The sequence below is a fragment of the Ictidomys tridecemlineatus genome, chromosome 2 (genome assembly GCF_052094955.1).
Source record: "Ictidomys tridecemlineatus isolate mIctTri1 chromosome 2, mIctTri1.hap1, whole genome shotgun sequence".
In the NCBI taxonomy this organism is placed as follows: Eukaryota; Metazoa; Chordata; class Mammalia; order Rodentia; family Sciuridae; genus Ictidomys; species Ictidomys tridecemlineatus.
Genome location: NC_135478.1, coordinates 35,586,634 through 36,147,829, shown reverse-complemented (window position 1 = coordinate 36,147,829; position 561,196 = coordinate 35,586,634). Strand labels below are relative to the sequence as shown.

The window sequence follows — 561,196 nt, the reverse complement described above, 5'->3', positions numbered from 1 at the left end:
TCCCAGCAACTCAGAAGGCTGAGGTAGGAGGATTGCAAACTCAAGGCCAGCCTTTCAGCCTTTTTTTTTTAAATAGCAGTTTTAGGGATCAAAACAGGGTTTTACACATGCTAGGCAAGTGCTCCAACACTGATCTACATCTTCAGTCCTGTCACACTATATTTCAAGAGCTTAATGATTATATTGGCTACCATATTGGTCAGCACAGAAAACTTCTGGACTACTACAGAAAGTTCTATTGCTGATTTAAAACCTTGAATTTTTTTCTCCTTTATTTTGCAGGAGATAGAGATGAGGCATATGAAATCTGGTTTTACCATGTGTAGATTTCATATCAAATTTATATTTCTTGCTATAAATTTTTCCCCTTTTTTCTGGTTGATAATTGGATTTCTAGAAGTCTTTGACAATAGTACAAACTATACAAACTGTACAAATTACAAGAGGAGGAACCACTATAACACCTTTCCAAGAACAAAGGTTTTAGTTTTCTTTAAAAAAAAAAAAAAAAAACTTTAGTTTTCCATTGGCTCCAATTTGGCCTGCATCGTTTGCCAAATTGTTGGATCCTTGAAATCAATTTTATAAATATTCCTTATTCAGAGAAGAAACAATTCTTCAGATTTGTCCTGAAAGAGCCAAGCTGGCTTGCCATCCCAGTAGTAAGGTGACATGCAGTCACAAGCTCTACTCTGACCACCAGCTACCCGGTAGAGAATGATCCTAAGTGGGTATACCCAGCAACCCTCACGCCCTAGGCCCTTCTCCAAGTTCAGCTTCAGGAAGTTTATTAAACGTGATTCTTGTTCATAGGCTTTAGCTATTTTTGTTTGTTTGGCAGTCCTGGGTATTGAACCCAGGGGTGCTCTATCACAGCTACATCCCAAGTCCTTTTTAAAATTTTTTGAGAGAGGGTCTCACTAAATTGTGGAGGCTGGCCTTGAACTTGTAAAGCTGCTGTCTTGGCCTCCTGAGTCAATGGGATTACAGGTGTGCACCACTATGCCCAGCATAGATTTTAATCATATTTATGCTGCAGGGAACATACACTTTCCAACATATTCTTTTTCTTTTTTTTTTTTTTTTTTGGTGCCAGGGATTAACTCAGGGGTGCTCAACCACTGAGCCACATCCCCAGCCCTATTTTTTATTTTATTTATATATAGGGTCTCACTGAGTTGCTTAGTGCCTCACTTGTTGAGATTGACTTTGAACTCTTGATTCTCCTGCTTCAGCCTCCCAAGCCACTGGGAATATAGGCATGCACTACCACACCCAGCTAACCAACCTATACTTACATAGGAAATACAGACTGAAAATAGTGGCTATTTTCAGTGGAAACACTGATCAAGTTTCTTTTAAAAATTCTGCTACAAAGTTACAACAGTTAGCCTATGCCTCATAAAGCATTCAAAAACATACTTTTGAATGAAGTAGCTGCCACACACACTTTGCAACTCACTTTCAAATCCTGGTAAATGGGAACTTAAACCTCCAAAATTGATTAAATCATTTAATTACATGCCATGAGTGCCTGAACTCATTTGCTTGCAAATCTCATTGTCATTTAGAGAGAGATTCATTATTTATTTGGCAGTCCTCCTTAGTTTAGAAGGAATAATGGAGGGGTAATGTAATTATCAGTCATCTAATCACTAAGTTTTTTTGTTTTTTGTTTTTTGTTTTTGTTTTTGTTTTTGTTTTTTTTTTGCTTTTTGGGTACTGGGAATTGAACTTGGGGTACTTTACCACTGGGCCCTTTTACCTCTCCAGGACTTTTTATTTTGAGAAAAGTTCTCCCTAAGCTGTTCAGTCTGGCCTCAAACTTGCAATCCTCATGCCTCAGCCTCCCTGGTAGCTGGAGCGCCTCTGGCTTTGTCACTAAACTTCTTATTAGAGTGTAAACATACTATTCAGGTTCTAGAGATTGGTGACTAACTAAACTAGGAAATTTCACTTATCCAAAAGGAAAATGCAAAAAAAAAAAAAAAAAAAGATTTACATTAAGAACTCTGTTCATTGGCCCTGAGCTGGATTCTGTGAGTGGGATCTGTTACAATCTAATGCAATCGACACATCCAGTATTAATACTGTGATTAGAATGAAAAAATTTTCAATGCTCCCTCCCCTTTTCAATATAGCAGTTCTTTAATTTATTAATGGTTAGTTTTTGTATCATGCAAAAAATATACTTACTACTAAGTATATTTTCTCCTTTAAGTCCTCATTCAAACTTTTTTTTTTCTTCCCTGTGTGTGTGTGTGTGTGTGTGTGTGTGTGTGTTTTCCTAGGGACTGAACAAGTAGGGCCTTGCCCAGGCTAGGAAAGCCCTCTACCACTGACCTGCACCCCCAGCCCTTCTTCCCCCTTCTTAAAGTCAGTTTGTAAGAAGAGAATTGGAGCCTTACTCCCACCCTGCCCCCTTAAAGCAAATCAATAACTAGGAAAAAGACCAAGAAGTGCCAATCCCAAAGACAGAAACCACCAATTAAGATGTTGACTGCCACTTAAAAATGTTCCTAATAGCTGGGTGCCGTGGTGCATGCCTGTAATCCCAGTGACTCTGGCGGCTGAGGCAGGAGAATTGCAAGTTCAAAGCCAGCTTCAGCAATTTAGTGAAGCTCTTAAACAACTTAGTGAGACACTGTCTCAAAATAAAAGATAAAAAGGGCTGGGGATGTGACCCATTGGTGAAGTGTCCCTGTTGTTCAATTCCTGGTTATATGTTCCTAATATAACCCCTCCTCAAGATATCATTGACTGTTTTTTTTTTTTTTTTTTTAAAGAGAGAGTGAGAGAGGAGAGAGAGAGAGAGAGAGAATTTTTAATATTTATTTTTTAGTTCTTGGCAGACACAACATCTTTGTTGGTATGTGGTGCTGAGGATCGAACCCGGGCCTCACGCATGCCAGGTGAGCGCGCTACCGCTTGAGCCACACCCCCAGCCCCATTGACTGTTTTTATATGATTTATAAAATTTTTCTGAAGTTTTTAAAAAAAAAAATTTTTTTTTTTTTTTTGTACCAGGGATTAAACTCAGGGGCACATGACCACTGAGCCACATCCCCAGCCCTATTTTGTATTTTATTTAGAGACATGGTCTCACTGAGTTGTTTAGCACCTTGATTTTGCTGAGGCCTGCTGAGCCACTGAGATTATAGGTGTGCACCACTAGCTTTTCAATATTTTGAGCAACAACATTACAATTATTTCAGACTGGTACTCTTCCTACCGTTACACTTAATGAATGTGTTAGTCATTTATGAATGGGTTAGTCATTGCTTTTTTTTTTTTTTTAAATAAAAATTTTATCTCAAGTTCCGTGGAGGTGGACAGTTGCCAAGTGTCAGCTGAACTAGTCAGGACTTTCCTGACTTCCTAGTCCTTTAATGGTTGCTACCACCACCACATAATCTTCCTTGAAGACTCTGTATTGAAGCTGGGACCTGGAAAAATCCTTTGAAAAGGATTAGTAGAATCCTGCTAGGATCTAGAGGACAACAGGAAAGATAAAACTAGTCATTCTTCTATACAGATAACAAGATAAAGGCTCCAGGGGAATCTCTAAGGCATTAGGCAAATTTCTTACTCTCTCATAGGCAAGGATTCTGGAGTCAGATCTCCTGAGTTCAAATCCCTGCACTGCCATTTCCTAGCAGGAATTGTCTTGGACTAGTGGCTTCCAGTTTTTAAATCTAGATTCTCTCATTTGTCAAATGAATACAGTGAACCAGGGTTTTGTCAGTATTTTTTCAGACCTACCTGGGGAGGGAAAATACTCTTGAGAGTCTGGATGTCTAGCTCAGACTTCTTTGAGAGAAATATTTCTATAGTGGAACAAATGGGATCTGTTTGATGGTATGAATGAAATTTCACTTGTCAATTCCCTTTACTCTAATGCTGGGCTTCTCCAAGTGACCGCTTAATTATTTGATCTCCCAACTGAACCAGGAATAGCTCTTTTTCTGCAGACCATCGGTCTGGACTCCCAGTTTATATACTGCTGACATAAAATAATCGTATCTAACTACCATTAACTCCCATTACCCTCAGCCCCTACCCTAGTCCCTAATTAACTGATAGCATTAAGTTTCTAAATATGTAAATTGTATTTAATTCTGATATATGTTATATTTGACTTATACAGAACAAGAAAACCTGTTTCATCTTAAACATCATTCCAAAAAGATGTTCATACCAATATTTTTTCCCTAGAAAAGTGAGAATTGGAACTAATGCCATATATGGAAGCAAACTCGAAGTCAAGCATTTACAAGGTAGGGGTTTGTCACTCTCAGGGGACACTAACAAGGGAAGGCGGAGGCTGGACAAGAAAGAAGCCAAGTCCAAGTGTGATTTCAGTCCAAGTCCTGCACAGAGCTGTTTCTGCCTGATCCCACAGGGAAACTGGAGCCGAAGAGACACTTCCAAGTTTGTACTAAATTATGGCAAGAAAACTGGTTTTTCATGTCATTGTGTCCTTTGGTCATGGGTGACGCCTGCCCTGGGATAATGCACCTGCTCCCAGGCACCTGCTCCAGGAGCAGACAAAGACTTCAGTTGCTGAAGGGAGTCACCAGCACAGGCCATCAGGGACAAAAACACAGAAATTGCACACAAGGCAAGACAGGAGCAGTAAAAGGTCCGTGTAATGGCATCGAATTGTCCTTCCTTAATTGGGGCTTTCTTCTGAAAGCATTTTCATTGTCACTACTTTCTTTGGTCACCATTTGAAGCACAACAAAACCAGTGAACGACTGTACTCGTCCCCTGTGATTGGGACCTGATCTTAAAACTTGGCTAGCTTTAGGGTAAATATTTAAATTGAATGTTTCATTGTGACATCATAAGACAATGTAACGTTTCAAAATAGATTTGAGACTACTGTGGGGACATAATTTTTTACATGTGATTTTCTCTTCTATACAATGATTTTAAAATGATTAAATAGTATCAATTCTAGGCCATGGATGTTACAAATAGTCTTCTCACCTATCTTAAAATAAATGAATGTGTTTTTTTGTCTGTTTGGGGCACTGGGAATGGAACCCAGGAGTGCTCTCCCACTGAGCCCGTTTTGTCACCAGCCCTTTTTCTTTTTAATTTTGAGATAGAGTCTCTCTAAGTTGTCCAGGCTGCCCTTCATCTTTCAATCCTCTTGCCTAAGCCTCCCAAGTGGCTGGGATTCCACACATGGCAGTTACTTGAATTTCTCATAGAATTATTTAAGGGGATATTTAATACAAAAATTAAAATTAAAGCTACGTCTTAGATTACCTGTAAAATAATTTTTATTCAAATGTGCTAACAATGTGTGCGACTTTCAAACATCTTAAACATAATGCTAATATATAAGGTTTTTTTTTTAAATTACTGAACATTTGGAAAATACAGAGAATCAAAAATTATCTGAATTCCATTATTTGGAGAGAGCCATATTTTCATTTTGGTTTATTTTCTTCCATTCTCTTTCTTTTACTTATTTTTTTCTTTTTTTCCTTTTCTTTTCTTTTTCTTTCTTTTTTTCTTTTTTCTTTCTTTCTTTTTTTTTTTTTTTTTGTGATACTGGAGATTAAACCCAGGGCCCTTAATCACTGAGCCACATCCCCAGCCCTTTTTATTTTTTATTTTGAGACAGGGTCTCTCTAAGTTGCTTAGGGCCTCACTAAGTTGCTGAGGTTGACTTTGAACTTGTGATTCTCCTGCTTCAGCTACTGGGATTACAGATGTGTGCCACCATCTCAGCTTCTTCCATTTTCTTTCTTTCTCGCTCTTCTTTTCTTTTTTTCCTTTGTACTGGGGATTGAACCCAGGGTCTCTCTACCAATAAACTACTTCCCCAGCCCTTTTTATTTTATGTTAAGACAGGGACTCATTAAATTGCTGAGACTGGCCTCAAACTTGATCCTTCAGCCTCAGTCTCCTGAGTTGTGCATGCCACCACTTCTGGCCAACACACACACACACACACACACACACACACACACACACACACACACATAAATATTTTTAAGTATAAAAGGTAGAGATGAGCCAGTGTGGTGGCACATGCCTGTAATCCCAGTGGCTCAGGAGATTGAGGCAGGAGGATCGTAAGTTCAAAGCTAGCCTCAATAAAAGTGAGGCACTAAGCAACTCAGTGAGACCCTGTCTCTAAATAAAATACAAAATAGGGCTGGGGATGTAGCTCAGTGGTCAAGTGCCCCTGAGTTCAATCCTTCAATCCCCAATATCATTCCCACCCCACCCCCCCAAAAAAGAAAGAAAAAGGTATACGATCCTTTCAGTTTTTCATAATGGTGGAATGAGTAATTTGTGAAACAGGTAATCTGACAAATTCCCTCTGAAGACAGCTAGATAGGAGATCAAATGATACGTGTGTATGTCATGTATGTCAAGTTGGCTTGAAGGCATGGGGGAGCTAATGAGCAGTGAAGGTTTGCAGAAGCCACTCAGGGGGAACTTGGGGAATCTTGACAAGGCGTGCCTTCAGGGGCTGCTTCACGCTGGCCGGTATTTGCTGATTTTGAAAGGCTGAGAAGGCTGAGCAACCCTGACAGCCCCAAGGGTTCAATGAGTAAAACATAGAGTACGGGTTACCAAGCAGTCCACAGGGACAGACCCTCTGCCCTTTGAGTCAGATCCCCTGCCATCTATTAGTAAAGCAGCAAGAGGAAGGTTTCTGAAACTGGCAGACCAGGTACTCCTGCTCAAAACCCCGCAGTGACTTTCAACTTCATAGTAAAAGATAAAGTAAGGGAGGAAAAAAGAAGACAACTTACAAAATTCCTGTCCTATCAGGTTTTTTTTTTTTTTTTTAGGGAGGTGAAAGATCCCAACATCCCTTTTTCATATGATGTCCTTATTGCAAAATGAAATTTATAGATAATAACTAATCTGCAAATAAAATTGTGGAAAAGTTAATGCAATGTTCAAACCAATATAAGGAAGAAGAAAAGTAATCTGTAATAAAACAATATGTATTTCTGGATACAATGAGATCAAAGATCGGGCCTGCCTGTAATCCCAGCAGCTGAAAGGTTGAGGCAGAAGCAAAGCCAGCTTCAGCAATTTAGCAAGGCCCTAGCAATTTAGAAAGAATATATATATATATATATATATATATATATATTCTAAATTATATGTATATCTATATGTCTCTAAATTATATGTATATCTCCTGTCTCTAATATATATAAAATATAATATAGGCTGGGGATGTGTCTCTGAGTTCAATTCCCAGTACTCTCCTGGAAAAAAGATGAGATCAGAGCATATAATGTGTTATAAGATGGTGTTTACACCTGTAGGCAGAACGGCTGTGAACCCAGTCTAATAGAGCTGCGTGTGCCACCAGTAACTCGATGCCATAAGCAGGGTTCCCATCAGTGATCTGGTATCTGATATGGTTAAAAACTCTTAGGAAAGTTTCAAACAAAACAATTTTCCTTTAATCGCAAGGTAATTGCACTTCTATATAATACAGGCTGTATTAAAACTGTGCAACAAGCACATTGTGTTTCTATGTGTAATGAAGCTATGTTCGAGCCTCAGATAATAGATGTCTTTCAGATAATAAATGTCTTTCTGGCAAGACATTTAAGTCTTGCTGAACCCAGGACAATTCCCCATCGAGTAAGACTACCCCATGTAGTACTTCTGGTGTCCCTGGGCCCTACCCACAAAATGCTATAACTCTCCCTCTTGTCATTTTGGCAATCAAAGACACTTTCATCAGCGGGTGCTTGGTGGTGCACACATATAATCCCAGTGGCTTGGGAGATTGAGGCAGGAGGCAGGAGGATCTCAAGTTCAAGGCCAGCCTCAGCAACAGTGAGGTGCTAAGCAACTCAGTGAGACCCTGTCTCTAAATAAAATACAAAATAGGGCTGGGGATGTGGCTCAGTGGTTGAGTGTCCCTGAGTTCAATTCCCAGTACCCACCATCCCCCTGCCAAAAAAAAACACACACACACACACACACTCTCCCATCAATCTGCCAAGTGCCCCTGACATGGAGGAATCACACGCTGCCTTTGAGAATCACTCCTTTGGGGACGTAGGGAGTTGTTCCCTCCTGGATCTCATCTCCTGCTGCATTTCTCCTGGCTTTTGCCTGTGCACCCTCATGGTTCCTCAGATCTGATCAAGCCTGCTTTAGGATCTCTGCCATGGCTGTTCCACCTGAATGCTCTTCTCCCACATGTGGCTACAGTTCACTCCCCATCTCCTTCAGGTCCTTGCTCAAACATTGCCACCTCGGTGAGAACTTCCCAGGCCCTTTATTTGAAATTTCACATTCCTCATTGGCATTTCCTCCTCCCCCTTCCCTGCTTAATTTTTCTCCTTGGCATCACATCTGACATTCTCTGTTTTACTTATTTTTTCTAACCACCTCCACCTCTAGAGGCTTAAGATGTAATATGATAAGGTTTCCTGTCTTGACTGCTAAGCTCCATAAATCTCAGCAGAAGAAAGGAAAGGGGAAAGAGGGTTTCAGGAAGTAGCAAAGGGTCTTCAGACCCAAATTCATCTTCCATCCTTACACCATCCGATGGGTTGCACATTGATTGTCAGTTCTTTGCCCCAAAGAGTGTCCCCCTTTCCTTTCTGGTTACTGGGCAGGGTCAGGGTGTTCAATCAGGTGATGATGCTTATGGTACCAGGATCTGCCCATGGCTTTTGATGTCTTCATGAATGGAGAGGTTAATTTTGAAAAGCAGAGTAGGCAAGAACCTCTGTAAACGATATTACCCCAAAGTCAATTGACTACAGAGGAGCAGAGCTTAGAACTCTGGACTCTCTTTCTAATAAGATGCATTTATGACCCTAGAAAATTGCAACTGAGGGCTGGGGATGTGGCTCAAGCGGTAGCACGCTCGCCTGGCATGCGTGCGGCCCAGGTTCGATCCTCAGCACCACATACCAACAAAGATGTTGTGTCCGCCAAGAACTAAAAAATAAATATTAAAAAAATTCTCTCTCTCACTCTCTCTTTAAAAATAAATAAAATAAAAGGTCCAAACACATTTATTAAAAAAAAAAAAAAAAAAAGAAAATTGCAACTGAATGGCAGGGTCAGAAGCAATTGTAGACATGGTGGAATCTGCCAGGAATGTTTTGAGTGAGTCACAGGAGGTAGCTTTTATTTTATTTTTAATTTTTATTTTTTACAGTACTAGGAATTGAACCCAGGAGTGCTCTACCACTAAGCTACATCCCCAGCCCTTTTTATTTTTTTCTTTTGAGACAGGGTCTTTCTAAGTTGCTGAGACTGGCCTCAAACCTGTGATCCTCATGGGATTACAGTCATGTGCTACTGTGCCCGACAGAGGGCAGTCTTTATTTTTTTCAGAAGGCCGACTTTAAACCATAGTTATTGGAACAGTGCCTAGAAAATAGGGCTCAATAAAAGGAGATTCAACCAAGATAATACACTATGAAATTCCAGTCATTTGCATAAGTTGCATAAATGAGGCATAGAGGTTCCTGTCTTAACCGAAAATTTCATGACTTGGAGTGTAGTTCCTTAAAAAAAAAAAATCCACATAAGGACTGCATATTATTACCTGCCACAAAACAACTTCTGTAGTTTTAGAAAGAAAGCTAGTGGAGAAGATCTCTTCTTCCAAAATTTATGCTAGAATTCAGTAATGTGAATGTTAGTATCCTCACACTCTAAATATCTGTGAAAGGAAGAATAATAGCCCCAATTACGTCCATATGTTAATACCTGAAACCTGTGAGACTACTAGGTTACAGAACAAATGGAAAACACAAGTTAGAGATGGCGTTAAGGGGATGGGGCTGTAGCTCAGTGGCAGAGCACTTGCCTAGCACGTGTGAGGCACTGAGTTTGATTCTTAGCACCACAAAAAAATAAACAAATAAAGGCATTCTGTCCATCTACAACTACAAAAAAAAAAAAAAAAGAAAGAAAGAAAGAAAAAAGAAAAAAAAAAAAGAAAGAAAGAAAAAATTAAGGGATGGCATTAAGGTTGCTATCAGCTGTCTTGTAGATGGGGAGATTTCTCATGGGCCCAACATAATTGCAATGTCCTTTAAATATAGAAAAGAAAACAGAAGACCATGAGAGCCAGAGAGATGGCAAGGTGAGATGGCCTCAGCCTGACATTGCTAGCTTTGAAGCAGGGAGGGGACCGGGAGCATGCGCAGCCCAGCCATAAATGTGGGCAAAGGTGAGAAAACAGGCTCTCCCCATGGTCTCCAGGAAGAAACACATCTGCTGACACCTGGATTCCTGTCCAGGGAGACCTGGGTGGGACTTCTGACCTACAGAACTGTGAGGTCATAAATCGTATTGCAATCAATCACTAAGTGTGCTAAGACAACAATAGGAGACAAATTCAACATCGTTATGCTGTTTGCATTAGTCACCATCTGACACAGAGAAGTTATTCTCCGTTTCACCCCACACCCCCAGAACTTCTCCCTGTGGCCAGTTTTTTCTGAATCATTCTATGCTGGTAGTTCTCAATGCAGGGGGAGGGAGGGTTTGGGCTCTTAGGGGACATTTTTGGCCATGTCTGAAGAATTTTGTTTGTCATAACTGGGAGGTGTGAGTTTGCTATTGACATCTGGTGGGTAGAGGCTGGGAACGCTGATAAGCCTTCTACAAGGTACATGTCAGCTCCCAAAAGCAAAGAATTGTCTAGCCCCAAATGGCAATAGCATCAGTGATGGAGAGACTCCATTTACTCAAATACCAACTTAGGTATAACACCTGGGTTAGGGGTTGAGGGCCTGTATGCAAGGAATTCCTGTACCAGCTCCCTCTGCCCCACTCCGGCCTTTTTTCTTTTTTTTTTAAATCCTGCTTTCTTCCTACTCTGAATTCTCAAAGGAGGTGTTATGGTTTAGATGTGGTGTCACCCAAAAGCTCACGGGGTGAGACAATGCAAGAAGGTTTGGAGGAGAAATGATTGGGTCATAGCCTTAACATAATCAGTGAATCAATTCCTGATGGGATTAACTGAGTGCAATTGGAGGCAGGTGGATGTGTCTGGAAGAAGTGGTTAATTGGGGGCGTGGCTTTGGGGTATATATTTGTATCTGGAGAGTGGAGTCTCTCTCTCCCTCTCCCCCTCCCCCTCTCTCCCTCTCCCCCTCCCCCTCCCCTCCCCCTCCCTCCCCTCCCCTCCCCTCCCCCTTCCTCCCTCTCCCTCTCCCCCTCCCCTCCCACTCTCCCCCTCTCTCCTCCCCCTTCTCTCTGTCCCTCTCCCTCCCCTCCCCTCCCTCTCCTCCCCCTCCCTCCTTCTCCCCCTCCCTCCTTCTCCCCCTCCCCTCCCTCTCTCCCCCTCTCTCCTCCCTCTCCCCCTCCTCTCCCTCCCCCTCCCCCTCCCCCTCCCCCTCCCCCTCCCTCTTCCCCTTCCTGAACCTCCTGTGAGCTGGTTCCCTCTACCACACTTTCAGCCACGATGTTCTGCCTCACCTCTAGCCCTGAGGAATAGAGCCTGCTGTGTCTTGGACTAAGACCTCTGAAACTGTGAGCCCTCAAATACACTTTTGCTCCCTTTAAAATTGTCTTGATTAGATCTTCTAGTCACAACAGCAAAAAAAGATGACTAAAACAGGAGGGAATATATCCCCTGAGGAGGCAAATATTGATTCTTGGGGAGTGTCTTAGTTCAGCTCCTGTAAAAAAATTACCGTAGACTGGGTACCTTAAAGAAGATTTATTTTCACAGTCTGGGACGTCCAAGACTAAGTGTCTGGAGAGCCCAATCCCTGTTTTTGCAGATAACATCTTCTAGCTATTTCCTCACAAGGCAGAGAGCGGATTCTTAAGTCTCCTTTAAGAGCACTCATCCAAGTCATGACCTCATTACTCCCCAGAGCCCCACCCCTGATATGGGGGCATGAGGATTTTAATATATGCATTTTAGGGAGAGACACAAAAATTTACTCCGCAGCCAGGTGGAGGTAAAAAACAGCTATTACAGTGGTTTGTGGCCCTCTAAAGTTCATCTTCACCTGAGGAACTCTTTTTTTTTTTTTTTTTTCCCAGTACTACTGGGGATTGAACTCGGGGGCCCTTAACCACTAGCCACATCCACACCCCTTTTTTATTTTGAGACAGGGCCTAGCTAAGTTGCTGAGACTGGTTTTGAACTTTTGATCCTCCTGCCTCAGCCTCTTGAGTCACTGAGATTACAGGTGTGCACCACTGCACCTGGATCCTCACCCTGATGAAATTTTATTCCTCAGTATTAATTTCTCCCATTAAATTTCTTTACATTATATTTATTTTTTCCTTAGGTGAATGACAATGACAATTTTTTAAAAGGTTAAGAAGTACTGCTTTCTCCAAAGAGTGAAATTAATCCCTTCCAAAGATGATTATTTTCTTCTGAACTTTTTCTTTTTTTTAATATTTATTTTTTAGTTGGACACAATACCTTTATTTTATTTATTTATTTTTATGTGGTGCTGAGGATTGAACCCAGGGCCTTGCACTTGCTAGGCGAGCGTTATACTGCTGAGCCACATCCCCAGCCCCTTTCTGACCTTTTTCTTTAAGGGGAATTTACCTAGAATCTGTAAGAGTGTTTGTGTTGTTTAGTTGAGTGACAAAGAGCATTAATGTGTAAATTCATTTTAAATTTGCATGCTTATGAATTTTTTAAAATGTACATAAAGACAGATGTACAAAATTACTGTTCGACTGCTAACATCTAGTTGAAGACATTTGGTTCTGTCTTTAACTCTTCCTTCACGTTTCTTATTTTTTAAAAAAATTTTAATTGCTTTTATTTTTTAAATACATTACAGCAGAATGCATCACAATTCTTACTACACATATATAGAACACAATTTTTCATATCTCTGTTTGTATATAAAGTATGTTCACACCAATTCATGTCTTCATATATGTATTTTGGATTCCTCCATCATTGCTAACCCCCTGTCCCCTCCCTTCCCCTCCCTTCCCCTCCCACTTCTCTGCCCTATCTGGAGTTCCTCAATTCTTCCCATGCTCCCTCTCCCTACCCCACTATGAATCAGCCTCCTTATATCAGAGAAAACATTTGCCACTTGTTTTATTGGGATTGGCTAACTTCACTTAGCATTATCTTCTCCAACTGCATCCATTTACCAGCAAATGCCATGATTTTATTCTCTTTTATTGCTGAGTAATATTCCATTGTGTATATATATCACAGTTTTTTTTAAATCCATTCATCTACTGAAGGGCATTTAGGTTGGTTCCACAGTTTAGCTATTGTGAATTGTGCTGCTATAAACATTGATGTGGCTTTGTCCCTGTAGTATGCTGTTTTTAAGTCTTTGGGGTATAGCTGAGTCAAATGGTGGTTCCATTCCCAGATTTCCTTTTTTAAAAATTAATTAATTAAATAATTTTATTTTATTTTTATTTATTCTAATTTGTTATATATGACAGCAGAATGCATTTCAATTCGTATTACATATACAGAGCACAAGTTTTTGTATCTCTAGTTGTACACAAAATTGGTTTTAAAGCAGAGCACCTGATAGGTCCAGCCCACACAGGAACTGAGCTGAACAACTAGAAAATGGCTCTGGTGGTTTTATTTAAGGGGGGTACATCAAAGGCAGGGATAATGTTTCAGGGGTGGAGTCTTGCTTCATGGTGTCTTAGTCAACAGGTTGATTGGCATCTTGGCAGGCTACACCCATCTCTGAGAGGTTGTATGGCTAGGTGGCTGCAGCAGGTCACCCTATCTCTGGCGCTCTGTGGGACCTGACAGAGCTGAATAGGACTGATGTATCTGGGTGATCTTGCCAGCAGGATTGCCACTGGAAGTTTCCAAATACCGGATTTTCCTATTCAAAGGACTTCCATGCTGAATTGGTCCACATATAGTCTACAGATGGCTCTCGTCAGAAGGGATCTGATAGTAGGCTGTAGTCGTGAACATATAATCACTAATGCTAGAAATTCTATCAGAACATTTTTAGTTTTACTCAAATAATGCTTCCTTTTTCTGCTAAACAATACATATAAAGGGTTTATGTAGCCAGGCTCCATTGCACATGCCTATAATCCCAGCAACTCGGGAGACTGAGGCAGGAGGAGCACAAGTTCAAAGTCAACCTCAGCCATTTATGGAGGCCATAAGCAACTCAGCAAGAACCTGTCTCTCTAAATCAAATACCAAAAAAAAAAAAAAAAAAAAAAAGAAAAAGAAATAAAAGAAAGAAAGAAATGGAGATGTGGCTTAGTGGTTAAATGCCCTGGGTTCAATCCCAGTACCTTGGTACATATCAATAACCTAATCAATATTTCTTTAAGAATGAAATTTTGGGGCCTTTGAGAATTTGCTGAGATTATAGCTCAGTGGCAGAGAATTTGCTCAACATCGTGAGGCTCTGGATTCAAGCTCTGGCACTGTTAAAAATAAATAAAAACAATAAATAAAATTAACATTATTTGTTTATGCTGCTGAGGCTCAAACCCAGGGATTTGAACACTCAAAGCACATATTGTTACCACTGAGCCTCAAGCCTAACTCCCAAATGGACTAAACTATAAATTGCATATGATAAATGTTATCAATGCTTAAGAGATTTTTCTCAATGTAGCTCATTAAAGAATGACATGGTTATAAACTGAACTTTATATTAGTCTACAAGAAATGGGGAAGGTATGTGTTTATGATTTGTTCCTTCCTTCCTTCATCACACATATGCAGAACATTTCTTTCTCTTCTCACAAAGAAAACTTGAACAACTCACCTTTCCTTACCCTCAAACAAATCCTTCCAATAAACCAAAGCCAAACATCCAGAAAAATTGTTTCCTTATGTTTTGTCAGAGGTATGTAGAAAGAAGCATGCATTTTAGGCAGCTGTGGGACATGCTGTCATAATGACATGTTCCTTGTGATACTGGGTCTTTGAATGATTAAAATGATTCTTCGGCTATTTGAATGATGTCACTCTGTTGCTGTTCCTCTGGCTATTTTGCTTTTATACTGCAAATGTGTTAAAAATTTAAGTCCCAGCTTGAACTTTTATTTATGCTGAGCTCAGCCCTGTGGATTGCCTCATTATACAGTGCCTGCAGGAGTGGCACTTCTGGGCATGCAGCCAGCACTCCTGGGTCAGCAGGAACTATTTCAGCTCAATTTAGAAAGCAAAAGAAAGGGATCTGGTTGACCTACAAGTGCCAACTCTGCAAGAATGATTGTTCACCACAATGGTGATTATTCACAGCTTGCCCATCTTCCTGAGAAAATAAAACCTTCTTCAGGGACCTTCCCCTTCCTCTAAAGGAAAGAATCCATTCTTGGTTTCTTGTAAAAATTAAAAAAAAAATACTTTTTACAGAATATCAGAAGACTTCTTATCCGGTCCATTTTTAAAAATTTGTAGAAGATTGTTTGAGGGATCCATGCAATAACTTATTTTTTTTTTTTTACATCCTAAAAGAATGACAAGGTAAAACTGTAGAGATGGATTCACCAGGACCCCCTCTAATTTCATTCACTCCCTCTTTCCTTTTGTTCCTTGAAAATGATCTTCAGGATTGCTCAGTTCTTCAGGCTGTCCCCAACATGTTACATAATGACCATGACCTCTGTGGAATTGGCATTCCAAGAGGTTGGAATTTAGCCCTTCTACTGATTACCAGATCTTTTCCATAGGTGAGTCCATAATCTAGCTATGAGTCTTGCTTCTCCTTTCCTCATTTTACTCGAGTGACTTTGGTGTCTATTTGTTCTCTATTGCTGCCATAACAAGTTACTAAAAAGTAAGTGGCATCATGCAACTCGAATTTATGATTTTACAGTCCTGGAAGACAGAAGTCCTGAAGGAGGTCTCACTGGGCTCAAGTGGTGTGGGCAGGGCTTCATCCCTAAGAGAGGCCACAGAGGAGAATTTCTGTCTTGTCTTCTCCAGCTTCTAGAGGAGCCCACATTCCTTGGCTCATGCCCCCTTCCATTTGAAAGCCAGCGATGGCTGGTTTAGCCTTTCTCAGGATGCTTCATGCTGATACTGACCTGCTTCCCTCTTCTACAACTAGAGAAGGTTTGTGACGACATGGGGCCCTCTTTGCTAATAAAGGATAATCTCTTTAAGGTTAGTGTTAGATCCTCAGGCCAAAGTAAGTCCATTTTAAGAATCAGTACCTGCCCACCCAGGCATGACCTTCCTGTTAGGTCCACCCCCAAAGACTCCCTGAGAACTGAAACTGTAGGAAAGACCCCCCCAATAACAATCACAGGGCCAGATGGGTTATTTTTTAAACTATTTCATTTTATGTGACTATATAGTTAAGAAGTACCCCCACCCCAGTAGGCTGCTGCACCTTGCAGAAGGGCAGTCTGCAGATATTCTCTGTCAATAAACCTTTGCTTGAACTTAGAGATGTGTCTCTCCTGGATATTTGCATCAGCTACCCTGAAAATGAAGCAGCAGTGGAAGTGTCATCGGGAGAGTGAAAGGAGACAGCGTTGGGGATGAGAAAGGGCCAGCCACGTGGAACATTCTAAGCCCCAGTAAAGACCTAGGATTTTATGCTGGGTGAAATGAAGAGCTGTTGGAGGGTCTCAAGCCTAGAAGTGACATAATTTTATTTAAATTTCAAAAAGACCCCTACAACAGATTGTTGGGGGGCATGAGTACTAGCAGAGACCATTGAAGAGGCTATGGTTATTGTTGGAGAAAAATAATTTTATACAAGCAAAATCTTAGATGTCTTCCTTGGGAGAAAATTAACCAACTCAGCCACTAACAAGCCCAGTGGGAAGACTACCCACAGGATGGTCCTTCCCCTCATTATAAGACCTTGAATCCCTAAAGGCAAGAGATTGACAGCCCTTCAATCCTAAGGCTTAATACAGTGCCTGACATGGAGCAGGTACCAGAAAGGCTGAATGATGTACGTAACCTGGCCATGGCTAGATATTTGGTCTTTTTTTTTTTGGCTCAATAGTCTAATAGCACGCTCATGCACTTTGTACTAATCCATATGGATCTAAGGAATATTTATCACATTTTCATTTTTTACATTAAAAAAGAAGAACAGAAACCATCAGTCTTTATTTTCTTTTTCTTTTTTTTGTTGGTTTTAAATATATATATATATTTAATATATATATAATATATATTTATAATATGAATATATATTTAATATATAATGTATAATATATATTTATAATATGAATATATATTTAATATATAATGTATAATATATATATATTTATAATATGAATATATATTTAAATATATATAATATAATTGTAGTTGGACATAATACCTTCATTTATTTTTATGTAGTACTGAGGATCGAACCCAGAGCCTAACAAGTACTAGGTGAGCACTCTACTGCTGAGCCACAATCCCAGCTGCTGATCTTGGTTTTAACTCTTATGACAAAAGATAATCAAGCCACTCTTCCTCCATACAATGTTAGTATTGTTGATGTGTTTTCTCCTGTCTAGGATAGAAGAGCCCTCTATTACTTTACAACAAAATCTTCTTTGGATGTTGGTGCTCTTAGACCAGGAACTGTCTTCTCGGTCCTGGCTCATACTGAGTTAAAAGCTGATTTAAATTTATCCTTCTTAGATGAAATCTTAGTTATTCTCCTAATTCTGGGTCATATGTAAATCTTCTAAACAATAGGGTTTTTTTTCCAGCCAGGGACCATGGCGCACCTATAATCCCAACAACTCAGGAGATAGAGGCTGGAAAGTCAAAAGTTTGAGGCCAGACTCAGCAACTTAGTGACACCAGATTTGGGAAAAAAAAAAAAAAAAGAAAAAAGAAACAAAAAAAAAGGCCAGGGGTTGTAGCTCAGTGGCAGAAAGCCCTGGGTTCAATCCCAGTACAACCACAACAGCAAAAAACAAACAAAACAAAACAAAACAAAACAAAAACCCCACAGAGTTAAGCACAGAAGTACAGTTCACTTTGTTGTGCAGTGTTAAACCTTAGAAAGAGGAAAGGACTGTATCAATTTAAGGTAACAATTCTTGTTGTAAAACAAGGCACTACAGTAACATTACTTTCAAGTGTCAGCAATAAAGTTAACAAACCAGCAATGATTTTTCATTTAATTCTCTTCCAACTCTACAGAGGTAATTATGGTTTTAACAGGGGATATACCTCCTCTTCTAAGAATCTCTGTACCTGCTGGGGGGCACGGCCAATGGAAGAAGAAGGATCCAATAAATGCTGCAACTGGGAGTGAATGGGACTGAAGTAGGCATCAGACTGGATTCGTTCTATGAGGTCATTGTCATCCCCTTCCTGCTTCACAACATGAGCTGCTTGCTGGGAAAGCACTCTAATTTTCTCATGGCAATCCTGGCGGCTTCCCCCAGTTTTGACCAGGGCCATGATGATGTTCTCTGTAGCCATGAAAGGCAGTTCCTGCCTAATGCACTGTTCAATGACTTTGGAGTACACCACCAGTCCTTCAGAAATGTTGTGTAGTGTGTTCAATATAGTATCTGCCACAGATTCGTGGGTTGGCACTATCATCCAGTGTGCGTTCAAACCACTGCACAGAAGCTGTCTGCAGTGGATTCATGAGAAGGGTCATCAGGTGACGGGCAAGGCTGCAGCAGCCTTCTGAGCTCATGGGGTTCCTCTTGTATGGGATTGCACTCGAGACAATCTGCTGTTTATCAAAGGGCTCCTCCGTCTCCTTGAGATTGCACATGTCAGTGAAAATCTTGTGCCCTGATGCTCCCAAGCTAGCCAGCATGGGCAATGCCTCGATGTCTGCTTTTCGTGAGTACATCTGCCCTGGGATGATAAAAGCCCTCTTGAACCCTGCCTTTTCTAACACTATCTTGTCCAGCTGTTCCCTTTTGGTGATCTCCCTCAAAGAGCTGCAAAAAGCTAGCCTGAGTGCCAGTGGTGCTTTTCATTCCACGGAAGCACAAGTTCTGGAGATCCATGCAAAGATCTTGAATCCAAAGACAGTAACATTTTTCAACTGTGATCAGTTGGGCATGCTGGAAATGTGTAAAACCTAAGGTAGGCAGATGGGTGTGTTCCTTAGTAAAGTCGGCAAGCCGAGAGATCACTCTGGCAAGCTTCAGCAAAAGCAGGTCAAAAGCATTTCTAAGAATAATCAAGTCTGTGTTGTCTCCAACATAGCAAGAGGTGGCACTCAGGTGAATAATGCCTGCAGCTTTTGGACAGCAGTGGCCAAATGTATGTACATAAGCCATAACATCATGTTGCAATTGCTTCTCTTCTTCAGCTGTCATCTTGAAGTCCATGTTGTCCAAGTTTGATTTCATCTCCTGGATTTGTTCATTTATAGGCAAATCCAATGTCTGTTCAGCCTCTGCCAGCCACAGCCAGAGCTGCCACCACGTCTGGAATTTGTTCCTGTTGCTAAACACAAAGCACATCTTGGGGCTGGCTTAGCGGGAAGCAAGCAATGAGTGGTAGCTGTAAGGCGCACCATGGTCGCCTCCCGCTGCCATCCCCAACAAGCAACACCATGAGCCAGTCTTTATTATCTAAATTTTTTTTTTTTTGGTACTGGGGATTGAACTTGGCGGGGCACTTGACCACTGAGCCACATCCCCAGCTCTGTTGTATACTTTATTTAGAGACAGGGTCTCACTGAGTTGCTTAATGCCTTGCTTTTGCTGAGGCTGGCTTTGAACTTGCGATCCTCCTGCCTCAGCCTCCCAAGCTGCTGGGATTATTGACATGCGCCACCATGCCCGGCAGTCTTTATTTTTTAAATAAAGTACACAAGGACTATTATGGTGAAAATAAAACAGATAATGGCAAAACCTAAACATTGTCAGTTTTGTTGCTGACTTGAGAATAATAGAATTAAATATTGGCAGAAGGAAAATCTGCAAAACTCTTTAAGGCAGATGGACTCAGAAATAAGTCTATGAGAGAAAGTTGCTCATGTTGGCAGCTCTGATTAGCTAAAAAACAGAAACAGAAACAAAACAAAATCCTGTTTGAAAAATGAGTTCTTTCTTTAGAATTGAGGGGAAAGTTTGATTTCTTATAGGAATGATTCCAGGAAAATAAAGTAAAAATGAAAACTACTTGAAATAGTTTGACCTCAACATATGCAAAATTGACCATTTATGGATTTGCTCAACAACTACTTATTTAAGTCAAATTGGACTACTGAATTTCTCTTGATACTTTCTTGCTGGAAATATATCAATGTTGAGATAATTTTGACTAAAATGTTTGTGTTCATAAACTTTTCAGAGTCAGTTACTTCTGGGCTTGAAATTACTTTCATTAAAAAGATCCACTGGGTGTAAACTTGCTAGAATTGAAATGGTAGGATCAGAAGTCTCTACAGCTGCATGTCTGTAATCCCAGTGAATCAGGAGACTGAGGCAGGAGGATCACAAGTTCAAAGCCAGCCTCAATAATTTAGTGAGGCCCTAAGCAACTTGGTGACAGCCTGCCTCAAAATAAAAATATGAAAAGGGATGGGGATTTGGTCAGAAGTTAAGCACCCTTGGGTTCAATCTCTGGTATACCCCCCAAATTGATAATAATAGCAGTAATAAAAATTTAAAGCCAGGCACTGTGGTGTACACTTGTAATCCCAGCAACTAGGGAGGCTGAGGCAGGAGGCTCATGAGTTCAAAGCCACCCTCAGCAAAAGTGAGGCACTAAGCAACTCAGCGAGACCCTATCTCTAAATAAAATACAAAATAGGACTGGGGATGTGGTCAGTGGTTGAGTGCCCCTGAGTTCAATCTTTAGTACAAAAAAAAAGCAATTAAAAATAAGTGCTGCAGATGTAGCATAGTGCTAGAGTATGCCTGGGTTCAATTCCTAATAATGAAAACAAAGTTTCTAACATAAAAATTATTTTAATTTGTATTTGAAAGTATTTTTATTGTAAAAATAACAAAAAAGTTAAATGAAGAAAATAATCATCTATAATATCACCATTGAAATAAAACCTCTGTTAAACCCTTTGGTGTAACATTTTACTTTTCTTTTTAGTGTATGGAATTTTAGACATAGTTGTGATAATACTTCATATGTAATTTTCATATTGATTTTTAAAAATTTTAACTTTAGGTTTTTAGCATTCTCACTTTATTCCCTTATTTTTGCAAATATTCTTTTTAAATTCTGAGGAGAATTTACTCCTGTTTCCTTTTGGCTGGGCATATAGGGATTTGCCAGTTTTATAGTCTATAGAAATAATGCTATATATCATTTCACATAAAGATTTTCCTATATTTAGAATTATTTTGTTAAGACAGGTTCTCAGAAATGGGATTACAGAATCAAATACCTTTTTTTCCTTAAATATGGAAAAAACAGATTGAGCCTTATCAATAGAATCCTGACCAGAAATGAGACAAGTGAAAAAGCAACTCGAATAATTAATCACAGCCTCTCTGTAATTCATTTACCTATTCCCTCTTTGATTGGAAGTTTGCGGTATTTGAGGAAGATCAAAGAGTTTTGGGTTTTAAAGTAATTTTTATTTTCATCAAGGTAATATATTTTGCATGATTAACTACAAAGCTCATAAAAAATTGGACCCCTGCCCTGTCCTTCCCCATTCTCAAATTCCCAGTTTTAATTCTTTCAATACTTCCTTGAGTATTTGTCTTCATATTTCTAAATAATATCCCTAAAATGCCATTTCTATTTCTTGTATGCACAAATTTTAGGCTTTCTAATGTGGAAGATGAAAAATTTTAAATGATTAATTTTTATAGTTGACAAATAAAAATTCTTTATGTTGGATAACCTGGTACTTTGAAATATACCTACATTTAGAATGAATAGAAATTCATTCACACCCGTAATCCCAGTGGCTTGGGAGGCTGGAGCAAGAGGATAGCAAGTTCAAAGCCAGCCTCTGCAAGTTAGTGAGGCCCTAAGCAAGTTAGTGAGACCCTGTCTCTAAATAAAATACAAAGAGCTGGGTTGGAGGGAGGCTGTTGCTGTGACTCAGTGATGGAGCATTCACCTGGCATGTGTGAGACACTGGGTTTGATCCTGAGTACCACATAAAAAAATAAAATAAAGGTATTGTGTCCACCTACAACTAAAAATATATATTAAAAAAAGGGGGGTGCTGGGAATATGGCTCAGTGGATAAGTGCCTCTATTCCCATAAAAATTAAATCCAGAATGGCTAAATAAAGCATACACATTATTTCACATACTTTTGTGTGTGTGTGTGCGGTCAGAACACATAAAAGTAATTCTTTTTTTAAAAAAAAGCTATTCTTTTATCAATTTCCAAATATATAATACATATAACACAGTTATTAATGTAGTCACTATATTTGTACAATAGATCTTTTTTTGATGAGCCACATCCCCAGCCCTTTTTTCATTTTTTATTTTGAGACAGGGTCTTACAAAATGGCTTTGGGACTTGTGAAGTTGCTGAGGCTGACCTTGACCTTGCAAACCAGCTCAAAATGGATCTTTTGAACTTATTCTTCCTGTCTGAAATTTTACATCCTTTGACCAAAAGAAAATAAGAATTTTTTTTTCATAGTGCTGGAAATAGAATCCAGGGCATTATGCATACAAGGCAAGTGCTCTGCCCCTGGACCACATACCCAGCCCTAAATGAGAATTTTAATGTTACATTCCTCCTCTCATAGATGTGGGCATATTGGCACACAGTCACATGTATGTGAATGCACACATACTTCTGTTTTTCCACTTAATCTATCTCACATCAATTTTTCTTTGGTGGGACATATTCTCCAGTAACTTCCTAGAAGGGGTGTCTAGAGGTGAGTTTCTTTATTTTTTTAATGCACTTTTATTTTTTAATACATTTTTTTTTAGTTGCCGATGGACCTTTATTTTATTTATTTTATATTTCTATGTGGTGTTGAGAATCAAACCCAGTGCCTTGCACATGCTAGGCAAGTGCTCTTCCACTGAGCCACAATCCTAGTCCTAGGAGGTGAGATTCTGGAAAGTTTACCTGCCTCAAAATATCTTTAGTCCACTCTTATACTTGACTGATGGTTTGGCTGAAATTTAATATTTGAAATAAAGTAATCTTTTTCTTTTTTTTGGACAGCATGCTTGTGATGCTAAGGATCAAACCCAGTGCCTCACACGTGCTAGGCAAGCGCTTTGCCTCTGAGCTACAGCCCAGCCCCAAAATCTTATTCTTAGAATTTTGAAGGCATTCTTCAAGTATTCAGAGTTGCTTTGGGGAAGCTGAATGATATTCTGTTTTAGTCTGTTTTGTCTTGCTATGACAGACTACACAGACCAGGTAGTTTAAAGTAAAGACATTTATTTGGCTCACAGTTCTAGAAGCTGGCAAGTCCAAGGGCATAGTGTTGGCAACTGCTTAACATCTGGTGAGGGTCTTCTTGCTAGGTCATTCTGTGGTAGAATGTGGAAAGCCAAATGGGCATGCACATATGTGAGAAGAGCCAGAAAGCCTCCAAGCCTTTTAAAATTGGAATTAATTCATGAGGGTAGAGCCCCATAACCTAAACACCTCCCATGAAGCTCCACCTCCCAACAATGTTGCACCGAGGATTCAGTTTCTAAAAAAACCTTTGGAGGTTACACTGAAACCATAGCATATATCCCACTCCTTGGCATATACCCAAAGGACTGAAAATCAGCATACAATAGTGACGCGGCCACATCAATGTTTATAGCAGCTCTTAATAGCTAAATTATAGAACCAAACTAGGTGCCCTTCAACAGATGAATGGATAAAGAAAATGTGATACACACACACACACACACACACACACACACACACACACTGGAATATTAGCCATAAAAAAGAATGAAATTATGGCATTTAAATTAATGGATCTGGAGATTATCAAATTAAATTAAATAAGCCAATTCCAAAAAACCAAAGGCCAGATGTTCTCTCTGATATGTGAATGCTAACTCACGTTGGCGGGGAGGTGGGAAGTGGAGGTTCACTGGATTGGACAGGGGATAGTGGGGGAAGGGAATAGAAAAGACAGTAGGATGCATCAGACATAACGTTCCTATGTTCATATATGAATATATAACTAGTGTAACTCCACATCATGTACAACTACAAAAATGGGAAGTTATACTCCATGTATGTATTTTATGTCAAAATATATTCTACTATCATGTGTAACTAAAAAGAACAAATACAAAATTGAAAAAATAAATCAAACCATAGCATATGTGATCTGATCTTTCTTTATGGATGTTTTTATGATCTTCTCTTTGTCCCTTAATGTTTTGAAATTTTGCCATACTAACCTTTGAAGATAAGAAAAAAAAAGTTCATTGCAGCTTTATTTATAATAGCCAAGGGTTGGAAATGACCCAAACCTTCATCTAAAGATACATTTTAAAAAATTAATTGTGTAAGAATCTATGAGTATTTAAATCTGAAAATCCATTTTTTTCTAATATTTTTTTTAGTTGTCAATGGATCATTATTTTATTTATATATATGTGGTACTGAGAATCAAACCCAGTGCCTCATGCATGCTAGGCGTGTGCTTTACCACTGAGCCACGACCCCAGGCCCTGAAAACTCATTTCATTTAATTTCAAGAAAATTATCTTGAATCATATTTTTGATCATCTTTTTCCTGGAACAATACACACACACACACACACACACACACACACACACACACACATATATATATATATATATAAATAAAATACTGAATGTACTTTTAGTTATATGTGGTGCTGAGAATCTAACCCAGTGCCTCACACATGCTAGGTAAGAGGTAAGAGATGACACAGCTCTACCACTGAGCCACAACTCTAGCCCCTGGAGCTCCTTTTATACTTCCTGGATTAATCTTTTTTTTTTTTAATAATGCTGGGGATGGAACCCAGGGCCTTGTGCATGCAAGGCAAGCACTTCACCAACTGAGCTATATCCCCAGCCCTCCTGGATTAATCTTTAGGTCTGTTAAAAAAATTTCTTGTAATGTTCATCTGTCTTTTTGTTCTGCTTGATAGTGATCTCTTTATCTTGGCTTTATCTTCCAACTTTTCTAATATATTTATTTTAGATTTTTGTTTTTAATTTTCAAGAACTCTTACTTGTTCTGGGTTCCTTTTTTGTAGCATCCTGGTTTCAAGGATGGCTGTCATCATCTCTTACCTCTTCAAGGGATAAAGATTCTCTCTTGCTCCTTGTATGCTTCTGAGTTTCTTTCTGTCATGGTGGAATCTTCTTTCAACAGGATACGGATCCGTTATTATCTGTTTATGTTTGAGAGAAGCCTTGAGAAGTGGCCCGGCCACTGTATGTGTGCGTGTGCATGCATGTGTGTGTGTTGGGGGGCTCTAAGGAGCCCTGTTGACTGGCAAGAGTCACCGGAGGGTGGGACCTGCCACACCACTGCATATTCTCAAAGGCTATCATCTGTAAGTCTCATCTCTGAGGCTACCCATGTGCTCCAGTGGGAAATCCTCCCCTCTTCTGCTTGAAGGAAAGTAGACTGAGGGTTTCATTATTGCATAGGTAGACCCTCTTACCTATTTTCCTGTCTTCCACAGTGCCTGTTGTCCCAGGAGCTGCGGTTTCAAAGATGGAATTTCTTCAGGAGATAAACTTCAGTGAGGGGAGCACAGGCAGAATCTCTTTTTATCCAGAGGAGATTCTTATGCAAAACTTTCAGTCATCCTTACTGTTCTCAGCCTCATGAATCACCCTGGACTCAAAGAAAGCCTACTTTTTCCCAGGAGTTGACTTTGTTTTTGTTTTCAGAGTGGAAAATAGAAGTTTATTAAAGGACAGCAGAAAAGACTTCTCCCGGAGGAAGAAGGGAACCCAAGAGGTGGAATCCATTCAGGAGTTGGCTTTGATAAGTGATGTTTCTTTCTCCCATCTGTCTCCTAAGGGCCCAGTGACTTCAGGGGAGCCTGGATGCTTCCAGACATTCCAGTGTCTTTGGTCTGTTGATTGCCCTTTGTATTAGTCATCTATCACTTACTTATCTATTACCCAAGATGTAATGACTTAAAACAACAGCATTTATTATCACGTAGTTTTGTGGATCAGAAGCTCCACGTGGCTCAGTTCAGCTGGGTCTCTGCTTCAGGATTTCTCACGGGCTGCAATCAAGAGGTTGTTGGCTGTGGCTAAAGTTATCTCAAGGCTCAACTGGGGAAAGATCTGCTTCCAAGTCCTCTCTTGGCAGGATCCAGCTCCTGGTTGGCTGTTGGCTGGAGGCCACCTTCAATCCTTTACCACTTGAGTTTCTCCATAGGGAAGGTCACAACACTGCATCTTGCTTCGACGGGTAAGTAGATGAAAAGAACCAGAAAGAGAAGGTATGAGCAAGTTTAGAGTTTCATTCTTTTACAACATAATCTTGGAAGTGATACCCATCACCTTTGCCTATTTTATTGTTAGAAGCACCTCACTCGGTCCAGGTCACATTCAAACACAGGGATCACTCTCAGAGGTGAATCCTGGGAGTCACGGATCATTGGAGCTCATCTGAGAGGGCCAAGTGCTACACCCCTGCAGGGAGCACTCCCACTGGAGAGCTTCTGCCTCTCTGCTACGATAGAGCTGTGCTTCTCCACTCCATTGTGCACACCCAACCTGGACCCATGACCTGGAATCATGTGCAGATTTGGATTCATGAAGTTCAGAATGGGGCCTGACAATCTGTATCTTTGCTGTTACCCGGGTGATGCTGCACCCAGAATTTTTCCAATTTTCTTTTATAAAACTGCATCATGAAGGAGAAGAAGAAGCTTTTATATGAATTTAGAGGCTAAGAGGTAGTCCTGGGTATTGACTGAGTTGTATTTTCTTTTTTTTTTTTTTTAAACTGAGGATTTAATCAAAGGGTGCTCTACCACTGAGCTACAAGCCCCAATATATTTTTTTTAATTTTCTATTTTGAGACAGGGTCTCACTAAATTGCTGAGACTGGCCTCAAACTTGAAATCCTCCCTCCTTGGAGTACAGGCATGTGCCACCTGGCTGGCCTGACTGAGATTTAAATGGTTATCCTATTCTTACAACTATTAAAATGTTTTATTTTTTTGTGCACAGCCAAAAAGAAGGTTGTAAGCATTGGAAACAAATTCATCTTCTAGAATGTAGCTATAAAAATCTATAGATAATTAGTAAAGGCTTACTGGTAATAAGCATAGCAGAAGAGTTTATTATGAGCAGAGCAGGTTTCTCCTAGAGTCTATAGGTAGCAATGCATCCAGGCCTGGAGGAGGAAATAGAATCAGAACCCCAGGCAATGTGCTTTCTATTTTTTTGCATTTAGAATTCTTTTGTGTGTGTGTGGTCCTGGGGATTGAACACAGGAGTGCTTTACCATTGAGTCTCATCTGCAGTACTTTTTATTTTAATTTTTATACAAGTTCTTTCTAAATTGCTGAGGGCCTCACTAATTTGCTGAGGCTGGACTCGAGCTTCCGATATTCGTGTCTCAGCCTCCTGAGTTGCTGGAATTACAGGCATGTGTTACCATGCCGGGCTTGTACTTAGAATTTTATTCTGTTATGTTACAGGGCAGAAATCCTGGTCACTTGGAGACATGATGTGGAAAGTCTGGAGGAAAGCAATCATTAATCTTTTCTTGAATTGCGCTGGGCCTGTATTCCTGGAATATCTATTATCTGGTTCTTGGGACTGACCAAATTGCAGGTTCAATTTCCAAGCTGGCAATCTCTAACTTGGGTGCATCAGAATTACCCTGGAGGACTTGTGAAATACAAATTGCTGGGCCTATCCCAGGAGTTGTCTGATTCATTAGATCTTCGTGGAGCTGCAAGGTGGAACTTCTACCAAGTTCCCAGATGCTGCCGATTCAGCAACCACACTTGAGACCATTGGTCTAGGTTAACTTCCCAGCAGAGGAAGGACAAAGGACACTGGGAAGAATTAACCAGCTGATGACAGTTGCTGATAAGCTGAAGTAGAGGAATGAGGAATTGATTGCTGAAAAGGAACTCACCTGTGTCTTAAGCTCCTTCTGAATGTTGGTGATAATTTGTGATAAAAACTTAATGGCAATTATCATGAATACAAGCAATAATAAATGTTGATGAGGATGTGGAGAAAAAGGTACACTCATACATTGCTGGTGAGACTGCAAATTGGTGCAACAATCTGGAAAGCAGTATGGAGATACTTCAGAAAACTTGGAATGGAACTACCATTTGATCGAACTATCCCACTCCTCCGTACATACCCAAAGGACTTAAAATCAGCATATAGTAACATAGCCACGTTAATGTTTATAGCAGCTCAATTCACAATAGCTAAACTATGGAACCAACCTAGATGCCCTTCAATAGATGAATGGATAAAGTAAATGTGATAATATACACCATGGAATATTACTCAGCTTTAAAGAAGAATGAAATTATGGCATTTGCAAGCAAATGGATGGAACTAGACAATATCATGCTGAGTGAAATAAGCCAATCCCATGAAACCAAAAGCCAAATGTTTTCTCTGATAAGCTGATCCACAGTGGGGATGGGAGTAGGGAAGATTGAAGGAACTTTGGATTGTGCAGAGGGGAGTGAGGGGAGGGGTGGGGTGGTGGGGATGGAAAAGACAGTAGAATGAGACAGACATTATTACCCTATATACATGTACTGGTGTGACTCTGCACCATGTATAGCCAGAGGAGGGAGAAGTTGTGCTCCATTTGTGTGCAATGTGTCAAAATGCATTCTGCTGACACGTATAACTAATTAGAACAAATTAAAAAGAAAAACAAGACTTAAGACAACAGGGCATGGTGGCACACTCCTGTACTCCCTGAGAGTAGAGAGGCTAAGGCAGAAGAATCGCAAAGTTTGAGGCCAGCTTAGCCATTTAACAAGCCCCCTCAGCAACTTAGAGAGACCCTGTCTCAAAATAAAAATGGAAAAAAGGACTGGGAATAGAGCCTGGTGTTAAACCTCATCCCAAGTTAAATTTCCAGTACCAAAAAAAAAAGAAAAAAAAAAAAAGTAAGAGAATAATCAGGGGGGTGAGGTGGTGGTGGCTCGATGGTAGAGAGCTTTCCTAGCATGTGTGAGGCACTGGGTTCCATTCTCAGCACCACATATAAATAAATAAAATAAAGGTCCATTGACAACTAAAAAAATTTTAAAAAAAGAGTCAGTTCATTACACTATATCAGGATAAGTTATACTCATAGGATGGATTCTCAATTAGATAGGTTTTCAAAATAATAAATAGGAACATGGGAAAATTAGGAGTTGAGAAAGTCAGCAATGTGTACAGTTCCTTTAGCTCAGGAGTATGCCCTGTTGTTCGAGCTAGTTTTGTGTTTGGTGTTAATTTTTGTTTTTGCTTTTGTTTTGTTCATCACTCTGGGGAGCGGGTGCAGGGTAAGGAATTTCAGAATTTTTTTTTAACTGTGATAGAGAATATTGAAGATGATCTGGCATTCCTTGTAATATGTTTATTTAATGAACTCTCTTCTTTATTAATATTTCAAATTTCTGTTTAGGATGTTATTAAATCAACAGAGCATTTAAACAATTCGGCCAGTTTCTGAATGGCAGTAGGTATTTTTCTACTGTATTTAATGAGGCATCTCACCCAAATGGTTTCTGTTGTCTTGGATTTTTATGCAATATTGTACAGACTGCACTCATTACATGTGGACAGAACACTTTTTCCTACTAGATTCTTATCCGAATGAATAGTCCCATTCCTAATCATAAGATATTGAGATTGGATAATAAATGACTCCGAATTGACAAAAGACTGAGTCTGTATCTGAAATGTCACTGCTGGCCTTTAGTTCCACAGAAAGAAGGAGTACCTCAAAATTAGAATGGAGGGGCTGGGGATGTGGCTCAGTACTAGAGTGCTTGTCTAGCATGCATGAGACTGTGGGTTTGATCCCTAGCACTGAAAAAATAAGTAGATAAAAAATGTAATGGAACCTTCTTGTGGAGTGGGGAGTGGAGGCCTTTCTAGGTATCCACTTCTTCTCTGACTCTTGTTCCTTTCTCTGTAGCATCCTTCCTCCTTATATTCTTAGGGAATATTGCCAGATGGAGGGAGTGAAAGTGCTTATCTTTAGAAGTACAGCCTCTTTTTTTTTTTAAACTCTTTTTTCTTAATATTTATTTTTTTAGGTGTAGATGGACACAACACAATGCCTTTATTTTTATGCAGTGCTGAGGATCAAACCCGTGTCCCGCCTGTGCTAGGCGAGCATGCTACCACTGAGCCACAATCCCAGCCCCAGAGAAGTACAACCTCTTAAAGCTTTAACACTGCAGGGTGGTCCTCACGTCAAGGTGGACTGCATATTTGTATAAATCTTCAAAATTGTCTTCTGTTGGAACAGTGACAGCTTCAAGAATATATTCTGTCTCACATGGTAGTCAAAATATAACCTTGGCATTCCATTTATGGAAGAGGACTATAATCCTTATGCTTTAAATCCGGGTGTGCTTGTGAATTCCGTTTAACCAATAATGTGACAAATAGATACTGCGTCACTTTGGAGGCTTGATTAGAAAAGGTGATGTAACTTCTGCCTAGTCCCCTGGCTACTTGTGCTGGAGCCCTGAGCTGCTCTGAAAGCATTCTGACTGCTCTGAAGGATTTGAGAGGAAGCCCAAAGTAGCCCCCAATTTAGAGTCCTTGTGGAGAAGCCCTGCAAGTTGCCAAAAAGAAGAGAGAAATGCCCTGCGGGTACCTAGCTGCTTCCGCCCTTGCTCCTCCAGCTCCACCTACTGATTGCTGGGAGACCCTGAGTCAGAAATGTCCAGCCAGGAACTCTCAAGGTTCCTGACCCACAAAAATCACTGGGTAGTAAAGCAATTACTAGTATTTCCTCCTCTTTCCCCCAATGCCCCTAATGCTGGGGATCAAATCCAAAGCCTCCTGTGCATGCCAGGCAGGTGCTTCACTACTGAGCTACATCCCCAGCCCTGATGGTTGTTACTTTAAACCACTAAGTTTATGGAGTGATTTGTGATACTGCTGTAGTTACTGGAACATTTCCTAAAATAAGTGAGAATGAGTGAAAGCAATTGTATCAGTGAAGTTTCCTTAGTTACAAATAGGAGAAACTGACTCTGACTAACGAAGCAGATTTATATGGTAAACTGACAGATTTAGAAGTAAGAGGGAGAGGTGGCGCATGCCTGTAATTCCAGCAGCTGGGGAGGCTGAGGCAGGAGGATTGAGAGTTCAAAGCCAGCCTTAGCAACTCAGCGAGGACCTCAGGGAGACCCTGTCTCAAAATTTAAAAAAGGCCAGGGATGTGGCTTAGAGGTAAAGCACACGTGGGGTCAATCTCCAGTACAAAAAAAAAAAAAAAAAAGGAAGAGGAATTGAAGAGAGGAAGAGAAAATAAGTCTGTAAATCTGAAACAGCTGTCACCAGCTACATGTGTCTACTGATGCTTGAAACAGGGCTACCACAACTGAGGGACAAAAGTTTACTTTTTATTTGTGAATAACTTAAAATTAAATTTAAAACGGATAACTTATACTTTTCCATTAAACACTCTGTTCTGATAGGACTCTACTTCACGCTAACCATTGCATTTCAGAAGATATCATTTTTGCATGGCGGTGTGTGTGTATGTGTGTGTGTGTGGGGGTGTAAAGTTTGTAGTATTGTCCATAAATATTTCATGGATCTTGTTGGTGTTAATGGATTGATTCAGACTGAATGGATTTTTTTTCCTATGAGCAGATGTAATATTGGAATGTGTTTATTTGAATATTTTATGAAGACATAAAACAAGAAGGCATGATTTACATAGTAATTCGTTCGTAACTCATAACTGGTAATTAAATTGAAACATTTATTATGACAGTTTTTCTAATTAAAAAATAAGAATAGATAAAATTTTGAATTTAAAATAAAGGCATATGATTGATGAAGAATTTGGGTGCTATATAGAAGCTGCTATAATGATCAGAACAGTAAAGAAAAAGGGAACCTGAAGAAGATAAGCCACAAATGTCACCAGGAATAGCAACTACAATTTCAGATGGCAGAGGAAATGGCCAAAGTTGTTTGTCAACTTGTGATGTTGTTAGTGCTCTGAGATTTATGGTTGTGAATTCTTCTTTTTAGGGGTAGGGGTAACGGGGGATTGAATTTAGGGGCACTTGACCACTGAGCCACATCCCCAGACCTATTTTATATTTTATTTAGAGATAGAGTCTCACTGAGTAGCTTAGCTACGTTGCTGAAGCTGGCTTTGAACTCTTGATCCTCTTGCCTTAGCCTCCTAAACTGCTGAGATACAGGCATGTGCCACTATACCCGGGGGGTTGTAAATTCTTGTGTATTAAACATTTCTGGGGCTGGGGATGTGGCTCAAGCGGTAACGCGCTCGCCTGGCATGCATGCGGCCCGGGTTCGATCCTCAGCACCACATACCAACAAAGATGTTGTGTCTGCCGAGAACTAAAAAATAAATATATATTTAAAAAAAAGCATTTCTGTTTTTGTTTTCAGTAATTATTGATTCATGTTGCTCTTACACACACACACACACACACACACACACACAAAACACTTTATGCTTTTCAATAATTCTAACAGTGTAGAGGAGTTCTGAGGTCAAAATGTTTGAGAACTGCTGATCTAGGGCACAGAAAAGGTAAAGTTTAAGTGGAATGTTGTGGCATTATGAACTAGCGGGATTCACTGGAACATTGAAAAAAATAAGGACTTTTAAAATGAGAAACTCGCCTCATGTTTAAGGAAATCCCGTCTCCCTTTTTTACTTTCTTTCCCCCCCCTAATATCCTTCCTTCATCAAGGTCCTCTTATTGTACTGACTCATTGTACTTGAGTTTGGAGCTAGAAGACTCTAATTTAGGGTTTTCCCTCCTTTATCCACATTCAGATTGTCCTGTCTTGAGTTGCATTTTACAGGACCTTGTTAGTTGAATGTAAAGGCCAATGGAGACAGTGTTCAGGGAAATAATTTGCAGATTATTGTTTGAAGACATAGTCACTTCATTCTAGTTATTTTGGTCTGAGGAATGAGGAAGATGGATGGAGTAGGAGCCTTCCATGCATAGTTTGAAAATCTTAACAGAGCAAGCCTGAGACAATGCAGAATTAATAAATGACACTCCTTGGAATGACAACAGCAAAAGGCAATTTCCACTGCAGCACTCTGGGGCCAATCCAGTCTGGTTGTCACTCAGCCTTCTCCTCTGGTACTGAAGAGCCCACCAGTTTCCAGGGGCCAGTGGTGTGACTGGCCACTGACCTGGGTCATAGCTCTATATCCTCTGATGATTATTTGAAAAGCCTCACAAGAAGGCAGTTTTTAAAGAGCCTGAGACTCGTAGACACATTTTATTTTACAGACATTATTATAGAAGTTCTTTTCAAGTTTATCTGGTGATAACTACACACACAATATATATATTCCAATCAGTTTTTTATTCTGTCAATTTGAAATATAAACAGATAATCAATAGTGAGTAGACATATGAGGAAAATTTATTTTTTAGAAATAGAAACAAATAAAAAAGTAAGTATATAGGACATAATAAAAATGTAGTGATAATTCTTTAAATATACAAATATCATTAATATCCTTAAGAAAATAACTAAATATGTTGCATCTGTGGAACAAAGAAGTATCAGACCATAAACTGGTTCATAGACATTAAAAATAGGGTAGCAGAAACAAAATACTGACAGAAAATAAATTTTTAAAATACCAGAGAATAAAGCAAACAAATGAAAAAAAGATAAAATGAATAAAAATTTAAAACTGGGCCAAATAATATTCCAGAAAGAGAGAATCAAGGAAATTAACATAGATATGATTTATGAAAAATATTCAAACAGAAGGCCAGTAGCTTCCAGACTGAAGTTTCTCAAAGGGTGCCCAGCAAAGGGGATGAGGATAAAACTTAATATATTTTTAAAAGGCTATTTTTAGAGCAGTTCTTAGTTCAGAGCAAAACTGAATGGAAAGTAGAGTTCCAGTGTATCTCTTGTCCCCATAAATGCACAACTTCCCCTACTACCAGCATCTTGCCCCAAAGTGGTACATTTGTTACCATCACTGAATCTACATAGACACATCACCCAAAGCCCTTAATTAACATTCAGGCTTCACTCTTGGCGTTGTGTACTTTATGGGTTTTGATTAATACATAAACACAAGTATTTACCATTATAATATTTTACAGAATAGTTTCTGTGCCCCTATAATCCTCTATGCTCTGTATATTCATCCCTTCCTCCCTTCAATATCACTTGGCAACTGCTGATTTTTTTTTTCTTTCTTTCTTTTTTTTTTTTTTGGGTGCTGATGATTGAACCCTGGGGCTCTTACCACTGAGCTACATTCACCAGTCCTTTTTTATTTTGAGACAGGCTTCTGCCAAGTTGCTGAGGCTGGCCCTGAACTTGGGATCCTCCTGCCTCATCCTCCTCTGTTGCTGGGAATTAAAGGCGATTGCCCAGCTCACTGATTTTTTTTTTCCTGTATCACCATACTTTTGCCTTTTCCAGAAAGTCATGTAGTTGGGATCTCATAGTTTATATCAATTTCAGAGTGGTGGTGTCATCTTTCATGACTTCATTTCTGCCTTCTACACAGTTCGTATTAACCTCATTTTTACTTGTGGAGAAGTAGATGATGACTGATACATAAAAGGAAAAAGCAAGCTACAAAGTGTAACCTGGGAAACTCATCCACATCACATTGGGGTGATAAAACCCTGAGGGAAGGAAGAAATGAGGAATATTGTGGCCAGGAAACTGTGTTTAGAGAGGGCTTGGAGAGCACCTTTGAAATAGGAGCAAGGCCCAGATCCTGGGCAGTGCTATGCAGGTTAAGAAAAGGCTTTTCTTTCAAGTGTACAGGAAGCCATCAGAGAGTTTGAAGCAGAGTAATCAGAATTCATTTACATTTTAAAAATCACACACAGACTGCTGGGAAGAAGAGACTGTAGGTGGACCCAGAAGCAGTCTGGGGGTTAAATAACTATTGCAGTAGTGGAAGCAAAAGATGATGGTGGTTTGCTCTAGAGTAAGAGCAAAGACACTGGTGAGAAGCACAGGGACTGGAGACACTTTGAAGGTTAAAGATTTGTTAATGGATTGAATGGCAGGGAGACAGAATAGAGTAACTTAACTTGCTGCATTCAAGAGCAGGCAGATATATATACCAAAATATTAAAGACTGATATGGTGAAAGAACTTCTGCGTTGGGGGCTGGGAGGAAGTGGGGGAAGAAGAGTGTTGTACATATAAATGTCTTTCATATGACGTGTTCCTCAACATTATACACTGAACAATTTCAAAGAGCAAATTGAAAGAATTTTACAACGAATACCCACAAAACCCACCTTCTAAATTTTACACTTTACTATCCATCTGTATATGCCTCTATCAGCCTTACTTTTGGAGTACATTTAAATTGCAGACTTCAATGCATTTCCTTCTAAATTCACATCAGCAAGAATCTAATCTGTTTTCATTTTTCTTTTGATCTAAAATTTACATACAAGGTGAAATGCACAAATCTTAAGTGCATACTGGCTGAGTTCTGACAATGCATACACCTGTCCACGCCTTAAACAGAAATGCAAGGGGGCATAATTGAACCGGCTGTTGGATGTGGGAATCTGGCGCTGGGAGGAGAGGTTTCTGTTTGAAATGTAAGTTTTGGAATCATCAAAACACAGGTTTATTTATGAGACTGGATGAAAATATTCAGGTGTATAGAGGGAAGAGAAGGTCTCTGTCCACAGAGCCCAGCATTTAAGAGGCCGGCTGGAAGAACGGGAACCAGAGAATTGGAGGTCAGGGGTTGGACCAGCCTAAAGAAGCTGGCCCAGCCCGGGGTCCTGCAAAGCACTTCTGCTTGACGTGTAGGGCGGTCCTCGTAACCTTCGGGGTGGTCGGAGGAGTCCAGAGATGGCAAGGGTGGGGTATAGTTCTGGGGAGCAGAGTGCAGGGAGCTCCCGGCGCAAGGCCGGAAGGTCAGCCAGGAGGAGCGACAGGGAAGAGGGGGCGCAAGAGGAATGGTGAGGAGGGAAATTGGAAAAGGGAGGTGGAAGGAATGGAAAAGAAAAGGGAGGAGGCAGGGCAGGGGAGCGGGGGAAGAGGAGGGGGGGACGCGAGACGGGCGGAGGCGCGGGCAGGGGCGGAGTCGCCGCTGCGGCCGGCCGAGGGGCGGGCGGAGGGAGGGGGTGTGTGCGCGGGTCACATGGTCGCGGCTGCCCTCCCTATCAGCCGCCCTCACCGCCGCGGTGCGCTGGCTGCAGGAAGCCGCCGCGCCGCCGCTTTTGTTGTCAGGGACCCCGGGAGGAGCGCCGCTCGCCGGCCGCCGCCACCCTCTCGCTGCAGCCCGCTCTTCAGCGGCGGGGCCTGGGTCCCGGGCGCCCCGCCGGCCCTGCCCATGAGGGGGCCCCGCGACCACCGCCGCCTCCAGCCTGGGGCGGCGCGGCGCTGAGCGGCGGCGGCGCTGCCCCCTCTGCGGGAAGCGGGAGGCCTGGGTCCCCTCCCCGAGGGCACCATGGAGGTGAATGCGGGTAAGAGCTGGACTGCGGCGAGGGTACGGCGGAGGGTCCAGTGGGCATTTTGGGGGGCGAAGGCGGGGAGTGTCCGCAGGGCCGGCGGGGTGGGCTGCCGCGCGCCGCGTGTCTGCCCCGGGCTCGGTTCCTGTCGCCCCACGGGCTGCCCCGCGCTGGCCCTCCCGACACCCCGCAACGCCGCAGCGCGGCCCGGTGGTGCCCGACCCGGCCCCCCCCTCACATGGCCCGGCCGCGCGAGCCACGTGCGCGCTGTGTTTACGTTCGGCGGCGCGCGGGCGCCGGTTGGCTGGGCGGGCGCGTGACGCGGCATTACATAATGGGCGCTGAGGCGGCGGTGGCGGGCGGGGACACGTGAGGCCGCTCGGCTCTGTGACCCACATTCCCCGGGGCCGCAGGGACACGTGGGGGCGGGTGCGCGCGCGCGCGCGCCGGCTGGGAGCGCCGCAGCCTCCCGGGAGGCCCCGCCCCTTTGGAACCCTCCGGGCTGTGACGTAGCCGCGATTCCCTCCTCCCCCGCGGGGTTGCACACTGCGGAGGAGGCTGCGCGTGCGCGTCCGCGGAACTCCGCGGCGGGGCGCCCCGGAGGAGGACTCCCGCGCCGCAGTGCGCGAGCCGACGCCCGCACGGCCGCTAGGTGACCCCGACCCCGAATCCGGACTGGACTGGCGCTTGGGGATGTTGCTGCAGCTAACCTTGCGGAGCCCGAGGAAGGACTGCAGGGCGAGGCGAAGCGAGTGCCTCTAAGAAAGCGTGCGCTTCCCCTTGGAGATCCTTGGTGGAGCATTGAACCGCTGAGATCCTGAACAACGACACAGAGACCCGCAAGCACTTGCCGTGGGGATGCCGCCCTGATGTTGATTAAAAAAAAAAAAAGTTTAGGACGACCTGCCTTTTTAAGCCCACTGTCTTAAAAACTGCTTAAAAGTCCTCTTGCATTGGAATTTTACTGCAAAGTGCCATACTAGGAACTATGGTCAAAATGACTCAGGTCATCATAGGTGACTGAGACCTTATGGAAAACCAGTCCTTGTTCTATTTTTTTTTGTTTTACTAGGAAAGGAACCCAAGGGTTCACGCATGTTAGGCAAGCACTTCACCACTGAGCTACATCCCCAGCCATTATTTATTTATGTTTGGTGGTGCTGGGGATTGAACCCAGGACCTTGTGCATGTGAGGCAAGCACTCTACCAACTGAGCTATATCCCCAGCCCCTCATTCTTTATTTAAATTTAAAAAATTTACAGGTTGCTCACCTTAATTGAACCCAGTTAAGTTGCCACAGAATAATACAGCACTCCTTGTCCTCCTTTAGTCTGCCCCAGACAAATGATGGCCCTTATACCTGAAGCAAATGAAATTACAGCAACAGCCAGTTTGTTTAAAAATTTCTTGAGTTTTATGCACCTCTAAAAATCATACTTTGATAATAAGCATATTGTAAATATTTTACTAACAATAACAATAAAGTCGTTGTCTGATTGTGTGTTGATTAACTATAGTCCTGCTTAGTCTTTGAGGGTATTTAAAAACATTCAGTAATTATGGAATTAAATTTTTAAATGATAGATATTTAAAAGTTATCAGGTTCACTCTCTTCTAACCCAGCCTTTAGTATTAATTCTTCAGATTTTGCAACCTTTAGGGAGTGTGGGCTTATGTGGTGGAAGTTTTCTCTGGTTTGAACTTTCCTGAAACATGTCTGATTTTCATGTTGACTTTTAGAGATAAACAATAAAAATCTGGCGGATAGACTTGACAGCTCCTTCCCCCCATTCTTTTCAATTCTTCCACATGTAGTTCTCATCCCTTGGTCCTTGCTTCCGTGCCTTTTTTTTTTTTTTTTTTTTTTAAATTTTCCCTGACCATTCATCCTTCTTGCCCTTTGGGATGTAGCATCCAGAAGTGAATAGGTTCCTGTGGAAGTGGTTGGACGATTACCAAGTTCCAAGTTACCTTCTTTGTTTTGGAACCTGCTGTAGAATTATCTGGCAGGCTTAGTTTTTTTTGGCATATTGCTTTGCTGACTCACAGTAATCTTGCCACCATTATCTAGAACCTTTTTCACTTAACTGTTTTGAAGAATAGTGCAGATAATTGCTTGACCTGAAGTATAGGAATTTTCACTTACCTTCTAAAATTTTCTGTTATTTATTTGGTTCCAGGTTCAAGGCTGACAAGCTTTTAACCAGTATATTAACAATTTGTGCCATCTATCAAAGGGAGTTTTGATAAGAATTCCCTTTAACTTCCTTCAGATTGTAAATATTGACCAGGGTGGGGCTAATTTCAGTGCTGTGAGGCATACCTCTGGCTCTTCTCTCTAGGATTGGTATATACATTGATACAGTCAATCAGTGATTGTTTCATCTTACTGTCTGTAATTCATGACCCACTGCATCTCTGCTCTCCCCTAGTTAAGTGAGAAGTTGTATAGAGATATTGACTATATACTTTTGTCACAGTAGGATTGTGATTGAGTATACTGAAATGTGTAAAGTAAAAGATGACTCACTACACATCCTTCATAACCATGGCTATAATTCATATTTTTAAAATGGAAGATATTCCCACAGTTTATTATGTTTACAAATATGTATTCTATGTTTTTCCAGTCTTGGGGAAAAAATCAGAGGGACAAAGCTCAAAGAAATCTTCACAAAGAGAGAAATAGCAAAATAATGGCAACAATCGGAAGTGAAGTAGGAAGTTGCTTGGCTAGTTAGTGGGATTAAGGGATTCAGAAAATTATAAGCTACAGAGAAAACACCTAGATTCAAATGACATTAAAAAGTGAAGGAAGGAAAGGAAAAGGGGGTCTAGATTTGTTTGAGCTGTTCTCATTGAGCTCTTCCAATGGCAAAATAATAGCACTATCTGTTGATCTCAGACTGTGTGTCAGATCCACTATATACATATTCCCTCACATTCCATGAAGGAAGGTACTGTTGTCAACATATTAAAGGTGAGGGCCTAAGAAAATTGAAGCTAAATATCAGCATAGAGGTAGAGTAAGAATTTGAACCCAAAAGTTCACTCGGATTGCTCAGAATACTATGATGCCATCAAAGATGTTAGCTTACATAACATTTGAAAATGTATGCACAAGTTGGTGGTTCTGTGTTCTTGGGCTTGGAGGAAATACTGTAAGGATCCATTTGAATTGCAGTGTTGTGATGTTGTAGCTGGTTAAAAAGACGGCCATGTGCACAGCCTCGTTATATCCACATAGGTCTCTTTTTTTTTTTTTTTTTAACCTTGTTGCTAGTTAAGCTGGCTTTTTTTCCCCCTCCCAGACGCAAGATTCCACCTTGGCCTGCCTTTTCCAGCAATTTGCATGGAGATGAAAGTGCTGCTGATTTTACATTTTTTTTGTCACCCCATTTAAGAATGAGTCCTAGTGATACATCATTTAATTTCTAAGTTCTTTAAGACCCCACTTTGACTTTGTCACCTTTGCTGTGTTTGCCCCTCCTGATCTCTGTCCTCTTTATGCTCTGTGTGATCCTCAGCATTTCAGTCATTTGTATGAAATGTTGCTCACATTTCCATGTGCATTTACCTGGTGGTTCTCTGAGACTTTTTAGGGAAGGGACTGTGCTGTATTCTGGAGTCCAGACACCCAGGACCCAGAAGTTTGGTGCTTCTATTAGATCTACCCTATGGTGCTGTGAGGGGGGAATTATTTATAGCCCGCTTTTAGGATGAGAAAATTGAAATTTCTCAGTGGTAAAACTGTTTTATTCTAAGTCATAAGGCAAAAAAAGTATAGTCGTGACTTGACATCCAGCATACTTGCCAGGAGGGTGGGCAGGCCTGGAAAGGGGGAAGAAAACACCAGTGTGTGCAGGAGCAGTGCTTTCCAGCAGTGCAAATTGGATATTGACTTCTGGCTTGTCTGCAGTTGACCACTGGGTAAACCCTAGCCTGGGAACCTGGCCCAACGCCAGGGTCCCTTTCAGCTAAAAATAGAGGACTCTGCCTCAGCTAATTTTAGCTCAAGGCCTCTAAGAAGTACATTCAGCCTGCTTCCGGAGGGGTTGGGACTTGCTGGTTTGGGGATTTTACCTTTCTTGCTTTATCATCAAAAACTGTGTAAAAAAGCACTTTAATAATAATCCCTTTTATGAGCACCATTTCATTGTGTAATAACTCTGGCAGATGGTTCCATTTTATGGACAGTGACTCAGGTTTAGAGAGACTGAAAGTAGCTTGCTTGCTCAGGTGTTCTCAGTAAGATGTGGTAGTCTGTACTCGATCACATAGCCTCCGCTGTCAGCTCTGGCCCTGCCACAGAGTAGCTATATTGCTTAACCATTCTGAGCTGCACTGCTCATCTAAAACATGGGTTAAAGGAAGTTGGTTCACAGGACTCTTAGGAGGATAATATGTGACATGAGATTGTGTCGTTTTATGCTTGGTGTCCTATAGGTACATGATGACTGTAGTTTTACTTCCCTTTCTTCATGGGTTGAGGAACTACTTGATGTAGTCCTTACCTTCTAGGAAATTAAATAAAACCTGCAGGTTGGTAGACTGTTATGTAGTAGAAAGAATGGATGTTAAGACAACTGACTCAGCGTTGAATATTTTGTTGGGAGAATGCAGCTGCTTCTAGGTGAGTCATCTTAGATTGTGTCCCTGGTACAAATGCTTGAACTCCTCCAAGGTGGGAATGGCATCTTAATTGATAGTGGTAGCACAGTAACTTTTCTCAGGATTGATTTTGGAGCTTTTGTGAAGGAAGTTGGTTTTTGGGTAATTAATTACAACACTTTTTCTTAAAATTTTAATTTAATTTTTTACATAAATGGAATTATTTCTCTGGTTGTACATGATGTTGTAATTACAACACTTTCCATTGTTCATTTGTTGCTTTTTGACCAACTCTTAAGCCATCTGGATAGCTCTGCTTTCTAAAAGTTCATTTGGAAGCAGAGGTAGTTAGAAGACTTTGAACAAAAATGACTGATTCACAATGCTGGCCCTAGGAAAGTCTTATTTCAGGGAAAAAAGTCACTTTCTCATCTTTCTTTCTACTAAGGCTCTACTTTAGGAAAGACAAACAGCTGTGAGACATTCCTTAGGGAGTTTATTGAGGACTAAAAATATTGTTTTTTCTTTGTTTCCTGTACTAAGTGTAAAAAAGGTAACAGCTAACACCTAGAATTCCTAACGTGAACTTCAAATCTCTAGAAGTTTTATAAAGTCAGATGGCCCAGTAATGTGGCATTAGATAGACTTCCAGGTTAAAATGGTTTCTCTGAATTCACAGGGTATTGAAGATCTGGGGGCACTTGTGTCAAGCAGATGTCAGTCTTTACAACTGTGAGCCAATTTATGTTTGAATTTCCTGTAGCCATATTAAACTCCAGTTTACAAAAAGCTTATTAAAAATGTATACTTCTTTTCCTCTCTTTTCGTGATACTGGGGATTTATGGGGATTGATCCCAAGGGCATTCTACTGGCAGAGCTACATCCCCAGCCCTTTTTATTTTTAGACAGGGTCTCATTAAGTTGCTGAGGCTGGCCTCAAATTTGGACTCCTGCCTCAGCCTCTCAAGTCACTGGGATTAAAGGGCTGTGCCACTCTGCCAGGCAAAAATGCATGTTTCTGAGGGTAACTTCTCACCTTGGAAACATGGATTTTGAAAAAGCACTGGATAGCTTTGGTGGTAGATATTTTACATAATTTCTCTTGGGGTGAAAATAAGGCTGGGAAGATTTTTCTTTGTGTTTAGACTCTTAGGAGCTTTTAGATTTTAAAATCAGTGGTAGGTGAAAACTGTCCTTCGTCATTTCACTACAGCTGATGTAATTGACTTGTGACGGTGTTCCACAAACTTCATTGCATATCAAAATCATTAAGAGAACATATTAACATTTCAGATATACTAGAGCTGAGAAGAGGGGAACCTGAGAATTTACATTTTTGGCAGATTTCCAGGTGATAGCTGGTGCCCCAGGTCCCCACTTTGAGAATGATTGGTTAGTAGTAGGGACCATATTAATTGTGAAGCTCTAGCTTCCCTTTGGGCAGGTGAAATCGGCAAGACAGCACGTGGAGAGTGGCTCTAACTGTAAGAAAAGCAGATTGACACCTTCTACCTCCACTCTTTTTTTTGGGGGGGGGAGGATTATTACCTAGAGAGTGGGAATGGAAAATTTCTTTTTTTTTTATTGGTTGTTCAAAACATTTCAAAGCTCATGACATATCATCTTTCATACATTTGATTCAAGTGGGTTATGAGCTCCCATTTTTACCCCAAATACAGATTGCAGAATCACATCGGTTACACATTCACAATTTTACATAATGCCATATTAGTGACTGTTGTATTCTGCTACCTTTCCTATCCCCTACTATCCCCCCTCCCCTCCCCTCCCATCTTCCCTCTCTACCTCATCTGCTGTTGTTCAATTCTCTCCCTTATTTACCCCCCTTTTCCCTCACAACCTCTTCTATGTAATTTTGTGTTACATTGAGGGTCTCCTACCATTTCCAAATGCTTTCCCTTCTCTCTCCCTTTCTCTCCCCCCACTCGTCTCTGTTTAATGTTAATCTTTTCCTCATGCTCTTCCTCTCTGTTCTGTTCTTAGTTGCTCTCTATATCAAAGAAGACATTTGGTATTTGTTTTTTAGGGATTGGCTAGCTTCTCTTAGCATAATCTGCTCTAATGCCATCCATTTCCCTGCAAATTCTGATTTTGTCATTTTTTAGTGCTTCGCAATACTCCATTGTGTATAGATGCCACATTTTTTTAATCCATTCATCTATTGAAGGGCATCTAGGTTGGTTCCACAGTCTAGCTATTGTGAATTGTGCCACTATGATCATTGATGTGGCAGTATCCCTATAGTACCCTCTTTTAAGATCCTCATGGTATAGTCCGAGAAGGGGAATAACTGGATCAAATGGTGGTTCCATTCCTAGCTTTCCAAGGAATCTCCATACTGCTTTCCAAATTGGCCTCACCAATTTGCACTCCCACCAGCAGTGTACAAGTGTACCCTTTTCCCCACATCCTCGCCAACACTTGTTGTTTGACTTCATAATGGCTGCCACTCTTACTGGAGTGAGATGTCTACCTCCACTCTTGCTGGGCATGTACTGAGTGTGTATCATAATGAATGGGATTGTCCACATATTTATGTTTTTGCCTTTAAAAGTGAAATAAAGGTGAAATTCAAATGAAGTTGAATTTACACATATTAAATCTGTGTGTGATAAGAAGCATTGTTTCTTGGCAGAGTAGGGGTCCTTCTTCTCTTCTGAACTGTACTCAGACCACTTGAGAGTGGTGGCTGTGTTTTTTTCCTCAGGGATTTCCCAGACTGGATGTGTATATTGATGGCTAAATACATATATCATACCTAATTTCAGCATCATGGACTAAAAGTCGTTTTAAATTCCTCTGCTTGTTCTTTTCTTGTCTAAATTAAAATGTCTGTCTATTCTTTGGAATTGTTTTGGCCTCAACTTTTGTTTTAGTTGTCAATGGATCTTTATTTTTATTTGTGTGTGTGTGTGTGTGTGTGTATGTGTGTGTGTGTGTGTGTGTGTGTGTATATAGCTGAGAATTGAACCTACTGCCTCACACATGCTAGGCAAGCACTCTAGTACTGTGCTACATCCCCAGCCCTTGGCCTCTATTTTTGCTGTGTGTGTGTGTGTGTGTGTGTGTGTGTGTGTGTGTGTGTGTGTGAGAGAGAGAGAGAGAGAGAGAGGGAGAATGACTGGTAAATCATGGCGTCTCATCTGGGGGAAAAAAAAGAATGGGGAGTCATTTCTCTTTAGCAGAGGATATTTTTTTATTTCAGGATGAATTCTCAAATTGCATTTGTTACTTTGGAAAGGTGCAGAGTTCTCCTTTCTGCTCTATATAGACATTAAGACTGTTGTCAGGAAGCGGGTATTTTGTGTTACACTTGTGGCTTTCTGGTAATGTTTGTCACTGCTTAGGATTTGTCTGTATTAATGGATGTGGGCTCTATAAAGGTGGAAAAATAGGTCTTAAAAACAATTTATGACAGACTTATCTGTGAAGCATGTACAGAGAATTTACACTGTGTACCTGGTGCTCATGGTCTACTTGAGAAATAGATGGAAACAGGAAAACAGTAGTTTATATAAGATTTTAGGACAGTGATCAAAGAGATAATTAAACTTTCTATATGCTGCATACCAAAAAAGCCAATAAATATTTGTTGATGATGGAGGGAAGAAGAAAAGAAAATATGGTAGATCTTGGCAGGGAGGATGAGAATGACTTATTTTGCCTGGGATTTGGAAAAATACTGTATTTGGCCTTGAGGTTACTCCTGCAACCTTTTATCTTTTTGAGAAGTTGAAAATTATACCCTGGGAATAATTTTATGGGCTCTGTCTTAACCTGGGAGGTTCAGGCCAGTTTTCAGAGGATTGTGGGGTTTACATTGGTGAACTGGTAAACTGCATTTTGAGAGTAGGTTTGTGAAGAGTGCATTAGCTGCAGCCTTACTATTCTCATAGCCCGAGTTCTTCTTTCAAGCCTCTTTAACATGTACTATGAATAGTAAGTCAGAAGAACAAGTTGTGAGTCTGGATTCCTTAGGAGCTGCTCAGAGCCTGCAAGTCCAGTGGCAGAATAATGGGGTGGAGGAGGGAGAGGACTAGAGATTAGTGGATAGTCATAGAGGTCTTCAGAGAGCATCAAAACAAAAGGGAGCAACAAACATTTGGAAATTCCCTGTTGAGATATATCACTTTATCTGAAGATCCAAAGGTTACATCTGTTCCCTCCCCATCAACTGTGTTTCAGCCAAGTGCTCTGGAGGCAGATGATGAATTCATTGTTTTATGACACTGTTTGATGAGGGGATAATGGAGGAGGCAAGGAGAGGACCAGAACCAGATCTCTTTACAGCCAGAACAATTTGTTTACTGTAAGTTATGAAGTCACTCAGGGATGATTTTCAGCCCTTTTAGGAAAAGAGTGGAAAATGAAAGGCTTTAGGTTTGGGTCTGTGTGTACTCAGAGAAATCAAGCCCGCAAGGACCTTCTCACATTTTAAATCAGTGGGAGTTACCTGTGCTTTGACCTTCGTGGAACAAAAGGGTAGTAGGAAATAAAGGAATGGGTTCCTTTTTACTTTGTAATGTAAGCAAACATTTAATACTAGTAACTTGTTTCTAAAGTGAGTGACCTAAATTAGTATGTTCAGATTTGCAAAAATAAAAAAATGCATATTGTGTTTAACTGTCTGATTTCCTTGTTTTCTAGGAGGTGTGATCGCCTATATCAGTTCTTCCAGCTCGGCCTCTAGCCCTGCCTCTTGTCACAGTGAGGGTTCTGAGAATAGCTTCCAGTCCTCCTCCTCTTCTGTTCCATCTTCTCCAAATAGCTCTAATTCTGATACCAATGGTAATTCCAAGAATGGGGATCTCTCCAATATTGAAGGCATCCTGAAGAATGACCGAATAGATTGTTCCATGAAAACAAGCAAATCGAGTGCTCCTGGGATGACAAAGAGTCATAGTGGTGTGACAAGTAAGTGATTTAAATATTTTGAAGGTTGTTGCCATTAATTGCAGGTGGGGCTTATTTGATCAACTTTCATTTGGGGGGGTCAATATATTTCTGAGTATAATTTTCATTCCCTTCTGGATAATCATAGATCAGTAGAGAAGAAATCAGCAGAGATTTTAAAAGTAATAGTCTAGGGGCTGTCAGTGTAGTTATATTCTCTGCCTGAACATGTTTCTTAAAGGGTATCCCATTTTATCACATATCTTCCTATTTGACTCCTAGTGTTGAATCTTGTTTTTCGAACAAAAGACTAAAAAGAATTGTGGGACAGGGTTTAGTTTCTTGAAGTTGGAGTTGGGAATGCTTAGGATTAGACTACAAAGCAGGATTGGGATAACCAGTGAGAAGTGGATCTGGGTTCCTGAGTGAGTGTGGAAGTAGCAAGCACCGGCAGAGGGAAGGGTCAGAAGGAGTGCACTTGGCTGCTCCCGTAGTTGAGTGGAATGAGTGCAGCTGCCTGTGGAGACATCCTTGCACATCTTTTATTGATTGATTTCTCTGCTTAAAAATCTTAATTTTTATCCAGAGAATTAGTTTTTTTTTTAGTTCTGATTGCATATCTGCTGCAAAGCAACTACAAATTTACAAAATTTGAGAGTATGTTTAAAATTTATCAAGAAGGGGGGGGAAGTTCTCTAAGTTTTTGGCAGTTCTATAAGCTGTATTTAAAAGAAAACCATGGCTGCATGTAGGGCACACACCTATAATTCCAGCAATGTGAGAGGCTGAGGTAGAAGAATCACAAGTTCCAGGCCAGCAAGGACGCATGCAACTTAGCAAGGACCTATGCAGCTTAGCAAGGCCCAGCCTCGAAATAAAAAACAAAACGGACTGGGGATGTAACTTAGTGGTAAAGCGCACCTGGGTTCAATCCCTAGTATAAAAAATAAAAAAAGAAAGAATACTATGATTTACTCTTTTATTAATTTGGTGAGGAGATTTTTCTTTTACATTATGAAAGCAGATATGTATTTTTCATGTTGAGTGAAATAAAATATTCAATTGGAAAGAAAATATTTTTTTAAGTTTTTCTTCCAGCTCTTCACTTCGTGTCTGTTTGTGCTCTAGAATTTAGTGGCATGGTTCTACTGTGTAAAGTCTGTGGGGATGTGGCATCAGGATTCCACTATGGAGTTCATGCTTGTGAAGGCTGTAAGGTAAAACATGCTTTTGTTTCCTTAAACTACTGATTCTGGGGTAAAATAAATTGGGGTTAGATTTGCAGATTCCCTCATTTGAATATCTGGGAGGGAAAAAGAAGTCAGCTGTTTCTCTCAAGTATTATGCATTTATGTAGTGTCTAAATGTAACTTGTTTAGAAAAATATTCTTAATGCAGTGAAAGCATTTCTTTTTTCTTTAAAGTATTGATCAAAATACATTTGCCATCTCAGTTAGGCTTACGGTGTGAGCCAGGTGCACCAAACTGTGTCAGGCACAGTTCTGGCAGTTTGGGAAGCAGTATGGAGCAAAACAGGCAAGGCACTGTTATTACCTTGTTGAACTTCATTTAAACAGAACTTTGAAGTAGGTCTTGGTTCTGTTTGTGTTGTTATAACAGAGTAGCACAGCCTGGGTAATTTATAAAATTTGTTTGGCTGAGAGTTTTGGATGTTTGGAAGTCTCAGATCAAGGGATTTAGTCTGGTGAGGGCCTTTTTCTTACATAATGATGTAGTGGAAAGCGCTGTAGAGGGAGAGAGGGAGGAAGAGCAAGCAGAAATGTGAGCATGAGCATGAGAAGGGGCTGGACTCACTTTTATTACAAACCCACACCCAGGATAACAACAAAGCCCATCCCTGAAGGCAGAGCCCTCATGACCTAATCACCAATTAAAGGTCCCACCTCTTGACACTGCTGTGAGGGGGATTAAGTTTCTAGCAAATGAACTTTTGGGGTGTCGCATGCAAACTGTAGCAGGTCTTGGATACATTGATATTCTGATATGTCAGGTACTGGGAGCTGGAAATAATGATTCCTAGTTACTTGTAAAAATATAGTATCTTAAACAAGTGAGTACAATCTTGAGCACTTGGGAATGTAGTTAATTTGCAAGTTGAGTATTTCTTAGCTATCACTAGTAGGGCGTTGGTCAGATAATTCCAAAAAGAGATAAGTCTGTCTTGAGTTTATCCCAGGAATCAGTCAGTCAACCAATAGTTTTTCTCCCTGAGTCTCTTTAATATATGGCACAGTCCTTTCTCCTGTTATCAAAAATTAGCATGATGAAGACACATGTTCTTGTTGTTCTTTTGACTTAAGGCCAGAAGCAGAAATCCAGTTTGGCAGGATGTGGTGGGTGAACAAGATAATGAATGTACATGATGAAAGAGGAAATCTTTTCTAGGGTGGCTCAAAGTAAATTGGAGTTTGAGTTTGATTTAGTTTTAATGACTAAGTCTCTTTTCAAGGTTACTTACTATTTTCTATTGGCACATCTCTTTTCTACTGTTTCAAAAATCATATAATATGTATACACTTACAAAAATGTGAAGTAGCTATGAGGCAGGTATTATTTTCTCTTTATAGCAAGAAAATAAAAGCCCAAAGTGAATGAAATTCACTGTGTGTTCTTGATAAATGCATATGCCTATTTAGTACCCTTTTAAAAAGTGTTTAACTTAGCTCTTACATGTTCAAGTGTGTAATATAACCGTCACAAAATATACAAACATGATATCCCACAAGTACTGGTTAAAGATGAAATGTGTAGTCATTTATAATATGCAGGGAAAATGCAGTTTAAAATGAATTGGTAGCTGGGTGCAGTGGCGCAGGTCTGTAATCCCAGCTCCTGGAAGGTGTGAGGCAGGAGGATTGCAAGTTTGAGGAAGTCTGGACAACATGGTAAGACCATGTTCCCTGTCTCAAAATAAAAAATAGTAAGGTCTGGGGATGTAGCTCAGTGGTAGGGCACCTCTGGATTCAACCCCTTGTACAGGGGAAAGAATAAAAAGAGTGTGGTAATTGTGTTCTTGAGTTTTCTGTTTTCTGGGGAACCACTAAGCCAGAGTTCTTTGAGGACCTGTCAGGGCATGTACTTAAATTCTGTGTGTAGTGAAGGTAGCAATTTGTAGTCCTCTAGCTGGGAATTGTCTTTCCTTGGGTGGTAACTGGCCAATGGGTGCATGATGAAGACCTGTTGCTGACACTAGCCAGGTACATCTGGCTGATTCAGGAAAGACCAATCTCTACCAACGTAATTCAGGGTTCTGGTGAGGGAATTATAGCTGTCAAACATATTTCTCTACCAATCTTATAAGAATCAGTCATTTCTATTTCAAAAGTTTTAGAATTTGTATGTGAGTAGAAGTATGAGATGGCAGATGTGGCCATAGGTGGGGACTTGGTAACAGGGTACCAAGTGGTGAAGGGGGACTTTGGGTCTGTGCAGAGAATCCTTATGGGGAAGAAAAACTTGGTTAGGTCAGTGTATAGACAGCACCTGTTTATCCATAACACTAAGAATCCAGATGATTCTGTGTGTCAATATTATATTTCCCTTTGTCCTAAGCTGAAATTATTTCCCAGGTAGCTAGTCTCATAATAGATAGGTGAGGAAGCAGTGCTTTTGTGGAGTTCATCTGGATGTTTTTAAAGGATGGGTAAATCTTCCTTTGTTCGTAGGGTTTCTTTCGGAGAAGTATTCAGCAAAACATCCAATACAAGAAGTGCCTGAAGAATGAAAACTGCTCTATAATGAGAATGAATAGGAACAGATGTCAGCAGTGTCGCTTCAAAAAGTGTCTGTCTGTGGGAATGTCAAGAGACGGTATGTTTCTAGTTTAAAGAATGTTGTTGAAGTGTATGAACCTGGGCTTTTATTCCTCAGAAGGAACCAGGGCTGTCAGCCAGTTACTCATAGCACTCTTGTGTTCAGGGTGAAGCAGATTTTAGGAGGCACATTTCGATTCCTTGTAGGACACTAAATTCATTAAATTCAGTTTTAGCATCATCATCTCAAAACAGATTTTGACTTAATTTCTTTTTTTGATGGTGTTACTTCTTATAAAAACCCATTTTTACCCACTAAACAATTTGAAGACTTTTTCTAAGACAAAGATTTGGTTTCTCTTCACATAGGAATTTTGGACTCTTCTTCATTTCTTAGGATTACTGAGGAACCCATTTCTTATGTGAATTGTCTATAATTTTTTTAGCCTGAGATGAAAATATGCTTTGGTATACAGATTCTGAACACATGCAGAAGAGATGCAAAATTGAAAGAAATTTTGGGACCTGAAATGGAGGTAGTTGCTCAATTCTGGCATAATCCATTTTCATTGAAAAGAAAAGTGTTTATCTATGGAATTCTTAGTGGTATCTATGTTTGATATGATTGAAGATTTGACTCTTCTCTTATAGTTAGGGAAAATCATTTCTGGATAATGTCTTTCTGTAACATGATAGAGGAATGTGAGGTTTTCAGAGGCCTTAGTCTAGTGTGGATAGTTAGGAACTGCTGAGCAGTCCTATTTATCTAGAGAGGAGTATTTTGGCAATCCCTCTGATTACTCTAACTCTAATATCCTCAGATACAGAAATTGAATATTGCAATGAGGAATTTGTAGAATAAGAGATTTGAATAATTAATTTTTTTCAGTTGCCTGGAATTTTGTAGTATTTGTAAGACTAGCACTATAAAAATAGTGAATGGAGCCAGGTGTGGTGGTGCACACCTAACACCAGAGGCTGAGGCAGGAGGATCACAAGTTCAAGGCTAGCTTCAGCAGCTTAGTGAGACCATGACTCAAAATAAAAGATACAAAAGGGCTGGGTATGTAAAGCACCCCTGGAGTCACAGTCCCTAGTGGAGGGGGGGAAAGAGAGAGAAATTGTGAATAGATATGATTGCCTCAAAAGAAGAAAACCAATAGTCATTTGTGAGGGAAGGAGTAAAATATGAAACATGATAAAATTGTTTGTCTTTGATAATGTTATTGTCAGAGGCTACAATTAGACTAGCAAGGCTTTCTTGCTAGGTAGGTATAGAATTTTTATTATCTTTAATTAAATATTAGATTAGAAAATAGCTTTCCTTTGCCTTGGAGTTAGAATTATTAGGGACCACATACCTCCTAAGGCTAACTTCTAAAACAATGGCAGGTGACTGATCTAATTTTTGTTTATTCCATTGATTTTAATTAAAACCCAGCAAATGTATTTTCCAATAACTACATTTCTGTTGATTGTATGTGTGTGTGTTTTAAAGTGATTTTCTTTCTTAGGAAGCCAAAAATGATAATGTGCTTTTAGGGCACAGATAATTTAACATTTAGGTTCTTGAGAGTAAGCTTACAAGTGTGAATTGATGAGTTAAGCATTTTGGGAGTGTTTGTGCCTGCTGGGTCTGGTCAGTGTTCCTGGTCACGGGTCCTGAATCCCTCAGGCCTGCCTGAAAACAGCGTCCTCAGCCTTGTTAATAGGTGCAAGTTAGTAATGCTGGTCTGTTTCAAATTGTGGTTTTTATTAGTTAATTTTATATTTCTTTCTTACGTTTTATTTGTAAAATACCTAGGAAATAAATCTCCTTTGTTTTGATTTAGAAGAAGAATAGAAAAATTTCCTTCTGTTTCCTATTTCCTTTGGAACATCAATACCAAGTTTAGAAAAATTTGGTCCAGAGACGTATAGATGTTCTTTATTTGTATGACTAAAGGCCTTAACTATCAGAGATAATTTTTTTGTACTAAGAGATCTTACTTAGAATTTAGATGTTAAATATCTTTTTCTTTAATAGCTGTTCGGTTTGGTCGTATTCCTAAGCGTGAAAAACAGAGGATGCTAATTGAAATGCAAAGTGCGATGAAGACCATGATGAACAGCCAGTTCAGTGGTCACTTGCAGAATGACACATTAGTAGAACATCATGAACAGACAGCTTTACCAGCCCAGGAACAGCTGCGACCGAAGCCCCAGCTGGAGCAAGAAAACATCAAAAGCTCTCCTCCTCCCTCTTCTGACTTTGCAAAGGAAGAAGTGATTGGCATGGTGACCAGAGCCCACAAGGATACCTTTATGTATAATCAAGAGCAGCGAGAAAACTCAGCTGAGAGCATGCAGCCCCAGAGAGGAGAGCGGATTCCCAAGAACATGGAGCAGTATAATTTAAATCACGACCATTGTGGCAATGGGCTTAATAGCCATTTTCCTTGTAGTGATAGCCAGCAGCATCTCAATGGACAGTACAAAGGGAGGAACATAATGCATTACCCAAATGGGCATGCCATTTGTATTGCAAATGGACATTGTATGAACTTCTCCAATGCTTATACTCAAAGAGTATGTGATAGAGTTCCAATAGATGGATTTTCTCGGAATGAGAACAAGAATAGTTACCTGTGCAACACTGGAGGGAGGATGCATCTGGTATAGTGCAATCAATTTTTTGCTCACCTTGTATCAAGGAAAGCTTTGAAGGTTTTCTTTTATGTGGGGATGTACCAACTTGGGAGGTGGGTCAGAAAGCCTAAGAAATTGATAGAGTTGATTTTGTATAGTATTTAGGTCAAAGAATTTAATAAATAGCCTCTGTGGAATGCTAATTTCACACAAGGCTAGGTATAAGCATATGATTTAATTGATACTGTGATTGGGATTAAGATTTCATGTACCATTCATACAGAATTGGGCCTTTAATTCTTAGAAATCCCTTTGAAAGTTTAAGTAGCGTGATTAATTAGTACCGTATTAGCTTTGGGATTTTTATCCAAAGGACTGATCTTTTAGCTTTCCATAGTCAGAAATTCTTTGATTTTGGTGGAGAGAGGTTTTGTTGTTAATTTTTTTGAGATGGAATCCTGCTTTGTTGCCCAGGCTGGTCTTGAGCTTCTTGGCTCCTTAGCCTTCTTAGCTGGGATGACAGGCATGTGCCATCCTAACCATTATTATGCAGAAAGGTCTTTGAATATAGAATATAGATGATTTACTATTTGAGAACTTAGGAATATTTCAATTTAATAGGCTAACGTAAGGATTTTCTCAGCTTTCATTCTGTGAGATAAGTTAATGCTATTCATATCATTTAAATTTTTTCATCAAATAACATTCTACATGAAAATACAGTGTTACTATTCTGCCAAAATTTCATCAAAAACAACAGTACTACACCATTTCCAGTTTAAACCATGAGGTCCTTTGATAGTGCTTGATATTATTCTACCACCAGGTAATTAAAGTCGTCTTTTTTCATTTTCAAAATAGTTGACTCTACTCCAGTTTTTTTGTCCTTTATAAATATTCAGTTCCAGAATCTGTGTGAAAGATAGACTTATATTTTGTTAAGCCTTGTGGCTTCCTTGAAGAAGGAAACATTCCTAAGCATTCAGGGGTTCTGATTTCATGGTTGTCCTCCATGGTTTTAGAATTGTCCCGTTCTAGGATCTCAAATTGATTAATGAAAATTGAAAGTCTGGTTACTGATAGAATATACAGTACATGTTTCATTATAGGTCCCTCCTGACTTCCTGGCTTCCTATTTTTCCCTCCCTTAGTCTGCATTTAGAAAGTACACCTTGTGTCTGTAGTCATTCTTAATTGAACAGTGGAGGTCAGTGATCGCATCATTGTTTATGAAACAAAAAGGGCAGTGACCTTGTCTAAAAAATGGAACACCTTACTGTCTTCCTCCTGGAAATCACAACATTGTAATTTTGCCTTTTTAGAAATAAGTGAGTTTAAAATAACTTGAGTTGTAAGCCTGTTACTGCCAGCTATGTATAGATAAGTCACCAAACCTTTTAGAGATCATTGCCTCATCTAAGAAATAATTATGGACTGGGGTATATCTTTGTTAGAACTCTTGCTTGGCATGCGTGAGGCCCTGAGTTTCATTCTCAGCACTGGGCTGGGCGGAGGGTGGAGGAGTTAGTTATAACTGGTCATAACTAACAGAGTTGAGAATCAAATATACGTCAGTTTGTTTTTTAAAAAACCTAAAGTACTATATAGCAGCATAAGGTGGCAGCAGTGTTAAAAAACTCTTAAACCTGTGCAGTAGATTTTTGTGATAGATTATAGGTAGAATTTTTGCTTAGCCAACTCTTTTTATAGTAAATTAATTATTACTTAAATTGGGTTGCTGTAAGACTTTCTTTTTCTTATGTGAAGGTTGTAATACCTCTATTTTTTAAATGTTTGCACACCTTTCATTGACTAGAATTTATTTTTACTGTAAATTGACAATGTGCATTTGTATCTGTTTATTGCCATGAGGCTTCCTATATTAAGGTGTGAGCCGCAAATGGAGAATTTCTCTGTAGATTTTACTTGTGTTTGGGGGCTGTTTTCATTGTAGGGTTTTTGACATCTGAGACACTACTCTTGAAATTTCTTCATCACCTCTTACAGTTAAAGAGTTTTTCTGTTTTGTGTATACCAGGTTTGTCCAATGAGTAAGTCTCCATATGTGGATCCACATAAATCAGGGCATGAAATCTGGGAAGAATTTTCCATGAGCTTCACTCCAGCAGTGAAAGAAGTGGTGGAATTTGCAAAGCGTATTCCAGGATTCAGAGATCTCTCTCAGCATGACCAGGTCAACCTTTTAAAAGCTGGGACTTTTGAGGTAGGTTTTAGTTATCCTAAATATTTATATAGGACATGTAGTATTTCATTTTCTTTGGTGTTTTCATTCTTTTCTATAAGTATTTATAGTTCATGATCTGAAGCTACCAAGAAAAGAATAACCATCTCAGGGTTTTGGTAAGAAACTAGGTGAATCTAGAGTTACTTGTGACTTAGAGACTCTGTATCCCTAGCATATAAACTCCCAAGTTCTCTTATTAGTTTTAGGGGTGGACTGGTGGTTTCTATAGTGTTACACATCTACTAATAGCCTAGTTTGGTGTTTCCTATGTTCAATCAGAATCAGAAGGGAGAACAGAATATGGTTTTTGTTTTTTAGGAACTTGTAGAATATTTTCAGGATTTATCATGTCTGTGTGCCATTTCAGATCCTTTGGGCCTCACCTTGCTTTAAGATCCTTGGCTAATTTTTCTACTCCTGTTTCTTCTGTGTTCAGCCTGGGCTTGAGGCAGCCATTGCTTCCCACCTGGGTTGGACCTGGTGAGCTGGTACCTTTTATTCTGTCTGCTCCAGGGCTTCCCTGTTGCTTGCTGACGTGTGAGAAGCCTTGGGACCTGCAAAACTCTGAGATTAAGCAAAAACTCTGAGATTTGGGGGGTGGTAGAAAGTTGATGTCTGCTGGGCCAGATCTTTGAGCCTTTGATCAGCAGGATAAAGGAGCCTGGGATGGTCCCACAAGATGGAGCTGTCAGTTGTACTTGCTGTTCAGTGGTGGCCTGCTCAGTAATACATACTTTAATATTTGCTTGCTCTCTTTCTCTGTCTCCTTTCCCTCATTTCTGTTTTCATATGTGCTTGTCTACAGTCCACAGAAGCTTTTGCCCCAGGCTGTCTTTTCTGGAGCACCTGGACTAGAACAGAAAAGACATTTTCATAAATAAAATACTTACAGAGTAATTAAAAAGTAGCACTTACAGGATAGGCTTTTTTTTTTTTTTTTTTTTTTTTTTTAAGGAGAACTTTAAACTTAAGGTTTAAAGCCAGAAGGGAAATCAGTGATCAAGTTCAGTTCACTTGTTTTGAAGAGGTAACTACAGCCCAGAGAGGCCAAGAGACTTTTCTTGGATTACCAGTAAATTCATAACACATCCAGGATTAGAACACAAATCCCAGATTCCAGGACTGTATTCTTTCCACCTTGTGATTTGTCTTGGAATTGCTGTATTCTAAGGTAACAACATTTTCATGGAGGTTCACTTCCTTTTGAACTGTCTTGAGTAAAACAAGTCCTTGCTTGGGAGGATTGCAAAAGGAAGATGTTTGTTCAGTGTTCGTTTGATTATGAGAGAAATGTATGACATAGATGTCACCAGTTAGTGTAACGGAGGGAATGCTGTAGGTGAGTAATGGGATTGTTCACTGATTTGGTTTGAATGACAATCATAACTTGGCATTTAGAACACTTTTATTGTGATAGTTATCTTGTGTGTGGTCTCTCTGGGTTATGGTTTCTTGGAGTAGCCTAATTAGAGTGCATCTGCTGTGTTTGCCTTGTCTGCATTTGGTGTTTTGATGTTTCCAGATGTTGCTGCATTGAAATATTATTATTTTTACTTTGGGTACAGAGACCGAGTGATGTATTTGATAGTCTAGAGTTTATTTAATGCTTTTGGTCAGGCCCTATTTTAAAATGTCTTGGTGTTATTGACTGCTTTAATTTTATATTTGTGTTTCAGAAATCTTTAACTATTAGAGTTTCAGAGTATCATAGGATTCAAGTATTTTGCCTTTGGTTGCTGAATTTCTCTTGATGTTCTCCTTGGAATATTTATTGCTTTGGTAGAGAAATTATGTTAAAGTGTTTTCTAGCTAAAAATAAACTTTTTTCCCCTTTACAGCTTCCTTTTTATTATATATATGTGTGTGTGTAGAATGTTTCTTAACTGACTTGAATACTGTTATTTCTTAGTATTACTATTGAACTTCTCCAAATACATTCAAGTCTTTTCCTTTTTTCAGGTTTTAATGGTACGGTTTGCATCATTATTTGATGCAAAAGAGCGTACTGTCACCTTCTTAAGTGGAAAGAAGTATAGTGTGGATGATCTACACTCAATGGGAGCAGGGGATCTGCTAAACTCTATGTTTGAATTTAGTGAGAAGCTAAATGCCCTGCAGCTTAGTGATGAAGAGATGAGTTTGTTTACCGCAGTTGTCCTAGTATCTGCAGGTAAGCAATCTGATTCTAAATTGTGACACAACTAGAACATAAGTGACCAAGAATGGAGAAGGTGGCAGTTAACTAGGTCATAGCAAGCTATATAGAGGAAATAAGTCCTTTAAGGAAAAGTGGTATATTACATGAATCTGTTATTTCTGTGTAATTAATTTTTTAATAATGACAGTACAAATCAAATAATGTTTAAATTTGCATTTACCACTAGTAGTTTTTAGTGTTCATAAATTTTGCAAGTGTAAAACTTTATTTCACAGATTTTATTTTTTGGAACATTATGTATTGCCAAGTAGGTAGGTAGTTCAAACATGAATCTTGAGTTTTAATTATAATGTGGGTTACTTGAAAATGTTAAAGGCATCAAGAACAAATAAACATGATTATATTAAGTTGTGGTTTCAGCCCAGCTTTGCTGAATTTTCTGTGTGAATTGGTAAGTAATTTTATCCTTTGGATCTTGGTTTCCTCATCCTTTTAACGGAAAGGGATTTCACTATGTGAACTTATCGTGGTGTCAGGCACTGTTTGAGTGATCAAGGTTTCTGAGTCCTTACATTTAATGCCTATTTATGTGAGTCATTTATGATGTTTCTGAATTTCCCTGCCATCTTGAATTTATATTGCAGTTGTATCAAACTAAAATTTTTTTCAGTTTAATAAAGACAATAGCTAGTAAGACACAGATAGTATACAATAGCAAATTGGAAGTTGAGACTTTGATTTTCCTGGGAAGCATCTATATAAGTGCCAGCATTTTTAGGTATCACCTTCATTTTAAAACATTTTTTGGACATTTTACAATATTTTGATCTCTTAAATTTCCCATTTGTTTCCTATTCTGTAAAGCATCCTAGGTGTTAGACACTGTGAGGGTTATAAATTATGGCCTCTGATTTGATGGCTAAGTTATAATAAATCTGTGTATCTCAAAGGGCTTTATATTCAATAGATAAATAAAGACTTATGCCATTTGGAAGTACAATTTGGTTGCTTTTTTTGATAAGCTCTACCTGGATAACTAGAAGTGCATTTATAATATGGAATAGTGTGAAAGTCAATAGGGGATGCCTGTTTCCCATTAACCTTGTAGTTCCTCTTGCATTGTACCATTTTTGCAGAATCTCTTGATTAGTAATTAGAATTGATTTGAGTTGACATCAGATTAATTTTTGTGAAACCAGAGATGTAATCAATACTAGTTAAATTCTTCATCTGATGAATACACTCTGTGGTAGGTTCTCAGGGAAAACAAAAAACAATAAGACACAAGCTTACTCCCAAAGTGTTTGTGTTCTGTTAGGAGAGACACAACTAACACACAAGCCTTTTGGGTACTAAACTGCATAGTTTTTTTTTTTTTTTTTTTTTGGCTGAGAGGGCCAGGAGTTAAAAGAAAGGAAGATGAAATGATCAGAGAAGGCTTTGAGGGGAAGATGGAAGTGGAGCTAGAATTTGAAGGTATTATTAAAATTTTCTTTGTGGAAAGATGGAAAGGCTTGGAAATGCATGAGATGGGTCAGAGGAAGGGGCAGGTGGCCAGAGCCTGGGGTGTCTGTCAATTAGAGGAACAGAGGGCTTGAGAGTTAGGGGAGCACGAGCTGGTGGGCTACTAGCTATGAGAATGAAGCCGGAAGTTTTAACAGATCTACAGGCAATGCAGAGTCTGTCACCTCTTCAATAGGGGAGTGATTGGGCATGAACATAGCAGTGCTTAACATTATTTCTGCCTTTTTATCATGGGTAGATTAGATAGGAAAGTCACTGCTGGCGAGTTAGGTTGAGAGGATGCAGAAGCGATAGAAATGAGGCAGCAGAATCAGTGCCTCTGGAACAGGGCAGGGACGAGGTGCTAGAAGGGACCAGGTCCTGGAGGTAGTTCAGAGAGAGACAGGAAAGCGAAGGGAGCTCTGTGCTGGAGCCATGCTACTTCACTTATGTTTTCCACTAGGCACGTGTTTTTATTTTGTTTTAATCTTTCAAAAAGGACTTTCCCCTCTGATTCTAAGATTGATATGGATTATTTGAAAAATTAGAAAATATTACGATGAAAATAGCATTACCAAAAAAGATCTCTATTAATTTTGGTGTCTTTATCAAACATTTACCTAGCCCTTCATCTCTCTATTTACCTATTTATTGAAATAAAATATTTGAAATGTTAAGCAGAAAGACTGATTTTAAAAGAACGCAACACATTCTCATTTTTTTTAATATTTATTTTTTATTTTTTGGTAGGCGCAACATCTTTGTTTGTATGTGGTGATGTGGATCAAACCCGGGCCGCACGCATGCCAGGCGAGCGCGCTACCACTTGAGCCACATCCCCAGCCCACATTCTCATTTTTGTTATGTCTATATTTGAAGATATACAAGCATACACAAATGCATTTTTCACATCAGATTTAAATTTTTACTACTGAAAAATCACCTATTTGTAAAGTGGGAAAATGAGATTAAAAAAAGTCTCTGCTTTTTTTCTCTAATCTCAACTTTATTCATCTAAGTACATTAATATGTTCCTTCACTTCTACATTGTCTTTCTTGGGTAGTCTTGGTAGAGTTTTTCCATTACAGAGTATCTTCCTTCCGCTATATCTTAAGTGTCTTCTATACCATGGTTTCTGTGTAATTAGGAATCAAAATATTTATGTCCTGTTCTGGAACTGATTGCTTTACACACTTCATTTATCAACTTCAAAGTTGGAATGTTAAAAGTCATATTTGTAGAATAAATGGTATGTAAATAGTGCTCATAGTATTCACACAGTGGGCAATGAAATGATAGTCAAGCTATAATGCACATATGATTATGTCATAATGAACCCCACTATTAGGTATAGTTATAGTGCACTAATAAAAACATTTTTAAAAAATGACATAAATCTGTGCCCCAAACTGCTCTAGCCTGGATGGGGAGTGTTCCATGTCAAGAAACAAATAGATTGTTTATATTCTCTTCATTATAGTTTTGCTTCTTTTTTGAATAGCTTTTTGTTTTCCTTAGAATCTCTAGTTGTCTCTGTTTTTTTTTTTTAAACTTCATTTATGTAAAAAAAATTTTGATGATGTTAGAAGAAATGCTAGCTAATTTCTAGGTCTCCTTGTATAATTCTATTTTCTAAGGACCTCTCATGTGAGCCTAGGACATGTTATCCTTAGTCATACAGGCAAGGGATTTGAGATAGAAGGGTTAAATGATTTACCCAAGGTCACATTTCTAATAATTGGCTAAGCAGGTGTTTGAGCTTCCAGTGCCTGGCTTCAAAGCCTTCCCACTGTACTGCTTATGAAGAAATAGCTCTAGCTGCTAAGGGAGAGGGGAATCTCAACATGACCTTGTCTGTGAGATTGGAAGAATCCTGATGCCATTGAAGGGGAGTTACACCTGGAAGGTAAGTTTTTTTCAGGTTGTGTGAAGTGACAGCGATACTTTTTGGTTGAAGGTTAGGGACCAGCATGTCAGTATTTGGCCCAGACTCTTCTAGATAGAGATTTCAGTTGTCTTTATAGATGCATCCTGGAGGAGGTTGGTGAGGTGTACAGGCTTTTGGGAGTGGCAGGAAGAACCAGCTGAAGAAGCGGGGACAGATGTGAACATGTCACCTAATTCAGTGCACTGTTTAGAAGATGGGTTTCCACTTCAGTCTGTGCATTCAGTGTTACAGTCTATAGCAGATTGTTGTTTATGGTCCAGCCAGATTTATCATTGGGTCCTTTGGCCTCAAAATCATAAAGAACTTGGTTTTAGAAGTTGAGGCTTTTGAGCCAAGTGTGGTGGCACACACCTGTAATTGCAATGGCTTGGTCAGGAGGATCAGGAGTTCAAAGCCAGCTTCAGCAACTTGTTGACTCAGAGAGACCCTGACTCAAAATAAAACACAAAAAAGGACTGGGGATATAACTCAGTGGTTAAATGCCCTTGGGTTTAATTCCTGGTACCAAAAGAAAAGAAAGAAATCAAGGCTTCTGTAAAATGTAATTTGATTTGCATTTTAGTATAGGCATCCATTTCCCTGAGTTCTGAGCTGTGGAAACAAGCATAGGTCATCTAAACCCAAATATTAACCAAAGGACCAATTTATTCATGATCTAGTTCCCACTCAAACAGTTTTACCTCCTTAGCATTGGTTTCTCTCTTTGTCCGTGTTGGTTATTTTGAGGGGAACGCTGTCATTCTTTTCTGGTATGGTAATTACCTATGATAAGATCCAAAATATTATATTCTGCTAAAATGTAACCTCCTTAAAAGGAAAGGATTTTGGTTTGTTTTGTTCATTGCTGATTTCCAAGCACCTAGAAGAGTAGCCAGCACATACATTCAGAGTTTGGCTAATGATTTGATAAGTTACAAAGATGTTTATAAAACAAAACAAAACAAAACAACAATTGAATATCAAGGCAAAACAGATTCTTGGAAGCATTATGGAAAACTTTATTTTTGCAAAGATAACTTTTTATCATTGGCTACAAGATGCCAAGAGAAAGAGGTTTTTTTGTCTTAATAGTTTTATCTGAAAAATTCTGACTCCTCATATCAGTAATCGGTATTCAATTTGTTTCTTTTTGCATAAGAGTTGACATAGTTATGATTTCAAATTTTGTTATGTATAAGGTAAACTCAGTAGGCATGGTGATGCATCTTGTAATCCCAGTTACTGCTGAGGCAGGATTGAAGTTCAAGGCCAGCTTGGGTAACTTGGTGAAACCCTGTCTCATAATAAAAAAGGACTGGTATTGTAGCTCAGTAGAAACCCTGCCTAGCATGTGCAAAGCCCTGGATTCCATGTCTAGTATGTCTTCCTCTCCCATCTTTTACAGAAAAAGATAAGCCTTTTTCATCATGTTTCCTGTGCATTTTCTGTATCACACTCCCTCCCCACTTTATTATTAAATTTTAGTACTTATTCTAAATGCTTACATTGCAGTGGACTTTTTAAACTACCAGTGTTAATGCAAGACATCCTCAGTATCCTTGTGAAAAATGATAGGGTATGAATGACCAAAGTAGTTTGCCTCCTTGTAGAAGAGAAATCTTTTTCATGTTAATTACAGCTGCCTTTTACTGGGGACCATTGCATATTTCTTGTGCACTACTGCCTCCTTTTGTAAAGAGAGGAAATAACTTGCTGATGAAAAAAGCCTATGGGTTGACTACATATGGTTTGACTAATTTTGAGATACTTTATTGCTGGTTTATTCTAAATCACTAATTAACATTTTGCATGGCAAGCTTAGTAAACATAGTCTTGCTAAATGAAAGTGAATGTAGTGTAATATAGCTAGTATAATAAAGTTGCATGGTGTATTATCTATTACTGCATAATAAATTATCCCAAAACTTAGTGCCTCATGAATGCAAATGGCGAATGCCTGTAATCCCAGCAGCTTGGGAGGCTGAGGCAGGAGGATCATAAGTTCAAAGCCAGCCTTAGTGAGACCCTCCCTAAGCAACTTAGCAAGACCATGTCTCTAAATAAAATATAAAAAAGGGCTGGGGATGAGACTGGTTAAGTGCCCTTGAGTTCAATTCTCAGTAAAAAAACAAACAAACAAATAAATGTTTTTTATCTTACTTTTTTTGAGGATTGGGAATATAGGTGTGGCTTAGAGACAATTCCCCGGCTCAGGGTTTCTTAGGAGGTTGTAGTCAAGCAGAGGCCCCTGACCTCATTTGAAAGCTAGGGGAGGAAAGGCTCTGCTTTCAGGGTTATGTGGTTATTGACAGGATTCAGCACCTGGAAAGCTATTGTGCGGGACCTCTTGTTTCCTTGTGGCCTGTTGGTTGGAGACCCATCTAAGTTCCTTACCCCGGAGGCCTCTTCATAGGGCAGCTCACAAGTGTGGTAGCTGACTTTTCTTAGTGAGATGGATACCTAAGATGGAAGTCACAGTTTTTATAACCTAAACTTCTCTGCCAGAGTTTTATTCATTAGATATGATTCAGCTAGTCTAGCCCATGAAAGAGGATCGGATTACACAGGGTATGAATACCAGGGGAATTATTAGAGGTTATTTTAGAGGGTCCCTGCATTTCACGTGTGGAATTTGGCTTATATGTATTAAAAATATATTTCTGTATCACATTATTCATTTTATCTTGGCACTTGGAAAGCCATTGACATCACAGATGGCATCTGATTTAATAGATCAAAACTTCTTGTTTTATGTGAACCAAAATTCCAAAGCACTAAAGAATTTTGATTTATCAAATATATTGTGTGATACGTGTGCATTTTAATACAGTTAGAAAACTTGCGATTAGACTGAAAAAATTTTGTCGGATTATCTTTTGCCTTTGTTTTAAAGTATAAAGACCTTGTTTGAATTTGTTAGTAAGATTGATGAACAAGAATTGTATTTTTATTTATTGTCAATAATATATCCTCTTCCTTTCTGTTTCTGTATTCCTTACTTCCTGTTAGATCGATCTGGAATAGAAAACGTCAACTCTGTGGAGGCTTTGCAGGAAACCCTCATTCGTGCACTAAGGACCTTAATAATGAAAAACCATCCAAATGAGGCCTCTATTTTTACAAAACTACTTCTAAAGTTGCCAGATCTTCGATCTTTAAACAACATGCACTCTGAGGAGCTCTTGGCCTTTAAAGTTCATCCTTAAGGCCTTTGTTTATTTCAACATGAACTGATGCTAACTGTACATTTTGTGCTAAAATGCTTATTTATATGTGTATACCATATGTGGAGATAGAAAAGACCTTTAAGACAATACAAGATTGTAGGCTATCTCTGTAATCATACAGTAGCTGTTTGGATCAGGAACTCTTCAGCTATGATTAGACATTGACTGCATCTCCCCAGTAGACCAATCAGCTGTGTTGCACTTAAACTGGAGAAGTTACACTGAATTATAATCACACTGAATGTTAGACTTTTTCATCTGCCAAAACCAAAAACCATTTTAATCTCCCTGTGATATACATATAACGCACAATCACAAGTACAGGAGGATGTAGAAATTGTTCCTTTGTGGTAGAAGTTGTGTTTAATGTTGGAAATATTGGTATCACCACAGGACTGTTAGATCTGGTTATCAAAGACTTTGGGAGCTGGGAGAGCTTAAAGTTTGTATTTTACTCTGCCACTGTTAAAGTGTATGATCTTGGGCAGGTACTTGGTTGTGGAAAATGAGAATTGATAGTGTCTTCAGTGCCCAACCTCACAGAGATACTAAAAAATGTCTTTAAAACATATTTACCTCTTGGGAGATAGGCACTATGTAAATAAGGTAAAATGTTTGTTATTACAGTTATTCATAATGATATTCTTTTCTGAGCATTTCTGGGAAACCATTTCACACTTCACACCAGTCTATTTAGGGTTCCTGCATATGTGTGGGTATCCTACTGATACATACATTCAGAGTTTATGGATACATCAAATACATAGTATGTGTACATAGTATGTATGTGAATAGTTATACATAAATATATTTCTTCACAATATTTTAAACTGTGAAGAACTTTATCATACAATAAACTTAAGAGGTGTCAAAAGACCCAAATTAGGTGCATTTTACTTGTTGATGATAACATAACCATTGCTTTAAAATGTTTAGATGGTAGAATATTGAATTTATGCTCTATTTTTGTTTAAGCGACACTTAATGTAAAAGTGCAACAGGCAGTCAAGTCCAAATTTTAAAAAAGTGCGTATTTTAGAGTTCATCTTTGGTAAAATCTTTGGTTCGAGGTACTAGTTCTTTAAAAGTTCATTCAGATTCTTACCTTGTGCTATAAGGTTGCATTGCTGCCCCTCGTACACATGCTGCAGCTTGATGATATGATAAAGAATTTTGGTTCTTTCTGGAGAACTAATTAAGGAAACTGTTTACTATGTGGCACGTGTGCTTGTGTGTGTTTGCACACGTGTGTGTGTGTGTCCTGAGTTCACGTGTTGTTTTTTTTTCCCCTCATAAATAACACTACAGGGATTTTTGTCAATTAGATTTAATCTATAATTTGGAATCATTTATTGTGTGACCTACAGGCTTAGAAATGGCATAGTCAGAGACTGATCCACATGTCTAATGGCTTTATTAAATACTTAAGATCAGTCTCTGTTTATGGCAGTGGGAGAAATAGCCAAAGTTCGAGAATTTTATGTATGTTTTTCTGTTTCCCTGAAAAATAGAAATTAATTGGACTTTTTGGGTAGAGATTACCTTCTTTATAATGTTTGGATTATATAAAATTGTAAAATGTTAAGAGCTCGCTTTACTGCACTAAGCCTGTTACTTTCCTGACATGCGAACAGAATGCCTTATTTTGTAATATTGTTTAACTTGTTGCTACTGGGATTTGAATTTCTGTGGCACTTGTTAAATAATTTTTAAAAAGATAAAACCTCTCATTATAACAGAGGAAAAGTAATGGTGATGTCTGTAACACAATACAAACCACAATTGTGATTTACCTTAAGTAGGTATGACTGTTATGGAATATACAGTTATAGTTTTTGTGAATTCTTACATGATAGCATTATCTTTTTATATTTTTTTCCCTAAGATAAACAGTTGCATAGTTTTCTTCTATGAGGGATAGAAACAGCTTTTTGAAATAATATTGAAAACCTCAAAGATCACGTTCTTAAGTTTTGCCTTTTGCATAAGCCTCTTTATTACATGTATCTTTAAGACCATTAAGTCTTTAGGAATGTGTAACCAGAACTATGTTAGTATTGCTTGTAAAACTTTAGTTAGGTTTAATATATACATGTATGCATCCACATGTAGGCATATAGATTCTCATTTTGTCTTGTAAAATTTTATTTGAATAAATTCCTCCTGTAGGTAATGGGAAACAAAATTAATAGTTCATATACCACTCATAGCCTTTCTCATATTTGAAAATAGCCCAGTATATAAAACTTCTAATTCTAAAGTTAAACCAGCAGCCTATTACAAGCACATTCTTTGATTGAGTCATGTTACAGACTTGTTAAGTGCAAAGAAGACAACCAGTGTAGGGAACTTCTGAGTCTGTGGGACACTGTTGATTAATAATGTACTGTACGATTTAAGTGATGCTTTAACTCTGATTTTACATTTTAAAGTTAAAATGTGGGCATTATGTCAGCAAACTTAAGGGCATTATGTCAGCAAGCTAAAACATTTTTTTCCCCCTGTGCTTTTAATGTATGTCTATGTGATCTGAGAGAGGACTCCAGGATTCAGAGAGAAATAGCTGAGGGTAAGGAGAAACATCTTGGGATGAAGCTTGTCCTTATGGTGATAGTTTAATTACAGATTAAAAAATTAGAAGGAAATTTCAGTGGATTAAGTGTATTGCTTTCATATCTACATTTCAAGAAATTACCATTGTAACTTGATAAGAGGTGATTTATTTTATGCAAACATCATCGCAAAGCAAGGTGTAGAAGCTCAGCTAGATTTATTACTGTGCACGAGAGTAAATACCTATCTCAATTATTCTTTTTCTTTTCCAATATAAAGTTTGCTGAATGTACAAGAAGAGTTTATCACTTAGGATATAGAAATTTTTTTTAGGGGTTGGGGGGAGGGACTCTGTCAGAAAATTGTTACCTGTAAACAAAGACTGTATTGATTTGATCCAAAAAAATAAAACTTGAAACTATTCTTGAACTAACATAAAAAAATGAAATAAAGCGGCTATTGTTTTAAAAAGATAGAAAATATATTGTCGACAGGATATGAGTTGTTTATTTTCTACATACTGTAATTGATGAGGACATGGATAATATCTTCATGTTTCTGAGAAGTAATATGTACATGGGGGGAGGGGATAATAAATATTATTTCTAACTGAGTGGTGTTTTGTGTCTACCTCCCTTGACATTTTATAAAACCATTTATAATTTAATTTACTGAGCTAATCTTTCCCCTGAGCATAGCAGAAAACCTGACTCAGCATGGGGAAATGGATATATGCTGGGCTTTTTTAAGAAAGATTTCAGAGTTTAGAGTCCAGCAAGGAAGGACTGCTGCCGTTCTCTGTAATGTCAACTGAATCATGGACCACTGTATCTGAGGAGGTCTTTCTCTTTGGGTGGGGAAGAAGAGGAGGAGGTGCTTGATTGGCCTTGGCCATGAAGTGAAGTGCCTCCAGGAGACAGCCTTCCCTGCCCTTCCTCACAGCTGCCCATGCCAGCTGCCCATATCAGGGCGGTTGCTTAAATGGGTAATGCCCACTGTTTTCTGTGGATATTAATTGATGTTAGGTGGGAGAAATAGGGTCCTTGATCAAATACATTTGGAAATGCTGGGTTAAATGAGGTGGCTCAGATGTCTTCATGTCAGTCCTGTTCTCTAATAAGCATTATGAATTAAGGAAGGCTTTACTGAGATGCCATTTGCCACAGACTCTCCACAAAGTAACTCCCGCCCCCCCGCCCCTTTTTTCCTTTGCAAATTGTGCTTTTGGGAAAAACAAAACCCTTGTTAATCTCATACCTACTTTGAGGTGTTGATCAGGATATTGATCAAATTCAGCGATTACTCAAAATTTGCACTTTATTTTGTCCCCCCACTTGGCATAGCCTAACAAGGTATCACTGAACTCCAAATAAATGGTCAGTTGATAGAAAAAAGGGTTGAATTTCTGCTGAATTTAAAAACTCTTGCCTGTGAGTCATTGAGGAAAGACAACCGATTCATGGATCTGGTTTTAGTTTTCACACTTGCATCGAGCCCATGTTAAAATTTGTTATGTTTGCTTTCCCAAGTTTTCGGTTTCAGTTTAGAAACAGCTGTGGCTTGTGTTCTAGTAGCAGGGCACAGTTGCTCCCACTCAGAGTTGGTTGCTGGTGAGGGGATTGACCAACACCAAGGATCAGATGCACATAGGACAACACTGAGTGGGCATGGGAGCCTGAGGGCACTCTTTGGAGGAAGCTCAGCCCCCTCCAGAGGGTTAACTGGGGCACATTCCCTGGAATGTGAATTTGCTTTCAGAATTTTAATGTACAGATTACACAGGTAAATATGGTATTTCTGATATTCCCCCCCCCTATTTTTCCTAATGGAGTCTGCAGAGTCAACTCTGATCTTTTAAAGTTTCTGAAGTAAGATGTGTGCATTTTTCCCCCCTGTTGTCTCATTTTCTTCTGAACACCTATCCTTAACCTCAGCACCTGCCCCACCCCTTGTTACGATGTTGCTTTGTTTCTAACTTCATCTATTTTTTTTTTTTCCCCTATGAAAGCCATTTCGTTTCCTGTTTGGGGTTTGCAGTTAAATGTCAGTAGGGTAGTTTCCAAAGTGGAAAGCACCTACGTTCATTCTGTTTTGATCAACTTCTTGCTCCTTGTGATAGCTGCTCTTTTTCTTAGCTGTTGTATCTGACGAGAATTTGGAGCAGTAATGGTTTAGTCATTTACTAATAATGCACACATTTATTGAACATCTGGGTATCTTTTATTTTTAAATCCAAATGCAAAATGAAATTCCATGAAAAGCCACGGAGTTAATCCTGATTGTGTTGGGGGAGTTGTGTGCACGTGGAGCATGAGGGCTTCCAATTACAGGATCTTCAAGAAAAAGTACCAGGACAACCTGGTGTTCTAACTGTAATGTACTCCAGCTGGCTTGAATGACTCACATGATCTGTTACCTTTCCAGGAATTTAGGGAACCAGTGATAAACACAATCATTGAAAAATTATAGCCAGGTGTGGTGGTTTATGTCTGTAATCCCAGCAGTTTGGGAGGCTGAAGCAGGAGGATCATGAGTTCAAAGCCAGCCTCAGCAATTTAGCAAGGTCCCAAGCAACTTGGTGAGCCACTGTTTCAAAATAAAAAAAAAAGGACTGGGGATGTGGCTTAGTAGTGAAACGCTCCTGGGTTCAATCCTCGGTACCCCTCGCCCCCCAATTTTTATATATATATAACTTTCAGTAAATCCATCCTTAAAAATTCTTACTTTCTAGTTACTGAGTTTTACTGTTAAGTTTTTGAGGTTATGTGCCTTAATTCTTACTGATATGGTGGAAATACTTCAAATTACTGTGTTCCTGCACATCTTTTTCCTGCTAGTGATGGTACATTTGTAGCTCAGAACTGGCCAGAGTGGAGTTATTTATACCATGGAAATCGACAGATACTATGAAAATCAAGGTGAGATGAATCGTATAATGTCTAGACTTAAAAGTGATGATGAAAACGTTAATGCAGACTAAATTTAAAAACATGTCATGTGTGTAACTGTAAGGAATAGCACATAAAATTGAAGAATATTCCAGCAATTGAGAACTATTATCTGATTTACCAAATTAGCTTCTCACATCATTGATAAGTTCTAATGTAGTTTTTCTTGTTTTCATTTTGTTATTGCTAATTAATACACATTAAATATCAATCAGCTTTTATGTCAGAACTATACTTGACAGTTGTAACTTCGGCAGAAACCAAGTACTACATTCTGTGAGAACTGATTGGTTATATAGAATTTACAATAAAGATTATTGTATGTTTTATAAATGGTGTGCTTTATATCCTTTCAGTAACTAAATAAATACGCACATACTTTTTTCCCACCCAGGGGGCTGGTTGTTAAACTGTTACCAGGGCTCCACTATTTTCACACATTAATTCTTATGCTAACTTCGAGAGGCAATAAAATAAAGTGATTGTAAGAGGGAATTAAAATGTATTCAAAGACCCTTTACTAACAGGGAAGGCCCACACAGCCATTGTTTTTCCTCCACAGATTAGCATAGCCAGTTCTAAGACTTCACATAAATGGAGTCATTGCAGTGTTCTCTTCTGAATGAAGTTTTCTTCACTCTGCATAATGTTTCTGAGATTCATCTGTGTCATTCATGTACTGATAGCTTATTCCTTTTTATTGCAAAATGGTATTCTTTTGTATGGATATACCATGGTTTATCCAGCTTCTTACTGATCAGACATCTGGGCTGTTTCCAGTTTGTGGTTATCACCGGTGAAGCTGGTATGAGCACTCCTTTGAGGTTGTACTGTGTTGTGATTTGATCTGTGCTAAATTCTCAGTGCAGGAAATGATCTGTAACAGAAAACATGGGGAAAAGATAATTGAATCACGAAGAGAATGAATCCTTTCTGTTTTGGGTCTTATAGGAAGAGCAGTGTATCTGTTAGAAAATGCTGAAGACATTTCTAAAGGGGAGTTCAACAATAAGGATATTATTTATTTTGTGTACAAGATCTCTAGAGGCAGGGCAGTTCCACACTGGCTCATAGGCTCCATAAATGCCATCAAAAGGACAGGACCAGGGCTGGGGATACAGCTCAGTTGGTAGAGGGTTTGCCTCAAATGTCCAAGGCCCTGGGTTCAATCCCCAGCACCACAAAACTAACAAAAGCACCAGACCATACCTCATACCCATTAACATGGCAACTAGTAACAACAAAACCCAGAAAGTGAGTGTTGGTGAGGATGTGAAGATACTGAAACGCTTGTTGGGAGGAGTGTAAAACTATAGCCACTGCGGAACACTATGTGCCAGTTCCTAAATAATCAAAAATAGGCTAGGCATGGTAGCACACGCTTATAATTCCTGCCACTTGGGAGGTTGAGGCAGGAGGATTGCAAGTTCAAGGTCGGCCTCAGCAATTTAGTTAGCCCCTTTCTAAAAAAGGTGAGTGGGACTGGGGATGTGGCTCAGTTATTAAGTGCCTTTGGGCTCAATCCCCAGTGTGTGTGTGTGTGTGTGGGGGGGGGGGGAACCTGAAACAAACAAAAAACTACCATAGAACTAGGATCTAGAAATCCTACTTCTGGATGTATACCCCAAGAAATTGAAAGCAGGGTCTCCAAGAGATATCCATACTCTGGTTGACAGCAGCATTACTCACAGCCCAAATGTGGAAGCAACCCGGGTCCATCGACGTACGAATGGATACACAGTGTATAAACAATGAAAAAAGAACACCACGGCAAAGGTGGCTGACCTGGCATCAGAACGCTCCAGAAGCAGGTTCACTCGATGGCTCACACCTGTGCTCCAACCACCTTCAGGGCGCAGAGGGAAGATCCCCCAGCCCAGGACTTTCAGGTGACAGTACTGAGACACGTCCCAAGAAGTCGAATGTCACATCCGAATGGACCAAGCCAGTGGTCAAGATAAGAAATAGAAGTAAGAACTAGACGCACCTCATGTGGCCCGCGGACGGGGCCCCCCCTGGAGCTGGCGTTTGGCTTCCCGGGAAACGGGCCACGCGGGCCTCGCCCTGGTCCCGGGTATATATACCGCTAGTTGCAGGGGCTGCAAGCGCTCCGCCTCGCTCCTCCTTCCTGCCTTGCACGACTCACCGCGTCCTCCCAGCCCAGGTTCTGTAAGTAAAAATCTCCAAATTGGTTTCTCATTGTGGTGATGAATTTGTGCCTGTCTCGTGGAGAACCAGGGGCCACCGCGGTCTGGGGTTTCCTTGGGACATTATAGGGAACCCAAAGCTCAGGCTGCAAACCCAACAGGGCCAGATGCGAGCCACAAGGGCTTCTGTCGGTACACTAGTGTCCCTCCGCCAAGAAAGTTTAGCTTTTTTTGGTTTCATTACCTACTGTTAACCATGATCTAAAAATATTAGATGGAAAATTCCAGAAATGATTCAAAGTTTTAAATGGTGTGGTGTTCTGAAGGTATGGTGAGAACTTGTGCCATCCCATTTCTTTCCTGCCCGGAATGTGAATCATCCTGTTGGCCGGTGTATCCATGCTATAATTCTGTGTACGCAAAGGAAAAATCATGATATGTATAGGGTTTGGTACTGCGTTTCTGGAATCCCCTGGGCGTCTTGGAAAGTGTTCCTTGTAGATAAGCGGGGGCACTACTGTAGTTACATTCACAGAGACAAACTATAGAAAGGTGGTTACCAGGGGATGGGGAGAGATGGGATTGCCGTGTTGTTTCTAAATTTATATTGCAAGATGAAAGAAGTCTGAAGACTGATGGTACATGATTGTTCTTAATGCTACCGGAAATGTATACTTAATAAAACTTACCATCTTAACCATGTAAGTATATTTTGCCATAACTAATTAAAAGAAAACAATTGGGAGTTTTGATCTTTCTCTGTCATCTTGTATGTTTGTAATGCTCTCTCTCATGGTTCTGAAATGGCTGCCAGGGTTTAGGCATTGAAACAGAAGTACAATGTCTAGAAAGGAAGAGGAGAAACCTTCCTCTTGTTTACTAAAGGGTCAGGGATACAGGGGATCTTACCCAGAAGGGCCCTGCAGACTTCTCCTCTGACCTCCCACTGGCCAGATAGGGCTTCTTGCTACAAGGGAACCTGCAGAAGCAAGCAGCTAACATTTTTCAGCCTCTGTAGAGAGTAACGGGGCTCTTCTAGGGAAAAAAAAAGTGTAGTCTACTTGGAATACTGCTAGGAAGAAAGAGTACTCTTCTGTGAGCTCAGTATCCATGGCCTAGTTGATGGAAGAACGGTGCTATTTATAGGGAACCAGGCCTACCTCTGATAAATGCCAGCCAGGGCAAGAATATAGAGGAAGACCTCAGTCCACCTCCCGCCCCTGCCCCATTGCACAGCAGTCTTTCTGTTATGGTGATCGTGAAAGCCAATTTTGAAGCTAATTGATTTCACTCTGGTCTCTCAGAATTGCCTTGGTGGGAGTAGTGATTACTTGGATGCCAATGAATGCTATAGATGAGGACTCTTTCTATCCCAGAACTAAGCCTCATGCCCTGTTCCTCTTAATTACCTCTCGGGTTTAGGATTAAACACACAGGCAGTGTTTACTAAAGGGGCAGGGATAGAGGGGATCTTACCCAGAAGAGCCCTGCAGAGTTCCCCTCTTACCTCCCACTGGCCAGATTTGGCTTCTTTCTGCAAGGGAACCTGCAGAAGCAAGTAGCTAACATTTTTCAGTTTCTGTAGAGAGTAACGGGCTCTTCTAGGAAAAAATGGGTTGGGGCAAACTAAAGAGGCTTGTGCAAGGACAGGGCCATTTAGGCAGGGTATCAGAATACCTGGGGCTTCATCTAGAAAAGGGCATGGTTTCTGGGCTAGGTTGCCCCCTTGGAGGGGAGGGAACAGTTAGAGGAGGAGAGTAGGCCTTCTAAAGTGTGGTCTTGGGTAGGGGCCCAGTTGCCCCTGGTAAGGTCAAGGGGGGAATACTTCTGTCCCCTCTGAGGGGATGGATGTGAACTTCTTTACCCTTCATCTGCTGGCCTAACTTTTCAGTGAAGGAGAGTTAATGGTCTAATTAATCAGAACTTGGTGCAGCTATTCATGGGCTAGGTTGCAGTAACAGGCAGGGTTACTGTGCCTTGAAATTTAGCGTCTCTCTTTCTGCAAAATACAGCTTTCATTGATTGTGTTCTCCAGTAGGCAAGTGCCCCTGGGCAGTATCCCTTGGATGACTGCACCTGGCTGTGAACCTCCAGCTGGAATCCTTTCCATTTTTAGATTCGGGCAGGAGGGAGCACCAGGGCTGCCATCTAGAGTTAGCTAAGATTAGATGTAGCCTCTCCTTCATTTGATGCAAATGTTCTCGGGTAGACCTTCAACACGTGCATCAGCATCACCTGGGAACTGGTCAGAATTCCCAATTCTAGGACCTCATTCCAGACCTCCTAGATCAGAGTTCAGGACTGGGGCTTGAACTTGTTTTTAACAAGTCCTCCAGGTGATTTCCATATAGTTAAAAGATTGAGAAATACTGTACTGGAGGAAAATAGCTTGGTTTGTTAGATTGCTAGGGCTTTTGTAACAGAGGACCCTACCCTGGTTCGATAAAAGCAGAAATTAGTTTTCTCAGTCCTGGAAGTGGGTGGGGTGGAGAGTTCGAGATCAAGGTGTGGGCAGGGTCATTTCTTTCTAGGGTTGTGAAGGAGGATCTGTTTCTAGTGTCTTCTTGAACAGTCAGTTTGAATTAGGCTCCATCTAATGACCCAGGGGTGCTTAACTATTGAGCCACATCTTCAGTCCTTTTTTGTATTTTATTTAGAGACAGGTTCTTGCTGAATTGCTTAGGGCTTCACAGAGTTGCTGAGGTTGGCTTTGAACTCACGATCCTTCTGCCTCGGCCTCCTGAGCAGCTGGGATTACAGGCATGCACCGCACCGCACCTGGCACCCTCAGTTCTTTTTAAAATGTTATTTTATTGAGATAGGGTCTTGCTAAAGTGTTAAGGCTGTCCTGGAACTTGTGATTCTCCTGCCTCAACCTCCTGAGTTGCTGGGATTACATGCATGCACCACCACACCCAGCCTAATAACCTCATTTTAATAGAGATTTATTAAGTTTACCTTCTGGAGTATGATGGGTTAGGACTTTGACACATGAATTTTGGGGATACAGTTCAGCTCCTAATACTTGGGGAAACCTGATCATATGGTTTTATGTTTACATGTCTATGTTCAGTTCTCCATTTATGAGCAGATAGAGGTCACAAATGGGTCTTAGTTATTTTTATAGCTCTAGTGTCCTCCAAAGAATGCCTTCTATTTTCAACAAGTGTTAAGTTGATCATTGACTATTAATGAGGGGGGCTTGTTGAGGTTTATTGATGATGATCTTGCTTTTTTGGTGTGTACAAAGCACACCTGTCTAGACTTGGTATGACTTCAGGCGCTTTCAAGGAGATCTGACATGGGATCTTGATGGATCCAGTCTTACTACAGCAGGCTATGATAGATTTCTGGATTACCTAATCTTTCTTGCTACTTGTGTGCAGTGTGTATGTGTACAGAGGGAAAATTCTTCTGGGGACAAAAAGCAGCTTAACTTCCTCAAAAACATGTTTTTTTTTTTTTTTCTGTCTGAGAGCTTTTTGAAAAGTAGTTAAAAAAAAAAAAATAGCCCTGCTTCATTCCAACATAGCAAAGGAATCTAGGTGTTGGATTTTTTAAGTATGGCAAAAGCCAGGCCCCAAAAAGCAGATAATTGTCATTGAGAAGTATCGCACTTTATCTGCTAGGGAGTTTCTATTGTTGCTTTTCAACTTAATAGACAGTAGTATTACAAGTTGCTATGGAAACCTACCCATTGCCAATGCCTCCTGGGCCTTAAAGACACAGAAGCCACGTTTTGTTTTCTTCCATAGAGCTGACATTGTTGTAAAACAGAGCGGAGCAAAGTGAATGTGGAATTAGAGCTGACATCCTGCTCCCTCTTCTGTCCCTTTCCCTCGCCTCTGTGGTTTCCAAGTTTACCAGGCCCTTGAATAGCCCAGTGTTCAAAATTGTATACTTTGGTCTCTGGAATTCTTTCAAGCAAACAACCACATTACTGTCTCCCTGCAGTTTTGTCACTTTAGGGATGGTTGGCATCTATGTAGTTAATAAACTCCAGCTCCCACCCAAGGTTTGACACATGGCAGCCTTCTATTGTTTTTGTGACCACGTTTCCTCCATTCAGGTGGGACATCTAAAGGAGGTGCCAAAATAACGAGACTGATTCTTGAGAGATTTCCAACTTGGGCGAAGCCACAAAAGTCTGGCAGATCTAGGGATCTATTCTGGGTTATGCCAAGGAATTGAATTTAGTACGCTAAGCTTGAGGAAACACTGGAAATTCTGGCAACTGCTCTAAATGGATTTTTCTCACTCCTCTGAGCTTTGCCCACAGCCACTGAATGCATTATATATTACAAAGCTAATTATAAAAAATCCAGACAGCCAAGGGACATCTGATTCATCTGATAAGCTGATTTCTGAGCAGACCTACAGCCTGGGTTGCAAGTCTAGGAGGCATGGTTAAGAAGTTAGATAAAACCTTAGTTGTTAAAAAAAAAAAAAAAAATGCAATTGGCAGAAGTTTGCTGGCTAGGACAGTTTAGATTTTACTGGGATATATTTATTTTGTCTTAGTTTAGACCATCATTTAGTACTGATTTTTATGGTTGTGTTAAGGGAGGAGTAACCTCGTGTTTTGGTGTAAAAATTGCCTTATTTCATAAGGAAAGTGGGATCAACTATGAAAACATGGATTATATACCCTGGCATTGGGGTGATTCTTGTCTTCACCCCATCACTTCTTTGAGAACTTGGGGCAATCTCAGAAATTTGTAGGTAACCAAATTTATACAATGGATAAAAAGAACAGGAATTTGGGCCAAGGAGACGCCTTAGAGATCATCTGTTACAACACTACTCAGACTTTTCTCTCACCAGGACACAATGTCATGGAATTTCTAGTTGGCGGTGGGGGGGCTCTCTAAACAGACTTCAAACAAGAAGTCGAAACGATGCCAGGTTCCCCTTCATGCTGGGAATCCCTTGTAAGTGCCTCAAAATTGTCCCACTAAGGGACAGGAGAGTTGGCTTTGGCTCAGGATTGTCCCTGAGAGTTGAGCTAGTTCCCACATACCAGAGAAAGACCTCAGGCTGAGTAGCTGACCTGGTGTCCCATCTGTTTTAACCTGAGGCTGGTGTCACCTCAATATCGGCAACAGGGGAATTACTGCAAGGGACTTCTCTGAGCCATCCTGAGTTGGGGCCAGTTGGGATTAAAAAAAAAAAAAGTGCCAAATTATAGAATGATCAGCCTAAAGAATTTATTAGGGGAGAGCTTATATATAGTGTGTTCTAGGTATGGACAGCAAGACAAGGGATGTTCTGCCTAGGTATGCCCATAATGATGGGGTTATGATATGGAGTTTGTAGGAGAGTTTAAGGGATTTGGCTCAGGGCAGTAGGGGATAGTTTCTGCATGGTTAGCAATGTGTTTGATCTTTTAGTGTTTCCACCAATATTTTAAACAAGTTTGTCTATGTTTAGGAATATTCAAGGCCATAGCTTGGGCTCGAACCTGCAGGGAAAAACATGTTGACCTAGTCATGGAATGATCAAGGGACTCTGAATCTCTGTCAGGACAAAGGAAAAAGTGGGGATAACTGGGGGGGGGGGAGAACCCTACACTTGGGCACCCAAGGTCTAAGCTGTCAGCAACCATAGGAACGGACTCGGATGTGGGCCAGGGTAGCAATACTGTCTGAGGGTATATCCATGGTTATTAAGACTATTTTAAAAATTTACCTGCAAACTCTTGAAATACGTTCCCTTAAAAGGTAGGGATCTTTTGGTTTTGTTTCTTGAATCTAGGCAGGTTTGTGACTGCTTTGAATATAAGAAAAGTGATCTATGTAACTTCCATGGTTAGATCATAAAAAGCCACACAGCTTCTACTTTGGTTACTGTACATTTGCATCTAGAGCTTTGATCTGCTGTGTCAGAAGTCCAAATGCCCTGAGACTGCGCCACTGGAGAAGTGGTGTGTAGGCTCTCTGGCCCAGTTGAGCTCCCAACCAGTGGCTAGCATTCACTGCCACCGGGCGAGGGCACCATCTTGGATGTCTAACACCCTTGAACCTTCATTTCTGCATCCCTAACACAACATCTGACTGCAATGCATGGAGTGACTGTCACCAAGTGAAATGTCTAAATCTGTCTGAAACCCTGACTCCCAGAATCTGTGAGTTAAAATGTAATGGTTGTTGTTCTGAAGTACTTAGCTAGGCAACAATACTAACTGGAACACTTACACAATTTCCAGGACCCTAGTGGTAATCTTACCTTTCTTCCCTAATCAATAAAATAGCAGTAAGAGTAGCATTTTTAATAAGGATAACCTCAAATCTGTTTTAACTCATATTTAAATTGAATTTCTCAGGACAAAGGAAAAAGTGGGGATAACTGTGTCCATACCTAGAACACCCTAAATTTTGAAATGACATCATACACACACATCTGACATGTGATACTTTCTACAATTGGTGGCCAAATTAATCCATCCACACTCATTCTTTTAAATTTATTTTTATCCAGTGCAGAAAACTTTTTCAAATAAAAAAAATCAAACTTAAACATTTTTCCAAAACCAGTTCTCTAAGGCACTTAAATCTTCAAAACTGTTCCTTGTTAGTGTCACTAGCTCATCTGCCAGAGCACAGAGGCTCAACAAACTGCCCCATGTATGATGAGTGTGTGGAGGAGATGCCCACATCGGAGTCTGAGGTGAGGATAGCTTGTCATTTTCCAGAGGAGGCGATGGGAGCCCCAGGGCTTGCTTTTGTAGGATTTTTCAGCTGCAATAATTGAAGGGTTTTTTAAAATTTTTTTTAAATATATATTTTTTAGTTTTAGGTGGACACAATATCTTTATTTTTCTGTGGTGCTGAGGTTCAAACTCATACCTCATGTGTGCTAGGTGAGTGCTCTACCACTTGAGCCACAACCCAGCTCCAAAGATAATATTTTGAGAAGGGCTTTGAGAAGGGGCTGCCCTGCCTCTCATTCCTCACTATGGAATTCTCCAGTGTTAGGCTGTTCTACTTGGGCTGAGACAGTTGAAAGACTGGACTGAGCGGCGCTTCATAAGGACTCCAGTTCATTCTGTTTAACCAGAGCCCTTAAAATCCAGGGCCAAAGGGAGAGGGGAAGGCCTTGCCTCACTGGGCTTTCCAGTGAGGAATATTGAATTTGGACTAAAAAAAATTTAAGAAGCTGATATTCTAGGTGAGGGGTCAAGAGTCTGGTTTGCAACTTTGGGAACTGTTTGAGGAACTAGGAGAAGCAAGTTCTGTAAATTTTAGCCTCAAAATCATGTGGGTCATGAAGACTCGGGTAAGAGTCAGTGTTGCACGGTAACGAATGAGTGGAAATACACCGAATACGTGGATTCCACTTTCTTTGTTCAAACATTTTGGTTTACAAATCAAGAAAAGCCTTCAGAAAATATTATGCATTTTTCTTAAAAACCTAAAATATATTAAAGAGAATTTCAAAATCCCAAAGCCTTCCAGACACCAGATGAACCCAAACGTCTGCCATATTTTTTTCTGCTTCTAGTTCAACCCCCTAAGGCTAATTTATTACTTGAGTCTTACAGAAGTGGATAATAAATCCTTTCTTGTTTCAATGAGAATAAAAATTTTGAGATGATAAATGGTTGTTTTAATGGTTTTCCTTGACTCGAAGTGAATCATAGAGACTATATGGCTGGTTACAGAAAGCCACTGTGAAAATGATCCTTAAGCCAGGAATCGTGGTGTACACCCGTAGTCCCAGTGACTTTGGGAAGCTGAGGTAAGAGGATCACAAATTTGAGGCCAGCCTCAACAACTTGGGGATCCAGAAGCAACTTAGTGAGGTCCTGTCTCAAAAAGGGCCAGGGAATGTAGCTCAGTGATAAAGCACCCCTGAATTCATTTCCCAGTACCAAAAAACAAATCCTTAAAAAGTTTATCTGAGAAGAAATCAATTTAGAAGCTGCATAGACAAATCTTTACCACAGTTTCTAAAGGAATTGGATTCTAACACTCTTCAGGAGGACTCACCAAATATAATGTCACATCTTCCATCATTAGAACCCTCTAATGCCATAAACAACCCTGGGGACATTTGATCCTTTAAAACCTTTTTTTTTTTTTTTTTGTACTGTGGATTGAATCCAGGGTTGCTTTACCACTGAGCTACATCCCCAGCCATTTTTACTTCTTATTTTGGGACAGGTCCTCACCAAATTGCTAAATCGGGCCTGGAACTTGCAATCCTCCTGCCTTAGCCTCCCAAGTTGCTGGGATTACAGGTGTGCACCACTAGGTGTGGCGCTTGATACTCATTTGGTTTTAGTCTCGGGTAAGAAGTGCTAGGAAAATGCCTGACAAAGTCCTCAGGACATTCTCTAACTTGGCATACTAAATTAAGAGTGTGAATGAAGTGGCACCCCCTTTCTCTACAGAAAAGTCTAACTGGGCTTTTCCAGAAATCTTCACCAGGCTGATTTTTAGGACAATTGGCAAGAGAGTCTCTATAAAAGAGTTCAATGTAGATAAACTTCCGATTTTCATGTTGCCCTGTTTTACTTGGCCACTGGCCGGAAGAAATCGGCACTCCAGGTGCTGGCCACTCCCTTACTAGTTTCTCACAAATGTATCCAATATAGTAGTATGTAAAAATGAGTAAACAAGGCCTCTGGCCTTGAGCTGGGGCTTCACACAGATGTCTACATTCCTAAAATAACAGAGGTTACCAAATGGGCTCCATGGTAACAGCTGGCGGTGGGGGGGGGGAAAGAAAGGGGAGAAGAAACTCCCCCCTTCTCAGGTATTGTCCTTGAGGTTAACTTGCCCAGAACAGTGAAAGAAAAAGCTGCTTTTATGTGAACTTCTGCGTACTGGGAACTTCTGAGCCCCTCCCCTTACAAGCTGGGTATAAAACTCTGAAACTATCTGAACTCTGGGTTCAGGGGATTGATTGATTGCAGCAAAAGCTGTGCTGCCCTCTGAACCTGCTGCAGCCAAATAAAACTGTTTCCTGCTATCTTCGGTGCCTTGCTTTGTCTGTCCCTACAACATAGATTGTGTGTAGAATGTACATGTATATTTTGAAAAGTTAACTTTTTCTTCTATCCAATATATTTCTAATAATCTGAAATTATATCCAAAGAATTGATTGGATTCAAGTTGGTTAATTTGTAGCTCAGATACACTATAGGTGAAGTGGCAGGTTCATATAACATAGCTATTTAGCTTGTGGTTCAGCTGGCAAGATCTGGCTAGGCTGGGATGGGTTAGTATTGGATAGTCTTGCTTATGTACCTCCAGCTAGCTGGTGGTTTGGCTAGGTCTACTGATGGATGCAGCTTATGTGGCTGGGCCTTGCTCTCTGAAAGTCACTCATTCTTGCACATGATAGTTGGTGCCCATTCAGATGGCAGTGTGGGCTTCAAGCAGAAGGCAGAAGGCCTCTTAAGACATGCATATCACTTCTGTCAAAGACCATCTCAAGGCCACTGAGATCTTAGAAGTGACAAAAAAGATGGAATTAATGTCACATTGCCAGGGTGTAGGTATAAGGAAGAAAAGAATTTGTGACCATTTCTTTGCCACACCTGGACTTATAATTTTTGAGGGGTAGGGTGGGACTGGGGATTGAACTAAGGGTGCTTAACCACTGAGCCACATTCCTAGCCCTTTATTTTTTATTTTGAGACAGGGCCTCACTAAGTTGCTGAGGCTGGCTTTGAACTTGCGATCCTCCTGCCTCAACCTCCCGAGTCACTGGGATTATAGGTATGCACCGCCACACCCTGCTGGACTTACAATTTTTGTACATGTGTGCACATGATTTCTCATGTCATCTATGAGTTGCTATGCTAACAAAAGAATGTCCCAGGTGGCTGTTGAAAATGGGGTTTTCTGAGAAACCAGGTGCTAAGAATGTGTCAGAGTCGCAGAGTTTTGAGTTTTGGGATGGGAAGTTAACCATTGGTGAGGAGCTTTTCCCCAAACCGGTTGTGGCAAAAAATTAAGGTGGCCTTTACCTTTCTAATCTATCATTTTGCCACTGTCTCAGCTATAGAATAAGATCGAGTTAGCCACCTGAAAATGTAACTACCAGGAAATAAAATTTGTAAAATATAGAAGACGGTGGCTCATGGCAGGATGGAGGAGTGTCGAGTCAGGGTGGGTTCCCTAACACTTTTAGAGGCTGGGGCTGCCACCTGCTATGTTAAGTCAGACACGGAAGCTTTCTACCATACTGATTTATAGTCACTGGGGGATGATCACTATTTTGAAAGTTTAGGGAGATATGATGATACATTGCAAATATTTGAAGTACTCATGTAATTAAATTTTCTATTGTCTTAGAAGAAGATTGGAAAACTATAGGCAAAAGCTATAAAAATGATGGCCAGCTGCCTTCAATGAAGAAAAAACCTTTTTTTTTTTTTTTTTTTTTAATCATCTGGGCTTTTTGAAACAGGCTCATGGGTTGCATATCTTCCATTCAAATAAAAGTGTTATCCCACGTTTTGGGACATGTGTAAGCTTGCGTCATATATGAGGGAAGGTGTGTGGCTTTTTTTTTTTTTTTTTTTTTTTAGTACGAGAGATTGAACTCGGGGGCACTTAACCACTGAGCCACATCCCTAGCCCCCACTTTTTTATAGAGATGGGGCCTCGCTGAATTGTTCAGGGCTTCACTACATTGCCAAGGCTGGCTTTGGACCTCCAATCCTCCTGCCTCAGCCTCCTGAGCCACTGGGATTATAGACGTGCGACAACATGCCCCGCCCTATGCGTGGCTGACTGTATTGGTGGGAGAGAAGGTGAATGTGGGTGGTGACAGTGACGGGGTGTGAGGTTGCTTATCAGATACCTTAAAAGGAATATTTAATAATCTTAGTCATAGCTTCAGGTTTGTCAGAGGGAGCTGGTTGAGTGGAAAGGGTGTGGGTTTCTGAATCAGATTTGGATTCGAGATCTTGAGTAAAGAACTTCACCTCCCTGAATTTGCTTCTACATCTGTAAAATGGGCAGGCTTAAAGGAGCCAAGAAGATGTTGGATACCAGGAACAGTTCTTTTTCTAAAGTTTTTCATTGGTTCTTTTTAGTTATATATGACAGTAGAGTTTATTTTGATATGTAAGCATGAGATATGTTTTTCTAATTAGAACCCCATTCTTGTGGCTGTACATGATGGTATGATTCACTATGGTGTATTCATATATATAGTAGAACGAATCTAAAATAATTTCCCCATCTTTCCTTTCCCTATCTCCCTTCCCTTCATTCTCCTTTGTCTAATGTACTGAAAATCTATTCTTCCTCTCTCTCACTTTATTGTGTGTTAGCTTCCACATATCAGTGAAAACATTTGACCTTTGGCTTTTTGGGACCAGTTTATTTCATTTAACATGATAATCTCTGGAGCCATCTATTTACTGGCAAATATCATGAAGTCGTTCTTTATGACGGTAATAATGCTTGTGTGCATGTACTATCCATCTGTTGAAGGGTACTTGGGTTGGTTCGATAGTTCAGCTATTGCGGATTGAGCTGCTATAAACATTGATGTGGTGCGTCCCTGTAGTATGCTGATCTTATGTCTTTTGGGTATAGACCAAGGAGTAGGATAACTGGATCAAATGGTGGTTCTGTTCCCAGTTTTCTGAGGAATCTCCCTTCTGTTTTCCATAGTGGATGCACCAACTCGTAGTCCCATCAGCAATGTATGAGTGTACCTATTCCCCCCACATTCTTACCAACATTTATTGTTACTTGTATTCTTGATAATTATCATTCTGACTGGAGTGAGATGAAATCTTTGTAGTTTTAGTTTGCATTTATCTAATTGCTAGAGATGTTGAACATTTTTTCATCTATTGACCATTTGTATTTCTTCTAAGAACTATCTGTTCCATTCCTTTGCCCATTTATTCATTGGGTTGTTTGTTTTGTGGGGGAGTGTTTTTTGAATTATTTTTATATTCTGGAAATTAATGCCCTATCTGATGTGCAAGTCGGAAACATTTTCTCCCAATCTGGAGGCTCTATCTTCATGCTTCTGATTGTTTCCTTTTGTTGTAAGAAGCTTTTTAGTTTGATGTCATCCCATTTATTGATTCTTGATTTTTACTTCTTATGCTTTAGGAGTCTTATTGAGGAAGTCAGTTCCTGAGCTGATATGTTGGAGTGTTGGGTCTACATTTTCTTCTAGTACGTACAGTTTTCTGGTCTAATTCTTAGTTTTTTTACCACATGGAGTTGAGTTTTGTGCAGGGTGAGAGATAGGGGTTAAATTTCATTCTACTACATATGGATTTCCAGTTTACCGAGCCTCTTCAATAAATGGTGCTATCTTTTCTTCCATACATGCCAAGGATAGTTCTTAGCACCTGATAGGTATGAAAAATGGTGACTATTATGTATTTAGAATCATCATCAGTATTTTTCAAACACATTCTGAACATCTATTACATAGACTTAGCCAGTGCTGGGGTCCAATGGTGAAAGTTTTTCTTTTTTTTGGGGGGGTGCTGGGGACAGTTTTTATATTTGTTCCTCCCACCTTTTCAGGGGCTGTTACTGAGGGACCAAAAAGAAGTAAATGATTAAAATGCAGTTTGATAAATGCTCTCACAGAATATTAGTTGATTTCTACCTATAAATATTGAGTACCTATTCTCTGCAGGGTATGGTAGATGGTGGTAAGAAAATAGTTTTAGTATGCCATGAAGCATAGTTCTTGAGGATAATGTACAATGACTTCTGCACGAGTTTTTGGAGAAGAACAATATCAAGAATACTACAGCCAGGTGTGGTGGCACACACCTGTAATTCCAGAGCCTTGGGAGGCTGAGGCAGGAGGTTTGTGAGTTCAAAGCCAGCCTCAGCAGCTTTGTGAGGCTCTGTGTAACTTGGTGAGATCCTGTCTCTAAATAAAATATAACAAGATCAGGGGATGAGGTGTAGTGGTTAAGCACCCCTGTGTTCAATCTTTGGTCTCCCCCCAGAAAAAAAAAAACTACAGCAGACCTTTCTAAGGAATCTATTGATAAAATATGGCCCCAAATTCAATTATTAACCTTGGCCAATCCAAAGGCAGCGTAAGCTGTCAATCCTCGTTTCCTCAGCAGGCGGCGCTCCAGCATCAGGGATGGCTTGGAAAGTGACAGTTCCGTGAAACAAGGACTTTTTTTGGTTCATGTTTGTTTTTTCAGGCTAAAAAGGAAAGCTGTTAGGAAAAATAAACAGTTTATCAGGCATTGCGACAAAGACACTTGAGGGGAAAGACAAGCTGTCGCTTCAAGGACAGTAAGAAAAATCCCTGCCTCTGTAGAAGCATGAGATGCCTGTGAACCCTTGTTTGAAAGCATCCTGAAGTAAGGAAAGCAAAGCCTCGGAAATAAAAGGGAAGATTAACAAAACAGACAATTGGAATCATCTGCCGGGCAGGACGGAGGAGGAGAGCCTGGGAGAGGGATGTGGAGGAGTATCAGCAATTCAGAGAAATGAAGACGACTGCAGTCTAATTGGGACTCATTCTAAGTATTCAGCTTCCCCAGTGACTCCTGTGTAATTGGCTTCAGCTGCTCAGACCACAGCCAGCTCTGGTTCTGTAACTTTCAGTAGTTTGACGTCTTTAGCACATAAACGCTTGCGCCTAATGACAAGTGCCCGATTTCAGACTCAGGATTGCTTCAGTGTGACCCAGCGCTGCCAATGAGCGGAACGGGACAGCTGAGTTAGGAATTAGGCTTTAGTTACAGGGATTGGGACAGGAGCAGCTCAATGAAAACTTTTAGACTGTGTGGACAGTTGGATTTTTCGAGTGTTAGTAATGCTGTTGGGGTTAGGGCGGTATGTCTGATTCAGGCTTCATTTCCTCCACTTGGCCACTAAGATGGCTTTTTTTTAAAAAAACAGTTCTATATTTATCTTTTTGTATCAAATCAACAGGTCAGGTTTTTTTGGGAGGGGTAGGTTTCTTTATATTCTTTTTTGGGGGGGTGGTTACTGGGGCTTGAACTTGGGGGCACTCCACCACTGAGCCACATCCCCAGCCCTATTTTGTATTTTATTTAGAGACAGGTTCTCACTGAGTTGCTTAGCGCCTTGCTTTTGTTGAGGCTGGCTTTGAACTTGCGATGCTCCTGTCTCAGCCTTTAGTGGTACATGTTAATGGGATTTGCTGTTGCATATTTGTACATGTATGCAGTATGACCATCTGATTTGCCCAGTATCCAGCGATTCCTCTGTCCCACCCCTTGGTCCCTCTCCTCTACTGATCTCCCTTTGATTTTCATCAGATCTCTCCAGTGCTTACTTTTTTTTCCCTTTTTCTCCCCTCTAGCTTCCACGTATGAGAGAAAACATATGACCCTTGACTTTGATTCATTTCCCTTAATGGTCTCTAGTTCCATCCATTTTCTTGTGACATAATTTTCTTTCTTTCTTTTTTTTTTTTTTGGTAAAAATTGCTCCTTTTTAGTTATACATGATGGTAAAACTCATTTGTTCTAGTTCAGTCCCCAGTCTTCCCCTAACCCTTCTTTTCCTCCCATCCCCTATTTCCTTCCTTCTATTCCACTGATATTTCTATTTTCTTATAGTTCTTTTTTCTAATTAGTATCTTGTGGATGTACATGATGGTGACATTCACTGTGGTATGTTCCTATATGTACATAGGGATGGGTCAGATTCATTCCACTTCTTTCCTTTATCCCATTCCTCCTTTCCCCTCCTTCATTCCCCTTTGTCAACTCTACCGATCTTTAATTTTTATCCTGCCCCTCCTTATTTTGGATTAGCTCCTTCATATCAGAAAAAAAAAACAACATTCGACCTTTGACTTTTTGGCTTATTTCTGGCTGGCTTATTTCGTTCAGCATGATAGTCTCCAGTTCCATCTATTTACTGGCAAATGCTATGAAGTCATGGTTCTTTATGGCTGAGTAAAACTCATTGTGTATATGTACCACGTTTTCTTGATCCATTCATCTGTTGATGGACACCTACGTTGGTTCCACAGTTTGGCTATTGTGCATTGTGCTGCTTAAAAAAAATGGGTAAGCATGTATAACTCTGGTATGCTGACTTTAATTCTCTAGGATCAATACAGAGGAGTGGTATAGCTGGATCCTACAGTGGTTCCATGCCTAGTCTTTTTTTTTTTTTTTTTTTTTTTAAGAGAGGGAGGGGGGAGAGAGAATTTTTTAATATTTATTTTTTTAGTTTTCAGCAGACACAACATCTTTGTATGTGGTGCTGAGGATTGAACCCGGGCCGCACGCATGCTAGGTGAGCGCGCTACTGCTTGAGCCACATCCCCAGCCCTCCATGCCTAGTCTTTTAAGGAACCTCCATACTGATTTCCACAGGGGTTGGAGTAAGGTTTTTGATGTGACACCATTTCACTTGGTTTACTTTTTCTTGGAGAGAGGTAGAATCAAAATATATCAAAGTAATCTGAAACTAACCCATAAAGCACAGAAGGATGAGCAATGGTCAGCTTGGTTATGAGGACTTGGACACAGTCTATACAATACTTTGTATAATCATTTTTCTATTGTATTGTATTAACTCAAACAGTCTGAAACCTTAGTGTGTATCAAATTGCACAAAGACACCATAAGATATAGCTTGCTGGGCCCCACTTTTGAGTTTCTAAATCGATAGGGGTGCGGTCATAATGTGCATTTCTGACAAATTCTGGGTGATGCTGATGCATCTGGCCCAGGGACCTCACTTTGAGAGCCACTGATTTGGATATCTACTGAAATTTTTTCTGTTTAATTTGGTTATGGCTTTGGTATGTAACCTCCTGTGGTCGTATATGCTCAGACTCGGGTACTTAATGAAGAGAAGGAGGACGACAGTGTGCAGATACTTATTGAACCCCAAGTATGTGCCTTTTTCTATTCTGGTATCATGTATTTAACCTTAATTTTCCCCATGACCCTACAAAGTATGCCGTACTCTCCCCACTCCACCTGTGTAGAAGCTGAGTCTTGAAGAGCTTTCCGAAGATCTATCTAGTAAAAGACTGAGGTGGAATTTGGACCCAAGTATGCTTGACTGTCAAGGCTGCCCTGCACTTGAGGACTTCAAAATGTTTGATTTACTACTGGCTATCGCAGATCGCAGTTCACACTGGACATTCTTGGCCAACCACAGCCAATTCCTTAATTTCAGAATCTGCTTCTGTCTCTGAGAGAGAAGTACCCGCCTCTCAGGGCTGGTTTATTGATGAAGTGAAACCGTGTAAGTGGGAGTGCCTACTGTAGTGTCTGGCACATAGAAAAAAGTGACAGCACTGTGATCAGGACAGAGAGGCTCCAATTCTGGCTGGCTTTGGGGACTTTGCAGCCCCTTGGTGGGGAGGAGGGGAGCCATGTTGTGTTAGAAGATCTGGGTGACTGCCCTGGATTCTCCCAGGAGATCCTACTGATGCCTTTGCCTTACGTCATCCATGGTCTTTGATGGAGGCAGGTGTCTGTCCTGTACCACCTGTTCTTAGCAGGGCCACCAGGGAGGACCGCACACCCTCTAGCTGAGCTCTCCAGAAGCCCTGTGCGTTCCAGCTACTTGGAAGTTTTGTGTGTGTAGGTCAAAGGTCTTGAGCCTTTTCCTCTGAAATAATTTTGGACTCTCATTAAAAAAAAAAAAAAAACAGGGAAATCCAGGGAGGGTGGTGCAGCTAGTCATCCCAGTGACTTGGCTGAGGTGAGTGGATGGCAAGTTTGAGACCAGCCTCAGCAACTTACTGACACCCCGATCTCTAAATAAAAAAATAAGGATGAGGATGTAGCTGAGGATGTAGCTCAGTGGTCAAGTGCCCTGGGGGCTGAACCCTCAGTGCCAAAACAAAACAAAACAAATGAACAACCCTCTCCTCCAAAACTCCCATGTGCCCTTCTAAAAATTTTATGACATGTATATGTAATATGTTGTTTTTCTGAACTTCAGTGTGTATTTGAGACCTAGGACTGACTTTTACATGAGCATAGTGATTTCCAAACTCAGGAAATCTAACATTGACTTCACATATATACATACATACACATAATACATACTATTTTATTTATATGTGTAAGTATATATTGTATGTGTATATATTACATACAACCTATATTTTTTGGTACCTGGGATTGATCCAGGAATGCTTACTCACTGAGTCACATCCTCAGTCCTTTTCATTGAGACAGAATTTTGCTAAATTGCTGAGGCTGACCTTGAACTTGTGATCCTCCTGCCTCAGCCTCCTGAGTTGCTGAAATTACAGGCATATGCCACCATACCTGGCTATATTTTCTTTCTTTCTGTATGTGTATATATAATATTATATATTTATTATATATAGGTTTATATATATTATATATTTATTATATATATTTATATATTATATATTATATATTATATATAATATATTATATATTATATATTTATATATATTATATATTATATATTTATATATTATATATAATATATTATATATTTATATATATTATATATTTATTATATATATTTATTATATATATTATATAATATATATTTATATATATTATATATTTATTTTATATACATTTATATTTATATATATATAATGTATGTATATACATATCTCGTGTCTGTGCCTTACATGGTTTGGGACAGGTGCAGCTGCCCACCCCTGGGGCTGAGGGCTACTCTATGCCTGTATTCTGGCAGGAACAACAGAGCTCCTGCTTCTTGGTTTGAAATTATGTCACCTTTCCACCCACCTTCACTTGATAATTCTATCTTTATTATTTCTAAGTCTGTTTATCTTTCTTTTTTTTTTTCTTTTTGGCCCCAGGGATTGAACCCAGGAGTGCTTAACCCCTGAGCCACATCCCTAGCCCTTTTTGTGTTTTTTATTTTGAGACAGGGTCTCACTGAGTTGCTTAGGGCCTTGCTAAATTGCTCAGGCTGGCTTTGAACTCCCGCTCCTCCTGCCTTTGCCTCCCAAGCCACTGGGATTAAAGGCATGTGCCACTGTGCCGGGCTCCAAATCTGTTGCTGTTGACTGACATTTCTCTTGGGTGTGGGGTCATATTGTTCCCCCCCTTTTTTTTTGCATAACTTCAAAATTAGATATTGAAGTTATAAATGATATATTTTTTTGAATTCGAATCTTGTCTAAATATCATCAAAGTTTGTTTTGGTAGGTAGTAAACTTACCTGCAGATCAACCTGATTCTTTCTAGGCTTGGTGTTTGGCTTTGTTAGATCTGGTGCAGAGCAGCCTTTTATTACAAAGGCGTGACACATCTGGAACCTCTCTGAATGTCTTTGTATTCTGTGAGACCTCTCTGCTGTGGCTGGGAGACCTCAAAACATTTTCCAGCCCTGAATGGGCTCTGGGAATTATATAGCTTCAAGCTCTCTGGCAGGTAGAGCTTTAACCTCAGTGTGTATAGATTATATTCGGTCAAGGATTCTAGGAGAGCTTTGGTAGATTTCTGGAATCCTTTTCTGCATAGCTCACTCCTTTCTGGTACTCTGGCCCAGAAAATTCCAGCTGTCTCAGTCTCCTTGTACATAACATCCACAGCCCGGTTGTGCTAGGGCTGTGATATAGGTTGCTGAGAGACCAAAGACACCCGGCGATGGGGTGTGAGAGATGAGGCTTATTAAGAGATGCTCAAGGGAAGATCCAGCAGTGATGGGTTGGACAGGTACCTTGCCAGAAAGTCCAGTGGGGACAGGCTGGACAGGGGCACCTGTGTTTCACACAGTGCTCTGGTGCTTTGTCAGACAATACTATCTCCATTCCCCCAATGACACTTAGCCCAGTGGCAGCTGGCCAGAAGAGCACTTCCTCTCCGCTGTGCTTTGGTAATGCACCAGTTACTGCAGGAAAAGGTTTTGTGAGTAAGGCTACAAGAAGGGGGAACATCACTAGCTTAGCTTGCTTCATCCCATTGTATGACCAGCATCCCAACAAGCTTGGCATGCATGCAAGAAAGGAGCTCCCGACAGATGACACTAACTTGCCCAAATTCCCAGCATGCATGAGAAAGCCAGGGTCCTATGAGATGCTACAGAACTGGACACTCTGGTCTGGACTCTCGATATTCCCTTCACTTGGCCAAGTTTTTGGAAACAGGGAAGGCCACTTCAGGAACATGGTGATTTACTGTCGTCTTAAGCCAGAGTTCTCCAGCAAAACAGACCAATAGGATATATATAGACACATAAGAGGACACTCATTATGGAGACTGGCCCATGTAGTTACTCAAAGATAGACTGTCTGCTAGCTGGAGAGCCAGGGAAGCTGGCAGGGTAATTTAGTCAGAGTCCAAAGGATGGGAAATTAGGGGAAGGTGGTGGTGTAACTCCCAGTCCAAGCTTTGGAAGGTAGGACACAGAGTCTGCAGGCCCAAGAACTAGGAGTTAGAACTGGGTGCAATGGAGCACGCCTGTAATCCCAGCAGCTTGGGAGGCTGAGGCAGGAGGATCACGAGTTCAAAGCCAGCCTCAGCAAAAGTGAGGTGTTAAGCAAATTGGCAAGATCCTGTGTCTAAATAAGACACACACACACACACACACACACACACACACACACAGAATGGATGGATGTGCAAATGAGAGATTGATTATTGATATTTGTGTGTGTGTGTGTGTGTGTGTGTGTGTGTGTGCGCGCGCGCGTGTATGCAGGTGATACTTGCCCTCCTTCTACCTTTTTTTTTTTTTTTTTTTTTTGGTCCTATCTGGGTACTCAACAGATTGGATACCCTCACAGGCACAGCCAGAAATAACATCTTACCAACTTTTGGGTAAGACACGCCCTCGTGTAGTTATTTCTTGTCTGACATCTAAGGCCCAGTTCAGCCATTTCCCTTCTGGGAAACCTTTTTGATTCCCACCAGTTTGTTTTAAAGGCTCCCTTAAAACAAACTGGTGGGAATTTATTTATGTTCTCCCCCACCCCAACCACTCTTCACACCATGAGCACGTGTGAAGGCATGGATTGTAATATTTCAGTGTTGTTAGTCCCTTGCATGGCCCTTAAAACATAGTAATTGCTCAATAGATGCTTGTTGACCAAATGAATAAAGTACATTAAAATTATAAACAGGGTCTAGTTTATTTTTTAACCTATCTTTTTAAAAATTTTTAATTTTTAAAAAATCTATTTTAATTAGGGATATGATGGCAGAATGCATTTTGATTCATTGTGCACTTTACCTACTATCTTAAGGTCTATCAAAAATGCTTGGGGGGGGCGGGGCTGGGGTCGTGGCTCAGCGGTACAGTGCTCACCTAGCACATGCAAGACTCTGGGTTCGATCCTCAGCACCACATAAAAATAAAGGTATTGTGTCCAACTACAACTAAAAAAAAAAAAATAAAATAAAATTAAAAGGTTCTCATTCTTCCTTTACTTGTCAGAGTTCTCTATTCTGGTTCTCCAAACTCGAGAACAAGTCACTGTCCCCTCCCCTGCACTAGCTTGGACAAGGAAATACAGGGAAAGTTGGCCCCCGTTCATTTGTATCCTATGAATGAAATGACTATCCATCAAAATATGTGATTGCCCTGTTGTAGAGAAACCTGTTCCTGGGATAGGGTTGCCAATTTTAGCCAACAAAGAAACATGAAGAATAAGATACCGATTAAATTTGAACTTAAGATACACTATTTGGGACATGCTCATACTAAAAATCAAATAGGTTTTTTTTTTTAAACACCTGGGAAGCACTTACTCAGCCGGAGACTCTGATTCTCAGCTCCCTTGCCTGTGGACTGTCTTACCAACTTTTGGGGAGAAGCAATATGTACTGTGACAGTGGTGCCTTCTGTACTTTTTTTTTTTTTTCCTCTTCTGCCTGAATGCAGAGGACAGTGAGACCCCAGGGGAGGAGCCAGCTTCCAGGAGGAGAGACTCAAGTTATGTCACCCAGGTGGGCGAGAGCTGCTCACACCTGCTTTGCTGTTTGTGAAACATCAGTTTCGGTTGTGTTCAGACAATAAAACTATGGGGCTTATTTGTGATAACATTTAATTGTATCCTATTTCATGTTCCATTTAAAAAACTGAAATGGAATCCCCCCCTCCCCCGCCCATGAGCTTCTGTGGCCTACTTAACAGCTCTAGTCCCATATCTCACAAATACCTCCAAGTGTGCATGTCCAAACCTGAGTTAATGATCTTACCAGCTCCCGATCGGTCATGCGCTCTTGAGGGGAACAGAGTGACCATCATCCATTCTTGAATGGACACGTTCAGATTGCCCATGTTTATGGGGTACCCTGTGGCATTTCTGTCCATAGATACATTGCATAAACTCTCAAAGGAGGGTAAGCATTGCTGTCTCCTCAAACACTTACCATTTCTTTGGAAAAAAAAAAATCAAATCTTCCAGCTTTTTTGAAGTCTACAGTACACCAGTGTTCCTCCCCACTGTGGAGCGCCACACTACAGCCCGCCACCCACACCTCCCTGGCTCTCGCTTTAGCATCTGGTCTGTTGTAGCCTTCATTTTACTTTCTAGATCTATATCTTTAATTGATGCACCTCTCTATTTTCATCACCACCACTCTTTTTCTTTTTCCTTTTTTGTATGGACCATGGCTCCTGCCCACATCTGTGATCCCTTGATCCAGGACAGCCTCTCGGAGAATCCTTTTTCTCCCTTGCAGCCAGAATTTATTTATTTATTATTTTTGTACCTGGAATGGAACCCAGGGGCACTTGACCACTGAGCCACATCCCCAGCCCTTTTTTATATTTTATTTAGAGACAGGGAATCTCTCAGTTGCTTAGGGCCTTGCTAAGTTGGTGAGGCTGGCTTTGAACTCGTGATCCTCCTGCCTCAGCCTCCTGAGCTGCTGGGATTACAGGGGTGCACCACCAGCCCAGCCAGAGTGGATCTTTTCAAAGCCAAAGTCTCTTGTTTCTTCCCTGGCACAAACTCTGGATGAGTTCCCCTTGTGGTCAGGATGGGGACTGGGGCCTTTCCTGTGGCCTTGAAGGCCAGGCATGGTCTGGCCTCAGCCTGCTTTTCCAGGCTCATTTCCTTCCTGCTTCCTCTTTTCTAAGTCCCAGCCCACTGGCCTTCCTCCACTTCCTGGGGGGCTGCACACACCCTCCCTCCCTCAGCTTCCTCTTAGCCAGTGTGTCGCCCCTCGCTCTTAGCCGAGTAGAGCCTCCTGTTATTTCTTTTCAGAACTCGGCCCGGCCACTTGGAGAAGCCTTTTCTCTTGGCCAGTTCTCGGTCTTTGAAATTCTCATAGCTGCAAGGAGCAGGTTTTTAGTAGCCCTTGCCACAGTGTGACCCTCATTTTCATTTATCTGTGTGGGGCTTTGACTTAATTTCCATTTTTCCACCTGTTAGCGCCCTAAAGGACAGAAAAATGTCTTTCTTCTTATGCTTATTGCTAGATCTTGAATACACATCTGCATGAGGTAGAGATCTAACCTAAGTGTTTTCTGAGCATCTAATTGTCCCCAAAACATGAATAACTTTTCTATTTGTATTGGTCTTAAACACTATTTGTATGTCTGATCTAATGAGTGTCTTAAAAATTTCTTTCTTTTTTTTTTTTGTACTGGGGATTGACCTGGGGGGCACTCTACCACTGAGCCACACCCCCAGCCCTATTCTGGATTTTATTTAGAGACAGGGTCTCACAGAGTAGATTAGCACCTCACTTTTGCCGAGGCTGGCTTTGAACTCGCGATCCTCCTGTCTCTGCCTCCCAAGCTGCTGGGATTACAAGTGTGCACTATTTTCTTTCCTATTGCACTACTGTTGCACTTTAAAAATCTTTTTGCTATTTTGTGGACTTTTTTTTTTAAAAGAATATTTCTCGACTATTGAGCATTTTCCCATCCAGAGGAAATTTATAATTAATTTGTCAAGTTTCATTATAAAATCATACTAGGATTTGGGTTGTTCTAATTGAGAATTTATGGATGCTAAAAAAAAAATCCTTTTATTGTTTAGTTATCCATGACAATAGAGAGTATTTTGACATATGTACGTGGAGTATAACTTGCCGTTTTTGTGGTTGAACGTCGTGGAGTCACACTGGTCGTGTATTAATATATGAACAAAGGAAAATTATGTCCAGTTTACTGTGTTTCCCATTCCCATCCTCCTTCCCTTCTCCCCACTCCCCTGTACTTCCCCCCTGTCCAATCTAGTGAGCCTCCCCTCCTCCCTCCCTTGCACCTATTGAGTCAGCATCCTCACATAACGGAAAACATTCTGCCTTTGTTTTTTTTTTTGGGAATTGGATTATTTCACTTAGCATGATAGTTTCCAGTTCCATTGATTTATGGGCAAATGCCATAATTTTATTCTTTTTGGCTGAGTAATATGACATTTGTGTGTGTATTTGTGTGTGTATATAAATATACATATAAACACACACATACACATATATAATCACATTTTCTTTATCCATTATCTGTCAAAGGGCATCTAATTTAGCTATTGTGAATTGAGCTGCTATAAACATTGATGTGGCTTCGTCTCTGTAATAGGCTGATTTTTAAGTCCTTGGGGTCTAGACCCAAAAGTGGGATAGCTGGGTCAAATGGTGGTTCCTTTCCAAGTTTTCTAAGGAATCTCCGTACTGCTTTTCAGAGGGGTTGTATCAATTTGCAGTTCCACCAGCAATATATGAGTGTGTCTTTCTCCCTACATCCTCGCCAACATTTATTGTTGTTTGTATTTTTGATAATTGCCAGAGAACTATGGATTAATTTGAGAGAAGAATGAGTTCATCACAATAATGAGCCTTAACCAGGGCCATGGACAGTTGCTTCCTTTATCGGGTCGCCTTTTTTTGTTCTGGAGTACATTTTTATTTAGTAATATCAGTCTTTTACATCTTTAGTATATTCTTGATATTGTTTTTGTTATGAATGGAATTCTTAAAATTTACTTTTAATTTCTTATTAAGAAAGTACTGGGTTGAGGATGTGGCTCAAGCGGTAGCGCGCTCACCTGGCATGCGTGCGGCCCGGGTTCGATCCTCAGCACCACATACCAACAAAGATGTTGTGTCCGCCGAGAACTAAGAAATAAAAATTAAAAATTCTCTCTCTCTCCTCTCTCACTCTTTTAAAAAAAAAAAAAAAGTCAATATGGTCAAAAGAGTATGAAAATCAGACCCATTTAAAAAAAAAAAAAAAAAAAAGTACTGCCTATTTGTAGGTTGTTTTGTTCTTTTGCCTATCAGTTGGCTCTTTTGCCTGGCTAAATTGCAGAATTCTATTCATTTTCATGTGTTTTTTAGTTTTGTTGGATTTCCTAGGTTGCTTCCTAGGGTGCTGCTTTTCTAGATTCTGTAGGTTTTTCTTTTCTTTTTCTTTTTTTTTTTTTTGCATTGCTTCATTATTTGCATCATTTACTTTTTATTTTTTCATATCTAATTGTCTACTATTTCCCTACGATGTTAACAACAGTGGAGGTCAACTGTGACACGGCAGATACTTCCCGATATGAAATTTATGGTTTGTCCAATGGAGAGTCAATGTCCCCTCCTCTTCATCCTTTTCCGGTTTTCAATTTCTCTGTATTCTTTTGTCCCCATGACTCTCATGATCAGTTCAGCTTTATGATGTCCCATCTTAGTTTAATTTATTAGCTTTCTGTGGCCATAACAAAAGATCTGAAGTAATCAATTTTAAAAAGAGGAAAAGTTTACCTTGGCTCTTGGTTTCCATCTCAATCCATGGTTGGTTGACTCCCATTGCTTTTGGGCTTGTGTTAAGGCAGGGTATTGGGGTGGGGAGATGTGGTGGAGCCAGCTGCTTACTTCCTGGCCTCCAGGAAGTGAAATAATAGAGAATAAGAGACCAGGGTCCCACAGTTCCCTTCAAGAGCATGCCCCCAGTGATCTAAGACCTCTCCCCAGCCCCTAGTCTCTTACGGGTTCCATTGCCTCCTCATAATGCCACCAGCTGGGGACCAAGCCTTTACCACATGGTCCTTGGGGACATTCCTGGTCCAAATGATAGCATTTACTATTTCCTTCTTTGTTGTTTAATGTTTATCTCACTATTATTTGAACCAAATTTGAAATTTGCCTTTCAAAGGAGAAATAGTAATAAATGTATTAGCTTTCTATTGCCATGACAAAATACGTGAGATGATCAACTTAGAAAGACGAAAGGTTTATCCTCTTTTGGTTACAGCTGGAGAGGAGCAAGGAGTTAAACCTTGCTCCTGTCCAGCTATACCTTAGCATACCTCTGCCTGCCTCCCTGCCCCCACTACTCTCTCTGGTCTCTGGTAGCTGTCATTCTACTCTCTACTTCTATGAAATCTTAAAAATAGTTTTCTTCTCTTTCCTTACAGCCATTTCCTTCTCTCGTCTCCCTCGGCTGTCTTCTTGAGCCTCCTGCTGTCTCCAGCACAGAAGGATCGCTACGTTAGCAGGTAGGATCTTGATTCTAAGGTGGCTCTCAGATGAGGATTGTATACTCCAGAGGTTTTGGCTGTGGGGACACATGCTGTGGCTCCCTCAGGAATTTCCTCTTGACTGTGCTGGAAAGTTCTGCTTTTGCACATCAGTGAAGGGGTTTTGTAGCTAACCGCATTTCTTGGCCCAGTCCAGGTTCACGTGAGACCATATTTGTTGTTGTTAAAGTCCTGCTGATGGACAGAGTTCATTTTATTTCATCTGTAAACTCATGAAGGCCCTCCATGCAGGAGACCCCTCCCAGCTGGCTGTGTGTGTGTCGGGGGAGGTCATATACCACCGCAGCCAGGGTAGAGTGGACTCACCCATCCAGGTGGGAGAACCCTCCCACCTGGGTGTCAAGGAAAGCCAGTACACCATGGCACTGGGGATTAAACTTGAGGGCACTCACCCACCGAGCCTCATCCCCAGCTCTATTTTGTATTTTATTTTAGAGACGGGGACTCACTGAGTTGCTTAGTTCTTCCCTTTTGCTGAGGCTGGCTTTGAACTCGAGATCCTCCTGCCTCAGCCTCCCGAGCCCCTGGGATTACAGGTGTGCACCACTGCACCCGACATGAAAAATGTTTAAATAAAAATACATGTGGGATTTTGGCAGTGCCTGGATTGCACGCCCCCCCCCCCCCCCGACACACAACCTTTTGCCTGCCAATCCTCCCCCATCCTACAGTCTTTTCTCTCAAGAGTTACTTGGGTACTCTTTTCCAATGCCCTCCCCGCCCCCCAGCTGCACTTTCCTTCTGGCTGCTGGACATCTAGCATCTGACTCCATGGTAGCATGCTTTGCCACAGACTGAGATGATTTGTTCATAGCATTGTTTCCCCCACCCTGCCCAGAGAACTCCAAGACGGGTCTCTCCACCTTTGTTCCTAGGTTTTGGCACAGACAATGACCTGATATAAACATTGAGTAGAACTTGCAAATGAATAGACAACTGCAGAAATCAGCTTTGAAGCTGTTTGGATATTGGCAAAGACTTGCTGTCTGGCCAGGGTGAATTCATCATGGTTTGCCTGGGACCTTCCCTATTTTAGCACTGAGTATTCTGTGTTGTGGGAAATTCCCCACCTCCCCAGCCAGGCAGGCAGGCAAACTGGGACATGAAGTGTCCCCTGGCTCTTAGCTTGTGTTTTCTGAAATCTTAGCCTTGAGATTTGATGCAGGTGGATTATTTTGGAGGTACTGGCAATGCCAGGTTGCACAGGTGAGGGGCATGGGGAGAAGGGGAGGGCTACATTCACGAGTCAGTGCTGGAACAAGTGGGGCTTGGTCCTGCCTGGAACATTCTGGGTAAAATGCCTCTCAGAACAGTCGACAGGAGGATTGACTGGGAGAAGTAATTGGGCATCAGCTCCTGGTCCCCATTATTGAGAGGCTTTCCTGGGGCTGGAAACCGCCCCCCATGTTCGTGCTTGGTGAGGCCCCTGGGGTCTGGAGCTGTGGAGGGGTCCCAGCATGCACTTGAGGTGAGTGCTCAGTGAGAGGCGAGTTGAAGTCCCTGGAGACCTAAAGTGAGTTGGGGTACTGGAGATGTCTACACGCGTAACCTTAGGATTGGTCTTGAGTCTGGATTTTATTTCTATCAACTTGTGCACGTGTGCGTGTGCGTGGGCTGTGTGTGTGTGTGTGTGTGTGTGTGTGTGTGTGTGTGTGAATTACCTGGAATTTCCTCTAAAAATTAATTTCATTATTAAAGTTAAAAAAAAAAATCAAGTAGTGCACGAAGGCTTAAAAAAATTGTTCCCTACTCCATGTGCCCCTCAGTCCCATTCCATTCATGTTGCTGTTGCTTCTGGGACTTAAAACTTACATTTCTAAATACTGTCCTGATTCTTTTTTTTTTTTTTTTTTCTGTACTGGGGACTGAAAGCTTTGCATCAACATGGGCTCAGTTTTTCTTGGTATCTGCTGCTGGTTTATCTCCCCTTTCAGCAGATGATGAGCCAGATTGGCTCCCCTTTCCCCCTGAAGCTCCCCATCCTTTTTCTCTCTGGCCCTTAACCACTGAGCCACATCCCCAGCCTCCCCCGCCCCTCTTTTTTTTAAAAATTATTTTAGTTAGAGACAGGGTCTTGCTGAGTTGCAGAGGCTGGCTTAGAACTTGTGCTCCTCCTGCCTCAGCCTCCTTACAGGTGTGCACTGTCTTGATTCTTTTTCTCCTAATGCATCCATTTTGGTTTTTATTTATTGATTTTTTTTTTTTTTTTTTTTTTTTTTTTTTTTTTACCTTATGGGACATGAGCATTTAGCTTTTTTCCATGACTTCTACTCCACCCTGTCATCCAACTCCTGTGCTTTCCCTGGGTTTCCCAATACAGTCAGCATTTCTGGTTGTAGAATATTTGAATATTAGTTCACTGTTTGTGACTATGCCCCTGTGAGTATTGTTGAGTGCTAAAGTGAGGACCGCACTAAGACTACGTAGGGGAGGAGGGGCCTCCTCTACCCCACCCTGATGAGTTCTCCCATGGGCTCTTGGACTGGATCTGGGAACCGAATGAATGCAGGCGGATGAATGACAACAAACGCATACGAATTTTATTCATTTTTGGATGAGCATGGGCTTCCTGTCAACAGGGAAACCAAAAAAACCAATTTGCCTTTAGTTCGTGCATATGACAATCTCTTGTGACACTGTGTGTATGACTTAAAAGAAATTGACACATAATAATTGTACCTGTTGATGGGGAATAGTGTGCTCATTTGAAACAAGTGTATGATTTGTCATGACCAAATTGGAGTAATTATCGTTTTCATCTCCTTAAACGTTTGTCATCCCCCTTGGTTGCTCAATTTCTCCTAAAGGAGCATTTTTCTGCCTCCAGCCAGGGGACTCTCCAGCTTGGCTCTGGGAGTTTGGAAAGGAGGTTGGAAGGGCTCTCACCTAGGAGACCTCTGGTCACTCAGCCTATTGCTCTTAATCCCCTGCTTTACCCACAACCTCCCACTTTTCCTGGTCTTTAAGAGCCAGGAACCTCTCTGGTATATTTCCCCAGAGGTTAGAATATTCTTTCCCTGCAGAGGTTAGGGAGGGGTAGACCCTGAGTTCTAACTGTCCTTCATTTACCCTTCTAATCAAGACCTTTGCTTTACAGTAGGTGAAGTGTGCCATCCCATCCCCCGCTCTCCCTTCAAGGAATGTCTTGTTGCCTCCCTTTCTGTTGGCAGAAAGCCTTCAGCTGTCATCCCTTTCATGGATGGCCTCAGGTCAAGGTCATACCCTTCCCTGGTAGTCCACATCCAATCACCAATGGAGGCAGGGATATAGTGGCCTGGCCATGCCCAGTCTACCTGGGGCAACTCTGATGGGCTGCCTTGGCTCCAGAGCTCACCTGCCAGGAAGGCCTGATGTCTAACTCTGCTTTGACCCTTCCTCTCCCTTTCTTTCACAAATGCTGATCCCAGGGGTACTCTCGAATGTACATGCTGTCCACCAAACTCCAACTCGGGACTCCATTGGTGACAACAGCCCAGTTCTACTCGTCTCTGTCCCTTCCTTTGCACCCAGGACAGTCCCACAGTGCAGACACTCACTCTTAGCAGCTGGGAAAAAATGTCCTTTGTGGTCAGGAGACCTGGAAAGCGCATCTCTGTATCCATGCAGTGGGACTTGTCTCCATGAGCCTGAATGCTTTGGGCTGGGGCAACTGGAAGGATGATCATTCCCGGAGATGGAGGAAAAAAGTAGACAGTTACAGGAGAAATGGAAGAGGCTTTGGAATTGACTGAATTTGAATGATTCCCAAAGAGCCACTTAGAAACTGATTTTGGGTGAGCTACTTTGTCTTTCTGGATTTCATTATCAATTATAAGATGTAAAATGTAATGCCTGTCTCTTAGAACTCTCATTGAGAGTTGGTCAATAATTTGTGAAATGGTCCTAATCAGAGCCTGGTGCATAGTGGTTCTTTTTGCATCTGGATTTTCTTTTTTCTTTTTCTTTGCCCTCCCCTGTGATTCCAGATTTTTCCTGAGTGAAGTATAAGGAATAAGAGAATGGTGTCACATCTGGCTCAAAATAAGTGTCATTATTTAAAAAATGTTAATGGGCCAATCCATGGGCAGTGTATCAGAGCTCTATCTTTGTTTCTAAAATTTTTTTTTAAAACTTAGTTTTAAAACTTTCTAAAAACTATACAATACTATACTATACTCCACTCAGCAGTGGAAAAACACATACTTTCACTATAATCTATTCAAGCCAGTAGAGTTGAAGTTCCTCTTGACTATTTCTCCAGAATCACCGTGACCAGTGTTGTGTGTTGCCTTTAAGGCTCTTCTAAGATCATTTATAGAATTATGGGTATAGAGAAATACAGTTTTTGCTTTTACAAATATGGTATCCCACATGGTTTTGAAGGGACTTCCAGTGTTTTCTCCATCATTCCTTGTGCTGAGACAATTTTCCTCATGCCTACCTTCTTTTGGACAGGCATCAGTGCTTCTCTGGAGTATTTACTTGGTAAGGCAATTGTTGGATCAAAGATATTCATGTTGGGGCTGGGGTTGTGACTCAGTGGTAGAGTGTTTACCTAGCATGTGTGAGGCACAGGGTTTGATTCTCAGCACTGCATATAAATAAATGAACAAAATAAAGGTCCATCAATGTCTAAAAAATATTTTTTAAAAAAGAAATTCACATCTCAAATTTCAATGTATTTTTTTGCATTATATATTCTTATATATCATAACATATTGCAGTGTATCTACAGTATATGTATATTTGCAATATTTATGCAATAAATATATACTGCAATAAATACGCAAAATGGCTTCCCAAGAAGTTTGCAGCCTCACTAAGTGCTGAGTCTTGCTGCATCCTGACTAATATTTGATATTATAAAACTATTCAAATTCTCCTAATCAGGAGGAGTCTGAATTTCTCATTGTTATTTAATTTACATTTTATGGATGACTACTGAACTCGAATGTATTCTGTTTATTGTTCATTTGTTTTTTACTTTTATAAATTGCTCAATTGTCATTTTCTATTGGGTTGTTTGTTTTTTATCTGTAGTTGTGCTTAGTATAGTCTGGATATTAATCTTTTGTCAGAAACATTATTTTTATGGCTTGAAAAATTTAAATTCAGATATTGCCAAGTTTATTAGTATTTTTACTTTCCAGATTTTATAGCTAAAAATCTTCTTACTTTACAAAAATATTTATTTTTTAATTGTAGTGGACACAATATCTTTATTTTATTTATTTTTATGTGGTGCTGAGGATCAAACCTAGGACCTCACATGTGCTAGGTGAGTGCTCTACCACTGAGCCACAACCCCAGCCCCTTTTAAATTATGGCTTTTGACTTAAACTTTGGGACTTATGCTTACAAACATTCTAGATTTTCTCCAAAATTTTTCATGTTTTTAACTTTGAATATTTAATTCATCTGAAATTTATTGTTGTGAGTGATAAGAAATTTAACTGTTTCCCAATTTACTTGAAAGATATTCAAATTATCAAAACTGTCAGTTAATAATTATTTAATCATCAAAATTATTTATTGCATGCTTTGTCTTTTCTCTAATGAAAAACAATTTAAAAAATCAAATTCATGCTAAATTCCTACATTGTATACATTATACTTATGATTTTTCTTTTTGTATCATTTTGTCTCTGCTCTAATGCTACATAGTTTTTCTTTTAGTAGTAGAAACAATCTATACTTGGACATTTTCTTATCCAGATAAATTTTAGAATCACTGTATCCAATTCCATGAAAATCTTTTGGGGATTTTTATTTGAGGTTTCTTTGAATTTGTAAATTAATTTATGGGAATATATGACAGACTTTTTTTTTTTTGTAGTAAATCTACTAAATTCTTATAGGTTTCTTTAGGTAGATGATTACATATTTTTTTTCTATATAGCAGGGTTTTTGTTGTAAATGGGATACATCTTTTTTTCTCTCATTTGGTTACTATTGGTTTTTAGTAGGACTGTGGATTTTATATGTTGATTCTTATTTCCTGTTACTTTGCCTTAATGCTTTGTCAGTTGATTACCTTGATTTTTCATGCTATGTGATTTGGTTCCTTGTAACACTTTTTTACTTGTTGGCTGCCACTTGTTGCTACAGTTTTAAAAGCAAAATTGGGGTGACAAGCACCCTGTCATTACACTAAATTTATATTGACTTTGAATTTTGAATTTTGAAGTTTTCTTTGGTTCTAGCTTGAAGTCCCCCCCCCCCACGTTAAGAAATGAGTATTAACTCTTTATTTATTTTTTTTAAGATGGACGGAATGCCTTTGTTTTATTTTTATGTGGTGCTAAGGATCAAACCTGGTGCCTCACACATGATAGGCAAGTGCTCTGCCACTGAGCTACAGCCCCAGGCCCTACAAATGAGTATTGGCATTTTTTTTTCTTGGTTATTGCACTGGGTGGGGGGCAACCGCTGAGCCACATCACCAACCCTATTTTGTATTTTATTTACAGTCAGGGTCTCAATGAGTTGCTTAGCGCTTTGCTAAGTTCCTGAGGCTGGCTTTGAACTCGGTGATCCTTGGGCCTCAGCCTCCTGAGCTGCTGGGATACAGGCATGTGCCCCTACATCCAGCTGAGTATTGACGTTTATCACCGAGTTTTCCATTATATATTGAACGTTTCTATAACTTTTCTTCTTGGATTTGTTAAAGTAATTCTGTATGTGATAATCTTTTTTTTTTTTTTTTTTTTTTTTTTTTTTTTTTTTTTTTTTTTTTTTTGGTAACTGGGGATCAAACCCAGAATTGTGCAAATATGAGGCAAACACTTTGTTGCTGAGCTACATCCCAGCCCTAAAGAGAGTTTTTTTTTTTTTTTTTAATTGGATATAGGGGATTGAACTCGTGGTCATTGACCACTGAGCAACATCCTCAGCCCTATTTTGTATTTTATTTAGGGACAGCGTCTCACTGAGTTACTTAGAGCCTCACTAAATTGCTGAGGTTGGAATAACAGGTTTTCATATGTGATCTAACATTGGATTCCTGGAATGAGTCATATTTTCCCCATTATTTAAATATTATGCTTTGTAAATAATCTTCATATATGCTCCCATAGGAGATGGGCTTATGATTTTTTTTTCCCCGTGTAGTCTTTTTCTGGTTTCAGTATCAGTCTTATGCCAACCTCGTGATATTAATGAAAAAGCTCCTCACTTTCTCTCTGATCTGGACTTGTTTATGTAACATGGAAATTGTAACCTTGAAGGTTTGGCAGAAGCTACATGTAAAATCATGGGAACCTGATGGCTGTTTTAGGGAGGGCACCTTTGATTATTTCTAGTTTTTTTTTTGTTTGTTTGTTTAGGTTTAAAAGAGCGTTTTCACATTTTTATCTGGATAGATTCTTCAGTGAGGAAGAAAGTTATTTTGTTTTCTGATTTTTTTTTTTTTTAAGTTGTATTACAGGATGTTCTGCATGTTTTTTCTTGAGTTTTTGAGGTCTTTGTGGCATGATGTGTAGTTCTTTCAATGTTGCATGTATGTTTGAGGACAAATTGGCTGAAAAATTATCTGTATTTACCTTTAGTGCAAGTATGATGGTTGCATGATTTAAATGTGCAATATTGCTAGTTATGCTTTTTTTCTGTTTGTGGATTTGAGGGAGACATATAAATGACTTTTGTTGAATGGATGATGTTTTCTTCATTTCCATTCCTCCTTATGTCTTGCAAGTTGCATGCTGACCTTCTATTCTTATGGTAGTTACTTTTACATTGAAAACAATCATCAATTTTTGGGGATTCAGCCTAGATAGTCCAGAATTACGTTTAGAACCTGGCTCCTGACCCTATGTACTCTGAATGAGTGCAGCAAGATTGGTTGAATCCCACAAGCCTTCCATGGCTCCTATTCCAGTACACCCTGAGCCAGTCAGTCACAGTGGGTTGGAAGGTGTGAGCTGGTTCTTGCCCTCATAAGACTCAATTTAAGGGGGAGACTAGATAAAAATCATAACACCACGTGAAAGGTGATAATAGAGGCACTTAAAGCGTGAAGGGACAGTATGGAGGGTGGAGTGTGTTATAGTCTGTCACTTGGTGATCCCCAGTGACTCATGCCTTTCAGTCTTGCATAGTTCCTTCTCCTTGAGCCTGGGCTGAACCTGTCACTCATTTCTTAAAATAGAATGCAGCAGAAATGACATCATGACTTTTTTTTTCCTCTCTGCTTTTTTTTGTGCTGTTTTCTGAGAGCCCTTCTTGCCTTATTAATTGCTCCCCAGCTGTGTGCGTTGTTCTGCTATTCCCCCACCCCCAGGATCTCTAACTTGTTCTTTTCTCACTTCTCCTTTCATAGTTTCTCTGTTGGTGCCATTGACTTTGTTCCTTGGGTGTCGGTTCTGTCTGTCGAGCTTGGTACCTCTGTTTCCTGATGTGTGTTTTCCTGCAGCTGTTAGGACATTATGGCACCTGTGCTTACCTGGATAGTGTGGATTTCCAGTTCATCCAACTGTGAATGCTGTTTGTTTAGGCCACACTGCCTCTTGAGGACAGAGATGTGACGCTGATGGGATGCTAGTGCCCCCTTCCCTGATGGTGACATCCCACACTGCTTCTGGGTTTCCCCGCTGTCGCAGGTACTGTGTGTCCCTTGCATCCAAGTATCTGCTGCTCTGTTTCTTCTTTCTAGTGATTTCTAAGAGCTTTATGTATATTTCTTCTTTGCTATTGCATCTATCGTATGCCTTCCTGGTTTGTGATCTGAATTTGGTTATGGTAACTTTTGCTTGTTAGATAGTTAATGTTTTGACTTTTAGTGAAGTCTGTGAATATTTTGTGTAATATTTAAAAATAACTTCATTCTGGGGTTGTAAAATATTTTCATATATATAATATTTAATTTTAATTTTAATTTTTGGTACCAGGAATTGAATTCAGATGTATTTAACCATTGAGCCACAACCCTAGCCCTTTCTATTTTTTTGTGATAGGGCCTCACTAAGTTGCTGAAACTGGCTTTGAACTTGCAATCTTTCTGCCTCAGCCTCATGAGTTGATGGATTACAGGTGTGTACCACCATACCTGGCTTATTTCCTATATTTCATTTAAAAACTTTTAAAAAATTTATTTTTCAAATGATACACAAAAACATAAAAAGTATACTTGTTAATGGGACACCATGTAATGTTTTGATGCATGTATTGGCTGTATTTTTCTATATTCTAGTCCTTTATGTTGAAATCTTTTATTCACTGAAATTCATTTAGGATACCAGGGATTGAACTTGGGGGGCACTTGACCACTGAGCCACATCCCCAGCCCTATTTTGTATTTTATTTAGGGACAGGGTCTCACTGAGTTGCTTAGCACCTCGATTTTGCTGAGGCCGGCTTTGAGATCGCCATCTTCTGGCCTTATCCTCCTGAGGCGCCTGGATTACAGGCATGCACCACTGCGCCCAGCTGAAACTTACTTTTATGTACATGTAACATGAGTTTCTATGTTCTTTTCTGTAGGTATGATAAACTTCTCCAGTGTTAGGATTTTTTTTCTATATGAGCACTTGAGGTTCTAGAATGCTACCTTTGTCAAACAGAATGACAGGACTGTGCTGGCCTTGAAAACTGAATGGGGAGACATTTTATGGAAACGGATAAAAGGAAATATGCTTGGAACCAAGTGATGCGCTATAAATCTCTTATGCCTCTCCTCTGCTTAAAATCCTCCAGTGATATTCCCATGCCCTCTGGATGACCCAGGGTTTCCTAGCTGGGTTTTAAGGTCCTTTCTTTTCTGGTCCCTTTTTCTTTGCTGCCTCATGTATCTGTGCCCTGCCTTGTCTCATGTTTCCCACTGTTTTTTTTTTTTTTTTTTTTTTTTTTTTCATTCGGCCAAACCTCCAGCACCTAGAACCATACAGAGCACATAGTAAATATTATTGCAGAAACAATTGTAATTTCTGGAAAAAACACCCCCCCCCCACACACCACACTCTTTCATCTCGGCTCTTTGGTACCTTCTCCTTTCACGCTCTTTGCTCAGATGTACCCATGTGTCCTTTAGGATTTAACTTAGATGTCGCTTAACTCTGGGCCATCTTCTCGAGCCTGGGTTAGATACCACGAGCATCTCTCTGTGGTACTTATCATGTTGTCATAGGCTACTTACTTGTGTAGCAGGAAGCTGAGAGGGACTGCCTGTCTGGAACTACACAGTGGGTCCACCGTGGCTTAAGGTACTGCCACGTCTCATTAAGTCTCCTTATATGAGAAGAGCTGACAACAGTTGGGCCTGATAACCACCACAGTGCTTACAGAGCAATGACTAGTTTGGAAATGCTGCCATTAAGCACTGTTTTAAGTTTAATGTTAGTCTTTTCCTCCTGCTCTTCCTCCCTGTTCTGTTCTTACTTGCTCTCATTATATCAAAGAAGACATTTGGCATTTGTTTTTAGGGATTGGTTAGCTTCACTTAGCATAATCTGCTCTAATGCCATCCATTTCCCTGCAAATTCCATGATTTTTGTCATTTTTTAGTGCTGCGTAATACTCCATTGTGTATAAATGCCACTTTTTTTTTTATCCATTCATCTATTGAAGGGCATCTGGGTTGGTTCCATAGTCTAGCTATTGTGAATTGTGCTGCTATGAACATCGATGTGGCAGTATCCCTGTAGTACGCTCTTTTAAGGTCTTCAGGGAATAGTCCGAGAAGGGCAATAGCTGGGTCAAATGGTGGTTCCATTCCCAGCTTTCCCAGGAATCTCCATACTGCTTTCCAGATTGGCCGCACCAATTTGCAGTCCCACCAGCAATGTACCAGAGTACCCTTTTCCCCACATCCTCGCCAGCACTCGTTGTTGTTTGACTTCATAATGGCTGACAATCTTACTGTTTAAAAAAAAAAAAAAAGGATTGGGCTGTGGCTCAGTGGTTGGTTGGCTTTATTTGTGATTCATGAACCAGGCATATCCCATCTACATAACTGAGAAGGGTAGAAGTGGTTCATGTTTAGAATCTCGGATTGTCTGTGCTGTGGCTTTTCTCCTACTTTCACATGGTTGCTGTCCTCCCTCCCTCCATCAAGTGAAGATGCAACCCCTTAGAATAAAACTCTAGGATCTTCCTGAGATGCTGTAGGAAAGGGCACTGTAACATAGAACCATCATGGAGAGGTGTTGGGAAAAAAAAAAAAAAACCATTGAATCTTTGCCCACTACATGGTCCACACTATTCAATAAACTGGTTATAGTTGTTCTCACATTTGCTTTTAATCTTACTTTGAATTATAAACTCCTGGAGGGCAAGACCTTATAGTCTAAGCATCTAGTATACAGTAGGTATTCAATAAGCATTTGTTGAAGGAATAAACAGATGGAACATATGAATGAACACAACAACATTAAAGGAATTCATTAGACATAAAGAATTGTTTTAGATAATCTAAATCGTGTGTGTGTGTGTGTGTGTGTGTGTGTGTGTGTACACATACATACTGTTGAGAAATTGATATGGGCTCATCTAGGAGAGAGAAGCCATGCAGCAGTGTGACCAGGGAAAATTTACTACAAAGAATAATTAGGGGACTAGGGATGTGGCTCAAGCCGTAGCGCGCTCACCTGGCATGTGTGGGGCGCTGGGTTCGATCCTCGGCACCACATACAAAATAAAATAATGATGTTGTGTCCACTGAAAAACTTAAAAAACAAACAAAAAAACCCCCCCAAAAACTTAAAAAATTCTCTTAAAAAAAAATTAGGGACTGTGGGTATAGCTCAGTGGTCAAGTGCATGTTTAGGATTTCTGAGGCCCTGGGTTCAATCACCAGCGACAACAACAAACAACAAATTACTAACTATTGCAGGGGATTATGTAATGAAGAACTGGCGAATAAGGAGATCTCTAAGTAAGATAGAAATGGCAGTATAAGGAATGGCCATGGCCCCTATGGCTGAAATCATCCCTCTCATTTCCAGAGCCGAGCTTCCCAGCATTGCTGGAGAGCATGTGGCCATGGCTCTGTCAATGGTAAGAGGCTGCCTTGGGGCCTCACTGGTGGCATTTGCTGGAAATCTGTCCCCGTGAAGGTGTCTCACTGCAGACACCTACAAAACCACCTAGGCCGGCTGCTGATGCTGCAGCTTGTTATGCTATAGGAACTGCGTGCTGGGGGCCAGTTTGTGCTGCAGGAGGTGGTGCTGGGAGTGCTGCTCCTATTGCAGAATTAAGCAGAAGCCAGATGCTGGAGCCTTCCAGATGAGCATGCCAGAACCGGGACATTGTTCACTTGAGTTTGAAAAGTCTCATTGGCTTTATTTGTGATTCATGGACTGGGCAGCATCCCATCTGCAAACTACCAAGGCTCTGCTGAACTGAACAGCGTGAGAGGGCTTTATAGGCAGAAAAGGCTGAAGAAAGTAGAGGCAAGGAAGAAGCAGTTGGGTTCTTTCTGAGTTCCTTTCCTGATAAGGATGTCTCCTCTGTTTCAATCTTATCATGCAGTTTCAGGTTGACTGGGTCCCGTTTGATGGACTGCTGTGAATCTGTTTTGTTTTAAAGAAAAATAGGCCTGTTTTTAAGTTCTATGTAATTATGTGGCCACTTGAAACAAGCCCACTCCATTTCAGTTTGATCTAGTCTTTGGGGCCTAGCATAGATGTTTTGTCCTAAACATTGACTTTCCATACATTGGATTTAACAAAATCCTTTTCTCCTGAAATCTTTCCAGCACCATCTACCGATAAAATTTAACATCCCACAGGGGAAGCAAAAATATTCAGTAAGCTAATCATTACATGATGGAACCCCCTGAAAGAAAAATATTCAAAGGGCCCAGATTTATTTTCACAAAGCAGGCAGTGAAGAGTGAATTGGAATCTAAGAGGCAATAATAAATTGATCAAAAACTTAAAAAAAAAAAAAACCCAAAAAACTACAACATGCATACATTTGTATACATAATATATCTGTATATATATTCTACAGATAATATTTTAAGTTTCAGGCTACCAGCCATCTTGTCTTGAGAGATACTTACCATCTTCCTGTGAAAAGAAAACTAAGATAGTTCACTGAGCTCTTCTGAAGCATTTCCATATATACTGTCTCACCTGATCCTCAAAACAGCCCTGTGGCGGGGTGTGGTGGTGCATGCCTGTAATCCCAGCAGCTCGGGAAATTGAGGAAGGAGGATCGTGCCTATTCAAAGTCAGACTCGGCAACAGCGAGGCACTAAGCAATTCAGATCCTGTCTCTAAGTAAGATACAAAATAGGGCTGGGATATGACTCGGAGGTTGAGTGCCCCTGAGTTCAATCCCTGGTACTCAAACAAAACAAAACAAAACAAAAAAAACAAACCACCACCACCAACAAAAAAAAACGGCCCTGTGCATCTGGGTATAGTGCTGCATACCTGTAATCCTAGCAACTTGGGAGGCTGAGGCAGGAGGATTGCAATTTTGAGGCCAGATTCAGCAATTTAGCAAGGCTCTCAGCAACTTAATGAAACTCTCAAAATAAAAAGGATGGGGGGTATGACTCGGCAATTAAGCACCCCTTGGTTCAATCCCCAGTACCAAAACAAAACCAAAACACAAACAAAACCCAGGAATGTGCATTTGGGCAACATGTATACAAAACCCCCATCCCTATGCAAAAGGTAGGAAGACAGTGATTCATTTTCCATTCTTTAGCTCGTCCATCCAGTAAATACTGATTGAGCTCCATGGATGTGTCCTTCCCTATGCTCTATGTGGGGATTATAGAAGAAAAGGCCCCTTCAGGAATATGAAGGTCTAAGGGGAAACTAGGCAGGTAAATATGACACATTAAGTGGTGAGCTATATTTTAGAAACTTATAGAACAAAGAGGTGTTTTGTTTTTTGTTTTTGTTTTTCCATCTTCAACTATAAAGGAACATTTGTATTTTGGGGCTGATATCTCAGATAGTTCATGGGTGCTCTTACACCTACTTCCAGTAAACTTTCATTGGCATTCAGGGAGTCTGACTTAAGCAAAGTTGAGTTTTGAGGAAATTTGACTTTAAGTGTAATGTCTTTGGATTAGCTTAAAAAAAAAAGTGGGAGACCTGGTCTCATGAACCTCAGTATACCCTGTGAACTGGACATTGTGATCCCCATTTCATAGTTAGAAAACCTGAGGCTCCGGAGAGGATGCATTTGCTTATGACAGACAGGTAGTTAAGATTAAGTGGCAAGGCCTGGATTTGCCGGGCTTTGAAGACATTCTATGATGCCACAGTGTGTCTAGCATTGCAAAGCTTTTTGGTTTTTTTTTTATTCCCTTTTAAAAGGGGAAAACTTTAAGCTTAATTTACACAAATAAGTGACTTAGGTTTTCTGTTGGTTTTATTTATTTTAGAGCCGTGGATCGAACCCAGGAGTGTTTCATTGCCGAGTCATATCCCCATGCCTTTTCAATTTTTTGAGACGGGGTCTCCCTTAGTTACTTAATGCCTACTGAGTTGCTGAGGTTGGCCTTGAACTTGCAATCCTTCTGCCTCAGTCTCTTTTGAGCCCCTGGGATTCCAGGCATGCACCATCATGTTACTTTATTGGTTTTACTACGCTTTCCTTTTAAACCATTTACCAAGGTCTGATTGACATACAAGATACTTGCATGTACTTAAATGTATACAACATCCAGTGTGTACCATGTTTAAAAATTGCCTGTGCTGGGGCTGAGGTCATAGCTCAGTGGTAGAGCACTTGCCTCATGCATGTGTGAGGCCCTGGGTTTGATTCTCAGCACCACATAACAATGAAAATACATGAAATAAAGGCATTGTGTCCATCCTCAACTAAAAATGTTTTTTAAAAAAATTGGCTGTACTTGTCTTCTCATCCATCCACACCAAAGAGGTGAGGAGGAGTTTCTATTCAGCTTTGCATCGAGGTGACCAAAAGATCTGACGAGAGCAATTTAGAGGAGGAAAAGTTTATTTTGGTTCATGATTTTTAAAAACATTTTAAAATTATAGTTGGACACAATACCTTTTGTTTTATTTATTTTTATATGGTGCTGAGGGTCAAACCCAGGGCTTTGCAGCTCTACCGCTGAGCCATAACCCCAGCCCCTTGGCTCAGGCTTTGAGGTTTAGTCCATGGTTGCCTGACTTCTGAGGGGAGGCAGAACAGCATGGCAGAGGAAGGTAGCTCAGGACCTGATAACCAGGAAGGAGAGAGAGACCAGGACCATTGCTCTCCAGGGACCAAATATAAACCTCGAAGTCATGCTCCCAGTAACCCACATCCTCCAGCCATACCCTGCCTGTCTACAGTTATCACTCAGCTAATCTATTCAAGCGGATTAATGAACGGATATGGTTGCCACTCTCATAATCTCATCATCTCACCCCTGGAAGTTCTTGCATTATATCACGTATGAGCTTTTGGGGGACCTGTCACATCCCAACTATAGTAAGAATTATCCCATTTTCCAGATTTGACTCAGTCCAACAACTGTGGTGCTTCTTTGTTGGGCTGGAAAATCTAATGGGATGGCTGCTGAATACTCTTTGGCCTTGATATCTAGAGTTCTCCCTACAGCACAATCTACAAAGGTCTGAACTTATCTTGAAATAGGATGTATGCAGAAATGTGTGAATCATGGCGATATCTCCAGTGAATGTAAACAGGAATGGGACATTAGTTAGTCTTTGCTGGGTTATGAGAACAAGGGAAAAATGGGAGAAGAGAATAAACATGGGCTCATCCACTGAAACAAAGTGATCTTGCGGAACCAGGTTTTAGCCTTGGTGTCGAGGGATACGGCGTGCATTCCTTTTTGAAGACATTTTGGTAAGGAGAGAAAGGGACCTCCCTCGTGCCTGCTCTTGGCTGAAGATGAGGTATGCAGAATGGAATTTCGTCTCATCAGCCCTGCTTTCTAAGCTTTCGCACCATCAGCAATGTTGGCTCCTTCTGGGGCCTCATTTGAATCTTCACGGATTTCTGAAATCCTGAAACTTTGCCCAGACGGAGACAAGCAGCTCCACCCTCTCACATGTTAGTTTATTTCTTATTTTGGGTTGACTATTTCCAAACACACACTGCTTTCTATACCGCCTCTCCTCGTACAAGAGCTTATCATCCTCCTCTAGAGGGTTTTACATGGAAATGTCAAGAGTTTAGGAAAAAAAAAAAATATTTTGAGTGGTGAGATGAGAATGGGTGATAGCCAAAGTCCTTTGGAGAGTTTGTTAAAATGTAGCTGTTCTGAAACAGCGTGGAAAAGCGGCTAAAGGGTGGGGGACTGTTGTCAAGCAGACCAGAGTTTGAATTTCCTGTCTTGTTAATTGCTTTTTATGAATCTTGACTAAGTTACGGATCCTCCTTGAGACTTGGTCTTATTGTCCAAAAAAATTGGATGTACCTGGGAATGTCGTGGGAATCATTTTGACACGAGGCAGGAGTTATTTTACACGTCAAGTGGCTTTGAGCATCTCTTTTTGAGCATCTCTTTGAATCTTTCCATGGATTCCTCATGGAAAGCATCCTTGGCTAGCTTCTGTTTGCCCTCTAAATCTACTGTCCCTCCTTCCTGCTCTGCTCTGGGAGGCTGATCTTTAGTGACTTCATGTATTCAGGCTTCTGTGGGGCTCAGCCAATGGGAAGCATCAGAGAGGCTTGCAGGGTGGAGAGGAGGGAGATCCATCCCCCCCCCCCCAGCCTGCTCTCTAGATTCTGATAACTACTCTCCCCTCCCCTTTTTCATAAGGGCAATTTTTTTCCCCCTCTGGCAAAAAAGTAGCTAAACCAGGCAACTTCACATTTCTTAGTTTTTCCTTAAGCCTACCTGTGTCTATAAATGGCAGCTTTAATGAACTCATCTAAGGACCCTATTTGGGGTGCTTTTAATTTTCCCTCATAAAAGGCTGTCTCCTTGTGGTCCATTCAGGACCCCCAGAAATACTGTCTCATTTCAGACACCTGTCCTGATTTCTACTGTTGCCGAGTGAACCCACCTGGGTTCTTGCTACTATCGGGTACAACAGTTTGATTGCCTGGGCCTCACTTCTCGTTTGCTCCTAACCATCTGGGATGAATTGTCATCCAGTCCTCTGGTGCCTGCTGATCTAGGGGGCCTGGTGTGATCCCAGCCCTTCCTGGGGGCAGCCCTATCCAGCAGGCTGTGAGCCTGGGAGGAGGAATACAACTGTTGTTCAGGGCAAGGCCAACAGTAAACATCCCACCCTCCCTAGTCATCGACCTTGCAGGTCAGTGCATCTCCATGACATTTAGTGATCCTGTCTAGTTACTCAGTGCACAGAGTTCTGTCTCTACACCCGCACCCCCCCCCCGCCCCCATCTTCCTCCTGCTGCTTCACTCCCCCTCTCTCTCTCTTATACAGCTGTTTCTCTGATGCATGCCTGCAGGGCCAGGGTGACTGCATGACAAATGACATTTCCAATGCTGGATACATGCTTTGCATGGAACCATCCCACTATCTACCAGGAATTCTTTTCATGTTTCCACGGAGTCCATGGATAGAACTGTGATCCAAAATGGCTGGTTTCCTTTGTACGCATTCATTTTATTATATGCATTTAAAGCATAGTTCTGAGAAGGCATCTGAAGATTTCACATACAGCCGAAGGGCTCAGGGAATAAAAAAGATGAAAAATCTCAAACCTGCCAGGCTGCATCTTGCCCTGATGAGCAACACATCTCTCTGGGGTTTGTGATATGGGCATATTAATAGCCATCTCTGTAGGGGGATTTGCTGAGGTGATAAATGAAAGCACTTGATTTCCCCATGCTTAACATAACCAGTGCTGTGATCTTCCCCTAGTGTCATATCCAAACCATAAATACTTCAGGCCTGCCATTTGATATCAAATTGGTTATCTCCTTAAATATCAGAAATGGGAAAAACAATCCTTCCCCTTTGTAATTTTTCCAACCTTTTTGGGTACCATGCTTCTATATTCCTATTGGCTAGTGAGATAGTTAGGTTATCTCTCCTCTTCCTTTCCAGATCCCTATGTATAATACAACTCTAGCCTCCATCTCTCAAGTGTATATCTGCTAGAAACCAAATAGACACCTGCCTTTGGTAAAGGGTGTCCAGTTAATCTTCCTGTCACCCATTGATAACCTGTTTTGTGCCATGTACAGTGCTTAGGAGAGGATCCCCTTGAAGTGGGTTTCATTGTTGCACTATTTCATCCATTTGAATTAAGTTGCCATAGACTACACTAAATTTCTGGTTTGTTACTTGAAGCCAGAATGATATTCTAAAAGGTTGATGAAATACCATCATAAGAAAATCAGACTAGGAGACAGGTTGATTACTTAATAAAAGAAGAAGATGAGAGAGAAGGGGAGAAATGTACTTCAACCTGACTTGGACAAGACATCAAAAAAGCACATTTTGAACTTGGAGGCAGTTCATTTTTGTCTGGTTAGAATTTTTATGTTGTTTTTATAGTGATCCTTTTTGTTTTATTTCTTAGAAGTTAAAGGGTGGATTGAATGATGTATTGTAAATCAAAGAAAAAGGAAACTGAGTGTTGTTTGGACAGTTGATAGTTCAGCTGACTTTTGTTGTTTTAAACTTTGTTTGAAGCACATTTTTTACAATTGAATAAGCTACCTGCAGGGGTTGATGGAAAATATTTGCAAAAGTATTTTATTCTCAGTGAAGCCTATTTATTGGTAGAGGGATAGCATTAATGTTCTTTAGTGCAAGTCTTTGGTTTGGACCCAGGACCTCAACACTAGCCCCAGGAATCCATCAAGTTCGAATCTCCCATAATGTTTATGGTGTATCGGATTTAATTTATTTTTTTGGTACCAGGATTTGAATCTAGGGATGCTTAGTTACTGAGTTGCATCTCAAGCCCTTTTAATTTTTTGTTTTGAAACAGGGCCTCACTAAGTTGCTTAGGGCCTCAATAAGTTGCTGACATTGGCTTTGAACTTGTGATCCTCCTGTTTTGTCCTCCCAAGCTGCTGGGATTACAGGTGTGTTCCACTATGCCTGGCCAGGTGTCATAAATTTCTAACAACTGGGCAACATCCAGAGATAAGGAAATACCTGTTGGGTCTTTGGAAATCTCCCCAGGAATCCTGTGCAGCACTGTACTTTACCAGAGTATTTCCATCCTGTGATAACATTTTTTGGTGCCTTACTTTGAGCTCCAAAGTACAGTGGCACAGGTGACTTTGGAATTAATGAACTTGGTGGTGGTGGTGGTGGGGGGGTCAAGTGCCTTTTCTGCTTCTTATTAGCTCTGTGATCCTAACAGGTATATGTAACCACCTTGTGCCTTGCTGTGCTCATGTGCTCCATGAGAATCATAATGCATACCTCGAAGGCTTGCTTTATAGATTAGAATCGGTGAAAGTTGAGCTCTTCATAGGGTACCCAGCACAGAGTCAAAGCTAAGTACGTGGTGGATGTTGTCATGATTATCTTCCATTCTCTACGGTTTTTGGATGTTTAAATGTATTTCGAAGAGGAAGAAACACTGTAAGGACCAGAATCTAGGTACACAGTTGGCATAGAATGAATAATTATTGAATTACATTGGAGGAGTCCCTTCCAGTCTTGGGTGATCTTCAGAATCCCACTTCATATCAGCTCTTTGGTCTATGAGCTGCGTATTATGGGCCAGAGGAGTCGCTTTTGGGAGTGGGGCGCTGTGTGCATGCCCGTGTGTGTGTGGATGGAGGTCTGTCTGCAGGCGCCTGGGTGAGAAGAGGTACCGTAGCATTGGATGGATGGGGTTGTGTTTCAGGAGTGTGGCTCAGCCTGGATGGTCCTCTCATTCTGGGACTCTGAATGTCATTTTCAGAGCTGCTAAAGAAGATGTGTGTCCTGGAGGCCCTTCTGCCTCTGGTTAGGAAATGGGCTTTAGGAAGGAAGTAGATTCTTGCACTGTCTCTTAAGAAATGATGATTTGAAGTGAAAAAGAATGAAATGCTCAGTGTTGGTGAGAATTTGGAGAAATGGTACTTTTATGTCCTGCATATAGAAATATACATCATGACAGTTTTTTCCAGAGCTTGGTTATGTACATTTCTTTTGGCCCACTGATTCTTCCTTTAGGAATTTATTTTTAAGTGTTTAACAAGTATAGAAACACACACACACCACATACATGTGCATACCACACACATGATTACAATAATGGAAGAGTGATAACAGCTTAAATCTCTTACAAGTGAAGATCAATCAACAAAGTATGATTTTTTTTTAAATGTAAATGAATACTGTGAAACCACTTAGGGGTTATTGGACATCTGTATTTATTGGGTAAAGAGGTTAATGATTTGGTCTTAGCCATTACAAATATTCAGTCTTATACCCAGAAAAGTGGAAATATGCAATTCTTTTGTTTAAAAAAACTCAGTTGTATTTCAAATTTGAGCCCCCATCTCGATTAACTAGGTCACTGATCACCACCCCCGCCCCCCAACCAAATATGGGCATATTCTCTCTCTCATTACAGATTTGAAGGTGGTAAATTCCCAACCAGTTCCCAGTCCCTTTCTCCCCAGAATAGCACCTGCATTTTGGATGCTTATGTATAGTTGTGGCCTTAGCAGAAGACATTTGGTCAGTGGCATCTATGGGCTGCAAAACTGAAAACCAAGTTAGTTATCTCTTCCCAAAATGTGATGGAGGCACTGGCAGAGGACAGTGTAACAGACATTCCCGCTCTAAGGGGAGGGAGCAGAAGGTAGAAAGGAGTCTCCAGTCGTAAGCCATTTTGAAATCCAGCAGAGCAAATTCCACTAAGTTTCTAAACTTGGGAATCCTCATGGTGGAACCTTTGTGCCCAGTCCTGGTATGCATTCCCACTGATGTCTCAAGCTGAAACAGGAGGCTGGTCCTTGGGCCTCGCCACAAGGTGCTGCCCTGGGGTCTTGGTCCCCAGGTCCGCCCCACTCTGGCCTGGGCAATCACCTGGAAGGGTCGTGAAAGCAATTTCTGATTCAGGAGGACTGAAGCATACATTGCTAGGGGAGTTCCCAGATGCTGCTGGTCTAGGGACCACACTTTGAATCCTTTCTTTTTTCCCCTTAGTCTAGCTACTGTATTGTCGGTTTTATCCTTTTAAAAAGTCAACTTCATTTCATTGATTTTTTTTTTTTTTCCCTTTCCCCTATATAGTTTTAATAAAAATATATTTCATTTATTCCTGCTGTGACCTTTATTATTTCCTCCCTTCTTATTTATTTGGGTACTGGAGATTGAACTCAGGAGTGCTTTACCACTGAGCTACTTTTTTTTTTTTTTACTTTTTGGGGATACCAGGGATTGAACTTTGAGGGCACTCGCCAATGAGCCACATCCTAAAGTCCTATTTTGTATTTTATTTAGAGACAGGGTCTCACTGAGTTGCTTAGCCCCTCGCCATTGCTGAGACTGGCTTTGAATTCGTGATTCTCCTGCCTCAGCCTCCTGAGTTGTCTTCCCTTCTAATTTGGGCTTAGTTTTCCTTTCTTTTCTTACTTTTTTAAAAAATTGATGCATTACAATTATACACGACAGGTTCATTATGCCATATTTGGTACAGGTACCTGGCATCATTTGAGTCTTGGTCCCCTTTCCCTTCTCTTACCCTCTCCTCCTTCCTCCCCTAGCTCACTTGCTCTTTTCTACTGATTTCCTATTATTTTTTAGTTTCCTAAGGTATAATGTTGGATTGAGATCTTTCTTTGTTTTTGATATAAGCATCTATTGCTGTAAATGTTCTTCTTAGAACCACTTTGTCTGCATCCCATAAATTTTGGTTTATTGTGTCTCCATTATCATTTGTCTCAAGGTATTTTAAAAATTTCTTTCAGTTGCTTCTTTTGCCTATTGGTTGTTCAGGAGCACATTGTTTCATTTCCATGCATTTGTGAGTTCTCCAAAGTTCCTCCTGTTCTTTCTTTTTTACTTTGGTTATTTATTTCTAGTTTCATACCATTGTGGTCAGAAAAGATATACGATATGATTTCGATCTTCTTAAATTTGTTAGGATTTGTTTTGTCGCCTGAGAAGGATCTGTGTACACTAGAGAAGAATATGTATTCTGCTATTCTTGGATGGAATGTTCTTGTATATGTCTGTTAGGTGCATTTAATCCAAGGTGTAGTTTAAGTCCTTGTTGACTTTTGTCTAGATGATCCATCCATTGAAAAGCCAAGTATTTTTGAGTCTCTGGTTTCTGTGTTGCTTCTTCCTTAAAGCAGAGTCAAAAAAAAAAAAAAAAAAAAAAAAAAAAAACTCCTAGTCTAGTTTCAAAGTGGCCAAGGAGGACAGGAAGAGAGTGATAGGAATAAAAGGATACCTCAATTGTTATCTAATCCTTATTTCAGCAAATATCCTGATAGTCAAGGAATCAGTGTATAAATATATAAAACTATTTATGCATGTATGTTATATACACATTGTCACAGGAAAAAGTCTATGGGGCTATATACTAAAATATTAACAGGTTATCGCCATTTGAGACTGTTGTCCAATTTTTTTTTTTTTTTTTTTGGTGCTGGGGGTTCAAACCCAGGGCTGCACACATGCTAGGCAAAATCTCTACCAATAGTGAGCTATATCCTCAGCCCTATCTGTATTTCTTTAAGAATAAGAATATTCTCTTATATATAACTATGGCAGTTATCAAAAGCAGAAAATTATCATGAATAAAAGACTTTTAACTAGACTATAGTATTCAAATTCCCCTAATTGTCCTGAGAATGTCTCGTTGTAGTAAAAGGAAAAAATAAAACCAGGATCATAAATTCGTTTGTCATTTCTCTTTCGTCTCCTTTGACCTTGAACAGCCCCTTTGTCTTTTTCCTTTACAATTTTATTGCTTTGCTTCCCGTCCTTTAATGGCCTCATCTTCTCTCTCCAGTAAATGGGGCATATCTTTCCGTGCTTGGAATTTGTGTTGATTTTTCTCTCAGTGGAATGTTATAACATTCCAATGTATCAATGTATGCATCAACATGATAAATATTAAATAAGATTTAGCATCTTTAAGCCAATTAAACAAGACAAGTGGTATTTTATTTATATAAGATTGAAATAAAACTGAAGAACATACTTTTTTTTTTGTGGTGGTGGTTGTTTGGTACTAGGGGTTTTACACAGGAGCGCTTTACCATTGAGCCACATCCCCAGCTCTTTTTTACCTTTCATTTTTGAGACAGGGTCTCCCGAAATTGCTGAAGGCCTTGCTAAGTTGCTGAGGCTGGCCTTGAACTTGGAATCCTCCTGTCTCGGCCTCCTGAGCTGCTGAGAAGAACATAATGTTTAAGAACATAATAGGTGATAAATGTATGAGGAAAAGTACAGATATGGTTAACCTGAAATTCTGGATGGTAAACACTAATTTGGGAAGTTGGGAGTGAGAGGGGAGCAGAAAAGAGGATTGAATTAAGGTGGGACACAGGAGAATTGCCCAAACTGCTCTGAAACTGTTGGGCCCAAGGGGTCCTCTTGTCTCGGGACAGTCTCAGCTGTGCAGGAGGCTATGTAGCTGAGACTGCAGGTGCATGCCATTGTGTCTAGCTCTTGTGCACCTAAAATTCTAGTTAAAAACAAGGGTTGATTTTTATTACTAACTTTTGAAGTAGCCAGACTGTAGGGAGTTGAGGAGTGAATGAATATAGACAGTGATCCTGAACCATCTTTTCAAGAGATAATCAGCCTCTGAGAGTTCTAGGTCAAAGGAAAACTGTTTTATAATGCAGGGGGCAATGTGTTCAGGATGGAAAGAAGCCATTGGGAATACAGCCAAAGATGCTAAAAGGTCAAGAGGGTACTTAAGCCATGGTCTCTGGTGTGCTGCTGGAGAATCCAGATTGGAAAGTGGCAGACACAGGCACAGGGTGTGAGGACACTGTCCGTGGTGCTGTGGAGAGCCCCGAGGAAAAGCAATGCCAATCCAAAGCACAGAAATTCTTACTTCCAAAATAGTTCACTTTATCATTTTCCTTAAACAATCAGCAGTGTTTGTCTTACTTAAAAAAAAAAAATTCTGTATTCTAGGTCATGAATTGATTTCTCAATACTCAACTATATATTTGATGCCTTTGCCTTTATCATTTAAGTCTTTAATTGAATCAGAATTGATTTTTTTTTATAGAGTGAAGTGATGATTCAATTTTACTTTTTTTCCCATTTGAATTTATTTCAGGCAGCATTAATTAAAATATTCCATCCTTTCTTTACTAACTTGCGTGGGTTTATTACTAGTCTTTTCTGTTGCACTGGTCTGTGGTCCAAGCTGTTTCATAAAGGATAAAGGTCATACATATTTTATATTACATTGACTTGAGTTTAATGCCAAACACACACACACACACACACACACACACACACACACACACACACACACACACACACACAGTTTGTCACTAATTTGTATAAGGGTGAACTGTAAATGTAGAGGAAAGTTTAATTTGATTAGATGCTTTTAATATATCCATTGATGGCCATATGGCTTTTCTTTTGTATTTTAATATGGTAAATGACATTTTCTTTTCTTATATTAAGACAATTGTGCATCCTGGAATATAGCCAGCTTAATCATTGTGAATTGTCTTTCTTGCATGTTTTGATTTGAATTAAGACTTAGGATAAGGAACTCTCCAGAATGCTTGGGTGAGAGGCTGAGCAGCAGCAGCTGCCCGGGCTACACATAGTTCCACGCTCCTTCCCACTCTCCCACACCAGCCCCAGACCGCTCACTGGCTGTAGAAAATGGTGAAAGAAAACACTTACTATGATGTTTTGGGGGGGGTCAAACCTAATACCTCCCAGGAAGAGTTAAAAAAGGCTTACAGGAATCTGACCCTGAAGTACCACCTTGATAAGAAACCAAATGAAGGAGAAAAGTTTATTAAACAGACTTCTCAAGCTCATGAAGTTCTTTCTGATGCCAAGAAAAGGGAATCATATGACAGAGGAGAACAGTAATTAAGAAGGTGGAGCAGCTGGTAGTTTGGCTCCCCCATGGACATCTTTGATATCATTTTTTGGAGGAGGAGGAAGGATGCAGAGAGAAAGGAGAGGTAAAAATACTATGCATCAGCTCTCAGTAACTTCAGAAGATTTATATAATGGTGCAACAAGAAAACTGGCTCTACCAAACAGTGATTTATGACAAATGTGAAGGCCGAGGTGGAAGGAAAGCATCAGTAGAGTGCTCTTCCAATTGCTGAAGTACTGGAATGCACATAAGAATTCATCAGAGGGGACCTGGAATGGCTCAGCAAATTCAGTCTGTGTGCATGGAGTACCAGAGCCATGGGGGATGGATCAGTCCTACAGATAGATGTAGAAGCTGCAATGCAAGGAAGATAGTTTGAGAGAAGATTCTAGAAGTTCATATTGGCAAAGGCATAAAAGATGGAAAGAAGATAACATTCCATGGTGAAGGAAACCAGGAGCCAGGACTGGAACCGGGAGATATTATTATTGTGTTAGAGCAGAAGGATCATGCTGTTTTTCCTTGATGAGAACACCTTTTCATGTGTATGAATATACAGCTGGTGGAAGCATTATGTGGTTTCCAGAAGCCAATATTCACTCTTGACAATCGAACCATAGTCATCACCTCTCATCCAAGTCAGATTGTCGAGCATGGAGGTATAAAGAGTGTGCTTCATGGAGGTAAGCCAGTTTATTGTAGACCAAGTGAAAAGGGTCACCTAATCATCGAGTTTACCTTAAACGTTCCTGAAAATGACTTTCTCTCTCATCACAAACTCTTTGCTGGAAAAACTCCTGGGAGGAAGGAAGTAGAGAGATTGATGAAATGGATCAGATAGAACTGGTGGACTTTGATCCAAATCGGGAAAAATGGCGCCATTATAATGGAGAAGCAGATGAGGATGATGAACATTATCCCAGAGGTGGTGTTTGTCATCAAATCTCTTAATGGGGCCAGTGAATAACACTCACTGCAGGCATTTTATATGCAGTGATGAATGAGTGAAGGACTATAATCATCAGATGCCCACTACTTTCTATTGTTTTTGTTTTAATATTCAATTATAGAAGTGTTCTAAAAGTTAAATGAATAAATGCAAATATTAAAGCTCTGACTGTGTCCTTGTATGTATGGTGACTTCAGTGTGCAAGAAGTTAATACCCCGCCCCCCCCCCAAAAAAAAAAAAAAACTACTTTAAAAAGTTCCCCTAGCATCTGTTAGGCCATACCCTGTAATAGACTTCAGCTGTATATGTGGACAAACAGATTGAAATACGAGGTATATGTGTTGATTTCAGTGTATGACCCTTCATTGTTAAGCTATAAAATTAAAACTCTTTAACTGGCAATCAGAAAAAAGAAAATTTGTAGAGGAGTGTTGGTCTGTCTAGTTACTTGTATTAAGCAGGACTCTGCATTTCTATTGTCTCAACTTAGTTGAAGGTGCTATGTATAATTTTGCTTCTGGTGTCAGTGAAAGAAATACCCTTGGAAGGGGTTTATCATTATATGCTACTCCTTAAGGGCTTGCACTTGTAGAATTGCATTCCCTTCTGTTGTGCCATCTTAATATATACACAACCCCATGCACACACCCCCACACCCACCCATATAAATAAAACTCTGTTGACCAGTCTTGTTTACATTTTCCCTTCTTTTTGGACCATGATAATAGTGAATTCCAGGGCTGGATAACATAGAAATTAAAAGGAAGAGACCTATACATGGAAAAGTAGTTTGCATATATAACATAGGAAGGTGTTCCTTAGGTCTGTTACAGGCTTAAACCATTTGATTTATACTCCAAAGTAACTGTAATTTTATGTTGGTGGTCTAGCAAATATGATGAATAGCTTTAACTGTATGTTTAAAAGTCACCATATGTTCACATGATTAAGTCTGGATATATTGCTTAAATCGGAATTTAAGCAATTCTTGAAATATATGAATATCTCCTTAATATTACTGATTACAAAGCAAAAGTAAAAAAAAAAAAAGAGTTACTGTAGGATTTCGGCATCTATTATAATAACAGTCTCTCCCCCCCCCCCACTTTTTGTCCCCTTAGGTTTCTGTATCATGGTTTTGCCAATCTCCAAAAAATTAGTGGTGGGGAATTTCTTCTCTGCCTCCTTTCTGGAAGTGTCTGTGTAAGATTCTGTGATCTGTTCCTTGAAATAGAAAATTTGTTGAAGTGTTCCTGGACCTTGATCTTTTTAGGAAGCTTTGTTTTGTTTTAAATAGGTTTATAGGGATTCTTCAGGATTTCAGTTCTTGCTGGTTTGGTTATAGCTACTTTTATTTTAGAAATGTACATTTCATCACAGTTTTCAAATCTGTTGGCATGACATTGCTAATATCCTAGAGTTTGTCCACTCTCTGCAGCATCTGTAGCTATGTGTTCTGTTCCTTTCTTGACATTATTTATCTGGGTCTTCTTTTTTTTCTTGGCTAGGCTTGACAGACATTTGTCTAATTTTGCATTTTTTTTTCAAAGAACCACGTTTTTTTTTTTTTTTTTTTTTTTAGCTTTGTTACTTGCCTTTATTTTATGTTCATTTTTTTTTCTCATAAATGGCTCCTGTCTTTATTCCTTATTTTTCCAAGTCGGTTTTGTGTTCCTTCGTATGTTCAACTCTTATTCTCTTTCATTCATTTAGCAAGTAGTTATTTGTCAAGCTCTGTCAGGCTCTGGTTCCAGATGTCAATCATAGAGTAGTAAAACAAAACCAAACCCAAAATCCCTGCTCTCCTGGAGCTTACATTTTGGTGAGCTTTGCGTTACATGCTGATAGGTGCTGTGGAGAAAAATAAAGCCAAAGTAAAGAGAGTAGGAAGTGTTGGGGGTGGAGAAGGTTTCAGGGCCCCATGAGGAGGTGACACTTAAGGACATGGAGAAGGGGAGGGAGAAATGGTAGGGATATTTCTAAGGAAGCATTTACCACAGAGAGGAACAGCAAAGATAACCATTGAGACCTGACTGGAATAAATGTGGGGAGGGGAGTTCACGGGGCCGTCATAAGACTGGTATTTTGTCCAAGTGAGATAAGAACCCACTGGAGAATTTGGGGTGGGCTAGGGAGGGCCAACATGGGGCTAATGTTTTCACTTGGATGTAAAACATCATAATTTTAAGGCTTGGTTTTGAAAACACATGTTACAATACATAAATTCTCCTATAAATTTTTCTCTATTGTATACCCCAAGTTTCAGTTTGTTCCTCAAAGAAATTTAGAATAATCAAAATCCTTTCTACTAGCTTTTTTTTTTTCCTTTTTGGATATTTTCAGTTGTTAAAAACCATAGTTAGTGTTATGGTTTGCATGTGAGGTGTCCCCCAAAAGCTCATGTAGGAGACGATGCAAAAACATTCAGAGGTGAAATGATTGGGTTGTGAGAGCCTTAACTTCATCAGTGAATTAACCTTCTGATGGGGATTAACTAAGTGGTAAATGAAGGTAGGTAGGGTGTGGCTGGAGGAGGTGGGCAGTGGGGTATATGCCTTTGGGGTATATATTTTGTATCTGGTAAATGGAGTCTCTTTCTACTTCCTGATCATTATATGAGCTGCTTCCCCCACCACACTTCTTCCACCATGATGTTTGGCCTCATCTTGAGCTCCGAGGAATGGAGCTGGTGGTTTATGGACAGAGACCTCTGAAACCATGGGCCCCCAAATAAATTTTTCCTCTAAAATTGTTCTGGTCAGGTCTTTAGTCACAACAGTGAAAAAGTTGACTAACACAGTTATCCTACTATGCACAGGAACTTCTCTCCCTCTCCAGCTGTATCCTGTACCCATTAACCATCCTCCCCCTTACCCCCTCCCCCAGACCCTAGCCCCCCATCATTGTCCTTTCAACTTTTGTGAGATCAGCTTCTTTGGCTACCATATAGAAGTAAGAACATGTGGTATTTGTCTTTCTGTGCCTGGCTTATTTCACTTAACGGTGCCCTCCAGTTCTATTCACATTACTGCAAATGACATTTCATTATTTTTATGGCTAATACTCCATTGTGTATATATGAAGGTTGTGTATACACACAAAAGTTGACTTCATATCTTGGCTATTTCACAGAGCGCTGCAGTAAACACCCTGTAAGTGCAGATGTCTCTTCAACATTACGGACGTCGCTTCCTTTGGATGTACACCCAGTAGTGGGATTGCTGTGCATTTTGAAATTGGGTGATTTGAAATTGACCCTAATTATTCCTTATTCGTGAAAAGAATTTCTTTGGGCATGAAAATCTAAGATGGCATTTATTTTCTTTCTACACATTCCTGATATCACTTTTTTTATTTTTTGGCTTCCGTTTTCTCTTTTGTGAATACAGCTATAATTGCCACGACTTTGTAGGTGATCTTCTTTTTCTCTAATTGTGATCTTCTCGTTTTCTTTGATGTTCTAAAGCTTCACTGATCTGTTTCAGTGAGAATTTCTAAATACAAAACCTCCAAAACCCCAACCACAACAACACAACAACGTTGACAACAAAAAAAAAGAAAATCCCCAAAACCTTGATGTGAGAATTGCTATTTTTTGACAATTCTGAAAAACTCTCAATCGTGATTTCCTAGAATAACACTTCCTCTCCATTATTTCTTTCTGGAGCTCTTAAGTGGATGTAAATTGAACTCTATATACTATTTTCTTTTGTCTTCAAACCACTATTGTATAATTCTACCTGTTTATTTCTATGGGATACAGTATTCTGGCTCATATTTTGAAAATTGTCTTATTTTCTTAAACACGTGTTGTCGTTTTCCATTTTGTGTCGTATAGTTCTAGTATGGGAAGTCTTGTGGGTTGGTTGTATAGTCTGTTGTTTCTCTTGGCTCTTGCTCATGGTACATTGTTTCTTTGTTTTGCACTTTATACCGCAAGCTGTTCATTTTCCTTGGGACTTTGGAGAATTTGAGGCCTTGGTTGATGATGATACTATGGGGAGGCTTTGTGTTTGCTTCTGTCATTTGTCTTGGGTATATTGCTAACAGAGGACTAAATATAAGTTAAATTCTCTTTGTGTGTGTTTGTTTTTTATTTGGACCACAAACCTATGTGAGAGCTGGTCTGTGGTAGTGAGTTTAAAAAATAACATAAAATTCTTGGGGCTGGGGTGGTGGCTCAGTGGCAGTGCGCTTGCCTGGCATAAGTGAGACACTGGGTTTGATTCTTAACACTGCATATAAATAAATAAAATGAAGGTCCATTGACAACTAAAAATAAATAAAGAGAATTCTCTTTAGGTAGTGTCAGAGATGAAATAGGCAAATTTATTTCATTATCTTTTTTTCTCATCCATCCTTGCATAGAAGTGTATAATTAGACTTTTAAATTTGACTATCCCTGCATTTCTTCTCTCTCCTCCTCCTATAGCCTCCAGTGACAACACTTTGTCTATTTAGGTCACAGCCTCAATTCAAATGTTCATTGCCCTTTTCTGATACCACTAGAACAGCTACTTCATTTGTTTCTTGCTCTCCAAGCCTTTCTCCCTTTCTCCCCAGTTTTACTTCTCCATCAGAATTATCTTCCTGAAAATTAAATCGGGTAATGTGATGATCATACAGAGAGGAGATGTTTAATATGCAAGGAACTTCACCATATGTCTGTAGGTTGCAGCTGGAACCTTACATCATCCACAGCAAAGTCGCCAGCCACTTCCTTTGCCCTGTGTATTTGGTACCTAAACTACACTAGATTGTTCACCATTTTCTCAATATGTCATGCATGTTGGTGGCCTCTTGCTTTTGCCCATGCTGTGATCCCATATAGGACACCCTGAACCTCATGGCTTGGGACTAGGCTGCGGCAGGTAAGGCTCCCAGGGTATGGAATTTAAGGAGGCAGTCTTAATCAGGTCTATGCAAGTGTGTTATTGCTTCCGTGTAAAAGAGCTGCTTAGTGCAATGGTCCTGGTCAAGCTCATGTGTTACTTGTATAGGTTCCTAACAAGGGAATGTAAGTTCTAAATACCACATCCCACGAAGAAGGGAATGCTACTTATTCACCACAGTATCTTTTCTTTTTCCACATTTTTAAGTTGGTGCATTCTAGCTGTACGTAATGGTGGGATTGTTATATAATCGTACATGTACAGAACATATCAATATAATGTGGCCAATATCACTCCCCAGAATTCCCCACTCCTTACCTTCTATCTACCCCCTGGTCCCTTTCTCTATTCTACTGATCTCCCTTGGATTTTTTAAAAAATCTTTTTTAGTTGTCAATGGACCTTTATTTTATTTACATATGGTACTGAGAATTGAACCCAGTGCCTCACATATGCTAGGCAAGTGCTCTACCACTGAGCCACCACCCCAGCCTTTCCCTTGGATTTTCATGAGATACCCCCTCCCTTTCTTTTCCTTTTTCTCTCTGGTCTTCACATATGAGAGAGAACATACATCCCTTGACCTTCTGAGTTTGGCTTATTTTGCTTAATGTAATGTTCTCAAGTTTCATCCATTTTCCTACAAATGATATAATTTTATTTAGGGCTGAATAAAGACTCCACTGTGTATATATACCATATTTTATTTATCCATTCATCCCTTGACAGATACCTAGGCTGGTTCCATAGCTTGACTATTGTGAATTGTGCTGCTGTAAACATTCACCACTGTATTTTGAGTGTCTAGAAAGTACCCAGCACAAACTAGGTGCTCAATAAATATGTGGTGAGTGAATGGCCACCTTCTGAGTTACTTGGAGTCGGAGAATAGGTTCTCTGCCATCATAGAATTCTCTCATTCGATTCTTAAAATGTTTATTGGGTGAATAAATGGAAGGGGAATCTGTACTATGTACCACCCAGTTCTTGGGCAGTGGCATAGGTTGTCAAGAAACCAAGAAAGGCACCTGGAGATGGGATATAAAGTAGAATTTTTTTGATATATCCTTACAGGGAAGGTCTCATGGTGACAGACTGGACAGATGCTTTACCAGAAAGTCCAGTGGCAACTGGTTGGACAGGTGGACCTCTCCTGCATGCAGTGTCTCCAGTACCTTGTCAGAAAGTAGAACATCCTATCCCTCTATACACATCCAGAGACTGCGGCGGGAGGGGGCGGTGCGTTTGGTTAGGTTGCAGAAGCAGCATCCGCTTAGCTTGCTTTGTCCCATTGTATGACCAGTATCCCGAGGAGCAGCTGTCCTGGCATGTGTGCAAGAAAGAAGCTTCCTACAGATAACACTAACTTGCACTGGTTTCCAGCATACACGAGAGAAAGCCAAATGTGTTCTCTTATCTGGGCCTTCCCGGCCTGGGCCTGTTCTCTCTGTTCCCCTGACTTGGCCAGGTTCCTGGGAACTAAAGGAGCATTCCAGGGGCATGTGTGTCTTTCCATTCTTCTTTTCTTTGTGTGGATGATTCAGGCCTGGATAGGACCAAATAATTTCTAGGTGAACCTTCCTCCTAGCATTCACATTGCCTGCTTGTGCATAGCTTCTTCCTCCCAATGTTTCTGGCAGGACATAGGTGTAGCTGGGGTGAGACCTCCAAAGCTGTCTGGCTCTCAAATCATCAGGAAACTGCTAACATAACAGATTCCTCTGTTTTTTTTTTCTCCTCTTTGTGGTGCTGGGTACTGAACCCAGGGTCTTGTGCATGCTAGGCAAGTGTTCTACCACTGAGCTTTACCCCCAGGCCCCCCCTATAGAGTCTTTGAGTCCCTCTGAAGGAGATTGATCCTGGATTTTATTTTACTCAGGAAAAAAAATAGGAATTTTCACTTTTATAAAATCCCCGGGTGACTCTGGTAATCGGTTAAGTTTGAGGACTTAGATACCATGGTACCCATGATCTAATTTTATTTCTGTAGATACAAGATTTGAAAAAAACAAAAAAACAGTGATTGCCCTAAAGATTTCAGGATCTTGACTGTTCTTAAAATGCTTCCAAATCTGCAAATATTTCAACATGCCACAATGTGTCCTGAGAGGATGGAGTTAGGAGAAGAATTGAATGAATGTCATATTTGTGTGGAGTTCCAATCTCATCTTTGTTTCTTGTCTTCTGGAAGATGCAAATGTTATCTCGGAGGGGGCTGTCCTGGAGGAACAGAATAGAGAGTATTGACTAGTAAAGAAAGCACAGAGGAGGAAAGAAGTCAAACTTTAAAAGAATTCCAGTCACTATAGAAAATCGCTTCCTCCTTGGTGAGTGAATTCCATAAATAACTGAGATAGCTGATGGAAGAAATAGCTGAAGGAAACACGCACAGTTGGTGTGAGCCTCAAGCTGTCCCTGAATCCTTCAGTGACGTTTTCGATCTGAGAAGTACATTGTAGACGTGTGGAAATAATGGATGTCATGGAGACATTGTAGTCAAAGACATTAAAAATAATCCACTTCCTTAGAAATAAACAGCTAACCTCAGCCATGAGGAATTCTCGGGGAGAGACAGAAATAGCTTCTGTCGGCCCCGTGGCTCTTTAATTTCTATTTCTACCATTTATTTCATCATTCATCATTGCTGCGCAGTTCACTTTGTCTATTTATTTAAACTGCGATTCCAGACGACAGGCAGGCTTCCCAGTGTGCTCCGTCTTGCATCGCCCTTTCCGCCCTGAGAAACAGAAATTATATAACTTGTTTTCAATTGTGCAGGCTGCGGAGGATTCACATGTTCGGTTTGGTGAGCTTCCAGGAAATAATTTTAAACTGTTTATCTGAAGTCGATCCAGACTTTTCTTGATCTAGAAGTTAGACAGGAAACCTAGCAGAGGACTCAACAGAGCTGGGCTGTGGGAAGGGGGAGCTCTAAATGCAGGTCTGCTTTGCCCAGGGGTCCTGAGCTGTGTGATACTCCTGCATACTCACACCTTGGAGGCAAAGATGCTCTAGAAAGTGCGATAATGTGAGCATCTGCTGCCATTGACAGTTGTTCATGGTGCTGGATACTGTTGTTGTGCAGCAAGCCACCTTGGCCTGTTGTGGTGTCATGGTCGTTGCTTGTGATTTTTAAAGGTCAGGCACCTGACAAGGGCTCTTGCTGGGTTGCAATTGGGTGGTCAGCACCCGAGTCCTTTCCTAGGCTGGATGTCTGAGCTGGCCTGCTCCTGCGACTGGCAGTTTATGTTCCCTGGCTGTGGGACTCCACTGGGATTGTAACCTGGAACTCCTGTGTGTGGCTTCTCCAGCACGAGGCTCTTCAGTTAGACTTGTGACATGGGTGCTGACTTCTCCCAGAGCAAGCTTCCTAAGAGCACAGGGCAGACCCCAAATGGCTGTTTCTACCTAACCTTAGAGATCCCTCAGCATATGCTATTGGCTGAAGCAGTCACAAGCCCACCTAAATTCAGTGGAAGAGGACACGGGCATCACCTCTTAATAGGAGCAGTGTGAAGGAATGGTGGCCATTAAAATAAAAAAACAAATCACATTTATATACCATTAGATATTGAATAAAATGTTCATCTCAATCTTCATAAAAACCCTAAACAGGGAGCTGGGGACATGGCTCAGGAGTAGTACATTTGCCTGGCATGTGTGAGGTCTGGGATTCATTTCCCCAGTACCACAAATCAGCAACATCATGTTTTACAGGTGAGGAGATCTAGGACCAGGGAGATCAAGTAATTTTTCCTAGTTCACAGAGCTAATAGGTGGTCATGATGGTATATAAATCTACCAAGTTGCCTCCAATCATCGACTGTCTCTGTGAAACGACACAGAGGTTTAAAGGCTCAAACATCTTGTCTCCAAGTATCTACAAAGGCTCAGACATCTTAAAGCTCAGTCATGACAGCTGTTCTAGGCACGTGGAGAATTCCACCCAGTATAGCGTGTTAGCACATGAGGTGCCAGTTGGGATATCCTGCCAGGTTTTCCTAAACAAGGAGCATTTATTTGAGGATGTGGCCCTTTGCCATTCGGATGGGAAGTGGTTTTGGTGAAGTTTCACTGCTGCCCTGGAGATGGAATCTGGGCTGGTACTGATAATAGTCCAAGGTAAAATTAGAATCCTGTGAATACTGGAAGGTTGGGGTGTCACAGTGACTCTGGCAAAGCTGAATAAATGAGAAATGGATGGGTGGATGATTTTAGGAGGAGAGTCCTACAGCAAAGGTGTGAACCGGGCATTGACCAGGCCAGTAAAGCTTTGCCAAGTGCCCATGTGCACAGGGAGAACCACACAGTGTTCTGAGGCCTCTGTGGCTGAGAGATGCTGTCCCACAGGAACTGAGGCAGGCGGGTAGACAAGGGCCAGAGCGGAAACCAGGGAGGCCCCCCACAGAGATCTTGCTGGGGAAGTAGAGATGGGACCCCACAGACCTTGGAAGAGCCATTGCCTTGTTCTTCCATTCCTTATTCTCCTCTGCAAATACTTATGGAAGATTCTAGAAGGGGCCCTAGACCCCCCAGAGATAGAGTGGCAGACTAGATATTCTGCTCTCTGCAGAGCTTGCAGTCTAGAAAGGGAGGGGAATTGTTATTAATTACACAAATAATTATCTAATTACCACTGTGACAAGTTGCCAAAGGTGCAAATGTGCCACTTGAGGTCTCATCTTGTTTTTTAATATTTATTTTTTAGTTGGAAACAATACCTTTATTTTTATTCATTTTTATGTAGTGCTGAGGATAGAACTCAAAGCCTCCCATGTGCTAGGCGAGCACTCTATCACTAAGCCACAATCCCAGCCCTTGAGGTTTCATCTTTAAGATGCAAACTAATTACTCTCTACTTTCTTTCCCTTCTCTTTTCCCACAGGGAGGTAAATGGTAACAATTCAGGCAGACACCTTGGACACAGAAGGAAGTTACTCATGGAGGGAAGGCTTGCCAGTGTTTCCCTGCTGTTATAACCGAGTAGCCTTTACCCTAAGCTAGCACAGCAGTATCCATATGAAGAAGCATAACGTGCTATTAGGACGGGTCACCAGGGAGGTTACTTGGTTAGTTAGAAAAGCAATTTCTGTCCTCTGTGACTGAAACTAATAGAAACAGTTGGCAAAATAAGCAAAGCCTAGTTTGATATTTTTTTTTCTTTTTTTTCCTATTTGGTTTTGAAATGTCTCTGGCTATAGTCCTTTTATTGCAGACCAAAACAACAACAACAACAACAACAACAACAAAACCCCATCTGCATTAGAGTTGCCAGACAAAATATAGGCTACCCAGTTAAATTTGAGTTTCAGGTAAACATCTTTTTCTTTTTCTTTTTTTTTTTTTAAATCTAAATATTCCATGTGATGTACTTATACTGATTTTTTTCATTGTTTATCTGAATTCTTGTATTTCTATTTGCTAAAGGCTAAATATGGAACTCCAGCCTGGATGCAAGTCCATGTAGAACTCCTGGGGTTAAAGTCTTTTTTAAAAAAATTTTTTTTTAAAGAGATATTTTTTTTTTTTTACTATTATTTAGTTTTTGGTGGACACACCATCTTTATTTTTATGTGGTGCTGAGGATCAAACGCAGCGCCCCGCGCATGCCAGGCGAGCGCGCTACCACTTGAGCCATATCACCAGCCCTCTTTTTTTTCTTAAGTTTTAATTCATCTTTATAATTCATAATGCATGGTACATAGTAGAAGCTCAAGAAAGAAACAAGTCTCCAAGAAAAACAATAAACTAGTCATCTGAAATTTGAAACCAGTGAAATCTCAAAATTGTACGTTTTTTGGGGGGCCAGTTTTAATTCACTATGATCAAAGGGCTTTAATTCTTTGGCATGTTGTCTTAGGTTATGTGCCAATTCTTAAAAGCACTAGTGAAATTTTTACCCTTTTTTTTTTTTAATCTTCTAATATCTGGGAAACAGGATTCCCCAAACATCAGTTTTACAGATGATGGAAGCTTTATCTTTTTAGTATTTGTGATTTAAAATGGTATACTTTTTTTTAAAAATGAAAATGTTTAAAAAAAAAAAAGTGCCCCTTAATTTTCTGCTTCTTAAGCTGAATGAATTAGGCATCAGGCAAACAGGTTGACTTGAGAGTGAAGTTACTGATCTTCTTTCTTCTTGCACAACCTTCTGCTGTTTATCTCTTGTGATGCTGGTGTTCCTCTTGGTGGCTCCTCTTTACACCTCCAGGATGTGGAACTTGGAATTTTCCACTTAGCCACGGCCTATTTTCCACCTCTTTCATGTCTTCAGTTCTGCAGGCTTTTCTATGTATCCTCAGTGGAGCATCTTGACCTTTAACGCTTTCTTGGTAAAGGCCTTTAGGGTAGGGATCACCTTTCTTTTTACTTGTCTCCCACTGGACTCTTCCAGGTGCTATTCCCAAGTCCACTGGAATTGAAGGAGACTGAAAAGGAGAAGTAAGGAAGAGGTACTTAATAGGAATTGGCTTGAAGTGCCACCGTGCCTTCTGGGTCAGGCAGATGTTTAAATTGAGCTCAATCTTGTGTGTCCTTCATCTGCTCTTTGCAGATCCCAAGCTGAGCCCCTCTGTTACCAACTGATCAGTCAACTCTGATCTCATCTTGACTTCTGCCTCTTAGGTACATTCCTCCATCTGATTGCAAGGGCCCCTTGTCCTGGAAGGCCACCTTCTAAGGTGATCTCCCTGTTGTAATGACTCCAGGCTCACTTTCCTACTGTAACTTCCACCTCTGATCCCCAGGATTCATGTCCTTTTGATCTGAGAAAAAGCACATTACTCCCCAGCTCCATAGCTGGCTCTTCACCAGAGCTACAGGATGCTGTGGTTTTCACAGACTCTGAAACCTTTGCCTCTGTCCCTAACCTGCCAGGAGCACATGTCAAACTGTGTGGTGTCCACCAAGCCCCTCTCACCGGCTTAGGCTGATGGACAAGCACCTCCTGGGCCTTCCCAGGGATGTGTGTCTGTTCCACTCATGTCAGAGCCTTTTTGTTCCCCCCACCAAATAAATTCTCCTTGCATTTCAACTTCCTTGAGTCTATAATGTCTTGATCTGAGTGAGGATTCCCAAAAGTTATAATTGATTCTTTGGTATTTGCCTTCAAACTTTGTATTTGATATTAACTAAACGATCGCGTAATTGTATTAGGGCTGGTCAATGTCCTGTATCCCCTTTGGCATCTCATATTGCTCATAGCTTGGGGCCTGGGTCAGAATTTCTATTTGAACATCCGCTCTCACATGCTTTCGCTTGTCTTGCTAGTTTGCAATCTGAGTCATCTTGGAGTCATCCTTCTTTCTGAACTCCCACATCCAATTAGTAATACGTTCTAGTGACTTGACTCCGCAGACCCTCCTTTCCTGCTCGGTGCCAACACTGCACTCCACACTTTCATTGTCTCTTCCACACAGGCTTAGAGGAGAGATGCAGCATGACCAGTGGGTGAGCATTTGTTGCGTCTGAATTTCAGCTCCACCAACTATTAGCCGAGTAACTTTGGCTGAAGCTTCTGAACTCCTCTAAGCCTTGGTGTTCTAATCTGGAAGAGGCAGTTAGTAACAGCTGCTTCATGGGGATGTGTGAGAATTGCATGAGGCAATTTAGAGTGACTTGATTATAATAAAGGCTCACTCCTGTTGGGGAATCTTCTTAGAATGCCTATCAGAGTCTTCTTAGAATTGTTGCTTCCATATTTAATCCTGGTCCTTCAGTCCGAACTTAGATGCTGCTATCTGTGTTGGAATGCTGGCAGAATTGTCTCAAAATTCTATGCCCTGACCTAAGCCTCAAGTAGTCCTCTCCCACACTGACTCTGGGCCTGCCTATAGAACTTGCTCTGACCAATGAGATAACAGCAAATATGTCACAAGGAGAGACTTGAAAAGTATTTTCTCATTAAGACGTTTATTCTTCTGTTGATGGGACCCCTTCTGCTGCCCTGGGAGAAATCTTGACTACATCATTAGAGACATGTAGTTTGGCGGACACTCAGTACCAACTGATCATCAGCACTAATCACTACATATTGACTAAGCTGACTAGACTAATCGGCATCTGTAACTGACTGAAGATGCGTGAGTGAGAGTATTGGGAAGAAGAGCACAAGAATTACCTGAATGTAGCCCCCATTGCCAACTCATTGAATTTAAAGTTAATAAACTATTGTATTTTAAGTTGCTGTATTTGGGGGCTGTTTGTTACACAGCAATAGGTAACTGATATACTACTGTGTTATCTTAAAGAATAGCTCCTGTTATATTTATGTTCAGGTGACTATTCTCATTTTAATTGGGTAGTCTTGGTTTGTATCTGTTGCCCAGGCATATTAATCTACAGTACCCTCTTGGACTCTTAGAACTGTTACTTTGGATGACAAATTCATTAGTCATCCTACTTCTGCTTGAAATAATTTCTGGTGTGTGTGTGTGTGTGTGTGTGTGTGTGTGTGTGTGTGTTTAATGGTTCTTTTTAGTTGTACATGATAGAATATATCTTACATCAAAATGAATTCTACTAACTTATACAATTATTTCTAGTTAGGGTCTCATTCTTATGGATGTACACGATGGTTGCATTCACTATGGGTTATTCATATAAGAACATAAGTTAATTATTTCAGATTAATTCTACTATGAAATGCATATTTTAAATTAACTTTTTGGTACAGTGTTGAAGAACCTTCATGAACTGGTTTCAATTCTACATTTCAAATGGTCTCCCCTGCCACCACCCCATTCTAAGCTTCAGACAAATTTGGTAGAGTTGAACTTCTTTTTTTGGGGGGTGAGTGGGTACTGGGGGTTGAACTCGGGGGCACTCAGCCACTGTGCCACATCCCAAGCCTTAGTTTTAATTTTTTAACTCAGAGAGGTTCTCACTGAATTGCTAAGTCCTTGCTTTTGCTGAGGCTGGCTTTGAACTCACAATCCTCCTGCCTCAGCCTCCCAAACTGCTGGGATTACAGGCATGTGCCACCGTGCCTGGCTCTGGGTATAGTTGACCTTCCAAGACATAACTTTCACTGTACTTCCATGCATCTAGTTTCTTCCTTATATTGCTTCCCATGTCTGTTGCTTTCTCATCTTTAATGCTTTCTGCATCTTTGAAGCTCTTGACCGAGTACTACTTCTGTAATAATACCTGTTCATTTTCCATAACTGGATATTGGGCAGCTGACCCACCACCCTCCTACTTCCCTCTCCCAAGCTAGCTACAGTGGGGGTGGCAATGAACCTCATCCTATAATACCCTAGGCAGTTTATCCTCTCCTTAGGTGGCTTTAATCACCCAGGGTAACACAACAGTAGCCATAGACAATAATTGTCAGATCCTTGAGGGCAAGGATTGTATCTTATCCTTTTATCATTTCCTATAGGGCCTATCTTGGTGCCAAGAATTCAGGAGGTGACCTGTAAATGTTATCTTTGGTGAAAGTCTGAGGTCGACACCAATGGCCATGCCTCTCTACACACAGTCTGAGCCTGGGTTCTTTGAAAACAGACACTGAAGTAGATAGTTTTATGCAGAAGGTTTGCTTTTGGGAGAATCATCTGAAAGGAGAGGGGAGGACATTAGGATTGTGCAGAAGGAGCGGCTGGGCTAGACATGATTGTATCCTGGCTCCTTTGGGAGCTCTGGAACAGGCCTGGCCTTTCAGAACTGTGTGCCACGGAGGCAAAGGGGCTTCAGAAGCTCACTTTGATGGTTCAATTTTAGGACTTCTTTTAAAGTTCTTGAGTATTCTTCCTAAATAGCAGCAGCAGTGGCTACTACCTACTGAGGTCAGCATGTCCAGCGTTAAGATCTCTTCCCCCTTTGCTGCTTCCAACTGACTATGGGTTGAAAAATACAATTTCCCATCTTCTTAATTTTTTTTTAATTGGAGGTCAGCAAACTTTTACATAAAGCCTGGATAGTAAATTTTTCAGAGCTTGCGGGCCTTAATTTTTGTCACAGCTCTTCAACTCTGCCATTACACGGTATGTAAAAAGATGAGCGGACTGGGTTTCAATTCAACTTTATTTACAAAATGAGTGGCAGGCTAGATTTGTCCCTAGGTCCTAGTGTGCAGATTCCTGGTTTAAATAAGACTAAATCAATATAAAGTGAGAATTTAAAGGTATTTCCCACTAATAAAGGGCTAGAATTCTGGTGTGTGGACTTTGGCATTAATTTTTTTTTTATTCCTCAGAGCAATTTTGGGGTCTTCATTCTGTGGTTCTGTTCTGAATATTCCTGATTGAGTCACTTTGCCTCTAAAGAAGGAATATAATTCTGTAATTCTATGTGTTTTATATTTTGTGCTTCTGCTTGCTTTTATTTGGTAAGAATGTCCTAAGTAGAATTAATTGATCCATCAATCAATAAATGGAAGGTAGATAAGTAGAATAGAAGGGGACCCAGGGGAGCAGGGGGCAGCACTGGGGACTGAAGTGGCATGAATTAAATTCCATGCATGGATGGTTATCTCAAAATGAACCCAGATATTTTGTACAACTATCATGCACTACTAAAAGCAAAAAGAAAATTTTTCCTAATAACTTTTAATTCAGGCAAAGAGTAGTTCTAGAGTGTATGTGCAACCAGAATATGAGGGGGAAAATGTTCACAACCCCTGATATTCAAGGTTGCTCTAAACTTAATCGTAGAGCACTGGGATTAAGAGTCATTTCCCCATCCCTATTAGTGTTTAATGAAAACTCAACTTTATTTATAAAGAGAAAATTTGTAGTTTGAAAAAAAAATTGATTACATAATTCCATGTTTCAAAATCAATGACTCACAGTTGTACCTGCTGAGATGGGAACACCTGGCCATTTGCCGATGGGCCTCTGGGACAGTCATGGAAGGGCATGAAGTTTAAGTAGCATGTGGTCACAGGTAGACAGAATCCTCATGGAGAAGTGTGTTCACTCATCCAAAATATATATATATATATATATATATATATCTCCATACCAGTTTTTTAAAAAAATATTAGTTGTGGATGGAGACAATACTTTTGAAAAATTTTTTTATGTGGTGCTGATGATGGAACCCAGTGCCTCACATGTGCTAGGCAAGCACTCTACCACTGAGATACAGCCCCAGTATCCCTTACCATGTTTTTTGAATCCAATAGCTTATGCTGTGTATGACCACCCTGAAAGGCTACATAAAGAGAATTTTAATATTTCAGAGTCACTTTCCAAGGTAACTGTATTTTATACATTTGGAACATTCTGAGACTTCATTCTCGGCATAGCTTTGAGAAATAATTCTCGGGCATTTTTGAGTTGTACATCTTATTCCTTATTTGATTGTACAATGTCCAACCATTTCTCTTCCTCCATTATAATGCAAAATTTTACATGAAAGTATTAGGAAAATTCCAGTGTGTCATCAGGCCTAGACTTTGTCCTTTACTTTCCAGTATGTTGAAGGAAGGCATTGATGTTGGTATTTGTTTTTTGAGGGGTACCAGGGATTGAACTTGGGTGCTTGACCACTGAGCCACATATCCAGCTCTTTTTTGTATTTTATTTAGAGATAGGGTCTCACTGAGTTGCTTAGAGCCTCGCTTTTGCTGAGGCTGGCTTTGAACTTGCGATCCTCCTGCCTCAGCCTCCCGAGCTGCTGGGTTTACAGGTGTGTGCCACCTCACCCAGCTGAGTTAAGTTATATTTCTTAAAATAAGCTGTCCAGAGCAGTAATTCTTAAACTTTTAGGTCACAGGAACCTTTTCACAGCACTGTGAAAAGTCATTGATAATTCCAAAAGAGTTTTTGTGTATGAGGGTTATGTCATCAATATGTATTCTATTTGAAATTAAAATTGAAAATTAAAAAAAATTTCAAAAACAACTACAAACCTATTACCAAATTTGAGTAATATATATTTATAGTTGTTTTATTATAGAACTATGTTGTTTTTAACTAAACTTTTCCAAACAAAAATTTGAAGAGAATGGCATTGGTCTATACTTGTGTAAATCTCGTCAACATTTTTCGAAGATAGTTGGATTCTTAATAGCTATTTGTTCATTCAATCTCTATGATCTCACAGGTTACCTGGCCTGGAAAGCTTCACTGTATATTGATAAGAGAGTGAAGTTAAAAATTGGAGGGCTGGTGTTGTGGCTCAGTGGTAGAGCACTTGCCTCCCATGTGTGAGGCACTGGGTCCGATCCTCAGTACCACATAAAAATAAAGATATTGTGTTCATCCACAACTAAAAAAATATATATTTTTTTAAAAATTGGAGTTTTAATATTATAAAAACAGTTGTGACTTCATGGAACCCCTCAGGGTTCTAACCTTGAAGAGCCACTGGCCTAAGAGATACTACCCACTGTTGCTCATCATTTATTACAAGGATGCTTTGAGGCCCTCACAAAGAAGTCACTTATCCTTATTTTACCCATGGTCTTAACATCCTTGATTGTTCCCGAGTCCCTAGTGTAGGAGAGGCTAGAGGTTGTTATCTAGCAGAATAGAGGCTAGAGATGAGGTTTAACATGCCAAGAGTTGAGAAGTGTTAGATGACACCAAGGCAGGACACAGAAATTGGTGACAAAACCCAAAAGGCATAATAAACTCTGTATGAGACAAAAAAAAAAAATACCATACATATTTTAGAAGGACCATGGAGAGATGAGAGTTCTTTCTGTTAACCCTGCAGACCCTTTGCAGTTTCTTGATATTATGCTTTCTGCAGTTGGGGCTCCCTGTCCTATCTGTAGCAGGTGCTAGATGCAAACCCAAATTCCCATAAGGTCTGGGTGGTTGGGGATCTTGGCAGTCCCCAGAGAAGGTGGTATTAACTCAGATGATTTGCTCCTATTATAAGACAGGGCCACACTTCCTCTGTAACATGGAAAATAATAAAGGTTCGGAGCCACCTCCTGGTGCACATAATCAAGAGCTGGGCTGTTGAATGAACAATGAGTGTGTTTCCTGCCCCTTTCTGTGTGGTACACAGACACCTCCCATATTTGCTAATGTCCTCTGCTCCAAAGCTTTCATCTGTAAAGGATTAAACTTGGAGAGGTTGGGAGTAAGAAACCAAAGCAGTGTTCCATGAACTTTTAACTTTCGTGGAATTCTTCATTCTTCAAGGATTTTGGATAAGTGAAGCATAACCATGTATTTAGAGTAGAAAATTTCAAAAGTGGATTAGAGACGTATTACAAGAATTTCAAGAGTTCTCTCCCCAGTTCCCTCCAAATAAATGGCAAGTTGGGAAATTGCAAGTTAGGTGAAAAAATGAGAAGCCGTGAGCAGTAGTATGTGCCTGTAATCCCTGTGGCTTGGAAGGCTGAGGCAGGAGGATTGCGGGTTTGAGCCCAGCCTTGGCAGCTTAGTGAAGCCCTGAGCAACCTGAGACCCTGTCTCAAAATTAATTAAGGGGGGAAATGGGGGGGGGAAGGACTGGGATTATAAAAGTACTGGGGATTCAACTTGGTGGCACCACTGAGCCACATCCCCAACCCTAGTTTATATTTTATTTAGAGACAGGGTCTCACTGAGTTGTTAGTGCCTTGCAGTTGCTGAGGATGGCTTTGAACTCATAATCCTCTTGCCTTAGTCTCCTGAGTGGCTGGGATTACAGGAGTGTACTGCCACTCCTGGCTTCAAAGCAGAAGTTCTTCTGGTCTTCTGGATAGCTTTATAGGGTTTTGTGTCTGAACATGAGGTGGTTGTGCTTACTACTGCTGCTCTGCACCGGCATTAAAAACCTGCCCCAACCATGTTCACCTCGGTCCCTAGTGTCAGAACAGTCCAGTGGATCTCCAGTAGCTCTGTGCCTCTAGACTTGTGTGCGTGCTACAATTTTTGATAAATAGCTCTGATCTCAGTGCTGCAGCATCCTAAAAATAGTGTCTAACCTTTCAATTTAGTAGAGAAAGTTTGATTTTTTTTCTTTGAAAAAACTCCCCTGTGTTTATCTCTTATTGGAAGTCAAGAGAAATGGAAAGATTTTTGAAAAACTGAACAATCTTCAACTGAAATCTTTGTGACAGAATTTCCTCGGCTGCTGCTGCTTGGTGATACTTTCCCTCGTAATGTCTATCATCCGAAGTTAAAATGAAGTCGTTTCTTTTGCTTTTGTGTCTCTCTAAACAATAAAATGCGATATTGTGGTGTTTCATTTAAAGAGGGCAGAATAAAATATTTCAGCTTCATCTCTTAAAACCTTGCATCAAAGCAATAAGGAGAATAAGAAATGGACAAACTCCATTTTGTTGGAGCTAGAAGAAGTGAATTGATCTTTATTTTTCTAAACTGCAAGGAAAAAAAAATCATTACAGGAGGTCTAGACATGCTAATAAATTTGATTGAGTTTCAAAGGCAAGAGTGTTTCCAAATAACTACTTGAGATAATTTCTCAGAACCATGAGGTTTATGTTTATATATGAATTACAAAAAAAACCTTACTGAGGCACATCATAAAATTTTGAATACAGAGAGACGATCCTGAAGTTTTCAGGGGTTAAAAAGTGGCCACACGATAAAGAATTGGGGCTAAGATTTCAGACATTTCAATCCACACACTGGAAACTAGAAGACAATGGAAGATGGCCTTAAAAATTCCAAGGGAAATAATTTTTTAACTAGAATTATTATTTTTTTATTGGTGCATATTGACTACACAGCGTAGTGGGGTTCATTGTGGCATATTTTGTTTATGTAATGTAATTTGATCAATTTTACTTCCTATTACCTCCCATATGCTACCCCTTTCTCTTTTCACCTTCTCCTGCCTCCCTTCCTCTAGAGCCAATAATCTTCTAGATTTATGACATCCTCTTCTTTTTCCCTTCTACTATGAGAGAAAATGTGATGTTTTTCTTTCCAAGTCTGAGTTATTTTGCTTGATGTGGTGATCTCCACTTCTATCAATTTTCATGCAAATGGCATGATTTCAGTCTTTTTTTAATGACTGACTAGTAATCCATTGTGGATATACACTACATTTTTTTTTTTCCTTTTTGGTACTAGGGATTGAACCCCAGGAGTGCTTAACCATGCAGCCACATCCCCAGCCCTTTTAAAATTTAGAGATGGGATCTCTCCAAGTTGCTCAGGGTCTTGCAAAGGTGCTGAGGCTGGCTTTGAACTCATGATCCTCTTGCCTCAACCTCCTGAGTTGCCGGGATTACAGGTGTGTGCCACCACACCCAGCCTACATTTTATCTAGTCATCTGTTGATGGGCAGCTAGACTCTAACGAGAATTCTATACACAGAAAAACTACTCGGTCAAATATGAGAGACTAAAGTCATCTTCAGACAAGCATTGCATTTCTAATGTGTGCTTACTTAAGAAGGTACACCCGAGCCAGGAGTAAAGTGAGACGAGGGACCAGGAAATGTCAGCTTAAACAAAGCAGATTAATAAAATAATTTCAAATTGTATAAACAATGAGGTCTCAGGACAATTGTTGAACAGTAGGCTTAAGATAGGTTAACTCTGGAACTAGAGTTAACTATGTATGCTTGACCATGTAGAAAATAGTATTGCTTAGGGGTCTTACACATTTACTGGGAGGCTGAATTAATCATGTATTGTTTGTTACTGTATTGTAGGGAGAAAGAAAAAAATGGGAGGGTCTATAAGAGATTTACAGGTCAGGATACTGTGAGAGACCTACTGGTTACCAATGATAATTTAAAAAGGAAGTCGGTAGACCATGACTGAAATGAATGAATCCACAGATACCAACATGAGCATGTCACTGGAAAATAATGGAGTTAAACTCTTTTTGCTCTTTCTTCTGATATTTTCTTTGAGGTGCAGGATTAAAGGATGAATGAGGAGGGACAGGTGTCTTCAGCTTTATTTTAAAGCCGGCACTTGATAACTTGTTCCTGAATCATCTGTAGTTCTGATTTTATCATCTGTTTTCCTACCTATTGGCTCTGTTTCTTGGCATACAAGGACATTTTTGATTAAATGCCAGGAATTGTATGGGGGGGTAGGGGGAACCCCATAACTTTTGGCAAAATAAACATCAGGTAGGAAGCTTTCTTTGGTCTCTGTTAGGTAGTTAAAGTGGGACTCATTGTTCTAACTTGGATGCTGAGTTAAAGTTGGCTTACAGTTTTGTAAGGACTGGTCTTCAACCTTACTCTTAGGATGTAATCTTTGGGAGCTCCTAATTCAATCTGGGGATGTTTACCAGAGTCGCCTTGCTTTGATGGCTGTGAACTTTATCCTCTCCAGTTTTGTGAGAATGATGGTTAGCTTTTCCCTGTCTCCTACTCCCTTACAGGTTTCTCTTGGGAGAATTTCATTCATCAGTGACTTGCCCCCTGAATGCTGGGCTTAGGTTCTGCTCCTGGGAGAGCCTGGTCTAAGAAAACATCTATCCATAAAGCAAAATGAGCTGGGTAGACAAGAGATGAGAGTCTAACAGGGAAAAATATATCCAGCTCTTTAATTATCATCAGGCCAAAAGCCACCCACACAAATGTTTCTTCTTGAGAAACTAACCTTTATTTTATTTTTGATTTATTTGTCCTTTTATTTCTGGCTAAGCAGAAGTTGGGAAAGGAATAAAGGAAGAAATGTAGACTTAGATACACTGTCAGATACTTGGGTTTCTCTTTGGCTTCATCTAACTTTGGGTATAAGAAAGCCACAGCTAGGGCCTTCTTGTCCTGGTGTTTTTGTAAAGAGAATGACTCCAAAAACATTTGAGCATCTTATTCACAATTTCTCAACCTGCTGTGCACATCTGGATTTACTTTTCCATCAGAGCGATTTTTCTTTTCTGAGTTGGGCCCATGCTCATCTGCAAAGGTACTTCCCACAGGGTGTGGGATTGACTGAGTATGATCTTGAAGCAACACTGGGGCTCCTATAAGTTCTGAATTATCCTTAGAGACAAAATAACTGCCGCGACAGTTTTCCCTCTCCTATTTTTGCCTCAAGGGAAAAAAAAAAAGCCAAAATGGTTTCCCTAAAAGTCTCCAAATCTACAGTCCATGAGCGATTTAGAAAAATAGGCATTGGTTTATTTTGCAAAAATCCTTAATTCAGATAGCATATTAGCTCTTCTCAGGCTGCCATCACAATATCAGATTGAATCACTAAACAACAAACTTTATTTTCTCACAGTTCTCGGGTTTCAGTCTGAGATCTGGGTGCCAGCATTGTCGGGTTCTGGTGAGGGCTCTTTTACTGGCCACCAAATAGATGCGTTTTTGCCGTGTCCTTACATGATGGAAGGAGAGGATAGGGTAATGGGGGTGGGGACTGTCGGCTTTTGGGCTGCCAGTTCATGTACCTTGTTTATGCTTTCAGGGCCTACTTGGACCTGATCACATACCAACCACTTCCATTTGCTAATGGAGTTGCTGCTGTGCACACCCAACCTATGGCTCAGTGGGTCGGATCACCAAGTTCCTAATTGGCAGCTCAGGTGACTTTAGTGCTCCATATGGAGGTATTCAGTCTCAACTAAGGTCCAGTAGCAGACCAAGAATTGTTTCTTGGGAGAAGTTATTCAGATAATGAAAATCCCAAGGGCCTGTGCTATATAATTCTCTTAAAGGGGTCTGACACAGGTGCCAAAGAGTATCTCTATCTGCCATTGCCACTTCAAGTACCATTAGATCTGCTGGGTCCCATGGCCCAGGTGGCAGACCAACTTGTGAACCTGTAGCAAAGCTTTCTCTTGTTCCAGGTCTCACTCAAAACTAGCAACTTTTTAGGTCACTCAATAAATAGGCTAGAGAACTAACTACACCCAAATAAAAAGTAGGTTGCCTATAAAAATTCAGAGACCCACTAGTTGTTGTACTCCAATGTGGTGATAGGAGGAGCCAGATGTAGTAGTAACTTTGGAGGGATCTCTCGGGCCCCATGCCACTGGGCCTCTAAAGATTTCACTGAGATTGAAGATCCCAGAATTTTTTTTTTCTTTTTCCCAGATTTATTTCCTACTCCCTAATATGCAAGTATCTTACTGATGAGACCAGAGTAGTAACTACTTCTGGGTCACTAGATCTAATTATCAAAATATCATCCATGTTGTGGACCAGCACCTTATTATTTTAAAAATAATTTAACCTTTATTTGTTTTTGTGTGGTGTAAGGCTTGAACCCAGTGCCTCACCTGTGCTAGGCAAGTGCTCTACCATTGAGGTACAACCCCAGACCCAGTGCCTTCTCTTATGGAAGGGAGAGGTGATCAAGATCCCTGCCTAAACTAAGTTCTGATATAACTATAAACTATGACATAGAGCTGGAGAGTTGATATACCCCTGAGGTGGGACAGTGAAGGTGTATTACTGGCCTTGCCAAATGAAAGCAAACTGCTTCTTGTGGCCCTTATTGACAGGGATGAAGAAGAAAAGCATTTTCCATATCTATAGTGTCACACCAGGCATGGGGGGTGGGGTGGGGCACATTAACTTGCTTAAGCAATAAAACCATATTTGGTACAGCAGCTACAATTAGAGTCAATACCCACTTAAGTACAATCCACTGTCATTCTCCAAGATCTGTCTATTTTATGCCTAGACCAAGTAGGAGAGTTGAATAGGGATATGGTAAGAATCAGTACTCCTACATATATCAGATCTTTGATGGTGGGTCTAATTTCTGTAATCCGTCCAGAAATAAGACATTTTGATTTACTATTTTCCTAGGTAGAGGCAGTTCTAGTGGTTCCTCTGGGCCTTTTCCATTATAATAGCCCTCATTCCACAGATCAGAGAACTAATATGAGGATTCTGCCAGATGCTGAGTATATCTGTTCTACTGATTCATCCCAGAACTGCAGAAATAACCACAAGATTGGTTAACCAGGGGACCTACAGGTTACAGGGGACAGTAAGAGACCTGATATAAAGCTCCATTGATTACCTGATTGCCATTATCTCTTACTCTGACTGGTAGCTCACAGTAATGTTTCAAGTTGCATGGAGTTAGAATCAGTTTAGAGGCAATGTCCAATAGTCCTTAACAGGTTAACTCCTTTTACTCAATGCATAGTTATCTTGGTAAGAGGAGGCCATGCATCCCTTTGGGGAAAAGATTGAGAATATAAATTCAGTCAGTTAATTGTCAATCAACTGCTATTATAATTCAGGTAGGCTTCTTTTTCACTTGACTTGGAACCTCTCTGCTCATACGGATCAAGTAAGCGAGTTATCTGTTTCACTTCTAGGTCAATACCCTAGGTCTTTAGGAGACGGGCTATTCTGATTGCTGCTTTGACTCTGATCTCATGGCAACCATGCCTACCTTCCCTTTGGCCACCTGGCCACGGCCACCACACGATCTAATTACTTCTATTGTATTTAGGTTTCCCAATTCAGTGACTGCAATTCCCACCGTAAGGCCTGATTACAAGGAGAAGCAGCATAAAGCTCTTCCAGAATGCCAGGGATCCCCTCACGAGTTTCTTACATCATGATGGGTGAATAGCTCTTAGATGACAAGTACATTCTTATATTTCAGGCTTCTTAAACTTTTGATCCCTTCCTATGCATTAAACCAAGGCAGGTCCAGCATTTCCAACTTGCTCACTCGGAGCCACCTTTAGGTCCAGGTTTAAGCCAATCAACCCAATGGTTAGAGCCTTTTCTTACTCCCTAAGCTGCAGCATTAAGTGCAGACTTTTGCTTGGTGAGCCCGTGTCAATTAATTGGCCCGATACAATATTAGGTACCTTCCACCAGTATCTTACACTCTGAGTATTCATTGCCACATATACTCTCTGGATTTCTATCCAGAGAGGTAATTCAAGTTGCTGTTTATATATAGTATGCACCATCATAGGTTATACTTTGTACCTCACCTTTTGGGGACTTGAATGTAGTTGTAGCTTTAGAAGCACAGAGGGATTATGCAGGTGTGTGATGAGAAGGCCAGTAGACTTTCCTGAGGCAATACAGGGTTAATTTCCTCAGGTGAGGATGGAGAAGCAGGTACCACTAGGGGCGGAGAGAATACTCCCACTTCAGGTGGGAAGGTCTATTCCACTGGCAAAGAAGACACATCAGAATTCAGTGACTTATGCTTCATTAGGGCCTACCATATGCATCCTCATTCCAGGGTTCAGGGTCCCATTCTTTCTCTGTCAGTACCCTCCCTTTTAAATGTCTGGGCTCAGAGTATCTACTATTCATGTGTGTGGTAATTCAGTCAGAGGATGAGATTCTGCATCTGATTTTCAGTGATCCCAGTCCTCCACTTACAGGAGTTGGGGTCCCTTTCAGGGCACACGTAGAAGATTTCAGGCCATTTATGTGGCACTTGCTTAGAAATTCAAATACCCAAGGTAATTTTTTTTTTTTATTCTCAACTTCTTCCAGCATAAGGAACAACTAACCAATCATATTTTATTTATTGGTTTGCTAAAAATGTTGGGAAGTTTCATACGCCTAGTCATCGAGCTCACCACTTTTTAGAAGTGGTTGATTGGAAGTCTTCAATTGTGATATTGTGCATATTTCTTATCATGCCATAGACTATGAATGTTCCCTCTTACTAACAACAATGTCATTAAACCCAGTCCGGCTTGATAGCCACCTCTAGAAATGCTGAAACCAATTCAGAACATTCATTCTTTATTCTTTTCCTCTAGATCTACTCTTGGTACCAGAATCTATGTTAACCAGGCATCTTAAACAATAGGATCTATTTCTCTGCATATATTTATTATAAGGAATTGACTTGGGTGGTTCCAGAGGTTGTAAAATCCCAACATCTGCAGTTGTTCAGCTGGAAGATCAGAGCTTGTGTATAGTTCTCGACATTAAAAGGAACAAACGAACAAAAACCCCCCAGCAGAACTGAGGGTAAGTGCCAGTCTGAAAGCTAAAGCTCAGATTCAAGAAGGGTCAGGATGTTAGAGTCTGAAGCAGAAAGACTCATGTCTCAGCTCTAAGCAGTCAGACAGCAAGAGTTCCAACAGTTCCCTCTTAACCTTTTTTATTGTAATGACATCTCCAATTTAGTAGACCAGGCCTACCCACATTAGGGAGAGCAATCCACTTCATTTGTGGATTCCAGTATTAATCTCATAGAGGTACATTCTCAAAGATGCACTGAAAACAATTCTTGTCTAATTCTTGGGCACCATGTGGTCTGGTTAAGTTGGCACATTGGTCATCAGATGGGTTTTTATAGAATCAAAGTTTATAGGGACTGTTCATTCATAGTCTTGAGATGAGCTGTTTTTATAACAATTTTTGCATGTGGGGAAACTAAGTCCAGAGAGGTACTTAAGCAACTGCCTTATGGAAAAGCCAAGCAGGGAGCTCCAGTTTCACTGAAATTTCATTCAGTTTTCCACTACTTGATAATCTAAATGTGGAGGTGGTGTTGAGGATATAGTGGCTTAGATTCTAGGCTTTAGAATTAGCATGTAGAGATTGATTTATCCACTACTTATTAATCATGGTGCCTTGGGAAAATTACTAAGACTTTCTAAACCTAGTTTAAGCTTTAATTTGGGATTTATCTTTAATTCATCTGGAAGATATAAAGAGCAGGCAGTAGAATTTCAAAGATGTTGAAGATAGGGAGAGTCACTCTACCTGATGGTAAGTCTACTTATGAAATTATTGAATTACAATGGTGTGCTATTGGTCTAAGGATAAACAACTAGACTAAAAAGCACACTAGAGGGCTGGGGATGTGGCTCAAGCAGTAGCGCGCTCGCTTGGCATGCGTGCGGCCCGGGTTCGATCCTCAGCACCACATACCAACAAAGATGTTGTGTCCGCCAAGAACTAAAAAAAAAAATAAATAAATATTTAAAAATAAAAAAGCACACTAGAGAGCCCAGAAACGGACCTACAATATGTGAGAATGTTCAGTAAGTCAAAATTGGCATTACAAATCAGTGAGGAACCTTCATGTAGACTAGTCAACATAGGAGGCTCAGATAATTGACTATTCATGTTATCCCAGATTAGATCACTGCTTCATGCCATTTATAAGGATAAATTCCAGATGTACTAAACCTGAATGTAGAAAGCAAATCATTTTGAAGAAAATATAGAAAAATATAATAATGGAATAAGGAAAATTTCTTATACAAGTAGGGAAAAAAGCCCCCACACAGAAGGAGTACCATAAAACATTTGCTCAACAAATAATACAGTAAACAAAGATGAGCTCAGAAAGAAGATATTTACAGTCCACATAATCAACAGAGGAATATAATCTAGAATATATAAAGAACACAAATTAGAGAAAGGCAAACAACTCAATAAAAACTAGACATAGACTATGAACAGGCCACCTAGAGGTGAGGAACCTGAACAGCCAAATCACGTATGGAAAAATGTTACAACACATTTGCCATTAGGTTTATGAAGATTGAAACATTAATAAGAAGCCATTTGACATCCACCAAATTGATCAAAAGTAAATTATAGAACACCAAGTGTAGGCAAGGATTCAGAGAAATAGTCACTCTTGACACTTTTTTGATAAGTATATAAACAGGTGGAATTTCATTTGGCAAGAGAAATTGATGATACCTAACAAAGTTGAAGATGATCATTCTCTATTTTCTACTTCCAGGTACACTCTACATTAGGGGTCAGCAAACTGTGGCCCTCAGGCCAGATCTGGGAAACCAAAGGGAAAAGTGTTTGTGTGTTTGCAGACACTTCTTTAGATTAAAAGAAACTTGGAGATATAACAATCAAATGCAATGTTTCGACCTTGTTTATACTTTGATTCAAATAAGCCAACTGTGAAAGGAATTCTTTTTCTTTGTGCTGGGGATTGAACCCAGGGCTTTGAGCATGGTAAGCATGTGCTCTACCATGGAGCTATACCCCAGGCCCTGAAAGGAATTTTTAAGACAACTAGGGGAAACTGGATTATAGTCTGGGTTGATAACAAAGATTTTTTGATAATTTCTTTAGGTGTGATTGTATTTATGTAAGAAATGTTAATATTTTAAAGAAATACAGATTGTGTGTAGCATGTAGCTATGAAATAACATCATGTATGTGACTTACTTTATATCTGCCAAAAAAGGTAAAAGGACTGGATAAGCAAATATGGCAAAATTTTGATAATTATTGAATCTGGGTGATGGATTTATGAGAGTTCATTGCATTACTTTCCTTATTTTTAATAAGATTTGAAAATATTCCCAAACCGGTGGAGGATCTTTCCACAATGTGATCGTTGACCATGTTCCCACTCCTTGTACTATTACTATTCTGGTCTAATCCACTATACTCTGTTGAAGTGGTCTTCTGACATGATTCCCTGCTTTACCCTTACCTTTACAGTCAGAGGGATTCTTATAAAGCATAAGTTGGACCTGACACTCTGGGAAACTCTCCAGTGGCTCTCATCTTGGTAATAGCCAAAGTTCTTACAAAGCCCTGTCTGCTTTTTAAAAAAATTCTCATATGTTATATATGACAGCAGAATGCTCTTTGATTCATTATACACAAATAGAGCATAATTTTTCACTTCTCTGGTTGTACCCAAAGTAGGGTCACCCTATTCGTGTAATCACACGTGTACCTAGAGTAATGGTGTCTGTCTCATTCCACCATCTTTTCTATCCCCATGCCCCCTCTCTTCTCCTCCCTCCCCTTTGGGCAATCCAAAGTTCCTCCACTCATACACATAGAATACAAACAGGCTGTCTGTGTGGCTTCCTTGCCCCTCCCCCACCTCCCAAATCTTTCCTCAAATTTCACTTTCTCGTTCAGTCCAAGCCAGATAGATCATCAGGTCTCAATTTGCATTCTGTCCTCAGCTCTTGCCTCAGTGTCCTCTGCAGCCCTTTCCTTCATCTGAGGTACTAAATATTTTACCCACTAATTCTTTCATTGACCGTCTTTTACCCTCAAGAACAAGAGCAGAGATTTTTGTTATGTTTTGTTTCTGGCTTTAATCTCAGTGTTTAAGAAGAGCACTTGGAACCTATGAGGTAGGTGTTCAATAATTTAACAAATCTTGTGGATGGAATCTCATTTATTTCTCATCATTAGGAGTATGGCATAGGACAGGAGAAAGGGGGTCCGGAGTGACTTGAGTTTCAGATTTGCACTTGGCTACCTAGCAGTGTGACCTTGGACAAGTTAATGTAATCTCTTTCCATCTCAACTTGCTCATCCCTGACTGTGGGGAGAATACTCATCCCTGTAATTAACTTTTGCAGGCAAGGAAACTGAGGATCAAGGGAGATAAAGGGACTTGTTCAAGGTTACTAACATAGTAAGGGGCAGACCAAATATTTTACTTCAGACCTCTTTAAATCTTGGGCTTTATGTGGTGAAGATGGGACTGTGAAAGCCAGGTTTTATGGCTCTGAAAGTCGAGCATTTCTTCTCCAGCTAGCCTGCTGCTGCTGATGTTTAACTTTAGCTAAAAACAATTCAAAAGTCTTAGATGGGATTAAAGTGACATGGCCTTTTTCTCAGTGCCCAGAGCTAGCTCTCAAGTGTGAACATTTTGGGAAAAAAAAAAAAAAAAAAAAAAAAGACGAGGTCAAAGAGGAAATGGTGACAAATCCTCTTTTTGAGTAAATCTTTTTTAGACTATATTTAAGCATAACTTAATGGCAAGGACAGAAGGAAATTCAAGGTTAGAGCTGCTTCTCTAAAAAGAATAGTCTCTTCCATAAAATGTTGCCATGGTCCTCATTTTACAAGAACCAGAGTTCAATTTTAAGTGGGTAAGTCAGTCCCTTTTGAAGTTTGGAAAAATATCAATGTCTTAGTTGTTTTTTTTATAGCTGAAGACAATTGCTTGTAGAAATCTAGTGTCTATCTAGCTTTTTAAATTAAAATAATAAAAAGTTTAGCTCCTGTGCTTATTGCAATGATTAAGCTTTTATATAGGTACTCTATGTGTTAATGTATCAGCACAGGGCCTGGAGCATATTATGTGTTTAATAAAATAAGTATTATTTATTAATTGTAAGTAATTTTGCATGGTTGAATAGTAATTTTCATTGTCATCCTAATGGTAGTCATATCTACCACAAGGGCTGAGTATTCTTCCTGTTTAACCCTCACCCATAATATAACTAAGAGTCAGGCTATTGTAAACTGTCAGAAATTTGAAACGGAGGCTGCCATACCCATGGAGGTCTCATGCTTTTTCCCATTAAAATGGAACTCTTGACTAGAGTACGTGTATGGTTTTCTTACTTGGAGAAAGAAAGCAAATCAAACTCATCCTTCCACTAAGAACATCCTTTTTGCGTCCTGGCAGGTGAGCAGCATGGTAGTATCAAGAGAAAAACCATAGATAGAAATAGACAGGAGTGTGCAGAAATGTAATTAGTTTATCTGTAACCAACTCAAATTGTTTAGGCAGAAGGAGGAATATATTAGAAGCACACATTGTCTTGAAGAGAGGGGTAGGGAAGAAGGTGTGGCTTTGAAACCAGAACCAGAACTTAAATGCTGTCAGGACGTTTGTTTCTGCATTTCTCAGATTGGCTTCTATCACATAGCTGGAGACAGTCATGGGCAGCCTTGCACCATGTCACAGATCACTACTTGGAGTCCAATGAGAGATGCTTTCTTTCCTGTGGCCTACTTTAAAAAATCTTAGGGAAAAGCCTTTTGGCCTGGTGAAAGTCCTGTTCACCACTGTACCATCATTGTATGCACCAATCAATGATTTCATTGAATGATTGGCGCATTCAATGGAATGAATTTTATTCCTGCCATCCTAAGAATCTATTCTGAATTAATACTTTCATAAGTACAGCATTTTCATCATAGCAAAAAGTTATAATGAGGCTGGGCACGGTGACGCACACCTGTAATCCCAGCTGCTTGGGAGGCTGAGGCAGGAGGACTGAAAGTTCAAAGCCAGCCTCAGCAAAAAGTGAGGCGCTAAGCAACTCGATGAGACTCTGTTTCTAAAATAAATATAAAATAGGAGGGGATAGGAAAGGTAGCAGAATACAACAGTTACTAATAGGGCATTATCTAAAATTGTGGATGTGTAACCGACGTGATTCTGCAATCTGCATTTGGGGTAAAATTGGGAGTTCATAACCCACTTCAATCTAATGTATGAAATATGTCAAGAGCTTTGTAATGTTGTGAACAACCAATAAAAAAATAAATAAAAATTAAAAAAAATACATAAAATAGGGCTGGGGATGTGGCTCAGTGGTCGAGTGCCCCGGAGTTCAATCCCCGGTTCCCCTCCACCCCAACACACACAAAAAGTTATAATTACCTTTAGGGTTTCATCAATAGGAGAAAGGCTAAAAAAAATTATGGTATGTCCATTTGATGGAACACTGTGCATGTGTACTGATACAAAAAGATTTCAAGTGTGTTTTTAAGTGAAAAAGCAGGTTGTAAACAATAAATCAAGCATGTTCTCATTTATGTTAAATAAAAGGGCCCTACCTGTGTGAAAAAATACATTAGAAAGAAGTAGAAAAATCTACTTTGAGCTGCAAATGGTGGCCAATGTTGGAGAAAGAAGTAAGAAAGAGAAAGAAATTTGGAGGTTCTGCATATTTTACTGTCAAGGATGTCTCCTTATATTTCTTACATAATAAAAACGTAAAATATAAAATACCCCAAACAAACCCATTGAGCTGGGATGAAATTTCCCTAGGTCTCTGTTTAATTTAAAACCTTGTATATGCATTATGAGGGTCCTTGGATGGAAGATCCTATAAAACATCCATGCATCCATTCCTTCTAAATATCTACCACATATACAGATCATTACAACCCATCTGGTACAAAGAAAGTTTAGGTAGGGATCTCTGTTCTCGATGAGCATGCAATTCAAAAGACAAAATACAAGTTAAATATGAGTGAACTCCATGGAGGTCTTAGTACTTCAACTTGACCAACCTTAGTTTTCTAGTGGGTTAAAATATAGGTGTTGGACTAGAAGGTCTCTAAGGAACTTTGGTTTGGATATCTTGGAATTCTGATTTTTGTTATAGGCTGTTCAAGATTTTAGGAAAGTCATGAGGAGTGTATGGGGGGTGGGAATCTCATAAAAATTAAGGGAAAGCTGTAGAGGAAGGGGAGCCGAGAGGGGAGGTACTGGGGATGAAATGGATTAAATTACATTGCTACACTGTGTGCATGTATGAATATGTAGCAACAAACCCACTAAGGTGTATAATTATAATGTACCAACAAAAAATTAAAAAATAAAGTTATGCAACACCCCCCCCCAAAAAAAACCCACTTCACAGTGGCTAAGATGTCAAACACTCAATCTTAGAAACTCAAGGCCCATGCAGAGAAAGCTTTCGCCTCAAAGGCTTCCATTTGGGCTAAAAGCCTTTGAACAAGGGCTTCCGGCCCCATAGATGAATTGAAGGCAATAAGGGTGCTGTGTGGAGAGTTGAAAGAAAGCTCAGGCATGAAGTGACATGCTCTCAGCAAGATGGTCCTTACTGCTGAAGAGCCACTCTGAGCAAATCCTGCCTTTCACTTTTAAACCCCTCTGGAGGAAGCTTTAGAAAATGAACAGCACGAACAGAGGTGAAGATCGAATCCTGCTTATGGTAGCCCTGGTGTACCCCTTGTGCCATGATGTTTTAATCTGCAAAGAATATGTTAAAAAAAATGAAGATAATGCACCCTATCTCCATTATAAGATACCCCAAACTAGAAGAAATAGCTTTGGTAGAGCGACAGAACAGCAAAGGAAGGAAGGTTTAAAATAAGGCAGGCCGAGTGTGTGGCTTTGGGCATGTCACTTAACCTTTCTAAGCCTCAGTTTCCCTATATGTAAAATGGAGGTAATAATGGTATGTACTTTATAGGGTTCTCATGAGTATAAACACGGTGATTCATTTCAAGAGCTTAGCACAAGGCTTGGAGCATTGTAAATAAACAGTATAGAGATATTATCATTATTATTTTTAAGAGAACTTATCTTTTTATTGACTTCATACATTTACATTTTCACTTTATATGGTACAATCATTAGACCAGAATTTCACATGAAAATATCATATGATTACTACTTAAAAAAAATTTTTAAAAATTCTTTTTAGTTATATGTGCCGGTCGAATATATTATGGCTTATTGTTTTTTAATGACTACTTTGGTGTACAGTAAAACTTTGTTTTAGCAAGTGTGGAGAATAATTTTTCTTTGATTTAGGGACTCTGTAAATACAGTTGGAAAATTGCTTCAGGAAGGACTGAGTCCTGACTAGTCCCTCCTGCCCCTTAGTCTCAAAATCCCCCAGGACTAAGCTCTGCTTCCTTTAGGACCCTTCCCGCAAAAGTAGATTCTCTGATGCTTTTTTCTTTCCACAATTCTTACTGCAACTGTAGCCAGGTGGTCCTATTATTTGTCCAACATATCTACTGTAGAGTGTTCATAAAGTTAAAAATAGGGTGTTCATCCAAACAAGTATCGCCCAACTGCCAAAAATTCATCTAACGCAGGAAACTAGCAGTGTGAGTAGGCTGATTCAAAGAACATTTGTGAGTGGGGAGGGTACATTGAAACAAGTTGGCTACCTTGTAGACACAAAGAGGTTAGTCTTCTATAGACAACAAAAGTATAACCTTTGCTGGATGTGGTGGCACACACATGTAATCCCAGCAGCTCCGGAGGCTGAGATAGGAGGATCTGGAGTTCAAAGCCAGCCTCACCAATGATGAGATGCTAAGCAACTCAGTGAGACCCCGTCTCTAAATAAAATACAAAATAGGGCTGGGGAATGTGGTTCAGTGGTTGAATGCCCCTTTTTATATATTTTAAAAAAATTATAAGCTTTGAGGTTGTACTTTGTGATAGACAAAAATCCCTGGCATCTCCTTGAAAAGAAAGTCAACAAATTTACGTGAAACTCCACAGCAGCTTTGCCCTGATTGATGGAAAATAATCTATCAAATAAAGGTGAATTCTGCTGGTCAATGAAATAATCCCTTTGTCGGGGGCAGGAGCTGTGACATAAAGTTGTGGTATGATTTTATAAAGATACATAATCATCTTTGGGCCTTATTTTCAAAATGTGGATTATTTTTTAAGTAACCATGAGTTTTTTTTTTTTTCCAGTAACCTAGCTCCATGATGCTGGGGTCCTGGTGGTCCCAGGCCTTACACAGTGCCTGCCATTGTCCTCTAAGCAAGCCCTCTGGGTTTGGGGCAAGGTCTATGACGTCTGCCGCCATGTTGGCCGTGTCCTCTGGGTGTACCTTGACCCCTTACTGGACCTAGTCCCTACTAAAGAGTTTTTTCCTCTGAGGTCTCACCTTGTATCCTAGATTTTATTTCCAACTTTTTGATTTAAGTTCCGAAGTGAGCTGAGCTGTCATTTAATTTTTTTTATTGGTACTTTTTAGGCTTTATGATCAAAGCCATGTTGACTCCATAATAACAAACTGAATCACATGTTTTTTTTTTTTAAATTCTGAAATAGTTTGGTAACAACTAAAGGAGTCAAAATAATAAATTATGATCATGATCATAAATCATAACTTGCACCTGTACTATGACAGTGCTCCCACCACAGGATCAGGGGTCCCCTGAGTCGAGTACCTTCAAGGGCCACACAGTGTCAATATGAGAAATGGGCTGACAGTAAGGCAGCCTGTGTTCAGCTACTTACCCTGATTCCCAGTACCTCCGAGTCTGACTTTTGAAATAACATTGCCTTTTATTTTTTAAAATTTAATCTTTTTATCTAATTTTTTTTTTTGGGGGGACAAATATCCCATTTTAAAGCAACATGCCACATCGGTCTCAATCTGCTAGTTTCTGCACCTTAGATATTCCCATCCATTTTGTCTGTGTATTTAAAGATTTTAATCCTGGTTGTGTTTTAGCCGATGGTTGGATTTTTGTTTCACACAGCCCACATTTTGTGTGGGAGTTGGTTGTTTATATTTATTGTCACAATCAACTCGTTTGTAATATCGACCAACTGTTACTAAGTTTGGCTTAACTGTTAATTTTACTTCTGTGTTTTAGTATATTTTCTGTGAAATAACTTACTGATCATTTAACATCTTAAAATTGTACAGATAATACAAAAATGTTATGTGAAAGATTCTGTATAAAAGTGACCTAGGTGCTTGCAGGTCTTTTCTTCCTCTGGTCTTGCTCCCCTCCCAAGAGAGCCATCTGTCAGCACTCTGGAGAGTATTTCTGCTCCTCCTCTTTTTACTTTTCCTCAGTGTGCGTTACAGTTGTACACAATGGTGGGATTTGTTGTTACGTATTTGTACATGCACACACTACAGCCATACAATGTGGTCAATATCACTCCACATTATTTCTCTTTTTTTTCCTCCCCCTGGTCCCTTTCCCCTACTCTATTAGTCTCCCTTCAATTTTCATGACACTCCCTCCGCCCCCAACCTTTCTGTTCCTTTTTCCTCTGGTTTTCACATATGAGAGAACATACCACCCTTGACCTTCAATCTGCTCCTCTTTTCTATAGATTTAAAATATTTCTCGTGCCATCCATTTCCCTGCAAATTTTATGATTTTGTCATTTTTTAGTGCTGCATAATACTCCATGGTGTATAAATGCCACATTTTTTTTTATCCATTCATCTATTGAAGGGTATCTGGGTTGGTTCCACAGTCTAGCAATTGTGAATTGTGCTGCTATGAACATCGATGTGGCAGTATCCCTGTAGTGCGCTCTTTTAAGGTCTTCAGGGAATAGTCCGAGAAGGGCAATAGCTGGGTCAAATGGTGGTTCCATTCCCAGCTTTCCCAGGAATCTCCATACTGCTTTCCAAATTGGGTGCACCCGTTTGCAGTCCCACCAGCAATATACAAGAGTGCCCTTTTCCCCACATCCTCGCCAGCACTCGTTGTTGTTTGACTTCATAGTGGCTGCCAATCTTACTGGGGTGAGATGGTATCTTAGGGTGGTTTTGATTTGCATTTCCTTGACTGCTAGAGATGGTGAGCATTTTTTCATGTACTTGTTGATTGATTGTATGTCCTCCTCTGAGAAGTGTCTGTTCAGGTCCTTGGCCCATTTGTTGATTGGGTTATTTGTTTTCTTATTGTCTAATTTTTTGAGTTCTTTGTATACTCTGGATATTAGGGCTCTATCTGAAGTGTGAGGAGAAATTATGCTTAGTGAAGCTAGCCAATCCCTAAAAAACAAATAATGTCTTCTTTGATATAATGAGAGCAACTAAGAACAGAGCAGGGAGGAAGAGCAGGAAGAAAAGATTAACGTTAAACAGAGACATGAGATGGGAGGGAAAGGGAGAGAAAAGGGAAATTGCATGGAAATGGAGGGAGACCCTCATTGTTATACAAAATTACATATAAGAGGTTGTGAGGGGAGTGGGAAAATAAACAAGGAGAGAAATGAATTACAGTAGATGGGGTAGAGAGAGAAGATGGGAGGGGAGGGGAGGGGGGATAGTAGAGGATAGGAAAGGTAGCAGAATACAACAGTCACTAATATGGCAGTATGTAAAAATGTGGATGTGTAACCGATGTGATTCTGCAATCTGTATTTGGGGTAAAATTGGGAGTTCATAACCCACTTGATTCTAATGTATGAAATATGATATGTCAAGAGCTTTGTAATGTTGTGAACAACCAATAAAAATAATTTCTCTATATAACTGTACCTACATGTATAGATACATAAAAGTTCTATGTACTATTCTTTGATATCCTTTTAAAAATATTTAAAATTCTTATTTTTTGTGTTTAGCAATGCTATTAAGATGTAGAATATTTCATAATATAAAAATTCCCAAATCCATTTTGCATGATGGGAATTTGCATCATTCATAATTTTCTAGTATTACAAATGATGATATAATAGAAAACCTTATATAGGTCTATTTATGCAGGAAGAACAGTTACTTAGTGCTTGGTCAGATGATGTGTACACTTAAGCACAGTAATAGATATCACTAGACTACTCTTTCACTTTTTATAATTTTTTTTAGTTGTAGATGAACACCATATCTTTATCTTATTTTTATGTGGTGCTTAGCAGCGAACCCAATGCCTCCCATGTGCTAGGCAAATGCTCAACCATTGAGCTATAACCCCACCTTCCACCAGACTACTCTTGAAGAGGACCTTGTCCATTGGCGTAACCATCAACTATAGTGCACCTTTCCCACATACTCCTTACATATTTATATTTTTGATCTTCATGACTTTGCCATCCTGATGGTTAAAAATTGCATATTATCATCGTCTGAGTGTATATCCCCATAAATATTAGTAGTTTGATCATTTCACATGACTAATGGTTATTTGGGGTCTTACCTGATACCATTTTTTCTTTAAAATTTTTGTCTTTTAAAAATTTAAATAATTTTCAAGTGTAATTCACAATGGGAAGGAGCATGGAGCAAAAGTGTATAACTCTTTTTAAGTTTTTACAACTGAACACACCCCTGTACCCATTATCCACATGAAGAAACCAATGACTACCAGTATATGGTTGGTGCCCCCTCATCATCTATAAGCATTGCTTTTTTGGTACTTTACATTTAAAAAAAAAGTTATACTATATGTTCCATATAGTATCTGGCTTCTTTCTCAAAACTGTTTGAGAGAGTTCTGTGTATCATTGTATGTAGTTGTTGATCGTTTTTTTCCTCATTGCTGTCTGGTATTCTGCATGAACACACCACTATTTCCTATCTTTACTATTGTTGATGGGTATTTGTGTTGTGTCCAAGTTTTTGGCCATTATGACCATTGCTGCTACAAACATCCAAGTATAGATATTTGGGTGAACTTAATTTTCATTTTTCATGAATAAATACTTAGGATTGAGATAACTAGGTCAAACTGGTTTCCAAACTCTCTTTGCATCCCATTCTCACTTGTGTGAGCGTTCTAATTGCTCTACATCTGTTCAACATTTGGTACCACTGGTATTTTTCTTATGCATTCTAAAGATTGTGTAGTGGTATCTTACTATGATTTTCCTTTGCGTTTTTCTAAGGCCTCATGATGTAGAAATGTCTTTTCTCCCTGCCTTCTGTGTGCCCAGCCACGTTATACCCTCTGACAAACATCTCCCCATCCTACCTCACTCAGTGAGAGTAACCACCTTCCTCCTCTCTGCTTCCATGAGTTCAACTCTTCAGATGAAATCTAGGTTTCTTAGATTCATATGATCTAAAGGTATGGAGGCATAGGGAATCATGGATATCCTAAGAAATGATCTGGGCTAATGGAATAAATACATTTTAGTGCAACTATCTGGGAAATGCAAAGATGCCTTAATATTGTTTACATTTTCCAGATATCTACATTATTCTATGGCTCTAACATGTGTTAATTCATGTAACTGCTTAAATAGCTTCCCTTGCTAAATTGAATTAATGAAATTGATCCTCAAAGGCTCCTTTTTTGGAACACGTCTACAGGTTATATTTGTAGCTGATTTCTAAGTGTGGTGAGATTTAAGAAGTACTGCCTTGATCTTTACTCAGTGTGGTCTTGCATTAGTGACACAGGTGCCACCGTCACCTGGGAGCTTGTTAGAAATGCAAAGTCTCTTGGGCTGGGGATGTGGCTCAAGGGGTAGCGCGCTCACCTGGCATGCGTGCGGCCCGGGTTCGATCCTCAGCACCACATGCCAACAAAGATGTTGTGTCCGCCGAGAACTAAAAAAAAAAAAAAAAAAAAAAAAAAAAAATTCTCTCTCCTCTCACTCTCGCTTTAAAAAAAAAAAAAAAAAAGAAATGCAAAGTCTTGGGCATCTCCCGGGACTTGGTGAACCTGCATTTTAACAAGAGACATAAAGGCACATAAAAGTTTGAGAAGCCCTGCTCTGGAAGGCTATCATATCCTGTAGTCACAGAATGATTTATTTATCTCCAATACTAGAGTCCAAATTCCCTAAGGGTGGGCTTCCCGATTAATTCATCCTTCGGTCCAGAGCGCCTCACACGATATTATTTTTTTCCCCCATAGAGAGATGCTCAATAAATATTTTTGAGTGAATGGATTTTCCTGGGAATGTTGTTTACAAGTACATGCATGTTTTCCCTCTTCCCATTACCAGTGTGATTAACTCCTAGGTAACAGAGACCACACATTGTTATATCAATTTACCCCCCAAACCCCACACCATTTAAAACAACAACAACAACAACAAAACTGATGGGTTGGAGTCACTGCCTTTACCTGAAGCACCAGGAATGTCTGTAATCTGGACATCTCGGACACCATTCTTTTCTACCCAAGGTTTGTAAATGAAAAGTCTTTTCATTAAACTACCAAAGATCTGTTCTGTGGGTCAAGGCTTTGGTTTCATCTGCTCTCGCATAAAGGAAGTTAACCCTCTTCTCAAAATTTCCATCCCCATGGTTACTGGCACTGAGTGGCTTCCCTTAGAATCTCAAGAGCATTCCTCTGACCTTTTTTTTTTTTCTTCCTCCCTCTGGTAATGTGTAGAGATTAAACAAAAATTAAAGACACAGTGGCCCTGGGCACTATTTGTTCTTCTCACCATGGTGGAGACATTTCGCCTTTAGAAAAACACCCACTCTTCTTGAACAGCTTTGAAAATTAGCAACCACGGGGAGGCTTCTAGAAGTTGTCTGTATGCACAGTGCCCTTCCACCTCAGTCCTAATTAGCCCTAATTACTCTACGTCCTAATCTTCTCCCCTCCTCCCAACATGTGAATGTTACCTTCTCTCTGGCAAAAGGGTCTTTGCAGACGGGATTAAGGTTAAGGACTTTGAGATGCGGAGATTATCCTGGATTATCCCAGGGGCCCCGATGTAATCACATGAGTCCTTAAAAGCAAGGGAACCATTTCTTGCTACACAGAGGTAGAGAGATGGCAGTGTGAAAAGAACTGGACCCGCCAAGGATGGGGAAAGAGGGCCAGGAGCCAAGAAATGCACATGACTTCCCAGAGAAAGAAAAAGAATCGAGAAAGATTTGTCCTAGAACTTCCAAAAAGGCATCTGCCCCGTTAACATTGATTTTTAGTCTGATAAAACCTATGTTGGACTTTTCACTTATGGAATTGTAGGGCAACATGCTTGTATTGCTTTGCCACCAAATTTTGGTAATAGGAAACTAACGCAGAGAGCAAGAGACCTTTCTTTTTGTAGGTATATTTGGAGGTAAAGACCAGGTTATGACCCTCCAGTAATGAGTCTATCTTGTTCCATTCTTTGGCATCCTATCACTTTTCTCCTTTATCATCCTGTAATTCTTCTCATTTTGGCCATAAACTGTTTATAATATTTCCTTCCTTTCCCTTCCCTAAGGTGAAGTGAATTTCAGAGGATCCAGTGTAGGGATGGAGAGGTGGTAAAATATGGCAAGCAGTGTTGGGATTTGAAGACAGTTGATGTGGTCTCCTTGCCCCTCCCAATAACTGCCTCCACCCCAGGTCTGGAATCCTATTAGTTGAGACTCTAATTGAAGAGTTTTCCACCATTGCAACCATTGAGACCTCCAGAGAGCTGCAAGCCCTTTTGGGAGAATTTGATGCTTTTTACCACTGCTGGTAGGACAGATATAAGAGAGAGCCTATGGGAAGTATGGAGGGAGGTACAACCTTATTGTCATCATGATTTTGTTGAGAACAATTTTCTTATAATAATTAAGGAAATTTAAATAAGATGATAAAGCAAAAATGTCATTTGTGTTTATTATTGTCTGCTCTTTGCTGGGTGCTTTATTTAGGATACCTAATTTAATCTTTTGATAGCTCTATAAAAATGTCAGGGATTTTATTTTACCCTATTTACAAGCTAATATGTTAACCTATTAATATATAACATGCCTTTTCTAGTGAGTATTAGTTTCTTAGTTCTGATACTAGCAGAAGATGTGAGACTTCCAGATCAGAGACAAAGGATTTTAATACTCACTCTCTTAGCAAAGAGCAGAAGCATCAGCATTAGTGTCAGTTCTCTTGGCTACCAAGGTCCAAAGGGGAGCTCACACAGGTCTAGACAGATGCTGTGCCCACTGTTGGTTCATGTCATAGATAAGAAGCCCTGAACTTGGAGGATCTACCACTTTAAGAGCAAGAGCAAGTAAATACGTTCTTTGTTCTAGATGGGGAGACATTACTTCATTCTTCAAGGTTGCTCACTGCAAGCACAACCCTGAGAAGTGGTCTGGGTGAAGAGTAGTCAGGACCTTGCTTCTTGGCATGGCCTTCATACCGCATGAGTTCAGAAGACCCACGGAAAGAATTTTCCTCCCACACAAAATGGGTATTATTCCTATCTCAAGAATAAGAACATTGAGACAAAGAAAGTTAAAACAACTTGTCCAAGGACACAAGAGATAATAAACCCAAGATCCAAATAACTTTTCTACATTCTGAAGTTCACAGTATTTTCACCAATATGCTGCTGTCTTCTGAGAGGCTGTGGAGAAATAATGGTATCATTTTGAGCCCTTATTATGAATCGATAAGATTAAAAAAAAAAATGCAATCTTGAAAAAAATTACCAGAAGGGCTGGGGGTGTAGCTCAGCAGTGGAGTGCATGTTTAGCATGTGTGAGGCCCTGTGTTCAACTGCTGGCACCACACACAGATAAAATTACTAAAGATATTGAGATTTCTGATATACTTGCAAAGGTATTCATTAATTTAGAAATATTACTAAGAACCTAATGTATCTTGCTCTGTGGTGGAAATGGGTAGAAAACAGAGGAGAAAAAATTAAGAATATGCTGGTAGGTGCAATGTCTCATGGCCACTAAAAACAACAGTACTCAAATTTCCACTCAAAACATGGGTTCATAGAACTTTGACACTCAGAAAAGTTGCTCTTCCTGAACTCCTAGTCCCTTTTTTTTTTCACTTATTTATTTATTTGTTTTTGGTACCAGGGATTGAACCCAGAGGTGCTTGATCACTGAGCCATATCCTCAGACTTTATTTTGAGACAGATGGGGTCTTGCTAAGTTGCTCAGAGCCTCTCTGTTTCTGAGGCTGGCTTTGAACTTGTGATCCTACTGCGTCAGCTTCCTAAACTGTGGGATTACAGGTGTGTGTTACAACACCAGGCTCCTAAACACCTAGTCGCTTTCCATTGAAAGTCATTTCCATCTCTTTTATGTGGCTTCTCTGTCTCTTTGGTTTCATTGAAGTATAACCTAGGCAGTTTCACTCAGAATTTATCATTGCATTTAAGTAGAAGAAACGGTTTAATTCAGAAAACTTTTTTTTTTAAGGTCCAAATGTTAAGACACTTGGAATAAATTTAATGTGATTCATTGGAAGAATTCTGTCAGTTTGAACTCGTACAAAAGGACAAAACTCATTGAATTCAAATGTCTCCAGGAAGACCATGATAAGTGAGAGCTAAACTGTGGAACTTCTGATAAAAACTGTGAATGAAAAAATTTGTGGGCCCTTTTAATGTAACTTATCTAAATTAATACTTGGAAAAAAAAATTGTAGTGATAGACCTTAGAGCAGAGAAATTGTCAGCTTCCAGAAGGCTTAGGGCAAAAACCGTCATAACCTCTTACATGTGTCCCAACCTGTCTCTTCTGTTCCTTGCCATGTGATTTTTGTGTCCCTCATGGAGGAAGTATTAGAGATCTTGGTCTGGAGTCAAGTCTACATTAAAAGTTGAAGAAGTGATTTAATATGGTTAAGTGTCACTCATATAGAAATATCTGGAAGGATGTTTATCTGCTCAAATGTGAACCAGGGCTATCCTTGGGCTGTGGGACCCCAGGCATCCTTACCTGAGGTGGAGAAGGCATTGCCTCCTTGGCCCTGGATTCCAGATCTGAAATTCACTTCACCTTTGAGTTCTTTCCTCTTGCAAACAGCACACACATTTCTTTCTTTGTCCTGTTGTGAGTAGATGTTTGGTGAGAGAGGAAGGGGGAAGGTGGACATGCAAAAGCAATTGGGGGCACCATCCTGGTCAAGATGAGAGCCTTGGGAGCAGGGGTATTGGTTTCTTTGGCCAGCTGGGCCTTTTTCTTCATTCACTTGACAGGTATTTACTGAGTGGTGTCATGTACCAGGTACTTCATGGGCACTTGGGATATAACAGTAAACAGCAAATTTCCTTTTTTTCCCATGAGGTTTAGTAGACAATAAATAAGTAAATGGAACTGAAGTGTAACTTAGGGGTGTAGTTCAGTGATAAAAGTGCGTGCCTTCCACGCACAAAGATAAGTTTCCATCTGTAGCATGAAAAAAAATACATATCTGTATCATTGTCTCTATAAATATCTATAGACAGATGTGTATGTGTAATATGTATATGTTTAGATAAATAATTTGCCAGGCCCTGAGGATTTTCAGGGAACAGCAGATGGGTTAGGAAGTTCAAGCAGAGTGAATGATCTGGGGGTGCAGCTGAGGAGGATGGGGGAGCTGGGCCTCAGGGCATGCACAGTGGTACAGGCCTCTTGATGGTCTATACATTTTACCTGAAATAAGAAAGGAAGCTACTGGGGAATTTTGAGGAAAGAAGTGACTCAGTAGGACATAATTTAGCAGAATTATTGTTATCTTGTATAGAATCTACTTAAAGCACTTAGTGCTTGCAAAGAGGTTCCCACACTTAATGACTTTTTAAAAATATTTTTAGTTGTAGATGGTTATGATTTTGATTATTTTTATGGGGGTGCTGAGGATTGAACCCCACGCCTCACACGTGCCAGGCAAGCTCTCTACCACTGAGCCACAACCCCAACCCCACACTTCATGACTTTTGATCATGAAGTGTTAAATATAGTACTAACATATTATTTGGTATATTTCAGATTTCCATTCAGTGTTGCACTAGAATAGGAAGTGATATTTTCTGGAAGAGAAACTAACCAGAGATTTAGGAAGCCACTTGCCCATCTCTCCGTGATAGATAAAAATCTACCATGTATAGATGTGTGAGGATGTAAGACTTTATTTTTCTGTGAATGTGCTCCTACTATGAGCTCCATTGTGCTGGAAGCTCCCTCTTGTATCTGGGTTTCCTATCAGGAGGGTTATGAAAGAAGTGGTTCTCTAAATGTGGTCCCCAGAGCAGCAACGTGAGCATCATTGAGAACTTCTTAGAAATACAGATTCTGAGTCCTCACCCCAGACCTGCTGAACCAGGAAGTCTGGGCTGGGACCCAAGAATCTGTGATAGCAAGCTCATTAGGTCATTCTGGTGCACGTTAGATTTGGGGAATAACGTGCTTGTGGTGTTAATTCATGGGTGGGGTCCCCTGGCCTGTGTGGGCATCAGTTCCTGTCCACAGAGGCTCCATCTAGACCTCTATCTTCTGCTGTTGGTTCACTGAGAGCCAGTTTTGCCTTCATTTCTAATTACAAGCTCTTTCCCGCCAGCCTCCCTGTCTCTCGGCCAACTTCTGTGCGCCATTTTTAGATGTGATACACAGTGCTTCTACTGCTCCTATGTCAAACTGAGCTGTGGGAAATTTTGGGATGTTAGCTAATCTCGGGCTACTTCGGGGCTTTCTCAGTATCATCAAATTGTCCCGCGGTTTCCTTGTTACTTTGAGGCACGGTAAACTTGTTTACCATTTCTCTTGATTTGTTGTCTTCCTTATCTGAGCCCATCATCCTCTCTGCTCTCAGATGATCCTCAACTCAACTGAAATTTCTCCTGCCACATTGGGATCCTGGATGAAGCAGGTTGAGGATATTGTTTCACAGCCCCCCCAACCCCCCCTGCAATGCCCTTCTCTCAACAGGGTAGTATTTTCTCATCTCGGGCAGGCTAGCTATCATCAAGACATGTAAAGATACCTATGGGAACGATTTCAAGTGGTATCTTGTTTCCTTTCCCTGACAAAGTAACCGTGCTGTTTTAAATTATTAATTGAAAAACTTTATCATGACTCTAATACATCTTCTTTTTAAGAATTTTTTTTTCTGTCTGCGTGACAAATGCCTCTCATGTGGTTCTTAGATGCCCACAATTTGGGAAGCCCTGAACTGTATCCTCAATTGTGATAAATAAAGGTGCTCATCCGTTTCTCTCATCAGTGACTGAAAACACCCCTCAAGGGCTCAGTGAGCCATATGCTGTGGGTTTTGATGTAAACGGCAGTGTTTATATCTCAAGTCTGCTGTTTTTTGGCTTCATTAGCTTGTAACAATTCAAGAATATTACCTGACACAAAAAGCATAGTAAACATGCATGCAAATAAATGAGTGAAGAGGGTTCTACATTTTTAACTAGCATAATTGTACTTACCTGTAAATGATATTTAAATACATGGATATAAATACGTAATGACACATCAGGGAAATCGGCATTATCTGTCATCTTAAATAGCCATCATTTCGTTGTACTGAGAACATTGGAAATCCTCTCTACTAGAAATATGCCATTAGTTGGTGCCAACCATACCTAATACCACAGTTCTATAGAACATTAGGGTTATTCCCCCTAACCAAATACACTCCTGGACCCTTTATTATTTTTAGATACACCTGCCAGTAGAATGCATTTTGACATACATACATGGAGTAAAACTTACTCTAATTAGGGTCCCATTCTTGTGGTTGTACATGATGTGGAGTTTCACTGGTGGTGTATTCACATGTGAACATAGGAAAGTTATGCCCAATTCATTCTACTGTCTTTCCTATTCCCATCCCCATCCCCTACCCTTTCCTTCATTTCTCTTTGTCTAATCCAATCAACTTCTATTCTTCTCTTCCTAAGCTTCTGATGACCGTTATTCTAACCACTACTTCCATAGGATCAACATTTGTGGTTTCCACATATAAGTGGGAACATGCTGTATTTCTTTTTGTGCGTGGTTTATTCCAGTTAAAATAATGTCCTCTAGGCTTATATATGTTACTGTGAATGACAGGACTTCTTTGTTTTTTTATATGGCTGAATCCATGTGTATGCAATGGACTATTGTGTTTACGTAGCACATTTTCTTTATGCATCCATCCATTGATGGACACTTAAGTCAATTCTACATCTTGACTCTTGTGAATAGTGCTGCAATAAACATAGAACCGTAGGAATCTCTTCGATATGATTTTATTTTCTTTGGCTATATGCCCAGTAGTGAGATAGTTGGATAATGTGGTAGTTCTATTTCTAGTTTTCTGAGGAAACTCTGTACTGTTTTCCATATCGGCAGTACTAATCTGCATTCCCACCAACACTATATAAGAGTTCCTTTTTCTCCACATTCTTGCTGGAGTAGGTTATTTTTGTTTTTTTAATGATAACCTTTTGAACTGTGGTGAGGTAAATATATCATTGTGGTTTTATTTTGCATTTCTCTGATGATTTGTAGTATTTAGTAGTGTATATATATTTTTGTTTGTTTTTTGTGGTATTGGGAGTTGAACCTGGAGCCTTGTGCATGTGATTGCAAGTGCTGTACCACTAAGCCACATCCCCAGCCCCTTCCCTGATGATTTATGATGTTGAGCATTGTTTCCTTCAACTTACTTGATATTTTATATATTTTCTTATGAAAAATATCTATCCAGGTTATTTGTCCATTTTTAACATTAGGTTTTTTTTTTTTTCTGTTAAATTGTTTGAGCACCTTATATTCTGGACCTTAATCACTTGTCAGATAAATACCTTGCAAATATTTTCTCCCCTCCTGTGGATTGACCATTCACTTTATTTTCTTTTTTCTGTGCAGAAACTTTTTAATTTGATGTAACTCTACCTGTCAAGTTTTGCTTTTGTTGCCTATACTTTTGGGGGTCATACATCCCAAATCTTTATCCATATTATGAACTATTTTCCCTGTGTTTCTTAGTAGTTTCATGTCTTACATTTGATCTATTTTGAGTTTATTTTTGTATAGGGTAGGAGATTGCCTAGTTTCATTCTTCTGTATATATTATTAGTTTCTCCAGGATCATTTATTGAAGAGAATGTCATTTTTTAAAATATATGTTCTTGGTTCCTTTGTTGAAAATCAATTGATTGTAGATACACAGGTTTATTTATGGATTTTCTATTCCATTGGTCTGTTTATTTTTATGCCTGTGCCAAGCTATTTTGGTTACTATAGTTTGTAGTCTATTTTGAAATTGGGTATTATGATGCCTCTAGCTTTGTTCTTTTTGCTTGTGACTTCTCTGGTTATTCAGAATCTTTTGTGGGTCTTTTGTGGTTCTATGTGAATTTCAGGTGTCTTTTTTCTGTGAAGAATGTCGTTTGAATTTTGATAGGGATTTCATTGACTCTATGGATTGCTGTGAGTAATGAAGAAAATTTAAAAATATTCTTTCAATCCATGAACATGGGATGTCTCTTCATTTTTGTGTGTATTGCCTTCAATTTCTTTCAGCAGTGTTTTATAGTTTTTATTGTAGAGATCTTTCACTTTCTTAGCTAAATTTATTCATAGATATTTTATTTTTTTTGTAGCTATTTTAATGGAATTGCTTTCTTGATTTCTTTTATAGCTCATTCATTCTTGGTATATAGAAACGCAACTAATTTTTGTAGGTTGACCTTGTATCCCGAATTTGTTTAATTAGTTGTAGCAGGGTTTTTTTTTTTTTTTTTTTGGTGGAGTTGTTACTTTTTTTTTTTTTTTTTGGGTATAAGACCATGCTGAGAACAGGGATAGTTTGAATTCCTCCCTTCCAATTTAGAGGCCCTTTATTTTTTTCTCCTACCTCCATTGCTGTGGTTAGGACTTCCAGTACTATGTCAAATAAGACAGTGGGAATCCTTGTCTTGTTCCGGATCTCAGAGGAAACGTTTTCAATGTTTCCCTGTTTAATATGATGTTCCTGGTGTTTTTTTCATATATATTTTGAAAAAAATTTTATTCATTTTAGTTGTTGATGGACCTTTATTTTTTATTTATACGTGGTGCTGAGAATTGAACCCAGTGCCTCATACGTGTGAGGCAGGCACTCTACTGCTGAGCTACAGCCCCAGCCCTTATGGTTTTCATTGTGTTGAGATATGTTCCTTCTGTACCTAATTTGTTGAAGAGTATTTATCATGAATATATGTTGAATTATATCAAGTGTTTTTTTTTCTGTATTTATTGAGATGACCATATGGCTTTTGTCCTTCAGTCTCTTGATAAGTGCTGTCATTTATTGATTCATATATGTTGAACCATCTTTGCATTCCTGGGATCAATCCCACTTGGACATGGTATATAATATGTTTGACATGTCATTGGGTTAAGCTTGCTAGTATTTTGTTGAGAATTTTTTGCGTGTGTGTTCAATAAGGATATTGGTCTGTAATTTTTTTGTTGTGTCTTTGTCTGGTTTTGGTATCAGAATAATACTGGCTTGTAAAAACAAGGTCAAACAAATTCTCTCCCTTTGTTTTTTTGTTTTTGGTTTTGAAAATAATTGGTGTGTTAACTTGTCTTTAAAAGTTTGAAATTCAGCAGTAAAGGCATCTGGTCCTGGATTATTCTTTGTTGTGAGATTTTTAAAACTACTGATTCAAATCTCATTATTTGTTATTGATTTATTCAGGTTTTTATTTCTTAATGGTTCAATTTGGTCCACAAATGTGTCAATTTCTTCTAGGTTTTCCAACTTTTTAGCACATAGTCTCCATAATAATTGCTAAGGATCCTTTATACTTCTATGGCATTAGTGGTAGTATTTCCTTTTTCATCTCTGATTTTATTTATTGGGATAGTCCCTTTCTTTTGCCTTGCTTAATCTGACTAAACATTTATTAATTCTTGTTTATCTTTAAAAAAAACTGTTCAGAGTCATGAGATGGGAGGGAAAGGGAGAGAAGGGAAATTGCATGGAAATGAAGGGAGACCCTCATTGCTATACAAAATTACATATAAGAGGTTGTGAGGGGAGTGGGAAAATAAACAAGGAGAGTAATGAATTACAGTAGATGGGGTAGAGAGAGAAGAAGGGAGGGGAGGGGAGGGGAGGGGGGATAGTAGGGGATAGGAAAGGTAGCAGAATACAACAATTACTAATTGGGCATTATGTAAAATTGTGGATGTATAACCGACGTGATTCTGCAATCTGCATTTGGGGTAAAATTGGGAGTTCATAACCCACTTCAATCTAATGTATGAAATATGATATGTCAAGAGCTTTGTAATGTTGTGAACAACCAATAAAAAAAATAAAAAATTAAAAAAAAATTAAAAAAATAAAAAATAAAAAAACTGTTCAATCTTTTGTAATTTTTTTTACTGTTTCATTCACTTCTGCTTTAGAATTTTTTTTTTGTAGTGGAGATGGGCAGCATGCCTTTGTTTTTTATTTATTTATTTTATTTTATTAATGTGGTGCTAAGTATTAACCCAGTGCCTTACATGTGCTAGGCAAGTGCTCTGTCACTGAGCTATTATAGCCCCAGCCCCTTATTTCTGCTTTGATCTTTGTTATTTCTTTCCTTCTGCTAACTTCAGATTTGATCTTGTTTTTCTAAATTCTTGAGGTGTATCATTAAGTTGTGTATTTGAAATCTTTCTGTTTTTAATACATAGGCACTAGTTACTCTACACTTTTCTCTTTATACTGTTAGCGATTTCCTTAAGTTTTGATATGTTTTTCCTTCGTTTCAAGAAAGTTTTAAATTTCTCTTTTGATTTCTTGGACCCATTGTTCATTCACAAATGTGATGTTTCCTCTCCATGTATTTGTGTGATTTTTCTAAAATTTCTCTTGTTGACTTCTGGTTTTACTCTATTGATAAGAAAGGATACAGGATATAATTTGATTCTCTCTTGAATTTGTCAAGACTTGTTTTGAGGCCTAACATATAGATCTGTAAATCTCATGCTCACGAATGCATGTCTCTGTCAAGATTAGGGAAGTTTTCTGATATTATTTCTTGAGTAGGTTTTCCATGCCATTAACTTTCTCTCCACCTTCAGGTATTCCAAAAAAGAAGATATTTGTCTATTTAAGGGTGACCCAAAGGTCTTGAATTCTCTCCTCATCTATCTTTCTTTCTTTCTTTTTCTTCTTGGCTGGAATATTTCAAAAGACTCTTTAATTTTAAATCTTCTTCCACTTGATCTAGTCTGTTGAAGGCTTCAACTATCTTTTATTTGACTTATTGTGCTCTTTCATATTCAATTTTAAAAAATCTGCATCTTTTTGCTGAATTTCCTAATTTGCATTGTTTTCCTAATTTTATTTAAGTGTTTCTGTATTTTCTTGAATCTCATTGAGTTTTTTTTCTTTTGTAGCACTGGAGATTGTACTCGGGGATACTCTCCCATTAAGCTACATCCAGTCCTTTTTATTTTTATTTATGAGACAGAGTTTTGTAAAGTTGTCTCGCCTGGACTTGAGTTTGTGATCCTCCCACCTTAGCCTCCTGGGGAGATGGGATTATAGGTGAGCACCACCAAACCTGGCTGTTCTGTTTTATCTTTTGTCCCTTGTTCTTTCATTGATCTTTGTGGTTTGGTGGTTTTCTGTAGTGATAACATGACATTACTTTGCCTTTCTCATTTGTACATCACTCTATCACTGAGTCATATTATTGTGGGTTTTAGTGATAGTAAATCATCATCCTTTCACTTCTAGATGTAGGATTCCCTTGATTTCTTGTAAGACAGGTCTAGTGGTGATGAATATATCAAATAATTCTCTCCCGGACTTCAAATATGCTCTTATTATAATGGGAATTCCCTTACACATGACTTGATGTTTTTTTTTTCTTGTTGCTTTTAGAATTCTGTCTTTTGCCTGCTTGATTTTAATGTGCTATGGAGGTATGGATTTCCATCTCTCTCTAAATACTTGGATTTTTTTTCATCTATTATTTCATTATCTATGATGCTCTTTCTACCTTTCTTCATGTCGTCTCCTCTAATGCAAATATTTCCTTGCTAAATAGTGTCCCACATTTTCTGTAGCTTTCTTTTTTTTTTTTTTTTTTTACTTTTTCTTTCTTCCCCTTCTGACTGGATGAATTCAAAGACTAGTCCTCAAGTTTAGAATTATTTCTTCTGTTTTATCTCTTCTATTGTTTTTGCTTTTTTTTGTATCTATTTCATTCCTGGAATTCTTTAGCTGTAAGATTTCTGTCTGGATCACACTGAGTTTTAAAAATCACGAGTTTGAATTCCTTTTCAGGCATTTCACAAATTTTCTTTCCTTTTGGGGTCTGTTTCTGCATCCCCTGGGGGATGTCATGTTTCCTTACTTTTCATTTTTCTTGTGTCCTTGCATTGATATTTGGGCATCTAGTACAATAGTCAACTTTTCCACTTTTATGGAGCTTTCCTTTGTTCATAGGAGAGAGATTCATGTGGATGGGTGCTAGGTTGTCATTTGAGTATGATGTGTTAGCGTGATTCTGGGAGTACTTGGTATTGTGATCTCAGTACCATTTCTTCTAAAATCCTCATGGCCTGGATTGCAGGTGTTTAACTCTGATGGCACGGCAGAGTTTTTCTGGGGGATGGGGCTACTGACTGATTGGCTGTTGGATTAGGTGTAGGTGCATATGGGCACCGGGAGTCACCTTACCCACTAGAAGGGCCACTGCTTGGATGGCTGCTGAACAGGTTAAGGAATATGTAGTTGCTGTGGGCTGGCTGGCTGTGTCCACTTCCCTTCTGTGAAAGGTCACCTATTGCTTAGACACTGGGGTGAGCGACCTGCATTTGGAATTTGGGCTCTTGGCCATTTTTCTAGGGCTATCCACTGAGCCAATCAGGTTTGTGGTGGTGTAGCCACCCTTAGGAGCATGGTGGAATGTTGGCAGAGTCTTGAGAATGGAGATGTACTATGAATGTAGCCTGGTGCCCAGGGTGTGATGCATTATAGCAGTGGGTCTGGTTGAAAGATGGTGCCAAGCTCTAGTAGCTTAGGTAATGAGAGGTGGTGTGCAGTGTGGACTCCTAATCTGTGGCAATACAGCTGTGTGGACTCTGGGTAGCTCTTCCATCTGTGATCATGGGTCTGTGAGGGCTCTACCAACGCCTATGCCGTTATCTGCAATGACAATGAGGACTACTGGTGATCTTACAGTTGACCTTTTCCTTATAAGAAATCTATCTTGGCTTTAAGCTGATCCTTAAAGCCAAGATAGAAGGGAAATATTATGGGACACATGCTCTTCTCTGGAGCTCTGCTGGGTTTTTGCATTCAAAGGGATCTCACCTCTTCCTTGATATACTGTCCAGAATATTTCCTCATTCACTCTAGTTGGGATATAGTTGTTTGTTCTTTGTTGAGCGCTCTCTCTCTCTCTCTCTCTCTCTCTCTCTCTCTCTCTCTCTCTCCCTCCCTCCCTCCCTCCCTCTCTCTCCCTCCCTCCCTCCCTCCCTCCCTCCCTCTCTTATTGTGGGGAATAAGAGCAATAGACAGCATTGTTCAGCCATCTTGTTGATGTCACTCTGAATGATTGAAAAATTTCTATTTGGTTTTGAGTTGATCGGTGTGACTAAAAACTGTCTTATGGTAAGTTTAAAATGATCTTTTAAAAGAAACTGGAAATGAAGAAACATTTAATAAAGATATTGACTTCTCAGAATTAAACCTAGGTATCCTTGAGTCTGAAGAGTTAAGAGTATATTTTCTTTGAGTCTCTGGGGTCATTCATCTTATTTTTTTTATGCCATACACACCAGGCTTTGAGGAATTATGGTACTTCCTGCTCCCCACCATCCCTCCCCTATATCCTGTCTATATAAGATGTATTTGTGCATCTTTTTTTCCAGAAAGACTATATGTCTTGTTTTTGGAGAGAAGGAAACTATACTTGGATGTGACACGAAGGGGTTCCTGAAGATGAGACTGATTGCAGTTGAAATGTTTTTGTGACAAGCTGAATGTCATCAATTCTTGTAAATATATGACTTGTAATCACTATTTTGAAGAAAAAAGTTGCACCAGCACATTTTTTTTGGTCCTGTTGGTAATCTGCAGTAATTTAGAGTGGTCAGATTCTAATTATGTCTACTTTTGATAGGCATTCAAAATAAGCCATCTTCTTGGCTCTACAGCGTCGCGAGGCACCCACACAGAAGTAGCTGAGATCTTACTGCAGAACTTCAAAATGCAAACCCTCTGCTCTGGCTATTTTAAGACATCAGTCTATCCACAGTGCATTCTTTCTGCAGTGAACGACCAGGGCATTGAATAGAGTATTCAGAAATGGAGGAGAGAGATTAATTCATTGCAGAACACTCTTAATAAAGTTCTGTTCTCCAAACTGAATTGTTGAAGTCTCTCAAACTGCCTGTTGGCTGTGGTTTTTAGCTATATCATTACTCAGCCAAGCTGATTAAGACTAATTTTGGTCAAAATAAGTTTGTGCCTGGGCAAACGACCAATGTGCCGTCTCAACCAGAGGCAATTAAATCGAGATTCATTTTATGATGGGGAATCTTAATAACTACTGTGATATTCAACATCATTCTGATGAGCTAGTGGCACCATAATGTCCCCCCGTATGTCAGACTGCCCTAGAATTTATTTGCTGTATATTTGTTCTCATTTTAGAGTTGATCTTTGCACATCAATGATTTGGCACATTATTCTTTCTGGTAATGGTTTCAAATAAGCTGATCTGATTCATGGTAGTCCAGAGAAGTTTTCCTCAGGATCTGGTGGGATGATTGTTTTTTTTTTTTTTTTTTTTTAAATAACAACAACAACCTGGAGAGACAGATGGCAGACCTTATTTTTCTGGCTCATCTGCTTGTACAGGGAATAATTGTACATTCAAAGTAGGTGGCACCAGAAGTGAGATCCTTCAGAGGTTCCTGTCTCATGTGTCCTTGTAGAGAACCCAAGAGGTAGCAGCAGGAACAGCAAGTGCAGGAAGCAGGTCCCTGAGGACATAGTCATCATGCAACCTGGGGCTGGTTTATATGAAGATAGTCCTTTGTCTTGAGATCCTAGCATTCTAGCAACCACATAGAGATGATAGTTTAGTATGTGCTTTGAACATCACGAGTGATGGGGAACCTTCTATTCCCATATGTAGAAAGCAACTATAAGGGACTAGGGATATAACTGTGTTGGTAGACTGCTTCCCTAAGCATGCACAAGGTCTTGGGTTCAATCCCCAGCCTGACCACAGAAGAAGGCAAAAAAAAAAAAAAAAAAAAGGCAACAGCAATACAGTTCTTCTTCTGTGAGCCGATCTTGACTTCTGCATGGTTTTCATTTATCCTGGACATGCTCTTTGGAAGCAATACAGAACAAACCCATTTCCTATTTTACCTGGAAGCTAGCTTGGCCATGATCTCGAATGCCATCTCAGGTCTTCACCATAGGCTAGCTGTTGCCAATTCTTTGGCTTATTCTCCATACGAAATGGTTGGGTCGTGGTTTATAAGACCCCCTGAATTAGAGGAACTAGGAAAAGACAGAATAGTTTAAGCTTGTGTAACTCACCTACGTGACACAAAACCATTGAGCATTGAGATTCAGGCTCCTGAAATGAAGACACTTGTTGGTTTGACTTTAGAGGATAAAGTAGGAGTTGTCGAAGCAAAACGACTATCCTTCAAGTTTCCTCCTTTTATTCCAGATGGCTAAGCTTTGGGTTCAGGGCACCTCTGGATTGTCAACAACATGAAGGAGAATTACGGGCTTTACCCTGAGCCTATAAAGTTGGCTCACTCGCTCATCATTCCGGACTTTATTTTTTAGTGTGGGAATTTCTAGATTAGAGGCTTCCAGAAACTTGATGGAAATTTAGAGATCCCTAGAGAGACATTTGCCTTGAGGACTTTGGGGTGACTGGGCAGGCTTTAGAACTAGAGCCTTTTATGTTTTGGAGTTTCATGGGCCATGTTGTTGATTGCAAAAATAGATTCTGCAAAGTATCCTGATGTGAGAGTGATACAGAAACGAAAGGGAAACCTTGTGGGGGGAATTGCATCACCCCACCCTGACTCTACCTCTAGTTCAGCCCTTATCTACCATCCCTATCATGCCAGACCAAGGTCTTTATTCTCAACTCAAGATAGCTCACACTCTGAGTGTGGTAGTTGTTGCTGTCCTAAATAAATCTCTGTGCCTCATTAAAAAAAAAAAAAATTCTGCAGCTGGAAGACCATTTATTAACCAGGACCGTCTCTTGCTTTCCTTCCCATAGTCACTTCCCAGGCATCCTTGTGTTTTCTTCTGACTCTGAGATTGGATAAGAGCATCTTTGTGAGGCACACAATCATTGAATGGTCACTATCATGTGGGAAATACTGTAACATCAAGGAAGAGATAGTAAAGAGATGGTTCAAATCTCGCAGTTTTGTGGAGAGGGCTTGGGTGCAGGGACTGAGATAGTCACATCATTTCGTGATGGCTAACATCATTAGTCTGTCATGGCCTTTTCGTTTTATTACAGTTTTAGCCTCGTCTGTTCCTCATAGATGCCCAATCTAATGCATCTGAAATATGTGTTTGGGTTTATATATGCTTTCATGCAAAATGTACAGTATTCCTTTGTATTTTTGTCTTTTTTAAAAAATAGAACTGTATGTAGTTTACAAAAATGGGATGATCCAAAAAACCAAAAACAAAACTGTGTCTTGTTTTATGTACTTCAGCATGCAGGCCTGTTTCAATGCCAGAGATTTCTAGGGAAGTGGCTGGCCACTCAGTGCTGCCCTCCCACCCCCTCCTAGCCTGCATTCCCTTCTTCCCTGGCCTGAGGTGTACTCCTGATATTTACAGTCTGTGGTATAGGTAGGCCCATGTCTCTGGGTCTGTGTAAGAGTTCGGGGTATGCTCCCAGAACAGGAACCCTGGTTTTAGTATCATTTGTTATACGTAAGGTGGGCTGACCAGTTTACCCTCTCACTAGCAGAAGACAAGAGTCCTCATGTTACATTCTTAGAAAAATATCAAGATTGTACCATCTGCCTAGTTTGAATGTGAATGTGAAGTAGTGTCAAACTTCATATTTCTGATTACTTGTGAAATGGGGAATCTCTTTATAATCTTATTATCTGTTTGGGATTCTCTTTCCATAAATATTATTATTTTTTTCCTTCTTTGTTCCAGGGATTGAACTTGGGGGCATTCAACCACTGAGCCACATCCCCAGCACTATTTGTATTTTATTTGGAGGCACAGGGTCTCACTGAGTTGATCAGCACTTCAGTTTTGCTGAGGCTGGCTTTAAACTTGTGATCCTCCTGCCTCAGCCTCCCAAGCTGCTGGGATTATAGACCTGCGCTACTGCACCCGTCAAATATTCTGTTTGACTATGGCATTTTTTTGTTCTTGTTGATTTGCAAAACCTACCTGTATATCCCTGTGACATTAATCTAGGGACATTTCAGATGTGCAAGTGTCGAATCATAAATATTTGTTCCCTAATATATTTTGAGACTTTTGCTGTCTTCCTTTAATACCAAGTGAGAGTGAGAATTGGGTAAGAGAGGCTCTTATTACTTTCCTGTGGAAAATTCTACAAGGGCCTTCAATTTACTAATTTATCCTCATGTCTATGTGCAGTATTAAGTAAATGTATCCACCAGATGTCAGCTGTGGCCCTCCCTTCTGAACTATGTCAAACTGCTTTGAAAAACTTTCAAATCTTTGCACAAAGTAGCTCCCTCCCCAAATCCCATGAACTGTAAGATAATAATTTTATTAAGATCGCCTTTGGTTTGGGGTTCTCCTGTTCTATATCAACATGCCACCCAGATGTCTCTCTTCATTTGTTTCTGTAAGAGATGTGTCTGCATCACACATTTGCCAATAATTTGATCATCTACAGTCAAAAGTGGTACAGCATGATGTCACATCTTGAAATACAAGTGCCTCTGGCATCTCATTGCTTTCCTTCCTGCTGTCCTGTGTCTTAAACTCCATTGCTATCAATTCTTCTCCTTCTCTCATACAGAGCCACTTGGCTCTCCCCAATCATCATGACGCTGGATGCTTAGCAAAAAAAAAAAAAAAAAAAAAAGACCCTCTTGTTAGACTGACACCTCTAGAAGCCAGCTGGATTATCAATGTGCCCCATAAATAGAAATTACTTGTAGTGTTGCAGTAACAGTGTATGGTTTTGCAGTGGACTCAACCGAGTGAGAGGTGAGGTAGCTTTTTTTCAGGCTGTATATGTTTTTTTGCACTAGTGTAGGGGAATCTTTGAGGATGGGGATTGGCAAATATTTCCAAAGCAGAGCTTCCTGCTGACTCTTCAGGGCTAAGGTTTTCACCCTGATCTTATTAGTACAGGTTGGAAAAATGGCATGGGTCTTGAGACCCACGGACTCTGACACTTGCTAACTCTGTGATCTTGGATGGGTTGCTTACACTGGGGGTCCATTGCTCTATTGTCAAATGAGAATCTTAACACCTGTTCTCCAGTTTGGAGATTAAAGGTTAGGCAAATGAATTAGCATGCTTCCTGAAGTAGAGTTGGCCTTCATTGCATGGTGGACCATTATTACATATTCATGTGTTGTGATAGGGAAGAACTCTGAGAGGTAGTTCAAACACACAGCATCTTCTTTGGGGTGGTTGTTGGGACTCCTAAGTGGTGAGTAACTGAGTGCTATTTTGTGCAAGTTTTGGGGAAAATGGAGGTGGATTTTTTTTTTTTTGAGTGTTCAGTGGCATTCTCATAAGCAGTTCCTTTAGCAATGAATGACCCTTGATAGCTTCAGGTTCTTTATTTGGAGGTATTGGGAATTGAACTCAGGGGCACTCAACCACTGAGCCACATCCCCAGCCCTATTTCTATCTTATTTAGAGACAGGGTCTCACTGAGTTGCTTAGCACCTTGCTGTTGCTGAGACTGGCCTTGAACTCATGATCCTCCTGCCCCAACCTCCCAAGCTGCTGGGTTACAGGCATATGACACAATGCCCTGCAGGTTCTTTATCTTTTGATGTAATTTACTGTTACAAAGGGTTGATCTAGCTTTGACCTTAGGTAGTGGAAAGAGATTCTAAAAGATCTCAGAGCTAAAAACATCCATTAGACAAAACCATAAAATCCTCAGAATTCACATGAGGGTGCCACATCTTTCTGGTACTAAGTGTTTTTCTTATCTTTGTACCTATTGTGGATACCAGAATCTTCTAACTTGTTAATTTAAAGGTAAGGTTTGTTTTATGTGCATCTGCCTCTTTCATTGCAATTGGTGTTCTGTGCAAGGAAGTTAAAACAGAATGTTATCAGTCTGTCCTGAAAGAAGGCATCTTACTTTACCTTTCTTGTGTGGTGTTTGCCCAAATCTTTGCAATCTTTGAACCAAGTCAAGATTTTTAATTTTTAAAATTTTTTTTTGTAGTTGTAGATGGACAATACCTTTACTTTGTTTATTTTTATGTGGTGCTAAGGATTGAACCCAGTGCCTCACATGTGCTAGGCAAGCACTCTGCCACTGAGCTACAGCCCCAGCACCCAACTCAAGTTTTGTATGGAAAAAATTTTCAATGGCTTTTACAAAATTTTCATATATATGGTGTGTGGGTGTGTGTGGGTGTGTGTGGGTGTGTGTGGGTGTGTGTGGGTGCGTGCGTGTGCGTGTGCGTGTGTGTGCGTGCGTGCGTGTGTGTGCGTGCGTGCGTGTGTGTGCGTGTGTGCGTGTGCGTGTGTGTGCGTGTGCGTGTGTGTGTGTGCGTATATATATGTATGTGTGCATATGTGTATATGTTTATTTATCCAGAAAAATAATTGCCCTTGAAATGTACCACCCAAAAGAAAAAGTAGCATAGCATTTATAATTATATGATTAGTTTACATGTGTTTGCTTCTGCAAGAAAATTTACAAGTGGAATATCAATTTACCTGATCCATTCACATTAAATTAAAAACCCCCTAGATTGACAAATTCAAAATCCAGTGAAATATGGGCTTGGTTGTTTATTGAGCTGTGTGGTTCTCTTTGGAATTTGAGTGACCATGCCCTTTCTTCAGATAATTGCAAGAACTTGTTGGCTGGAGGGGACCTTATATCAGATCCTTGCAGGTTTTGAAGTTTTTTTAATGGTCGGGAAAATTATAGGGATATGACACCTTTAGGCATGCCTGGGTCTGGATGCTTCCTCCATCTTACCTGACATGTATGGAGACTCCTGTGTTGAGGAGATGCCATTGCTGTATTGCAAATGATTATGCTTTCAGATTCAATTTTGGGTGTGGGTATTGTTTGCTTTTGCTTTCTTTCCCTTTTCTTATATCAGCAAGACTTAGAATTTTTTTTGAGGAATCATCCCTGTCCAATTCTCAGTCTGCGGTTTAGATGGTGCTCATTATCCCTCATTTCCTCCACCTATTTCCAGGATTTCAAGGGATTAAGCAAATTAGCTCATCAGTCATCAGAACCACCATGATTGCCTTAGAAAGGGCAGAAGATTCAATTTGGGCCCAGGAAGAGAATTAGGCCCAGGATTTTTTCATGGGCATTATTGGAGCAAAGAAACTCTTTCTACTCTATTGGAGGTGTAAGGCTAATCCTGCAGCTACTATTGGCCAGGATCAGGTCAAGGCTATGTGAACTGGAAGCCTACATGAACAAAAAGGCCAAGAGAGGTGCTTTTGGACAATCCAGAGTAACCATCCAGACCCAGCCCTGCCCTGTAGATTGTCCTATCCCTAGATTTCTCAATCCATTAAAATCAATAATTCTTTTTATGTTTAAGCCAGTTTGATTTAGCTTTTGTTCCTTTTTCACAGTGACATGTTCAGGGAAATGGAGATGTATATGTTGGTAGCTGCTGTATTATTCCATTAACAATATTCTGGAACACTTTGAGATAATGAAACAAATAGTCATTGACTCGAAAAATGAGATCTTTCCTTCTCCTTATGTCTCTGTGGCCTTCCAAAGAGGTAATCCCCATCAGCCTTTCATAAACATTTGCTTATTCTGGAGATGGTTTTGAACCAAGTGTCCATAGCATCCCTGTTTTTCTCCCTTTGGCAACAGCTTAAGTGAGAAGAGTAGGCAACTCTGTGCTTACTTAGAAACCAATAATAATTAAAGAAAGAGGCGGGAAAGTACGTCCATTATAAGCTTTTTCTTTTTTTTCTTTTTCTCTTTTTTAGAATTTAAGCTTATGAGTTTATCTACGCCCACTATATTCATAATTACAATTTAATATTTGCATACAAAAGCTATGTAAAAATCCATTTTTCCCAAATATACAAATTTTCTTTTTGGATAGTTTAAAACATTTGATCACAGATTTCAACAGAGTTTTAGGCTGAGAAAAATATTACCAATCTAGCAATATCACTTAACACTGTTTGCAAAACACACATCTTCCAATGACTGTTCTTTTCTATTCTGTAGCATTTTTCTGATTATCAGGGCATGAAAACATTATGGGGGGAAAGTGTTTTCTTTGAAGAAGGCATGGTGGAGAACTCATTTGGATCTAATTAAAGATGTAAAGTTCATATGGAAAGAAAGAAAAAGTGGGGTGAAGTCCTGTGAATGCATTCATGCCCTGATAATTGCCGTATCAACAATACACGTGTAAAAAGTCATCTCTTGTCTTACATTGTGCTCCATATGTACATAAGTATTATCTGCATCCTGAGGAGGACAGATTTATATTTGATTGTCTTGTGCATAAGGTGGGTCAGCTTTAACTGTGCAACAGAAAGCCACAAACAGCGTTATTACCTGCACGATATTGCTCTTGAAGGCGGCATTAATTAATGTGGAAACACACTAGAAATGCACACTTTTTGCATTTGCAAACATTTATACAGCACAGTAAAAATTCTGTGATAAGGCCAAACCTTTTTTTTCCCCTTGTTTTTTTTTCTGTGTGTATATTTTTTAACTTTTTTTTTTTTTTTTTTAAAGATTAAAGTAAAATGTTTCAATTGTAAAAAATACACACCGGGCAAATCCTTACCTGGATAATAAATATCTACATCACAGTACAATAAAATTTCTTCTCTATAAAATTTAAATATGGATTATAGTCTATCACTATGAAAGAAACACTAGGCTAATATTTCCATATTATTAAAATAACAGGAAAAATTACGAGCTTATTTTAGAACCTGATGCCGTCGTGGTTGGAAAGGGCAAAGAGATTCAAATGTGTCATCGCTCTCCTTTGGAGGAGGAGCTGTGGCTTGGTTATTCACTTAAACATTAAGTTCTTGAAAAAGGTTTAGCCTCACAAATGCTGGCTACATTTCAAAAACCATAAGACCGATTTCATAATTTATGACTCATGCAGCAAAAGGTCAATATGACACGAATAGGTTAGAGTTCCATAGAATAAAAATGTATCACTGACAAGGACATGCTTTGGGGGTGCTCAGCAGTTCCGTGGAGGCTGTCTGGGGGCTTAGTGTCGAGGAGGGGCCGAGGCTGTACACCTGTTCACGGAGGAGCAACTCGGAATTCCGGGTTGCTGGAGCCGAGCTGGGCCTGGCAGCCCTCTGGATGATTGCACTGCAGGCTGAGGTGTCCCTCGGGTCCAAGTGAGGGGACATCGCTGGGCTGAGCATCAACACGTCAAGCGCGTCATTGAGGACTGAGGCTTGTTTGACTATTGAAAAGCTCTGAGGCGGCACGTCGTGTTTTGAGCAGAATCATAAAGGAGGAAAGCTCTTTACTTCCCCCCCCACTGTTTCTGGAAGGACTACATGTCTGAATTGAAAAGCAAAGTACACTTGAGGGTTACAAACACACATGCGCACGCACACAACCCTCACGATCGCATACAGACACACGCGCGTGCCCTGCGCACCTGTGCCTATGTGTCCCTAACTGGGAGTGACTTTTAGGTAGGAATCCCCGCAGTGTGGGTGTGTCTTGCTCTCCTGGAATGTCTCCCCACGGTTGGGGGGCAGGGGTGAAGGCCATTTCCATTAGGTCCATACTTGATTTGAAAGTCCGGACAATGTAAGGAGAAAAACGTTAAAAAAAAAAAAAAAAAAAAAAGAAAGAAAATGTAAGAAATCCCCAGCAAATTCCTTCCAGTAGAGCTTTTTGAGATGGAGTTTTGAGATGCACTAAGTATCTCCGTCAGTTTCAGAAGGAGTGAGTTTAGTTGCTCTGACCTCCACAGTCATGATCCTTTGAATCCTTAAATCTTCTTCCCTCAACTTGAAGTACTGTGAGCTGTCCTACTTAGTGTGAAGTATTCAGCCTTCAACAGGGCTGCTAGACCAGGGGTTTGCCTGTGTAAGGCAGTCATATAAGGAGTGGGAGATCTAATATTTTCTCTGCTCAGGGCTAGCCGGATCGCTACCATTGAACAACACCCAATCATAGTTAATCCCCAAAGCCTTCTGTTATAGCTTGATAGCAGGGTCTGCACTGCCATTAGCATCTGGGTATCTGATGTCCTGGGCATTCTGTCAAGCAACATGAGGAAACATTCTCTGGAAACCCTGATGCCCTAGCATCCACGAGCCTGTCTACTAGCTCATCTGCTTGCCTTCTCTGGGTGCTTTTGGAAAGAAAACCTGCCCCACACAGGTAAACTTCTGTGTTACTCTGGAGCTAGAGGTGGCGGTTCATTTTGCAAAGAGTTTCCAAGGGGGAGCCAACAGAGGGAGTTGAGATGTTGGCAAGGCAAACGTGTAAGGAGACTGGCTAGAGGCTGCCTAGAAAACCCCAAATCCAAACCAACCATCTATATAGATAATATTAAGGCAGGTAGTCTGCCTAACAACTTCATGCTTATATTTTAATCTCTTCACCCACTTCCTATATCTGATTAACAAGTACCGTAGTGATAGTCTTTTCCCAGAAGCCAATGTAATTGCTTTAGCACATCAAACATACAATTCCCCTCCCCTCACATTATTTCCAGTCCTGCTGGGGATTTTCAGTGCTGTTTCTTTTCTTTCTCCAAGACCATCCTGTCTTCCTCTAAATCCTTGGCTAGCATTGTGCAAATTCCAAATACACGTCTCTTAACTGCTAATGGGCCACACTTGTTGGTCTAATGAAGCTTGAAATTTGATTATAAAAGAAACCATTCAAAGAACCTTATTCCACCCTCACCCCCTGAAATTCATACAATATGGAAGGTGAGGATTTAGGACATCATGTCTTATTTACCAGATAAGAAAACCAAGAACTAAGGTCCAGAAACCACCCGCTGACAGAGCACAAACCAGAACTCGGGCACCCTGACTTCTAGGCTGGTTCGGCTCCACCAAACCTAAAGAAAATGAGTCCACTTGGTTTTCACAGTGACTATCATTCCTTTGTTTTTAGGTAAATCTCATGGATATGGCTTATTTTCCCCAATATTTCCAGGATAAGGCAGTAAAAGGCAGGCAAAGGAAGTTTATATCTACTATGCCAGTGAAGAATGAGATACATTCAATTGCATGGGTACATTCTTTGCCCATTTTCTGATGCTGAAGTGATGAGGTGTCACCGTTTCTTTTCTGGGCACATCTACTCCATGACGGTCATTGGAGAGGGAGGTTGGTGACAGTGTTCTGGCATGTGACCCTCAGGGGTTTTTCTGCTGAATATCTGTCAGAATAGTGCTATAAAGGGGATAGGACCAGTCTTGTGTAGGGAGAGTTGAGCGATTTAGTGCCTCAGAGTCAGAGGGAATATTTGTGAATAAAGAAAATCTCTTGAGGACGTGGGACCCGAAGGAAACATTCCCAAGTCACCAGCACATGAATACTGGATTTCCTTCAACTTGGAATTCAACAGCGCTAATCTTTCCTTGGAATTCTCCAAACCAGACTCAAATTTCAGCTTGTTTATCTCGCCTTGATTAGAAGACTTGATCCATAGGGGAAATCTGTTAACTCTGCAAAGATGCAGCCAGGATAAATAACTTGAGCAGCTCGGGAGATGGCAGGCCAGATGCCATTGAAACATGACGACCCCCTATAATCAGGTTTGACTTCTGTGGGAATGTTCTGTGACCCTCAGCTCTAGAGAAGTCTTCCTACCGTGAGGAGTCACTAACATTGGTGAAGATTTCCAATTTCTTTGGGCTTGCTCAAGAAAATTATTCTCCCTGGGGCCTCAATCAGCCAGATACCTGCTATCTTTTGAGTCATACTCCTGTATAACTTGAAATTAAATCACAGGGTCACAAAAATGATGAAGGGACAGCTGATTTGTTAGGACACCAGTATTCCTGTACAGTCCAAGTTACGCAGGAAGAGAGTGCTGGAAAGGGCATGCTCTCAAATAGATGAAAATGTGATGCTTTCCCTAAAAAGCTGAAAGCCACATCTAACCAAAGGTGGTTTGTGCTCTGCTACCTTGAGCCCTGCAAAAATCGGAATTGGATCACGTTGGCGGCATTATCTCGGTTTTAAGGCTTCTTTACTCTTCTGCAGTGCCATTTGGCTAGCTTGAGTCTCCGACAAGGGACGGGTGGGAGCTGGTGATGGCCAGGTGCTGGTGAAATGATGATTGTCCCCCCCCTCCCCCCCTCCCCTGCCTCCACAACTGTAAAACCTCCAAAGCATTCACATCGAAGGACCGGGGAACAAAATGCAATAGTTACAAGGACCCGCATTCAAGGGACAGTTTCATCCATGTCTCTGCCGAGGACGACCTCCCTTCCCCCCAGACGATCGATCCCTCCCAACAAGAAACAAAGAAACGAACAAAAGAGCTAGGCAATGGAATGAAATGACACCCAGTAGTGCTGTAGGAATATATGAACAAATCCAGTCCGTCTAATCCTCGAACACTTCCAAGAACAGAGGCGGGAAGAGTTCCGTGGGACACTCCACCTTCATGTGCAGGAAGCGGCTGGCATGGCAGGCTCCGATCATGCGCAGGTCTGTCACCTTCATCAGGAGTTTTGGCCAGAAGTGGGTCACGTGGTGTTTTCGGTAATTGATATAGTGTTCAAAGGCCAGCAGGAAACTATCTTGGTATTTCTCTATTCTCTCAACGCAGGCGAGCCCTGGGCGATCTGAGGGGAAGGAAGAACGAGGTTATCAATTTGGGGGGAGAGAAGGGTTATGGGGGTTGAACCTAGGGATGCCTTATCTCTGAGCTGCATCCCCAGCCCCATTTGTTTTCTGAGGCAGGGTCTTGCTAAGTGGCCCATGCCACCCTTGAACTTGAAGTCCTTCTGCTCGAGTCTCCCCAGTTGCTGGGATTGATGGCATGCACCACTGCCGCCCCCCCCAGCTAATACTTCAGAGGTGGGAAGAGGTGGCTTCTAGTCCTGTAGTAGAGGTGGGCAGACTGGGGTCTTTTCAAGGAGGGAGCCCGGATGCAACATGAATTCCATGGCACTAGGGACCAAGTGACAAGGGAGCGGCAGCACTCTGTTTAGATGAATACCTCTAGCCTAGACAAATCGCCTCCTTGGATGTGAAAGGTGATGCCTCCCTCCTAGGGCAATGATGCAGCGGACCATTGCATAATGAGGGAAACAATTCTGAGTCTCCCCTGGCTGCCTGCGGGAGTGGAGAGGACTAGCACAAACATATCGGGGTAGGGAAGAGATCTGAGAAGAGACTGGGGACATGGCTGAGGCCGGAAGACTGCTGTCTTCCTGTCTAGTAAGAAAGTCTCTTGGATATAAAGAAACGTAATCTCGAATTTTAAGTTGTTTGAGGCTACAATAAGCCACACCTTCCCTTCTTGTATTCAGTAGTCCTCCCCCTTATCCATGGGGCCGGGGATATTCAAAGATTGCCAGTGGATACCTGAAACTACGGATTGAACCAACACACCTCATATTTATGACAATTTTATATATAAAATTTGGTTGGTGCTATCCATAGTTTCTAAAATTGTGTACAATTAGAATTTTACATATATATAAAATATATCCCTCCGTACTCATGAGGGTGGGGAATTGGTTCCAAGACCTTGCAGATACTTATATCTGAGGAAATTCAAGTCCTTCACTATAAAATGGTATAGTATTGGCACCTAAACTACGTACATCCTGTTGTATACTTTAAATCATCTCCAGATTACTTATAATACCAAAGGCAATGTAAATACTATGTAGATAGTTTTTTTACACTGTGTTACTTGGGAAATAATGCCAAGAAAAAAGCCTGTGTGTATTCAGATGCAATCCCACACCCCCAAAATATTTTCCATGTGTGGTTGGTTGAATCCTTACATATAGAACTGAGGATAAAGAGGGCTGGCTGTACTGTTTTTTTTTTTTTTTCCTTTGCATCGGAATACATTTCAGATATGTTACCCATATATTCAGCCATTGATGTAATACACATTTCTCAAATGCTAAAACCTAGCCTAGGTGTCTTGTCTTCAAAAGACGAACAGTTCAGATGGAGGCACTGTCAAGCAGGTAGTTAGAGTGCAAAGGGGCAGGTACTAGAGCAGTGCTCACTCAGGTATTCTGCAAATTCAGAGGATGAATCTGAAACCACCTTCTATTTAAAGATTAGCTTCCCTTAAGTAACATGATGTGTTCTGTATTTATTTATTATGACATGGTCCCTGAAGAAAAAGCTGTTGGCATGATTCACTGCTCTTCACCCCTGGGAGCAAATTTTGGCACTCTCATATGATTTCCACACACACAGCTTAACAAAGAATGATCTGGTCCCTCTCATCCATGTCCGCGTACATGGAAATGGGAGGAGGCAGGATAGGTAATGTCTGCTGAAAGTGGTCAATTCATAGTCGGTCTCTCTCTGTGGTACTGAGGACTGAATCCAGGGCTCCTTAACCACTAAGCCCCACCCTCAGTTCTTTTTATTTTGAGATGGGGCCGTGATAAATTGCTGAGGCTGGCCTTGAATTTGGGATTCTCCTGCCTCAGCTTCTTGAGCTGCAGGTGTTACAGCTGTGTACCACCATGCCTGGCTGATAGTCTTTATTACCTCTTCTGTTTTTTTTTTCCCCCTTCCTACTATCCTGGGGAATTCCAAAAAGCATTAGACACCTGATGCCTTCATTCAGTTCCCAGCCTATTGGCAAACCCCTAATTGAAAGGGGATTGAAAACTCATTTGTGATTTGAATTGGCACCAGACACATAAAACTCCTTTTATACCCAGGACAAATCTAAGCACACTCACCTGAGGACATTAACAGGACGGCCTGAAGGAGGGCTACTTCGGTGTCATCCAGGTTGAAAGATGACAGAGACATGCCCAGGTCAAAGATGGCATCTGACACCACCCCAAGACCCCCGTTTTTCAGCTGGCCCCGCGTCACTGCCATTTCCCCATTCAGGGTTAGAGTCTCACTCTCTGGGTCATACCGCACTGCAGCGCGAAGGGACATGATCTCCATGCAGCAGCCTTTGAGGAGGATTATCTGGTCTTCACATGGCAGCTGAAAAGAAGCAGCCCACATCAGCAAAGGACAAAAGGAAAATGCCAGTCAAAGCCATATTTCCATATGTGTCCTAAAAGCAATAGGAATGATCTGTCATTGACACTCATCCAGCATTTTTTGGAGCCCCTGGTTCTCCCCCCCCGCCCACCACCCCTCTACGTGGCAGCAGACTTTCAACAACTATTCTTAATGGTCCAGGTTAGCTGTAATCTTCAACTTTAACCTCAGTAGTTTGCATTTCTTTTATGACAGATATAAATTTCCAACTGGCATTAGTCATGTATAAATCCCACAGTTTGTGGATTGTTTTATGTTTTTACTGGATATCTGCCTGAGAGCAGGGTTTATGCTAAACTTACCAATTTTTCTATTTTTTTAATGCCCTCCAGTTCTGATACTTAGCAGTTGACTCTACTGTTCAGTTTGCAACAGCTTCTCTTTATTTTTTGAAGCAAGTTGGCTCCTTGAGTTTCTTAAAAATCTCAGAACTAGGAGGCTATTGACAGATGCTACTAAAGAATTTAGCCCAGAGACATAAAAGCTTTGTCCTTCCCAGTGAGTCGAGGAGGGCAGAGGTGAGAACAGAATTCAGACGTGTTGGCTTCTAAGGTTATGGTCTTCTCAGCAACTCAGACACCAGAGTTGCTCAGCACACCAGATCTTTCTGCCAGTATTGGGATTTTTGTTTTAAGCTCATGTGTCTACCCCTTTAATTAGGATTTATGATAATGGGATAACATGAACAACATACTTTATAAAATAACCAGCAAAATAATGGAAATTTATTTTGTGGTTGGGGAGTTTAAATGCCATTATCAAACTCATTTGAAAGGCTCTTAATGTGTTTTTGATGAATTGGGCATCATGCTAAGATTTACATGCATTCTTATTTAATTTTCCAAGTAATACATTGGGGTAAATATTCTAAATCCAGTTTTATTTACACATGGGAAAACTTGGGCACAGAAAGGGTGAGTGGTATGGTAGGGGTCATGTGAACGTCTTGTGGGTGAGGCTAGAATTTGAAGCTAGATCTGTCAGAATCCAATGCCAAGGGCGGGGGGATGAGAACACTCAAATATCATGGATATGATTGTACAAACTCTAAGTATGTAAGTCACAATAATATTTTCCTCACATAATATTTACCTCTTCCTTAAAGCTCCTTATGAATTCTTTCTGGGAAATGCTCTTGGCAACACTTGACTAGTGCAATTTCGGTTTTTATACGGGAGTGGACATAATGCTACTGAATTATGTTTAAGATGCTGGGTGTTACATATTTTGCACTAGCTTAGCCTAGTCACCTTACCATTTAATTTAAATGGCTTAGCTTTTTCTATAGACTAAAAGTCATTTTTGATTCTGGGGTTCATATATATGAAATCTTTACATGAATTCTTTTCTTCCACCTATTTTTAAGAAACCACTGATTTGCTTTTATTTGGGTTCTGACTTATATTCATTAATTATATCCTTTAACTCATGGCCCAGGGTGTGGTAGGAAGTGGGAAGCCCAAGCTTGGGTGGACCCTATACTGGTGAGAGGAGAGGGGCCAACTTAAACACCTGTTTCCCATTTCAGCCCCATCCGGGATCACCTGTGGACTTGTTGAGTATAGATTCCTGACTGCACCTCCGAGTTTCTCCATTTCACCCAAATTCCCAAGTAATGCTTACACTGCAGGTTTGTGGATCCCGCTGAGAACCTCTGGCATAGAATAGCACTGAGAAATTACTAATCAGATCAAAATACTTGTTTTTTTTTTAAATCTGTGACAAAGTATGCAAATTTGGGCAGACCCCACCTTTGAAGTCAAATTGTCTTATCAAGTTTTCTTTATAAAACCTACTAACTCTTGATGACTAGTTCAAATTGAAATGAAAGCTGAATCAGTATTTGCAAGGGATCATCACTGGTTTAAAAACACATCTTTTTGGGGTGTGTAGAACCTGGTGAGATTTGTTTTAATATATGGGCAAATCATCTCTCAGATACCTGGCACAGTGTTTCAGTGTGAGAAGGTTCCAACATGGCCTGTCAGGCAGAGGCACCGGATACACGCCCCCAGGGTCTTCTGTCTCCTCCGTGGAGCAACGCTCAGGTCAGTTGGCAAAGATGATGGCATGCTCTCAGGGGGTTCTTACATGTTGTTTTGGCAGTTCCGCTAGCAATGATTTTTAGATATCTGGAAGCCCTGGCTGTCACTCCAGCCTTGTTTAGTGGGTTGACAGGATGTTAGCCGAATAATCGCCAGGCACACAGTTTGAACTGCAGAGGCAGCAAACTGCAAGAAACCCCTGGCTCCAAAACCACCTGGGATCTCCAGATCTCTACAGAGCCCTGTAGAGCTTCCCTTGGATTTCAAATAGCATGAGAAAGGGTGAAAGGTGCCGAGGAGACCCCCCCACTCCAAGCACTAGAAGTACATGTGTTTGTGATTGTTTGTGAATTATAGACTACAAATAGATCAGGGTTGAAAGGGAGATGGGATCGTGACAGTGAAGCAGCCTTAAACTTGCAAGGAAAGCTTGGCGAGAAAAGCTCTCCACAACCCCATGCTTGGAAATTTCCACCTTGAGCCCACGTCCGTACCATGGACACGAGGGCCCAGTAATGCTCGTTTCTGGGGTTGGAGATGGCTTCTTTAAGTGAAATCTCTCTTCAGTGGTTGGTTTTCAGGAGGTTTCCATTTGTTACAAAACGTTGCTGGTGGGCATTAGAAGGGCGCTTGCCACGTGACAGGCAGGCTGGCTTGAACTCTCAAACTCCACTGTGTTCCTCTTCAGCCACCAAGGGCTGGGGTTCAAGGGACACAGCCAGAGAAAGGCCCAGGTAGACAAAATCAACCCAACAGATAAAGATGACATTGAGCTGGTGAGAGAGAGGGGGAAGCAAGCCTGTCTGTAGACATGCAGGGGCATGCTTTCTCACTCCATTGCTACCTGGGAACACACATGAGGGGCCTCAAAAGGGATCTCTGTATGCCTTGGTCCTTAGATTCCATGGATGCACCCTGAGGAATTGATGACAGGAGCAGGGCATAGTTACCAAAATGTTCACTGAAGTGTATTTTTATGAGTGAAAATCTGTAGATGAGCGACAGAGCCAGTGATAAAAATAACTTCATTTTTTTGAATACTATTTGGCCATTAAAAATCGTTTTGTGCAAGGACACTCATCTGTCCTACCACTGACAGTGAAATCGGGTGCAGTGGGTGCTGGGAAAGCTCTGTTCCTTGGTCTCGGTGCTGATTATGGGGATGAATTCATGAGCTGCACCCTTAGGACAGGTGCACACCACTCTTTAAGGTTAGAAGTGGTTTAGTAAAAAGAACATTATTGCATAAATTAATAACACATTTCACGTATATGTAATACACACAAATAAAAAAGTGCTCCAAAATGATGTCAGTTTTACCAAGAATTTTTACGTTTATTATGTTGCATAAATCTGCAATGAAGATGTGCTGTTTCAAAAACTTTTAAAAATTTTCTTGGCACTAAGGATCAAACCCAGAGGTGGTTTACCACTAGGCCACATCCCCAGCCCTTTTTTATATATATATATATTTTTTTTTAGAGAGAGGGCCTTGCTGAGTTGCTAAGGGTCTTGCAAAATTGCTGGCTTTGAATTTGTGATACTCCTGCTGGGGATTACAGGTGGGCGCCACCATACCCAGAGAATATGGGCTATTTTTATAACATGCTCCAAAATGGTCATAAATACTAATTCTAAAAAGATGTCATAAGGCACAGGAAGTTCCATAGCAAATACCCTAGTGCTATGGCCTAAATGTTTATCCCTCCAAAATTCCTCTGTTGCATCTCGTCCCTGATGTGATGGCACAGGAGGTGGGCCTTTGGATAGGACCAAGGTTCTGAGGGCAGGGTAGAGCCTTAATGAATGGGATTTGTATCTTCGTAAAAGAGACACCAGAGAGCTCCCCGGTCCCTTCTGCCACGCAAGGATGTAGCAAGAAAACAGCAGTGGATGAACAGATAAGCCAGGTCCCCACCAGACACTAGATCTTCTGGTGCCTTGACCTGGGACTTCTCAATCTTCTCAGCTGCTTATAAGTTAACCAGCCTATTGGTATTTTGTTATAGTAGCCTGAATGGACTAAGATGCCTCATCCCCACCACAGTCAAGTGGGGGGTCAGAGGGAGACAGGTACTCCCGCACTCGCTCTGTACCTTACCCCCAGACCTAACTGACAATGTCCTAAAGTCCATTGCCCAAACCTTGTGGGTATGCCTTCTGTAGAGGCTCGGAAATGAGCAGTGAGAAGTATCCCCATCAATGTCTGTGGTTGCTCCAACTGTAGCTCCCATTATTGCAAACTCAAGGCCACAATGGAGCTGGAAGCCAAGGTAGCATGGGGTCATTCTAGGTGAGGAAATGCTTCTCCCAAGACCACAATCTCTCATCATTCAAGTAGCTTTCAGAAGAGTCACATAGCCATGTGTGAGCCTTTGTGAGTATCATCTTTCTGGGTCCCCTTGAAAGCGTGAAGAGCCTTAGATTGGAACCTAATGGAGTTTTGCAAAAGGAAAAGTTCTCCAGAAAACAGAATCGGTCCCACTTGATTCAAAAAGGGCAGTTACAGGGAGGGTGGAAATGTCATTGCGGTATTATAGGCAGCTAAATTTTTTAAAAACATTTTTGAGTTGTTGAGGGACCTTATTTTATTTGTATGTGGTGCTGAGAATCAAACCCAGTGTGTCACACTGGGCAAGCGCTCTACCACTGAGCCACAACCCCAGCCCTAGGCAGCTTTAAGGAAAGCTTATGATCCAGGAACTGTCCAAGAACTTTATATTATCCTATTTAAATCTCCCAATAGTTCTAAGATAGATGCCATTACAATTTCAATCTTAAAGACGAGATAACTGAAGTTTGAAGACATTAATTTTTTTTTTTTTTTTTTTTTTTGGTACCAGGAACTGAACCGAGGGGTGTTGAGCCACATCCTCAGACCCTTTTTTTTTTATTAGAGATGGCCTTACTAAGTTTCTGAGGCTGGCTTTGAACTTGCGCTCCTCCTGCCTCAGCCTCTTCAGCTGCTGGGATTACGGGTGTGTGCCATGGCGTCAGGTCTGTTCAGGATTCATGCCCATGCAGCTGACTGCAGAGCCCACGTCCTTGGTCACTGCATGACAGGGCTGCTAAAGTTAGGGATGAAATACCCCCAAGGAAATGTCTCTGAGCTCGTCAGGGTTCCCTGAAGATGGGGCAGGAAGGTGAACTTAGAGGAAAAGAGGGAAGATGGAAGGGAGATATGGAGAGCCTTGTTTGACTTTAATTCTTAAGTAACCATTATGCAGCCATCATGCTGGGATAAATTGTTCAAAGAATATAGACCTATGTCCCAATCCTGGTGCTGCTTTTGGATAAGTCCAATTCATCTCTTTGATCTTATTTTGATCCCTCTGTAAAATGCGGTTAATAGAACCTATCCCGCAGATCTGTCATAAACGTTGGATTTATGTCGGCAAATTTGAGTTCGGTCACTGGGATTTTATTTGCCTGTACCTGGAGCCAGGTCCACGGAAGGGTCTTGGTGGCCCTCACATGGACAAGCTGAGACTAGAGAAGGTGGGGGAAACGATGGAACAGGGTGCATTTGTACTTTGTACTGACATGTCTTTCATATGACTAAGCTCGGCTAATTTTAATATTAAACTCTAAACAAATACCCAGTATTCCTGGAAATTGATGGAACCATGAAGAAAAATAATGCAAAAGAAAACAATGTCCTCACCTCACAAAACATAGGCAACTTTTTGGCAAAATCCACCACTCTGGTGATTGCTGGTGTGATGATTTTTGTAAAATGGCTGAAGGCTTCCAAGTCCACCTTCCCACCTTCTGGGGCATTGACTATTGGTGCTTGTCCAATATCTTCCGGCTGAGGAGGAGAAACAAGAAAGATTTAAAGGACAAAGGCTGAAGGGAGATAGAATTTCCTGTAGTTCCTGTGTGGCAGAAGAGCTCTTCTGAAATGACTTGTTGATGTATTTTCTGATTTTCATCTCGTTTATTAACAGACTGTAGCGTTCTCCCATCAGTTGTCTTGGAACAAAGATATGTCTTGGTCATTGCCTTAATCAGCCATCAGTGATGATGTTCTCAGGATGGTTGCTAGAGAGAGGGAGAGGGAGGGAGGGACTGCTGAGCCAGTGCCCCGATTCACTGCATGATGAATTCCAGAGATGAAGTGTTCCCAAGGTTCAGCCTAGGAGCTCAGGTGGGTAAGCTCTTCAGATGATGGGGCAGGAAAGAATGAGCTAGTAGGAAAAAGAAAGGAGGAGGCAGAGGAGATAGGCACTTGGGGTCTGTTTTCGCCTGCACAAAAGGTGCATACCTAAGTCCCTGGGATGGTGTTTTTAGAGCGCTGCATTCTCTGTGTGTGTGTGTGTGGGGGGGGGAGGTGGGCACAGTGGGGCAGGGATGCAGCCATATGATAGGCTGGCTATTTCCTAGCAATGGTGCCCTGTAGATTAACTAGATTCACTCTTGCTTCTGACCCACGCTCCTTCCTCTCAGTGGTCTGGAATCTAGTAGGAGGTGGTATCCTGCCAAGCACCGAGGGGGGCCATCTTTAGGCTGCCTGTAGGGAACCCAGTTGTGCGCACCTTAGGGCAGTGGGGCCAATTTGTCATTCAGTATCCCTAGGGCATTTTTCTGCTATTTACTTGAGGCTTTCCACTCAAAGGCTGTTACAGCTGCATGGGTGTCCCCTGGAGATACTCTTTAGGCCCCTCTCCAGACTCCATGGTACAGAATCAGTATTTTAGTCAGGACTCCCCTGTTCCCTGCCAACCTCCCTCAGGTGACTTGTGCACATGTTCCATGGGAATATTCTAGCTCTTCATTCTGCATTCTGTGTCTTCCCTCTCTCTCTCTCTCACTGTCACCCTTTTTCCTATGGGAACAACCTTCCCCACTGTCCTTTCTTGTCTTTGTGATCCTAATAACCACAATCTGTGGACTAGAGTTGAGGCAGCCCCCCGCTGCACTGCCCTATCTCAGGTGGTCCTCACCCAAGCCCTGATTTGCAGATGAGCACAGCAGGGCTCAGGCAGGGTAAGGTGAGCCCTGGTGGCCCTGACTCCAGGCAGCAGCCTTTCCAGGATCCCTCACCTGCCCACCCCTCTGCAAGGCTCTTCCCCCTACGCTCCACTACCAGGAAACAGATGTGTTACTCTTCAGGCTGCCTTTGCCCATCTCTCCACCTGTTCTTCAGGAAGTTTTGAATGTCGCCAAAGAGATCACAGATCTTTGGCCTGCCTGATGGTGGCCACCTTTGCCTAAAGCCACACTTCATAGTCCAGAGTACGCAGGGTAGAGGGTGGGCAGGAACAGACTCTAGAGTGAGTTGCGCAGAACCTAAGCCCTCGCTTACAGAGTAGTGACAGTATTGCCCATGCCAAGGCCTGCACCAGGCACTGACCCACAAACTTCACCAGAACCACCAGACTTTTGAGACCCTCCCCCAGTGTTTGTGACTCTGTCGGGCAGGGGTAGAGACTGAGAATCTGCATTTCTAAGTGTCCTGGACATGCTGATGCCACCGGTTGGGACTGTACTCTGAGAGCAAGGGCTTGGGGGCAACCCAGTCCAGCGCAGAGTAACCTAGTTACCATATTTCCTCCCACCTGTCTTCTGTTGCCACTCACATGTAGCTTTCAGCAGTAGAAAAGCAGTAGATGAGTCTGTAGCCAAGTGCCAAGGTCAGTGGCAACCCAGGCCCTGCAGGTGGGTGGGGTGGGGGGTGGGGCTGTGCCCATCTCGGGACTTTGATACATGCTGTATCACAGCACATTTTCATGGCTTGCTTTTATCTAGTAGGTTCTCCTGTTTTTTTTTTAAATTTATATGTTATGCTATTGTTTGGTGCCTGTGAGTGGATAAAACCTGGTTTCTGTGGCGTTTTGGTGGTAATGGTTATGTTCTGGGGCAGCTGTTAGCGTGGAATGTCCACAGAGGGCCTGCTTCGTGGCCTTTCTGAAGACAGAATGGGTGCAATGATCACCTGGAAAGCTCCCATCTCTCTCCTCCTCCTCAGATGGAGCTTGAGGGAAAAGGTACATGCATTCCTCTTCTGAGAGCCTCTGTTTGGTGCTTTCTTCAGACCTAACTGCTCTAAGACCTTCTCATTGTGAAAATGAAGCTCCTATGTTACAAGTCTGTTATGGAGCTCAATTGATTAAATTGGGCAGGCATTTGAAAAGGTAGGGAGTGTTATAAAACTTCAGAATATATTTTATATAGGTAGGAATATTCTTAGAAATAAAAATACTTCATATAATATGGTTTGGGCCTCTCTGGATCAATCTCCTCACTGAATACTGATAGACGTAATCTGATTGCTCTGAAAGGAGAAATTTGGTCTCTTTTGAAATGATGCTAGTGTTAATGACTCCTGTTCAATCTGTGGGTACATAGTGTATCTGAATCACTAACAATGGCCCCTCCAAAGATTTGGAAAAAAGGACTGAAATTATGCAAAGAAATGTAGCAACTTTAATTAAATCTACGAACACATGAGAGGTTCATTTTATTTTTTGTAAAAATATATCAGAGTAGAAGAAAAAGCAACTTTGAAGTCTCTGCACATTAAATGGCAAATACAATCACTAGAATAAACTATATACAAGGCCAAAATCTTCTAGTGTATCATTAAGGTTTATCCCCATAATGGTTCTCAGATAGAAAAAATACATATTCTGTACATGGAATATACATAAGTAATGTATAAGTAAATAAAACATTTATGAAAATCTCTATATAGGTACTTGATGAGTTAAATACAACCTTGTTTATGACTTGCACTAAGATTTTTCACCTACAAGGACAAAACGTGTTTTGACATCGCTTGGATCTGTTAGGTATGTTACTGTAGCTCATGCAGTGATACATAAGGCCATGAGATCCATTTGTCCACATACACAATATTGGATTTATGCTAGTTCAGGGACGGACAGGTCTCTGGGTTGCAGTGGACCTTTGGGAATGCCCGCTTTTGCCTCTGTGGGTCCAGCTATCTTGCTTGCTTTTGGGTGGGTCCTTCCAACTCTCTCTGGCTTCTTGTCTGTCTTAAATGGACATACGGGACCAGCCAGCTGGCCTCACCCTGTCTTCCCACAACTTGCTTTATTGCTTTCTCATTTCCCAGCTGCCTTCTCTCTAGACACTTTTTTGAAAGTCCCACACATTTTTCAAGACCCTACTCAGTCTCTTCCTAGACATCTTGCAAGATGATCTCAGTTCTCCCTCACCTGAGAGCACACATGGGAGTCCACATTTATTCCCCCCACCCCATGCACTAGGCATTTATTACTATCACTTTTAATTGTAGGTGCATATCAAAGACAAACTTCTCAAAGGAGTTGGGAATAAGCCTTATGTATTTTTGCCTATTATGTTCAAGGCATCGGTCCAAATGGTGGAGGACAGATGCTTATTATTTAATGGAATGAATCAATGTGTCAATGTTTATTTAGCCAATATTTATGAACCAGTACTATGGGCCAGGTCTAGATCTAGATGATGAGATTTCAACAATGCAGCATCAAGGAACTTGTATCCTGAGGAAGACGGGTAATAGATAAGAAAAATATATTCACCAATAAATTTCAGTCTGTGATAAGACCAGAAGTGACAGGGTATTGTCAAGGACCCTTTGAAAAGCAATGTGCAAGCTTTGACTTGCAGAATGTCAAAGGCCTGGGGGAAGGACAATTAAGGGAAAAGTCAGCACAGAAAGGAGGCTGAGATGGGTAGAGCCCAGTAATGATATGAGGCAGGTAGGAGTCCCATTATATTGGCCCATGGAGAGGACACAGGCTTATTCTAAATGCAAAGGGATGGCCACTGAAGGGGTGTAAACAGGAGAGAGGTGTGATAGTTGTGGTTATTATGGTGTGTGTGTGCGCCAAAGGAAGACACTGGCAACACCCATAGGTTTGGTTACAGTGGGAAAGACATAGTTTAAGATATGTCTCAGGGGCTAAAGATGCACAGAATGTGGAATAGGCAAGCCAGAGTGACTCTCTGGAGAGTAAGGATGGAGATAATTTTTTTTTTTTTTTTTTTTTTAAGTACAAGTGTAGGCTTAGCACCTGGGTGGCTGATGTTATGTAAATCTCCACTTACTGGCTTCCTGTTGTGACTCTTTCATGACTATTGTTTGTGGTAAGCAGGAACTGCTGCTAGTTGGCTCTTGGCAGACTTCTTGGCTTGACCTGGCAGCTCTTTGGCACATGTAGAGTGGGATGGGATCTCAGAGTGTTCACAGGGTATTGTCTTGCATGTTTGGAGGGCTGGGTAGATTGTGATTCGAGGTCCTGAGACTTGGGACATGACTAGTGTCTCCCACTTTTCCAGGGAGGGAGAATGTACACCGTAACCACCTACGTGGTGGTTGTTAACGGGTCAAATGGTGCCTGGCCTCTTGTTATCTATTGCTTTTATGCCATCTGGAAGGCCACCGGGCAACTGAGTCTTACAGAAGTGAGATAACTGATTTAGAAGTTACAAAAGCAACAGAGGGGTCAAACTAAAGGTGTCCCTGCCCCAGGGAGGCCCAGAAGGGACACCTGGTGGAGAGACCAGCTTTCCCTTGCTGTCCGTCATCACATTTCACAAGCCAATTGTTGGTAAAACTGGGCATTTCTGTAGCCTCAGAGATTTGAGAAAACTACAATATTACATGATTTCAATGCTTTTGGAAGCGGTTTTGAAACATGGCTTGTGCCAAGGTTCCCTCATGAGCCAAACACTCTAATTTTCTCAAAACTCAAATATAGATTTGAAACCCAGGTCAAACTACCCGTCTTTTTTTTTTTTTCTCTATCTGGTCCTAGAGTGAAAAAATGAAGTCGCTTCTTTTGGGGTCGAAGTTAACTTACTTTTCCAGATTAGTGAATCTTGTAACTTTTATGACAATATATAACTTTTAAACCCCTATATTACTATTATCATAATAGGCCTCTTCAAATATTTTTCTAAAACAAGATGGGACATCACATAAAAATCGATGAAATAATTAGTGGAACAGTGTTGAAAGCACCCAAGAGGTGGTGGTCAGCACTCCGCCATGCAGGAGGCACAATCCCTAGTGCATAAAAGCCTACTCGGTCCCCAGACACCTTTCGGTACATGTATACCCTGTAACAAAGCCAACTCTCGGAAAGGATTCTTAACGTCCTTACAGGAATAATGCATTGATCAAAAGGTGGCAATGTTCACTCTGAGCATAAATACTCAATTTCGTATGGAGTGTGTAATAAATATGTCTGGGACCAGGGAAACGGTATGTTTAACTTAATTTTGAGTTCTGTTCATCTATTACTGTGGTAACAACCCCTTCCCCCACTAGTGGCTTGAAACAATCACCAGCCCCTCATCCAGCTGCCATTGAATGGCTCAATAGGCTGCTATCATTTTTTTTTTTTTTTTTAACTCTTCTGGTGCCTAGGTTGGTTGGGAATCTTGCTTTACAAGTAGCCTCTGGGCATCCTCCCAGTGACCCAACCTTAGAAGCATCTCTTCTGCCCTAATGTGCCATTTAAAGGAATCATAGACCTTTAAATCATAGCCTAGGTTCAAGGAGGGAGAGAGATTCTCCCCATGGCGTGGGGGCGGGGGAGAGCAGGCTGTGTACAAAGGAGGAGAGAATGTGATTGCAGCCCTTGGGGTGGGAGTGAAAGGAACATGGTCCCCCAACCTGTAGGAGATGCAGGCACAGACTGTGATGGACTGCTAGAAATGATGGTCTAGATCACTGGGACAGTAAAGGAGTTCTAATGTCCCCCTGTGAGAATAAATGGCTTAGAGAAGCACTTATTTATATTCGGATCAAGAGGGACAATTTCTTGACCTGATCAAGGAGCCACAAAAAGATTTCACGTCGGCTTCATCAGGGAGGGAGACAGGTGGGTAAGAGACTGCTTGGTAGATGGTATCCTCAACAAGACCCTCTTTGGCATGGATCATCTTATGGCCCTGCCAGAAAACTCAGGGCAAATCATGCTGTGCTGTCCCTTTCTTGGTTATTTCTGCACATGATCAGACCCATGACTGGCAGAAGGCTCTCAATTAAGGGTACAGACTCAAGGCAGATTGTCCTGTCTTTGAAGAAACCATGGAGAGGTCTGATTATATGTTGGGTTACAGGTTTGTTTCTCAGCGTGCAGACATGGCTTGCATGTCACCTCCTCAGAGAGCCCTTTTCTGTTTAAGCGCACCCTAGTTGGAGAAATGAAGTCCTCCCACTTCATTCATGAGCACTCTGTCCCATCTTACTGTCTTTGTACTCACCACTAGCATTTGTCTCCCTGAAATAGAATGTAGCTGACATAATCACTTCCTGGCACACAGTAGCTGCTCGGTGACTTCCTTTAGTGACAGCTGAGACTAGTATCCATTTTCTTTTGAAAGTAAATAAAATTATTGAATTACCCTTGGGAGAAAAGTTAAGAATTTGTCCCAAATTTTCTATCAAGCTTGGAATTCAGCTTGAATTCCATTATTGGCCACTACTTGAAGTCAGAATGTGGCACTGGGCCTGAAAGTGTTTTATTTTTTTTGGGGGGGGGGGAGGGTCGGTGCTTAACCACTGAGCCACATCCCCAGCCCTTTTTTGTATTTTATAGAGAGACAAGGTCTCACTAAGTTGCTGAGGCTGAACTTTTGATCCTCCTCTCTCAGGTCCCAAATTGCTGGAACTGTAGGCATGTGCCACTGTGCCCAGCTTTTCTGAAAGTAGTTTCTAAATGTTCATTATGACTGACATGTTTGGGCAAAGGAGGGATTTAGGGGTATGGTTAGGCAGGACTCTGTCCTGCTAAGCCCCCAATACATGGAGTGGGGATGCACGATGAAGGCATTATGAGGCTGCCCCTCCAAGGTGCTGTGTCTTAGGAGGCTTCTCAAGTTTGTGCAGGTGGCCAGGGAGGAGTATGGCTCCTGGAGCCTGCTGTACCTGCCACCACCCCATACTAGCTGTGGGAACACGGACACATTTCTTAAACCTCTCTGCCTCTGTCCCCCCTTCTGTAAAGTGGGGATGTCCTTTGTGTCTACCTGTAGGGTTGGTACAGGGAGTAAATGTATGCAATCACTTAGAATAGTGCCTGGCATACAGTAAAGGTCATGTAAGGCTTTGCTAAATGTTGCTATTAGTGGAAGCCATTAACAAAATACTGCCATCATTCTTTCATTACAGCCATGAAGGCCATGGTTTCTCAACAGGTGGATTATATGCAAGCTTTTTCTTTGCAAAAACTTACTATAAGGTTATTATGATTTTAAAAGCACTGTTGCATTAAAATGTTGAGGGGCAAGCCCAATGATGCCACTGTATCTGCTTGTTCAGATGGGCAGGCACTTGGATATTCCCTAGAGATATGGACTAACAGGATCAGTCTCTGAGATGGTGAGTCCATCTGATGAGGTGGGCAGAGAGCTTGGACTTGGAGTCAGAAGTTCCTAGTGGCTTTTGGGCCCAGTTTGCATATCTTAAAAAAAAAATGGGGCTGGTGATCCCAGCTTAATATCAAGCACTATGAAGTCTAAATGAGCAGTGGGTGGGGAGAGCTTTCACAGCTGCCAGCTTTTAGAAAAACATTAAATGCTAATATTCAAGGGTCTAGAAAAGTCTGTTTTTCCTACACACCTTCCCTCTGTCCCTACTTCCTTATTTTCATAGTCTTCCATTAATTTCTTTAAAAATTTTGACTTCTAGAGGGCTGAGAACGTAGCTCAGCAGTAGAGCACTTGCCTAGTGTGGACCTCGGGTTTGATCCCCAGCCCCCCAAAATAGATCTACAACAACATTTTTGACATGATATTTTTTCTTTGTGCAGACGATGGAACCCAGGATTTCATAGGCAAGTGCCCTATCACTGACATAAAAATATATTTGAGGGATGGAATTAAAGGCTATTCTTAAGGATTAAGAATGTATACAGTGGGCATGTGAGGGAAGAATGAATGGGGACAGGGAAAGCTGGCAGGTCATGAAGTTTACCAGGGAGTTGTTCCAGGACAGACCTCATTAACAGCAAAAGCAAACTGAGGCCAAAGGCCAGAGAAACTGCCTTGGAATTCAGTGAATCACAAAGAGTAGATGGTAGGAGAGGCCATTAGGTCTCACATAGGCAGACTGCAACTCGGAGGCCAAGAAACTTGCAGAGCCAGGATTCAAATCGGGCCCATCAATAAGATGGGACAATAATGGCCACATCCTTGAGCTGTGGGAACGAGTCGAGTTGAGGTGGAAAATACCTGGTGTGTAGGTGATCCGGAGCCGTGGGAGGAAGCCTTACCAGGAATTTCCGTTTCTGCTTCCAGTGGCTGCCTTGGGCATTGGTTGCCACATGGGCTTCGGTGACGGTTTTGATGAGTTCCCATTCCTCATCTGTGGGCTCCGGCTTGTGTCCGATGGATTTCTGCAGCTCTTCCCGACGTCTCTTCTCCCGGTTCTCCTCTATCAGCTTCCTCTTGGCCAGCCTCTTGCTGTCATCCAGCACCACTGGGAGGGAGAGAAAGATGAGACCTACAGATGCTCCCAGGACACAGGGCACCCTGCATGTCCTGGAGCCTCTGTGGAGGGGCCACTGCGGCACAGATGGCCGAGTAAGGGAGTGTGGGGGTCACATGGTAGCATTTTTTCCCTTTGGTAGCAAAGCGCCATGGACTAGCCATCCTCCAACATCAGCCCAGGAGCAACTCTCAATGTCCTGAGGGAACTTTGGGCACTGCAATGTGACAGAATATAGCTCTTGCAAAGAGCAGAGAGGTGTGATCTGTACTACCCATAGGGTCACAGAGGCACATCTGTCTAGCCAATCTGAATTCACTCTCAGGATTTCTATTCTCTCCACCTCCCTTAAAAAACTTCAGGTTAAGGAAAATGTCCTGGAGCAGTAATAGGAGACTCCTAATTCCTTCTTCAGAAACGAACAAAAACCAAACCGCAGGTACTCACTATGCATTATTTTCTACTTGATCAACCCTCAGTGGTAAAGATCCTAGTCTTTGGAATCTAGAAGGACTTTGGTTTGAATCCTAACACTACCACCATCTCGCTGTGTGACCGCTGGCAAGTGACAGGCTCTCTGAGGTTTCATTTCTTCTTAGGTGAAAAGGAATCAATAATACCCACGGCACAAGGTATGCAATGTGATAATATACTGTAGGTAATCAGTAAATGTAGCTACAACCTTTTTTTTTGCATAAATAATAAGAAACCTCTATTTCTGTGGTTAATTTCTAAACCAAAACCGTTGCACAAGACTCAGTAGCTATTAGTGGAATGGAAAAGCTCAGGTCTTATATTCCTGAGTCGGTATTTTTAGAATTGGAAGAGGCATTAAATGTTATCTAATTCAGCTCATGGCCCAGGGTTCCTGACTCCAGTTCTACAACATCATTTTTCTAGAGCTACTTGAAGACTCGGCAGGGAAGGAAAAGCAGATGTAGCAGGAGGAGGGGAACTAGGATACCTGGAGAATGAACAAATAGAACATCAAACCCCAGATGATCCGGACTGGATTTTCAAAGTCATATATAAGCATTTAAAAATGTGAATGAGCCCTGTTACGTCATTTGGCTCATTTACTAAAGGGTAATAACACCTGTAGTCCCATTTCCCAAATGCTCCCAGTGTGCCAGAGATTGCTGCATTTGATAAACACTTATCTAATTTAACTCTGGATACAACCCTTGGAGGTAGACACTGATTTCAGAGAAGGAAAACCTGAGGCTGTATGCCACCAGCTAGCTAGTGGCAGTTGTGGGACTTGAACAGAAGTTTTTCTGCTTATAATGCCTGAGCTTGTAACATGCCTTGTGAGCAGGAAGAGACACTCGGAACTTGTTTCTACAGTAGGACTAACACTGAGTTTTTTTAACCCCATAAATTTTCAGATCTTCCCAATGAAACCATGAAATAGATGTTCAGTAATAACGGTTCATTGTAGTGACACATTTAAGCATTTTGTTCCAAGTCAATCATATTCACACATTCTTACTGGGCGTATTGTTGGCAAGGGCTAAAGTCTTTAAAAGATAAGGAACATTCGCAGCCAGAGGTAGGGATTAACTCAGGATTTCCAGCCTAACACCCTAACCCAGCCCTCTTCCTTTTTGGAAGGTTCTCTACCCTGTCTTATCAAGCAAAGTGCGACATTCTGTGGATTTTTATTTTTTTTCATTCCTCCTGAGAGAATTCTATTTATCATATAAACATAAGCCATGAGTATTTCCTCCTGTATCAGAAAGAGTCCTTAGTGCATTTTCTTTTCTCCATTTTCCTTTTTAACTAATAGTTGCAAGCACTCATGGATGTGCAAAAGTTAATGGCAGTAGAAATCACTGATACTGAAGCCTGGTGGAAGGGAAGCTGCACATGCTGAGTGACACAATTATTCTTTTTAGGATTAATTGAAGCGACTGGTATAAATCCCTTGTGCAGTGTGGGGAGGAGAGACCCCCCCAGGGCTAATCTTATCACCATATGCTGTGGCACTTGGAAAACTGGGCAGGACAACTTCGGCTCGAATGTCTTTATGGCTAAAAATACAAGCAAGCCACTGAGAGATGACTCATGCAGTAGCACTTGACTGAATTCTCCAGAAACTCTTGAATATGTTTTCCACCAATGCCCCATCTCCAAGAATGCCCGTAATGTAAATTCCAATTTCTGCTTCTGGAAAAGTAAGGGGACGAGTCACCAGGGGTCTGAGCATATGAACCCTGGGTATGAGAAGTTACTGATCAAGGTCAGTGGACAAAACCCCCTCCTTTGTAATGTGCTGCAATCTGTTGCTGCGTGCACAGCAGGGATAAATTTAACCCCTTTCCTTCCCCCATCATCTGGATACTTTGAGAGTTGATAAGATGGAAGTAGGATGAGGTTCACAGCTCCCACATCCCCTTAGAGCTAAGCCTGAACGGGAACACCAGGTTCTGCACACAGGGGTTCCTGCTTGCTTTTCTGTCTGGTTGATCTTGCACCAAACCCTTCCCCAATCAACACTCCTCAAAGAGGAAGCAAATGAAGATCTACTTACAATCTGTTGCCATGCCAACATAGATGCATTTCTTAAAGCGACATTCCTGGCACTGATTTCGCGTGACTTTGTCTATAACACATTTTCCTTCATATTTACAGGAATAGGATGGATGGAGATTTTTCTGAATTGTTCTTCTAAAGAAACCCTACATGAAAAAGAAAAACCTCAGATAACAGTTTCATATTTTCTAGTTAACGATTCTGGAATTTTGGATCCACATAACTATGAGATCTTGTTTTGGACCTTAACCTGTGTTTGGGTCTCTAGCTTTGCATCCTCAAATATAGGATGGTAGCCCCAAAGTGAACCCCAAGAGCTAAAGGAGATGTCATAGGATTGCAGGGTCCATACTTTTTTCCCCCCATTTATTCAAGGAGAAATGAAGCTAATAGGAGAATCTAGCACTTGTTTTTATTATCTATACATTGAATAATATAAATTATTTCATAGGGTATTAAGATGATGTTGAATTTAAGCTATGGGGGACTTTAGACTGGAGATTAAAAGAGCCAAATGCTTTTGAGACTTATTAGCAATTACTTGGTAATTAAGTAGATGCATTAAGTGCCTTTAGAAATCTAGTTTAATTCTTGTTTTGAGATGGCCAATTCTTTTAGCCTTTCAAACAACAGCACTTAGAAGAAAATTCTGGGTTTTCTATCACATTTCCCCCATAACTAATTTCTTTTCTTCAATGTTTGTAGACATACACCCACAAATTCAATTTGTTTTTCCTGTCTGAAGGATGCTATTCAGTTATAGGGTTGGGTGACTTACATAACATTCTCAAGGGGATTGTACTGAAGCTTTCTGGACATGATTCTGAAGTCTTGGCAACTGTACTCTAAATTGCAGGAACTGATAATGGCAGCACTCATTGTGAGGGCTACGTTGCAAAGTGCTGTGGACACGAATGTCCTTCTGTCTTCCCCATAACCCTGGGGGGGGGGTGGTGGGGCTGTACTCTTAATGTCCCCATCATTGGGATTAAAAAACTAAGACTCAGATAGGTTCAGTTGCTTGCTTCGCAGTAAGTTCATGCTGTAACTTGATCTGCAACCCAGGAGTTGTAATCCAAATCTTATTTTGCTTAACTGCTTACATGATATGAAATGACTTTACTGTATTATTTGAGTGAACAGAACATCCCTAGTTCCCCGCTCACTTGCCCCTCCAAAACATTTCTTTTATCTGTCTTGGCAGACTGGCAAGTTTGAAGGAGTTTGCTGCTGAAACTTAAAGGGGGCCTCTCCCTTTGTTAGAGAAGTGGTGGGATGGAAATGCCAGCTTCAGCCCACGTTTTTGTTATCCTGGGTAATTTTCTTTGGCTTTGGTGAGGTCCATATGCCCACTTTGCATATTCCTCAACAGACACAAAAGCGCTTCCTTACAATGAAAAGGTCCAACATAGGACGTTATGTTGGCAAAGCAGAAAGAAAATGACTGAGACTTATAGGCTGGATTTGGGGGCCTGTGTGTAAATCCTTTACTATTTGCGTTGTTCAAGTTCATGAGGTGAATATACAGTTACAGGATCCATGGAATCACACACGGGTCAGCTGGGTGAGAAGGCAGCAGTGTTGCTGTTCAGGGTGGGCAATGCCTGAATAGTGTCAATGTCAGAGCATGTCACAGAAGTGAAGTGTAAGCTGCGCTACAACCCCCATCCCTAAGGAGGACAGAAGAGGGCTAAAGAAACCCAGAGATTACAGGCAAGATGCAGGGCACAGGCTCAGTGGCAGAGCGCTTGCCTAGCATGGGTGAGGCACTGGGTTCAATCCTTACACCACATAAACAGCATGCCTTCCTTTGTTTGTTTAGTTTTTTTTTTTTATCTATAACCATAAAAGAAAAAATTAAAAAAAACCTTCAGGGCACAGAAACTGGAGGCCAGCACAACCTGTTTCCCTAGAGGTGGGAAAGTCCAAGACAGCCAGTGAGGATGTGGACTGGGCCGCTCAGGACAGGCAGGTGGTTTCTCCATGGAAAGCTGGGGTGACCCTCTTCTCCCTCATGTTCTTTCTGATGCCTGCTCCAAGGATAGGACTGGGTTGGGGGCATCCTGAAGAGTCGGCACTAATGAGTGGGTGAGGTGTGCAAGCCAGAATAAGGGGAGACCCACTTCTCCCCAAGGGCCATCCTGTGCACTCTCTAATGGGATGGGTGAAATAATTTCGACTTTGCCTATTCTGAAAAAAGGCTGGTGGTGCCTTGCTATACCCATCATTGCACCATCTTTCCTGAGCCTACACTTGATGACTTTTCTTGGGTGTTTTATGGACCTATTTCCTTTTATACCCTCCTGAGCTATAATAAGGTATACTTTCATAGGATGACGGACCACTTCATCTCAGTTAAATATAAAGATGCTTGGCCTCTTCATCTTAAAAAGTGACAAAAATCAACTCTTGGGTTTTTTTTTTTTTTTTTTTTTTTTTTTTTTTTTTTTTGGTGTTAGGGATCAAACCAAGGGCCTTATGCCCTGAGGCAAGCATTCTACCAACTAAGCTTATCCCCAGCCCACAAAAGCAGACTTGAATAGAAGATCTTTATAATAGTCTACTTAAAAAAATCCTTTTAGGGATGCTAAGCACCCGCTCTAAGATAAACTCCCAATCCCTAAGTCCCTGGGTTCAACACTCAGAGTAAAATAATGACAAAAGCCTTTCTGAGGTCTTATGGAATGATGACATATTTCATTGGTTTGTTGGTGAGCAGAGGTATCCTTTTAAAGAAGTTTCAGTACATCCTGAGAAGATGGACCTATTTCTTAGTGGTCTGGAATGATGTGCCAATCAGTGACACGGGGAGCTGAGTCTTACCCTCCTAGTTCAGTATTTGGGAAGCTCTTAAGCTTGGGGTCTGTCTTAGAAAATAATTGTGGAGCAACATATTTTTTTTTCTTCTACAAAAGATGCATTAACAACTAGCACAAGAAAATATCTCCAAAAGATTTTACTTTTGTTAGAGCAAAAAAGGACAACATTCTGTCCCATAGAAAAAAAAACTCGCATGTTTAAGCAATATGTGAAGCATAGCTTTGGGGAAAAAAAAAAAAAAAACTTTTGCCATTCTTAAAAACTGACCTTTTCACAATTTGTCATTACCAGCCTGCCCCCATCAAGGAAGCGAGGCAATCCCAGAATCAGAATTCTGATGGAGATACAGGCACAGGAGTTGAGAAAGCTGCCTTTGCTACATGATGTTTTTTTTTGTGTATGTGTTTGCTGGGGATTTAACCCAGGAGCACTTTACCACTGAGCCACATCCCCAGCCTTTTATTCTTTTTTCTTGAGACAGGTTCTTGCTAAGTTGCTGAGGCTGGCTTTGAACTTGCCATCCTCCTGTGTAATACCAGGTGTGCTACATGATTTAAAAAAAAAAAAAGGGAAAAAAAGAAACCTTAGCTGAATCAAGCCCCAAACATCCAGCGGTTTTGAGAAAAGAGGAAAGTTGATTTTAGTGAGGCAAGGACATGGGTTAATAAGCTCAATTCGCCCTTTGTTTAAGTCAATTGCTGGTAATGCATTCAGTACTCTATAAGGCATATTCAGTCTGGAGAGTCACTTTGGGGAGTTAAGTATTAAATGGAATTTTCATTAGATTCTCTCCCAGAATTCAAAATTTGCCATATGAAATGCTTTAAAAGAATTTCAATGCTGCATAATCAGTCAGGTAAAGCCTTCTGAATTGAGGCTAATTGGTGGTGGTGGTGGGGAAGGCTAGTTTCAATTACTGAGTTTTTGGAATGAGAGAATGTTACATGGTTTTATGACTTTCAAATCAAGCCAATAAAACTGTGCTTTTAAGAGAGACTACAAGTCTCCTAATTAATAAATAGCTAGGACTTACTTGTAATTAGCTTCATGAAATTCCTTAAGATGTTATTTTCATGGACATAATGGCAACCTTCAGCCCAGTCTTTGTTAAAGAACTACAGCATCCAAGATCAAAAGGGTCTGGATGAATGGAAAGTTATGTAACAGGGTCTCAAACAACAGTGTTGCAGATAAAAGGCCTTGGGACTTTAGGGGATGTATCGTGTCAACATTATAAGCAGACTTCTAAGCATTTCCAAATTTCATGCACGGCAAGTATTCCACTAGGGCAGTGGAAAACCACACCTTGGTTGGTAATGAACTAACATGTTAATTTTGGGGGTTAGCAGGAGGAGGAATAGGGTATATCGGAAGAAGAGGAGATAAGGTGGGTGAAAATGGAGTTGTACAAATTTTAGTTTACATATTGTGATACTTAAATTTCAGATATAAAAAAAGGTCAAGAAAATTTGAAAGTCCCCAGTTTTTAAATATATCTTCATTTATACTGCATTAGCTGAATGAGGGATATAGCACTGGCTTTAGCTTTTTTATGATAAACTATTTTTCTAGGCTAGGTTGTCAGGCCAAAAGATGTTTTCCATAAAGATTAATTTTGTTGACAAAGATTCTAAGTAGGCAAATTTAGGCTCGCTTTGACTGTTGATTACTGGTATGTTCTTGTCAAGGATCTTAAGAAAGGTCTGCAGAGAATAAAATTAGTCTGGCTATCCATCAGGTATTTACTACAGCCTTTACAGAAAGCCACTTTGGATAAATTTCAGAACATAATTGAGTCTAAGTAGCCTTAAAGATATTTCCTAATGGAACCCTTAAAAGTGGACAGATTCATGCAGATGAATGGTGGAAGCAGCCTGCGGCAGAGCAGACCCTGTCTCCTCCAGTACTGCAGATAAAATGGGAGGAGAAATGGCATTTTCTTGGGATAGAAATGCATTAAAAAAAAAAAACTCACAGTAAAAGTTTAAAAATTTTCATTTTCTTCCTGCTTTAAAAATACTTGGAGGGGGGCTGGGGCTCAAGCGGTAGCGCGCTCGTCTGGCATGCGTGCGACCCGGGTTCGATCCTCAGCACCACATACCAACAAAGATGTTGTGTCCACTGAGAACTAAATAAAATAAATATTAAAAATTCTCTCTCACTCTCTCTCCTCTCTCACTCTCTCTTTAAAAAAAAAAAATACTTGGAGGGGTAAAGAAACCAGATGTCACACTCACAAAACTTCATGTAGTTACTTACAATTTGGTGAAATAGTTCTTTTTTTAAAAATTGTAGATGGATATGATCTCCTTATTCTATTTATTGAGGATTGAACCCAGTGCCTCACATGTACTAGCAAGCACTCTACCACTGAGCCCCAACCCTAAGAGTTCAGTTCTGAAATGTGTCAAACATGAAGAGCAGCACCAGACCCCTGGTGGGTCACAGGCCACGAATGCTGGATTTGATGTTAATTGGGAGTTAACTGTACCATTTCTGATCCTTTCCTATGTTGAGTGCTGGGCACCCAGGGTGCTTACCTTGCAGCCTTCACACGTGATGCAGCGGTAGTGATACCCAGTGGCTTTGTCACCACACACGACACAGAGCTCGTCCTTGTCTAAGTAGCTGGGGATGTATCCTGTGAAAGAAGGCAAAGAGGAAACTGTCAGTCCAGATCTAGCACAGCTAAGGTCATGTGACCAGAGACAGCATGAGTTTCCCAAGAGGACCCATAGAAAAGACAAGACATCCAAACAGTAGCTCACACTTGGAGAGTGAACATCAACCCTTAGAAACAGGTTAGACCACGTCTGCTGTTGGGAGCCTGTTGGAGCCAGTGAATCAAGTAGAGATGCTAGTCCTGGAGTGCTTCCAAATTCTGGGCAACAAGTCTCTTTTCACAAGGCTTATTTCAAAACTTCTCTTAACTGCCACCATGTTGGGAATGGAACCCAGACTCTCATGCATGCCAGGCCAGTACTCTACACTGATCTATATTCCCAGCCCTTGTTCTTCAAAGGCTTGGTGCACTTTGGAGTAGAGGTGAACTTGGCTCCATGGTTGGAAAGGTCCGGGGGATCTTTAACCACTCCTGATGTGAAGACAGTGGCTTCTGAGGGTTTATTTTCCACAGGGCCACTAGAAATTGCCAGCAAAGATTAAAACATGGTCTTATTCCTTCTACTTAAATTCTATCTAAAAAAAAAATCTGGTAAATTCATAATACACAATTCAACATTACTGGGTAGTGTGGAGTAATACAGGCTCCATTGACCAAGGAAAGGAAAACCCAACTATAACTCCCTTCGTTAGTGTCCTTTATTAGTTGAAATTTATTGATCCAGGAGGGAAAGTTTAAAAAAAAAAAAAAGACAAAACCCGCCTGCTTCCCCTCCTTCACATGGAGAAGCGGCTCACACACAAGAAACTGGTTCAGAAGGGCAAGCACAGCTCCGTACACACTAGCACTTCACCATGGAAGCAGATGGTTTCAGATAAGACCAAATAATCAAGGCATGATTCATTGGGGTGGGAAGAAGGGAGAGGCCCAGAAAATGAATTTATTCTCCTGACTCTGGCTCTCATGAAGGTCTTAGACTTGGTCAACTTTTCTTAGTAAAAATCAGTTGGGTTGAAATGACCATAAGATACTCTCTATTTTACCATGACATTTTCCATAGACCTTTATTAAAATAGATCACTGAGGGCTTACTCTCCACAAACGGGAGGAAATGAATCCTTTTCATAATTTCTTAGAAACCATTTTGCTCAGCCTTTAATTTAGAAAAGATGTTACTTCTTAGGAGGTAGATAAATGACTTCAAAGAGATTTGGTAATGTACAAATTATATTTTTAAAATATCGCAGCTTCTCCTGGTTTACTTTTGCATCATGCAAACCATGACTCATCTGTTGAGTTCACTTCAAGGTTTTCAAAACTCTCAAACTGTTTTTCCAAGGAGAATTCTGGGAGGGATCTGGGCAGGAGGAGGAGCCAAAATGGGGTGTGTGTGTCACGAATCTGACAACATTGAGTAGATACTCTGTGCTAAGCACTAGGTAGGTGCTGAGAGTATAAATGAATAAACATGGTTTCTTCCTTTGGGAAGTGTAGGCAACTTGGTGGTTGCTCTAGGTCTGGACATTCCTCAACAAAAGAAAAAGGTGAAAATGAAGGAAAGATCATGAGAAATGGAAATCCACTGGTATCTCACCGTGAGAGACACCGGTTCGCACTTGGGAGGATGGTTTTAAACAAAAATGACAAGTGGTGGAGAGGACGGGTACTCATGTGGTGCGTACACATCTACTTGTAAAGTGTAAAGCGATTTAACAACAAAATAACCCCATTATTAGAACAAGCATCTTCCTTGTAAAGGCAGCACATTTATGTACATATTTGATGGCGTCAGGAGAGCTATAGCTTGACGACTTATACTTTTCAACTGTGTACCCCTGAGCAAACAGAGTGGTATGACCAGATATGTTCATCAGCTTGGCATTGCTGTGACAAAAATTCCTGATAACAACTTAGGGGGGGAAAGTTTATTTTGGCCCATGGCTTCTGAGATTTAGGTCATGATTGATGCACTCCATTGCTCTGGGCGGGAGATGAGGCAGAACATCATGGTGGAAGGTCAGTGGAGGAAAGCTGCTGTGCTCATGGTGGTCAGGAGGCAGGAGAGATGAAAGAGGGGCCACAAGGAAGATGCACACTCTTAAGGCATGCCCCCAGGGACCCACCGCCTCTATCCACATCCCATCTGCCAGTAGTCATCACCCAGTCAGTCCATTCCAACTAGGGTGGACTGATTAGGTTACAGCTCTCATGATCTCTGAATATTCCTGCCTTAACACAGGAGCTTTGGAGGGACACCTGATATCCACACCATCATACACGTCTGAGAACTTTAATGACCAGAGCTAGAGTTGTCCAAATTCTGGTAAGTCATCATCTTTCATTCTACCAGCAGGACACCAAGGATTTCTGATTTAGGTGGCCACACCATCTGACTCTTGGGATTCTTGAAAGTTCTGGAGAGTGGGATGGACTCCTCTCATATTCTGACGGACAGGGGATAGGTGGTTTGCATTATTTCCCGTTTTCTTGGTGGGTGGAGGTGATCAAATGTCTTTAGTTAAATCATCAAACCTTGTTCAGAAATGTCGACCTGAGTTGGTGGCAGTCGCTTACATGATCACACTAGTGCACCCCACCCGTCGCTTTCTTTTTCTCTAAAACAGTCACCAATAATGATACATCAGTCATTATGCCTTAAGTCCATTATTCATCCTTAAATAACATCCCACACCTAGTGACTGTGCAGAGAGGGATTCTCCTTGGTAACTGGGTACGTACGCCTGGCAACATCGCATGGTCACCTTTCTCCCAGAGAACTTGGCCACTGGTTGCTGTTCAATTTTGCTGATTCCTTTTCACATGCACCAAATGAGTCACATGCTGGCCAGTGTGCACGATGAAGGCAAAAATGCACATACAACACTAGCTCTCCTGCTATAACATGTGGACACTACTGGGTGTGTCAGTGTTGGGTTCTGTCTAGAAACAAACATGAGACACAGTCCTGAAGCTACACTGGTCGTTTGAAGAAATGCAACCATGCTTTGTCCTAGGTAATTGCTATTAAAAAAAAAAAAGCCTGATTAAGAATTCCCCAGAAGAAATTAAGACCTCTTTAGTCAGCTCTTCATCACTGTGACCAAAACAATTCAGAAAGGAAAATTCTATTTTGGCTCATAGTTTCAGGGGTTCCGTCCGTGTAGGATCAACAGACTCCACAGGTGTGGACCTGAGATGAGACGGAACTTTCTACCATAAAGTGTGGCAGATAAAAACTGCTCAGTTCATGGCAGCCAAGAAACAGATACTTCACTCACCAAGGACAAAATATAAACACCCAAGGCACACCCCCAGTGACCTACTTCCTGTAGCCATATCCTACCTGCCCTGTTAATCCACATCAGTGGATTAACTTACTGACTAGGTTACACCTCTCAATCTAATCACTTCAGCTCTGAAAATTCTTGCATTATCCCACACATGAGCTTTTATGGGACATCTTATATGTAAACCATAACCAGACCCATAATGACATGTGATAATTGAAGACTGATATATTTCTCCGGCTCTTATTTGCTCGCATGCATTACTTTTCCAACGAATGGAATATGCTGTCACTTTATTTAGCATATTTTTATGAACACAGACTACTCAATAAAGGACTTGGGAATTGCTTTTAGTTGACATTTGGCAATGTCTAATTGCTTAGTGTAAAATAGGTTGACATGGTAAAATATTAAGAGATAATTAACTCATGTATATAACTCAATGGCTTTTAATGTATTCACAGAGTTGTGAAACCATCACTGCTGTCAATCTTATTTTCATCAACCCCAAAGGGAACTCCATACCCTCCTTCTTCCATCACCTCTAGCCTTTCTGCTCTAGGCAAACCGATACTCGATTTGCCCATTCTGGACATTTTTTACAAATGGGATCATACCATACATGGTCTTTTGTGGCTGGCTTTTCCCTTAGCATAATGTTTTCAAGGTTCATCCATGTTTCAACTAATACTAATTTTTTAAAAAAAATGATTCTAAGAGGGAATTGGAGTGTGGAAGGGGAAATTACGCAACAGATGGTAAGCTTGGCTTTGGGGTTTAGACTAGATTCCATGCTTTCTCCTGTGTAGGTGAAATCAGAAGTCTGGCTAGTTTAATTTTTTTTTAAGTGAATGATAACAGTTTGGCAGGTCCTAGGAGAAACCTTGGTTCTTCTTGCCCCCTTGGCAGACACACAGCCCTTATGCAATGGAATATGAAGCTGATTAATCTTGATGGTAGACCTAAAGTAGAAGGTGCCCCCTAGGAAGAAGGGGCAGAGTTTAACAACATTTTCGTGTGGCTAATCTGAATTTTTGGATAAGACTGCTTCCTTACCAGTTCTCTCTGGTCCTGGGAAAGACTCTGCAGCTCACGCAAGGTAAGAAGGACCTAGAAGCTACACTGTTCATCTGAGGAACTGCCTCTGCCAGTTTTCTCAAGTACTTGCTAAAGAAATTTGGTTAATAAACCCCCAAGGAAGTTAAAATGAATTCTGATTATCTTGTAGAACTCTGGGTGGGTTAGGCACAAGATACAGGATGAAACTCCTTCTTCCAATTCTATTAGATTTCATCCTATAGCTCAGACCCTTATTATTCTTTTTAGAGATGCATGACAGTAGAGTTTTTTTGGGCATACTGTACATACACGGAGTATAACTTATTCTAATTAGGATCCTCTTGGGGTTGTATAGGATGTGGAGTTACCTTGTCAGGCCTTTCCACCCCTGCTACCTTCTTCCACTTCTTTACATACTTAAAACCCCCAAATGGTATATCCCAACATACTTGATTCCTTTTTCATTCAACTTTTGGTGTTAGGAATCAGGCTTCATACCTTGTTAATCTTTAACCCTGTGATAGATACTGCATCAGTTAAATCACCCGTCCATTCACATATTGAACAAACATGTATGAGCCTTCAGTGTGTATACGTTCCTGGGCAAAAATTCAAAACACCATGGACTTTATAGGCAGCAATGAAAGCGAGCCTCTAGACTGTCAGCAGAACTGCCCCAGGCTCTCTAACTTCACCAAATCTTCCCTCAGAATAGCTACTGTTGTCCCTCTGGTCCCTTTTGAAGTCACCGAGCATCTTTTTTTTTTTTTTTTTTTTTTTATACTTTGCCCTTTGGCTGGGTCCTTGGTACTGGGATATAGAAGACAGTGGAGCTCTAAGACTTCAAACTTACATACATTGGTAGGGAGATGACGCAGGCTGGAGATTAATCCATGACCAGGGGCTCTGGTTCCTACCTGAGGTCTTGAGGCAGGAAAAGGGGCAAAGCAATTTTGGATTATTTGTTTTGACTCAGATCCTGAAACTAAAACATAGTTGTTGGGCCAGGCTAGGGTATAATAAAATTTCATGCACAAGAAGTCCTAGCTCGGAGTTCTTAGTAGCCAACATAACCTTTCAATCCACAATTAGAGTGAAAACACTTGAAAATGCAAATCACTGAGAGGGGAAATAAATTGGTATAATGAATTTCAGTCAGAATTTTAATCAAAAGGGTACATGTACTGGCAGTCTACAGTGCTTGGCTCACAGAGTGTTTAAAGCTTGGCTCAGTTTTTTTTTTTTTCTTAAAGGATTTCACATAAAATCTAGAATGCTTGCTTCATGTGAAAGGTTGGCAACCCCCAAGCCCAAATTCTCACAGGGGGGCAAGGAACCCCCACAAACAGGCTTCCTTCCTACCTCCGCAGTCAGCCCCGATACTATTGTATCCAGTTCTGATACTCAATGTCCACTGCCCTTTATTCCTGTATTATATCACTGTATAGGAAATATTTCACGAATTTTTATCAAATAGTCCAAGAAAATTGAAAGAGAACATATTTCTTTTTGAAAGTGAGATTCTTATAAACATTCGTCTTGGTGGAAAAATTTCAATTAAGCTGCTGTTATGAAATAACGCTACCTTTCTCGTTAATATCAGCTCTTTGGTAAAAATGAAGGCAGAGATTAGGAAGCGGGAAGGTAAAGTGTACATGAAGAGTGGGGAAGAAGGAAGGGTTCATCAGAAATGGGTGAGAATGACTTCTAATTTTGAGAGTCAGTTTATGGCTTTTGGCTCACACAGTTATATCATCTCCTGCATGCTTTTTCTTTTTAATTTATTTATTTTTATGTGGTGCTGAGGATTGAACCCAGAGCTTCACACATGCCGTGCAAGCACTCTACCACTGTCATCTCCTGTATACTTGACAAAAATATTTTCCTTTTAATCTAAAAGATCTATTCAGAATAGAATTCAAGGTTATGATTCCCAAAATGTAGGTCATCAATTCTTCAGCTGTATATTGCATGAAGGGGAAGGGGCCGGATAGGTTTTTTTTTTTAATTGGGGAAAATATTACTGCTGTGATAAGCCGATCTCCTTGTCTATGTGCACCTTACAGAATGCTAAGAGCTTAGTGCCTTCCTGGTGCTCATGATGTGATCAGATTTGACATAGACTGTTCCATCATGTGTGCTTGTGTACCACAGGACTACGGTTGGGGTAAAGAGAAAGGTCAAGATGGTGCCTTAGAGGAAGGTTGCATTTCCAGTTGCTCCATGAGTCAGGATTTAAGGAGTGTGGGAATACTGCTTCTCAGAGAGGTAGGTGAAAGAGGGAATTCACTGAAATTCAATATCAGATAGGATTCTCTGAGAGACCTAGAAATTTGAGTGCACTGAATAAATAAGCAAGAAAGAAAGTGTACATTGGACCCAAGGGGGTCTCAGCAGTGGCTCCATTTCACTGCAGAGGGGAGGGATCACACCAACAGAAATACAGTGCATAAATGTGATATGGGAAAACCTGTAGAACATAAAAACAGTCTGAATGTAGCTGAACCAGAGTCCACAGAGTGAGCTGGTGTCTGAAAAGTCTTCTGAATTTCTTACCAAAAAGTGCAGAGCGGGAGTCATCTTGTCACTGTGGCCATCCAAAGATTGCCATACTGTCCTGGCACTACCTACTCTTGGGCCTAGGGTGACCTAAGAGAACGTGAATCCAACAGGCACGGGGAGGATTGTACCCAAGGGGACTCAAGTCAGATAAACAGGGGTGTGCACCCGACTCTGCCTTCAAGTCTGGAGGCGCATCTGACCAGCTGAAGTTGGGAAAAGGTGAACATGGTGACTCTTGGGGACTGAACCTGGGATGGCCACATTCATGGGTGGCAAAGTATGAGAGACCCATGAAGCGTTGGCTGGCCACCCTATGAGAATTCTTGGGAGGCTTGTCAGATCTAGATCCCCATCCGAGACCCCATCTTTCTGGCTCTAAGGGTGTGTTGATGTAATCTCCAGAGAAGATACTACCCAACAAAGTCCCAAAGGTCTAACTAGAGCTAAGCCCCAACCAGGTCAGTCTCTGCTTCCTGTCCTACCTTATACTGGTGAGAGGGGTTTCAACCAGCTTCAGTTTTGGGTCACTCCAGCTGGCAGCTCCGTGAGCAACACGGGAAGGGTCTGACAACCCCCAGTCCTTGCTCGGTCTCAGGGATGCATAGCCCAAAGTGAAACAGAATGCATGACAGTCGGCATAGGCAGTGACTGTCCACCTCAGGGGAGAAAATATTTTTAATTAAGAATTTTTCATATCTATATTTTGTGATTGGTGTGTATGTATGTATTACAAACATTTGTTTCTTTTCCCCAGTTGCCAAGTTTTCTTGTTCTCTTATTTACTTTTTCTCCTCTACTATAACCATCATTTGCTACATCTCTTCTGCTTTGTTATCATTTTGAACATTCTAAACTTTATTTTACTCTTCTAACACATTTTCTTTTCCCTTAAGACTATATCTGAGTAATATAATTCCTGCCCCTACCATTCATGTTGTTGTAGTTATTAGTACTGTGGGACACCTGTTGTTTATTGCCAGATCTAGTTTATAGCTAATTATTGTTTTTTTTCAGTAATTAGTGATAGAGATACTGGGTATTTATTTTAATGCTGTATGTTGTTTGTTTCCCCCCTCTTATGTGACATTCTGGGAGTCAACTAGGACCCTACAACTTGCTGAACAAAACCCAGTGCACCTTGCTCCACAAACAAATTAACCATGCTCAAATTTCAGCAATATAAGAGGCCAAACCCCCATACTAATGGCCAGGCTCCCCTCCTGATCATCCTATTCTTATGCCAAAAGTAGAATTAACAGAAAGGTTGTGGACACTATACTTTTGAGGGGTCTCATTCTAGATCACTTGACAACTGTACATTCTAAAGGATTATGGGAGTGAGGAAAAGCAATCATAGAACATGCCCTCCTGAATACAACCGCCAGATCTACAACAAGGACCCCACTGTTTTGAGACCGACAGGGAAAGTTCTGACACAGCATATCAAAATACACTAATCATCACCAAAGGACTAGCAGGGAAACTATCCTATAAACCCACTTGGAAAAATTCACAACTTGATATTGCACAATACTTTGAGCTCTAAAGGTCCACAGATGAGGGGTGGAGAGAAATTCATTCCAACACAGGAATATGAAGAAAAAAAAAAAAACCCAAGGTAACATGTTGCCTCCTAAAGTTCATAATTCACCAGCAATTGACTGCAAAGATATTGAAGTGGGTAAAATACCAGATAAAGAATACTAAAGAACAACTAATAAAATGATCAGTGAATTTCAAGAGAACACAGAAAAACTGAATGAATTAAGCCAGTAAATGATCAAGTCAGTAAGGATATATCGATATTAAAAAAGAACCAATCTTGGAAATGGAAGACAATAAATCAAATGTTGAGTTGAAAGTCTACTAAAGTAGACCATGCTAAGATAGAATCTCAGAGTTGGAAGACAAAGTGGCCAGCCTTGAACATTCAGATAAGTAACCATAACTGGAATATACAAGATCTCTGGGGCAACATTGAGAGACCACATTTAAGAATCACTGGAATTGATGTGCGTTGTAAGATGCAAGCTAATGGCATGGATAACCTCTTCAGGGAAATAACAAAAATTTCCAAACCTTGAGAATGAGATGGACATCCAGATATAGGATTCATTCAGAACCCTAAATAGACAAGATCAAAAAGAACCTCTCCATGACACATCATGATTAAAATCCCTGACATACAGAACAAGGATGGAATTTCAAGAGAAAAATGTCAGGTTGCATTTAGAAGCAAGCCAATCAGAAGTAATTCAGATTTCTCAGCACAAATTCTGAAACCCAGTAGGGCATAGAATGATGTGTTCCGAGTCCTGAAAGAAAATAACTGTCAAACAAGATTGCTATATCTAGAAAAGCTATCCTTCATAATCAAAGAAGAGATAAAAACTTTTCAAGATAGGCAGAAATGATAAGAATTGATGACTACTAAGCCAAGAGAGCAGAATTTAAAGAAATACTTCAAGAACCCTTCAACACCCAAGTTAAACATTAGAAATCAAATGGCAAGAATTAATAAAAATATCTCTACAATAACATTGAATGTAAATGGTCTCAACTCTTCAATTAAAAACCAGGCTGGCAGAATGGATTTAAAAAACAAGACCCAGCTATATGTAATTTGCAAGAGACACACCTTACAAGACAAAGACTGCCACGAACTGAAAATGAAATTCCTTCCATACAAAGGGAGCCTGAAAATAAGCAGCAATAAGTTACTCTTATATCCCACAAAGCAAATTTCAAGCCAATCAAGTCAAAATTAAAAGAGACAAGGAAGGTCACTAATAATGGTAAAGGGGACAATCCAAAAAGAAGATAACATTAGGTGGCTGGGGTTGTAGCTCAGTGGTAGAGTGCTTGCCTTGCATGCATGAGGCACTGGTTCAATCCATAATTATTTATGTGGTATAAATAAAAGTGTGTCCACCTATGACTAAAAAATAAGCTAAGACAATAGTAGATATTTATGACCCAAACATTAGTGGACCTAATTACACAAAATAGACACTACTGAACTTACTCAGACAGACCCTAGTATAATACTGGATAAATTTTGACAAACTTCTCACCAACACTCATGTCACCGAGGCATAAACTCATACTCTTCAGACTTAAGTCCATTTGATGTATGTCTGGTTAACAGGCACCTGTAGAATATTTCATCCAACAAGAGCCAAATTCACTATTTTCTCAGCTGCTCATGGAATCTGTTCTAAAATAGACCATATTTAAACCACAAAACAACTCTTGGCAAATACAAAAAAAATTGATATAATTCCTTGCATCTTATCCTAATGGAATCAAATTATAAATCAGCATCAAACAACTATGGAAACACATGGATATTGAATAACACACTTTTCAATGATGAATGAGAAATTAAAAAGTTCTTACATTCAAGTGAGATAAAGAATACTAAAGATATTGATATTGCACAATACTTTGGCAAGAGAAGGCCCACACATGAGAGGGGAAGAAAAATTCATCCCAACAGATACATAAAACCTAACAAGCAATATGAAAAAAATCAAGGTAACATGTTGCCTCAAGTTTGTACAACATACCAGAATCTCTGGGACACTGTGGTTCTAAGGGGAATGCTTATAACTATGAATATTTATTTAAGAAAATCAGAAAGATTCTAAATCTAATGATGCATCTCAAGGTTTTGAAAAACAAGAGCAAACCAATTCCAGTAGAAGAAAGGAAATAATGGAAGAACTTTGGATTGGGTAAAATGAAGGGGTTAGGAGGGTAGGAAAGATGATGGAAATGGACATTATTACTCTAGGTACATGTATGATTGCATGAATGGTGCATCTCTACACCATATACAATCAGAGAATTGAAATACCTTCTACACTGTCATGTACAACTAAATAGAACAAATTTAAAAAAAAAAACCTCAAAGAAATAGAGAATAAAAGCATTAAAGGATCAATAAGACTTGGTTCTTTGAAAAGATTGATAAGCCCTTAGCCAAACTAAGCAAAATTAAAAAGATCCAAATTAATAGAATTAAAGATGAAAAAGGAGAAATGATCACAGAAATCAAGTCATTCAGCACTATTTTAAGACTTTACATCTTAGTAAATTGGAAAACCTAGAAGGAATGAATACATTTCTAGACACACATGACCTGTCAAAATTGAATCAAGGGGGCATGGAAAACCTAAAGAGACCAATATCTAGCAGTAAGATAGAAGCAGTAATAAAAAGCCTTCCAACATAGAAAAGTCCAGGACCAGATGGGTTCTGAGCTGAATTCTATCAGACCTATAAGGAAAAACGAATGCCAATGCTGCACAAATAAATTCCATGAAATGATGGACTACTTCCAAATTCATTCTGTAAAGCTAGTATCACCCACATACCCAAACCAGATAAGGACTCATCAAGGAAATAAAACTACAGACCAATATCCCTCATGAATTTAGATGCAAAATTTCTTAGTAAAATATTAGCAAATAATATTCAACATTAAGTCAGTTTTTATCTCATAATTACAAGGGTGGTTTAACATGCAGAGATCAATAAATGCAATTTACTACCTAAATACAATTAAGGACAAAAATCAATAGATATGGGAAAATTCCTTTGACAAAATTGAGCACCCATTCATGATGAAAAAAAAAATACTGAAACTAAGGATAGAAGGAACTAACTTCAATATTTTAAAGGCCATCTATGACAAGTCCAACACCAACATTATAGTGAATGGGGGAGGGGACTGAAAGCAGTTCCTTTAAAATCTGGAACAAAATTTAGGATATCCACTCTCACCAGCCTTATTCAATATAGGAAGAGAAATTTTAGCCAGAGCAATTAGGCAAGAGAAGGAAATAAAAAGGATAGAAGTCAAACTCACACTGTTCCTCTACTCAGAAGATCCAAAAAGCTCCACCAGAAGACTTCTAGAGCTAGTAATCAGACTCAACAAAACAAAGATAGAAAATTTAATGACTTTTTAAAATATATCAATAATGATTCTGCCAAGAGAAATCAGGAAAACAATCCTATTCATAATAGCCTCAAAATAGCAACAACAAAAACCAAACAAGGGATAAATCTAACCAAGGAGGTAAAAGACCTCTACAATGAAAACTATAGAGCCCCGAAGGAAGACATTGAAGACGACACAAGGCAATCTCCCATATTCCTGGATAAACAGAAGTAATGGTTAAAAATGGCCAAATTGTCAAAAGCAATACATAGATTCAATGCAATCCACATCAAAATACCAATGACAATATGCATATATTAAGAAGTAACTGTTCTAAACTTTCATTTGGAAAAATAAGAGACCCAGAAGAGCCAAAGCAATTCTAAGCACCCCCCCCTCAAAAAAAAAAAACCTCAATGTTGGTAGCATTATAATACCCGACTTCAAATTATAGTGTATAGAAAAAAATATTGCATGGTACTGGCATAAAAACAGACACATAAACCAACTGAGCAGAAGACAGATCACCCAAAGGTTAAAAACATACATTGGAGAAAAGATAGGCTTTTAAATAAATGGTGCTGAATAAACTGGTTATCCATAGCTCATCTGTCTTCCACAAATGAGAGAGAGAATTGAAAAAGAGACTGGATCTCTCTCATTCTGCACAAAATTCAACTCAAAATGGATTAAAGAGCTAGGAATTAGACCACAAACTATGCAACTCATAGTAGAAAATGATGGGTCAGTATTCCAGCATATAGGCACAGGTCTTTCTCAACAGGATTCCTAAAGCTCAGGAAATAACACCAAGAATTAATAAATATGATGGCATATTTATTAAAAAATTAAAAAGCTTTTGCACAGCAAAGGAAACAATGTGAAGAGAGAACCTACATGATGGAAAGAAAATCCTTGGTTATTCTTTTGACAGAGGATTAATATCCAAATTATATAAAGAGCTAAAAAAATACAAAAAGAAACAATACACTTAATAAATGGGCAAATGAACTAAATATACACTTCTCAGAAGAAATACAAATGGCCAACAGATATGTGAAAAAAAATGTTCAACATCATTAGCAATTAGGGACATACAAATAAAAACTACACTGAGATTTCCCATTAGAATGGCAGCCAAGAATATACATAATAATAAATGCTAGAGAACATGGGGAGAAAGAGGCACACTTTTACAATCTATGATGATAAATTAACACTACCACCATGGAAATTGGTATGGAGATTCCTCAAAAGACTAGGAATAGAACTGCCATATGATCCAGCTGTATCGCTCTTCAGTATTTACCCTGAAGAGTTATGCAAAGTCAGCATACTACAGTGATACGTGCATACCCATGTTTATAGCAACACGATTCACAACAGCCAAACTATGGAACCAGGCAAGGTGTCCATCAGTAGATGAATGGATAAAGAAAATATGGTGTGTGTGTGTGTAATATATAAAATATACAATGGAGTTTTATCCCACATTTAAAGAGAACAAAATCGTGGCATTTGCTGTAAATGAATGGAGTTAGAGAATGCTAAGTGAAGTTAGCCAATCCCCAAAACCAAAGGCCAAGTGTTTTCTTTGATACGATGCTGACTCATAAAGGGAATGGGGGGTTGGTAAGATGGTGGAATGAGATGGTCATCATCACCCCAAGTAGATGTATGGTGTGAATATATTTTGTATACAACCAGATATGAAATGTTGTGCTCTGTATGTGTAATATGAATTGTAATCATTCTGTGTCATATATAACAAATTAGAATAAAAAAAATTAAAAAATAATAAAGCAGCTAGTTCCAGGGCTCTGAGAAGAGAGTGGTACCAAGGACAGCGCATGGCTGCTCAGCAGTCTCTGGGAAAAATAAATGTATCAAGTGGGTACTGAGGACCCAGGAGAAGATGAAGTCCTTAAGTCGGGGCCAGTGGAGTGGGGAGCACCAACCTCCAGCTGAAGGCTTCTGAGGGCTGGGAGCTGAGAAGGAAGCTTTGACCTTGGCTGTGGAAAAAGTATTCATGGAGGGATGCAAGGTGGTGATGTCCATTTCCACATGTGGGAAGTTAGCACCGTCATTCCTGCCCCAGGGATCTGACTTAGTTGTGCAAGGGATTCCACCCTCACCTTCCTCCTAAGGAATGGCAGTGTGTGCTTTAGGATTTGGTTAGGGCATGAGGTGAGATCCTGGAGAATGTGCCTTGGACAAGACAGATACCTACTCCTCGGGAAAGGAAAGGGAAAAGTGGGTTCATTTTATGTCTGTTCTTAAAGTTGTTTTGAAAACTATTACTGCTCTTTACCTCTCTCCCATGTCTGTGGCTGAGAGTCACTTCATTTAATCTTTTGAATACCAAATGTGTTAAATGAATATTATTTATTTAAAAATGGTAGTATTTCTTTCTGGAGTGGTATTGTTAATAGTTTAAAAATTCTATCCTTACACCAGCATCCTCCCGATTATATACAGGTTGTTAAAAAAAAAAAACCCCAAACACTGTAGTTGTATTAACCATTAAAGTGTTACCTTTACTCACTTATTTTTTTGGTACCAGGGCCCTCAACCTCTGAGCCACATCTCCAGCCCTTTAAAAATTTTGAGACAGGGTCTCCCTACGTTGCTTAGGGCATCGCTCCATTACCAAGGCTGGCTTTGAACCTGTGACCCTCTTGCCTCAGTATTCGAGTATTACAGACATCACTTTAAGACATAACAGTTCTCTGGGTGAACTGATCGCATCTGTATTTAACTTAAATTCAACTAGAGGGGAAGAGGAAAGATGTGGGGAGGAAGACAGAGTGTTGGAAGGGAAATAAAGGATGAGAGAAGGAAGGAGAACAGGGAGGACATAGTATGTCATCTTACATTCAAGTTTATAGCCGAGAGTGATTATGGAGTGGAATTCATAATCTTCCATGTCCTGCTTGCTTTTCCCTAGACTGGGTATGATTCTAGGGATGAACAGCACCCGTTTTTCATATCACATCATTTTGGGGTATAGAATTTTGAATCTCCCCATCCCCAATTCCACCGTGTAGCAACCGTTCTCTGATTTTAAAAGAGGCCAAAGAATTTCTGATTAGAAATCCTATTTCTTTGGGGCTTAACTCTTCTTTTTAATCCAGTCCTCTTGATGTGGGCCACTTCAAACGTCTCCTGACTTACCATTTCATTTCCATTCCTCATGTCACATGGAGGCAACAGAATATGAAAAGAGAATGAATCTTGTCTTACACAATAAAAGCAGAATCAGAAAGTACAGTTTTCTGTGGAGTTTCTGCTTCAGTTATTTTTCTTTCAGCAAAGCTAAAAATGTAGCTATGCAATCCAAAGCAAAACTTAAACAGACCAACACCCCATCTCCTTGGCCCAAGTGAAAACCAGAAAGTCCTTCTCCTGGACTGATAACTTGAGTCCGATGCAAATGCTCTAGCAATTAACTTGTTGAAGGTGAGGGTTCTATGAAGATGGCATATAGAAGGTAATGCAGAAAGTCCTGCGCGGGAGAGTTGCCCAGTACAGACTCCTGGGAAGGATTCTCTTTAAATGGACAGAGGGTGACTGGCAAAGCTGCCTTTCAGGGTGGCCAGATATAAGCTGTTCCAGGACTTTGGAATGTAATTGGAATGTCTGTTGTTAATAGCCCGTAGACGGAGAAAAGAGAGAATGGTGTGGGGACAGAGAGAGAGAGGGTAGGAAGGTTGGGAGATAGTGGAGATTTGTCAACTTTTAACTATGCTGGAACCCCAGCCACAAAAGAGAAGCACAATAACTTGACTGTCAGTTCTTCATCTGATTCCCAAACTTAGCATTTCTCCTTCCTCCAGAACGGATGCATGCAATTAGACCTGGCCATGGTGACCAACTCAAACAACAAATAATGATCATGCCATAAGACAGTAACTAAGTAGCTTGTGTCTTATTGGTAGGGTTCTATTTGTCCCTAATGTTTAAAAAATATTCAAATTTTGTTCTCATCTTCCCCATGGGAAAAAAAAATCAGAAAAATCCTATGTTCTGCATTTCAGTTCTTCTCGGTGTGAAAATGACATTGACCTAATCTTTGGTCTCAAAGTTTTATTTTAAATGTGATTCAGTGAATTGAAGTCTGACTTCAGACTTGGTTCATGTTTGCAGGGCTTCAGGAGTAAATGATAATTTTTTTCTTTCCTTGCTTACAAATGAAAGAAACATAAACACGAGGAAAACTACATGTCACTCTAAAGTCTACCAATTAAGTAATCCCTGGCTTTGTATAAGCAAATATTCCCCCATGCTGGTAAGCCTACTACTCTCCTAGCTTTCCTTCCATGTGTACTTTTAATACATACATATATACTTTTAAACAAGACGATTAGGAAGCTCTAATTAAAGTTTAGAGACTAAACCATTAAAAAAAAAAAGCAGCTGCATTACTGAAGATTCATAGAGCTACTGTGACAGCAACAAAGGAATTACGACTTTCATGAAATAGATGAAAATCCAATTGAAAATGAGGCCTGCCCCACTGAACACCTGTTTATGGTCTTGTCTTAACGAGACCCTACTTGTATCTTCCAACAATAAAAATCAATAGTGGATCGATATGGATAAACATGTTGGGTACAACCTTTTGTCCTAAGAGACAGTTAACAGCTGGGTTTAGTTTTACTGGGATTTACTTGAAGACTTGTAACAGTAAATAATGGTGCATTTAAGACTACTTGCCTGCTTTGATTTACTGAGTCTGGCAGGTGGCAGTGGCCTTTCGATGGCATATGGCTTTGAGAAATTACATCAATATATGCATATGATGCGTCTTTTCCTCTAGTTCATGCATCCAATTAATTAGTAAAGAATCCCTGGCTTTGTATTTTATAAGCAACTTTTCCCCAGTGCTGCTTGAAGAAAATATAATGAAAAAAAAAAAAAAACAAAAGGAAAAGAGACCAGAAAGTTCTGCAGGAATTTTTAAGAATAGTAGAATCTGCAGATAGACAGATACCACTGTTTTATTCTGATCCTGCAACATTACTAAAGGTACAACCTGTCATGTTTAATGAGGCAATGTTAATTTCTTCTTTTCAAAGGTATATTACTCTGACGTTAAATGAAAAAAAGCACACAATCTGTCTCAAATGTCCCCATTAGGGAACTTTCACGGCATGTCCCCTTGCAATAAATGGGGGAAATTTTGATGCCCTTCAAGAGGATGCAGAACTTAAACTATAGATGAACAACATTAAATGTTTAATGCTATGATCCCTTTCATAATTCCTATCTGGAAGTTGTAGAATAGCACTCTATCTAGTAAAAAGTTAACAGGGATTTTAGTTTTTAAATGATTTGTTTTCATAGCTGCCTACTTTTAATTACAGAGTCACATTAAGAAAAGCAAATGATAATTTTCATAGGAACCACAAACAAAGCATAATATTTAAAGATTACTTTCACAGAGAAATTGTAGTTCCCTAAGCAATGTCTTATAGGTCATAATCAGAAAGAAACAAGTTCTGGCATCTCCATACTAGAATTTAAACTTTTTTTTTTTTTAAAAGCACTTCTTCAGAAATTACATCAGTAGTTCCAGTAGTAGTGCCCATTTGCTTTTATTTTTGTTAATGCAAGAAATGTTCTATGGATAGAAAACTAAGATAAAGGGATATTGCCCTTATTTTAACATTGGATATTCTAAAGGATATTTCACTTGCTTTTATATAGCAAGTTCATTGGAGTTGATTGCAGACATGTTAAACTTTAAGGACACAATGTGTGGGTAAAGTATATCTATTACTGTTGGAGTTTTACATTATTCCAGTTTGTGGTCACAAATAGATTTTCTACAGTTTACATGGAAAAATAAATCTGTGAAAATGAATATTTACAAAGTGTCACCTACCAACTGATAGTACTATAAAAAAAATTCATTATTTTAGTGCTTACCAAAAATAAACTTTTACTCTAAAGTGCTAAGAAAAAGTCTAGTGAATTTTTTGGTCTGAACTTGAACAGGTGAGAATGATCCCAGCTCAAACACTACCACACCTAGCCAGCAAGAGAAGATTTCACGTATTTTTTTTTTTTTTAAGCAAAGAAAATAGTAATATTTTGGGATGTACATACATTTGTCCTCACATGCCAAACACAGCCCAGAAAACCAACCTATCCTGCTTTTATACATGAAGAAAGAAAATGCTTGGAAATCTTAGTGTTCTCGGAGCCCTTCAATCACCTAGCAACATCTCTCTCTGCTGCTTTTCATTTCAAATGTTCGCCGTTCAAATCCAAAGATTTGAAGAAGCCAGACACAAAACTAAACTTTTAAAACGAAACGGAAACAAACCCCGGAACTTTGAACAAATGGAAGCAAAAAGGGTCCCTACCTTTTTTTTGAGAGTAGGATGGCGACTTCGCTTGAGAAAAAGTAGGCTTTTCTTCGGGGAAATATTCAGGTTGGCTGTATTGATTCAGGGCCATGTCCAAGTCAGAGTCCTTGCTTTTCAACATGTTTCCAGGGTAACTACAGGTATAAGGCTGATTCAGTGCCCAGGCCTGTTCCATATATCTGTTGTTACTGGGCACAGCCTGAACATCACAACCACTGTAACCCGGACTGTCTTCAAAATACGTGAAATAGTCAGTGGGCTGCATGTAGCAATTGCTGCCGGCAGCCGGGTGCACTTCATATATTTCTTGCATACAGTAGTTCATTTTGTGATCCTGGTTCGGTTTCTACTTTACATATACACACACTCTACGCATGCATTCACCAAACCCATACACCCCGAGAGCCGGGCATATACGCCGAGAAGCAAACATACATACACATGAAATGAGAAGGGGAGATGAATAAACACCACCAACCAACACAGCAACCCAGCCTGCTGTACTTTGGAACAGCACCTGAAGTGCTAAAATCCTATTTAGACGGAGGTGTCTTTGGAGCTCTCCTGCCATTCAAACATATTGGAAAGCAGATTTATCACTATACAGGTCTTAAGCTGGGCATGCAGCTAATTCCTGGGGAAGATGGCAGGCAGGTAGGAGTGACCTCCACCCAGATAGGGGAGCAACAGCAAGAATGTGCCTGTTGCTCTCAAGCCGGGAAGATTCATTTTATACACGGTTTTAACCTCGTTCAACACGATTAGAAAATGATTACTCATTGTTATGTCATTATGACAGAATGACAACTTAAGCATGAAATAGTATAAAGACATCTTAGAGAATATCCTCGAATACACAGACAATCCTAAAATCAATAATCTAGTTCATTATCATGGACCAGAGAAAATCCAGTAGTAATGAGCCCGACAACTGACTCCAACACATTAATCTGGTTGTACCAACGTTCATGGTCGAATCTGTTGTTGAGTGTGACTGATTGGCTTTTACTGGCAGGATCCACTATTCTCCCATGACACACGGGTCCCACTGGTTTTTAAAACATGCCAAGGAAGGCCACAGTTGCAAATGGTGTTGGACGCTGTGCATTCTGTCCTGTTCCATGCACCTGATCATCTTTTATGTCATTCGTACTAATCTACGAGAGACCAGCAACTTAACCGTCTTTATACTTTGTTCATAAGGATGCGAGAGGAAAGTATAGCCGTCCTCCTGTTCTGTTTGTGCTCAACAAAACTCTGATCATTAGTAGTCAGAAAATTTTAATACACCTGTTTTATTTCCATCCAAATCTGCTTTTGAAATTATTTTCAAGCTTTAATGCTATTTAAGTATATTCACGCACATATTGGTATTTGAAGATGATGATTTAAGAGAGAAAAGTGTTCTCTGTAAGAATAGTCATATCTTTGAACTGAGAAGTTAACAAATATCAAATTGGATGGCAAATGCTCCCCAAAGCGATTACTAATGGCCTCTTCTCCCTGTGGAAGGTGGCCAGTGTATGTGTCCAGATCCATGTGTTGTTCTACCTCATATGTCAGTAAGAGCTGAAGCTATTAAGCTAGGAGCACCTTGGACATACTGCTGGGCTGGCCTCAGCTTACATTTGGGTCTCTGCTGGTCCATCACTATGTGACCTTGTTGGTCTTTCACTCCTGAGGGGCCACAGACAATGCCACACTGTAATACTTCACAATGAGATCTTTGCTTTGAATCTGTAGCTCCAGCCATCAGTTGCAACATGGAATTCTGCAGCAGGGGCATACAGGAGAAAGGAGGGAGTAAAAATCATTGGACAGCCGGGCATGGAGGCTCATACCTGTAATCCAGTGGTTTGGGAGGCTGAGGCAAGAGGATCACGTGTTGAAGGCCAGCCTCAGCAACTTAGCAAGGCCCTAAGCAAATTAACGAGACCCTGTCTCAAAATAAAAAGAAAGGGCTAGGGATATAGCTTAGCGATTAAGCACCTCTAGGTTCAATCCCTGGTAACCCCCCACCTCCCCCCCGCCCAAATTGACAAACTATGTGGTGACTGTTAAATTTAAAGCAGGGAAGTGATGGTCACAGGGATGGTGGTACTAAAACAAAAACCACACACGGTTCCTACCACTAAATAGCTTAATAGTAGGTGTTAAATATACAAATCAATGGTCACCATGTAGTCTTTGCTGACATTTTCACAAATAAATAAAAAGCAAAATATGAATTAAAATGAGGAAAAAAAACAAACCGAGGCAGACCCCCAGGACTCCTCAAAAAACTGCAACTGAATTACAGAACAAGTAATGTTCATGTTTGAACCTGGAAAATGAATTGCAACACCCTAGACAGCGTTACAGTTTCCATAGGTATAGAGAACACAACTAGCATCTCAATAGTGTTTTTACACTCTGATTACTCTTAAAACAAATAAAGGATTTATTTGCAAGTGTTTTTAAGAACACATACACATAACATCACAATTAACATTTTCTCCCAACTGAAAATGTCAAAACATTTTATTGGAAGCAATGACTATTTTCTGCAAACCCGAGGAAAAAGGATCCAGGCCTTATGTTTTTTTTGTCTGATCTCATTTATTTATCTCAAATTTCTCAAAACTAATCTGAAAATTAACCTTTCAATAAAGCAGTTTTCTTTCCTGGCAACTATACATGATCCACGGCCTCTTTTTCTGGTTGGGAGCCGTGTGCTGGCTCCATCTGATTTTTGCAGTTTTGCCCAGTGCGTTTCCTGGCTTCCTCTCTCCTTCACTGAAGGCACAAATCCAAGCCATGTCTTGCTTTTCACCAGTAACAATATCAACTCAAGCCAGAGCCTCGACTTTCCTTCCAAAAGAACGCTTAAAAACAAATTTCAGAAGTCACTAAATGTGCTTGGAAAACCCAACGTTGCCGGGTGTGGTGGCGCACGCCTGTGATCCCAGAGGCTCGGAGGCCGTGGCGGGAGGATCACAAGTTCAAAGGCAGCCTCAGCAGCTTAGGGAGGCCCTAAGAACTTTGTGAGATCCTGTCTCAAAATTTAAAAAGGGCTGGGGATGTGGCTCAGTGGTTAAGCACCCTGAGCTCAATTCCCCATTAGAAAAAAAAAAGAAAAACCCAGTGTTATTTACCCTAGAACTGGATATACATAGTGCAATAAAAAAAAAAAAAAAGCTCCTGAGCAACTTTTTTCCTTTCATTTTCTGCTAAACGTTTGAAATACCTGCAAGAGTCAACAGCATTTTTATTGAACTGATCAAAACAAGTGAATTCACCCAGAAATCTTTATCTAGGAAAAGAGCACTAACGTCCTCACTCCCCCTATCTTTTGGGGGAAAACAATAGCAAATGGGACTGTTCTTTACGTGCATAGAAGGCAGGAAACCCTGCAGCTTGCTGAAAACTGAGCCAGGCACTCACAGGGGCTCTCGGGCACGGCCCCTCCCATCCTGATGGCAGCCATCACATCTGTCACCGGAGATCGATCTGCACCCTTCTAAGTCGATAAAGCAATCCGAACATATTATGTGTCACAAATCAGGTGAGCTTCAGTAAGATGTTCCTTATTTCCCTGACTGACTGCTCTAATTTACTTACTTAAAGAGAAGCTTAGAGTTATTTGACCCACAGTGCATCAAACTGCCTTAAATAAACTCAGGAGGGCCTTAAATAATTCTCATTGGAAGCCTTTCGATCAATCTATCATTTATTATATACAAGGACAAGACCAACTACCTCTGTGTGGGAAACAATGTAGGTAAGCAAAAAGCCCTCAAGCTCTCTGGAGGAGGAAAATTGTTTTCTTTCGCATTTTTTTTTTTTCTATTTTGAACTGTGCAGGTTCTCAAATACAATTGCATGTCATATTTCACCTGACAAAACTTTTCAAAACACCGATACCCAGGTGTCACCTTCAGAAAGTCTGAATCAATCACTAGGGGGTGAAACCTGAGTGTCAAGATTTTTAAAGCTCCCCTGATTGATGTTGCCCAGTCAGCGAAATTTGAGCGTGATGGTTCTGCTGGGTGTCTGACCTCAGCCCTTTCCACCGTGGACCAGGGAGGCATCCTGCCGAGCACTCACGGGGGCTCTGACTCCTTTTTCTTCTTTTGCAGTTTCACGACATATTTTCTTTAATTCCTGCTTCACCTGCCCTTGAGTTACTCAGTCAAGGCAGTTCAGGAAAGAACCGACGGAGAACAACTAAGGATGTGGGAACAGGACGGGCATCTTCCCAGGGGTCAGGGACGGCTTTACAGAAGAGGTGACTTGGGAGCTGACATGTAGGAACTCCAACACTGGGGCCTGAGGAATGAGATGACTGAGCTATAGATATGACTTAGAGTGCGTAAGAAGGCACTTGTAAGAAGGCACAAGAAAGGAATTAGTAGGGCAACTGGTCAGAAACTTCTGGCTTCTGAGTGTTCTTACTTTCCACTTTAGTCGTAGACTCTCTAAATTTTAGCTAGGCACACGGCCCCTGGGAAAAAACTCTCCCTTGTACCTAGAAGTGTCTGTGTGAATAAATTCTGGCCAATGAAATACAATGGAGGGAGCGGTATAAGGTAGTTTCTAGGAAACTTAAAAGCCAGTTTAAAAAAAAATAACAAACAACTAGTGCATGCCATTTACTTCTGGTTCTAACTGCTGCCTGCAATGTGAAGATGATGGCTGGAGCCCCAGTCACTGTTTTGGTCTGTGAGGATGAGGGTCTCACTCTGGGGATGCTGGACAAATGTCTAGGCTGTGGAAGTCCACGGCACGGCCATACTAGACCTGGAATGCCAAGCTTGGGACATTTTTCTCAAGAAAAAAAACTTATGTCACAGGTTTTGTTTTTGTAAAACAGATAAGAGTACCTATGGTATTTGTTAAATACCCATCTTATTTGTAAAATAGGGATAAAACAGTATCCACCTTATTGTGAAGATTAATGGAATAAACATAAGTAAAGCACTTAGAATAGGGACATGGCATAGTAGGTGACATAATTATATGTACATAATAATTATCATTACTGAAGTGTCGTAGGTCCTGTCTTGGGTGTGTGTGCTCTCCTCGGCCTGGGGCAGAGGTCAGCAAACTTTGACCTGTTGGCCAAATATGGCCCACCACTTGTTTTGTAAATAAAGTTTTATTGGAATGCATCTATGCTCAATTGTTTCTATACAGTCTATGGCAGCCTTTGCACTACAGCGGCAGAGATGAGTGGTTTTGAGTGACACCTATAGCTGAAAATATTTACTGACTGGAGTTTTAGAAAGAAAGTTTGCCAGTCTTTCCCTAGGTCATCTCACCCTGTCTTGCAGCTTTAAATAACAGTTTTCTGCAGATGACATCCAAGTGTAACTCCATCCAGGATGTTACCTGTGACACCAGAACCTTATGCCCACTTCACCTGGCCACCTCCATTTGCACACCCAGGAGGCACCTACCAGTTAATTTTTTCTGAAATCTGTTCCTCGTAATCTTCTACCTCAGTAGAAGCATCCAGATAGGAACTTAAGCAAATACCTACGGAGCCCTTCCTTGCTCCTCCTTCCCCCACCACCTTCCTCAAATCCATTAGTAAGTGCACTGGTCCTTCCCCCAGATTACAGTTCCCCATTCCACCGTTTCTCCATCTCTGCTGCCACTGCAGCCCAAACTGCCATCATCTCTGGACAGGGCTTCCCAAATGCTCTCTGCACTGGCCTTGCCCCTCTAGTTCTTTCTTTATAGCTGGGATTGAACCCAGGGGCATTTAACCACTGAGCCACATCCCCAGCCCCTTTTTGTATTTTATTTAGAGACAGGGTCTTGCTGAGTTGCTGAGGCTGGCTTTGAACCTGTGATCCTTCTGCCTCAACCTCCTGAGCCGCTGGGATTACAGGCATGCGGCAAGTTCTTTTTTTGGATCAGCAACTGAAGACTGATGTTTTAAAAACTGCAGATCAGGTTTTATCTCGTCCCTGTTTAAAAACCTCCAGTGGATTCTCACGCACGGCCTTTAGGATAAAACCCACATTCTTTACTAAAAGGTGGCTCTTCCCCACTTCCCACCAACACCCTCCTCCTCTCGCACACTCGACTCTGGCCAAAACAGTGTCCTTGTCATTCTGGGAACACTTCAAGCTCTTCCCTGCCTCAAGGACACTTCACGTGTTTTTCTGTCTGAAATGTCCCTTTCTTGGGCTCTTTGCAGAACAGAGCCTTCTCAGCCATCAAGACTGAGCTTAAATGTCACTTTCTCTGCATTTCAGGAGCCTCTCGATTCCATTATAGGACTGAAGGCCTGTGACACATTATATAACAACATATAATAATATTTGCTTTCACAGAAAAAATATGGAGGACTCTCAGTGCACCAGGAACCAAGATCTGTGTGCTTTTTTTTTTTTTAAAATAAAGGACAGCATTTTACATATTGCAATAAATGAATCGTCTTAAGCTTGGAGAATTCCTGAGAGACATCTATGTCTAAAGCCCATCCAGTTTGCACTTATATATATTTCTGGCACCAGAGACAGACCCATTTATTAACCTTACCTCAGTTGAGATTATGGGATTATGAATTGTTATCATCATTGCCAATCATCTTCGCCCCCCACCAAAGTTATTAAAAAAGGCCAAAAGATTTCCTGTCCTCCAAATGAACTACCCAAATTGAGGAAAGTTTCCTTTACAAATGTAAAGAGGGTAGAGATCCAAATGCTAAGTAATATATTTGGGGATAATCTGTAGGGGTATACGATAATTTTTGAGCATGTTCTTTTGGTCTTTTGATGTCTGGAAACTCGGCCTTATTGGTTTACAAAGTGAATACCCCAAATGATCCAGCTGCAGAGATGTCAGGAAGGGCAAGATCTTGGCACTCTGAAACCACTTTATAGCTGGGCGCCGTGGGGCACGCCTGTTACCCCAGCAGCTTGGGAGGCTGAGGCAGGAGAATTGTGAGTTCAAAGCCAGCCTCAGCAACTTTGTGAGGCCCTAAGCAACCCAGGGAGACCCTGTCTCTAAATAAAATATAAAAAAGGGCTGGGGATGTGGCTCAGTGATTAAGTATCCCTGGGTTTAATCCCTACTACCAAAGTCACCTGTCACCCAACATATGGGAAATTGATGTCCGCTGAGACCTCTGCTAGGCTTCCCAGAATCCTACAGTATTATAACTGGAACTCCTGTGTTGTGCATTCCACGTGGATTTTATTTGACTTGTGAGGAAAGTTGAGTCCCAGGAGGATAAAGTGACTTGTCACAGGGTAGGTGGTAGCTTCTGGGATCAGGACTCACCCCTATTTTGACCATATCAAGCCTCCTATTTTAGGTGAGGCCTTTATTTCTAACTAGCTCCGTGCTTTAGAGTTTAAAAAAAAAAACGCCATGGAGGAAGGGGATTGAAGGGAACACACTTCTACCAAAATATATAAGAAGCTCTAAGTCACACCATGCCCAGCTCTAACCATTTGAGCTTTTCTTTTCTTAGTCCTAGGTGTGTTATTAGCACGAATTGCCCCCCTCTTGATTACTGTAATTTGTAATCCTTTTTAAAGGAACATCATGACTGCTACCGTCCAGGGGCTGCATCTCTGAGCTCCACCCTCACGGCTCACCATGGCTACTGGATTAATATCCAGATGATATTCCCAAAGGGGTCCCATGATAGCAGCCCTGAGAGATGCTCTGAAAAAGACAAAAAGAGGTTCCATGGTCAAAGGAGCTTGGGAAATGAGGCATTGTACATCTCCTCCTTGGAGATTCACCCACAAGTGAACTGTTCACCTTTGTATGACTTGGTATGTTAGCATTTTCCAAACCTGTCTGCTCTCAAAACCTTGAGCTTGCCCCTGCTCACATCTCTGGAGCTGGGTCAATGTGGAGTCCTAACTTTGAAAAACAATAAGACCCAATTTCCAGATATCAAAAGACCAAAACATGATCTAGCATTTGGAAATCTTTCAACACTCAGATGGCTTCTTGGAACATCTGTTCCAAAGGCTCCATGAACTACACTGAGAAACCTGGTTTTCTGCTCTGTTGGGTGTACATGCTGGAGCCAAGGCTGACAGCAGGGATACCCAGCTCACCTGGATCTCCCAGATCACCCTGCAAGAGTGGAGGAGCCTGAAAAGCTGCAGAAGGAAAGTATCCTTGCTGTGGTCATCACCAAGGAGCCCAGAAGCAGGCTGAACACACAGAAGTGCAAATTCTCAGAGGGCTGCAGAGCAAGGCCAGGGCTTTGGGGCTCTGGGATCGAGTCTGTTTTGGTGGGGACAGATGCTCAGAGCTCTTCCTCTATCAAGACATACTGTATTCTCAATTTTCTCTTGGTATTTCATTAATACAAGATGGTAGTGAGGGGAGACTGGCTCACAATTCATCAAGGAGCAAAGTGAGCTTTTATAAGAATTGTACTTGAAAAAGTGACAGCAGGATTTAGTAGCGCATAGGGAAGAGGTTCTGATCAGGTACAATGGAACAGAAGGAGCTCCGTGGGAACAGGACTCTCTGTGGGCCCAGGCAGAAGGAAGCACGCCCGATGGACGACTGAACGGAGAGCCTTGCAAGGGAAAGGACATTGTCATCAAGGTAGTTCTGGTGGCCGCCTCCACGGGGACACCGTCCCTGCATCCAAGATGTGGAGATTGTTTTTTATTTCACGAAGGAGGGATGGTTGTTCCAGCAAGTTCATGCAAAAGATTATCACAAACCCCGTCACAACAGCTTTTTACTAGACAAAATATGTCATCGTATAGAGTGAGTTAAAGAAAGCAGCCTTTTGCGGTTCCACAAAGATTTTAGAGTAGACTCCAAAGTCCTCAGAAACTCAAAAGATGATTCCTGGACCAGCAGCAATCGCAATCGCATTACCTGGAATTTCTTAGAATTGCAAATTCTAGAAAACTCTAGCTCTACCCCAGACCCAATGGGTCTGAATTTATTTTATTTTTTTTAGTTGGACACAATACCTTTGTTTTATTTATCTAGTTTTATGTGGTGCTGAGGATTGAATCCAAGGCCTCGCACTTGCTAAGCGAGCGCTCTACCTCTGAGCCCTAGCCCCTCTATTTGCTTTTTAAAATTGGTCTTTCCATTGGTTCTGTTGTCTATCACTTTTTTTTTTTGGAGGGGTGGGGTACTGAGGATTGAACCCAGAGGGCTTAACCACCAAACAACACCCCCAGTCCTTTTTATTTTGAGACAGGGTCTCACTAAGTTGCTTAGGGCCTTGCTAATTTGCTAAGGCTGGCTTTGAACTTGTGATCTTCCTGCCTCTGCCTCCTGAGTTTTCTGGGATTACAGGTGTACCACCATGCCTGGCTTCTTTCTACTACCTTCTAACCATGGAAATTTTTACCAAGTGACCTCACCAATGCTTTAGGTTCAACTACTGCCCCTGTATGCTGTTGGTGTGTCTATCCCTTGTGGCCTCCAAATCTGCATGGCCAGCCAGGCACCAAACACCTCACCCTGGATGCCCCCTGAGGTACCTCACATGCCAAGACTACACATACCTATGTGTCAGAGTCTGTGCTGGTTGTTTATATGTATTATCTAATTTAATCTTCACAATAGCCCTGCAGGAGTAGATTACTGCAATGTGATTTTTTTAAAACTAAAAACCTATATGTTGCTCTAACAACTTTTGATTTTGTGTGGAGAAGTCTGAGATCTGCCTTGTTGTTCTCTTGTAGCGCTTTTTAATTTCCAATCAAGATGCTTGCATAACTTTGTTAACTTTCAACTAAATAAAAAATGCTGTTCTCTCCTCAACAAACAAACAAGTAAGCAAAAGCAAGCAAAACCAGCCCTCCAGGGCAGCTGATGGTTCACTTTTTTTTTTTTAATATATGAAAAATCATGTATTTGTCCAAAGTGGCACAGATGGTAATTTGAAAAGTCAGGATTCAAATCCAGATTTATTTCTAACTTTAACGTGACATCTGGTCACAAAGGTCAGATATTCTACATGGTCACTCTTCTAATTAAACTCATCATTTCTCCTTAAAAGTTGTTCAACCCAGAAGGTTTCTATGCCTTTGATTTTACTCTGATCTTTCAATTCTCCTTCTATGTAGCAGCCAAGGGTTTTGATTTTACAGGAGAAATCTAAACTATGTCATTGATTTCCTCTCCCTTCAACCCTTCCCTAGTTTGAAATCACCCCGAGCTTTCAAAATTAAACTCTGAAGACCTACAGGTCCTTCGTAATGGGGCCTGTTTCTTATCTCTTGACACTTTCTCAATCTGGAGTTGGCCGTTTGTACTTTTGGTTGAAACAGATCTCTACCCTGTGGTTACACACTGTTCCCTCACTTCTCAGCCATACACTGATTCAAGCTGTGATAATTACTTTCACAGAGATGATGTCATTTATGTCAACTATAAATCTTGTAAGTGGAGAATACTGTTCTCTTTCAGCGATGAGAAACCTGAAGGGCTTATGGTAACTTGCCTCAGGTCACAAGGCTGAGAGGTGGTGATCTGAATGCATGTTTATGTCCAAAATAGTGCCTCGTCTGTGGCTTTTATGACGATACCAGCTCATGCTGGTGTTCAGGACTCTGTAGGGCTACGAGGCCCTGACCGGCAGTGATTCTTCATGGTTTGTCATTTATCCTCTTTGAGGGGTCCACAAGCCTAACACCGCAGAGAAAATAATTTGTACGCTTACAATTTTCCTCAACAATCCTGACTGGATGCTTAGTCCAAAACATTCTTTTTTTTTTTTTTTTTTTTTTTTTTTTTTGGTACCCGGGGTTGAACTCAGGGGCACTTGACCACTGAGCCACATCCCCAACCCTATTTTGTATTTTATTTAGAGGCAGAGTCTCACTGAGTTGCTTAGTGCCTGGCTTTTGCTGAGGCTGGCTTTGAACTCCAATCCTCCTGCCTCAGTCTCATAAGACGCTAGGATTAAAGATGTGTGCCATTGCACCCAGCAATGTTCTCTTTTTAATATTGAGAAATAATAGTTTGTTTTCAGCATAAAATCAATATTTGTTCCAAAGGCAGATCACAAAGTCTCCTTGAGCTTTGTGAGAACGAGCAGCTACTATCCAAAAAGGGCTCAGGATCCAGTCCAAAAGAAAAGCGTATGAACAAAAAAGTGAATAGGAAGAGGTATCCTCATGGCGGGGGCGGGGGGGAGGGCTGAAAGAAAAGTGAGACTTTTGAAATATGTCTCAGGCTACTGTTACCACCATGGAACTCTTCCCTCTCCTAAGCCCCTCTCCTTTGGAATGTCCACTCTTCTTAATCAACATTTGGTTGAAAAGCAAATCTTTAAGGACTGTTGTATTATAGTCTGATGTGGCTTGGGCCTCACAGTCCAGAAAACAGACAATAAAATTTCAGTTTTGGTATCACTTTAATTACAACACTGGTTACTTATAATGAGGTCTGCTGCAAAATAATGATGAGGTTTACTGCATAGTATATGCATAACTAGCTGTAAGACGTGGGGGAGGCTTTCCATTCATCTCACAGAGGGAAAAGCTTAGAGGATGGTCTCTCTCATGTTTATATAGCCATGAAGTTAAGGAGTTGATATTAAAGTTTAGGTACTTTTTTTTTTTGGTACCGGGAATTGAACTAGGGCCACTTAACCACCGAGCTACATTCCCAGTCATTTTTGTTTTTAATTTTGAGAAAGGTTTTCACTAAGTTGCTTAGGGTCTTACAAAATTGCTGACTCTGGCCTCAAACTTGTGATTCTCCTTCTTTAGCCTCCAGAGTCACTGCAATTATAGGCATGTGCCACCAGGCCTGCCTAGGTCCTTTCTATTCCAGAATTTACTTGTCCCATTTCTCCTACTGCTTTTCTAAATAAAAAAATCATTTTAATGTTTTGAAAGTTTTAGGTAAATGATTATGTGTTTCAACACAGTTTCTAAGATTACTCTAATGATTTATGTTTTCACAAAGATGTGCCTGGTTTAATGCCACTTCATATGTTTATTATAGTCAGTGTGTTTGCTTCCCCCCTGACTCAAGGAAGAAAAATGTATGTTTTTAAATGTTTTGTTTTATATGGATATCATTTATGTTTTTCATGAAATCCCAGAACCATTCATTTCATGTGTTCTTTTATCACCTATAGCAGGTAGACAGGCTCTACTTAGTTGAAAGTGTGAAGAGGATCATTTTATTGCAATTCACACTGGCCCATTTGATTTGAAAAATGGAGTGGTTGCTTGAGTGAAATGATTTGGGCATTTAAAAGCTAGTATACTTTATTTATCCTAGAATAACATGTGTCAGATTAATTTTAAAACAAATTTCCTCAAGAGTAGGAAGAATCAAGGAACCATCGAGACATTTACATTTACTTTGCCTTTCCACCTTTGAGAGCAACTAGTGCAAAATTGAGGTTATACCGCAATTGATGTGTTTTCAAAAGATTGATTCTTTGTTCGCCACTAACGATTTCAATCTTCCACTTGAAAATGTTATGAAGAATAAAGGTAAAAAATCCAAAGTACTGGCACCTAGTGCAATTTGGGTGCACCTCACAAACAAGATGCTAAATTAAGATGCTAGTCACCAGAGATTGTGGAGGGTAGCAATTCATGTTCGGGTGGTACCCAGAAGAGGTACATCAACAGGGATGAAAAGTGGATGAGCAGATGCCAGAGGAATGGAGGGGAACTGTAAATTGGCTCAAAGTTTCTTTGGGGGGTAACAGTAATGTTCTAAAATAAGAATGTGAGCTGGGTGCAGTAGTATACACCTGTAATCCAGCAGCTCAGGAGGCTGAGGCAGGAGGATCATAAATTCAGGTCCAGTCTCAGCAACTTAGGGAGGCCCTGTCTTAAAAAATAACAAATAAATTTAAAAAAATGTCTGGAGATATAGCTCAGCAGTAAATTCCCCCCTGGGTTAAATTCCCAGTAAAACCCCCCCACCCCCAATAAAATAAGACTGTGGTGATAGTGACACATTTCTGTAAATACACTAAGAGTCACTAAGCTGTACACTTAAAATAGGAGAATTTGATGGTGTGTAAGTTATAATCCAATGAGGCTTTATAAAAATCAACGTGGGGTTGCAAATAATTTGAGCTAATTAAAACTGATTCTCAAAAAAAATCTAAAAGGTTCATCTCATTAGTGTACTAACAACACACAAGTTCCTTCCCCAGATCTAAGGGAGACACATCAGAGGAAGCTAGGGTCCTTGGTCTGAGATTCCCTACACATGCAAAAAGACATTGGAATAAGCAGACAACAGCCTCCTACACTGAACACATCAAGGATTAAGTAAACATGGAGTAAAACTAAATTATTATCTCTTTAAAAATTTTACATACTTATGGGGTGCCATGGGATGTTTGGGTACACGTAGACACCGTAAGGAATTATTCTTTCTTATACAACACAGGATACATTCTTCATTATTATTCTCTAAGACGAATGCCTGTCAGCCAACATACTTTTCATTGGTGCTTGGATGTGAACAGGTTTATTGCTTATTTTAAGTCTAGACTTAAAGCTCTGCCAACGAGTCTGAAAAACCCATGGAACAAGGGGTGTGTCTCGTTTAACTTTTCACTCTTGCCCGTGGGATGCAGTATTGGCACACAGAGGACACTCAAGGGAAAACATTTTTGGTATGAATCAAGATGAATTCCCAGTCTCTGGTGGATCCAACAGGCATGTTCAGAAGCCACAGTGAAATAAAGTAGAGCACAGTAAGGAGAGTCAAAAAAAATTGGTGACCCCACGAAGAAAAAAAAAAAATCATCCTACCGGGGACAAAGGATCACAGAGATCCACCAGGGCTCTGGGAATGGAAGAGTTTTCAAAACTAGGATCTATTCGTTGGTAGCCCCAAGAGCCAAATCTAGAAATGATGAGCTGAGATTCTTCATTTTTTTTCCCCAAATGTCAGAATGTTCTAGAAAAGCACACAGTAAATATCAAGATTAACCTAAAATAGACTCCCATTTTAGTTATGCTGCATTTAATCTGACTGGACTGCAGAAGAAAAAAAATGTCCAATGACAATGTGAGACGAGAATGAAGTGGCAGTGTCTCCTTGTGACCCTCAGGGAAGATCCCAGGATGAAGACAGAGAGTCCATTTCTTGTCCTGAAGAGGTCCCTGTCATTCCAACATTAAACATGTCAGAGTGACAGAGAAACAAGTGACTTGTATTTTTGAGACAGTCCCCACTGAAAAGGGTCTGAGTGTACTTAGGAAACACACTTCCTTCTGACTCAGTAGAACAATGGATTAGCTCACCTGTAAAGAGATAGGCCTGCTGGTCACAGTGATGTATACCTGTAATCCCAGGCTGGGGAGGCTGAGGCAGGAGGACTGCTAGTTCAAAGCCAGCCTCAGCAACTTAGTGAGGCCCTAAGCAACTTTTTTCTTGCCCTAAGCAAGACTCTGTCTCTAAATAAATATGTAAAAGGGCTGAGGATGTGGCTCAGTGGTTGAGTGCCCCTCGGTTCAATCCTAGTACTAAAAAAAAAAAAAGGTTGGGGGAAGGTGGAGGACAGAGATAGACTTCCTTATAAAGACTTTCTTGCAGGTGGCTTGGAAGATTGGAAATTATTTCTGAATCACATGATTACATTCAAATTTTCATAAACAAACATGATACCATGCAATGACTTTTTAGCATTTCAGCTGACAACATATAATCTGATTCTAATCAGGAAGAAATATCAGTTAAACCTCCACTGAGGGACATGCTACAAAATTATCCACCTGTGTTTCTTCAAGTATGTCAATGACATAAAAGACAAAGACAGCAAATCTGTGCCAGACTGAAGCCAACTAACATAAACTTGGACATTATGCTAACTGAAATAAGCCAGGCATGGAAAGTCAAACTGCATGATTCACTTAGTTGTGGGAACTAAAAAAAATCTTGAAGAGTGGAATGGTGGGCTGGAGGCAGAGCAGCACAGTAGGGTGGACAGATGTTGGCCAAGGGCACTAAGTTTCAGTTAGACAGGAGGAGTGAGTCCTAGAGGTTGATTGCACAGCATAGAGAATATGGCCAATGACAACGTATGATATACTTGAAAATTGTTGAGATCTCAAATGCAAAAATTACAAAGCTATGAGGTAATAGATACGTTGACCACCTTGATCCAATCATGCCACAATATACACACAGAGCAAAATAACATTATATGCCATAAATATATTTAATCTTTAAATGTATTTAAAAATTCAGTCCATAGGAAGCATCCCATGCAAATATTCCAGAGAAAAGTTCCCCTCTAGCCCTGGTCCTGGCTTCAACTCCCTTCTTAAGAGATAGTGGGAGGGCAGTTTGTGAAATTTAAATAAAGTCTGTAGATGAGAAAATAGTATGTGGCAATGTTAAATTTCCTGATTCTGATCATTGTACCATGGTCCTTCAAGAGAATTTCCATTATTGTAGGAGACACTGGATTATTTTTGAGTTAAGGGGCCTGATGTCTTCCATTTACTCTCAAAGGACTCAGAGAAAAGCTAACAGTGGTTATAGATACAAAACCATCCATTTGCACACACAGACTGATGAAGCAAATGGAGCCAAGTGTGCATAACTGGTGGACGTAGGTGAAGGGCATATGGGAATTCTCTGCACGGCTGCAAACTGTGGGTAAGCCTGACGTTACTTCACAAAAGAAATATTAAAAGGAATTTATAGGTCTGCTTTAGAGATCTTCCAAGAAAACACACACCTCACTCAGACTTGAAGACTGGTGGTTCTTTGCCAACCGTTTTATTTTTTATTTTTTTGAAGCTCAACTCTTGGAAACCAATTCGAAAAGTAAGTTGATTTGCAGTAAAACAATGTTCTCATTTGAGAAAAATGGTTCAGATTGATTTGTGTATTATTCTTCCATTTTAGTGCTGATCATCAGACTTATATTCTTGATATCGCAATGCTTTAAAAAAGCATCAGAGAGGGGGACATTCACTCCCTTTTGGGAGGATGGAAAGAAAGAAAACTAAAGCCTAGAATGATCACTTCAAAACAAAGTTCAGAGTGGGCATATCATGTGTGATCAGGAAAGGATAAGGGAGCATTATTCCCTACGTCTGGTCATAAATATTAAGTGGGATGAACCCACTGCAGATGCCTGTTTCCTTGGAAACCCATTCAATGGAAAGTGCTGCAAAAATTAACATGTATTTTTTTTTCCCCTCTTAAAGGGCAGTCGCTTCTTTTACTTACAGAGTTTTGACCTTTAGTTTTCTATCTTAGGCTTATAATAAGAAGTTCTTTCCTGAGCTAGTCAAACAGAGCCCAATGCGTATCTTTTCATTAATTCGGAGGCTTGACTTAAAATAGTATGGCCTTTCTAGCTGAGCAATCTGGGACAATGATGGGTAGTGGGGTTACAGTCTGCCACTCAGAGCATATTGCCATCTAGACTAATAAACCATCAACCCACACACAATAATCCAACTCAAATGCCAAGTGATTTCATAACGTAGATAATTGAATTAAACAGTCGCACTTGCGGCACGGTCTACATTTTAAGAGGCAGTATTTTAATAAAGTCAGGTTTCTTGGGTAAGCCAATACTGACAAATGTCATGGGGCTAGAGTTTTACTGGAGGCAACAATAAAGGTAAGAACCAAACCATGCTCATCTGTACTAAATGCTCCCTGTGTGTCCTCTTAAGTGCTGGACAACATTCCTAAGATAGGATAGAGTGAGCCAGCCCTGTAACCCGAGTAGACTTGGGCTATCTGGATGGTTTATGATCAATATGTCATCCACGTATTCATTTAAATATGATTGGAACTGCTTTGTAGATTCAATCTGTGCTCAGGGTCATCCCCTGTCAAGCAAGGGCATTTGACATTTGTCTTCAGAGCACCCAGTCACACCTGTTGTACAGTCTACAACCTGCAATCTGTACAGTGCTACTTGGAAGTCCTGCTCCTTATTTTCTCTTTCTCCCATCTCCTCCTATCCTATCCTAGCCCTGATGATGGCCTCCTTCCATTCCCATGGATTCCTCTGCTTTTATTGGATCTCCATCAAGGAAAGAAGGAATCTTATCCAATCCATCCATTGGAAATACTAGTGACTTCATAAGACATCCAGCGAGGAAGTTTGCATCTTCAAAGACCACAGAGAAAGGGCAGTGGTACACTTACAGGCTTTCAGAGCAACTTGGAAGAGAGATTCTTGGGGAGGGAAAGGCTTTGAGTTCTAGTGGTCACCTACAATTTTTTTTTTTGTGAGGCTGACCCCCTCCCCAAAATAACTTCAATACAAAGTCAGTAGGGCAAATATCCACTTGTACTGGATTTTGTTCTGAAAACTACCTCTTGGCAGTGTCAAGGGATGGGGCTCTGGTATCTGTTCCCCTTTCATCCATGATATTCCTTTCTGCAGAAACTCGACTCCTGTCCATCTCCACTTAGTGGTTATTCTCGTGGGAGTATTTGGCACTCCTAATATCTCATCTGCTCGTCATATCTACTCATGCTTCATTATTACAGGGATAACTTCCATCTACTGAGCACTCACTGGGCTCTATGAAATCCTCGAAGAGCTTCCTTCTTTCCACAATGCTAGAAAAGAAGATTCCCCTGTTACAGATGAGAAAACTGATGCTGGAACAGGCCAAGTGACTCGCCCAAGGTTCAGTGGCTGGCAAGGGGCAGTACTGGAATATGATCCCGGGCTGTGGAAGCGAGTGGCTGTGGGTGGAACCCTGCTGCTCTCATCTTGGTGGTGGGGCTGCCCCGGGCCCTTTGACTGGTAGTAGATCTGTGTCCCTGTGATTCCAGATCCCTGAGGCTCTTAGGAGGGTCTCATCACAGAGCCATCTGACATTGGAGCCAGACTGCCTGAATTTGAATTCTAGTTCAGCTACTTCCTATTTTTGGTGATTTGTTATTTAAAGTTTTAAAAGAGGTTTTTTTTGTTTGTTTATTTTAAAATACACTTGGATTGTTGCTATGGCCTCTTTCAAGTGTTTATGCTTCCACTCCAGTGGTGATGTGATGTTTTGTTTTGCTTCTTTTTGTGGATCATTACATAGTCCTATACTCTCATTCAAGGTCAGAAAGGTCGGTAGAAACTGGAGGAGGGGGACACAAGGCTAAGGGCTTGTTTATATTCTAAGAACAGTTATCATTTATTTATTCTCTGCTTAGTAGAGACTAAATGCCTGTCACTCTGTTGAGTGCTTTACACATATTATCCCTTTTCTGTACAACAAATCTGAAAGCTGGATCTAATTAGCTCATTTAAAACAAGTGGGATGAGGGCCAGAGGGGTTAAAAAGTTGCCCTGAGCTGGTGAATAAAAGAGCAAGAAATCAACTAAACTATCTAACTGGGAAGCATACAATCTTACTATTAAAGAAAATCACGTTATTCAATAATACAGTTGTCTATGTAATTAATATTGGCATCTACCCTATACTTAAAAAAATTGTTCTAGTTAGTTAGTACATGACAGTCATGCATTTTGGTTCACTGTACACAAATGGAGCACGGGTTTCATTCCTCTGGTAGTATATGATGTAGAGTTGTACTGTATGTGCTGTCATACATGCACCTAGGTTAATGATGTCCATCTCAGTCCACCATCTTTCCTACCCCCATGTTCCCTCCCCGTGTACAGACAATGATATAGACTTTTAAAGCTATAGATGAGAACACATTATTCTAAATGCATGCTTGCTTATATTAAAGTATTCCCCAAACCACTTCCTTTTCAAAATAAGTTAATTTTTTTTTCTAGTGGATGCTTTAGATAGACCATAATTTAATAGAAATGTTCTCCCATGGTTAGACATTTAGATCACTCACAATTTATCGGCAACAAAAACCAAGGTGTAAATAACACCTCTGAACACATCTTTGTGCCCTTTTGTGAGTGTTTCTATGGGACAGGGCATTTCAAGAGAGATGGAAAAATTAGATCTGCATTTTAAGGTATGGTAGACACAGCTAAGTTGACATTGGAGAGCCATGGTGGCCCACCCATGGACTCCATGCTGCATCTCATGAAAACTGAAGTTGGATGATACAGAGCCTGGTATTTTTTGACGTTTGATTTCCTTTAACATTGTTCTCTTTCCAGTTTTTTCCTTCCTCTCCATGCTAGCCAACAGCTCTTCTTTCCTTTTTTGCCCTTCTATTTCTGTCTGCCCTGGTCTACTTATCAAGTCTCTCTGCCATATGCCAGAAGCTGGTAGAGAGCTCTTATTCTCCTGTTGATCACTAAAGGCTCACAGGATGCCCTTGAGGTACTTCAATCACTGCGCTTCTCAGCAGGGACTCAGACCCTGATATATGGTGAATAGGGGCAGGGTGGAGAGCCAAGATGGATGAAGCAGATGGTAGTGCTGGTGGAAGGGCTCAGGCTTTTTAATCCTCTACCTTCTGAAATACTCATTCGCCTGAAGATGTCCTTGTGTTTTTACTTAAGGACAAAGATAGCAATCAACTGCTGAAAACATGGACGTCTAACTTGAAGGATTGTAAGGCACACAAAGACTTGCATTTGTGTCTCCAATTTTTTAGAGCACTTTGTTATTTTGGTAAGTGAGAATTGTACATCATTTAAAATTGCCATCATCGATTTGATTCATTTTTTTTTCTCTTTATGAAGAGCTTGAGTTTATAGTCTGCCCCTTTGCTGACATAGATATTGTTTTAAAAAATTACTTTAACTTGTCTGACTGGGGACCTGGTTTAATAAATTATGGTACATCTACAAGCAAGAATAATCTATAGCCAATAAAAGTCAGGATTTACAAGGATATTTAATCATATGGGAAAATGTTCATGAGGTATTGTTAAGCATGCAAAGCTTAAAATTTAACCTTAAAAAGGTTAAAAATGGAATGCCTAATAGGACCTTGAGTTTGGGAAAAACAGATATGCAGAGCAAGGACCAAAATAAAATAAAAATTATAATAGTGCTTGTCCTTGGGGGATGGAATTACAACTTATTTTAAAAAATTATTTATGGGGCTGGGGTTGTGGCTTAGCGGTAGAGCGCTCGCCTCACACGTGCGAGGCCCTGGGTTCAATCCTCAGCACCACATAAATATAAATAAGTAAAATACAGATATGTGTTCAATTACAACTAAAAAATACATATTAAAAAATTATTTGTCATTTACAAATGTAGATTCTTTTTTTCTGCAAAGAACATGTAGGGCTTTCATAACGAGAGAACATAGCTTATTATTAAAACTATCTTGTTGATTTTCTTAGGCTTCCTGGCTATCTGAGACTCATTTTTAAAAATCTATCTTAAACACAGAGAGGATCTACAGAGAAATTTCAGTGAGCTCCCTAGATTGCTGGTATCCTTCTGATACTACCAGGGAGGTGGGCCAGTCCCTCCTTTCTTTCTCCCACTGGGTTTCAGTGTTTTAGGAAGGTCCCTCATTGACATCAAGGGCAAACCTCCGCACACGGGGGTCTGACCGTCTGGATTTGCCGGCACTGGTTAGGTCCAGCTCTGGGAGAGTCTGCCCATCTCTTTAGGGCCCACCCTTGTGGGACTGGTGGGACCCTGCGGTTCTAGGAGAGAAAGTTCAGGGGGGGCTTGAAAGGGTACAAGGGAGAAGCGTTGTAAAAATTCAGGGGAGGATAGGGCCCCACTCGAAATGTGGGATTCTCAGAAAGGCTCAAGTCCCAGAGAGATGCGTTACCAGGAGGAATGATGAAGCAGATCTTTTTAGCTGCAATTAAGGTGAGCCAGGTCTAAGGGAGAATGGAGCCCCTCAAGAGAGTCTGGGCGCATGAAGGAAGGGAAGAAAATGCACATTCCCAAAGTGCCCACGAGGTGGCAGACTCTTTCCTGTCCAGAGAATCCTCAAGCTCTTCCTGATACAGGGGTCTTAAGAGTCACAGGAGGGCCAAGCTCCTCTCTGGAGCTTGTAATACAGATTCTCATTCCTAACAAGTTGCAGGTGCTAGTGCCACTGATGGGTGGACCACACTTTGAACACTGAATACGTCATCTCAGATTCTGGGAATGGAGGAGGCGATCAACGGGTAGGATGTGGTCCTTCCTTGTGCAGGGAGATCAGCTCAAATTGTGACAAACTGCAAGGAGATGTGGCATGGAAACAGAGGGAGAGTGTGGGTGGGTAGAGGTGGAGTGGGGAAGGGAAGGGTGGTTGGCTTCTGGTTGGAATAGCCTCCGATACTAGAGTGGATTTGGATGGTGGGCTCTCATTCTAGTCAAATGTGTTAATTAGTAATGTGTTAATTAGTAAGACTTCGGCAGATAAAGAGCACAGGTAGCAAATTGAAATAAAAGCAGTATTCAGAGCAAAGTGAAAAAATAAATATTAGATACATACCAAAAATAAGACCAAAGGAAAAAAGTGCTATAATCATAAATCAATGGTTTGCAAACGATTTGAAATGAAAGACCATTAAAAAAAACCTGGTCTATTATGGACTAATACGTGGTTCTGCTGCATAAGACTTTTGCATAGCTCTGGCCATACATGACTGACCAACACCCAACTGCTCTGTACCCTGCTCACCAAGGTGAATCTACTGATGACGCGTTTGGATGTGGATGGCAATACTAAAAATGCTATAAGAGTTCCTAAAGCTCCCTCTTGGCTCTGTACTTACATCAGTGAAGAGTAGAAATCAACAATTTGCAAGAAGAGTGGCAGTCCACAAGTCACTCTCAGCCTGGCTGGGTTACTGGTTTGGGAGATGGGTTTATGCAACCTCAAGCAGTCAATTTATTATTTTGGATCCTATACCATAGACTTATCTTTTTGTGTTGGTCATGTCCATTTGGTTATTATCAGTTACATTCAGGGTCCTTGGAATGGGGTTAGTTGGGTGTCCTTTTGGCCCTACTACCATTTTTTTTTCATGCTTGGATATCAAGGGCAATATCCTGCACATAGTAGGCCCTCAATGAACACTGAAGAATGACTGCATGGAATAGCAGCCCAGGAATGAGATATCAAGGGTGCTCTGAGGTAGGACAGCCAGTCAGGAAATAAATGCCCAGCATAAACGGGCATCAAGTAGCACTTTCCCTGCACTGACTATGTAGATGCAGCAGATAATCAGAGCAGATGGAGGAAGGCCTAGTCCAAAGAGAAAAGACAGACGAATCACTTTGCTTTCCTGGCTTCTCTAGTGCATCACTAAATACAACACAAAAAAGATAAGTCTATGGTCTAGGATCCAAAATAATAAATGAACAAGGTTTAGTTTGTAAGATTCTTGGGCCATGATGATGTAGGTTTCTTGGTGGCCCTTTCATGGTGAACCAAGGCATTGCCTTGTGCCTCCAGAAACCACAGGAAATCCTGCCTTAGTAGTTTATTGATTACTACTAGAATCATGAAGATGCTCTTCAATCATTTAATTATATTTTCTTACTGAGTAATTCTCCCACTTTTAGTGAAAAGACGGAAAGAAACACCATGCCCCACCCCATACGCATCTGTCATTCTTCCCTTACTCCATTCCTTACTAGGCACACAGCACAGTTCAAGGAAGATATGTCATTCAACGATGCACAGCTAGTAATAATGCTTATAGGAATGAAGTCCGTTATTTGGAGAGTACTGTATGTCAGGTACTATGCCAAATGCTTCAACACTTTATCTTGTTTCATTGTACCAACAATCATGTGAGTAAGTTTACTCAAGGACAGAAAGTAGAAGGCTAGGATGCTAGCACCCATAATTTGAGAAATTTGTGATCTTAACTACTGTCCTTTACTTTGGGTCTTGTATCCAGAGACTATTTCCTTTGGCATTTTGCTTTTTTTTTTGCCTGACCCCAGAGCCCTATACCTTCCAGGCAAGTGTTTTGCCACAGAGCTGTATCCTCATACCTCTTAAAACAAATTTTTTTTTTTTGAGACAGATCCTGCTAAATTACCCAGGGTGCCTCAAACGTGGAAACCTCCTACCTCAACCTCCTGAGTAGCTGGGATTATAGGCAGGCCCAGTTCATCTTGCTTTCAAGGTACACTAACAGACCTGAAATATGTTACGTTGGGAACTCTAAATACCTACAGCCAAGGTTTCCCATAAATGATAGTGACATAGATGAACTCTATGAACAAATGAATGTGGATACCAGTTGTGAATGAATCAGATTGAGTTCATGAAGTCTTTAAATCACAAGGACACTACAGTACTGTGGATATTTCACTGTAAACCAAGGTCTGACGTAGTTTTAATGAAGCCTATACAATTCAAAGATATAATTTGGTCACCAATGCTGACTATATCTCAATTGTATCTGAAACAAATGTACACATGTGTGTGTAAGTGTGCACATCACATACACACACACACACAGTCCTAAGTCCTGACTCCTTTGAAAAACCTTATTTTTCCTTTTTCTAAGTATCCCTTACATTTTTTAAACCTCCTAATCAATACGAAGGACAATTCAAACCCAAACCTTTCCAAAAGGAACGTGTATAGTTTTGACTACACTGAACTAGAGCTCGTGACTATTTACTGTTATCTTTGGATAACTCTATTTTCAACTGAAGCAATCTGCATACTCAATTTCCCAGGTAAACTGGTAGCTACAAAGAGCTTTCAATATGTTTTCAGAAAAGCTAAAACCTTAGCTCTTTTACAGAAATGATAAATTGTGTACTTATGGGTAAGATAGGATAGTTGGCAGAAATCCCTTAATAGCTTTTATGGAGGAGTCTTTACAAATTTTCATTGTTATATATTGGTATACGATGGCAAGATTTTCAAACACACAATCTTTACGATGAGTAGTAATAATTAATAAACCAAAAGAACCTTATTATTATTTTTAAAAACCGACTAAATTGTAAAGAATAGGAAATCTCATGAACTTGGACATTTAGAGACACAAATTAATTTCTTGGACACTTAACGACACAAACTGATTTAAGAAGCAAAGGTTTTGGGGAGCCCTAAGACAATAAAGCGATCAGCACCAAGACATCTGTCAGGGTGGAGGCTACGTGAGGTAAAGAACAGCTAAATCTCATGCAATCAGGAACTTAGGCCAGTTTAACTATTTTTTTTGTCTTATGAGGTGACAACCTCCTAACACCATAATCTCTCTTTTCAGGATGATGACATAGGATTTAATGAGTAAAGGACAACAACTTAAAACCTCTCTATTGAGCACGAATCGTCTATTTAGGTTAAAGGCAGGCATCGAAATCCCGTTAGCCACTGGCACAACTGGGAAAAGAAACACACACACACGTGTGTGTACACACGCCCATACACACACTTCAAAGCAAACCTTTCCACATCCAACAGTCTGTTTCTACTCAGATCCAAAAAAACAGAATGAAAGTGCAAGATACCCACACTTCTGCTAATTAAAGCAATAGAAATGTCTTCTCCCCAAGTGTCCCAACACAACCTGAAATGGAACACGTGGATACGGTGCCCTGGAGGAAACGGAGACCGAGTATACAGTTACAGGGGAGATTCTTTCTCCTGTATAGAAATATGCAATAAATGTTTTCAAAAAGAAAAAAAAAACAAATAAGTCCAGTTACCTTTGCATTTCTTCTCTTCCGTCTGGAAGGTCTGGGCACTTGAGATGCTCTGGTCGTTCACATCCTCATGGTCCAGGTGGAATATGGAGCTGGTCCAAGTGGCTTGGATGAGATGTGGTGACGCCTGTTCATTTTTCAGGGTGCTGCGCCTCTCTGAATGGCTCTTCCTGTGTAGGCAGCCTTCGGACATTCCTACTAGCTTCCAGTCCTCCTCCCGGTCTGGACAGTGCTTCGGTTTGTCCCAGGCTGGAAGGCCATTTTCTAGGGGGTTGAAAAACAGGAGATGACAAGCTGTTGGCGGTGTGGAGGCTTTGCTGAGATGTGGAGTTCTGGAAGGCAAGCGGTTTCTCAGTTCTTTGGGGATGACCGTATTCACATGGACCTCCACTTGAAGGCAGTGACATGATGCGGAATTCGTCAGCTTTGGGCATCTGGCCACCATGGCTAGGTTGCCCGTCCAAGTAATGAACACTCCTGCTTATGCCCAGTGTCTAGGAGGACATGTGTTCCATCCTGGCACGGCTGTACTTTCACCCGTCCCCCTTCCACGGCAATGGCCCAAGAGGAAGTTTACACCCATTTATGTCACTGCTTACATGACCATTTGAGGTCTTGAGAATCAAATCAGGACTGGCCATGACCTTAGGTCAGATCCTCAGGACATAAAACATCCGGGACTCAGCCTTGTTTGACTTGGGTTTTATCACAGGCTGACCTGAGGGACACCTGGTTATTTAAATGAGAGGCACTCACGTGGCCACACTGAGAGTGACAACTCTGTTCTTGCCACCTTCTACCCCGATGGTTGGGGGAAGAAGGGAGGAGAAGGAGGAGGAGGAGGAGGAGGAGGAGGAGGAAAAAAAAAAGAACTAAATCTTTCAAATATAAAAGTTTTGAAAATGATTTCAATCTAGTCCCAAATTGGCAATGAGATCAGGTGAAATGAAACAGTTAGTACTTTAGCTGTTGCCTAATAACAGAACGATGAGCCCAAAATCTCTTTGGCAGCTGTACCGGGTGGTTAATTATTTATGTGTATTATATATTTTTTTCCTATTCAATTTGTAGGGACTTGAGGGTGTGCCCTCTAGAAAATGGAAAAAGATAGGATAATATATTAATCTTCCCTGGTTGCAATTTTTCTCTTTTCATATCTTTATATGGATATAAAATACAGAGCAAAAAGAAATAAGCAAATATGTGTATACATCTACGTTCGTACACAGATATATAATACATATATATATATATAAAATACATATTCAAAAGTACATATAAATCTGTATAGATTCACAGTTATATGTATGTTATATACCTGTGTGTATACACACACATATCTGTGGAGGGGTGTGAGTGTGTGTGTGTGTGTATGTATAAAATGCATATTTTAAAAATATAATCTATCTGGTCACCCAGACTTCTAGAAATTCTTAGGCTACTGTTTGTCAAAATTAGAAAAACTATAAAGAGTCTTCCTCTTAAAGTGGTCATACACGGGTGATTGAAAGACTGTAATTCACTCATGAATTTTCTTTTATGCTAAAGTTACCAAAAGATCCTAGATGCCTGTATCCCTGGTGCTTTTAGAGATAAGTCCATCTGACCTGTGCTCAGCCTAGGGAATTTTAACCTATCTTTCAAACATTTAAAAGGAATTCAAATTATTTAATAAAAGAGTAAAAAAGATGCTTAAGGTTTTCATAAGCACCTTCTTTTAAAATTTTATTTATTTATTTTTTTATGTGGTGCTGAGGATCGAACCCAGTACCTTACAAGTGCGAGGCAAGCGCTGTAACGCTGAGCTATAACCCCAGCCCTGCACCCTCTTTTTTTTTAAGGTATCTTTTTTTTTTTTTAGATATAAATGACAGTAAGGTATATTTTGACATATTATACCTACATGGAGTATAACTTTCCATTTTTGTGGTTGCATTGGAATAATACTCAGCCACAAAGATAAATGAAATTATGGCATTTGCTGGTAAGTGGATGGAACTGGAGACTGTCATGCTAAGTGAAATAAGCACTCTCACTTAATGCCACTAGATATCTTCAGCCGAGGTTGATCGGGTTAGCTTCTCTAAAAGTATCAGCTCCTCCTGGTCACTTTTGAAAGTTGTATTGGTACTTCTGAATTTTCATGTTGCTCTGAAAAAGTTCTGATGCCCAGGCACATTCTGCTTCTACACCAGGAGACATCCATGAACAACAACATCATCAACAACAACAACAAAGGCATAATCAGTGCCTGATTTTTTGGTTATAGTTAATGGAAATGCTATGGCTTGAAGTAGTTCATTTGGCTGGTAAGCAATGTCTTCTTTAAAAATGTCATACATCATGCTAACTGCTGGGTGTAATATTTAACCTTATTCAGAGAAGAGCTCTGAAAATTGACTTTAAGCAAAGGGCCGTGTGAGGCATAGTATCAGGTAAGTTAAATAAATATGGGAACTTTCTTCTCAGAGTTTATATGGTATCACTCATCGCATGGTGAATCAAACAGGTCTGCATGCAGTTCTTCCCCTTTTCAACCAACTACTAGTGCAATTACTTATTCTCACTATCCACTAAAATGAAACAACAGATTGGGATCTTGGCAGACTGCATTGCATCTCAAGCCAAACACGTCTGTGTAGAACTCTTTCAAGCACCTATTATCCAGGAGGGTTTAAGGTTTTCATGAACTAAATATACAGTGACTGAATGCAAGGGTTAATTCTGGGCCTGAAGAAGATTAATTTTATTTCTACAGACATGCGAAGCCTTCTCGCCCATGCATGCTTCTACAGTGCCAACTTTATTTTCAGAGACTCTAAATCCTTAGTGAATTGCACCCTGTAAAGCTTAATTTCAATAATGTTAAAATCCTCACATTATTCTGCAGAGTCCCGTCCTTTGATTTTTTTATGCAATGATTCTTAAAATTTTGTACTAATGCCCCAGCCCCAACAAGAGATTAAGAGATCTGTTCCCCAGAGAAACTTTATGTGAAAGATGCTGAAAAGCACTGCACCCCAAGGGGGCGCTCTGCTTTATAGCACAGCCATTAAATCTTGCTCAGCATGACCCTCGGGCCAGCAAGGAGGAGTGTCTTCTAAGCAAGGGAGGCCACATTTGGGGTGAGGCGAGGGATAGGATTGCTTTCCACTTTCCTAAGAAAAGAGCTTAAGATGGTTTTGGGAAAAGAGCTGTATTCATGGGAGGAATTTACAAGCTCATAATTGCTGTCTGTAATTACATTCACAATAATGATATTCAGTTGCTTAATTGGCAGGTTTATTGGTTGGGGTACTGCTGGGAAACATGGAGACTGAGAAGTCCTGGTTGGGTCATGGGAAAACTTAACAGATTTATTTTAAAAGGATTCTTGATTCTTATCATCTCCAGAATGGGGACACATGCAATTCTTATTCCACTCCCAAGAAAGAATGAGACACCCTTTGCACAGGCCCCTTAAGTTCCACCTACTGGGTGTTTTGTTGATAAACTACATACATACATACAACACATATCTGTGTTGTATGTATGTATGTATACATACAACACAGATATGGGTGCATATGGGTATTTACATACATATATGTATATAGACACATATAAACATACACAAACGTAGGGAATAATGGTTTTCAGGAATTTTTTGCTATTACTATACTAAGTGCCCAATCTTTGGTTCCCTCAAAGTTCACTCCAATAGGATATTTCTTTTCAGAGGGACTAGCATATCAAAAGCTAAGCCAGTAATTCTCAAACTTTGGTGTGCATCAGAACACCTGAGGCACTATTAAACAACACCAAAGAGCTGAACTTTTGACTTGGGAAGATGGGGCCTGGGCATGTGTATTTCTGCTCAGTTCTGCAGGTGACTGTGACACCAATAGAGTTTGAGATCCACAGGGGTGAGATAAATTCAAGGCAAGAAAATACATTGGCAGATTTTAGATGGGTGTGCAGTCTCCACAGGCGCTAATGTTTTACATAGCCTCAGAGTAAATTTGCATTATCATTCAAAAAATTCTTTAATTGTTTGAGGGTCTTCTGAGTGACACTTTAAAAGCCAGATTTTAACTGGATATTATTAAGCCCAATAAATCCATATATACTTATTCAAAAAGAGTTTTTGGAGCATTATCTGGGATAGCGAGCACATGGTACTAGAACTAATTTTTTTTTTTTACATTTTTTTTTTTAGTTGTGGTTAGACATTTACTTATTTTTATGTGGTGCTGAGGATGGAACCCAGTGCCTTGCACGTGGTAGACTAGTGCTCTTCCGTTGAGCCACAACCTCAGCCTCTAGAAGTCATATTTTTAAAAAGGGGATTCTAGAAAAGATCATATTTTGTTATTCACATGAAGTGTGAACACTCTGCTCTTTAATTGAGCTCAGCTAACATCTGGCTTTTAACACTTCATATTCTAGACATCAAGATAATTAACCAATTTAATCCATCAGTTGTCATGCAAATTAATTTAAATAAATTAACTGGATAGGGGCATGTGAACTGCTACTAAAGTAACTAGGTACACATTAACTTGTGTGTCTCAAGGGAGCTTAGACGTAAATGAGTGCGAGAACCATCACTTTAATGACTTTGAATGACAACACTGGTCTAAAGGGTCTTTTTTAAAAAAAGAAATAAACATAAATCTCATTAACATAATTGCCTGTATTATATATCTCAGGAAATTTCACTAAAGATGATAGAAAATAAGTCTGTCCCTCAAAAAAGGAGAATTATATTAAAATATTCATGTATTTTAGGACACAACAGCAAGCTGATACTTTGGAAAAGAGCTAAAGTAAAGGAAATAGGATTATAATAAAATGACCAGAAGGATGAAAGCAGTAGGCTGGGATTTCACGGTGCTCATTATAAGCAGTTTCAGCTTGCATTAAAAGGCCAATTGAAGCCAACCATGGTGGCGCACACCTATAATCCCAGTGACTTGAGAGGCTGAGGTAGGAGGAGTGCAAGTTCAAAGCCAGCTTCAGCAACTTAATAAGGCCCTGAGCAACTTAGCGAGACTCTGTCTCAAAAAATAAAAAAGGGCTGGGAATGTGACTCAGTGGTTAAGTGCCTCTGGGATCAATCCTCAGCACACACACAAAAAGCCATTGATATTAGATACTGTGATCCCAGACCATATTAGGGGGACAGGCACATAATACGCTTTGCAAACCCAGGGGACCTGTTGAATGATCATGATTTGGCATTCGACTATTCAGTATGACATCTCTAATTTCCATTTGAATGTTTCACTCCAACTGGTAAGGTTTATTCTTGGATGATTTTTCAGAGTACGTACATATCAACTGATTTTTATTTTTACAGCCACATCGGTCAGGAGACTAAAATCTGGCTGAGCATCTCCTACTGAGTTAGGCACTCTTCATCATCTTCACAAACATTGGAGATGTCCATTGGAATATACGGCTTGATTGGCAACCTAAAATTTGAATAAGTTCCTCATCTGCTCTTTTTTATCTTTTGTGCCATTTGAAACAGACATGTTGTCATTACGCACCTTATTTAATGAGTAGCAGTGGACCTATTAATAACCACCGACTAGTGCTTTGAAAGTTCTTAAGAAATGATATTTACTTCCACCTTCAATTATCTCATTACTCACTTATATTCCTAACAGCTCTCCCTGTGTTCCCTCTCAGCCTCCTACAATCCATTGTCCACAGAGCAGCCAGAGGGAGCTTTTAAAAGTATAACAGAGAACATTTCTCTGCTGCTTAAAATCTTCTGTTGACTTCCCATCAATTTTGGAATAAAGTTCTCAGGCAGGGCCTACTGTGGCCCTCCAAGCTCTGGGCTGTCCCAGCCTCTCCTGTTCAGCCGTGTCAGGCTGAGCTCCTCTCCTGTGGCTTTGTTCCTTGCTCTTTACCCTCCAGCTGCAGAGGCTTCTAACATGGGAAGGTCATTGCCACCAGAGTCTTTGCAGAAACTCTTTCTTAGAAGCCTGAGGGTACCTTTCTAAATTCTCATGTAACTAGCTCTCCACAGTGAGGTATCAGAGAGACCTGACTTGACCTGCTCCCCAGCTATTTTCTTTTCTTTTTGATGGTGCTGGGGATTGAACCTAGGGCCTTATGCATACAGACAAGCACTCTACCAACTGAGCTATATCCCCAGCCCTCTATAGATCCTCTTACTTTATGTTCTCCATAAGACTCATTACCAACTGGGACTTCCTTGTCTGCCTTCACTAGAAATGTGGGCACAACAGAACAGAGACCAGCTCTGCCTTGGTCAATGCTGTGTGTCCGTCACTGAGAAAAGAACCTTATACATGATAGGTGCTTGACAGGCTTACCTGTGATGCGGGTTGTGGATATAATGCTTATCCTCATTTCACAGGAGTGGGAACTAAGTTTAGAAAGTGACATGGCTATTCATCACTTGGACTCAAACCCAGGTCTTATGACTCTAAAACCCAACCTCCCAGAGTTGAGTTAAAGTTGATTATAGTTGCCAAGTTTTGCTCTAGTCTAGAGTTCTTTTGACAAAGACCTTATATTTTTTTGATAGCCTTGAAGAGATTTATTGGAGGGGCAAGGAAATAAAAAGTTGCTTCTGGAAGTCTGGAGATGTGAGTTTTCTGTAAAATGGGAATACACTTTTTTTGGGGGGGAGGGTAGCAGGGATTGAACCTAGGGGTGCTTAACCAGTGAGCCACATCCCAATCCCCCTTTTTTTTAAAAAAATATTTTATTTAGAGACAGGTTCTTCCTGAATTGCTTAGGGCCTTGTTAGGTTGCTGAGGCTGGCTGTGAACTCGAGATCCTCCTGCATCAACTTCCCGAGCTGTGGGATTACAGACATATGCCACCATACCCGGCTATACTATTGTTTTGATAATTAAATAAGTTAATACATAAAAGGTCTGGCTTCCTACCTGTTGTGAAAGGGTGAGGAGAGGCATTTTGGTGAGGTAGGCATTTCCTTTAAGGTTGGCCTGACCATCATCATTTAACTTGATAGCTAAAATATATGATAATGTATTTTAATACATAAGAATCATAATAATGAAAACAGTTTGGTCCTTAATCAGCCTTCAAGGTCTAGCTCATTGTTTAAGCTTCTCTGAAGCAATCTGCCCATTCTCCAAACTTCCATAATAGGGCTCCTGTATCTCCTTCCCTCCACGGGTTACCTACTACCTTGTGCTACAACCATTTACATATGCATATATAATTCCCTTATTTATGTTGTGCTGCCTAGCACAATATCTCAATAAATATTTATTGTGCCCCAATGATCCATAACTTTGCAAAGAGAAAATTATTTCCTAGGCAGGGATTCTGTTTTCTTATTCAAAAGCAACTGGTCTGTCCTGAGGATGACTCATCAGGACATATGATTCAATGCATATTTTATACCATGGACAATATGTCCTCCCAGAGCTGCTGGTGAAAATGAAGACTGTTTTGCTTTCTAGAAGCAGGATAAGATAATGGATAAGAACATGGGCTCTGCTGGTCAAGGTTCAAGTTCTGATTTCACCATATATTCGTTGTGGTTTTTGTGCAAATTACTTTCTGAATCTCTCTCCTGACTATCCTTGTTGTTTGCCATGTCTCTTTTGTAAGGCAAGGACCTACCATGTCCTCTTTGTATTAGGTTGATGGTACATACACTTTTCCCTCCTTACTGAACTCTAAATGACTGCTTCATCTTAATTGCCACAGCTCTATGCACAATGTTCTAATGTGACAACACCACAAAAAATATGGGGAAGGAATGGAACAGAATAAAGACAGATCTAAATAGCCCAGAGGCAGAGCAGAGCATGTACTATCTTTGATTTATCCAGGGATTTCTACTCATTGATCCATAATGTGCTCCCTGCCAGATAGAATCATCTAAAACTGGTTAGCATCCAAGTTATGCAATGGAAGGCAGCTTGGTCAGGGATCAGTGCTGTGCACAGCCACAGACATGTTCTGTGAGCAGAGAAGATGTTTCTGTCCTTCCTGGATGATGAACTGACCATCTTTACTTTGTCTGAACAACAGGGTTAGCTCCCATGAACACTCTGCCTAAACCACAGGCTTAGCTCATTGTTTGCTGCCCAGACACGTGTCTGGCTGCTGGCATCCCCACATCCTCCTCCTAGGACCTCTGAGACACTGGCTTCTTCCCATTGGTCTACTGACATCTGGGATGGGGAGGGCTGGTCCCTGCGGGAAAGGTGGCTGGCTTGTGTTTCCCAGGGCCTTTGGACCCAACCAAGGTGGCTCTGCCTGATCTGGGAACCATCAGTGGGAGCCTGAAGCTGCAGTACCTGGCTTCCCTGGACTGTCAATCACTAAAGTCTCTAGTACTGCCCTTCCAGATGTCACAGGACTTAGCGATTTAATATATGAAGGCAAGGGAAGGGAGACTTCTTCAAACTAGAGAAAAGTCAGACTGTTGCCTATTTTTAAAATGCATTCACTAATAGAACTTTCAAGATTTGTGATGGAAAGGCTGCATGGATTGGCAGAGTCTCATTAGTGAACTTCGGGAGAAGTGATGTGGTGAAGATTACGAGAGCCAACATGCCTACAAGACCTGGCATGGAGCCGAGGTGCAGGAAGTGCCCTGGGTGTCCCCGTCCTTTTTCACTACTGATAATTATCCAGCTCAGATCCACAACTCTCACCTGTAGGATCCATCCCCGTGCTCCCCGTCGTCTCTCAACTCAGATGAACATTCTGAACCCTCGCAGCAGCTCAGTTCCAGTCCTACCCACACAGCCCTCCCCTCCTGCTATTCTGGGAGGAGTTCATGTTAATTAACTTGAAAAAAAAATGTTAATTATTTGTTGTAACAGCACGCAGCCATGTATTGTTTCTAAGATCTTATTGGTGTATGTTAGTATTCCCAGTGTGAAGACTCAGGCCTTCAGGTTGGGATCACACACTGCTTTGGTTTCTATAATTGAAACCTGCAGAATGGAGGGAAATGTTCTGGCCATCGTGGGAACACTGAAGACACTTAGGTCCCAGCTGGGGAGAAGGTCTTCCAGGTTGTTGGCTTCTAAAGGGAATTGACAGTAAGAAGGATGAGAAACAAAGGAATATTTGTTGTTGTATACCAGGTACGAGAATAATAATGCTGATGTTAACAGCTCAAATTTACTGAGTTCTTATATAAGTGGCTACTAGATGAGGCACCCTAAATTTAAAAAAAAAAATACTCTTCATGAAGTACTTACTTCATCCCAGGTAGCCTCCTAAGTACATTGCCTCATCTAACTTGAAGAACTAAACCAAGACATAGGTTTTGTTTCTGTTATCTCAACCAGTGAGGGTATCAGGGTGTCTGGGAGGAGTTGGCTGACTCCTGTATTTCCACTTGGAGTGTGTGCCAACGTACTGGAAGGATCAGTTCACCCGTTTAGATTTGTGAGCTCCTGCCAGCTGGGACCTTGGCCTGTAGAGTTTTGTGCCCTTGCATCTGAGGCAGGGCCTGTGGCATTAATAAGTGCCCATTGCCTGAGGGGGATCAAGTTAAACTTAGCATCTTTGCCTTCTTCTCCTCCATAGCCCCATGGGAAATAAGGGTTGGAGAGAGAACCCCCCCCACCATGTTTTTTCCTGTCCTCCTACTACATAGTTAAGTGCCCCAAAATTTCTCATCATGTGTCTTCAACACCCATACCATTTCCCCCAGTTTCTCTTCTTTCATTTCTTTTTTCCCTTTCAGAGTACTAAGTGTTGGTGGCTATTTCAAGATCTAGAGCAGAAGTCTCTAAAGAAAGATGACAAGCATTTGGAAGGAAAATAATGAAGTCCTACTTAACGTCTCATCGAAAAATTTAGAAGAGGTTAAGCTTTAATTAATATTGTAGATGAACATGTATAAAATGAATGAAGGAACGGATTGAATGCTGGCAGGGGCATTCTAATCAGGGATTCTAATCCTCTGAAGAATAACTCTGGCTGCTTCATTCCTGAGACTATTAGCGAACGTCTCCGGACGCCCCATTCAGCCTTTGTCCAGTTACATAAAATGAGCCTTCAGAAATGGCTTCTGTATGCAAAGTCTTGCAAAACTAGTCCCTTTGTTCGGGTAGACTGCCTTCAATTGCTATATGGTTTTATCTTTCTTTTCCTGGGCACCTTACTTAATTTTCCCACTTGTTGAGACTAGACTTCTCTGTCCCTGAGAGTAGGGAATTTAAGTTTGCTATCACAGAGGGTTTCTCCTATTTCATTGGCAGGGATTCTCGGTCCATTAAGTGAGTGAGATTTGGGAGCTGCTAAGAGACAAACAAATCTTTTCCTTATCTGGCTGCTCCTACTTCTCTGGTTTTCCTGAATATTTGATTAGGCAATCACTATCCTAGTACACAACAATCATCAGAGACGTAGAAATCTCAAGTCATTATCCTGAAACCAGAAACTATAACAATGATCTCTTGATAGTAAGAAAAACCATTAAAAAATTGTAAAAGTATGTGTTTGGAACATTTAAATGGAACCCACGATAATCTATTTTAATGTTTAGTTTGAAACAAAGTTAAAAAAAATGAAACAATATAACTTGCTCAGACAGTGGAAACCCCACACTCATCTGCATGTCAATGGCTAGATTCATAGGCAACATCTTACATTGATTTAATCATTTCAGAACTAGCTGACTTCCAGAGCACTAACCAGAGGCTCTGGGGATGGAAAAAGTACTTCTTACAAGACACAATGGGATTCTCTCCTAGTAACAGTCATTTGGTTTTCCATAATTCCTACCGGATTTAATCAGAATTCTCAGGTTAGATGACTCGAACTTTGAGGTAATTACTCTAAAGGACACAGAGATTCCATTTAGAGATTAGAAAAGCTACTCTGTTGCAGAAACGTTCATATTAAAAAGCCACAAATGCACATAAAAGGGAACAGATGTTTACTGCCAGGATTATATTTCTCCTGTGCAAAAGTTCAGAGCATTAGCTATTCTTATTGCCAGTCTAACTCACATTTTTTGAAAAATATAATACATAAGACTGACAGCATTTTATGCTCCCAAACGTGAAATACCCCTTTCCAAAGTAGGAAGTACATGTGAGTCTTTTCTTATTTTGGAAACTAGGACTGATATATAATTTGTGGGTAAAGAATAAACTTTGAAGCTGGGTATGGTGATACATGCCTGTAATCCCTGTGGCTCAGGAGGCTGAGGCAGGAGGATCGAGAGTTCAAAGCCAGCCTCAGCAAAAGTGAGGTGCTACACAATTCAGTCAGACCCTGACTCTACATAAAATGCAAAATAGGACTGGGGATGTGACTCAGTAGTTGAGTGCCCCTGAGTTCAATCCCCAGTATCAATAAACAAACAAACTTTGAGATTTATAATTTCTCAAAAAAAAAAAAAATGGCAAAATGTGATCAGGTCATCAGATCAATTTTACACATTGCACTATAACATCCTTTTCTCATTACTTGGCAGCAAAACACTCATTCTTTCAATATATTACAGCCAGAGATTAACAAAATGGATAAAAATACATGTGTTGTTAATACCATATCAAATAGATCTACAAGTTGTTCCTGGGTTTTCATAGAAACTATCGTCCTCCATTTCTTCTTTTTGAAAAAAAAAATCAGGATCAAGGTTAATGTAGACATTTCCTTCATTTCAGAAATATTTCAATTTGGAAAAATTTGGTTTTCTTTTTTTTTCAGGAGCAGAGGCTCTGCCTTATTAAAAATATCTGCCTTCCTGTTGTTTGTGATAGCAGGCAAGGCTTTTCTATATAGGCCTTTATCAGAGTAGGGACTTTGGGGAAGCTTAAAGATCCGCACCCCAATACTACTAAGTACACCCAAAACATATTCCATTAACTGGGCCCTAGTGGAATGATTTCTGCAGGGTATCCAGTGTTCCTTTTCGAGGGTCTGGTTTAGCACCTGCCCCTCACACATCTTGTCCCAACAATAGAAATAGAGGGAAGAATTGCAGTGCGGATAACTTGGCGCTTTAAACGGGCCCGACTGCATGGTACCAGCTGTTCCTTGATATTTTCACAGTAGAGGGAAATGACAAAAAGTAGGTGGGATTTCTACAGTCCTTGGCTTATCCTTTTGGCTATTAAACTTTTCAACTCCTTAATCTAGAGTTGGTGAGCCTAGGGCTGGGGAGGGATCCAGGCAGTGAGTTCCTGAATGTCTGCCCCCAGCTAGGGTCAGGCGTGCCCCAAGCGCCCTGCATCCTCAAATGATTCTAAATATCTGAGGCTTTGTGACTCCGAGTGTCATAGGAGGACATGCAGCATCTGCATCACCTGGGAGCTCCTTAGCAAGGTGGAGTTTCTGGTCCCAGAATTGGTGAGTCAGCCCTTGAACAAGGTCCCCCAGGTGATTCACATGCACATTGATATTTGAGACACTCTGTTCCAGGGTGACAGTCAACATAGAAAGTAGATAGAATTGGTTCCGTGTGTGGGCACTCATTTTGACACTTTGGTGGGATTTAATATTTACTACATAGAGATTAGAGCTATGATTTTCCTATTCAAGAAATGGGGTGGTGGTGGTGGTATTTGATGGATTATAGGTTAGGGGAAATGATAGATCAGAAACTAAAAAGGAAAACGTTTAATGTCTTTATTTCTTAAATAGTTGATAAATTTGGTTCATGAAATGGAAAAATCTAAACACTAAGATTTCTGATTATAATTTCATCTTTTTTTTTCTGGCAGGTTTTTCTTTCTAGAGACATCCAACAAAATAAAAAAAAAAGCACATATATAGCATGCTTACTATATGCCAGGCATCTGCTCTGAGTATGTTCCATTTAATCTGCAAAATGACTATGAGGTTGATTATGTTTTATAAGAAGATACTAGAACACAGAGAGGTTAAACAACTTGCCTAAGGTCACAGTGGATAAATGGCAAAGTCAAGATTCAAACCCAAATTGTTCTAGCCAACCACACTACACTTCTACTTCTTTGTGGGACTCCAACACCCAGTGACTTAGATAATCATCATAGGCAAAAACTAAATTCTATGGACTAAAACATGTATTTAGAAGTCTGAAATGGAGCAAATGAGGCCCAGAGAAGTCAGATTCTTGCTCAAAATTGCCCAGATGGGAAAGAACTAGGATGGGTCTTCTGATTCTTGGTCCCCTGATCTTTTAGTTGAAAGCCTATGTGTTTTGGATATACAACAAGGACTTATTGCTCAATCTTAAAACTGTCTCAAATTCTGACATTTTCATTCTATACCTCAAATACTAAGGGTTGTTTCTCTAATTAAAACAACTTTTCCTTCCAGTAAAACTTCCAAACAAGAGTCATCTGTGCACAGAGAGATTCTGTGTCCCAAACTGGCTGCTGCTGCGGCTGCTGCTTCTGATGATGATTTTTAAAAAGGTTAGTGTGGGCTCTGTCTTCAAGTGGCCAAAAAACTTGGGAAGACAAAAGCAAACCACCAAGGTAACTAAGCCCTGATTTTTCAGCTGCCCATCTGGAAGGCTGAAAGGTCACCAAATAATTTAATTCATTTTGTGTTTGGGACACTGAGAGGGCCTAGCATGGCCAGACAGGGCACATACCGAGCTTCATAACTCACTACGGTAACACCATGAGGCAGATGCTGCTCTGAGCTCCATTTACCGGGGAGAAGACCTTGGCCAACACATCCATGTTTCTAGTAGCCCAATTCACAATAGCTCAACTATGGAAGCAAGCTTGGTGCCCTTCAACAGATGAATGGATAAAGAGAATGTGGTACACATACTCAATGAAATATTACTCACCTATAAAGAGAAGTGAAATTATAGCATTTGCCCGTAAATGAATGGATCTGGAGACTATCATGCTAAGTGAAATAAACCAACCCCAAGAAACCAAAGCCTGAATGTTGTTTCTGATAGGTGGATGCTGACTCATACTAGGTGGGGTGTGTGTGTGTGTGTGTGTGTGTGTGTATGTTTGGGGGGGGGTTTCACCAGATTGGACGGGTGGGGGAGGAAGGGAGCATGGTAATAGGAAAGACAGTAGAATGAATCAGACATAACTTTTCTTTGTTCATATATGAATACACGACCAGTGTCACTCCACATCATGTACAACCACAAGAATGGGACGTTATACTTCATGTATATCTGATATACATGACAATGGAATGTATTTTGACATATCTACAAAGAAAAAAAAAAAAAGACCACGGCTGAGAAGGCTGAAGGTGCATTTTTGGGGACTGCTTTCCTAACCCCTTGTGACATTCTGCAGGTGAGGTGACTGCAGAGAAGGGAAGCATTTGGCACAATCCCAGAGCTAGCCAAGGGGCTGAGCCGTGTCTGGAAACTTCCTCAAAGTGGCTTTGAGTCCTGGTGGCCAGTAAAAACTTCCTGAGGGTGAGCTAGCCCTTAGCTTGAATATCGCTTTGAGAGGCTCACCTATGTCCTCAGGAAGTGCCGTTTCAGGAAGAAAAAATCACTTCTGAAAAAGGACGGCACCCAGGGCCATTTCTTTAGACATATGTTCAACACATTCTGTCCAAATGAACAGGCTGGTCTGATTTCACCCAGGCAACAAGACCCGTGGATGAGAACACGGATGCTTAGGAACTTGATAGGTGTAATCTGGTGGGGGTGGGGAGTCAGAGCTTAAGATACCAACATTTTCAGCTTTATGAAATTCTGGCCCGAGATATTTTCTGACCAAATAGTAACCAAAAGAAGGAAAATATATTGTGCTGCCAATAATTATCCTGTTTATTCTGGAACAGGTCTACCATCCACAGCTTTTGCAGAGAGAACCAAACTACCCGAATGGCCGCGTCCCAGTGCTCTCTGAGCTTCGTGCGGCACACCCTCCCTGCCTGTTTTTCATTGCTGTATTTATTCAGGATGCTGGGACTGGTAAAGGTGCAGCAATACCCCCCAAACTTGTTGTACCAAGCAAGATGGGTGGCTCACTTCCTGGCAGGACCCACCTACACATTCTTCAGTTCTAGGAATGCATTTGCCCGGAAAGATGAGAAAAGGGGGGGGGGGAAGGAGAAAGGAATTGCCAACACAGGAAGCCACTTTGGAAGAAAAATCCCATTCCTGCAAATTGCCTCTAATAGGAGGCTTATTTGGTGAAGCCATATATGTGCTCAAAGGGACATAAAGAAACCTCAGTTCCTATCATGCCATGGGGCTCCTCTGGGCTGGCAGTCCTCAACCAGGTTTTTTGACTTCCTGAGGATAGTTGGTAATGCTTGGAGACATTTTTGGTGATCTTAACTTGGAGGACACGTTTGTATGCTATGAATGTCCAGTGGGTACCAGCCAGGGACATTGAGCCACTTTGCCCCAGGTAAAACTGTTAGGTGAGCTGCTGCTGCTGCTGCTTCTTTTTTTTTTTTGGGGGGGGGTACTGGGTACTGAACTCAGGGGCACTCGACCACTGAGCCACATCCCCAGGCCTGTTTTGTATTTTATTTAGAGTCAGGGTCTCACTGAGTTGCTTAGCATCTTGATTTTTTTTTTTTTTTTTTTTGCTGAGGCTGACTTTAAACTCGCGATCCTCCTGCCTCAGCCTCCTGAGGGCGGGGATGACAGGTGTGCACCACCACACCTGGCAGGTGAGTTTCTCATGGTTCAGTCTCAAAGTGTTCTTCCTCTGACCTTCAGCTACCTGGTTCTCGAGATCCTTGTCTATACCTACTACGATTGTGTCCCCACCCATCGTGACTGATTTCAGGAGGGAGCATCTAAATACATGCAAAGATGTGTACACCTGACAACTTCATTGCCAGCAGGAACACTTACATTTTAAGGGACTCACTAGTAGATTCTGAAGTCAGCTCTCATCAATGGACGTTTTAGCCAGGGTGCTACAATACGGTGGACACTTCTTTGTGGTAGAAGGGAAAGATGGTGGAATTTTTAAAGTAACACTCATGCTGTAAAGTCATAATGTACATAAGCACATCTGTGACGTGGTGCCAGTGGAATATGATTATGAATGCATTTTTCTTCCAAGCCATGATTTGCACTTGGCATTGATCACAGTTACATTCCAGCGAGAGAAAGAAACACTATATGAAACTTCCTGTGCCCTACATATGAACCTTATTTTCGTTTTTCTGCACTGCTAATATTGACTTGAAGCCTTTGAGTTGATAGGACCCATTTGGTAGGTGACTGAAATGTCCTGTCGCCATAGATCTCAGGTTCTTCTCTTGACTGCTGTGGGACTATATTTGGGTGACAGGCTGTGTAGGCTTGTATCTAGAGCCAGTGGAGCAGACAGAGCTTTAGCAAACCAATTAGTAAGGATGAACTGCAGAGTCATTTCTTCTCATTTTAAGGTTTAGAAACGGAAGAGTTTGCTCTTTATGCCAGCTTATGATGTTCAGAGCAAAGGGATCCTACCTTGGCTAACCCATGCTGAGGTGACTTATGGATCACATCACCTTGTCCTCCAGACTCTACTTTTCTGACCACAGCTAGGGACAAAGTCATGCAAATTGAGGTGTGGCAGTATTCCGTGCCCAGCTTCAGAGGCAAAGGAACTATCTCAATTGGTCCTGGTGAATGGGATAGTAAAATTCAGACAACAGTGGGAACTAGAAGGGACCTTGGGACCTCACCAGTTCAGCCACTTCATTTATAGAAAAAGCAATTGAAGTCCAAAAAGGTGGCATGGTTTGATCAAGGCCACTTGAAAAATTATAAGCAGACCAAGCCTTGACCCCTCTACACGTGGGCCATCTCCCAGTACAAAGCTCTACCAGCGGCTCCCATGGAACACAGGAAGAGCTGAGCACAGACTGGGGTGAACCTGGGTGAAGGCAGCCCTCATCCAGAGGAAGCAAATTCCTTGTTTTTGGAACCAACAACCCTTTTCTTCCGTCTTTCTAATTTGTCCTCATAATTAAGGCAGCGGTTGGCTAGTTAGGATCAAATAGTATTCCTTATGATAAAGTAACTGTCAGACTTTCTCAACCAGCGTGCCTCTGAGAAGTGGCAAACAGTGGCATTCTAGAAGCCGGGTGGGCACCTGGCAATGTGTCATGTCATGAACACTGGGAGTGCATGATGTAGGGAAAGACCAGACTCTTAGCTGTGGAGGGGGGAAGGGGGGAGAGGGGGAGGGGGGAAGGGGAGAGGGGGAAGGGGGGAGGGGGAAGGGGGAGGGAGGAAGGGGGGAGGGGGAAGGGGGAAGGAGGAAGGGGGAGAGAGAGAGAGGGAGGGGGAAGGGGGAGGGAGGAAGGGGGAGAGAGAGAGGGAGGGGGAGAGAGGGAGAGGGAGGGGCAGAGAGGGAGAGGGAGGGGGAAAGAGAGAGGGAGAGGGATGGGGAAAGAGGGAGGGAGGGAGGGAAGGGAGGGAGGACTGATTAGGAAGTGTGTCTGATGAAATTATCAATGGACTGAGCCTAGCTGTCCCAGGTCCAGGAGTCCCAAACTCTAACCAATCTAAGTTTTGTCCTCTTGGCCAAGGCACATGGCCATCAAAGGCCTTTATTCAACTGAATTGGTGGCACATGGAAAGTTTTGGGTTGGGGCTTGACAGGGTCAGGAGGCAAAGAACATTCTTAATCTTCCCAATCTGGACTCTTACACAGGCCTCTGTTAATTAAACATTCTAGGCCCTGTGCACTTGGAAGGGGAAGCAGAACTACCATGGATACAGATGCCTTTGCCCGAAAACAAAGATTAGCCAATTCCAGCTCCAGTCGATATCTCCTGAATCCTCCTAAGAGAAGAGGCTGGATAAGAACCACACACAAAAGAACTCTAGAAAATTCTTGCCTGGAAAAGAAGGAACCATAAAATCAGAGGTACTGTGGAGGCAGGCTGGCAGCAAAGACTACTAGAAACTTCAGCCATAGACTTCCAGTGGTGCCTTAATGCACAAATACCCCAAGAGGATATTTATATTAATGGGTAATCCTCAAAGATCATGCCTGGAAACTGGGACTGGAAGATTCATTAAGAGTGAGGCCTGTGAGTCTTTACTTCTTGGACCATGGAGTAGGGTGTTCAGGAAAGCTGATGGCATGTGGCTGATGCGAGTATCCAATTCATGCGTCTGAAGCAAGGTAACAGGACAGCTGCTCCCTTAAGCTTTCCTGGCAGGGGTGGTGTATTTGACCTGTCGATATCTTTGGTAGTGGACCATGATGATGGCATCATGCAGCATTATTGGAGGCTCATGGTGTTCCAACCATGGTGCTGGACACATTTCCTTATTTCTTTTGACCCTCATGCTAATGCCAATACTGATATGATACATAACAATCATCCCCATTTCACAGGTGAAGAAACTGAGTGTTAAGTAAGGGAAAGTGACTTGCCCAAGGTCACAGATGAAGGGGCCGAGTTATCCAGGACCCTGGGTGGATTCAACCTCAGGCCTTTCCCCTTAGCCCCTCTGTTGCACAGGGGTGGGGGGCAGCATAGTTGGGGACATTAAAAATGGCTAGTACTTGGCTAAGTGGGATCACGATGGTGTATACTTTCCCAGTTTGAAGACGCAGCATCCTCATTATTTTCTTTCACCTTTTCCCTCCATTCTGTTCTGCATATAAGTATACAAATATCCAAGGAGAATAGAGAAAACAGCTTCAAGGAAAGAATGAATCAAGAGAGCAGAACACAGGCAGACTATGAAACAAAACCAGCAACAAGGTCCTCTGTCCTGTTTGTAAATCATAGGAAGCAATCAAGCAAGAGTTGTGTTATGGTTTGCATGTGAGGTGTCCCCTAAAAGCTCACATGGGAGACAATGCAAGAAGGTTCAGAGGAGACATGATTGGGTTGTCAGTCTTAACCTAATCAGTGGATGGATCCCTGATGGGATTAACTGAGGGGTGACTGGAGGCAGGTGGGTGTGGCTGGAGGAAGTGGTTAGTTGGGGGCGTGGCTATGGGGTATATATTTTGTATCTGGAGAGTGGAGTCTCTCTCTCTCTGCTTCTTGATCGCCATGATGTGAGCTGCTTCCTTCTGCCACACTCTCCACCATGATGTTCATCCTCATCTTGAGCCCAGAGAAATGGAGCCGGCCTTCGGTTGACTAAGACCTCTGAAACTGTGAGCCCTCAAATCAACTCTTCCTCCTCTACAGAAAGCTGACTAAAACAAGTTGAGAGTCAAGGAGGAGTCAAGAGGGCCTGAAGAGAGCCCGGATGCAGCCCATCTCTGTCTTCCTTCTCTTGCGTCTCCTGAGAGGGCTTGTATGCTCTTCCTGACCTATCAGAGGAGGAGCCACCACAACCTCACTGCCCTTCTGGGCCCTAGGAAGGTCACTCACTGTTTCTGAAGACCCTCCTCCTCTGATCTGCAATGGAAAGGCCACCAATCTTGAAGAGGGCTCTCTGCTTCGATATTTCGCTGGAACTGAACAAGTATTTGTTTGCAGCTTAAATCATCGTTTCAAGTCCTTGCAAGTTAAACATCCTTCACGGAGGCAAATAAGCATTTTTCATCCTGTCAATCTGATTTCAAATATCAGGAGCAACTAATACATTTTCTACTTGACCAACCCATTTTTTGGGGGGTGGATACTGGGGATTGAACTCAGGGGCACTCGACCTCCGAGCCACATCATCAGCCTTATTTTGTATTTTATTTAGAGACAGGGTCTCACTGAGTTGCTAAGCACTTTTTTTTTTCCATGTGCCCCACCGCACCTGGCTCTGACCTACCCATCTTACAAGGACATCATTATTCACTAGTTTATTCTATGTGGAATTTCAAGGGATAGACCTAACTTCATAGCCCAGTTGCATAGGGCTGAAAAGGAAAAAAAAAGAGAGAGAGAGAGAGAAAGAAAGAAATCCTGTCCAGTTGTGGCAGTGGAGGGCAGCAGGAAGTGAGAGCACCAACATTTAGAGAGTCCTTGCTGGTGATAACAACTGTCCACTCCTTACTTATAGATCTAGGCTCTGCACCTCTTGTCCCATCTCTGCCCTTTCCCCAGAGCGTATCATAAGATCTCAGTCTGTTCACACCACAATTGTAGGATGCTCTCTGCCCTTTTTTACCATCAGCAAACCAAGACTCTGAAAGCTTAAGTAATTTGCACAAAGTTGCAAGGTTAATAAGTGGGTTTGAACACAAAGACACACGACTTCAAAGTCCATGTTCTTTTCACGACACCATGCCAGTCAACTCCAGAAACAACTCTAGTTCTTGCTAAAGATGGACAATATAGAATACTCCAGCCTGTCTAGAGATGCTGATAGTGCCTGGGGGAGGGTCTGATGATTGAAACAGATATTTTTGTAAACAAAAAGAATGACTTCATTATAAAACCCAGGAGGTGGATGGGATGCAAGAAGGAGTGAGCCTAGGTCCCCAAATGACTTTGACAAAAGGCACCTGCCAATCAAGACTGTGTGGCACTGGGTCTAATGAGTTAGAAATGAAATTCTGTTGTATGAAGTCACTGAGATTTGGAAGGTTCACATACTACATCAGAGAGCATCATTTTACTAATAGATGGTATGTAATCCCAAGTAGCTTTCTTCTCCATTATTAAATATTTTACAAATCCAATCAGAGTCAACAGAGGCTCAAGTGAGAAGTGTGAAAAATAACCTATGAGATCAACCAGAGCATCCGCGTGGTGCACTGCCGTGTGACACAGCTTTAAGTTCATGGGCTTAGTTTCTCTACCTTTAACTTCTTGGTGTTGGGTTACATGATCTCTAGGATTCCCTTCAATTCTGCACTTCCATAAGTCTTCTTGGACATTTAAAAAAATACATGTGGATATGTTCAGGGTCTGTGGTCTCTTGATTGTGAGTTCCTGAAAGGTATGGAGTATTCCTCAGGCATGTTTACATGCTCAGTCTCCAGTATCTTAGATGCTCAAGTATTAAATTTCATTAGAATTTTCCATTGAAAACTCAAAAGAGTTTACTAATGTTCTCATCTGAGCCAAATAATTCCTTGATCTAATCAAACAGCATCTAATGAAGGAAATTCTCATGAATAGTTTCATTACGCATTACTGAGTATGACAGGCTACTTTATATTCATCTACATGGACTTAATGTTTGATTTTATAATAATACTTGAAAGACTTTGATTAAAGGTAATGCCAGCTGTAATTGATATTCTGATGGCTCATTTATATTTCTATTTAGCTAAATAATAATACAAGAGTATAGTTCCTACTTAGAGTTGAGAAATTTGGGATAAAAAATATTCAGAATTTCCTCATTTAAATGGCTCTCGAGATCCATAAAAGCAGTATTGGGGGAAAACTATGAGAAATTTACGAAATTTGAAAAGGCCCCAGAGAAATTATATAATGATATGAAGCAGTTTAAGCCACTTTCATGAAAAATCCTATGCCTTCTGGTTTTTGAAAAAGATGTAGAAAGTTTCCTACTTGTTTATGAAGCATGGGGAATGGTCACTTCATCTTGCACATCGATGTCACATAAGTCATTAAATATGTCTTTGATTGCAAAACACTGATTGGTGAATTCTATTACTTAACAAATGTTGTTTGGTAGGTAAAATGTTTAAAAGCACAGAGTTCAAGGGGCTTGTGAGTGAGGGGGGAAATAACAAGAGGGTCTTGGTAGAAAAATATTGGGAACCACAATTTGACACTATGCAAATTAAATTGAATTATGGGAAATAAGTGATTTTTTAAAACTCCTTTTTATTGGTGGCAATGAGGTGATGTGTTTTGTCTCCTGTTTTCTGCTGTGCCTTCCCACCTGATGTGATTAGAGCTGCTAAGTCTTATATCCTGGGGTGTGCTGAACATCTAGCAAAACACTGGGGCTATTCTTTTGGATTTGGCTGCCCCAGGAACTGATGCTTATTAAATAATGAAGTAATAACAGCAGCAGCAAACATTTTAAGATCCTTATTTTATCAGGTATTGCAGCAACAAAGAGATTGTATTGAAATTACTTCCTTTCTTATGAATCGTTTGCTTCACATTTTTGTTTAGACTACTGCTTCACTAAAAAAATCTTTTCATGAAATAATAAAGACAAACGAAGCCCTTTCTTATCTCTCTCTTACTTTCTAGTAAAAGAAAAGGCCTTAAGCTATGTAGAAAATTCTTGCAGCAAACATTAAGGTGCCAAATTTGAAATGTGCCATTGAAAAGAAAATATGAATTACAGGGGTGGGCTAAGCAAAACTAAAAATATTTAACTTATCTGCAAAACAAGCTTCTTAAAAAAACACAAACATCCGGGTATACTTTATTTTTTCCCCTCCCCGTTGTAGAACAGTAATTCTGTTGGCTATTTTCTTACAGTTAAATAAACATGAATGCCTACCATGCACCAAGTTCTCCCTCATCCTGGCTGTCCTATGTGAAGCCCTGGTGCCTAGATTTGGTGTAGAGTGACTTATATAAATCTTACAACCTCACCATAGTTTTTTGAGAAAAGCTCAGTATTTTTACCATGGGGATTTAAAAATGTTCCCTAAGTGAGTGAAATGTGCAGTCTAGGCAGAAATCCATAACCTTGTGGGTACTACATATCTGAGACCTACACTCTCTTGAGGACCTGACACAGAAATTATTAAATTTTTTTTTCTTAGAATCCCTATTCTCATAACTGAAAGCCTCATACAACTAAAAACAACTCACTAAAGCAGTATAGACTAGCATTCTAAGGCTGTGCCTATAGAAGATCACTTGCAAAGACTTTTTGAGATAGACACAAATTTCCCCATGGCCACTGCATTTCTTCCATGAGAAGTGCTGGCTTGGTAGTATGCTCCCAAAGGACTTTTAAATGTTTGAAGTGAAGAGGTTTCAACTCTGATGGTGACTTAGATAAATGAGGATGCTGATGCCACTGGGCACAATTTCAGGAACTGTGGTTCTGTCATTTATGGCAGAAAGTGATGATATATGCCCAGGCAATCCATAGGAGAAAGCATCATTAATTACATTTCAATCTGTCACCCTTGGTCAGATTAGGCCTAGATTAAAGGGTGATAGTTCAGATGGTTTTTGTAGATGCTCAGATGCCCAAACTAATGTTTTCCAAAGCATGTCCACTGGTTGGGGAACTGACTAGACCAGTGGTTCTCAAACTTCTGTAGCAGAGTCACTTTGGAGAGTTAATTAGGCACGCAGAGTCCTTGGCATTTGTTACTAGATTGAATTGTAGGATAGAGTTGCTGATTTTTTTTTTAAACAAAACTTCCCGGTGATTCTGATACCACCACCAAGTTGGAGAACAACCATTCTTTTTTTTTTTTTTTTTGGTACTGGGGATTGAACTCAGAGACACTCAACCACTGAGCGACATCCCCAGCCCTATTTTGTATTTTATTTAGAGATAGGGTCTCACCGAGTTGCTTAGTGCCTCACCATTACTGAGGCTGGCTTTGCACTCACAATCCTCCTGTCTCAGCCTCCTGAGTTGCTGGGATTACAAGCGTGGGCCACCTCACCCGGCTACAACCATTCTTTTCTCAGTGTTGGCTGCACATTAGAATCATGTGAGGACTTAAAAGTACATAGATGCCACAGGCTGAAGCCTAGACCCCTGGCCTGGAATTTCTTGGGGTGGGATATAGGCTTTAGCACATTTGAGTTGCTTCCCAGGTGACTACAGTGGGCAGCCAGAATGGAAGACCACTGTGTCCAAATCATGGTTCTCAGACTGGGTTGAACTACCTGGAGAATTTTCAAAGAACCTCAAGTCTCAAGTCCTACCCAGAGATTCTGATTTAAGTGGGCTAGAATGGCATGGACATCAGGAGTTAGAAAGCTCTCAGAGTGATTCTGATGTGCAGCCAAATTTGAGTATAATCTGGTTAGGTCCTCTACAGAAGAGGGGGTCTGCTTCAGTAAGCCAAGGAAAGATGGCTTAGTACATCTGCTTTGGGGATTTAAGTATGCACATTAGCATAATAAAGACCAAGAACTTTGTTATAAACAACAGAACAAATTACACATCATCACTATTTAAAGTCATTTAACTCACAGTTTCCCAGGGTTTGGGAACTGAGGGGGTTCAGAAACTCAACAATCCACGGGGGTGACCCTGGGGTAAGTCACTTCACCATGCTGGCCTTGCCCTGTCCATGTGTAAACTGAGGCTTAGAGAAAATGACTCTGAGCTCAGCTGTAGCAACAATCCAAGAACACATCTGCACTCTTGGGTTCTGAGAGTTGGATTTCCCCACTAGTTTCCTTTTTATCACACAGCCAAATTCCAGAGTCAGAATGTCATCATAGCTAAGACTTGAAAGAAAAGCAAAGATAAGACAGCAGCCTGGAACTTTTCAGCTGGGGATGGTGGCAGGTGGTGGTGGTGTTTAAAATAACTTTTGACTCACTGCAAGCAAAATAACACCATAAATTCATTATGGACTAAATTCTTGAGAAAAATCATTTTCACTTCTTTTTGCAGGACCTTAGCTCTATGGCTTCTGGGACTTCAGTGGCATGTTAAGTGATGGCTATTATTACAGTTAGAAGATGTCTAATAAAGATGTTCTTGGCTATAGGAGCCTTGGAGATTGAGGATGAGATGAGTGGATGGTGGCGGTGATAGTAATGATGGGAATGGGGTAGGGTACAGGGATAATGGGGCCAGGAGTTGGGTTGGGAGACGCTAAGCAGTGGACAGAATGCAAGAGTTGTTGGAGAAGAAATAAATATTTTTCTTCACTCTTCTGCTCCCATATTTTATTTTCTATAAAACTTTGCTCTTTTGATATTTTCCACTTTCTGTTCACCTAGCTGCAGCTCAGACTTGGAAAACTAGAGTTGTTCTAGAAGCAATTGTGTATGAATCCTCAGGAGTTTTGAGTGGTTTTCACTGACCTAACAAGTTGGTGAGATTTCATTAATAGGGGCTCTTAAAGAAAGCCCCCACTTCTCTGCAGGAAGTTTCTTCTCCAGGAGAAATTCAGGGAATGAAAGAGGGGAGGGATGGGAAAAGGATCAAGACTGAGTACAAGAAGCTGGATCCAATCCAGTAGACTGACTGTATGGTATAAAGTCCAGTATCCTTGTGTTATATGAAGGGTTACCTTTCCCTCTGCTTACTAAGGAAAATGAAGCATTTGCTTTTATTTGGAAGAAAATGCTGAAGTGGTAGCTACATAGAAATTATCTTGTGTGTGTGTGTGTGTGTGTGTGTGTGTGTGTGTGGTTTCTTGATTTTTCCCCTTATTATCGTGTAAACTGGCAAAAACTTTGAACTGAAGTGCTGGTCTTTCTCAGAATGGATAAACACCATGGAGGGATTTTCACTCTCTTCTACCAATTTGTATGTAATGGGGGGGGGGGGAGGAGGGGGGAAGTAAAATAATCAACCTCTAAGATTTTCTCTTCCCTTGCTTTCCCAAAGAAGCTCTGTTTATTTTGTGGAGTGGGGTTTTAAGAGGATATGCAAATGGAGGAGGGGGAATGAAGGGGCCTTGAACCTCAAAGGAAATGAACAGGTGGAGTTAGCAGGCAGAGAGCAAGGGAAGATGATTCCTGACTGGAGTGGGAAAGGGAAGGGTGTCGAGTGGTCACCCCAGTTATTAACCCGGGGAGAGAGGGGACAGGACATGAGGTTTCAGGGGTGATGATGAATGGTGATAGACGTCTGAAGATGAATGAAAGAGTTTCTGCTGGATGTGTGTGTAACAGCCTCCCTTTGGCCCTCACTGCATTTTAGGAAAGACCGTGTTGCCTCTCCAGTCTACCTGAAGGGAGACTTTAATTTCTTTTAGAAGTGATAAAGAAGCCGAGGAGTGAGCCAAAAGTCCTCAGCTTTGTCGTATGGCTAAATACTCTGGATATAAAATCAAGGTTCTTTTTCATAATTGGCTCAAGCAACAGTGGAGTTAGCAATTCAGGCAAGTTAGTGATTTTCTTTCTGTAAAAACTATTTGTGGCAATGTTTTGCAATATGTGTAGAGGACTCTATAAAATCCAAGGCAACATTTTATTTTTGGTCACAACTGGGGAAACAGGAATTCGAAAGAAAGTGAAATAGGCCTTCTGATGCCTTTTACAATAATTATGCCACTAGGGTAAAAACCCTTCTGAAGCCTCACTGCTCTGGAGCCACGTGGGAAAGAAAGCAGGGCGCCATATTGGCACTCCATGTTGCTGACCTTGACCACACTAGTTTCCTTTTTACCATACAGCCAAATTCCTCTGTTTTTTTTTTGTTTTTTTTTTCCTTTGCAAGGGTAAGCAGTCTAAAGACCTGAAGGGTAAGATGAGAGGTTGAGAAAAATCCTGTTAACCAAGGTAATCCTGTGCCTAAAGAGAACTACATATGGAGCTAGAAGAATCAACTCATTATAAGAGTCCTCGAGTTCAGTTCCTCCGTACCCACCAGGAAACATTCCTAAGCTCATCAACAAGAAATAAACAGAAAATTATGCTCCTAGAGAACTTATTGTATATAAACTGAAAAACTTTACCCTGTCCCCAAATGCCATGACATCATGGACAAAATAAAAATTAGATGGAGATAATAAGAAAGAGGGAAAAGAAGAAAGGAAATGTGATAAAATGTGAACATTTAAGGATTCTGGATATAGGACAGCTGAGAATTCTTTGTGTTAATCCTGCAACTTGTCTGTAAGAATGAAGTCATTTCTAAAGAAGACAATTTTAAAAAATTAGTTATAGTTGGACACAATACCTTTGTTTTACTCATTTATTTTTATTTTTATTTATTTTTTTTTCATTTATTTTTATATGGTGCTGAGGATCAATCCCAGCATCTTGTATGTGCTAGGTGAGCACTCTACCACTGAGCCACAATCCCAGCCCCAAAAGAAGAAATTTTTTTTAAAGGTCAAATATTGCCATAAACAAATAGCAAAAGCGGACATATACTAAATAGGGGAAAATATTTGTAACATTTACCATAGGTAAATCGATAGGTAATGAATTCCTTAACTTGTAAATCACAACCTCTAGAGTTGGAAAATATAATGGTTAAATGGAGGTTACATTGCTGATGGTGTCTCAGTTGATCTAATAATCTGGTTACAGTTTGGCAAAATAAAAAGGTTTTAAAGTTGTTCATTTCCTCTGATCTAGCATTTTCCTTAATTTAGTAGAAATTATACTGATGAAGTAATCAGAGAGGTACAGAATAATGGACAAGGCAGTTCATTATAAAATATATTTTCATATATATAAATATTTTGGTACCAGGAATTGAACTCAGGGGCACTTAAACTCTGAGCCATATCCCTAGCCCTTTTTATTTTTATTTTGAGACAGGGCCTCACTGAGTTGCTGAGGCTGGCTTTGAACTTGCGATCCTCCTGCCTGAGCCACTGAGATTACAGGTATATGCCATCATGCCCGGCTTATATTAATAATATATTATTTTTAATAACATTATACTAATAGTCCATGAATCGGATAATATCATGGGTGATGGATTGCTAAGTAAGCATAAATAAAATCCTTGTGTGGAAAGGTATATTGATTGACAGTAGGAACTGTGAACAACCTGTATACTACTAACAGTTATCTTTGAACAGTAGGACAGTCTCAAAATGCAAAAATATATTTAAAAAAAAATATACTCAGCTAACAATGTATATATGCCTTACTTTATGAAAATGTGACTTACATTCAATTTTGAAATATAACCACCATGATCTTAAAAAGGAGAAGAGGAGTTAGAGATGAGCTAGTCTCACCTTCTCATTTCATTCATAAAGAGTGGAAAGTTTAGAGAGATTTAGTGGCTTCCCTAGTTAATATCCGTGATACCTAAACAACTTTCACAAATAATGAAAAACAGCCAAAGATCATAATAGGTAAATAGACATTAAGAATGAAGAGCAAGAGCTGTGGGGCTGTGGCTCAGTGGTAGAGTGCTTGCCTCGCATGGGTGAGGCACTGGGTTCGATCCTCAGCACCACATAATAAATAAACAAATAAATAAATAATATTGTGTCCCTCTGCAACTAAAAAAATATTTTAAAAAAAGAATGAAAAGTTACAAATGAAAGGATGCAAGTGACCAATAGTCACCAAATATGCTCAACCTCTGGAATAGTAAGGAAAAGGTAGATAAACCTATTGTTTTTAAGTTTATTTATAAATGATAGCCTAACAAAGAAGCAAGAAAAAAAAATGCAAAGATCATCCGGGGGAAACACTGAACAGCACCTCAAAGTGCCTGTGCCTCCCTGCCAATTCCACTCCCAGGACACTCAGCAATAATGCCTCAATAAAAATTAGGAGAAACACCAAATGGAAAGTTGAATGAACAAGCCAGTTATGAGGAAGAATTGCAAGTTAAATAGCTGAATGAGGAATACACTGTTTACATTAAAATGCTCATAATAGTGTGGCTTTAAATTATTGGGTCTCTGTTTCAATGAAAACATTAAATATGTTGCTAACTTTATGCCTTATTCTAATTTTATAAAACTAGGTTCTATGCAAACACACCACATGCTTGTCTCTGTCTCTTTGGGCACAGCGAGAGAAGTCAGGAGTTTATTTCCTCTGCAAATAAGGCCCCAAACCTCTAAGTTTGGTATTAAAAATTTTGGGCATTCATATCTTAGAACAAATTCCCCTATGCTGTGAATCATGGTTTTATTCAAAATAGAGCTCATTATAATGTCATAAATGTCAGCAGAATTCCCCTCAGATTACCTGAGAAGCGGTGCTTAATTCCAGATGAATAAAATATCATATAAAGGGCACTTTCTTATTTTCCTCCTTAAGAAATGTATTTTTCAAAAAGTGATTTCATACAGCCCCAATTTCAAAAGAGGTGGGGTAAAGGAGAAAATTCTGATATTAAATAAAGCTCCCCCCGCAAATAAACAATTTTCCATTTGAGTAAATTCAAAATATATAAACTTAATAAGCATTGTGGCCTAAAGAGCCTATATATCAAAAAAATGTGCCTCCTTTATCTGAAAATGCTGGCCTGCTTGCTTTCAGAAACAGGTTCTGTTCTCAAACTCTTGCTCATTTAAAAATGAGGTTTTTTTTTTTCATAAGGGTTAATTGATCTCCCATACTACATAACAGTAATAGGTGCTTATTATGTTTTTCAAAGAAAAAGTGTGCATACTTGGCTCTTCAATTAGGTGCCTAAAGCAAACACTTTGCAGCTTACGACTTTATTTTGGTCTCCCTTTAGGTTTCTTAAAATAAAAAAAAAAAAAAGTAGTCTTGGTTCACAGTGAAAGAGAAGGAAAGGGACACTGTTTTATTTCATGTACAAACAAGGTGTCAAAAGCAATGCCTGTCTTCTCTGAGCCCATCACATATGCTGAGCACATTTGGGTATCCAGTAGGGGTGTAGATTTCTTTTGAAAATAGAACTAAATTAGTTTCTACACTAGGAAACAAATCCTGGGACCAAACACTCCCTCTTCCACTAGGAGGCAGCAGGGATTCCAGCCCAGCCTGCAAGGAAGGCCTCAGGAAGTCAGCTGAAAAGCTAGCTTTATCTAGAACTGTCCAGGAATGAGCCTCGTTCCTGGCTCAGCCTCCAGCTGACTCAGCCTGGGGGTTGTGCTCGATGCCAGGGTGGTCATCCCAGAGTCTAGAACAAGCATCAGCAAATGGCAGCCAGGGGCCAAAGCTGGCCTGCTGCCTGTTTTACTAAAACATAGCCAAGCCTGTTTGCTTACGTACTGTTTATGGTTCTTCTTGCTGCAATAGCAGAACTGAGTAGTTATGACAGACCATATATGGCCTTAGAAGCCAGAAATATTTATTCACTGGCCCATTTACAATCAATCAAAAGTTGTCAATCATCGATCGGGAGGGACCTGGGTTGGATGGTTGTTATTGCACTCTATCTAGAACTTACCCCTCTGAGCAAGCAAAATCATCTTATTATCACCTTTTATACCAAATTCTTGCATTGTCAAATGTCTCAGGAGGATATGTTCATGGAATCTGTATCTTTGGAAGTGCTTTCAGATGGGCAAATTATCGTGCGGCACCAAGCCACCCCTGGGTAGCACATGGTCTCACTGTCCTTTTCCAGAGGGGGACACTTTCCCTCGGTTTTGCATTACTATTTACCTGCTCTCTGCTATCTGTGTGCTCACACATACATATGCCTTCAGGGACTTAGGCTGTCACTTTATCTGATGAGATTCCCACTCATACCAGCATAAATATGACAGCTGTAGTTAAGGTTGATCTATACCAATTTCCTGTGAACATGCACCTTTGTAACAGAGGAGTGAGATTTAAGGGGGAAAGAGCTTGACCTTGTTAGCAGAAGAACAGAAACAGGAGTGGGTAGGTTTTGGTATTTGCTGATATGGAGTAAGAGGAGATGATGAGATATGATTCTGAAATTCTCATTTCTCACAGGTGTAAATCATTCTGATTTTCCCAGGCACCCTATCTTTTTGTTATATCAGGAACTCAAGCACAGGTGGGTAGAGAGGTAGGGCAATAATGTTGGGAGAGAGAATGCTTATGGTCACTGGGAGTCTTTCAAATCTTCAGAAGGCTAAGTAGAAACTTTTGGTTACTTTTTTTTTTTTAAATTTTGGTACTGGGGATTAAACCAGGGGTGCTTAACCACTGAGCCACATTCCCAAACCTTTTTTATTTTTTTGAGAGAAGATCTTGGTAAGTTGCTGAGGCTGGCTTCGAACTTACAATCCTCCTGCCTCAGCCTCCAAGTCAGGGTTCACTTTAAAAAAATATATTCTACTCGACCATCAATATATGTATGCCTTTTTAAGGTCCTAAGAGAATAGACTTTTTAAGAGGAATTGTGCTTTCATTTAGTTTATCCCAGGGTGAGGAAGTGACATGAATAGATTATCAAAAGCCAGGCTGCATCTCTAACATGCAGAGGTTTATAGATATCTGCACTGCTGCCCTGGTAACAAAAGGAAAGTCCCAGGTTTGATGTTTGGCCTGGAAGGTATACAAAGTCATAAATGGGTTGATTCCAGTTTGTAACCTTTTCTCTCCAACAATCCACCTTTTGTGTGTGTGTGTGTGTGTGTGTGTGTGTGTGTGTGTGCGTGCGTGCTGGGGATTGAACCAGGGGCTTGCTCGTGTTAGGCAAGTGCTGTATGACTAAGCTACATTCCAAGCCCTTTTAAAATTTTTATTTTGAAGCAAAGTCTCCCTGGCTAGCCTTGAATTTGTCATCCCTCTGCCTTGGCCTCCTGAGTAGCTGGATGGCTGGATCATGAGTCTTCGATGCTTTTACAAGTTAATTGCTAACATTTAATAATTAGAATATTTCACTTAAAATCTGGATTTCTAATTTCTCTTGAAAATTCCAAGTCACTGGACATACACTGGGCTTCATTCCTGCTTGTCAGCGTTTGCTCAGAGTAGGGGGGTTCTCTTTCATAGAGAACCCGAGTTCTCCAGTTCTGTTTGTCTTCCTTACACCCAACCTTGGTAATTGTTGGTATTATTCTTCTTGACCTCGGGGCCTTTGAGCAAGGGATCTCTGCTCTATGCTGCATAAAGAATTTGTGCTGTTGCTAAGTTTTATGGCTCACTCGTGCTTCTTGTGGTCTAATCATTTTCCATTCTGACTTCTTAGCGGAATGAACAGACCACTTTGAGAAGACACATGTACTCTGTGATCGCTAAGGATGCAGAGCCATTTATCCTAGGGATCTGAATGGCTGTAAAGAGTAAGCACATCCAGTGTGATGGTGACCTGAGGATGGCTTAAAAACCAACCTTTCACAGAGAGTTATCATTTCCTCTCCATCATCTTTCTGGTAATGATATTCCTCCTAATTCCTGAAGAAAATGGAAGCACATTTTGTAGGGATGTATTCACTGGGATTAATAATACTTGTTGATTTGGAAAGAATTGTTGCTAAGAGCTGGATGTGGTGGCACACACCCGTAATTCCAGAGGCTTGGGAGGCTGAGGCAGGAGGATTGTGAGTTCAAAGCCAGCCTCAGCAAAAGCAAGGCACTAAGCAACTCAGTGAGACCCTGACTCTAAATAAAATACAAAATAGGGCTGGGGATGTGGCTCAATGGTTGAGTGCCCCCGAGTTCAAGCCCCAGTACTGCCCGCCCCCTCAAAAAAAAAAAACGAATTGCTGCTAAGACTCTCAGGTCAGTCTTTAGAAACCCCATACTTTAGGTGAAACAAAAATGGAGACACACACACACAAAAAAAAAAAAATTAAGAAAGAACATATAGATACCTGTCATACTGTTGGGAGTCATAGGTTAGTAATCATTCTGGATCCTTCTTTTCACTGACATCTCCTACAAAGACAAAATACAAGAAAAAAAATACCACAGGTTATAATTTGCTTTTTCCCCATCATGTTTTTATTTCACACATTATGTGCATTATTAACCTTGAGGCAAGATTTGTCACACTCAGAGTTGGGGAAACTGAAGTCTAACTGGGCCATGGGACATGTATGTTGACAAAATCTCTTCGTTTTTAATCTCAGGGTTCCTTCTGTAAACATGTTATTAAAGTAATATATATCTTTTCCAAGTCACATTCTTCCATCTCAGGTTTTTAAGAAAGTTACCAGCCCACTGGTTGGCTCGTTCCCTGGCAAGAATCAGGCTAAGATGTATTAGCATCTTTAATGTAGATCTGTGCTTCTCAAAGATGCTGGTTCCGAGGATCAGCATTTCAGCATCAGCTGCTAGTTTGTTAGAACCACCTTAATCAGATTCTGCATTTAGACAAGATGCCAGGTGATTCACGTGCTCTTTAAACCTTAGATGCCCTGTTCTAGAGAACTGAATCCCTCATCTGCCCATTTAAGACTTTTCTCCAGTCAGAGCTCCCTCCTCCCCGTCGCTACTTCATTAATAAGATCCACGAGCAATAGGCAGTCTGGCCCTCAGACTGGGGAAGGAGGCCCAGCAGGTGTCAATGCCCAGTGGCACAATGACCAAGGGGTGAGGGTTGAATGATGCACACAGATGGACACAGGTGGCTGATGAACAGATCAGTGTCCTTCAGCATATTGCTGGGCACAGATCAGAATTGGGTTCTTCCCCCCTCCCCCACCCCCCCTCCCCGAGAGTATTCTGTGTCCCATGGAGAACAGTGGCAGCATGTTGGCTTTGGAATAGCCCTGAAGCCCCGGGCATGGGCTTCAAGGTCAATGCTGTCACGTACTAGCTTTGGGATCATAACAAGTCATTTCAAAGCACTGGAATCTCCATTTCCTTGGTGGAAAACAAGGAAAGTAATACATGCTTCACTTATTTCAGAAGGATGATGTTTGAATTTTTAAAATTGTTTTTATTAGTTCTTTTTAGTTATATGTGACAGTGGGATCCATTTGGACATAATTATACAAGCACAGAATATATCTTGTTCTGATTTGTTTCTGAGTTTTAGAGAGGATATGAGTGAGGGTCTGGGTGTGGTGGCACATGCCTATAATCCCAGCAGCTTGGGAGGCTGAGGCAGGAGGATCATGAGTTCAAAGTCAGTCTCAGCAACTTAGTGAGGCCCTAAGCAACTCGGTGAAACCCTTGTCTCTAAATAAAATACAAAAAAGGGCCGGGGATGTGGCTCAGTGGCTAAGTGCCCCTGGGTTTGATCCCTGCTATCCAAAAAAAGATTTAAAAAAATGTATGTGAGTGAAATCGCTGGGTGGACTAAAATGTACTGGGCACAGGAAAGCCATGGGAAGAGGAAGAACCATCTCAATGTTGGGGAAGAGGAAGTATATGAACTATGTTCACAGTGCAGGTTTATAGATGACCATTCATTCTAACTCCACATTTAATACTAAGCAATGAAGTCATACCCCCATCATAGTTCTTGTCACACCCAGTGGAAATTATAGGCTTACATGGCTGCCTTTCCCACTACTCTATAATCTCTTCATGACCAGTCCTGCCCTTCACATTTTTATATCTTTCATATCAAGTGGAGTATCAAGTACAAAATGGGCACTCCACAACTATGTGTGGAATAATTGAATAAAATAAAACAAATGAAGTTGATATGGCATGATGCAAGCCACCTGAATTGGCATCTGATAGAACAGAAGATCATTATTAACTATTAGGAAAATGCATTCTTGCTCCTAATCATTTTATTTTCAAAGTTTACCAGTCCCAAGTCTCTGCCCATCCTCATTCCACAGTCCAGGTGGGTTTTGAGGGAGAGGGACCAGGTGTGGAGATGTCCTCCAGTGAGAACACAGGCCACCCCGGCAGCGCTGCATGTCTGAACTGTGTTTCCATTCCCCAAGACCCAACTCTGTCCCCTTCTGCTCCTCTAAGGGTCTGGCTACTCAACTCTTCTCTGGTCACACCCTGAGCAAAATGATCTCCTTTTCATGTAATCCAATTCAAGTCATGCTTCTGTCAACCGCAACCAAAAGAATTTAGCCCCTGGATTAAAACACAACGTTAACACGAATGTGTCAGAAGAGTTTGTATTCTTTTCATCATCTCAAAGTTGGACTTCAAAATTGCAGTTATTGCTATATTATCAACTCAAGAATTTATTTTCCAAACTCCCATTAGGTAGGCATACATACTACAGAAAAGTATTGTCTGTGAAGCAGAAAGAATCCAGGAACAGGAGAAAAATCTTATTGACACTTTAAAGTTAGTGTCAGCACCACAAAACTTAGTACAAATTTTCCTATTTAGTATTATTATCCCTCAACCACTTTGGTATTTTGTTACAATATTATAGCAGTAGCATTACTATGATGATAGCATTAATGTATACTATTACTATAGTACTTTGGCATTGAATATTATTTAGTATTATTTAGAACTGTTTTCCTTAAATGAGTTCACACAGTTTTTGTTACTATAGCTCCATATATTTAAAGTCAGGTGTTGTAATTCCTCCAGTGTTGATTTTTCTTTGGCTTAGAATTGCTTTAGCTATTCTGGGTCTTTTGTTCTTCCAAATGAATTTCAGGACTGTTTTTCCTTTGCCCCCTGTAGTTCTGTGAAGAATGTCACTGGCGTTTTTGATGGGGATTGAACTGAATGTGTATATTGCTTTTTGGTCATTTGGCCATTTTAACAATATTAATTCTGCCTATCCATGAACATAAGTGACCTTGCCATCTTCTTGGGTCTTTTTCAATTTCTTTGTTTACTGTTCTGTAATTTTTATTACAGAGCCTGTTGTTCATCTCCTTGGTTAGATCTGCTCCTAGGTATATTTTGAGGCTATTGTGAATGAAATTGTTTTTCTGATTTCTTTTTCAGCAGATGCATATAGGAAAGCTATAGATTTTTCTATCTTGGTTTTATAACCTGCTATTTTGCTGAATTTGTTTATTAGCTCTAGCAGGTTTTTGGTGGAGCTTTTTGTAGAGGGTCATACCATCTGCAAACAATGAGAATTTGACCTCTTACTTTCCTATTTTTTATCTCTTTTATTTCGTCTCTTGCATAATTGCTCTGGCTAGAATTTTCAGTACTTTATTGAATGTGAGTGGTGAGAGTGGATGTTTTCCATATTTTAAAGGAAATGTTTTCAGTTTTCCCCCATTCATTGTGATGTTGACTTTGTGTTTGTCATATATAGCTTTTATGATATTGAGGAAGTTTCCTTCTATCTCTAGTTTTTTCAAAGTTTTTATCATGATTGAGTGCTGGATTTTGTTGAAGACTTTCTCTGCATCTATTGAGATGAACATGTGATTTTTGTCCTTAATTCTATTTATGTGGTGAATTACATTTATTGATTTGCATATGTTGAACCATCTTTGCAGCCCTGGAATATAACCAAATTGGTCATGATGTACAATTTTTTAATATGTTGTCAAATACAATTTGTTAATATCTTAAAGATTTTTGCTTATAAGTTGGGATAAGTTTGCTTATAACGAGGGATGTTGGTCTGTAGTTTTCTTTCTTCCATGTGTCCTTATCTGATTTTGGTATAAGGGAGATACTGCTTTATAGAAAAATACTGAAAGTGCTTCATCCTCATGTTTGTTTCATGAGGAACATTGGTATTAGTATTTAAAGTTCTGGTAGAATTTTGATGGGGAAGATCCATTTAGTCTTGGGCTTTTCTTTGTTGAAAGGCCTTTTATTACTGCTTCTAGCTCATTGCTAGGAACTGGTCTGTCTAGGTTTTCTGTATCCTCTTGATTTAATTTTGGCATGTCATGTGTAACTAGAAATGTATATATTTCTTCTAGGTTTTCCAATTTATAGAAATACAGGTTTTCAAAAGAATCCCCAATGATTCTCTGGATATCCTTGATGCCTGTGGTCATTTCTTCCTTTGCCATCTGTAATCTTATTAATTGGGGTCTCTTTCTTTTGGTTACTTTGGCTAATGGCTTATCAATCTTTTTTTTTAAGTTAAATTATTTATTTATTCTAATTTGTTATATATGATATATTCTATCACATATATATGCAATTCAATTCATATTATACATATAGAGCACAATTTTTCTGTCTCTGGTCGTACACAAAGTAGATTCACACCATTTGGATCTTCATACATGTACTTAGGGTAATGATGTCCATTTCATTCCACCCCCTCCCTCCCCTTTCCTCCCCTTTTCTCTATCTAAAGTTCTTCCATTCTTCCAATGTCCTCCCCGCTGCATCCCCATTATAAGTCAGCATCATATCAAAGAAAACATTCGGCCTTTGATTTGGGGGCTTGGCTAACTCCTTAGCATAATATTCTTCAACTCCATCCATTTACTGCAAATGCCATGATTTTTTTCTCTTTTAATGCTGAGTAATACCATTGTGCATATATATACACCACAGTTTCTCTATTCATTCATCTACTGAAGGGTATCTGGGTTGGTTCCACAATTTAGCTGTTGTGAACTGAGCCACTATGAACATTGGTGTGGCTGTGTCACTGTAGTATGTTGTCTTAAGTCCTTTGGGTATAAACCAAGGAATGGGATACTTGGGTCAAATAGTGGTTCCATTTCAAGTTTTCAAAGGAATCTCTATATTGCTTTCCAGAGTGGTTGAACCAATTTGCAGTTCCACCAGCAATGAATGACTGTTCTTTTCCCCCACAACCTCACCAACATTTCTTGTTGCCTGTATTCTTGATGATTGCTATTCTGACTGGAGTGAGATGAAATCTTAAGAGTGGTTGATTTGCATTTCTCTAATTGCTGAAGATGTTGAACATTTTTTCATATATTCATTGATTGATTGTATATCCTCTTTTGAGAAGTGCCTGTTCAGTTCCTTGGCCCAGGGTTTATTGATCGTATTTAACTTTTCCAAGAATCAAATCATCATTTCATTGATCCTTTCTATTATTTTTAAAAATTCTTGGATCCTTTCTATTATTTTTAAAAATTCTTGGTTTCATTGATTTCAGCTCTGATTTTAATTATTTCCTTCCTTCTGCTGTTTTTGGAATTGGTTTGTTCTTATTTTTTCAAGGTTCTTGAGATGCATCATTAGGTTGTTTATTTGGGATTTTTCCAATTTTCTTATGTAGGTACTCATAGCTATAAGCTTTCCTCTTAGAACCACTTCATGGTGTTCCAAAGGTTCTGGCATGTTGTATCACTTTTTTTTTTTTTTTTTGTAGTTGTAGATGGATGGCATACCTTTATTTTATTTGTTTATTGTTTTGCTGTGCTAAGGTCAAACCCAGTGCTTCACACATGCTAGGCAAGCGCTCTGCCACTGAGCTATAACTCCAGTCCTGTATCACTATTCTTATTTGATTGTCTAAGAATATTTTAATTTCTTAGGGGAGAGTTTTCAATTACACCTAGTAAAGGTTTGCATGCATATCAGGGACCTTCAAAGTCTTTCAGCAGCCCTGACAGTTTGGCACCAGTTGAGGGAGAAATGCCATTCCATCAATTCCCTGGGGTGGCTGCTGCTCAAGTGAAAAATACCTCTTGCACGCAGGTCATTCTTTTGCCCGGTCAGTCAGTGGAGAGGCTGTTCTGGAGGCCTGCTCTGCTTAGGCCATGCCCCAGGTTTTGTTTAAAGATGACGCTCAGTCCGTCCACCAGGAGCTTCTAGTCTAATAAAAGGAGAAACTCTCACAAAAAAAAAAAAGTGTACAGGTTTCCCCTTCTTTGTCTCTTCAGAGTAGAGAAGGCAGGAGGGAAGGAGAGGATCTCCTACCTGGGCCTGTCTGGGAAGGCTTCTGAGTCACGTGACCTAGGACCTGATGGCTCTCCTTTGGAACAGGCCTCTCCCCAGGTTGTGACTTAACCCTCTGTTCTCATGCTGTGCTTCTAGGCACGTGAACTACTTCACAGGCAAGGAGCCGGTGCATGCAGAGAACCTGGTAACTCTTTACATCACGTAGGGAGTAAAGCAGAGAAGAAATATGATCCCATTTGAAGTTTTAGAGCTTCACTATAGGTGCTGGGTGAAAAGCAGGACAGTCAGGTGCTATGGCAGGTCTGGAGGAGGGGAAGGGGCTAGAACTTAGGTGGTGACTGTAGAAGAGGTCAGAGGGTCAGAGATTCAGGACATTTAGTAGGTAGAGGTAGTAAGGCATGGTGTTGAATGTGCTGTGAGCATTTACCTCTGCTCTGAACTCTGAGGAGGCAGATAGGCTAAGAAGGGAGAGGCTCTGTGCCCTGAAGGAATTTACAATTCATTTTACAAGCTGGCCAGGCAGGAGCAGCTAAAAATATAAGTCACAGATGCCACGTGCTAAGGGTTAGTGCTGAGGCTCACGCAGGCTGAGCTTTGTCAGTTTCAGCCTCTTTCAGTTCATGTCCTGGAAGTAAAACTCATTCCCCTTGGAAGAGTGGACCTCTCAGAAACACATTTTTAAAAATTTTTTGGAGGGATACTGGGGATTGAACTCATGGGGCACTTGACCACCGAGCCACATCCCCAGCCCTTTTTTTTTTTGTATTTTATTTAGAGACAGGGTTTCACTGAGTTACTTAGGGCCTCACTAAGTTGCTGAGACTGGCTTTGAACTTGTGATCCTTCTGCCTCAGCCTCCCAAGTCACTAGGGTTATAGGCATGTGCCACTGCACCCCACTAATATATTCTGATATATTTTTAAAGATAGAAGTGGTGGAAAGGTTGTTATTGAGTCCTCTGAAACTGAAAAGTTTCGGTTTAAATTATTATTAACGCTTAGGAAACAGGTGGAAGGATCTCAGAAGATACCAGGCCCCCCACAACTCTTGGTGAGTTGAGGCTGCTGCTAAAAATGGGAAGGCCACATGAGCTGGACAGATGGAGGGCCAGAGCCAATGTGGGCAGCTGCATGTTAAGAGCTTTATCTCATGTAGAATGTCCTGGATGATGAAAAACTTATCTAAGAAATATTTAAGGTGACTTTGGTGGCTTAAAGACTCATGGACAGCCCAGAAGTCCACCTCCCTGGACAGCACCATCACCAAGATAAAAGGGAAGTGGAACTTCTTCCTTCCTTCCTTGCTATTTTCTTCTTTTGACACTGAATTTGACCTATTTGGCCTTTTATGAAAATTTTTTCTCTTTCAAGGTTAACTTTCATGTTCACTTAACCTTATTATGCAGAGCAAGGAAGCTAGGACACAGCTCTATAAGCATCCTAAAGGCAGCACTAGTTTGTCTTTCCCCAAGACCTTTGTAATTTAATAGTGAATCCAGGACCCAGTGAATGTTATGGCTGAATTTATGATGATAGGAAGAAGTTAGGAACTCAAATATCAGAGCATAGAGGCAAGATGTATTCAAATCATACCACGCTGTGATCCACCTTTTATGATTCATATAAAACTCATTTAGAAGTATAGTACCAAAAATTCAGTAAGAGAAAAATATTTTAAAAGCCAGCATAGGTAGACTGTGGGATGGGGGCTGGTTAAAAAGGACTATTAGGCTCCAAGAAAATTAATAAAGATGTGCAAATACAGTACAAGCTCTGCCGATCCTTCTGCCTAGGTGGATCACCTCTTTTCCAGAAGGCAGTCAGAATTCCTTTGCTGGGAGAGGCAGGAGACTCAAGCCCCACACAGCAGACATCAGCAAATGACTCTTGAAAGGCAAAGCTATAATTTTCATTTCAGATTTTTTAGCAGTCACTATAAGCGTTTTTGCCCTCAGGGAGGGAAACAATACAACCAGGTTCTGTGGTTGAAACTGAGCTTAATTTGCTGTGGCTAATTTTGTTGTTGTTGTTCTTAGCAAAATGATTAGCCTTTACTTCTGCCCCACCCACCCTTTCTAATTTACGTCCAATCATCAAATTCCCGGGTGCATTTCTACTTTTCATTTTAACCTTTGTCTGGACCAATCCTTGTCTCCTTCCTTCGATTTTTCTTCTCATCTCTCATTCCATCTCTTCAGCAGGCAAAGTCACCATGGCATGTTGAAAAGACGGTAGGCCCTGTCACTTACTAACAGAATGACAAGGGATATTGACAAGCAAGAGATGCATTCCTAACGTGGGGATACGATCATCTACCTCAAAGGGGAATGTGTTGGAGTCAACAGAGTAAGGGCACTTGATACGTGGTGGTATTCGTCCACCCTTAGGTACTAGATTCTGGAACCACAGCCTGAGCAAAGTCCTGTTTCCACTTTCAGGACTAGGTTTCAGCAGTGGGAGGGACAGGATACTTGGGGTCAGAGTGGGCTTTATAATGAACACCACCCTATAAATCCAAAATCATCTGCTACTCTAACTTATCACCACCTGGAATAAAACAGAGCACTTCTTTTAACCAAAATAATGCAGTGGTAGAAAAGTCAAGGAGAAATCAGCCAATAAAAGTTTTTCGAGACCAACTCTGAAAGGCTCAATCAGCACCCGTGCTGGGTTCCTAGTACATTTTCTTGGTGGCTGCTGTTCTCTACGGCTGACTTATCATCTCTGAACGCATCTAAGAAATGGGGGCGAGCCTCAGGTGGAAAGCAGGTTTGAGGAAGGTCTGACACAGCAGGCGCAACGGCTTCAGCAGACACCCCGTTGGCTGGAGCACCGTGCACTCCTCTGCTGACACCTGCTGGAGAGCAGGGTAGCCGTCCGTGCCCAACCTGAGGAAAGCTTGATTGAGGGCGCGCGTGTGTGTGTGCGCGTGCACCTGTGGTGCGCGCCTGTACACGTGCGCGCGCGTGAGATGAAATGACTGGAAACGCATTCATCGCGTCGTGCTAATTAAATAATTCCTGAGGAATGAGATGTACCACGCAGAACCGCCAGATGCCTGCATCTATAATTGTGGTTAGGTGACTCACTGAGACACATGCACGGAAAACAACAAACAAGAATGTGAAAATAAAACATTTGCACTGAAGCAAATGAATTATTGATTTTTTTAAAAGTGTTTAATGATGAATAAGACACTAACAAACCGCCCACTCGCTCCATCAATCCTGGACAGCTTCATAAGAAAAGACGACTCCTTGACTGCTTGACAGCAGTATCATCTACAGAAATAAATATATATTCAATTTTTGTCCCAAGGAGTGGGGCGTCTCCCAGTCTGAGGTCAGGGTCTGCAGCTTTTGGTATCTGCAGTGAGTAACTTGCAGATTTTCAACTCTGGTATAAGAATGGTAATCTTTGTAAAGAGTGTTGTAAAGACAACTTTGCCCTTAAATATCTTGGAAAGTGAAAATAAGTTTCTCCCAACGAATATAGACATCCCTTTTTACTAAAATGCTAAATGGTGAGCAGAGGAGGGGAGTGACATTGCAATGTTCCTACAGAAATAGACTTCTGAACGTTGCAGTCTCCACTTCCCTGTTTGTTAAGTTCTTGTTGGGAGCTGCTTGGTAACCGTCCATTTGGCCAACTTTATCAGCAAATTCATTGGTTTCCTGTAGAAATGTCATGTGCACAATCTGACACGTGCACTCGGGGTTTTGTCTTTCAGTGACCTGTTTTCAGGATCATTTTTAGGAATCGACCAGAGCAATCATTAGTTCACATTTGGAAGATTTAATCCATTATGCTTAACTCATGATAAAGAGCTGGGACATTAAATGGGAATTTAGGTTATTTCTCAAAAATCACAGAATCTTTAAGGGAGATGGAAGGGGTACATCTGGGTAGGAAGGTGTGGAAGGAAAGGAGCCCCTAAAAGATGCATGTTGTTGTAATTTTCTCATCCTTTGATCACTAAAGCCACTTGCTATGCTGCCATGAGCCCACATGCCTGCTCTTGGATTTGGATTCTCCGGACATGACACTCCTATATTCTGTCTTATTTTGTTTTCTTAGTCATACAGAGAACCCTCTTCCCCTGCCTCTTGCAACCCTTCCTTGCGTGGTGGCCAAATTGTCACCAGTGTGGTTTATGCAATGCATATTGCTGTACAGAAGAATAGGTTCACAAAGGGGCACGTGCAAGAGCACCAGCAGATCAGTCACACCTCTTAGTGGACTTGTACACTTGTTCATTCACACTCATGCTCCTCACCTCCCCGCCTTGATTCACTTCCTTAGAGCAGGGTTCTCAAAAGTAGGGTCCCCAAGAGTGGGCTCCAGCTGTCTGCGTTGCCACAGCCCTCCAGGCAATGCTTCCCAGACATGTTTTAAGAAGGACCACTTTAAACCAGGCACAGTGGCGCTTGCCTGTAATCCCAGGAGCTCTGGAGGCTGAGGCAGGAGGATCTCAAGTTCAAAGGCAGCCTTAGCAAAAGCAAGATGCTAAGCAACTCAGTGAAACCCTACTGAAATACAAAATAGAGCTGAGGATGTGGCTCAGCGGTTGGGTGCCCTGATTTTAATCCCTGATACCAAAAAAAAAAAAAAAAAAAGAATAACCAGCTTAGAGTTTCGGTATCCTACTATCCATTGCTACAAATTAGAAGATCTTCAAATGGTAGGAACTACCCTCCTTCCTTTCCCCACGAGTGAGCACCGTGATCAGCACATAATAGGAACTTAAGAAACATTTCTTATATATCGAAGCTAGGACAGCTCTGCTTCCTGCTCATGAGAATGAATCAACACGCCCCTGACGTGCCACCTCTGCGAGCTTGCCAACACGGGGTCTGAATCATCTTCCATTTCTTATGGGCTGTATTTTCCATATTTACAAATCAGCTTTCCCCAAATCCTCTCCAAGTTTTTCTTTTTTTTTTTTCTTTAAACATTCCTTTCAATTCAGGAAGCCAAAAAAACAAAATGCCATGCTTTAGCCAGTGTCTGTTCCCTGCTGGGGGTGGGGGGAGGGCATTTCTGCATGATTCTTAAATTCCATACTCTCAGCGTGGTGATTATTTTCTGAACAATAGAACGAGATTGCTGATTCATGTTCGGCTCACATCTCCAAGCATCTTTTTTATTCCCCCCCCCCCTGCTGTTCTTGTGCCGAGGCAACACAATAATGTTCTATTCATTCCCTAGGAATTACAAATGCCAAAAGCTCAGATATGCGACCAAAGGATCTCCCCCTCCCCCGACAGCTTATTTAAAGCCTTCCCACAAAGAACACATTTTGAAATATTATATGGTCTTTACTTTGAGCCATTTGGCCTAGGCAGGGATGTTTAGGCCTTTTTGTTACTGTTTTTAAATCACAGTTCCTTGCATAAGGCCTGACACACAGTCACGATTATCCTGAAACACTGCCTGTTGAGTGAATTGCATACCACCTCCTGTGGTTCAAGTCTTACCCCTGTATTCTGCCCTTGTCTGTGCAAGGAGAGAGTCTACTCTCATTCAGAGGCTTATGTTTGAATCCAGCTAAAGAATGGGATCACCTCGAGATCTGAGGGTCTAGATGGACTCCTGCCAGTGCCATTCCAGTTTGTGCACGGTCTGCAGCTCCAGCCCTGCCACCACTTTGGCAGTGAGACCTCTGGCTGCCTCTAGGCACAGCTTTGCCAATGAGCAGCTGGGGTCATCTGGGACGCTTTCTTTCCTAACTGTATAACCAGACTAGTGGGACTGCTTAGTGGTCCAAAAGCATGAAGCCTCAACATGGGCTGCACATCAAAATCACATGGAAATGCAAATCAAAAACCACTTTTAAGATTTTCATCTCACTCTAGACAGAATGGCAGCTAAGAAGAATACAAACAACAAGTGTTGGCGAGGATGTGGGGGAAAAAGGCACACTTGTACACTGCTGGTGGGCCTGCAAATTGGTGCAACCAATCTGGAAAGCAGTATGGAGACTCCTTGAAAAACTGGGAATGGAACCACCATTTGACCCAGCCAACCCTCTCCTGGGTCTATACTCAAAGGACTTAAAATCAGCATACTATAGTAAACTAGCCACATCAATGATCATAGCAGCTCAATTCACAATAGCTAAACTGTGGAAGCTAGCTAGATGCCCTTCAATGGATGAATGGATAAAGAAAACTGTGATATAGACACATAATGGAATATTACTCAGCATTAAAAGAGAATAAAACCATGGCATTTGCAGTTAATGGATGGAGTTGGAGAATATCATGCTAAGCAAAGTAAGCCAATTCCCCAAAACAAAAGGCCAAATGTTCTGATAAGTGGATGCTGATCCATAATGTGTGGGGGGGGAGAGCATGGGAAAAAATGCAGGAACTTTGATTGGGCAAGGGGGAGGGAGGAGTGGAGAGAAGGCACGGGAGCAGGAAAGATGGTGGAATGAGATGGACATCATTACCCTAGGTACATGTGTGACTGCACCTATGATGCAAAGCTACATTGTGTGCAACCAGAGAAATGAAAAGCTGTGCTGCAATTGGGTACAAGGAATCAAAATGCATTCTGCTGTCATATCTACCTAATTAAAAATGTCATATCTACCTAATTAAAATAAATAAATTTTAAAAAAATTATCTATGTTCAAGATTTGAACCTAGAACGTGACATTCGAGTTCACTCTCATTAGTATAAAAATCTCAAGGAAAGGGTAAAGCCAACCTAATTTTAGCTTTAGTGGCTCTTGAGCTCCTTACTGGTTATCTCTTTCTCAGCCATGGTGTAGTCAAGGTCTACCTTACCAAGTACTGAAGAGCATGGCATTTCTTGAGACTAATGTCTACACAGTCTCCCCACCTCTTTGTGACTTGAATGCCCTCTGCTATAAGTCCCTCAAAGTTCTTGTGTTGGAGATCTAATACGCACCGCAGCCATGTTAAGAGGTGGAGGTGATCCGGTCATTGAGAGATGAATGAGTGGATGAATATTGGCATCACAAGAATGGTTAGTTACTGTGGGTGTGGCTTCCTGACAGACTTGAGTTTGGCCCTCTCCTCTGTCATCTGTCTCTCACCCTTTCACCTTCCTCCATGGACTGACACATATTCTCACCAGATGCTGGCACCATGCTCTTGGAATTTTTAGCCCTCATAAACCAAAAAATTTTATGTTCCTAATAAATTACAGAGTCTCAGGTGCTTTGTGATAGCACCAAAAAAAAATGGATTAGGATTAAAAAAAAATCACCTGGATAAGTTTGAAAAACCCAAGTGCCCAGGCTGCACCCCAGACTGGTTAGTGTTTTGTAACCCATGCCAGTTTCGTAAAGCTGCCAGGTGAGTCCAGTGTGCAGTCAAGATTGAGAACCATTGCGTCTGGCTGACAACCAGTAGCTTCTTAAATAGTGTCTGGAAGGCCCTCTATGTCTGTTCTTGTTCCTCTTCAACATGGTGGTCAGGATGGTCCAGGTAGGATATAACTCAGCTCATGTCACTCTGCTGCTCAAAACCTTGCTCCAGTGCCCAGGACCTGCCTCTTTTGCCTCTGTCTTCTCTCCCCATTTCAGCTTTTCCAAGCCCTTTACTATTCCTCAAACCTGTCATTTGTATTCCCCACCAGGTGGCACGTGACCAGTTTTTCGGTGCCTTCATTGCTCATCTCTTAGACACCTTCTTGGACCCTTCCCTCACCCTTGTCAATTTTGCACACCTTAACTTCCAGCGGATGCACTTTTGGACATCCCGATCCCTGCCTGGCAAACACCCCTCCCCTGCTCTACCGTCTCCTTCCCACAGAACTTAGCATCTTTTCCCACGGGGACTGTTGACTTCTGCGCCCTGCTAACTTAGCTTATTGTTTTGACTCCCTCTACTAGGGAGTCAGCTTGGCTTTGTTCACTGATGACCCCAAGAGCTGACCCAGCGTGTGGCACATAGCAAGTCCTTAACTAAAACTTGTTAAATGAAGAAGAAGGGTCCTGCCTTTGGAGGTGGTGCTGAAAGACAGGTGCTGGGTGTGGGAGGGGAGGCTCAGCGATACAGGAAGAAAATAAATATTCTTAAAAATTACAACTGTTGAGAACAAGCCTTGTCACATGATTCTAATTACTAGGAACACAGAGGCAATATCTAGGCTATAAAAATGCAGGCTTTAATAAACAGAAAGTGGATGATTGGTCACCCAGGGCTGGGTGGTGAGGGTGGGGATTAACTCAGGAATAGAGAGTGGCTGATGGATGTGAGGGTTGCCCCAGGGTGATGGAATGTCCTATCCTAAAATGACTTTATGCTGATGGCTGCAGAACTCTGAAAATTTACTAAAATCCATGGGATGCATGTAGTTTCAATGGATGAACTGTGGTAAATGATAGAACTGTTGAAAATGCACGCTTCATTGAAGCATCTCAGAGTGTTAAATCTAAAGCTGAGAAAGACACACAGGGTATCATTATGTCTTATCAGGTGCATGGATTTTCTCTGGGTTGGGTTCTGAACTGAGGCATGGAGAACCTTCCTTGGCCCTTATTTGCTACGAGAGAGACCTATTTGTTAATAAGAAAATATAATTCAGACCTCTTGATCAAGGCTTAACTCAAGAGTAATTTACCTGGACTCAATGACTTTCTCTAATACCTTCCACATCTTTCAAAATTCTGCCGTCTTTTTCAGGACGACAAAGCAGCCTCCTGGTGTGAAACTGAGCTTCATGAGTTTTGAATTTATAAGGCCAAGAAAATCTCCAGCTCCACTGACATCACTTACTATCTATGGATGGCCAATTATCCTGCACATCACAGAGGTCTGTGTGCCTGCAGCTGGGAACGGGGACCCTCCTTGGCGTGAAGCCCTGTGAATCTCCAACTTGCCGACATTATGGTCAGCTAATAACACACAGGAACCAATGACAGCACAGAGATGAATATGACGCACGGTGACAACTTCATGAAGACTGTCCACCTCTTGGAAGCCCTGCAGTACACCCTGGTAAACTATAAAAGGGGAGAAAGCTTTTTGCTTTTTTGCCTATTTCTCTATTCAAAATCTTGATGTACACCTATTAGAGACAGAGGGTCTGGTTGAACTAAGCTCAGAAACCATCCTGGCCTCCATATTCTCATAAGGGAATCTCTTAAGATGGGAGCACCATCGTGCTATAGAAGATTTCTGGGAACGGCTGTTGTGGCCTCCAGAGAATTCCTGTGGTCATCAACAACCAGACATCAGCAGGAATGGATGCTCACAGTCATTTTCTGCTCATGGGTGGAACAGAGGGTAAGAGGGATGGAGAACCTTGCCTTTACCACCCCACTGGTGAGGAGTCAGGACACTCGTGAGGGTAGGTGCCTGCATGGCTGGGCCATAGTGCTTTCTTCCTGCCATGTGCCTTCATTCATCTGGATGCTGTGCTGGGCATAGGGGACTCACAACTGCTCCTTCTGGCAAGCAGTGCCTGGTAGAGGTGACAGAACATACAAACAGTTCTAATTAGAGGAGCCTGTATTTGGTATGTTATCAGAAGCGCAGAAGGCCATGGGAGAGTGTGGAAGAGTAAAAAACAAACAACACCACCACAACAACGAAACCCAATTCTACAAAACACAGATGCTCTGCAAGTCACCATACACCTGCTGCACAGGGGTCATGCCAATCTTCTTGTTCAAGATCTGGCTGTAAACTTAGGGTCCTTCAGAATATGGATCATGTAGAGTACAGGTGACGGGACTGCAATCATTATGACCATGCAATCTAGAGACTTGGACAGGTATATACATTGGCTTGTTTTAATATCAGTTGCCTCCAAAGATGGAGATAGCACCTCCCTTAAAGAGATGTCAGGATCAAATGAGTTCATACAGGAACAATTAGGATAATGCCTTACAGGTAGTAAGCACTCCAGAAGCATGGCTTCTTTTTTTTTTTTTTTTGTACCAGGGATTGAACTCAGGGGTACTTGACCCCTGAGCCACATCCTCAGCCCTATTTTGTATTTTATTTAGAGACAGAGTCTCAACTGACTTGCTTAGCGCCTCACTTTTGCTGAGATTGACTTTGAATTTACAATCCTCCTGCCTCAGCCTCCTAAGGTGCTGGGATTACAGGCATGCGCCGATGCATCCGGCAATCACTTGTTATTTTTACGCATGGTTCATCATGGTTTCTGGAGAGCTGAGAGTTGGGTACTAGGGACCTAATTCCACAGGTCCATGGGTCACACAGTAAGAGCAGAGCTGGTATGGGAAGCTGTGTTCTCATCACAGAGGCAGTGAGAGGGAAAAGGAGTGGAGGGCTCAAATGTTCTTGTCACCCACTGAGGACTTGATTTACTTTATGCATTGGTTGTAGGGTTTTAGTTATTGAAAAAGGCACAGTATTTGATCCAATATTTGTCAAGATGAAATGATTTCTTTAAAAGTAGTTGGTAATGTTAGGAAAGAATGGAACTTCCCATCCTCTAGCATGACATGTGTAAGACATTTGGTGGTGGGATAACCCACTTCTCTGGTGAAATATCCTGTGCTAAGCCCTGCTGCAATGATTCATGGGATTAAATCTCAAGAGGGATTTAAACTACTGATTTCCCAGTGGGAGAACATATAAATCAATACTTTGCACAATATCTACTTTCCCTCAAAGGATATAGTTTTGATCACAAAATAATAGTTTTTATAAATATAAGTTGGAATGCTTCAGCTGTCATACCTCTATGGCCAATAAAAAGTTTATTGTAAACAAGACCCACTTTCTGACCCATTTTCCTATATCAAAAGGAAAGACAATGGACTTTGGCCATCAACTCATGTTGTTGATTTTCTCTGCCATAGAAACACAATCATTTGATTTTCCATGGGTGTTGGGGGAATCACGTGATTTAAAAACAAAGATTTCCAGAGAAAGAGGAATCAGTTCTAGAACACCAATAAAACCATGCATACCCCACATGGAATGCATGAATGTGTATCTGGAGCTACTATTCCTTAGCTTGAGGGCCCAGGCTGACTAGCCAAAATATGGCTCTTGGCTTATAGTAAAAATCTACCACAAATCCAAATAGTCTATTCACAAGATCCAATGAAACTAAATATAGAAAAAAGAAGCTAATGATACTTTAAATATTTTAACCATCATGCATCTTGTACATGTGTATATGGTTCCCTAAAAGGTAAGGATAATCATGATGATATAATAAAGACAACAACAGCAATAGCGGCTAATATTTATCAAGTGCATGCAATGTGCCAGGGATTCTGCTCACTGCCCTACACATGCTACCTCCTTTATTACTCTCAGAAACCACTGAGTGTAGGGGGCACCAACCCATTTACAGTTGAGGGAACTAAAACCGAGAGATGACTCCCTCTTTGTCCAAGATTGAAAAGGTTTTAAAGTGGAAGAGTCAGGAATCAAAGCCAGATCTCATGACTCCAGACTTAATGCTGTAAATCATTATAACTGACTACTACATGCAAGAATGATAGTGACATGTGTCTTTTTTCTTGTCCCTTTGTGTTGTTCATGACATTTGGTGCTCACAACTTCAATCTATTATCTCATACAGATGAGCAAGCAGAGGCACAGAAGTATCTAAAGATAAACACTTGTATGGAGGAAAGTCAGGATTCAAATAAGGTCTCCTGACCCCAAACCAAGTTTGTTTTGAAGAATCTGAGCTTTAATCTTTTCTAGACAAATAATTTTCAATGTCAGTACTTATGAAGACAATGATTGCTCTGTGGCTTTTTTTTTTTAATGAACTTTCCAGATAAAACAGCAAGAAGCTAAAACTTTAATGTACAGGACACAGGGTTTGGTCAGACTTATTCTACACGTTCACTGGATGAGTCTGAAACTTTCTCACGCATCCAACTTTGTATCAGTGAGACACTTATTAAGTGTCAGGAAAACATTTCCCATTAGGTGTGAGGCATTTCTGAGTTCAGTAAAGGTTACATGGCTGTTCAGAAAATTAGAAGTTCTATTCATAATCACAGCTCCATTTGATTGAGGATGTTATTCTTATTATTTTGGGGTTGAGTTCATGAGAATAAAGCTCACCCGTGTACCACTTTACCCGGCTGGTACAATGTACCCAAATGAATTGCCCTTAAGTCCCAGCCCTTCACACAGTCCCAGGCTCAGTCCCATATTGATACTGCTAGAGACATTTATGAAGGAACTATCAATGAGCTATTGGGGAATCTGGAATATCAGCGGCTGGTCAAAGGAAAGGTTTGGGAGAAGAAGTACAAGGGAAAAACATGGTTGGCTATCACTTACAAAAATCACTTCCCACCCCTGAAAGCTGAATTTGTTCCTTGTTGCCCTTGGGTACAAATCTGCCTCTCTAGTCTCCACAACTATTTCCCAGAATCCTTTGCCAGAGGCCTTTCTATTTGATTCTGTCAACAGGAGGCGCTAGAGGGAGAGACTGGACAGTGAGAGGAAGAGACTTCCTTCCCTTTCTTTCTCCGTGTCCTGTGAGCCAGCAGTGCTGTTAGCAGGAACACCTGTCTCTTTTAGCATTTCTAGAAACAGTCTCTGCAGCAATCAGAGCTTCCAACAGCAGCTCCTTGACCTGTTTCCCCATGCTAGAGCCCCAACTCTCCAGGACTGCGCCGAGTTCCTGAACTCTGCAGTTCCCTCTCTTCTTTTTGTTCCCCAACTCTAAGCATGAGAGCTACTTCTTGCAACGGAGTTACCCAGTGTTCCTTTTTGGCTTGTTTGATGCTCCGGTACCTACATAACCAATTCCTTGTACTACATGCTGTTCAAATGATGTAGTGTGATTTAGCTCCCCTTTCTGGAGCCCAGCTGTTGCATGCTGGTGGAGTGCCTACAGCATTGAGCAATTTTCACAACAGAACAGCACCAGCAACAATACCAGTGACTGACTTCAAACCTGCTCAAGTTATTTCCAGGCAAGAGCTGAGCATGTGTGAGAAAGAAATCCCCCCGCACCACCAACCTGAAGGATATTAGGGTGGAAAGTTTAAAACATCCAGATTTTAAAAATTATGATTTTTTTTTTTTGCAAAAAATAATACTCGTTCACCTTGGAAATGTCTGCAAACATTGAAAATATAAAGGAGGAAAAATTAAGACCTGTGCTAGAGTTAATCATTGATCTTTTGGCATATCCTTTCTGGTCTTTCCCTCTTATACTTCTAAATATTTTTAAAAGAATTGACATTTTTTTTTTTAGCCAACATTTGGTCTCTAGCATTTTCTATGGCAACAAGATGAGTTCAACTTGAAGAGGGATGTGACATTGCTTCATCATAGAAAGTAGTTTTTACCACTTTGGGGCTGGCTCACTCTGGCAGGGGCTGCTTACTTCTGACCTAGAAACTAAACAAGAGCCAGGGCCATAGGTTCCCATCTCTGGTATGTCTGTTATGCCCTCTCAGTTAAGATCAGAAAGTAAATAAGAAATCCGTACACATTCAGAAGGAATGCTTGGTACATTATGAGCTCGCCCCTGGAGTGAGCCTATGAAAAAATTTTGAAGGAATATAGACTATTACACATACCGTCTGTCCTTAAGGTGTGGCGTGTTTGGACAGAGGTGACAGCAATGCTAATTACCCTGATCTGCAGCACAGAGTCACTATTGTGCTACTCAGTCATTCTTCACTCACTTGCTCATTCATTCATTCATTCATTCACTCCGACTAAGAACACTGCATCCACCAAGGGCGAGGGCAAGGTCATGCGCAAGGGGATGGGTACGTGGAAAGGACACAAGAGTTCCCCTTTCTCACAAAATTCATACCTGGAAGAACCAAAGCTCAGAAAGAAGGAATTACATGCCCGAGCTCATGTGTCCTTGTGCTGCTTTTCCTGGTTTGTAAGATATCTTATCACATGCATTTATCTTGGTTTACTCATGGGTGTGCCTGTCACCAACTCTCTGTACCTCTGAGGACGTCTTTACTTCTCAAGATTTTCTTAACTAAATTGGGGCAGTACTAACTGCCTGTGGGTCCAACATGTGAGTATCCATCTGTCTGAAAGTTTTTTTTCCCCCACATTTTTATTGGTGCATTACAGTTGTACATAATGATGGGATTTGTTGTTATGTATTCATACATACACACAATATGACTATCATTTTGCTGGTATCATTCCCCAGCACTTCCCCTTTCTCTTCCCTGCTCCCTCCTCCTAGTTCCTTTCCTCTACTCTACTGATCTCCTGTCTCAAAAGTATTTACCAAGGAAGCAACCTAGATGCCCTTCAATAGACGAATGGATAAAAAAATGTGGCATTTATACACAATGGAGTATTTCTCTGCATTAAAAAATGACAAAATCATAGAATTTGGAGGGAAATGGATGGCATTAGAGCAGATTATGCTAAGTGAAGCTAGCCAATCCCTAAAAAACAAATGCCAAATGTCTTCTTTGATATAAGGAGAGTAACTAAGAACAGAGTAGGGAAGAAGAGCATGAGAAGAAGACTAACATAATCATCATGAATGTTTATGGCCTGAGAAACACAACATTGAAATACACAAAGTTGAACAGTGGAGGAACTCAAGGACAAATAAACGGAAGCAATCAGTAGCTGTGTTCAACACCCTTGGAGTTCCTTGACAGATTAGATATAAGAAAGAACATCAGGATAATCCGATTAATGATTTTAATCTAGAATTGTGGGTGATATTTCATACCTAAACACAAAATTAGACACTAAGAGAACAAAACTTGTTGATTATAAAATATGACCAATGTTAGGTGATAAAGAAACTTTGCAAGATTAAATGTAATACTAGACATTGAACAATCTTCTCATAATCTAGAAATTAAAAAAGGAAAGAAATGCACACACATACCAAAAGGAAAATTAGAATTTCTTTGAAACCAGTAAAATTCTCTTAATTCTGGTGTAGAGTAAATGAGTCTCAGGGCTAAATATGTGAAGAATAATTTTATAGGCAATGTTAAAACCCATGTGAGATCCTCAATAATGTACTCAAAAGAAATGTCAGAGTTTTACCCATTTTTAAATGACTTAAAGGAAAATGAATTAAAGATTTATAGAAAAAGAAAGAGCTACAAAGTAAAATAAAGCTGAAAGACAAAAAGGATAAAGATACAGTCAGAAAGCTTATAGAATTAGAAAATATTGTAACAGGACTTATAAGATATCCAAAAGTTGATTCTTTGGAGAACCCAAAAATGAAATAGTAAATAGATGAATTACTATAAAGAGGGGAGGAGAGGAAAGAGAGAGGGAGGGAAAAGGAGGAAGGAATAATAAATTTACAAAATTAAGAGAAAGGAATTAGTTACAGATGTTGGGAAATAGAACAATTTTAAGACTGGAAATTCTATGCAAATAAATTTTCTTAGAAAAGTAGTTTTTAGTATGAAGGAACAAAAGACAAATCATAAGACTAATAATCATGGAAAAAATTAAACACAAAGAACTTCCTCCCACTCCCCTGAGAATGCCACATCCAGACAGTTAGTTACACATGTGATCATTTCACAGATCAAAAAATTATTTAAACTTTTTGAGACACAATGGAAGAAGAAATTCTGTCAATTATTTTAATGAAACCAGTATAATCCTAATACCAACATACGAAAAAAAGTCAGTACAAACAAGAAATCTACCCAGAACACTTATTCATGTTGATGCATAGTTCTTACATATCAGCAAATGACTCTTGGAAAATTAAGAGAATACACCAAAGTGGGATATTTTCCAGGAAAGCAAGGGTGGGTCCCTACTAAGAATGCTAAAATTGCTAATCAAAGCAATAAGTTCACTGAATAAAAAAGTAGTTAATCTTGAGAGATGCTAACAGGGGCTATGATAATGTGCACTGCTTGTTCTCAAGGGCTTTGAAGCCCACAGGGAAGTCCGAGCGTATGAGTGTTATCTTGCCATAATATTAAATATATGAAAAATTTGGGAACAAAAGGGTAATAGAGGAATAGAATCTATTAGATATTAAAGCATGTGCCTTAAGGAAAACAGTGCTGTACTGGTGCATAAAGGATGGCAGGTCAATGAAGCAGGAGAGAAGTTCAGAAGTAGACTTCAGAGGAAATATTTGGCCACTGGGTTTTCAGGATTGGCTTATTTCACTTAGCACGATATTTTCTTGTTCCATCCACTCTACCTGCAAATGCCATAATTTCATTCTTATTTCAGGCTGAGTAATATTCCATTGTGTATAAGTACTACATTTTCTTTATCTATTCATCTGTTGAAGGGCATCTAGGTTGGTTCCATAGCTTAACTATTGTGAATTGTGCTGCGATAAACATTGATGTGGCTGCGTTACTATAGTATGCTGATTTTAAGTCCTCTCGGTATAAACTAAAGAGTGGGATAGCTGGGTCAAATGGTGGTTCCATTCCAAGTTTTCTGAGGAATCTCTGATAAGCTGATGCTCATCCATAGTGGGGGCGGATGTAGGGAAGAATGAAGGAACTTTGGATTGTGTAGAGGGGAGAGAGGGGAGGGGGTAGGGCTGTGGGGATGGGAGGTACGGTAGAATGAGAGAGACATTAGTAACTTACATACATGTGTGATTACATTACTGGTGTATTCTGCACCATGTACAGCCAGAGGAATGAGAAGTTGTGCTCCGTTAGTGTACAATGTGTCAAAATGCATTTTACTGTCATGTTCAACTAATTAGAATAAAAAAAAGGGATCGACAAGAAAGGAAGGAAGGAAGGAAGGAAGGAAGGAAGGAAGGAAGGAAGGAAGGAAGGAAGGAAGGAAACAGACTTCATCATATATGGAGATATGCGGTAGGATGAAAGTTGGCTTACTCAATTCATGGGGATGGGAAAAAACAGTAAACCATGTAGGAAAAAAAAACCCAACAACTTATATCTTAGACCTGTTCAATATGAAATAGCTGAAAAACTTATGTGTAACAAATGAAGTCCTAAAAGAAAACCACAAGAGGATCCTCTCATTGCTTTCCAACAACAAAGACTTTCTTAACTATTGCACAAAATGGGAAGACCACCCATAATCCCACATCTTGTAAATATGCACCTCTTGAATACCTGTAAAAGGAGGTATGGCAAATGTCCCTGTCCATCAACAGGGATTAGGTAAATGTAACAGTCACCCAGTAGAGTGCTGTATGCATGTTAAAAAACAAACAAACAAAAAAACACCAACACAAAGGAGGAAACCCTTGCCAAGATGAAGTAATCTTTAGGAGGGATTGAGACTGGGATAGCGCACAGCATGTGACTTCCACACATAGAGAAGGAAGAACATATACATACATGTAAGGTATATCTAGTCGTGAGAAACCAGCCACAGTTTGCCTCTGGGGAAGGTACCTGGTTGATTAAGCAGGGGTAGGGGGTGGCTGGAGGAAGTTTTTACTGAAGACCTCTTAATACTTTTTTAAAAAAAATTTAGATGTGGATGGACACAATACCTTTACTTTATTTATTTTTATTTGGTGCTGAGGATTGAACCCAGTGCCTCATGCATGCTAGGCAAGTGCTCTACCACTGACCTACAACCCCAGCCCCCATATATTTTGATATCTATTCAAAAGAATGAAATGAATACAATACAAAGAAGTGAACGCAAATGAAGCAGGAAAACCTGAGGGAAAACTCAAATAATGTACATTATACACAACTGCCGGGGAAACTAAATGCAATAAGATGATACTGGCATGACATTACATAAAAAAAAAAGTACTTCTAGTACAAATTGTTCTGCATCTAACAAAAGAGAAATGTTTATTCTTTTTTTGTTTTGTTTTGTTTTTAATGAAGAGTGACTCCACAGGGACGCATGTGGCACTGAAGAAACATAGGACAGACCTGTGCCTTCGTGGCACTTTTAGTCTGGAGGGAGGTGGCACAAACAACTGGACAGTACATGCCACATAGAACAATGGACAGTGAATGGGGCAGGATGATATCTTAAATATGGGGTCAGAGCAGACAGCAATGACACTAGGGTCACTGGCCTTACCATCACCTTTATAAAAGACAGCAGGGACCCTGTGCCAGAAGCGGTGGTCATGTGGGGCTGTGAGACCAGTTCTGCTAGATCTTTAGATTTTTCCAGAGGAGACCAGAAATCCCAAATTTGTACTTAGAGTCTCCCGATTTTTAAATCCTAACTCAATTTTAAAATAAAACCACTCCATTGGCCAAATAAAACACATCTTGCCGGCCAAGGCTGGCCCAGTGGATGGCCAGTTCCAATCTCTAAAGAAATGAGATTGAGTTTTAAAACAAACACACCAGAACTTGTAAGCCCTGTCATCTTAGGAAGCTAGGCATGTTTTCCATTTCTTCAAACCTTTCTGGAACTCTTCACTAAGAACCAGTTGCTCTTCAAAGCCATTTTCCCCCCCTTACCACATCAAGAAATTCTGTATCCTTTTAGATTTAAATTTTGTTTGTACTGTGATTTTATTTACTAGATTTGATTCATTATAACATTTTTTTCTTAATTAAATGTACCCTCAAATGACTGAGGGTGTGGTTAATAATATACTCTTGGCCTTAAAGGCAGTCCCCAAAGAGAAGCTGCCAGTGTTTAGAATAAGAGCAATATCACTAAAATAAATGTGTTCTGCCAAGGTAACTATTGAAGAGGCTTGAACTTGAATGTGTAGGAAGCAACACGTGTTCCAGCCTTATAGACATTTGTAAAAGGCTCAGTGCTTTGGATTTGGTTGATTGCTAGCAGGGGTTTTTCTTTTCTTTTGCCAGTTCTTAGAAAGGGCTCACTTCTTGGGACCTGATTAAACGCTATCAGGCCATTCATTCTAGGGATCCTTGGCATGCCTATCTGCCCAAACAAAGACATTGTGCCAATCACAAGGAGCAAAATGCCCTGTTTTCATTTTCCTAGGACCAAGGGCTTAGTTTCTGTGGTTGGCTAATGACATTAGTCATGTGCAATCACAGTGAACAATGTAGAGCTTTTAAAAATGAGCCTGTGATAGCTTGGATTTTTCCTAACCACATGCATGAATCAGAGGCCACAAGTTTGCATTTTAGAAATATTTGTGGTAGTTAGGAATCACACTGCCCTTGTTATTATTGTTATATTCCCATAGGAATAGTGTCCCCTGTGAAGGGTGTCCAAGAGGCATGGAATTGTCCACCATGATGGAGATTTTAACAGTCCTAAGTGGTCAATTGTTTTAAGTCCCCCTGGCTCGCAGTTAATGGCGTCTTCCCAATATTTATCCCATCAATCTAACATCTGTACTAAAACTTTTTTTTTTTTTTAAGATCAAGCATGTTGTAATTGTTCATCTGTTCATCTATCCATCCATCCTTCCCTCCCTTCCTCTATCTATCCTTATATGAAGAAAAAATTGAGGACCTACAATTGATCAACTACTGTGGTAGGCATTAGGCACACACTGTAAAAAAAAATAATCTAAACTATCTGCCCTTATGGAACTTACTGTCTTTTAGGAGATAAGTGACATTAATCAAGTTAACCACGTAGCTGTGCACGATGGTGCACGCCTGTAATCTCAGCAGCTCAGGAGGCGTTCAAAGACGCCTCAGCGAAAGTGAAGCACAAGCAGTTCAATGAAACCCTGTCTCTAAATAAAATACAAAAAACAGGGCTGAGGATGGGTCTCAGTGGTCAAACAAAAAAAATTAACCATTTAAGTCAATTATAGCTATGTTAAGTGTTACAGGGCAAAGATTAAAATATGGGATTTGACTTGAGGCAGTCTTCCTGGAAGAAGTAATGAATGGGATGAGATTTCCAGAAGTTCTGATTAGGATGAGATTAGAGGACATGGAGGCACTACCTTAGGTGGAAGGAGCAATATGGGCAATCCCAAGCTAGCTTCACGGAGTGGGGAGCCTGGCCCACAGGAGGGTGATGGAAAGCTGGTGTAGGTGGAGCGAGTGTGTGTGGGGACCGTGAGTTGAGACAAGGCTGGAGAGGCAGACAGGAACCTGAGCAGGCAGGGCCTTTCAGGCTGTAGACAGGACTTAATATTTGTCCTAAATTGGAAGAGGCTGAAGGGTCTTAAGTGACAGAGGTGCATATGATTAGATTTGGCTTAAAAAAAAATCATCGTTGGCATTATTCTGCAAAGGTGGAGGGAGGCCTGCCTTCACACAAGGGTAAATGGCACCTGAAGGTGTCCACAGGGGTGAAATGGCTTTAGAATCGCAGATGGAGCAAGAAGAGAAGTACCCAACTCCCGAGGAACTCCACTATTGAAAAGTCAGGAGGAAAAGATGAGAACCCGATAGTCCTATGAGCTGGCAAGAGAGTCTGGAAGGTGCAAAGAAGTCCCCGAGCGAGAACTTCATGTTGTGGGATCTGAAGGACAGGCACTGTGACAAGCAGGAAAGAAGGACCACACAAATCCTGCCAACAAGGTGAGGTCTGAAAACAGTCACTGGACTTAACAGCATGCGGGTCTCCAATGGCTCTGACAAGGGTTACTTGGTCGAGTAGGAGGGGACCTGGAGCCAGACAGACTGGGTTGAAGAGGTTATGGGACATGAACACTCTGGGTTGCGGGGCACATTGAGGGCACTTGAGGAGAAGTTGGGCAGCTAATGAGAGAAGAAATAACCAGGAATTGTCTGTCGGGAATGTATGGGTGATGGGTTTTTTATTTTTAACTTAATAGAAGAACATGGGTATATTTAAAAGATGATGAAAAGGATGATTATATATTTATACAAATGTGTGTGTACATAATGTATATGTATGTGTGTGTGTAAATCTATCTATATCTGTATATTTATAAATACTATACACATTACATATATACATTTTTAAAGAAGGGAGAAAGCATAATTGCCGCCGAAAGATCCTGGGAAGGGATCCCACTGGCAGGGGACAGATGCTTGCTTTGGGTATATAGAAAGTATGACTCTTCAACCACCTTGAGAAAGGCAGGTAGGCACAGATGGGGGTGGGTCCATGGATTTGATTTGGGATAGTTTCTTTGACAAGTCTCATTCACTTTAGAGGAGGAGGTAGGGTTATGGGATGATGGCATGGGAGGATAGGGGAGCATTAGAGGTTTATGGAAAACGGTGAAGTCTGAGATCCAGAGACACGTAGGAGGGCTTCAGGCAATATTGATGGCCTCTGGAGGCTGGTTATCTGCACCCAAGCAGCACCATTTCCCTTTACTCAGTGTTTTTTTTTTTTTTTAAATAGCAGGGATGGCAAAAGCCCTGGCAGGAAATTGGGAGCCCTGGGTTATTGGTTGTGATAGGCATAACTTGTCATGTGGCCCTGGGCACATCGTTCTCTGGCTGCCGGATTCTGTCACTTATCAAATAGTTAAGATCAAATTGGATAATACCTAACCATCCACAAATACCCTCAACATTCATGGAAAGACCTTTTTCAGCTTATCAAGATTTTTGCTGTTGATACCTCTAGTTTTTATTTAAAGATGAATAGCCCTTTTTAAGAGCTATAGAGAAACTACACGCTTCACAGGAAAAGAGAAATTTAAGTAATTTATATGGTTATACTCAATGGACCTATAATGCCTGGAGTCTCTTCATCTAAATCAAGGTTGGCAAACTATCTGAACAGGGCCGAAAAACCTTTTAGGCTTCAGGGGCTGGATAATTTTTTTTTTTTTTTTTGGTGACTGCTTGATCCTGCGAAGCAGTGTCCAAGCGGCCACAGACAACTGTTAAGTGAATGGAGCACAGCCCATTAAAACTTTATTTGCCTAAATAGGCTGTAGGCCCTTTCCACAATTTACACACAGTAAATTATGTAAGGCGCTAAGCACACTAATAAAGCGAGTGAATGCACACTGTTATTTAAAAATGGGACAACTCCCACCGTCGTCGTCGCTATAGGGCCTTGAGAGCGACAGCAGCGCCCTGGACCCAGCTGCGCTCCTCCAGCTTGCTTGCAGAACTCTGCAATTAGGAGCTCAGGTCTGTGGTCTGGCGCCCCACACCCAGATCACGCTTTTCCAAACCAACTGCCTGGAGGATCACAGTATGGGGTCTTTTGAGATCAAATTGGTGTTAATAAATCAGAACTCTCTCTTTGCATTCATGTATCTACCACAAGGCTGGAGAGATGGGCCTCCGAACAGAGCAGAGGAGGGAAAAGTAGGGGAAGGAGGCACGTTAGGAATTAGGATTAGGCACAGCGGCGGCGGAGGCCCCGTCATGATCTGGGGGGGAAGGGAGAAAACTTAAGAAGGGACCCCAGCCATGCAAGGGATGCCTGAGGACCAACAGGGGTGGGAGGCCCGCGCCAGTCTGAGGCACAGAGACAGGAAAAGGCGGAAGGGTCTGCTGTGGAAGCTCCCCTGGGTGGGCTTGGTTTCAAAACCAAAACAAACTTGGAAGAGTGAGAGGGGAAGGAAGGAAAGAAAGAAGAAACCAAGCCGAGTTGCAGCTTACGTTTTCCCAACAACAGTTCAGCCCTGTGCCAGGCTCCAGGCTCTCCAGTGCTCATGTGGTTGGCAAACCCTCCTCCGAAGGTGGGTGGCTTTGTACTACAGTAACTGCACGACACCGCCCTGGCTGCCCAGCTAGACTCAAAAGTGTGGGGCCATTCTGCTTTTCTGTTGGCTCCATGCATAAGTTGTAAGGCTTGTGGCATGTACCCATCCGGGCTCAAGTCAAAAGCAAAACTAATTACAGTGTAGCTTGCAACAGACGCGTCATTAATGCGGATACCAATCACCTTTCCTCCATCCCAGGCCCTGGTGAGTAGTACCTGACAGGCTGTACCTAAGCAAGCAAGTGTGAACTCCCTTCTCTTTTTAACTGGAATTAACTGAGACACATAGATCCTAAAGGACTAGAATTGAGGTTACCAGGAAATAACACAGCCAGGTCACTCTGGGGCCCCAATTTTTCACCTCTCGGAGGCACCGCTGCCTTTTCTAGAATTTAAGAGTTGGAAGGAACCCCAGAGATCACTTGATTCAGCTCCTTATTTTTAGATGTAGAAATGGAAAATTAAACGGCTCGCCCAAGGTCACCCAGCCACTGGCTGGTTCCTTCATGCTGCTGGAGTATCCAGTAACTTCTCCATAAATATCAAGCAAGAAATAGAGGGCGAATTATCAGAATGTCTTTGCTGGTGCTATTCGGCAAGGCTCTGCAAAGTCTTAACAGTCTTCCTACACCTAGACCAACTGGCCAAGATGAAGAATTTGGAAGTCACTTATAATCACCAGAAACATGCCAAGCGTCAGCACATTTTCAAACAGGGACAAGTTGTATATTGCAATGATGGCATGAATCAGTGTGCTTCCCCAAGCTGAATAGCAAGGAAGTTAATGCAGATACGAAAGAAAGGACACGGTTGGTGCTCAGCTGTGAAGCTGAGGCTGAGTGAAGCAGGATGAGTGTTTCTAATAGCATCTGCCATTCTGGAGAGAGAGGAACATCTTGCCCTGAGATTCCTGGGGGCATTTGATCTGAAGGGTCCTAAAGAATCCAGCTTTGAAAAGGAGAATTAACAGTAGATTTTAGTCCAAGTTTTTCAAAACAAACCTCTTACAGAGTGGAACCTGGCTTTCCTCCTTCCTTTACTTTTTTTTTTTTTTTTTTTAAAAGAAAGAGAAAAGCTTAACTCCTAAAAGTTGTTTTCCATTTCAGAGTCTAGAAGTTTGCTTGTTTTTGATACATTGGAAAGCCCACAACATTTAAAGGAAGCTCTTCTGTTTGTTTACAGAGAGATGCAAAAGAAATCAGAGGTTTAAATGGTTTGCCTTGTTTTCATTAATAAGTCTTTGATTTTTTTCATTTATACAAATAACTTACTTAAATGTATGGTGTGCAAGTTTTTTTTTTTTTTTTAAAAAGAACAATTTGAAAAAACTCCCACATAGTGTAACTTTCCCATACAAAGTGTACAAGACTTGTGCAGTCATGACCACAGTCAATTTTAGAACATCTTGACCAGCTGGAAAAGAAGCTTTGTACCCTTCAGCTATCACACCCCAGGCTAGGCCCCCTCCCTACCCTAACCAACCACTGATCTGCTTTATGTCTGTTTTGTATAAATGGAATCGTAGATATCATGGCATTTAGTGACTAGCCAGTTTTTGCTTCTTTTGTTCAAATAGGAACATTTGATTAACAGGAGAAGAAACAAAGAGATGTGCCCCCCCCCACCACCACCCGTCCAGCACTCGCTGGGTGCACACTTTTGCTTTTGCTTTCCACTTTGCTTTCCACTCTGAGCCACGAAGCCCTTGCTGTAGGTAGCAGGCAGGATTCACAAACTCTGTAACACTAGCAAGACATAGATGTGACTCTTGTATCAGGAGGCAAAAAGGCTGGGCCTCTAACCTGGATTTTGGACTACAAAAATAAGAGGCAAGTCGATCTTCAGAAAAGAGGGCAATTTCTAGGCTGGAAAAAAATGTTTCCCCATACATCTCATAAGGCATTAGTCATTTTATTTATTTACTCGTGCTCTGCCTTGCTTTCTTACGTCAACTCCGACTGGAGATGGCTGGAAAATTGAGACCATCAAATTGTCTCAGTATAGATGTGTGACCAGGGACCTCAGGTAAACGCCAACTTTTCTCAGGCACTTACCCTTCATTCCCTGGATGGCTCACTCTAGGACCCTCTGATACAGCTATTTCACACTTTTCCCGTCTCCTCAAATCTCCACCAACTTCTCTCCAACATCCATGTGGCAGCTTATATCCTTCCTTCCTTCCTTTTTACTGAGAAAACAGAAGCAACCAGAAGAAAAATTTCCACACTTCTAGTACCATATCCACCTGCCATACCTATCTATTCTGTTACTCTAGACACATGGTTCTGTGCATCAAATCACCTGAAGGGCTGGTTAAAACAGATGGCTGGGCCTCCACCCCAGAGTTTCCTCATCACTTAATCTGAAAAGGACTTGGATTTTTGTATTTCTAATAATTCCTTATGTCGCCTGTCTGGGATACACTGGGAACCACTGCAACAGACGATGGGGCTATCGTTCTATGTAAGGTCGATCTCTGTACGTGTGCATTTGATCCCAAGTCATCCCACTTGGGGACATTGCTCCAGCAATTCTCCTTTCTCCCCCCGCCTCCCGCCTCCACACTTGCCCCTTTCTGTTGGGTCCTCCTATCAACTAAGGAACATGTTATTTCTTAGATCTTAAAAGTATGTATCTCTGGGTCCCACTTTACTCTTCAGCTGACACCCCATTTCTTGGCTCCATTTTACAAGAAAAGAATCATCCTTATTCCTTTATTCCAGTTCCTCTCTTGCCCTTTTTCTTTTAAAGCTTCTTCCATCAGCTTTAGTCCCCCCCACCCCAAATTATCTTAATTAAGCCAACTGGTGGTACTCGTGTTGCTAAATCCTATGGTCAAGCCTTGGACCTCATTGTGTTCGACCCTTCAGCAGCATCGATACTGACAGCTGTGTCCATGTCTCCATTGGTCAAACCACATGTCAGCTCACATCATCCCACTGCACCAAAACCTGCAATGGTTCCCCATCCCACTGGGGACAAAATCAAGGTCACCCATTCCCTCCTCCATCACCTGCTCCTCTCCTCACTCTAGTCTGACCTCCTGGCTGCTCAAACACATCAGTGTTGCCTTTGCCTCAGGACCTTTGAACAGGCTCCCTCTGCAAAGCCACCCCCCCAACCCCCAGGTGTTCTCCAAGATTTTACCACCCTCTTCCTCAAGCCTTTGCTTGAATGCGACCCTTTCAGTAAGATTTCATTTAACCACCTAATTACAACCCACTCTGCTATCTAATCACTTTCCTATTGTCTCTCCAGAGAGCCGGTCACCTTCTGATACAGTACAAGGTTTACTGCTTTATAGTTTTTATTGCCTGTTTCTGCCTTCTTCCCAGTAGATAATAAACACCATAAAGATTTGAGTTTTTTTTTCCCCTGGTACTTTGTTATTTACTCAATTTCTAGTACTATATCAGTTCTGGGGAGGTAATAAATAAATTAACTTTTTGCAAATATCCTTCCAGCCAATCTAGATGGCTGGCTAACCCTGAACAAGCAGTCTAGCACTGGAAGATAATGTCAGTATAACGTACAGGGCAAACCATTTCATAATTGGTCTTTTTTCTTTTTCTTTTTTTTTTTTTTTAAACTGGGGATTGAACCCAGGGGTGCTTACCACTGAACAATACTCCCAGCCCTTTTTATCTTTCATTTACAGATAGGGTCTTGCCGAGTTGCTGAGGTGGGCTTTGAACTCGTGACCCTCCCGTCTCAGGTGAACATTGCAGGTGTTCACCACTGCACCCGGCTTCATGGTTGGTCTTAAACGTAATGGGAGAGACTATGCTCTTGAGCTTCTTTGTGCCTTTTAGCCATTTCTGTACATTAAGAAATTTTGCCACTTTGGGCATCCTGCCAATCTCAACTTGTCTGCTGGGCCATTTCCAATTTCGGTCTCTCTTTTCTTGTTCTTTTTGCTCACCCAACACCTGCCATGAATTGAGCATGTGTACCAGATGCTTCAAAAAAAAAAAATCTTACTTAATCCTTATAAAACCACTGTGATTTGGGGAGCATTGTCTGCTTATCCAGTGAGCAGATAGATGCGCCAAGAGGAAAAGTGGATTGTTCAAGATCACATAGCCGATGGAAGGTGGAAAGGGCCTGTGTCAGATCCTAAAGCCCACACTTACACTGCACTACAACACGGCTCATATGCACAACACACGGAATGTACCCAATTTCCTAGAGTTCAAGCTTGGGCATTTTATTCCCTATTTACTTTTTTGCTATCCCCTAATTATTTTTGAACATGATAATGGGAATGACTCCATGACCCACGAGATGGTAAACATATTATTTTGCTGACATTGCTTGTGTGTCAGAACAAGGGCCGAGACAGAGAGGGTACTCGGTAAATGATGACGGAACAGATGCTGGCTGAATTCAACACACGGGTAATTATATTAATACATAGCGCATTGTATTCAGAACGTATCTACCATCCATAAATTAAAGATTATTCCTAAAAGCCTTAAAGTAATTATGTGGAAAAGCACGAGTCTGTGAAAGGTTAATTGATGGTTACACGACCTACAAGAAACACACAAGACCTACCTCCTCATCTAAAGGGCAGTCTTGGTTCTTAGGAGTTTGGAACCAGTGGACGTGGAAAGGATGAAGAAATGACATTTTTGCCCCTGTGTGGCATTGGAGGGACATAATTACTGGTTCCTAGTTTTCACCCATCTGAAGGAGCTCTGAGCCTCATTTTTTTTTTTTTTAAACAAGGGAGGAAATGAAAGCCTAGAAGACAAAACCAATCTCTAAAAGACATACAATAATTATGATAAGAGTTAAGAATGCTGGCCCCATTGGTGTTTAAAGAAGTAACTATGTGCTGGGTGCAGTATACAGGCTTATAATCCCAGCAGATTGGGAGGCTGAGGCAGGAGGATGGTGAGTTCAAAGCCAGCCTCAGCAAAAGCAAGGCACTAAGCAACTCAGTGAGACCCTGTCTCTAAATAAAATACAAAATCCGGCTGGGGATGTTTCTCAGTGGTCAAGGGTCCCCAAGTTCAATCCTTGGTAATCTCCCCACTCCAAAGAAGTAACTATGCTATTACACCGATTCAACTTTTTTTTTGTGTGTGAGAAGATGTAGACAAATATTGGATGATCAATTTTACCATGAGGCTTGGGAAAGTTTCCTTTATATGTCTCCAATTATTGCCTGTGTTTTCAGCTGTCAAGGCCCAAGTTAAAAAGAGATAATATATGAAAATCCCTTCACACAACTGTTGGTACTGAGAAGACATGCATTAAATAAATATTGTTATCATACCAAGGTCGTTTATAATTTAAGTCATTTATGTCCTAGGACAATTAAAGACTGCAATCAATCTTCTACCTGGATATTTTGACACTTTGAGCAAATTCCCTCCAACAGCAGTTCTGTGGTTTCAAAAAGCACTAAAGTTCCTTTAGTGGCAATATTCTAAGAGTCCACAAGAGGGCAGTGCCTCTCATAGCACAGGGCACCCGAGGAAGGTAGAGGGGAGCATTGTGGGTGTTGAGGTAGGCTAATGGCTTCCACAGGAGCCGTGTTGATGATACTGTTGAGTGATAAGAGTGTATCATGAAGACAATCAAACAGAGTAATGGAGTAAAGAATGACTCGAGGGGGAAATTAATGAGAACACTGACCTCTGGATGAGAAAACTTTGTCCTGAGGAGATGAGGGGAAGAACATGACATTGGAAGGGATATCAGTGGATGTGGTCTTGGTCTACTTGAGTAAACACAAGAAGGCCAGTGTGGCTGGACCAGAGTGAGAAGCAGGCTCAAAAGAGAAGTCCCCAAGAGTATTAGAGCATGTAAGTGACACAGCTGGGATTTCACACCAGGCCTCTCTGACCCCATGGCTTATGCCCTGAGTCGCTATGTTACCCTGAACTCTGTAGAAAAAGCCAGAGGACACTGATCAAGACAATTAAAGGGGTATTTTTTTTCTTTTTCTTCCCCACATTTTTTTCATTGATGCATTAGAGTTGTACATAATAATGGGATTTGTTGGCCTAGACACACAATGTAACAATATAATTTAACTAATATCAGTTCCCAACATTCCCGCCCCCCTCCCTCTCCCCACCTCTCATCATTTGGTCCCTTTCCTCTACTGATCTCTGATTTTCATGAGATCCCCAACTTTCTTTTCCGTTTTCCTCTTTAGCTTCCACATATGAGAGAAAACATAAGACCCTTGACCTCCTAAGTTTGACTCATTTCACTTAGTAGTCTCCAGTTCCATCCATTTTCTTGCCAATAACACAATTTCATTTTTTCTTTATAGATGGAAAAAAAAACTTCGTGTGTGTGTGTGTGTGTGTGTGTGTGTGTGTGTGTGACATTTTCTTTATCCATTCATCTACTCCAGCATATAGACCACAGGCAATGATTTTCTCAATAGGACCCCTAAAGCTCAGGAAATAATGCCAAGAGTTAATAAATGGGATGGCATCAAATTAAAATGCTTCTGCACAGCAAAAGAAATAATTAGGAATGTGTAGAGAGAACGTACAGAATGGAAGAAAATCTTTATTCAGTATTCTGACAGAGGATTCATATCTAGAATAGAATAAGAACTTAAAAAACACCCCAAAAATCGAATAATAAATGGGCAAATGAATCAAACAGACAGTTCTCAAAAGAATAAATAGAAAGGGCCAACAGATATATGAAAAAATGTTCAACATTATTAGCGATTAGGGAAATACAAATCAAAACTATACTGAGATTTCATCTCATACCAGTCAGATGGCAGTCATCAAGAATACAAATAGTAAATGCTGGAGAGGATGTGGAGAAAAAGGAACACTTTACTCTGTTGCTAGGATTGTAAATTAGTGCAACCATTCTGGAAATTAGTATGGAGTTCCTTCAAAAGCCTAGGCATGAAACCACCATGTGACCTAGCTCAATACCACTCCTAGATATCCATCCTACAGCAGCAAAGTCAACATTCAATAGCAATACATGCGTGCTCATGTTTAGCATGTACAATTCACAACATCCAACATATGGGACCAGCCTAGATGTCCATCAATGGATGAATGGATAAAAAGAGGTACTTTTTAGAATTAGGGAACCAATTTAGGAAATGTTGCAATGCCTTTTATTAAATAAGCCATCAGAAATCATATGATTTTAGATCTTGAATTTATGAGGAAAAAGCACTCAAGTCTTACACTAAATTTATTCAAAATTTTATGTCTCAGTGTTTAATCTTGTGTAAGATTTTATCTACTTTTATAACACTGTACCAAGGTTTATTAATGCTGTCCATTAAATTATTTTGCTAAGGCAAAGAAAAATACGTATAAAATATCTTCATTGAAAAGAACTACCAACATATTTTAAAGGAAATAATTTTAAGATTTACATGGAAGAAGGGAATGATATTGGTCAAATTATGTTGTTATAGTGTGGGCATATATGAATATGTAAAACCAAATCCCACCATTATGCAAACAACTATAATGTACCAATAAAAAATATGGAAAAAGTATGGGGGGTAGAGAAAGATTTATATGGAAGAATGTTTATCCCAGGATTAATGTTCATAAAAGTTATAAATAGCATAAATGTTAATAGGGGATCATTTGAGTAAATTAAAATGCTTCCAAATTATTAAAAATTCATTTTCAAAGAATATTTAAGGCTATATTAAATGTTCATAGGGTACTAAGGAAAAACAAGGAATAAAATAAAAACACAACTGTGTGAAATGTGAACACAATTTTTAAAACCTATATGCAAATAAGCAAAACACTAAGAGAAGACATGGCAAACATGATATGAGAACAAATGTCATCATCTTCTTCATTATTGAACTGTGTTAAATTTTCTCTAAGCATGCACTTATTTTATAGTCATGAAATAGAGAAGTTAAATATTTGGCATGAACGGTATAATCTTTATTTGAACTTCACTGTTTAATGCTATATTTTACATAGAAATTGATATATATATTTGGAACCAGGGATTGAATCCATGGGCACTCAACCACTGAGCCACATCCCCAACCCTTTTTGGTATTTTATTTAAAGACAGGGACTCACTGAGTTGCTTAGAGTCTCACTAAATTTCTGAGGCTGGCTTTGAATTAGTGATCCTCCTGTCTTAGCCTCCCAAGTTGCTGGGATTTACAGGCATGAATGCCCGGGGTTGATATGGTTTATGAGAGAAGGTCATTGTGTGAAGTTAGATTCTGGAATCATCTTCTTTAATATTTAATGAATGACCAAATACATTTCTTAAAATACAAAATGAGATAAAATATTGCCAGCAGCCAAAGAGCAAAGGATCTAACTCTATAACCTCATCTTAAAAAGCACTGGCCATAAGAGTAGAGTGCCCATGGGGGCAGTGTGGCTCCAACCCTCCATCTGGGACGAGGCAGGGAAGACAGGTGAGTGAGCAGGGTTCAGGCTTCTCTAATGGTAACTTTGGATTGAAATGGTGTGATCTGAGAAATGGAGAGACAGACATGGGGGAAATCAGGGAAAATATCTTAGAAAACGGCAGCTCTTGATGATAATTCTAAGACCCAGGAGAAGGCAGGGCTCTGATTCAAACTGAGGACAGAGCTGAAGCCACAATGAAGAATCCCCGACAGCAGGTAGAGGGACTTGGACTTGGGGAAGCCAATGACATTTAGGGAGCCAAGCCCAGGTCCCCCATGAAGGCAATAGGTGTGCTACTGCTCCCCACTTTCCTCTTTAGAAAATCTAGAAGTTAATATCCAGCCCACAAAACGTTCAGAGTATGCAGAGGGAGGGAGAAGGAAGGGAGAAATGGAGAGTGAGGGAGGGGGAGGGGGAAGAGAAAAAAATAGTTGAGAACAGCTCAGATTATGAAGAAAACATAGCCCAAGAGAAATAAGGAAGTTTCCTACGAGTACTTGAATAAAATCAGAAATTAAAACGAGATTATAAAAATAATAGTACAAGAAATGGAGAGAAAGATAAAGCTTAAATATTGAGAAGAAAACTTCATGGTCAATGGAGTGGGAAACAACAGTTTATCACAGTTAAAAAAGTGGAGAGAATACACACAACAGAACATAAAGATAGCTGGTGTTTCCAGGTATAAGTAATATAGTAGACAAGGTATATGAAAGTAAAATATTGGAAATATTTATCCTGAAATGAGACTTGGACTGCGTTTCAAAAAAAAAAAAATATGATGTTCCAGGAAAAAAACTGATTAAGAATGATTGTCTGCTGACAAAGATTCTCTGCTTGGACAAACTTTGATCAGGCTCCTGAACCTTCTCCCAGGCTCACCTGTGTGCTCCCTAAAATTCAGCTTTCACAAGAACCTTGCCAATTCAGCCTTTATAATGTTCAAGAACCCTGCTAAGTAGCATTTGTAAAGTGCTTCCATATTTGCAAAATTATTTCCATTCACCCCCTACTTCCTTTCTTCCTCTTTCCTCCTGTTTTGTTCAGATGCAGAGAGAAATTATCTAGAAAAAAAATGTTCTCCAAATACGAGTGCCTATTATTTCTGGGTGGTAGAGCTTTTGGTTATTATTATTTTTATTTCTTATTTTTTTCTGTTATATTTAAAATTAACTAGCAAAATGCTACACCCTATTACACAAATAACTATTAAATTAAGCAGTGCATATGACTATTTCATAAAAGTTATATTCTAAAAAATAATTTTAAAAATAGAGTAGTTTCTTACATACTGCTGGCCTTGGTGTTGTGTGAACGCTTAGTGGTCACTGTTAGCCGTGGCCCTCCTTAGGGTATAATTATCTAGTGTGTCACAGAGACCTAGCTCCACAGAGTACAGGGAATTAGGACAATATGAACTTTCTGCTTCATGGCTAGTGTATTGCGTCCATCACTTCTCTTCCACTATGAATGGTTGTCCTCTTGCTAAGGAATTCTGTTGAAGTAACAGAATTGTATTAGGGGAAAGATTAAGGCTTTAATGATTTACTAATGCTAATCCCAGGAAACGAGAGCAGAAGTTCTCACGGGCTTCTCAAAATGTGTTTATACACACATTTAAATTATTTCTGATGAAGAGTAACCACAACAGCTACGTCCTCTCACTAGTTTATTCTCTTGACAACAAATTTGAGCAAAAAGATACCTGCTTTATCAGTAAGAAATTTCTATTTTTGTTATGTACATTTATGATTTATGCAGGGATAATTTTGGCCCGTCCTGGTTTAGCTTTTTAAAAAATTATTTTTTCCCCAAAACTTTCCCTTTTTTTATTCCCCAACACTGAATGTATTTGAATGTCAAAAAAAAATTCAAGCCATACATTTAACTTCAAAAAAAAAATAAGCAATACATTTAAACTTTTTAAATTTACCTCAATTTGGAAATAATTTTTTTTAAAGTGTGGCCATATAGATCAGAATTACATATTTTAGAAGCATGGAAGGTAACAGATGGTTCTGTTGAAAATAGCAAATTTTGAAAATGGCAACTCAAACACAGTATTGCATCTTTATTTTAAATAATTGGTCTTGCTTCACATCTTTGAAAAGCAAACAGGCCATTTAAAAACATACGTGATGTGCTAGACACTGAACGAGGTTTATTACTGGAATGGGTACAGTTTTATTAAATTTTAAACACATTTTAATGTGCTATGGGTCTAATTTTGCTGCAAAATTACCAAGAATTGCTCCCTCCCTGGATCCCTTTAAAATGAAATACAAGTGTCAGGACAGAGATGAGCTGGAAATACCACTTCATTATCAAAATAAGGAGCATGTAAAGGAATCCATGCTGCCATTGACTCCAGGCAGCCTGTGGTCTTGGGCGCTAACCTTGTGAGCACCTATCTATAATGCCATGACTCAGGCGGGCTGCAAATGAGACCCTTGCAGCCCCCTGCCAGCTGAGGCTTCGGGGCCGCATTTCTGTCTCCCTGCAATGCTTGCAAGGGTCTGAGCAGGTACTGAAGGAGCCGCTAACCAGGGTCACTTTATCAGGATGTGGAGATTTCAGTCAGATTCTGCCCTGGAAATTGGGCAGAACTGGGAGCTGGCCTACCTGATTTCTAGCCTCACCCCTGTCCCCCCGTCAGACAGAGGCTCTTGGGCAGATCCCTAGGCCCTTAAGATCTGATGGAGCAGCTTGGCCTAGTTTACTTCTAAAGTTCTTTCCTTCTCCAATCGTTTTGGTAAACAAAAGCATGAGTTTTCAACTAACCTTACACGGAAGTGTTTAGAATTCTACCTAGTCCCACCCAACAAGGCTCATATCATCCAAGAGGACAGTAAGGCTCTCGTCTTTCCAAAGCAGCCTGTCTCTTGGAGACTCAGGTCTAAGAATTTTTTTCTCTTACAGATACATTTTCAAAGCTACATGAGGATAATTTGTTATTTTTTTTTCCAGAGTCAACTTTTCATTGAATACGTTAGTTATTTGAGTATAGGCTGGGAAGCAGTAGGAAGGTTCTGTATGCCAAGAGGAGGCTCAAGTGCTGTACCCAGTGTCCCCCACAAGTCTTTTAACTTATTTCTACAAAATCAAACCAAAGACAAAATAGAAGTTTTTATTTTGTTTGTTTTTTTGGTTTTTTTGGTGCCTGGAATTAAACTCAGGGGCACTCGAGCACTGAGCCACATCCCCAGCCCTATTCTGTATTTTATTTAGAGACAGGGTTTCACTGAGTTACTTTAGTGCCTTGCTTTTGCTGAGGCTGGCTTTGAACTTGTGATCCTCCTGCCTCAGCCTCCTGAGCTGCTGGGATTACAGGTGTGTGCCTCCCTGCCCGCCCACAAAATAAGGCATTTTATACCTGAATCTGTATGTGTGTGACATAAGAAAATACCATGAAAATCAGAATTTGTTCTACTTAATGAACATAAGATTTGTTCCTGTGTAGAAGGTCAATTCCTGAGTGTAGCTAAATTTGAAGAGCAGGTGGCTGTGGGAATCAGCGTTTGGTGTGACTGAAGGGCTTCTATAGGGCACAGGGAAGACTCCTCCAATACTCTTTAGAAAGCAGGAGCAGAAACCACTCTGGAAAGCAGTAATGGAGATTCCTCAGAAAACTTGGAATGGAACCACCATTTGACCCATTTATCCCATTCTTTTGCATATATCCAAAGAACTTAAAATCAGCATACTATAGTGATAAGTCCATGTAATATTCATAGCAACTCAATTCACAATAGCTAAGCTATGGAACCAACTAGGTGAATGAATAAAGAAAATTGGTACATATACACAATGGAATATTACTCAGCCATAAAGAAATATGAAATTATGGCATTTGCCTATAAATGGATGGAACTGGAGAATATCATACAAAGTGAAATAAGTCAATCCCCCAAAACAATGGATGAATGTGGATGCTGATTCACAATAGGCCAGGGGGCATGGAGGCAGGGTTGGGGGTGAGGAGTAGAGGTTCACCAGATCGGGAAGAATGGGGAGAAGGGAAGGGGAATGGAAAAAACAGTAGAATGAATTGGAGATAGTTTTCCTGTTCATAAACAAATATACAACCAGTGTAACTTCACATTATGTACAACCACAAGAATGGCATGTATAATTAAAAAAGAATTTAAAAAAAATAAAGAGAGCAAGAATAGAATTCTCTTTTTTTCTAGCAAGAGATTCTCATAAGTGAAGCGCCATTGGACCTTCTGACTTCTAGAAGCTTCCAGTCACACAAGAATAACTTTCTATTCCCAGAGGAGATCCTGATATTCTCTATCGCTTAACTTCTCAATCGAGAATATACCATGTGTCTTTGTATGTAGAGCATGGGATAGAACAGCAGTATGTTCTTCAGAAATAAACAAATTTAATAGGGAGAGTACAGGCATGTGGGCTCTGGGGAACTCTTTATTAAGGGTGAAGGGGAAAATATTCATCACATGTTTAATGACGTAGACAGATGAATCAAGTACAAAGTTTGTATTTTAACTCAGAATTCTTACATGAAGATATATATTCAAGTGCAGCTAAAATTTACACACACTGTTTCTAAGAAGAACTAATTAAAAAAAAAAAACAAAAAAACGACTGCCTTTTTATATTTCAAGTGGTTTGCAAATGTTACTCTCATGCAATGCCCAGAGAAAAATTTCCTGAGGTAACATCCTATTCACAGATAGCCAGTGAGCAATAACTTGAGCTTTAGGTACTTACTATTTAGATATCTTCTAGTGGTTAAATAAGTTAGTTGGTTACCTTGCTGGATTTTTTAAGGGAACAGATAGATCGTCATGAAGATGCTCAATATTCAAGCTATGCAAAAAAAAAAAAATTTTTAAAAAGTTTGTTTTTTTTTTGGTGGGGGAGGGTGTTTTATACATTTTATCCTAAATCTATGGTTTTAAACACTTTCATTCTTTCCTTCAGATGAAAGCTATGAGAACCCTAGTAAGTAAAGCAAATTCACTCAGAGAAGCAATTCTTAAAGTTGCTGGGATGTAGAGGAGGGAGGGAGGGAGGAACTTCACGAAGTCAGCTTCTACAAGAACAGCCTGCGCACCTGCGACACACCTGTGTTCTAAAGCCAACCGGCATCATGAGCGCCACCAGGAAGGGGTGGGAAATGCAGACTCTCGGGGCCCACCCCAGCCAGACCTGCTAAATCAGAATCTGCATTTGAAACTAGATCCCCAGGTAATCTGCACACACCTGGGAGTTGGAAAAGTGTGGACCTTGAAGATTGAGAGATTTCTGTACCAGAGATTCTCAAACGTAGGTCCATCAGAATCATTGTTAGAAAAACACTGCTGCATCTCCAACCCCAGTGTCTGATTCAGTAGGTCTCCAATGGGACCCGGATTCTTTCATTTCTAGAAAGTTTCTAGGTGATGCTGATGCTTTTGGTCCAAGGATCAAAATTTACGTAGCACCGGCACATACTATTTTGTATTTTCTTACCTCCCACCTTCTACCTACCTTCCTTACCTATCAGCTCATCTGTTCCTCCCCTCCCCTTTCCTCCCCTCCTCTCCCTCTGTTCCTCATCTACTGGGGGAACAATAGAGTGAATATTTAGTTTCAGTTTGCTATAGCTACTCATCTTTCACCTCATTTACGACTCTAAGGGTTACAGAAGTGATGCTCATCAATCCTGCTCTCAGGTGCTGTCAGTTCCTTAGGGTTGATAAGAGGAGTACATCAATATCTCTAAGAAAAGGGAGAAATGAGATCAATGCCCTGGAGTACATCCAGATAAAATGCTAAGTCAGTAACAGGAGAGGACTGAAAAAATCTCAGTTCCTTCACTTAGTATAATACACTTAATCTCTCTGAGGCGAACCAGGGTCTTGGGAATTCAATTAGGAATTATTGAACTAAGACTTTTTGAACATCAGAATAATAAGGGATGCTCACCCATGAACACTATACTTTCAGGTTCTCTAATGAGAATCAGTCTGGATTTGTACCCTTGTTTTACGTGTTTAAGTATAGATAGTACAGAATGGTGGGATTGAATTTAACTTCTGAAGCTTCTGTCATTTTGTTTCTTTCTCAAAAAAAAGAAAAAAAAAACCAACAGAGGAATTCATGGCTACTTGAGGGGTTGAGGGGACTGGCTATTTTAACTTTAGGTTACTTGGGTTTATATTGATTGCCTTCTCTATGACAGCCTGAAGGATAGAGAAAATTATTTAAACTGATACTAAAGATAGGTTGAAAGAAGTCAGACATATGATTTGTTATAGTGGTAGGAGCAGACTAGCTACTGTCTGACATTTTTTTTTTTTTTAAATTGGTCAGGACATAACATTTTAGACATCTCTAAATATATTTTTGACAAAACGCCATACAATCTACTCATACTGAAATGTAGGTAGTAATATAGGCCATAGGTGGTATCAGAAAGAAGGGGTCTCTGGGAGAAGGGAACATACACGGAATGACCTCCTTGGCTGGTGGACATTTGTCTGTGTCCAATGAGGGGAAACGGGGAGTCAAACACCACCTTTTATCTTCCTTCTCTCCCTGGATGCCAGAGACGGATGGTCACTGGCCAGAGACCAATGGTCACACATCAGAAACATCACAACCTTCTAGAAAAAAAGTGCAAAGAAAAGCCGGCTAAGGGTCTTTGTCACGCAGATAAAACGCTGTAGATACTTGTCTTGTGAAAGGCATGTGAAAGGCATAGTTAGGAGCAAATTTCTTGCTGGAATGTCATCTGTTTGTTAGATTCCCCTCTCATGGCCAGAAAGAATGTTCCTGAGAAACACCCAGTGAGATATATTTCCACCAAGCCAATTCTCTGACAGGTGTGATGCTAGGGAGGACTAGAAAGGCTTGGAGCTCAGCTCAGCAGAGAAAGTAAGGAGCACAGACAAACAGAGAGATGATTCCAAGAGATAAGCCAGGAGCACACACATACACAAAGAACCTAATGAAAGAGGAGCCGGAACAAAGGAGAGGCCCAGGGGACCTGCATTGGCAGCACAGGACAGCAGGGGAGGGAAAGGAGAGGCCAAGTGGATCACTGGGAAGTTTACACGCTGTCTACGAATTCTGAAGAAGCCAGAGAGTTTCACCAGCCAACAGACAACCCCTGCCCTAAGTCAAAAGAAACAGGAACTGCTGTAAGTGGGATATGGGCAGAGTTAGGGTTCAGAGGAAAGCATGACATAGAGCATGCTTGCATTTTGTTAATTAAATTTAGCACTGAGCTGATCTCACTGTAAAATTTATCTTTTAAAAAACATAATGAGGGGCTGGGGATGTGGCTCAAGTGGTAGCGCGCTCGCCTGGGTTCGATCCTCAGCACCACATACAAACAAAGATGTTGTGTCCGCTGAGAACTAAAAAATAAATATTTTTTTTTAAAAAAAACATAATGAAAGACCCAAGGAAAGCCAAATACAGTCGTAGCACAGAGTCCTGGGTCCTTCTTATCTTCCATCTTGATGCAATGGAGAGGGCTGGCTTAAAATCACCATGATCACAAAGTAGCAGACAGAACCTCTCAGGCAATCATATAGTACAGAATCTTGAATCAAATTTGCTAGAAATATATCTCACTGGGGGTTTCTCAGGAACAGACATTCATTTTTCCTAAGACGTTCGCCATATTTTATTCTCTTTGAAATTGAGGCATTCTATGGATAGAAGCTAATGGGTTTAACCACTGTTTTAAACATAATCAAAGTCAACCAATAAAAGACCATGTCATGTGGTGGGGATAATGCTAGCCTGCTAGGAAGCTGGCTACACAGTTCTGGCTGAGGACCATGTCCTGGACAAACCCCACGGAACTGGGAATCTCAGACTGTATCTTTTTCAGTCCTTACACTTTCTATTAAAGGAAACCAAGACTTTAGTTCTTGAGTTTCTACCATTTGCTTTTCTTTCAAAAAAATCCAACAGGAGGATTTCTGGTTACATCAGGACCTCGCTATTTTCATTCTAAGTAACCGAGGCTATACTCACGGACTCTACCTTCTCCATGGCAGCCTGAATGGTACAAAAATTTTACTTAACATGATATAAAAAATAGGTTGAGAGAAGTCAGGTACATGACTGGTGAAGCTAGAGAAAGGAGGGAATTGGGGTGGAGCTCAGTGGTAAAGCGCTTGCCTAGCCTCAGATGCCAACCTTGGGCATTTATAAGATGATATATAATTTATTGTACAGTTCCTGGCACAAAATTCCAGCTGCCTTGATTATGATGGTCCCAGGGTTATTATGCTTAGAAGGTAATGGCTACTTATTGATCATTAAGCTCTATCATTATCGACTGGAAAGGATCATGGACCATTTGAGGTTTTCCCATTCTATCTACCCTGGTTGGTGTATGACTGCAGGATTCTGTCTCACTTCTGGAAAAGACTGCCAATAACTTGCAAGGAATTTGTGGCACTCTCACGTTGGCTTTGCTTAAAAGGGAGAAATACAGCCTTCCTCTTAGTTGGAGATCATTTTTTCCCCCTGGCAATTTTTTTTTCTCGTTTAATCATACTTTTGTGAAAACCATCACATGTAAGTCAAGGAAAGAGAACTAAATGAACTTCTTTCTGGAAGGATTAGGCTGCGATCACACTCGGTTTCTTTTACCACTGCATTTCACCTAGCCGTGGTTCTATTGTTACTACGTAAATCAGCTCAGAGCTTCAGGCACAGTTTCCTTTTCAAATATTTATCCCTTGAATTATTTTACTGTGCTCATAGCCTTTTTCCCTATTAAAGTTCATTGACCTTGCACCTATTTTAAGGCCATCTGAATCCAAAATGACAAAGAAAACGAAATATTACATCTTTAAAAAAAATCATGTTAACACCAAATACTTCGTGTTGATTCAGTGTTTTAGATGATCCAATATATTACATTATCACCTGGAACCCGCTTATGCAAATTTTAAATGATAGGACCAATGTGAATCCTTCACACAAATATGTATTTTTTTCTGATAGAAAAGAATGTAATAGGTTGCTCTCAATTAAACACACTCATACACCTGTACACACTGCAACTCGGCTCTCCATAATCCATGAGATGATGGCCATAATTTTAGTGTTTGCAGAGGTTGCTAACTTGCAAATCTTTCACTTAGTTAACAAACATGGAGTGGCTACCATGTGTTGGAGACTCTTTTCAGGGCATGGGCTAAAACTGAACAAAACACTTATCTTAGTTCACCATTTGGAAACCTCTTCAATAATACTCAAGAAACCTAAGCATTGACTGGTACCTCATCACAGGGTTAAGGTTATCCTTGGAGGTCAGAAGAAAGTTTGTCATCAGAGGAAGGACATAGACTCCATGCAGTGTCATGGCTGAGAGCCCTGAAGGCCAATCCTCAGACCTGTGTTCATCAGTGACAGTGATGGGAGTGGGATAGGGGAGGGTCCCCTCTCACAACAGAGATGAAAAGGAGATGAAAATATACACATCTCTCTCCAATACCTTAGGTGTCATTTTGAAATCCCATGATGGAATATTAAAAATGAAAAATTTTTCATAACTTATTTGGTGGCAAAACTTGGCCTGATTTCATATTAGGGTTTCACAGTCTTCATGGATCCAACTTGGTGTGAATATTTATGTGCTTTACTGAAAGAATACCAATGTATTTGATGTGGGGTATAGTTTTATGCACGATAATAGTTTCCTAAAATTCTTTCCCCCCAAAAAAGTCCCTGAATTCTGAAACTTGTCTGGTAAGGATTTTGGATAAAGGGTCGTGGACCTATATGTATGTACCTTTGTAAGACTGGTAACTATATTTCTTAAAAGGGCATGATATGTGTGTGTGTGTGTGTGTGTGTGTGTGTATCTCACATGTATGTATATATATATATATATATATATATATATGGATGCATAAAATATTCTTTCTCTTATATGGTAATAAAGATAACAAATGGTTGGTTGACTGTTTTCAAATATGTTTATTTGCAAAATAGGAAGACTGGCAGTCCTTTTTTTTCTTCTTTTCTGGTACCAAGGATTGAACTTAGAGGTGCTTAAACACTGCCTTTTTTTATTTTGAGACAGGGTCTTGCTAAGTTGCTGAGACTGGCTTTGAACTTGGAATCCTCATAAGACAGAGATAGGGAAATTGAACACTAGAAGAATAACTGATTGATTAACATCCAGTACCCTCATTTTAATTTTTTTTTGTATGTAAGGATTAAGGTAGAAGGAACATTATTAAGGCCAATCAAAACTGGCCTGTTTGGAAAATCTAGCCGTTATCTCTTTAATCCTGATTATTGGATGGTCAGAAGAGTCCTTTAGTTTCAGTGCTGTGAAGTGGAACATCACTGTGTTTGAAGAGTCCTCATTTCTTACAAGCTCTCGGGTGATGCTGACATGCTGGCCCAAGGACTACACTTTGAAGAGCAATGGTGTCTTGGGCAACCAGAGCCTCAGGAGTGACTGGAGGCGGTGGGATGAACTAGATTATCTTTGGAGGTTTACACTATCCTTCTTTGCCCTGTAATTCCACAGAATGCTTTCTTCAGAGTGAGGGTGCACAACCTCAAGCTATTCTTATTTCCGTTCAGTAAATAAAGTCTGTGTCAAAAGGACTATTGAGTTCTCAGCCTCTGATGGTACTTGTACAGGTCTAATGGTATATAGCACATTGAAATAGTGTCTCCCTGGACTAAATTATAGTGTTTGGGGAATAAATAACAAACCCCAAAGTACAAGCAATTGGGGTTAACTGGGAAAGCAAATTAGTGTCAAATATTATTAACTTCCTATAGGTTCATTTGTATTCTCCTTAGGGGTTACATATATAGATATGTTGTATTATCTAACATTAAAAAAAACCCAAAACTTTATTTAGGAACCAGGCATGAAGATGGATATGTAAACTCTGTAAAGTTTTGGTAATAACTAGCTTTAATGACTCAAATCCTTCTCTCCACTTTGCTGATTTCTGTTTTAAAATCACAGTTAAGGTTGGATGTGGGGGCGCATGCCTGATCCCAGCGCTGGGGAGGCTGAGGCAGGAGGATCAAGAGTTCAAAGGTATCCTTAGCAATGTAGGCCCAAGCAACTTAGCGAGACCCTGTTTCTAAATTAAAAATATAAAATGGGCTGGGGGATGTGGCTCCATGGTTAAGCACCCTAGGTTCTATTGCTGGAACCAAAAAATAAATTTTAAAAAATAAAATCATAGTTAAAAGAATTTATAGCCTATCTGTAACTGCAATGGTTTGGACTTGGTTCATCCCCTCAAGGGCTTGTGGGTCGGAGGTTTGGTCACTAGTGAGGAGCCCAGTGGGAGGTCACTGGGATTGCTGCCTGCAGGAGGGATTAAGGCAGCTCTTATGGGATCTCTGTGTTCTGAGAAGTGAGTTTTTATAAGAGCAGGCCCTATCTCTGAGTTACTCTCTGGCTTCCCATCATGAGATAAAATCTCTTCTCTCACATGCACTATTACCATAGTGACACCTTACCCTTTAGATCCTGATGAGCCAATGGGACCTGCCTATGCTTATATTTCAGACCTTCAGAACTATGAGCTAAAAATCTCTTTTCCTCATAAAGTTAGCCTGCTCCAGGTATTTTGTTATAGTAACACAAAACTAATGTAGTGACATACAAAACAATTCAAATCACAGGGGTATCTACCTCGAAAGAATAAAACAAAGACTCACTGTGAAACATTCCATTTTTGATTTCCTGATTAGTATTTATTGGTTCATTAGATTTGAAGAAACACTGAGCCTAATAAAAAATTGTACTGCCAACAAAGATTTCATTTAAATACCTCATATTCCTTTCCCATGAGAGAAGAGTTTTATACTCTGGTGAAGTTTATACCTATATATAATATAATATGTAAACTCAAAATATGTGTATGTGAGAATTTAGACTTAGAATTATTTTTTATCCAACTACATGGTTGATTGAAGAGAAACAGCAAGCAAGTAAGTTTGGGTTCTGGATTCCCACTTCAATATTTTTTTTTTTCTTTTTACTTGGTATTGTAGTAACTAGAATCTTATTGAGGCTCCATTTACTCATCTGTGAAAGGGGTAAGTACAGTCTCTATATCATTGTATGAGAATTAAATAATGTAGTTCACTTAGGAGTCACTTAGCCAGGGCTTACTGATACAAAGAATTTTTTGATACCCAGAGTTTATAGAGCTCATAAGAACTAATATCTGATCCCAAAAGATGCTATTAGTATTCTAATATGTATTGGGTTTTTGTCTAAGAAAAAAATTCATAAAATCACTATTACTTAGATTTGGGGACCAACTGGGGTTTTAAAGGATAAATCTGATTTTTTAAAAAAAATTATGCTCTCAATTTAATTTATTTATTTGCTTATTTTTAGTCCTGGAATTGAACTCAGGGGCACTCAACCACTAAGCCACATCCCCAGCCCTATTTTTATTTTATTGAGAGACAGGGTCTCACCGAGTTGCTTAGCACTTTGCTTTTGCTGAGGCTGGCTTTGAACTTGAGATTCTCCTGCCTCAGCTTCAAATTGCTGGGATTATAGGCGTGCACCTCTTGCGCTCGTCTCAATTTATTTTAAATAATAGTACAACTTTGGATAGATCAAAATCTTTTTTGTTTTTTTTTTCCATCTATAAAGTGAAGTTATTGGACTAGATGATTTATAAGAATATATTTTACATGTGATACATGTATTTATACATGCCCCCGAAGACAAAAGTTTCATGAAACAATATTTAACCTTTCTTTAAGTGATGTATTCTAATTTCTTTTTAATTTACCATGATTTATTTTTTAAAAAATGATATGACCCACTTTATGTGACTAAATGACTATTTGTCACAATTTGCAGTTTGAAAACCCTGGACCTCTCTATTCTGTTTTTGCCAGTAAGAACCCTTTCCAGCTTCAACAGGTAGTGAAGAGAATTCTTTTGAGGACCAACGAGGAGGTCTTCAACTCTCTCACCTGAATTTTAGCACCAGTTTTATTTTTGATTTAAAGAACTCTGGCTGATGCTTTCCCATAAAACAAGACTCAGGTATCCTGATGATGCCCTCCTATGAGACCACAAACTCTTCTTCTGTCCTTTGCTCTTCCCAGAAACTACTTGGTTCCTGGCTAGCACTTTTCTGTTCCAAGTATTGTTGAAACAGGGTCTCTACCTCTTGGGTTTCAACACAGACATGCTTTTTTTTTTTTTTTTTTTGGATAAGGAAGACAGAAAGTAATGCATAAAAGTCATTTTCAATTCACATAAGGGTAAATAAATTGTTATATTTTCCTTGTGCAAGAAGATTTATAGTCTTGAACAACTGAAAATAAAAAAATATTTTTAAAAAGTGTTCTATCCCTTTGTACAATGCGTTAATAATTGCTTCTAACTTTATAGAACTTTTAACATTGACCACACTGACTGGTCTTATCTTCTTAACAATGAACTTTGTTCACCCCTCATCCACCTCCCCATGTACTAAAATGTTCAGGAACTGCAAGAGAAAAAAAGATCTAGGGAATCTCTCTAAATTCTCTATTCCTCTATTAGTCTCCTCTCCATGTTCTTGCAAAAGCCCATCATAGAAGGCCAAAATCAATGTCTTTGTTGTATGTAAATTCACTGAGCAGTATTGTTTTTTTTTTTGGACAGTTTCGAAATCATTCCCCTAAATGTTGCCAGTTAAAGTATAATGACTGACATTCATATTATATAATTGGATGGTGAACGAACTTTTATGTAACTCCTCTGAAAGCTTTTGCCACTGGCTCTCAATGATCAAGTCAATTATTTATGCACTGGACCTTGACTGAAGTGTGAATGCATTCACCAAACATTTATTAAGCTCTCACAAAGTGCAGTGCTTAACGACTTCAGCTTAGGGATGAAGATTCCTGGGATCTAGATTTGACCCCAGGCTCTATGATTTTGCCATTTTTGACTTCAAATGAAGTCAAATGTATAAATCTCAGTTTTGCTATCTGCAAAAAGAAATAATGTTGGACCCTGCCTTATTAGCAGTGGTATAAGAAAATGAACTTCAAAACATGAGGACCCGACAGCTATACAGTCAGTGTTTAGCCATCATTGTTATTCTGATGTACAAGAAACCAGGCTAGGTCCTGAGGATGTAAAGAGGGATAACTAGATGATTTAAGAATGGAGAAGTGAGCAGACAAACACCAATGTTGCACAAAAGACACGGAACAAGTGTGGAGGCTGAATCTGGGTGGACCCAGTGCTGCTTCTGGGGAGGGAAAGTAGTGTGTGCTCAGAGAATGTCGAATGGTATAATACTGGAGTGAAGTTCTGAAGAGAGATCAGTAACCAACCTGCTTTATTAAAAAAAAAAAATTTGCTCTTCTCTAGATGATTAAATGCATACAGTTTATAAAAGTTATATAAATATTTTCAAGAAAATATATTTTAAATGTTTAAGTTTGTATTAATTTTTGTTTAATAATATGATTAAATTATCCCTTTCATGACTCTCAAAGGGAAAAGAGGAACAGAAGTAGATGTCAGAAGTTTTGTAGAGATGCCTGTATCAGGATGGGAGATTGGTTTAGACCAGTGGGTTCTCAACGGGGAGCAGTCCCCCCTCCTCCCCCAGAGACATTTGGCAAGGTCTAGAGATATTCTATTGTCATGGCTGGGGAGGGGGTGCTGCTGGCATCTGGTGAATACAGGCCAGGAAGGCTGCTAAATATCCTAGGATACACAGGACAGCCCATTATAGCAACCAATAGTCTGGTTCAAAATGTCAAGAGGGCCAAGCTAAATCAACGATTCTCAAAATACAGTGTGTATCAGAATCACTTGGAAAACTTATTAAGACTCACATTGCTGAATCCCACCCCTAGAATTTCTGGCTCAGTAGGTCCGGAGTAGGAACCAAGAATTTGCATTTCTAACAAGTTCCCAGATGATGAAGCTGCTGGTTCAGGGACCACACTTTGAGAACCACTGGTCTCTGCAACTCTTACATTTTCCCTCCAATCTAAAATCTCTGAGTTATGTGAATATTTTTTTCATTTACACAGAATTTTGGTTGGGAAATCAACAAAGTTATATTGATGTCATTTGTCTACAAGGGCCATTCAATTAGTCCTATCAAGTATGTCATAAACTAGTTATAAAATTTTAAGAGTACGCCTTCACTGTGCTGCCCCAAATTGTAGCTGCTACCTTCTGGATGTCTTCTGTTAATGGTTTCCTTTGCCAAAAGTAGATCTCATATGAGTTTATAAAGAATTACCAATACTTTCTCTAAAATTCAAGCTTGTTATAAACAGTCAGCCTTTTTACATTTACCGAATAATCAATGCTCTCATTTAAAGGGTAACATCATTAATAATGCATTCACTTGCCAATAGTCATGCTAGGATGTTTGTACCACACATGGGTATGTTTTCATTATGTGTGATTTTCCTTCCAAACAGACAGAAATCTAGTCCTATTTTTCTCATCTTAAGAGGGGTTTGGGGAATTTAAGGTGGGTTAAAGAAATCCATAACAATGTTGGAACATATAAAATATGCAGAAAAAAATAAAGGGAACAGAATCACAGAACACAAAATAGAAAATATTCAAATGCCTTCAAGTACACATACTCATTCTTGCACTAATTATTATTTTATTAGATAACATACATGAAATTATTACAGAGTGTGGCTAATCTCCACTTTAAGAACTGACAGAAATAGGCATAAAGTATAGGAAAAAAAAAAGGAGTCAAGCAGATTTCTTTCTATTTGTGAAGTCTGAGATTTTCCTGCCCAAAGGCAGGGAAGGAATACTTAGCCTATAATGCTCTGCTTAGCATCTCTAGGAAAAACTCACTTTAGCTTCTTGAATAGGCAGATTTTTTTTTAAACCAAAAGATGACATATTTTTCTATAGAAAAAGAACCCAGAATTATGGAAGACACATATCATAACCCTCTATTAAAGTTGCAACATTTGAGAAAACAAGTTTTTAAAAAAATCAGTAATTGTGCTTTTGGAAATCATCTCCTTGGGAATCTTGTTGCTGCCTCTAGATTTTAAACTTCTTATAGGCAGGAACCTTATCTCCAACTACCTGTCATTCCAGCAGCCAGAGCAGCAGCCAATGTGACAGGTGCTTCAAAACCACTTGGAGATGAATATGCGCCATTCATCCCTTATATTTACATTTTAAGTTTTTAACTTTCACAGAACATCATTTAATTGGTTACTTTGATTCTATAAATGTGGAATTGGAAAGGAAAAACAAAAACACCTAATATTGGAAAACACCAAGAATGCTCCTAAGAGGGAGGGGAATCAATGAAAGGAGCTATGGCTTCCACAGACAGTTTTGGTCCCTCTCAGAAACTCTCTCTTCCCAAGCACTGCAATAAGCTTGTAGGCTACTTCTTGATCAATTCAGAACTCTGTATTTCATCTCCACCTTGCCTAGTGATACAGGAATTATAACATGTGAACAATGCCGCTTTCCATTTTTATTATTTCCTTTTATTATTCTATCTTCTGGGCTTCAAGCACATGGGGTTCTTAATCTATGGTGCATGGAACCCAAAGTTCTAGGGATAAACCTCGATTTCAGTATAATTTCTTGGTATTCCAGTACATCTTATCTCATACTCTTCAAGGCTTTATTCTGAGAAGGGTTCTATAGATTTTACCAGGTGCCAAAGGGGTCCAAGGCACAAAAATGGTTATAAACATTCGGCTGTCTTAGCTGAAAGATGACTTATTATCTTTTTCTCATGAGCTATAGAACTAATGTCTATTGTCATATGTAACTTCCTGGAAGACTGAGCATTTAAACTTAACTGTCTATTATTTCCTAGCTGTCATACGGAATTAAAATGCCCCAGAAAATTGTATTTCTGTTATCATACATCACATAAATAATTACTAAGTAATTGTTCATTCTTAGCATAAAAGTGATCTTGCATTACATCAATCATTGATGTTACAAGCCTTTTAACACTTCCTAATATTCATTGGGAGGGCTGTGCCTTGTTATGGGCTGAACATTTGTGTTCTCCCCAAATTCATGTTGAAGGTTCAACTCCCAATGTGATGGTAACTGAAGGTACAGCCTATGGGAGGTAGTTAGGTTTAGATTAGATTATGAGGGTGGATCACTTATGAAGGGATTAATGCCCTTCTAAGAAGGTGAAGATAGAGCTCTCTCTCTATATGCATGTGTCAAGGAAAGGCCATGTGATGATGAGAAGATACCATCTTCCAATCAGGAAGGGGACCCTCACCAGATAATGAACCTTCTGGCAACTTGATGGGACTTTCTGGCCTCCAGAACCGTGGGAAATAAATGTTTATTGTTTAATCCTCCTAGTGCAGGATATTTTGCTAGAAGAGTCTGAATGAAGACATGCCTTTCCCCATTTACAGCAACACAGGGCTCAATATTACCAACATGCTTTTATAAAATCATAACTCTCTAAAGAAAGTATTATATTTTTGTGCTGTTTTCCAGTTTGGTTCAAGAAGACATCTATAGATGCAAAGAAATAAAAATAAAATCACAGATACGTGCCATTTCTTCATGATTCAACCTATATCTAGGCTTAGATAATAGGCAAGGGAGAAATTTATGCACAACCGAAATGCATCTAATATTTAATGCATCTAATATTTAATATATCTAATATTTCACTTCCAACCATTAGGTTCCTCTCCTCCAAATATTTCACACATCTGCCACTGGACAAATGGCAGGTGAGGAGTGTGGATCCCCTCTTAGGCTGAAGGCATGCAATTCAAGCTTGATGCATTTCCCTAGCAGCTTTGTTAATTCATCTTGAAACTCATAATTTCATTAACTAATTCCAATGGTGACTAGAAGAAACAGAAACTGAAGATGGAAACCAAGTTTCCTCATCACAACATGTCTCCCTTTTCATGAAAACACCACCTTTTACACCTTTCTTCTTCTGTCTGGTGAGCAAGCATGTTGGCATGAGGAAGGGTGTATTCAACATTTTCTCTCCACTACCCTGGGTAGGATGGGGGTGGTCCAAGAGGGGCACAAGCATAGGGTACAAAATGGCCCTTGTCACTCTCAGTTTCAATGTGCTCCTGTAAATTGAGAAGGTGAAGATCGAGTTTGACAGACATTGAAGTTGGGAATATTCCAATGAATAAAATTCAACATTCACAAGAAGTAGATACTCAGGTGACCCTTTATAGACCTCGTATGTAGCTTGTGGAAACCCAGGCTTCTCCTGAAAGCATCGGCAATGTCCAATGCAACCTGAAGAGGCAACACAGTGGGTCTTACCTAGCTGCCTTGTTTTAAGGCTTTCCTTTCTGTTCTTTCCTTGGTCACTGAAGACCTTTGCTTTGGCTCCCCGCCACTGGATGCCTTTGCTTTTACCCTCCTTTTTAAAAAAATTCATACGTAAGTCTTTCATAGTCATCATAAAAGTCAGACCCCTAGGGCTGTGAGGACTTAAAGAGCCCCTTCTCTGCAGTAGCTCGGGACCAACTAAAAGCAGGAAGAGAGCCCAGGAGTTGGACCTCACCTGTGTCACAGTATGTTCATGTGTATAATTTTGCGGCAACTCTCACACATTCTAAATAATGTAGGTGAAGAGTGGTTATCTGGCCTAGATGAGGAAAATCTGTTGTGGAAAAGTGAAACTGCTACTAGGCGACTGTCTTCTCATTTGTAAGTGAAATGAGTGTCCCCAGGGGTCTGGTACTCTGAGGAGTGGTCTCTGCTGGTCCATTTAAGAGACAAGAAACTTCCAAAGGGAGATATGCCCCATACTCTTCATGCAGTTCTAGTGACTGTCCAGGAAATTCTTTTGGTGGCTTTGTAAGTGTTTTCTGGATGGTATGGGGAGCAGGAAAGTCTAAAGGCAGAAAACCTGATACCATGTAATAGGGAAACAATTCAGATTTAGGCTCCTGGACTAATGAGACCCAGACCACTTTCTGTTGTCATCTGATAAATTCTCATCCTGCTTTGGACAAGCGCTTAAAAAAGGAAACACCACTACCCAAAGACCAAGAGGGGAAAGGAACAGCATTTTATCCTTTACGTGACAAAAACTACCAAGCACAAAATTTACTGTGAAATTATTTTGGATTTCTCTATACTTACAAATTCATAAAAGCTATGGCTCTGAAGCTGAATGGAATAGGGTTCTAACTCGGCGCATCAATACTTCCTGATATCAGGAGCACCTGATCCATGGTCTCCCTCAAGTTTTCAGAGCATGTTTTAGTCTATCCCAAATCTAGAAAATAAGTTTTCACCCCTGGGTGGCTGGAAACAGGACAAGTTATTGCCCAAAGTGGTAAAGGAAGGTTGCTTAGATGCTTAAACATGGATAAAAAAAAGAAGCCATGCCCAGAAGTCCAGAGAAAACTCAGTTCCTCACCCCAACAGGGAACAAACTATGGTTGGCAGCCACAGAACCAGACTTTCTAAACCAACATCCAAAGTTGTCTTCCCCACAGACCACATCTGAAGCATCTACATGCCTTGCTACATGCTACATCTACATGCCTGGAAGACAGGCCAGCCCAGCCCAGCCCTCTTTTGCTACCCAACTGCCATGAGAGGCAAAGTTCTAGGTTCTATGGGATTCCATCCGCCTTCTGGGAGCATATGGCAGCACTTTTTACAGCTCCCTCTTTTTGGCTGAGGCAATCCTCTATTAGTAGACGCAATACCCATTTATTTCCACTGCTAGTAAACAAAACAAAAGTCTTCTGAAAGCTGCCCAAAAATGTTTTTTACCGGGTTCCTAGCAATGAATAGTCCTTCCTTTTTCTGCCGATATAAGTGACTTTGCAAAGACTTCAAGTTCCAGGGTTGAATCCAATACAGAAAAGCAGTATTTTTCAACTATGGGTTGAAATGAAATTAATGCGTTGCAAGTAGTTCATTTAAAAAATGAAAAATAATCTGAGCCCAGTGGCGCATGCCTGTGATCCCAGAGGTTCGGGAGGCTGAGGCAGGAGGATCCCGAGTTCAAAGCCAGCTTCAGCAAAAGGAGGTGTTAAGCAACTCTGTAAGACCCTGTCTCCGAATAAAATATAAAAAGGGGCTGGGGATGTGACTCAGTGGTCAAGTGTCCCCGAGTTCAATCCCTGGTACCAAATAAAACAAAACAAAAAAACCCACAAGAGAGAGAGAAGAAAAATACAAAGAAATAAAAATGGAACATATTGGAGAACATCAGAGTTCACTGCATTTATTAAGAATTTTTTTTTTGAAACTTTTGTTTGAGTTGCAAACACACACCACTTGTATTCTTCGGCATTAGGTAAAATGTCTTTCTTACTGTGGGTTGTGGTCATCAATTTGAAAGCCACTGCACCAGTGTCATGCCAGAAATGCCAAAAGAAGTGACTTGCTTAAGGAAATAAAGCCCTTCTGATTTCTGACTGTCATCCAGAGTGCTGGCTAAGAAGAGGGTGGGGATAAGGAGATTCACACACACAAAAAAAAAAATGGACAAGAGCCCAGTGTGGGGTTTCAAGCCAGAGCCTGCTGGCCAAACGGGAAGGTTGGCAATTGCACAAACGAGGGCTTTATTGCTGCCGATGATTAGCTGCATGAAGGCCGAGGAATTTTTAAGGAAATCGCATAGGATTGAAAGCACCCACCAGGTCTTCAGATATTGCCACTATGCTCCACTAACTGGGTGGCTGATGATCTGCACAAAGTTCTAAATGCTTGGGAAAAGGCAGACAAGAGTCCGAATGTGATTGAGATGCATATTCTATTAAGACCTTCAATAATGCCAAGATGTGGTCATTTGAGCCTAAAAAAATGGCAATTTTATATGGTTCTGCCCTCAGGGAAGCTGCATTTGAGTTTTCTTCGGGTAAACAGCCAGTGTGTTGATATATAGCCACCCATCTAGCTGTCCATTTATCAGTCTTGTTTATTTATTTATTTTTGTTGGAGGGAGAAGGCGGAGGATTAAAATACAAGTTGTCTTTCAGAAACGAAATGAAAGCTTAAATGTCATTTGGCTTTTTATGACAGCTGCTGCTTCAAGAAAACCTAATTATCTAGAGGAGTTTGTTTCTTGGTTTTGGGGTGTGAATTGCAGTCTCAGTTGAACATCTGAAAAGGTTGTCACAATTCTTCTTTCATGAAATCCATCTAAAATGTTTTTTAAATACTTTGAGCCTCAACTTATTATTCAGTGTTCCCATATTTATCGAGATGACAAAAGATTCATTTCTCTAAAGTCCATCTCTTGACCTCAATCAAAAATTCAGTTTGGGGTTGTTCCCTCTAATGCTGACAAATTCTTAAAATTGCTTCAGCTCTACCCATGGATTTCTCGAATCCCTAGAAAAGTCCTCAACGTGTCTCCTAAGCTGCCTTACGGTTGAAGGCAATGCTGAGCTTCTCCCTCCTGATCTTCAATTGTGGCGGACAGCATTCACTCTTCTGGGTATTATTTCCTAGTAGAGAAGAAATAAACTAGAACTGTGCTTCTTTTTTATTTTCCCAGTCACCCAGAGACATGTCTGCGAGGCAATAAAGTTTTTCATAATGTCTGCACTAAACAAGAACAGCCAAGAAAAACCCCAGAATACTGGCAGGGAAAAACATATTTGGTACTTGGTTACATTTCTTTTTAGATATGAAGAGGGGGTAGGGAATCTTCCAGAAAGTTTAGTAAGTTGCTTTAACGAAACGCAATGTGTATGTCCCTCTTCATGGACCACGCGATTCTCAGCGTCTGTTTGCCTTGTTCTGCAAATAACTGTGAGAAGGCAGCAGGCTGAGTCCCTCCCTGGGCCATTCTAAAATGTCTGAATTGACACAAGAGACATCTTGCAAAGAAAATGTTGTTTCGAGTCAGTGTCAAACCCTAGGCATATTCATCGTAAACTTCAAAAACTATATTCAGCATTTTGAAACAAAGACATTATGGATTGACGTTTCTCCTTAGATATATTCAAAGGATTTCGGTCAGAGTTTTGATTTTCAGAACACCGGTTTCTGTTCCAAGAAACACGATGCAAAATTAGCTTGTTAGAAATTGGGAAGACAACTTTCTGACAGGAGAATCCTGATATGTCTAGCAATTGTTGATCCTGGGTAGGTGTTAAAATCAGTCATATCAACAGCAAGTGTGTAGCAAGAGCTAACGTTGAAAGCTTTTACTAGGAGATTCCAAGTGGTCATCTAGCCCCAGAAGCTAATAGTTTTCTATGCTCTGCCAGGCATGAAATAAAAGATCTAAAATGAGTCTTGAAATTCTTCTAACTAACCTCACTGGGGTAGAGGAGGCAAGAATTACCCATGTCCTTTCCTTGCAAATTTCCATACCAGATAAGAGTGGTTCAGGCAGGTCAGCTTTAAGGAGAACCTGGTCTTTAGGAATCAGCATTGCTGTGTAGAATTAAGCAAAAGATACGGACTGATTCCTGGCTTGTTTTAGAACCTTACCTTTCCACACCTAACCACTGGACAGCCTTTTCTGATAGACCCTTAAAACAGGATCCTAATACCCCATTCCCCCTGTAACAGTTTAGAAGCTAAGCTGTACATGAACCCAAAGTTCAAGTCAAGTCTGGAACTAAATTTCTATGATGAAGCAATTTAAGGATTTTAAAAGAAAGACTCAGAAAATGGCTTTTTGAGTACTGAGCTCAGCCAGTTCCATTTATTGGCAAATGACACAGGGGCTCTCTCAGACTTATCTCAAATATGGGGTATGAACTTTTTGCTTTGAAAGCTCCATTACTCTCTGAACATATGGGTTATTCTTAAGTACATTTCTTACAAAATCCTGGATTTCTTTCACATTGTCAACAAGAATGCAAATTAATCCTATGTTTGACAACATAGGTTGAGCATTCCTGATCCAAAAATTCACCATCTGAAATGCTTCAAAATCTGAAACTTTCTGCGATCTGACATTATGCCACAAGTGGAATATTCCACTCCAGACCACATATGATGGGTCACAGCTAAAACACAGGTGCACTAAAAACAGGACATAAAATTACCTGAATTTTCAGGTATATGAAAAAAGGACATATGAAACATAAATGAATTTTATGTTTAGGCTCAGGTCTCATTCCTGAGATATCCCATTTTATATATGCAAACATTCCAAAATCCAAACAAATCCCAAAATCCAAAACACTTCTGGTTTCAAGCATTTTCAATAATGGATATTCAATCTGCATCTGCCCAAACTTCAAATGCACATACTTTTAGACCTTGTAATTCTATATGTGTTGACATTTATCCCACAGATACATTCATACATACACACACACACACACACACACACACACACACACACACACACACCCATATACACATATTCAAACACACACACACACACACACACACACACAAACTCATTGTGGCTATGTGACGTTACCACTTTGGAAACAAATGTCCATTCACAGAAGACTCAATAAATAAATTTTGGTTCATCTAATAATTCAGTTGACTAATACGTGACTGTTAAAGCAAATGAGAAAGTAAAATGGAATGAAATAAAATTATAGGGTTGAAGTTTCACTATTAAAGAAAAAGTAAGATCTCTTCTGTATAAAAAGATAGATGGATATATCTCCGACAAATACATGCATATACACTGTGTCTATAGAATTTCTGGTAAGGGGTATAATAGAAAAATGTTAACGGGGTCACCGGTAGGAAGTATGGCTGGGAAATGGGGACTCACACATTTCATTTTATACCCTTCTGAACTACTCAATGTTATTCTTTTGGCTATAAGTGTGCAATACTTTCATTAAAATACTCTTTTAAGAGGTGTCATAGTAAATGTCAAACTGGTAGTAACTACCAAACTGGTCAAAACTACCAAATTGGTCATAGTAACTACCAAATTCTGCCTTTTAGCCCCCAGGCAAGTAAGGGACACATATAATTCTTATACTTGGGGTTATGATGACAGTGAGGTTTTAATTGAGACTTAGAGAGGCTGAGCCCAAAAACTATCATGTGAGTTCCTTCTCTAAGCTCCCGATGCACTGCATTGTGTGCACCATCTTGGTCTGTGCTCTTTGTCCCATCTGGATCATGAGCTGCCTACTTGGGGTCAGGAGCCATCTTGTCCACATGAATAAATCCCTGGTTCCAGGCATTGCGCCCAGCAAACATTGAGCCCGTGACAAAGCTTAAGTCAGTGGCCTCGTTCAATTACAGTTCTAACAAGATTACTAAATGTTAGAGATAAAAATTCCATAAGGGAAAGGGGGGCATCTTGCTTTTGGAACTATTAGTAAGATTCGTCATAACTCCCCAATTCAGTATATAAGGAGTAGGCTCCAAACAGCTAGAGAGCCTCAAACCTACTCTTTGGAAGAATTTCAGCCTCTAGCTTTCATGCTCATAATTCTTAGCTTGTTAAAAGCCTCCTCTCTCTCTTGTGTTAAAGGACAGCTTACTCCCACAGCATGTGTCCCATTGGGATTCAGAACTGCTTGGTGGAATCCAACTCCAGAAATTCTAGAAATAGGATTTTGGCAAAAAATACTTGTGTATGTTGGTTAAGTTATTCCCTTTGCAGCATTTGTTGGTGTAGGCAGGAACCAAGAGCACATGGTAAACCAACAATAGAACACAGTTGCTTCTGCAACAGGCTGCACCATCCAAACTCTTTCAGAAGTTCTAAGTCAGCCAAACCAAGGATAGAGGTTGTCCTTGACCTTGCTTTGAGAAGCAGTTTCACATACAGTGGCTTGAAATCAGGATGTTCAAGGTTCTAACCGAGCTCATCACTTAATTGCTATGTGACCTCAGGTAACAAAATTAATCTCTCTCAACATTAGTTTCCTTATCAGTAAAACCTGAATCATTGTAATCCCATCTCATGGAGGATCTGTGAAGGTTATAGGAGATAACATCTGAAAGGAGTTTTGCATAGTGTACCATTAGTAGTAACAGGTGTTACGATTTAATTTTCCTTTTGTAAATAACGCTTAAGGGGGATCCAAGATGGTGGGGCAAGAGGGAGGCTGCATTCTGTGTCACTCCATGATCTGGGATTCAAGTGGTGGGAATACTGTTTCTCTGCAAGTGATTGGAGGACCCCTGACAGCTGCTCTTGTGCAGGAATCATGGCCACTGTGCCTGCACAAGTCTCCAGGCCTCAGCATCAGCATAGGACCTCTGGGTGCCCGGGACCACCGGCATCAGCATGTGTGTAGGACTACTGGCTGCCCACCCACACAGAAATCCTTGGCTGCTGCTCCCACGTAGGACACCCAGCCGCTACCCATGTGTAGGACCTCCGTTTACCACTCCTGAGTGGATCCTCATCTACCAGTGTGGGGCTCCCCCCATTGCCTCCACCTTGGGACACTGCAACCACTTCCTTAGTCTCCTAAACACAGTAACCAGCACCTGGAGACACTGCACAGGGTCTGGAGACAGGTGCCAGCCACAACACTGCACCCCACAGAGCTACATCTCTGAACGTTGTCCAACATCACCACCTGGCCTGACCCAGTATCCCATCTCTGAAAACAGCCATCTCCATCTTGGGACACCTTTTTCGCCATCTTTAGTTGGGGCAACTCTCAGCTTGGGACACCAGCTGGGGCTTAGAAGGAAAATCAAGGTACCTATGGTCCCCAGATCCCCCCTCTCTGGCAGCCGCTAACCCAGCACAGTGCTTGCTGCTAAGTGGCTGGTCCATAGCTCACAAAACCGGGTGCTGATCTGCCCAACACAAAACAGCTCTCTGCGACAGATGCTCAGAGCACAGCTCACAAGACCTCCAGAGAGAAAGGTTCCTGATTGGGAAGTAGAAAGGGAGGGGGCAAGTGAGATACAGTTTAGAGACTAAATTAGGGACCAGGAATTGGGAGGTTTACAGGCAATATAGGGAGATAAGACCAGGCACCCAAATCACATGAGTGGGCCCCAAAGGAGATCCTTGGGGTGCAGTCTCCCATCAGGGTCCAGCAAGTACTATACCCCACCTCCAGGAGCTCTGCCCCCAAGACCAACCCTCCCTCCCTAATAACCTTCACCATCCTGAGGGTGGAGATACCAGCAAACAACAGACAACCCCACCTACTGGATGAGAAGGGAAGCAGGAAGGATACTGGTTTCCAACCAAAACAATTCTTATATCTTCCTTTGAGATTTCTTTTTCTTTTTCCCTTCTCTCTCTCTCTTCTCCCACCCTCACATCCCCAAGATTTGTGAAACCAAGTACTCTTCATGAATTAGGCTACTGAGGACTGAAATGTCTGAATAAGTATATTACAGTTGTGTTGTATATTCTTTATCTCCCATTTTTACATTTTTCTCAATTTTTATGTTTATTTGTTTTCTGTGTTCAATTGTCTTCTCACTTGTCTCTCCAAAATCACTTTTTCTCTCTTTTCCTGCTTCTAACCAACTTCTTTAGATTTCTCCTTCATGCTTCCTAAAATCTAATAACTCTATATCTTCACCTCTTATCCCCTCAACATCTCATCCTACACCTCACCCCTGGTTCTTTGTCCTTCATCAGAATCTGTAGACCCTTTTGCAAACCTGTTTATATTACAGATAATAATTGAACTCTCCATTTCTGAACATTGTGACAAAACAGTAAATGTCTTAATAGCAGTTATTTGGTTGAAGGCTATATATTGGTTGTACTGGGATCTGTTAATATTGTTCTCCCCCTTAAAGGAGAGGTACTGGAACCCTGCAGGGACACTATAAGCCTATAGGGTTAAAAACTGTAACATCTCGGATCTGCAGTGCTAGAAGGGAAGACAACACGAACAACATGAAAAAACAAGGGAGGAAGGTGCCCCCAACAAACCAAGATACTCCATTATTAGAATCCATGGCCAGCCCAGCAGAAGAAATGTCAGAGAAGGAGTTCAGGATGTACATAATTAAAATGTTCTGTGAATTAAAGGATGATATAAGAGAGCAAATATAAGCAACAAAAGATCATTTTGAGAAAGAGGTACATAAGCAAATATAGGAAGCAAAAGATTACTTCAATAAGAAGATAGAGATTCTGAAAACAAACAAACAGAAATCCTTGAAATGAAAGAAACAATAAACCAAATTAAAAAGTCAATAGGAAGCACCGCCAACAGATTAGATCACTTGGAAGACAGGACCTCAGACAATGAAGACAAAAGATGGTAAGAAACCATAAGCAGAACATTCAAGAATTATGGGATAATATACAAAGGCCAAATTTAAGAATTACTGGGATAGAGGAAGGCATAGAGTTACAAACCAAAGGAATGAACAAGCTATTCAATAAAATAATATCAGAAAAATTTCTAAACATAAAGAATGAATTGTAAAATCAAATACAAGAGGCTTACAGGACACCAAAGATACAAAATTACAACAGATCCATACCAAGGCACATTATAATGAAAATGCCTAGCAAACAGAATAAAGAGAATCTCAAAAGCCATAAGAGAAAGGAATCAGATTACATATAGGGGGAATCTATTAACTATTAGATTTTAGGATATCTGCACATTTTTCATCCTAGACCCTGACAGCTAGATGATCTTGGAACAACATATACTAAGCTCTGAAAGAAAATGGATGCCAACCAAGAATCTTATATCCAGCAAGATTAAGCTTTAGATTTGATGACAAAATAAAAACCTGCCATGATAAACAAAAATTAAAAGAATTTACAACTTGAAAGCCTGCACTACAGAATATGCTCAGCAAAATATTTCATAAGAAATGAAAATCAACAATAAAAATCAGCAAAGGGAGGTATTACACTAAAAGAAAAACTAATCAAAGGAGAAGCCAAGCCAAGTTAAATACCAAAAATAAACAAAAATGACCAGGAATAATAATAATCATGTCTAAATAATAACCCTGAATATTAATGGTCTAAACTCACCAATCAAAAGACATAGAAAGGCAGATTGGATTTTTTTAAAAAAAGACCCAACAATATGCTATCTTCAAGAGACTCATCTCATAGGAAAAGATATCCACAGACTAAAGGTGAAATGTTGGGGAAAATTATATCACTCACATGGACTGCAGAAACAAGCAGGGGTTTCCATCTTCATATCAAATAAAGTAGATTTAAAGCCAAAGTTAATTAAAAGATATAAAGAAGAACATTTCATACTGCTTAAGGGAATCAGACATCAACAAGACATAACAATTATAAATACATATGCCCCAAACAATGGAGCATCTACATTCATCGAATAAAGTCAAGTTCAACAGTCAAACAGACCACAACAAAATAATTCTGGGTGACTTTAACACACCTCTTTCACCACTGGATGGATCTTCCAAACAAAAGTTAAACAAAGAAACTATAGAACTCAATAATACAAGAAAGTCAATAACTTAGACTTAACAGACATATATCGAATATTTCATCCACCAACAAGTGAATTCATGTTCTTCTCAGTAGTACATGGATCCTTCTCTAAAATAGACCATATTTTATGCCTCAAAGCAACTCTTAGCAAATACAAAAAAAGTAGAAATACTACCCTGCATTCTATTAGATCATAATAGAATAAAATTAGAAATCAATGATAAAATAAAAAAATAGAAGCTACTCCAATACCTGGAGTCTAAATAATATGCTATTGAATGAACAATGGGTTGCAGAAGACATCAAAGAGGAGATTAAAAAATTTTAGAGGTAAAATGAGAGCATTGATACAACATATCAAAATCTCTGGGACACTATGAAGGCAGTACTAAGAGCATTGTGTGGAGTTCATTCCTTAAAAGAAGAAAAAGTCAACCAATAAATGACCTAACATTGCATCTCAAAGCCCTAGAAAAAGAACAAATCAACACCAGAAGCAATAGAAGACAGGAAATAATTAAAATCAGAGCTGAAATCAATGAACTTGAAACAAAAGAAACAATTGAAAAAATTGACAAAAAGTTGGTTCTTTGAAAAAATAAATAAAATTGATAAACTCTTAACCATGCTAATGAGGAGAAGGAGAGAGAAAACTCAAATTACTAACATCTGTGATGAGAAAGAAAATATCATAATGGACATTACGGAAATACAAAAGATAAAGAAATTATTTTGAAAATTTATACTCTAATAAGAGAAAATATCAAAGGCATCGACAAATTCCTAGAGTCACATAATTTGTTCAAATGAATCAGGATGATATATACAGATATATATAAACAGATCAATTTCAAGCAAGGAAATAGAAGATATCATCACAAGTTCACCAACCAAGAAAAGCCCTGGACCAGATGGATATACAGCTGAATTCTACAAGACCTTCAAAGAAGAACTAATACCAATACTCCTCAAATTATTTCATGAAATAGAAAAAAAGGAAACACTCCCAAACTTATTATATGAGGCCAATATCACCTTGATTTCAAAACCAGACAAAGACATCAAGGAAAGAAAACTTCAGACCAATATCTCTAATGAATATAGATGCAAAAATTCTCAATAAAATTCTGGCAAATCGAATAGAAGAATATATAAAGATAGTGCACCACAATCAAGTGGGGTTCATCCCAGGGATGCAAGGTTGGTTTAGCATACAGAAGTCAATAAATATAATTCATACAGAAGTCAATAAATATAATTGGAAGATCCATCCAGTGGTGAAAATAGTGAAAGAATCATATGATCATCTCAATAGATGTGTAAAAAGCATTTGACAAAATACAGCACCCCTTCATGTTCAAAACACTAGAAAAATTAGGGATAACAGGAACATATCTCAATATTGTAAAAGTTCTTTATGTTAAGCCCCAGGCCAACATCATTCAAAATGAAGAAAAATCGAAGGCATTCCCTCTAAAAACTGGAACAAGACATGAATGCCCTCTTTTACCACTTTTATTTAACATAGTTCTTGAAACTCTAGCCAGAGCAATAAGACAGACAAAAGAAATTACAGGGATATGGAAAGAAGAAGAAGAACTCAAATTAGCACTATTTGCTGACAACAAGATTCTATACCTAGAGGATCCAAAAAATTTCACCAGAAAACTTCTAGAACTAATAAATGAATTTGGCAAAGTAGTAGGATATAAAATTAACACTCATAAATCAAAGGCATTTCTGTATATCAGTGACAAAAAAAAGAGAAAGAGAAACTAGGAAAACTACCCCATTTACAATAGTTTCAAAAAAAAATGACATACTTGGGAATCAACTTAATGAAAGAGGTGAAAGACCTCCACAATGAAAACTACAGAATGCTAAAGAAAGAATTAAAGAAGATCTTAGAAGATGGAAAGTTCTCCCATGTTCTAATTCTAATCAAAATCCCAATGACATTCTTCATGAAAAAAGCAGTCATGAAATTCATCTGGAAAAATAAGAAGACCCAGAATAGCCAAAGCAATCCTTAGCAAGAAGAGTGATTCAGGTAGCGTCACTATATCAGACCTTAAACTACACTACAGAGCAATAGTAACAAAGATGGCATGGTATTGGCACCAAAATAGACTTGCAGACCAATGGTACAGAATAGAGGACACAGAGACAAACCCACATAAATACAGTTATCTCATACTAGACAAAGGTGCCAAAAACATGCATTGGAGAAAAGATAGCCTCTTCAACAAATGGTGCTGGGAAAACTGGAAAATAATATGTAGCAAAATGAAATTAAACCTCTATCTTTCACTAGGCACAAAACTCAACTCAAAGTGGATCAAGGATCTAAGAATTAGACCAGAGACCCTATATCTAATAGAAGAAAAAGTAGGCCCAAATCTTCATCATGTTGGATTAGGATCCAACTACCTTATGAAGACTTTTATAGTGCAAGAATTAAAATCAAGAATCAATAAATGAGATGAATTCAAACTGAAAAGCTTCTTCTCAGCAAAAGAAACAATCAGTGAAGTGAATAGAGAGCCCACAGAATGGGAGCAAATTTTTACCACACGCACATCAGATAGAACATTAATCTCTAGGCTATATAAAGAATGCAAAAATCTTAACACCAAAAATAATCCAATCAATAAATGGGCCAAAAAACTGAACAGACACTTCTCAGAAGATATACAATCAATCAACAAATACATGAGATTTCATCTCATTCCAGCCAGAATGGCAGCTATTAAGAATAGAAACAACAATAAGTGTTGGCAAGGATGTGGGAAGAAAGGCACACTCAGACATTGCTGGTGGGACTTCAAATTGGTGCAACTAATATGGAAAGCAGTATGGAGATTCCTTGGAAAACTTGGAATGGAACCACCATTTGACCCAGCTATCCCATTCCTTGGTTTACACCCAAGAGATTTAAAAACAACATACCAGAGTGACACAGCCACACCAATGTTTATAGTGGCACAATTCACAATTGCTAAATTGTGGAGGTAACCTAGATGCCCTTCAGTACATGAATGGATAAAGAAAATGTGGTATACATATACAATGGAATATTACTCAGCATGAAAAGAGAACAAAATCATGGCATTCACAGGTAAATGGATGGAGTTGTAGAAAATTATGCTAAGTGAAGTAAGCCAATCCTCCAAAACAAAATGCTAATGTTTTCTCTAACATGTGGATGCTGATTCATAATGGGGATGGAGGAAAGTACTGGAGGAATAGAGGAACTTTAGAGAGGGCAAAGGGGAGAGGAGGGAAGGGAGGGGGGTTGGGTGTGAGAGTAGGAAAGATGGTGGAATGAGATGGACATCAATTACCCTAAGTACATGTATGAAGACATGAATGGTGTGACCTACTTTGTGTACAACCAGACCCATGAAAAATTGTGCTCCATTTGTGTACTATAAACTGAAATGCATTCTGCTGTCATGTATAACAAATTAGAATACATTAAAAAAATAATACTTAAGGACACTTGGACAAATAATACCAGAATGCTATCAATATGGGGTTTTAGCTGCAAATTTGGACCAGATCTCCGATTCTTGGCTCTCACTGTTCTATGTCAGGGATTTTTAGTCTATGTAAAACAATGATGTCCCATAAATGACACGGAGGCATTTCTATGCAAAAACCAGAACTTTTAAAATTTTAATTTATTTAAACTTAGTACATTTTATCAATTTTCTAAAAATACTATTTGATATAATTTCTCAGCTGCAAAGTTTTTGTCTCTTGTAATTTTTTGCACCTGCTACCACTCACTGGTCTGTCCCAGAATCAAGTATGAAATATCAGCTGATTATATCCCAAAATTTGGTAGGCTACTTTTGAAAGTTCAATGAATCATTATTTCCTGGTGCAATGAAAGATTGTCATCACTTCCCGACATTCTGGCACCTGAATGGCTTTGAGAATGTTGAACCGTATTGTGTGAAGTCACTCACACCAGTACCATCCGATCACACTGTAGAGGGCACCCTCGCTGGGCAGGTCCCTTGCAGAGAAACCCTCTTGTCACAGAGGAAGAAATTAAAATCAACTGCAAATGCCTTTTTCTTTCTCATTAAACCCTCATTCACTATGGTATTCTTATCACTTTTATTTAAAATCAGATATTATGTTGAACATGCAAAAAAGCATAGAAAAACAATGTAAGAAAACCCAGGGACAGGCAACCCCAATTGATCAACTATATTATTTTGTCATATTGCTGGATTTACCATGCATAATTTTATTCTGTTTACTATAAATGTATGGTGATTTATTTTTTTTTTTTTACAAAGAAAACTTTTAAGAAATGAGGCCGGGTTAAGTCAGATCTCTCAAATGGCCTTCAGGTACAGGGTATCACGTCCTGAGTTCAGGAATGTAGTACCAACATGGCCAAAGGCCTTCTGGGGGCTTAGCTGAAATTGGCTGTGACCATGTTATGACCAGTCTAGTAAAGCAGCTGTTACTGTGAAGACTGTGGTACCAAGAGGCTGGGGCAGGGGGTTTCGTTAAGACTGTGATGACCTGCTCTACATGAACACCCACTGGATGTTTGAAAATGCCCAATATTCGCTTTCCCAGAGCCGTAGGTTGTTCCTACAAAAGGCTGCAATGGATTCTTTGTGTATTGTAGTCAACTTGCCCGTCTTTGGCAATGTGACTTTGCCATTCCTTTTATCAAGACAAGGGGACTCTGTTTGAATCTACAGGACTCTGACCCAGTGAGTGCGTAAGTGACACTGGAACTTCTGTGGCCACTCTTTTGTAGGCCTGCCACCATGCAGTCAGGCCAACTCTGCTGAGGCCGCCATGCTGTGAGGAAGCCTCAGCCAGCTACATGGAGAGAGAGATTGTGGGAAGGAAGTCAGATGCCTGGCCAACCCCCAGGTTGTCCTGGACATTGCTGCTGCACAGATACCACGTGAAACAGAAATGCAGCCAGCTGAGTACCGCAGAGTCAGGAGAACAAAGGTTGTAGAAAGCTACTCAGTGTCGGGGTGGTTTGTACACATAGTTGGGTAACTGAAATCCCTGGACTTCTTTATTGCTAAGGTATGTGACACCCTTCTGGCCACTCCAACGAAAGAGACCAGTTTACTTTGGGGGAGGTTTCTGGAAGAGGTTTTTTTCTTCCTGTAATGAAGATACACATGAGGAGAGAGACCTCTTCTCTTCTAGGATTTGCATGCAACTATGAAGGCATAGGATGCCTAGAAAGTTGATGCCTTGTGACTCTGAGGGGACAGCCTGGAAACGAAAGGCAACATGGGGGAGAATGGCAGAGTCACAAGACAGAGGATACCTTGATGACCTTGTCATGCCACCTGATAATGAGACGAAAACCGACCACTTCCAGAGTTCTTGCTTTGGGAAGCGACACACCTTTAAGTCATTTTTGGTCAGGGATTCTGTAATTTTCAATTAATAAAACAAACACTATTGATGTGGCTCCAGGGAACAGAGGAAACTAGCCTTTTGCACTAGTGGCATGTGGCTTTCTAATAACACACTTGCTCCCAGCACAGTCACTGGAGGTGCTAACAGAACTAGGATAGGGATTTCTTACTCAAATGTAAGAAGATAAGTTACCTGTGAATTCAACAAAATCTGTTAGCTTTCTGTAATACCATGTCCAAAAAAAACTGTGCCTGTAACTATGACACCAGTTCAAATTATTCTTATGCTTACTTTTTGAATGCTATCCCAGGTCTGAAAATTCACCACCTTGGTTTCTGGAAACCCAATTTAAATACATAAAGGGAGCTGATATCCTTCAGAGGAGGTCAAATGTAGGTACAGCATTGTATTTATTGAAACTAGCTCAAGATATAAGCATGAGACAGAAATCTGAACACATTATAAAAAAATATTTTGAAAAGCCAAACAATGCACCTCTATAGATGATGAGTGACAGTCCCACCCATGAGCAAGTACACTCAGAAGTTGCAAAGGTGCATTTTTCTTTGGGGAATAGTTTACTACGTGATTGTATGTAACTACTATGCCCTGGCAGTCATTTACATCGATTCAAATGTGTGCATCTGAAGCTACTGATTTGAACACAGCTTCCTCACCTGACTTGATGGTGCTTTTTAGGGTGACATAGCTGTTTGGCCTGAAGTATAAAGTTTTGTTCAGAAGTTAAATTTTTCATTTAAGATAATTACTACAGATTCTGTTTTTACTTACAAATTTCATTCCAGCAATTTTGCTTAGTATGTCAGCACTTAATGGCTGCTTTGCGTTTTTGAATCCAATTGAAACTAGCTAGCCGTCCTCATTTTCTGTGACAAACCCAGGCAAATTAAATAGTCAAAGGAGACAAACCCAACAGCGTGGGATATTATGAGGCAAAGTTGAGGTTTGGATTCCAAGCTTTGATCAAGTGTATATCCTTGGGTCAGTGACTGTCCTTCCCCAGGAGTTAAGTTCCCTATCTGCAAAGAGATAGATTTATCCACTGTGGTCATATAGAGTTTTCTGTGATAAGGGCAACATTCTCTGTTGGCACTGTCCAATATGGAAGCCATTAGCCTCATGTAGCTACTGTGTACTTGAAGTGTGGCTACTCAGAAACTGAATTTTTAGTTGTTTAATTTTATTAATTTACATTTAAATTAAATAGCCCACTGTGGCTAGTGGCTGCAGTGCTGGAAGGCACAGATAATTGATCTAGGTCCTTTCTCATCTAAATGTTACTTACTTCTCCTACTCTAGCTTTCCACTTAGCTTTCCCTTTCCTATGTTCGCCTCCGCAACAACTCTCCATTGTCTTTTTATTTCACTTGGAATTAAAGGTCAGAGACATCTCCATTGCCATTAGAGCATAAAGTCAAGAGCCTGGAATTAACCATCAAAATTAAACCACTTCTTGAAAAGGAGAAAAGGACCAGGTCTTAAGAGGCTCTTTGATCTTCCATTAGAGCCCAGTTGGAGAGTCAGGAGTGATTAGCCAAGAATAAAATGCAATATTTATCAAGTCAAAAGGCAGCATGGGTATGGCTTCCTGTTTTAGGATAACGTCAGCTTCAGTCAGAAGTTTTCAACTGTCCAAAGCTTCTGCAAATAAACTGTCAGAAGGGGTCGTTCATTTCCTAACATTGTCTATGGCAATGACGTGGTGTGATTCTCACTATGTCTCAATGCATAGGACTAAGTTTTGAGGCTGGGAAATCCCAGGGCTAAGAGAGGAACATGTTCAGAAGTAAGTATAGTGCGTCATGATACATCCTACAATTAGTGTGTGAGCACCACGCCTTAAGAATACAAGGAGAGGGCGAATCCTCTTCTCCTTTCCTGGTGAGCCTGGGAAGGTAGCAGAAAGAAGATATCTCATGCAAGGTGATGATTGGGGGGTTTATTACAGCCTCCAGGAGAGGGAGGGCCTTTCTGGCTTCAGGGATGTCAGGTGAGTAAGGTCCGCCATACTTCCAAGTTTCAGAGAAATGAGTGCTGATTTGGCCTCTTACTACAGAGCCATAAAACCTAACTATTGGTCAGAGAGATAAGATGATCTGAATGTTGGGTTCTAGATCTTTATTTTGAGGAGCAATTTTTATTTCTTTGATAAATGATGCAAGGCCCTATCCCATCTAACTATCTCTTGGACAGAGCATGGGAAATTATAAGACATATTTGAGGGGTACTGAGCGCAAGGTAGAATCCAAGTATTAGAAGGGAGGCAAAGCATCAGGAAAGAGCATAAACAGTGTCATTATCTGAAGAGTTAATTTTTCCATTAAAGTAGAACCAGTTTTTAATCACCAGAGGGATTGCATCTGGGAATGCACACCTTACATCTGCATGTCTATCACTAACCTCCATGAAACGGACATTCGGTCTCTACAAATAGTTTGTTTTCCTCATTTCCTTTTCCTACAGAGAAGTCACTAGGGGTGGATGAGGTACAAAACACTGGAGACTGCCTTTCTGGTGAACCACAGAAAGGAATCTCTGCATTGTGGTGATGATCTTTTCAATTGCTGTACTTACTTATTTGCATGAAATAGTTCTGCTAGCTTGCCCCTTTCACTTAGAAATTTACAGGTTAAAAAAAGATGATGACCCAGGTGGGGATATTAGTGCCCTATAAACAAATACATCTTCATTATAGAAACATATAATAAATATTTGCCTCAAGTAGAAGCCACAAGCCAGGGTGAAATGGTGGGGTGCTGAAGGATTTGACTTGAGGCAATTATATGATATGGTATGAAGCTCCCTTGCTGTTCTCACCTGCTGTTGATACATACCCATAAGAGATTTCCAAGCTCCTTCCCTCTGCTTTATACAGTTATTCATCAATGATGTTGCACACTCAATCTCTTGGGAAGCTTTTAAAAATCCTAATGCTAAGGTTATATACCAGACTAATTAAATCAGGACCTCTTAGGGTGGGGTCCAGTCCTGAACATTTTTAAACTCCTCAGGTGGCTCCGACATGCAACAATTTCCTCCTCCCCCTTGGTACCAGGGACTGAACTCAGGGGCACTCAACCACTGAGCCACATCCCAGACCTACTTTGTATTGTATTTAGAGACAGGGTCTTACTGAGTTGCTTAGCGCCTTGCTTTTGCTGAGGCTGGCTTTGAACTCATTATCCTCCTGTCTCAGCCTCCTGAGCTGCTGGAATTGTAGGTGAGAGCCACCATACCTGGTGACATGTGAGAAATTTAGTAAAGGCCACATGACAAATTTAGGAAAGGCCATTTTTATTTTTACAGCAGTAGTTCCTAGAGTTAAAAAATACATATTTCTGGGCCCCACCTCAGACCCACTGAATCACATCTGGCTGTTTAATTAAGGTTTCCTCTTACTTAAAAACAAAAACCAGGAAAACCCAAGTCCAATCTGCTAAGAGCCACAGCCAAGTAATATGATGCATGGCATTTTTGGTTGAAAGGTGACGCCAGCTAGCCATTGAGATGATATGATTATGTTAAGATCTGCATTCATATGGATATTGGACTCCTGCTGTCCACCTCGGCCTGCTAGGGACTCCTGGAGAGTTCCCATTGGTTGGGGAAGTGCGGTAGGAGGGATTTCCGGAGGAGGAACTTCCTCTGAGGTTCCGGGAGAACGCTGCGTGTGTCGATCGGGATTCTTCCCAGGGCCGTATGGGGCATTGGCGGCAGTTTCAGAAAATAAAGTTTGTTCCTGCTTGAGTGGCTCGTGATTTTGTGCCTAGCCAGACTGCGGCACAATCTGATGTCCACCCTTTATTGCAAACTGCTGTTCTAAAGTGTCCAATTTTGAGCCCAGTATTGTGGTGCATGTTTGTAATCCCAGTGACTCAGGAGGCAAATGCAGGAGGATCGTGAGTCAAAGCCAGTCTCAGCAACTTAGTGAGACTCCGATTCAAAATGAAACATTAAAAAAGGGGCTAAACATTAAAAAAAGGGGCTTAAAAATAAAATAAAAATAAATGTTAAAATTTTTTTTAAGAAGGTGCTTGGAGAGCCTATATTTTGGGAGCAAATTTTTGCCACACATGCATCAGATAGAACACTAATCTCCAGAATATATAAAGAACTCAAAAAGCTTAATGCCAAAAAACCAAACGACCCAAGCAATAAATCGGCTAAGGAGCTGCGCAGATGCTTCTCAGAAGATATACAACTGATCAACAAATACATGAAAAAATGTTCAACATCTCTAGTAATTAGAGAAATGCAAATCAAAACTACTCTAAGATTTCTTCTCACACCAGTCAGAATGGCAGTTGTCAAGAACACAGACAACAATAAATGTTGGCGAGGATGTAGGGAGAAAGACACACTCATACATTGCTGCTAGGACTGCAAATTGGGGCAACCATATGGAAAGCAGTATAGAGATTGCTTAGAAAACCACCATTTGAACAGAACCACCATTTTCCCCAACTATCCCACTCCTGGGTCTATACCAAAAGGACTTAAAATCAGTATATTATAGTGACGCAGCCACATTAGTGTTCATAGCAGCTCAATTCACAATAGCTAAACTGTTGTAACAACCTAGAGTCCCTTCAATAGATGAATGGATGAAGAAACTGTGGTATATACGCAATGGACTATTACTCAGCATTAAAAGAGAATAAGTCATGGCATTTGCAGGTAAATGGATGAAGTAGGAGAATATCATGCTAAGTGAAGTAAGCCAATCTCAAAAAACCAAAGCCGAATGTTCTCTCTGATAAGTGGATGCTGATCCATAATGGGGGGTATGGGAAAAATGGAGGAATTTTGATTGGGAAAAGCAGAGGGAAGGTGAGGAGGGGGCAGGAACAATGGTGGAATGAGATGAACATCATTACCCTAAGTACATGTATGACTGCACATCGGTGTGGCCCTACATCATGTACAACCAGAGAAATGAAAAGTTGTGCTGCAATTGGGTACAATGAATCAAAATGAATTTTGCTGTCATATATACCTAATTAAAATAAATTTTAAAAAATTTTTTAAAAAGAAAAGGGGCTGGGGATGTGGCTCAGTGGTTAAGTACCCCTTGGGTTCAATCCCCAGTATCAGTAATAATAATAAGCCAAATTTCTATTTCCTCTAGTGATGTTACACATCTGAAATGTGAGAGAATTAAGACAATGAGGTTCATTAAAGATGATGTAGAGGATATTTATTTTGGGGGGGGCATCATTCTTTTCCCTTTCCTTTCTGTTTCCACTTTTTATCAAAGTGTAACACATGAGGACAGGTTGTAAATGCATACCTTGAAGAGGATGTGTAACTAGCACCCAACTCAAAAACCTGGTGCTTGCCAATCCCCCAGAAACCTTCCCTTCCAGGAACCACAAAACTGATTTTTAATCTCTTCCTTTTAAATTTTTATTTGTTCCAATTTGATTTTGTAATAGAGTAAAGTCGCCCTGTTTTTATGCAAATAATTATTGAGAAATAATTCAGATGCCAGTAGTACTTGAGAGCCAGTGGACTCACTAAAAAACACATCTTGTATTGCTTTATTTACAATGATTTTAAACAAGAAGAAAGTGAGGCTGAGAAGAGGTCATGTCCCAGATTTTCATATACTGTTAGTTATTGGGTGTAAATTTCAGACACTGTACACCATTATTCCTAAGCTTGTGATGACTTTGTAGATATCTTTATCATTTCTGCTACAAAAAAAAAAATGGAGAGGAAATGAATTGGCAAGATTTGGCCTGGTGTCCCTCTTGTGTAGAAGACCTGTTCCTTCCTGCAGTGAGCACCCTGTTTCTCACATTTGTAACCAATTGAGAATTTAATCTTCCATTCAAATCAGCATGAAACAATGCCTCTGGGCATGATTATGCAAGGAGCTAAATTGGCTGTTTCTTTTTAAAAAAAACTCATTGAAAAAATGAGAACTCTACTTCTTGAATCATATCAATATGTTTTTTAGTTACTATGTCTTCTTCCTGATCTGATGAGCAATTCATGCTCATTGTAGAACAAGGTAAACTTGTAGAAGAAACTAAGAACTGGGCATTATACCTAAGGCTTCGTTTTCACGTTTAAATTAGCACATTGTAGTTGCACATAGTATTGGGGTTTATTTTGGCATAATCATACAAGCATGGAATATAATTTGCTCCACTTCAGTCCCCGATTATTCCTCTGTCTCCCCTCTTCCCTCCTGTTTTCCCCTTCCTCTTCTGGTCTTCCTTTTATTTATTTAATAGTTTTTAAAATTAGGACTTTATAGATATACACAAAGGTGAAATTGACTGTGGTCTATTCAGAGATGTACATATCATAATTTGGTCAATTTCATTTTATTGTTTCTCTTATCCTTATTTTGATCTAACTTTCACAAGAGAGAAAACATTTGATCTAAGTGTTCTTTATAAATAATAAGAAAGACTTTTAAAAGCCTGGGCTGGGTAGGTCTCCAGTCTTGCCTGAAATGAGGAGAATCAGTTACTTGATCTTTGGATGCTCTTTAAGAAATTTGATAAAAATTATTCCTGATAAATATATCTCCTAATTTATCTGGAGCTGGTATAGAACTGATACTTCATTGCAGACAGCATGCTATACTTCTATCTGATCTCTCTTTCCCCCAGATTGCCAGGTATAATTTAATTGCATGTATCCCATATATTTTTTTAGCTGTTCTTATGACTAAAGAAGCTATCTTTTTTTCCTATTTGTTAATCATATTAGATTATTAGATGAAATTATGAAATTTATCATGAGTACATCTGAATTCTTAACAAATTCCAGCAATCCCTGAGGCTTTTTTTTTTTTTTTTTTTTTAAGCAAACGTACCAGAGTTTATACCTTTAAATGCATGTGGTTTTTGTCTGGAGGAGGAAGCTGTGAACCTTTTTCAGTGTGTTCTCATGGCTCAAAATGCTTTGGGAAATTGCAGGAAGCAGGAGCAGGCCAGTGTTGAGTAGCACATCCCCCACCCCGACTCTCAGATCCTGGAGTAAAAGGCACAGAGATTTTCTCACTTACTCAGCAAGGACTCCGTCAAAAACAACTGATTACATCTCTAGATCTGTCCAGTCAAATAGAAAAAAAAAATTCTCACTATGCTTCAGGGAGGGCAGAACCCTTTGCAACTCCTGGAATTTAGCATATAGTCATAGGCAACCAGCTTGAGAGATCAGCATGTGCCATTCTTCACCTGAGATTGAGCAATGAGACACCAGAGTTACAGCAACTTTGCTCAGGTATACCAAGAATGAAGGACAAACTTGATCCGCCATCTCAGGCATTGTGAGTCAAAGGTTTTCACTTAAAACCTCAAATATGAGTTCTGGCAGGATCTGTGTCTAAGTGTGACACCTTAAATCTCTCATATGTACATATACATGGTATAGGTATACCCCATACATTTTTTTCCCCCAATCATTGTTCAGTTGCTGAATATCTACTTTGTTTCCAGATTCTTCTTTCCCTTACAACAATGATGCAATAAAATTCTTGTAAGAGACTCTTAAATCCTTTAAGGGCTAGTTTCTAGAAGCTGAGTCATATGACACATGATATGTGTGGGTATGCTGTATTAATAGAGTTTGCAAAATTGCTTTTCAAAAATTCACAAAGCCACAGGAATGTGTTAGAAGACCCCTCTATACTTCCTCTCTTCGCTTACCACAATGGTGTGTATTATCACTCCTTTAAACATTTACTAGTTTTATGGGACAGATCATATCTCACTGTAGTAACTGAATGATACCTGCCCAAAAGGTACGTTCATGACAATCAAAATCCCTGGAATCTATGATCATGGCTGGAAAGAGGGCTTTTGCAGATATAAGTAAGGATCTGTACATAAGATTCTACTGGATTATCTGGTGAGTCCTAAATCCAATGACAAGGATCCTTATAAGAGACACAGGGAAGAGACACATAGGGGCCACATGTATACAGAAATAGAGACTGGAGTTAGGCATACCACACACCAACGAACACCTGGAGCCACAAGACACTAAAGGTCAAGGATGGACCCTTCTAGAGCCTTCAGAGAAAGAGTGGCCCAGTTACTACCTTGATTTTGGACTTTTTCCCTCCGGAACTGGGAGAGAGTAAATTCCTGTTATTTTAAGCCACCAAGCTTGTGATGATTTGTTCTGGCAGCCTCAGCAAATCAATGTACTCACTGCTACCATGAACTTGTACATTTTTCTGAGAACTATTGAAGTTGGGGGTATTTTCATGTGGTTTGATTGACCAAGTGGGTTTGTTTTTTTTAGTCGGTCGACTATAACTTTTCCACATTTTTCAAAAGATTTTTTTGAATATCAATTCTTAGAGACACAATGAAAATGTAGACATGAACATTTTGCTACATGTGAGACACCTGGCCTATTTTTTTTAATTTAGGTTTTTTTTTTTATTATAGTATGTTTGGTTATACTGTCTATTTTTTAAAATTACATGGTACAGTATACTGTGCTTATCTTGTTATTTGTTCCTCTTGAGTTAGTTCCCTGTTGATTACAAACACGATCCTGAAACCTGGGTTATAAAAATATTCTCCATAATTTTCTTTAAGCTATTTGTGGTGAGCACAAAGTCCCCAAAGATGCCCATGCCCTCATGTCCAGGACCTAAGCACAAGCTGCTTTACTTGGCAAAAAGGACTCTATAGATGTGATTAAGGGACCTTGAGATGGGAGACTGTCCCAGATTATCCAAGTGGGCCCAGTCTAGGCACGCAAGACCTTGAGAGAGCAAACCTGTTCCAATATGGTCAGAGGGAGCCATATCTAGGGAATAAGGGTCAGCAAGAGGCAATGCTCTTGACTTTAACGGTGGAGAAAGGAAGTTATAAGCCTAGTGCTGTGGGCTCCCTCTGGGAATGGTAAGCAATGGAATCTCAAAGTCTCCAGAAAGGAACAGGGCCCTGCTGATACCTTACCGTGTGAGACCTACATCAGAATTCTTACCTGCAGAATCATATGTTGATGCACTTGCATTGCTTAAGCTGCAATAATAATTTGTAATAATTTGTTATAGCATCAACAGATAGCCAATATGCTTTTTTGCTTAATTAAAAAAATGTGCACCTTTAGGCCTTCCCCTATAATTAACTTTTGAATATGCCAGTAAGTAGGGTTATAATTTTAGTTCTAGAAGAACATTCATGTGTTTACCCTTTGCCAATCTCATGTTGCTTGATATAGTCATTTCAATATGTTCAAGTATCTAGTAAGGCAAGTTAGTCTCCTCTGTTTTTGTTTAAAAATATATATTTTTTTAAAAAACAGGTCTTGTTTTATGTCCTTTAAATTATCATTTCTTGCTAGGTATATTTGTAATTAGGGTTGTTAGGGTGACCATACCATCTCCATTTGTAACTGACAATTCTTAGAAACCAAGCCTCTTCACATAACCTTGTCTTGGAGCCTATGAACTTGCTGTTCCCTCTGCCTGGAATGCAGCTGCTTGTCATAGCTATCTGCATGGCAGGATTCCTCACGGACCTTGCGCCTACTCAGATGCTAACTTCTTATCTGTGAAGCCTTCCCTGAGTACCCCACAGGGACCCGGCTTGCACCGCCTGCCACTCACCCTGTCTGCCAAGCAGTTGCTATACTCTCTGCCTTTTCTCTAGATGCTTGTCATGGCCTGGCTGGCTTACTTCTGTGTGGTTTATTTTCTATTTGCCCCAACTAAGATCTCAGCTCTATGAAGAAAAGGAAACTTTTTTGTTCATTGCTATATTTCCAGGAACCAGATGCATGGCTTGGTATTCAGTCAGTGTTCAATAAATATTTTTGGAGGGTTTAATTATAAAGAAGACCTATTGATTTTTCTATATTTGTTTTTGAATTCAACCACTTTGTCAGATATCTTTATGGGCTGTAGCAGGTTTTTATTGGAGTCCTTGGACTTTTATAGGTATACAATCATATCATCAACAAAAAAGGATTACTCATTGGGTTGCGTTAATTATGCCAATGATTCCTCGTCCACTAAATTCACTGGGACTTCTGAAACAAAAGTGGAAGCAGCAATTTTATCTATAAAAGATGGTGAAAATGATCTCGGTGTCACTTCTCCACCTATTCAGGTCTTCGCCTTGAATCCTTGCAGTACCCTCATGCTCTGCCCTGCTAGGTTTATACATGTGAGTGCTTTGGCTGTAATGTTAGCAGATAGGATGCAAGCTGAAGCCTGAATGATGACACAGATGCTGGACTTGGACTTGCTCGTGTGCCTCTGCCACTGTGCTGACAGCATGGTTGGGCTAGCCCGCTCACTACAGGGCGAGAATGTTGTAGAGAGTACAATTTTCCCATTATTCTAATAGAGGCTATCCTGGATCAGCCCACAGCCAGTCAGTCTCAGATACCTGAGCATGCTTTGTGGTGGTGACTGAGCTGCCTAGAGGGTCTGTAGCCAAACACAGATGTGTAAGCAAACCCAGCCTGAGCTCTGCACCCCATAGACTGTGGGTACATACATGCTTATTATTACTTGCTAGGTTTGAGCATGTTATGTGCCATTCTTGTGACTATAGATAATGAATACATGCTCTTATGCCCAATTTTACTGCAAAAAGCCTGAGAGTTTCACCATGTAGAGTTTTGTTATTTGTTAGCTTTTGGTGGATGGTCTTTTACTACATGTAAATAGAAACGTGGTAATTAAGTTTTTAAAATTAAAAAGGCTGCCGAATTTTGCAAATGTCTTTTCCACTGGTACTATTATAATCTTTTTCCTCCTTTACTCATGAGACAATTATTTGATAGATGTCTTGATTTTTAACCATTTTAAAGTCATTTTACATTATAGGAATAAGTCCCTTTTAATCAAGTGTATTCTTGTTTTGAGAGGTCTGGAGCTTACTTGGTAATATTTTATTAAAAAGTTTGTCTCTCTGTGTGTAAGTGAAACTGGCATTTTTTTCTTAAGCCTACATTTTCCTCATCAGGTTTGGGATAAAGGTAATGTTGGATTTGGGAAATAATTTTCACACTTTCAGTACTGATCAAGACCCCAATACAAGGCAAGATATAAAGATTTGAATAACAGACCATATAATCTAATAAAGTTTTATACAGAATTCATATCATACGAATTAGTAAAATAGATTTCTGGTTGTCCATGGAACATTAATAAAATACAATTCAAAAGACTAAAAATTTTTTAAAATTTTATTTTTATTTTTTAGTTAAAGTTTATTTTAATAAAGCCATAATCTTAGATCATAAGCAAATAAAATTGCTATTCTATAAGAAAGCAATTGCTAGTAAATTATAATTACTTGAAAAATAAAGAAATGTGCTTTAGAATAACTCTAGGATTAATGAGAAAAGTAAAATCAAAATGACAAACTAGTATCAATGAAAAAGAATTATTTCCTACCCAAACTTATGGTACACAGCTAAAACGGAACTCAGAGGAAAATGGATAGTTTACAAACGCTATAGACTTGTTATTGAAATACTAATAATAAATAAACATAGTACTCATTTTAGGAAGTTTCATAAAGAACAAAATAATAAACCTAAATAATATATGAAAAATGAACTATAAAGATAAATATGGAAATAAAGTAGGGGATAAAAATGTTTGAATACTGCAATTCAATAGCTGATTATTTTGCAAAATAAATAAGCTCACAAGAGACAGAAGGGGGAAAATATTAGGACTGAGGAAAGAAACAGATGCTCAGAAAATGAAAATAAGGAAGAACTACATTTAAGCCTATCACAATATATGTGAAAACCTAGAAAAATGGATTATTTCACACTAAATTAGGAATTCATAGACACAAGTAGTGGGATAAAAATGTAAGAAAAGGAGATTGAAATGATGACTAAAAGTTTAATATTTAAAAGGGGAGGAAGTAGCAGGATTAAGTAATTTCATAGCTGAGTTCCATCTGTCTTTTAAATAACAGATAGACGGTAAGAAGAAATGAAATTTCCTAAATTCATTGTCTGAATTATACAGATCTGGGTTCTCATAGTGTATTTCCTTGGCCATCATAATCATTGTCATCTGGGAATACGTTGGAAATGCAGGTTATCTGACCTTATCCCAGACCCATCAAATCAGAAGCTCTGGAGTGGGGGGACAGGGTCCAGGAGCCCAAGGTCCTTGGGTGAGTCAAGTTCATCTACCACTGCTATAGGTGCAGGTGGCATGTAGTTAATATACAAAAGGCTGTATTGTTGCTTCATCTTCAGGAATTATTATCCTAAATGTATTTGCTTCTTTCCTTTGTTCTCTCAATATCACAATCTATCTTCTAGGCATGAATTTGAACTTGCCCACATATTTTTCGCTCTCATTTTTTTTTTTTTTGCATAACAGACTTCTCAGGTATCAATATCCCTGGGCATTCATTTCTGTTATGACCTTGAAATTCATTTCTATAGAGTGCAAGGGGATAGAGGTAAGAATTATCAAGTAGAGGATAGGTTGTATATGGTAGTATTAGGAGGGGTAGTAGATGTAGCACCAATACCCTACTCTTGGGGTTTCTGCTAGCAATAGAAATTTTTTTGTGTGTGGGATGAGGTCAAGGGGGAGGGTGCAGTTATAATTATTACTATCTGTTCATATATACCGGGACAAAAAATAGGTGGTAATTTTGCTTTAAAACTAGTTAAGATATGATGTTTTGCAAGTTGCATTATAATTACCGAATAAAAGAAGTATATTTTCATCATAAGGGTAGATGGGTTGCAATGAGTTGAAACATTTTAATACAGGAGGAAAAGACATCTGGGAATTACACATCAAAGGAACCAGGCTTTCCCTCCAGATCTACTATGAAGAGTAATTATGACCATCTCCATTTTTTAGATGAGGAAAGGAAAGATCAGAAAAGTCCAGGAACTTGCACCCAGTTCTATGCAGCATTCAAAATCAAGTTTGCCTTCATTTAATCCTGCTTGGCTCCTTCCAACAAGACTCCTGGACCATTTTTCTAAAATCAAGTTCATTACCAAGAAATCTGAGTCTATCTCCTCCTGCAGTGAACTTCAAAAAGTGTCTTTTCCAACAGATAACCTACTTCTCCTTGGTTCATTTAGAAATGCTTCAAAGTTAAAGCCCTTCAATGATTTTATTGCTTTGGCCCAGAGACTAACAAATCATTGCACATGCTATATAAAAGAAACCATTTTAATATTAATAGCCCAGTCAATTGGGGATTAAAGGTTTAGGTTTGCTTTGGCACACAGAGGGAATATTAGTTACCTGTAATTCTGGTTTTCGGGAGGCTCATAACTATAATAGATAACAGCTCCCTGAATCTAAATTTCCTGGCACACGACAGGCCTGCGCTGAATAGCTCAGATTTCCCTGTCTCAGACCACCCACAAGGAGGAGGCAGAATCGTCAACAGTGCGGTCAATTCTATGAAGCTGCCTTCCACAGAGGGCTTTAGTCCTCACACTGAGACCAAGTGTACAGGCCAAGATCATTGGTCATAAATAGAGACTCCCTGAGAGCAGAAGTTATAAATGGGGCTAAGGAACAAGGGAGAACTTCTCCCAAAGAACAGCATAAGTTTTCTTTTATCTGCCTGCACATAGCCAATTGACGTAGGCTCTAGGAATGGAGGTGCCCCATCACCCACCTTGAAAGGTGAACAGAATAGCTGGTCTTTTTTCTAAGGCCTGGCATAGTCTGAGGACTTTGGTGAAGACACAATGTATTAGGCCTAAACCTTCTGCTACTACTTTATTATATTACTTGAAATCTTTGAATTGACACTTTGCCTTGTAGAAAATAATATGTAATGCCTTGTAATCACTTGGGGTGTGTGTGGGGGGGTATGGATGAAACTTCTAGAGAGCTAAAATCTACCTGGGTGCGAAGAGGTTCTCTACATTTTCATACAATTAACTGACAAAATTTAGTATGAGCTAATTAATTAGCATATCATAAGCTTCTTAAGAAAGTCCCATTTTTTTAAAAGCAAACCAAAATTATATTCTTTTTTGTCCCCCCCTAAAAATACGAAGTTTCCTATGAGCGTTCTGAATTGTTTTTATAAATACTTTCAACAATAAATCACAATATATTAATGTTGCTTTATTACTTGGCAATAATTTGTGATTCAACTAAATAAGTATGTACTCACAGATGTTGGCGGGTGAATTTTGACAACCTACACAGTGCCATATGTATGTGAAACCATGAATTATTTTTACACTCACTGAAGAGATATAACATGGTAATGTTTGAGCTAAAACTTATTTGTTTGGAACATAAAGGGACATATGCTCACTGTAGAAAAGTGAAAAGTATAAAAAATTAAAAAAAAGACTAGCAATGCAACTATCCAGATTTCTCAACTATTTTCCTTTAGTTTTGCTATAATCTGTTTTGCATATACAATAGTTGAAATTGTCTCATAAATTTCCATTTTATCATTTTCCACCTATGTTATAATTAACCATTTCCATATGCTACAGTCTCTTCATGACCAACAGCTTTAATGACTTAAATAGCCCACTATGTAGACACAACATTATATACATAACAATCTTATATTTAAAGATATTTGATTGATTTGCAGATACCAATAATGCCACAAATAACATTTCTGTGCCAAAATTCAGTTCTGAATTCCATATTTTTTTGTCTAGAAAAAAGATTTAAGAAGTAGTCCAGAAGATTCCAAAATTATTGCTTGAAAGAATGTAAGCATTTAGTTGGCTCTTAATGTGATTGCAAACTGCTGTCCTAAACCATTTGCTAAACTCCTTTCCTTCCGGAGTATCCCTGTGATTTCTACACTCAAAAATGTGTACCAAATTCCAATTGCCTTGAGCTAAGGAGCTAAGGTGTAAAACATTGCCTCCAGGGTTTCCAGACCATTTGCCAATAGCCCCAGGCCCCATAGACCAATGTAATCAAGGCTATTAACCAGTAAGCTAGCTTCTCTTGTCATCACTGCCTGCCCCCACCCCCTCATGAATTCTGCGCACATAGTGCAAAAAGTAGGAAGTAGAGTTTTGAAGAAGGTACAGGCTATACATTGTCAGAAAAGTAGGGGGATAGGTAGGACTATAAAAGCAGCTCTAGGCAACTGGACTCACTGAGAGATAGACAGAAGGTAGAGCACATTAAAATGATTACGGTAATAGCAAGAATAAGTATGTTCCCTCTCTCTCACCATGCAAAAAACTCAAAGTGGATTAAAGACCTAGGAATTAGATCGGAGATCCCATGCCTAATAGAAGAAAAAGTAGGCCCAAATCTTCATCATGTCAGATTAGGCCCCCGCTTCCATAACTAGACTCCTAAAGCGCAAGAAACAAAATCAAGAATCAATAAACGGAATGAATTTAAACTAAAAATATTCTCAGCAAAATAAACATCAATAAGGTAATGAGAGCCCCTACATTTTGGGAGCAAATTTTTGCAACATGCACGTCAGATAGAGCACTAATCTCCAGGATATATAAAGAACTCAGAAAACTTAACACCAAAAAACAAACAACAAAAAACCCCCAAAAAACCACACACACACACACACAAAAAAAAAAAAAAAAAAAAAACAATCCAAACAAATAGTATAATCAATAAATGGGCTAAGAAGCTGAACAGACATTTCTCAGAAGATACAAAATAGATCAACAAATATATGAAAAAATGTCCAACATCTCCAGTAATTAAAGAAATGGAAATCAAAACTTCTTCAAGATTTCATCTCACACCAGCCAGATTAGCAGTTATCAAGAATACAGACAACAATAAGTGTTGGTGAGGATATGGGGGAAAAGGCACTCTCATACATTGCTGGTGGGACTGCAAATTGTTGCAGCCAATCTGGAAAGTAGTTGGAGATTCTTTAGAGAACTTGGAATGGAACCACCATTTGACCCAGCTATCTCATTTCTGGGTCTAAACTACAGTGAGGCAGCCACATCAATGTTCATAGCAGCACAATTCACAACAGCCAAACTGTGACACCAACCTAGATGCCCTTCAATAGCTGAATGGATAAAGACACTGTGGTATATACACACAACGGAGTATTACTTAGCAATAAAAGAGAATAAAATTATGGCATTTGCAGGCAAATGGAGGGAGTTAGAGAATATCATGCTTAGCAAAGTAAGCCAATCCCCAAAAATCAAAGGCTGAATGTTTTATCTGATGAGTGGATGCTGACCCATTATGGGAGTAGGGCATGGGATGAATAGAGGAACTTTGGATGGGGCAAAGGGGAGGAGAAGAGGGGCATAGGGGTAGGAAAGATGGTGGAATGAGGCAATCATCATCACCCTAGGTACATGTATCATTGCACGAATGGTGAGACCCTACTTTGGGTACAACCAGAGAAGTGAAAACTTCTGCTCCATTTGTATTCAATGAATCAAAGAGCATTCTGCTGTTCATGTATAACTGATCACAATAATAAAAAAAGGCAATGACCCCTCCCCCCCCCAAAAAAAAATGTCACTACACAGGCATAACACTTGCCAAAGTGCTGCTGAGTTTAGAAACTGGGCTTCTATGAAAGAATCAGGGAGCCTTAGAGTGTAGAATTTGGGCATTATGAAAATTTTGTCTCTTTGCAAATCTTTGTTTCAAGTCTTAGTGTATAAAAATCACTGGTGGAACAGATCATCCCGTTTTGAAATCCAGAACACAGCAGGTAGCTAACTAGGCAGAAATGGTTCTGGAGTGAATGCAATCTTTATTATAGAGCCAAACAGAGAAATATAACTTTGAGACATGTGGAGCAGGCCTTTTAAAAAAGGAGAGAGAGTTGACGGTTTTATTAATAAAGCATCACCTTTGGTCTTTTGCATACCTGTGGACGGAGAACCATACACTTACGTCTTAAGACCCTTGTTAATCACTGGATTCACCATACGTAATGTTTTGCCCAAAGTTAAAATTGCTGAATTTTAACTGAGTATTTTTCTTTCTACAGCAATTTGAATTGGATTTTCCACGTCTCTGAGGTGACAAGTTCCTGGGTATGTGGAATAAGTCCCTTTTGTTTTTGTGTGCTTACCAACCAAAAGTTCTAGAATCTTCCTTCCTAAGGGAAGCTAGAATCTAACTGCCCATTCTTTGCTGTTTAGGTTCTGCTCTCCAGCCATTCAGGTCTCAAATGAAACCTCTGCCCTTGATCTTCCCTCTGTCTGGAAGGGTCTTCCCCACCAACTCCTGTGCGGCCTTCTCTCCTCAGCCACATCTGGCTGGAATGCTGTTCTCTCACCAGAGAGACCTTCTCCTTGTAGCTCACAGTTCTGTTACTTTCTATCCCAAGCCCTTGGTCTTCCACAGCATTCATTCCCATCTGAAATCATTTCACTTATTTTGATATTTCAAAATATTTCAGTATTTTTCAAACTTTTAAAGCTGGCAATGTCATATTTTACGTGGATCCTTGCCCTTTCCCCTCCAACCCATGTAACGGTTTGTGGGAGAATGATGTCTGGTTTCTTCATTCTCGTTTGTTTATTTAAAAAAACAAGAAGAAAAGTTAATTGTGATCCACTAAATTGATCTCATAACTCACCACCAGAGTACAACCCCAAATTTGAAATACTGAGTTGTTTTCTGTCTTTCCCCTCATCCCCTCCCTACAAATATTAAATAAATAAGTAAAGAAAGAAAGAAAAGATCCACGAGGTCAGAGAATATAGTTGTCGTGTTCCCTGGTCTAATGTCAAAGGTGCATACTTTTTGAAAAAAAAAAAATCAATAGTTGAAAAAAATGAACAAATTAAAGAATGAAATCTTACTAAATTCTTTTCCCTTACTTTGGCATACATGTGCTTTTAAGTTAAAATAACTGGTTAAATGGAGAGTCATTTTCCTTTTCTGGAAAAAAAATGATTTTTGGATTTTTGGAATTCTTCAACAATATACAGAATTTGAAAATAGTTATTGAAGAATAGAACTGTGATCTGAACTTTTATATTCTGTAGGCTGCATTATAGGACTGTTGCTTCAATAAGTTGGAAAACTCTACTCTCCTGCTAAGTCGTGTTTTGAGTGGGAAAGAGTGAACAAGCGAGGGGAAAAGAAGCTAAGGAAAAAACTGAGGGAAGGTTTCCTTTGCGCAGACATCGGCTTTGGGTCCCAAGCCACCTCGCCCTGGGGCAGGGAAGTGCGCCTGCTAACTGCACAGAAGCCACCTGCCACAGTGGAAGCTGTGTATCTCGTCTCTTTTCTGCTCACAAAACATTATTCCACATGTCGACTCTGTCTGATACCCAATCATGCTATCACTGGCTGAGTTTCTCAAAAGAAAAAAGAATTCTGTTCAGAGTAACCAACTTCTCAAGTGATTTAAAATGGCCATTTTATAAGAATTTTCCATGATAGGAAACTATTAATAACCTTTGCTTTTCCAAAAGAAGATAATATACTTTCATTTCTTGTCTTAAAAGAAAAGGGCAAGTTTTTCTCATTCAACGCAAGTTATCTTATTCAACATTTTTCTTTATAGAAATCACTTTCTCTCTTGAAACTTGAGTGACCGTTCACTTGCTCTAAGGCATCCTCAAACTGGCATGCATAAAGGGTGTCTTACGTAGATTGCTGGGAACCCACCCCTAGAATTTCTCTGTGGCTCTAGTCAGGGCCACAGAACTCATAGTCCTAACACGTCTTCTGGAGATGCTGATGCTCCTGGTGTAAGCCCATTTTGAAAACCATTGCTCTCAAGTGGGGTAATTTTGTCCCTCACTGGACATTTGGCAAAGTCTGGTGACATATCTGATTGTCACCCTCGGGTGAGGGGGTGGGGTGTTTCAATACTGGCATCTAGTGGGTAGAGGCCAGGGATGCTGCTAAACTACCCTACTAATGCACAGGGCTCCCTGACAACAAGATTATTCAGCCCAAAATGTCAACAGCGTTGCTGCTGAGAAATTCTCCTCCACAGGAACACTCTTTCTCATGGCAGCACACTGTTTAACAAGAGTTTAAATAACAAGTAAAACAAGAGCTACTCATTTCAGAAGCCTTAAACTAATGTGGGATGATGTCACAGGCATTAAATTAATTGGGCTGCGTCTCAAGTAGATATCTACTGTCATCTTTCAGTGTCTGTCTCTCACATTCACATGTCCATTAAGCTTATAAAACGCCACCCAGTCCAGACATTTACTCATGCACATGTAAATGAGGGCCTGTGTAAGAGGGACAGGAGGCCAGTTGGGACAAGGAAACACCTTTATTCATTCCCGGGGGGGGGGGGGGGGGAGCTGGCTTGCCCTGTCCAAAGCAGGTAGGAGTTTGGAAATTGCAAATACAGCTACTTCCTGTCCAAAGCAGGTAGGAGGCTGGAAATTGCAGATACTCTTGGTGGAAACTCAGGAGTCATTTTTTCCCCCTCCCTCATCTCTACATCATTCAGTCCATCTCCAAGTCATGTGGATTCTTCTTTTAAATCTCTCTTCTAGACTTTCCATCCTTTCTACTTCTACGTTGGTGCATAGCAACATTATATTTCCCTTGGATTCCAGAACAGCCTTTCAGACAGACTTAGCCCCTCTTCCTACTCCACCCAGAGTGAGCTCTTGAAAGCACAGATCAGACCATGCAATCCTACTGCTCATTTGCCAGGAATAGATCTAAACACCTTACGATGGCTTACAAGATGTTGTACGTATAGGTCGCTGCTTCCTATTCATAGTTTCTTTTCTCTCCAATTCCCTCCTTTTCCCACCATGTTGCCACCATCCTGAACCTTTCTGGGTTTCAGAAACATGTCATGTTCTCCATTAATACAGTTGGTCCTCCTCATCCGTGGAATCCACCTCTGTGGATTCAATCAACCGGTGGATGGAAAAATATTTGAAAATATTGCATCTGTACTGAACATGTACAGACTTTTCCTGTCATTAATCCTTAAACAATACACGTAAAATTTGCTTATTTTGCCATTTATGTATTGGGTGTTACCACTACTCTAGAAATGCTTCCAAACATATGAGAAGGTGTGAGCAGGTTCCATGCAAATACTGTGCCATTTTATGTAAGGAACTGAACATCTGCAGATGATGGTGTCAACAGTAGGTGGGATGGGGGTATGCATCCTGAAACCAATCCCCCAAGGACACCAGGGGCAACTGTACTCTCTTTTTGCATGTCCTGTTTCCCCAGCCAAGAATACTTGAATACATGCGCCTGCCTCATGCCCTACTTTCCACTATTTCAAGCTTCAGCTAAAATAGTGCTTCCCTTGGGAAGCTTTCCTTGACTTCCCAACTCTGAGTTAGGTGCCCCACCCATGTTTTCTTATGGCATCTTGTAAAACTCCTCATTATAATTATCCTCTGTTGTAATTGTCTACGCCCCTCCGTCGCCTGCTGCAAAGTGCCAGGAAGGTAGGGTCTCCATGTCTACTTTCTTATCATTATAGCTTCTGTGCCTACCACCATACCTGGTACATAGTCCAGACTCACTGTCCTTCTTGGTGGGAGGGAATTCCATAAATTATCATGGGCAAGAATTTAATAAAGCTGATGTGGAGATAAATTGAGATAACAAAGGATCCTTCCCAGAAGTCCTTGAAATCAACCTATTTCCTACATTTCCCATGTATATGCCCACCTTCGTGTGACATCATCATTATAAAACCAAGCTCTCCTGCTAATTTTGAGAACTGATCTCCTTTAATAGCTTTCAATACATTTCATTTTCCCCTATTGTACATTCTAACTAGATCAAAGAATCAGAGGAAGCCAGAGTCCTCAGCCATGGGGAGCCAAGGTGCAAAGAAGCCATGGGTGAGATCAGTAGGGCTGGGCCACATCATACAGGGTCTGGTAGACATGGACAGAAGCAAAGATTTTATTTTTAGTCCAGTGCAAACATTTAAGGAGTTTAAATTGAGGTAGTGACTTCATCACTGACTGCTTTGTGGGAAATGCATTGGAGGATGGGTCAAAAATAGAAAGAGATCATCAGTCGATGGACCAGTGAGACAACTCAGTGGCATGATGTTGGCATGACCCTGGAGGATGGAAATGTAGATTAGCAGAAGTGAGCAGACTCCATATACATTTTGGAGGAAGAATATGTAAGGGTTGCTGAGAGTCTGGGTTCGGGGATAGGGAAGGAGGAAGAAGTATGATTTCTAGGTTTTTGGATTAAACCCTTGAATGAACGGTGCTGCCAGTTAGTGAGCCGGGAAGCTGGTAACTTCCTGCTAAAGTTGGAAGCTCAGCTCATTCTCAACTCTTCCACAAAGGCTGTCATCAACTGCATCCTTTTCTCTTTCCTCTCAATAACTTGGAAAATCATGGCTTGCACCACTCATTTCAGGTGTATGAACCTGGCTTGAAGGTGAGACGTCCCCCTTTCCTATCCAGGAAAGGCCTGGGACAGAGGCAAATTTGAATTGCTTGGTCAATTCAATACAATTCACCTGCAGCAAACATCCTGCAAGCTGCCAAGAAAAATCTTGCCGCCTACCAAACATTCACATCCTCCAGATCTTATCCCAATTGGACATTTTTAAAAGCCTTTGAAAACCATATTGCTTTCTAAAATCTCAAAGACAGGCATTTAGCGTCTATTATATACTCTATTATTATTTAGCATGATCCTTTTTCATTTGGTATGTAGTTACTTTTCTTTCCCATTAAGTATTACCTTAAAATGCAAGCTAATTTCCTCCTCTCTTAAATGGAAATTGAGCATAGGTTCCTCCTCACTGAAAACACTTTGAATTATTTCAAGTACATTTCATTTTCTGCACTGTTCATTCACACTTTGGTTAGAAAGCTTTAAGAAAAAAAAAAAAACACCTTCAAGATACCATAATATCGCCTTTCAATTCATCTTAAAAGTTCTTTAAAGATATAAATATGGTGCATATTTGGAGTTAGAGATGTATTGTAACTTCCCACACAAAGCTAGAATGCTGTCTACAATATTCTTAACAGTAAAAAGGGAATATAATTAGGAGGGCTTATGTAGTTCTTGTTCTTCCTTTTAATTCGTGACCTTTGAGAATTACTTAGAAACGCTGATTTTTCTTCACAGTCTACTCTAGTACTGGGATAAGCATTTTACCCACCTTTTGTCATTTAATCACCCTGATCACCTGTAATAGATTTTGCTTCCCTTTCCCAGCTGAGTGAATAGATATTCAACAGGATTAAATAATTCGTCCAAGGACACCCAGCTAGAAGCAAAACACCATCATCTGCATCCCAATCCAGGTCTTGGTGACAATAAAGCTCAAATACACTTTCCACCTTTCTGTGTGACATGAAAAATCCCCAAACTCTCAGCTTCTTTGGAACTATTCTGTGAAACATTCCAGTGGTTTCCTCAAGGATAGCACTGGAGGTCCTGAATGTCCCTCAAAGTATGGCCCGAGATACAGACTGCAATTTTCTCTTCATATATTCTTTCAATATCTTACTTCAGAATAGGGAGACCATGAATTTTCCTTTCATGCATCTCCTTAAATTTTTTTAAAGTTTAGAAAACACAGCATTAACATCTATGCTATATCCCTTGATTATCCTTGTCTCCCAGAAAAATGCTTCAAAATCAAGGAGTGACATTTTCTCTGCCTTTGTGACTTCAAGACACAAAAGAATGACCAGACAAGTATGTGTGCATCACCCCACCCTCAGAATTTCAAGAGAAGTGGACCATTGGAAGCCCATGCCCTGAATATGGACAGGCTTGGTCTACACAAAACCGAGAGAATGTCACAGGTGTGGTTTGACACTTACCTTGCTTTTCTGGGGTTCCGAAGATCTGCGGACATCTCCATACCCTGGCCACAAACTTCTTCTATTCAAAGTCCCGGTCAGACAGAATGAAGTGTTTCTAAGCAAATAAACTGCTTGGAACCAAAGCCAAGTCCTGCACGTATGGGGCTGAGCTACCCCAATTACACGCTCTTGAAATCCATCTCAGATGCCCATGTTGACCGACGCTGGGCTGGCGTCGTGGCTGCACAGATTTGGCCACATAATGCACCTCCCAGACAAACAGTTCACAGCTCCAGGCTGCTCTCAGGCTGGGGACTCCACACCATGCCTCCCTGCCTGCTCTGGGGAAGCCAGAGTACAGCAGGACAAGGAGCAAGACTCGAGGTAACCCAAGCCCCGGGGTGAAATGAGACTCCTTTAACATCAGCAGGCTGCCTGGATAGCTAACACCTGACACGCTACCTTACCCACGTCTACAGCACGATCAGAGCACGCACTCCCTGCCCGGCTCCAGCTCACGGCCCCCCTCCCCCCCCAGCCTGATAATAATAATTGCCCAGAGAGAGAGAGAGAGAGAGAGAGAGAGAGAGAGAGAGAGAGAGAGAGAGAGAGTTCATTTCAGTAATTATGCTGCTTGTAACTGGTGAAGAGGGAAACAATCATTTGGTTTGAAATAAGAATTCATGATCCCCACATGTTTAACGTTTCTTTGGGTTTGAAGCCATTAAGATTCAGGATTGATAACTGTGAGGATGAATTTCAGGTGTGCATTTTTTTTTCTTTAAACACCAACAAAGCAGTTTTCTGGAAATGTCCCTTGTTTGCTCCGAGGTGGGGGGTGGGTGCCTGACAATGAATTTAATTTGCTTTATTGCACTCTTCAGAGAACATGTTTCTGCTGGTGTGTAAGGTCTGGAAGCTTGTTTGCATGCCAAGGCAATGCCCCCTAAATGAAGTCTTACATAAACTTGACAAATTATCTTCAGATAGAAGTCATCTCAGTGGGCTCTGGCAATGCCATGAAAATAACTGCTGCTGGATTACCCAAACAAAATCTGGCTGAGCGAATGCTTCAGGAAGCCTGAAGGTGTTGTGCCAGTAATATTTCACCATAAGATATTTTTTAAAATAGTGACATATATTATTCTCTTATCTTTTCCATTCTTTTTGCCCCCTCTGTTCTTCCCTCCATCCCTCTGTCCTTCTTTCCTTCCTTTTGGCAGACTATTCTCTCCTTCCTTGCACACTTTATTCCTACTTCTCTCCCTCTTGCTCTCCCTGCCTGTTTCCTTGTCCCTCTCCACCACCTGTTTTAATTCAGACTCTTTATTTTACTGTCAGCCCATCAGATGCTCCTAGATGCTAAATGTCCTGCACTTCTAGTTTTCATCCCCTCTCTGAGATTATGCAGGTTGGGTCTTTTGCAGAAAGTGATTTATCTACTCAGCAGCCTTCAAGGACTTTCCACGGGGTACAAAATAATGTCCTACTCTTCATTCTATTGTACAAGATCCCTAATCCAGCACCCACTGCTACCCTGCCACCAGTTCTATCACCTGCACATTCTCCACAGTGTACCTCAGCATCTTGCACCTGCAGACACAGTGACACCTCCCAAACTAGCTTTGCCTTATTACAGATCAGAGAAGTGCTGCTTCTGTTTGCTCCATTTCCTGAAGGGTAGGGAACTTGTCTTTCATTCCTAAGTCCTTCCCTTACTTTCGCAGGCAAAAATGTTTTCCTCCTCTGGTTAACATTGCATTACAAACATCATTTGTTTTCATCTTTCTCCCCAAATAGGTTAATAGTTCCTGAGGCAAAAAAAAAAAAAAAAAATGTTGCTGACTCACACCTCCCCCCCCACCACCAGGCAGTTGCTCAATGTTTGCTGAATAAACTTTCTCTTGAGTTTCTCCTAGATATTTGACATGTATTTTAAAAAATAAAAAAGGCAGCACAGAATAATATTTATAAGCATGCATGTGAGGTTCAAATCTCATCTGTGGTTTGGGAAAGTTACTTAACCTCTCAGTGCCTCAGTTTCTTCATCGGTAAGATGGAAATAACATTGTCCACCCAAGAGGAGGTCACAAGAATTAAATGAGTTGCTCTGTGTTATCTAGTTAGAAAGCTGCCTGGAAAATGGAAAGAGACTCATGTTATGTAAAAGTGTGTTGAATAAAAGGGAAGTAATTCTGATACCCCAAGGCTGCCTCTCTTGTGCTTGAGGGAGAAGGTTCCAGAAACTATCAGGACTGGCTTGATTTAGATGAGCAGGTCCTTTATTAGGAATATGCGTCTGCCTTGCTTCTCTAATCCAAAGGGAAAAAGCTAATGCCAATGGAAAAACTTGCAAGAAAGTTAAGAGGGCGCATATGACACACTCAGACCTGCTGAGTGGGCCAGGGTGCTGGGCCCAGAAAGCTCCTAGTTAAGAAACTACAATTCTTACACACCATATATGGGAAAGTACACATTGGCTCCAGTCAGTCTAATAGAAAATGTATTTATATCCAGAAAAGAAGCTTGAAAGAAGCCTAACATGCACTATAACCTAAAAAGATGCATAGAAATTAAAACTCAGGGATCAGAGACAATAGTCAAAGAACAGCCTGCTTGTAAGTAAACCGAAAAAGAGATTCTCTGGGCTGAAATTCTGCAAAATACAGTTTGACCTCAGTACAGTCTCCATGATTGGCCCCATGTGGGCTCACATACTGGTGACATCTTTTGCAAGTTTCCTCCTGCATGTGCTTCAGGTTCCAGATGCCCAGCAATCTTAGAAAAGCCCAGGCAGGGCAGCTGGCTCCTGGGATGTCCTCCCCCTCTTTACTGAAAGCCTCACTTGGTTGACACTCCTCTGGGAAGGTTCTCCTTGCTCTCCTCAAGGACCTTTGCTCTGGGCCCCAAAGGCCCATGAACATGCACATCTCTCTAAGCACTTAATCTGCATGACAATGGTATGCTCATGTCCCCCCTCCATTTTATTTATTTTAATTTATTTTGGGTACCAGGGATTGAACTCAGGGGCACTCAACCACTGAGCCATATCCTCAGCCCAATTTTATATTAGAGACAGGGTCTCACTGAGTTGTTTAGAACCTCGATGTTGCTGAGACTGGCTTTGAACTTGCGATCCACCTGTCTCAGCCTCCTGAGTTACTGGGATTACAGGCAAGCGCCACCGTGCCTGGCTGGCATGCTCACATGTTGTCTCCCTCACCAGGCTGTGAGCCTTTAAAGAAAGAGAAGACTATGTCTAGTTCTCTGATGCTTCCTTAGTTCCCTGTATGGTACCTGGAACAAAGTAGGTGCTCAATAAATGCTCAGTGGATGTGATTGAACAGGCAGATTGCCTTGTGTCTGTGGGGAAAAGCTCAGTGCAAGGAGACTGAGGGAGCAATGCCAGTTCTGCCTTGAGCAACCTGGGGATTCCACACTTGAGTGTGGCTGAGAAGTGTTTTCATTTGACAAAACTAGGATGAGCATACAATTAGGCATCATGACTCTCAGGAAGAGAAATAGAATTCCTTAAAAGGGTTAGTAACTATTGACATGTAGTACTCTGAGTCAAGAATTTAAAAAGTTGATGAACTACAATATTTAGTTATAAGTTAACTCACTTGTCTTAGGTGAGAATGCACTTTTAAGCCACAGTGGGCTGTCACTATACAGCGAGCAGAATGACTATGGGTGAAAAGACTGGCAGTACCAAGAGTCGGGGAGGACGTGGGGCCGCTGTAGAACTCTGGGGTAGTAGTTTAAGTTTGTATGATTACTTTGGAAAACTGTTTGGAAACTAACCCATGATCTACAAAAATCTACCCCTAAGTAAATGACCAAGAGAAGTGCCTATGACCCCTCAAAGACAGTCCCAAATTGGAAATAACTCAGTTTTCTATTATTCAACTGAAGAATAAATAAACTGTGGTGTATCCATATAATCAGTACTGCTCAGCAAGAAAAAGTAATGAAATACTGATAGTTGGAACAACATAGATGAATCTCACTGATGTTACACTGAGCAAAAAGTATCAAATGCAGAAGAGTGTGTATTAAGTAATATGACACATAAGAAGTTCCAGAACAGGCAATAAACAAAAAAAAAATGAAATAAAAACAAACCGACTCCCAAATAAAAAAACCCCAAATGGATTAATGTTGATGAAAGTCATAACAGGTAACTCCTGGAGGTTGAGGGGGAGGTAAAGACAGGGGCCTGAAGGAAACTTGGGGGATGCTGGAATGTTTTATAACTTCTTCTAGTGTGGCTATTGGGTATATGGGCCTTAAGTACTTTAGTATGTGCAGGTAATATGGCTCTAAAAAGTTTGTAAGGAGTCTAGATGAGCAAAAGGGTCAAAATACCTCATCATTCAGATAAAACTCAGAGAATGGGTTGTATGCACCCTCCTTTGGCTCAAAGAAAAAGTTGATCACTGAACAAAACCTGAAATCTATCATAGTTTGCACAGGTGTGGCTGTGGAGCAGTGCATTATGGTAAACTCAACACGCTCAAACAACTCGGGGTATGGATGCCCCTGCCCTGGTGGTGAGACCTGTAACATAACTGCCTTTCTGGAATGAGTGAACATGTCAACTGAACTCTTATGGGATTTTAGCAACAGAGGCCCTCTCAGAGTCACACACCTTGAATCAAGTCATCTCTTTGAGGCAACACCTCTTTAAAACTCATTTAATAATTGATGCCAGGCATGGTGGAGCAGGCCTATAATCCTAGCAACTTGGGTAGCTGAGATAGAAGGATTGCAAGTTCGGGACCAGACTCATCAACCTAGCAAGACTCTGTCTCAAAATTTAAATAAATAAATAAATAAATAAAAAGGATTGGGAATGAGGCTCAATAGTACAGAATCCCTGGGTTCAATCCCTAGTAACCCCCACCAAAAAAAAAATCATTTAATAATTGAATAAAGTTAGAACGTTCTGAGGAGTGTAAGCATAATAAAACAGAAGCGAGTAATAAAGTCTTTCTGAAAAGCTTTGCAGCAAATGTCAAAATCAGAGAGGATTAGAAACCTCAGATCCTTAAAGCCTACCTGTGTTTACCATACCTGCTCAAGGAATGATTCTTTAGGAAAACACTCTTCTTAACATCAAACAGGGCTTGGGCCCCCAACCAGGTTGCACCTGACCTACTACATGGGGACCTGGAGAACTCCCTTTGCTCTTTTTCCAGTGTTTCTCAACTGAATGTTACAGCATTTGAGGAAGGACAAATCTTTGGGTGAGGACCGTGCCTTATACTGAATGTCTTTCGATTTGGGAAGATACAAATCATATAAAGTTTTCATTTTAAATAATCTGTGTAAATCAAAATGGTCAATTTTTTTTAAAAGTGGGGGACTGGTGATAAAATTATGGCAGTTTGCGATGATGATCTGAGCCCAAGATGGGTTTCTAGAACTTTACAACTCTCCCTCTACAACCCCCCCCAAAATAAAAAAATACTATGTAGGTTTGTACACTAATGTGGATTTTTGTTTTTCTGGGAGGAGAGTCCACAGTTTTCATCAGATTCCCCTAAAGGATCCTGAGGACAAAACATTGGGAACGACTGTCTTGGTGTCAGAGCTATGCCATAAGCCACCATATGGTGACTGAACACTTGACACATGGCTAGTTTGAAGTGAGATATGCTATAAGTGTACAATACCAGATCTTGAAGGCTTGATGTGAGAAATGCAAAATATTAAAAATTTGTATACTGACTGCTTGATGTAATGGTACTTTGGAAATGGAGTTACATAAAATGTAGTTTTAAACTTGCTTTTCTTTGTTAAGGTGGTTACTATGAACTTAATATTACATTTTGTGACTTGAATTTGTGGCTCATGTTGTGTAGTTAGTGGACAGCACTGAGTTATAGTATGTGGCCAAGAAAAATATTCTCAGATGTCCATAAAATTACTATTCTGAATACATTTTAAAGCAAGTTTATAAAGGAAGAAACTGGAGAAGAATTTGGAGGAAAAAAAATCAACGTTTATAAGATACTGATTTGGGGGAAACAATAATAAAGGTATAAATTTCACTTTGTTTCCTTAATTACTTTATCCAGAAAAAATGAGCCAGGAGTGAAAGCTTAAGCCCATTTACCTTTCCAAAACTATGTTTCCATAGGTCCAAGTGGAGAAAAGAATAATTTTTAAAAAGTCCCTAGGAAAAGTAGGTAGGAGTTAAGCATAGTTTCTTTTCCCCTGAAACAAATCAACATCCAGTTTATTGTATTTGCCTTGAGCCATGCCCAGCTTCCTCCACCTCTATTTGATGACCCTGAATAGGGGCAATTAAGTCTCTAAAGTCTTTCTTCTTTTCTTTTAGGGACCTCCAGAAGCGCTAAACTGTCTTTGGGTCTGAGGTCTTGGGGCATACCAATCTCTCTTCAGCTCTTCCCTTTGAACAAAAAGCTGATTGCTTCAGGGGATACTTGCCCAGGAGCACAGGAATATTATCATGAGCACTTTTTTTCTCATTGTTACTATCAAGATTCTGACCCTCCTGGAACATTCTACTGAAAGTCATTTCTTGTTTCAAGAGTTGGTTATAGGAGTCCCTCCTGTGGCTGAACAATACGAGGGTACAGCCTCGTGTTCATTTTATTACATACTCCTGCATCTCAATCTTTTACAGAAAAGATTAAAGCCTTAGCTCCATCTCCCCTCCCCAACATCCTGCCGCCTCTTGCAAGTGGCAAAGACTGAGGGCTAGTAAATGGTCAGTCCCAGATTGGTACAGGAACTCTAGAGTGAATCCAGCTACAAGTGATTTTTTTTTTTTCTCATGAGCCTTACATTCTTGCCCACTTGTCTTCCATTACTCCACTCTTTGCTCTCCCCAAATTTAAAAAAGTAGGCCTACTAGTGTCCAGGGTTTCCAAGTAATGATGTCAGACAAGCTTTAAGTGGCCCACAGAGAAATTACCCTCATGGTTTCCTCCATGAATTGACTTGTTCTAACACACTTCAGGCAACCACAGCTCCTAAACACCTCTTCTCTTTTTGCTTCCTGGGAGTGGCATTTCTACCCTTTAAAATGGCAACTGCCCCCCTAAGCCAAGCAAGATAGGAGCTCTGTTAATGACTGTTGTGTTTTTTGGAATATTCTTAGGGCAGCAACAACAGGACACGATGCAAAAATATCTGTGGGGCACAGGGGCATTGAGTACTGGCTCAGGAATCTCCAATGTTACTGTGCATAAATTCACCTGGAGAGCTTGTTAAGTGCAGGTTCTGATATATCAGACTGAGGTGTGTCCTGAGATTCTGTGTTTCTGTTAGCTCCAGGTGGTACCAATGTTACTGGCCACTAAAAACACTTTGACTAGTGAAGGAGATCTCTAAGGATCCTTCCATCTCCAGAAGTCTCTGATTCTATGTGGCCAGAAACACTGATAGTTGGTATAAACTAGTGCAGATGCTCCCCAGGATCTCTGCTAGAAGACTCTGGAAGTCTTAGAAATGTAACTAAATAGGAAGATTTAGAAATTAAGTCTGAGAGCTTACCCCCAAACCATTTAGATCTTGTAATAGCACCTTGTTACCTACCAGTTGTTTCCAATGTCCATCTAGATACTTGTCTTCCACAGGATCTGCACAAAAGAGACCCCTTCACATCTGAGCTTGCTCTGGGATAATGTTGGGTATGAAACGGATCCTAAGTTTATTCAGTCACTTGCTACATAAAGCAGCTATTTTCAAATGGAAGGATTTTGCTAAATAAGTATTTACCACCTAATTTATTTGTCCTGAAAATACTATAATGATTCCCTGTAAGGTTTACTAAAAGTAGTACTTATCTCTTTCAATCCATAGCTAATTATAGGGGGAAAACTTCATGTATTATGATAAATACAAACATTTATAGATCCTTCCATCACACCAATTATTTTTCAATTCTAAGTAAATATGTCTGTAGTCATGTATTTGATACGGACACTCAAATCATTGGACATATTATCTAACTTAATTAGCACTGGATTCTAAAAAAAAAAAAGTAAGGTATACCAAGTGGAAGTCAAGTGAAGCTTTTATGTGATTTTTTAAAATATATGACTGCTGCCTATGAAGACGATTTGCACCAAATGAATAGAGTTTTGTTGGCACCAAACACTGCGGCAGGTGTTGGCAGTTGGGGGGTGAGGGGCAAGAAGATGAATAACACAGGTGGCTTTACCAAGGCTCAGCTGAGTGGGGAAGACAGGCACCTAGCAATGTACTTACAAAAGAAGATGACCACAACAGAGACATCTATAAAATACAATGCAGAGGCAGGCTGGAACCACTTCTGGCTGGTTGTGTTGGTCTCTGAGCCTAACACAGTCTGTCCCCTTATACAGTCTAAAATTTGGGGGAAATATAAGCATTATATAGGCCCTACCCTAAACCTCCTGGTTAAGAATTAGCATCTTTAACAAGATTCTCTGGTGGCTTGTATGAGCATTAACATTTGAGAAGGCCAGGCACAGTGGTGCATGCTTGTAATCCCAGGGGCTTGGGAGGCTGAGGCAGGAGGATTCCGAGTTCAAAGGCAGCCTCAGCAACTTAGTGAGGCCTTAAGCAACTCAGCAAGATCCCATCTCTAAATAAAATACAAAAAAGGGCTGGGGATGTGGCTCAGTGGTTGAGTGCCCTTGAGTTCAATCCCTGGTACAAAACAAAACAAAAACCTTGAGAGGCAGTGCTCCAAACCAACAGAGGATGCTACATCTGGTGATAAAGACCCCCATTCCACTCTGGCCTGGGCCCCCTTTCTGAAAGATTTCTGTGATCCTCCCAGCCATCTTGGATACCACCCCTGTGGGCACCTGATTTGCCTGCTTCACTCCACACTGACTGTGGTCAAAGGTACATCCTTTCTATAACAGATGTAGTAACCTTCTTGGCTTCCTTACTGCAGATCTTAAGGGGTCAGGACTAGGAATCACTTTACAGCCTTCTGTGTTTTCTCTGGGGCTTTGTCTTTGTCCTTCCCTTTCCCCTTTCTATCTTTCCTTCCTTTCTTCCTTCCTCCCTCCTTGCTCCTCCGAAGTAATAACCTAAACCTCCCTTGTTTCTAGCAGAAGAGTCTCACGTTCACTCAGAACCATTGGAAATTTATCCTTTGACCTCCAAGCACATCAATCCAATCATTAACACGCTCGGTTCCCTTTTGCAGAGGAATTCTGTTGCTAGCTCTTGGAGATGTCATTTGCCCATTTGTCAGTATTGCTTCTTCTCCTCCAACATCTTTTATTTTGAAATATAGCACACATGTAGAAAATGTGCATTGACTCCTTCCACTTCTACTCTTTTTGAATTTTAGTGGGGAAACAGTTGCTTTTCATTAATAACATACTAGATAAAAATGACCATCACTCATAGCCCATAGATCCCAGATAAAAAAGAACCACCGAGGCCAAACTTAACACAGAAAAAAGAAAGGTCCATATAACCTGTTGGTTGCTAAGTAGGGTGTGCTGGACTGCCTATTTCTTAATCCTGATCACCAGAAAATCAAAATAGGTGAATGCTTACAATAAGCATATTCCGATGTTGTGTCTATTTTACTGCATAATGTGTCTTACACTATTTAAAATTAAAAGGGAGATAAAAAATATGTGCAATAGTATTTTGGATTAAATGGGAACATCTGGATACAGTGACTAAAATGGATCATTTTAGCAGGGCCCATGTAGTAAGGTTCTGTCTCTTCAGACTGTGGATTTATCTCTTGCTTCTGGCTATCACCTAATAATAAGAAGCAGTGTAAGAGAATGGTTTGTGACTATGTTTGCTCTGGGGCTTTGCCAAATATGCATTATAAGATGAATTTGTTATTTATGCTCACAAAAAAATTCATTGAGAGATAAAGGTTAAGTTTGCCAAAACATGGTGGTAAGCTCATCGCTGCCATCTGCCCTCTGTTAGCATCCATCACTAGTGGTTGGCATGATACACCTACCACATGAAATGCTTCTTCTCAAAGGAAGAAAAACAGAACTGAAAAAAAAAAGACAAGTGGTTGGGCCACCCTCATATAGTTGTAAATGGTTTTAAAGGGGCAGAGAGCTGTCTCAGGGTCTTTGGATGATCTTTTTAAATCTGACCACGACTGCTAGATTTTCCTCACTGGTTAATTTTGACTCTGAAGCTATGCTATGATGTCAAATGTTCAAAAATAAAAAAATGTTCAGACATGTTTTAAAGAATAAGACAGCAAAAGTCCAGAAATAAGGCACTCATGGCCTACAACAGCAGCAAATAACAATATGGAAAATAAAATGACTGCTAAATGCTATGAATAGGATTTTGTGTTAATCACCCTTTCTTTCCTTCTATAAAAGTCAAATTCTTCTTATTTTCTAGATTTGATACAGAGTCTAATCCCCTCAGTAAAGGTTTCATAGACCACTTCAATCCACCACCATCTCTTTCTCTTCTTAACATCTTGAATATGTTGTATCCGCTCCATTCACTTTGAATTGCCCAAAACACAACTAACAATGAAAAACTTGAACTGTTATTCATCTTTTTATGTGTATATGTATCTTGATCCACTAAATTAATTTGAAGTTCCTTCAGGGAAGTATAACTGGCTGTACTTTTTGCACTTCCTATTGGCACAGAGTTTTGCATAGTAAAAATCTTAATAAATATTTATATGACAACATGTTTTCCCGAAGGGATCTGGTAACGAGCTGCTCTACTTATTACCAACAGGAAGCATAGTCACAAACCAGAAAATGTTGGCTTTGGCATGGCCTCCTCACATTTCAAGTCAAAGCTTTCTGGATCATTATTGTGGTGCTCTCAAATCTTTGCCACGGAGAGCATCAGGAAATCAGTCAGCACAACACAGGCATCAACAAAGGCAAAGATGTGTGTTTAACATAAGCTGGGTACTTAGATCATTTGTGAAAGAGTTGAACATTTTTGGATAAAATAAAAAATTTTATTTATTTTTTTTTATCCAAGTAAATGCAAGGGGACTATTCCTCACTCCCCTGCTTCTAATGGGTTCCTTTAAGACTTAAGAAATCTGAATTTTGCTCCTAGTGCAACCAGAGACTTTCTGAAAGACTGTTGGCAAATGCTAATGGAAAGGGTTTTAAAACAGTCATCAGAGATAATGAAACAGACTAGACAGGTTCTAATTAGATCCTTCTGTGTAAATTTAATGTAGGATGTTTAGAAAGTAGCCTCATAAATTAATTGGGGAATTAGACCAATTTAAAAAATGAGAAGATATGGACAATTTGGGAGAAAAAATATCTAGTTAAGTCTCATGTCATACTATATATTTTAATAAATACTGTATAACTCAAAGAGTAACTATTTTAAGGAAACCTAAAAAAGAAACTTAAAATACAACTGAATAACCGATTTCTAAATGGAATATTTAAGTATAAAACAATGAAAGGAAATCACAAAGGAAAAACGAATACATTTTTACAGATTAAATTTTGAAATTCTAGGATAATGGATAAGAATGTAAAAACACTCCCTTCATTCCACAGACATGTACTGAGCACCTACCATATATTAGGCATAATTCTAGGTGCTTGAGATGTCCCTGGAAACAGGATGGTCTCCCACATGCCTGTTATCAAAGGGGCTACATTATAGTAGACAGATATTGATAACAAGGTTGGCTGTGGTGATGCATGCCCATAGTTCCTGCTACTGGGGAGGCTGAGGAAGGAGGGCCACTTGAGCCTTTACCAGCCTGGGTAACATAAAGAGACCTGTTCTAAAAAAATAAAGACTGTGACAACAGAATAAACATCTTGTACATGAAAAGGTAAGAAGTGTTATATGGGGAAAAGAAAGGTAGAGGAATGAAGGGGATCAGGTTTGCCAAGGGCTGTGCTTGATGGAAAGTTGAAGTATTCAATAGGGTGGTCAGGGAAGAAGACCTTAATGAGAGGATACAATTTGAGTCAAAACTTTCAAGAAGAGGAGGTACCATGGAGGGTACCTGAGAACATTCCAGGCAGAGAGAAGAGTCACCTACTGCTGGAGCAAAGACAAATAAGAAATTGGAAAAACATATTTTCAAAGAATAAGATGGGAAAGAGAGAAGAGATATAATAAATGTAGCAGAGGAAAAAAAAGTTATAAAAATCAATTTAGAAAGTCAATCAATGTCCCATAGAAAATGGGCACAGATAATCCTTGGGTAAAGAGAAATGCATGTGATGGACATTCATCAGAAATGCACACAGGAAAGCAACCTTTCTCTGTGGTATGCAATGTGTGAAGACAAGAGACTGTGGCTAAAGCTGAAGGGAGAGGAATGCTCTTCTAAGCTACTAAATAAAGCAAGAGAAAAATGACATGAACTTTTGTTGAATAATTTGATTATATTTTCCAATAGCCTTTATTTTAGAAATTTCCATACGTCTTATGGAAATGATCAGAAATTAAGGTGACATTTATGTCTCTCTACTGCAGCATTATTTATAATGATATATAAGCGATTAATACCTGGGTATTGTCCGAATTGAAGTCTCCATATCCATGAGCACTTGATGCCTCCACATGAATGTTCCAGAAATATCTCAAACTCTGCATGTGCAAAGCTAGTCTCATTCTCCAGTGCCTGTTCCAGCCCTTAGGTCTCCTCTTGTCCTTCCCAAGATCAGAGACTAGCGCCAACATACACCCATTGCTTAAGACACAAATTGCTTAAAGTTGTCTTTGATGGCTTCTCTCTTGCTTCCTGCTTTTTAATCAACGCTTGGGTTTAATCAACCCTTTTGTCAATTCTAACTTTTGTCCCATTTACTGAATCCATCCCTTCCTCTCCAGAACTGCGTAAGCTCAGCCCTCATCATTTTGCATGGGTGCTAATGAGACAGTTTACCTGGCTGGCTGTGGCCAATTTTACCTCCAACCCATCTGTCTTGCCCTTGCCATAGGACTCTCGAATGTATAAAATTGGATTGAATCATTGTTTTATTTAAGATTTTTAAAAATGGTCCCTTACTGCTGTTCAAATCAAGATTCAAGCATTTTTCTGATCTGACTCCTGACAGCCATCCCTTGTCCTGCCAGCCTGAATTCTCAACAATATTATTACAGGTTACATATCCTGCTTCTGTGTTTGCAAAAGTTATTTCCTTTGCCTGCTCCCTCTCTGTTCCCTATATAACTTTTCTTCATCTCTTCAGACTCAATTAAGAACTCTCATTATCCAGGAAGACTTTCCTGACTCTGCTCCCAATTCATACCCAGGCTCAGAGGTCCTGTTCATCTCTCAACATCATGCACAGTCACATGCATGTATAATACTGTTGTGCAAACATTTTTTTTTTTTTTTTGGCTTCCAGAACTGTCCTGTCTGGCTGAGCTGCAGGGTTCCACTGGGGGCACCATTCACACAGTGTCCAACCTGCATAGCTACACGGGGGAAGTTCTGCTTCCTTTCCATCAGAAAGAGGTCATCCTCATACCTTTATGTAAAATACCTGGTCTAGATCAAGTGTGGAAGTCGATACTTAGTTACAAAGTAAATAATTGTTTAATGAATGGAAGAGTGATCAGTCAGCCCAAATTCTACTTTTCTTGATGAAAAATTCTCCTAGATTAGTGGTTCCCAAAGTGTGGTTCATGGATTAGCAAATATCTACATCACTGGGGAACTTGTTAAAATGCAGATTCTCAGCCCCCACCCTAGACCTACTGAATCAGAAACTTTGGGGGTAGAACCCAGGAAACTGTTTTAACAAGCACTCTAGATGATATTAATACACGTTTATCTTTGAGAAACACTATCTTTGACTGCTCAAAACTAAAAGCAATGATTTCATTTAAAGGAATCAGCTAACTTTGCTTGTAAGAAGAGCGTTCTTAAAAACTATTTGTTTTAGTTGTAGATGGGCACAATATCTTTATTTATTTATTTTTATGTGAAGGATCAAAATCATCGAATCACATGTGCGAGGCAGGCGCTCTACCACTGAGCTAGAGCCCCAGCCCCAAGAAGGGCATTTGCTTAATTTTAAAAAAAATGTAAATTATGAAACAGCTCATATCTTTAAAGGGTATATAAAACAGCCGCATGCAGTGGCACATGCCTGTAATCCCAGCAGCTCAGGAGACTGAGACAGGAGGATTGCAAGTTTAAGGTCAGCCTCAGCAAGTAAGCCAAGTCCTAAGCAACTCACTAAGCAACTTAGTGAGACTCTGTTTTTAAAATAGGGGTTGGGGAGACTGGGGATGTAGCAGGGTGGTAAATTGCCCCTGGGTTAAATCCCTAGTACAAAAAAAAAAGGTATGTAAAACAATATTATAGACACTCATGTACCCACATTCAGATGTGCTCTATTTACTTCGTCTTCCAATAAGAAGTAAAAGCATATCAAATTGCTAATGACCTATCGTCACTACCCCCTGCACTAAGCTAACCACTGTTTTACAGTTGGTGTGTATTTTTCCCATCCTTGTCTTTATACTTTTAATATGTAAGCGTATAGGCATTTATTTTTAATGAGAGACCTGTGCAGGATGTTACAGAAGAAATCACAACACTTGCCTCAGCAAGCTGAATAGGAAGCCACCTGAAGTAGCAGGCAGCCAAGGCAACCAACCAAACCTGCCCCCCTCTAGCACTGGGTGGAAAAACACAGGACTCACATTAGTTTTGCAAAATGCAATCAGACGGGGTTAAAATCAGAAATCCAATTATTCCATTGTAACTGATGACAAAAGCTAAAATGAAAAATCATTTTTTGCCTTTTAGCCAAGGATGTCAAACACACAGAACTGACAATTTGCACTGACCAACTTGGTCAATTTTGCCTAGTCCTGTGGATCGTGCATACTTGGGGTGTGGGCTTATACAGATATGTCATGTGCTCTGAACACAGGGAATCTACAAATAGTTGTGTTGGGGGCTCTGGCTCCATCCTGTGGAAATCAAAAATGGACCCGCTTTTTGTCAGCTGTAAATGACAAGACATTACCTGCTGTCCTCTGGCTTAACTGAAGGGATATGATGATTATTTGGGGTTAATTTTTTTGCTACTTTGGAGCCCGTAATTAAAAATTTATGAAAATATAATGATCAAACTCCTGAATCTATTTCTTCTAAAAGGGAAGGAAGGAAAGAAGGAAGGAAGGAAGGAAGAAAGGAAGGAAGGAAGGAAGGAAGGAAGGAAGGAAAGAAGGAAGGAAGGAAGGAAGGAAGGAAGGAGGAAGGAAATAAAGTAGAAAGGAAAAAACCTAGAAACTTAACAACTGGTTCCTCCCCCATCCTGACTTTCCCACGTCTTCCCGCTTGGCTCCTTATGATGATTTTGTAGTTATCATTACAACTCCTCTTCCTTCTATTTCCTTTAAAAGTCTGTAATTTTGCCTCTTTTCTGTTTTGCTTCCTTCTCTCAGGTGATTATTTTGGATGTTAAAGTCTGAAGATCATTGCTTTTAGTGGTATGGAGACCTAGGAAAGTTTTATGTTGCTTTCAATGTATGTGTGTATTTATTGAGGCATTGCTGATGGACTGCAACATTAACTCCTGACAATTTTCTGCATAGAAAAACACAATACAACTTTTCTTTTTTTATTTATTCCTATCCTCTCCCCTAGAAGCTTAGTTGATGTCTGTCCTGGGGTGCCCTCCATATACATGCATATGTGTATGAACATGCAGATCCCCCCCCCCACATGTATGTGCTTGAATATATTCATGTTTAAACATAGTTTTAAATTAAACAGCTAATTGGTGAACACATTTCTCCATGGTCACTTCATTCTTCACTAATTCCATCACATACATTTATTGTCCCCTGTCCCTGATACCACTTTACTAATAATACAAAGTTTCTCACCATGAAGTGGAGTCCTCAAACGTATCTTTTATTGCTCCTTCCCCCCCCTTTTTTTTATCCAGCATGCACCTGGCTAGAAGGTAAGTCTATCTACAGATCTTGGGACTACCAATCTTCAGATAAGATCTGTCCTTCACCTTTATCTTCTCCATATCAGACGCTGCCTCCACATGTTTCTTCCTAACCAGATTCCACTTTCACCTTGGGTGGAAAGGTACTCAGTAGCATTTTCCAGCTTCTCTTGTACCATGTTGTCAGCCAACGAGATAATAGGTAGAAATTGTGAGAGAGAATTCTAAAAAGGTCCTCTACAGTGGAAACACATAGCTGATAATGGGTACCTTTTATCTCCCTGTTCCCATTTTTTTTTTTTTGGCCTAGAATTTATATGCAAGGGCTAGAGCTCCTGTAACTATCTTGAACCAAAAAAGAACCTTGAGAATAAAGCCACATGCCAAGACTAAGCAATTCAGCAATTCAGCAAGAAAGAAGTCTGAGTGCTGGATGATCATAGAATCATGCCTCCTGATCTGGAGAGAAAAAGAGACTTTTGAGTGTGTTTAAGTCATTGTTTATGGTTTTCTCTTATGGAAGGCTCTCATATTTATTCTCTTCATAAATTTAGCTATTTTCCAGATATATATGATATGTTAATTAGTTTCAATCCACTGCTCCTCTTCTTATAAATGGTGGCTTACAGATGGGCCGATGATCTCAGATAACACCCAACACGATGAAGGTTTAGACATTCATTGCTCCATTTCCCCCTCAGTTTTCCTGCCCAGAAACTGAGAATAAAAATGATATGCACATCAAAGTGTTTGCTATTTTTTGGCCAGACTGATTTTTTTTTTTTTTTAAAAACTGTTACTAACTCAATGGTACCAATAGAGAAAATAGGAGACAGGAAAAGGAGATGAAACTCAAACCAGGATATTTTCCCAGTTGTGAAAAGTCCTTCCCAGTTGCTTCTTATAAACATCAGTGGGAAAAATGTCAATAAGTTGAACTTTAATTATTGCCATTTAACCCTCATTCCCATGCTCAGGAATAGCTGAAATCTGACTACACATGTTGCATTATGCACAAGAAAAAAGAAGGAAAGAAAGAAAGAGAGGAAAAAGACATTTTGAGAACACTGGCTCCAGGAGGACCTCTTGCCCACAGTCACTGGAATGGAGAAGACAATTACTGCCTTGGTATTTTCCATTTGGTTAAGTTGACTCCCAATGACGTGAAACACGTCCTTTCAAATGGAATTTAAAAAAAAAAAAAAAGGAAGTTCTGCTCAAATTCTTATATTAGGTAATTTCATTTCTGCTCTTATGCACATTAAAATAAACTGGTTGGAGAAAACTCTTGCTAAATTAAATTTGATTTGATTAGGAAATTTGTGTCACATGCAGGCAAAACATGGTATGTGTGGGTTAAAAATGTCCTGATTATAGAAAAAAAAAATCATTTTAGCCGATGAGTCAGTTCTGCCATTGCTTCATTAGGGAATTAAACTTGTGTTCATGTGAATCTGTGTTGGGGGTGAGCAAGGGCTTTGGCTTTTCATTGGGAAATCGCTCAAGCAGTAGACAGTTTGTCTTTTCTGAAGAAAAGTAACAGCCTCGAATGCTGGAATATTTGAGTACCTTCAAATCCTTCCTGCTCTGGCTCCATATGACTCTTCTTGCTACTTCCTACCAATGTCACCATTTCCTTTTCAAAAACCAGTTTCTTTGCTCTGCCAGCCTCAACAGGCACTGAAAGGAAGGGTTGGCTTCTGAGTCTCCTCTGCCCTGCTCTCTGTCCTTAGCTGAATTTCAACCAAAATAATTATCTTCCATTTTATTGCCTGGCTTCTAGAATAAATGGGAGAATTTAAATAAGGTCCGTTCGAAGTTTTTCAGGGAGATGGAAGGTGCTTGTTAGAGAGAGTCAAACCCCTTATGGCAAGGAGATAGGTCAAAGGGCAACTATTTGATGGTACTTGATATTTGCCCAAAACACAATGAATCCAAGATGGCCCATTTTCTAGGTTTCAGTGAAGGCCTGTCTTTTACCCCCAGACACCAGAAATTCTGCTCTGGTAAGACACATGAGAGGAATATTACATTTTATAGTTCACTGAAAAAACACTCAGATGTGTAGGAGCAAATTAAAACATTAGGAAGAATTTCTGGAGCATTATTAATAGTACTTGTCAAAGGAAAGCATGACCGAAACGAGGTTTATATCTGTGAAACAGAGATTACTGGACAATATTCAATCCTAAATTACATAAAAGCATCTTCTGGAACTCCAGAGACCTGGTCCCACTATGGCATCTCATTTCTCTGGCAATGATCAGGGTGGCATTGGATGGAAGCCACCCATCGCCATTTATACACTCAGCACCTCCAGAGGGCGCCGAGCATATTTTGATCTTTGCTCTTATTCACAATATTTCTGATTAAATTCAAAGTTCTGGAAAGAGGCTGAGAAGGGATTTTTCTTTTGGGGGTGGTGTAGTTGGTACTAAGACTATCCATCACTCTAAGGCTCACTCAGGATCATCATGATCCTGCAGAATTGTCCTAACGGTGCCAGGCCTGGACTCACACTATGATGGTTTGCATGTGAGGTGTCCCCCCACAGCTCCTATGTCAATGGAGAACTGTTCAGGGGTGAAATGATTAGATTATGTGCATCACGACCTAATAAATGGACTAAGTCATTTTATGGGCTAATAATTTGGAAGGACTACTGCACTGGGTGGTAACTGTACATGGGTGGGGCATGACTGGAGGAAGTGGGTGTCAGGGGGCACGCCCTTAGGGATAATGTCTTGTGACTCCAGCTCCTCCTTCTCTCTGATTCCTGGCTACCATGAGGTGAGCAGCTTCCTCTGCCACTTGATTTTGCCATGTGGCTCTGGCTCACCTTGGGCCTGGAGTGATGGAGTTGGTGGACCATGGGCTGAACCTTGAAACCTATAAGTTCAAAATGAACTTTGCCTCCTCTAAGTTGTTCTTGTTGGGTATTTGTGGCACAGCAACAAAACGAAAAGCTGACTAATGTTCATGTCTATCTGCATGGATTAGAAGGAGAAAGCCTAATTCTTAAAGTTTTATCATTCCATATCATTTGGCTGACTAAGGAAATAATATAAACCAGAATGGAAATGTAATATGTGTAATATATGTCACATATATGTGTTTACTTGTGGATCCCTTTATATAGATAGGATTTGATAGAGAGGCACCAATATCTAAACCAATAAAATTGTCCTCACCCCAAAGCACTCTTCGCAGCGGAGAAAAAAGTCACAGAGTCACTAAAACCCAGAGGACCCCATCTTGAAAATGGTGCCTCTGTAAGGATCCTGGAACTTTGGCTTCTGTGGCTGTAGAATCAAGTGTTGTAACCAGGACTCCCCAAACTCCCCAAACTCCACTCCCCAAACTCCCGTGGGGCACACCTGAGCCATGTTACAGGTCGGGAGACTCCAAAGCGTATTCAGTGATTCACTGTGTGAAATTATCTGAGAAAAAAATTTTCCCCTGTTTTCGTGATTATTGGACAAAGAAAATCCTGGAAGAACAACAGCATAGTCTCTGATTTTCAGAAATTTTATATAATGATCTTAGACCCGACTCAATAAATAGCCCAAATAGCTTTAAGAAAATTGATCACAGTCAATTTCTGGAGACAATATTTCCATTAATTAAATGTCTAATTTATTTTTTGCTTTCTGTTCCCTCTTTGTTGTTATTGTTAATGGAAGTGTAATTTACATAGATTAAAATGCACAGATGGGTCTTGATAAACGACATGCAACCCACACTTGTATAAAGATATACATTTCCATGATTCCAGAAAATTCCCCTGTGCTTCTTATCCATCAATCCCCTTTTCCCTTCCAAGGTAACCACTGTTTTGATTGCTATCACCATTAATTGGTTATGCCTTTTCTAGAACTATGTAAAATTGATTCGTAGGCTGTGCACTCTTTTGGACCTAATGCCTCATGTTTTGAGCATCTACAGAAAACTCTCCTTAGCTTCCTCATCTGTAAATTAAGGGAACTGCCCTGCAAATATGTGTGCAGCTATTCTGAGATGCCCTGGGTTTCCTGGTGGGGGTGGAGGACCACAGAAGTCACCTTGATTGAAGGTGGGATGAAGAAGGGGTTGAGGAGTGGAACTCTCCTATATATGAGAACCACGGGTCTCAAAGACTCTTAATGACTCCTTTTCCAGAATGTTCCATAAATCACCATTCCTGTTTTCTGATATGAGAACTATGACTGGTCCCCTCCAGGGAGGGTTGGGAGGGTTGGAAGACAGAGGCAGCCAGACAGGGGGCCCCCCCGAGGGAGGGCCTGGGCACCAAGCACTGTAATATTAGTACTGGTTACAATCAGATAGCACCAGTCCAACCGAGGCGCCTAGACAATAGGCCAGAGGCCATGGGTGAGGAGAGGCACAAAGACAGCATTCAAAAGAGCCGACTCCGGCAGCCAGTGAGCATTTCTATAGACTCCACCAGGCCCTGGCCAAGCCTGGATGTTACCCTCCTGCCAGAAAGCCATTTTTTTTTTTCATGGTGAGCTTTTAAACTGCTAAAAATAATAAACACAGAAAGGAAAGTGCTGACACAACCTTAAATGCAGAGACAAACTGAAACTGTGTTGTTCTAATAATGAAAACAAACTTGGGCTCCAAATTATAACCTCGAGTTCCAGCCGACTGCCTGATGTTAATGCGCACCTCAAGAAGAAAAGAGAAGTCAGAGGATTTATCAGCAGAGAAAGTAGAACAGCGCTGCACAGGGGCCTAGCCATCTCTTACTTGCTCTCACCAAATGGCTCATCTAATTCTTATGGTTTTTGTTTGTTTGTCTGTTTTAGCATTCTGTGATGGAATGAGGGAATAGATCCATGGGAGAGGACTGTTGTTGAAAAACAAGTGAAAAAATCATACGACAGTGTTTTTTTCCACTGTACTATGATTATTCTTTCCCTCAGTGAATTGCTACCCTTCCTTTTCTCTAATGCTTTTATTTTTCCAGGCCAATTAATGTTTTCTGTCTTCTCCCAAATACCTACAGAGTTCACTATGTTACATAACGAGAGCAGCAATGCCACCAATCGGAAGACAGTTCCTGTCATGTACAAGAGTGTCAAAATCACAAATTTGCAAACAGCCAACTCAAGCCTGGCATCTGACCTTCTTCGTCATTCGATCACGTGTGGAACTTGGCACCACGCAGGTCAGCCGACGGGAGGGAAACCGCAGACCTGGAGAAAAGGAAACACAAGAAGATAAATATAAGTTGGTTTTCTTTTTTTTGTTGTTGTTGTTTTTAAAACTTTCCCAACATTTGATTAATCTGCAGCTGCTCTGATTTCGATGCTTAAATAGTTTCTGGTTTCAGAGCTGTCTCTGATTTTGAATAAATGCAAATTGACTTAAGATAAAAATCTCACTCTGAAGGGGACATGGTTTCAGGGAAAGGGACCTGAACACAAGGGCTGTAATCACATATTATAGGCATGGGACAACTTCCCTGGCTCCCAAAGACCTATTTCTCTGGGGAATTGCAGGAACAAGACCCATGAGTTTTGGATCCCAAGCCTGGGAAGATGACTGAAAGACAAATGTGAATTTCAAACCAATCAGGAATATGGTGCTCAAGTGGACCCAGCTTTATGTCAGAGGCTGGGTCCTGGGATAGGACTTGGGTAAAAGCTGCAACCCTGTCATGGCAGAGACACTGCTGGGTGGCACCTGTGGGGGAAAGGGCAGATCTATCGGGGCATATGTCAGGGGATCCACCCGAGCTCCAAGCTATGGAGCCATCTAGATTGGGTGAAGTGTGATCATATCGGGAATACCTCCCACAGACACAAACAAGATGACTGGGGTGGCCAAACAGATGTGGCATCCGTTCATGTGGCAGCAGATGTCTTTCGGTGTCTGTCTGTACTGCAAGTGAGAAACTGCTTTTCAACTGGGGCCCCGTGATTTTTGTAGTGTCTGTTAAGGTGAACTTAGAAATCATGGAAAACCTGATGTCCGGAGAAAATCTGGGTTCCTACCACCCAGATTGGATCACTGTTAACATTTTTTTTTTTTTGTAATTCCTGTTCTTTGTGTTCAATTAAGAAAAACAGAGCAGAGGTATAATCTCCTTGATCAGTCTACCCTAAGCCCAGTTCATAAATCGGTTTATACCTTTCCAGAACACTTTTTTTTTTTGCATTCACATACATATCTATGTTTCCAGGGCGATGAACAGTGTTTGTGTGTTTTTAATTACCTGTGTGATACGAATCTCTCTATATGTATCTCCCCATCTAGATTTGTGACTCCATATTATGCTTGTGAGCTTTAACCCTGATCATCTAGAGTAGCTCATTCCCTTTAACTGCTGAGTTGAATAAATATATACTTGGTTATTGTCTTTTCCCCCAACACCCATCGTTTATGGCACCATAAAAGCACTAGTTATATCATTAAAGTGATTGTTGGTTATGTGTGGGTGTGCTTATGCATGTGTGTATGTGCAGATTTTCTTTGCTACTCAACTCTGGGCTTCTAGGCAAGTGCTTTGCCACTGAGCTGCATCCCACCTCCACTCTGGGCTTCCTGAGGATGTCACCTTGCCTTGTGTTTACTGTGACTCTGCCACATTATAACAGTGCAAAACACACACTCCAAATGTAGAAAGTCAATGCATATTTTTATTTTAAATTTACTGGCTTGTTATTAATTTTCTTCCATTTTAAACAATCTATAGGAAGATTTTGAAGTTGTATTTATCCCATTCCTTCAAGATTTCTATTCTTGTCATAAGCCTTCTAATCTGACACCTTCAACTTCCCTGTTTACTAGACCATCAGAAACCCTGATAGCATGAAGTTGAAGATCAAAACATTTAAAAGCATGCTGACTCCTAAAAGCATGCTCAAAAGAGGAGATTAACAAACCAAGAAGTAGCTCATGTTTGTGATTGTTGTTATGACATTGTGCAAATCTTGGAGTAAATATATATACCCTTACCCTGACATTAATGTCTAAGAATAAACAGTGCCTTTTGCATAAACACAACATATTTATGTGTATACATATATACACACACACATATATATAAACATATTTGAAAGTGTAAGTCTGATATACACTTTGAAGAATATATATGAACTTGACTCCATGAAAACAAAATGAATTCTGATGTAATTAACAACAATAAACATTAATATGTAACATTTACTCAGCAGTTTGTGGGCTGGGTTGTGCTACTTATTTCACTTCATTTCACAATTTAATCCTCACGATATGAGGTAGGTAAAATTATTTAAAATCCATTTTCCAGATGAGAAAAAAAGAGGCAGAGAAAGGTTAGACATTTTGTCCAAAGTCAAAACAGTGAACAAGAGCCTAGCAGGGATCTCACCCAGGCAGACTGATGTCATGGGCCTTGTGAAAACAGGCTCAGGTTTTAAAGACAAAACTGCTGAGAAGAAACTGAAAAACAGTGTCACTGAGGTGACTTCCAAATTTTGCTGCAATACAAACAGAGCATCTTTTTTCCATGATTTGTCTCTGAGAACAAATCGTATCAGAGCCCTTCAAAGAAGACAAATTCAATGTGATTCCCGTGTCATGAAATTTCAAGGAGCCAGGTCACATCCCAAGCCTTTTCCAGCTTAAACATATCCATTTTAAATTTGTCTTCTCTTTAGAAAAGAAGAAGCTGTGAATTCGCGCATGGCTCTCAGGAAACTGCCCAGTTTTATTTACATGAGTTTCAAGGCAAAAATGAGAATCACGCCCCTGGACAACTTTAGCTCAGGGCATGCGTTCATTACAGATTTTTAACTGGGGCACAAATATATTAACAGTGCAGTTATTTTGTAGTTTGAAAAGAATCTGTTTTGTAACTGATTCATATTTATATTTGGAAGACATTTATTTCTGGGCATGAAACAGTTCATTTTGGTAGGCCATCTGACCCGAGGTGAGGTTGGCACTAATTCCCATGGCTGCTCCCAATTAACGCAAATTGAAGGTTAAAGGATAAATAAAGTCCTTTTGACTTGGTTTATTAATCTGTTATTTATAAATGGCTCCTTATTTGGTCTGTTTTGGGGGGAGAGAGCAGAAACTCTGGGCAAATGAAACTGCACAGAATAAACTGGCAAATACACAATGAGCATTTTATTGCAAAGTTTTAAAGGAGTTACATTTATATCGAATTTATTTCTACAGGGTTAATGACATGGCAAAAGTTCATTATATTCATCTTGAATCTGATGTCTGTAGCCTGAGATAGACTGAGTGGCATGAGTAGCTGACATTCCTTATCTGTGATGGTCCTGGGGATGGAACCCAATGCCTCCCACACACTAGGCAAGAACTCTACCACTCAGCTGCAGCCCTAGTCTCTTTTGCTTGTTTTAAAAGGTCTTATACATTCTTTTAAAATTTTATCTTGACAGTTACATAGTATCTCCTTATATCATTAAATCAAAATCACACTTATTGAAGGCCAGTGAAGTCTTTCCTTTTGCTATTCCAAATAGGACTTCAGTGTATCACCATGCACAAGTGCCGGTTCTCACCCATAAGGTAATGTGTAGGACAAATCTGGAGAAATAGAATTGGCTACTGAATGAGTATGCACGCTTTTACATTTTGATTGATATTTATGAATTAGACTCCACAGAGGTTGTTTCAATTTATATTCTGTGTCTGAAAGTCACTGTTTCCCCATCCCTTTGATAACACACATGTTATCCAACATTATTCTTTATATTTGACAGCAGATAGTGAGTTTGAACTCACACATCTCTGGGGTAAATAAAGTTGAGAATCTTTTGATATCTTTAAAAGCCTTTGTCTTATTCTGTGAATTTATCTTCCACCTTTTCCTTCTTTCTTTCCTTCCTTCTGTCTTTCTCCCTATGATTTATCCATGTATATTTTTTCTGCTGAGTTGATGAATACTTTCTTATTGACAATGGTATACTGATGCCACAGACTCTAATTCTTTTGGTTTTGCTTGAGAAAGCTTTGTTAATGCAGGACGGATTTTATTTTTCTGTAGTTTTGCTTTTTGTTTTCTTTTTTAAAATTGTGGTAAGACACTTAACAGGAGAGCTATCCTCTTAAAAGTTATTATTATTATTTTTTAAATCTACAACATAGCATTGTTAACACTAGGCCCAGTGCTTTATCCTTTTCCTTATCTACCCTTTATCATGTCACTGTAGTTCTGCCCCTGAAGAGGCTGAATATTTTTATGTGCTTTTGGATCCTGTTTTTGGTCATGTGACATGTTTTACCCTGTGGAATGTTGTCAGATATGCTGCATATATATCAATTTGAAAAAGTACTTGTTATGTGTGTTTCCCTGCTCTTCTGTGACTGCCATGAGAACGTGCCTGAGCTCCCTGTCTTGGATGAGAAACACACAGGGTAGTTGGTTGGCAGCAGTTGTCTCTGTCAGGTCACTCAGCTGACATACAGCTGACCACAGGTGTCTGAGTGAGTCCTGCTGGGTCTGGAAGAATCACTCAGCCAACCCTTAGACTTGTGGACTCTCACGAACACTAACTGTTTCAAACTTCTGAATTTTGGGGAAATTTGTCATTACCCCAAAGGAACCTCAGGGGATGTTATTATGCATTAGATGATTGCTACAGGACTCACCCCTGTGGCACTCAAAAAAGAGATGCCCACATAGAAGTTGGTTTGGAATTAGGCAATAAAATTCAGCAAATGTCCTCCAAATGCCAAGTGGGAAGTGTATTCTGAATATAACTATAAGATGGTTTAAGCATTTAAATACAAGAAGCATATGCATGCAATTGGTTATATAGGTGAAGGAAGGAGCGGGAGGCATAGGAACTCAGCAATGACAAGAAACCCCTAACTCTCAGTATAAGAAGGCAGATGTTGATACTGGAACCCTGTGTGCAGGGCCACCCAACAGAAATGGAGAGCTTAATGGGTCTGGCCAGTAAGAGCTAGGGCCACAGAGGAGACATGACTATGTCTAATGCAGAGAATGGAGACATCCTGAGTTCCCCTTTGCTTCAGACCTGTTTTCTCCCTCCAAGGCCTTCCCATGATTAGACCCAGAGGAGGCACAGTCCCCAGGAGGCAGAGTCTCCGGAGAACAGGGCAAGTCAAGGAAGGATCTGGGAGCAAACAGGTGAAAACACGTTTGTGAAATATGGCATGCTAGAATGTGCTCGGTGCTGAGTGCCACATTCATAAACACCCGAATTAAACACTGCGGTATGAGGGCTGGAAAGTTCTGGATAGAGAGAATAAGGGGAAGGAAGCTCAAGCCGCAGCAACAGAGGGGACTGACCGTGCAGGAAACACTAAAAAGAAATGGCCTGTATTCTGGTTTGGCCAAGAAGGCTGAGTACTTAGGAGGGGGAGGCTGGGGTGGAGACTAGTGATGAGGCTAGGAAGGCAGAAATGAGGCCATTCAGAAAAGCTTCATAATGCTAATCCAAGAAGACTGGACTTTTGTTCTGAAGGCAGGAGGAGATTTCATGGTTCTGAGCAGGGGTAACATCAACATTGTGCACTAGGAGGATTATGCTAATAGAAATCGGAGGGATAGGTGGGAGAGAGGGAAACTAGATCAGGGTTATTAATTAAGTGTAGACTTCAGGGATTTCACAGCCCTCTTTAACTAATTTGCAGAAGTTTGTGCAAGCATTCGATTTCCTGAGAGATGGTGCAGAGCTTTCCCATGGTTTTCAGTGGCATCCATGACCACCAGCCCCATCAAAATTTTAAGCTCCTGCATCAAGGAAAGCCATCTAGAAAGTCTCTTCTAATGGAGATATAAAAATATCACAGTGGCCGTGGGAATGGAAAGGGGAATCAGAAGCAAATATTTATGAGGTCAGAGCTAAACAAATATGCTAGGTGAACAGAAATAATAATAATAACAACAACAACAACAACAACAACAACAACAACAATAATAAAAGAGCAAATAAGAGATTCTGGAAGATTTAATTCTGGGCAATATCCATCTGCTACTGTTCCTTTCCTTCCCTCTATAACATGAAAGAAGCGAATTCATGTTTCTAAGATGTCATGAAGATTTACTAAGCTGAAAAGTTCCAAGGGAAACATCAGGTATATATGTCAGCACTGTCCCCCTGACATGTTCATCACAGATGGTGCTAATCAAACGAGTCCAAACAAAACCTCCAAATCTGTCTTCAACAGCATCTCAGGCAGCCACTGCCAATAGATTCAAGATGAAACTTAGGTCTCTGCTCTAAGGCTTTTTCTAGAGCTACTCTTTTTATTTATTGTATTGACTATTCTTTAGCTTCATAATGGTAAAATACCAATGAATGGGTATACTGGGCTGACTGTATTATATACTCGTATGATCTGCATATACGAATTTTTGCGCATCTTTCTCACATGCAGGAAACTTAGTTACAAACATTTGGATTGCTAGTTACTGCCTAACCAAGTGCATAAATTCACTTAATGTTATCTACAAGCATATAACACACAGTTGAATTAAGCTGAATTAGGGGGAAATTTTTTGCAAATTTATTCTCTTATCATCATAGTGAAGTTTTAAAATTAGCACATCTTATTACAAAAAAGTCTCCCTCTGAGAGATTATTGTTTGGCAAATTCTTAATCACAATCATAGAAAATAGGTATACAGTAAATCATAAGTTATCTTTCAAACTATGGGTTGATATTTAACTTCACGAGGTGGTTTTCTTTTACTTTGGGAAATTTTCTGACATTTAAGTTGCCTTTAATACAGTAATACCCTAGTAAAGACAGATTCAGATACACCATATTTGTTTTCTGCTTGTAGTTGGTCAGCAAGAAAACCATGACTCTCTATATCCACATGAAGGCTTTGCCTGTTCATCTCAACATCAAACTCTAAAGTATGACCTTCAAAATTCAAAACAAATGTTTTTGAAAAATTTTCTAGATTAAAAAAAATATTTTCACAAAATGGGATACAAATTTAAATGTACTGAGTTCCCAATAGTAATGATTTGACCATGATCCACAATAAAAAGTATGTTTTAATCTGCAGTCTTCTCCCGCACACATATTTAGGAGTGTAAGTATATGTCTTACTAAAACAAAAGTTCCACAAAAATCACATCAATCCAAGTGTGATGCACTTGGATATTTTCTATTCCATTGGACTCTACCCAAGTCTCTATTTTGTATACTACTTCATTAAAAGAAGGTTAGCAATGACTTGCTAAATTGATTTCATTATGCACTAATGGGGCCCAACCCACAGTTTGAAAAGCACTACTGTAGCGAAAAGACTAAAGTACTCTGACTTCATTCACCAATGTAAACATATCCACAAAAGACCAATCCTGAACAACTTAGCAGGGGGAAAAAAAATCTCTTGGCTTGCTCCCTAGTATCCTGGATGAAGCCAAGGTTTGCTGAGCCAACTTTTGTACTTGGTGGTTGACAATGACTGAAAACTGAAAGGCAGAGATCAAATCCTCACTCTCCCTCTCAACACATCTCTTCCGCTGGGTAATTTATACCGTGCAAGTAACAAGCTATTCAATTTTGCTGTCATTTACTGTTCTTTTTCCAACAGCAATGGAAACCCGGCATCGGTTTACTGTCTTCTCTCTTAGATAGAATAAGATTATTCTCTCTCCGACCCCTCTCAACAAAGATGGCATTCAGCACTTTAGAGGGCCACCCCCAGAGGATCTCCAAACAAAGCCTGGCAGGGAAACTGCTACCCCTAGGAGCAATAGCAGAAGCTGGGCCTGAGGTTGTCAGTCCAGACTGTAGAACACACACGGTTATGATTCTTTTGCCCAAGTGAACACAATCTGCAATTGGAGCAATATCATCAATAGTATAAACAGGAGGCTGGGGGTGTGGCTCAGTGGTAGTTCATTTGCCTTGCATGTGTGAGGCACCACATAAAAATGAACAAACGAATATATACCTATAAAAAAGAAAGATTATCATTAGAAACAATAGTATAAACTGACAGGCAGGCGGATGGATGGAAAAGCCATAAAAGGCTATATGTCTCGAAACTTTCTATGAAAGCAAAGCTATTTTTTTTTTAAAAAAAGTAAAATAGTTTTTCTAAGAGAAAAATCTTAGACAGATACTATAGATTCATCATACCAGAGATCCTTTGGGGACTATTTTGACATACTTTGGATCTGGAATATTCTTTCTCGCACTTTGCTTTATTGACGTCTGTCTACTTTGACACTTGTCCCCTTGCTGTGTGCCCTCTCCCGTGCCCCAGCCCACCAGGCCAGTTATCAGTAGTGAGGGCATCAGAAATCTGAGGGTATTTTGTGTTCTTTAATTTAGCATTTCTACTTCTCAGAATTCATCTTAAATAAATGATCATGGCGACATACAGAGGTTTATGGACAAAGATGTCTACATGGTGTTATTTATAATAGCAAAAGGCTAAAAGGACATACCATTAATTGCTAAAAGGTAGCCATTTGTGGGTGGTTGGTGGTAATTTAAATTTCATTTTGTACACTAAACTCATATTTTCTAAATTTTACAAAATAAAAAATAAGACAAAGATGTTGAAAATAATACATCTGTGTTTGCTGTTGGGACACCTGCAAGTCTCCAGGTGGAAGATGTTCACCAGTCCAAGTGAGCCATAATTTTAGAGGGCTCTGGTGCCCACCTGAGCTGTGTGAGAGGACACCAGCGCACTCCACGCCTGGGCTTCTGCAAAAGTAAATACAATTATGGTACCTAATTCATAGAGCGATGATGAGGATTAAACTGAATCAGCCAAGTATTAAAATGGGTAAAGTGCTTAGAAGAGTGTCTGGCACATAAAAGCATGGTGTGAGTGTTAGCTGTTATAGTCATTACTAAGCTGGCCCAGGAAACTGTGGGTGTTTGTCTGGTTCCATGCCAAACCCAGTGCAAAGGCCCAGGAAAAGATGTGTTGGATCTAAGTTTCCCTAAAGTTATGCTCCACATCTGGAGTATCAAAGCGGAACATGAAAACTTGCGCATCGTATTTCTGTGGCAATGCCTTTATATAGTACACACGTGACACAGTTTACCAAATTGTATGTTTAAAATATATTCAGATTCTTTTATGTTGATTAGACATCAAGATAGCTGTTTGAAAAATGAAGATGGGATATGCTTTCAGGAAACCATCCTGAGAGAATCTGCCACCAACAGAACAACACTAAAAGAATATATCAAGAGTGTTCCTCAGGCGGAAGAAGAAAGATCCCAGGTGGGAGCCTGAAGTACAGGAAGGAATTATGAGCAACAAAAATGGTAAATATGCAATAAATCTACAGGAATATTAGCTGGTGAAGACAATCATTTGTAGTGCCTTGTGGGATTTTAATTGTACGCAAAATTGAAACATAAGACAATAATAACACAAAAGGAAGGAGTGGAAAGTGGAATTAAAGCTCTCTGAGTCCTTCACATTTTCTGGAAGGCAGTCAAGATACAAATTTATAGAATGCACTAATAAATTAATGATATAATTTGTAATTTCTAGGGTAACTGCTAAAAAAAAGAGTTAAAGTATAAATGATTAACAAGCCAATAGAGGCAAAATACTTCATTCAAAATAAGGCAACAAAGAAGAGAAAAAGAAACACCAAACAGTTGGGGAAAATAAAAACAACAAAGTAGTAATATGATAGACTATCATCCAAACGTGTCAATAATTTCACAAAATATGAATAAACACTTAAAGTAATATGCATATATTAAATTCTTTTAAAAATCCCAGTTAAACTGTTTAAATGTACAGTTTGTATATAAGGACCCCAAATTTTAAATATATAAAAAATTGCAAAATTTGCATATGAATTATATTAATAGCAGGCACTGTGAACCTAATGAACTCAATAAAAACAGATGTTGCTAGAGATAAAAACATATTTCATAGTGATAAAAGAATCAAACTATAAGAAGATGTGAGAATCCTACACTGGAAGAAGTAAGTAAGATTCTAATGAATGAACCCTCTCAGTAACCGGTAGAACAGGCTGATAAAGATGAGTAAGAAAGCAGAAATGGAAATGCGTTGATAAATCTCACCTAATTGATCTCTTTAGAACACTCTGGCCAACAGTCCTGGAATTTACAGAATGCACATTGAACATTTACCAAAGTTTACCAGGTGCTGCAGGATAAACAAGACCGAACACATTTCAAAGGTCAAAAATCACATAGAATGTGTTCTCTGATCACAGTAAAGTTAAGTAGAAATGCATAGTAACAAAACAAAAAAAAAGTTGCACAAATGGGTGGAAATTAAGCAATACACCCTAATGAACTCACAGGCAAGGAGGAATGCAAAGGAAGTTAGGCAACATTATTAAGGGAATTATGAGGCAAATATGACATTAAAAGTGTGAGATGCTGTTAAAGGTAAAATGCGTGTATTAGAAAAGAAGATCTGAAAACCAACTACATAAGTATCCACATCAACAAATCATCAGACTACCAGGCAGAAATCAACAAAAGTGAAAGGAAGAAAATAACAAGGGGCAGAAAGTAATGACAGAAAATAGAAGCAATTTAATTGAGAAAATTAATGAGGTCAAGAATTGTTTCTCTGACAATGCTAATAAAGCCGATGATCCTGTAGTCAGATTAACCAAGAGAAAAGAAGGCAAAAAAATTACAAATATTACTTGAGAAGGTAAATCACTATAAATCCTACTGACCTTGAAAGGAAAGAGGACTATGAACACTTTATGGCAATGTTTAAAAATGTAAATGAAAGGGATAAATAGCTAAAAAATATTTTATTTTTACCAAGCAGGAGAAAAATGACAAAAAAAAATTGAATTTGTATGTAAAATTCTACTTACCAAATGTTTTCCAGTCCTAGAATATTTTACTGCTAAATTTTACCAAACACATTAATCTTACCTAACTCATTGTGAACATAGAAAGGTCATGTCTCAGCTCATTCTATGAAACTCATTAGAGGAGGACAACACAGCCTTGACCCATAACCCAACAAGGACATTAGGAGAACAGAAAATTACAATCTAATATTCCTTAAGAATTTGCCAGAAAAGCACTAAACAAAATACCAGTAAACTGAATCCTGAGATACCTTTGAAAGTATAACACACTGTGAGCAAGAGGAACTTACTGTAGAAACACAAAGTTTGTTTAATAATGGAGAACCAATGAATGCAAACCAAGTTTGTTTAATATTGGAGAACCAATGAATGCAAACCAGTTTGTTAAGAGACAAACGGGAAAAAGCACATGGTCATCTCAACGAATGCAGAAAAAGCACTTGATATCATTGAAATCTGTTCTTGATAAGACATTAAGCAAACTAGGTGTGCTCTATGTTTTTAAAGTGTTTTATTTTCCCAGTGCCTCCACACCCTCACCAGAAGGCTGTTAGCACCCTGCCCAGCTGAGCAGATGCACCAGTGTGGTAAGGCTGGTCCCTGCCACAAATGCTCTTTCTTGTCTTCCCCTGAATGTGACCAGAAGGTATTCACAGTCACAAAAGCTGCCCCCACGTGACTTTCCCTGTTTATTCCATCCTGAACTCCAACAAGACATTTATCTTCAGGTCTCCATAGAACTAAAATAACCCTCATAACTTCATACACCTCTCCTGGTGTATGTCCATGGTCATGTTGGAGTGATCCTTAAAGACCCCAACAAAAAGGACATATTCTTTGCAACAACCAAGGATGGAAAGGAAACTTTCTCCACATGATAACATGAAAAGGTAAATCACTATAAATCTATAGCAAACATTCTACTTGATGAATTTTGAAAGCCTTTTTCCTAAGGCTTGGAATAATTCAAGAATGCCTTCCACAACCACCCCTTGAATAGAGGTCCTCAGACACTGTAATTGGGGGCAGGGTAAGGATAGTTTGAAAAAGGGAAGAGATGAAATTGGGATTAGCTGTGATTAGTCTCTGACATCATAACAGTGTATGAGGAAGTTATAAAATTATATTCATAATACATGTGACTGACAAAGGAATCATATATAGAACTCCTACAAATAAGCAAGAAAGAGACCAACCATATCATTGCTGTTCAGTTCATCTGACCATTTATTGAATGGGTTATCTGTTCTGTTGGTGTTGAGATTTTTGAGTTCTTTATATGTTCTGGATATTAATCCTCTGTCAGAAGAGCAGCTGACAAAGATTTCTTTCCCCATTCTTAGGCTGTCTCCTCAGTCTGTATTTTCTTTTGCTCTGCAGAGTTTTTCAATTTGATGCAATTCTATTTATGGATTTTTGCTATTATTTCCTGAGCCACAGGAGTCCTGTTTAGGAAATGTTCTGAAAAAAAATCTGGTACTCAACTGGATATGCATAATTTAAAAAGATACTCTAGTACCTTATTTCGCAAGATGCAGAAAAATCAATTCCAGGTGCATCGATGGTGTAAAGGTCAAAGGTAAAACATTTAAGCTTCAAGCAGATAACATGGGTAAATATATTTATGATTTAGGGGTTAACAAAGTTTTCCTAAGCAGGACACCAAAGGGCACCAACAGAACAAGAAACAGAAAACAAAGAAAAAAATAAATTTTAAAAAGGAAACAGATAATAAAGGAAAAATAAGAAATTAGATTATATTAAAGTTAGAAACTTTTGGTTACCAAAAGACATGATTATGAGAGGAGAAAATTGGGAAATAATGTTTGCAATACATATGACCGACAAAGAAATCATACATAGAATATGTATAGAACTCTTATGAGTCAATTGAAGAACAGCAACCCAACCTAAAATAGCCAAATGACTTTGATATCCTCACATAAGAAAGTACTCAAATGCAAATAAACATGTGAAAAAACTCTCAACATCATTCTTTGTCAGAGGAGTGCAAATTAAAAACACAATAAAATAACTATATACACCTACCGGAATGGCTAAAGCTAAAAATACTGCCAATATCTAGTGTTGGAGAAGATATAGAGAAATTGGAACTCTTATACATCCTTGGTAGGAGTGTAATCACTGTGACTGTTTTATAATGTCTCCTAAGGTCAAATATACATGTTACAAACCAGCAATTTCACTCCCAAACCCAACAGAAATGTGCACATATGTTCACCAAAAAGTGTCCAGAGCTGCACTTTTCATAATAACCAACAGGTGGAAGCAGCTCAAATGTTCAGTGGTTCAACTGTTCATCAGAGAAGAACTGGTGTAAGTTGTAACATATGCATCCTGGGGAATAAAAGTCAGCAATGACAGATGGTCTTACAAATTGCTCTGACTGATTTACTGCATAACTTTGAAAGTGTTTTTCAAGAACTTGTTCTGGAAAAGATTAAGACAATTTATAAAGATACACAGGCCATAAAAAGTGGTCATAAATTACAACAAAAGGTAAAAAGGCAAAGGAGAGCAAGGCTAGGTGCTAACACGGAGCAGGGGGGTAGGCTAGTATGCAAAATGCAAATCCTCATGCATTCAGTAATTTTTACTGAGTGCCTCATATGTGCCAGGAACAATGAAGAGACAATGTTTTCAAACCTAGTTGCAGCTGTTAATTGTCCATGGCTTACTATTGAGCAAAAGAAGCCAGACATAAGAAAGTATACATTCTACATTTATCCCATAATATACAGTTTGAAACAAAGCAAAGTTAATCTCTCAGTTGGGATGAGACTGAATGAGGGCATAAGGAGAGGTTCTGCTTCCTTTTGGGGGGGTGGGGTGTACAAGGGATTGAACTCAGGGGCACTTAATCACTGAGCCACATTCTCATCTCTATTTTGTATTTTATTTAGAGACAGGGTGTTGGTGAGTTGCTTAGCACCTCACTGTTGCTGAGGCTGGCTCTGAACTCTTGATCCTCCTGCCTCAGCCTCCCAAGCTGCTGGGATTACAGGCGTGCATCACGACGGTGCCTGGTGAGGTTCTGTTTCATATCAAAGTTTTGTTCATGATCTAAATAGTAGTTACATGGTATAATTACTTTGGGGAAGTTTATCAAGCTGTAGGCTAATGTTTTGCATATATTTCTGGAGGTATGCTTTGCTGTAAGAGTAGATTTATTTAAGAAAGTTTATTTTAAAAATATCACATGTATGTTTTCTATTTATCATTCATAAGGATGTAGACATATGTAGCAAGGAATTGTGATAAGGACCTAAACCATCCATCAGGGTAAATTTCAGACATCTTGCAGAATTCAGAGTGATGCTGTCATTTTGTATGGGTTGGGGGAAGTGAAGAGGCATAAAGAAACAGCCTTAAGTTATTAGAGTTTCTGTAAAGAGGTTATTTGGTATATTACTCATTTTCTTCTCATTGTGAAGAATAGTAGAAATATTTTCCTTGCGTACAGTTGTGGGAAATGAGTGCCAAAGTTTGTGCAATTAATGATTCTCTTCTACCCACAGCTTCGACAATATTCAGCCCTAAATTTTGCTACATCCTTGGAACAGTGGTTTTCAAACTCCCTTAACCGTGGCCACAGGGGGGGGGGGAATACATTTTCTACAATGATCCAATATGTAAACACACACATAAATTGGAAACATACATTTAAGGAAATAATATCTTTGCTTTGTGCATTGCTGGTTGATATTTTCTATTACGTTCTAGCCTTTACATCCTAATCCATTAAAACGATGGCCACTCACTAAGATGGTTTCGTGGACCATTAATGGGCTGCAACTAAGTTTGCAAACATTGTCTTCCAGAGTTCCTGGAACATATGAGGCACTCAGTAAAAATTACTGAATGCATGAGGATTTGCATTTTGCAATACTAGCCTACCCCCCCCCGCCCGGTGTTAGCATCTAGCCTTGTTCTCCTTTGCCTTTTCACCTTTTGTGGTAATTTATGACCACTTTTTATGGCCTGTGTATCTTTATAGGTTGTCTTAATCTTTTCCAGAACAAGTTCTTTAAAAACCCTTTCAAAGTCACACAGTAAATCAGTCCAAGCAGAGTCAGAAGAGAAAAATTCATCCAGAGACTCCAGGAACAAGAAGCTCAATACCTGTTAAGACAGACACTTCCTGTCCCATCTGGGTAACAAGGTCTGCAGCACCAGGACACCCGAGAGCAGATGGCGACTGTGACTAAGTGACTGGAGCTCACCTCTACCCTTACAGGGAACTGTATATGCTCTTGCTTTCCATGAAGTTCTCTTGCATTTCCGACAGATGGGAGAGAGGGTGCCAGCTCATTCTAAGAAACACAAAGACGCCTTTAGAAAGAGCGACAAAGGGTTCTGCAATGACAATGAGGAGGGGTGTGAGTGTCTATGTGCATCGCTGTGATAAAGGAGTTCATGGTCTAGAGTTTCCTTTATCTGTCTTTTCAGGGTGTAAAGTCCTTCTCAGGCCATTGAAATGGTGTGTCTACAGAAGCGCCAGCAAACATGTTGGAAGCAACTAGCTCAGGCATGTGAGAATAAACCTTATCATTCTACCACAGGAACAAATTTCACCTTAATAAAACTTTCATTTTAAAACGTTACCTTTGGTCCGATTGAACGCCACTCTCCCTACAAAAGGTTCTTGGATCACTTTTGGGCAAGGCGCCAATCATGGCTTATCTTCAACACCCAAAGAAAGGAAGATGTGTTTGGGGCCGAGCACCACGGCATGGTCCAGTTGGGTGATGTTGTCGATGGGAGGACAGGGCTATGGGCTATAGAAGGGATTTGAAGGTGACTGGTCATTTCTTTAGGCAAAAATGCTCAAACATTAAAGAGGCTGCCACAGGGCTGGCTGTGGCAGCAGCCTCCAATGCATGAGAAGATTTACATGCACAAATGTCTACAGGAGCATCTGCTTTAGTATGAGATCAGAAACAGCTTACAATTATAAACTGGGGGATGGAGGCAGTGGTTCAAAAGTGATCATGCAACAGCTAAATCAGTGTTTATAAACTCACAAGACAAGAAACCACTACAATAAAATGCTACATGAGAAAGCAGAATGAAAACCTGTACATATGAAATATGAATTCAACCATAGTTTTGAAGCATGCAGAACCACATTATTATGTATACATAGACAAAGGTTTGTAAGAAACACTCCAAAATGTTAAGAGGAGCTATAAATGCTGGCCAGTGGTAATAAAAGTGAACATTAACTTTCTTCTTTTATTTTTCAAAATTTCTACTATAGGCATAGATTGCTTTAACAACTAAATAGAAGCTATTTTAAAAATGTAATGATACATTCCTATATAAACTTTAGCTTGTTCATTCACTGATTCACAAATATCTAGATAAAAAATGTTTTTTTTTTCCTCTAATGACAACTTTAGAGTTAAATTTTCAACTCAGCACAGAGAACAGGAAGATTATGCCTCAGTGAATCACATGCAAAGTAAAAGTGAAACATGAATATATACCCCTGGGTCTATTTGCATGAAGAAAGACCAACTTTAAAAATACTCTTACAAGAAACACTGTATTCTCTTTCTCTACACATACACACACACATATGTATTTATATATCTATAATATATGTAGCGTGTGTATATGTATATATGTGTATGTTTTTTTCCTGAGGGATGTGTGCAACAATTTAAAACTGCTGTCTATAAATAACATTAAAGGTTTAGATGGACTAGCTCAAAACCCACACAGTCAGTGAAAATGTCAAACAGTCATGAATTCCCCTGGTAGATTTCCCCAGTCCTGCAGCAACTAATGTCGCCCAGCTGGCTGTAGGCAAAAGTGAGAGACAGATTAATCTCTATAGATATTTGAAAAGGAAATGAAGGTGGTACAAAGAAATGAGGCTGCTGCATTCAAGCCAGGGCCAGAGACTATTCATTGTGAGTTAGCAGGCCCCCAGCACACATGCTAAATAAAGCATCCTCATTTTTTCCTGTGGTTTATAGCTACTTTACCACTTCACTGAACCCTGCCTGTCAGAATGGGATATCACCAAAAGCTCAATGTTGCCCTGGCAGATGCAGAGAGGAAAAAGAAAGACTGATCTGTCTTATCATTGACTTCTCTGACTTTATATTTTTGACAGATAATTCAATATGGTAAAAAAACCAAAACACAGAGAAAGAACACTATCAAACTTTGTTACTAGCAAGTCATTTAATCAAAAACAGTTTTGCTTTCTATTCCTTCATTTAAATAAAACAAAATTTAATCAAGCAGGGCTTTGGATCTTAAATGTTAAGATTCTGGCAAACCTTCTCAATTCCTTGTTAAGCACTGCTAATATTTTTTTGACAGTTTCTTAGTAAAATGCATGAACACACCACCTACAATATGGTAGTCTCCTGCCCTGTCCTCACTTCAAGATTTCTAAATGAAGAGTTTTAAAGGAACTTCAGAGGCTATCAAATTGGACAGCAAACATGTCTATTTTGGACAAAACATGCAATATATAAAGAATGACCAGGATCTAGGCGCCATCCTTTGGGCTTTCTTGTCTATAATGGAGGGTAAGCTGTTCAGCATGTTAGAACATCTTCCAGTCCTTGGGCTGAGACATTTGTTACCGACTTTACAATTGATATTGAGTCCTTGAGTGTCTGCACTGGAGGAAATAGAAGGGAGTCAGCCTGGGAGGGAAGAGGGATCAATTCTGTGGTCTGTCTGGATTCTTGCTCTCAAAGAAAGGATTACAGTGCTAACCCATGCATAAAGAGTGAATAAAGTCAAACTTCCAGATTAAGTAAAGAACTTGGTTTGGAAACAAGACTACAAATCCCCTGTGACTGTGAAGACTTTCCTGAACCATGATTCCATCCCAAGAAAGTCCAAGGCCATTGCATAGAAGCTCTGGTAGCTTCTCAGTCATCCTTGAGGGAGATCATAAAAGGCTCAAGATCTTGGGGTGAAGGGTTTCTCCATAAATCCACACTGATGTCAAATAAGTACACGAGCTAACAAATAGGAGGAGGGTTGAATGACAAGTAATGAATGCAGATGGAAGAATAAGAAATTCACTAAGGGGTGTTAATATTGGGTGGTACACAGGAATGAGGTGAAAATTTGAGGAAGATAAAGATATTTTCATAGTCTCAAGGCAATTCCTCCCAAATAGCAGTTATTGATTATAAAGGGGGAAAATAGTAATTTTACAATGAGAAAACCTGGAAGATACCACTTTCACCAAATAATTGGAACTAACATCATTAATAGTGGAATAAACTGTCATGACGTACTTTGTGATATGTAGTCCTGAGAAGGACACAAGTTCACTCCTCTGGTGTTCCTTTCATCAGAATTTAGCATGGGAGAAACATCAGAAATCCAAACTAGAGACAGTCGACTAAATAATCAGGGTCTGTGTCCTCCTAAAAATGTCAAGGTCAAGAAGCACAAAGGAGGTCGAAGAATCATTTCCAAATGAAGACTGATGAGACATAACAACTGTCACAAGAGATGACCTATTACAAGACACAATATCCTGGAATGGATGCTGATTGGGAAAAGAAAAACTGTTATTGAATACTTATTGGACAATTGATTCAATATGAGTACAGAATGTCAATGAGATAATAGTATATATATATCACTGTTGAATTTCCCGTGTTGGACACTTGTGCTGTGGTTACATCAGATCTGTCCTTGTTCTTGGGAAATATGTGCTGAAGCATTTAGAGGCGACGGCAAAACGAAACAAAACAGGTGGGTATCAGAGACTTAATAGTATGGAACACCATTTTTTCTCTACCCTGGAATTCCTCCCTGGCCAATTGGAGTCAGGCTAGCTGGGAAAGGAGGCTCAATGCTTCATTTTACCTGAAGGGGGAAAGAATGGGCACGAGGTGTACCTACCCACTGCAGGAACAGCTGGAGGATTTGGGGAGAGTTTTTATCGTCTCGGCACTTTTAATGTATATGGGAGTCTCATCTAAATATCATCTAAATAAGAAATGTGCGAGACTTGAGGTATGATTCATCCTGAGGCCAAATTTCTCTCCAGCTGTGAACCTGTGAAGCTAGACAAGTCCTGTGCTTCCAAAATGCAATAGTGAGACAGACATTGGAGAGACAGTCCCATTCTGAAAAGGAGAAATAGGACAGAAGGAAAAGATGAGAGATCTCAAGCCAATCCCAAAACCAGTCAGGCAAATTTAATTGCATATCAGGCTTGAGAATCATCTTCTTTGGTTTGATGCTCTTCCGTCCAGGGCCCCTGGAATGGTGGCCCCAACCCCAGGGCAAGGTTCTTTATAGCAGTTCTGCCCCAAGGCTTTGGGAAAAGGCTGTGTGGTCTTTCGAAACCAAGGTGGTGGCCCTGATGATCTGTGAATTGCCTTTGGGGTCCCCCCCCCAATTATTTTTGGACTGGAGACTAAACCCAGCGCTGCTTAATCACTGAGCTACATCCCAGCCCTTTTTATTTTTTATTTAGAGACAGGGTCTCACTGAGTTGCTTAAGGGCCTCGCTAAATTGCTGAGGCTGGCATTGAACTCAAGATCCTCCTGCCTCAGCCTCCAGAGCCACTGGGATTACAGGTATGTGCCAGAGCACCTGATGGTCCTTCCTCTTTTCAAAGAAGAGTATAGGTTTGCCGCTGAGTAGTTCTCTGGTCTGGTTCTGTAGAATCCCAGAAGCCTGTCAGTCTCCCTTCATTCAGTGCTGTTTGGTCTGACCCTGTTCGTTCAAACTGGCAGTCTGTCAGCTGGTCTAACTCCATTCCCACTCCTGACTGTGCTGAGATAATACCAGAATCTCACCTTCTGTCCATATTCCTAGCACGTTATCTCAAAACTCTTCCATCACCCAGTTCCAAAGCCATATCCACATTTTTAGTCATTTGTTATTGCGGCACCCCACTTCTTAGTGCAAAAAAAAAAAAAAGAAAAAAAGAAAAGAAAAGAAAAGAAAAAAGTCATTCCAAGAGCCAAGTTAGATAGGATGGTGTGAACTGAAGATGCTAACAGGAAGAAACAGACAGCAGGACTGGATGCCCTCCTTCTCCTGAGCTCATTCAGACTCCTCACCCCAAAGACTGGGTCTGACTGCCCATGCTAAAAACTTTCCTTATGTAACATCCGAAGGTAAAGATGTTACATAAATTGCTACGTAGCAGTATAAAAAGGTTTACACTTAAAAATTTTTAGCATCTAGCCATGATGTTCAGTGACATCTAACAATGTCATTGGGCTAATTTTGAGACCAGGTACCTCAAAATAAACACTGCCTTATATTTTTGTTAGATCTTAATCATATAACAAAAATAGAACTAATAAACTAACAAATTTAGACCCAAATAACCTAACAAAAATATAAGGCAGTGTTTATTTTGAGGTACCTTGTCTAAAGATTGAAATCAAAGAAAAAGGGATAGTGGCCCTTCCTTAATTTCACAGGTTATTTTTCTTCTAGTTGCTTTTTAAATTTTTTTTTCCATTTTACAAAAAGAGCACCAATGTTATAAGTTCAAAATTCCAGAGCTGAAAGTCATGTTAAGACATTACCTCATTCAAATTCTTCTTACTGCTGAGGGTAGAAAGGTGAAGAGAATTTCTCAACCTTAAAGTTGCACCAGGACTGGAATCCCTTTTGTCCCTTTTGGAAAACATTGTTGTTCAGATAGAAATAAAACATGTATGTGCTGGCTGGGTGGGATGGCATTAGCCAGTAATTGCAGGGACTCAGGAGGCTGAGGCAGGAGGTGATTGCAAGTTTGAAACCAGCCTCAGCAACTTAGCAAGACCCGGTCTCAAAATAAACGGAAATTAAAAGGGCTGGAGGTGTAGCTCAGTGGTGAAGCACTCCTAGTTTCAATTCCCAGTCTCAAAATCAACAAAACAAAACAAATGAAAAACACATACATGGCTAAAAATAATTCAGAAATTTAACAAGAGCATACCTTGGAAACTGAGTCATGTTAGAACTGAAGTCCTTGTATACACATGCGTTTATATCTATATATCATTTTCCCATAGAAGGATCATAGTATAACTCTATCTTGCTATTTTATTTGGTCCTTAATTTAAACTCTTTTCCTATAATATATTCAAAATTGCTGCATTCTTTAAAGATGGTTACCTAAGTCTTCCATGGTACTTATTCTGCTCCTAGTTTATTAAACCACTCCTCTAATGACCTACTTTCATGGTCTTTACTGCTCTTTGATTTTATAGACAAGGCTGTGCTGGCGGAAGGGACATTAACTGTGTGCATCTTTTCATGCATTTCTGTCTCTTGTTTCTTTTTCTTTTTCTTTTTTTTAAACTTCTACCTTGGCAACTACTCCAGGACCGTCCTTCAACTCCTGGCCTTGCTTTAGCTTACTCCGTAGCACTTGCCACCGAATGGCATAGGATACACTGGATTCTTTATTGTTTATTGTTTGTACCTGTCAGAGTGTGGAAGCTCCACGGGATCAGAACCTGCTTATTCTTAGATCTGAGAACAGTGCTAAGCTCTTTGTAGGCACTCAACAAATATTTGATGAACAAATGAACAAATGGTTTGCACATTTTACTATTGGATTATTGATCTTTTTTTTCTTATTGATTCATAGAGTTCTTTTTCTTTTATTCTTCTTATTATTTTTTTTTAGTTGTAGATGGACACAGTACATTTGCTTTATTTATTTATTTTTTATGCGGTGCTGAGGATTGAATCCAGTGCCTCACATGTGCTAGGCAAGCACGCTACAGCTACAACCCCAGCCTCATGGAGTTCTTTATGATGGAATGAACCATTGATTGTTGTTTATGTTATCAATTTATTTTGCAGTGTGGTGTTAATTTGACTTTGTTGATGGTGTTTTCTTCCATAAAGAAATGTTTATTACACTGTCAAACATAACATCTCTTGTCTTGCATAGTTGTGGGGTTTTGTGTATTGCTTAGAAAGGCCTTATAGATCCCACAGGGGTACTTTACTGTCTTGATTTTAGGTTGGAATTTTGATTCACTTGGAATTTAGTTTGTTGTAAGTAGTGGCTATATATATATATATATATAGTTTTTTAATTTTCCCCAGAGAGCCAATTGGCCCGACATTAATTAAAGAATAATCTATCCTTCTGTCATTATTCTGAACATCATCTTATCATACACCAAATTTGTAAAATATTTACAACTACATCTGGTCCCTGTTCTCTTTTGTGCATTTGCCTGTCTATTCTGAGTTGGTATGAAAATACTTTAATCCCTTTTCGATTTAGAGTATATTTTAACACTGGGGTGACACTGGGCCTTCCTCTTTGTCCCCCTTTTCACCATAATTTTTCCATCAATTCCATATGGCTATTTTTTTCTGTAAGAACATCAGAAGCCACTGAAACAGTTTTCACTTATGCTTCCAAAAAAAAAATCCCATTGTTAGTTGTTGAGATCAGAGTACTGTATAGATTAATTGAAGAAGAGATGACACCAATAACAGTTCTCGTGACTCCTGAATATTCTTATTGATGCTCTTCTGACTTCATTGACACAAACAAGTAAAAATTAAACTTTCTCCAATGGGAAGAATGAATATGATACATCCCCAAATTACCACTAAATCTCCCTCTTCCAGTTATCTATTGTGGTGAAGCAAACCACCTCAAAATTCAGTGGCTTAAAACAACCACTACTTTTACTACATCTCATGATTTTGTGGGTTGAGAAGTCAAGCAAGGCTGCGTGGAGTAATTCTTCTGCTTTCACAGAGTGTTAACTGAGGACACTTGGTAATCAACTGGTGGCTGGGTTGGTCTGGAAGTTTAAGATGGCTCCATTCACTTATAGGACATGGTAGCAGGAATGACAGGAAGGCTGAGCTCAGCTGGGATTCTACTCCAGAGTACCTATCCATGGCCTCTCCAGCATGGCAACTTCATGGTAGTTAGAATTTAGATGGTGGCCCAGGCTCCAAAAGCAAATGCTCCAGAGAATAAGTGGGGGGGGGCACTTTATAGTCTTTAATGGACCTGTATCAGAAGTCCCAAGTAGTCCTCTGCTGTTTTGTCCTGGTCAATGAAGTAACCAAGCTTTACCAAGCTCAAGGAGAGAAGACAGAGACCCCTCTTCCAAAAAAACGGTGTGCCAAAGAAAATCACCATACATTCCATTAGTAGAAAACCAGACAATTTTTCACTTTGGTTTAATAACTCCAAGACTTGTCTACAATCTTCCTTCTATGTCTGTCATTTTTCTGTCACTGGAGACATGGACAAGAAGCAGGACTGGAAAACATCTAATTTTTTTGAAACAAATTTTCAGCGGAGTTCTATTTTTTGCCCGTTCACAAGGGGATGACCACAGCCCTCAGTGTGACTGACTTTATCCATCCTTTCTTTTTGCTCTCCTTCCTGGCCACTGAATAGCTTGCTGGTGTCTCTACTGGAAGGTGGCAGGAGCAAAGAAAAGTAAACTCTAATTTATCAATTTGTAACGTATGTTGGTTGGCAGCAATTTTGCATAAAGGCAGAAAATAAACTAAAAGTACATGTTTTGAGGAGTAACAGTGAAACCCAATCATGCATTACACAGAACACCAGAGCTGGTTGTTCTTTCCACTGATCCAAGGCCTTATTTCAAAGATCCCTAAAGGCATGCTCCAGCTCTCCCCAATACACATTCCTAAATCATGCCCTTTCTTTTGTAAACTCCAGAGATTTATTGATTATCTGATGGCTTAGGTACCTTATCCCTGTTTATCCCTGTGTAACCTTACCAGTACTTCAAGGGTAGGAATTATTATGCTCATTTTACAGCTGACAACCTTGCTGCTTGGAGAGATTGCCTACCAAGAGCCACAGAGCAAATAGATGGCAGACCCTATTCCCTACACCTTTCTCCAATCATGTTTAGTGGGCTGATGGCATCAGTATCGTCCAGTAGCTTGTTGGAAATACAGAACCTCAGGTTGAAACCCAGACCCACTGCATCAAGAGCTGCATTTTAACAAGATCTCCAGGTATTGCTAATTCATATTAAAGTTTTTAAAGCACTGTTCTGCATTTCTGGTTCTCAAACATCTCTGCACACTGGAAGTCCATGGAGAGTTATTTTAAAACACTGAGGCCTGAGTTTGTTTCCTCCTTCCCAATACCAATTCCAATTTAATTGTTCTGGCATGCAACCTGGGCAACAAGAGTTCTCAAAGCTCCCCAGGTAGTTCTAATATGCAGCAAAATTTAAGAACCCACTGGTTTATATAGCTTGCTTTGTATTAAGTGTTCCTTATATCTGGTATGGGTGTTTATTGTCATCTTAGAATACATTCTATATTCCCAAACTTAAATATATTTTACATATCAGCTCTCTTTCCAAGGTAGTTTCTTGCACAAAATATGCACTCAGTAAACATTTGCTGCTATTGCTGTTGCTGAAAATGGTGCTTTAATTGGTCTGTGGTGGGGCTTATGCATCAGAATTTTTGAAAAGGGGCCTCATGTGCTTCTCTTGTGCAGCCAAGGTTGAGAACCATTGGGTTGGCTCCTACGGTTCCAGCTGATGGTTGCTATGGAGAAATTTGGGTGGAGGAGTGTGAAATGTTCTGATTTTTTTAAAGAACCTTAAATCTCCGATTTTTAAAATAAATGTTGACAACATTTCAGATTTTTTTAAAAAAAATTATATGAACAAAATAAACCACATCTGCAGGCAGTATGTGCATGTGTGTGTGTGTGTGTGTATGTGTGTGTGTATGTGTGTATGTGCACTAAGGGACATAGGACATTCAGCTAGATTAAAGGTCATGCACTGGGGGATCCACAGCCTCCTAAGTATCTGATTATTATAAATTCCAACGCATTTATCCATGAATAACCATTCTACCTTAAAAAAAAAAAGAATCACTATATCGTTTTTGTCAACATACACTATACACAGCCCAAATCAGACAGAGATTGTGAAGTCCTGAAGCATCATAGTCTGTGCCTCATTTCGTGTTCTGTGTAAGTCCCGGGTGTGCCAATAGAATCCATGGAATGTGTGACAAGAAGAAGGGACGGGAGGCATTTGGAGGTTTTGGAGGAGAGGCACCCTGCCATGAACTCTGCCCACTGCCTGAGCACCATTCAGTGATGAAGCAAAGTCAAAGGAAGAAGACTGGTAATGGGAAAAGCTAGAACAGGAAATAAAGGCGTGTAAGAGAAATAGCAGGGTCAAAAGAAATCAGTCCGGGTCTGATTTCTGCACCACTGGTGGCTCCTCGTGTCTGGACTCCTTTTCCTGGGCTCACTAAACAGGAGGGCCTCTAAAGCCGTGACATGGTGCTTGAGCCACACAACCAATGAATGCTCCAACTGTTGTCCTTGTTGGCACCATGTACCTTCTGATTGGAGGCCCAATATCTGAAACTTACTGCTCACATTCTTGCATTTGTCTCAGGTGATAAAAGAGACAGAGACAGCATCAACATCAAAGAAAATGATGATGATGATGATGATGATGATGATGATGCTTCTGCTATTGACAATAAAGGCACTTATCACTCACCAAATGCTTATGGAGGGCCGTGGGCTGTGCTAAACATGCTCCATGTTTTATCTTGTTTATTCTCCATGCAATGGCCAATTGATTCTTATTTTTAAAAAGAAGACAGATCTTGCTCTTCCCTTCTCAAACCCTTCAGTGGCTCCCACTGCACTCAGTGTCAGAAGTCAGCAAAGCTCTGTATCTACCAGCTGCACAGGTTTCCTCCCTTTGCATTTTTCTCTCCGACCTCACCTCCCACTCGGCTCGCCTTCCCTCAGTCTATCCCATGTAGCCTCAGGAACCTTCTTCTGTCCCTCCAAGGTGAGCCTTTTCACGAGCTGTCCCCTAAGTAGGAAGCTCTTCTCCCAGATACGCTCTAAAGCCTTTCCTGTCACCGTCTCCTGAGGGTTTCTCACACCAACCTGTTTATAATCCCATCTCTCCATTCCCACACTCCCCTTCCTTCTTTTAGTCTCTCCATAGAATCAGCCTCTAAAAGCCAATACTTTTCATATGGATCATTAAAATCAGTCTCTTGACCACCAGACTGAGCTTCACAAAGGCAGGTGTTCTATCTCATCCATCGCTGTAGGCCTCATGTCTAGACCAATGCCAGACACAGAGCTGGCCCCGGATAAGTATTTTTAGAATAAATGAATGAATGAATTTAATACTCAAAACTATCATAAGAGAGAGAGGAGCTATCATTATCTTGCTTTAAAAAAAATGCTGTGTATAAGTCAGAGAGATTCCATTCACCCAAGATCACAATGAACAGTTGCTAGAGAAGAGAAATGAACCAGGGACCACCTGACATCAACACACAGCATCCATGAGCTACCTTGTTGCTATTTTAACACTTTGGGCCCTTTCTTGGAATATGATCAATGCAACAGTTAGAACTGGAAGTGGACCTATATTGGGTAGAGATGAGACCAGGACAAGTCCTGGGAATTGGTGGGAAAATTCCAAGTTTTGGTTCCTCTGGTTAGAGGAAGCCTTGATTTTTAAAGCAGTTAATGCCATTTCTCAGATGATCGTTTTTTGAGGAGATGGATCTTTGAATTATGATGGTGAGAAATAAATCGAGGGGTTAGCCAATAATATTTTCTTGGGGGCAAATAAATCAAGGGCCAATTAGATCTTAGGTTGCATAAGAATTTCATCCAGTGAGAATCAGCAGCAGAAATTTCAGGATCCCAAAACACCGTAGGAAATTACCACTACAAACATGTCCCCAGGACTCTTGAAGGCTTCTGCATGTAGCTCATTAACTCAGTTTTTAATGTTTCCAACACGCCCTCATCCAAGAATAAAGCAGATATAATTTAATTCATGCCAAACACAGGGTGCCTGAGCTGGGTGAGGGTGCCAAAAGCCTCGGGGCACTTGGTAAATATTAAGCAATCTACTTGCCCTGATCTTTCAGTGGGTCAAAGTGCTTAGTCCATAAGACATTCATTTGTATGATGTTTAGTGAAACCAAAAAGCAAAGTTCAAGGAAAGGAAAATTAAAGTATTTTCTTTGGACAATTTTTTTTCCAAACTTTTTTTTTTTAAATTGAATTTTTTTTAAAAAAAGTACACAAACAGAAAACATCTTTTAGTAAGTAGTGATGAGTTTAACGGACAAAGGATTTCTTAAGTCCTTCATATAATTTAAGGGCAAGAAATAAACTATTGACTTGACATTTTAAGTTCATTAATTTCAAATAACACATTTTATAATTTTCTGAAAAATCATGTGTGTGCCTTTTACTAGTGTCAATGTCTGAACTTCAATGCTTAGAACAAATAAATCAGGAAATTTGGCAGCATTTTGCCTTTGAATATCCATAAACACTCTTAAGCAGTTTGTAGTTATTTTCCATGTCATATTTAAGTCCTAATTGTATATTTTATTACTATGAATGGAGCCAGAGAAGTAACATGAGAATGTCTTGAATTGTTAACATTAATTTTCTGCTCAAGTTTATATGAGTCAGTTCTGTACCACTGTAACAAAATCCCTGACATAATTAATTTATGAAGAGAAAAGGTTTATGTTGACTCCCAATTTTGGAGGCTCCGGTCTATGATCATTTGACCCCTTTTGCTTTGGGATCTATGCAAGACAGTACTTTATGGCAGGGTTATGTAGCAGAACAAAGCCACTCACCTTATAGGGAGAAAAAAAAGAGACAGGAAGGAGCAAGGGACCCACAATTCCCTTCAAGGGCATGCCCCCAATGACCTCCCACTAAGGCCAACCTCTTAAATGTTCCACCACTTCCCAATAGCATCCAATAGTGCTACCTTGGAGATCAGTGTTTCAACACATAGAGCTCTAGGGGACATTGATCATCCAAACTATAGCAAATCTTGCTGAAACAAAATAGATCCTGGGTTTAGCTATAAAGGTCTGGCTAAATGCTTATGTATTTATTGGCAAAAATTATATATTAGCTAACAAATATTTTTAAAGCATATTATGACAGAAAATAAGAGAGAGAGAGAAGAGAGAGAGAGAGAGAGAGAGAGAGAGAGAGAGAGAGAGAGAGAACAAAAGAGAAAGACACACACTTTGGAACTGGACAAAGAACATGAGTAATATGTAAATAGATACATCAGAAAAATAAGATACAATGAAGAGTTTCCATCAATCATCTATCTGATATATTACTGGAGTGATACCTTGATAGTGCCAACCTAAAGTCAGGTAATACAGTGGTTCAGGATGGAAGGAAATACCATTTTACAAATGTCTTCTAAGTGTCAGATTGTTCATGTTTTAGTAATAATATCTAATATTCTGCAAGGTCTACAGTACAAAAAGAATTACTCAAATTATTTCTAAACTTTACAATAATCTTATTAAGTAGGTATTGTTATCCTTATTTTACAGATGAGAAAACTGAGATTTGAAAAGAGTAAATAACTTGGTTGGCATCACCCTAGGTCGTAAGAGAATAAGAATTAAAACATAGGTCTGGTTCCAGACCCCCAAATCATTCTGCCTCATCATCTGCCTGAAAAATAATTTGGTGTGGCTTCTACTAGGGAAAGGGCTATGATAGGGATCATATGAAAATTACAAAGATGAAAATAAATAAAAAGGTCAGCCTCTGCAACCTAGACCTTTTTGATGAATGATTGGGAAATGTAGATCTTGAGACACTCTATTTATAGGGATATTTCAATGTTTAAAATAAGGATTTTTAAAATAAGTAAATATAAAGTACAGATGGTTATTTATTATATAGTATTTAAATGAATAAGTAAATGTTTTAAAATTTTTAGTTTTGCTCTATAGAAATAAAAACTAAGTAAATTATATCCATTTCAATGAGATGAGATCTCATTAACATGTACATGCCTATATATAAACATCTGGGTTTTCCATTCCAGAATGTGCATTAAAAAAAGTCTTATTCACTCTTCTATCTTATCTCCAGATATATACAGAATATGCGGAAAAGGAGTTCCCATTGCCTTGCATGTTAGAGCTAAACTGCTTCATTTAAAAACATATTTCTAACCCTTATGTTTATAAGAAAAATCATGTGCCACATTTTTTACCATGGCTATTTTTTATCTAGGAGCATACTTTGCTGCCACCTTCACCAGGAGTTACTTGAGAGAGCGCACTAGTTCAGCAAAGAGTCACTACTTCAAGTTCATCCCCATGAACGTGCAAGTGCTCGGGGGTGTGCAGGAGGGCAGAATCGGGCAGAGGGCAGGTTGGACACTCCTCTGCCCATGTTTGCAAGCTGACAGACGGCAGAGAGGAAATGATTAATGCCATAGAGTCTCCAGCCAACTTTGTGTCACTGGAATTTATAAAAACAAATAAACTAGAGCTTTTCCACGGACTAGAACTGCTTAAATGACCTTAATAACATGGCTGCTTTATAAGGCACTGGACAGATTAATCTCTGAAAACTTGGGCTATAGATAAGATTCTCTTCAAAGAACAAATCCATTAACAGCTCATTTCTTTAAACTGGATCATTACTTTGGGAATCACAAAGAAACATGGCAACTGTAAACAAAATAGTCACCTCCGTAAGGACAGACTATCAGAAAAATTAATTTGATTTTCTTAAAAACTTTCATTTTGAAAGGTTTGAACTTTAAAAGCAAAAAAAAAAAATTTGCATGGTATGATTGTAGAAGTCTCATCAAATAACATACTTAATACTTCTTAATCCTTTCTGTTTCCTTCCTTAGTGATGGCTTATTTATATGTTTTTTAAAAGCTTATGAGAAATACTAATTTATTTAGTTTTTTTTCCCTCCCATTGATCATCTCACTGTGTTGGCAAAGTAACATCAAAGAAACTTCAAGTATCTTTTGTCACATGTGGAAACTTTATAAAGAAGAAAAGGAAACAGAAAGTTCTAAGAGGGATATTTTCATTGGCTGAAAAACCTATGGAAGGTCCAATTGTTTACTTGGCTACTTTTAATAGTAATCAGTTGGTGCATATTTACATATTGAAACTTATTTTCATTTTCAAAAATTAAAAAGCAAAATGTGTCTGATCAGTACTCCTAAAACTACAAGGGATGAAATATTAGAAATTGGGACCAGTTTTGGAAAACTAGCCTACAGAGCCTCACTCTAATATAGACATTATCTACCAATGGAGAAACTATTCCTCCAGAGACTTCCCCTACCAATTCCAGGTTTGGGCAGCAGAGGATACAAGTGATAGGTCAGTGCCGATGTTAATAGTAAAACTATCAGCCATAGCTGACACAGGTCCCACAGAACAAGAAATCCTAGTTGTAGCTATTTTCTTACCTGTTGGGAACCTGGACAGAATTACCAACTCTAGCCTAGAGCAGGGTGAGTCCCGGGCCAGGCAGACACCATCATCCACTTCACATTTACTGCCATGGCAGCAATGGTAGGAGTGAGTGGCCAAGACCCAAGACACATTCATGGTTCCTTTAATAAACATGTACTGTGTCACTGTTGCATGTCAGGGACAGAACTGGAGGCCAAGGATATAAGGTCGACTCAGATGGCAGGGTCCTCAAGTTCAGAGAACTTGCATTCACTGGGGGTTAGTTCGTGAAAACATTCCACAGCAAGCAGAAGATATAAGGACAGAGTTCAAGGAAGCACTGAGTGGGAGAGGGGGGTGAGGATTCACACATGGGACAGGACCAGAGAAGTCAGAGTGGTGGTTAAACATTTGGTCCATTTAGAGGAAGGGATGAAAAATACTTTCAAGTATTAAACAAAGACAAATTACTCTTTAGGTTAGAAATTGTGGCCAGGGGAGGAAACCCTGTGGTCTTTGTCAACCATACTGAGACTAACAGGGATGTGAAATACACTTCCTTGGGCTTGTTTCCTCAAAAGAGTACACACTAACATTCAGGCTTGGCCTTTGGGGCTACTGTGTAGTCTAGTCAGCTGGCCATTGGGTTCTGGCCTCAGTTTGACCATTCGAGTCCTGCTCTACCACCTAGAGCTGAGAGACAGTAAACAAGTTGAGGTTTTCTCATCTGTACTGGGAAAACCAGTGTGTGTAGCATATTTTGAAGATTTCCAGTTTTGTCAGGCAGTCTAGATACTCTAAAGGACTTTCCAAAACAATCCGAGTAGGTTGCAGTAAGTAAAATGTTTGAAGAATGGCTGGGCGTGCAGGAAATCTCTAAGGGGTACAATAAACTACAATAAGAAGGAGGAGAGGTGAGTAAATAGTTAAGTTGCAATTGTCATAGGGGCCTACAGAGCCAAAGGCTGAACTAACACCCTATGAGAAGCCTGTGCCTGGGGCTCCATAGGAGGAGGAAGAGGTAAACACTAGTCTTACTTTAAGCCAAGATCCTTAAAGGGACAAGAAGAGCACAAAAAAGACAGATGGGTGTGTGTGGGGGGTCATAGATGTCTGAGTCCTGATATAAGAAAAAAAAATAAGGCTCAATACATAAAACTGCTTTATTATTTATAGATGTTTTCCATATCTTACGCAATTTGATCCTCATGCAATTCCTGTAAGGGAAGTAAAAAAGCAGAATAGCTTTTATCTGCTCTGATGCAAAGTGTCACTAATGTGAGCTACTAACCAAGGAGACTAGACCCAGTGATAAAACCTCACAGAAAGAGAGGACAGAAAGGTTGGAGAAAAAGTTGAAATTGCTCTTTGGGGTGTCAGCACAGCACTGAACTGATCACCAAAGTGAAATAAGCTGTTCTGGTCTAGGTGTACCCTGTTTCCTTTCTTCCAAGTACTTGTGCCCTTTGCCTCTCTGGTCAAGAAACCTGTGAGTCCACATGTTATTGATAGCCACCCTGAGTGTGCTGTCTGCCTGCTAGTGCCCAAGAAAACAGAAGATTCAACAGATGAATGGATAAAGAGAATGTGGTCTCTATTACGATGCAGTTTTAATCAGCCATTAAGAAGAATAAAATTATGGCATTTGCTGGTAAGTGGATGAAACTGGAGAACCTCATGCTAAAGGAAATAAGCCAGATCCAGAAAGTTAAGGGTTGGATGTTTTCTCTGATAGGTGAAAGCTAGTTCAAAATAAGAGGGTAAAAAGACAGAGAGAAAAAGGAAAAAAAGTGGGTAGGATGCCATCAAAACAGAAGAAAGATTGGTGGGCTAGATGAAGGGGATTGAAGGGGAGAGATGAAGGATGGGATAAGGCCAGAAGAGTGGAATGAATCTGATCCAACTTTCCTATGTACATATATGAATATACCACAGTGAATCTCACCATCCTGTACATCCACAAGACACTAATTAAAAACAAACAAACCCAGGAGAAAAATCATCATGAATTAGAGCAAATTATATTCCATGCCTTTATAATTACATCAATGAATCCCCATGTTATATATAACCAAAAAGAACCATTAGAAAGAAAAAATACTGAAAAAATCAACAATTAAAAAAAAGAAAGAAAACGGAAGACTCAACAATACACAAGCCCTTCCTCCTCCCATATTACCATCTCAGCCATCATCTAGACAGAATCTACACACACGTTCCAGGCTGGGCGTATAATTCAAAAATTCCCTCCTTCGACCATTTTGCATTTTTAGAAAGATCCTACTATTTTTTTCAATGTTTTTTCTTTTCATTTGGTGCACTATAGTTACACAAACTAGGGGGATTCTTTGTTTCCTATGTGTACGTGCACACAAAATAACAGTTTCATTCAAGGGAAGTCTAGAGGGGATGGATGAGGTTATAAAGAGTGATTGTGTATCCGCTGTAGCATAGATAAGGAATTGTAAATGTCATGTAGGTATTACCTGAAACTCATCATAATTCTATAAAGACATCGTATTTGTTTGTCTTTAAAGTCAGATAAATGCCAATGCAGGAAAAAGGAGAAAAGGTGGAGACAGAGGACATTAACATCTTACTACTCCATGAGACACAGGGTGACACTTTCCATGCTCGATCCGATTTAATCATCGGATTTAATTATCATAAGTCTGCCAGGCGCTGTGGTTTTTATTTTGCAAAAGAGGAAACAGAGTTTAAACCATGCATCCCAGGCTTTCTGCTTGTGAGTGGGCAGAGCTGAAGTTTGAGATCAGGCCTATATGGGCTTCAAAGCAATTTTTATTGCACACATTGCCCCACAATAGGGAATTCTGCATTTTGGGAACAGCTGCAGAAAGGAAAGATCAGAAGAAAATAGTGTAACCAACTGGCATTCCAACATCATAAGGAGTCTAGTCATTGGTCCAATCCTGACACTAGCTAAACATTCTACTCCCAGCTGAGTCACTTTTTAACATTCCCCTCCTCTCTACAACAACACTCCCCGCCTCCAACAAAAATCAACATGAAACAAATTTAAATATTTCACCCCTTATCCATAGTGCACACTCTATTCCTGGTTGTCACATACCATGACAGAACTGAGATAATTCAAGATGCGTTTCTTTGACTGTGCCATCACAGGGTGATCATCATTTACTTTGAATCTATTTAAGGGACCAAAACAGAGGCCAAGGGTTGGAGACACACACTGTACCCGAGGTACTGAATATTGTTCCAGAGCTTCTGGAACTAACTTGGGAAATTAACCCGTGTAGCCACATCCCATGTGCTGGGGCTGACAACTGGGAGTTCTTCAAATTAACTTTTATGTGTATTTATGTTTATAGAAAGATAGGTAATAAAAGGTGCTAATCTGGAGCTAAAATGTATGTTAGGAAACTCAAAAGTAACTGCAACAATCACTCAGTACTTGGATCAACACAATATCCTTTTCAGGGGGAGTATTTTATTACTCTGATGGTTTAGAACCGGGTGTGACGATAATAAAAAGTCGGTTAACTGTCTTGTCAGATCTATAATTGTTTTACAATTCTCTTGAGACAATCCGGCCTCCTCCCTGTCCCCAGTGCCTGGGACGGACCATTCCTACTGTCTTGTCCTTCATAGTCTGCTGCCCTGGAATCTTTATTTAGGAAAAAACAAAATATGGATAACTCTTCTTTCTGACATGGTCCATGACTTCACGTCCTTTGGGGCCCTCTTTGTGCTGTTTGAATACTGGCTTCATTGTGGTGTTGTCAAGATGATTGTGGCTGGGTGTGTGTGAGGTATGCAGGGTGAGTGTGCATGATGAGTAGGAGAAGACGATTCTTCAGCATCAACTGTAGCATTCAACATAGAATGATGACCAGGGAGGAACAAAGTTACACTATTCCAGACTGTTCTTTAACTAATCCCCACTAGGATTAGGGAAAGCCCCCTGATCCAACAACAGATAGTAAGAATGAATCATATCAGGTATACTGCCATGCCTGGGGTACCATACTGCTACTTTCTTGGACCCAAAGGCTCTCTAAGCCGCATGACTGTCTGACTTTGGCCTGGGCCACACCGGCTCCAGCTTTACCACCATGGTAACATGGGTTGAAGGTCCCAGCTGAAGTCATCACTTGAATGTAGGCCAAGTTACCATTCAACTCATTTTTTTAAAAGAGGTTAATGACTTAACATTAATTGAGCTCTGCACGCAGGTAATTTTCAAAAGAGCCTTGGGAAACAGCGACCATGATTAGGCCCATTTTATGGACAAAGAAACAGAGGCTTAGAGCAAAAACGAAACTTGTGCAAAGACAAGTGGGTGACAGAGCTAGAATGGCAGGGCCTTTCTAATGCCTAAATCCATTCTCTTAATCTGTACAGTATTTTTCTAAGCAATGGTGAGGTTAGAAATCATATGAACAACAGGAAAGCATCCAAAAGGACACATTTAGCTTTCATTATACTCTCCAAGGAAAAGAAAAAGGTACTTTTTAATTTCTCTCTCAACACTCATAAGGATATTTTTACCCTAGAATCCTAGGAGCCCTACGTAACATCATCCAGATCTGCAGAAGAGGAAGTATACCTGAGCATCTAGCTCTTAAACGTGACAGTGAGACATGATTCCTCCCATGTCTCCAACCAAAGGGCAAAAAGTACTACATTCCTTAAAGTATGAAGAGTTGATGTTGTGATCTCATTAATAATAACCATTTGCCTGTAGATTACATTATTTGGAAAATTTCCTTTGGCTTTCATTTGAAAACCCTTATAGAAAATTGTCAGCGGTGCTAGAAGTGCTCACGGTTTCCTTTCCATCCAGATCCTCATGTGAATGAGTGTCACTCACAGGTCACAGACTATCTAGCTTCAAGTACCTTCTATAAGGAGAAATCCAGCCTCTGCTCCTCCCCTGTGTTCTGTCAAGGGATATGAGCAGAAGCATTCTCGGGTTGGAATGGCGCAATTAAGAAGCAGGTGCCTAAGTGCTTCCTAGTCTGTATCCAGTGGTCCCTGGGAAGCTTTGAAAGCATTTTTATATGTCAGTTTACAGCTCTATTTAAAAGAATAGGTCTAAATACATTCCAAGGTAATTCAACCTATATTTGATATTTATGATTTTCTTTCTCTCTCTATTTAAAAAAAATTTTTTTTTGGTTGTTGTTTTTGATGGACCTTTATTTATTTATTAATTTATATGTGGTGCTGAGAATCAAACCCAGTGCCTCACACATGCTAGGCAAGTGCTCTACCACTGAGCTACAACCTCAGCCCCTTCCTCCCCATCCCTCTCTCTCTCTCTCTTTCTTCATTTTCTTTCCTTCCTCCTTCCCTCTCTCTCTCCCTTCCTCTCTCCCTCCTTCCTTTCTTCCTTCCTATTTTTTTCCTCCCAGGGTTTGAGCCCAGAGGTGCTTAACCTCTGAGACAGGGTCTAAGTTGTTTAGGGGCTTGATAAATTGCTGAGGCTGGCTTTTAACTCATAATCCTTCTGCCTCAGCCTCCCAAACTGCTGGGATTATAGGCGAGTACTACTGCACCCAGCAATATTTATGATTCTTTAAAAGCATATCCAATTTTATATTTGTAAGATCTGGTATGAGTGATACACATTCCATTTCTTGAAAAAACTGGGTTTCAGTTCACCACGTTCTTTGTCCGCCTTCCTGATAAGGATGGAAATAATAATACCACCATTTCCATTGGCACCTTTGGTTTTCAAAGTTCTTACATATGTGTGGATTTCCACAACAAATCTGTGAGACAGATAGAACAGGTATTTTTTTCCATATTTAGTAGATGGGAACATGTAGGCTTACAATATTTAGTATTCTTCTGCTCACTTCTGCTCAATGGTATTCCAGTAAAACACCCTTTCTAATCCTAAAGAGAGCCCCACTTTAGAGCATTTGTTTTCTTTCAGGTGTAAATAATCCCCACCACATCTCATTTCAAGCCATCAACAGGATGTTACTAAATGCAGAAGTGGGGAGAAAGGTATAAAACAGCCTTTCCTGAGCCACAGCCAGTACTGAGCTCTAGTACCACAGGGAAATCCCCCAACTCCTAACTGAAGCTCTTCATATGCCATGGAGTTAAGTATTTATAAAGTTCATTTAAAACAAAGATCTAGTTCAGGGTCCTGGATAGGGAGCCTTCAGGTGGTAAATGTGTGCCATGTGGAGTTCTCTTGTGAAAAAATTAGCCATGGATGTTGCTTCTGCATACATTGACATGTTTGAGTTTTGATGCTCTCTGGTCCCCAAAGGACCAGAGAAGCTGGCCCTGAAGTGATCTTGGGATGTTCCTTTGTAATGCGGCAAGTCAGACATCAACAACTCCTTCAGTCCAATCTCATTGACATATCTTCTAGCCAAACATCTCTAGGCATTTTCCATCCTTGTCTGACCATCCTCATTTTAAAGACAGGTGATGCTAAGTCTAGGAAATTGAAACAGTATACTCAAAGTTTCATAGTACATCAGAGTCAGAGATATGACTGGGCGAATTCACTACTGCACCTGGATGCTTTGTCCATTGTCATGAGAAACCACAGCAGAGGGTTCAGGATAGCCATCGACAGCAATATATAGGATATCAGATGTGTCAATGCATAGGCCTGCAGAGCCCTGCAAGGTCTGTTTATGTTATGGGTTTCACACTATGTCTTACAGAGCCTCAAGGTCCAAGGGCACTCAGTAACCAAAGGGGAGACTGGTCTCAGGGGGACAAGACTATGGAACCCTCCCACTCCCGTGAATGTGAATTAAAACACCTCTGCATTCATTTTTTGTATATTTTGGGTGTCGGATTAAGATTTTTTTTAAGAAAGTGTTCTATGACTTAAAAAAAAAAAAAAAGACCAAGGTCCAGATTGGTAATTTTCAAACAAAGCTCCTTGGTGTGAAATATTGGCTCTCATAAACAAAAGGCAGCCTCTGACTTCTCTTTTCCCACGATCTGGAGAGATAATGTATGTGCAAACACACTGAGAGTAAAGAAGGTGTGTGTAAACTGAAGTCCACACAAGTCTTTTAACTCTGTCTGATCCTTTCTTAAAGCAAGTAGTTATTTCACTGCCTTGTGTGGTGTGACCTTCCTGGTGAGTTTTCAATCATATGACCTCTCAAACAGCCCAGACACTCCAGGTCCTCAGTTGGCACCTTGGAGGCCAGCCATGTCTCCAGCTGCTTGAACAAGGGCACCAAGGTAACCACTTTCCCACACTTGGTGGGGTGACACTATGACAGGCCATGCAGACCTTGGGCAAGCCCTGTCTGAAAACAGACAGAGCAGTTGGGAATAACAATAAGCAAACAAAAGGTTTTCAGACTTACAAATAAGTAGACGCCTCATAATGTGCTGCAAATGTAAAACAGAAGAACTGGAGAAAAGTGCCTTCTTAGGTAGCTAATGTGATTCAATTATTTCAGAGACACAGGGAATGCCCTGAATCCAGGGATGTAGATTTAACTTACGGCTGTGCTGTATTAACTTTGGGGCTGCTCAGAAAAAATACTAAAGACTTAAATATTTTCAGAGCCAACACTAAATTTATAGGTAAAGATAAACCTACATGCAAGCATATATTTTTAAAATAAATATCCTGAAGCTAAAATGGAAAAGTAAGTAGGAAGAAAATACTGTACATATATGTTTGTTCCCATTAGGCTTTTTTATTTTATTGGTGCATTATATTTATACAGAATAGTGGGATCCATTGTGACATATTCATACATATAAATAATTTGATAAATTTCATATGTAATGTATATGTATTCAAATATTTATGTGTGTGTTTATACTGCTTTCTTAAGACTACCAAAACGTGATATAATTTCTTGTTAGAATGTAAAGTCTTTCAGACTGATACTATTATTTAAAAAGCAGTTCAATAATTTGTAAACATTTCAAGCAACCAAAGCACTTGTAGAATCAATGTTAGAATACTAATCTATTAGGATAAAGTTTCTTAAATGTTTTATATAATTCTCTAAATTTTGATGACATAAAATGAACATAAACAGGAATGAAAAGTAAAGAAAGGATTAGCTTATCAAGCATGCCTTGTTTCTCTTTCTTCTAAGGCTTTTTGCACTTAGAGAAAATCCTTGAATTATGTTAGTTGCAAATGAATGTAATTTACTGAGGTTAGTCGTGATGTACTAGTAAAAAATCCAGAACCTAAGCAGAGGTGGAAAATATTCCCATTACCCTAAAAGCTTAAATTTCACCATCCTTGCCAGACACACATAAAGTTAATCTTTAGCAAAGCGAATGTGCTTAAAATAGTTAGTCTATTGTTCTCAACAAGTTTAAAGCCTGGACTATAAAATGGTTAAACACTAGAGATACAAAACTCAAATACATCAATTCTTTCACACTCGTTTCCCTCCTCTGTATTATCATTATTTTTTAAAATAAAGTCTCAGCTTTCATGACGGAAGGATTTTTTTTTTTGTCTTTTAAAGAAAAGAAATGCAAGTTTCTTTAAAGAAAGCCAAGTGCTAGTAGCTATATTTTAATAGTGGCATACACTATTTTTCTTTTAAATAACAATTTTGGGTTTTGCCGCTTTGCATAATGAAACACTTCATATTCAAGCATTTGATTAATATTTACTTAGCCATACAGAAAGAAAGAAAAAAAAATGATCTCTGAGAACATGCTTAAATGTCACCTAAACCTAAATTTTCCTAGTCTTCTATGCCACTAATGATGGAAAATAACAAAAGTCTGGAAAAGGTTCTCAACATTTATCATGACTCAGAAAAGTTGTTATTTTTATCCCACTTTCCAGACAGGCAAACTTAAGCCCAGGGATGTCGTGGTCCCCTGGGATTTGAACTTAGGTCTTCTGATGTTAGGTCCTGTTTGTACAAAATCATTTCAGAAGATGACCGTGTCCTTATGTAAGAAAAAATAAGGAGACAACTTACAGAAATGCAGACAAATGAGGAAAAAATGATTAGCTGATGTACTCCAGATTAAGTGACCAGCAGTCATCCTTCATTTCAAGAGGCCTAAACTTCATCTCTGCATTTTAGAAAACTTTCTGTAAACATGAAGTAGCTTTGTAGATAGGGTCAAACTTGGTGAATGATTAAATTGATTTGCGGCAGTATTACAAAAAAGGTTTTGATTGTGTCTGTAATGAGGAAAATGAACAACAACCAACAACAACAACAACAACAAAAAAACCACCTGTAAAACAGGAAAAAAATATTTGAAGCAACAATGGCAGGTACCAGACCACAGAGTACATGGCTTTGGTCTTTGAGGGAAGAAAACACAGGAGAAGAGCATCATATTTACTTTGGCTTTCTGCCTTGGGGCAGCTTTCAAATTATTACTCACTTCCAGAGTCGAGAGCAGCTCAATGGATGGACTTGGGAACAGCAGAAAGAACAGGAGTTTATGGGACAGGATACTGGAGAAGAAGATGCACCAAGAATGAGCCCCAGAAACAAGCATAAGGGTTCCCTTGAGCCTTGGACACCCAAATAAACAAAGCATGCTCAACCTATCCCAACAGTTATCCTGTTATCAGAAAATTTTTGAAGGCCACATAATATCAAGAGATATTGGAGTTCCAATCAGCCAGAGACAAGGGGGCTTGCTGAACACTCTCATGATTCAGTTGAGACTCCATAAAGGAATGACTTAGAAGCACTACTCTAGTCCTAGAGTAAGAACCACCCTCATTTTGTCCTAACAAAGTCCAAAACCAAGGTTTGACTCATTCCAGTTGATCTGTCAGAAAAATTAAATGCCTACCAGAACAAAACTCCTCACTCATTAAAGGAAGACAAAATGACATCCAATGTTTTAATGTTGTCACACCCACAATGCCCATCATAAAAAAAAATTACTATACATGTGGTCTGGCTGACCCTGGAAGTGGATAGTGATTGTTCCTGCCTGTCCAACCTGTCTGTCTTATACTTCTGAAAACACAAATTTATAACCAAATAAGCTTTCTTTTCTGTAGGAAATACATTCCATGTGGTTCAGCCAGGGCCCTCCTTTCTCATTAGTGGCCAAATGACCCGGGGAAACAGAATGCCCTACTTCTTGGACACAGGGATGGATGGTCACATGACCCATTTGGACAAGGTTGGTTCTCTTCACCATTTGTCTCCTAGGAATGTCCTTATTCAAGTTAGCATGATGTGGTGGTGAGGGTGCTAATGGTATCAAGTGAGCTGTATGAAGTGAGTTTCTTCAAGAGGTAGGGAAGTATCCATGTGGCTGTGATGGCATCATTGTGCCCTTGGATTTAGCCATGTCAAAGGAGTTGACAAACCTAGTGTGGTGAGTTTCAGAAGTGTTCTAGTCTCAGATTATGAAGCAATCACACTTCTGTTGAGGCCTCAGATATTCAGGGTAGAATGTAAGCAGCACCATAACCAAATGTAACTTCTGGTGACAGAATTGACTTTTGATAACTTTTGAAAATTGATAGCCCTGTCTCCTTGTTAAAAAAAACCTGGAACTTATCTCTCCTTGTACCTCTATATACTGAGAAGGGACGCCTTCCAAGACTCGATGAGTCCAAGTTCTGTGAGTCTACGAAATAAGGAACTTTCTGAAGTCAGCTAGAAATAGGTTAAAGCTAATTTATATGAGTGTCTTATTCAAGCCAACAAAGAAAGGGAGTAAGATGAAAGACACAGAAGCTCAGTGACAAAGCCTAGAGAAAAGCTCGTATAACTTCTCAACGTTCTAATTTGCTTCTTTGACCAATTATATTTTCTCTTCTTGCTTGCAAGGTTGAATGAAACCAAATCAATCATTCCATAACAGGGACTCCAAAGAGACTCATTGTGACTGAGGCAGAAACTGAATCGGGCAAGTGCATTATTGCTTTCTCTAGGCTTAGCTGTCTCTTAAAGACTTTGAACAAATCACACTCTTTCCATGCTCAAATATGTAAAATTACTCATGATGATTTAGGACTGACATTATAGATAAAAGGGAGAAAATATGGTGCAAATATTTGGATACATGTAGTAAAATTATATTGGCTTGCCACTTCTGCTTTTGTAAAGATCACAAAAGAAGTGCCATTTTGGACAAGCATTTTGCTTTAGGTCTCAAGGTAGTTCCTGATTTGTTTTCATGAAAATCTATGTTTAGTAGGAAACTTCTACTGTATTTGAAAAGACACTATGCAATCCACCTTTTAGCATGGTGAGCATGGAAAGGCCAGCTTTTGAAAGTGAGTGACAGAAATATTGATGAAGACAAAACCAAGTGACCTATAGCTGCACTGGGTATCTATTTTCTGACCCAATTGCCTTCCAGATTAGGTGTTCTTGGGCCTTCCCTCTGAAGAAGGGGAACAGTTGAGTAAGGATTGAAGGAAAAGTGAGGAATGACACCTAGGAAATGCAGGAATTAAGGATTTGGAGCTCAAAAAACTCCATTAATAGAAATTATGGTATTTGCCGGTCAATGGATGGAGCTGGAGAATATTATGCTAAGGGAAATCAACTTTATTCTCTTCTTAATAAAGAAGAAGATTCGATACAAATTTGGAGGGGAGGAGATATAATCATAAAGAAGACGAAAACAAAAATTTCTAAAATCCCTTAACACAAATAGAGCCATGATGGAACAGGTGGTATCAAAAGCCAAGAGAAACACCCAGCTCAGCATCCTTGAAGAGAGAAGGGTTTTGAGGTATGGTGGGCTGTACTCGGGTGTCTGTTTATTATCCATATGGTCTGGGCCACTTTCTGCCTTCTCTGAATGGAAAGGTCACCCCTATTCAGCATGAGGATTCTGTGACAAGTCTCCACAGTTCAGAGGGGCAACTCAGCCAGGAGAGCTGAGCAGAGTCGATGAATGTTTTATAAACGTGGTGTAAAACTCCTGAGCTTCCTCATACAACACTGTCAGTGACAAATCAGCTTGCATCTGGCTGATTACGGAAACCCAAGAGTCTACAGCAAACAGATTCTTGCTCTTCTTAAACTGGTTTATTTCCAGTAACCCGTCTTTGAATATCACTTGTCATCACTCTGATACAAGTTTCTCTGGCAGAAGAGTTTGGATCTACCTCTTATCTCCCCTCTCTCCTCCTCCCACCTACATTACTGCATCAAATTCTATCAGATCTGCCCTCTGGATAGGCTGGCATTGGTCCCTTCCTCTGTGTATCCACTGACTGCTTGATCCTGCTTGATGTTCTATGGCCTTCTATGACTATCCCATCATTTTGCTACGAGCAGCATGGAGGGAGAAAGGGCTACTATTAATAATTATTCTGGGACAACAGATTTAAACCCGAATATCCTGAACACACCAGATGTGTGTATGTTACAGAGCCCCCTCGTCACTTTTCCCCATCTTTATTTTTCCTGTACACTGCTGCCACATTCCTAAACAGAACTTACAAGCTTCCTGTTAAGATTTTTAATAAAAATCAAATCCAGGCTTCATAATGTATTTAGGATCATTTCCAGAATCCTGAATTGGGTCTCTATCATGTGACTTCTTCCCATTTAAGTTGGGTCTGTGGTTGTGGCTCAGCGATAGAGCGCTTGCCTAGCATGTGCAAGGCCCTGGGTTCGATCCTCAGCACCACATAAAAATAAAATAAAGATAGTGTGTCCTACTTTAAGTTTTCCTTGTGCTTCTCTTTGGCATGCCCTTGCTATTTCAGTGGAACTTTGACAGTGTTGGCTGAACAGACCAGGATACTCCATCCACCATTTCTCTGTACACTACCTACTCCCCTTCATCCTAGATTTCTATTCCTCTCAAGTTCATTTCACTTCACACACCAGCCCTAAATACTTAACCATACTTCTTAGGACATGCATGCTACCATTTCAGTGCTTGGAAGACATCACCTTATTCTTTGCTTTTTTATTTCTGTGTTCCATCTAGACATATAGCAGTAAGAATAATCTGTAACTAGAAAGAACTGCATACTTTCCAAGGCACTTTCTAAGACATTACCTAATTTGATTCTAAATAACAGAAAAGGTAAGCAATTTTTTTTCCCATTTTTGAGATAAGAACATTGGATCCAAAAAGACTAAAAACCATAGCCAAGGTCACACAGCCAACATTTCCTTTCTGCAAATTTGATAAAGTGAATAAACAAAATACAACAACGTGAAAACACAAAAAGAGATATAATCTAGTAAAACAATGTTTGAAAGATGGTGACCAGGGAGAGAGAGAGAGAGAGAGAGAGAGAGAGAGAGAGAGAGAGAGAGAGAACTGTAACAATGTAGAGATCTGAAAGTCATTTCTCTTGATCTCTAAAGTGGTTTAGGAGAAGAAAGCCCTTTCAGGAGGACAGAGGAAGTTTTGGGGGAAATCTCCAAATGCCTAAAAATTTAGAGGGCAGCATCCTGGTGCCTCAGTAGGCAGCATAGGCTCTGAATATTTTGTCAGAATAAACTTTAAAAAAATCATTTTTATTAGATCTTTTTAGGTACACATAACATTATGCCTAATTCTGACATAATTATAAAAGCATGGGATGTAATTTGCTCTAATGCAGTCCCTAGTACTTCCCCTTTTCCTCCCCTCATCCCTCCTCCTGCTCCCTTTCCTCTACTCCACTGATTCTTCTGCTATTTATTTATAGTTTTTTTTTTAAATAGTGACTTGTGGATGTACATAATGGTGAGATTCACTGTGGAGTATTCATATATGTACATAGGAAGGTTAGGTCACATTGATTCTACTGTTCTTCTCTCATCCTGTTCCTTCTCCCTCCCGCTATATCTTCTTTCTCTACTCCATTGATCTTTCTTCTATTTTGATGAAATTCTGCTGCCTTTTTTTCTTTTCTTTACCTCCTTATTTTGGACTAGTTTCTGTCTATGAGAAAAAAAAATGGACTTTCTAACTCTGGCTTATTTCACGTAGCACGATCGCCTCCAGTTTCTTCCATTTCCCAACAAAGGTCATCATTTCACAGAATGACCTTTTAGTGTAGAGGTTCTGACCCATCATTGCTACCTGGACTCATGGAGGTGAAAATGACTCCTTGGGATGCAAAGCCTCTGCTGGGGAGCTATGTGCACAGGACCAATTGGCTTTATCAAAAGCATAGGTTCCCAAACTCTCTCCAAACCCCAGAATAATCTGAGTCCCAGGCTTCCCACTGATCTTCCTGGAACATGACCCTGTCTTTAAGAAATAGACCTCACTATGAAATGCTGAATCACCGCAGAACAAAGAGAGAACTCAAACTCACCAAGTGTGACCATCCATAGCCCCAACTGAGACCTTCTCTCTACTTTCAAGCAAAAGAAAAATCAAGTAATACCCAGGCCTTGAACTTCATTTCTAAGAGAAGGTAAATAAGTCTCAGAGAAGATGGGGTGACAATCAAGGAAGATTCTTGGATACAGTATTGGGGGGAACAGATGGTCCAGTTAGTATTTTCCATATTAATAGGAGAAAGACAAAAAAATGGCAAAGCAATTGTCCAAAAATTTAAAAATTAAAAAAAAATAAAAGAAAGATAGAAGAGAAAGAGAGAGAAAAGTACCAATCAAAGAAAAAATCATTTTTTAAGTTCTTTTTAGGTACACATAACATTATGACTAATACAGTCTAGAAATTATAAGAAAAAAAATAAAATACAGTGTAGAAATTATAAGAAAAAAAACCCTCAAGAAACAGAAGAAAAAAATCATAGAGAAAAAAAAATATTTGTTATCTTTAAAGATATGGAAAAAAATGAGTTTGATGCAAAACTACAGCCAGACATGAGATAAACAGAAAGTAGCATGAAAAAAAAAAAGTGACTGCAGAGCTTAGGAAACAAAATAAAAAACAAAACACCACTTCAGGAGAACTAATAAATAAATTAGAAAAAGTCCCAAGGTCGAGATATTTTATTAAGTGACATTTTGGTACCTAGGACATATATGGAGATAATTGTTTTTTTTCTCCTTTTGCTAGTCAAAGGACTAATATCCTTAATAAACAAAAATAATTTACAAATAAGGAGAGAGATCATTAGACAAGTGGATGAAGATTGTGAACAAGTTGGTCATATTGGAAATAACTACAAATGCCCAATAAACACACACACACACACACACACACACACACACACACACACACACAAACTCATTTTAAAGAGAGGCAAATAACAAAGCTTTAGCACCAGATTGGCAAATATTAATCACTATGCTGAAATGATTGATGAAAAAGGGAACCAAGCAATCTTAAAATTCATTAGTGATGGTGTAAATTGCTGCAACCTTGTGGGAGGCCATGTGAACAATATTTATTTAATGTTAAGAGTATTGATCTTTAGCCTATAATACCTATGTAATATCTCTGCATCAATTACAATGATGGGGATTTACCACATACATATGTTTGTCCAAATCTTCAAATGCAAACGGACAGTATAATTTTTGTTTGAAATAATATATCTCACTCCTGATTAAAAACACATACACAAACAAGCAAACTCTGTATGTCTAACAATGATGTACTGGTTAAAATAATTACAGCACATTTGTAACACAAAATACAATAATCTAATTAAAAGAAATTATTGAAATGGGGAGCAGGGAAAATTGAAAACTTACTACTAAGAGAAAATGCAAGATCAAAATAAAGACTTTAGGAGAATTCCCTGCATATTAAGAAAAAAGAAACAAACAAAATAACTGCTTTTTATTCTTTATAATTGATATCCAATGCGTAATCATGTGGGATTTACTTTTCAAAAGTCTGTGAAATGCATCCATTTTTATTCAACCAATACTGGCCTAACATGTCTTCATTTTCCTCTTGTACTTCTGCAATAGCCTCCTAACTGGATTCCACCTCTGCTCAGTCTACCCCCTAGGCACCTTTAGTTCTGGGCACCTTTAGTTCCTTGAATGAGCTATAGTTCTCCTGACACTAGTCCTTTGCACATCTCTCATAGCTGTTGGGAACATTCTCCTCCAGTCTACCTGGTTTCCAGTCCTCCTTCAGATTTCAGTATAATTCTCCCTTCTTTATAGAAACTCACATATGCTTTTTTTGCATTTAGTTTATAATTATTAATTTATGTGTAATGAGTATCTATGTGTCTCTACTAAATGACAAGCTCTAGGAATATTGGCAATATACTTGTTTTTGCTTACTATTGAATACTCAACAAAGCACGTGGCTCAGGAGTCAAACAATTTCTATCTCTATCTATTTACCTGTCTACCTGTTTGCTTATCCATCCATCCATCCATCCATCCATCCATCCATCCATCCTTCACCTACATTCCCATTTAAAATATCTGGAAGATACTATCAGCCATAGTTAATATCTGGGGGTTGAGGCGGATGCAAAGAACCAGGGGTGAATGAAGACTTGTTTTTTATTTTAAATATTTGTATTTAATTGCAATATTTATTTGGTGCATTGAATAATTAAAATAATTCATAATAAAAAAGTTATTGTTGATGACAAGCTATATATGTTGAAAATTTCTTCCGTCTACAAATTAATTAATAATATCTTAATATCCTATCCCCAGGACTCTAATCATTTTCTGAAAGACCTCATAGTAACACAATCTCTTTTCTTGCCAACTCAATTCAGTTCTATTTCAAACACAGAGTAAACAGAGCTTCTCACAAGCTTTCTGCATATTTGTATATTCACACAAAGACGCATCTTTTTTCTCATTAAAGGTGACAGAAAATTCCCCTAGGAAATTCAGTCACATTGTCATAGTCTTTTCATAGAAGGGAACAATGTGTAGGAAACAGATTCACTTGATTTTGATTAATGAACAAAGGAACCTCTTTAACCTGATTCACCTTAGATTACCTTCCCTTAATGAAACTACCAGCTCCTACTAGATTTAAGAAGGCAAATTCCCAACAATTCGGGAAGAGTTCTTGACATTAATAACTTAAGAGGTCTTTCTTGGCCTCTGTTTCTACTTAACCTATTGATGACACCCTCTTGGAAAACCTTTTATTCTGAAGAATTATCTCAGCAATACAGATCACCCCAAATCTTGCCACCTTTATATGTGGCCACCAAACATCCTTTCCTTCATTGGATTTAGTTGAACACACGAGTCTCTAATTTTGGTTCCTAAACTGGGCAAGTCTGGACTTAAAATAGAACCCCAAAGTGCTCTCTAATGGAGCCTTACAGATTAGAAGGTGAACAAGACCTTTGTGTGTTGTTTTCAGATTTCCTGAACTATTGTGTAGAGGAGAATAATGTCTAGCTGTTTATCAAATTCTGCATTTTTTAAATACTTTAATTTTCTTTATTTTTATTTTCTGGCTTCTTTGGAACTGGAGATTGGACCCAGGGCTTTGTGAATGCGAGGCAAATGCTTTCCCATTGAGCTATAGCCCAGCCCCAAATTCTGCATTCATATGTGGTGAACACTCTTACAACTCCAAGGACTTTTTGAGTTGGAGATAAGCCCATGAAATATTTTAAGGTATCATTCATATATGTAGCAAAGAAATCGCATTCACACAATAGCCGTTAGAACACTTGAGGGTGGTGCAGAGAGAAGGATATTGAGTAGGGATTTGATTTTGTCTATGACCTCCTTTAGAGGAGAGAAATACATAAAATCATCCACCTTCGGTATAATTCACCCTTAGTATAATTAGAGTGTAAACTTCTCATTGAAAAGTCCAAGGATTAGTTACTTGACTAGAAAGAGATTCTCTTTTACAAGTGACCTCTGGAAAGCAGCCAAGAATACTTCCTTGTACTTTAGCACACTCCAGTAAATACATTCGGAATTTATTGATATGGAAGCATTGCACTTAAAACCCATGTGTCCCTGACCAATGTCATAGCAGCCAGAATCAGGGTTACCTTTCAGAAGAAATACAGACAGTAAGGAGGCAGGAGGGAGGGAACTTTGTAGGTTCTGGAAATGTTCTAAATTTGCTCCAGCTACTGACTACATAGTTATATATGTAAGTAAAAACTCATTGACCCAGACATTTATGATGTGTACTCTACATCAATGCAATACCTTGATCAAAACAAAATTTAAGTAAAAGCACAATTGTTTGCTGGAGGGTTAGGGGATTGCATTGGGAGGACTTTTTTAATAAGTAAAAGAGCACAACCTGATTGTCATTTCCAAGGTCTAACGAGAGTCTTATGGTCTAATAAGAATTCTATTACAAATGATGTTTTGCAGATGTCCTAAAGATGGGACCCATTAATAACTGCAGGAGAATGAAAATGTAATTTGAAATGCTCCATTTTTATTAATGATCTTAAAAAGAAGACTGGCTACCAGCTTGCTACTTGGAAGAACACACACACACACACATACACACACACACACACACACGCACACACACGCAGGACATTTGTGTGTGCTAGAGGAGCTGGCTGTGTTGTCACAGTCTTTAAACATTGGGGAATTCCCTCCTCCATTTTCATGAAGACTAATCTGCCTTGACATCTTCTATATTTTGGACATTGTAAACATGGATCTTGCAATTATGTGGTCATTAGAACAAAAGTAATATTCATACTTGCTTTAAACAAGCCAGAACTAAATAGCATCTGATGGTGGCTTAACAGGAAAAAAATGCATACACAACGTAGCCAACAAATAATTGAGATGATCCAAACTATCTGAGCTCACTACCATCAGTGGGAAGGCAGGGCTGCATTTCTAAATGACAGTGGCCTATGAACCTTCTAGAAAACTGCCGTATCAATCATCGAGCATTAACATTGCCTTTCTCCTGAAACATTTTACCCAATCCTAAATATCAATTCTCACACTAAGCTGAGAGTTCACATATCCCTTTTTTACCATTTGTGGCCATAATTGCAGTTTCTTTTCATAGCAAATGATAGGCGCATACTAAACATCTTCCCTTACCCTCTATTTAAATGTATGCTTTCATTCTCATCAGCTTTAGGTGGCTTCCACACTCCCAAGTTCCAGTTTCCCGAGTTCCTGAATTGCCAGGTCTCCTTAGACACAGCCTCTCCCAGGAGGCAAACCTCTGTTTTCAGTCTGAAACTGAGCCCTCGTTCTCCCCACACCACAGCTTTATCTTCATCCAACATCTTCAGTATCACAAACTCAAAACTTGGGCCAAAGCAATGACCAAATACATTTTTTCTACCTCCAGCAAATCACTTCCTTCTGTTCTTCCTACTTGTCCTGTCCTTGTCCTGCTTACACAGTGCCTAGACAATATTCCAGAGGCTCCTTCTCTTTGCCTACCTGTTTTATTGCTGTGTTTACCCCTCCCAGGCAGAGTTACTGCATCCAAGTGCTGATCTCACCACTTCCATGCTTACAACCTTCCATGGTATCTCATTTCACATGGAATAAGACTCCAATTCCCTACCTTGGTATTGAAGGCCACCATCTACCAGGAGACTACAGTCTCATATTCCAAATTTAACCTCCAAACCATGCTCTTACCCCTGTACATTATGCTTTTGCCGTACATCCAACATGTACCCCAACCTCAAAATATCACCTTGTCTTTACAAAAAAAGTCTTCCTTCAGCTTGAATGTTCTCTTCTTCTGGGTAAATTTCAAAATCAATTTCAAGTGGGAAAAAAAGCATAATTTTGTGATAAGATATTAGATTTTGGCTTCAGACAACCTGGGTTCAAATCCAAGGGCCACTGCTGCGTGGACAGCGAGTCTCAGGCAAATTTCTTAGCCTCCCCGAGAGCCTCAGCTTCCTCACATTGATACGAAGAGGACAGTGATAGTGTTTATATGTAGTGTTGTTTATATGGCAGGACTGAGAGGAGGACTAAACAACTTACAGCCCAGAAAGCCCTTTTCCAGAAGCCTTGGTACGCATCCAGCATTCACACTAGTTCTCACTGCCACCGGCGACATCATTGTCTACTTCAAGGAGATTTTCCTGCCCCACCAACTGCAATTATTGCCTTGTTCCCCTTCTATCTCCATACAACTCTGTCATGGCTCTCCTGATATTATGTTTTAGTTTTTAAATAGTTTTTTTTTTAGTTGTAATGGACACACAATGTCTTTGTTTATTAATTTATTTTTTTATGGGGTGCTGAGGATCAAACCCAGTGCCTCACACATGCCAGGCAAGTGCTCTATCACTGAGCTATAGCCCCAGCCCCTCCTGATATTATTTATCATAATCTAACGTGTGACAGTTACTAATAACTGTCTCACTTCACAGGAGAAAAACTATCCCATAAACAGCTGTTATCACAAAACCACATCTTACTCATGAGAAGCACAGACCCAGTGCTTTGCATTATACCCCTCAGTGACACCACCGTTCATTCATGTTTTCCAAATCTATGTTCACTTAGGTCTATGACCTGGACTGCATGTTAGATTCCTTACTTCCCCACTTGTGTACACTAACATTCCCTAAATCTTGGAGAGTCTACTCTTTCTTTAATACCTTTGATAATCTCACACTCTCTGGCCCAATCAGCATTGCTTTGATGAATCACTGTCCACAAGATTGTTATAATTGTTTCTAACTAAAGATTTTTAATCCTTCCAACGCTTGTGACCATCCCCAAGACAGCACCAACCACACTGAGATTGTCTGCTGGTCTATCTGTGTTACCAATGAACACCTAGCTTCTTGCATATAGGGATCATGTTTTGTTCAAAGTGGCAGTTTGATGCCTGGTGTGAAGGAGGCTATCAAAAAGCACATGTTGCCAAAATTGACCCACAAGGATATTCTTCATCACCCAATGTCATTTCATTCCATCTCCATACACCTGGAATGAAACTCGGTACATACAAATGCCCCAAATGTGGATGCAGAGACCACAGCAGTACAGTTATGAGGTTAGATCAAGGGGTTAAGGGTTCCTCCAGGGATTCCAAAGTTCCAGTCTAGTAACTTCTGTGGGACAATATCAGAGGAAGTAGGGAAGGAGTGTCAGTTCCAGGGATTGGACGAGACTGTGAAAAACAATGAATGTGAGATCATCTCTCTGCAAGGTAGGACATCAGACTAGTCCAAAGATGATTGTGACCTCATCTCTGTGTTCAGGGTTAGCAGCGGTACATGTGCCACCCAGATTCCCCTTCAAGAAGGAAGGGCTGATTCCCAGCTCCTGGGAGTGAGGCTGATCCACATGGACATCCTCTCACTCAAGCTCATGTCCCTTTCTTAGGCAATCCACGTTGGTTCATGCAGGGTATAAAGGCCCAGTCCCCTCACTCACTTTGGAGCAAATCTGAAAGACACCCCAATCTCTAGTCCTGGAAGGCTGGCAGAGACCTCCACTGAGTCTCCTCAAAGCCCAGCTCCTCTCTCTCTGTATCCGAAATCTACCTCCTTCCCATCCCTATTACACAGGCTGATTTCAAGAACGCTCCCTGGTTAGCCTCCTGCTGGCCAAACTCTGTCTTCATCTGCTTCCGAGAGAATGAGAGAATGTAACCACTGACTAGTAATGAAAATGGGATGGAATTTGCATAGCACACTCCATAACCCAGAGGTGGCCCATGAGCCACAAGTAATTGTTTTGTGTGGATCTTGCACGAGTAAAAATTGTGAACTAACTGTCAACATTAAATATTGTATAGTAAAAAAGGCGAAGCTCTGGCAACAAAGGGCCAATATTTGCACCCTGAATGCTAGTGTTAAGGGACTGTATTCCACTTAAGTGGTTCTCACACTCTCTGTGCTATAGTCGTCAGCTCCTGCCAGTCTCCCACATTCATTTCTTTACCTGCCCAGCCCTGAGGGCCATTTGAGTTGATAGGTCCTGACTGATTCCTGAATTCTGGTTTCCAACCTGGAGACGTGCTACTTCCTTGATCAGCCTACCTACCACTCCCCTTAGCTAAATACCTCTTATCTGGCTTTCCCACAAAAATATGGGCTGGCACTTCATTATCATCTCTTGATAGCTCTCCTCAAAGATGCCTTAGGTTGGTGAGTCCAGCAGTTGTTCAAACATGCTTGCTAAGTTTACAAAATTTAAGCAGAAGAGTCCATCACCACTTTTGATAACCACTAGTAAGGTCTACTCTTTTAGAATATGCTAAAGGAGACTCTGGGTGACTTTTTGGATGTGGAAAGATGTTTTCCTGGTCTACAGTAATAAACTGGACCCTCCTTTCTAGAAGGGAGGACCGGCAGTGTGTTTTCAAGGTTTGTGGATGAACACAATCTATTGGAGTGGTTTAAAAACCAGAGGCCATCAATAGCCATGCTACAGGACTCATTTACTTTTGGGAAGTCCCCAGGAGCAAATCTCTGGAGAACTCAGCAATGCAGAGCAGATCTTGGTTTCGTTGCCCAGGTGCAGGTAAATGGCTTGAGTAATTGCTGTCCTTGGGCAGTCAGTCAAAATGCAAAGCTGAGACGATTAAAAGGGCAAGAGCTCCCACAGAGAAAAAATTATAAAGTATTGTTAGATAGAATAATATATGACTGCTGACATTTCACCTTTTATTATTATAGCAATTCTTTAAGAAAGAAATGTAGTTAAGGTTGTCAGAATTTCATTTTAACCCCCTCTTTGAGGCTGTTAAAAATTCACTCATGCTGAAACTTGCCTTTCAGGTTCTCAGCCAGATATGTGCTTTGTTTTCAATCCGTTGTTCGCTAATGGAATGCAAAATGTAATTCAGGGGAAAAGGTTTTTCCAAGCATCCTTCTCCACACTGCTTCCTATTGCAATTCCCTTTTCCTTACCTGCCCCAAACCCTGCCAAAAAGTTAGTGGTAACAACAAAAACAACCCCCAAAGATACACTTGACTGAGAGAGGATTAAAGGCTTTTGGCAGTGCTTATAAAAACAGCTTCAGCAATAAGCAATACTCAACAAGTAGGGATCTGCTCAGCCACTCATACTGAAGGCAACTGCAGTCTGGCAATGGTGTAAGTGTCCCTATGGGATGCAGTAGAATCAGCAGGTATTTTTGGAGCACTTTCTGCATAGGTATGAAGTAGAGATGACAATCTGGTAGGAAAGAGGAACCAGAGACATTGTCCACAGGTTACATTTGCAGAGCAAGTCCACTGATTTTGTTTATTCCGAGCTCTTGGTATTCAAAGTCCCCATGTCCCTTCCCAAAAGCCATCTCCCAATGACTACACTTAGAGAAAGGGGGAAAAGACAAAGGTTCATTGTTCAGCTACTATGTCTATGCAGAATGCTAGGCACTTTATAATGATAAGACACCACGAGGCTGTCAACAGATGTGAGACCCCAAGTCCCTACTCTCCTGCTAAAACATGTGTATCTACCTGCACATAAACGGCTTCAGAAACTCTGATGCCTGCTTTTCTTATCTTAAACTATGGCAGCTGTCCAGCTAGACAATTTGTGCAGATCGGCATATGAGATATCACCGTATATAATAGAGTATTTACTTTTGTAGACATCCTGCCAGCACTTTGATAGACATGTTAGATCTTGCATGTGCCATCCTCATTACAGAAGTCCTAGAACCTGGGAAAATGCTATAATTAGCCTTTTATTATTATTATAAGCATTTCTGTAATACTTTCCGTTTGAAAACTGCTAAACGACCAACTCTGTACGTCTCACAAGAAATCGGATAGGTCAACGCTTGGTAGTTTTGTTTGATGGTTCTGAATCCTCAGGCCCAGGGTTCAAAGAAATCAAGGGTTATGCAGCTGGTTCGGGCTTACGACCAACACAGCTGTTCTGTTTGTAACCATCTTCTCAGCCCGATGCCCAGCTGCTGCCTAGTCCTTGCCCTGAATATGTATACATATGCATATATATATTTTATTTTTAAACTGTTGGAATTAAGAAAATTATAGCAAGAATATTGGCCCCAATTTTCCATTTTTAGCATGAAGAATGCACAACCTGGGCTTTTGCCAAGTACTGTTGGAATGATTTTGGCAGATCTGAGACAGCCTAGCAGACAATTTCCCTCAGCTGGTAGCAAAGCAAAGATGAATCTTTTGGGGGGGGGGGGGCTATTGTGCCCAGGCTGCATTTGTGGCACCAAAGAGGGAAGGTGTGTCTTAGACAGTATTCAGGAGTCTTGTCCCACTGGACAGAGGCAGCAGAGGGGTAGGTGGGCAGGTCAATGGAGAAAGCTGCTGAATCCTGGGAAGGGTCTGTGGAGGGCAGTGGGGCTGCCCAGGAAAATGCTTAATGGCAGAAAATGAAAAGGATGAGGCGTGTTGGCTTCTCCAGATGGAATATTTAGTCACTGTTTCACAAAACGGTGGTAGAGTCAAATGTAAAAAGTGATAAGTATAGCTGAGCTTTGGGAAAGATCTTGTGGACAGATGTCTGTTTCTTTTTGGAGTCCAGCTCTTTTGACTACCATTCCTGAGTAATGCTATAATTTCATATTTGGGGCAACCGAGATGCTTGTCTTCCCACACACAAAAAATAACTTTATAAAATACCTCTAATACTCGTTGATGAATCCGGAGGGGTGATTCCTTGTTAAAATTGGTTTTTCAACTAGCATCTTCACGTCTCCATAATATGTATGCAATGATGGCTCGGAATATTTTATTTTTAAACTTATATTTAAGTCCTATTAATAATATTGCTGCCAGTACCAAGAAAGACAATTGTCTCAATTTAGAACATATTTATGAACTAGGTGTCCCTTTCCATTCTAATTCCAAACTTCATTTATTTCTAATCTATTTGCTCCTTTTTTAAGCTGATTGGGTGCACTGGTTGAATTCCCAGTTTCGAAACCCAGACTTCTTTTCTCTTCTGCTCTCATTTTCCCCAGATACATTTGCATCATCATTATCATCATCATGGACATTATTTGAGCACTCAGTTCTGTGTGCCAAGCATTGTCCTGAGAATTTCACAGGTGCTAACTTCCTCTTCATAGAATTAATGGGAATTGCCATGACCCTTATTTTAGAGATGTGGATACTGGGGCCCAGGAAGGTTAAATAAGTCACACAGGAGCGGCCATGTTGGAATTTGCACACACGTAGTCTGGCTTCAAAGCCTTGCTCCCGCCTCCCCCGCTTCATGGTGAGGATCCTGCTTAGTATGTTGCCATATCCAGAGCACTTTTAAGTGCATCTTTTCATTTGATTCTTAAAACTACACATAAGGTTTTGTTTAAATGGGAAAACTCCATTTTATTTCCTCCAAGTCTGGGGAAAATATTTAATATTTTATTATTGTTGAATTTATTGTGAACCTGGCTGTTTTTTTTCCAGATTAAAAAAAAAATTCTACATTGAACTGAGAATTAATTTTAGATTCAATCTAAAGTAACACCATGGACTTTTATTTAAGTAAAATTAAATTCAACTGTAAATCATCCTCAAATCAGTATCCATGGCTTCTTTTTTCCTGTTATAAAGCAAAAGTTCTACATTTCTCAAGGGCTGTGCTGAACTCAGCAGAAACAGGGAATGTATTTAAATGTGTCTTAAGTTATAGCTGACTGCATTTCAAAAATCAAATATTTTAGTCTTTACATATTTATAGTTATATGAGTAACATTTGTACTTTTATGTTTAGATTTATTTATACCAGGCTAAATTCCAGGAAGGTTTTTCATAGATTTGGAACATATTCTGCTTAGAATTCATGTTTACCTCTATTCTCCTTTCTTGATATGGAGAATAAGTAGTTCATTTTATTTTTTATTATCCCTACTTATATCCACACAGTATTTTTAAAGGACACATATGATAACAAGGCCTAATAAATATAAATGCTAAATTTCTTATTGAATCAATGTGGTTTCTTTTTTGTGCTTACTCATTTGCATTCTCTAATTTATTGCTCTCAACTTTTGAAATATTATCATTAAATAATTTATTGTGTTCTTTTTTTTGTAGAAAAACAACTGGCCTTAATTCCATGGGAATTCCTATTATACAGATGGCCACCATTTCGACATGACTACTTATAGTAACTTTCTCTGAACTACTCACTGCCATGAAAAGGTCCCACTGGGTGACAGTTATACATATATGTCTTTTGAACAATTAACCTCTCACAAAAGTAGCTTACGGAAGTTGGGGCTTAGGTTCAGCTTTGTGGCCTGTAAATATCCGCACAAACGAGTTCTAGAGGCACCTGGGAGCCATCCGTGGGTTATAATACATTCTACTTATTAACCTAGGTGAATGACATAGATCAAGAAAGTGTTCCAGAAGCAGGCAGCTACATTTCATCTCTGCATATTCTGACCAAAGAAAATCAATACCTGCTGTTTTGAACAGCTGGGCACTTTGCTGGAATGCTGATAGATGGCTGAAGTCATGATCGGTAGTCATGTTTTCTTAGGGTGGCAGGAAGACCCCATGAAGTGAGATCCTATGGCCTGCCAAGGAACCAAGGCTTTCAGACTACTAAAGGAACTTGATGATATAGGAGGCAGATCTGATGTGTCCAAACATAAATCCCACTTCCATTTCTGCCAATGGCCCTTTTAATTCTTTAGACTCAAGTTTTAGAAAAAAAGGTGTTTTGAAATTGAGCATTCACCACATCTTTGTCTTAGAAAGTGAGAGGGCTAGAATAGATTGAGCTACCAACTTGTGATTTTTACACTTGTTATGTTGGTTAGTACAACGATGATCTTCAATAGGTATTTTTATATTTCCATAAGACAGAAGAAGATGATGAGGCTCAAAGAAATTTAATAGTTCGCTGAAAATCACCTTGGCTGTGCGGTAAAGCCAGGATTTGGACTTAGGTATGTAAGATTCAGTGCCTTTTTTACTTACTGCCTTCTTGAGATAAAAGGGTATTTGTCTGGGGGATTTATGGTAAGTGCTAGAAGCTTCCATATGGCTTCCCAAAGCACAGACACTATGAAAGAAAAATTTGCCACCATGAAAATCTGTACTTTTTTGAGCTGAAGAGGGAAAAGGAACTTGATTTGTTCCTAAACTTGGGGTCTTGTGCCCGTGGCCTGATGGATGGGCATTTCCTAACTTGCTGATGGAATTTGTTCCTGATCCTACCTGCCCACTCCCTCAGCAGCACAGAATGAATATGGACTATATTTTACTCAAGTTCCTCCCGAAGCAGTGGTTTTCTCTGTTCAAAAGAAGTTTCACAAAAGACAATTCAAAACCTTCCCAGAAGTAATTCTGGATTCAAAAATGCTAGAACACAGGTCTTTCAGACAGGTAAAAGCATAAAACAATGAAACATCATTAAACAGGACCACAGTGATGTTCAGCAAGGCACTTCCTGACTTACAGATCTCACATGGTAGTTTAAATATGTTTTTGTGGTTTAGTGCAACAAAGGAAACACAACTTTTCTGGAAGCCATTAGTAATTGCTATCACTCCTCACCTAATTTCTACCCTTTCCCAGCAGCGGGGGGAACCTCAACTTACTAAACAGGGACTCTGTATGTAAGTTCTTTGGTATTCTAAACATGTGCTTAGATTTTCAGCCAGTGTTATGTGCTTCCCAAAAGAGAGAAGAAATAAGCTGGAACTCTCTAGTAATTTATTATTGATATAGGTGTCCCATCTGCAAGGACCATGAAGTTCATCATGTAGCTGAATTTCAGAAAGATAGTAACCACAAGTAAGGCAGCTATTGCAAAAACTCACTCTCAGATATCCACATGCAAAAGAATGAAGTCGGAACCCTTTCTCATACCACTCAGAAGAACACCTACATGTTAGAGCAAAAACTATAAAACACTTAGAAGAAAGTAGAGGAGAAAATTTTCACAACCTTGGGTAATGCCAAGCCTTTTTAGAAATGACACCAAATGTATAGAAAAGTTAAAAACTTTTGTGCTTCAGTGGGGACTTCTAAGAAAGTGAAAAGACAACTCACAGAAGAATATGTTTTGCAAATTGTATATCTCATTTAAGATAAAGAACTCATACAAATACTTAAAGAGCTCTTTTTTTTAAAAAAATATTTTTCTAATTGTTGATGGACTTTTATTTTATCTATTTATATGTAGTGCTGAGGATCAAACCCAGTGCTAGGCAAGTGCTCTACCACTGAGCTACTAAAAAACTCTTACAACTCAATTATGATAAGACAGATAGCCCAAATGGAAATGAGCAAAGGAAATAAGTAGACATTTCTTCAAAGATGGAATACAAATGGACTATAAGCACACAAAAAAGTTCAACATCTCACCATGAGTGATATGCAAATCGAAACCATAACGAGATACCATTTTTTACACCCACGAAGATGACTATCATCAAAAAGACAGATAAAAACAAGTATTGGCAAGGATGTGGAGAAATTGGAACCCTCACACACTGCTGATGGGAATGTACATGGTGCAGCTGTTTTGGGAAACAGTCTGGCACTTCCTTAAAGGTTAAATGTAAAGTTAACATATGTCCCAGCAATTTCATGTGTAGGTATATGCCCAAGAGAAATGAAAATATCTGTCCACACAAAGATACATACCCAAATATTTGTAGCAGTATTATTTGCAATAGTCCTAAAGCAGAACAATCCCCAAATCTGCCTAAACATTATATGATTTCATTTATGAGAAATGTCCAGAATAGGCAAATCTATAGAGATACAAAACAGATTCGTGGTCAGCTGAAATGGTGGGGGAAGAAATTGGTGATGACTGCTGTAGATTTCTTTTGGGGATGATGAAAATGTCAAGTTTGATTATGATGGGGGTGGTGGTAGTGGTATAACTCTGTGAATATACTAAAAAACATTGAATTGCACACTGTATACTTTAAATGCACGAGCAGTATGGTCTATGAAGAATATCTTCATAAAGTATGTGTGTGTATTTTTAAAACATAACTTCGGACTTTGGTTCACTATTAGACTTTGGTTCTCAGTCATGGATGCCCCTTAAAATCATCTGGAAATTTCTACAGTCCCAGTGCCTGTCCCATACCCTAGACCAATGACATCAGACTCCCTGTGGTGTGGGTAGGACCCAGACACCAGTGTCTTCTTTGCCTAGGTGACTCCAACATTCAGCCTCATTGAGGGGTAAAATGTCACAGCACTCCCTTCTCTCTCCATGGGTGTTTCTGCTTTTTTGTCCCATTAGGTGACATCTGTGAAGTGAGCTTCCATGTCAAACCCTTGCCAGGAGTTCTCACTGGGATGCTAATCTGGACTTTTGGGGTCACATCATAGGAGAAGGCACTGAGTGTCTTTGGAGGACACCCTGCTTCACCCCTGCACTTGAACCTCCGCTTTCCTTTTCTGACAGGTAAACTGTGTGTTTGTATTTCTATGGCTTTTACTTTGGAATCCTTGTAGGAGAGTGTTCAAAAGGCATTCTAAAATAAAATGCATGGCACTAAAGCATTTACCTAATTATTTGAGTAGTTTTCACTTTGGTTCTTTGTATCTTAAACCCTACCACTATTCTATGATTTCCTTCCTAATCCAAAGCCAGGAGCCAGAGCAGCAATAGAACTCAACATAGAGATGGTCACTTCAATTCAGTAAGCTCACCAGTTAAATATTTTAAAATATCAAGATATTATTGATGTCATTAAAAATCAGCCATGATCCATTTTTAAACAAGGGGAATAAAACTTCATGAATCGAGGAAAAAAAAAAGACAGCATTTTGGAAGATGATGAACACTAGGTTTTCAAAAGAAAAAGTTGAGGATTATTTAAAAATAAATACCCCAGTGCTAAGTTTTCAAAAAAAAAAAAAAAAGAGGTTGAGGATTATTTCAAAATAGACACCCAGAGTAGCCCATTCAAGCAATTTACACTCTTGGGTGTGCTTGTGTGCTTATATAACTTGGCCATATGGCTGCTTCAAGTTTCAGAAACCAGACCCACAACATAAAATCCATCAGCCATCAACAGGTACATAGAAACATCCCTCTGTCCCTTCTGCTTTTTCATCCTTTAGCACATAACATTGTGTAATTCAAGAAAACTTATATTCCTCATAGCTACAGTGATTTTTATTAGTGTCATTCACAATCAGGCTGGCCCCTGCATGAATGCACATTTTAGCACCTTTAGCAAGTCCCTTTTTTCACAGAATTGACCCCTCCTTATCTGGGGTGACCATTCTGTTTTCAGAGAGGAAGTAGAACACATCTGGTTTGAACAAACCAGTTGCTGATGAGACCAGCCTATACTTCACAGAGAAATTTCTCTACTGGTAGCATCAGACCAAAGAATTCTCAGAAAAGGATAAAAAAAAAAGGTGGGGGCAGGGGTCTTTTGAAAATAAAAAGGAGACCTAGAAGAGTGGAGGGATGGAGGAGGAAGAAGGGGAGGGAAAAGGAGAAATGCAGGGGAAAGGTATTGATCAAATTGTTACATCATATGCATTTATGAATATGTAACAATGATTCCCACTATTATGTATAGTTATAATGCACCAATTCAAAATGTCAAAAACTCCTCTCTAGTGGTCAAGATGTTGTATTTAATTGTAGCTTCTCTAGAAAAATAAAAATGTACAATAAAGTAATAATTCAAAGCTCAAAAGTATCCTCTATTTTGTAATATAACAGCTTACATAGCAATGGAGGGGATGATGTTGAGTAAGAAGACTGAAAATATGGAGTGATAAACACCAGGAATTAACTGTTTTTTCCCTTTAGATGGGTTGAGGGAAGGCAAGGAAGCATGAAACAGGGAAAACAAAGGCAATCAAAATTTTGGATCATTAAAAAAATAAAGGATTCAAAAATTGGCAGATAAAATTTTGTCAATGTTATGCTTTCCTCAGTCTTCCTGAAACCTACAATGGTGGCAGAGGTGACCAATTTGAGGTTATGACTCCTTTCATCAACTGGTAGATACACTGGAAAGAAATGTATTTATTACCCAGAGGGCAGGACTGGTGACATCGATTGTCTACCAGAGCAAAATGAAATTGCAAAGCCCTTTGCTGAGACATTATTAAGAATTGCAAGATGGCAACAGCAAAGCATTAAACAAAGTACAAAACCCTTCTGAGGTTGTGGCCCAGTGTGACTGCCCAGGTCACAGTCCATGACCCTGGCCTTCTCAAGAGGTAAGAAATGGGAAACAACTATGTGCAACCCACACACCCATTGCTTGTCTTCTAGCTAGTTTAGCTTTTCTGGACAGAATGCACACATCTACAGACTCTTCCTACTGGAAAACAGCCTAGGAATAATCTTGTGTCACTTTCTCATTTATAGAAATCAACACCAGAAAAACTAAATGACTTGTCTGAGACCATGAGTCGAATGACCAAGCCAGAATGAAGTCTTGTGTCTCCTGATTCCGACACTATCCTTTCTGCCCCATTCCACCACGCTGCTGGTCTCCAGCTGAAATCTAAACAGTCAGGAAATAGTAACTACCCAGAGAAGGGGGAGGGGTGGAGTAGGAAGTTACTTCATCAGAACTTCCCTTTCAACTCTTCTGTGCCAAGAATAAAATGCAGCTAGAAAAATCAGTTTTCAAATTCATTTCCTGAGTCAACATTTCCAAGTCCCAGGGTAAAGACATCATATGACAGCTTCAAACTATGAGGCAAGTGCTGGGAGCTCATTTGAGCCCTAGGAGTTAATGATCATTGGCCAAGGTGGTTATTAGTGGAAGGTTATGAGGTAACACGTTAGTAAACTAATCACTGTTCCTGCACAAATATTTAAAATAATTCCAGGATAATTTGAACTTCAACACTGAGCTAGCCAAACACATTTGTAATCTGAACCCAAGGTTCTAATAAGTTACTGCCTTTTGGATGTCCTTCAGTTGAGGGACATTTTTAGAAAGATTAACACTTGAGTGAAAACAAAGACTGGCATTTTTAATCTAAACATTACGCCTAGACTTTGCTTTATATGAAACCAAATGCATCTATCTTTCTAACTCAGCTATGTGTGCAAATTTAGCACATCAAACATCTTCTGCAAGGACACAGTCATTGAAAGGTACTGTACACATTAAATATAAATGAAACTTTAGGAGCTTATGAAACACTGAAGCAGAGGAGGAAAGACTTCAAGGTAGACTGGCGACAGTGCGCTGCAATGAATAAAACACCACACAGGCAAAGACAGTGACAACTCTGTCCAAACAAGGCTTGGCACCACGAGCTGTAGGGCTAGAGAATCTCCAGTTTGAATCCTAGGTCCACATATATTTCATTTCTGTAAACTTTAGCTAATCCCTATGCAAAATATGGTGAACACTAAAGCCAGATGGCCAGCTCAGATGCTTTCTAGATGTCTCTGTAAACTCTGAAATCTGTGGTTCACACACCTTTAATTTTACTACATATGACCCCCTCCCCCAATGTTCACTGCGGGGGAGGGGGGCGGTGTGTGGTAAAATTAGTTTTGCAATTCCAACATTTTTCACAACTTTATGCTCTGTAGGTAGCAATAAGGAAAAACAAAATATTCTCTGGCTCAGATAAATTTTGGCATAATTACAGGTCTGGTGTTTGGAAAATGAGAGCCAGGTGAAAATGGTGCAGAGACATGAATAACCCAAAGTGTCTGAGGCTATAGCACTTACATCTCATTAACCGCCAATTACTGTATTCATAATTTAACACAAAAAGGAAAAACACAAACGGGCTTAAAAAAATTTTCTCTTTTATCTAGACTTCAGTTTACACTTGGCCTCTAAAGGCAGGATTAATGCAATGGGTTGAGAAAGGGAGTAGTTAGATTGAGCAATAAAAACACTTTTGATAACATGCGGGGCTATAAAAATGGCTTGGCTCAAGCTATTAGCCAAAGATAAATAATGCCTTGCAGGAGGAAAAGAAACAGCTTTTTCTGGATCATAAGGTCTGGTATGTTTTTAAAGACCTGGCTTTCACTGAAAATGCAACATACCCATTTAAAGAGACATTTCTGAAATTCATGATTTCATGACATTTTTGCCTCCAAAATCTCGTCTCTGTACTAGCAAGGCCACGTTCAAGAGTTTTGTCAAAATATAGAAAGCAAAATGGTCTTTTAGCTATTTTTTTGGTTGTTTCATTATTAATGTTGCTCTTCTTACTAATTCTATTTTATTATTGTTATTCTTCTAACCACTGCTACCAGAAATGCTGCTACTCCCAGTGCTGCCCTATTTAACCATTTTTTTTTTGTCTAGCCTCCTAATGAGAACACAGTTTTAACTTTTACTGTGCTTATTGAATTTCTGAATTCCAGTGAATAACACTTTATGACTTGGCCCCCTCGTGTGGGCTGGCTCTCTCCAGGGAGGCTGATTTGTTCTGCATCAGTGTGGTCCATGGATCAGAAACTTCAATATCATTTTGGAGTTTTTCCTGGGTCCCAAGCCAGACCTACAGAATCAGGAGTTCTGGAGGTTAGGGACTCACCTAAGATTCTGATGCTCAAATATGAGAAGCTCTGCCCAACAGAAGAAGTTATCTGGCTGCTGGAGAAGAGAGGAAGGAGGGCTGGGAGAGGAAGCACACATGAGCAGGCGTTACCTGGCCTGCTGAGGGCAGACTGCCGAAGCTAAAGAGAAGCAAGCAAATCCCAGACAGGTTCAGTCAAGAAGGAAGTCAAATCTGGGTCAGGGTTTCAGGCAAGAGAGCCTCTTCCCTTCCTGCATGTGGTTATGGGAGCTCCTGTCCACACTCCAGGCTATCATAAGGGGTGGGCATTACCAGAACTTTCCCTAGTTATTGTCTCTTTCACCTGCTGAATGTTGAAAATTGAAAGACTCCTTATTTTCCATCAATGCAGACATGTCAGATGGAATAACCTACTGTTTCTAAATTAGTGTGTCATAAATTAGTGTCTAAATTAGTATGACATCTGTGCATTTCAGGATACTGTTCATCCCTTCTCACCCAGCCAAGGTCTCTGGTGGTACAACTAGCTCTCAAATGACTCTTATTACACTGTCAAGTTGGAGAACTGCTCTTCTGCTTTTTTTTGGCCTGACTGGACAGTTTGGGATGAAGTTTAAAAATACATTCTCCAAACCTCCTTTGTTCTTCCTCTTCTTCTTTTTTTTTTGTAATAATATGTTACTCAGCAACAAAAGTAGATATTGAAAGGAAATACACACACATATACATTTGCATTGAAGAAGATAAAAATTTCCTGTGTTCCTGTCACACATTTTGATAAATATAACAACATGTACTATTTAAGTAAAATTAGGAAGTAAGATGATAACAGACTGTCTATTAAAAATACCATAATTTATCTTATTTATCATTTATTAACCACTTATCACTAAACCCCTAGAAGCTCTTCTCCACGTTTTAAGTTTTAAAAAAATAAAATAAGAAACAATTCTGTTCAAACACCTTTGTGCTCATCCCTGATGGCCAAACGATTTTAATGGTCGACTCTTTAGAAATGGAATTTCTGGGTCAAAAATTATGCCTTCAGTATCTGACACACATTGCTAAATGTCCCCTTCTGAGAGAGCGCACCAGGTTAGAATCTCAGCAGGTGGTAAATTGGCAAAGCCACATTGAAGGTAACTTGACAACAGAGGAAGAAAAATGGATAACCTAGAGTGATTTCAAGTAAGGAAATAGTCACAACAGAAAAAGTTTAGAAATGATGTAAATATATATTAATCCAGGAATGAAGAAATGAATATCATATAGCAGTTAAAATGTATAAAATAGAGATACATATATATCCACATAGATCTCTCTCAAACACATAAATGCATTATGTTGAGGTTAATGTCTGGAAAATGAGACTGCAAAAGAGGTTAGGAATTCTAGCTGCATCCATATAATTTATTTTATTAGCAAACATTTTTGAAGCAAAAAAAGGCAAAATGTTGAAACTTGTCAAAGCCAGGGTGCAATTCTCAAAAATGTGGCCGAGGATTTCCATGGAGATCCAAGGTTATTATAGGATATCCATGAGGTCAAGATAATTTTTATAATAGTAATAAGACATTATTTGTCCCAACTGTGCTGACATTTGCACAGCTGGTAAAATTAATACTGGGTAAATCTGTGGCACAGATCAAGGCAGTGGTACCACTTGTATGAGCCATCATTGCATTCTTCACACCTTAGGCTTGCATTAAAAATACGAAATATACTAGTTTCACTTAAAAATGTCCTTGATAAAGCAATAAAAATTTATTTTAATGAAACCTCAGCCCTCAAGCACTTTTTTAAAAAAATATTCTGACTGCCAAAAGGGCAAGGGTGCATATTACACTGCTGTGCAGAAGTAATAATGAAGCAAAATGGCGGCCTGGAGGGAGACACTTGTGAGACTGTCAATTGTGAGCTGAGTTATTGGTTTTCTTCATTGATGATCATTTTTTTTTTCTTGAAAAGAGCCAGTGAGAGTTAAACTGTGGTTATTCAGACTCGGGTGTTTGGCTGACTTTTTTTCAAAAGTGATAGAAGAGTCTGTCACTTCAACAAAACCAACTGGCAGTTTTCTCTGCCAGTGATAGAATTTATGCTTTCAAATGCAACTCAGAATTCTAGAAAACTTACATGCACCCCCTGTGGACTGGATAGATTCTCAATAATGAAAGACTTTTCTGAGATCAGAGGAGATGTAATAATAGAATTTCAAATTTTGTAAAATCAATCATTTCTACAACTGGAAGATCCACATGACTCAGTAAACCAATATTTCCAATCAATGCATGATGTCACAAAATCATTAAAAAGTCCACTGGAAGTATAAATAAATGTATTTTAATGTAGTAGTATGAACAGTTCAGTGAAATGGTTTCAGATTCCATATTGCAACTACCCTTTCAGAAACTACCACTTGTTGAGTTTTGGTATAGTATCAAAGCAGAATTTTCACAGAAAAATCTGTAAAATATTCTTACCTTTTCTAACTACATAATCATCTGAGAATTGTTTTCCTTCCTTTATTTATATCACATAATAGCATATAAGAAAGTAGTGGATGCAGAATCAGATATAAGAAACTATTTGACTTTTAAGGCTACATATTAAAAAGATATTCATGATTTTAAAACAATGCTCCACTTTTCAATTTTTTCTTTTTGCTTTGGAAAATTTAGATAGTTTTGTAAAAACATTTATGGCAACATGTAAAAAATCTATTATTGTTATTTTAAGTGAATTAAATATTTTTAATATTTCTCTTTTAATTTCTAATGTGGCAAATATTAGAAACAATAATAACATTTTGTTGGGGTTCTCAATAATTTTTAAGTGTGAAGTTGATAAATGATGCTCTAAAGAGGTAGATAGCAGATTCTCTTTTATTATATCTTCACTTTTCTCTATGTGTATAACTAAAAAGAAAAGAGTGATACAACCTGCCAGTGACATATGAGCATATGCATAAATCTGTATCTTTACTATATCTAAGAAAAAAATCATTAAAGGAAAAAAAATACAACCTTGGGAAGCTAAGGGTAAGAAATGTTATGTAATGATTTTAATTTTCATTATGTGATTTTGAATGATGTTACCTGTTTACTGGTGACTTGTGTGTGTGTTATTATTTTTATTCATTTATTTATTTGTTTGTTCAATATGTATTTGTTAAGCACTTGGTATATGCCATGCTTGCTTCTAGCTGTATCTGTAATACAGCAATGAGCAAATCACATGCCTACTGCAGGACCTGGCTCACTAACATGGGCCTATTTTTCTCTTTCTGTCAAGTTTTTTGTAACATGGTCATGCTTATTTGTGTACACCTGGTCTACAATGCTTTTGAGCTACCAGAGCAGAGTTGAATAGTTTCACCAGAGTACAAAGTCAAAGTATTTACTCTTTGTCTTTTACAGAAAAAGTTTACTAGTCTTAAATTGTTGGATTACTTTGGGGAGCATTTAGATATTCAAAATATTAATTCTTCTTGTCAATGAACACATATAAGGCATGTTTCCCTGCCATATCTTTTTTTGAGGTCATTTCAGAAATTTCTTTTTGTTTGTTCCTGATTATTTTCTCTTTTAGGGCTGCTAATGTGATGTGTGTTTTTTTCCTCTTTGTTTTCTAATTGGTTTTTGGTCATAAGCACACTGACTTCAGTAAGTAGATGACAAGACTGAGCTCTTGAAACTTGGCTTTTTCCCCCAGTTGATTCTCTTAAGTTTTCAATTTAGACTAATGGGGATCTTCTTGACCTCTCTTTTTTTTTTTAAAAAAAATACTTATTTATTTTAATTAGGTATATATCTTCACCTCTCTTTTTAATCATTTCAACCAATTCTTCCCCTTGACATCCTATTTACTAGAGTCTGTAGAAAAATAATCATCAACTTATATTCATTTTCTTGTTTCTCAGTTTGAAATCTCTCTCTCTAAATACACACACATACACACACACATATGATTTTACAATGTAGGGGATATTTAACATTTTTTTTAAAAAGAGAGAGAGAATTTTTTAATATTTATTTTTTAGTTTTCGGTGGACACACATCTTTATTTTTTTAATTTGTATGTGGTGCTGAGGATCGAACCCACTGTCCCACGCATGCCAGGCGAGCGGGCTACCGCTTGAGCCACATCCCCAGCCCTTAACATTTCTTCAAATAAACATTCTTAATCATTGTAAGTTATTAGCCTTCTATGTATATTTTGTCAGGAGTCCTAAGTAGTGTGTAGTAAAGTCAAGTACTCTGGGGCATTTATAGAGATGACAGAAAACTTCTCGTTTAACTCATTAATCAGATGATTATAGACACAGATTTATTTCAGAGTAAATTTTTTTTCAAGAGCCTGCTTTATTGCTCACGATTTGTTTTTGTTCTTAACTTTGCTGGATTACACTTGCTGGCATTTTACTTGGGATTTTTCACCCTAAGAGTGTCTTCATAGGAATTTGGTGTAATCTTTGTTAGAACTTTCCTGTACTATAAAAGAAAAATAATTTGGAATGGCCATGTCTTTTTTCCACCCCTAGAATTGTTCACTGCTGTTAAGATGATAAACTTATATAAGTTATTAAGTCACCAGAAGGGTAAATAATATTTAGATAATGAGAATGAAATATGGTCTAAATTTATCCCATTAAATAATGTGAAGAAAAATATCACGATCCTGTAATTGAGAATAACAATCAGAGTCAAATTGAGATTTCTTTGCAAATGGGGGCAACAGTGAGGCACCCTCCACACCCCCTAATAACAACGTGTAGGTCAAGGAACAAGGTTCTCCTGCAAGCACTGAACTAATTACATGAGCATTTCTCCTAGGTCTATGAGAACAGCCACTGGACTGAGACCAACTATGGAGCTTAATCCATAATATTAACACATCCGAAGAAAGAAAAGGTCAACTCTTGGAGCATGGCCACTTTAGATAAACTGGGCTCAGAGAAAACAAACTTTGGCAGTGGGTGTCGGGCACTGCCCACAGGAAGGAAACAGGGCCCAAGAGTCATAAGCATCCAGTTATGATAAATGTGTCCTCTACTGGTGGCACAGGCATTTCCCCAGGCCTCACCATGACCTCGAGAAATGTTCCTCAAGACTATGACCTTTTGCTGAGTCTCTGCACACCCTCAACTTTCTGATTATGTAGTCAGCAATCTGCAGATCCTAGGAAAGGTGGTGCCCGGGGCCTACATCCACAGATTGCTAGTCTGCTGGAAACATCACCCTTCTGTTTTCATGCAAGATTCATTCTCACACATACCTCCAAGGACGTCGATGCAATACAAAACCCACCAACTGAAACTGTGCATCTTTCCTTATAATTTGAAATGTGATGGAGAGAGAGTGACATTTTTAGAAGGATAATTTCAAATACATCCAAATTTATGAAAGAGCTAATCTCAGGACTTTGAACATTTAGAAACAAACCACACATAATGCACCTTGCTATTCATGCCACCTATCCGGATGGGTCTGGACCCTCTTACTGGGTAGCTGAGAACTTTTGGGATGGATAATTTGATGGTATTTTCATCCCATGAATCTATAGATCATTTCATCTAGCTCTAACTACCTAAATGGTGTAGAAGGGTTTCTCAGAAGAGTGATCATTTGACATTTAGTTTTTCCTAAGATTAGTTTTTGTCTATTATCCAAAGGTATCAATGGATTCAGAATTAATTCTTATCCTCATTTTTGGTGAAATTTTCTAGTCACAAACGTCTATTCTACCCTTAGCTCTCATAATGGAATTCATGGATATTAATATATTGAAAACATTTAACTCCTAAGCTAATTATTTGTGTCAGTAAGTCCCTTCCTTAAAGTTATGCCTTTTAACATTACTGAAAGGTATGCCATCTTCAAAAACAAACAAACAAAAAAACCCCTGCAGATAAAAAGAAATCTTAAAGGATAAAAATGAATACAATAATTTTTCCCATCAGATTGTACTATATGAATTTGCTGATACCATTTTTGATGTATGATAGATATATTTTGACCTATAAGGCAAAAAAAAAAGTCAAATGTCAGCAATTTTACCTGAACATGACTCCCCTATTAAAGGTTTTTCTGCCTGTTCTTTCTTATAGGTGAACAGAAATGTATCCATCAATTTGTCAATGGCAAGAAAGTCACTCTGAAATAAGTTGGCCTTATTTTTCACTCAATTATTCAGACATAACACTTCTGAGAAGAGAATGACATTTGTTTTTATGATTCGCTGTCATTTGGCTTCTCTTCCTGTATCAGACAGAATGAAACAATATTGTACCATGCTGTTGTGATCACACCAAATTTTGACATATGCTTAGCATTTGGCTCTAAGTGCTACTGTGTCACTAGGTTCACACTTGGATGGAGCCATACTGGAGTGCGTGTGTGAGCGCATGCGTGAGCATGTGCGTGAGCTGGTGTGCAATCGCATTTGGACATTTGTTTCCTGCTAACAGAAAGCCAAGCATATGTTTGAGACCAAGCTTCCCTTTCTTTTTGACACATTTTCTATGATTAGACACATTAAGAAATACAACAGCATTAAAAATTAGAAGGGGTGTGTATTTGTAAACATCAACTGTGGTTACGGCAAAGACCTTTTTATCAACTGAAACGTGTCTGCTGGAGCCATAATCCAACCAACAAGACACATTTTCATTTACTTTATAGCACAGTTCAAATCATTACAGAATGAAAAAGACCTTTCCCTTGAAAAAAATAAAAACGGTGAACTAACACAGGGCTTATTTGAACATTAAACTATCCTCTATAAAAATGTCAGCCTAACTGGATTACTTCCATCAATGCTGCAAAAATGGAAACAGCAAATGAGATTTTGATGGTGGCAGTTGAAAAAAAATTTTTCCTGGTATTTCATTCTTGTGGTTTACGAGGTTACTAAAAATCTCAGTGTAATTATGGTTTGACACTTTCTATCATTTTTTTTTTATTTATAGTCTTCTAAAGGAAGTGGGGTAAATTGCATTCTTTAAAACATCACCGAACATGTTTTAAGAACCCAAATGTCACAGGGAGTGGAATACGATGACTCAAAACACGAACAAGTCTCTGGCTGCTGATTTGAGATCCAACATTAAGTCAAATTAGCACAGATAGACCATCTCCTGAAGGGATCTAGGTTTAGGTGGCATGGACAATATTTGGGGATCATTTTTTTTAAGCAAGTGTGATACAGAAATAAAATCATATCATTTTTTAATAATAAATAATACAAATCTTTATAACAGTAACTTGAGGAAGGTGGCATGGTGTAAGCAGGTGAGCCTGCGGGCTCTGGAGCCATAGCAGGTTTGGTCTGGCTTTGTTCTGTGTTAGTGTTACCTGTAGTATGCTGGGCCACTGGCTAATCTTTACCCCTCAGTTTCCTTAGACATTCTTGCATTAGGAGCTCAATCTGTCTGGCTTATCTACTGCTACTCATCTGACCCTGTCTGTTTGGGAGACTTTTGATGAGGTGAGGTAAATACCAGTTTCTAAAAAACAATTTTCTCCATAGGTTACTAAGGTTGATTGCATTTTGATGAATGCATTTTAAGGAGAAAACCCTGATATTCAATATCTGTTCATCATCAGAATGTTCTATACCAACCTTGTTGGTAAAAACCAGCGGACTTCTGGATATGCAAGAGGAAAAATTTAGGTATCAATGAGAAAGGAGAATCCTTATACAAATGATATTAAGTTTCAGAAGCTCTGCATTGGGAAAATATGGCTTAGGGCTGGACCAATACAAGCAGAATTCAAAAACAAAAAAAATAGGAACAAATGGATCTTAATGCTGGAACTGAGACCATAAACCAAATTAACCTAACTTGAAAGGCATACATGAAATTCTACACAGGCAATTTAGCGGGAAAAAATGCAAATATTCCAAGGGCAGAATTGAGTACAATCTTTGGAATATAGGACAGATGCAGAGGGCCATGTTTTCAAGGTGTTTATATTTTACATGACACATAAAGTAATATTAAGAAAATTTTTCCCAGAGGTCCTGTTAATAATTGTTTGACAATACAAAAAAATATTGAAAGGAGTAAAATTCAATCTTCATTTCAACATTTACAAAATTCTTTCCATTCTAGTGAAGAAAATTTCTTGACTGGGCCCTTATATTTACAGAGTGCCTGGCAAATTTTTGCTCACAGTGACTCATCCTTATAAGCAAATTATTAGAAAAATAATTTTGTGAGTTTAAAAAATGCAATTGTTTCAAATATATGGTTAATATCACAAATTCTCCAAAATGTAAAAGTTACTTAAATATCTTATAAGATTGTAGCTGTCCTATTCACTAACATAAAAAAAAGACTAAGATAAAAAATATCTCTGCCTTAATGATATTTAGGGGCTTTAAAGTCACTTTTGATTGACAGCCTTCTCTTAATTTTGTATTTCTGCTGTCAATTGGTATAGGAAGAAAATGCAGATGGCTCATCATCATCAAAGAGATTTGACCTTTGCTTGTCCAGGCTAAATGGTCCTGGGAGTGCTGAGTGGGCAACATTCTCTGTTCTCATCTTTCTCTTGGCCATTGGCTGAGCGTGGTGGCCAGGGTTAGCTGTTCAGTCTGCTGCTGTGAAGCTAATTGAAATTGCAACATTGGCCTCATTATCATCTTGTAAAACCCCTCTGAGCTAACTGGCTCAGACAGCCATGGTTATATACTAAAACCAAAGGCAAGATGATTCATAGAATTATGCACATAGAATTTGGGCTATTTCTAAATATCAAAAAATGTAAGATTAAAACTCAGAGCATAATTAATTTACATGTACCGATACAGTTATCAAATGAACAACTTTTTCAAATTTCCTGTCAACATAGGTTACATAGGGACCGGTGAGCCAAAAGAGATCCCTGAGATGTTTTACTTCAATCATGCCACTCTTCTTACTATGGTCAGGGACAAGCAGAGTATGCCCTGTGGTTAATTTTTTTTTTTCAAGCCTAATGACAGTGGACCATTGTGCAATTAATTAGCTTGCTCTAGGTTTAGCCTGATGGTATTAATAAGATAATGAATAATAATAACAACAATAATAATACTAGATGAATTCAAGTTAAAGAAATTTATTATGCTGGGTATTATCTGACTACTTTGATTTAAATCAGTACTTTTCAATGAGACAATATTGTTCCCCCAGGAAACAGCTATAATATATGGAAACGTTTTTTGACTGTCACAACTTGGGGTGGGGGTTGGGAGGTGGGAGGATACTGCTGGAAACTGGTGAGGGACACAGCTGACCATATAGGGCAAGACAAAGAATTATTTAATCCAAGACTACCACATGCAAAGGATGAGAAGACCTGCTCTAAACAACATAATCTGAATGCAGGGATCTGAACACTTGAGCAACATCAGCTCATTTATTTGTCTGAGGGAAAATCAGCAGGCTGAAGCATATTTAACAAACAGTTTAAAGTTTCCAGGACATCTCTAAATATAATATATCATTTGAAAATGAATTTGTGCATAGCTCAGGAGCAGGAGAGGTAAAATTTTAAGCATTTCACATGTGTAGGGTTTTGGTAATGAGTCACTCAAAAACGATTTGTGCTAATTTATAGGAATAAAGGCTGATGGGAATTATTGGCAGGATAACCTATATGTTTTCCAGTTTGCTTTTACAACATGGAATGACAACATTGTACCTAGGCAAAAGACTTCTCCAAGAGATGAATGATAATAACTTCATGACCCAATTTGCCTACATATTAGAACATATCTTAAAATTCAATAATTTCACATTTTCATATTGACTAAAAATAGATGAACAGAATAGAATACACATCCTCCAAAGAGTTTTAGGAGAATCTTGTAGAGAAGTCACCACCGCAGCAAATCGGTAGTCAAGAGATGCATTATTAAATAGATTATTGCTTTAAGAGTTTGGAAACACTCAGTTACTCCAATTTTCTCCATATATCAAAATAAAATACAGGTGTATTAAAAAGTTACCGAGAAAGCTAGGGGAGAATTAGATAAATCTGGTTTCTAGATGTGGGATTATAATTTATTCAAATTCTACTACTTTGGAAGTATAAGGAATGCAAAAGAAACCTCAGTAAAACATTTCTGTAGAAGAATCTTATACTTCTCTTTAACAAAACCCCAAATTATCAAAATTCAAAAGCAAACCACAGACTTGGAGCAACATTCATGACACAAATTTGAACCATTTCACTATTTTTAGAGTTCATGTAAGATTACTTAAAAAAAAAAAGGCATTATCCAACAGAGAATTGGTCAGAAGATACAGAAAAATTTTTAAAGGAAAAATATTACAATTAACACATACATGAAAACATATCATTTCAGCAGTGCTCAGAAAAGTACAGAGTAAGGCTGGGGTGTAGCTCCGTGGTAGAGTGCTTGCCTAGCACGTGCAAGGCCCTAGGTTCTATCCCCAGCACCACAAAACAAAACAAGTCCTTTAACTTTAAATAGGAAGGGACAGTTTTCTTATATTACTAGTAGATTGTATGTTGGTTTTGGGTCCACTGAACTCACCTCCAAAAATAGGCAAAACATCTCAAAATATGAATAAAACAAACTTTGTACACAAAGATGTTTGTTGCAGTTTTATTTAAATAGAAAATTTCTTCTGAATCACTTCAATGTGTAACAATAATTGAACTGCTAGGGGCTGGGGATGGAGCTCAGTGGTAAGCATTTGCCTCCCCAGTATTACTGAAAAAAAAATAGTTGAATTGATAATTGTGATGCATCTGTTATGTGGCAAATGTGGTGACAGTATGAAAATGTATTTATAAATACTTCTAATAAAAGGAGAACATTCTTGTGTTATAATAGGAGGTTGAAAAGTTGCTTAGGATGAGTTTCGTGGGCCAAATGGTGGTCCCAGAAAGGTATGTCCACATCCTGATTCTCTTCTAAGAATTCTATATAGTAAATTCTTTGGTGATTAAAAAGAGAGAAGATGCTAAAGTATTGGCAGCAGCATTTGCCACATACTTGTAGAAGAGAAATCCAAGTGACCATCAGTATCAGTAGTAATGTTCGGAATCGAACTCAAAACATTGAGCTACTTATGCCATAGAACAAGAAAATCTTCCATTTGTGTTACAACAGCTGAGCCTGAATTCATTTTTCAAAAGTTGAACCTTTAGAATATATTTTGCATTTGCAGTTGCATCTCTGATGTAAGAATCGTTCTTACATTTGTATAAACATAGAAACACTGAATTCCACCCAGTCTACCCTGATGGCAATAGCATTAGCATCAAAAGAAGCTCAGAGAAGATACTGTGTAACTGAAGCACAATATGCAGCCATGAAAAAGCATCTTTGTGAAGACAAAGCCTGTGTTTCCAGGAACCATAGGGCTGGCAAAAAGTCCTTGATCTTAATTTAGCAAAGTAAATCATCATTCCCACTGTGCAGTATGTAGAATTGACTTTGGCACAAAGTCAAGAAGCCCAAAGTTTGTGGTGAGAAGTTATTTATGTGGTCACTTTCTTTCTCTGTCTTTCCAGGCATGATAAATAAACAGCACATATCTATATCTTAAAAGCCCATGAACACAATCAAGCAAAAATAGGCTTGAACGACTGTGTGATAATTCAGACCATGAAAAGGTTGAATAAATAAAACCTCTTTGGCCAGCCAGCCAAAGCCGAATTGTAAAATTTTTTTTTTTAAAAAAAGAATATATAAACAAAATCTTTGCCACCTCAGGATATGCTTCAATGTTCCCAGATAATTCAGTTTTGAATTTTGCCTTTCTGTATATCTAAACCTGCAAGTTTTAAGCCTCTATACTAGTTACCATTTAAAGGAGTAAAATATAAAAAGCTCTTCAGCTATGTTGTGGGTATAGATGTACTGCATTACAGGAAAAATAAATATAAAAGATGTCCATGAGTATAATATTGCTAATTTCTATGAGTAACATTAATTGAAATCAATATTCAATTTTGAATATTAATACTGCTCTAGATATTTACTAATCATAAACTTTGCTAGCCAACCAACATGTCTAAAGTGAAATGGCATTTGCTAAACCCATCCCTAAGAAGTCCAAATAAAAGTGTTCAAGAACATAGTGTTTTCCCAGGTCATCAATGGAAAACAAGTCTCCATGGATTTTCCAATTGTTCCAAACACTGGGAAGAAGCACTGACTGCCTAGGCTGCAGACTAGCTCTCCAAGGATGCTTTTACAGTGAACACATTCAGGAAATAAAGATAAGCTCTCATTGCAACAAAGGTAAGTCATGCCCATTATAAAATAAGCTCAGGATCCCTTCCTATAACACAACTTGCTCTATGAACAAATGTCACCTGAAACTCCTGTGCCTTCTTGTTGTGGAAGTACTGAACGGGAGAGAAAAGTTTTAAATATGATTCTTACTTAGCTAACAATGAGTGAGTGAACTCTACGAGATTTGACGACTTCAGGTTCTGAACCAATAGTCTGGAGTCGTTGTTCCAACAAGGATGAATACATATCCCTAGTGCTCACAGAATGGAGTATTTGAAATTCAAATTTGTTTCAGAAAAGTTGTAATGGTGTTGGATATTTAAGAGCATGCTTGCAAAATTTCAGGTGAGTTTCCTTTAGGCATATAAAAAAAGTACGTTAAGGACACTGTTGCATATAAACAGTTTTTGTTTATTTTCTCCCTTATGAGCACTTTTCTGTGGAGTCAAGAACAGGCAAGGAGCAGCTATTGCAAAGGAGACAGAGATGTAATTTTAGAAGATGAGATAATTGAACTCAGAAAGGTCAGGTTCCACTGCTAGGAAGAGACCTAAAGTAGAACAAAGTATATAGCAGATGCCTTTCCCAGAAGTATGTGTATCTGGATTGCTGATGAGATAAAGATGTCGTCAAGTATTCCAGTGCCTCCTGGAGTTTACTGGGAGCTGGCTTTTAGGAACTATATTTATAGGATGAAGTGCTAATGAACAGTTTGAAGGATTCAAAGAGGGAATAAGAACTCAAATGTGTTAGCCTCCCCTGTGGCCTGTGCAATGTCTACCATGCTCTGTTTCAAAAGCTCACCCAGTGGTTTGAGTGGCTGTTTGGATTCATGCAGGATTCTCCTTTCAGAACAGTCCACCCCTTTTCTCTAGTTCTATATTTATCAAGCCACCCGGTAACCTTGTCTAACCTCTGACTGAACTATCCAGGCTGGAAAGGATAAAACAGAGTTTCTGGAATTCTAATACATAGATCACTTCGATCAAAATCACCTTTGGTTGTTAAAAAAAAATGCAGATTTCCAGACCATACTTTGGACCTATTTATTGAATCCCTCTCTAGGTGAGCCCACAAATCTGCATGTCAGAAAACACCACCCTGGTTGAACTGGATAATGGGCCAAATTTTTGAGATTTAGGTGGTTAGGTAGAATTTATTTCTGATTATGTCTATACAGGTAGACATAACTTTGCTGTGGAATTTAATAGTTTTAAATATGGACTCAATATGACCAATAATTCCTTTTTTTTGTCAGAAAGGAAAAATAGTTTCATAAGGTCGAAGGAAACCTCTTAAATTTATTTATTTTTGTTGGGGGAAGGTATCAGGGATGGAACTCAGGAGCACTCAGCCACTGGGTCACATCCCCAGCCCTATTTTGTATTTTATTTAGAGAAAGGGTCTCACTGAGTTGCTTAGTACCTCACTTAATACCTCACTTAGTACCTCACAGCTGAGGCTGGCTTTTTGAACTCATGATCCTCCTGGCTCAGCTTCCTCAGCCTCTGGTATTACAGGCACCCAGCTTAAATTTATTTTCATTGATGCATTTATACATGTTCACCCTCTATTGATTCAGTAAAACTTATGAAGCAAACACACACACACACTGACACACACACACACACACACACACACACAAATATCTTATTTGTCCAGTTGGCTGTCATCCCAAACTGGCATGGTCCAATGATGCAACTACATAAGAGTGAATTAATCAAATAATATTAATGTGTGTCTATGTGAGTAGGCTTGAGAGAATACACCAAGGATGTAAAAATAAATTTTAAAAAGACAGAATATCAATGCCACAGTGCATTGCTTCTCTCTGGCCTCTGATTCTGGAATTCCTGGAAACAATATTTAAGTTTGACTTCTTGACTTCAGAATACCATTGAGTCTACAGAGCTCACGGAAAGGTTTTCCATGACTGTGTTGGGTTGGGTAAGGTTTGTAAGGTATGTCACTGAAATCTGGTCATTCCCCTCCCTCTAAAACAAAGCTATTCTCCCCTCTACTCTATGAGCCTGCTGTAATTAAACTCAAACCCTGAAGTCCTGGCAAACTCACTAAGGATCAAACTGCCCAGTGCTCACATATGGGGATAAAGGGGGAGAAGATTCACCTGCTTCTTCTTGCCACTACCTGTTTGCTGCCTACCCAAGTGAAAACACTTTTCCCCGTTGCTGACATGGCTTCCCCACATGGAGTGTGGCTGCAAAACTCGTACACATCCTTCAGAACCAAATGCAAACACCTTTTCTTCAGCAATTCCTTCACCCCATGTCTGGAGACACAGGTGAGCCTCTCTACAAGTTTCTATGGCCTGTGGATCACTTCACAAGTCTGGCTGTTGGCACCTGGGCTGACACATAAGAGATGAGGCTCAGCACAAAATATTTATTTGACTCAATTAACTAACTAAGGTGTACTTTGGGATCATCTGAGATTAGGGGAATAAAAAATAATAATAATGGCTCTCCATCAGGAAGGATCTTTGGACCCAAAGTGCATTCTAGAGGCTGTTGAACTCTCTTGGACTGATAAGGCTGTCCTCACATATGAGCAATTGAGCCTCTGGAAACTTGCCACATGCCTTCACTTAAAAATGATTCCATGTTAGAATAACAATATTGATCATCGAACCTTGAAAAGAGAAAGTAGCACTGATTTCTCCCCCAATAAAGGCTGTTAATTGAGTGCTTACTGCATGCCAGCATTTGCTATATGTTTTCCACTTCTGCCACTAGTTGGGTCAGCTCCATCATTCATTATCCAGCTTCACAAATGGGGAAACGGATTCTAGAAGAATTAAACTATTTGCCTGTGATCAGAGACCTAATTAAGTGGCTGAGTCACTTCAAACTTAGGTTGCCTGGCTCAAAGCTCATTTGCTTTCAATGATACTGTCTTGCTCTCATAAGATGTTTAAGTTGAAGTACCTCTTCTGTAGCCTTCTAAACTTTTGTCCAATTCTTTTTTCCTTTCTTTATTTTTATATTTTTAAAGATATACTTGACAGTAGAGTGTATTTTGACATATCATACATACATGGAGAATAATTTCCCATTTTTGTGGTTGTACATGATGTGGAGTTACCCTGGTCGTGCATTCACATATGAACATAGGAAAGTGATGTCCAATTTATTCCACTGTCTTCCCTATTCCCATCCCTCTCCCTGGGCTTCATTCCCCTTTCTTGAATCCAATAAACTTCACATTTATCCAATTTTTCTCCTTTCCTTCCCTGCTTCTCTCAACTTAGTGCTGTTTAATTATCTCCTAGAAGTTGGGCATTGCTTCAAATGCATTCTATCCTTCAGCTGTTGTTATAGTCTTCTGCCACCCTGTTCCCTTTTATGGTTTGCACATTTATGTGTACACAGACACACTTACAATCAAGTGTGTAGAGATGAAAAAACACCATATTTCTGTGATGTTTCCTAATGTTACCTGGCTGAATAAGCTATGACTATGACACTTTATAAAAAAACATTTTAATTAGCCCATAAGTTTAATTTATCTAGATCCCCCATACTTTATGCTGGAGGACTTATTCGATCAAGAGCATTGTCTTTTATGACCTTCTATTGAGATTCCAGCATCATTTCAAAGTTGTGCTCATTCTTAGTTGAGATTACAATATGCTAAATGAAAATATTAATAATTTAAAAATATAACCTCTCCTAATCTTATAAAGCAGAAGTTCTTCCACTTCAGTAGACACACATATACATACCCTAATTATTGAGCTCATTTGTGAAAATGAAGATATACTTGACAGTAGGGTGTATTTTGACGAATTTGACATATACTAGCCCATCAAAGCATTTTAAAATAAGTCTCAGATGGACTCCAGGAGTTTGTATTTTAAATAAGCTAACTGTGTGATTCTAATGCAGATGTTCTACGATCTACACTCTGAAATAGCAACAGAAATTCCACATTCTTTCCACATTTTAGGGCATAGGAAGATGCCCTTAATTCTCTAGAAACTTTGCAGCCAACTTCTGGGATATTATTTTCACCAGTACAACAAATTTAACATTGACAGCAACGGCTATTTAGTCATCTAACAAATATTTCTTGAAAGTCCGCCTTGAGTTAGGGCTGGTAGCTATTTAATAGGTTGGATATGAGCTAAATCTATCACCACCCTCCTACATGCAAGTGCCCATGACAGACATCATTAATCAAATGTGTCATTCTCCTCAGCTGAGCCTGGACCCACAACTGTGAAAGTACTTCTAATTGATCCTAGAACAATAGCTAGGACGTGACCCTCGGGTCCTTGCTCAGATGGCCCATGAAACAGAAAGAAAACTTAATAATGATCAAGAAATATTGGGACTATTAGGTGAATTTAGAGGTGACTCCCTTCCTCCCTTCCTTCCTTCCTCCCCAACAAGTATCCTGTACCACCTCTCCCAGCTTGGTGACAGGCTCGCTGCTATACTAGACCAGCTACTGTGGCTCCTGGAAGCAGAAAACTCATGATCTACAGACAGGGGAGGAAGCCGGTCTACCAACAACCTTCAGTGTATCAAGATAGAGGATCACTCTTCTCAACTCTTCCTCTCCTCCTTCTTGCCTAAAAACCTCTTTCTAAATGTAAAGCCAACTCAGGCATCCTGCCCCGGGCATTAAAAAACAAACAAAATCTCTACTTGGCTTCGGTTGTGATGAAGTTGTTTTACTGTAGCTGTTGGATTCTCCTCTTTCAATTCCTAATTGAGACTCAAAGAAGTCAAATGTCTTATCCGAGGTTAAAGCCCAAACTAGAATTCAGGTCTCTGAAATCTTAATCACAAATCTTAATAACCTTGATACAAACAGCTTATAAAAATCACAGCACAGTTCTTTGTCCAGTAATTCTCATATAATATTTATATAACATTTGAACATATTTGCACATGGCATGCTTTTATCTTTGAGAAACTTTCATTTGATCAGCCTCAACCAGGAATAAGTTAGTAGACAGCAATTCTACATCATGTAAACTATGTATCTTTAATGAGAGATCAGTCTATTTTGGAAGTGGAGGAAAATATCCAAACAATATCTGCTCCCCGTTCCCCAGGGGTAGGCAATTATTATCTCAACCACACGGAGCAGACTGGAGCTCTTAAAAGAATAAGAGCAGGTTAGACACGCCTGGCCTTGAATCCCAGCTCCATTTCTTCCCTTACACAAATTGCTTATCCTCTCTGATCCTGTGTCTTTAAATATACAAGCGATGACTTTATTTACCTCCTAGAGTTGTTCTGGAGGTGATAATAGTTAATGGGGGTAAAAATCACATAAATACATGCCTGGTATATAACAGATGCTCAGCGAATGAAAGAAAGCGCCCTCTCCTCTTTTCCTTTACGCATCATCTTGGTGTGTTCCCATGGAGTGTGTGAGGTATAGCAAGAAGTATATAGCCACTGGTTCAACAATAATTAAGTAGTCCCTTCTGAGTAACTGCACAGGTCACATGCCTATGTAGCCAGCTATGGCCATGGGACTATCTCTGGCACAAACTTTCTCTCATCTCTTCAGTGGCCTTGTTTAGCTGGTACAGAAGTTCATGGTGAGCACTTGAAGTATCAGCAGAAGATCAGTTTTTGGTTTTTTTTCGATTCACACCCCTGCTGCACACTTCCTCTCTATGAACTCTCCACAAACTAAAAATCCCTATAAGACGTGTTTCCTCTCCTGTAAATGGGTCTAATAATTCTGCATTCCTCGTAGGTTCCAGGTATAGGTCAAATGAGCTCAAAACAGGAGAAACAAGTAACCTAGGGCCTGGCACTGAGGACTCAAGTATTGGCTGGTATGTCTTTCTTGCCCTTATCTCTCTCCCAAACCTTCAGCCTATATTAATGCAACAGAATCACATTTAAGACATTCAACAAAGTAGCAGGATACAAGATAAACACACTAAATCAATCATTTTCCTAGACTTCAATAATGAATGTGCTAAGAAAGAAATCAAGGAAAACCATCCCATTCATAATAACACACACAAAAAAATATTTGGGAATAAGGCTAACCAAGGATGTAATGACCTCTACAACAAAAACCAGAGAACACAGAAGAAATTGAAGAAGACCTTAAAAGATGGAAAGACCTCCGCTGTTCTTGGATGGCAGAATTAATATTGTCAAATGGCCATACTACCAAAAGCATTATATAGATTCAATGCAATACCCATCAAAATATCAATGATATTTTTCATGGAAGCAGAAAAAAAATCCTAAATTTCCTTTGTAAAAAAAATAAAAGATGCAGAATAGCCAAAGCAATACCAGAAGAAGAGCAATGCAGGAGGCATCACAATGCCAGACCTCAAATTATACTACAGAGCTAGAGTAACAGAAACATGGTATTGGCATGCAAACAGACAAGAAGATCAATGGGATAGAATAGAAGACCCAGAGACAAATCCACATAGATACAATCATCTGACACTTGACAAAGATGAAAAAAAAAAAACCATGTTGGAGAAGAGATAGTCTTTTAACAAATGGTGCTGTGAAAACTTATATCCAGATGTAAAAGAATGAAACTAGATCTCCATCTTTAACTTGGCACCAAAGTCAACTCAAAGCAGATCAAAAACCTAGGAATTAGAATAGAAACTGCAACTACAGAAGAAGATATAAGTTCAGCTCTCCAATATATTGACACAGGCACCAATTTCCTTAAAAAAAACTCCTAAAATTCAAAAAATAAAATAACGATTCAATAAGTGGGACAGCATCAAATTAAAAAGCTTCTATATAGCAATAGAAACAAGACAGAGCCTACAGAATGGGAGAAAATCTTTACCATTTAGTCTTCCAACAGGGGATTAACATCCAGAATATATAAAGAACTCAAAAAACTTAACACCAAAAAACCAAAAACCCAATCAATAATTGGACAAAAGAACTAAACAGTTCTTAAAAGGAGGAGTACAAATGGCCAACAGGCATATGAAAAAATCTTCAACATTTTAATGCGAATCAAAAATAACTTTGGGAATTTCATCTCACTCCAGTTAAAATGGTAGTCATAGAGAATACAAATAATAATAAATGCATGCAAGGATGTGGGGGAAAAGGTATGCTCATACATTGTTGGTGGAACTGCAAATTAGTATAGCCATTTTGGAAAGTAGCCATTTTGGAGATTCCTCAGAAGACTGGGAATGGAACTATTGTATGATCCAAGTATCCCACTCCTTGGAATTTAACCCAAAGAACAAAAATCAGCATACTATAGTGATGCAGGCACATCAATGTTTATAGCAGCACAATTCACAATAACCAAGTTATAAAACCCGCCCAGGTGCCTGTGAACAGATGAATGGAAAGAAAATATGGTACATATACACAATGGAATTTTACTCAGGTATAAAGAAGAATGAAATTATGGAATTTGCCAGTAAATGGATGGAACTGAAGAATATCAGACCAAGTGAAATCATCCAGACCAGAAAGTCCAGGGTTGGATGTTTTCCTCTCCTCAAGTGAAAAGTAAAGCAAAATAAGGGGAAAGAAAGTGGGGAATTTCATAAAAATAGAAGAGAGAATAGTGGAGTAGAGGAATAGAATACAAGAGGAGGGAGGAAGGATGGGAAAAGGGAGGAAATATAGAATGAAATTGACCAAATTATGCTAATTACACATACGAATAAACCACAGTGCATTTCACCTTTGTGCTTTAAAGCATCCAATTTTTTTTAAAAAAAACTATAAATAAATGGGAAACCAAGAGAATAGAGGAAGGGGAACATGGGGAGGGAAGAGAGGAGGGAAAGAGGCATAGTGGGACTGAAGTAGATCATATGATATTCCATGCACCTATAATTGTGTCAAAATGAACCCCCATTATTATGTATAACTGTAATGCACTAATATAAGCATTAAGGAAAAACAGTTTCCACAAGAAGAGACACTGGGGGCCCTTCTAAGTCTCCCATGCCACAGAGAGAAAAAATGGCAAAATGGCAGACTCCGCATTCTCCATTATTTCAATGGACACTGCCGAACTGAACATGGTGCCTTGCCCTGATGACAACAGAAGAGATGGTGATGTCATTAATAAAATTAATTAAATATCTGAAATTCTAGAGGGGATTCGTTTCCCAACACTTTTGCATCACGATCTCATTTGAAGTCCCCCTCCTGCTAACCTACTCTGTCTGTAGAGGATGTTACCAACACCATTTTATAGAGTCTAACAAAGATTCCAAGACAGTCAGTGATCTGACCCACGACTCTCACTCCCCTGATTCCTAGTTCACTGCTGCTTCTACCCCTTTCCACAAAAATATGGTTCAAGTATCAGCGACGTGTCTTCTTGCCTCTTCTATTCCTGAGTATAACTGTTCTCCCTTTTTCAACCAACAATAATTATACAAGTAATTTCATTCAGCTTTCATAAAAAGAGAAATGGGACAAGGTAGATAACCAATGTTACATTTGAATGGTTTAGAAGAGCCTGACAAAAGTTTATTTATTTATTAATTTTAGTTGTTGAGCACCTTGGTTTTCATTTATTTATATGCGGTGCTGAGAATTGAACCCAGGGCCTCACACATGCTAGGCAAGTGCTCCAACACTGAGCCACATCCCCAGCCCCTGTCAAAGTTTTTAAAGCTTGAAATCTTATCTGTAATTGTTCAAAAGCCCTGTGTGCTGCCCTATTGTTTCCATAGAAAGTAGACAAAACCTGGGTGTTGTAGATGGGTGATCATCCAGAGTAAACTAGCCATTCACTGGGACCATCTGCGCTCGGGATAGGATGTGTATCTCATCTTACTTAGGAAAGACTCACCACTTTCCAGTCCTGTGTTGGAGGTGGAGCAGCCAATAGAAGCATAGTGGAGAAAACTGTGCCAGCCTTTCACTACCTGCCTCTGAATTTTACATGAGAAAATTATACTTCATTTTGCTTCCCTTTACTTTGGGGTGTCTGATGCACTCAGCTGGAGCTAATCCTGATACAACCACTCTCCCCGATATTTTCTCTAGATAAAAACTTCAGTATCTGACTTCTTTGGAGGCTGGAGGGATGTGTTTCATTCCACACCCCACACTGACCCCCTGACCCTCCAGCTGCTGCTAAAGAATCCTTGCCTCCAATACATCTGCTTTCTGGGACATGATCATATTGCTAGGTTATGCTTTGAGGACTTTGGGCCTCGAGGTAGGTTAACCTCTTTCAGAATCCATCAGTGAAGGGGGTCTCTAATTTGTCCTTCCTTTCATGAACCTGGCCCTCCTCTGTGAGAAGGTGGGGTCCATTTCTCCACCCTCTTAAATCTAGGGTAGCCTTGTAACTTGCTTTGAGCAAAGAAAAATGGGGGAAGTGGTGTTGTGGGTCCTGGGACTTCTTAGCCCAAGGCTTGAGAGGACTGGAAGCGGCTGCTCTTTCCTCCTTCAAGGCCAGCTTCCAGGTGAGAAGTCTGACTACCCTAGATCCACCATGCTATGAGGATGCCCACCAGAGAAGAACCAGGTCATCAGATAATTGATAAATTCCTTCTTGGGACTTCCATCCCAGCCTCGCCACCATCCTCATTAGAGGCTGAATTGATGCCAAATGGAACAAAAATTGTCCAACCATCCCCACCTGCAGTCCTGACCCACAGAATTGAGAGAAATAGTAAATCATTGTTATCTGGAGCCATTAAGTTGCCGGGTGGCATGCTATAGGATAGCATAAAAACAAAGAAACAACAACAACAACAACAACAACAAAAAACCACTAAAATATCTTGGGAAAAGTGATCTTTACTAGAAAGAAGAATGCTTAGGAGGTAAGAAAAGAAAGAGGGGAGGGGATGGGGGATAGTAGAGGATAGGAAAGGCAGCAGAATACAACAGACACTAGTATAGCAATATGTAAAACAGTGGATATGTAACCGATGTGATGCTGCAATCTGTATATGGGGTAAAAATGGGAGTTCACAACCCACTTGAATCAAAGTGTGAAATATGATATGTCAAGAACTATGTAATGTTTTGAACAACCAACAATGAAAATTAAAGGAAAAAAAAAAGAGAAAGGAGTGGTGAGAAAAAACCCACCCTGCTATTGCTATCAGCTTCTCCTGGTTCCCATGGCCCCAGCCTTAGAATTTTCTAAGCAGTGGAATTCACAACTATTATTTCTATAGGTAAGTAAGTTCTGCCTTCCCAATAACTAGCCTGCCATGCATGTTTGGAGCACAAACTTGTCCAGAGGTTGGTGACTTAGTCAAGGCACTTCAGCTGTCATTGCTGACCTACATGTGACATTAAGTCTCGGCGTTCGATTACGTGTCAGAACACTGCTTTGTGCTGTGAAGAGACATGTAATCCAGGGTAGTCCGAAGCAATTCTAAGAAGGTGAGTAACAGCGCTCCACAAGTGACTGTACGTGTAGTGGAGTATAGCGTATTGAACATAATTATGGGTAATTTTATGCTAATCAATGCTTTTTATGGCAATCCATTTGTTGAATATAGTTTCATTCTAAAAGAAAAAGAAAAAAAAAAAGAATACCCAGGTATGTATGACCGACTCAAAGCCTTTACTTATTTCCCCACAAAAAGTTCTCCGTCAAAAATTCTCTGTTCCAACCCAGCACAAGACAAGATAGTTAAATAAAGAAATTTTGTAAAAGGGCTTTTCAGGGACATGGTAAGCACGTCAATGAAGAAACGTTTTAGTAAAACTACCTGCTTGGTTACTAAGGCTCTTCAGTTATTTATAGTTCAGTTAATTTAAGACAGAGAGATTCAATTTTTCAATTTCTGAAAGTAATAATTTTTAAAATTTTTTCTGAAGTTAATACTGAAATGGTCGTGTATCCAAGTGTGGACAGCAGGCACTGGCTCTCACCCCTACTGGCCACTAGAAGCACGTGGATACCTTCCACACTTTCCCATCTCCATCATCACAGAAGGTGACTTAATTGTTCTGGGGTGGGCACAGGGCAACGGGATTTTTAATGCTTCCTAGGTGGTTCTAACCTCTATGAGTGAAAACACAGGTGACAGAGAGTGGGCTTTGGAATCATTCTGAGGTCCAAAGCACTTACTAGTTTTATAACCTGGGGCAAATGGCAAAAACTATCACAAGGCTTTATCTCAGTGGCTCTCAAAGTGGGATCCTTCAAATAAGCAGCATCCGCAACACCCAGGGAACTTATCAGAAATAAAAGTGCATAGGCTTTGCCCAGATTTACAGAATCAGAATCTTTACTCAGCTTCTAGACAATTCTGCCAGGCTACCGTATGAGAGTCATTGAACTCAGGGGACAAGAATTGAAATAGCTGACTCCATGTTCCTTCACTGCTCTTCAGGAGCCAGATAACTTCTACAGAACTAGGGCTTTTCTCCTTCCACTCATCAAAACATCTAGGTTTTTTTTTTTTAAGGATTATAAGATTCTAATAGTGAAATTTCAAGAAACTAAATGTATTATTTTACTGGTGATTCTGTAATTCCTTTTAGTTATAATTAAAAAAAACACAAAAATAAAGATAACTGCAAAACTATTTTGTAATATCATTATTAAAATTTTATATAGATTTGCTTTGTACAAAAAAGATCATATTATACATATTAATGTTTTAATGTTTTAAAACCTTCTTAACCTACTTTTCCGTTCAACCATAACTTTTTTTTTTTTTGGGTACTAGGGATTGGACCCAGGGGCCCTTAACCCCTGAGCCACATCTCCAGCCCATTTTTTAAAAAATAATTTATTTTGAGATAGGGTCTCATTAAGTTGCTTAGGGCCTCACTAAGTTGCTGAGGCTTTTTTGGCTTTGAACTTGAGATCCTCCTGCCTCAGCCTCCTGTTACATCTTTTATGTTCTTCTATTTTATGAAATATTTGTATACAATATGTTTTTAAAGTTATATGGTGTTCCATTGTATGAATAAGCCATAATCTATATAATAAAACCTTAATTATATAAATTATGTTTATTATATAAATTATAGTTTAAATATTTTGCTTTTATAAGTAAAATTTTCACTAGTTAATTAAAAAAATTTGGTCCTCTATCTAGATTAGTCTGTAAATGTGATATTGCTAGATCAAAGTGCAGAGACTTTTTAAATGTTGTCAATGCACTCTGGCAAATATTCCTTTTTAAAACCTGCATCCTTAGCAAGGGATGAGAGTACCAATTCTTTGCACCATAGTTAATGGTATATAGCATTGTTTCCCTTAATCTTTATCAATTAACACCAGGATGGGTTCATATTGTTCTTCTTCAATGAAGTGAAGAGTTGTTTTTTTTTTTTTTTGGCTTTATATATAGCCCATTTTCACTTCTTCTTTATCCTCATTCTTTGTCCATTTAAAAAATTGTGGGTAATCACTTCTTTTTCTTGTTGAATTATAAAAGTTCTTCAAATATTAATGATTGTTTTTGTCACTATTCAGAGACAAGAAAAAGCAATAAAAAAATCAACTGAGTATCATCAGAAAAAGTTAACTAATTTGTTGTTCATAGAAAACAACTAATATAATTCGGCTGAATTATAGTACTGAAAGTTTGTAAAGAATCAATATGTTTCCCTTCCTAAAACTGTATTATCTTGAGCAAACTTTAGTCCTTCTCTGAAGATCAAGAGGTTTGTGGTGCCTCTCAGTGGTTAATCTGAATTTTCCATTATGTCAAGAGAATGGGATTCAGAAAGCCAGGAGTCCTGGGCCTTAGGCCCCTTTTTGAACAATGGAGACTGATGCAAAGAATTTAATTCTCCCAGTGCTTGGGTTGCTTCATCTTTAAAACACAAATGATAAAAATAACCTCTGTTTTTATGGGTTTCCTGTGAGAGACGGTATGCATGATGGTCAAGCACGCAGATTTCAGAGCGTGACCCTCTGGGCTTAAATTCCCACCCTATCATTTAATAGCTATGTGACTTGGGCAAGTCTCTGGTCCGTAGTTTCCTTATCTGTAAATGAGGGTAATAATAGAGCTTAACTGGTAGGTTGGTTGCAAGGATAAAATGAATGAAGATAAAAAGATGGGAGAGAAAGGGGGGACACGGAGAAGATAGACAACATGCAGATATCATCTCTGAGTATCATCTCGCTGGCATTTAGAACGGTGCCTGGCAGGTGGTAAGCTCTATGTATTAGCACAGTAATCATTATAATCAAATAAGAAGAACTTGCACATTATGTGCTCTCTTAATGATAGCCCACACAAATGTCAGTGGTGGCGGCCATCACTACCAGAGAGGGCATCAGTCTTTGTAGTCGTACAAAATTGGGCTGAGTCTTCACCAACCCCAGATGTACTGTGGAGATGCATTTCCGAATAAGGCTCTGACATCAGCTTGCTTTTTGACGATTCACCTCTTTCTACCGTGGAGTAGAGGAATCTGCACCAACAGTCTGGGTTTGATTAGCCAGATACTGACTACAAGACTCATGTGTGAAAGAATTACTTTGCTTCGGCCCAAGGCTCATCTCTGGCAGGCAAGCCACACAAGTGTCATACCCAAGGTGCTCTCTGGCGGGTTATGCCAAGTTTCCTTTCCCAAAGCAGAAGCATTAAATTGATTTTGAGAGTCATTGTCTATAGCTGGGTTAACTCAATTCCATGTTCTTTGATTTGTACTCTGTACCAGAGAACAGAGAAACTTTTGATCTGAACTCTTCATTTGAATCATAACTATATAGAAGATGATTAAAAGATTCTCTCAGCATTTTGGTCATTTGATCAGATTCAGCTCCCACTTTCGTCCCCACGATTTACACTGGGTAAAAGAAAATACACCCATATGGAATACGCTTGTGAATCGAAAACAAAGCCAGTGCCCAAAATACAAATCAAAAACACTGTCTAGAACAACAGGCCCCAACTAATGAATTAAAATGATTGCCGGTTTCTTTAAAATATTAAGCCCATCGATGCTTGCCAAAAACCCCTTGGCTAGCTGAGGGATTCAAACTGCATTGTTCAGCTGGAGTTTGAAATCCTTTCATTCATCATTGACATGTGGGAGACAAGACAAGGTTTTTGACAAAAAAGGGGATGAGGCGCCAGATGGTTTCCATTTGTATCGCCATTGATTGTAGGATGAAAACCCACCTTCCCTAATCGGAAGGCTGTGTGATAGATAGAAAATGAATACCCAGTGTTTTTAAAGAAGCATAATCGCCCCTTCCCAACCATAGATGTATAAATATTAATGAACACAATCTGGTTCTAAGCAAATTTAGCATGAACTTTTAGCAACCCTCCCTTGACAACTTCCTCCCTTTTTTTAACTGAATTAAGCTTCTAAGTTCTGTGATTAAAAATAGCAAACCCTGCACTGAAGTTGGATCTGTGACTGGGGAAAACCTCTCCCTTCCAGCGAGTAACCAGTTAACACAGTTCATACCATTATGTGCCTCTTATAACCAAAAAAGGGTCTGAGTTGGAATGGGTTGGAGCCAAGCGTGAGCAGTGAGACACAGAGTCGATACAAATAAGTGGGAGACTGATGGGTAACCTGTCATTTATGCCAGTTCTATTTCCAAAGGGACTTGAGAAAATTTGGAGATGGTTACACACAACACTAAAAGACAGATGTTCAACAAATTTCTGTATCATGTTTTAACTTTCCAGTAAACTAACAGAGAATATTAAGATAGTTTTTATTACTGATATTCAAAAGAAACCATTAGATGCCTTCTTAGGATGTTTGACCTTGAATGTTGCTGTTACACTATTTCTAAGCAAGACTTGCTGAATTGTCTTTCTTCTTTGACTCACTCCCAGAAGTTTCCCTTAAAGATATCAGAAAGAGACTTATATTTGGAAATTTCCACTAATCTCTTTCCTTTCCTTCCTTTCCTTTAAGTTCCAACAAGGAAAGTTTGCATATTTGCTCTAGCCCATGTGTCTTTACTCTGTGGAGGCAATGCATTTTCCAAGAAGTATATTCCATATTTTCACCACTAATGGTTCCCTGTGGATCTCAGTGGTCAGAGTCTTAGCGCAAAAAATGTCAAATCAGGCCAAAGATAATATGAAAAATTAAATCCATATACTCGGCTATAGTCAGTCATGTGGCTGAGAGTAATTAATCTTTTTTTGACCTCTCCCTTAACATGTAGTGGTCTCACTATGTCAATAAACAAGTTGGTATTGAGTACCTACTATGTTCCGGGGCCTGAGGTATGCACCAAAGACCCCATGACAGACAGTGTTGCTGCTCTCAGGTACATGTTATTTCAGAGCCATCTATCAGATACTGAGAAAAGAATGTTCTTTGTTGTATGACAGCAGCATCGTGCACAGAGTTCAAAGGTGTCTCCACCTCAAGAGAGCAAGCCCATCTCTTGCCCCCAGTTCCTTTTGTGATACGCTTTCATGGGGGTGATTTCCCAGTGTCACCAGCATGTTGGTATTTAAGGTTCAGCTTCATCCGTCTTGATGAGGATTTTTAACCTTTCCTGGCCCAATTTTGTTGTCACCAGCATGGTCAGATGTCAGGATACATGCATAAAGCTAGAGAAAAGGATGAGCTAAAACTTTCTAAGAAAATGCTGAGCAAATCCAACTGAATCTTTGGTCATGTTCTGGGTAAGAACAGGAAGGCTGGACCCACAGCTGGGGCCAGATGGTGCAATGTGAGAAGCACATGACAAAGAGGAAGGAAAGCAATTCTTTCTCTCCATTTCTTTTGTAATTTTCATCAAGAATGAGCTTCAAACTGCAAAGAAAAGACTTTAAGTGGGTTAATTTGAGAAGTAAACTAAAAAAAAAAATTGAGAAGATGGAAAGTGAGCATCTAAATGAGTCTACATCTCTAGACCAGGTGCTCTCTAGAAGTAATGGGGGGAACAAACAAACAAACAACAACAAAAAAAACAATGTATAAGAAAAGAAAATTTTGTTCTGTTTATCAAAAGAGGGAACTGGCACAATGGTAGGAAAAATTCGGGTGTACAAAGCAATATCATAACCATAAAACCCATGATTCTAGTTCACATTTAAAGACATGATTTATTAGTACTATTAAAAGAAAGTGATGATGGAATCAACAAGGGGTAGCAGGAGGGAGTTGGGAAGGAGACATCAATAAATATAAGGTAGATATGATGTGTGATATTTGACATGTGATAGAACCTATACTATATGTTGAATTATATATAATATATAATGTTTACATATAAAACATGTATACTAGTGTCATTATATGTCTACTTCAGCAAGGTGCTTGGCACAGTCTTGCAAGATACCCTTGTACTTAGTGGTAGAATGTGGCCTAATGACAGAGAATGAATGAAAAGTTGAACAATTATTAATCAATATCATTGGAGAACTAGTATGTAGAGAGATGCTATTGAAGTCTCTCCTGTTAAAAGTCTTATTGATTTGGGTGAAGATGAGAAGACAGTATAATGATTGTAAACAGTGAACATAAGCATGTTTTAAAAGGCATCCGAACAAATGGGTAAAAATAAATTAGATGAAATTTAGGGAAGAAAATATAAAGTACTGAATTTAAGGTAAAAATTTTAATTAGGAAGTGCAGAGTGCAAGTTTGGGAGAAACCTGAATGACTGCAGTTGAACAGAAAAAAAAGTGAGTCAATAGAGTTGCATAGTGGCAAGCATGAAAATAATTTCAGAAAGATCTTAGAGAAGGAGCAACAGAACATATTCCTTGCCCTATTCATTCCCATTATCAATTGTCATCCTAGTGGTGATGGTGACTTCATCACACATTAGCATGTGCCATAAGAAGAGATTATGATGAGCAAGTAGAGATAAACCTGTTTGTTTTGTTATTGATCCATTACGGAGTCTAAGAGGATGCACCTAAGGAACTGCCTGACTTGGAATCTAAGTGAACTGTGGGGTGGAAGATCCAGGGCTCTTAAAGGAAGCTAAAGAATGAAAATGAAAGAGGGGAAGACAGACAAGCATAGGTGCCAAAAGAGAAATGATAACTGTCCAATGAAATAGAATAGAGACTGACAGCAGTCCCAAATATATGAATATTTCATTTGTGAGAGGCTTGGCATTGAAGATCCAAGGGGAACCCAGGGACTACCCAACAAATGATTCTGCTCCAATTGTTTTTCATATGGGAAACAACAGCAAAGTCAGATCCCTACCTCACGCCATATAGCGACAAAATCCATTCCAGATGAATTGCACACTTACCGATAACCAAAATTTTAAAACATACATAAGAAAATATATAGTAGGAAGGAAAGGATTTCTTAAGCAAAATTTTAAAATTACCATAAAAGATGAGGTCAGTAATTTTAACTATAGTAAAATTAAGGCCTGGGTGAATGGTTTCTGCAAAGAAATGTCATAAAAGAGTTGGTTCTTGGGCTGGGGATATAGCTCAGTTGGTAGAGTGCTTGCCTTGCATGCATAAGGCCCTGGGTTCAATCCCCAGCACCACAAATTAAAAAAAAAAAGAGTTGGTTTTTCCATCAACAAAATGGTTACCCAAGATCACACAATCCACATTAATAAGGCCTTCCATTGAGTGGATTTTAGAACTGAATCCCTTGGGCACTTAGAGAGATTCAGGAATCTTTTATGAAGGAGATGGAAATTCTAGATGTGTATGTCTACACTAGATTCAACAAAGCTGTCTTGGCCAAAGGAATATAGAATATCTCATAACTTACTGCTGTGAAATTGTCCAGAAAATTCACCAAACAAGCTCTCTTCATTGGTTATCTATGTACCCTTCACCACCTTCAAAACCTTATAATAAATTGTGATTAGATCTAATCACTGATTGTCAAATTGTCAAAAACAGTAATAAAATTGCTAAAAACAAAAAAAGGGGTGAACATCTGTTCATTTTAGAAGATCACAAAGTGAAATGGAAAGCCACAAAGTCAGGAAAATTTTGCAACACTGGAAACTGAAAAGGGAGTAGCATTACTGTGTCCCTCCACACACATACCTACAACTACTATGAGTCAAGAGAGTAATGGGTGAGGACATGAACAATAGTTCATAAAATAGGAAGCATCAATGGTAAAGAGAGGAAAAGATGTTCAACCTCATTAGATCTCAAGGAAATGCTTCTTTTTCACATCATAAGATACATTTTAGATGGATAAAAGTCAAGAGTCTGCCATTACCAAATGTTTGAAAGGATGTGGAACAACAAGAACTCCAGTGTAGGGTACTGCTTGCTGAAGGGAGTGTCAACTGGTTCAACCACTTCAAAAAGTAATTTTCAATTACATAGTAAGGAATGCATTTACCCTCTGATTCATCAATTCCACTCCTAGAGAAAGTCTTATTCAATATGCACCAAAAGACAATTCATACCAGCATCTTTTTTTTTTTTGTAATAGGAAATCACTGGAAATAAACTCCCCCAAAGGGAAATAACCTGAAAGTTCACACATAGGAGAACAACAGAATATTCTATAGCAGTGATAAAGAGACAAACCCTAGCTTTAAATACTGGATAGATAAATCATAGAAATATAAATATGAATGAAAAAAGCAAATGGAAGAAAAGCATATATGGCACTTCCTTATTATGAAGTCCAGAGATGAGCAAAAATTTAGAATTTGTATTATTCAGGAAGACATACACAAAACTAAAAAAAACACCCCTGCAAACTAAATTAAACTAAAAAAAAAATCCAAAAAATGAGTTAAAAATTCATCTTGTGGTTATCTCACTGACGAAAGGCAGGAAATAGGGTTAAGGAGGAATACTGTGTACAATAGCAAAATTACTGGTCATATTCTACCTCTTAAAATGGGCATTGGCTTCTGGGGAGATTTATTTCATTATTAAGCTTTATAGCCTACATATATGCCAGAACGTAGAAATTTATTTATAAATCAAACTTGATCACATCAAGGCTGACCACGTTGGCTTTGACAGAAAACCCTAGGCATAAGAGCATGTTTTACGTTCTCCACCCTTCAAAGGGGTTGTCGGTTAAACTGAAGCTTAAAAGAGAATTCTTTCTGGAAATTAATTAAATTAATTCCACACCACTAGGACACCATTATAGAGGTGCACCTTTAAGAGAACAGAAGCTTTCACCACATCCAGCACTATTTTAAAGTATATTTCAATATCAGGTTCAATTCTTGGAACTGCATTTTATGAGGAGTGTTTGATAAACAAGAACTTCCCATGAAGGTTAATGTAGACACTAGGGTATCAAACATCCATTTCCCGTGAATGGCTAAACGAACTTGAATTTGAAATTTTCAGCGGAGAAGAGCTTAGGAGAAATGTGATAGTTGACTTCAAAAATTAAAAAGAAAGGCTGTGAAGTTTAAAAAAATTATCTTTCTTCTGCATATGGAGTGGCCACCCACGGCCAATGGATAGAAATGTATTGAGGTTGACTTGAGCTTTGAAAATTAAAATATCAGCTCACAGCAGCTAGCTGGATGACTAACTCTGGAAGGTAGCCTATTATAGTCCACGAATTTCATAGAGTTGATAAAGAATTGGTATCCTTTAAAAATGTTTATAACCTCCATTTTCCTTATAATGGATTACATCTTCTAATCCAGACCACAGGCTGAGCATATATTTTATCTTTAAAAAAATCTAAAATACTATTTTTTTTTTACCTTGAGTAGAGTTATAACTTTTACTTTTTATTCCTTCTAAGTTCTGAGATAGTGGTAAAGAATGAATAACTCCACTATTAAATATTTTACCTAATTCCATGGAAGTTATTTGGTCTCTCCAAACCTTGGTTTCTTTTATCCCCTATAAAATGGGGATAATAAGAGCCCCTATCTGTGACAAGCTGAATAATGTTCCCCTTTCTCAATACGTCCATGTCCTCCTCTCCATAACCTATAAATGTGTCACCTTGGGTACCAACAGGAACTATGAAAATGTTTTAAGTCAAGGATTTTCTGGTGATTGACATGTCTTAGATCATCTACCTGGTGTGGCCAGAATAGTCCCCAAATTCCTTATAAGAAGGATACAGGAAGATCAGAGGCAGAGTGGCACAGGCAGAGGCTGAGATGCAGCTTTTATTAAAATGGAAGATGAAGCCATCAACCAAGGAAAGAAGCAGCTACTTAAGAACCTGTAAAGGGCTAGAAAATGGGCCTTCCCCTCAGAGCTTCCAGAAGCAATCAAATGTACAGACCCTTTGACTCCAGTCCTGTGAAACTCGTTTCTGAATTCTGACCTCCAGAACTATAAGAGAAGACATCTGTGTGGTTGGAGCCACTAAACACATAGTCATTTGTTACCAGCAGTTTTAGCAACCTTCCCATGGGGGCTCTTGTGGGGATCAAATGAGATAAGACAGTACAAAGTTTCTGGCTTCTACTGCTGTCCATCTAATGTGCCCCAAATGAAGGCTGAGCCTCACAGTCAACTGAACGAGTTTGCCCTCAGTTGTTTTTCCTCGTAAGGCACTTTCACACCTCTGTGTACATGAATGAGGTGGGAATGGACCCTGCATGGGACTCAGGAGTTCACAGCCATGCACGGTGAGGGCCTGACAGCCACTCCACTTCTCCAGGACTCTGTTCCTCAGCTATAATTAGAGACTGGAACATTGCAGCCCTGAAACTCAGTAAGTCTGTGCTGACTTAGTTAGTCCAATAAATGCTTTCTCCGTTTACCTCCTGGGTCTCTCCAACGTTTAAACCTGTAGCTAGTGTCAGAATTCTCAAGTGCCACCTGCCCCTAGGTGAGCTTTACTTTGGGTGCTGGTTAATCAGGCAGGATTAATTCCATGATTAAAACCAAAAAGGAAAAGGAAAAGAGGGATTAGTGGTCCTTTGTTTAAATTTATGCTTTAAAAAAAAAAGGTAGTCAATGTTTTACAAATTATGTTCTAAGCAAAAAAATCCTAGCTTTAAAAGTGTCCATATGGATTCCCCTGGCACCTTCTGTCTTTAATGCACGGTGGGCGCTTTCAGGAACAGGGCTGGCTGGCCGTTCTCACCAAGTGTTCTGCCAAGCTCTCATCCTCCAAAGTGGCAGGACGTTTGACACACTTTCCCTTTTGCTAAAGGTGTAGATAACAGTATGCAGGGATCAAACATGACCAAAATAGAACCGACACCAAAGGGCCATTGAACACCAGCCTCCTTTCATGTCCCCACTTTCTCCAACTTCACCAAGGAGAGAAAGTCTGTGAAAAAAGCTTTGCTGTTCATAAATTATTCTGTAAAAGCAAACATTCCTATTTATTTTAGCTCAGCACAGAGTGGGGTTGTGACTGAGACTCTTAACAACACTCAATGGGTATGATATGCAAGGGAACCGTCACATCAACAAGAGGGAATCTACACAAAGTGATCTTGAAAGAAGAACATGTCTTGGCCAGATGGAGAAGATGAGGAGGACACTTGGGGAAGAGGGAGTAATTATGTGCAGAGGCAGAGAGACAGCTTCTAAAATTGAAAAGAGTTCGTGTGTGAGTGGCATGTTGGTGAGGAGGGGGTCACACAATAGTAGATGAGGCTCAGGTCAGTTGTATTGAGTCCATGCTTGCCCTACAGAATTTTTGACACTTTATTATGTTGTGTTCAGCAAGTAAAGAGACTACTGGCATCAGGGAAATGCTCTGTGCAGATTGATTTTTTTTTTTTTAGAAAGAAAAATAAAGCAGTGGAAATACCCAGGATGTGGCAATACTTTAGGTTGGGCGAGGGGCTGTGGGTGTGGGGATGGAGGGAAGGTGCTGAACCAGAGTAGCTTTTGCTGAAAACAGATGGGATGTTGGGGAGATCAAATCTGCAGTGATCTTGACGCTTCCCCTCGGCTGATGTAGTGCATGTGGGCAAACCATTGAAAACAAGAACAGAGGAAGAGAAAACCAAGTGTGGGACCACAGACACTCAACTGAGAACAGTGGATGGATGGATGATGGGTAGAAAAATCAGAACCCCAGAGAAGAGCTAAATGACACAGAAAAGGAGACAGGAAATGCATGGGCACAGGCACACAGAAGGACATGAAAAAATAAGGTGATTTCAGAGAACCCACTGGGGAAAGATGGCCACAGAAAGGTGCTGGCCATCTGCGACATGGGTGGCAATATGGTCCAATGGGACAAGGACAGAAATAGAGACTACAGTGGAGCACCTAAGTCCCCAGGGTGCTGAGCACCCCTATGTGGAGGTGAACATTTCTTCTCTCCCTAGCTTGATGAGACAACTCTCTCAACATCTGGTTTACACCTTGTCTGAGGTCTGGGCATGTTGCTACATGGAGTCAACCTCATATTCCCACAGTGCAAGAAATCAGAGCCCAGCTGCAGCCACACCACTCAAACACTTAAAACCAGATGAGTTCCAAAAGCATCAAAAAAGCAGGAGACAAAACAACGAATAATGCAAGCCCCGCAACGAAACATAAGCATGCCACTATTAGAACATGCGCAGGGACACGGGCCCTCCACATCCTCAGCCTGTCCACCGTTGAGGAGAATAGATGATTGGGCCTTGGTATAATTCATTCTCTTTCACAGAAGTAGAAAATAATTGTAGCTGAAGTGACTTGAGAAATCAAAGAATTACATACATGCTTATGTGCACAATAATCATTCAATGTGCTCTTAGGATCTGTGACAGGAAGAAATGGAGTTTGGAAGAGAATAAAAACTGATGTCCATATACTGAGAAGGAGATTAGATGCAATCCAGGGTGAGTCAGGCAACAACAGAATTCCCATTTGAGGAAAGAGAGGAAAGAAATAATTGGAATGGTAATCAGTATGTATCTAGGGGTAAATACAAGGGCTGTGTTATGGTTTGGATGTGAGGTGTCCCCCAAAAGTTCATGTGTGAGACAACGCATGAAGGTTCATAAGAAAAATGATGGGGTTATAAGAGTCTTAACCCAATCTGTGAATTAATCCCAGTGATAGGGATTAACTGAGTTACAGTAAAATGAAGTGGCAGCATGTGGCTGGAGGAGGTAGAACTTGGGGACATGGCTTTGAGGTATATATTTTGTATCTGGAGGGTAGAAATTCACTCTCTCTGCTTTCTGATCAACATGTGAGCTGTTTCCCTCTGTCACACTCTTCTGCTATGATGTCCTGCCTTACCTGGAGCCCTGAGGAATAGAGCCAGCCTTCTATGGACTAAGACCTCTGACACCGTAAGCCCTCAAATACACTTTTCCTCCTCTACATTGTGCTGGTTGGGTCATTTAGTCAGAGCAGCGAAAAAGCTGAGTAAAACACCCTGTCATAAGAAATATGCAAGGGAGGTTGAAAGAGGTGTGACTTTTCTAAGGATAATAAATAAATAAAATTACAGAGAGGAAAGCCCAGTGGTGTGAGGGATGTCACAACAGTTACACACCATTCTATGTTCTTTGCAGTCCTCTGGGAAGAATGACAGATGAGTTTTTTCGATGCCCAGCAGCCAAGAAAATAAACTCTCATCCAGGGCTTGACTAAGAAAGACAGTCAGAACTCCAAGTTCAGGTTTCTTAAAACACACACACACACACACACACACAAACACACACACACACAAACACATAGACATAGATGTGAGTGTAGGTTTAGATACACAAACATGTTTCTACTTTTTGAGTTTTAAAAAGCATATCTATTTGAGTACACTGGAAGATTAACTACAGCGACGAGTGGTTTTTAACTTCATTCTGGGGGCTGGCTGTCCAAGATAATGACAGTTCAAGTTATCAGAAAGCAATCTGAATCTCAGTCATTCCGGCACTGTCCTTGATCCTTGATCCCGAGGTTCTAGTTCTAAAGTTAGGGTGTCCATTTTACCTGGATCAAGTAGACCGGAAGACCATGTACCCTGAACCACCTGGCTCCAGCTTCCTTGAACTCCTCTGAGAACTTCTCATTTCCCAGGAAGGATTCTCCTTCTCTGTGTGAAGTGTAATAATAATTGGAGCTCTTCGTATTAAGATCAAAGAACCAGCTAATCAATGCTAAAAATAGCAAGAGACAGAAACATTTCCAGTTCTCAAGTCTGGCTGGTGCAGAAAAAAAATCAACTTAGAGAACGAATACCTTTAGGTCTCATTACACAGGGTGGATTCCAAACAAATTATTCAGTCCCTACATCCATCAAATGTGTATGGACCAGGACCTATTCTCCATGAATGAAAGAAGAAAAAAACCCAATGAATCTTTGTTATGTCTCTGGATTTAATTAAGTATCCTGCTGCCTACATGCCCCAGGCCAGAAAGGAGATAAGGAGGAGAAAAAATGAACACCTCTTAGACCGAGAGAACAAATTTCCATCGGGAAATGGGTTAGCCCTCCTCTGCACTCCTACAGAACCCCGTATCTCACGGATGGCGTGCGTTGTCTGCTAACTTCAATGGTTTCGTTTGTGTTCGTATCTCACCTCTTCTGTTTTGCAAGCTCTCCACAAGCAGGACTGTACTTTAATCCCTTAGCTGACTAAGATCTCAGGTTTGTCAAGGGCTGGCTAATTTCCTAAGATGCCTTTGGATGCACTATTTCCATGAGTATGTCAGTTAGGTGGGGCTGGCACATGATTGTCCCTTCATAGGTGAGGAAACTGCGATTAAGAAAGGTGATATGATTTGAAGGTCACATTAATCAAGGCTCCCAAACCAGGCCTCCTTCCCTTGCGCCAAGCTTCGCCTCCTCCTTTCTGCATGCCCCTTAAACAGCAGGTGATCACCAGGGCCCCCTTATGAGAAGCAAGTCTGGAGAGAACAGAAGAGCAGAATTTTAAGACAGTTAAAAAGAGACAAGGAGGTAGACATCAGTTGATCTTCGTGCTTCTCTAACCTGACAAGTCCCTGGAACACTGCTGCTGGGTACAGGATGACTCCAATCTCTTCATCTCCATAAGAGAGAGAGAGCATTACCCTGGTCAAAGGGAGGGATCTAGAGATGCATTCTTTCTTTAAAGAATAAAGTGGTATTGTGAGGTTCATGGAGTCACCGATGTTGGAGTGGTAGAGCGTCCACCTGTCCAGTGTTGCTAGAGAGGTTGTGAGACAAAACAGAAAACCCAAGCCTGAGGGGAGTGGCTCTCTTCACTCAGACCCAGAATACAAGCATGGCGGAATGGTATCTGCTCAGTTATTGGCACTGGGTAAGGGCATGGCTGATAAGCCAGCTCCTGGCAGGTAAAGGGACAGATTATAAATCTCTCAAAGAAAGGAAAAGGTCTTAGGGAAGGATCCCCAGAAACAAACCCTAAGTTGTCAATTCCTATGAGAGTCAGAATCTTAGGGGAAATGTCTGAAGGGATGAAATCCACCTAGGAGGGCAAGGAAATGGCCAAGAGGCGCTGTCACAAGTCTGGTCTGCTCCCATCAATTGCTCTGAAGTGTAAGTACTTGGAGGTCATTCCACAAAGAGGCAAGGGAACTGAGCTGTGGCACAGGTTGTCCCCAGACACGGGGACAGTAACTTCCTGGAATAGAAGTCATTGTCAAGGGCAATTCTGGATGGAAGAGAAATCACCGTCAAGGGCAGTTCTCCAGAGGAGAGTGCAGACATGTCAAGCAGCTGGAGGACAGGGACAGGTGAGGCAATCTAGTGGTGGGGAATCTGGGTGCTACTCCAGCAGCTCCTGCTGCAGTCAGCTTCTCACACCCAGAGGAGTGGCATTCCTCACGTGGCATGATTCAGCGCTGGCTGCCCTGTCCTGGGGCATGGGGGCAGCAAGGGAGCCAACAATCTGGCTGGGAGCCTGCTGTATTACCTTCTAAATTATAAGACCATATCTACATTTTTTTTTGGCACCAGGGATTGAACCCAGGTGTGCTTAACCACTGACCTCCATCCTTAGCCCCTTCATATTTTATTTTGAGACATGGTCATACTAAGTTGCATAGGCCCTCACTAAATTGCTGAGGCTTGTGTTGTCCTGTTTCAGCCTCCTGAGCCACTGGAATTAAGTTTCTGCATTCTTAACATTCAATGAAATGTTCTTTATCATCGTCTCTACATTTGTTGGTGTCTTTCAGTCAATTACTATCTCCTTGTAACAATACTGGCAAGACATCACAAATCTGTTTTTCTCCACCCAGATTTCAATGGGCTCCATAACTCCCACAGGAACTCATTCTGCTTTGCTACTAACTACAGGTTAGTCACTTCTTGAATAAGGCAAAAATCGATTTCCTTACAATTTCTGTTCACCAAAGTTATATAAAAGAGGTCTAATCCTTAAGTATCTTTTCTTCTACAGGCTAAAGAGCCCCAGATTGTTCTACAATATAGGACATGATTTCAAATCTGCTTACCCATCTGGTCCTTACCCAATGGAGAAATTCCAGTTTCTCCATGACCCTTTTTAAGGAGGTGCCCAGAACTACCCAACCCTCCAGGAGTGGTGTGACCCACATGGATTAAAGAGAAATATTCCCCCTTGTTCTGGACACAGCAGTTCAATTAATGTAGTCTAAAATTAACTTCATGATTCAAATAAACTACTACAGAACTCATTATGCCACTGATTTACACTGACTTGTAAACAACTAATCTACATATTTTTGCATGCACTATCTATCTCACCCCATCTTTAGTTTCCAGATTGACTGTTTTTTTTTTTTTTTTTTATCTTCAGTACAGTCAGGCTTCCGTATCCATGGATCAAAAAATATTAACAAAAAAAATTGTGTCTGTACTGAGCACATATGGGCTTTTTGCCTTGTCATTAGTCCCCCAGCAATGCAGCATAACAATATTTGCCTAGCGATTACATTGTATTAGGTCTTGTAAGTCATCTAGCCATAATTTAAAGTATGCTGGAGAAAGTTTGTAGGTTATATGCAGATGCTTATAGCGCTTTATTTAAGGGATGTGACCATATTGTAGATTCAGGTATTTACAGGGGTCTTAGAACCAATCCCCTTGAGGATACTGAGGGATGAATGAATAGGCTTTTACACCTATTCAATTAAAAGTCAATGTTGATCCATCAACCTGAAATTATCTCTTGGGGTCCTAATTCTGTTAGTCAAAGTATGTGCTGTGCTTCCAGATTTCATGTCCATCATAACTTTGATACATATATCATCTATATATTCAGCAAAATTGTCACTATAAAACCTTGATAAGGCTGAGAGTGGAGCCTTGCAGCCTGCCATTACAGACTATCATCCTGAGAGCCACTGCTGCCCTTACACTGTTTACTTCATGCTTTTTCCAAGAACCAGCTTAAATTCTACAACTGATTCCTTTCTTCTCTCATTCATTGATGAATTCATCTCTACTCTCACATACTAAGTTTTGAAGGACACAAGATAATTTATAAAACATTTGCTATTACATTCATTTATTAGAATATAAAACCAGAATAGGGAACCGGTCGTCGTTTCATGAACAGAAAATAATCCAAGAAGACAAAGGCCAAAGGCAGAATATAACTTCAGAGCGAAAAAAAAAAAAGTCATTTTCATCCAAGTAGAAGAGGATGCCAAGTCTGGGGGAAGCGAGGATAAGAATTTGAGACCTAAATGGGAAAGAATGGAATGAAAATTGTATAAGGAAAACAGATGATCAGAAATCAGACAATACAAGACTAAATGAGTGTAGTTATCTGTTGCTGTGATTCCCACAGACTTAGCAGCTTAAAACAACAAAATTCATCATCTTACATTATCCTGAGTTAGAAGCTGTGCTCAGATGAGCTGAACCCCTGGCTCAGGATCTCATCAGGCTAAAATTAAGGCATGAGCTGGGACTGCAAGCTCATCCAGCTCACTGGTTGCTGGGAGAATTCAGTCTTTTGTAGTTGTGGACTGAAGTCATCAGTTTCTTGTGGCTGCCCACTGGGGGCTGTCCTCAGGTCCTCATGGCCACCTATCATTCCCTCCATAATATGGCAATTCACTCTCTAAGGCCCGTAGAGGGCAACTCTCTTGATTCTGCTAAGGGGAAGTCCTGCATTATATAGTCAAAGGAAAAACTATGCCATCATATTCCTAGGTCCCACCCGTGACAAAAAGATTAAAGCGTGTGTGCAGACCAAAGGGTGGGACTCTACACCCCAGCAGTCCACCTGCCGAAGTGTCTGGACGTGGCTGAGGCACTGTGGGGAAGTAGAGTAGAAAGGGGATCTGGAGATGCCCTTTGTACTCTGCTACAGAGTTTGAACTTTATCCTGAAAGCAATGAAGGTACACGAGCAGGTGCCTCTCCCTTTGGGGAGGTACAGGAAAATGTTAAAAGTGAGTTTTAAAAGAAAGTATTCTAGGAAGCCTGGTTCTTTGAGAGGGTATCACAGAATGAACTGAGACTATACATGTAAAGCAGAATAATTTGTATATACACTTGATTTGTCTGTTTGAAATTCATCATCTCACTTGCCTATGTGATAGGTCTGAGAAAGCAAAACAAACATCCTAACATTAATCCCTCCTCACCTCGCAACCCCAGCTGCCTAAGGAGGACTGAGTCTCTCTCCTCTAAGTTGCTGGCTTCCCTCGAGAAAACGATTTCAGATTTGACACCTGAGTACAAGCACCTGGGAGGACACACACAGGTCAGATGAGCATGGGAGGAGCTATTGTTTCCCACAATGAGGACTTGGATAGATTCACTGTAACTTGGCGAGTTTTTTTTTTTTTTCCTTTAAACACCTGCAGGATCCTTTACTTAGAGACCAGTTCTTCTAAAGATTAAAGAGCTCTCCAAACATTACAAATAGAAACACTTCGGTCATTGATTAGTCTGAGTATTCCATTCATAGCTATGTCCACACACTGCCACTTCAAGAACAAGCACAGTGCTTATTCTTAAATACAACAATTACACATCTGCAAGCTACTTTGTGTATAACAGCAGGCACTGTTGTCAGAGGTTATATCCTCGCTGTCAGAGGAGGAAACTTGGCTTAGACTATTTTCAGTTTGTTGGAGGTTAAACAGGCTGCTGGGATAAGTGGGGTGGGATGTGAGTCCAGGACGATTGGTCCTGGATAGTTCAAAATCTTGGAAAGAAGATAGATAGCCACTGCTTTCCTTTGGGGGCACTGAATACATGATTGCTGACTGGTGGGAAAGTGAAAGATGTAGCAAAACTAAGGTCTCATCACTACAAGACTGTGTGACAGAAGCCAGGGCACGAGAAACCAGGACCAAGGAACAACACGGGTAGTGCTTAACAGAAGTCAAATACACGTCAGAATTACCTGCTAAACCAAGAAAAAGCAAGGAGGGTAGATCTAAAAACCTTATGAATTATTAGAGAATATTGGGTTCAACTTCTGGTTTATTGTTTCAAAGTATTTTTAAAAGATCGCCCTTTAAATATGAGTTACCAAAATGGACAGAAGCAGAAATAGAAACACCGGATAGACCAACCGGTTGAAGAAAACCATCAAGCAACAAATATAAATAACAAACTCTTAAAAGGTTATAAAGCAATATGTGATTCAAAAGTAATCCTGGCACAGAGATTTCCAGAGGAAATTTCTTTCAAATTGTTAAGGAAAACATAATTCCCCTAGATTCAAAGCAAAGGAAGAGACAAAAACATTCCAATCATTATATGAAGTTTGATATTAAAAATTTTGATATTTTTATTATCATTTTGATATTAAAAATCCATGTCAAGGACCAAATGATTATGAGAATTTGTGCAATAATCTGAATTTGTATGTTGGATGGGTTGGGGAGATATGCTGGGGATCAAATGCTAGGTCACTAATCTACTACCTAAACCCACCACCCCTGAAACAAATATTAAATACAGAAGTTAGTCAAGGAAGCATTTCATCATGACCACATTGGCTTGGTCTCCAAGAATGAAAAGATGATTAAATATTCAGAAATCTGTCGTGGTGGTACATCATTTTCATAGATTGCAGGCAAAGCTTACATAAAATATCATAAAAAATAATATGATACTCTGAATCAAGACTGGTGTCAGTGATTTATATACTTCACAATTCTCATTGGATAGCCCCTATATCCTCCCAAGACATTTATTTGATTTTTCCTTATTATACAGTAAAAAGCTTAAATTGAAAGAGAATGAATTATTTGCTCGAAGTTACACAATTCTAAGAGGAAGTGTACTTTGAGCCTAGGTCTGTCTGGCAATAAACTGTGCACTCTGGCTCCCGTGTTATATTCTCCTCTTTAAAAAAAAAAATCTGTCATTTTAGTAGACCAAGGGTACCGAATAGAAGACACAGAGACAAACCCACATAAATATGGTTATCTCTTACTAGACAAAGGCACCAAAAATATTCACTGGAGAAAAGATAGTCTATTCAACAAATGGTGCTGGCAAAACTGGAAATTCATATGTAGTAAAATGAAATTAAATCTCTATCTCTCACCCTGCATAGAAATCAATTCAAAGTAGATCAAAGGCTTAGGCACTAGAACAGAAACTTTGCACCTAATAGAAGAAAAAGTAGGCCCAAATATTCACCCTGTTAGCCTAGGATCTGACTTCCTTAACAAGACCCCTAAAGCACAAGAAGTAAAATCAAGGATCAATAAATGGGATGGATTCAAATTAAAAAGCTTCTTCTCAGCAAAGTAAACAATAATGTGAGGAGAGAGCCTACAGATTAGGAGAAAATCTTTACCACATGCATTTCTGATAAAGCATTGATCTCTAGGATATATAAAGAACTCAAAAAACTTAACACCAAAGAAACAAATAACCCAATCAATACATAGGCCAAGGAACTGAACAGACACTTCACAAAACAAGAAATACAAATGATCAACAAATATATAAAAATTTTTCAACATCTCTTGTAATTAGAGAAATGCAAATCAAAACTACACTAAGATTTCATCTCACTGCTGTCAGAATGGCAATCATCAAGAATACAGGCAACAATAAATGTTGGTGAGGATGTGGGGAAAAAGTACACTCATACATTGCTGGTGGGACTGCAAATTGGTACAACCACTATGTAAAGCAGTATGGAGATTCCTCATACCCAGCTATCCCACTCCTCCGTGTCAGTGGAATTTAACCCACCTTTCAGAGAGCCTTACTGGCATTTTATCACCATTAAAGTTTTTTTTTAATGTTTTCCAGAATTTCCCTGAGTGTGTTACAGTCAATGCAAGTCCTATAAGATATTCTGTAATTTTAAAGAGTTTTTTAATTAGACAAATTAGCGTTATCAGCCTCTTGGAAACTTACAATGTGCTTTAGCATATGAAAAAAAAAGTAATTTTAATGATTACAAAAGTTTTATCCAGAACTTTCCACATGTAGTTGACCACTGAATTTTTTAAACATCTATTTTAATCAGTATGGTTAACAGTAACATATATTTATGGCTTGGCATGGCTACAATGTATTAGGTTTCTGGGCTGGGTTCTAAGGGCACAAAGTAAATCCATTCTTTTAGTACTTGTTCAAATAATTTCAAACAAATTTTAATCAACCCTATAAATCTCTAGGATGCTTGAAACATAAACTAAAGATAAAGATAACTCTTTAGTTATCCTCTTAGGTGTTTCATTTTAACTTATCTAAAAAGGAAGTTAGATACTAGAAAGAATGCATATCTCCTCATATATTAAACCCTGAAAGCCCATATTCCATGGCATCTATAGTATTACAGCTGACAGGACATGTGCCTATGTATAAACAATAAAAGACTCTCAAGGAAGGAAGAAAGGAGATTGTCATTACATACAGATAAATGTCGTTGCTGAGAGATGAAGCTGATTGTCCCAGACTGCTCTACTCGAGAGTCCCTAGATTATACACAAAGGCGCTTTCTGAATGACATGAACTTTTACAGTCAAGAAGGGCACCACCATACACACTAGGAGTGTGACCCACAACATCATACCCACCAGTAATCCCCTCTTTCATTACCATGTCCCTCAGCCTCCCATCTGCCACTCCCTGTGCCTTTTGATATTAACGTTTGTGGTCTTGATGGGCACTATTAGTCCAACTTAGAAAATAGTGCAGTGGTACAGTTGGGCCTTTGGAATCTTTACTGCATAAAGAAATGTATACTACAGTATTAATCACATCCTTATTTTTTAAGGGAATAAGTAACAGTTCTACATATACTACATTCTAGCTCACCTAAAATAATTAATGCCACTATAACTTCTGAAACTTCCTAGTCTCCTATAATTACAGGGGTTATGGTGATGCAAATATTGCCTTTTTTTTAAAAAAATGATAAATTAGGTAATTTTAAAATAAAGGTAGAGGAGAAGTTTTTAGCAACACATTTTAATCATAAAATCAGTGAGCATGGCCTCCTTTTTCCTGTTATTTTTCAACTCAAATCAAATTTCAAGGAATAACCATGCATGTATTTAAATGAATCTGAAGCACTTAATGAATGTGACCATTAATAATGCATTAAATACAAAACGGCATCAATCCTTCTGAAGGACTGCTGAGTATTCTAAACATTCCACAATTTTGTAAAAGTTAACCAGGTTTAGTCATAAAAAAATAAAAGCCAACTCCTGAACTTGAAATGTGCTCAACAACTCCAATGGTTCTCATGCCACACCCTTCCTTTCAGTAATGGAAGGGTTTGATTCCAGAAAGAATGCCCTTTGTTTTATCTTGTTAATATGTCAATGCTACATTCAATTGCCAGCTGTCAGATTTCAGTGATATAATCATTATGCCAGGGGGGATATCTTTATTTCTGCTTCACTTTCACTCATTCTATGTGTGATCAGTGACCCCCCTTCTTTGGAATAAATGGTGGTGTCCACACTAAATGGAAATTTAAAGTACTATACGCCAAAACTAAGGATTGGGTCCTGGAGGGAAAGGAATGATAAATCACCAATGAAAGCCAAGAGAGTTCTGTACTAAGGCTGTGCCAAGGTTTGGTGCTCTGCTGATACATGGAAAGAAGGACCCATCGATGGTGCCATAGTAGTCTCCATGACAAAGAAGAAGTAGCTGATATTTGTTGAGGACCACCATGGCCACAGACTTCAAGGAAAGGGAGCATCTGTCATCAAGATCAAAAAGGTGCTCATATATGCTTACTGAATGACATGGTCATGAGGACTGTTACTCTCTTTCTTCGAGACCCATAGCGATCTTGTAGATGGGCACACATTCTAAGCCTGGAGATGGTGAGAGTTGGTTTTAATTGGTGATTTATCAAAGACAGGAGTGTAACTTCACAACTATAAAAAGACTTGCCTATGTGAACAAATCAGCATAATCCATAAAAACACTAAGCAGGGTCAAAATGCTTTTTTTAAAAAAAAATCTTTTAAAAAGTATCCATTAGAAAAACTGACTACTTAAGTGAGAAAGGCAATTCCATTGAAAGAGGTTAATCAGAAAGAAGTTTACAGCGTTGGTGACACTAACGATTACTTTAGATAATGAAATAAATAATTTCAGAGATAACCGCTACCATTTAGGAAAGCTGAAATACAAAGATAATCAGAACTTGCCCAGTGTGCTCCATCAGATAGAGGAGCAGTCTTAAAATGTGGGTCTTTATTCAAATAGACTTACAGACCTTCCATTCTTGCCAGAGCCACAACCTCGAAGTTCGTTTACTGATGACAGATTCACTCCATTAGACACCTATCATGAGGTTACTGAACACAAAAAAATAAATGTCATGGTCTTTGAATTCACATTGTTTGGCCAAATGTATATTAAAATGATGAAGAGTTACCAAGTTCTGGGCATGAAAACGAAGACTCATACAAGGGAAGGTCCTTCAGAGAAGACACACAGAGAGGAAGAGGGCAAGCCAGCAAATCACAGTGAAGGACTGTCTGCAACCAGTTAAAAATAAAGGACAGAGCTGCCCGCACAAAGACAGGCCAGGGAGGTGTGAATTCAGAGAATGGCAAATGCTCTGTCCAACATCAGGTCAAGGAAAAGGAAAGACAGAAGAGAGCCAAAGCAGGAATGGCTGGTTGGTTGGAAGGGGAAGGCAGAATTCTGAATTTGGTAGAGCGGAGTGATGGGAAGCCACGTGGCTCTTTAGTGGGTAACAAAGCTGTTGTTGTAAAGTTGGTCAATGAAAAATAAAGAGAGGACAAAGGGGAACTCGAGGTTCTTTAGAAACAATGATGACAGATTCATGAAGGCAAGCTACTTACAGGCATATTGCGGCACAAGCATGGTGAATGCTATACTGTATAATGAATTTTCCTTATTTTCAATCTATTCTCAACTGTTTTCATGGGTTCACATATGCATGACCCATTTTTGAAACCAGGGCAGGCCACTTTCATATTAAAATACAATGTGTCATACCACTGTCACCTTCACCATCCCCAGCAAGGTCTGATTGTTGATTGACAGAAATGGGCACTTTGTGACAGGAGAGTCCCAGGACCAAGTAAAGTAACCTGTGCTGGAGAACATCACTAGAGAAGAGACAGCAAGATTGTTACAGAAGATTAGCAGAGAAAGGAGCTAACTTGTTCTTCTTGCTTTTGAATAAAACAACATTTAGTCCAACAACTCTAACTTGCAGTGGAATTTTCTCCTTTCTACCCTGAAAACAGAAAGTCAGGCTCATGGCTTTCTGCACAGTACTTATCTACAAACTCCACAAATGGATGTGGATGGTTTAGGGAAGTGGGTGAAGATTTTTCAAAGTAGGAAAGCCAATCTAAAGAATATTAGCCTTATCTTTTAGCTAAATAGTGTCCATGTGAGAATATCTTAACTCAAAGGAGGCACTATACTGATAAGATCTTCTGCACGATTTCTAGTTTTAGTAATAACTTAAAATAATGGGAGGGAAAGAAGATTAAGGCTGGATGAATAATAGACTAAAAAAAGATATTAACGGGGCTTTTAAGTTCTTAGTGGGACTTTCCGCTTTGATTTAAAAATAATGATCAGAGAGGTAGAAATAAGACAATCTAACATCTAAGCCCTCAAATGAACATCATAAAAAGGAAAGAGGCAAGAAAGAAAGTGGGCAGGAAAGAGGGAGGGGGAAGGGAGAGAAGGAGGCAAGTTAAGCTAGCAAGGCAGTTAGCTAAAAGACTCAGAGAGAACACAGGGAAAGGGAGGAATGAAACTAGACCCCTTTGAACAGAATTTTTAATATTCTTCAGACAACTGAAAATCTTCATTAAGGAAAAAAAAAACTTCCACATATACTATACTATAGAATTGTAGCTCAGCGATTATGAGATATTCAGTCTTAGTCTAGAAAGTCTTGGAATTCATGCCAGGGAAATAAGGACCAAATATTCAAAAAGAGATTCCTACAGAGGGGGCCAATAACAGCTTAAGTTACACAGGATCCCATATTTATGCACCAGTGACCCTCCCCAAAGCTGATGTGTCCTAACATTTATTCCTCCTGAACTTTCAGTCATGAGTTTCCAAGTTTGAAAGATAACTCATTATAAAAAAAAAATATGAGGTTCCCCCCCCCCCCGGAGGCATGTATGTATATATTCTACATTATTTCTTAAACATGCACAAACAGATATATCCACCAGGACTTCTGTTCTCGATTCACGACAACCCTTGTACTTATTTTTCCTGAAAAACTCAAAGATGGGTTTCTGAGTTGTGTAATAACAAACTTCATCCTTCTGTACAAATTAAACCAGGAGTTATAAAATGTAGGTAAATATAAAACTGGGTTAAAAAAATAAAAAGGAGGTGAACCTGACCAATCTATGTCAGGCTCAGCTTTTTTTTTTTTTTTTAAGTGAGAGATTAAAGTACGTATGGTCGGCTGGTATGAAGTTCACCAAAATGAAATGTCGCAATCTTAAAGTGCTATTGACGAGAAGTTGGTGGGCACCAGCAGCTTAGGACCAACCCAGAGATTCTCTTTATTCATTATTGTTTTACCTCAAATAATTCATAGATATACATCATGGTGGTCTATTATATTTCCAGCAAAATATTCTAAAGATTAGGACAATGTTTTCTCTAAATGGAAATAAAAATATTCAAATTATATAATTAAAAAAAATTTTGACTTTTGTGATGGTAGAAGTGACCCCTAAGCTCAAAAATTCCACAAGGGACTTCTTCATGATAGATAGGGACAATGACAAATATGTCCTTTCATTATTTCACTGTCTACCTGCTGGCAATGTATAAGTGACCAAATTGCTTCTGTTGGAAACGTTCTGATTTTCCTGGGCAAGAGCCAAAAGCCACCAGCCACCACATGTACATTTAGCTTTCTAAGTCAAAACCTGAAGGAAGCACTCCTGGTACGGGGACCTCCATTCATCTTCCCTCTGCTCCTGAGCAGCTGTTTCCTGTTGGCAACGACAGCTCCTCGCAAAGCAAAGAGCGCTCCACTCTGGGTGAAAATGCTCATCTTCTCAATCCCTGGTTGCAAGAACAAACTTCCCTAAGAGTCATTGAGGGGGTGACTCAGACTCACTGTCGATAAGCACAAAGTCGACCTTTGAACTCCAGGCTTTTATAGAGCATTGGGTGATTCCACTTGATGTTTGTTCAACAGTTCCAGGGGTCACAGGGTCTGGGTTTACCAAGGTGGGGTGAAAAGGGAACTTTGCTTCTACTTCTATGTTGCAACTGATAGGTGAGGGGGCTGGGCCGGGCCGGGCGGGGCCCCAAGCCCCAATCCCAAGTGCACCTGGTATCACTGATGTTAGGACATGTTTGGGGGTCTTTAGCACCTAGAGGTGACGGGACTGCCCCAGTCTGCTGGTGAGAGCTACCAACTATAGGAGAAAAGAGAAAAGATCTTAAAGGATGTCAGGGAAAACATTTTTTTCCTTTGCTTTTACCTTGTTCCAGTGTCCCACTAAGTGATAGAGCTTGCGGCAAGAGGAGAAATCAGTAATATTGATTCTATCTTTATTTAAAATTTACTATTTTGTTTTTTCTTGATCTTTTCTGCATTAATTTCTTAAAAACTAGTGCATTAAATATTTTTCTTGGTTATTGAAGGGGGTTCTTAAAATTTGAACCCAGGGTGATGTCTTTATTCTTCTCACTCTAGTCCTAGCCCTGACCTGTCACTCACTGGTCCATCTTACATCATCATCCAAAAATGGAAGCACATGTAGGAAAGGGTGGTAGAGATGAGCTGAGAGTTGAGCCCAGATCCATACAGGAAAAATATAACTGAACATGCATTGTGTATCAAGCCCCATGCTGGGCATTTTATATATATTTTGCTTGGTCTTCATTTAGAAGGAAGGCTCTGTGAGAAACATGTTCTTTCTGCTTTCCTCCATCCCAGGAAATGGCTCTATCAACCACCTGGCACTCAAGCGGAAACCTGAGAGTTGTTCATGACCTCCTCTCCAACCCATGGACTCTATGGCCAACACTGTTAACTGTGCATGGTCACCCAGGTAGTAATGGAGAAGTAATATTCCAAGGCGGGGAGGGCTCTCTTTAATGATAATGTCTCCACTCCTTTTGCCACATCTGTCACCCTTCCAAGGAAAACTGGTTTCTTCTATTTGTTTTGATATCATATTAGCCAGTTTGGGATGAGGTTCAATTATTTCCCAATGCCATTTTGTAAATCTATCCACTATATTTTAATTTGATCTTAAATAGAAGCTCTATCTCTGTACCCAGGACACTACGGGCATCAGATTCTAGCTGTCTGACATCTCTACTAAGATATCTTCTACACATCTCAGACTAATATGTCCAAAATAAGATTCTGAATCTTTCCCTCAAGCTCTGCTTCTGTCCAGTTTTCTCCATGTTAGGAAACTGTACCACCGACCACCTCGAACACAAGCCTTGCAATTGTCTTTGACACTTTCTTCCTCTTCCCCATCCAAACTACCACTGACGCCTTGTCCATTAAAGTAGTAAAAACAACTGATGACAGTAGTACTCAATTAAATCATTCACTATGTGCCAGTACTCGTATGTGTACAGCTACAGCATTATTAACTCGTTCTGTCTTCTTAACAATTCCATGAGCAGGGTCTTAATATTATTTCCATTTTATCACTAAGGAAAGAGTAACACAGAGAATCTCATTTGCCCATGTCATTTAGCTAAAAAGGTGGAACCAGTATTTTGACCTAGTCATTTTGGCTTTAGAACACATGCTTTTAATCATCTCACTATTTCTCCAAAAATAATCCCCAATCCATTCACCTTGCTTGTTTATCACTGTCCCATCACAATCCAATCTTCCGTCCCTCACTCCAGGAATCCTAAAAACCTCCTAAGTGGTCATCTTGGTTTCATTTCACCCTCATTTCCACATCTCTCTTTTTTTTTTTTTTCATTTCCACATCTCAATCTTCATGAAGTCACTAGCATGATCTTTTTAAAATTTATATTAAATTATATCATTTCCTCTGCTAAAAATCCTCAAAATGATTCAACTACTCTCAACACAAAAGTTAAACTCCTTGATGTGGCCTGCAAGGTCCTGTGGACTACACACTATTAGGAAGGAAGGGAAAGGAAATTTTCTTCTAGATGATGTGCCTTTCCCAACTTCCCTCCATCATTGGCAAGAGGCAGACTTGATATCCTGGCCTCGACCTTCTTTCCTGACTCTGTCTCCTACCCATTTCTACCTCACTTGCCATCTTTTTGTCCCAATGGACCTCTGCCCTTCTTGAAACTCAGCAAATTCCTTTCTGCCTCCTGGCCTATGCATCTGTCATTAGTTCCCTCTGCCTACAAGTTCTTCTCCCCCTCTGCAGGGCTCCATCTAACCCTTCCTAAGTCTCAGAGTACTTCCTTGACCTCAGTCCAGCCTGAAACAGACTTTCCTATTATGTTCTTTGCACCCTCTTCTTTTCCTTCACAGCAAAATTTTAAAATGGGTAACTACACTTATTTGTATTTTTGCTTTATCGTCTTCATTGAAGTGCACTAAACGTTGTCATCGACTGCCATAATTCCAGCTTCTATCCCAGAGCCTAGAACATAGAAGATGCAATGATTATTTATTCAGTGAGTGAATTAACTCTGGGATAGCTCTATTGAAGACTTCTAGTTCACTGAGTGACACTGTAGTCATCTTGGTTTAACACTGCAATGTTTCCGCAATGGCAAAAGCACTCAATGATGCAATTCTTAGAACATGTTTCCATCATTACCCAGCACACAACTGCATATGCATGTGTACACATATATACAGGTATATGTACACGTGTACACATGTGTGTATTATATCTTTTCTAACATCAAAGTTGTGTGCAAAAAGTGTGCAAAAGTTATTAAACCAAATACTCCATAATTGGGAAATATATAGGAGGAAGTAATCCAAATTCTAAAGAGTATTTTTTTAAAAAATAAATTATAGAATTTGCAGGTAAGCGGATGTAGCTAAGAATATCATGCTAAGCGAAATAAGACAATCGCAAAAAAAACAAAGTTAGAGTGTTTTCTCTAATATACAGATGGTAATTCACAACAAGGGGGTAGGGCGCTACAGAAGAATAGAGTTACCTTAGATTAAGTAGAGGGAAGTGAGGGGAGGGAGGTGAGGGTAGCAAAAGATATGTGGGGATAGGAAGGATAGTTGAATTAAATAGACATTTTTACCTTATGAACATATATGACTGCATGGCCAATGTGATTCTACAACATGTACCATCAGAAAAATGAGAAATTATACCCCATCTATGTATGATATATTAAAGTGCATAAATGCATTCTACTGTCATGGATGAGTAATTAAAACAAATTTAAAAATTTTAAAAATAATATCATAGCATATGTAGCTTTTCTTTAAAGGCTTGTTTTGTCATCATGACTGCCAACCCCATTAAGACAAGAATCAACCCCTTAGTTGTGCTTATTCAATGTCAATACACAGTGGTATTCTATAGATACAGATATCTGTTGGTGATATATTATGGATGATTTCAATCACATGTCTTTTGATGACTTTTTTCTCTTCATAACTAGAGACTGATTTTCTCATTAGTAACAAATCTCTCACCAGAAAACAGCTGAAGCCTCCATTTTCCATTATTTGATATGATCCTGGTGTATCATAGGTGTTTTAGGGAAAAAGGTGATTCATGTTTCTATATAATAGGCTCTGAACTCAGGGTACTTGTTCCCTGGGATTCCAGTGCTTTTATAAAAGAAAACAAATGTATTCAAGAGTGGAATATACAATGGGAGAACAATTTCATCAATCATATATCTGATTAGGGACTTGTATCTAGATGACATAAAAACTCAATAATAAAAATGCAAATAAAATTTTAAAATAGGTAAGAGATCTGCAAGGACATTTCTCTAAAGACAAAATAAAACTGGATAATAAACATATGAAAAGATGCTCAACATTATTAGCCATGAGGGAAATGCAAATCAAAACAAACCACAACTAGATACCTTTACATGCCCACTAGGATGACTATCGTCAACACGACAAATTAAAGACAAGCATTGGCAAGATTGGGGAGAAATTTGAACCTTTGTAGCCTGCTATGGGAATGTAAATGAAGCAGCATGTTGGAGAACAGTTTGGCAGATCCTCAAAAGGTCAAACATAAAGTGACCCTATGACCCAGCAATTCTAAATACAGATCCAAGAGAAACTAAAATACATGTCCAGGCAAAACTTGGACCCAAATGTTCACAGCAGCATTACTCATAATAGCCAAAAAAGCAGAACAACCCAACTGTCCATTAACTGATGAATGGATGAATAAAATATGATATATCAATGCACTGCAACATTAATAAGCAATAAAAAGAAATGAATTAGCAGGATGTGCTACACCATGAATATATTATGCTAATTGAAAGAAGATAGTCACAAAAGGCTACAGGTTGAATAATTCCTTATATTTGATATGTCTAGAATAGGCAAATAGAGGCTGAAAGTAGATAGGCAGTAGCCTAGGGCTGCTGGAGATGAGAAGCAAATGCGAACCAATGAGAGGCTTTATTTTATTTTGTGTGTGATCAAAATTAGGGTGGTGATGGATACAAACTGCAAATATACTGAAAATCAATAAATCAAATTCACTTTAAATGGGTGAATTACATGACATGTGGATTATGTCTCAATAAGGCTGTTATGAATAAGAATGGAATATAGTTTGTACTATAGCTTAAAATGGGATCTCAGTTTGGCATTTACATGGACAGGTGTAGCTTACCTGGACTATCTATACTTCACTTTCGAGTGCAGGAAGCGAATTTTAAATGAAACTTTCTCACTAAGAATTAACCATCTCCTCTCTGCTCTCATAATTCCTTCTTATCTCCATCATTGGCAAGAGGCAGGCTTGAAATCCTAGGGCCAGATTCATCGAATTTTAGAAATAACAGAGATAAGAAAACTGAGACCCAGGAAGAAATAAACATCCTTTCCAAGATCACAAAGATAATAAAAATAAGAATGAAAGGTTTTTCCTTAGATCAAAGCTTTATTTTTTAAGTTTTCAACAGAACCACAGGAAAGGTAGGGTAGCAAATGGTATTTTCCATAACAGCTCCAGCCTACAGTTCTCTACAACTGAATTTCATCCATGGAAAAGAATTCTATTTGAATTGTGAAGAGCAAGGATCAAGTGTAGGATAGTGATGACTCTTCTTGAATTTGTTCCTTCAGTTCACCTCTATGAAGCAAGTGGCCTGGGTGACCCACTGTGGTAATGAAGGCTCATAAGGTTTTAAAGGTGGCATGGAGTAGGCTGTTTAGACTGCTAAAAGAGTCAGCTCGTCCTAGGGGTCCGAAACTTGGGCCAGCCACCTGGCATCACTCATTTCCTAAGTAGAGATGGAACATCCCAAATTAAATGTTGAATTTGATTTTGAATTCTCTCTTCAATATTTTTTCATGATAAAATTTTCTTCTAGATGTTGTGCCTTTCCTAGCTCCCCTTCTGTCAAGCTCTTGGTTTTGAGATCCTAAAAACTCTCATCCAATAAGGCCTTCGATAAACCCATGCTTTCTTCCGTCATTGTCAGTGGGAAAGGTGGATTGCAAAAGTGAATTCTTAAGTGTTGCTGAGAGTGGATGGTGCCAGCATAACTTCAGTTAAATCATTATTTATGATAAAAATTAAAACACTGGTATTAACACAGTATAGTACTTTAAAAAATTAATCAGACTAGCCCATCTGTTCAGATAAGAATTTTGACCCCAGAAGTTAATCTTTCACTTGTACGATCCTTAACTACCTCCACTTTTCAATCTCCTCTGTTCCAGAAAAATCTTAACTGCCTAAAAGAATTCTGGCTGCATTCTGTGGGTATCTCATATTCACAGGCAGAGAAAAGAATCAGCAATTAGGACTGGTTTTTACTCTTGGTTGTTGCATCTGGTTGATGATGGAAAGTGAATGTGCCCAGACCTGGTGCTGGTGTAAGCGGGCTGGAAAATGCGGTGACATTGTTTTGACATTGCTGTTACTGCTCTACTACGTTCTGAAATGTATTTTAGAGCATTTGATCAACTGCTTCACTGAATTTCTCTGCAAATTATTACCTTCTCCCATAATTCAGTAAGAAAGAAAGCACAGACATTTTAGATTCTCAGAGCAAAGCATTTAAAAATAAGTTGAAAGTGTTTATGAAACTTATAGGAATACATGCATTGGATCTGTTTTGGTTGTCACTGGGTAGAAATTGTCTTAAAATGAAACCAGTTTCTTCTCTATTCTATGGGACTATGAAATAGAATTTTGTGCAGGAGAGTGATAAGTGTGTTTAGCCATCTTCCGGAACCAGTTTGGAGACTAGTAAGCTTTATTCATAATTCTCCTTCGGAGGTTTTGTTCATCTGAATCACTGGTTAGCTCTCTAGCAAGAGAGTGAAGGGACAAAGGTCGTGAATTCTGACTCCACTTAATTTCTGACCTGTCATTCTAGAAATAGTCTAGGGAAAAAGAAGAAGAAAAAAAAAACTAGCACAAATTATGGGGTTTGGGTTTCTTTTGTGTGTATCAAAAATTGGCAAATCCCATCTAATTGTGTTTACTGGTTAAACTTCATGGGCTACACACTATTAGGGAAAAAAAAGGGAGAGAGGGAGGGAGGGAGGCTGGTTAATTCACAAAACTTGAACAACATCTAAAATCTTTTAGTTTTTACACACAAATGCAGATTTTTATTTTTTTCTCCCCCGCCCTTGTTGTGTAGTGTGTGAGTCTGTATATGTGTGTGTGTGTGTGTGTGTGTGTGTGTGTGTGTATGTGTGTGTGTTTGAACGTAGGGGCAATCTACCACTGAACAACATCCCAGCTCTTCTGTATTTTTTAAAATTTTGAGACACAGTTTGGCTAAATGGCCTGGGCCAATCTTGTCTTGAATTTGTGGTCCTCCTGCCTCAGCCTCCTGAGTCGCTGGGCTTACAGGCATGTATCACACACCCATCTTTCTATTTTTGTTCTAAAAAGACAAGACATAGCCACCCTAAGCCTGTGTTGTTGCCACAGGTCAGCCCTGCTTGTAACAGGCAAGCTACCCCCCACGGTTCCCTAACATCTTTCCTTGGCCAGTCAAGTACCCTCATCCACTGATCCCTAAAGGCATACAACCCCGGGATCATTCTTTATCATCAAAATGAACACCTGGAATTTGATTAGGAATGAGGGATGAGAGAATACCTCTTCTAGTTTGAAAAACTGCTTCCTGAGATTCTAATATACTTTCCTATGTGATAAAATGGAGCACAGATTCCCCACTTTATAATAATGTTCATCAGCTGACCAAAAGTCTAGATTTCCTTAACATAATCTTAAAAGGCAATAAGATCATGGCATAAAGATAGGAACCATGGGTTTCGAAACAGCTCTGAAAATACCACATTGTTGGTATCTGTGCAAGTGTTTCCTCTGAGTTCTTTCACGTTTCCTATTTTCATTTTATATAAAACCAGGGCTGCTACAATACTCCTATGTCATTAAATAACCCATGTAAGCCACAGATCACACCAGGGAAATTTTTAAAAACTCAAGAGAAGGGAGCCTGAGACACGTTCTAGCCCTATCCCTCTCAAAAATAGCAAGCAGATTTCCTGGCGAGGACATTGGCCTCATGGGTTGGCAAATTTGAAAGCCACAAGAACTTTGGGGTCATGACTACGGCAATTATTCGGTATTGCTTCAGAGTTTGAAAGCAGAACTTCTTAAATATGAATGAATCACCTTGGCTTCTTGTTAAACGCAATCTCGGATCCAGTGGATCTGGGGTAAGCCCTGAGATTTTGCATTTTCTAGAATGTTCCCAAGAGACATGCATGAGGTTGGCTTAGCCCACACTGGATAGTGAGGTTCAGGATAAAAGTATCAAGATAGAAAGTTAAAAAAAAAAAAAGTTTGGAGGATAAAAGGAGTCACTGTGGGCTGATAACAAAGTCATCTCCATATAATTTCTCTGCAAGATGGAGCAGCTAGATTTGGTTGACTGCAGGCAAGCTCTCTTTGGAAAGTTAGCCCACATCAGACTTTAAGGCATTGGATAGCTGGCAAATAAGACCACAGGAGAGTTTTTTTTAATCAAAGAATATTTGAGGTTCTCTTTGAAACTGTTACCGAAGACTGAAATTTGGTTCTGTAGTTTGCATTCAGAATATCTGTCTGTGAATATTTAAAACGTGGGCGGGCAGGGGGGGTGCTTCTTCTGGAATGGATGGGCTCTCAGGGAACTGTACCTTTTCAAAGTTTTCAGGCTTCTCGGTAGGGTCCTAGTTAATGCACTGGATGCTAATAATTTAGCTATTAATTTCCATTTCCTTCCTCTACCAAGCCTTTCACAAATGGTAAAATGAACCGAGTCCAGCTTCCCCTCGCCCCCACAACACAGTCAATGGTGTCTCAGGAGACTGAAAGCGAGTGTTCCTCTGTGAACACCCAGCGTGCTACCCAAGGGTGAATGAAGCACTGGAGAATTAGACCCATACTGCTTGGACCCACTCCAAACAACAGCAATACTTCAGGAAAGATAATATTTAGATAGGGCTTCAGATGTACCTGGAGGATGGACTTTACTCCTTACTGATGTTGTCTATTGTTAAGTAAAAGGAAAAAAAAAAAAAACAGGGTACCTAGTTTTTATTTATTTTTATGTGGTTCTAAGGATTGAACCCAGTGCCTCACATATGCTAGGCAAGCACTCTGCCACTGAGCTACAGTCCCAGCCTCAGGCTCCCTAGTTTTTATATAAGCAATTATCATGTAAATCTTTTAAGTTGAGACTGTTTTTGTATTTTAGAGGCACAATCCCACATTTTTATTTTCATAAGACCTTTCCTTGGTTAGAGCAGACAGCAGCTGAGGTCGTGGCTCAGTGGTAGAGCACTTGCTTAGCATGTGTGAGGCACTGGGTTGGATCCCCAGCATCACATTAAAAAAAAAAAAACCTAAATAAACAAAATAAAGGCATTGTGTCTATCTACAACTAAAAAAAAAAAAAAAAAAAAAAAGCAGACAGTTCCACCTGGGACATTTGATTCTAAGAAACCACTTCAAACCATATCAATCAGGTAGTGCAGAACATCTTAGGTGCTATCCCTATTACTTCACACCCACTTCCTCTAGAAAGAGCATGATTCTGTGTTCATAAAGGAGATTTTATTGAGGAGACTTACTTAATGGCATTCTAGAATATATTATCCAGTGAACTCTCACCTGAACAGCGAAATAGAAAGATTAACACAACTGTCTTATGGCTCTGATATCTGAGATTTATCTTTCTAAAATTACGCAGAAGTTATATCTGTTCTTGTTTCATACCACACTGGGAAAATGAATCTGCTGGTTTAAATGATAAAACTAACATCACGGACGGCATCCTAGAGTTCAGGGATGATCAGACAAATTGCACTGAAATGTAATTTACTCTCAATCATGTGCGTTAGTAGTAATGGGGGAAGTGACACAGAAAATCTTTACATCACCGTGTTGCTTTGGTAATCCTTCTGATTTTTCCATCAGATTTCTTTTTTTACCTTTGTAATCAATTGTACAGACTAATTATTTAAATGATTTTCTTTCATTCCTTTATCCTGTTCTAATCGAATTCATGTTCTAACATGAAAGTTTTGTTTCATTATTCACTCCTGAGATAGGATCTCATAGACATATAATTAATTTTCATTAATAATTAAGCAACAGGTACTAATATTTTTAGGAGATCTCATCCACAACTGGCCGGCCCAATAAGAGATGAGAAACAAGTAAAATGGAGATGAAGTGCTTCCTGGCATCGATGTTTCCATTTATTAAGTAAAATGTCACAATTTCAGTTGATGAAATTGTGTTCCTCGTGTGTTCCTCTTGTTTGTGTTTTTGAAGAAGATTCCAGAGAACTGAAGAATTGGAAAGATCTAAAAGAAACTGCTTACATGAAGGGGTTTTCAAGCCAAAGGCCTAAAATTTGGTTAAAAACTGTTGCATACATTTTCACATACAGTATTTCCTAAGCACTAGTCGTACAGATTTTCCAGTTTAATCTCGGGAAGGTTAACAACCACTGCTGATGAAGAAATTAAAATCATCCAGAAGAGATTGGGTAGAGTCACTTTGGAGGTGTTGGCCTCAGTCTTGGGTTTTGGAATGAGGCATATCTGGATTTTGGTTTTCGATCATCCCCTCACTGTTCTACCTTTGGCAAATTATTTAACCTTTCTCATCTTTCTTCTATGAAGAGGTGGTAAACTCAGTGTCTATCTCACTGAGATGTCATGAGGATTAAGTTTAACATTTATAAATGTTATGTGGCACATGGCTCTGTATAACTAGTAGCTGCTATTTTATTATTATTATTTGTTTTATTAGCATTATAAAGTACACTGTGAAGGCAGAGGCTTTGCCAAGTTATGGCAGATAGAATACTTCTTGCAGGTGGCCAAAAAATAGGCCTGTGGCTAATTAACTCAGTCAAGGCTGCAAAGATTTGTCTTTTTCTAAAGTGATCTGATTTTATTTATTTTAATTACAGAATATTTAATCTAGTGAAATGAAGTAACTTTAAATTTTAAGGACTCCTGGGCTTCCAAAAATTACCTAAATTAGAGGATAACTATGCTAGCTACACTGGGGTTTTCATACAACATGTGAAATATTCAAGGATTTATTATATTCAGCTATGCTCAAGACAACAAGTTAATATTTTAAAAAATGGGTGTCTTCTCAAATGATCATTAGGGGACGGATTCAATAATATGGTACATCTAGAGTGCCTTGCAACTATTAAAAATCATCTTAAGGATGCGGGCTGAGATTGTGGCTCAGTAGTAGAGCGCTTGCCTAGCACGTGTGAGGCACTGGGTTGGATTCTTAGTACGGCCTATGAACAAATTTTTTTAAAAAAGGTCCATTGACAACTAAAAATATTTTTAAATGATAATATTAAGGAATAATGTTCAATGACATATAATAATGTTCATCATACATCAGGTGAGCCAATCTAAAAAATTATATGAAGTTGAATCCTATTTTGTATAATAATGAGCTTGGAAAAAATGCTTGGAAGAAAATACATCACTATTTTCCAGGGTGGTTGGGAAGGAAACAGGTAAATTTCCACAAGGAACATTATTCTGATTTTGTGATCAGAATAATAAAGGCATGAAGAATGAATGGTTAAAAATGGGACATTTGTCAGCAATGTGACATCCCGGAAAGGGTCTCAGAAGGTAAAGACTTGGCTTTGAGGACAAGTCACAGGGACATTGTAATGAGAACCTTGGACAAATTACCACCCTTCTTTTGAGCCAGTGTTGCTCCTGGGAATTGAGAACACTTGAGTAGATGTTTTCTGACTCTTTCCAGTTGGACATTCTAGAATTGTGTGCATCCCAGCCACGTGTTGCAGAATAACTTGTTTTCAAGCTGCCCACAAAAGGTAAGTGTAAGTAGTGTCATAAGCAAGTCACTTGGTGGGGTCTTTTTTGTTCTCAACATTTCCTGTGTTGTTGAAAATTTTTTTAGATATTAAGGATGCTATTCCTTTGATAATTTAAGAAGACTAAATTGTAAAAGATCATTACTATCCAAAGTACATGTATGAAGACATGAATCGGTGTAAATACACTATGTATACAACCAGAGATATGAAAAATGTGCTCAATATATGTACTAAGAATTGTAACGCATTCTGCTGTCATATATAAGAAAAAGATTTACATGAAAAATAAATAAATTGTAAAAAGATCATTTAAAACCAGCTAGGCACTCAACATAAACATAGGCTCCCAAACAAACTGGGCAGCCTAGCACATATTGCAACTTTAAATGGATTAATGATTTCATTTGACCTTAATAAATCAATTGAAGGACACATCTGACAGCTATGATTCTGGGATAAAGGACTTGAGTCATACAGAGCAGATTCTTGCTTTGATTAGAAGATGGTTTTCCTATGAAAACGTTCAGATGTGAAAGGCTTCAAAATAAATTGCAATTCTCCCCCCAGGCATTTCAGGAGTAAGACTTAGCTGATGTCATACCTCTGGTCCGAACTACCAAATGTCAGGAAACTGTCTCTGTGATGAAAACTGTTTTATGGTAATAAGTAGCAAGGAAATCAATTTATTTGAAGCCTCAAAATGCAAACAGAACAAAACCTGTTTTAAACTGCTCCCTTGTGGCTCTAGGTTTAAATGTGCTAACTTCTGCCTGCCCGTGGGTCTCCTGCATGCTACAGGAAGGGAGAAAAATCCTTCCTTTGCTCCAGCCCAGATTCCTCCCCTGGAACCCATGGGCTCTTACAGCTGCAAGGGAGAAGTTTTCTCAAGATGCTTTTGAAATGGCATTGAAAAGTGGCCACAGTGACCCAGAAGCCTGGAGAGAAGACCCAGTTTCTCAGGCTTCCAGCCCCACCCTCTTCTGGGCAAGACATCCAGTGAGAGGAGCAGATCTGTGCTTGAGCAGAAGCAATGTTCTACCCCAACAGGTAATTGTGCTCTGACTTCAGAAGGGCCCTCCAAGCTCAGCTTCCTTCCTGGATGGGGGAGATGTGACCTGCGATTATCCACTTAGGCCCTGCCCTTGACAAAGATATTGGTTTGGCCTGGTTAGTAAGAACAGAATGAAGATGCACCTGAAAACTTAACAGAGAAGTTAAGGGGATGAAGATTTTTATATAAATTTGTTATAGGGCTAAGAGGAGGACGGAGGGGAGGGCACTGTCTTCATACCAGCTCATTTTTCTAAGTCTGATAATAATCTCTTCCAGATCTTGTTGATATTATATTTTTTTCCAAGGCACAGATAATTATGTGATTGTTACATGAAGCCAGTTAAAAACTGAAATATGCTGCTGAGGGAACTTTCACTCTGATTAGAAATTGCTTCAAAAGTATACTTCTTTTGGACCTAGAGTCTCATGATTGACAGAGTACCTCCCAGGAATTCGGAAGACAGACTTAGAAGTTATGGGTCAGCAAGATCGCCAACTCTTCTCTAAGCATTAATGAATATCGTAGGTAACATTGCTCATTTAGGTCACAATGCCCCACTGAGGACCTTGATGAAATACTCTGTTTAGTGATACCCCCCTTGACAGTTATTGACACTCTAAAAATGTACAAGAACACCCTATAAGACAGAGCTGCACTCACTGGTAAATATGGTATATTTTGAACAAAGTCTGGCTATTAAACTTTGGCTCAAATGATCAGTGGTGATGGCATTCATCTTTTCTTAGGTATTGCTGTATTATCTTTTTTTTCTGTCTAATATGAATGTTGCCACTTTTAGCTTTATTTTAATTGATATTTTCCTCTCGTTTCTTTCAAATACTTGGAGTCACTATGATTGAGGTCTGATGCTTGTAAACTGTAGGCCTGGATTTTGTCTTTTTCAGCAATCTGGCAATCTTTGTCTTCAAAATGAAGAGTTCAGTTCATTTACCTTTTGTGATTTAATATAAATTCGGATTTGTCTTTGTGTTCTTGTTCTTTATTGATCACATTTTCCTTCTATTGTTTTTCTTCTCTGCTGTCTACTGAATTGATTGATTGAATTTTCTTTACTTCCCTCCACTGATTTGGAAACATGACATTCTATTTTGGTGAAAATCTCTAAATTTGTATACTAAGCAAAGCCAAAAAAAAAAATTATTATCTCTATCCTTCCTTAAAATAAAACAAAGACTGTGAAAGATATTACTTCTATTTTCCTCTCATCCTATGCTATTACAGTAGTTAAACTCTTTATTATTATTATTATTATTATTTTAATTAAATGGATTTATTTAAAAAGAAGACTATAAAATTTGACATTGAGAGAGATAAAAAAGACCCACAGGATTTACATTGACAAATACGAAAATGATTGGCTATAAACAATGTAAAAATACATTTCCCAGTCCCCAAATAAAGCATAATTTAAGTTTAATAATTACAAAATTTTTGTACTATAAGTACCTTTCCCTTATAATTCTTAAAAACCATTTTAAACAGTTTTTATAAAATACAAATTAAATTTGCCAAGGCTGTTAATATAAAATTATTTTAAATTTGAATTTACTGAGGTTGCCCTTTTCTATACATAACAGCAGTTTCTGGTCCCAAGTTCTCCTTGAACTTATTTACTACCATGATCTTTTTACTCGTTTCCTTCCAGGCAAGAGAAGCTAACTAATAATGGGTTCCATAAAAAAAAAATGTGAAAGAAGATTCTAAGAGTGGCCAAAAATACAAAGTATCTTTCTGAAAAAGAAAAGATTAAGTGGTTTACTAAGAAGCCCACTTCTTGCACCAATGAAACAATGGAGGTAAAACTTCAGAATAAGCAGAGTTTACAATCAATCCCGACATGCTGAATGAGTGAAGACAACTGGGAATAAGTCTGTCAATTCTAACTAAGCCCAAAGCATGGTTGGTGCCATAATTTATACCTAGAATGTTCCCCAAAGGCTCAGGCATTGCTGGCTTGTTCTCTAGAATGGCACTATTTAAGAAGTGCTGGAAACTTTAGAGGTTGGGCCTAATGGGAGATTTTTTGGGGGGGGGAGTGCCCTTGAAAGGGACTATAGGACTTCTGTCTTTGCTGCTCTCTTTTTCCCTTTTTGCTTCCCAGCTGCCATAAGGTGAGTAGCTTGTTCTACCACACATTCCTCAATGTTCTGCCTCACGAGAGACCCCAAAGCAACAGGGTCAACTGACCATGGACTGAAACCTCCAAAACTGTAATCGCAAATAACCATTTCTTCTTTTTCAGTTTATTTTCTCAGGCATTTTGTTATAGCAACAGAAAGATGACCAACACAGGTGGTAAAACTGAGGCAGCCCAGTCAATTTGCTGTGAATTCTATATGGGTATAGATGACATTTAAAATGACAAGAGTACACAGTATGATCTGAAATTCTACAACTGCCTTCCATAAATTTTTTATCTTTGAATCGGTCATCATTCTTGGACCTAAGACCCAGCTATATCTCCTCTTTTAGATGACATACCCAATAAAAACAGAATCCATGATTGATTTCATTATCTCCCAAGTAGGTAGTAGTGACATCATCACTAACACTAGCATCTAAAATAGGATACAGATGAATAAGAAACTGACCTTATAATAGAGCAGAGGCTGTATTTGCCCAGTCTGACCAATTTTTGAGAACCACAATAGCCACGTGCATGCAACTAAAACCGATATACAACATTCAAATGGCAGCTGAGAAACTAAAAAGAATGTGGTCATTAACTGAATCACTGGAAACATGATTCCACTGCTGTAGAGAGAAAACCTAGCCGAGGAATCCTCCACCAAAATACGAAAGGATGTGACTTCTGGGTTCATGACCTTAATACTGAAGTCTCTGGTTGAGAACAAGAAAGGTCTACTCTTGTATGACTTGGGCAGAACTCTGTATTATTTTTAACAAAAGCCATCAAAAATAGTTTCCTACTATTGTTGTTTTACCAATAGTGCTTATTTACATTTCTCATGTTTATCAATTTGCTGTTTTTTTTTTAAATTCTTGTAACCTAGGTTTTTCCTTCTTGGTTCAGTTCTCTCGTTATTTAAGCATATCCTTTAGTACTTCTTTCAGCGAGGGTCTGTGAGTGGTTAATTAGCTCTATCTTATTAATCAGAATAGATTTTCATTTCACCCTCGGTTTTCAATTAGACTTGAGAAGGCATAGAATTTGGGTTGGCAATTTTGCTCAGCATTTTAAAAAATCACATTGAGCCAGCACCAGCATCTGCTATTGCTGATGAGACATTGGCTGCTGCTTCACTGATTCCTTTGTGGGTACCATTCTCCTTCCCACCCACTTTATATAAGACAACTGGCTGCATGCTCATTAGGACAAGTCTTCCTGTGGATTTGCTTTCATGTGTCCTGCCCAGGACTTAGAGTGCTCCTTTAACCTGAACTGGCCTGGCTCTATGCTAGGCAATTTCATCAGCACTATCTTCAATTTCAGGCATTTGTTCATCATTTATATCTAGTCTGCCTTTCCACCAGGCTTAAACAAAGTTTGGGGGGGATTCTTATGTTTTAATCAGATCTATACTTGCACATAAAGTGCCAAATAATAAAGATTCAGGATGAATGACTACTGTCCTGTCCCATCCCATGTTCCATCTCTTCCTCCCTAGAGATAACCACTCCAAGCCATTTCATTTGCTTATGAGAAGGAGGACTTAACTTCCATGTTCACAACATGACTGTTTACATGATATTTCATCGTGGGGCATTAATGGATAATGCCCCACTAGAGGGTGAGGAAGCAGCTCATTCTACTTGTCCACTACAAATGAGCACCCTTCTGAACTTGTTAATGAGTTTCTTTTGTCCATTTTTTTTTCTGCTCTTCTTTCCTGATATTTCTCTTATTAAGATATTAGGCTGGGTTTGGGGATTTAGCTCAGTGATGGAGCATTTGCCTAGCATGTGTGAGGCCCTGGATTCAACCCCCATGACCCCACTCCCCGCCCCACAGATATTAAGCTACTTCAACTGTTCATTAATTTGTCTTATTATTTTTTTTCCTTTAATGCTCCTATTTATCATTTCCTTCTTTTCCTCTTCTTTCTGGGATACTTTTTCCACTTTACCTTTTGCAGATTGACAGAACTGGGCATCATTTAGGGTACCCTCCAAGTCAGTATCTTTCGTCTTTCCTCTTGGATGCTCAGAGTTCCCTTAGAAGATGTATTTCAAGTTGCTTCCTGCAGAAGGAAGGCTTGGCTGGTGGCTGGTAGAATTCTGAAAACCCAGGGAGGGAGGAGGTCTGGGAACATCTCTGTTCCAAATGCCTGTGTTTACCTAACTTTTGTGTGCAATGCGTGTGTACACACACACACACCTCATCCCAACACCTTTGCCATGCTTACTACTACTAATTCTTCAAAACAGAATCAAGCATCCCTTCTGCTGGGATGTTTTCCATGATCAGAGTAGACACCCCAGTCTCATAGACCCAGGGCTTCCCTCTACCTGAGCAGGTATCCTCCTACCTCTGTAACTACCTACTCAGACATCTACCCTCCTCCGGAACCATTTATATCTGGGATGGGTTTCTGAGCCAACCGCACAGTTTCTAGCATAAAACAGCTTCAACAGATTCAGGAGTTATTAATTCATTCCTATGGCAGCTTGGAGAAGGGAACTGCTCATACATGCCAGAGCCACACAACAGCTGGAAAAGCACCACAAGTAAACCTCATTATCACAGGCCATAGGCATCAACTTGAGCCCACCCTGGGCTCTGCAGCTTCCCAATGAACCAAGGAAGCCTAGACAAGCTTTTCCCCTGGAACGTATCTTCAGAAGTCGCCCATGTACTCCTAATTAGATATTTGCAACTTTGAGAAGCATCCAACCTACTTCTTAGAAAATGTTGCTGTTGCTTTACAATATGACGGTGTCAGATACAAGCAAAAATCAAAACACATCATTACTAAGGAAAACTGAGCTAGAAGAAAATCAGGTAAGAAACAGTTGCTGGCTATATGAATACATTTTATTAACTTAAGTAGAGGGACGTGTTGAAAAGCAGCACGTTGTGAACAGGTGTCTGTGCTGGTGAGGAGTGAGATATGAGTCAAGAATGGAAAACAGTTTGGGTGACTTATTTTTATAGCTGCCTTAACGGTGACAGGCAGGATCTTTCAGAATCTGCATAAAGCTTCCAGTGAGCAAACGGAAACAATGGATCAATCTGATGAAGACTGACACTTCCAGTGAATGAAGCCAGTGTTTTACATAGTGGTAGAGATTTAAGCTCAGAATGTTAGTCCGGGCTCCTCCTCAAGATGTGGATGCCACCCATGATGGTCACTATGGAGGGTTGTCTGGAGTCCAAGAAACATTCCCAAGGCTCAGGCCTGGGCACCTTCTTGGAGCCCACCACTGACAGGTAGGCTTTGTTCCCCTGGGTCATGTGGCACCCGAATCTTACAGAAGTCTAAACACCACACACTAGATAGGTACTTTATAAAAACTAGCTTTTTGACTCTTCAGGACAACTTATGAGAAAAGGATTGCTCCTGTCTTAAAAGAGGAAAGGACTGAGTCACAGATACATCGGAGATGTTACTAAGGATCTTAGCCAATCCTCAGAGAGGAGTCCATAGTCCAGAGGCAGCACTAGGCAGTGCTGGGGAACCTAAACTTCACGTGACCGCCCAGATTCTCATCCCAGTTCCAACACAAACGAGACATGTGACCTCAGAAAAGTTGTTCAAGCTCTCTAAATCTACTTTCTAAGGTTGTTATGAGGATTAAATGAGTTAACATATGTAAAGTATTTGGATCCGTGCCTGGTTCTTACTTAGGAAGCACCATAGAAGGATTTGTTAAATATATAAAAGGAGGGCAGACCTGCCGGGTTGATCTGGATCCAATGTAGACATTCTTAACTAGGACTCTTCAACATGTCACTCTGTTAAGCATTTGAAACAATCATTGTATCATTAAAGCTTTTCTTTTCTCTATATGCTTCTCTTTCCAGGATTACCTGGTTTCTAGAATTTTGCCCATCTGTATGGATTTTTTGTCCTGACCAAAAGAGTGGGACCTAAAATGGCCACAATCCTTCAGTACATCACAGTAAATAAAATATTACCTCCTCTAGATTGGAGCAAGATTGATCTTTCAATGAAGTTGTTTCTAAAGCAGTAGTTTCCAAGAACATCAGTACCACTTGGGAACTTGATGAAGACATAAATTCTCCAGCTCTAACCCAGACTTCTTGAATCAGAAACTCTGGGGATCTGGCTCAATGATCTGTGTTTTAACATGCTCCCTGGGTGGTTGTGTGGCAGATCAGGTCAGAGAATCATTGTTTTAATGGAACTGAAAACCTCAGTAGGGGTCAAGGTGCCCACCTTGTTCATGAGCTCATACTAAATTGACCTCAGGTGCTCTCTTAAAATTTGGGCCTCCAACACATACCTAAGGCAGTGCTGCAGTTTCAGGTCCTCCTGCAAGCCGTCTTGATCTGAAATCACTGCTTCAGCTCCTCAAGATTTCCCAATCCACTCTCTGTGGCTGGATACTTCTGCTGTCCCCTTCATCTCCATGACCTCTACACACTGGATAATCATGTCACTCAGATCTCCATGGTGGGGATTTGTATCCACTGACAGAGCTGAGGCAGAAAACTGGAGGTTCTTGTCCAATCTCCACCTCTAGCCTGTTGTCAACCCACGAAAACATCCTGTGCATATGATTGCTCAATTTGTGAAATTTCCTATCATTAGCTTGCATGTCTCCATCTTGCCCAAGAGGACACCATGAGAAACTCGCTCTTAAAAATTATATATATACATATAATATGCATCTTATTATACATGTTTTATAACATATACCTTATCTTATATATAAATAAATAAATATATGTATGTATATATATATACACATATATATACTTTGACCAACAAAACAATGAATGTTTGCCTTAATTTGCCCTATTTCTGTTCCCTTCTTCTATTCCTTCTTCTCCCTTAGCCATAAGAAAATGGCCTAAAAAACATGCAGACTCTCAAAACCTTCAGACCACAGGAATAGGTCTGCTAAGACCCTTTCTCTTTAATGTTTTCCTATTCTTCATAGTCCTTTGAGGTAGGCATTTTAAATCAATATCTCTCTCTCTCTCTCTCTCTCTCTCTCTCTCTCTCTCTCTCTCTCTCTTATTTCTACATAACTGGAAACTGAAACTCAGGATTTAAGCAACTTTTCTCCAGGCCCTATTGAGTTGGTTAGTGGGGATAGCCATGTTTATGTTCCAGTCTGCCCACCAAGGCTAAAGTTATGCTGATACTACTGTGACGCATGGAAGAAAGATAAAGATGTTCAGAGGATCTCTGTGATCCTCTTAGTCTGCCCTATATTCCAGAGAATGCTAAACTCAGTTGCTGATGGTGAACAATACACATATCCCATCTATCTTAATGGTACCATCTTGAAACATTGATTGGAATTCAGCACTTGGTCACTTCCCTAAGAATCCCCTAACCAGACACATCTGGTCACGACTCATTTTGTCCTAGAGACTCCTGGCCCCGAGGAAGGAACGCCAGCTCTGCAAGGGGCTTCAACACAAAGCCAGTTGTCTCCTCCTACTCCCTCTGCCAGTCTTGGCAAAGTCAAGTCCGGGACTTGCCGAAGAAGGTGATTCATCTCTGTATGGAAAGAATGCCAAAATCGACTGTACAAAAGATTTCTTTCTTCACATTCTTAGTTCCTGAGGACCATACAGTCACTTACTGTAAGGCGGGCAATTAGGAACTTCCAGAATTGACAGACAGTTGAATAATAATGGTTGAGAACACTTATTCAGGCTTTCTCATGGGCAGATTTCAAGGGAGTCCAATCAAATTGATTGGCAGAAGACATAATTCTTTGTGAAATAAGAAACACAGGCCCTGGAGACCTTTAGACAGTCCTTTTGTATTGTTCTTCCCTCTTGGCCAATTTTTTATCTTCTGACTTTGTTAGGCCCAATAGGACCTTGTCTGGCTTTCTCCTCTGCCATAGCTTCTCACAGACAACCTATTTCCTTGTGTTCTTCGTGTAAAGGGGCCGGCCAAAGCTTTCCAAGAGGATGAGTATTGTAACGGAGGAATACAGTAGACCATAAAGTGCAAAACGATGAATTACACAAGCAAATACAATTTAAGTACTTTAAAAGGGAATGGATAATATTTTCTTCCATTTTATTTTAAGAACTTAATCAGGTTCCAACATTTCTGACATTTCAGTTTTTAAAGCATTATTAATAATGTGTTTACACACAGTCCCAGGACTGAGAAAACCAAAAGAAATGATGAACTGTTCACTATAGGCTTGGTTTCACATGAGAACATTCCGATGAGGAATCACTCTTATGCAGTCTTCCTGACTAACAAGTTTTAAGAGAGAGAGAGAGAGAGAGAGAGAGAGAGAGAGAGAGAGAGAGAGCGCGCGCGCAAAAGCAAGACTTCAGAGTAGTTTCCCTTGAAAAAGCACAAAACAAAAATCGAAAGGCAATGTGATGAAAATTTAGTCTCCCTGGGTATGGGCACAGGGTAAGAAAACACAAGGCACCAACCTTGTCACTCTTATTCTTTCCGTTGCAGACATTACTAATCAGCCACAACATTCTTTATGACTAAGTCCAGAGATCTGGCGTGGTGCTTCTCAAATATATCAGCCCTAACAACCACCCAAACCTCCTGGAGTTGGAACAAAACTATTGGCCATTCTAGGCTTGGAGACAGATCTACCAGAATTTATGGGATTAATGGCTGTGTCTCTGCACCACCCCAGGTTTCTTATGTGACAGAAAAACAAACAGAAGAATCCTAAGACAACAACAAAAAATGGCTACGATAATTCAACTATATAATCCTTCCAGCAAGGATTCTGTCTTTGATACTTCATTAATAAAAAAAATATTATTATTACTTATTGATCAGAAGACTGCTACAGACCATGTGTGCTATAAAGAGGTAATGGTGGAGCTAGGGGGCTAAGGAGAAGCTCAACCCCCAAATACTGACATATGGGTAGAGCTGATTCCAACTGTGTGAACCTGTATCAGACTGGTGCATGTTGAAACATCTGCTCTTCTTACTAATTTGAAAAGCACACATGAAATTTGTCCAATATACTCAGATAGGAGAATGACTTCCTACAGTGAATTACACTTCTTGATTACAAAAAAAAATACATCTATGATAAATCACAAAGGAAAACCACTACACTAATATGTGGTTTTCTATAGCCAATGTTCTAAAAACAAAATGTTCTATTTGGCCTGGGCTTCAAAATTGGTCATGTTCTCATTAGTCCTGAGGGCAAGAGGCCCTACTTTATACAATTTCAATCATCATGCAACAAGAAACCAGAGCCTGAAATGTGAAATTAGGATTATTTTTTCAAGTGAGCAAAAAAAATTTGCTAAAAATACATTGTAACAAATGTAAATAGCCATAGTTGATATGACTCAAATTAACATTTTAGTTTGTAAAAAAAAAATTCATGAAAAAATGCCCAAACACAATATTGAAAAATTAAAATTTATTTCACTTGAAAATAGGAAAATGTAAGTTGACAAGTGCTGTCATTTATAATATCTCCAATATACTTTCTCATATGGATTTTCAAGTGATATATAGTATATATAACACATTAATATTTTATATATTCCATATATTTAAGTTATATATCATTTGTGTATCTATATGTAAGTTCTCAAATACATGAAAACCTCAAAGGGCCATGCACTATCAAAAAGATGGCACCATTAATAATTAGTTTTGAAACAAAGAAACAGGATATTTTCTCTAAAATGAGTAAAACCACATACTTCAACACTTATCGGATAGTGAACACTGGTTATCTAAACTTTTATACCGTATAAAATTATTTTACAATCCCACCCCAAACATAGCATTCTTAAAGAATATAGACAGCATTGGTGTGTTTGAATTTTAATAAAGCAAAGATTCTATAAATGAACACACTAATTATAGAAGAGAATACTGAAAACATTCAGCATATTTTAAATCGCGTTTAATAAAATACCACTTTAAATAACTCACTCCCATCTTTCTGAGGAAATTGAGGAGGAAACAATCATTCCATGCAAATCTGAGATGAGGGGGGCAAGTCAGTAAGACCTGAGGAAGGGGGTGGGGAGAGCTCTAAGGAGTTAGAAGGTTGCCAGCTGCCACCCGCCTAGGTCAAAGGCACTTTCAAAGGCAACTCATTGTCTGGCACAGATCTGGCCTGCGAGGTTGAAAGCACTTCCCTGGAACCATATCTCAGGCTGGCATTAGCACCCTCCTGCACAAAGGCCTCAGCTTCACCCCAGGACTGGTTCTTTCCCACCGTGGTGAAATCTGACTCTCCCAGAGTGCACAGGCTGCCTTCACTCACACCAGAGCCTGCTCCTTCCTCCTGCAGGTGCACAGGTCCTCAGAAGAAAGGCTGCCAGCCTCCCAGCAGGATAAGGCTGAAGCATTATTGCCTAAGTGTCTTTGGTGTTCATGTAGAGTTGCAAATTTTGAATGAATAAAATTTAAATTTTAACTTATTAAAGATTTAATGAATTTATTTTTAAATTTTATTATATTTGTTGTCGAAATCTTAATGACTAAACTTTCAAATAATTCTTTGTCACTTTGCAGCGTTTTTACTTCTGAAGACATTAAAATTGCACCAGCACTTTTGGGACGTTCTGTATCTCTTAAGACCTGCAGGCTTTGGGATTCAAAATTATGAGTCAATGCATATTCCTTTGGCCAGCCTATAGTGGTATTCTTGATTTAAGATGAGTGTTTCCTTAAAGGTCTCTTTTGGGGGATTTTAGGATGTTCTCTGATAAAGCATTGTTTTCTGAAGTTGAGTAAAAAAAATCTTATCATCATTGCCTTGCAACTGAGAATATTTTAGCATTTTCATTTGCTATTTAGACATCTTGTCCAGGAATCTGAATTGGAGAATATAACTTCAGTATTTCAAGTCAAATACTGGTCAATGTGTATAAAGGATATACTAGGTTTTATCATAGTGATTTTCAAGATTTTTTTTTAACTGTAACAGCAGTCAGAATGCAACTTTGCCATTAGAACCTAGGGCATCCATAGAGAGGACAGTATTTGTGTTTGTGTGTGTTCACATTTTTTAAATGAAAAAAAAATGCTTCAGAAACATGTGATATACTCTAATACTTTCTATTCTAATCTCTTTTACTTAAAAGTTCTGTTGATTGTAAGTTATTATGTTTATTCAAGGCCCACTAATATGTTGGTAATCAAGTTTGAAAAATAATAAACCAGATCTGAAGGGGTTAGTCAAAAGGTTACTACGTTAACCCTTTCATAGTTTATGCATTTTTTTTACTAATGTTGAGTAAAGAAGCAAAAATAGTACAAAAGCACTTTTCAAATTCCATGTGCATATGAATCCCCTGGGGTTCTTGCTAAATGCAGACTGTGGTTCAACAGGTCTGAGCCTTGCCCTGAATTCTGCATCTCTTACCAGATCTGGGTGGATGTTGTGTGGTGTGGATCTGGCATGGATACTGCTGGTCTGCAGACAAACACCCTGAGAAACAACAGTATAGAATCCAGGGCAAAGAGTATGCAAAGAACAGAGATAACTGCACAGGTCACACCATCACCTTATAGCTAAGGCTGTCAAAACAAGATGCCTAATCCCTCCAAGCACTTCCTCAGGATAAGACTTGGCACCCTTGCACATCTCTCCATGACACCAGTCTCTTCAGAATCCTCTCCTCCGTATTTTTTTACCCTATTTCCTTTCTCCATAACCTACCCCCAGCCAAAAAAGTACAATTAACACCACCCTGTTTCTCATAACTTAGAAGCCACATTGGAGTGGATTACACCCCCAAAAGTGGACCACTGCTGCATTAGTCAAGACAAGAACAGGTCACATAAAACCAGTAAAAGAGGCTGCCAACAAGGAGTGTGAAATATTTACGAACGCTTCATTTCAGAAACTTGCTAAACTGTGAAACTCGCTTGTCAAGGTGGACAGCGCTCATAAACTATGTCTCAACGTGACAGAAGGCAATCCTATACTTCAAAGCAGGATTTCATAATTCGGATCTATATAGTTACAATTCTTAACCTAGGACACATAACGCTTATGTTTCTGCACTTTCAACCTCCAGAATTTGGGGGTAAATATATTAGTAAAATAAAAATACAGTTGTAGTAGTGAGGCTTTTGTGGATGAAGCTGGAGGGACAGGGAATGTGTTGCTGCTCACCACTGGAACCAGAGCATAGAATTAACACGTATGTGGTGTTGGAAAAATGTTTGATAGCACGAGAATGAATGGAGGAATATCATATTAATAATAAGGCTCTGTCCTGCTGTATGACTTATTAGTTGATTTGCCATGACAGTATTTTTAAAAGGAGCCAGAAATTAAAAAGTGGCATTCTCCAAACTGCATTTATCCAGTATGCAGATGGGGAGAAAGGAGGAGGAAAGGGCACTGTTCTAGCGGAAGGTGGTCTGTACATCCATCCTGAGAATCAAGCAAAGCTTGGAGGCCAGCAATCCTTGGGTGGGAATGGGGGCTACCGGCTGCCCTGCATGGTCACATGCCAATCACCAGCATGGCTGAAGGGCACAGACACAGCTAGTGCCCCTTGCCTTGACTTCTGCCTGCCAGCAGTTGCTTTTCTTTGCCTGGGGGCTTCCTTTTGGCTGCCCAACTGACAGTCCCCAAATGCCAGGGAATCATTGGCCTCTGGAGGTAGTCTTTACCCCCAGGCAGATTGGCAGGTTTTGGTAGATACACACCCATTCCCTTGCCCAGGGGTATGGGGGTGGAGGATAACCTTGAACCATGGGTTCTGAGCTATCTCCCACAATACCTCCATGTGCCAGCAAGCGCCACTGTGGTAACTGGTTCAATCATGCCTACTTTATTAGTGCAGCCCTTCCCTGGCTCACTTCCCCACTCTACCACTGGTGTCCTCTTCACCACGGACTAAAATTAACTTGCCCTTGAAGTTGCACCTCAGGGTTTGGTTCTGGGGAGCTCAGAGTCTTTTAAAGGGGGACTCTCCAGTAAAGAGAGGATCCACAGTACGCATCCTTTGTCAGGGCTGCAGGATTACTAAGGACCAGCTAGCTGGCTTTTCCATCCTGAAGTCCAAGTACAGGATCTTAAGTAGCTCCTTAGGGCCCCCAGCTCTGGCCTCACTTCTTGCAAGACCATCAGAATCCCGACTTCAGGCACATTCCATTCTCTCCCATAAAGAGAATAAGCAGAACCACATCTTTTGCTCAAGGACTGTAGGGATCAAATGACTCCCGGAGTACAAGTATAATCCCTATTAGTCACCAAAGCCCCTACAGTTACATTCGTCCAAGCTCTCTAATAAGTAACAACACTCGCCTCTGAGAAGGGGATCTCAGTACAGAGCTGGGGAGAGGCAAAGACAAGAGCGACGACTGCTGGGGTTCAATGAAATTTTGATGAATCACACGTGGGGATGGAAAACCCACAAAACAACCAAAATGGAACAGTTATTTTAAACACTGCTAAACAATGAACAGAAATGAATTGAAAAAACCCCTTCAGGGCCATGTCCAGTCACTCCTGTTCCATGTAATGGGTATTTTGAGCTGCTAAATATCTTAAGGCAGGGGAATCTACAAAAGCTGGGAGCTAATGAAAGCTGCTCTAACAGCCCTGTGTCCAAAGGGCTATTGCATCTGCAAAAGGGAATTCAAATAGTGAGGTGGCTGGACAATAATCTCTGAATGTTGTCCCAGTAGTAACTTGAACTGGTCACCTAAGGAAGTCTTGCTGTCATACAAGTGGAGGAATCAGGCTGCCAAGCTTGGGGTTCTAGCCTCAATAAGCCACCATCAAAGAGGTTTCGTTCCAGATTCATGAGAGTGTGGATTTTTGCTGGGCTACATCTTTTTGGAGAACATCTACTTTGGGGCCCTTCACTCTTGCCAACCTAGTGAGGAGAAGATCTTCTATCTCATTTCTGATGTAATTGGATTTTTTTTTTTTTTGAAGAGAAAAGAACAGCTGAGCTTTTCTGCAGGACAACCTATTCCCTTATTTATAATGCAGGACAGCAGGGCCTTGTAAGTGTATATTCCAGTTCATCTGAGGACACTTGGTTGTTCATTTTAAAATTAGATTCATCCTAATTATATGAAAACAGCCAATGTGTGGTTGGCCACAACACCAGGAAGGCATTACTCAGCACCTACCTTCTGGGATGGCCTTCACACAGCACCGTACTGTTCAACACAAGGTCCCTGCCCTCTTGGAACTTAAAATCTAGCAAAGAAATATCTCAAGGGCAAGTACAAGCTTTGGACACTGGACAGTGAAGAAATATATATATAGAAAGTGACTAAATATGTCATATTCCCTGTAGACAAAGGAGTGAGGAAAACTGTCATTTGAAATGGCATATGTCAGCACATAGGATCAGAAAGAATTTTGACCTTGATTTTTAAATAACCAGGGCAGGATTTCAGGGGCTCTTGAAATTAGGTGCAAAACTATACCTTTTTTGGTGTTGGGGATTGATCAACATGTACTCCATCACTGAGTTCCACCATTAGCCTTGTTATGCCATTCCATATAAGGTACTTGAGCATCTGTGAATTTGGTATCCTTGGTAGTTTTTAGAACCAACTCCCCAATGATATTGGGGGACAACTATATTTATAATCACTCATGACAATGCATTGCATTTTATCATACTGCTGTTCTCTTTTGTAGGAATTATTCCAAGGCCCAGATGTTCTGAGGCTAAAGGTTTAGGGAAATTTCTTCTCTCAGCCTTGGAGAGTACTGAAATTTGTAAACCATACCCATATAATTTCCATTGCACAGATGTGGTGACTGAAGTTCAAAGCAGTTACAAAATTTGCTGGAGAAAACATAGCTAGGCATTTCAACTCAATCTGCCTTTTCTGCCCCGTCAGATGTCTGCCTCCCCCAGCGGCCCCGGGTGCTATCTACCCACTGTCTCTCTCCAGTGTTCCAGCTCCCATTCAATCCAGGGCTTCCACTAGCTCAACAAAGGAATCAGATTTTCTTCTCCTTGCTCTGTGACAGGACATTAAAAAAGGATGTCACTGGAGCCTACACTATGGCATACCCTGAGCCCCAGAGAATCCAATCATAAGGCAGAAACAAATTTGGCACTGACAGCATTATTTATTCCCTAACTTAAAATATCAAAAATTAGCCAGGGCTGTGGGTCAGTGGTAGAGCACTTACCTAGCACATGTGAGGCTCTGGTTTGATCCTCAGCACCACATAAAAATAAATAAACAAAATAAAGATATTGTGCCCATGTATAACTAAAAAAAATATTTAAAAAAAATTCTTCAAAAAAAAATAAACAAATAAAATAAAGGTGTTGTGTCCATCTACAACTAAATAAAATATTTTTAATATCCAGATCTGTACTTGACAGACATTATAAGGATTAACTTCTTAATACTGCAAATTTTAATTTTCAAAAATATTCTACAGAAATAGACTTGGGAAGAAGAAAGTCTTACCTAGAATAACATAAAGGCATACCACTATTTACTCTTTTACATATCTTCAGCATAATAGTTTGTATTATTATTTCTTAAGAATCCTAAATGAATGGGCCCTTTGTCTCCTCTTCTCCTTCTCCTTTTTCTTTTTTCTTTTTATTTTTTTTTTCAGTGCTAGGGATAAAACCCAGGGCCTCACACATGCCAGGCACGTGCTGTACCACTAAGCTATACCCCCAGTCATCCTTACTTCTTAGAATAAGGCATGTTGATTAAAATTAAATTAGAAGATTTTCAGAAAGGTAAAGCATGCATAGGTAGAAGAAAAGGGCTTCTTTTTCTTTTCACTAACATCACATTTATCATTTGTGCCCCTCTTGATTTCCTTTATATGAGGTATTTCTACAGATCTGGCTGAGTATTTGATAGAATACATTTATAATTTGGGAAGAAAACAAGCCAACATCTTTTTGACTAAAAAAGAGGTGCCCCCTCAGAACAAGCAATTATAGGATAAATATTAGAATAAATACTAGGAAAATCAGGATTTTTAAGCTAAGCTATTATGTTATGAGTCATTAGAACAGACTAAAGTTCTAAAAATTATTTCAGGAAAATGACTTCAACACCTCTGACAACATATTAAGAGTCAGATCTGGCCTCTGCTCCCTGACATGTCTATTAACTAATCTGATGATTATTTTTAAAAGGAACTAAAATTTAAAATATCACTAATATTTTTTATTGATTACATGTCAGTAATATCTGAATATATTGGGTAAAATAAAATAAAAAATTGAAATTAAAATCACTGGATGCTTCTTACCTGTTTGCAAATTGTGATTATCAACAAAAATCTTAACCACATGTGTGGCTATCATTATATTGGACAGTGCTGAGTTATCAGGGTTTAATAAGCTATGACCCTTCACCTGTTTTTGTAAATAAAGTTTTATTGGTACACAGCCATGCTCATTTGTGTACTTATTGCTCATGGTTGCTTTCTCACTTCAATGGTAGTCTTGAATAATTTGGACAGCGACTATATGTCTTGAAAAGTTGAAAATATTAACTGTATGGTCTGTTACAGAAAATGTATGCCAACTCCTAGGCCAAAAGATAAACTGAGGTTACCTAATTTACTTATGAGTACCCTTTTATAACTAAGGAAATTAAAGCTCAGATAGGCCAAGAAACTTGTTTAAAATATTTTTTATTCTTAATTAGGTGGTTTTTCCATAAAGCCATCCTCTCATGCATTCATTCATATTCTTCATCCATCTCTAATCTTGATCATTAAAGAAATAAAATCCTCATCAGCTAGAAAATCAACACTTAATATAATATAATGATTCCCATCACAACAATTATTTCAATAAGGTCTCATAGAACTTTGCTTTTGGTAGACATGGGAACTGCAGGAATGTATGTACAATGGCAGAGAAACCTTTAAAGTCATATAGAACTCTGAACAGGCTGTTAGAGGGTCTTTAAGCTTTACTTGAGAACATTTTAGAGATTCCATCATGTAATCTGTTTTCAAATTACACTTGAAATTCCCCCAAATGTAGAACTAGCTTGCTAAATATATTCATTATTGGAATTAAACTAAAAAAATTTTACCACATGTTGGAGAAAGTAAAATCTGTTCCCAAAGACATTGTGGCAACTTGTAACTAACTGTCTCATTACTGAAATCTGCCACCTCTCAGTTGATTACCCTGAGTCCTTAACTAGTCTCCTCACTTCCAGAAGCCCTTTTGCTCAAGATCTATCCCAAAGCCCCCTTTTAGAACAAAAATCGAATTTACATTCTTCAGTCTCTTCATGCTTATGATGCAAAGTACATCTTCTTTATTGTGGCCAGGAATGTCCTCATCATCTGGTACCTACAATACCAGACTCCAACAGCTTACTGTCCTTTCTTTATACACAGACTGGGCTCCTTGCAATTCCCTGAATGGTCCACACATTCACACCCACTTCCTGTGTTTGTGTTTTGTGTTCTTCCTGCGTAGAACCATCCCTACCCCATGTAGGTGCTCTCACTATACATTGAACTTACTACATCATAGAACTATCAGTATTGCAATTACCTGTGAAATATTAATACTCCTCCTACTACAAATAACTACTATTTAGGAATACATAACTAGGGGTCAAGCACTACATTATTTCATTGAATTTTTACGTTATAGACAATGAAACTGAGCATGTGCAATGGAGCCAGGTGAGGTCACAGTAGTAATCCACAGCTTCCCACTACAAATATCTATAACTTTATCTCTACACTAGTGGGTCTCAGTGGCGGCAATTTTGCCTCCCAGTAGACAATGTCAGGAGACATTTTGGATGCTACTGGTGCTACAGGCATCTAGTGGGTAGAAGCCAGCAATGCTGCTAATAATTCTAGAATATACAGACAGTCCTCCATTGCAAAGATTTATTCTGGCCTGAAATACCAAGACTACAGTGATACAGAGGAATTGTCTGGCCTCAAATTCTAATAGTACCTGCTATTGAGAAACATGGCTCTAGACTTAATCAGCTCCTATGGACTGCCACAGAAGACTCAGCCAGAAGTTTTGAATGTTTGCCATGGTGTCTCTGCATTTAGTATAGTTCCTGGCCCCCAGCAGATGCTAAGGGAATTTGTGATTGATGGATGGATGAATGGGTGGGTGCATGGGTGGGTGGGTAGGTTGAATGGATGGATGGACAGACTCCAGAAGAGGGGAAAAATTTTTATTTTAAGGCTCCATTTTTGTGGCAACTTCTATAAAGATAAATATGAACACATATTCTTAATGAAAAGTAAAAAAAATAAATAAATTTAGAGCATATTCCAAAACATGTGTTAGCCTTTTATTTATGAACCTATAGAGTGTGATCGGATTTACAAGCCAAATGTACAGGACTATTTTTTTTCCAGAAAGTCTCAGGAAGACAGGTATTTTTCGAATTGCTCATAAATACTACAACTACCAGATATACTGACAGGTTTATACTCCATGTAGTAGGTCATAACTTAATTTTTTGAAAGACATAGTTTGGGTGTAAAGTTTTCCTGGTTCCTTTTTTTTTTTTAAAGAAAAACAATACATGAGAATGCAACTTATGCTTTCCTTCATTGTGTCTGTAATTCAGATGTAAGTACCTTATTTGGGGACTCCAAATATTGCAAGTGTAGCAAAAAATACAGTAAACAGACACACAACAGAAATAAACTATTCTCTGGCCTATGTAAATCAATAATCTAAACATTAGAAATAAAGCCAAGGAAAGACAAAGATAATGATCATAATATTTTTAAAGTAACAAATTTAGAAGGATTTTTACAATACTGCAAAACACTTCAATTGTTTTTTTAAATGAAAAAGCAAAATGTTTCCATTCTGTGGCTTCCTCAATTTATCACTTTTTGTGAAGTACAGTAAGAGGTTAAAACAAAGGAGCCTGATTTTTTTAAAAAGTGTAATATTGTAAACTGTTCTTCATAGCCTCTTGCACTAAATTTCATCACCTGAGTCTCACATACAAATTCAAAGAATACGATGATCATATATCTTCTGATAACTGATCTTGAACATTCACAGCACACATTAGTATAAAAAATGGGTTCTGAAGCTTTTGCTTTAAGTAGTAAAACTTAGCATTTCCGAACATAGTTGACAAAAGAATAAAATAAGTGAATGGTAAAATAAGTAAAAAATAAAATAAGACAAGAATCTGCCAACACATTCAGTATTAAGAGAAGAGACTGAGCGATGACTGAGCGATAGTGGGATTTTCGTAGCTTGGGACATGAGCGTGGCTGGCATTTCTCACCATGATTTGGAAGCCTGGCCTGAGAAGTGCAGCAGAAGCCTGGGGCAAGTGGTGGTTTTGTCAGTGCATTGTGAACATTGACACACACTAGTCCCAGAGACAGATTCGCATGCATGGACATGCAAGGTGGTAAGACATTCATGCATGTGGGAAAGAAATGTGAAAAAGATGATCAAGCCCAGAAATATCACAGATGTTATCGTCAATCATTTTTTTTTTTTTTTGAGTACCTGTTCTGGGAAGACATTGTTAAAAACCTAGGAAAAACCAGAGTACTCAGAGAAATAAAGAGAGGAAAGTACACATGAACCATCTTGAGGATCAATTAAAAACACAACATATGTCACAAGGTAAGAATACTCAGTGGTTCCTGAAGATCACAATCATACATTATGCCACAAAAACCTTGACTACAATCTTCTCAACTCTCCTCATTACAAGCCCTCCTAAGCCTCCAAAGTCCTACCAAATGGACCCCAAATAACAAAGACAGACCTGCTGTCAATCTGCCTTCCTCTGTCTACGCTGTGGCTTTTCCCAACTTATATCACTCACAACTTTTTGATAAATCTGTCAAATCTTGATCACAGAGAGAGCCATGATTCCCTGAGGCCCTTTTTCAGAACTAGAATCTTGGATGCGTAACTTAGTTTACATCAAACCTTTCCTGATTCTTATAGGTGCTGAGCAATTTTTGAAAGCAGGATTAGGAAAAGTAAAAATTAGAATAAAATATCAAGATCAGGAGGATAAAATCAGAGCTCCCATATGTAGGCCATGATCTTCCTCACAGTGACAAGTTGGATCACGAATTCATGTTTTGGTTTTTCTGTCCTTTGAACATGTCTACAAAAATATCATTGAATTTTTGATAAGCATAGCCCAGAAGACAGTTCTAGGTTGGGTTTTTTTTTTTTTTTTTTTTTTGGTCAAAGCTTTGCATGCAGGTATTCTGGGTGGTTAAGAGTAGACCCACAGACTGCAAACTTAATGGGTCTGAGGAAAAAGAGGTGATCAATATTCTCCAGCACATCTATGTTCCTTATGTGGGATGTGGGACTGTCCTGGTGGAGATGCTGCAGTCAGCTTCTCCGAGCATACTCAAGCTTCCTGCCTTCTCATTCCAGGCTCTCCTGACTTGCTGCTTGGAAAAAGACACTTTGAGTTCACAGAACTCAGTTTCTTACTCAATAAAAATGGTACTTCCACAAGAAAAGCTGCCAGTACAGAGAGTCTCCACAGCCCCTTGAAATTAGGACAGGAGGGACCAAAGAACATCAATATTGAATGTAGATCACTATTCTAGGTGTCGCCTGGCTAGATTCCTGAGAGGAGGATATGGAAGCACATTACTTGTGACTCAGTGATTTAGATATTCTCCCCCCTGCTCCATCCCCACTTTCTTAAGTGCCACAGTTGACAAACAGATTTGGGAACTTAAAGTGGAGAATGGACATCCTCCATTCAGAAGTGCACTGGCTAAACATATTATTTCCGACACCACTTGGGTACAAGAGAATCCTGGGTGAATCCCACTGGAATTCACACTAATACCCTTGGGCTACAGAAAACCACAAAGCAATCAGCTCCTCAGAAATAAAATGACTTTATTTCAGCTAAGGGTTCACATGAGAAACTCCAAGAGGCACATCCATTTCATCCCAGTGGAGAGCATTTCAGAATCCCTTTGTCTTAATCTCTGTATATTGTCTCATATGTCACTGGCTGCACACCAAACTTCAAGGTGACTAGCAGGATCAGGCGCACAGTGGGCACATAATATCTGCAGATGGAATAAGCAATCAAATCAAAGGATCAAAGTGACTGTAAATAAAGTAAGGAGTTAACTCGTCATGCATTGCTCAACCAGCTTTGACACCAGAACAAGCCCTTCTTAGCAAAACAGTCGCATGATTTGGCCTATGATGCAATCCAGGCAGTAAACATTCACTTTGGGCAAAACCAAAAGTTAGAAGATGGCACTCACTTACCAACACAGAGGAAAATGAGAAGCACCACCCCCTCTCCCCCTTCTATTCTTCCACTAGAAGTTTACCTGTGCTCTTGTGCCAAGCTCCTTTATCTATCAGGCACTGGAGTGTCAAGGATGAATAAACCCACTCACAGCCTCTCATCACAATTTAGAGGTGGGGGCAGGAATCAAAACAGACTTCCTGAAGGATAAGAACTACATAGACTAAAAGCACAAAGCAGCAGGACCACCAATCAGGGAAGTTTATGGCTATAGGGTCATTTTTAAGTACCTGCCTATTCTGTCCTCTCAGATTGATCTAATGAAAAGCCTGGTGGACACACTGCATGTCTCAGAAAGTTAGTTTAATGGACATGTTAGCCATTCATTCCACTAGGTTTTCTGCATTGAGGATCATCGCCAGAATCTCCATCACTGGATCACAGGAGCTTGGGCCCCAGAGATAACTCATATCAGGTTACTTTTCTTCACTGAGCCTTCTGAATTTTTTTTCTCCCTCTTGAGGACTGGTAAAAGACATGACTGTATAACTTTACTTCATTTTCTGTAGAATCCAAGTTGAAGCACTGTCCATGACATAACTTATCTTTCATATGAATATATTCTAGTTGCCAGGCACCATGGTGAGCGCTCTACATATTATCTGATCTATACCAACAACTTGCCTGTATGCCCTCCAGATCTCTCTCTCTCTCTCTCTCTCTCTCTCTCTCTCTCTCTCTCTCTCTCTCTCTTCCTATTAACTTGGCTGTTACAAAGCTCAGAGATAAAGTAAATAAAGCAAGAAACACTTAGGATGTTAGTTTATCTTTCCTTCCCATTTTTAACAGTCTCGTTATTTTGTGGAATTTTTAATATGAAAATTTACTCAGACACATTTCTGAAAGTCGATTCTCTATAAACAAAAACAAATTACCATAATCATCGATTGTAATTTCTTCTTATTCCCAATTGGCAAGAATTTCCATGAATAATTAATTTGAAGATGATCCCTTGGCTATCACATTCTGGTCACTTGAAAGCTCACATAATGCAGTACTTTGCACCATCATCTGATTGAGAATATGTGTATGAAAGTGCAACGGCGGGCGGGGGGGGGGGGGGGAAGAGAAGAGGTTGGCTGATTTGAGTTACAACATAGAGTAATCATCAGGTTATTTCCAAATCTATTACCAAGGAATATATCTATCTTGTGTTGGAACTTGCCAGTCCCATTCCCCTTTCCCTCCCAAGCTACCATTTTTACAGCCTAAACTATATCACCACACGCCCTTGGTCCTCTTAGGACTGCCAAGGCCAAAGGCACTGCCAAGACCTGCTGAGTGAGAAGTCGCTGCAATCACCCAGTGATGTCTGGTCTCTGGAATTTCACTCTTAGTACTGACAATGCTCCTGGAACCCATAAAGATTCTGCTAAAATTCAGGGAGTTGAAGGTCAATGTCTTCAGGGAATCAAGGTAACATTTGAAAGGCAATCTCCACCACTGCTGAAGGTAGGCAAATGCCTGGAGCAACTTGCAGAAATAACTCTCTACCATGTTGCTGCTGTACAGAATGGCAGGCCAGCTGTTATCAGAGAGGGTGAGGAGGTGCAAAGATTGAACCATGTACACATGGTATGTGTGTGTGTTTGCGTGCACAAGCACCCACACGAGCCACAAATTTTGGCATGCCCAACTGGCACTCAGTTGCAATGCTGAGTCAGGCATTAGGGGAACATGATGTTTGGGCACAACCATTAATTTGTTCAACAAAGATTTACTCAGCACCTACTGTGTGCCAAGTGTTCTTCTAGATGCTGGGAAATCTAGAGTCAATGAAGTAGTCAAGACTCCCATTTTTATGGGCTCTATACTGTAGGCAGAGTAGACAGGTAATCAACAAATATCAAATGAAATGAACAATTCAGATTGCAAAGAAGATGAAAGGAGGAAAAAGATGCAAACAAAATGAACGTTTTAAAAAGGAATAAGGGACTGTCTTTGCTCCAAGGTGACACAGAACCTTATAACAGAATGAGAAAGAGCTAAAGAAATCAATCACCTATATTCTGATTTCCATCAAAAGACGAGCTTACTAAAAATTTTATTTTATAATCAAACATGCAATCTCATGTGCGGCCCCCTAACATCCCATGCTTCAAAAAACTGGAAACACCTCAGGAAAGGAAAGGAATCCTCAGCTTTCCCTGTTCTTAAGGGGATTTTAAGAATTCACCTCCCCCCCCCCGCCCCCCCCAAGATGCTAGATTAAAAGCAAATTGTCTTAGTTCTTTTCTACCACAGAATTTACTACAAAAAAAGTGAAAATGGGAGAAATGTAATGCCAGGTACTTTATACAACGATATTCCCAATGTCAATAAAATTATGCTTTTGCATTGTAGTACCAACAGGAATCATTTCATAAAAAAACCAAGAGAATTTGGTAGCTATGTTCAGTATCATTTACTTTTACTCATAAAATAAAGCCAAACTCTATTTACTAGCAGATGTTTTCACTTCCAATATATAATAAACCTTTGAAATTAATTAAAAATAAAATTCTAGCAGCATCTGTTTAACATGCACAAATAATAAATAGTTGCTCACCAGACCCTATAAATAAAATACCCCAAACAAATCACTTACTACTAAATTGCCATTAGGGTCCATTAACTCACTTAGCCAACTAACATGAAAATGTCTTAAAATCATCCACTGTTCAAAATACTTTTGAAATACCTTTTTCATTAACATTTCTTAGCTTATGCCTCCTTTCAGAGTTAGAATTAAGCAGAAGTGAATTAGGGAGTAGAATCGTCATCATGAATATTCAGAATGAATCATGGAACATTTTCACTAAAATGCAGTTTTTATTCCTTTGTAATACAGTGCATGCAATATTTTGTTGCAATGATAACAAACTAAGGATAAATGATGTAAAAACACTGTCTACCAGGTTTACTTCATCTAATATATTTATCATTATAAAAATTGTTCTGTTCTCGTATGAATGCACAGTACCTGGAATGCTTCATTTCTTTAACTTAAAATAGTCTTTATAATTGAGTCTCATTAGTACTTAAGACCAATTATATGCTGAGGGGAAGGATTTATTTCAAGTATATTTACCAGTTAGACATAGTGTTTGAATCTTCACAAATTCTAAACGTGTGTGGAGAGAGGAGGGTGAAGAGTCTGAACTTGACTGCTCAGGTAAACACTTTCTTTGACTCACATTTGGAATTGCTGTGCTTCAGACCCTTTTTAAAAATTTTCCCATTTGAAGAAAATTATACATTTAGCTTTTAACTGAAAAAAAACAAAAACAAAAACAACCCTCATTCCACACCCCACCCCCAGTCTTCTTAAAACAAATCAGAAGGCTTAAGAATTAGCTCCAATAATAATCCTATAGTGGTCATCAGGAAATCCTCCTCCAAAATGACAACTGCAGCTAAGAAGGACGAAATTAACTAGGAATAAAAACTACCCAAATGAATCCTTCCCCAAGAGGTGGGTAATGCACATCTGGAACAACTGGTAACACAACCAACTCGAGATGACCCAGAGGAAGATGCTGCGTCAAGAACAGCAAAGCAAAGAAGCGCGACTCGGGAGTCTTGTAGAATCGCCACCGATTTCCCAAAGAGGTAGAGAGCAGCAGAGTTGAGTCGTCAGGCGCTGGTAACAGCGCACTACAGCTCTCAGGGCAATTCTCCATTCCAAATCCCGGAGTTCCGGGGCAGGAGGAAAAAGGGGGACAGGAGACCCAAGTCCCTTTAAACTGCACCCCCCTCCCCCGTGCCTGCCAACCTTTTCCGAACCCCCATGTCACACAACTTCCTCATCATGGAAACTTCCACTCGGTTGGGCGCTGAGGATGCCAAACTCCATTTCACAAGGAGCCTGTCAACAACTGGGCTTGGGGTTTGAGGAACAGAGCCGCTGCGAATGAAGGGGGCCCCTAGCCACCCTGCTCCGCCACTGCCCACGCCGTGGCTCCTTGCCTGCAGCCGCGCGGTGGCGGAGCGCGAGAGGGCACCTCCTCCCAGACCCCGGGCGCAGAAACCCCGCGGAGGCAGGTCAGGAGGCGATGACACCCCCGCCCGCCCACGCCTGCCCGCCCGCCCGCGCGCGCCGAGCTTTGCCGGCACCCGTCCAGGTTCCTGCGACACCCAGTCCCCACCTTCTGGACGGTGGGAACTGTCGCCCCCTCCTCCGCCTACCCCCCACCCCCTGCCTCCTCCGCGCAGTCCTCTTGCCAAATTACCGGAGCCCTCGAGCCTGTTGGGTTGACCGCCCGAGCCCGGGGAAGGCAGCCTGCGGGCGCTTGCCCCGAGCCCGGGGAGCAGAAGGTCTCCTTTCCAAGCGCACTCACATTATTCATGCAAAGTTAATCCCCGCCGCGTCACGGCCGCCCGCCTGAGGATGTGCGCCTTCCTTGGCCAAGCCCCGCAGTCTCCACCCTCCTCCGCCCCCTCCTCCTGGCGGCGGGGTCCCGGGGAGCGCAGGCGACCGGGCGTCGCGCGACTCTACGAAATGTCAACTCCTTGAGCGGAGAGAGGCGGCCGTAGCCAGGGCCGCTCCAGCCCTCCCCGGCCACTCCACTTTTATAGGCGTAGGAAGCTAGTGTGGCCAGGGACACGGGAGTCCCCGCCTCTCCGGCCCCCCGCGTGCCTGACCCGCCCCGGCCCGTTCCCCGCTCGCAGCCTTACTCTGGGCTCTGGGTACCGGTTCCGTGCCGGGTGTGCGACCCGTGACCTGGTTTCCCCTGCAGCCCTCCCGGCGGTCCGACTCGCGCGGCGGCGGCGGCGGCGGCCAAGAGCAAGCAAACCGGGCTCCGCCAGGGGCGCAGCGAGGAAATGGCCTCCTAGCCGCACACCCGCCGCCGCCGCCGCCGCCGCCGCCTGCCCGGGCAGCCCGGCGGGTACTGACGCCCCGCGTCGGCTCCGGGCCCGTACTCCAACGCGGTCTCAGTGCCCAACTCTCTGACCCTCACCCCAGGCGCTCCACACACACCATCCCGGGGCCAACCGCCTCCGCACCTGCCTCCCCAGGTGCGGGAGCTCCCCCTCCTCCCAGTCCGGGCCGTACCAGCCACCGGGCGTGCCCTGCCAGGGGTGGTGACGTTGCCACGGGTTTGGTGGCCGCACGTCCGCCCACCCGATTGTAGGCACGAAGGTTCGAGTTTGGGCGTCATTCCTCTAGTTTCGGAAGAGGAAGGAATGGGAGATGAGTGTCAAGGGGACGGGGCGGGGGACTTCTAGGAGCATGGCCTTCTTTGCCCGGCGCGACAGGCGCGCCCCGTGCCGCTGCACTCCTTTTTACGCCCCCAAACAACTTGTGGCGCGTGTCGGGACGACACGGAGCTCCCATTGCTTCCAGGGCCTCCCGCTGGCCAGGCCGTCTGGCGGTTTTCATACCCACGGTCACCCTAGGAATGGAAGTTTGGAAAATACCTTGCTAGTGCTTAAGGGGGCGACCCGCGTATCCCCACCGCCGCCATACACACACAACATTATGCACTCCTGGGCTCTCCTTGTGGTGCAAGGTTGGAACACTCCACACCCCATTAATAATGGGACACCCCATTATTTTGTCTTTGCCCTGGAAATATACAAATAAAACCCAGAGGACAAAAATAATTCATACCCTTGAAGAGTTCTGCCTTGGCAAATAGCAGTTCTAGAATGTTTCCTACCTAAGTCCTGAAGGTTGTGAGAAAAATAAAGCTGGTGACTTGCTTCTGAGCTAGGTTGCTTGGAAAAATACCCACTACTCAGACAGCTAAAATGCAACCAGTGCCAAGTTATATTTGAACCAAACTGCTCAAACAACAGAGTTTTATTTTCTTATAAGCAACATTAAAATAATTTCTACTTCATAATTCAACATACACATTTATTCCTGTAACACACAGTGTAATAGAACTAGGACAATTTGTATCCTCAACTGTCTGAACAATGTAAAAATTAGTTATTAGAGAGTTTTCTACATTTCCAGCCTGCAACATGTGTTTTATTCCAGCTTCTTCTGAGTGTTCCACAGACAGGGGAGCAGCCACCACCCCTGCTGACAGAATCAGGAACCACAACTGTCAAGTACTCCTTTCCTGTATCTGGATGAATAGGGTTTCAGCCTACTTGGAGAGAGAAAGTTGCAGACCCCAAGACTCTCCCATTAGACTCTACAAGCTCCATTTCCCTTCTATCCTTTGTGAGAAATTTGTGCTTTATTCTTTGCCCTGAAGAAGTCTGCACCATAGAACTTGCCAGCTTCTATAGTGGAGACTTGTTTTTGCAGGGAACTTCCTGGGCTTTCCTCCCAAGCTGCCCTGGGATGTTTTGGATGAATTGAAGGAAAGCCATGCAGTCAGTCCACACCACTGTTCCACACAGACAGCCCCCTGGTGGCTAACTGTGGGTGGAAATCTGCCTGCTCAAGTAGGCCACATTTACATCTGGGTCTTCTGGTCCTCAAAGGGGCCAAAGGAGTCTAGTGAACAACTTTGTAGTAAGGCCAGATGGTGCCCATCTTCCTTCACATAGTGGATGACCAGCCACAAATCCTGATGGAACGTCTTACTTTTTCCTTCTTCTGAGTATAACTTGGAGCTATTGATTTTTCTAAATTCTTTCTTAAGAAGGAAGAATGAATGTTAACAAAAAACTTGCTTCTTTTTGTTTGAATGGATTGGTCTTTCTGATCTCATTTTGCCTGGAGACTTCTGAAATAAAGAGTTGATGAAGGCTTTATATAAATAACGTGGTGTTATTCGAACAATTCCTGAGACTATGATTCTAACAATGTTATGTAACGAGGCTACTGCAAGGTTATTGAAACAACAGGAACTAATAGGATTCCATACCAACAGGCTCTCTGAGGGCAGTCTTCCAGACTGCGTGATGCTAAGGGTTACCAACAGAGCATGACATTTGTCTGGTTTTATACAAGGAGGGAGGGTGGAGCAGGATGTCATGAGGATCTGAGTAAAGGCAGGACATGTTCTTTAAATCTGAGAGCCCATGGTCCTGTGTCCCACCAAGTGCAGTTGTCTTCCAAGAACATATGACAGATCCATGTCATACTCCATCTTAACCATCCTCATCACCAGAATCTACACATTTCAAGCTGATGAACAGGTTCAAAGAAGTGACCCATTCATATTAATCCTCCAGCAGCTACTGGGGTAAGGAAATGAATGAAACATAGGGCCTAACTTCCGGGGTTTAGGATAAAGTGAAGTCAGTTGTGCAAGAACAGGATCTGAACCTGTTTTTATTTAACATTTGGAGATATTGTTCATTGTGGATGGTTATTAGATTAATTTTTATTTTTAAAACATTGCACTAAAAATATTTTCTCTCCATTCCTGAGCTTTTTGGCAACCTCTTAAATTTTGTGCCAGAAGTGAGTGTCTTACTAAGCCTGGCTCTGCCATATTGGGTCCTGCACTACTGTCACCAGAGTCTAATCAGAGTAGTGAAGTTCAAGTTGGAGTTTACGAGTGGAAAAGATGATTAATATGTGTTAAGGGACTTGAGGTACGGGGGTTGGAGATGTAGGCATGAGGTGAGGGAAGAGCTCTAAGATTTCCCTGAGGTGTGGCACTGGGACCAGTTCAGCAGGGGCTGACCAGATTTTACTTGGGAGTGTGGGCACTGAAGAAGTACCATGTCTGGGGCCTGGATCATTGGTATTTGGTCATTCACTCAACAACTACTTCTCAAGCTGGCTGTACAGTCAAATGAACTAGCCCAAGAGATTCTAATTTTCACTGTTATTCCTGAAACTTATTTTTGCTATGAAAGCACCAGCGATTCTGGTCCTAGCAGCTGAATAAGAATGGAAAACCTGGGGCTGAGTTTGTGGCTCAGTGATAGAGCGCTCACCTAGCACGTGCGAGGTCCTGGGTTTGATCCTCAGCACCACATAAAAATAAATAAATAAAATAAAGATATTGTGTCCAACTACAACTAAAAAAAAATAAATATTAAAAAAAGAATGGAAAATCTACCTCAGATCTTTAGGAAAGACAGACTCATAGAGAAGATGACAGATTCAAAATTAACTAATTGAAGGGTAAAAGTTCAATAAGAAATTCTCCCTTGGTGTTCCTGGGGCATTGGTTCCTCTACACCTCTGTAGCTCCCTAAATATTCTGATGGTCAAGACCCATATATAAAATGGTGTAGTATTTGCATGTAACCAACACATACCCTCCTTTGTACTTTAATTCATATCTAAACTACTTCCAATATAAACTCTATGTAAGTAATTATTGTACTGTATTGTTAAGGATATAAAGACAATGTTCAATTCAGATGCAATTTTTAATATACCACTTTCTACCTGTGGTTGCTTGAATCTGCAGATGTAGAGTCCAAGGATATGGAGGGCTGACTGTATCAATAGGTATGTGAAATTGTGGCAAAGAGACCAAGATAACTCAGGAAGAATGAGGAAATCAGGTTAGAATTTCTGAAGAAGGTAACTGGGGTTTAACTTCCAGAAAAAGTTGGGGTGGAGGAGGGAAGAAAGAGAGAGAGGGCTGTAATATTAACAGGGCACAGTACAAAATGAAAATGTGGGTTCTTTTTTCCTCAAAAAAAAGCAGGAGAAAAATTGCCACAAAATATACAAAACGAACAGCTATTTCCTTTCCCCCTATATTCTATCTTTGAAATTGTCATGGTATTTTTTTTTGCTATTGAATATCATTGTAGGGACAGAAGAATAAATTATTAGCATAAATTTTTTACTGTTCATCCTGACATTGTGCAATGTCAGTTTTAAGGGCAAATGTAATAGCATTTAATTCACAGGAAAAATCAACAAAATTACACTGTTCATATTTTGTAACTTGTATATGCCAGAATTAAACTGTTCCTATTTCACTTCTTGACATAGGCCCAATCCACTAACACTCTGCCTATGGCATGCTGGAAGGTAAGGAAGACCTGAGAGGAATGGGACCTATGGGTCGTTCTTTCTTTTTTTTTTTTTTTCCTTTATTCTTTTCAGAATAAATGGTTAGCTAATTCATGGAAGTAACATGAGTAAGAAAGGACACAAAAAGGCTCCTGGGCTATTGTCTTCTTCCTGTGTTTAAAGTATCTGGGTTGAGTAAAAACCATGGCCTCTTAGGGTCATTGTCAGTATCCATACTTTACTCAGTCTTAGATGTGACATGCTTCCTTTGTATATTTACCCTGAATTTGCTAAAGTTTCACACGTTATGGGTCCTCTGCAATTCTGTGTTCATAAACATTAAGAATATTATATTGTGAGTGGAGCAGTGAAATGATGGTGGACATGCATGTTGAATGTATTTCCTATGTTCACATACACACTCTAGGGTCCCATCAGACTTCCCTTATAAAACACTATTTCAAAGACATTCAACAAAGAGCATTCAACAAAATTCCAGTCTCCTAGCACCAAAATGTTCTGAGCTTTGTGCGCCATGAAGCTATACAGATTACGTGCCTATGAAATGGGCTCCAGGATACCTGACCCTTGACGGAGGTAGAAGCCTAGAACATGCTGGCAGTGCACTACACATGTTGCATGGCTGTCAAAAGCAAGGCGTAGTAATATAGCTAACATTTATTTAAAAATGTGTTATGTTCCAGGTACATCCTAAATATGCCATGCATCTTTTATTAAAGTTTTTCCAGGAACTCTGTAAAACAATATTAATATTACTCCATTTTCCAGGTAGGGAAACTAAGATATAGGAAGAGTAAATAATCTGCTCAAGCTGAGGCCCAGGTACTAAAAACAGAGGGTTTCCTTTTGAGGAGTTCATCATACTAGCTGCATGCAAGAGAGGGAGTCATGGGGCAGGCACATGAGAGCAGACAATGTGAGCATGTTCTGGGCATTGTGAGACTCTCCTAAGCTCCTCACTTAAGGGATGACTATGCCCTGAAGGGTTCCCCCCCCCAAAAAAAATGCATGCCACTGGTTAGAAAATTCCCTAATTATATTCTCTTCTCTTGTTTTTCAACTGGACATAGAAGGTTCTGAGGCCCTTTGGGCAGGAGCTCACAAGCCCCAAGCTGGAAGAAGCCTAGGTCCTTAATTACCATGCAGAGGAGAACTAGTGTACCCTGATTGAACTGTTTCAGTCATTGAATAACCAACTTCTTTTGTGTTAGGGACCAAAATATGAAAGTTTATTCATTGCGGTTGCAGTAGTTAGCGTTATCTTAATATACCTGTCAGCCAGTCCAAACTCTATCACAGCATAAATCATCTTTTCTTTGATTAAGTATGGTTAATATAAGGAAAGAGTCCTAAGCATATCAACCTAGATCTAAATCTAAAACAAAATGTGCTCAAAATGATAAGTTTTTTAGTTGATCGGTAATTTATACACAGCAAAACAGATGAATCCCGAGTATTTAGATATTCAATAAATTTCACATTTTTATACCCCTGCATAATCATCACCCAGAACAAAATAGAAAATATTCCCAGCAATGTAGGGAATATGTAGGAACTTTATCTGTATCTTTCCTCTATGGATAATCCTACCCTTCTAGAGGTAACCACTATTTTAAATTCTGTCATCATTGATGAGTTTTGTCAGATATTTAAATATATGTGTGATACGTGTGTGTGTGTATATATAGATAGAGAGAGAGAGAAAGAGAGAGAGAATATCACTGTGTTCTCTCATATCTGCTTTTCATTCAATGTAATGTTTTTAAGATAAACCCACATTGTGTAGATTAGAAAGTAGTTGTTCTATTTTAAATTTGTTTGATAATCTATTATATAAATATGCCACAATTTGTTTATTCATTCTCCAATTGATGGACCTTTAGTTCATTTCCAGCTTGTGACAATTAAAACCACAGAAGTTACAAACGTTCTTGAACAATTCTTTTCTGGATACATGTCCACATATCTCTTGGGCATTTGCTTAGGAGTGGAATTACTGGTCATACATCACCTCCAAATTACTCTATAAAAGCACTCACTGAAGTACTAGCACAATTCTAAGCAACTAGAAGATGGTCAACTAGCACCCGCTGACTTTGGTTTCTTCTTATAATTATTACAAATAAGATATTCAAAGTCACATGGCATCTAACTTGCATGAGTAAATATTATACAATATCCTCAGAATAACTAATATCATCTTACATATCAATTAATTACCATCTCTCCTCGTAACTGCAAATCATCTGTTATGAACGAACCCACATACGAAAAACCTATGTAAAAATGAAGATGGTGGTGAATTCAAGGACATCAAGAAAAAGGTACATGGGGAAAAATAAGGTAAGAATAGCAAAACATTTCTAAATCAAATCTTAATCTTGAGCTGTATGAAAGGTAGGTTTAAGATGAACTGAATGATTGCTAATTGGACTGTAATAGCATATGTTCATTGTGAGCACATGAAAGTACAGCGTGTTGTCAGATTCTTTGTCAATCAGGAGAAATCTAGTGGTTCAAGACATATCTTCTCAAAACATGTCAATTAAGTATACTTCTTTTCTGAGTAATGCTTATATGCATCTGCAGGGGTTCATATGTGGTTTGTTCCCCTAAGAGTTCATGTGTTAGAAGCTTAGTCCCAAGTGTAGTAGTATCAAGAGGTGATGGAGTATTTAAGAGGTGAGGTTCCATGGGATGGTAATGAGGTGACCCCAATAACCTAGTCACTGCCTTTAGAAGGGATTACTTTAGTTCTCAAGAGATCCCAAGTTCATTCTGCTAAAAGTGAGTTGTTATGAAAGAGCAAGACTGATCCCTCCCCAATCTCTGACTTGTCTCCTCATGTGATCTCTTCCTCTCTCATTGCTCTCAACAAGATGCCATCCACAATGTTGTAATAAAGCCAAGGGGACAGTTACAGAGGCTGAATCAATGGAGCATTCAGCCTCCAAAACTGTAAGCTAAAAACCTCTCTTCTTTACAAATTACCCAGCCTCAGAGACTTTGTTCTAGCAGTGGAAAACAGACCAATACAACGTAAAAAAAAAAAAATAGGAATGAAATTTTAAACAAAAATTAGTAAAAATATCCTTTAAGTTTAGAAAGGGAATAAAACAAATCTTACTGATTTTCACAGAATAAACTCGAATTCATTTAGAAACAATAACATATAATATGATGCTTATGATTATGGGCTATTTTAAATTTTTAAATTCTCTGGATTAGTCATATCTGAAATGACAGTCATAAATTTGGATGTACTTGCTTTTGTCAGCTTAAATGAGATTCTCAATTTGAAGGCAATACAGGCCTTCCTGAAATCCTCTAGTTTTATGTACTATAGTTAGTTCTTTTTTTTATAATAAAACTTGCCTCACCACCAGTTGACAAAGCATCATATAAAATATTAGTCACAGAGTTCCTACAAACAAAATGTGGAACATAATTTGAACATCCATAAATGATACATTTGGGGCTAATCAAATTTACAGTGAGTACAAGAAAGGCCTGAATTTTCATTTCTGCAGATTTGGAGCGAAACCCTCCACTGTATTTCATACAGATATGGTGCTGATTGAAGGTTTGAGTTCCAGCTTTGTCCCCTTTCTAATTATGGGATTTGCACATGGACTTAGCTTCTCCAAACATCATCAGTTTCTTCAACTATAAAAATGGAGAAAATAATACCAACTGGAAAGAGACTGTGTGAAGAATCTATGATGCTACACAGGTAATATGGTGCACAGTGCCTAGCACCATAGTAGGAGGTTAATGTATGTGATCTGACATTATTATTTTGGAAAAAAGTAATTTATGCTATTTGAAAACTTAGAAAAATTGCAAAGGCAAAATTTTATCTTGAAAGATATTTTTTTTTCCTTATTCAATACATTCTTAGAAATATTTGCAACAATGCAACTATGTACTCCCTGTTCGGGCTATTCTGGGCTCTAGAGTAAATAAACAACACCACATTCAAAATCTTCCTTTTTGTGGGATTCATATATAATTGAACTATATATAAATTCCCTGAAAAGGCAGAGACACTCCCATCTTTGGCAAAGGATGAACATAATCCCAACTACATGGCTGAATTCAGACTTGCAGAAATAACAGCCAGAAAAACAGACTCCTTTGATGATCTATGAGTACTAGTTTTTAATAGAGGTCTTTTGAGGAAGTGATTCCATTCTTAGACCATTTTATGAATATTTTCCCTATAAGGTTTATTCACTGGTACTGTTTTGGTTGGGATATGAGATGTCCTCCCCCCAAAAAAACTCATGTTAGGGGATATGGCCATATTCAGGGGTGAAATAATTAGATCATAAAACCTGTGACCTAATTAGCAGATGAATCCATGCGATGGATTGATAATTTAAATGGATTACTGGGTAGTAACCATAGGTAGGTGGGGCATGGCTGGAGGAAGTAGGTCACTTAGGGGCCTATTCTTGGGAATTATATTTTTGTGCCTGGCTTCTTGCTTTCCCGGTCTCTGATTCCTGACTTCCATGAGCTGAGTAGCTTTCCTCTGCTACACCCTTCTACCACGATGCTCTGCCTCACCTGGGGCCAGAGTCATGAAGTCAGGTGACCACGGACTGAGACCTCTGAAACTGTGATCCCCAAACAAATATTTAGTCCTCCAAGTTGTTTGTGTCAGGTATTTTGGTCACAGTGATAAAAGGCTGACTAACACAACTATTAAACCCTAAATTGGAAATACCTTTCTCCAACATCCAGCTTCTAGAATGCCTGTGATTTTTTTTTTCCAATATAGGAGAAAGTCGAGAGAGACATTCAGAAATCTCCAAATCCTAGATTTGTAATTAATCTGTTCTGAGTCCATAAGTACATGTGTACCTTGGTCTGGTCATTCTCCCCTCGTCCTCCTGTCCATGAGAATAAACACAAAGGACTCGACCAAGTAACTCCTAAAATCCCTCCCAATGTTCACATTGTAATAACCCTAGGCAACGCTATCCCCTCCTCTGCGGCCTGAGAAAGATCTTTATAAAGTACTCCTTATTCTTTCCTGACAATATTTTTTTGTGTCCATTAACTTAACAGATACATCTGGGAATTTAATTTTTCTAAAGTGAGATCTGTTATTATTCTCCTCTTTGTAGGACAAAAATGCAATGGACTTACGTTCCATTCATGATGTCAGCTTCTTTTGTGAAGAAAGCAGCTTCTTTGTTTTCCTGATATTTTAACAGCATTGTTCATTTGATATATAACTCAAATGGCAGGAGGCTTTTATTTGCTTGGTTGGATAAACTAGGTGCCATCGCTTTTGCCTTTAATTAACGAATGGCCAGAGAATCTGTATATTCTGTTTCTTTTCTGACATTTCTTTCAATGATTCCTACCCATTCTTGTGCTCATTTTTTGACATTTTTTTTTTTCATGGACTGTGTTCCCTCATATGAGGACATTGGAGATTTCTAAAGGTGACGAGGGACATTTCCTCTAGGTTAATTTTCATTGACCTCTTCTATCATTTAAAAAAAGAATAAAAAATATACTCTTGGTTCACGCTGTTAGATTGATTGACACAAAACTGTCCCTACCCAGAAGCCTGTCACTCCTATCCGTGTGTGCTTACATGGCACTCTTGCCTCCAGGCTTTAATGTAACAATTGAAAGAAGGCTTTGTGGCTACTGAGGTTAGAGGAAATACCAGCAGCCTGAAATGGTGTTGAGTCATTCATAGCATGGCCCTCAGATCCGCTAATGAACTTCCCTGAGCCCCAGTTTTTTAGTTGGCTTTGTTTTTGTTTTGCTTTTACCTAAAAAAAAATGGAGAAAACCTCTTTGTTAAGGAGATTAACTAAAAGCGCAATTTAAAAATACTGAAGAACATGCCTGGATCTTGGGCGATCAGTAAAAGTTCTCCTTTTCTTCTCCCA

The 561,196-nt window shown here is 39.9% G+C and overlaps 2 protein-coding genes, 1 non-coding gene and 2 pseudogenes across 12 annotated transcripts; 2 read left to right on the top strand and 3 right to left on the bottom strand.

Moving 5' to 3' along the window:
- Nucleotides 1-18,091: 18,091 nt before the first annotated feature.
- On the bottom strand, nucleotides 18,092-19,452 carry LOC101972720 (adenylosuccinate lyase pseudogene; annotated as a pseudogene).
- A 16,704-nt stretch (nucleotides 19,453-36,156) lies between these two features.
- Nr1d2 (nuclear receptor subfamily 1 group D member 2) lies at nucleotides 36,157-66,621 on the top strand. 3 transcript variants are annotated; one of them, XM_078038296.1, is made up of 9 exons: nucleotides 36,157-36,481; nucleotides 45,286-45,409; nucleotides 45,748-46,014; nucleotides 47,122-47,210; nucleotides 49,680-49,824; nucleotides 51,793-52,421; nucleotides 54,433-54,618; nucleotides 56,599-56,809; nucleotides 63,238-66,621. In XM_078038296.1, the coding sequence occupies exons 3-9, from the start codon at nucleotides 45,957-45,959 to the stop codon at nucleotides 63,432-63,434; spliced, it is 1,515 nt and encodes a 504-aa protein (XP_077894422.1). In that variant the 5' UTR covers nucleotides 36,157-36,481; nucleotides 45,286-45,409; nucleotides 45,748-45,956; the 3' UTR covers nucleotides 63,435-66,621. The 3 variants fall into 3 exon arrangements, with proteins under 3 accessions (XP_077894422.1, XP_077894421.1, XP_077894423.1); XM_078038295.1 differs by lacking the exon at nucleotides 45,286-45,409; XM_078038297.1 differs by lacking the exons at nucleotides 36,157-36,481; nucleotides 45,286-45,409; nucleotides 47,122-47,210 and having other exon boundaries at nucleotides 45,887-46,014.
- Nucleotides 37,619-37,691, bottom strand: Trnav-cac (transfer RNA valine (anticodon CAC)). Its single transcript has one exon. It is a non-coding gene; the product is annotated as a tRNA-Val (tRNA).
- A 54,526-nt stretch (nucleotides 66,622-121,147) lies between the features above and the next one.
- Nucleotides 121,148-122,408, top strand: LOC101966847 (dnaJ homolog subfamily A member 1 pseudogene; annotated as a pseudogene).
- Nucleotides 122,409-182,041: 59,633 nt separating this feature from the next.
- Thrb (thyroid hormone receptor beta) lies at nucleotides 182,042-551,196 on the bottom strand. 8 transcript variants are annotated; one of them, XM_078038291.1, is made up of 10 exons: nucleotides 551,042-551,196; nucleotides 400,841-400,911; nucleotides 286,620-286,683; nucleotides 254,521-254,781; nucleotides 211,730-211,830; nucleotides 206,368-206,515; nucleotides 203,620-203,825; nucleotides 195,048-195,194; nucleotides 189,020-189,278; nucleotides 182,042-186,919 (listed from the first exon to the last, which is right to left on the bottom strand). In XM_078038291.1, the coding sequence occupies exons 3-10, from the start codon at nucleotides 286,639-286,641 to the stop codon at nucleotides 186,678-186,680; spliced, it is 1,386 nt and encodes a 461-aa protein (XP_077894417.1). In that variant the 5' UTR covers nucleotides 286,642-286,683; nucleotides 400,841-400,911; nucleotides 551,042-551,196; the 3' UTR covers nucleotides 182,042-186,677. The 8 variants fall into 8 exon arrangements, with proteins under 8 accessions (XP_077894417.1, XP_077894415.1, XP_077894416.1 ...); XM_078038289.1 differs by lacking the exon at nucleotides 551,042-551,196 and adding an exon at nucleotides 550,597-550,934; XM_078038290.1 differs by lacking the exon at nucleotides 551,042-551,196 and adding an exon at nucleotides 550,705-550,934.
- Between the last annotated feature and the right edge of the window lie 10,000 nt (nucleotides 551,197-561,196).

Excerpts from the sequence above, each read along its gene's own strand:
- Nr1d2 (XM_078038295.1), top strand. Across the intron at positions 46,015-47,121 it reads GAGTCATAGTGGTGTGACAA|AATTTAGTGGCATGGTTCTA; the intron begins GTAAGTGATTTA and ends TTTGTGCTCTAG. Across the intron at positions 47,211-49,679 it reads ATGCTTGTGAAGGCTGTAAG|GGTTTCTTTCGGAGAAGTAT; the intron begins GTAAAACATGCT and ends CTTTGTTCGTAG.
- Thrb (XM_078038287.1), bottom strand. The coding sequence starts at position 254,962 with ATGGTGGCCAGATGCCCAAAGCTGACGAATTCCGCATCATGTCACTGC. Across the intron at positions 206,516-211,729 it reads TCACGTGTGAAGGCTGCAAG|GGTTTCTTTAGAAGAACAAT; the intron begins GTAAGCACCCTG and ends TTTTTCATGTAG. Across the intron at positions 195,195-203,619 it reads AGCAGAAACGGAAATTCCTG|CCGGAAGATATTGGACAAGC; the intron begins GTAAGGCTTCCT and ends TCTCCTCCTCAG.